The 475,447-nt window shown below is 36.4% G+C and overlaps 19 protein-coding genes, 3 long non-coding RNA genes and 1 other non-coding gene across 35 annotated transcripts; 16 read left to right on the forward strand and 7 right to left on the reverse strand.

The window, feature by feature from the left end:
* Window positions 1–13,776: 13,776 nt before the first annotated feature.
* On the reverse strand, window positions 13,777–24,788 carry LOC121732422 (zinc finger protein 728-like). Its single transcript, XM_042122292.1, has 11 exons — window positions 24,526–24,788; window positions 24,308–24,437; window positions 23,869–23,998; window positions 23,567–23,763; window positions 22,149–22,327; window positions 18,464–18,659; window positions 18,043–18,158; window positions 17,001–17,130; window positions 15,946–16,087; window positions 15,246–15,276; window positions 13,777–14,696 (listed from the first exon to the last, which is right to left on the reverse strand). The coding sequence occupies exons 1-11, from the start codon at window positions 24,645–24,647 to the stop codon at window positions 14,591–14,593; spliced, it is 1,479 nt and encodes a 492-aa protein (XP_041978226.1). The 5' UTR covers window positions 24,648–24,788; the 3' UTR covers window positions 13,777–14,590.
* Window positions 24,789–26,886: 2,098 nt separating this feature from the next.
* On the forward strand, window positions 26,887–31,816 carry LOC121732425 (zinc finger protein 675-like). The gene is made up of 8 exons (XM_042122295.1): window positions 26,887–26,984; window positions 27,063–27,192; window positions 27,313–27,442; window positions 27,638–27,774; window positions 28,846–28,988; window positions 29,256–29,457; window positions 29,769–29,887; window positions 31,553–31,816. The coding sequence occupies exons 1-8, from the start codon at window positions 26,902–26,904 to the stop codon at window positions 31,650–31,652; spliced, it is 1,044 nt and encodes a 347-aa protein (XP_041978229.1). The 5' UTR covers window positions 26,887–26,901; the 3' UTR covers window positions 31,653–31,816.
* Window positions 31,817–39,659: 7,843 nt separating this feature from the next.
* LOC121732426 lies at window positions 39,660–44,680 on the forward strand. The gene is made up of 6 exons (XR_006036370.1): window positions 39,660–39,677; window positions 39,767–39,916; window positions 40,607–40,736; window positions 42,309–42,445; window positions 43,398–43,540; window positions 44,494–44,680. It is a non-coding gene; the product is annotated as an uncharacterized LOC121732426 (long non-coding RNA).
* A 7,107-nt stretch (window positions 44,681–51,787) lies between these two features.
* Window positions 51,788–57,842, forward strand: LOC121732423 (zinc finger protein 177-like). Of its 2 annotated transcripts, none has more exons than XM_042122293.1 (8): window positions 51,788–51,926; window positions 52,002–52,128; window positions 52,756–52,885; window positions 54,101–54,237; window positions 54,564–54,706; window positions 55,401–55,602; window positions 56,395–56,513; window positions 57,377–57,842. In XM_042122293.1, exons 1-8 carry the CDS (start codon window positions 51,844–51,846, stop codon window positions 57,489–57,491), a joined length of 1,056 nt encoding a protein of 351 aa, XP_041978227.1. In that variant the 5' UTR covers window positions 51,788–51,843; the 3' UTR covers window positions 57,492–57,842. The 2 variants fall into 2 exon arrangements, with proteins under 2 accessions (XP_041978227.1, XP_041978228.1); XM_042122294.1 differs by having other exon boundaries at window positions 56,395–56,517; window positions 57,377–57,476.
* Window positions 57,843–58,769: 927 nt separating this feature from the next.
* LOC121732416 lies at window positions 58,770–60,600 on the forward strand. The gene is made up of 2 exons (XM_042122283.1): window positions 58,770–59,499; window positions 60,003–60,600. Exons 1-2 carry the CDS (start codon window positions 59,229–59,231, stop codon window positions 60,596–60,598), a joined length of 867 nt encoding a protein of 288 aa, XP_041978217.1. The 5' UTR covers window positions 58,770–59,228; the 3' UTR covers window positions 60,599–60,600.
* Window positions 60,601–62,243: 1,643 nt separating this feature from the next.
* On the reverse strand, window positions 62,244–64,071 carry LOC121732528 (zinc finger CCCH domain-containing protein 10-like). The gene has a single exon (XM_042122443.1). The coding sequence runs from the start codon at window positions 63,790–63,792 to the stop codon at window positions 62,266–62,268; it is 1,527 nt and encodes a 508-aa protein (XP_041978377.1). The 5' UTR covers window positions 63,793–64,071; the 3' UTR covers window positions 62,244–62,265.
* An 11,264-nt stretch (window positions 64,072–75,335) lies between these two features.
* Window positions 75,336–77,615, forward strand: LOC121732327. The gene is made up of 7 exons (XM_042122180.1): window positions 75,336–75,516; window positions 75,602–75,800; window positions 75,867–76,184; window positions 76,461–76,566; window positions 76,754–76,869; window positions 77,054–77,109; window positions 77,473–77,615. The coding sequence occupies exons 2-7, from the start codon at window positions 75,621–75,623 to the stop codon at window positions 77,543–77,545; spliced, it is 849 nt and encodes a 282-aa protein (XP_041978114.1). The 5' UTR covers window positions 75,336–75,516; window positions 75,602–75,620; the 3' UTR covers window positions 77,546–77,615.
* A 2,272-nt stretch (window positions 77,616–79,887) lies between these two features.
* On the reverse strand, window positions 79,888–102,084 carry LOC121732756. The gene is made up of 4 exons (XM_042122712.1): window positions 101,604–102,084; window positions 88,191–88,325; window positions 85,313–85,499; window positions 79,888–81,101 (listed from the first exon to the last, which is right to left on the reverse strand). The coding sequence occupies exons 1-4, from the start codon at window positions 101,776–101,778 to the stop codon at window positions 81,044–81,046; spliced, it is 555 nt and encodes a 184-aa protein (XP_041978646.1). The 5' UTR covers window positions 101,779–102,084; the 3' UTR covers window positions 79,888–81,043.
* Window positions 102,085–105,365: 3,281 nt separating this feature from the next.
* LOC121732680 (E3 ubiquitin-protein ligase SMURF2-like) lies at window positions 105,366–119,150 on the forward strand. Its single transcript, XM_042122634.1, has 12 exons — window positions 105,366–105,554; window positions 105,653–105,691; window positions 106,020–106,161; window positions 106,581–106,681; window positions 107,764–108,025; window positions 112,616–112,813; window positions 113,156–113,259; window positions 114,140–114,369; window positions 114,502–114,678; window positions 116,977–117,216; window positions 117,762–117,949; window positions 118,880–119,150. The coding sequence occupies exons 1-12, from the start codon at window positions 105,500–105,502 to the stop codon at window positions 119,148–119,150; spliced, it is 2,007 nt and encodes a 668-aa protein (XP_041978568.1). The 5' UTR covers window positions 105,366–105,499.
* Window positions 119,151–119,708: 558 nt separating this feature from the next.
* Window positions 119,709–121,823, forward strand: LOC121732681. The gene is made up of 6 exons (XM_042122635.1): window positions 119,709–119,763; window positions 120,016–120,230; window positions 120,316–120,507; window positions 120,645–120,700; window positions 121,008–121,129; window positions 121,645–121,823. Exons 2-6 carry the CDS (start codon window positions 120,021–120,023, stop codon window positions 121,821–121,823), a joined length of 759 nt encoding a protein of 252 aa, XP_041978569.1. The 5' UTR covers window positions 119,709–119,763; window positions 120,016–120,020.
* Window positions 121,824–122,542: 719 nt separating this feature from the next.
* LOC121732682 (putative nuclease HARBI1) lies at window positions 122,543–124,209 on the reverse strand. The gene is made up of 6 exons (XM_042122636.1): window positions 123,994–124,209; window positions 123,675–123,871; window positions 123,455–123,587; window positions 123,130–123,274; window positions 122,736–123,037; window positions 122,543–122,647 (listed from the first exon to the last, which is right to left on the reverse strand). Exons 1-6 carry the CDS (start codon window positions 124,129–124,131, stop codon window positions 122,543–122,545), a joined length of 1,020 nt encoding a protein of 339 aa, XP_041978570.1. The 5' UTR covers window positions 124,132–124,209.
* Window positions 124,210–124,776: 567 nt separating this feature from the next.
* On the forward strand, window positions 124,777–137,325 carry LOC121732683 (E3 ubiquitin-protein ligase Smurf1-like). The gene is made up of 9 exons (XM_042122637.1): window positions 124,777–124,783; window positions 125,249–125,510; window positions 130,101–130,298; window positions 130,641–130,744; window positions 131,625–131,854; window positions 131,987–132,163; window positions 134,462–134,701; window positions 135,247–135,434; window positions 136,365–137,325. Exons 1-9 carry the CDS (start codon window positions 124,777–124,779, stop codon window positions 137,011–137,013), a joined length of 2,055 nt encoding a protein of 684 aa, XP_041978571.1. The 3' UTR covers window positions 137,014–137,325.
* Window positions 134,876–142,234, forward strand: LOC121732755 (probable isoaspartyl peptidase/L-asparaginase GA20639). 2 transcript variants are annotated; one of them, XM_042122710.1, is made up of 7 exons: window positions 134,876–134,885; window positions 139,265–139,455; window positions 139,536–139,732; window positions 140,194–140,307; window positions 141,136–141,304; window positions 141,593–141,694; window positions 142,018–142,234. In XM_042122710.1, the coding sequence occupies exons 2-7, from the start codon at window positions 139,269–139,271 to the stop codon at window positions 142,185–142,187; spliced, it is 939 nt and encodes a 312-aa protein (XP_041978644.1). In that variant the 5' UTR covers window positions 134,876–134,885; window positions 139,265–139,268; the 3' UTR covers window positions 142,188–142,234. The 2 variants fall into 2 exon arrangements, with proteins under 2 accessions (XP_041978644.1, XP_041978645.1); XM_042122711.1 differs by lacking the exon at window positions 134,876–134,885 and adding an exon at window positions 139,052–139,192 and having other exon boundaries at window positions 139,288–139,455.
* Window positions 142,235–142,674: 440 nt separating this feature from the next.
* Window positions 142,675–146,003, forward strand: LOC121732754 (CDP-diacylglycerol--glycerol-3-phosphate 3-phosphatidyltransferase, mitochondrial). Of its 2 annotated transcripts, none has more exons than XM_042122707.1 (7): window positions 142,675–143,332; window positions 143,649–143,798; window positions 144,044–144,264; window positions 144,364–144,434; window positions 144,869–144,964; window positions 145,234–145,360; window positions 145,681–146,003. In XM_042122707.1, the coding sequence occupies exons 1-7, from the start codon at window positions 142,756–142,758 to the stop codon at window positions 145,804–145,806; spliced, it is 1,368 nt and encodes a 455-aa protein (XP_041978641.1). In that variant the 5' UTR covers window positions 142,675–142,755; the 3' UTR covers window positions 145,807–146,003. The 2 variants fall into 2 exon arrangements, with proteins under 2 accessions (XP_041978641.1, XP_041978643.1); XM_042122709.1 differs by having other exon boundaries at window positions 143,649–143,792.
* Window positions 146,004–148,423: 2,420 nt separating this feature from the next.
* On the reverse strand, window positions 148,424–303,338 carry LOC121732200 (rhomboid-related protein 3). Of its 2 annotated transcripts, XM_042122000.1 has the most exons (10): window positions 303,213–303,338; window positions 300,364–300,741; window positions 299,571–299,594; window positions 298,341–298,439; window positions 297,940–298,005; window positions 155,199–155,311; window positions 154,247–154,364; window positions 151,791–151,967; window positions 150,626–150,898; window positions 148,424–150,355 (listed from the first exon to the last, which is right to left on the reverse strand). In XM_042122000.1, exons 2-10 carry the CDS (start codon window positions 300,610–300,612, stop codon window positions 150,119–150,121), a joined length of 1,356 nt encoding a protein of 451 aa, XP_041977934.1. In that variant the 5' UTR covers window positions 300,613–300,741; window positions 303,213–303,338; the 3' UTR covers window positions 148,424–150,118. The 2 variants fall into 2 exon arrangements, with proteins under 2 accessions (XP_041977934.1, XP_041977935.1); XM_042122001.1 differs by lacking the exons at window positions 297,940–298,005; window positions 298,341–298,439; window positions 299,571–299,594; window positions 300,364–300,741; window positions 303,213–303,338 and adding an exon at window positions 162,697–162,925.
* LOC121732202 lies at window positions 235,957–238,172 on the forward strand. Its single transcript, XM_042122002.1, has 3 exons — window positions 235,957–236,228; window positions 236,417–236,617; window positions 238,007–238,172. Exons 1-3 carry the CDS (start codon window positions 235,975–235,977, stop codon window positions 238,170–238,172), a joined length of 621 nt encoding a protein of 206 aa, XP_041977936.1. The 5' UTR covers window positions 235,957–235,974.
* An 882-nt stretch (window positions 303,339–304,220) lies between the features above and the next one.
* LOC121732199 (spermatogenesis-associated protein 20) lies at window positions 304,221–311,073 on the forward strand. Its single transcript, XM_042121999.1, has 6 exons — window positions 304,221–304,473; window positions 305,326–306,954; window positions 307,108–307,316; window positions 307,891–308,084; window positions 308,745–308,856; window positions 309,600–311,073. Exons 1-6 carry the CDS (start codon window positions 304,325–304,327, stop codon window positions 309,728–309,730), a joined length of 2,424 nt encoding a protein of 807 aa, XP_041977933.1. The 5' UTR covers window positions 304,221–304,324; the 3' UTR covers window positions 309,731–311,073.
* Window positions 311,074–319,574: 8,501 nt separating this feature from the next.
* Window positions 319,575–334,578, reverse strand: LOC121732584 (ubiquitin carboxyl-terminal hydrolase nonstop). Of its 5 annotated transcripts, none has more exons than XM_042122517.1 (8): window positions 334,403–334,578; window positions 334,062–334,244; window positions 333,524–333,759; window positions 331,788–331,953; window positions 324,696–324,806; window positions 321,447–321,586; window positions 320,502–321,134; window positions 319,575–319,970 (listed from the first exon to the last, which is right to left on the reverse strand). In XM_042122517.1, exons 2-8 carry the CDS (start codon window positions 334,179–334,181, stop codon window positions 319,916–319,918), a joined length of 1,461 nt encoding a protein of 486 aa, XP_041978451.1. In that variant the 5' UTR covers window positions 334,182–334,244; window positions 334,403–334,578; the 3' UTR covers window positions 319,575–319,915. The 5 variants fall into 5 exon arrangements, with proteins under 5 accessions (XP_041978451.1, XP_041978452.1, XP_041978453.1 ...); XM_042122518.1 differs by having other exon boundaries at window positions 334,062–334,298; XM_042122519.1 differs by having other exon boundaries at window positions 334,356–334,578.
* LOC121732585 lies at window positions 334,138–338,204 on the forward strand. The gene is made up of 3 exons (XR_006036399.1): window positions 334,138–334,197; window positions 337,208–337,212; window positions 338,193–338,204. It is a non-coding gene; the product is annotated as an uncharacterized LOC121732585 (long non-coding RNA).
* A 3,748-nt stretch (window positions 338,205–341,952) lies between these two features.
* LOC121732652 (cytohesin-1) lies at window positions 341,953–425,905 on the forward strand. 5 transcript variants are annotated; one of them, XM_042122609.1, is made up of 11 exons: window positions 341,953–342,111; window positions 342,222–342,295; window positions 351,398–351,401; window positions 351,536–351,756; window positions 389,577–389,709; window positions 413,652–413,850; window positions 415,577–415,838; window positions 421,160–421,278; window positions 422,234–422,345; window positions 424,768–424,898; window positions 425,733–425,905. In XM_042122609.1, exons 1-11 carry the CDS (start codon window positions 342,033–342,035, stop codon window positions 425,866–425,868), a joined length of 1,470 nt encoding a protein of 489 aa, XP_041978543.1. In that variant the 5' UTR covers window positions 341,953–342,032; the 3' UTR covers window positions 425,869–425,905. The 5 variants fall into 5 exon arrangements, with proteins under 5 accessions (XP_041978543.1, XP_041978541.1, XP_041978540.1 ...); XM_042122607.1 differs by lacking the exons at window positions 351,398–351,401; window positions 351,536–351,756 and having other exon boundaries at window positions 341,954–342,111; XM_042122606.1 differs by lacking the exons at window positions 341,953–342,111; window positions 342,222–342,295; window positions 351,398–351,401 and adding an exon at window positions 347,573–347,725 and having other exon boundaries at window positions 351,490–351,756.
* On the forward strand, window positions 357,713–370,102 carry LOC121732653. The gene is made up of 4 exons (XR_006036414.1): window positions 357,713–357,723; window positions 362,125–362,127; window positions 369,232–369,239; window positions 369,726–370,102. It is a non-coding gene; the product is annotated as an uncharacterized LOC121732653 (long non-coding RNA).
* A 36,638-nt stretch (window positions 425,906–462,543) lies between the features above and the next one.
* LOC121732651 (protein yellow-like) lies at window positions 462,544–464,358 on the reverse strand. The gene has a single exon (XM_042122604.1). The coding sequence runs from the start codon at window positions 464,274–464,276 to the stop codon at window positions 462,945–462,947; it is 1,332 nt and encodes a 443-aa protein (XP_041978538.1). The 5' UTR covers window positions 464,277–464,358; the 3' UTR covers window positions 462,544–462,944.
* Window positions 464,359–472,847: 8,489 nt separating this feature from the next.
* Window positions 472,848–472,919, forward strand: Trnae-uuc. Its single transcript has one exon. It is a non-coding gene; the product is annotated as a tRNA-Glu (tRNA).
* Window positions 472,920–475,447: the final 2,528 nt, after the last annotated feature.

Below are 475,447 nucleotides of genomic sequence, written 5' to 3' on the forward strand. Positions count from 1 at the left end.
TTTATAAGTTAATAAAAATATTAAAATAAAATAAAAAATTAAGGGGGGCTTCCATACAAAAAATAAATTTTTTTGACTATTTTTGCTCTATAACAGTACGGAACCCTTCATGAGCGAGTCCGACTGGCACTTGGCCAATTTTTCCTTCATAGATAGTGTTATTATCAGTCAGTCAAGGTTTTTTATATGTAGACTAGCTGTCCCGGTGAACTTCGTGTCACTTTAAAACTCCCTGGACTTCTACGAATATTTTAAGACTAAAATGAGCCCAATCCGTTTAGCCGTTTTCGAGTTTTAGCGTTACACAATTGAAAATCCATTTTTATATATTATACATATAGATGTGTTATCGTCAGTCAGTCTCAAAATGTGAATGTGAAGCTCGGCTTTTAGCTAGTAAATATCAAAGAAGGTGCTCATAAATTTTCCCAGATTTTCCCTAACCATGCGTTTGAATCTCTCCTCATAGTAGTACATTAAATACATACAAGTAAATAAAGTAGTCAACAGAGTAGTATATAGGTGGTTATAGGCTGGACAATGTCGGAATAACAAGCGTGAAAACAATGTTATTTAATCTGCCGTTATGGAGGCATGTGGCGTTATTGCATCACTCATGCCCGGGCAGTAATTGCCAGCTAAAATGACACGTATTAAATGAGCCATTCCCTTTATGATTTATACGCTGTGTTAGCGGCTATGACTGTTTCTGGAACTGAGTGTTGTTCTCCGATAATCTAGAATTTTGCCACGTCTTTACGAAACATAAGAGGATTAAGGACCTGTTTCACCACTTCTTGATAAAGTGCCGGAAAGGCTATCCACCACACGACAAATGGAGAATCTGTCAAAAAAGTTGTGGATAGCCTATTCGGCACTTATCAGGAAGTAGTGAAACAGCCCCTTATACTTCTATGCTTACTAATAAGTAATATTAGTACTTATTAAATTAAAGTTAATATAAAATTATAGTTTTCATATTTTAATATCTATATATTAATACGTGAGAGAAAAACTTTGTAACCCTTTTGACGAAAAATGGGGAAACGTAGGTGCATGAAATTTCGCACAGTTATAGTTTATATAGTGAAGGGATGCATCAGGCTAATATTATTTTAAAATGATGCTTTTATCATATATATTTTCAACAAATAAAACGTTACACACACTACGACACTACTACTAGGAAAAATGACAGATTTTTGAGTGACAAGCCTATACATACGAATTATACTTTTTTATTTATGGTTGAAGTCTGCTGACAACGAGTTTACAAATTGAAAGTGGATTATTGTTTTTTTATTTAATTTTAGATACTATTAGACAATGCTTAAACGGCCAGTCTGAGAACAGCTGAGTCCCAGGGACAAGAATTGAAAAAAACTATGATGAAGTCAATATTTTTTACAAAATATAGGCAGTAGACAGTAGTCCTAATGTCGTTGAAAGTAAGGTCAAATTTCGGCCATTGGGCGATCTCTAGTTTTAATAATAATGTTAGCGTCAATTTATCATTTTAAATTTTTCAAACCACCATTAATTACGTTAGTATTAAATTGGAACTTCCGCAGTTTTTAATTTGTTTCGATCATTAGAGTTTAGTGGTATTCCACTTTGTAGTTCCAGTTTTAACAAATTACCGCCAGTGTCTGCACCGAATCCGTTCTGCCGTTTTTACGTGACTAGCGAACTAAATATAAACTGTGGTAGCTGTATATTTCTATTCTCTAGCTATGTCTTGTATTTCTGAAAATAAAAATTTTAAAACACCGCAATTTCTATCGTATGTTATTTAGTTATTTGGCATATTTAAGGCCCAATGCGAAGATATACCTTTATTGCTGTTAATTAATCTGTGTAGTTGGCGCTAATAAGTCAATACCAATTTCAGTCTCAAAATGTTGATAATGCAATAACAAATTACAAAGCTTTTATAATAAACATATAAAATTTAATAAAAGTTACCTTGTGTAAAAGGAAAAGTCCAAAAGTTAGATGTCGTTACGCCCTTGAAAGTTTGAGGCGTTAGGATTGATGAAAACAGTTTGAGCAACTTAGAATTGGACCCTCAAATGATATACGATATCCCCCATAATTTTATTACTTTGGTTCAAGTACCTTATGTACCGAGCGAGTTTCTCATCAGAGCTGTAGGTCACTGCAGTTGTTCGATGTTCAAAAAGAGTATTATACAATCACTATTTTGAATAGAAAACCATTTTTTTTCTCTATTCATAGTCAAACATACCACAACCACAACCGTCTTTTAATAATCCGCAAACAATGATCTTCTACTTATACAGATATGTTACGTCCATACTATTTTCCGGCTTAAATCTCTTCCGAACAATTTTCAAATTCAAAATTGCAAACATTGACAAATTTGACAGATAAGTGAAACAAAAGATACGAAAAACCATTTACATAAAAGAGACAGTTTTATTTTTAAACGTCGAATCGTATCGCTGTCTCTTTCTTCGCCTGAGCTATGACGAAAATTCGATTTTTTCCAGATTGTTCGAAAAAATTATTGGAAATATAAATAATTGAGGTATTTATTGCAATCAAGACATGTGGTAAGAGATTCCATGTGTTTTGTTTACTTTTACGTCATAATTGGTACATTTTCGAAACACGCACGACGTCATTTTCAATTTATTTAGGTAAGACAAGACGCGGCACGTTCGTGACTGTGCTCGATGCAGACTAAATAACTGACGGCCCAATTGGGCCGTATTTGAATCTTCACAACGCGCGCGGTAGTAACATATCTGCTTTGAGTTTTTCATCATTGTCCGCAGATTAAAAAAAACAACATGTTGTGGATTTAACATTTTATTAAGTATGTTTTCTTTTATCTCCTATAAACATGCCGTTTTATAATTTCTGTCGCTAAAAACTCCTTCAAGAGGAGTTTTGATGAGTCGACTCGAGCCCAAAGTTTTTTAATTGTGTAGAGAATTGGTAATTATTTGTTTTAAATAATGTTATGCGTAATAAAGCGTTATTAAGGAGAGTTAAAATCGTTTACGGGTGACTTATTTGGGGATCTTTATTTTCGTCTGCCTGTCACTAATTAAGCCTTCCCTAAGGAAGGGTTTAAAATCATCGCAATTATAATCTAAAAAGGTTGTGAGAGATATAATTAAATCAGTATAAATATAAACCCATGTGAAAAAAAGGTATGACGGACGCAGTCAGAAGTTTTGGTTGAAATAAACTAATAATATTTAAAGAAACAGCTTATTGTATGAAAGCGCATTGCGCTTTATCACATGCTTAAGGTGGCCATACACGGGACAATTATCGTAACGATTTATCTCCTCGATGTTAAAATCGAACGACAAATTGTACGTGTGTAGCAATATCGCAAACGATTTTACGTTCAAAAGATCGATTGGACGATTTTCTTGACGAATCGATCGAAACGACAAATTGTCCCGTATTGCACCTTAATGGGTAAAATCCTGAATTAAACTTAATAAATTTATTTATTTATGCTAGCCTTCACAAGTATAGTAGTAGAATATTAAACATATCTCTATTTTTTTACCTTTATAATATTAAAGTATATTTTCTGTTATCTCTCAGTACCTAATGCCCTCTATATCATCTGACGTTTGTATATTACTCGTTCTTGATAATAAATAAGAAGGGCCACCGACCTCTTATTAATGTTCGGAATTCCAAAACTTGGCAAGAACTTTAAAATAAACAAATAATAAAAACAAGAGTTTAGCAACTCCCCGCCATTATTGGGATAAGCATCGTTAACTGGTATTTAAAATGTCTTTGTTTAGTGGATGCTTAATGTTGATGGCTCTTCTGTCAACGATAATAAACGAATAGCGATTTATTTAGCTTTGCTCGGAGCTAAAAGAAGAAAAAACGTCCACAACTCTGTTTACTTCTTTACACTTTTTTATTGATGAGTCACCCCTAATTTGACACCAGCAATATAAACCCCTCGGATATTATGTATTTTGCTACGGAAATGCAATAGGCGAAAAGTGTACAATAATGATCCGTCTTTCAAATCATTTCGATACAAAATTTTACAATATCTACTATCCAACGTCTGTTTCATTGCTGTCATTATATACGTGATCACCCTGCAGATGTCCTACTGGGCGACAGCTCCAAACGCTAAATAGGTACATAGTACATTGTACCATCGAATAAATTGTTTCATAGGCAGTCGACGGATCTACGTCATTTGGTCGGATTATGTGAATTCAATGTCATAAGTCGGCTGGGTCTGACAGAACGTGACCAAACTACGTAGGTCTATGAATCGACTTCTCTAATAATAAATAAATAAAATAAAATAAAATAAAAAGCCTTTTATTTCTGAACAGTAAAATTATACTATCTTAATACTATATAATATAATAATAATATCTATGGATGCTTCACACCACGTCAGTCTGGCCCCGTGCTAAGTACATGAAGGACTTGTGTTACGGGTACCAGACAACAGAAATATATTTAAAAATGTTATACTATATACTATACATAATATATTTAAGATTTTTATTATATAATACACATATTTAATACACATCCATGACCCGGGAACTTTGAAAACTTTTTGTTCCGTCGGCGGGATTCGAACCCGCGACACCCGGCTTGAGCTACCGACAGCCCACCCACTGAGCCACAGAGGTCGACATATAATATAGTTAAATAACATTTTTATGCTGTTTATTTTGCTTCTACTGTAAGAACCCTTTCACAGGTGAAGGCCTCCTCTAAAGATGACCAGTGTTCTCTTGATTTCGCTGTTTCCATCCAGTTGGAACCAGCTGTGTTTGTAAGTTCGTCCTCCCATCTGACATAAATAATCATAAATAATCTCTAACAGTACATTGTAAATTTTATATACAGTAATGAAAACTTAACAATTTTGATGCACCCGAGACAGATTTTACTTGGAATGTAGTTAAAATTTCAAGTTAATTAGCTCCAAGTAATAACGAGGTCACAAAGTTGGAGTTTTCATATTCTGCATCCTATAATTATTAAAATTATATTTGTGCAAATTATTTTTCTGCTTTTTAAAAATCCGTTGATATAGCAATAAAATAAAATGCGCTATGTATTTTGCTTCTAGTTTATAATACATCTGCTTTACTCAGCAAAATTACTCAACAAAACTAATTTATTAATGCAAACGTGTTGGTTGTTTTATTTAACATCTAGCTTTAACCCAAATAATAAAATTGACACAAGTACAGATGTACGCGCTTGATAAAATGTATATATTTATATAGATATAGACATCTTATCAAGAACTTTTAAAGCTTGGTGAGTCATGATTTAGCATGAAGAAACTGTCCTGAATTGTAGTTTATTTCTAAAAAAATTAAACATTATACAATTTTAACCATTTGCCAAAAATCACAGTCCAAATACAGTCTTTATATAACGTATCTAGCTGGTAAAATTTTAAAATACTCAAAGTTGAAATCGAAATAAGCTAGTAAAACAAATAACACGCGTTCTCCATGTTCGAAATCGAATACTTTTGGCATATTATCAAGAACACGCAAAGTAAATTAGGACAACGGGCTTGTAAGGCGATGTTGTTTTATGTGTTGGCTCGCCGCAAGCGCTGAGAGGCCAATCCTTTCTCTTTTATGATTAAGGGTAAAAGGATTAAACGTTAAACTTTTGATCTATATACAACTGGGAAAAAACTTGGACTGTACAAGTGAGAAAGGTCAAGCATAAGAAAGATATACATAGGATAAAATTGTATACTGAGTCAGCTAACATTAAAGCCATTTATACAGAGTGTAACAAAACTATATGATAATTGTGTATGATAATTGGGTTTGTATGTGTTCCTTATGTAGAGTTCACTATTAAAGTAGCAGCGCTGATAGAGCAATTTTTTTGTGATTTGTATGGGCAAGCGTCATGAGTTTTCCCATACAAAAATGAAAAAAAATTGCTCTCTCAGCGCTGCTATTTTCACAGTGAACTCTCAGATATCCTAAAGTATTATCACTAAGATTTGTTACACCCTGTCTACTAAACTAGAGCCTAAACAAATTAACATACCACGCCTGATTTCAGACGCCGACGCTGATATAGACTAACATATACGAAAACTGGGCAGTTTTGAAAATATTACATACATACGGGTGTTTTATTAATTGATAACCTCCTTTTTTGTGGTCGGTTAAAAAGAACATCCACTAATATTACAACAAAGTAAGCGCTATCTTTAGACTTAGGGTTGCCATCCGTCCGGGTTTCCCCGGATTTGTCCTAGTTTGAAGGGCGTCCGGGGTGCGTCCGGCCGGGTTTTTGAAAAGTGTCCGGGTTTTTTAACTTTTAAGTCATGCAGCAATAAACGAAAGATAAAAACTCGCTAAGCATACACACGGTTTCTTGCACGGACTTGAGTTAGTCAGATTTTTACAAATTCTTGTTGGAAAAGCAAAAATTGGCAAGACGTTATCGTAAATACTGTTTAAAAGAGGTGTCCGGGGAAATAACCACATTTCAGCCAAATGTCCGCGAATTTTGTCGTGCCTGACCGGCGAAGGGAATTTAGGTGATGGCAACCCTATTTAGACTAAGTCTCGTGGTTTCCGCAACCTTGAGAGCGTTCAGCGGAGATTTCACGGGTTATCTCCTGGCCGAAATGCTGGAATATTTTTGCATAACAATCGTCTAAATAGAAGTGATTTATTCGTGGCGAGAACCAAATTAATTTCACGAATAAGTTGTATGAGAAATGTAGAATATCTCTTAGAAAATGTTATACGTATTAAAGGAATTAGTCGTGCAACTGTTTTTTACTGCGCAATAACCGTACATTTTTCTGAGAAAAAAAAAACTATTATATTGCCTGTACTTAACTTATCACCAAATTAGGTTTCATCTAAAATGGTTCAGCGACTGAAAAGGTTATAAACGGGCATACTTTTTAATTTATATTTTTTTGCTGGTCATTCTATTTTATCTTCAAAAGCATCGCCACTAATTTAAACAAATTTTCATTAAAAAAATTCAAAGCACTCAGTATATTGTAAACAGGGTTATAAAACAAATATTGCAAAAAGCGTACCCATTATTCTGCGTAATGGAAACCTTTTAGCCTGGCGTAGGCCGGCGTAGAGGCGCTACGAAAACACCGCGTAGGCCGCTACGATATCCCGCTGTGCTACGCCGCTTCTACAGACATAATTAAGTGGCTGGTAACAGTTGCAATTATAGACATTTAACGATTCATTAACTTTAATTTAAACACGAGCTTGCTCTACAAGGTATTATACTTTTTAAATTGTGGGTTATGTCATCATTAAATCTCGCTGAGTGCGGTCGTAAGTGATGCAGATTGTGCGTAGTAACGTTATAGTACTCAAATATCTGCCCAGACAACTTTCTGATACTATAATACTATCTGTAAGAACGAGTGAGTATTGTGATTGAATAACATCAATCAATATTATTAAGAAAGTGGAATCCGATTTTTACTTAAATACATAATATTATATTTTTTAGTTCATATAAATATTTGTTTTTACTATCGAACTAGATAAAAGCTTAAATATATAATTAGTGGTTACTATTATCTTAGTGTTAACGTTATCCAATATATAAACCATGTAGAAATACTTATTACACGAAGAATGGAAACTTAGGGAGATCGCAGACGGCACACTTTTTGTGTGATAGAGACATGACATACAGTCTGCATGGCGCGGGCGCGGCCATGCAGATTATATGTGCGCCGCAGACTCGATCACACAAAAAGTGTGCCGTCTGCGATCTCCCTTAATAACATCTTCATATTGAAACATGATTTTATAATACACACGTACAGTACAGGTACGTACAATTTACGTAATATAATTATAATTTGATATCGCTGACAACGCACCTGTGAGAATTAATTATAATTTAAAATTGAAAACAAACTGCGCAGGTAACGTTACAGATAATTAAATTTTGTATACGCAAATGAGAGACTGGTGACTGGCAAAGTCGGTTAAGCTTCATTAAAGTAAAGAATATCTTTATAATTTCAGATGCGAAAGTGTCTCCTCCTCTGTACTCAAATCACTGAGCCGATTTATATGCAATTTTCTTCGGATATACTTTGAGTTCCTGGGAAGGACACAGAAAAATATACAGTCTCCAACCTCTTTGCAAATAATAAATAATGGATTACTTCACATTAGCTTTACATGAAACAAAACTTTATTCAGTTCAATATGACAATTTGTTAAATCGGGTACGAATAATATCACAACTGATCGTAACCCAAATTCGAAAGGTCAACGCCTGACCCAACTTGTATGTTAGCTGTTGAGTGTTGTTTGCCAAAACATCTTTCGAGGGTAACAGAAATGTTGATTTACTACGAATGTGATTCGCTCAGTATTTACAACGTTTCTATTTTACTTACATATTATTATTTTAATTCATTAAGCCTCAAGCGGCCACATCCGCCCGCTATAACAATAGATAAGCTATTGTGTCTCGTTTTTCCACGATCGATGTTAAATGGGTGTTATTAGGTATATTGCAAGTATATTGAAACTTGCGATATTATACATCGATGAGAAGATTCACACAGACGTAACAATTAAAAAAACCTTTGTATGATAAGCAGGTTTTCTAGAGTATCATATGGTCGCTGTTAAGCATTATATATGTATTAACCCACAACATTTTTTGTGTTGAGTTATGTATGCGGTCTTCTTCTAAATTATGTAATAAACTCTGACGAACATGACTGCATTCATAACTCGATACGTAATTTTTTGTGGTAAATTTTTTGTGCCCATATTATTATGGTTAAGATATTTTGTATCTATGAACATATGCGTTATAGATATAATTCTTTAATTAATATACAATAATTAAACTTCTCATTTCAACTCAGCTCTAAAAACACGTTTTTTCAAATATTTTTAATGACCTATATGCATAAAAAAGTATTCAATGTTCCGATTTTAGTCCGAGGTAATAGGTGTAAAATCCTATGTAGGCTTCAAATTGAGTGTTAACCTTTAAAGTTGAACCCGGTTCAAAGTTAACTGCGTCAATCAATTTCCCGTTACGACGTGATGCCGGTTTTTCGGGATTTTCCACTGAATCATATTTCAATTCATACGCTCCTGAAATATGTCCCCTCAATTTTCAAGTTTTGGATGTAAAGATTTTATGGCAAGTAATAAATTATTATTTTATGTCAGAGTACAAGCTGAAAAGTCTTCTTCCAGTTTTAGAGTTCCGCAATAAGTCCGTCTGTCAGTAGGCTGTACCTACAGAACCATGATAGCTAGAAAGTTGAAATTTTTGCCCCTATTTTTACTTTATACTAAAAATAATAAGATTAAAATAAAATAAATATTTTTTATCACATACAATAAACACCATTTTTTGTCTTTGTTTTGCTCAACCAATACGTTCCGAACCTTCCGACCGAATCCGACTCGCTCTTTGTGAATTTTTTATAATATAACACAAGTCGTTAAAAATATGCTTCATTCGTTGTTCATGATAAATTTATTTTTTCTCCGAAATGAAGGAAGCTTATGCAGCATTTAGACCATTTTATTTAAAGTTGCCCCTAGAACGAGCAGTTTGAAAAGTTTAGTAATTAAATGGGAACGAAGTTACGAGGGTTCCATTCCGTTTCTAATGAAAAATAAAGAGTATCATTTAATAACTGCTTATTGCTTGACTGCCTGTCACAAAGTCCTAAGAATCCACGTCGAAACATAATAATATGAATTTTATTATTATGCAATTATTTCAAATCATAATTTTATAAAACGATACTTTTGGTATGTTTAATACCTATATCTATTATCTTTCTTATTTACTCTTGGAATTATACCTACTTTATTTTTACAGCTATCAGAAAAATCTCGAAAGCATTATCATTTATCTATTAGTTAATTCAATAATAAGTTACTTATTTTCGTTCGAGAAAAAACAGTCTTCTGATGTATTTATCAAAAAGTGCTCTTAGGAATCAAATCTCATTTGGCAGTATTTACACTTGACCCAACTTAAATAGCGTTCAACTTCTAAATAGGCATTCATTTCCTTCGATACGCTGAGCAGCCGTATTCTTGAAAAATCGGCCAATTGCGAGTCGGACTCGCGCACTCGGGTTCCATACCGTCATAGAGCAAAGATAGGCCAAAAATTGTGTTTATTGTATGGGAGCCCCCTTATAATTTTTTTTTTAAATTTCAAGTGCCTACCTGCTACCATTATTGATATAGAACAAAAATGACAAAAAAAATTAAGTTTGTTGTATGGGAGCCCCCCTTAAATATTTGATTTATTTTGTTTTTAGTATTTGTTGTTATAAAGGCAACAAAAATACATAATCTGTAAAAATTTCAACTCTCTAGCTATCACCGTTCTTGAGATACAGCCTGGGGACAGACAGACGGACAAACAGACATCGAAGTCTCAGTAATAGGGTCCCGTTTTTACCCTTTGGGTACGGAACCCTAATAAAAAGTAGGTTCATATATTTTAAGTCTACAACTATGTCTCAAGTTTGCTCAAGTGTCACCTTTAAGACCGCTTTGCACTGTTTTCCGAGGAATTATAGAGAATTACTAATTGATGCCCGCAACTCCGTTCCGCCAAAATTCGTATATCACACTGAAACCGTACATTTTTTCGGGATAAGAAGTATCCTATGTCCTTTCCCGGAACTCAAAGTATTTGCAGACCAAACTTCAGCAAAATCGGTTCAGCGATTTGGGCGTGAAGACTGAAGTCGAGGTTTTACGCATTTTAATATTATTAAGTATGGGTATGGATGGGTTGTTTTTTCGCATATAGCACTGTAAAGTGACAGAATATAATTTATTTGTGAAATGCAGGTAATGATAACATGTGTGTGGGCGTACATTTTCCCAAAATAAAAATGGCCGCACCTAGATGTCAGAAAATGTACCCAAGTTAAGTATACCTTTAGTACCTGAGTCAATATTATATAATATCATTAAATTCTGAGTAGGTACGGCCGTAGATCTTGTCGATCATGAGATCTCATCTCTTGTCGATGAGATTATACCTCATGTTTGATACTAATCTAATTTCCTGTCAAGTTTATCTATATCAGGCTGCAGCCTGCAGGCTGTCCGCAGCAGGTACGCTGTACATTTTGCGCGGAGATTCCCCGAGCCGGGGTCTCGGGTAGTATTTTAATTAAACAGCCAAATGGAGCGAGTATGATGGAGGGCGGATCGGGGACATGGCCCACTTACATGGGCCGCACTTTGTAATCACATCACTGGTACAGTCGTATACACCTACGGAGTGGGACTTTTGAACCCTATTGCCTATCGGTCGCAGCCATTTCGTTTAATCAGCCATTCGATTAAATGACTAGCTGACAACATAGAACTACTGAACTACTGACATATAATACTAAGTACCTATATAAATTATACTGACATAAGATACTTCTATTTTAATGAAAGCGTAGACGCGCAGAACGTTTAGTAAATACTTTATTATTCTTTCATTTATTCAGCCACGGTTTTATGCGTCGCTCAGTTTTAAGAAGCTTAACTTTAATACTTTCCGACGCGACATTTCATCAAATCCTTTAGCTTTGTTCCCGTAATCCTAAATCCTGAATTATTCCCGAGGTTACGTGGCAACCCTGTTAAATAAATGCAAAACACTTTCGGCTTTCCTACTGACTAATGAAGGAATTAACTATGCAAGTTCTTTGTATGACATACGTGACTTGTCCAATACGCAGACAAGCAAACCTTGTAAAATTATACGATGTGTAGATATTAAAACTATTAATATAACTATTACATATATTAATAGTTATAAATACAATTTTACTAGCTACGCGCTGTTAGGGGGGGGGGGGGGTCGACGCTGGGTCGACGCTGACCGCCCAGGGCGCCGGTTAAAAAGGGGCGCTGAAGGCAAACAAAAGGCGCGCCAATTTTTTCAGCACTACCAGCATCCTTGCATCATTCACTTCACCCAAGCACATGGGTGAAGCACACAAAATCCTAGACTTCGAATTCGTGATTTTTAACATAATATATGTATCTCACAATAGTATTGAATTGAAGGTGAGGTAAAAATTAAAAACAAAATATGAGCGAGTGAACTGGGATTGAATCACTGACCTCTAGTGGATTGAATGCTTCCCCTCTCACCCCGCAACTCTCTCCGCTCCACGTTTAGGTATGAAACTCGTGAGAATTAGCGACCGATGCTCTTGTAGGGGACGTAATTGCTCGTAGCTCGCTACGCCCATGCCCGAGCACACAGAAATATTAAGAAACTCGAAAGCATAAAATTCTGTTATTACTGTCCATGCTTGCTTACATTATCCCTGTATTACATTATCCAGCAGGTAAATATCCAGGCCGGATTCCTAACCAGTGGGACGCATCCACTTAAAAATTAGGATGAAATGTTGGGAACACGTCTACTCTCGTATTATAATTATTATAGAAACAATGCGTACATGGGCGTACCCAGGTTCTGAGCCAGGGGGGGGGGCAAATTACCCAGGTTCTGGAATCTGGTGCCAGGGGGGGGCAAATTACTCAGGTTCTGGGCCAGGGGGGGCAAATCAGATTTTTCATAAGCTAGATGTTTATAAAGAATAAAAAATTAATAATTTTTAGTTGTAAACTTATTGTATTGCAAACAAATGGCAAAAATTCGTTTTCTTAATTTTTTATTTTTATAGATAAAAGTACTAGATAATATACTTAGTAGGGACGTCAACATGATCCAGGGGGGGGCAGCTGCTGCCCGCCCTGCTAAACTTAATAAGCTACCGCGGCTTAAAAGCCTTGTAAAGACGAATGTCCACCGTCGCCGTCCCCGGGACGTCACCGACAAAAATTAAAATAAAATGCCAGTTCATGACCTAAGAATTAGGATAATATAGGTTTTACTTACTACCATAAAGTTAATAGTACCTTTTTTTTTGCGCAGGGGAAACCCATTGCTCGTTTAAAGATATAAGATATACCTAACGGAATTTAGAGCAACAATCTCGAGCTGTCCGACCAACCGAAATTGGTTCCATCATTCTCTATTCCGCTAGGTATATTAACTTTATGCTTACTACCGACATTGCCGCCGGCCGCCGCTGCATTGTAGTCGCGTAGAGCCAAATGAAACCTATAGCCTAGACCCTACGCATTTTTTTTGTGTCATCCCGGTGGCGGCGTCTATGGACAAACGGCCTAAGACAAATGGTTGTAATATTTTATATTGCCGGGGGCACTTTGTTATGTAAACAGCGTATTTTAAATTACGTTAGTACAACGTTATATTTCTTTGAATTGTTGGTAGAATTTGGAGCGCAGTTACGACTTTTACGTCTATCCCTCAGGCACTTTTCTTTGCTAAAAATGAAGATTTTTAAACATTGACGACAAGAAAAGTTAAAACTAGATATCCTGGTAATTTACCAGGACATATTCTAGTTTTAACTTGTCTTGTTTACCAGTGGTAAACTTCGTATCACTGCCCTCCTTATAAACCTTCCCTGGACTTCCACAAATATTATCTATATCAAGACTAATAATGGCCAAATCAGAGACTAACAGAATTTGCATTAGATATAGATAAATTAATAAAATAAAATAATACCAAAATAGCCACAGTTTTTGCTGCGACATACCATGTGAAAGTGTTAGAAAAGCAGACAGGGAAATTAATGAAATAAGTTTGTATACTTTATAGCGACTATATTGTAAAATAAAATAATTTGATTACATAATTAGGTATGCTTACGAAATATAAAAAAGTGTATTATAAAGTTAATAAATATTATGTTCGTCCACAATTTCTCGTGACAACAGACAACTGACAAGAGATTGTTATTTTCATATCTCTAAAATACTTTATGAAATCAATAGAAAATATACAAATTATAGCAAATTATGTTAAAAAATTCATAGGTGGGTTACGTATTTTGATCGTGTTTTTTCAAGCCCAACTAATATCAGATTACGACCAATATCGACCTGATATAACCTGAGTCCTGACCAAGTAACATAGCTCCATTTCTATAAATAATTTCTCTAATCATACATGCTCACATTATACCTGAAACTGATATAAAATCTCTAAATTCAGTTGCATACAGCCTAACGATTTATTTTGTTCCTAAAATACCAAATCATAATATACTGGTACATCATACAATATATACATTTTAGCGCTAATACAAGGATGTTTGGAGTGCATGGGCGTAGCGAGGTACGAGCAGGGGAGGGGGCTGCCCCCCTATCCTTTTTGTTCCCAAATATATCCTTGTAAGCCTGCATTCCATAACAATAATTCATTTAAGTACTATAAGGCTGCCTTCATACATTAAAGCGTCAATTATTGACTGTTTATCGCGCCGGGCGTTTCTAGTATACAGCTGAAATAATTCATAAATTATACAATTCGGAACTTAGGTAAACCTAAGTAGTTATGGCAGTTATTTACATAAGATAGTCTTTGCCAGAAAATATATAAACTTTATATTCCTTAGGTGAACATTAAAATGTTTTTGAGTCGAGGCATCTAATCAAACATTTTAATGCTCATTGATTTAATTAAAGAAATTTTCAATGGGTTGCTGCTCCTCGGTCGGCCGCCGCTGCTCGGTACATACCGAACTGAACAGTCTGTCATCCTTCTTTGCCAGCAAATCAGCCCTGAAAAAAAAAAAGTTTTTAAATATACAACAGTACCATAGTAAAAGGAGGGGAAGTAAGTTATCTTCATACAATCCCACCTGTTACTTTCTACAACTTTATTTGCGCACAAGTTTTATTTTAGCGCTGAAAAGTTACATGCAGCTTTGTCAAAGTTATAAGAATAATATCTATGGACGCTTCACACCACGTCAGTCTGGCCCTGTGGTAAGTACCTGAATGACTTGTGTTACGGTACCAGACAACAAAAATATAGTTAATACTTTTTGTACTATACATAAATGTATATTTAAGATTTTTATTATATGATACACATATATTTAATACACATCCAAGACCCAGGAACTAAGAAAACTTTTTTGTTCGGTCGGCGGAATTCGAACCCGCGACCCCCAGCTTGAGCGCTGACAACACGCCTAACCACTAAGCCACAGAGGTCGTCAAAGTTATGTCGCTGCTTCATATCGGGAGATATTGACAGAACATAAAATTAATCACTGTCAGAAGATTTTGAATCAGGCCCTAAGACAAAATATATTGTATACTTACAGAGTCATGTGCATAATTGGATGTGGTTGAGCTGTAATGATAAATAAATTTAAATATTGATAAAATCAAAATATTGCGTACGGTACCGAAAAAATATACATGTAGTACACGATCAATCTATCTTTAGACAGATTGGCACCTTGAGCTATTTGTTGCACGTGCAAATGAGTGACATGAAAATATTATACACAAAAAAAACAACACAATAGGTTCTATACTAATATAGATTTTACATATCCGTGGCCCGTTTTACAACAAATGCCTGACACATTAGGTAATAAATAAAACTAGAGCTCGCCCAATGCATGGTCGAATTTCGGCCTCAAATTAAAAAATTAAATTAGGTATAAGTTTCAAATTTCAACGCTTTTCTATTGGTATTCTATTGTCAAAATATTGGCTTTACTGATCGACAAGGCTTTTTATAAACTTTAAGGGAGCGCTGCACGTAAAGGAGAACTGTCAAAAATGACGTTTTTGTATGATGGCGGCGTCAGTTCCTTTTTTCGCCACGTTCATATAAAGCCTTCTCGATCTGTATTATTTTTAGACATAATTCCTGCGACAGGCTCAGATTAATAAAGTCAAAATATGATGACAGACTGGCCGTGTAATAATTGTCTGATGCAGTATTTAAGATTCAATAAAAAAAACTATTTTCAATTTGACAACACCTGGAGTTACAACATGTAAGTGTTACCTAGGTCGTGCGGCTGTTGCGGCTGCGCCATGTTGACGTCGGTGAAGTAGACAGGCTGCGCCTGCGCCTGCGTCAACTGCACGTAGCTCTTGCTGTCGTCCACGTACACCTGCGCCAGCTGGTGCGGCTGCGTTATCAACACCTGGAGTTCCAAGATTACGATGTAAATGTAGGTGTTCAATCAGTAAATACGGAGTGTTACAGCATCTTATTTATTTACCTTCAAAATACATGGTATCGAGTGGTATTGAAATATGTCACCATAAATACATAAGATTACAATAAATAAAGAGATATTATATTGACATATTAGAATTTAGAACAAGGATGCCGTCATTCTTTTTTTTATTTCTGATCATTTTTCACTTCGTTTTAAAATAAATATGCAGATGAAATACAGTGTTATAATATGACAGTGTTATAATATGACTGAATACCCGGCAGGGTTTCCGAAAGTGTGCGCCGCGGCTCGGGCGCCCTGGTGCGCCGTAAAAAGTAAAGGGCGCCGTGAGTAGATCCTTCATGATTATCCGAATCAACACTTATTATTATTATCATTAAAGGTAAAATTATTTTGACTGTTTTATTTTCAAATAGCCAGCTAGGGTAGGGCATTATACAAAAGAACAACCAACCTTATTGGCATATCTGTCGTATTTTGGTGGACACCTATGAAACATACACCAATCCAAAGAGAAGATGTTTACAAACAACAAATACTCTTTGACAAAATGTCGTAAATAATATACTTTCTGAGTTATTTCAGTTTGAAAATTTAAAATAAATAACATTTGAGATACATTTAAGATACAACCTGAAATATTTCAAAAAGTATAACATTTACGACATTTTGTCAAAGAGTATTTGATTGGCGTATGTTTCATAGGTGTACACCAAAATACGACATTTTAAGTACTTGAAACTTATTAGGTATGCCACGCTCCATACAAAAAGGTTCGAACTCTTTTGTTACTGCGCCGTGAGCTGAAAAAGATTGGGAACCGTTGTCCTAAGGCAATATAATATACCGTTTTGTTGTGCATAATAAAAAATACCTCCTGGTTTTGCCAGTTGTCGGACATCTGTTTCTGCAGGCGCTCGAGCTGCTTGTATGTCGGTTCACCGCCGATGTAGTCGCGCTTGCTGCGGTTGTGGTTGCGGATCTCGTGCTTGCGCAGGTCTGATCTGTGAAAAAACCTTAATTTAACACTAGAATACTACGTCACCAAATGGCGTAGGCCCGCCATCTGCCCATAAATCAATTTCTCTGATGGTACCATCGAAGAAATCGATTCATATAAGCAGTGCCGTAAATAGCCTTTTTTGCGCCCTGTGCGAGCTTCTATATTATATTTTTTAACCGACTTCCAAAAAGGAGGAGGTTATATGTTCGGCTGTGGAATTTTTTTACTACATTGGGTAACATCTCTGGGGCGCAGCGGGAACTTATCGGGAGCAATTCGAAAAATAAGGATCAGTCTGGTCTGGCCATTCTTGCGCCCCCCAAAGTCTACGCCCTGTGCCTGGGCACCGGTGGCACCGCTCTATTTACGGCACTGCATACAGGCAGTTTACGGACCTACGCCATTGGTCGAGTTATGTCAATTCAATGTTAGTCGAGACCATAAAGTTAATATACCTAGCGGAATAGAGCAATAATATCGAGCTGTCAAACGAAACCGAAATTGGTTCTCATCTGTGTGAAAACTATGTGTACGTATACACTTACACAAGCATGATTGAACATGAATTCTATGAGATTAAATTGTCAACGTGCGGCACGTGCCGACTGGACGTCAAAAAAAAGTGCTGCTGTCATGTATCACACGTCTCTTTTTACCACGCAGTATTACTGATAGTGATATCTCTCTTGCTCAGGGCTTTGTTTCTCTATAGTCTATTCCGCTAGGTATATTAACTTTATGGCCGAGACTCGTGACCTGTCGGCTGGGTTTAACATAACGTGAGCAAATTACGTTGGTCCTGTATCTGCCTATGAATAAACTTCTCTGATAAGTAGTACTTTTCATGTGATAAAAAAATTACGTTCGGCATCTACACTTTCTTGACAAGCTGGCTATGGTTGATATTACGTACTTGTAGCAGAAGTCCCGTCCGCAGGCGGCGCAGGTGTGCTTGATGTTCATGTGCGCGGCGTCGTGGTGGTCGCGCAGCGCCGCGCCCGTGCGGAATGACTTCGCGCACACCATGCACTGACACACATTATGTAATATGGTTACAGTTCAAAGGCATATTAAGGCACAAAACTTCAAATAATATATCAAAAATTGTACGCAATTCTGTGCCCAGTCTCGTCATTAAGACTATAGTCATTATCATTACGACACCCAAGTAATAAAATATTAAACTTCCCTACGCAACCAATAATTATTATTAGTTAGTAGCAAATCCACTCTTAGTAGTCTTTGTTGCTACAAAAAATATACCCCATAAAGATGAAAGACGTCACAAAATGGCGGCTACTGAATACTTCAAAATTGTAAAACAGTTTAAATACCTTGAACTGCTTCTCCTGGTGTGTGAGCTTGTGTTTATTGAGGTTTGAGGGGTTGACGAATGTGGAGGGGCAGTGCGGGCACTTGTACGGCTTCTCGCCGGTGTGTGTGCGCATGTGCATCACCAGGTAGTACTTGTGCTTACACTTGTATGGACACAGGTCGCAGAAGAAGTTGAATGTGTTCGTGTGGACTAGCCTGAAAATATTTACTCGATTAGCATAAATATTTAGGGCGTTCGCTGCGTTAAGCGTGCGCCCGGCGCGGCCACCCGCGAGGCGTGCTTGTTTCATGTCATCCCATAGAGCAGCGCTGCGTTGAGCGGGCCAGCCACAGAAATAAATCAAGATAGAACGGCGACGCGCGTGCGTTGCTAAGGAATCGATCGTGTCAATTTTTGCTTTGCATTTAGTTAGAACGAATAACTTACCCGTGGAAAGAAATACCTCCTTTTGACCGATTCACTTTCGTACTTCTGTTTTTACAATTAGACACTGCACAATAAGGCATTTTTGCACAACCGCTCCGGTGTAATCAAGTCGAGACGTGCGCGCTGACTAAATGAATGTTCAACAAATCTTGCTCACTTGTGCAAGATTGAAACACGCGTATTCCACCCGCTTAGCCTATAGCCTTAGCTCTATCTTGATTTATTTCTGTGGGGCCAGCCGTCGCACGATTACTCGTCGCAATCGTAGAACAAAGACGGATCTGCAATTTAGCCATTTTACAGGAGAGCCCTTCAAAGATTTTGTGTTGTATTTTGTTTCATATTTTTAGAACTAGTAATTTAGTTGACGTGAAATTTGGGCATGTGATTTGGTTTTATGAATTTTATAATGTGATTCACAGTACAAATACTTAATTTGTGTAGTTTTTTTAAAAAGTCACATCAGTCGTTATTTCCTGGAGTATAATGTGACGTATGTAATAAACCGACGTTATTGTATGGAGTTTTGTTTTTAGATTTATGACGGTTGAAACTTCCCGTCAATATTCTAGGGATATGTCTTTAACTTTATGGTCGGTTTTGAAAACTATAGGTCTAGGAAATGGAATAAAAACATTTATTACTTTCACAACAGTTTTTTTAGTAAGCTTAGTAAGAAATAACAATAATATATAATCAAATTCTTGATGTATTAGAACTTTTTAAAAACTTAATGATCTTAATTCCTCTACAAAAAATATTTTTATATAAAAACAACACATATTTTTTTATAAAACAAGGGGGCAAACGAGCAAACGGGTCACCTGATGGAAAGCAATTTCCGTTGCCCATGGACACTCGCAACATCAGAAGAGCTGCAGGTGCGTTGCCGGCATATTAAAAGGGAATAGAAGAGGGTAGGGAAAAGAATAGAGGAGGGTAGGGAAGGGAATAGAAGAGGGTAGGGAAAAGAATAGGGGAGGGTAGGGAAAAGAATAGGGGAGGGTGGGGGAGGGTAGGGAAAAGAATAGGGGAGGGTGGGGGAGGGTAGGGAAAAGAATAGGGGAGGGTGGGGAAGGGAATAGGGCCTCCGGTGAACTCACTCACTCGGCGAAACACAGCGCAAGCGCTGTTTCACGCCAGTTTTCTGTGAGCCCGTGACATTTCTCCGATCGAGCCGGCCCATTCGTGCAATATAAAAATAAACGTACATTATTATACGGTACAATATATGTATATTTAAAAATAAATATTATTATGAAAAAATGCTATAACTTCTATAATAAAACAACAGTACTTGTCTAAACAAGTAAAATACTTATTACAATAGAGATAACCGTTTTGTGGTAAGATTTTTAAACCTAATATGAACTCATCAGTCTTAGTAAAAATACTTTAATACTTCATCATCTTCAATAACTGAAAATATTCAAGATTATTCTCAAGTGTTAGTACCCAAAACTCCAAATGCATCACCAGTAAAAAGACATGCAAAATGGGATGACCCGTTTTGTTGCCAACATGAAACTGATGATTATTTCTGCCCTTCTGTATCTACTATCTACGATCCTTGTGGTCATTACCACAAGGATCTGCTGAAATATTGTAGTATAAAATATGTATGTAATAATATTGTTTTTGTACGTATTTTTTAGCGGAGCAGACACCTATAACGCCATTGCATTACAGGAGTCTGCTCCGCTAAAAAATAAATGTAAGTGCTAGGTGCCTACCTAGAACTTACTTTTTTTTCTTCAAGCAGCAAAAATTATTTAGCCAATTTGTTATATTGTGTACTCTTAGAATTGAACCTGATAAACCCTGATTGTCCAGCACTGAGCAGGCTGATGATGATGAATTATAGCTAAGAACACTCTCGATCATGTCAGCTTTTAAACAAAAAAAACTAGATCAAAATCGGTCCACCCGTTTGGATGCTACGATATACGATATATTATCTAGTACTTTTATATAGCGCAATATTAAAGTGATTTTCTTTTATTTAATCTATCCACTTTTACCACCACAATTAGTCTAAGTCAATAAGACTAACAATTATATATGTCGCAGGGAAAAGAAGATATCAGGGATATCCCGAAATCCCTAGGGATATCACGAAATCGCGGTAGATACCGAATATTCTTGTTTCTTACGTCTTCTTACTAAACAAATCTAGTGATATGTCATTTCACTAAACTAAATCTAGTGAAATGTCAGAAAAGCGGATACCGCTGAATAAAAATCGAGCTACGCATTTCTCTCGCTCGCTCTAATACCCTATCACTATCTTATGGGGGCGACTAACCCTAAATTGACGATTTTATAATTCATTTTTATACTTGAAAATAAGCCCCGAATCGTTTCATTTTGTAGACATAGGTACTACATTATATTTCCGAGAATCAGACCTAGCAAAAACACGATATCTTAAAATTTTCTCGATCACAAAGATGCATCTAATTTTCACGAATTTTTCATATATTGCCATAACCGTGCATTAAACTAAGTTAATATTTTAACACATTGTATAAAATTCTATCATTGAGGAACTGACCCAGCGGATTTTTTAAATGTTACATATTTATCGAGTTATTAGGAAAAAAATAATTTTCTTTTTATTTAAATTAATCCGCGTCCTCCTTTTTCACCTGGCATATAAAAGACGGGCGTGAGTGTGAAGAGAGAAGGACGATTTTTTGCGTTAGTCGCCCTCTTAACGCGAATGGGGCATTATCAGCGTGAAGTAATCTTATTATCGGTATTGAGTTATTAATATCCCCATAATATACATTTAACAGGCTATCGAACCATGCAAGTAACATGCACGTAAGTCTGGAAAATATTAAAAAATGTTAAAACTCGAGAGTCGTAAAAGGTGATATTTAGAAAATCGCATTCAAACTTAACGTACACGTAATAATTTAACGACTAAAATCACACGAGCCGCGCCAGCTCGAGCGACGCATTTGTTTCACTCCCACTAGTGCCCGTGTGGGTATTAGAGCGAGCGAGAGAAATGCGTAGCTCGATTTTTATTCGGCGGTATCCGCTTCTCTGACATTTCAGTAGATTTAGTTTAGTGAAATGACATATCACTAGATTTGTTTAGTAAGAAGACGTAAGAAACAAGAATATTCGGTATCTACCGCGATTTCGTGATATCCCTAGGGATTTCGGGATATCCCTGATATCTTCTTTTCCCTGCGACATATACAAAATAAAAGCGGTTATAGTGAAACATGCTAATAAAAACTTACATGTGACTCTTCAGCCTCGCGATTACCGGGAACTCCTTCCCGCAGGTGGGACAGCGATGCAGCATATCCTGTTTGTGCGTGTGACGCATGTGCTGCGCGATGCTGCGGACGAGCTGCCCGCACACGTCGCACGCGCGCCGCATGCAGTTTTTCTCGCGCTTATGAGCTGACAACTTTGCCTGGAAGTCAAGGAAGTAAGTAGACACCATAAAGTTAATATACCTAGCAGAATAGAGCAACAATCTCGAGCTGTCAAACGAAACCAAAATTGATTTACACAAGCATCTTCCTTAGATAATAAATTGTCAACGTGCCGATAAGTGCCGACTGGACGTCAAAAAAAGAGTCCTGCTGTCATGTATCACACATCTCTTTTTATCACGCAGTGTTACCGATAATGACATCTCACTTGCTCAGGCCTTTGCATTGTTTCTCTATTCCGCTAGGTATATTAACTTTATGGTAGACACCTGAGCAAGCAGTTACACACAGCCAGTAAGAATTTAGCAGATTGACAGGTTAAATAATTGACCTAATGATGCGCTTATACGGCCTAATGATGCAACTAAAATTGCTCAACTCCAGGGAATTCTCGTCAACTTTGACGTCACAACTATGTCACAACTGCATCAATGAATTTGCGGCAATTAGCAACAATATTGAGCATTACAATATTGAGTGATGTGGTAATCGAATATTTGAGCGATATGACATTGAGAAATATGAAATAAATTGCTCCATATTGCTCCACTAATTGCTCCATTTATGTCTCCGAGCAATTATTGCCCGTGTAAGCGCTTCTTTATAGCTAATACTAACAACTTTGCCTGCAGATCAAGAAGAAAGTAGAATGGACAGATGTAGTCACAGGCAGTAGGAAAAACAAGCAATGATTGGTGCAATAATATGAATTTCAAGAAAGTAACATTCTATTAAGAAAATGTATTTGCTAAGCCCAAAGTTCTTTTTGTCTAGTTACTTAGAGAACTATTGGTAGACATCATGTAGACATGAGCGTAGCCACACTGGGGCAAGCTGGGGCGCTTGCCCCACCCTGGGTTTGACCTACAAGGTGCCTAATCAAAAAATATATTTTTTCTTATACTAACAACAATCATAATATCCGTGAAAGTTGACCGAACACGCGCATAGCAGCAGTCTTTTGAAAGTTAGCTGTATTACCGTAGAGTTTGCTTGTTTTGTTTCATTTAAATTGTAGTTCACTTAGTATTTATTTGTACAGTGCTGGTTGTTTTTTTTTCTATACTTAAATAATTACCGGGGGGTAGACTGCTGCCCCCTGAGCCCAAGGCTGGCTACGCCCATGCATGTAGACCCAAGTATTGAATTTTACTAATGATAATTATTGTCTAATTGTGAGGCATAGAGAGTTTTTTTTGGTAGACTTTTCTTCATACCTTGTCTGGAAATATGATGTCACAGAAAGTGCACTTAAATTCCCTAGTCTTTGCATCTTTCCTTTGTTGTCCCCTTTCCATTTTCTTTCTTAGCTCATCAGCTTTCCTCTGCTTTTCTAACCTTTTTGCATTTATTTTTTGTAATATTAATTGAAAATCATGTTTTGAATAAGGATAAGAAGTGTGTGTGGGGTAACCTTAAAAGTGACAAAAAAGGCCATAAGATCTTTTGTATAAAAGCATATGTATTTATTATCATTATTTTTTATCAATTATTAATATTTTATGAAAATATTACATACCTGAAGGATTAAGAAGCTCTCTAAACCTTTTATCACTTAATTCACAGTTTATTTTAAATTTAATAGCTTCTTTTAGGGATTCTAAGCATTCTGAACATATATATTTTGGAAGTGCATCTTCAGGACTAATCTGCAAATTAATAGTATACAAACAGAAATAAACAAAATCCAAACTTTTATAACATAACCCGTCGATTATGGAAAAACGAGACACAATAGAATTTCTATTGTGTCTCGGTCACCTGTGACCGTATGGGGCTTAATGAATTAGGGATGGTTGTAGATATTAAAATAAGTCTCTAATTAGTCCGATCTATGAAAAATTGTTGTCTTCTATAATTTTATTATTAAATTTATAAACCTATAATTACATCACCATAGAAAGAGTTGCTTTTTACACAATCTAAACTATGAGGTGTATCAGGTAATGTAAGCATACCGTGATGTTTGTTATACTCCTTATTGCGCCCATAATATCATTATCATAGATTTTGTAAGTTAAAGGTGTACATCCACCTTTAGCACATATTCTGCAGATCATATCGTTTGATAGACGGTATGCTATATTGCTGAAATATAGGAGAATAAATAAATAATCTGAAAGCAAGATATTAAATATTGAGTTGCTAAATAAACAAACAAAAATAGTATTGTAACCTGTCCAAGCTAAGCTTTTGCCAATGGTCATCTTCTGCTTGCGGTTCATATTTAAAGCTAGCATTCGAGTATTCCACTTTATTAAGTCTTCCTAACATAGATTTTGTTAGATAAACAGTCATGTTTACTTTTATAAACAGTGGGTTAGATGATTCACTTGTACAGCAGTAGGATGCTTATGAATCACTGAGTTCAATTATTTTAATCACTTTATAAAAGATCTTAGAAAAATATATTTATGATACAAAACAAATAAAAATAACATTGAAATACTAAAAACGTAGGAAGACAACACTTCTTCTACTTCTTATTTTGAACCATAGATAACAAAATAAACGTCGTTTACATATTTTATGGCTTCTATAGCCCGTCAAAAAAGTCACGACATTAATAGAGTCGCCACTTGTTTCCGGTGTGGCCTCTTATGGCCACACTGTATCCAGTCACTATAAAAGATTTTGATACTTCATATTAAGTACAGTGTAAAAATACGTAAATATTAAGATTTATATATACTAGCTATTTGACCGAGCTTTGCTCGGATTTCGATAAAATACGAATAAAATGACATTTTCTAAAAATGATTCCTAGCTAGATCGATTTATCGCCCCCGAAACCCCCTATATACTAAATTTCATAAAAATCGTTGGAGCCGATTCCGAGATTCCAATTATATATTTATATACAAGAATTGCTCGTTTAAAGATATAAGATAATGTAGTTAAGAAAATTTGAAATAATTATGATGTAGTTATAGTGTGTTTAATTTACGAAATTACAAGAAACAATCTAATCTGTGTAAAGTATTATAATCTTAGTATATGTCATAGTCTGTCTCTGTCAAGAAAGTGAAGAAATTAAAAAGTGACAACATCGTAGCGTTATCCCTTTCAAATCAATCTAAGAAAAAAGGGATGACATTACGATGTTTCCACTTTTTTAATTTCTTCACTTTCTTGACAATATAAAAATGCAATAACTCGATTAAACGGTTAAGCCGATGTGGCTTATTTTAGTCTTAAAATATTCCTGGAAGTCCAGGGAAGGTTTACAAGTGACACGAAGTTCACCGGGACATCCAGTCACTACTGAGACATATTATTATGAATTTATAGCACCTGTTATTTAAGTACCCTCTCCCTGAGAGCTGCAGAGCTACTTTGACTGCCAGTGAAAGCCGAGAGAAGCTCACTCCTTTTTTATTAAGGAACTACTTATTTAAGAAAATACAAAAAATAAATAAATTAAAAACACGGTTTTGTTATTTTAATAAAATATGATCATCCAAATATTCTACAATGCAGCCGGAAACAGAATCATCGCCACTTTCTAGGTCCATGTAGTTACAGCAGTGGTGTCACAGTGAAGAGGGCGATTCTTGTATTTATTTTCAGTGTTTTTTTCAAAATGATAGCATAAATTCTCCCAGTCATTTCGGTTATTTCGTTAAACGCTTTTTCTTTTTTGAAATTCTCGCGTCCATATTTCCGATTCTGATCGCTCAATCACCATAGTAGCAGATGGTGATTGAGCAATCAGAATCGGAAATATGGACGCGAGAATTTCAGTAATATTTTTCAATTTTACTATGTTTCTTCAATGAAAATCTTCAAATTTTCAGCACTTATGACACGTCTTTCACTTTAATTATTCATATTAATCACAGTAACATGTAGTTTTCACATTGTAAAACTAAATTTAAGCAAATTGAAAATCTTTGTTTTGTAAATTTTATGTCATAGAGTATTGATACAACAAAGGGACAAATGTCAAAAGAGTGTTGCTATTGCTTAAAAAAAAGTTTCGCCTCCTAGACATTCTTGACGCACTATACCAATGACTATTGACTGGTTTAGAGGTCTTTGGGCACCCTTTGCCTGTCCCGACCAGTACGAATAAAAAAAAAAAGGTCTTTGGGTGGGTACCTACTTCATAGGTACTTGCCAGGGCCCACGTCGCGTCGTCACTAATGACTGACCTCCATTACATTTGCTCCGCTCTGTGGTAACTGGTAACTGGTGTGCCCACTTCTCTGCCCGACAGGGTTGAATAATGAATGTAAACGGCCCTTAATAGTGTAAATTGTTGAATACTGTCTGTCAAGAAAGTGAAGAAATTAAAAAGTGGCAACATCGTAGTGTCATCCCTTTTTCTTGATTTGAAAGGTTTTTTTTTTTAATTTATTGGGAGCTGGAAACTTTGAAAGGAATGCCACTACAATGTTGCCACTTTTTAATTTCTTCACTTGCTTGCCTATTTATTATCTGGAGGTTGGTAACACTAATTTTGAATTCTTGACAAGTGTCAGATTTGTTTATAAAGTAAATTTCATATTTTTATGTTTAGTAAATAATTATTAAATTAAAAATAGTGACGATGACCTCTCTAATATTATTAAAAGCTATGTTATTCGCCAAGGCTGTACAGAAAAGTAAAAAGCATAAAAAAGAAGACAAATCGTGGGTTACCCTAAATGATGAAAGTTCTTTCAATGTAATGCAAACTGAATGAAACAAATCTTGTTTTTATTATTCTAGATGCATTGAAGACAGTGACTTGAAAAATATGTGCAGAATATGCTGCTCAGAAAATGGAAAGATTGCTATATTCAATAATAAAAAGTATCCAAATATGCCTAAAGATATAACTCAATTTTCAGGAGTAGATGTGAGTATGAAGCAAAAAATAATAAAACAATGATATTAACATCGTCTTTGGCTTATTTTTGGTTTTATTTATATAATTTATTAAACTTTTTACATCATCCAAAATCATATTATGTTGCAGGTATGCAAAAATGATAATTTTCCTCAACATATTTGCCATGGATGTCTTAAATTATTAAATGGATGTATTAAATTCAAGTATATTTGCAATTTAAGCCACAAGAGGCTGTCCGAGATAAGTCCCAAACAAGGTGTGTATTCCATGTCTCTGAAGAGTCTATTAACAAAATGTAATTTGAGACAAAATTTATTATATTCTTGATTCCAAACACAATATTATATCAACTATAGTTGTTCTATACGTGATTTTATTATATTCCATAGAATGGACACACACAAAATAAATGTTTAAGTGTAATTAAATTTAGAACTAATGTTGTTTTCAGAAGCCATAGAAATAGTTAATGTCAATGTTATACCCAATGAAACAGAAGAGTCCTACAATGTTCCTTCCCCATCATTTCCTGATGATAATATGGAAAACTGGACATGTACAACATGCAACAAAGAATTTCAGGATTGTGTAAGTTGGTAATTTACTTTAAAAAAAAAAACAAATTATATCTTTTAATGTTAAGCATTAAGAAACAAATGTTATAAAAATATATGGCAATTAAGAAAATGAAGTCAGTGAATCTGAAAATTATCAATAATCCTGCAGCTGAAACCGGTTGACCAATTTTATAGGGTTCCGTAGCCAAATGGCAAAAAACGGAACCCTTATAGATTCGTCATGTCTGTCTGTCTGTCCGTATGTCACAGTCACTTTTCTCCGATATTATAAGAGCTATACTATTGAAACTTAGTAAGTAGATGTAGTCTGTGAACCGCATTAAGATTTTGGTACAAAAATGGAAAAATTGTTAAAAATTTTAGGGGTCCCCATAGGTACAACTGAATCAAAAAATTTTTTCATCTAAGCTATGCCTGTGAGATATCTATGGATAGTTCTTCAAAAATCATATTGAGGTTTCTAATATCATTTTTTTCTAACCTGAATAGTTTGCGAGAGAGACTCTTCCAAAGTGGTAAAATGTGTGTCACCCTAATTTCTAAAGTAGGGGCATGATAAGTCTAAAAAAATATATGATGTACCATCAAGGAAGTTGATTCCTATGCAATTGACAGACCAACGTTATTAGGTCGAATATGTCAATTCAATGTTAATTGTGATCTGTCAGCTAAGTTTGACATAACGCAACCAAACTACTTAGGTCCCCGATTTGCATAGGAATCAACTTCTCTGATAGTACATTACTATAAAAACTACCAACGAAAATTGGTTTGAACGAGATCTAGCTAGTAGTTTTTTTTATATTATGTCATAAATGGTAAACCTTAAATTAACTTTCATTAAATCTACTAAAACATAAAAATAAATCAAAAACCTTTTAATTTCATAAAAAATAAACCTTATTGTTGCTGCGGCACCCTTCATGGGCGAGTCCAACTCGCACTTGGCCGGTTTTTTGATTGTCTAAACTCTAATTGGTCTTAAAAGTGTCTGATTTTAAATCTGCACCCAAAATAGGTAATTAACTTAGGAATCTACTAAAGTCAATATTAGTAATTGGCAATTTATGTTACTTTTCAGTATACTTATAATGATCACCTATCGGAATGTATGGCAATATTAGATGCCAAGAAAAAACAAAATGCTGAAATCAATAAAAAAGCTTTTCTCTGTGATATATGTGGCAAAGCAACAACATCCAATGCTGGTCTCCGTATTCATAAGTGAGTACTACTTTTTGGCAAAAACTGTTCTTTCTCTTTGGCTTTTGAGGGTGTTACATTTTTAGATGACATATTATTGAGACTTGGCTGGTATGCAATGGCATAGCCAAATTGACATCATTATTCATAATAATATCACCAAATTGAGATTGGTTGTATTTTAGAATACATAATATAAAAAAAACGAGGCTATACAATACTATAGTACAATATTCTTTGTGTGCCAATTAAAAAAATACATAATATGTCACTAAGTTAAAATTTCAGGACAATTCATGAACATGTTTTTCCACACAAATGTGATCAGTGCCCATACAGAGGGAAAACTGCAAATCTACTAAGGATACACAAGAGATCACACCTCGTTGATAAGCCATATAAATGTACACAGTGTCCAAAAGCCACATCCACATCCAGCAACTTAGCCAAACATATGCGACTTGCTCACACCACTGAGAGGTCACATAAGGTGAGATTCATATTATTATTGTAACCATTGCACAGACATAGAAATAAAAAGTAAGAAGGTAATATGACATACTTGTCTTCACCTTTTCTGAAATGTGTGACCAATGCCTAAGCATTAATATTGTGTGGATAGTAATTTATTCAATTTTAGGTTTTTACTTTTTATATTTAATATTTGTTTATTAATGTATGTACTTGGAGAATACCTCTAAGTAATAAATCCAACCTCCAAATGCTGTTGTGCCTGAGACAGATTATTTTAGTTCCAAGTTTTTGTAAAAATAATGATGTATAAATAAACTATTATTTCAGTGTACATACTGTGAAAAAGCATTTTTTTATAAACACGACGTTACAAGGCACATAAGTGAAGTACACCTGAGGCAAGGGATTGTTGAGTGCGATATATGTTTTAAGAAATTCAATACAAAGTAAGTTGCATTTTATATCATTATTTTACTACCCAACTTAATTGACTTAATGAATTAAGATTTGAGGCCTTAAATTAAAACTATAACCAGAATCATAAAATTGTTACAATACTTGAGACTGATTTTAGTTTAAATTTTCTAAGTATATCTAAAACCAATATATTTTAATATACTTACATTTGGTCTTTAGTCTAACCAGAGACCAGACATGTCTAACTATGGTATTGAATCTAAATATTTTAATTGAATCTACATTAAAACGAGATAAAAAAGGCGCTGATTTAAAGGGGCAGTTGTAAATAGCAGTTTTGGTAAGTTAAAAATTATAAATGGCACGTTTAATAACTAGTTTAGCAGTTAAAACTAAGCAGTAAAGTAAACAAAAATTAGTAGTAGCAAAAATAATGAAATGGATCATTGAAAACATTATTGAACAGTAAAAAAAATTAAATGCGCGGTAAAAATTAATGAATGAGTGGTTACGTGTGGGCAGTAACAAATCGGAATTTGTCAGTAAGAAATCTCATTCTAAGCAGTTCTTTAAGTCTATATTTACTTCACCAGACCTTCGCTACATAGAGCAAAGTCCTTTAAACAATGAGGCGGTAAAATAAAATAAAATGAAAAACTCGCCTATGGAGGGTTCCGACTTCCGTACCGTTATAAAGCGAAAGTAAGACGGTCGCCGGCTGCTGCTGCAGCACGCTCGCTGCGCTCGCTCGGCTCCCTCCGTGTTGTGGTCTAAGTTCTAACCTAACCTAACCTATTTCTGGAATTTCTTTATTGTGTTTGTTTTGGCGGGGGGCTGCGAACTATTTATCGAACCGCTCATTCCATCATTTTTACCGCTCATTCAGTTATTGGACTGCTCAATTTTGTTTTTATTAAGTACTCTCCATGTTTTCATTAGTTCCCTAAAAAAATATTAATAAAAATGTAATTTTATGGTAATAGTTGGGGAGGGCAAGAGGGGATTTCGGGACAAGCTCGAGCGTATCAAATTAAGCTTGTATAGGCTTCCGACATGTGTCTAGTTATCAATTATGATGGTACTTATAGAAATCAGATTTCTCATGAGGTGGGTTAATTGTTTTTTTATATTGAAACTAGCTGTCCCGGCAAACGTTGTTTTGCCATATAAATAATTTTTGGTATGAAAAATAGATGTTGGCCGATTCTCAGACCTACTCAATATGCTCACAAAATTTCATGAGAATCGGTCAAGCCGTTTCGGAGGAGTATGGCAATGAAAACTGTGACACGAGAATTTTATATGTATATTAGATGTCATCGGATCTGTCAGATTAAGATAGGGGATGCTTAATAGTATACCCCAAAGAAGCTTCCATATACTTAAAGCACTGACGATTCAAAGGTTAGGTAAGCCTGTAGGGCATTTAAAAAAAAATAAAGCTTCATATTTTCCTAACTATGCTTCGCAGATATTTTATTTTGCACTAAACTAAATGATTTAGTCTTTGTTGTCTAAAATATATTCATAATTTACCTAAATAAGCAATTTTCTGAATATATTTTCTTTTTCAAAACTTTAAAATGGCTGCAGTTTCTGAATCCACTGCTAAATGAAAAACGCTCTTATTATTTTTTTATCAGTTTTACCCCCTATAAAATGAAATACTTAACTAATTTGTGTATTTGTTACAGGCATCTTTTGCAAAGGCACACAAGAAAAATACATAAGATAAAAAGCGAGCGACACGGCCGCTTACCGTCTTACCTACATTGTACTGGGGAAACAAATTAGCTGCTATGATAGCTGTTTTGCCGCAAATTTATTCTTGATTGACTTGGCTCTTATTTTACATTAATGTGATCGATAAGATACCAATATGTATTAACAACTGTAGCTACTGTACTGTAATTGTAACTGTAAATTAAGTGATTATTATTATTAGTAACAGTCCATGTATTGCTCATAAAGTAAATAAAAACAATGTAAGTAAGTAATTTAATTTATAATTAAATAATTACTTAATACTAAGTTTTACCTATCTTTGCTTAATATTCATTAGGTACATGTACTGTATTCCTATTTCCTCTAACGGCCCGGCCGCACCTGCGTCTATCGTCCGAAGCTTCGTGCCATAGATAGGGCATCGAGACCGGGTTTTCCCGAAACCCGAAAACCCGGGTTTTGGGAATCATGAAAAAATTTCAAAAATGGAACTAGCTTTTCGGGTTTTTCGTTTTTTTGATAATTAATAAAGGCCAGACCTGATTAAAGGTATTTATAACAAACTAACATACAAATTATTTATTTTTATAACATATTCTATAGGTTTAATTATTTATATTGGTCATAATTAAACAAAATATAATATTTTAAAGTAAAAGTTTCGTTTTAAGAGCATTAAAGACTAATTGTCATAAAAATATTTATTAATAATACATAAAATTGTTACGGTACATGGTATACGGACACGTGGTGCCATCTAGCGACAAACCAGCGAAACTTACCGAGGGAGCACAGGCAACATAAATCCCCTACTCAATACTAGATGGCATGAGGTGCGCAAGTACATACTCGAACCTTCTAGAAAGGTCCAATGTTTGTTTACGTGTTTACCGTTTATTTGTTTGCGTGTTTACGTGTTTTAATTTAGACCTTATGACTGAGTCCATAAGGTCTAAATTAAATTCAACTTACTGCACTTATCGTAAGGACGGCAGTTTTATTGTGGTACATGCTCGAGCCTCCTAGAAAGTTCCCACGGTTGTTTACTTGTTTACGTGAATCGGGAACTTTCTGGAATTCTTCTCGCCATATAAAAAGCCGCAGGCAGGCCCGGCGAGTCAGTTCGATCTGAACGATCTTCGAGGCGACAACAAGTGATCAATAGTGAGTGAACCAGTGAAACCTGCGACTTGGCTACGACCTAGGACAGTGATAGTGCTTAGTGATTGGACCTAGTGATTAGTGTTTGGACTTAGTGCTAAGTGTTGTGACCTAGTGTTTAGTGCAGTGTTAATAAAGTCTTCAAGAGAGTCACCAGGTCTTTCTCTCCAAATCCTCGAACCCTAGCACGTAACAACTTGTGTCAGAAGTGCGATTTGGAGATGAGGGGCGCGCCCACTGGCCACGCCCCTGAGGCTCCGCCCACTCTGGGCGTGGCCACGCCCACTGGCTCCGCCCACCAGGTCACGCCCACTCAGGCCACGCCCATCGGGGCCCGCCTGCTCAAGCCCCGACCACTGGCTCTACCCACCTCGCCCGTAGCTTCTGCGGCCCCTCAAGTGGCACTTCAATTAGAAAGCCTAATTGGATTAATTCAGGCTTTGCAAGAGTCACAAGACCGCAAGCTCGGCGCATTGCAGGAGTCACAAGACTGCAAGCTCGGCGCCTTGCAAGAGTTTCAAAAGGCTGAAATCAGAGCGATTCGAGAATCACAAGAGCAACAAAAAGACCTTCAAGAAAAAGCGCTTGGAGCTATAAAGGATGTTAGTGACACGGTGACAAAGCTTCGTAAAGATGTCGACGTAATGGACGAACGCGTTACCGGGTTGGGAGTGGATGTTGAAAATGTGAAAACCGGCCTCACTGAACTACAGAAAAAAGTAGTGCGCCTGGAAACCACAGGAGTCGCGACGTGTAGTGGAAATTCTGGAGTGGCACATGGGCCAAGAGTAAAAGTGCCACCATACGACGGCACTACTTCTTGGAATGCTTATCGTCAGCAATTCCAAACTGTTGCTTCTGCCAACGGATGGAATGATGAACAATGCCTGACCGCTCTCACAGTTGCGCTCAGAGGGCAAGCTTTGTCGGTCCTAGAAGCGCATACAGGAAATGGGTTTAAAGACCTGATGGAGGCACTTGAATCCAGATACGGGGAGCGACACCTAAAAAACGTATTCCGTGCCCAACTGCGTGACAGAGTCCAACGCCCAGGAGAAGGACTACAACAATGGGCGTTGGAAATAGAAAAACTGGTCAGGAAGGCACACCCAGGAGCCGATTCCAAGATGATCGACACGAACATTGTGCAAGCATTTGTCGACGGAATCAGGGACCTAGAGGTCAGAGCTGCAGCGAGGCTACGTCACCACACCTCGCTAAAAGAAGCATTGGCGCATGCTTTGGAGGTCGAGGCTGTTCGCCGTGACATACGACAGACCCATAAGGTCCACGAGGTCTCTGACGTTGAAGGAGGTCAAGGCTCCCACGAAGAGAAGTTTTGGAGCCATGTGCTACAAGTGCGGTGAGAGGGGCCATCTTCAGCTCAACTGCCCGCAGAAGGAGACCCAGATGGCAAGGATGAAAAGGCTCGAGGAACAATTAGAGGAGCTGAAGAAGCAAGGAGCTTCATCCCCTGTCCGGGATCAGGGAAACGAATAAAAGCCAGAACTAAGGGGCGAGTACTGGCTGACGCGGAGGAAGCCCCGATAACTGTTATCTCCCAAGCATGCAGCGGGGACAGTCTTGTGATTCAGGGGACTATTAACAGGACGGATTGCAAAATGACTCTAGACACAGGAGCCTCTAGAACGATAGTGAACCCAAATCTGGTAAAAGCCGCAAGAAGATACGAGAGGAGAATTAACTGTCGGCTCCTTACTGCCTCCGGTCAGCCAATACCCGTCCTGGGAGAAATGTCAGTTACGATTAATGTAGGGGGATCCTCATACCCTCATGACGTTATCGTGGCTGAGATTATGGATGATTGCATCTTGGGTTTGGATTTTATGAAGAAGCACAACTGCAGAATTAATGTCGCTGACGGAGTTTTCAAGTGTGGCGAAAAAGAAATTTTCATCCTTGGAGGCGCCTGCGGGAAATTTGAATGTGTAAAGAAAGTCATAATACCTGGACGAGCGAAAGCTAGAGTGCTGGTGAAACTACCGCCAGCTGGAAAGAAGAAGTTAAATAGATGCGTGTTGATCGAAGACACACCTACCAAGACATCAGCTCAAAAACTGATGACGGCGAGAACCCTTGTTAGTGGAACCAGTAACGCTGTGGTCAGGGTTTTGAATCTTGGTGATCGCGAGATAAAGATTTGTTGGCATACGTTTTATATTTAAGGTTATTCTTTTATTTACTGTCTTCAAAAATTATTGATAGATTTATATATATTTCATAAAATACAAATACATTTAATAATATAATATGTAATTTGGAGGTGAAGCTTGTTGTAATACTTAATCTTGGCTCGAAAATCTTAATCCCTAGCTTTGATAAGATCCAATATAATATAATAAAATAGGAGATGTAAATAGTCGCTTCTATAAAAGTATAGTACGGCCATGCCCGTTCACTCGAGACTTGGTTGGGCACTGCCGTGACCGCACACTATGGTATTTAAATAGTATTTTACTGGAAAGGTGTTGGCAATCGCTGAAAATCATATTTAAAGTATTTTTGCATCGTTAATCTTTGAATTTTAAGAAAACCCGAAAAAACCCGGGTACCCGGGTTTTCATTTTAAAAAACCCGGGTTTTCATTTTAAAAAACCCGGGTTTTGAAATTTGGGTCCGGGTTTCGATGCCCTAGCTATAGACGATACTATAATTGGACGATATACTCAGATCGTCCAATAGTATCGTTTTTAGCGCGAAGCACTACGCATATGCGGCCGCGGCATTACTAATAAAAATATTTACACTACGAATATTTATTACAATATTTGCTTGTCTAAGTAGTTTTGGACTCCAAAAACCTTTGATAAGTCCTATAGCAAAGAGAGAACAGAACTTTCTTTCTCACTCTCGTAGACGTGTTGTCCTTGCTGTTTTATTCACAGAACATACTCACGAGTCACGGAGTGGAGGGATCCGGTCCAGTGCAAAGTGAAGATGAGCATTTTCAAAAAAAAAACGGCCAAGTGCGAGTTGGACTCGCGCAAGAAGGGTTCCGCAAAATTATTTTTTTCAAATGTTGGAGTGTTGGAGGAAATAAATTTTGAACTCATGATCACGCTCATAATGTATGGCATATTTTAGTGACAACATGGCTTTCAAATATCAAAAAAAAAAATTTTTATGTCAAATGTGTGCCTTAGGCTCTGTAGTTAAGGTTGAATTTGTTACTTACGTTCAATTTTGTGGTACATAAGTCGCTTAGAACTAGAATTATTTATTTTGAAACAACATTATATTTTTCTTATTAAAATCGCTATGAAAGTACCAAATAAATAAGGACATAATGTGATGACTGATGATATAATTATGGTATTATGTGTATACTGTATATGGATACAATATACTCACATGTACCAAGGGCGTCGCCAGCCGATGGCGCAGGGGGGGGGGGGGGCAAGTTGACTTTACCTACTACAGTCTACAATTCATACTTTACTCACTCTCTATAAATGAGAAAAGTAGGTATGAATTGTAGGTAAAGTCGACAGCACATGAACCTTTTCACTTGTACTACGAGCCTTACATCTATTACCAGATTTTAATATTATAGTGGTCGTTGCTTTTGCATTATATTTTGCAACGTTTTTTAGAGTCTCTAGGGGGGGGGGCAGCTGCCCCTCCCTGCCCACCCCCTGGCGACGCCCTTGCATGGTACAACCATGTGAGTTAAGACATTGGTGACCCTGACGTGGTAGTGATGATGATGATAATGAATGTAATTTGCACAGTAGCATAATATGCTTTCAGTTCCTAAAACAACGCCTATTGCGCACACACTTGGGCACCATAAAATTACTCCTGCTTAACTGGCCTGGTTTTATTAAAGCCAGATTGCACTTGTGGATTGCGCGCACACTTGGGCACTATAAAATCACTCCTGCGTAACTGGCCTGGTTTCGTTGAAACCAGAGTGCTCTTGTGTATTGCGCACACACTTGGGCACTATAAAATTACTCCTGTTTAACTGGTCTGATTTCATTGAAACCAGAGTGCTCTTGTATATTGCGCACACACTTGGGCACTATAAAAAAACTCATGCGTACCTAGCCTGGTTTCATTGAAACCAGAGTGCTCTTCACGTAGTCTACTCCATATCTGTGCCAAATAACATACAAAATTGCTTTAGTAGTTCGTGAGATAAACCCTTGCTAATAATTTTCCGTTTTAACCACATTTCCTCTGTTTCTTCGGTCCTATTAGTTTGCGTGATAAAATAGCCAATACTGCCGATCCACACTCGCGCGCTGTCGCGCGCGAGTGTGGATCGGAATTATAACAAGATGAAAAGAGAGAGGCAGTCTAATGAAAATTGTAACAACTTTTATTTGACGGTCGTCAAAAGTCGTCAATCGTTTTTATGCCCTTTCGTATTTGCAATTTATTATATAAATCGTATGTTATTTTCGTATCATAGATAGTCTATGGCGTATGGGTAGATTCATAGACTAACGGCCATTCCCAATATTTGATCTATCTCTGGTTTTGCCCTACTAGAGATAGGAATAACTCACATTAGACATTAGAGACATATTTTATGCATAGACATAATATATACTGTCGTAATTTTATGTCTCCTATCTCTAGTAGGGCAAAACCAGAGATAGATCAAATATTGGGAACGGCCGTTAATATATATGTTTATGCTCCCTCCAATAGTATTATTCCTTCATGATTGAGGTACTATATACTGGAGAGAGCCATAAATCGGTGTATAAGCGTCAAAAGCGTGTAATGTTATGTCCTACTTACTAGGACATAACAAAGGAGTCGGTCTGCATATTTCATGTAATAAAAGTGTTAATAAAGGTTTTTAGTGAACATTTAATGCTAGATATTGTTGAGTTTTGTTGTTCCGCTAAATAATAAACCATAAGAATGGTCAAAGAATGCCTCAAACACGCGGATTTAACATTATCAAATCAAATCATTTAATTCAGGCATCAGGGGCCCATATAACAAATACCTTAAATCTAACTTACATAATATAATTATATAATAAATACCTTAAAACTAACATACATATTTTATATATACTTAAAAACTAACACTGTCACATTTTGCCGTCGACGTGACTCGCTTCGTTCTGGAGTCTCCCCCGGAACCTCCGTTAGACTACATCCATCGGCCAGAACTCCGGCGCCTCGAAAGTCGACAGAAGATTCGTCGGTACTCTCACCACAAAGGAGCTAAAGTTAACCTTGTGGCAAGACTGCAGACGCTTGACCCTCAGGCGCAGTGTCGTCTTCTTCTGGATGTAGTCCACGACATCCTGGACCTCCATGGACCAGTGCAGGCGGGATATGTACAGGGGCGTCGCGGGGACCTCGCTCCGCAGACGCAGCTCAGGTACATATGGTGCGGTGCCGCGATGGTTGCGGGCGGCGGGCTTCTTCCTCCTCTCCACCAGTATGAAGCCCTGCTCATCGCACCTCCTGCCTTCGTCCTTGCCAAGCCGAGAAGATTCCACCTTGCGGCTGTTCGTAGCCTTGCGGCTCTCAGTCTCGCGATTCTTCGGAGCCTTGCGGCTCCCATTAGTTTTCGACGAAGGGGGAGGTGCGGGGCGACCAGCAAGAGTCGCAAAGTTTTTCTGAATCGCCTGAGGACTCGGGGTCGGCGCAACCGGGAGGGGAGCGGGGGCGGGGGCGGCAGCGGCGGTGTTCGTTGACCCGTCAGATAATGCTGACGGGCTAAACGTGCTCGCTTGCGCGCCACGACGAGTAGTGACGAATGCGGCATCAGCATCAGGTGACCTACATATTGAATTACTGCTTTTTAATTGCGATAATTCAATACGTAAGTCACTGATCGTAGACTCTGATGCCTGCAATCTACCTCGAACTCCGGCCAGCTCCTCCTTCAGGAACCTGATGTCCTTCAGTAGGCTGACGACGTCGACGTGGTCCAATGTGACGGGTGGCAGCTTGTGGAGCTCCTTTGCCACAAAAGTCGGCACCTCATCAGGATCTTTCCGTTCCGTCTCTTCGTCGCGACGGCATATTCGCGCTCTGTCCGAGCGTCTCGTATAGCAGCTGCTTGCCCTTGCAAATCTCCTCGCTGGAGAAGGAGGACTTGCAGATCTGCATGATGCTGACCTCGTCCATAGTGTCGATGGCGTGCTGGATAAACGCCAGCAACTCGTTGGCCACGAGCGCCATGGTCACGTGCAGCGGCAATGTGCCGCGCGATTCGCAAAAATATTACTTTTGCTGCGTGTGTAACGCGGAGCACGACCGGTCGCTAACTCGACGCATTACACACTGAACATTAAATACGTATTGAACTGAACATTCATTACACATTAAATATGTTTTGAACAACGTTTTTTGGGTTTTTCAATCGGTATTTTTGTAAGCTAAAAAGATAATTTATAAGTTTATTAATCCCTTAATCATGCTATTTATGGCATTAGTGCTAAATATGTCACATCAATTAATAATTTGGCTATAAAAATTGCATAGCTTTTTACGTGTGTTTACGGATTCTCATCTCTTGAACTATAGTTAATCGATATCATGAATTATTTGACTTTCTTTCCTGTATCTTATCGTGCTTCAAAATAATGGATAAATAGAAATATTCAAGAAAATGAACGCACACTACTTGTATGAAAATAAGCACAAAATGGCCACGCGATGACGGGCTAAGACTACATCTATACTATAATACTTTATCTATGATCTAGACTTTACTATTACTAAAATATCTCATAATAGCATCTTATGAGTCTGTGACTAAAATGGAAACTCAAAAGTCAAAACTGTTTGACAATCAAAATAATAATATAGTTTTGACTTTTGTATTAAATTTTTACTTAATGTAATTGTAATTAAATAATTTAAAAATAGCGACGATGACCTCTCTAATTCTATTCCCCAAGGCTGCACAAAAAAGTAAAAAACAAGACAAATCGTGGGTTACCTTTTATGATGAAAATAGTTCTTTCAATTTAAAATGCAAACTGAATGAGACAATAATTCTTGTTTTTATTATTTGTCTAGATGCATCGAAGACAGTGGCTTGAAAAATATGTGCAGAGTATGCTGCACAGAAAATGGAAAGATTGCTATATTCAATAATGCAAGGTACCCAAATATGCCTGAAGATATAATTCAATTTTCAGGAGTAGATGTGAGTATGAAGCAAAAAAGGTAAAGGTTTACAAACCCACCCCAATTTTTTTGGTTCAATAATTATATGTCGATGGAGGTAGTGGGGCTCCTATTTCTGGGTGGTTCGCAAAAAAATTACCATGATGGCTAAGGCGGGATTTGCCATCTTACCTAACCCAATCAAGTCATGTTGAGCCAACATTCCTATTAATTACCTAAGAATTATAATCTACTATTCTTATACAATACTTTTGAAATGATAAATTACTGTCCCCCATTCACCACAGCCTTACGATGCTTTGAAAACACTAAGTAAGTAACATGTGAACACCGAAACATAAGACCTTATCTCAAGATTACGAGAATTTCAAATGCAAATATCTCCTAAACGGGGGGGAGGGGGGGTTCCAGGGGGTGAAAGTGGTACGGGGAGGTTTATCTCACCCAAAACATCCTTCCTCAATTCCCTTCCATGTGACCACAAATTCCTTCCATGTGACCACAAAAAAATTTGTGGTAGGTTTGTAAACCTTAGCCGCAAAAAATTATAAAACAATGTTATTACTTATTGGCATCGTCTTTGTACTCATTTTTGGTTAATTATCCCATTGATCGTGGAATAACGAGACACAATAGCTTATCTATTGTTATCGCGGCCGGATGCGGCCGCTTAGGGCTTCATGAATTAATTAAAATTTTTACAACATCCAAAATCATATTTTGTTGCAGGTCCGCAAAAATGATAATTTTCCTCAACATATTTGCCATGCATGCATTAAATTATTAAATGGATGTATTAAATTCAGGTTTATTTGTAATTTAAGCCACAAGAGACTGTCCAAGATACATTCCAAGCAAGGTGTGTATTCCATGCCTCCAGGCGCGGTCCAAAGGGGCCCCCTTCGGACACATGGGACATGACCCCCCCCCAAAGTTTAAGGTCAAATTGAAAAATCTCAAAAACTTGCCAAATAATAAAAGGCTAGATATCCCCTAACCACCACAGCATCCGACCTTAGATAGCTGTCAACCAAGAACTATCCGAGGGCGCAGATAAAAAAAAATATTATTAGTGTAGTGGCTAGTGACTGACCCCCCCCCCCCCCCCCCCCCAAATTTCAGGCTGCGACCGCGCCTGCATGCCTCTGAAGGGTCTATCAACAAAATGTAATTTGAGACAAAATTTATTACATTCTTGATTCCAAACAATCAATCAACTGAAGTTGTACATTTTACATAATATCCTACTAATGTTATAAAGGTGAGTTTGTTTGGATGTATGGATGTATGGATGTGTGGATGTATGGATGTATGGATGTTTGTTACTCTTTCACGCAAAAACTACTGAACGGATTTTAATGAAACTTTACAATAATATAGCTTATACATCAGAATAACACATAGGCTACAATTTTAACCGACTTTCAAAATGGGGGAGGTGTTATATTCGTTTTCTTATATTCAACGATTACTCCGCCGTTTGTTAACCGATTTACAAAATTTTTCTTTTGGTATATAGGGTATCATCCCAATTTGGTATTATATTCACAAAAGTGGTGATCTGATGAAGGATCCATAAGTAATCGAGGGAACTCCTCAAAACTTATAGGGAAACATGTGGTGACTTCGGTTTCGTGAGAAGTATTCTAAGCATATGCTACAAACAAGTAAGATTTTGCACCGAGGTATACCTGGTATACCGTGGTTCGGAAGGTGCTGAGAGAACTCCTGATTCTTTATAGATACAAGTTTGGGAGTTTCAGCGTTGTTTTAAGAACAGAAAGCATATGCTACTATGCAAATTACATTCATCATCATCATCATCATCACTACCATATTATACCATTTCATAGTAGTCACGTCGCCGGCAAAATGTGACAGTGTTAGTTTTTAAGTATAATATATAAAATATGTATGTTAGTTTTAAGGTATTTATTATATAATTATATGTAAGTATGTTAGATTTAAGGTATTTGTTATATGGGCCTCTGATGCCTGAATTAAATGATTTGATTTGATTTGATAGTCTTTTAGATCGAGACTCGAGTTTGTCAAGCGATAATTAAAAAAAATCTATACCTACCTAATATTATAAACCTAAAGAGTATGTTTGCTTGAACGCGTCAATCTCAGGAACTACAGGTCCGATTTAAAAACTTATCTCAGTGTTAGATAGATCATTTATCGAATAACACTATAGGCTATAATATTATATTATCACGCTAAGACTAATACGACCGAAGAAACTCAGGAAAATGTGGGAAAAACGGGGGAAATATTTTTTTAGGAAAATGTACGGTTTCTGTAAAATTCCTAATTTACGCGGGCGAAGCCGCGCGGGACATCTAGTTTTATTATATTCCATAGAATGTACAGTGGACACCCACAAATTAAATGATTGAGAGTAAATAAGAAGTAATGTTATTTTCAGAAACCATAGAAATAGTTAATGTGAATGTTATACCCAATGAAACAGAAGAGTCCTACAATGTTCCTTCCCCATCATTTCCTGATGATAATATGGAAAACTGGACATGTACAACATGCAACAAAGAATTTCAGGATTGTGTAAGTTGGTAATTTACTTAAAAAACATGTTATGTCTTTTATGTCTGTCTGTCTGTTACCTCTTCACGCCTTAACCACAGAACCGATTTTGATGAAATTTTGTATGAAGATACCGTACTTTAAGTCCTGGGAAAGGACATAGGATACTTTTATCCCGGGTAAATGTACGGTTCCCGTGCGATAAACGAATTTTGGCGCAACGGAGTTGCGGGCGTCATCTAGTTTAAGAGCGGGCTGTAAAATTTTGCTGTGTTTCCTAATAAGTATTAAGATCCCGGAAGACGATTGACTTAAATGAAATTGAGATTTATTTAATCATTGTATATTTATCTGATATTAGCCTAACGGAAAACACGATTCACTTATTTTGACTCGATAGTTATATTTTTCGAAATTATGAATATTTCTGTCCTTTTTAACAAATATCAGTTACACTTATTGAGTTACTATCATTATTCATACAATCACACGCTTTATAAAATAATAACTAAGTAAAGGAAATATTAGTATTGTACTTATTTAGTGTTTAAGTAATCATCAAAAAACAGTTTTGGGACTTACGACCTTTACTTTCGTGCTATAATGCGGGAACCGTTGTTACGCGATATTGTTCACTATTAGCTGCAGTGTAAAGCACACTGCTCAGGAGCATGATTCATGGAATCATTATATCACGATTGGAGGATAGTGGGGCTAGCGTGCTTTGATAATTTTGGGAGCCCGGTCTTAATATTAAATTGCAATTAAGAATGTGAAGTCAGTGAATCTGAAAATAAATAATAATCTTTCATCTTAAAAACAGATTGATCGACTGATCAATTTTTAAATCTGCTTTAAAATCAGATTTAAAAAATTTAAGTCTGATTTGAAGTATGCACCCAAAATAATTAACATAGAAATCTACATAAGTCAATATTAGTAATTGACAATTATTATTGATGTAATTTTTCAGCATACTTATAATGATCACCTATCGGAATGTACGGCGATGTTAGATGCCAAGAAAAAACAAAATGCTGAAATCAATAAAAAAGCTTTTCTCTGTGATGTATGTGGCAAAGCAACACCATCCTATGCTCAGCTCCTATTGCATAAGTGAGTATACTTCTCTTTTGGGTTGCGGATGGTACCACTCTAATACAAGCTCAAAGGTCGCAGTCAGCAGTGACATTGGGGCTACAACAACTTGCCTTCAGGACAAAAAAACTTCTCTTTGCGAGCTCTATTCTTTCTCCGGCTTTTTAGGATGTTACATTTTTTAAAATGTTAATATAATAATTAGACATCGGATTATATGCACGATCAAAGTGCCGAAATATGCACGGAAAAAATGGCCGAAATATGCACAAAATATGCACAATCAAACATCACTTACTTACCTATTATAAAAATGTATTCTTTTTGGAAGAGTTTTCCGTTGTTGCTCATAATAAATGCACTAATTTTCATAATTCCATTAAATCCAGGACTTTTTCTTCTTTCCTTACTTACAATCTTAGTGCCCATGGAAGTTAATTACCGACCTTATTCAAATTTTTTTCAAATGTGGCCAACTACAAAGAAACATTTTGTTTCTAGAAAGATATTGTACTTCGGGTGTATTGCGGAAGTCTTTAAACAAGGGTGGGCTACATATTTGAAGGATTTTGATCTATCATACCTCTGTTTCGTGGCCTCGGTGTGTATTATGATTGCTAGTTTGGAGACAACGAGGGCATAATATGGCCGAAATATACATTATCAACAAAAAAATGCCAAATTTTGCACTATCGCATTTGCATATGCAAGTATGCAAATGCATATAATCCGATGTCTAATAATAATACTACAACTTAGTCAAACATATTATTGAGACTTGGCTGGTATATTGCAATGGCATAGCCAAATTGGCATCATCTAAATAATATCACCCAATTGAGCCTGTCTTTTGACTTGGTTGTATTTTAGAATACATAATAGGAAAAAAAACATTTAACTCAGACAAAACAATGCCATCATGTTTTTTGTGTGCCGGTTAGAAAAATACATTAATAATTTTAATATTTCAGGACAATTCATGAAGATGTTTTTCCACACAAATGTGATCAGTGTCCATACAGAGGGAAAACCGTGAATCTACTAAGGATACACAAGAAGTCACACCTCGTTGATAAGCCATATAAATGTACACAGTGTCCGAAAGCCACATCCACATCCAGCAATTTAGCTAGACATATGCGAATTGCTCATACTACTGAAAGGTTGTTTAAGGTGAGAGCCATATTACTATTGTAACATATCTTTCATAGACATGAATAGTTAAAAAGGTAAAATAAACTACTTGCCTTAACACCTTTACTGAAATGTATGACCAATGCCTAAGTTAATATTGTGGATAATAATAATTTATTTACTTTTACGTTTCATTAATTTATTATTGCACCGATTCTCGAAGTAATAAAACCACCCTACAAATGCTGTTGTCTCTGAGAAAGATTATTTTAGTTACTTATGTAGAAATAATTATATAAATAAACTATATGCTTATTTCAGTGTACTGACTGTGATAAAGCATTTTTTTATAAACATGCTGTTACAAGGCACATAAATGAAGTACACCTGAGGCAAGGGATTATTGAGTGTGATATATGTTTCAAGATACTCAATACAAAGTAAGTTGTATTTATATCATTACTTTATTGCCCGACTGAATTAACTAAAGTAAGTACTTTACTATTTTTTAAGAAAAGGGGCTGGCATGCCATGTTACATGGCAGAAACCCTTTATTTAAATGAAGATTAAAAAAAAATTAAATTAATGAATTAAGATTTGAGGCCTTAAAGCCATAATTAAAACAACCAGAATCTTAGGCCGGTATAAATAGTTAGTACTCAAGATGCATCTCGGTCTCAAGACACGGTTCAGGCTCTGTTATTGGTTGGCTGTCAAAATTTCGACCAATCACAGAGCCGAATCGCTTCTCAAGATTGGGTCGCATCTTAAGTACTGACTGTTTATACCAGCCTTAAAATTGTAACAATATTTGAATCTGATTTTAGCTTTAATTTTATATCATATCTAAATGTGCTCCCTCACCGGGAGCATTCGCTATACGTAATGTTACAAAGTCGAGTATTACAATTTACAATGCGCACCTTGTAATGATACAAAATCGAGCATTATAATGCGCGCCTTGTAATGATACAGTGTATAATATATTGATAACTTGTAACAATTGTAATAACTTGTAACAACATCTAGCTATAGAATGCTCAAAGTCGAATGTGAATTACACGCGAATGTTCGTCAGTAAGGATAGTAGTGCTGTAATGTAATGCTCAAAGTCGAATCTAAAAATGTTACATTACACGTGAATGCTCGGGGTGAGGAAGCACCTTAAAATCAATATTATGTGTTACATGTTGGGTCTAAGGTACTTATTGAATATATCTTCATTGAATCAGAGACCACACATACAATTGAATGGACATTTACATAAAATAAAAAAATGTTAGAAAAAAATGTTCTTTTATGGTTAAATAAAGTCACTAATTTGTTTATTTGTTACAGACATATTTTGCAAGAGCACAAAAGAAAAATACATAAGATAAAAAGCGAGCGACACGGTCGCTTACCGTTTTACCTACATTGTACTGGGGAAAAAAATTAGCTGCAGCTATGATAGTTGTTTTGATCCGAATATCGATAAGATACTCATATTAACAACTGTAGTTTTTTTATATGGGAGCCCCTCCCCCTAATTATTTATTTTATTTTAATTTTATTATTAAACATTAAAGTACGAATATAATTTAAAAAATTGTGATAATTTGAACTGTTACTATTATGAATTACGAGCAAAAAAAGCCAAAAAATTCACGTTTGTTGTATGGTATTAATATTATAGGGGGGCTCCCCGGATTATTATTAGTAGAGAGTAGAGACTGAATTATATGCAACTAGCTGTTGCCCGCGACTCCGTCCGCGTGGACTTCAGCTTATAGCGCGCGGTGGTTACCGTTTCCATATAGGCATAGATACTGCAACGACATACATTATTGCAACGTTTTCCGCGGTACGCACACTTCAAACTTCAATTTTTACAGACAGACAGATACGTCAAACTTATAACACCCCTCTTTTTGCGTTGGGGTTAAAAACTGGTGTCTAATTTATGGAGGGTAGATGGAGGAGAACTATCTTATATGGGGGATATTTGAAAAAGTGTCCAGCAACTCCAGCTGTACGCAGTAAATAACAGTTGAAAAATCCTCCAAGAGTGGCGCTAGCTGCAGCAAAGGGTATGGAATGAATGTAGCCGTTGGTGACAAAATATAAATTGAAGTATATTAAAATATAACCTAAAATAGCTGAAATAAAAGCTGCTAAATGATTTAAAATTTACCCTGTTGCTACTGTAGCGCCACCCTAATTTAACGCATTTCAGCGGACACTTTTTACATACAGAGATAGTTCTCCTCCATCTACACTCCATAGTCTAATTTCAACACTTCACAATACTTCTTGAAAGTTCTCGAAAAGAAAAAAATGGCTGAATCTTTACCACCTCCTATAGAAACGAATTATTCGTACTACTTATTGGTAGGTATTACACGCATCTATATTATCACGATTCCGTGATAATATTGATGGTGTAATAGCCCGAATCGCAGTATCACAGTACACTTGTGAATCGCGTGATACTAGAATCATGATAATAATTATTATTGATGCGTGTAATACAACGGATACTATACTCACAAAGGTGTAATACCTGCAATTGAGGTACTGCCGCTAGTGTGACCTTGGTGACGTTCAGCGCCATCTATTATGAAGTATTGGAACTATCTTAATTTTAACAACATTACACAGTCATATCACAGTCTATGGAACTTACCTTAGAAAAAGAAACCCAGTACTAGAATCATTCTCAATTCGTTATAATAACTTTATTATCCTATTCGTTGAAATATTATTGCGTCTTTTTCAAATTGAAATGTATCAAGTTTTACATTCTTTTGCCCCGTTTTGTAGCAATTATTGATGGTATTTCCTGGTATTACCGATAGTTGTCTACCCATACGCCATCTAGTTACTAAAATAAAAACTGTTAGACAATCAAATAAAAAAAATAAAAAATGCCTTATGGTACGCCGCACGGTACATGTTGAAAAAAACGGCCAAGTGCGAGTCGAACTCACGCACAAAGGGTTTGGTATTGTTATAAAGCAAAAACAGGCCGGAAATTGTGTTTTTGGTATTGAAAGCCCCCTTAAATATTTATTTTATTTTAATATTATTAAAAATTATTAAAGTGGTATTGCCCAGCAGTGGGACACTGCAGGCTGCTTAGTGTTATAATAATAATAAAGTGGTATTAACCGTAGGAGAGCCATGCTTCGGCACGAATGGGCCGGCGAATGAGATATTCAGAGATGTTGTATGTTGTACGAAAATGATTTAAATAGGTTAGTATTACTTATTATAAACTATATGTACCTACTTGTTTTATCTTATAGTTTATTAAGGTTAATAATTAAGAATTACTCATTGTTTTATTCCTAAAACCAAAATTTACCAGTTGACAGTTGGTCGCTGTTAGTGTCCTAAGCATTAGTGTCCTAACCCACAAATTTTTTTGTTGATAAATTTTGAATGCAGTCTTGTTCTAAATCATCTAAAGAACATAACTGCATTCATAACTCAATACGTAATTTTTATGTAGGTTAGTACACGAATGTTTAACAGCGTCCACTGTTATAGTAAAACCTAGCATATTAAACCGAATTGTAATGGTGAATGTTCGAAAAAATCCTCGTATTTTTCGAAATACTTACATTTACTAAATCATGTCGGTAAATCCTAAGATTTACCGAAGTTCGAGCTTTTACAGTAACATAATATGTTACTGTAAAAGCTCGAACTTCGGTAAATTATATATTCATGTGTCACGAATGCAAAATATAAAACCCATCAAACGACTGCAAGTTGCTAATCGGCCTATCACGAACCAGATAAACCGTTATATTTCAGCAATAAGCAGGCTGAAGATGATGAACTATAGCTAAGAACCTAAGAACACTCGATCATGTCGGCTTTCAAACAAAAAAAACTAGCTATCAAAATCGGTCCACCCCACAGATTTTTTCCCTGTTCTGAGGTCCACCCGTTTGGATGCTACGATGCCATAGACAGACAGACACGTCAAACTTATAACACCCCTTTTTTGATCGGGGCCCGATTGCTGTCAGTTTTACCACAGTCATGGCTGTAACCAGAGTAGACAGAATTATAGAGTATACCATAGACATAATATATACTGTCGTAAAGACCACCTGACAACTCGAAAATGCGTGACCATTTATGATCTGTCAATGTGTGCGTGTGCTAGTGATGTATATTTTACTATCGATAGTATAGTATTTTGCTATCGATAGTTTAGTCCGTTCGAGTTATTTTACCTGAGTTTCTATAAGAAATAAATAATATGCAACTTTGATAGATTTGTATTTCAAATTAGGTATCATAAATTTTAATTGGCAAAAAAAGGTGACGATTGAAAAGTAGATACACATTTTCTTTTGGAATGATTTTTCAATCGTCGGATATGTTATGACATGAGGTTCTAATAGGGGTAAATAATTTACACTTAACACATTATAAAGTTACTTATTTATTACTCAGGTAAAATCTATCTGGTAAATCAGTCCTTACATTGAAAGTAAACGTTAAAAGTAAACAACACACATAGTATATTATATTTTATTCTTAAATTAAATACATATTATAAAATATGATAATATTTTATTACAATTATTTTGAACCGACTTCCAAACAGGAGGAGTCTAGACGTTCGCCTGTGGATATATTTTTATGTATGTTCAACGATTACTCCGCCGTTTATGAACCGATTTTCAAATTTTTTCTTTTGCTGTACATTGTAATGTTCCGAGTAGGTATCATGTTCACAAAAGTGGTGGTCTGGTGATGGAAACAATGAGAAATCGAAGTGACTCCTTGATATTCAAATGGGAACATATGGTCCCAGAAAACGTTCAAAATCTTTCGATTAATAAATTTAAAAAAGTAGTCAAAGAACGTTTTGTGCCAAAGCCAAAATGATTTCATAATTTTATTGATGGCACATCTTGGGAGTAGAATGCTGAATGACTGCTTGCAAGGCTACTTCTACATGACTTACAATAATTATGTATCTATCTATGTTTACGTTGTATAATTTTTAGTTACAGCATTGTAAATTTTTTTTTAAAAGATTTTTTTTTCTTACTTTTTTTGGTAAAAAGTGGGCGTGCGAGTTTCTTACGCCGGTTCTTCTCGTCGGCTTAGTTACCGAACCGGTGGTAGGCACCATGTATTCTGAAAATATATTTTATTTTAGATTTGTTCAGAAATAAAGCAATTTTGATTTTGATTTTTTAAAACACCAACTGTAAGTATAGAAAACGTTAAGGACAGCTAAAATGAGTAAAATTATTATTTTTAAACAAAAAATTAAAACCGACTTCCAAGGCAATGACAATAGTAATATTATACTTAAATGAACTAAAAAGTATTAAAAAATTCTTATTCTGTACTCAGTATTAATTCTGTTCTCAATCTTCATTATTTTGCAATCGGTACCAGCTAACCTAATCGCCAGTTCTCTGACAGAATAGGTATAACAGCAACTTATATACTTAGGGCTGGTACCGACTTCAAAATTATGAAGATTGAGTACAGAATAAGGATTATTTAATACTTTTTAGTTCATATAAGTATAATCTTAAATGAACTAAAAAGCATTAATTGATTATAATTGCTTATTTTTAATAATTGCTTCAGTGACAAGTACAACAGTATGTCAAACTTACTGGCACAAATAAAGTTGGGATAGCTCCTTTAGCCAAAATAGTATTTATTCTAATTTTTCTTTAAAAATTTTCAATGAAATGTTTGCCTACATATTGTTGAATTTTTCTTGGGATTCCAACCAACACGCCCAATTAATTTCAGCCATTTTCCTCTTATTAGAGGATCTTGAGGGAATCTGTAAAACAAATGATTATGATATATAAATATAAACCTTCCTCTAGTTTTAGAGTCACTCTATATTATAGTAGTTATATTATATTAGCTATATTATACTATACTATATTATATTAGTTAAAATAAGATAATATGTCCTTTTTAGTCCGTTTGTAAAATATCGATAAGCATATCGATAAATTTGATTCAAGCACTAGCGTATATGTAAGAAATTTTGATGAAAAATTTTTCTTCAAAATTTGTGTAATATAGGAACAATAGTACCTTTAGTTACGCAAAATATGAAAGTAAAAGGGAGGATTCACAATATTTTATTTGAAATAGAGAACTAAAGACCAGAATATAGCAAAAATAAACACATCGTAGCAATTAGGACATGAAGATTAATTACGGGTGAAATGTATATTTTTCAGGATTATTCCTATGATTTACACTGCAATCACTCACAGCACAAGTTATTATTGTTATATATAATAGTATTTGTTGAAAATAACATACGATTTAAATAATAAATTGCAAATACCGAAAGCGCATAAAAACGATTGACGACTTTTGACGACCTGTCAAATAAAAGTTGTTACAATTTTCATTAGACTGCCTCTCTCTTTTCATCTTGTTATAATTCCATAAAGGATTTTCTTCTCTCTCGCACTCTTTGTTGGTCTTTAGCATTATATTATGTCTATGGAGTATACCGACTTAGAACTGATGTTGAAATTTTTAAATTTGACATATTACGACGAAAATCGTCGCTAGGGTTGTTAAATTGTTACCTATGAATTTAAAACTATGACATATTCGCTGGACGTGTTTTTCTTTGGTCGTATTGTTGTTTGTGTTTTGGGCTTATGGCATCGCATGTGGCAATTAAAATTGTCAGAATCCAATTTTGAAATCTTTATTTTAAATATTTAAAAAGCCAGCGCGAGGCACATTCCGTTCATAATCCTAGTGAAACCCGACGAATTTGACAGATATTGAAACCTGTCCGTCTCTTTGCAGTCGAACTAGGTACTGGTAGTTATGTCTATTGTGCTGTAACTGAACTAACTTATAGATAACCTACCGTGTAAAATCGTGACAGACGGTTGTATGAAGTTGATTGACGAAAATCTGGATATTTTGATTTTTGCTTCATGCAAACATCAGTCACGAATTTTGAGAAAGAATATTATTTTCCCGCCATAAAATACTCGACACTGGCCATGGTTAAATAGCCGAAGTGCGAGATTAAGAAAAAAAAATATTTTGAATCTTTGACAGCTGTCATATATTTTGTAAAAATGGTAAACATTTCAATTTCCCAATAATTTTCATGTGTTTCTCACACAACTAAATTTTAATAACAAATAGAAGTAATAATTTAGCGACGATGACCTCTTTGATTATATTAAAAGCTATGCTATTTTCCAAAGCTGTACAAAAACGAAAAAGGGAAGAGAGAGAACGCCATTCGTATGTTCCTTTTTCAGTATTTTTGATTATTTAGATGATAAGAAAAAGAAATAAGTACAGTTATCATTATTCCAGATGCGTCGAAGACAGTGCCATAAATATGTGCAGAATTTGCTGCAAAGAAAACGGAAAGGTTGCTATATTCAATAATGTACAGTATCCAAATATGCCTGAAGATATAACTCAATTTTCAGGAGTAGATGTTAGTATAAAACAAAATATATATTATAACTTTTTCTGTAGTGACAGTAGCATTATTTTAGTAAGAAATTATGAAAAGCAGCATTATCCATACTTTAATACAGGTTGTTCATGTGAACACCGTTATCCCTAAAACCATCAAATGAGCCCGTCGAATGAACCCGGATCGGCAATTTGTATAGGTATGACGACAGATTTTTCGAGTTCCCAGCATTGTTCTCATAGAAAAGATTGTTCATTTTGCAGGGCTCATTTGATAGTTTCAAGGATAACGGTGTTCAACCGAACAACCTGTATAATCAACGCAAAAGTGTGTGTGTCTATCTGTCTGTTACCTCTTCATGCCCAAATCGCTGTACCAATTTACCTGGAATTAGGTAAGTAGATACTTTAAGCTCTGTGGAAAGGACATATTATGTTACTTTTTATCCCGGAAAAATGTATGATTCCTGTGCAATAAACGAATTTTGGTGCAACAAAGTCTCAGGTATCATTTAGCGATGTATGAAATAACAGTCCTTATTATCTTTTATTTTATACATAGCTAAATGATACTTGGATTTACATAATTGAAGTCTGACTGATCGTTTGTAAATTGCTAACATCTAGCCAAAGTCATTTGTTACAGGTTTCCAACAATGATGATTATCCTAAACATATTTGTAATACATGCCTCAAACTTTTAAAAAAGTGCATCAAATTCAGACATCTTTGCAACTTAAGCAACAGGAGACTTCAAGAGTTACAGGCTGAATGTGGTATGTGAATGTTGTATCAAATTAAATGTCTAAATAAATAAATTGTTGTTCCACACATAGTAAATAACCGACTGGATTTCCCAAACCGCTTTTTTGCGCGGCAAGGCTGAAAGTTCTTCATTTTTTATTTTAAAAACATAATGCTTATAATATGGCCCCATCGTTATTTTTAAAAAATAATTATTATTTTCCAAGATAATAAACATAAATAGGTGATTTCCAATTTTGGTGGCTTGTCGTCTACCTATTTCACTCAATATCTAGACCGATTTACAAAAAACACATGTTTAGGAAGTGGCTGTGGGCTGGGTCGTACCAGTTTCCAGCCAGAAATGATTCAAGAAAACCGTTTTATCACAAACCCCCGATTTTATGCAATTTTGGTGTACTTAAATTATCCTACTTGTGGCAGTAATAATATAATGTTGTTTGGTTTGTTTATAATTAAGTTAAAGTTCTTTAGTGCATATAGTTTTTTTTAAGGATTATTTTTCTCGCAAATTCCAATTTTGGTGAGTAAGAGGGTGTGTAAAACATTATTTTCACAAAATACCATTGATTCTTAAAGCATAAAAAATACGCCATTCACTTCATTCTGTCACAAGCTAACTCGTCTAGGTGCCAGTAGGTGTCATACCAGTTTCCCGTAAACATCTATCCCTAATTTTGGTGGAAACAAAAATTTCCACCAAAATTATATAAAAAATGCCAGTTGTTGAAATGCACTCAACCGTAGCTGTTGCATGCATTGTAACAAAAAATTACGTACCCAAATAAAGATTGGGCAAAATAATGTTGGATTACAAGGGGCGCCGGATTACTAGGTAATCCGGCGCTGGGGCCGGATTAGCAAGGGTCTACCATAGAGTATACATTATAGCAAGCTATAGAGTGCTTCTAACAAGGTATGAACTGTAAGCACGAGTGTGAACATATTTTCCTATAAGCGTCAAACGATGGCGCATGGAACATCACTAGACTTGCGTTATACGTTACTGTAAGCACGAGTGTGATCATATTTTCCTATAAGCGTCAAACGATGGCGCATGGAACATCACTAGACTTGCGTTATACGTTTGAGTATCTATAGAACTTCTGCTTACGATCGGCACAACGGGGAACGAGCGATGCGCGCGCTCTATAGCTTGCTAATGTATACTCTAAGGGGTCTACTGTATTGAAATACTTGAAAATGTATTTAAATATGTTTTTTAGAAACTACAGAAATTATTGATGATGTCAGTGAATTACCCAATGAAACAGAGGAGTCCTACAATGTTGCTTCTCCCACATTTCCTGGTAGAATCGAAAAATGGATGTGTACTACATGCAACAAAGAATTTCAAGATATGGTAAGTTGGTTATTAATTTTCAACTGAATATTTATCTTAAAATGTTATTACATCTAGCTGTACCCTGCAATATTAAACACACAAAATAAAATTCCTTTGGAACCATGGCTATGTTCTGCCTATGTCCTTTCCCATAGTCTACTCAATATCAAATTCTATCAAAATTGGTCCAGCCTGCAAGCAGCCTTTGAAACAAGTTGATCAACTTTTAGTCAACAAATAATAATTATTTAATTGGTCCTAACAGATTTTTTTTTCATTTTCACTAAATTTCATCAAAATGTATTTTTAAGTAATGAAACTAATTAACAATATATTTTTTTCAGTATGCTTATAATGATCATCTATCAGAGTGTGTCGTAAAATTAAATGAGAGGAAAAAACGAAATGCTGAAATGAACAAAAAATCTTATCTCTGTGATATATGTGGCAAGACAACAAAGTCTAATGCAAGTCTTCTTATTCATAAGTGAGTATGGTGTATACTGTATACTCACTCCTTTGAATAGTTATATATATATATATATATATATATATATATATATATATATATATATATATATATATATATATATATATATATACGCAGGCCACTGGTTAAAATAGCCGTTCAATCAAACAGCTAGCCCTTTGACTGAACAGCGCCATTCAATCACACGGCTATACGTCGTTTAGCCGGCTTGTTGACGGTAAATAATGTTTCAAATAATGTAATGTAATTATTTTTCTAATTATATACTTGGATAATCTTGCTGAAATAACAAAAAACAAGCCATATTAAAAAAGACAAAAGACGATGTCTTTTGACAAATCGAATTCTCTGAGATCTAGTAACCCTGACGTCAATACCTGTCAGCGTTAGCGCTCTCCATTGGCTATTGAAACCACATATGACGTAAAATAGGACCAATGAAATATGATAATGTAATATGCAGATATGATCAAATGATCATATATATTGGATCCTATATATGATCATAGAAATGATCATATATAAATGATAATGTAATACCCCCCTATGACATTTCAATTTGTCAACCAGTTCATTGATAATATTTTATGATAACATTTTAAACTTTCGCGTTGTATTATAATTATTAAAAGTCCCGATTAAAAAGTTTTAATATTTTATGATTGTTTATTCTATTGCAATTTTTTTTCAGGGCTATTCATGAACAAGTATTTCCATATAAATGTGATCAGTGCCCATATAAAGGGAGGACTATGGACTTGCTGAGAATACACAAGAGATCACATCTCATTGACAAACCATACAAATGTACACAGTGTCCGAAAGCCGCGTCCACATCCAGTAACTTGGCCAAACATGTGCTACATGCCCACAGCACTACCAGACCGCATAAGGTAATCTCTTTTAACTATCCATACTTTAATATTATAAATGTGAAAGTGTGTCTGTCTGTCTGTTACATCTTCACGCTCAAACCGCTGAACCGATTTTGCTGAAATTTGGAATGGAGATATTTTGAGTCCCCGGAAATAACACAGGGTACTTTTTATCCCGGAAAATGTACGGTTCCCGCGCGATGGACGAATTTTAGCGCAACGGAGTTGCGGGCGTCATCTAGTCTTTAAATAATCTTATCCATTTACCAAAGAGTAACATAATATATTATACAGTTGGCTCAGCAGTACAAATACTGCCGAGCTGTCGTTTTTAGTATTAGACGTCGCACGCAACTTCCTCCAGGAATTGTTTATTCTGTAATTGTGTAGTATAAAGTTCACACGGAGGATGTGCTTGAACGTTGCGTCAACGTAGCGGTGTCGCTTATTTTAGTTAAACCCTAAAAACGGAAAAAACTGTATCGTTCACACGATGCGTTGCAACGACGGCATGCTGTGACGATGCACGAACGATGTACAGCTATCGTACCTCGACGTAATGTGAACTGAGGCTATTATTATTAAGCTTCTCCCAGACAGACGCGGCCTGCGGTGGCGGTCAGTTGGATGACTTGAGAGTTCTAGGAACGACACAGACACACGCGGCCACGCGGTCAAGTCATCCAACTGACCGCCAGTCGCCACCGCAAGCCGCGTCTGTTTGGGAGACGCTTTATACTTTAGTTTTTTTTTATATTTAGTTTCCAGATCCAGAATATTTGTACTAATAAACTATGTATTTAATTTCAGTGTACTTACTGTGATAAATCGTTTGTTTGTAAACACGACATGACAAGACACATACGAGACATACATCTGAGGCAAGGGACCGTCGAGTGTAATATATGTTACAAGAAATTCAATACAAAGTGAGTACTTAATTTTAATTTTACAACCAAGCCCAAAACAGGTGAAAAATGTAGAAAATTTTCAAACAGCTTTCAAAACTACGAAGCCACCAGATGGCGCTTTGTGTGAGTTACCCCCAAGTGGCAACTGGCAAAATAAATAATCGAATGCGTGTTGGATTCGTATTAGTATTGCATGTGCACTATTATAAATTTTAGAATTTAGAAAATTATTTTATTTTATTTTTATAGAATTTAGATAATTAGGTAGGTATAACGTAAGTCTACCTACATGTTTAGGCTAAGATATAATTTGCGGAGTTTGGTTATGTAGTTTTTAATTTTTTGGTTATGTCAAGGTTTATGAAATTGGGAAAAAAATTAATTTGTCTTTATCAAAATATAAGCAATGAAACGAGTTAAGAGGCCGGGTACCATCGAAATTCTCATACATACCATAATACCAAAATCATTTTCTCATACGAAAATATTTAACATGTTATTAAGCAACTAAAAAATATTTTTTAGTGTTTAAATATTTTGTAGTAAATTTTTACGCAGGAACCTAGGTAATTACTATTTTAAGCTGAAAAATAACTCAAACATGTTAAATATTTTCGTGTGAGAAAATGATGTTGGTATTACGTATGTATGAGAATTTCGATGGTACCCGGCCCCTTTATTAAGATACATAAGAAATAAATAGGGATGAAAATTCTTCATCCAAATTTGACAGAGTTCTTTGTTAAATTTTGTTGAAGTATAGTACTAACTACTAATGGATTTTATTAAAAATGTTCTCTTGCGCGGAAACTACAGATTAATTATAATAGGTAATAACTAATATACACGAATTTCCTAATTTGTTTGTTAATTAATTCCAGAAAAATTTTACAAGGGCACACAAGAAAAATACATAAGATAAAAAGCGAGCGACACGGCCGCTTACCGTCTTACCTACATTATATTGGGGAAACGGATTATGCGGAGCAAAAGTGATTCGGCTATGGGACTGTGTCGGAGCTCAAAATGTGTATCAGTATACGCCTAGTAAGCAATAAGCATGTGTTGTTCTCTCAATTTTGGCGAAGCAGTGAACCGCTGGTCAATTGAGTTGAGATAAAAACTTAGTTCGGTTATCACTAGTGAACCATTGAACTGATTGAACCACGCAAACACGTCCATTCGTTATAGAGTTTGTTCATAATATCTGTCACCTGTGAGTTGTGACGTAGGTTGTGACCCAATATTATGCCTTCATTAAAACCTGAGGGAGCCACACTTTAAAACAAATAGGCTGATTCAATGATAATACCGGCCAGCGTTGCCAGACGTCCCGATTTTGGCGGGACGTCCTGATTTTTTCATCAAAATTAAATGTCCCGCGCGGGACAGGCTCAGTCCCGCTTTTCGGGGAAAGCCCGAACGTACGTGCAGCGTGCAGAGAAAGAAAGTTGCGTAATGAAGATAACAGTGTGGGATGTAGAGGGGTGGATTTTCTTTGGCTACTTTAGCTACCTATTGTCACGTAAACGTTATTTTAACGCAAATAAAGAGAAAAACATTAAAACACTTTTGATTTTATACCTTTTTTTACCTTGTCCCGCTTTTGACTGAAGAATCCCGCTTTTTCGCTCAAAATGTTCCAAAGTCCCGACTTGGCACAAAAAAAATCTGGCAACGCTGATACCGGCATAAAATCGTTTATGTTAATACCGGCATGAAATTTATATTTGGCTCAGTGCTCTCACACACTCGACGGAACGTTAGAGCGCCGCGCGACTGTCATTTGTATAGAAGTATCGCGGCTGCAGCGCTGCTGCCGCAGTGCTCGCGACGTAATGTGAAGGCAGCCTTAAGAACGAACCAAGAAAAAGTAACGAAAAACGATATAGCGAGATGCAACATAAAATTCTAATACTATCATTTAAAGTTTCATCTACTTACTGCTGCACTTTAATTATCATATTATCTGTAATTAAATTAAGATTTGACATAAACGCCTTATATCACCGGTCAAACTCTTCATTAAATTGAAGTTTAATTGTCATTAAAAGTCTCAATTGCCGCACTCAGAGGGGAATTAATTAAGGAAAGTATTTTAAGTAAGTTTGAATTGCGGTTTAACTTTGAACAGTACAATAATGTATTTTCAAAATCAAACCGCAATTCAAAATTACCCAAAATGAGTGTACTTAAATGTAATTAATTTAAAATTTTGACATAAGCCATACATTATCTGTCAAACTCTTCATTAAAAAAAAGGCTAAAGGCAGTTAGTGCGGCCGTAAGTCTGTAAGCAGCTTTTAGCGGTTTACGCTGGCAACTCTGGCGTTGCAAGTGAATTTATTGTTGGATGGTCTCGTCGTGTGTGCTCTTATAAAATCTTGCCACATTACATTCCGTAAAGGAAGTACTTAGTTTTAGAAATTAATTGCAACTACATATTTATTAATATGTAGTTGCAATAAAATATGACTTAAAGATATGCACACTGTACATAAAAAATCATATTTACTTGTTTACTTACTCGAATACATTGTATTCATAGCAATAAAATTGTTTTGTATTATTTTCTAAAGAAAGCAATAAATCATTGTAACAATCTTAATCGATTTTATTTCAAGTCACTGCACTATTCAGAGTCTATTAATTGATTACAAAAAGTAATATTAAGAGCATCCTAGTGTTTTCTAAACATTATTAACGCGACTTTGTTTGAAGAAATACATAAAAATGGGAGTATTTCTATACCTTTTAGTTATCGTTATTAATAGTTGTAACGCTTTCGATATACCGAGGAGTTCCTGTAAACCAAATCTGACTATAGACGACAATCACTACAATGTAACTCATACGTATCATGTAGGGGACTCTTTTCCCACCGATGCACATTACGACGATAAAGGGAATCTATTCTTTGTTGAAGCTGGAAGAAACGATCAAGGGTACTTCTTCAATATAAAAGTGATCAGAGCCAATTCCACAAAACCACAAGATATTCCTGGTAAGTGATTTATTTGCAACGATTTGTAATTTCAGAGAAATTGATTCAACAATGGCAAATGCAGGACCTACGTTTTTTGGTCGAGACTCGAGAATCGAGATATACGTCCAGTGACCAGTCGAACTGTAGTCGTAAGTCTACCAGAATCTGATGGCAAATTTTGACAACAGATTTTCAAAAAACATCCTTGATCATTGAATAAATTATTGTTATATTTGCATGTTTCACACACAGAATAAGCCGCTATAAGGAAAAAAAAAGATCAAAATGTTTTATTCTAATTACCCCGGTATTGCTTGGTACTACTAATATAATATATTCTGTGGTATTGCTAAAGTCAATTTAATTTCTCACTTTTTGCCATCAGATTCTGGTAGACCTATAGCTGGGTTTCAAATAATCCGACCAAATAACGTAGATCCGCCATCCTGTGCCTATGGCAGCAGTGCATAAAAAACCCTAGTTAAAGATGACCAAGTTTTAACCAAAATCCTTATTGGTAGGTTTGCCAGTTGGAAAAAGTTACTCGATTGCCATATCCAAAAGCGACTCGAAGGTGTATTTTGGGACGAGCGATGGAATATTCGTTTACAACTACGACACCGGAGAAGCGACCCTAGTTTCCGATCCGGGTCTAAAACTGAACATGATCTTTGTCGATAAAGACGGAAATAAATATATCACGGATAGCCCCGATGGCGTAGAAGAGTTGTATCTACTGGCCGGCGACAAGAAAATACGGTTTAGAAGTCTGGAAGCACTCGACGAATTAGCGGTCGACGATAGAAATAATTTCTACTACATCAAGGAGGAGAAACTTTTCGTTCTAAAGTCGGATTCGTCGCGGGCGAAATATATCGGTAATGTGGCGTACGCGGGGTACGCGCAAATAACCTTTTATAAGGACAACGTATTCATCGCGAGCGAGACACTAACGTACATACACGAGAACGACACTGGACCTTTAAAGTTAGTTAAAAACATCCCAGGCAAGGTGACCGCCGTGGCTTTTGATCGCGAAGGCAATTTTGTCTTAGGTATCCGCGGAAAATTCTTGAAATATTCCAATAGCAAGCATTGTAATCGCAGTCTAAATTAGTTAATACTTATTAAAAAGACTGTATATATTTATTACAGGCTTACGCCTAATTCAATGCCAGAGTTCGAGTTTACCTAACAGCTAATTACATGAGTTAGAATGAAACAAGCATTTTTATCGTCTAATGGTAACATGGTATGACAACTCGAAATTTGGTGTCAAGTACTACCTACTAATTTTATCGTGGTTTATTGTAATATTATGATTAAATGCATATTATAGGTACATACATATTATGTTCTATTTAAATAAAATAAATTTGTAAAAAATACTTACTTTAATAATCTCTTACAATAAATAAATTAAAGTTAAAACATGATGCTTCTTAATAGCTAAGCTTTACAAACAAAATTAAAGTTAAAGCACTTTATTACACCAAGACCTCCCATCTCCATTTACAAACACAAACATATTTTTATTCTTTTCTAGAGGTATAGTCCCCTTCGGATTATCGATTATTAAAGTTTAAGATGCTTCTATCTTGGCGCCTGTGTTTTGCGTGCTTTTGCGTACATTGAGACTGATAAATCGAGAAGGAAATGCCTTCTCGTTTTAACAAATTTAACAGGCAACATGGAGTAATGATAAATATAAATCTTGGATAAGAAGCTTTGCAGACGACGGGGCGGGGCGGGCTTTTTGTCCACGAACACGTGGACTTACGTCGGAGAGCCATGCTTCGGCACGAATGGGCCGGCTCGACCGGAGAAATACCACGTTCTCACAGAAAACCGGCATGAAACAGCGCTTGCGCTGTGTTTCGCCGAGTGAGTGAGTTTACCGGAGGCCCAATCCCCTACCCTATTCCCTTCCCTTCCCTACCCTCCCCTATTACCCTATTCCCTCTTAAAAGGCCGGCAACGCACCTGCAGCTCTTCTGATGCTGCGAGTGTCCATGGGCGACGGAAGTTGCTTTCCATCAGGTGACCCGTTTGCTCGTTTGCCCCCTTATTTAAAAAAAAAAAAAAGAACATGCCGCGCAGCCAGTGCCCACAGAACACCTGCGGGGCGGTCTTTTTGCCCGCCGTGTGCGTTGGTAATATAGGATTCCCTTTGTACTATCGTTCGCGGCGAAATTGACCGGCCCGCCCCGCCCCGTCGTCTGCAAAGCGTCTAAGAGTTGACACACAAAACAATATGTGTATTCTAATCTATATTGTTATACCCTTGGTTATCCATTATGGCTGGAACAGAGCAATAATTACAATGTAATTGAAAATAGATGTTAAATACAAAACAACTACAGATAAAATTCATACAGCTCTATTAAAGAAGCTTCAATACTAATATCATTGCTAGTGAACACTAAAAAAATATAGCATTGAGACCCTAAATACATCAATTCTTCACATTAAGTTTTCAGTGAAACAACAGTGCAAATCGGAGAATGGCATTGATACTGGTGAGCCACTCCAAAGATAAAGTTCATACTTTCTATCTACACATTCAAAGATTTGAAGATATCAACAATGTCTGCTAATAAATCAACAAAAATCGAAGTTGTTTATATTGTCTAAACATACATGGGTGAAAAAGCCCTATTTAAGCCTAAAACACGTTTGAGATAACAATTTTGTTTTTGTCTAACACATTTTAAAAACTTAAATTTATTTCGTGTATCAGAATATTTTTAAAACTAAGTGTCTATCATGGAACCTCAGTATATTTCAATGGGGCAATATGCTCTGAGAAATTATGGGGAATGTCAGAGGCTGTGCCTGTGAATTTGGCAAAGCCATTGGCTGACTGGTATTCGAAATAGTAATCTGTTGAGTGGAAGTCTGATGGACCAATTGCTGTCCAGATGGCACTAGCTGCTGCTGGGCTGACTGTTGTGCGGCCAACTGCTGAGCGGACTGCTGCGCCGCCGCCAACTGTTGGGCCGACTGCTGTGCTGCTGCCAGGTGTTGGGCTGACTGTTGAGCTGCTAGATGCTGGGCAGAATGCTGTGCCAAATGCTGGGCTGACTGCTGTGCCAAATGCTGGGCAGACTGTTGTGCCAAATGCTGAGCTGACTGCTGGGCTGCTGCTAAATGTTGCACAGATTGTTGGGCAAACTGTGACGCTTGATGCTGTGACGCTAGTTGCGGCTGTAATGCTGAAGTCTGCACGAGTTGTTGAACTGCAGTTTGTGACGCATTTGTCATTAGCTGCTGTGTCGGCCCGAGAGTCAGCTGAGCTGGTGTCACGGCTACAACAGTTTGCCCCCCACCCATCAGTGTTCCGGAGTCGCTGACTTGCATGAGTTGCTGCGCTCCAGCACTTGTAACAATTAATGCGCCAGAATTTCCAACCAGTTGCTGAGTAGTACTCACTGTGAGAATTTGGGGTGCAGGTGTCAACAGTTGTGCTCTAGAAGCGGCAGGGGCCAGTGCTAAATTTGGAGTAGCTGCAGCGGGCATGAGGGCCGGTATAGCACCAGCTAGACTAACCACGGGGGTGACACTCACGGTGGCCAGAGATACCGGTGCTGAAGTCCCGTGCCTTGATGTTATAACACATGACTGTTCTCCTCTCAATGAAGCTGTCTGTTGCAGCAAAAATTCATTCATTGATGTTAGTTGACCATTTTTTTCTGTCAAGTCTGCAACCTTATTTAGAAGCACACTAATGTTATCATACAACAACTTTATTTTATGTTCTAGAACATCACAGTTTTGGCATAGATTGGCCGGTGGATAACCTTGATTCTCTAAACTGGGTTCTTCGATAGCAAATTTCCTTAGTTTGGCTTCCGGAGGCGACTCGTCCTCTCGCATATTCGGTGGGGGTCTATTAAATATATTAGGAATATTGCGCCCGCAATTCACGTCATTTGGAGGCAGATCTCTTGGATGTATAAACTTGCAATCTGGCGAGGAGCAGGCCCCATGAAGAAAAGCTTGACATATGCCGGGCGGGCTTCTCGGATCACGAGGGAATATCCCGGTGGTATAAAAAAGCTCCTCATCTTCTACGGTACTATGCGTGAACTTACAACTCGGTCTAAAACAGCCTTTATTTTGAAAATCATGACAGAAACGAAATAACTCTTTTAAGCGTGACTTTGGCGGGATTTCATGGATATATCTGCAATTTTCTCGTGAACAGTAGCCTCTAATAAAATCTCTGCAGAAGCTACTGGCTGGGGGCACATCGCTGTCGTCCAGGTTGTTCATTGTAGCGTCTGAATTGGAAATGCTTTTGCCTATCATGATCACGTATGTTACTCCTGGGGCCAAAGTGAATCAATTCGAGTAAATATGATTACGTTTAAACCATACTTCAATTTCAATCACGAACAAGGAGACCTTCTCTTACATCCATGTTTACTTCATCTTGGTGCTCTATTCTGTTCCGAAAATTAATTTGCTTGGTGCACACACTTTCAAGTTTTGTGTTTAACTTAAAACTCATTGTTTTCTCATAATTTAACTGTTTCTTTTATAATTTATACATTTTTCCACTACTTCCTACCAAGTACGGAGTACCGACACCAACACAGATTACTAGGACACCAAGATCAACAATGAAGCATAGAGTATAGACCAATGAATAAGGAAACAGATGGAAGCGACATAAGTGACATAACTATAAAAAAGTGTGGCCGGCGCATAGATTAAGTAGAGATAGGATTATGTAGATGGATTCTTAGCTCGCCAGCGCGTGGCTATTTTATGCTTGTGTGCAATTGCCATAGTGTGCGTGTAGGGATGGGCGTATATCGATAAAAATATAAAATTAGACTACAGCCATCGACCAATAGTCGACCATAATTTTATGTTATAGATTTTTATCACGTTATAGATTTATTATATGATACACATATTTAATACACATCCATGACCCAGGAACTTATGAAAACTTTTTGTTTCGTCGGCGGGATTCGAACCCGCGATCCTCGGCTTGAGCTGCCAACGCGCTCACCACTGAGTCACAGAGGTCGTCTGAGTATATGAAAAATAAAAATACTTTTATATAAATAATTACATAATTACACAAATTGTTAAAAATATACATAATATGTATACTCCATAAGCCACGAAGGCTTGTCCGGAGTGTAATATCAATTAAATCAACAGTTTTTAAAAGAAAACAACAGAAGAACAAAAATACTTTATTATACTTAATTACTATTTAACAGCAAATTTGTAAAATAAGAATTAATATGTATTATCGAAGAAATAAAGACATTAAAGCATTGGATACTCGTGACGGGACACATAATAATATAATGTGTCCACTGTCCCAATACCAGTGTCCGATCTTTCAGTCAATATGCCATACATCATAACATGTAAGGATCGGACACCGCGCACCGGTGTTAGGATACATTGTATAAAATTACACAGTACACACATATTAAAAATTAGAAATTAAATGAAAATGAAAAATATTCAAACATAAGGTTTAATTGAATATGTTCTTAGTCGCAGCTTTTGAAGTAAATATAATATTAACTTCTATATAGGTTCCCAATTGTCATCATCATCACATTGACCTCTTCTCTAGGAGCATTTCCTTAACCTAAAAATAATTTGTTTATTAGTATCAATATTCAAAAAGTATTTATTACATTTTTTGCACATTACAAAATTTGGACATGTCAAGATTTAAATGAAAAAATATGAAATTAGCAATTTTTAAATATGGATTACGGGGAAGGTTGTCTGCTTTATAATTATTGGACTCTGTTTAATGACTGCATTTGTGTATCATGCTACAAAAAATTACGTATTGCGATATGAATGCAGTCATGTTCTTTAGATCATTTAAAATGGCATCCATAACTTAAAAAATGTGGGTTGATCCACAATTAATGACTGCCAGTACATACGAGTATTGAATACTTAAATCCATATTATAAAAATATAAACTTTAGCTAACCTCAGTATGCCTCGAGAATTATACTGAAAACAGTTGACAACAGTCTCCTTAACGGGGGGGTCTCCTGAGGGTGGTAGTGATAAGGGGGATTTTCTTCACTTAAACCATCTCTCCTCACTCCGTCTCACCACCAGATTACTCGGTTATAATCTAAACTTAAAAATAATATTATCTTCATTATAGGTCTCTCCGTCATCACCACCATATTGAACTTTTCCTCAGAAGCATTCCAAAAACCTAAAAAAAATAGTTGGTTTAGTGACTTTAAATGAACTTAATACTATAAAATATATTCATATTATAATATTGTATACGGGGTAATATGCTTTCTATAAGTTTTCCATACTTAACCCATCAAGCCCCAAGCGGAACCCAGGTGCCGCATAACAACTGAATATCTATTGTGTCTGGTATTTATTAAAAAAGAGTAATGCCAGGATAAAATTTCAAAAAGTAAATCCAAGTAACGATTTGAGTACTTACATACGATAAAAAAGTACATCACTAAACGTCAAATCTACTAATTTCTATGTTGATTAAATATCGAAAATCAAGCCATGCTATATTCTATTCTATCACAAATCTTATTTATTGTCTAATCTTTAACTAAATTAGCACATACGAAGTCAAGCCATCGGTAAAATAACAAAAATTTTAGTAAAAATATAAACGTACCGATCCAAGGACAAACTTTTTTCTTCACTTTTTTGACGGACTATAAATTAATTTAAAAAAAAAGCAAACTGGTAGAAAAATTTGACCGATATATCGATATTTTTTTGCGATATATCGAGACCGATATTGATATTTTTTCAAATATCAATGTATCGATATATCGATATTTTCTTTCAATTTCGACATCCCTATAATACGACACTTTGACAGTTTATGTAGGTACCTTGGAGAACCGGAACATAAAATGGTGGACCAGCCACAGTATTTTGATTTGGTAGAGACCATTATGCCGCGTCCACTTATAAAGTCAATGGTCTATGTAGATCTTAGTATATTACCTACTCTATGTCCATTGACCATAATATGCTGACAATGACAGTTCCTACTAGTGCTACCAAAATCACAAATTTATTTTGTCAAAACCTATCAATAATTTCAGACAAAACCTAGATACGAATAAGGGCATTTCTCCGGATTTGGATTATGTAGTTAGTATAGTTGATAGGTACATAGGTACATTTTTATTTCTGCATATTTTTTAAAATCAATAATCGCATATTATTCTTAAGTGAATTATAAAAATAATTATCTATTTGGGCCCTTTTTCACTTCACAATTTTAGAAGATATTTTTATTTAAATTTTTCTAACCTAGGGAATCAAAGCTAATAGAAAAAACTAAAAAGCTTTTTCAGCTAATTATACATGTTAAATTTAAATATAAACATGTATCAAATTGTCTCTAAACTAAACTTGTTCGTTAAAACTAAATACAATGAATGAAAAATGAATTTATTTGAAATATTTTGACTTTAAGAAAAAAAAAATTATATATTTTACTTATTGGTGTCATTCATTTGTATCAGTATATGATAATAATGTAATTTTTTTAAATGAAAATAAACAAGATAAATAAATGTAAAATATTTTGATTCCCTACTTAAAATACCCAGGGAATCATCAAAATGTATGTAGAGGGAATCAATAAAAAGTTAGTTTTTCCTGAGGTGTACAAAAACTGTGCATGTAGGTTAAACAATAAATATTCTAACTAAAAACCATACTCATTATCGTCGTTTACATCGTGTCTAAGCAAACTTAACTTTGGAAATGACATTGTAATTAGCGAATAGGGAATCAATTCTGTAAGGAACCAAGGTTGAGGGAATCAGATATCTTAAAATGACTTTTCTATTTATATAACGATATATACGTTTATATACAATTGTTTTATAAATATTTTGTTTATACTCTTACGATTTATTTACTTTGAAATTAGAATTTCATCGTATTTGTGGGATTTTTTTGGGAATTTATAGTGAATTCTGGGGACAGGACACGTCCAGGGAATCAATTTTTCGACATTTAATTAAATTAATTTTAATTATATTAACAATTAAGTTTTTCTACAGAACCTAGGTGGCCCAGTTAGATCACACCTTATATAACTATAAAAAAATACAAAGGTCTACAAATGTAACTCTGCGGGTAGTTTATACGTCGGGACAACTAAATTTTGCGGTTTGTAGAATCAGCCATAATATAATATTATAAATAATTGCCTAATTGAACACTTCGACATATTGGATTATCCGTCAAAGTCTTCATTAAAATACAGTGTAATTAATATTCGTCTCTGAGTGAGGCAGGCGGTGAATTTTTAATAATGACAGAAATCACTTCTAATATTAATTTACATCAAGCTTTAGCAAGGAACAATAATATTATAATTTATAATATTTAAACACTGATGAACACTAAAACAGGATGTTGAACTTAATTTAATTTGCAACTAATGTTGGGAAAAACTTTTGACTAGTAAGCCCGTTTCTGACCATAGAGTAGATTTATTTTCTTTGAAATACAGACTACAGTGTCATGTGGGCCGCACTGGGCAATGTGCCCCTTTAAGATATTAGAAAGAAAGGAGGAACTTATTTTCTGCTTACGACAATCGTTTTATTTATTCGAGTCTATTTTTTTACAACACAATAATAACAGTTGCTAGGATACATAAGAATAATAGACAATAGTTCAAAACTATATATGCGACCTTCTTAACATTCCCTTTCCTCTGAAGCAACTGTTCGTTATCTGTATATTCCAGCTAGCTTGCACAGCTCCGAAAGCCTCGGCTTGAATAGCGGCTTTGTCAAAAAGTCTGCTAGTTGATCATTTGTATCAACCTTCTCAACTCTTATGTCCTTTTCTAGGACACACTGCCTTATGAAAAAATGTCTCAGCTTTATGTGCTTTGTGCGCTGGTGCGTTTCATAAGGTGGATCATAAGCCAATCTTATGGCGGATTCGTTATCTATGTACAATGGCGTGCTCTCTACCAGAGTGTTAGCCTGCATAAATTTGACGATCCGTCTAATCCAAATAATCTCTCTGGCGGCTTCGCTAGCTGCTATTATTTCTGCCTCTGTAGACGATATAGCGACAGTAGTCTGACGTTTACTTTGCCATCCTATAGCACCATTGGCGTTGAGGCAAATCATGCCGCTGGTGGAGCGTCCAGTCGATTGATCACCACCGTGATCAGCATCACTGTAGCATTCTATGCCTTGGCCCGCAGTGGAAGACTTGTACGTGATACCGTACTCTATGGTGCCTTTAACATAGCGTAGGATTCGCTTTACTCTCGCTACGTCTTCTGGTGTTGGGCTATCTAGCTTGCGTGACACTATTCCAACCGCATAGGCAATATCTGGTCTAGTGCCAACCATCAAGTATGAGAGTGCTCCAACTACTTGTCTATATGGAAAGTCATGATAATCATTTTGATCTTTTGAAGCTGGCACGCTGTCTTTTACGATCGGGGTTACTGCGGCTTTGCAATCCTGCATTCCAAACCGTTGTAAAAGCTTCTTTGCGTAACTTTTCTGATCAATTTTGATTGAGCCATCTGATTTCCGGTTTATTTCTAAACCTAAGAAATAGGAACCGTTACTCGTCGTGATTTTAAATCTTTGCCGCATTTCGTTCAGAAACACCTCAGTTTCTATTGAACTCGCTGAAGCTATTAATCCATCATCAACGTATAACGCTATCAGTAGCTTTCTCTTTCCCTCTCCTCTTTTAAACAAGCAGGGGTCGCTCTGACTCTGTTTGAAACCAAGTTTGAGGATGTGTTCAGTAATGGTGGAGTTCCAGCATCGCGGAGCTTGTTTAAGTCCATAAAGACTCCTTTTAAGCTTGCAAACCTTACCATCATTGTTTGAGTATCCTTCAGGAGGCTTCATATAAATCTCCTCTTTTAATGTGCCATACAGAAAGGCGGTTGAGACATCAAACTGGGATAGAGACAGGTTTTCTTGTGCAGCTACACTTAGTAGTGCTCTTATGGTGCTTGTTTTTGCAACAGGGCTGAAGGTTTCATAATAATCCAAACCTTTTTTCTGTGAAAAACCTCTAATTACAAGTCGGGCTTTATATTTATCAATCGACCCATCTGGATTCGTCTTGATCTTAAAAATCCACTTGCTTGAGATTGCTTTTCTGCCTTTAGGTAAATCTACCATCTCCCATGTCTCATTTTCTTTCAGAGAATTAATCTCATTATCCATTGCCTTTTTCCACTCATTTGAATCCTTACATGTTATTGCTTCCTTAAATGTGTTCGGCTCTATCAGTTGTTCATCGTTAATTGAATTCATACAAACGGTGCAGACAAAGTCTTGATATTTAGCCGGTGGCTTAAGATTTGATCGCTCTCTTAGCATCATCCTACCTTCAGCTTCAACCTCAGATGCAGTCAGTGGGGTGTCTGCCCTTGACTCACTTGCATCGTTGACTTCATAGTCTGCTTCGATGTCATCGTGAACATCTTCATCAAAGGATTGTTCCGTCTCAGGAAATGTCTGTTCTGCCATAGCCATGTCATCTTCAAAAGCAGCTCCATTCTCTGCACGCGATGGTTCAGTAGCACGCTCTACTTGCTGAGAGGGCGGTGCTATACCTTCATCGTGGCTTGTCAATGGCTGCTGGTTTTCTATGACGGCCGGTCTAAAACTTTCAATTTCACGAGGTATGACGAAGTCAAATGTGGTGTCAGGTCTTTTATCAGCAGTACTGTTCGGTGTGGCTATGGGCTCGTCAGATTCTTCTGGATGACCGATTAGAGGATTCTCATCAAAAATCACATCTCTCGAACGAATCAATTTGAAGGTGCTGCTGTCCCATATACGGTAGCCATCATCAGCATCATAGCCGATAAGTATACCCTTCTGTGCCTTCTTGTCTAACTTCTTTCGTCTTTGTTTCGGAACATGTGGATAACAGTGGGATCCTATTATTCTTAAGTGGTGTATTCTGGGCTTCTTCTGGTGCCATAGCTCATACGGTGATCTATCACCTACAGTGGTAGGACCTGTCCTGTTTAAAATGTACACCGCTGCAGATACCATTTCAGCCCATAATGCAGGAGGAATTTCAGCATGTGCGTACATTAGACTTCGTGCCATTTCCACAACTGTCCTGTTGTCCCTTTCAGTTGGGTTCTGTTGTGGCGTATAGGGCATAGTCAATCGTTGTACAATTCCTTCCTTCTTGAGAGTAGCTTGTACTTTCGCGTTGACAAACTCTCCGCCATTGTCGCTCAGTTGTTCTTTAATAACAACTCCAGATGCTTTGACTTCAGCGAGCATGAGCAGCAACTTTGCGTGTACTTCAGCTTTCTGTTTCATAAAATATACAAATCTGTACTTAGTATATGCATCTTTGAAGAGGACGAAGTATCGTAAGTTTGTGATAGAATATGGGAAGGGCCCGCATACGTCTGCATATACCAGTTCTCCGGGTTTTGTCGCTTTATCTCTGGTCCCAAACTTTAGACGGTAGGATTTTCCATAGATGCATCCTTCACAGAGTTCTTTAGTTGCTGGTACTTTTATGGCAAATTCCTTCTCTATCACTTTCTTAACGTGACTCTTATTTTGATGTCCAAATCTTTCGTGATATAGCTGTAACAGATTAGAGGTTGTGGACACATGATTAACTCGTACAGTTGGTTGTAGACATCTTAAATTTAGTTTATATAGTCCTCCAAACTTGCTGCGAGTACCAATCAGTTTCAGCTGTCCATCAATCTTTATTGTGCATTTTTGTGTGGTAGACTCAAAAACGCTTTTGTCCGAAATATCATGGGTGGCGAGGACTGAGAATAAATTCTTGCTAATGCCGGGTACGTACCATACATTTTTTAGTAATATTGATACTGGTTTACCGTTTATATCAGCCTCTGCGAGAATATTTCCGATGCCCAGGGCTTCAATACATTGGCCATTCGCGCCAGTCACTGTATGACGGCTCTCGAAATATTTAAAGGTCAGGAAGAAGTCACTCCGATTGGTCACGTGACTGGTCGCCCCATTATCAACGTACCAATTTAAATCCTTCTTATCACCAAAATCTGGCTGTATTGACATTGCCTCTGCGGTCTTGGATTCCTTGGGAGGTTTTGGAGGTTTTCCATCCTGGATCCACCGCTTGCAAGTTTTTACCCTGTGACCCTTATCCTTGCAGTAGTTGCATTTGAGATCTTTGAAATTATTCTTTTTCTTATCACCCCTCTTGGTTTTCGCGTACAATGCTTCTGCAGATGTGTCGTCAGTAACTTGCGTGTCTGTCTGACGCAACACTCTCTCATGTGCGCATAGCTGACTTGTCAGATTCTCGACTGAGCGTTCCTTCTTTGAAATCAATAGCCAACTGGCCCTAAATCCAAGATATTCAGGAGGTAATGTGTCTAATATTTTACATACAAGGAGAATTTCTGGTAATTTTGCCTCGTTCTGTAGTTCTAAACACAATTCACTCCAGATGTTCTTTAAAATTGACACATGTGTAATTATGTCATGATCTGGGTCCTTTTTGTAGCTGAAGAATTTCAGGCATAGGTCGTATGTCTTGTCTACACACGTACCTCCATAGATGCGCTCAAGTTCATCCCACATGTCTTTAGCAGCATCAAATCGCAGAAACTTTTGCAAAACATCATCGGACATGTTTGTCGTTAGCAAAATTAAAATGGCGCTGTTCAAATTTTCAAAACTTTGAAGTTCATTTTCATATCTAGCCTTTTCATCGCTAGTTGCCGTAAGCGCCAAGGATGGTCTTATTTTCTTACCTTCGAGGATATCTAAGCCACCCGGCATTGCTTTGAGGACAATGAAAATTTTGAACCCCCATGTTTTGTAATTCTTGGAATCTAATTTTCCAATTTGAATCTTGCTCGCATTTAATGCTTGTTCCATTATTATTTCACGTTCTGCTACCACTTTAAGATATTAGAAAGAAAGGAGGAACTTATTTTCTGCTTACGACAATCGTTTTATTTATTCGAGTCTATTTTTTTACAACACAATAATAACAGTTGCTAGGATACATAAGAATAATAGACAATAGTTCAAAACTATATATGCGACCTTCTTAACATGCCCATTGCCTTGCACATTGCCCATTGTGCAAGCCATAGACATAATATAATGCTAAAGACCAACAAAGAGTGCGAGAGAGAAGAAAATCCTTTATGGAATTATAACAAGATGAAAAGAGAGAAGCAGTCTAATGAAAATTGTAACAACTTTTATTTGACAGGTCGTCAAAAGTCGTCAATCGTTTTTATGCCCTTTCGGTATTTGCAATTTATTATTTAAATCGTATGTTATTTTCAACAAATACTATTATATATAACAATAATAACTTGTGCTGTGAGTGATTGCAGTGTAAATCATAGGAATAATCCTGAAAAATATACATTTCACCCGTAATTAATCTTCATGTCCTAATTGCTACGATGTGTTTATTTTTGCTATATTCTGGTCTTTAGTTCTCTATTTCAAATAAAATATTGTGAATCCTCCCTTTGACTTTCATATTTTGCGTAACTAAAGGTGCTATTGTTTATATATTACACAAATTTTGAAGAAAAATTTTTCATCAAAATTTCTTACATATACGCTAGTGCTTGAATCAAATTTATCGATATGCTTATCGATATTTTACAATAACATAAATCTAAAATAAAAATCATTTACCTTTATATTTATCACCTTAAGCCCGGCCGCACATTATCCGAAATTTCTGATCAGAAAAATTCGGACGCCCGGCGGAACGCACTCTGTTCATACATTTTGTTGTAGACCCATCATACTAAAAAAATTTCTGACGTGTCAAAATGTATGAGCGGGGCGGGGCGTCCGAATTTTTGTGATCAAAAATTCCGAAAATGTGCGGCCGGACTAAAAAGGACATATTATCTTATTTTAACTAATATAATATAGTATAGTATAATATAGCTAATATAATATAACTACTATAATATAGAGTGACTCTAAAATTAGAGGAAGGTTTATATTTATATATCATAATCATTGGTTTTACAGATTCCCTCAAGATCCTCTAATAAGAAGAAAATGGCTGAAATTAATCAACAATATGTAGGCAAACATTTCATTAAAAATTTTTAAAGAAAAATTAGAATAAATACTATTTTGGTTAAAGGAGCTATCCCAACTTTATTTGTGCCAGTAAGTTTGACATACTGTTGCACTTGTTACTGAAGCAATTATTAAAAATAAGCAATTATAAGCAATTAATGCTTTTTAGTTCATTTAAGATTATACTTATATGAACTAAAAAGTATTAAATAATCCTTATTCTTCAATCTTCATAATTTTGAAGTCGGTACCAGTCCTAAGTATATAAGTTGCTGTTATACCTATTTTGTCAGAGAACTGGCGATTAGGTTAGCTGGTACCGATTGCAAAATAATGAAGATTGAGAACAGAATTAATACTGAGTACAGAATAAGAATTATTTAATACTTTTTAGTTCATTTAAGTATAATATTACTATTGTCATTGCCTTGGAAGTCGGTTTTAATTTTTTATTTAAAAATAATAATTTTACTCATTTTAGCTGTCCTTAACGTTTTCTATACTTACAGTTGGTGTTTTAAAAAATCAAAATCAAAATTGCTTTATTTCTGAACAAATCTAAAATAAAATATATTTTCAGAATACATGGTGCCTACCACCGGTTCGGTAACTAAGCCGACGAGAAGAACCGGCGTAAGAAACTCGCACGCCCACTTTTACCAAAAAAAGTGAGAAAAAAATAATCTTTTAAAACAAAATTTACAATGCTGTAACTAAAAATTATACAATGTAAACATAGATAAATACATAATAATTGTAAGTCGTGTAGAAGTAGCCTTGCAAGCAGTCATTCAGCATTCTACTCCCAAGATGTGCCATCAATTATGAAATCATTTTGGCTTTGGCACAAAACGTTCTTTGACTACTTTTTTAAATTTATTAATCGAAAGATTTTGAACGTTTTCTGGGACCATATGTTCCCATTTGAATATCAAGGAGTCACTTCGATTTCTCATTGTTTCCATCACCAGACCACCACTTTTGTGAACATGATACCTACTCGGAACAATACAATGTACAGCAAAAGAAAAAATTTGAAAATCGGTTCATAAACGGCAGAGTAATCGTTGAACATACATAAAAATATATCCACAGGCGAACGTCTAGACTCCTCCTGTTTGGAAGTCGGTTCAAAATAATTGTAATAAAATATTATGATATTTTATAATATGTATTTAATTTAAGAATAAAATATAATATACCATGTGTGTTGTTTACTTTCAACGTTTACTTTCAATGTAAGGACTGATTTACCAGATAGATTTTACCTGAGTAATAAATAAGTAACTTTATAATGTGTTAAGTGTAAATTATTTACCCCTATAAGAACCTCATGTCATAACATATCCGACGATTGAAAAATCATTCCAAAAGAAAATGTGTATCTACTTTTCAATCGTCACCTTTTTTGCCAATTAAAATTTATGATACGTAATTTGAAATACAAATCTATCAAAGTTGCATGTTATTTATTTCTTATAGAAACTCAGGTAAAATAACTCGAACGGACTAAACTATCGATAGCAAAATACTATACTATCGATAGTAAAATATACATCACTAGCACACGCACACATTGACAGATCAAAAATGGTCACGCATTTTCGAGTTGTCAGGTGGTCTTTACGACAGTATATATTATGTCTATGGTGCAAGCAAAAAAATGTGGCATAGAAAAAGATGATCAGCAAGAAGAAGATTGAAGTGAACAGCAATATATCTAAGGTACTAGTAATCTGTGGTGAACAGTGAACACTTCGAAAAAAAGCAAAGATGTCGCCAATCTGAGTTTTAACAGCGTAAACAGCAACAAAATAAAATAAATATAGATTTTAAAACATTTATTAAACAATCAATCACGAAATTAATGTGCCATTCTAAATCTAAGAAAATGATACTTTCTGTGTAATATATCAGTGATAACACGCACAATGAGATAAAATATTATAGTGCAATAGAAATCTAACATGTTTTTTTTTCAAAATTGTAAAGCATTGATATAACCTTTTCTGTTTTAAAAGATATGAATAAGATCAAACTATGTTTAAACAACAATTAGCTCCACGGACAGTCCATCCTTACCAAACAACGGTTGTCTCTAGGAGTGAACATCAGTATACTTCTGCAAATCAACAAAGAGCTAAGTATCCATGGGCGGACGATATTAATACTTATCATGTTCCTGGGACTGAAAGTTCTACTTCTGAAAATGCTTACCAGGTAAATATAAAAATCATTAACATACCTTACATAAATATAAAACAAGCTTATCACAATATTTTGTAGGCACCACAGTATTACAATGGAACAGTTTATGATCATGGACCGTCTTCTCCCGTATATCAAATGCCGTATGCGACAGGAACATGGCATACCTACAAGAAAGGTGAAAAAGTCACAACTAAACCATTGCCATCAAATATGTATGCCTTCCCGCAGTGTGCATCGTCTTTCTCATTACCCATATGTGAAGTCAATAACAGTAACACATTAAGACGGTCACCAGCACCTCCACTGCCGTCCGTTAGCCCCGAGGTACCTATTATTGGGGCTTGTGGAGGACACTGTCCAGGCTTTGAATATGTGTGCTATTACATATTACAGGTGAGAAGTACAGTTATTTATTTTTGCTCTCGTAATTATTTATTTCAGTAGCCTAATTTTATCTAATATCTTGGTTCTATTATTAGGTTTAAACAAATGTAGAAATAAATAAACAAAGCCACCAAATTATTGCATGCCACACAATTGAAATAAACTAAACTACTTTTATAGCATAAAAAGTAGCCTAAGTGTTAGGGCCCCAGAAATTTTACTATGCTAAAATCCCTTCATTATTTTTTACACAAATTCTCAACTCTTAAATGATTTTATTTGCAGGTGATATTTGTAGTAGGTATCCTAACAGGAATATCTTTAAGTATTGCTGGAATTGTATTAAGAAGAACTAACAGGAATGGTGATTTAGGAGTTTTAGTTTATATTGGTAAGTTAACTCAATGCTTCAGTCCATCAAGAATTCAGTTACTACTTTTGATATTTTTACCAAAACTTGTTAAAATATTCTTGTGATAATATTATGCTTGAGAATTAATACCTACTTAGAAAAAATCTTTATATAAATAGAATTTTTTTTAAGTATGTTGTCATAATGTTTTAAAAATTATTTTCAGGTTGTCTTATGTCCTGTGTGTGTGGTGTATTACTGGGGGTCCAGTGTTGTGTTCGTAGTGAAATTAAACAAAGAAAATTAAGAGCCAACACTAATATTCCAATGCACACTATGCAGGTATTGTTTAGATATTTCTTTATTTAATAATTTGTTAGTGGGAATCGCAGAGACAATAGATTTTCAATTGTTATGTAGCAGCTGGTTGCTGCTTAGGGATTGATGGGTTAAATAATTACGGGAGAAATAATAAAAATGATTTTTTTTGTATAGGTAATATTATATTTTATTTGTATCTTTGCAGGAAGCACCTATGCAAGCTTGCCCACTACTTACATTACCTCATGGCCAAATTTACAGGTAACAGAAAATGTATATTTATTAGCCTGGCCATTAAAAGTCTCATACAACTTCAAAGGCCAATTGCAATTTTAATTTACCGCCATATTATTACATAATCTTTTTCATATCCCTCATAACTAGTAATACACATAAATCACGACTAAAAAAGTGGAATTTACTGGACATTAACATAAGATAGGGCCATAGGATAATGGCCAATACAGCAAACTTGGACTTACTTAATTGAGTTTGGACAAATAAAACCCAATTTAATAATGGTTAAGATCTGATTATGGTTATAACTAGCCAATTGCAGATGTTGAAAGGGGAAAAAATTATCTTTAATGACCAAACAGTAGTACAGTATTCCCATGTTTTCAGGCCAACCACTGCCAACGTTAGTCCGGACGAGGACGAGACCGGAGTGCCGTGGTGGCGGCGCGCTCGAGACTGATTAGCTGTAAGGACTTTACTACATATATTTCTCTACCTATTTTACACAATATAATAATGAATTTTGCAAATTGCATTTTATTATCCTCGTTATAATTAAATATTATAATTTATTCTTTAATATATTCAAGGTTTAATGTCTGTACCTTTATGGGTATGTAAGTTACATTTATTATATTTTAAATCAGTTTCTTTTAACTTTATAAATTGCATAAACCTTCATAAGAATTAAACTAAAACAACCAATTAAATATGAAATAACGAAAAGTAAGTTTTGAGCACTTTTAAATGTTTATCCAAGTTGAAAAAAAAATTGTAGTCAACATAATGACTTTGTCTTAAGTTAAAAAAAAAAATCATAAAATTATGTCCTGCACTAATCAGGCAGATAAGGCTGTTTTTGCACCAGAGCTGCATTAGGAAGTCTGTTTTTTTATTTTTAGATCCCATAGAATTGGTGAGGTCAGGAAGCGATTCTGCTGGTTCTCAATAACACAGCATTGCAGCTCCAGAGGGAAAGCTTCCTTACTCTGCTCTTTTTGGAGGGTTAATAATACACAAATTATCATATCCATGATATATATTTTATTCGTACCATTAAAATATTTAGATTTGAGACAGTATTAAGTACACAAATAAAATCGTACATGTACTTTAAGTACATAAAACAGACAAAAACATGTCATTCACACGAATTGCACCAACAAATAAAATATTGATAATGTAATAAAACTGATAAAATATTTATAATTTGATTGCAAGTATAAACCCGTGTTCACATGAACAATTTATACCGCGCCAAAAAAAAATTAGACACAGAGCAGCGTCACGAATCACGATAATAATTATTATAACAGTGTGTTCAGCGTTGAAAATTTGTAAAAAAAAAGGTGTTAAATTAAGTCCTAGAGTAAAAACAAAACACATCCTCATTAAGTAAAACAACAAGTCTGTTGCCATAAATATTTGGCGCGTTTTAAACTGCTCGTTTAAAATAAAATATTTAATTTAAACATACAATTTGCATAATTTGCTTGATAACAATATGACAAAAAATAAGTGGTAATAAAGATTTGCTTGACTGCATAATATATTCAATCTAAAGCGCATTTACACATAAAATAAATAAAACATAATTTTTGAAAAGCATAATATTTGTATGGAAGATAATAATAAACCTTTGTTACAAACATAATTATGCCATAAATATATAAATATATTTTTATAATTATTTACACAGTAGAGAAATGTTTGTGATGTTGGATGGAAAATACATTTGAGAGAGCATTTATAATATCGATTGTATGAAAAATAAAATGCTGAATACCACAATTTCTGCCAAAATGATTTTGTGCTACACTTATACATATTAATGGTCCATTTTACACAAAAAGAAGCCAATTTATTGACAACCTTATATAAGTTTACTACTCTTATGATTTAAATAGTGCCACGAATCTAATATTTTAATCTAATATTAATATAGTACCGATATTGCTTCGATGCCGTCGGTACAATAAAAATGATAGTCGCTCACATTTTTAACCAATGTCAAACACGTTCTGGTCTTATTGGTCAGAACTCTTAAAATAACACTTCATTAACGTTTAGTTGATAATTGATTCTTAATCGAAGATCTAGTAATATTGAATTAAAATATTGAAATCGGGGTACAGAGGTCGTACCACTATACCGTTTTGAGACTCAAACAATCGTACGAGAATGCCGCGTCCTACTCTAACAAACGAGAAATTACGTTGTTAGAGCGGGACGCGGCATTCTCAGCTGATTGTTTGAGTCTCAACTCAAAACGGTGTTGTAGTAGGACTGGTTTGATATAGGATTTCAGTTTTATCTGGCAGGTTGAGTGTAAATGGCCCTTAATACTGAACTTATAACTAACAAGGACGGTGTCAAAATAAAATTAATGAAGCCTATTCATTATTATAGATTATTATAACCCCCATACTGATAAAAAAAGTTACATAAAAAGGATACGCTTGATAGAGAAAACGCTGAATTATTTTTATTTTGTCTCTGTCAAGGGCATTTTCCAGGTTAACAGATAAGGACAAAATATTGTATAGCTGCACTAAAATATTTTTATCAGTATGGAAGTTTATGTTATAATAAGTATTAAGTAGTAATTTAAAATATTTAATTACCAATGCTGATTCCAGTTATAATAATTAAAAATAGTCTCAGAGTAAAACCACGACAGGTAAAAAGGAATTGCTTGGGTGTGTTATTAAAATATTTCAAACAATTATCTAAGAGCATACACATTATCGATCATACTAATAAATAAGAGGTAAGGGGGAGGCCAAACGAACGTAATTTTAAAGTCGTAGGTCGTAATTAAGACGGCAGAAATTCTGCTGCATTTAAATCCTGGCACAATTGAAGCATTAAACACACATTTTTAAAATGTGCATGAAATTATGTGTCTTTTACTTTTGTTAATACCTTGGGAGTTGGGTTTCATAAAAAATTGAAGATTTTCAGGGAACGTCGTGAGTCACAAATTAATATTGAAATCTAACAATTATTATGCGTGACTTAAAAAACATCGCTCGTTTGGTTTCACCCTAAAAGTTATGATTACAGTTGTTTAGGGAATCGTGAACCTTAAGTATACACAATATTATATTCGATTATTTAAAAATTCGATAGCGAAAGAAGAGATTTAAAACTACCCTACATTATTTGAAATGGACATCACAACTAGTCTAAGTAATCTGGACGACAATTTGGCCACATGTCTCGTTATTTAAGCTTACTGTTAGACCATGTGTATATAATACCAAGAAAATATATTCATTACATTAATTTACTTACACGATTGTGAACACATTACAATGTGATGCAATGTTCTATTACCGACAAAACTACATATTACGAGTCCATTCCTAAACTTGGCTATCATTGAAGGAATTACGCAGCTCGGTCTCTGTATAATGAGTAAGTAAAACCTTTTTTTTTTTACAATTTATTGAAAGTTTAAGGAATGGACTAAGGATGTCTACGGACATACTATTTTGTACCACGAAATGCAATATCTATTTATAAAAATATTATCAGGTACGGACCCAGCATGTATGACGCCCTAGAAAGGCTTTTTTTGCTAACATAAACTCTACTTAGGTACAAATTACTGCTTGACGCACTTGAGATCTTTGTTATTTTAGGACATAATATTTAATATTATTGTTACTGAGTCCGTACCTTACACGAGCGAGTCTACGCTCAAAGTAAAATTTGAAACGCCTTTTAAAGGTATAACGTCACAGACGGGTATACAGTATACATGGATTCTACATTATAAAAAAATCCAAACAGATAAATTCAATTGAATAGAATTAAAATAATTCGAAAAGAGTAATTTTTAATTGTCATTTTAGGCGAAGAATGTACTAACAGTACTTGATAGTGAATTAATGGACAAAACAGGCCAGAACTGGCCGACAAGAGATACTTAACAGTAAACAGCAAGAAGTATTTACGCGATAGCTGGTCTGCCATCCAGCATCTTATCGCTTTCCTCAGCACTGCTCAAACTGAAAGAGAAAGAAATAATATTAGAATTTGGAAAACATAGATTTAGGTTGGTTGTAAAAGGGCCCATTCACGGCAGGCCGCCGTGCAGTCCGCCGGCTTATGCAGGATAGTGAATGGTGTCGCAGGCCTGCATGGCGGCCGGCCTGCGACACCATTCACAATCCTGCGTAAGCCGGCGGACTGCAATGCCGGATAGTGAATGGGCCACTTAAGGTGAGTACAATTATTCGTATTTCAAAATTAAATTATGTAGGAAGATCGCAGACGGCACACAAGAAGGGTGTCGTCTGCGATCTCCCGTAAAATCACTCAATTATTGGCACTTTGAGGGTTCATACTTCATACTACAGAAAATCCTATCATCAGCATTCCTACCATTTGAAACAAAAATTTAAGATGATGATGGAGTAGTCTTTCCTTTATATACAATCTACATAATATTACTTATATCTTTTTATACTCTAAGCGCAAGCTCTTATAGACTGATCCCATGAAAGGACATAGTTTGTCCCGGAAAAATATAAACGAATTACGACGCAACTAAATTACGGACATCTAGTTCATCTATACATATAAATAAAATTGGAGTGTCTATTTGTAATATTGAAAGAACCGTTTTTTACTAAATGCATATAAATGTATATCGGGTACAGACACCAAAACAAATTTTTTTACAATTTTTGTCTGTATGTCTGTCTGACTGTTTGTTCCTGCTAATCTCTGAAATGGCTGGAGCGATTTTGACGGGACTTTTTTGGGCACATAGCTGATGTAGTACGGAATAACTTAGGCTACTTTTTAACCGACTTCCGAAAAGGAGGAGGATATATTTCACTTTTTTTATAACTTAGGAACCCTAAAAAGGGGATTTTGTTTCTCTTTTTTATTATATTTGTTATCACATTTTGCTGACGCGGACGTAGTCGCGGGCAACAGCTAGTTATTAAATATAATAAGTAAACAACAAGTTCTAGCTAAGCTTGTATATAGAACTTGTCTCGTGAGGTGGGCGCTGACATGAATACAAGGCATGAATTCAAACTAGCGGCGCGTCGAATTGATTTGTAACGAGCTAAATAATTAACATTAATGCGTAGTAGCTCGACGCCTATTTGAATAGGCCTCTGCGGGCCGTAACCCGTATGATAATATTGCCTATTGATTGTAAATTGGCAAATGACCATTACGTAGGCGTAAATAAGTCCAACTTCTACGCACAAACCTATACAGTTTCTGCTAAGGAGGCTATTCCAAAAGCGTGCAGCAGAAGCCGTGGCTGCTACACAAAATCTGCTACAGTGCTGACAGTGTGTATAAATTATTACAAACAATTTTTACTAGGAATGACAAGATGTTTTATAATATTTAAGTTACAATAGAATAGAAAATACTTTATTTGTACAACTTAAAACTAAACTTAAACTTAAAAAACACAATAAAGGAAAACTAGGCGGTAGTACAAATAGGCGGTCTTACTGCTAACAGCAGATTCTGCCAGACAACCTTTAAGTTACGTTAGCATTTCTATCAGACTTTAGTACCAAAAATAATAGTGTCCATGGGCGACGGTAGTAAATTGCTTTCCATCAGGTGTCCCGTTTGCTCGTTTGCCCCCTTATTTTATATAAAAAAATTAATAATATTGTGTAAGTATACTACTACTCTTCGCTGCTTTACTTAGCACTTGCCCTAAAACTAATTTGATACCGGGTCAGACACTTCTAATTGAATTAACACTTGTATCTAGAGCGTCGAAACTTCAGGATTATTTGAAGAGTCTTTGGAAATTAGAGAGTTAGAACGCGTTTAATGACTAATGAGGCTTTATTGTAACTTTATTTTTAGTTTTGCCGTCGAAATACCATCCCAGAACGATAACTCTCAGACATTGGGCCGCTCAAACACAAGCATATAATATCTAGGGAAAAGAATATTGCTGACCAACCCGAGACAACCAAATAAAAGTACGCTTTGATGCATTTTATGAAACAGTTATTCTTTTTTTTTTTTTTTTATGAAATAAGGGCGCAAACGAGCAAACGGGTCACCTGATGGAAAGCAACTTCCGTCGCCCATGGACACTCGCAGCATCAGAAGAGCTGCAGGTGCGTTGCCGGCCTTTTAAGAGGGAATAGGGTAATAGGGGAGGGTAGGGAAGGGAATAGGGTAGGGGATTGGGCCTCCGGTAAACTCACTCACTCGGCGAAACACAGCGTTAGCGCTGTTTCACGCCGGTTTTCTGTGAGAACGTGGTATTTCTCCGGTCGAGCCGACCCATTCGTGCCGAAGCATGGCTCTCCCACGTATACAATATTCTTAATATTCTTCTATATTAAGTATATCTATTATACTATATTATATTATCCAACTTTTTTGGTATCAATATAAAATAATGAGGAATGAAATGACATGAACGTTGAACACTGAATACAACTTCCACCTGACCTAACATTACAGTGATTCAGCGAGTTATATAAGTTAATACGGAATTCAAACTATGCACTTGAATATAATAGTTCTAATTAGATAATGTGTATGAATCATTTATGTACTTTAAATACTATATTAAACTGTCAACAAATAGTTTAGTAATAAGTAATAACTTTATTGCAATTAACCACACATCCATACTTAATATTACGAATGCGAAAGTGCGTCTGTCTGTTACCTCGTCACGCCCAAACAAACCGGTCAACCGATTTTGCTGGGTATGTAGATAGTCTCGAGAAAGGGCATAGGATACTTTTTACCCCAGAAAAATGTACGGTTCCCGCGCGATTAACGAATTTAATTTTATCGCAACGGAGTTACGGGCGTCATCTACTTAGGTATTAAACTATAAAGTTATGTCTAAGGTTACTATGACATATGAGTAGAATTGTAATGTGTATGTTTTATTCATAATACTTATTATGTACTGTAGTCTGTAGAAGTAAATGTATGTAATAATGTAACCTCATCCGACCTCCTATTCTAGTAATAGATATTGTAAACAGGTACACAATAAACCATTGAATATGTTCGACGAACACAGGCTAGTTGTAGTTGGTAGTTACTAGTTGGTGGTTTAATGTCTAAGTAAACAGGGCTTGTACCATGAAACCGTTTTGAGACTTAAACAATCGGACGAGAATGCCGCATCCTACTCTAACAAACGTGAAGTGACGTTGTTACAGTATTGTACTTAAACGATTAGCAAACATAGGTGAATGCAGGACTTGTTCCATTGGATGGAACTCTTTGTAAGTCTTTAGTGTTCAAAAGGTCCTTTCAATAATGAAGCATAGCTACGAACTTTTGGAGCACAAAAGTGCCATATCGTTCTTTCCTTCTTATTTCGAGTTTGACTGCTACAAGTTTACAACATAGAATTCATTATCAAAAACTTTCAACTGAGTATGTGTTATGGAACTCTTTCAGTCATGGGCGTAGCCAGCCTTGGGCTCAGGGTGGGGCAGCAGTCAACCTATTCCCATGCTGGGGCGAGCGCCCCAGCTTGCCCCAGTGTGGTCCATGATATCCAAAAACAGTATATCTGGATTACAACTTTGTATTAGCTCTATATTACATATACGTGGGAGAGCCATGCTTCGGCACGAATGGGCCGGCTCGACCGGAGAAATACCACGTTCTCACAGAAAACCGGCGTGAAACAGCGCTTACGCTGTGTTTCGCCGAGTGAGTGAGTTTACCGGAGGCCCAATCCCCTACCCTATTCCCTTCCCCCCCCCCCCCCCCCCCCCTATTCCCTTCCCATCCCTATCCTCCCCTATTACCCTATTCCCTCTTAAAAGGCCGGCAACGCACCTGCAGCTCTTCTGATGCTGCGAGTGTCCATGGGCGACGGAAGTTGCTTTCCATCAGGTGACCCGTTTGCTCGTTTGCCACATAATTCCATTTAAAAAAAAGTGTTAATCTGTCGGAATCCAGTGATTCTGTATCATCATGTTTCCAGTATCCATTTACATCACATAGCGTTGATCTGCTGGAATCCAATGGTACTAATTACTACTAGCACACGCTACTCACTACTGTATCATATCTAAAGCTCTATAAGTCCAATAATCAAAACCTAGATCTCTCCCTATTTTTATTAATAAGGGGGCAAACGAACAAACGGGTCACTGATAGAAAGCAACTACCGTCGCCCATCAACACTCGCAACATTAAAAGAGCTGCAGGTGCATTGCCGATTCCTCTCGTAACTCACCATTCCTTATTATCCATGAGGTTCCTCATCTCATCATCGGGGGCGGGGGGCGCGTCCCTCACTGGAGCGTACTGCGCAGCCACCAGGGGATCGGTGGAGGGGTTCAGAGCTGTGAGGGCCGCCGCGCCGCTAGGGGGCGCCTCCTTGCCTCCGCCCCAGCGTGATGACCAGGCCCAGCCGCCTACACCTATAAAAAAAGAAAATAATAGGGATTAGGGATGTATAACAATTTTTTTTTTAAAGTACTCAGGGCCTGTTTCACCACTTTCTGATAAAGTGGCGACTATTCACAATTTTTTTGACAGTTTCTCCATACTTCATCTGTCAAGTTAAGTGGTGGATAGCCTATTCGGTACTTATCAAGAAGTGGTGAAACAGGCGCTTAGAGTTTTTAACGTTTTAGCCGTGGTTGCGAAGCAATAAGCACGTAGAAGCGCAATCATTTTTAAATTTCAATGTTATGTAGAAATTGTAAGTGGAGTCGTTCATTTTATTAGGGCATTTATGATATTTTCATTAAAGCCTGGATGGAATGTAAGACCTTTTTAGTTTTATTCTTAAATAAATCTATGTTAAAATACTAATTCGGTAGTGGTTACAGTGTGCTATTAAAAATTTTCACAAATTCTTAATCCATTTCTGGAAACATGCTGAACGTATAAGCCCATCTACGGCAAAGCAAAAGTGGCACTGTTTCCAAAGACTACTTCTTACTAAAATAATATCTGGAGCATTGCTTAGTTCTGTTGCCAAAAATTTTGGTAACTAGCACATATACGACAATAAGTCATTAACATTGAAAATCCGATTCATATTTGCGCATTTAATATGATGGTCATTCTAGTTAATCATCTAGCCATAATTTACATGTTTTAGATTTAAGAGTTTAGACGAAAGAAGCGAAAGTTGTAGAGCAAGTCGTAGTCATAACATATTTTATAACCTAACCTAAAAAGTGTTTATGTTGAGAACATTAATCATTTCTCTCATTTTTGTTTAAACATTAATAAACGAGCGTAATTTTTAAAGTTAATATCTCATATTAAAAGCATACGCTTTTAAAACCCTATATAAAGTACTAGTGGGGATAAAATCTTGGCTGAAAGCCAGTAAATCGGATTAAGCATGTTTATCTTTATTTGTCGATCGTGTATTTACTCTAGATCGTGTACTTTCAATTTTAATATTATAAAGCGGAAGAGTTTGTTTGTTTGAACGCGCCAATCTCAGGAACTACTGGTCCGATTAAAAAAATATTTTAGTGTTAGCCCATTTATCGAGGAAGGCTGTAGGCTATATTTTACCACGCTAAGACTAATAGGACCGAAGAAATAGAGGAAAATGTGGAAAAAACGGGGGAAATAATTTAAAAGAGCTTATCTCACGATTCACGAACTACTGGAGCAATTTTTATGTTATTTAGCACAGATAAGAATCATTGGCTATTTTTTGTGGACTATTTGTCTGTCAAATATCTAATTTACGCGGGCGAAGCCACGCGAAACGTATAGTATTTAACAAATATGTAATATGTATTGAATACATAGCAAATTTTTTTTGGATATGAATATTGATTTAAAATAACAGACAAGATAAAAATTATTGTGTTAGGGACCAAGGCAGTTGGCACTGCATAAAATAATCACAATTTATATGTATTTTGTACCCACTAAACAGCACCCACATACTAATAAAACCTCCTACAATGTGCTTCGAAACCAGACGCGACACTTCATAAATTATTTCGCAACAGTGAATATGCAACTGATTTAAAATCTTATAAAAGTGAGTTATTTTTAAATTAATCCATGTTCGAATAAAATCAACCGCCAACCGGTTTGGTCGACGACAGCGTTTATTTGCATTTTGCAGTAATATTCAAAGTCGCTTCGAACCCCGCTGAGAGACGAACTGTTATTTTGCTAGTCGATCTGGGGCACTGCAGGCTGTTTACCTTTTGTCTGACGAAGAGGGATGATTCATAAGGTGACGTATTCTTTTGTCTGGTGTTTTTTTTTTCGAAATAAGCTTGGCCACAGATTACTAAATAGTTACTGCGTACGTTAATTAGGCGCTGCTAATGGCAAAGCTCTTATATTTTTTAACTACGAGTAAGAGATAAGATTTATGGTAGAATAACTATCTGTTCCACTAGCATTCACAACAATAAAAACAAACAAACATTCCAATTTGAAACTCCAATCACAAAAAGTTAACATCAGCCTCGTTCAATAGTAAATTGTAGAGTACGGTGAAAGCTCGTCACGGAGGGACAGTTAACTAAAGCTACGTTCATATTTCCTTTATAAAGGTTGAGGTCAAACAACACTTCCTACCCACTCGCTGAAAACGTAATAACGTGAGTCAGCTAACGACGGGTCACATTCAGCTGACGGGCAGGAAATGTTTATTGACACTTTTACCCAAATGATACACAGTTATTTATAGTACGACACGAGTCATTATGTGCAGATAAAATGCAATTTTACTACTGCGATATAAGATATTGCATATTTCTTGTGCAATACATTGCGCGACAAAAATCGATATTGTTCATGAAGATATAATCCTAACTTTTATTTTAACCTCAGGATGAGATTAATGTCTAGGTCGTAATGGACATTGGAGAGTTTTCAGGTTTCAATGATCACGATTATCAGGTAACTAAACGTTTTCAGCTCCAACAAAATATTATGTTTGGAAGGAAGGCGCTAGACTCTAGAGTCTAGAGAATAATATCATAAATTCATAACAAAGAGTGTGACCCAAGAGAAGGCTTTAAATCCAAAATATTTTCCATTGTTCTTATGTCAGCCATCATTTGCCATTGTTATCTTTTTGTTTGAAGACGCGCCACCATTTTCTGACAATCACTTACCCGCGAACAGTACCCCGAGGCACAGTATGACGCCGCCGGCGATGAGGGCACCGAAGCCATTGTCAACTTCCTGCGGTGTGGGCGTCGCTGGCGTGTTGGAATACTGTACTCCGCCAGCTATCAACAGCGCCAGACCTAAAAAAAATAACAAAGAATTTGAAATTTGAATTTTTGAGAAGAGAACGAGACTTTTCATACTCTGTTGATTGTAAGCGAATGAAAAATGAAGAGAGAATTAAAAACAGCTTCATTTTATGGATGCTATGTCGATACGATCATAAAGAAGACATTGTTAGAAAATAGAAATCCAATAAGTACTGTTAGGCAAGCGTAATTTATTATCTTTTTACGATTTTCAGACAATAAAGTGTCTGTTTTTGGATTTCTTTATGATTTTTTCATGATCGACTTTTGTGTGGGCTATATATTTTAAATATTTGTTTATAACTGAAACAAAAATAACACAAACATGGACATTATTCAGACGCCCTCGGTTATTACTGTCAAAACTGGTCCGCCTTTATAGCCATAGCATTTGTAGTGATTTATGCTAAGATTACATTTAAATTCATAAATGTGGTAACTGGTAACGAAGGGTGCATTACGTAATCAGCGTTACCTACTACGAGACCATGAGGAACAAAAAATATACCACGTTTTCATTACAAATTATAGTTCATCCATCCCATTCTTTCAACATAATTTTCTAATTTTAGACCTTGACGCAGTTCATAAGGTACCTTTGGTTTGAATTATAATAAGTAGAGTATAGGGAGTCTTGAATCATATTATATTTTATCAAGGATATTCTTGGGTATTTAATAATATGTTATCTACATATATTGCATTGAAATCTCGTCGGTATCAGCTCAGGCAGATGTTAAAGCGCACCTTTCCATAAACTACAAACTGGTCTGAGACCAGACGAAGCCTGTTTCGCCATTTTTTTCACATTTTTAAATCTTAAGTTGCAGTGTCAAGAAACAATTAAGTACCGACTTCCAAAAAGGAGGAGGTTATACGTTCGGCTGTATGTATCTTTTTTCTTGTATGTTCAACGATAACTCCGCCGTTTGTGATCCGATTTCCAAAATTCTTTTTGTGTTGTATAGGGTTTAATTCGAATTTGGTACCATGTTCAGAAAAGTGGTGATCTGATGATAGGATCCTGGAGGAATCGAGGGGACTCCTTGAAGTTTGTATGGAAACATTTAGAGATTTCAATTTTTTTTGAAGCATTCGAGGTAAATGCTACCAAAAAGTAAGATTTCGCACCAGGTTATACCCTGGATCCGAAGGTACCCAACAGAACTTTTGAATCCTTATAGATACAGGTTCGGGGATTTCGGCGTTGTTTAAACAACTGAAAGCATAAGCCAAAACATAAATTTATTTAATCATCATCATCAAAATCATAATTATGCCATAGGTCATCACATTATAACCCAATTATTGATGCTTTTCGTGATATTTTGCATCGAAGCAGATGTTTTTGATGATTATTTCGCTGTTTGTGGACCGATTTTCAAAATTATTGTGTTGTTGTACAGGGTATAATCTTGATTTTGTATAATAATTACGAAAGTGGTGAGCTGATGATGAGATCTATGAGCAATCGAGGGAAATCCTTGAATTTATCAAAAGACATGAGTCTTTTGATAAATTTCAAGGATTTCCCTCGATAGTAGTTAAAATTTGTTTCTAGTAACTTAAACAACCGACTTCAAATAATGAAGACTGTAGTATGTACAGAAATAGTTGAGATTCAGACGAATTCTGAAAAAGGCACTATTATAGAGTAAGAGTTATTTAATACTTTTTAGTTCATGTTATTATAGTTTTTACCTTGGAAGTCGGTTTTAATTTTTTGTTAAAAATAATAATTAGAGATCGATTTTCCTTGTTTCTTATCCGACCATCCTTTTCGTCACCACGTGGTTATCGTCACAAATGTTATAATTTTCTGTATTGTAAAAACAAGTTATATTAGGAAACTGAAATAAGTATATTTAATACCTCGATCGTGGGAATCGCAGAAACAATATATTTTGTTATGCGGCAGCCGGGTGCCGCTTGGAGATTAATGGGTCATATGCCGGCTCTTGATATAGGCGAACGCGTTGGCCAACGCGTCTGCAGACGCGTTGGCAGTGCGCTTGCAACGACGTTTGTGAGTAATCCACACATAGGAAGGTCGTTCAGTATGCTTTGGATCGCGCCAATGTGCGGACGGATTCAAAATGGATGTTGAGTCGCTAACAGCTGCAGCTGTATATTTATTCACAGCTTATACCTAATTACTTTGTAAATGTGGACAAGAAAAAGTTTTAAAAGGGTATTCTCGAATTAAATAAGTAAAAGGCGAGAAAACGTAACAAACAGAAATAAACTCACTTTTACATATTTTATACCTAATATTAAAATAATTTAATTTTTTTATTACTTATTATTTATTATATATAAAAATTATTACTTACTTATTACTTATTATAATTATCATGATTAATAATTAATAATATATATTTATTATTTATATATTATTAATTATAGAAAACGTAACAAACAAAGAAATAAACTCACTTTTACATATTTTATACCTAATATTAAAATAATTTAATTTTTTTATTACTTATTATTTATTATATATAAAAATTATTACTTACTTATTATAATTATCATGATTAATAATTAATAATAATAATTTATTATTTATTAAATATTTAATTTATTTTGTTTTAAGTATATTTTGTTGTTATAGCGACAACAGATATTTAACATTATCTTTTACATTATCTGCGAAAATTTCAGAAATCTAGCTAAGTATAGCGGTTCTTGAGATACAGCCTGGAGACAGACAGACGGACAGACAGATGGACAGACAGACAGACGGACAGACAGAAATGCAGACAGACGTTGAAGTCTTAGTAATAGGGTCCCGTTTTTACCTGTCGGGTACGGAACCCTAAAAACATCGTGAGGAAAATATAATGTCCAATAACCTTATTTTTTTTTGCAACTTTTGATACGATTTTTGGTTCCACAGGCAGTTTTTACTCTGATAAAATTATACAGACGGACCGCATTTCAACTGCAATCCAACCGCAAATTGCAGTTCAAGTGCAGTTTGAATGCAGTTGACATGACTGCAATAAAACTGCAAACCAAATACGCAGTAGGATTGCAGTTCAGTTGCAGTTGGCGTGCAGTCGTGTGAACCGCATACCGACTGCATCCAAACTGCACTGCTACTGATTCTATGCGCGGGAGAGCGGAGCGTGCGGGTGGGTGGGATAGTGCATTTTGGATGCAGTCGGTATGAAGTTCACACGACTGCAGTCAACTGCAATCCGACTGCGCGTTCGGTTTGCAGTTCTATTGCAGTCGTGTCAACTGCATTCAAATTGCACTTCAACTGCAATTTGCGGTTGGATTGCAGTTGAAATGCGGTCCGTCTGTATAGACCCATAGGGCCCAATAAATTTAAATGTTTTCTCGATACTCATATTGTTCGCCATTTCAAGTTAGATGTTAATTCGCCACAAGAAGGAAACGTGCACTCTTCATCGCCGCTCCGGGCGAACTGATCGCGCGGCCTATGTGTGGATGGAGCGCGAAGCTTGCGACAAATGTCCTTTGATCTTTTGCCGGCATTTCCGACCCGCGCGGCAAGCTCGCAGACGCGTCGGCCAACGTCTAAATACCTACGGCCAACGCGCGAACGCCCGTTCTACACATTGGGCCAACGCGTCTGCAGACGCGTTGGCCAACGCGTTCGCCTATATCAAGAGCCGGCAATATGGACATATCATATAACTAATCCATTACGTATGCAATAAACGATGATAAATAAGAACGATAATGAAAAAAATTAATGAAAGTGAAAGTCCATTCAATATTTTGGACTAAATAACATATTCAACGACATTGAACTTGAGTTTACTACGAAGTTGGTAATAAGATCTTTACCCGACCGTAACAAGGACATTACTTATAAGTTATAGATAATACAAACAAAAATGCTAGTGGTTTTTTGTCACAATCTGGACAAAATACATTACAATTTACAACGCAATTTACAACGCTTATAAGCTCAGACAGCCTGATCCATATAATGATCATAAAATATAATGTCCCTACAAAGAGAAGCGCTTCATATCTTATTATCACATCTTGACGTTCCTAGAATTGGAAACATAACACGACCTCATTACACACTTTCTATCCAAGGAAACAGGAATTTATGAGCCATAAATCATGAGGCTGAGCTATAACTTATAAATGAACTCATAAACATTACACAAAAAATCTACTTTAAAACAGGATAAAATCATTAATTACAGCTGTTAACAAAATATTAGCTTTAAAATATCAGCTCTAATAGCTAATTTTTTAATCTACATTTTTAATAATAACAACCAAAGCTTTTTGGTTGTTTAACACGAAGTAAAAAGTTTCTGATGCATTTGACTTGTTAGGTGTACGAAAGTAACTGATGAATATGAAGTACAGTAAACACACGTAGTAAATATATGTATGTACAGCAAAATATAGATTGAAAGAACTTATAAGAGTATAAAAATAGTCTATTGACATTTTAGATACAGGTACACTAGTCGTATTTATACATATATCATAAGTATACACTATGAACCATAATGAGTTCAGATTGAATTCCAGCAATGACCCACTTTTGAACATAAAGCTGGTCATGTATTTTTAATGGACATTGATTCTACGGTTAGTTTTTGAGGTCACATCTGCAGTCATAGACTTTATTGCGTAATACTTTTTATGCATTCGTCGTGCATTATGCTTGCAACATAGCCCTTCACAACCTTTATTGGAATACGATGAAATATAATATGCAATCGGCTCGTAAAACATCTAACATGAAGTCGAAAAACCACACCGATGTGGCTAGTGATTGCAAAATGTTTTTCCAAAGAGAAAATATTTCATAACGTTAAGTGCCCTCGTCAGAATTTAAAATTTGAAAATGAAACAACCATTGGCTTTTTAAAGAGCAAACATTAAAACGGGGACGGTCATTAATTAAGGATTGAACGCATGTAGAATGTATGCGTATTTCATTTGGCACAATCATGGTTATCGGCATGACTCAATAAATTAAAACATTGAAAAGCACTACCATAAATGAAAGTAATTGGACGCTAGAGTCCAGACCAATCTACTTCCTCGCACATTTGCCCGCGTCAAATTACAACCTCGCACATTTGCCCGCGTACACATTTGCCCGCGTCAAGCACATTTGCCCGCGTCAAATCGGTCGAATTTGGCAGGAGTCAGGACCCCAGTTAAAGGCCTTCTGGGAATTCGATTCGTTCGGTTCGGCTTAGTGTGCGTTCACCTTAACACAACAGCCGTTTACGACTTATTAGTAAAGTTATCCTATTATTAATGATAAGCAGCGGATATCCGACGGAATTTAAAATGTACGGTAGCGTAGGTAGCCGATGAACGATACACCGATTGTGCGTACAATACACGCAATCGTAATGGGAGTCGGCAGTCGGTGTCCGGTGTAGCAAGCTGTGGCCGATGACTCACGCGGTGGCTGCGTGGATGGTATTATGTTACGAACGTTTAGATATGGAACAAAATTATTAAGATATCGAATGGTGATTTATAGATATAGAGCCTGTTTCGCCACTGTCTGATAAGGTGCCCAATAGCCAATAGGCTATTCACAACTTTTTTGACAGATTCTCTTGTCAAGTTAATTGTTGCATAGCCTATTCGTCACTTATCGGGAAGTGGTGAAACAGGACCTTACAGTTCCATAGTGAGAATCGCATGGATAACGAATTTGAAATTAGATCTCCTTATGACGTGGAAGCTAGTGTAGGATAATCATTGGCAAAATTAACGTACAAAATGTGTGTGACATGTCGAATTAAGTAGAGCTCGATAATGCTTAAAGTTTGATTGTTAAGAAATGGTGGTATCCCACTTGTGAATTTGTCCTATATCCCATAATTATGGGATTCCGAATTTATTCAACCCAAGAAATCTGACAACAATACAAATCTTGGTGAAACATACAGTCTGGGCACTTTTTCTCAACTTTTTATTCTCTCTCTGTCTGTTCTCGATAAACGTATCCAAAAGGCTTTATAAGGCTATGAAGGCACAGACATGGCGCTCGAAGGTCGACAAACCCGTCAGAGCCGCCGTTTCCGCAGCTCGCCTTTCATTACTTTTTATCATTAAACGTCTTAAGGTAATATATTTTTTCCTTGTCACATAATTGTATTTGGACTTGAACGCGCAAATTGATTTGTGGAGTGAATCTTAATCGAATTTGTTCCTAGGAATTTATGCGGAATCTTAGCTTGAGATGAATCATCATATTTTTGATGACAACATATTTATACTAACTTGTCCAAATCACAAAACATTAATAAGTAAATAATATTTAATTGATCAGTGTTCTCTAATATTTTTAGAAACTCTTTTTGTGGCGGATAAAACGAAAAAACCTTATCAAAAGAAGTTCTTTACGTAAAAGTTCCCCTAATCCTTAACTTTAATAAATATCGGAAATCCGATATTCAGAAACTTATACGGTTACGGTATAATACCCCAGTCCGTGACTCCTCACTAAATCAATAGTAAACCAAGGTAGCGCCGGGTAAATATTTACCGTGGTCGCCTTCCTACATTATAATATTTTGCCCTTCGAGTCACCATTAATGAAATGAATATTTTAATTAGTTATGCAATTAAGACTAACTTCTTGTGATTTTAGTTCTGTTTCTCGAAATATCATGTACTAGATGACTAATACGATTTTGAAAAATTTATAAATTTTTTGAGACAAGCGAAAAAATATAATAACCTGAATACTCATCATCAAATTAAAACGTGTCTAGAACTACACATTTAGCGTAGAGCTTACTAGCACTAACTTATGAAATCATAGATTGAAAACGTATTTAAAGTCTGCCTATGCAGACAGGGCTAACGCAGTGAAAGCCCCTCATTAATTCTGCCGCCCACAATCATCCCACCACTTCCGCTATTAGCCTTCGTAACTTTGCCCACAGAATAGATAATAGTACAACTTTGACTCTATACTATTCGTACTCTACAAAATATAGGAAAAATCTGAAAATTATTAACTACTGTAGAGAGCGCGCACGAAACAAAAAAAAATTGCACGTGTTTGCTAGTTACTGTCAGTAGTTCTGTACAATTGTGTAGCTTTCATTACAAAACCTTTAAAATATTGAGACTAGTGTGGTTTGACAATGTTTGCTAGATAATATTATATTAACTAGAGATCGTCCAATGGTCGAAATTCGACCTTAGTTTCAACGACATTAGGACTACTACCTATATTTTGTAAAAAAATATTGACTTTATCTTGTCTCTGGGACTCAGCAGACTCATAATAGTATCTAAGATTCAATAAAAAAACTATAATCCACTTTCAATTTGTCACCTTGTTGTCAATAGACTTCAACCATAAATAAAAAAGTATAATTCGTATGTATAGGCTTGTCACTCAAAAATCTGTCATTTTCCTAGGTGTGTGTGTTGTAGTGTGTGTAATGTTTTATTTGTTAAAAAAATGTGTGTTATAAGCATAATTTTAAAATAATATTAGCTCGATGCACTCCTTCACCATATCTATACTTTAATATTATAATTGGGAAGAGTTTGTTTGTTTGAACGCGCTAATCTCAGGAACTACTGGTCCGATTTGAAACGTTCTTTTACTGTTGGATAGCCCATTTATCGAGGAAGGCTATAGGCTATATTTTATCACACTAAGTATAATAGGAGAGAAGAAATAGAGGAAAATGTGAAAAAAACGGGGGGAAATTAAGGGCTTATTTGAACGCGCTAATCTCAGGAACTACTGATCCGATTTGAAAAAATCTTTCAGTTTTAGATAGCCCATTGATCGAGGAAAATATAAGCTATATTTTAATAAGAGCGAAGAAATAGATGAAAATGTGGAAAAAACGGGGGAAATTATATGGAATTGCTTATTATCTTATGAACTACTGGAGCAATTTTTATGTTATTTGGCAAACATGAAGAATAAACCACGTGAAGGGACATAGGCTATTTTTTGCTGCAAAATGTACGGTTGCGTGAAATTCCTAAATTACGCAAGCGAAGCCGCGCGGAACATCTATATATAATAAAACCGTAGGAAAGTCAATTCTGTATATTGAATATTTTTGTACAATAAATAATACTTGGGAGTTGGGATGTGATCTACTATGCTAACGCGGACGAAGTCGCGGGCAACAGCTAGTAAACTATAACTGTGCAAAATTTCATTCACCTACGTTTCTCCATTTTTCCTCAAAAGGGATACAAAGTTTTTGGCTCACGTATTAATATATAGATTAGGTCCTTAGTTCCTTACATATATGACATTGCCGTTTTGTATGGGAGGAATCCATCCGAGGAGGAACTCACAGTGAATTTTCTACAAGGAACACTTACACATCCTAAGGGCGGCTTTTACCAAACCTTATTTAAAATAAGTTAAAACGCATTTAGTTAAATACGTTTTCATTCGTAAACACAATTAATTTAAACTTATTTCATTTTGTCTTGCACCACGATGTTGAAGCTTGAAATTAACTAAACGCATTTTGCAGCGTTGCTGCATTATGTCTTGTGCGTTCCATTTTACGATTTGAGCAGTATTGTTACATATAACGTTATTTCACGGTTGTTTGACGAAATTCGGTTTGTTTTTTTGCGTAAAACGAGTTTTCTATCAATGAATGCCTCAGACGCGACGGACGCAGGCAGTATCCCTTAGTAGTCTGTGGTTGGCGCAAGGGTTTGTTTGTATTGTTGTACTTGTACACATGTTGTTTTGTTTCACATACTTTAGGTTGTTGTACAGACTCGTGCAGATGTTCTGTTAGTAGAGTAATCGACAAATAATAATTATGAGTGATATAAAAAGTGGCCCCCGTAACTTTTCCTTTTAAAACAATAATCTAGATTCAATTATTTCTAGCAAAATCATCGTCGTCTTCTTTGATAGGCGAAATCTTCGAAAGAACTTTTTCTCTGTCAGGGTTTCAAACAAATTTGATCTTGCCTCAATAACGCTGACATCTCGAGGCCTGTTCATATAGTTGACAATTTCTTCGTCGTCGTCATCAATCTCATCAAAAAGAAACTCAAACAAACTCTTTATTTTTTTCACACTCAAATTCTTCGAAAATTATTCTCGACCAAAAAAAATCTAACCTCAAACTCAACTGTTAAATACGTTTAGCAGCTTAAACAGCGATATTTGCCTGTTTAAATTTGACAGATCAATAATCATGTTTAACTTGTGGTGCAAGACAACTTGTGTAGTTAAACAGAATTTTGTGGTTAAATAAAATTTTAAACATGTTTAACCGCTTGGTAAAAGTCGCCCTAAAGTATTATCACTTATTTTTGTTACATACTGTATAAAGAACTTGGAATTCTTACCCAAAGAGGAGATATTTGAGATCAAAGTGGCCTGTACAACAAAACGCCAATTTCATATGTAAGGACCAAGGTATTATGCTGCATGTTTATTTATGAAGGGGATAATGTTAATTCATGTGTCTCCCTGTTTGTAACCTCACACACCGAAACCGTTGAGCAGTTTGTATAACGGCCGTTCCCAATATTTGATCTATCTCTGGTTTTGCCTTACTAGAGATAGGAATAGCTCACATTAGACATTAGAGACGTATATTTTATGTCAATTGTGAGCTATTCCTATCTCTAGTAGGGCAAAACCAGAGATAGATAAATATTGGGAATGGCCGTAAAAGGTTCATGGATATTTTGGATAGAAAATAATAATGTGGTCAAAATGTTGTAATTTACGAAAAAAAATGTTTTTTTTTTTATGAAATACCCTTATTTGTATGAAATACCCTATTATATATACCACGTTTGCTCAAACGAGCAAACGTGTCGCCTGATGGAATGCAACTACCGTCGCCTATGGACACTCGCAACATCAGAAGAGCTGCAGGGGCGTTGCCGGCCTTTTTAATTTTTAACCGACTTCCAAAAACGAGGAGGTTGTTTTTTTTTAATGAAATACCCTTATTTCATAAAAAAAAAACTGGGTTTGCTCAAACGAGCAAACGTGTCGCCTGATGGAATGCAACTACCGTCGCCTATGGACACTCGCAACATCAGAAGAGCTGCAGGAGCGTTGCCGGCCTTTTTAATTTTTAACCGACTTCCAAAAACGAGGAGGCTATACGTTCGGCTGTGGATGTTTTTTTTTTTTATATGTAAGTATGTTCAACGATTACTCCGCCGTTTGTAAACCGATTTTCAAAATTTTTGTTTTGTTATATTAGGTTTCACTCCAATTTGGCCCCATTTTCACAAAAGTGGTGACCTGATGATGGGTTATCCATGAGTAATCGAGGGAACTCCTCAAAATTCAAATGGAAACATATAGTTTTTTTGGTTTCGTATGAAGTATTTCAGGCATATGTTACCAAAAAGTAAGATTTTGCACCAGGATACACCATGGTTCGAAGGTGGTGAACAGAACTCCTTACTCCTTATAGATACATATTTGGGGGTTTCGGCGTTGTCTTGTGAACTGAAAGCATATACTACTTTGCAAATTTAATTAATCATCATCATCATCACCACTATTGCACCATACATCCATGACTAATCGTGGGAACTCCTCAAAATTTATATGGAAACATATAGTGATTTCGATTATATGAGAAGTATCCTAAGCATATGCTACCAAAAAGCAAGATTTTGCAATTAGATAATATACCATGGTTCCGAAGGTGCTAAGAGAACTCCGGATTCCTTATAAATACAAGTTTGCGGCTTTCGGAGTTGGTCTTAAATATAAAAATATTTTGTCATAGAACTCAGTATTATTAGCTGGTACCGTCTTCAAAATAATGAAGATTGTGTATAGAAATAGTTGAGGTTTTGGAGAATTATGCATAAGGCACTTCAAAGAGTAAGAATTATTAAATTTTTTAATACTTTTTTGTTCATTATAAATTATTATTGTTTTTACCCTGGAAGTCGGTTTTAATTTTTTGTTAAAAATAATTCGATTGTTGAAATTCCGGTGGTTTCAATGAGATAAACGAATTTCGCCGCGAATTAAATTGCACACAACATCAAGTATTTGGTATTGCAAATTGTGAATGTAGCGGAAACATAATATTCTTCCGCTCTTTTAGAAGAAATCGTAATTTGTAAAATAAAGCAACATTGACCTTTACTTCTTGACTCAAAATATAATACAATATCTAAAATTTACTAATTTTTTAAATTATAAATTCTTTACTTTGAGTTTCCTTCAATCGTTACGTTGTTAGGACTTATGTAATTCAGCGGCAATAAAAATAGCTTTACGTCTGTTTTACGACATACTTCTATGTTCTAACGTTCCATTTTCATATTTAACGAATTTTTAACAATTTTCCATTTCAAACTCAGATCAAATAAAAAAAACATAGCGCACACGGCCTTTATCATATATGTCATAACTCATAACTAAAGTCACTATACTACTTACGTACCCGCGCTTACGCACAAAGGTGCACAAAACCACTACTGCGCCACTACCAAAAACAGCTTTACTTCCGAACTACATAGCGGAACATGCTTATTAACGGTACTGATATTTGCACGTGGTATGATTATTAAGTAGTGATATAGTTGACTCCGCAAAAGGTCACGTAGCGGAAACAATGGAAGGACAGGTTCCAGGAAATTGAGGTTGCTTAATGAATTAAAGGTTCCGATTGGCAGCGGACAACATGAAGCAACCGTAGACGACGTGTCGTCGCGACTCGCGACACTACTGGATTCTATGTATTTCAATGAAATACCCTGCGCAGCTAGCGACACGAAGCTAGCGAAACATTCATAGAGATACATAGAAATAACGTGTCGCTACAACACGTCGTCTGCTGCAACTTCATGTAGCCGGCGTCCAACTTGTACCTTAAGAACTATTTTATTTTAAGTGACCATCAACCCACTTGCAGATAATTGAAGACGTGAGTGGAAGAACATGATAAGTAACATTAAAGGTGCTCCCTCATCGGAAGCATTACATTACAATACTACCTCCCTGAACGACAAGCATTCAGTGTCAAGCGTTTGCCAAGCTGTTGTTGTGTGCAGAAGATGCTGAAAGCTTGTCAGCGACAAGCGTTCAGCATCTTGTGTAATATCAAATTATAGGTTACAAGTTATATCAAAATATTATGTATCATTACAAGGTGCGCATTGTAATTTGTAATGCTCAGTTCTACTCATTCACTGATATAATGCTCGACTCTGTAACATTACATTACAAGCGAATGCTCCCAGTGATACAAAAAATTTTAAAAAAATGCACAAATTGAGGCTTTTTGGCCGGAAAATTTATATGAAATAAAAAACTTTGCATTTTATGTGTAGCCAGAATATATGTTTTAGCCAAGTGATAAAAGTAGATAAGTTACAAGGTTTGTTCAAATTATGTACGTATTTAAAGTGAAAACATGAGTAAATGTCCGTTATAAAATGTTAGTTATCATGTTCTTCATGATAACTAGCATTCTCATGGCTTCAATTCATGCCCTTTTTAGTCAAAAGCTGTGAAGGGAAATGAATATCAGGAAAACAGAATATGAATGCACATTATAATAAAAAGTACAGTTTAAATGCAAGTTTTGGGAAGATGAAATTACATTAATTAAACTGCTGGACCCTACTGGACAATAATAGCACAGAATAGAGAATACTGAAAAGAGCTGGAGGAGGCCTTTGCCAACAGGCACACTGAATTAAGAGATTATATTTAACAAGAAAACTTTTATACTACAGCTACTGTAAAAACAATTTGGAATAAAATGCTTAATAATAATAAAATACAAGTTTCTGGTTTAGCATACCACTGCCAAACTTCTATCTTTTAAAAAAACACCATTCAAGTATGTGCCCAAAATTTAATACAAAATGTTTACCAGCTGTTTATAGAGTATTTATTTTTTAATTTTATTTGAGATCAACCTCCTGATGTTAAGCAAAATGTCATAGGCAAAAATGTGGTTTAATTCATCAAGCTGGTGACGAGACACAATAGAAATTCTAATGATTTGATTGATTAAACATTACACAAGATGAGCAACAATCTGATGCACATGTTATAAGAATATTATAACACTTTAATGAAGAGTTAGTTTAAATATTATATTTCCTTTAAATATACTGATAGGTATATAAGTAGACATTCCTTTTTCATTTACCCTCCTGGCAGTTGGGTAAAAAGTACAATTGAAACTCGAACCTAATATTTCTAGATTAGACTACTCTTTAATAATGTTTAGTACCTATCAGTCTCATGTATTTTTTTTTACATGTTTATGAAATGAAACTTACCAATAATGAAGAATGTACTGCCCAACAGACACAGGATAAGCCTCACGCAGACTGCCCGATTTAAGGAGCTCGTCACACGCCGTGAAAAGTAACTCATTGGACAATTCCATCGCTGATCATTTGGTTGCTGTTCGTAAGTTACTGTTGTAGGCTGATAAACTGCACTTGTAGGCATTGTTATGAAATGATGACAATCTCTTTCCAAGAATATTCACTATTTATATGCCACTTTACGAAAGCACTGTATTCCTGTTGCATAAAACGTTAAATATCAAGGAGCACTAATATTTGTTTGAACTATCTTTGTTATGAACAAAGAAAGAAAACAACACACTTTAAATTTAGTTAAAACGCGATAGATACAAAGCGCTATTGACCAAAAAGCGTCACAATTTAAGAAAGACGATTGTTAACAATGCACAAGAACATTTCAGAATCAAATTCTGATATGAAGCAAAAAAAAGAGCGTGAAGACTGAAGCGTCCAATCGACTTCTGTCAAGTGTCACTTGTCATTGTCATTTGTCAAATATGTAATTTTTTTTCTTATTATGGCACTTCGGTTATTTAACCTGTGTAGGGGAGCCTTAAGCCGGCGCCAGACATGGACTTCAAAGTTTCAGCAAACTTTGCACAAATAGGAAAATGCCAGCAATTCATTTGCAAAAATAGGCAAATATCAGTGTCACACTTGGCGAATTTGCGTATTTGATCACATGTCTGGCGCCCGTCTAATAATCTGAGGCTCAGATTATATTCGAACTGTAGGTGTAGGGTGTAGCTCAGATTCCCAGTTCGATAAGAATTCTTATGAACGTGGCGAGAAAAGTAACTTGAAAGGAACTAACGCTGCTATCATACAAAAACGTCATTTTTGACAGTTCTCCTTTACCAGCAGGCAGCAATCAGCATGCAGCTGTCAGCAAAGGCCAAAGCTAGTGTCTGACCGAAACTGATTTTTCAGCCGAAACCGAAACCGAACTTTCGGCCTTACTCTCAGTAAAAATAAATAAAATAAATAAATAAAATATCTTTTTATTCAAAATGGGTATTATAATACACTTTTTGAAAGTCGAACGACCGTTCGGCCGAAACCGAAACCGAAACTTGGTAAAACATTAAAAATTACTATTATATACTGAAATTTATTAATTTTTAACATAAATTACAACTTTTTATACTTACTAAAGAAAAAGTACCACATTGAATTTTTTACTTTTCGCGACATTTCTTATACTAAATATTATTAATCTTAGACTCGAATATGTTCCCTAGAAACGTTTTAATACTATAATCCGTTCCTTTATCTACTAAAATCAGTTTTTATACGATTCCAAGTAGGTGCGATTTCACCAAAGAAATTGAACACACTTAGCACACACTAAACCGGTTCTAAACGTATTTTTTTTTTATGAAATAAGGGGGCAAACGAGCAAACGGGTCACGTGATGGAAAACAACTTCCGTCGCCCATGGACACTCGCAGCATCAGAAGAGCTGCAAGTGCGTTGCCGACCTTTTAAGAGGGAATAGGGTAATAGGGGAGGGTAGGGAAGGGAAGGGAAGGGAAGGGAATAGTTGAGGGTAGGGAAGGGAATAGAGTAGGGGTTAGGGGATTGGGCCTCCGGTAAACTCACTTACTCGGCGAAACACAGCGCAAGCGCTGTTTCACGCCGGTTTTCTGTGAGAACGTGGTATTTATCCGGTCGAGCCGGCCCATTCGTGCCGAAGCATGGCTCTCCCACGTTTAAACACATTTATAACACTCGATTGCATTTCACCAACATAAACTAAACTTGTTCACAGCAAATCCGATTTTTATGTTCTGAACGCCCAATATTCGAGTTTTAGCTTCATAAAAGACATTTAAGTCCTTTCAGTGTAGTGTCATGACAGATTGAAAAACATTGACGAAAAAATTGTTAAGATGACAGTTTTCACAGATGCGTTTGGTTAGCTTATTTATCGTTTCTTGCTATTTTGTTACTAAAACAACGTGACAAGGCTCCAAGATGATAAAAACGTATTAAAATCATCGCGTGACGTAACGTAAACTTAGATTCTTCAATCGCGTTCAAAAAATCAATTCATTAATCAAGAAGAATGTAAAATCTATTTAAAACAACGAGATTTACGTCGCCATAATATAAACGCGTTCATTGTTCAATGAAAACTTAGTTGAATAAAACGAAATTTAAGTGTGATTGGTGAAATTCCCCTTAATGCATTATAACGAAGGATTATCCTAAGAAACAAGAGCAGAGTTTCAAGTCATTTTATTTAGGTGCGATTTCACCTAATAAATAGAAGGCACGCTAAGTGTGCACTAGATCGGTTCTAAACGTATAAACGCGGTTATAGCACCAAATTGCATTTCACTAACATAACGTTTAAAGCAAATCCGAGTTTTATCTTTAGAACGTCCAATGTTGTACGGTTAAACTTCATAAAAGCCGTTAAAGTCCTGTCAGTGTAGTTTCATACCGAATCGAAAATCATAGACGAAAAAAATTATGCGTTTGGGTAATTTATGTATCGTTTATTGCTTTTTTGTTGATAAAATAACTTAATTTATTAATCGTGAATAAAGAGAAGATTATAAAATCTATTTGAAACAAAACGAGATTTACATCCACGGGGATGCGTTCCTACGAAGGAACGCATTTAATGAGAACTAAGTTTTATAAAACGAAGTTGTATGATTGGTGAAATCCTCCCTTAGACATTGAAGACGTACTAGTTACTACTGAAAACACAATCAATTGCAGTAAATTATTTTTATGGGAAACATGGACACGACCGTGGTCGAAGTTCAAAACGAAATTACTGAGCAAACTTGCAGTTGACGTCACATTTTTTTTGCTCCAGAAGGTGGTTTGCCACTAAACCTGAAAAATATACTGAGGCTGCAAGAGTGAAGCTTACGGGGAAGTGGACTAGATAAGATTCTAGCAGGGTAGGAACGGTCTAAGAGATTGCGTGTCCATAGTTAAAAGCTAATTTTAAATATTTAAATTAAACGCGTGGTAAAAGAAAAGAGTGAGGCGAGATAATTTACTGGATGAATATCACAAAATATATCCTATAATCTCACAGTCAAACAAAATTCTTAAGTTAATAAAGTTCACACACAATATAATCAATTTATCATAGCATTTACTGAATCGTTTTTTTGGGAAACATTATTATATTGTTATATGTAATAACACGTAATTTGGCAATAGTTATGTATTTTAAATAAGCCTGCGTTTGTCGTAGAAATAAAATTCAATATTATAATTTCGATAAAAATAAGTTTAGACAATTTAATGAAAATAAAACGAGTGCTAATTTCTAATTTGGGACTAATTTGGAATACAATATTATAATCTCAAAACTAAATAGATGGTGGCGAACTGAGCTGGGGCCTCGCTGGCAAGCAAGCACGTCCAGTTAACTGTGAAGTTTACCGAACGACGCATGAGTTTCCGCGGGGCCGAAAGTTTCGGCTATATTTTGGCCGAAACCGAAACTAAGGCCGAAACTAGACTTTTTGGCAAAAACTGGCCGAAACCGAAACCGAAAGTTCGGTCGTTCACTAGCCAAAGCATTGTCGAACTGTTTAATAATCTATATAGAGTATAGTACTGTATGGTTTTGTCTGTGGATTGTTTTGTGATTGTGACCTTTGTCATAGACAATTATACAGACAGTACGGTACGAAATACGATTATCTGTGATATTCTACAAATATATACTAGTAATCTGTGGTGATATTACGATTAGTGACTTGTGCGGACGAGATTTCCGAAATTTTATGGTTTGAAACAAAAATGGTGGTCATATAATTCATAACTTCGCTACTCAATATTGTTAAATTGTTGCGCATTATTTATGTACACAACAAAATTATGATAAAATGTCCACTCCAGTATCTAATCGCAAATATGGAGCACAAAAAATCCGACTCACAAGTAAGTGCATGCCTTTCACTGATGCACCAAATGGTAAATTTGGCGACAATTTTTAGAACACAACAATTAATTAAATAATATACTTGTATTTTTTGTAGTTGTATGTGCCAGAAATTTAGCACGCCGAGATCTATTTCGTAAGTACTTTATTTAATTTTGTTAAAGTGGGTATTACTTTTCTACCATTTACTATGTTTATAAAGCTTCATTGTATTGTAAATAGAACTATACTAATGTTTCGTATAATACGCCCTTAAACCAGCTCACTAGCTTTAATTTGGACGTCTAGTAATGGAATAATCTGGCCTTCTGCCCCAGGAAGGCCACACGATATGAGTTTATTGCATGTTTACAAGGACTTTTGGCTTTTGTATTGTTAACTTCAACAATGTGCCATAAAAATTACTAAAACCTTGTTTGTTTACTCAAGTACATGTAATCATCACTGCTATCTATGGATTGTAGGTTTACCTGACCCATTTGCCAAAATATCAGTTGACGGCAGTGGACAAGTGTACTCAACAAATGCAGTCAAGGCTACTGTTGATCCAAAATGGAATACACACTATGATTTATATTTAACAAAAACTGATGGAATAACTATAAGGTATGTAACTGTTTACCATGAATATAACTATTCCTAAATAAACAATATACACATATTGTTCATTTAGGAATAGTTACAGAATATTTTTGATTTATGAGTAATTACAGAAATTGATTATTTATAAAATACAGTCCATGTTCTGCTCTCTGTCTCTCTCCTTTTAAATTTCATATTATACGTACAACTATCAGAAAATATTTATTCTGCTTATTCTGCTACAAAGGGCTACATTGTAGGTGTGACCTTATTTACAAAATATTACAACATATAAACATATAAAGTCATACACAGAATATAATTTAATTAATACATAAATGTATAAGGACTTTAATGAGATATTCAGTTGATCAGAGTTTTCAAGAATGAAGGGAGGATATTGGCTTAGATTTAAAAAATATGCATTATTTAAATTGTTTTAGTGTATGGAATCAAAGAAAGGCGCACAAGAGACTGGGATCAGGGTTCCTTGGCTGTGTCCGAATACAACCCTCGACACTCAACAAGTTAAAAGACACAGGATGTAAGTTTCTTCAAATATTTTATGTAGTTATTCATTAACCCATCGATTGTGGAATAACGAGACACAATAGCTTATCTATTGTTATCGCGGCCGGATTTGGCCGCTTAGGGCTTCATGAATTAATCTGTTGATCATAGAAAACGAGACACAATAGAATTTCTATTGTGTCTCAGTCACTGGTAACCGTATGGGGCTTGATGAATTAAATCAGCCTTTCTCAAAGTGGGCGATAACACCCCCTTGTGGGCGCTGAAGGTCTGTGTGTCTGGTGTAGGACCCAGAAAAAAAATGGGGTCATTGTGTAGAGGCTTGGGGGGTGATTTATTTCATCAGGATACATTTTAAATTGAAACAATGTGGGCGCTAAAATATAATTTGTTCTGAAAGTGGGCGGTAGACAAAATAAGTTTGGGAAGCTCAGAATTAAATGAAGGAGACTGTTTGAGAAAAAAGTGCAGTGCCCTTGAGCTTTGCTTGACTTGTCTCAGGGGATATATTTTTTTAACAAACACTGCAGAATGTTTTTGTCACTTATGAATCATGGCAACATCTTTTGTTGCCTAAACAATAGAATAATGTTATGCTTTACTAGACATTACGGCATACTATAATGTTGGGTATAAGCATATTAGTTGGAAAATGATAAGCTTGATTTTTTTATATTACTACACTACAACTACAAAAATTTTTGTTTTTACCCAAAATTCTACAGGAAGATAAAACCTATTTTTTATAATATTCCACTGGGAATACTGCTTTTTGGGATAAAAAGAAGCTTTTTATGTTTAACCTAACTATTGTGCCAATTTATTTCAAAATATTTAGTCTGAGCTGTGTAGTAGTTTTGTGTGGGGAAGTAACAAACATACACTGCATAATATTGTGTTTTATACATTTATGATTGTTATACAATTTAATATTTATATTTACTCAGCTTTCTTTCTTCATTTGATATCTATTATACAGATTATGTATGCTGCACTGTACTCACTTTAAAAAAAAATAATGATGTCAATATTTTTGTCATTATTGAGGTAAAAGGTGAACCATGAATAAATTTTGTAAATATTTATGACATTTAGACCAATGTTTGGAGCTCAACGAGGATACTTCGGGAGAAACATGCGCGGAAACATGCAGGGTACAAGGCCAGGTTATAGTGTCTCTATTGTCGAGAGATAGCACTAGAGGTGAGCCAGCGTCAGCGCCAGGCGAGGGATCCCCATTGGCAGTAGTGGGCCCGGCTGGAGAGGTGCTGGCTCCGAGAGAACAGTCCATAAACTCCAACTCGGCAAACGAGTTGCTACCGTTACATTGGGAGAAGCGACTCACACCCACTGGAAGGTAAATTCAATTCAATATTATCTATTACACTCTTTAAGCCAAAAATAGTGAATGTAGTGTTTTAAAGTCTGTCTATCTATCTGATACCTCTTCATGTCCAAACCGCTGAACCGATTCTGCTGAAATTTAGCATAGAGATACTTTGAGCCCAGGGAAGGACATAGGATACTTTTCATCCCGGAAAAATGTCCCGCGCGATAAACTAATTTTGGCGCAATGGAGTAGCGGGTGTGTACACATAATTTTTTTCATTCTATTTGTTTTCTTAAAACCATCAAAATAGCAACGTAAATAAAAAAAAAACTGAATTTGAATAATATGATTAAGGTAAATGACTAGTAGATTGGACAGTACCAGTCATTGGAAAAAGCACAAAAACACAATATTTAATTAATTTATTAATGTTGCTTTAAAAATTTCCTGTTTTTAAAGTAAAAGAATGCCTGTTTTTTTAAGAAAAACAGTCAGTTTTTAAAGCAACATTAATAAATATGGTGTTTTTGTGCTTTTTCATTGGAAAATACTAGTACTGTCCAATCTATTAGTCATTTACCCTAATTATTTTTGACGCAATGATTGCTAGTGTGATCGTCTTTTGTGCCATCTATACTAATATTATAATTCTGCAGAGTTTGTTTGTTTGTTTGTTTGTTTGAACGCGCTAATCTCAGGAAATTTGAAAAATTATTTTACTGTTGGATAGCCCATTGATTGAGGAAGGCTATAGGCTACATTTTATCATGCTAAGACTAATAGGAGCGAATAAATAGAGGAAAATGTCGAATAAACGGGATAAATTATTTGAAATGGCTTATTTGAACGCGCTAATCTCAGGAACTACTGGTCGATTTGAAAAATTCTTTCAGTGTTAGATAGCCCATTGATTGAGGAAGGCTATAAGCTATATTTTGTTACGCTAAGACTAATAGTAGCGAATAACTAGAGGGAAATGTGGTAAAAACGGGGGAAATTATATGAAAGGGCTTATTTGAACGCGCTAATCTCAGGAACTACTGGTCTGATTTGAAAAATTCTTTCAGTGTTAGATAGCCCATTTATCGAGAAAGGCTATAGGCTATATTTTATCTCGCTAAGACTAATAGGAGCAAAGAAATAGAGGAAAATGTGGAAAAAACGGAGGAAAATTATTACTGGAGCAATTTTTATGTTATTTGGCAAACATGAAGAATAGACTACGTTAAGGAACAAAGGCTATTTTATGCGGAAAAATGTACGGTTGCGTGAAATTCCTAAATTACGCAAGCAAAGCCGCGCGAAAAATCTGTATATAATAAAATCGTAGGAAAGTCAATTCTGTATATTGAATATTTTTGTACAATAAATAATACTTGGGATGTGATCTACTATGCTAACGCGGACGAAGTCGCGAGCAACAGCTAGTTCTATATAAATTTCGTGAGAAACATATATTATACGTGTGCAAAAACTTTCTAATTTGTTTCATTGCATAATCATTCAATATTCAGTAAATGCATCTAGGTTACAGTAGTAAGTTGTTGAGACTTATTTTTATTATCTCAACCTGTGATTATAATTGTGATTTAAAATGAAACATTTTAGAATTTCTTAGCTAACTAGATTTATTACACACTAGTTGTTTCCCGCGACTTCGTCCGCGTCAGTAAAATGTGATAACAAAGATAATAAAAAAGAGAAATTTGTTCCCCTTTTTAATGTTCCTTACCTAAATAGCAAAAATAGGAACTCATTACAAAGACTTTGAAGCCTGTCTGTCTATCTGTCTCCAGGCTGTATCTCAAGAACTGCGCTAGCTAGGTAGTTGGAACAAATAACGTTTTTCTATCGCCACTATAGCAATAAATGCTAAAAACAAAATAAAGAAAGTATTTGAAGGAGGCTCCCATACAACAAATGCCTTAATTTGGCCTTTTGCCGTCAATGTAACCATAAAATACTCAATTGTATTTAAATTTTATTAATCACTATTCGCTACATGTTATAAAACAAAGACCTTAGTTCTGTCTGTCTGTAAGTCTGATCGTGGTAAACTCAAAAACCACTGCACGGATTTTCATGCGCTTTTCAATCGAAATAATTATTTTTCGGGAGGTTTAGGCCTATTTAATTTGTTTATTTTCGCGTCTATGTGTGTCCCAAAAAAATCCAGAAGTTTCCTCTAAGTATATCTCATTATCATATCACCACAATTGTAAGCATTGTACCAAATTCAGGTTATTGTACCTCTATAGTGTATTTAAAACACTATACAGCTACAAAACAGTTTTCAAAATCAGTCAATAAACGGTGGAACAATAATATTATAAGTAATCAAAGAGTTTTGATAATAATGTGATGATACATGGCCTAATTATAGTGATGATGATGATTAGTTTTTAAATTGACATATTGACATTTAAATATGCTTTTAGTTGTTGTTAAAACGCCAAAATTGCCGAACACGTATGCCGTATCTATAAGGATTTAAGAATTCTGTACAGCACCTTCGGAACCAGGGTATTACTTCGGCGCAAATTCTTATTTTTTGGTAGTTTAAGCTTGAAATCCTTCAGAAAAACGTAAAATAACTATTTGTTTTCATATAAATTTCAAGGAGTCCCATCGATTCCTCATGGACTGCATCATCAGATCACCACTTTTATGATCATGTTACTAAATTCGGGCTACGTCTCATTCAACTACAAAATAATTTTGGAAATCGGCCCACAAATGGCGGAGTTGTCCGCGAACCATTATAAAAAAGTGAAATACATCCTCCTCCTTTTCGGAAGTTGGTTAAAAAGTAGCCTAAGTTATTCCTTACTACATCAGCTATCTGCCAAAAAAAGTCCCGTCAAAATCGCTCCAGCCATTTCAGAGATTAGCCGGAACAAACAGACCGACAGACAGACAGACATACAGACAAAAATTTTAAAAAATGTTGTTTTGGTGTATGACGTATGTAGCATATATACATTCATATGCATGTAGTAAAAAACAGTTCATTCAATATTACAAACAGACACTCTAATTTTATTTATATCATGTATGCATGTATGTATAGATAATATTATTAAGATCAAAAATTATTTTTGTGTTTCTCCTAATATTCTCTTTTAATAATTGAATGAACATCAACCATTCTTTCAATTTTTTTTGTAGAAATGTCCGAAACAATCTGGAAGAAATAAAAAACATTCAATAGTAACTGACATTATTTCTATTTGTAAAATATTTTATTCAAACACTGACCTTCATAATAATATGATGAGGCATGTCAAAATAGTTTTTTTTCATGAAATAAGGGGGCAAACGAGCAAACAGGTCACCTGATGGAAAGCAACTTCCGTCGCCCATGGATACTCGTGTGTGTTACAAGTGCGTTGCCGGCCTATTAAGAGGGAATAGGGGAGGGTCGGGATGGGAAGAGAAGGGAATAGGGGAGGGTAGGGAAGGGAATAGGGTAGGGGATTGGGCCTCCGGTAAACTCACTCACTCGGCGAAACACAGCGCAAGCGCTGTTTCACGCCGGTTTTCTGTGAAAAGCGTTGTTTGGGGTAGTTTACTTTTTAAAGGAGAATGAAGCAAAGTGGTCCAAATTTCCACCACTAACGAGACCCATATTGACTTATTGTCCATTAAATATAGAGTAAATTTCATTATGAGACAAATTTAAAATAAGCTGTCAGTAAAAAGTTATGCTTATGAATATGACTATATGAAAAAATATTTTCGTGAGTAAAAATATTGATATCGATATTCATCTATTTCAGTGAAAACCTAATAGGAAATGCCAAGCGGCATAACATAGCATAGATTGAGTAGTTAAAAAGTGCAATGGATCACATTAACACTATTTTATGGAATAAAACTTTTTCATTCCGTCATAACTTTTTACTTACAGGATATTTTTGATTGCGGTCCAGTTATAATGATTCCGTATTTAGCAGATCATTACGTGAATGTTATTGGTTGTGGACATTTGCACCAAACTCAATATATTTTTATTACATCTACAATATTTTTATACAAAATGGTAAAAAACATGACTTTTCATTCAGAAATAACTTTTCACTGACAGGGTATTTTTGATTGCAGTCTGGTTATAATGATTCAGTATTTAGTAGACAATTTTACTATATAGGTCTCGTTAGTGGTGGAAATTTGGACCAGACTCCATACATTTAAAAACATACTCCTTTACTTGCTAACATTGTGTACCTTTTTATAATGAATCTGTCATAGACCTGATTCGAAACAACTAGCTATTTTCGCAAAATCAACAGAAGCTTATTTTGTTGCCCTTTGCAATGTACACTTTTTTTAAATAGGCAATAATTGACCAACCACTAGTTTTTTTTTGGGAATCCACCACTGCAACATAATATGCAACACAAGCATAACCAATAGTTGTTTAGCAATGTTCGTAGCGGCCGAAAAGGAAGATCTTCCGACCGAGGGAAATAGCATGCTCGGTCAGGCTGAAGCCCACTGACGTTTAAGACGTTGTATATATAATATATCTCCGAAACTTCGATAGCGCGATGCAGGATTGTGACGCTAATTGTGAGTACCACCACAGTTGTATAAAAATATTTATATCACTTCCAGGCCATACTACGTGAACCACGCACTACGTAGGACACAATGGGAGCGCCCCGTAGCGGAGCCCCCGAGCCCGGTATCCCCGCAGACGTCCACACCGCCGTCCTCGCCCACACCATCAGCTCCCACGAGCCCCAGCAGCCCCTCGCAGGCATCACCCTCCCCGGAGAACGATGTCAGCCACGGCACATCTATATCTTTAAGGTAGTAATACCAGTGTAGAATTTATAATTTTAATCATTAATGAGGCCCCTTTATTTCCGCCGCACGCCCCTTGTACGAAATCTGCCCCCAGGTCTCGGCCTATTTATAAATTCGGGGCTGGTATAGACTACTGATCCATGAATGATAGTATAATCATTCTACTCTTTAATCTTTTTTCATATAATAATGACTTTTTGAGAATTTTTAACCCTCCCGTCCCCCCCAAAGTGAGATTTGGAAAGATTTAACTTGACCCTCTCCCTCCTAAAATACCTCACGTAATTAATGGACGCCCCCTAAGAAGTAACATAGATTGTAAAGTTTTTTTATTATTATTTGCAGACCAGAGCCACAACCTCAGACAGCTGTACGTAGTCGTTCACAGACTACTCCAGTGTCCCCGAATCCAGCAGCAGTGGTGGCAACTGACCTGCCACCTGGATATGGTATGTATATTTATTTTGTAACTATGCCCATATGAGCGACTGTAATGTCAACAATTTCAATGTCACATCAACTACACCAGTGTTTTTATACCTCTGAAGCTTCTGGAGGGGGGGGGTCGCCAGAAGTTGAGATAAACTATTTCAGTAATAAAACTACAAAGATGAAACATATTGCTAATAATATTAAGTAGCATAATTTCATCAAAAGCAATAATAAAAAAAGCAGGCCAACAAATCTACAATATTTTTTAGGTCTCATAAGTCCAGTTCTTATTATTCAGTGTTAGCTTATTCATATGCATTAAGTTCTTATTGTATTTGCATTGTAAGTAATGTTATATTATGCTCTACTTCGCACGTTGATTGCGTCTATGGGGTACTAAAATAATGCATTACAATTAAATATAAAACAATCAGCCACGCTAAAAATACGTGATTAGACTTACAATTGATATGACTAACGCTCTGAAGGTGAAATCGATTTCTAGGCGTGATGTTGATGTAAATATGAACAGTATGTTGGTTGTGTTAAAATGCTATTCTCTCTTTAGCTTTTCTTCGTCTGACGTACTGGAAAAGTTACACAACAAAGGCAGCGGAACTTGAATAATACACTGCATAAACATTATTATTAAAAATAAACGGAAACCGACATTTTTCTGGGTGGAAATTGGCGTCATTACTTTACGTCACAAATATAATCAAAATATTTCAGTACTACCAGATTCAGATTGAAAGCAAATAAAGATAAAGAAATAAGGACGCGTTTGACGGTAAATGTGATCTTAGTTTCAATTAAGAATTTTTACCCAAATTTTAAAATTCAAAAGAAAGGAAAATTTTAAAACCTCACATTTGACATTGACGTTTTTTTTTTCAGAGATGCGCACAACCGCCCAGGGTCAAGTGTACTTCTACAACAGCGCGACGGGCGCGTCGACGTGGCACGACCCGCGTGTCCCGGTACATCTGCGGCACCGCGCCTCCGCTGGCCCCCTGCCCCCGGGGTGGGAGATGCGCCACACGCCGTCCGGACGACCGTACTTTGTAGACCACAACCATCGGACCACACAGTTCACTGACCCGAGGCTGGCTTTGGAGGCGAGGCTGGTGAGTAACTGCTTGTGTTAGACTTGACTTGACTTGACTTCTCTTTTACACAGATGAAAGAAAGAGGTAATTTGATATTTAATTATTATAAATATGATGCAAAGTTTACATCAAGTTATTGTTACACTTCAGGGCACCACGGAAGCTAGTACCCCGGTAGCTCCGCCCCCCGCGGCCACGCCCGCGCCGGCGGCGGCGGACACCGACGACGCCCTACCCAAATACAAGCGCGACCTGGCGGCAAAGGCGCGCGTGCTGCGAGCTGAACTGCAAGCGCTGCAGCCGCAGACTGGACATTGTCGAATCGAGGTATGAAAATTAATTGTTTAACCGTAGATTCATGGTGGATATTCATGTTCAAAAATAATGTATGTACAGTGTGTGTCTATTCTATTGAATATGTAAGAAATCATGTGAGCCTGCAGTTTTCGCGTAACTTTCTGCCGCGCACTGTAAAACTCTGGAACAAACTGTCACCAGCAGTATTTCCGAACCTATACAACCTGCAAATCTTCATGAGAGTATTTGTATATATCTTAAAAGGCCGGCAACGCACCTTCAGCTCTTCTAATGTTACGAGTGACCATGGGCGACGTTATTTGCTTTTCATTATTTATTAAGTTAATAGTTTGCTCATTTGCTCCCCTTATTTTATAAAAAAAAAGTCTTTTACTTCGAGACAGTCATAACAACAAACTCCATTTCTTTTAAGGTTATTGTATTTTTTAAATAAAATATGGTCAACTATCCCTGCCTATTTACTGAGTAACAATAATATTAGAATTCACCTATGCAATTTTTCTAATGCCTGTTTTTACCAACCGTCTCCTAACGCTAAGTGGTCCCCTAGCGGCCATTTAATAAAATTATACCCCACGTTCCAGATGACGTTAAAAACGCTCACGCTCAAGACCGTAGTTTTTCCTGTTCCACTAGCATGTGAGCGTCAGTGATACAAACCCAAGTGGAACGGATTATGGAGCGTTTTGAGAAAAGTTTAAAAAAAGAACATAATATAAAAAATTTTTATACATACTAATGCCCGTTGCAGACGATGCGCAGTAGCTTGCGCAAGTACTAATACTAAGCATATATTTTCATCGTGTGAACGCATTTTGCTTAGTGAAAGTGCGAGTGCAAGTTGCTTAGTAGCACTCGCTTTGGTCCTCGCGCAAGTGCGACTCATTTGCCCCCGCTCCGTCTACTTCGCCCCCGCGCTACTTCACTGGTCATCGTTTGAACATGCGTTGACCAGTACTAGCGCCAGTACTAGCGCCATTTCAGTCTGTTTGTTGTTTTGGTAAAGATGTAGAAACCTACCACTAGATTGTTGGGGAGTTGGTTGTTCTATTGAGTCTCAATGTTTTAAGTTTGTAATTAAAAATGAGTAAATGGAATTCAGACAAAACTATACAGTTTTCCTTTTTCTAAATTCTGTATTTCCTGCATCAGTTCCTCTGCTATCACTTCATTTAGCTCTTGAATTAGGCACTTAAAAAGTTTATTCAAAACCATACGCTTGTCCATGGTTGCCTACTATGCACTGGCACTATACAAAGCTACTTCGCGTGATCTTTTTACGTTTGAACGCTGGCGCAAGTACCTGCGCAAGTACTCGCGCAAGCTACTGTGCATCGTCTGCAACGGGCATTACATTGAACAGAACTCTGATATTACGATCCTTTTCTTGAAGTCGTAAATAAAAGTAGGTAATTGTTTATAGTTACATATTTTATTTTACAAATAAAATACATAATAATATATTTGTTTCGTTTTTAGTATTACATTTTTTTACATAAGTAATCATATTTTAATATACATAGTTAAACTTTTATTATATTTCAGTTTTCACATTGAATCATATTTCAATAACAAACCACATACTTTGCATATTGACTATTGTCACATAAAGTTTTTAAGTAACAATACCGCGTAATGCTAAGTCAACAGGTACGACTCAGGAGAGACGAAAATTAGTACTTATTATATTTTATAAGAAATCAAATTTTGACCTTTCATTTAAAACAATTTCTTTTCCAATCAAAATATTTTATTACTTAAATATTATTTAATATTATAATACCTATTTCAATAGGCTCGAGATAGAGGCGCATGTGTCTGATAACTGATTTGAATTGTAAAACTGTACTTGTTAATAATTATTGAATGTACCTTTTCTGAATAATATATATATATATCATTTGCATTTAACTTCAGTGTTTAATTAAAGTCAGTATTCCCCACTACAGAGTTAGCAACATTAATATTTTTAGTAATGAAATAATATAAAGTTTTTTTGTCTCTACTCTCTCATCAAAACTTTCCGAACATGGCTTTCGCGATATAGTTACGTTAAAATTAAAAAAAAAACTAGAACGACCACTTTGATCCATCTTCGTCGAGGGTCGTTTTGAGCGAAAATGATGACGTCATGAGTGACGTCATAGCAGCGATCAACACGACCGCGGTCGTCAAATGGAACGGCAGAAAGGGACGTTTTGAGCGTTTTGGTCAAAATTAACGTCTTCTGGAACGCAGCCATAGTGTAAATTGTAAACAAAAATATTTTTTGTGAATGAAGGCTTATCTTATCTATGCTATTTCCAGGTATCTCGCAACGAGGTTCTCGAAGAATCCTACCGGTTAGTCATGAAGTTGCGTGGCAAGGAGCTTCGGAAGCGGCTGCTGGTGAAGTTCCGCGGGGAGGAGGGGCTGGACTACGGGGGCGTGGCGCGCGAGTGGCTCCACCTCCTCGGCCGAGAGCTGTTCAACCCCCACTACGGCCTGTTCCAGTACGCTAACTCTGGGGATGACAGATACGCGCTGCAGATTAATGCTGATTCTGGGGTGTGTGTTTTTTTATTATGTACTAGACGTACCGCGCGGTTTCGCCTGCGTAAAGAAGAAATTTCACGGAAACCGTACATTTCTCCACAAAAATAGTCTATGTCCCTTCACATGGTTCTCCCTATATCTGTGCCAAATAACATAAAAATTGCTCCAGTAGTAAACACTTTCAAATATTTTTTGCGTTTTTTTACAAATTTTCGTCTGTTCAGTCCTATTAGTTTTAGCATGATAATAATATATAGCCTATAGCCTTCCTCGATAAATGAGCTATTTAATACTGAAAGAATTTTTCAAATCCGACCAATAGCTCCTGAGATAAGTCCGTTCAAACAAACAAACTCTTCAGCTTTATAATATTATTAAGATAGATTATAATATTAGTATAGATTTATATTTGAGGTTTTTGTTGAGGCTTTCCATTTTATAATTATCATTCTAGATTTATACATTTCTTATTAGTTATTATAAAAGCAGATCAACCCCGATTACATACCTGTTATTATTATTATTACAGACTTATAAATACTTTGTTATAATTCCAGATAAACCCCGAACATCTTTCATACTTCCACTTCGCGGGTCGCATACTCGGCGTGGCGTTGTTCCACGGCCACCAGCTGGACGCGGCGTTCACCGCGCCGTTCTACAAGCAGCTGCTCGGGCGGCCCATCACGCTGCGCGACATACGCGACGTCGACCCCGAGCTGCATAGATCGCTGTCGTGGATGCTGTGAGTGTTTTCCACTGTCCGTTCCTTCTGGGAGGGATGTAAATTTTCAATGTTTACTTTAGTAATACTAGAGTAATATTGATGTAGTTTTAAGTACATAGTTTATGCATATTTTTTATGATGAGTTTTCATGCGGAATTAGTGCTATAATAATAAAACAAAAGTCAGAGAACAGAACTCTAGAGGCTAATTATTAGAGATAGGTGTTTGAACATGTCATTTTCAGCGTTGCTTGATAAACTCTAAGCATATACAGTAGAATAATATGTTTGGCTTTTTTTAAGAAATTCTAAAGTGGTAGTGACGTCAGCTGATTATGAGTTTTCGTATTATGAAGGTGTATCCTGGATCCAAAGTCACTAAGCAGAATACATAAGTATTTACTGAAGAAGAAAATTTATTAGTGAAATTATTATTTTTTCAACTGGATTGTCCCATGTTTATGTTAATCTTAATCATAAAGTATTCGATAGTTTTAGAAATTCTTATCCAACAACCTAAAATAGCATACATGTTACAGATTCAGGGCCAGATTTATCATCAAGTTGGTTCGTTATTGCCGTACCCCAACGCTGATCATCAATTTTTGCAAATTTAAACTTTTTAATTGGGACTTAACGCGACTTATTTAAGTTTTATTTAATTTATTTCTAATACAAGACGAGAAATTATTCGTGAGCTACAATGGTTTTTCCATCAGCATAACGCATTAGTTCAATTGTTTAAAATTGTTCTCGATCATATGCCATCTGATACTTACAATTAACATTTGTGGTGTGAATTTGGAAGAATCATGTTTTTCACATGGCCAACTTTATGTTGCCTGTTAATTCTTACACACATACTGCTGAATCATCGATCTAAGACAAATTTTAGAATAGAGATATTGAATTGTGCAGTTTTTCTCATGTTGAAGGATGTTTGTTTCAGAGAGAATAGTATTGCGGGCGTCATCGACACGACGTTCTCGGTGGAGTGTTCGTCGTTCGGCGCCGTGCGCAGCGTGGAGCTGCGGCCGGGCGGCGCGACCGAGACCGTCGGGCCTAAAAAGGCCACATTACGCAATACTGCTAAAAAGAATTCAATTACCGAATTCTTAGCAGTTCCTCTAAAATTTCGTAAAATGGACGCATTCTCTATCAATACTGCTCCAATTCAATTCATCCGTAGATTCATATTTCTGGCATATGTTGCCACATAAAAATAATTTAATCGATTTTAAGCGACCTTACCGATTATCTGTATTTGTATTAAAATTGTGAGTCAAAAATGTTTTGTCATATAAAGTAATAATATTTCTTGTTAAAAATCGATGAAAGCGATCAAATGTACGGTAAAAAACTCGAGTTTAAAGTAAAAAATATCAGAAAAAGTTTCGTTTTATACGACTGGCAAGGTGGCAAGAAATAAACGTCTTAAGTGTCATAATCTTCTAATTGTCAAATGTCAACCATAAAAATGCAATTTTATTTGTTTACGTTGGTCATTGGTGTTGAGAACTAGAATTTTTTGTGAAAAAAATCTACGAACACTTCAACCACCAATGTTAAAACTGCATTAGGGCGAAACACTTGAGTTTTGAGCAATAAATCTCGGTTAATTTGGTGGCTCACACAAGCTGCGTTGTGGGAAGTTTATGGAAACTCACCAAGACGAAAAAAATTAAGTTTTACGATGGAAATCGATTTTAGCAAAGTTTTTTACTGCTCTCGTTTTGTTAGGATTGTGTTGTTCTTCAAATCAGTGGCTCTTTGCATTGCAAGGCGTAAAGTCTCGAAATTTTTGAACTTGCATAAAGTTTTTGGAATTACTGAGTAAGTACACTTATCTTAATTCATAAATAGGAAATATACATTTACTTGTACAATTATATTACTACATGTGGTAGATTAATAATCAATATTATAATTAATTTATATGTACTTAGTTATATTGAAAAAAAGAAGAAAATTATTTGTAATGAATTGCTAACATTTTGATATACGTAATTCAATTGTTTGATTTTATTATATTTGATAAGAAGAGTAATTGTTCAAGTTTGATTTAATTCCTAACACTTCTTTTAGGTACAATGGAGAAACGTCTGCCTAGCAGAGTGTCTGAGGGTCAGTGGAATATTTTAATAGATTTCCTTGAGCAACACCCTAATCTAGCTAGAGCACGTGGATACAACAACAGTGCGCATGGAAGAGCTGAGTCATTCCGCTTGTGGCAAGAGGTGGCTAACTCGTTGAATGCAGAAGGTTCTGGTACAACTAAATCTCCGAAGGAATGGTCTGTTGTAAGTACTTTAGATTAAAATTGTTATTTTTTATGTTATCTATTGTAATTTTATTGAAAAATTATTATATTTCTTTTATTCACAGTATGTTAGCAACTATAAAAGTAAACTGAAAAAGATAGTTGCTGATATAAACACTGACTGCAGTAGCACTGGCGGAGGGCCTCCCAGGTTAAGTGCAAAATTAGCAGACTGGGATACAAGATTTCTGGCCCTTTTAGGACCAGGATTTGGCCAGGCAGAACCTCGGGTGCTGGTTCAACCCTTTCCTAATGAGGTAATTTATTTTATTTTTCACTAACTTCAAAAAAGGAGGAGGTTCTATATTTGTTTATTTTTATAGTAAATATTCTAGCATATGCATACAAAATTCATGTAATAAAATGAATTAAGAATAAAGTTTATTTCTTACAGCAGCCTTCCACCTCTGCACAAACACCTCAAATGTGCGAAGTAGGAGATATTATACAGTATGTGTAGATTTTGTCATAATTTAAATAGTGTTATAATAATTAAATCTAACTTACTCCATACTTCCATACTAATATTATAAATGCGAAAGTGTGTCTGTCTGTTACCTCTTCATGTCCAAACCGCTGAACCGATTTTGCTTAAATTTGACATGGAGATACTTAGAGTCCTGAGGAAGGACATAGGATAGTTTTTATCCCGAAAAATGTACGGTTCCCGAGCGATAAACGAGTTTTGGCGCAATGGAGTTGCGGACGTCATCTAGTAGTTATTATTTCTATTAAATGTAACATTTTAATGTTTTAGAACATCGGAGGAAGCAGTTCCAGTGGAAATTGAAGAGGAACTTCTAGTACTACCTTCGGAGATACCTAATAATGACAACAGGCCATTATTGCCTAGACAAAGAAGGCAAAAAAGGGTTCGCAGTAAGTTTTACCTTTTGATTGTAGGTATATAGTGCAAAAGAGATATTCATTTATTAGTGTTATGCAAAGAGAGATTCATTAGCTGTACAACCGATAAAAAATAAAATTTATTGTTTAGTTGAAAAAATGGCCAAGTGCGAGTCGGGCTCGCGTACGAAGGGTTCCGTACCATTTAAGAGCAAAAGTGGGCAAATAAATTGTATTTTTGTATGGGAGCCCCCTTTAAATATTTATTTTATTTTAATTTTATTATTAATTATTAAAATTCTAATACTATTAAGAACTTTGTAAAACTCAACTCTCTAGCTATTACCGTTCTTGCGATACAGCCTGGGGAGACAGACAGACAGACATTGAAGTCTTAGTAATAGGGTCCCGTTTTTACCCTTTGGGTATGGAACCCTAAAAAGAAGAACAAATTGATAACTTTATAGCCATGATAAACAATACTTTGCTCTTATGTGTTGCTAAGGATATTTTTCAGTATATTATTAATCTAAACTCTTTTGTTTCAGCTCGGCCACTAGCTCCTTTAGATGAGGCACGGAGAATACTCTCCCAAGTTGAGATGCAGCGTGCTGCAGCAGATGCTGCTAGTGCTGAAGGTCTTCAAAATATAGGACTTAATTTAGGACGTTTAGCTAATACAGCTGAGCAATACTTTCAATACATAGTTTCTCTTAGACCTGCATAAAAGGTCTAATGATAAAATATGATATCGGCAGGTTTCTGTTTCCTTGATAATTGGTACTTAACCATTATATTTTCATAACGATTTTAAAATTGAAATGTTATACTTTATATTTGATATCTTGGGATTAAAAATATGGACATTACTTTACTTACTTTTTTCTTTTAGAACATCATAATTACAAAATTTTAACTTGTAGACGTGTATTTGTTTTCATAGTTGTATTTAAATATTTTTATGTCATTACTAATTAGTAAGTAAGTCTCTTTTATGATTCCTTGTGTTATAGTAAGTACTTTGAATATTATTATCAACCATTAAAAATAAAAACAATTTCACTCAGCAAATTCACATTTTTATTTAAAAAAAACCTGCACACAACTTTCTATAGAATAATTTATTGCATAAATGTGTTATAATATAAAGGTCTTACAATATTGGTACATACATGAATCCAACATTCTGCCTTGTAAGTGGCGTGAAAAATAATTTAAAATTTTACAGGGCATATTAACAAAATACTAAAATTAAATAATAAAGTCATTACACAAAAGATAACATTATTTAAATCAAAAATAAAAAAAAAAAAACAAATTTTTAAATTTTATCCTTACATGTACAAGTGAAATATAACAGGGTGATAAAATTTAAAAAATACTTAATATTATGTGAACAACAAGATCCATCCCTAATTAGTTGAGTAAAAGCCATTATAGATTATATTATCGCTCTGACCAAAGTCTCTCCACAAGGGTATTCCGCACTGATTCTCCGGCAGCTAAGTGATCTCTCCTCGCTGGCAATCTCGTTGGTGTTTCTGGACTTATCTAAAAACATTTACATATTGTATGTTTTTTATTTCATAAAATATGTATTAAGTTTTGAAATATTGTATCATAAAAAATAGTTTCATACTTGCATGTTGATTTCATTTTCTTCCTCCTGTGGTGTTAGTGGTGTGACAGGCATTCTAGCTGCATTACAAATATTGTGTAAAACTACACAAGCATTCACAATTAATCCAGCTGTTGTAGGATGGTAATGCAACTTGCGATCCACCAAAAGACAGCGCCAGCGAGATTTAAGTAGCCCGATGCACCTCTCCACAGTATTGCGAGCTCGACAATGTAGATCAGTGTAATACCTTTGTGGAGAATCAGGCTCTGTGTTTAGAATTGGTGTCATCATGGTAGGGCGTAGGGCATAACCTGAATCACCTATAAGAAATTAATAAGAACATAATATATTACTATGTAAGTAAATATGTATATTGTATATAGCATACTTAAATATAATAATTTATACTGACCTAAGAACCATAAAGTATCATTTTGGACTTGATGTAGATTCTCTAGATGTGATTTCAATGGATGGTGATTCCAAATAAATGAGTCATGTGTTGCCCCACCATGGCTAGCATCCACACTGAGTATATTTAACTCAGAATCACATATCTGAAAAATATGACTGTACAGAAAGAGAATAAATAAAAAGGGGAATGTAAAATTTATACTAAGTATCTCTTTTAAAAATAAGTAGTGACCTATACCCAAGGTAGGTATAGGTACCTACTTATTTTTACCTACAATTTCAACGAACTTAATAACTTAGTTATATTATGAATACCTACTTACAATTTGAGTATTCAATGAATGGTACCTCTTGCGATTGAAAAACCTTTCTTCATTTTGAGAAGGCCTTACAATGGCTATATGTGTACCATCTATGCATCCTATCACTCCGGGAATACGAAACTTTTGATAAAATCTGGAAAAAATTATTAATTAAGTAAGTATTTATTATGGACTATCAAACCCCAAATGCATCAATTACACATTACACATAAGTACCTACCCATTTTTTATTATATTTCGTTCTTCACGTGAGTGTGGGAAATGAATATATTTCCTCCGAAAATGCTCATTGTTAAGGGCTTGTGTCACAGCCCTCACGCAGTTGGATACACTCACTTGGTGCATCTTGTGATGTGCACTAGCACCTATAGTTCTCTGGTAAGATCCAGATGCGTAAAAACTTAATGTACTTAATACCTAAAAGTAATAAAGCAGATTATTAATTGAGTGTAGGCAGGTAGGTACAGTTACAACAATCTTATTGGAAACTATGAGTAGGTACTTCATAATATTCAGTTAATAAATAATTATTTACTTAACTTTGAGGAAGTACTAATCCCACTACGGGCTCCAGGCATATGAGGTTCCAATTCTTGTATGAGGTCACGACACAAGCTCTTGTTGAGGCGAAATAATCCCACAAACTCAGGCTCCGGTATTTCGAAAGCTATATCCATTTCCCTAAATATGGTGCTTTGCCTACGATATAAAAGACTCTCCGTAATACGGGCATGCTCCAAAAAGTTTTCATATAAGCCTAAATCAGCCATAACTATTTTTATTAATTAAAAAGAACAAAATACGAATTACGAGATGCACCACTGCAGTAACTTTTTATGAATCTGCTAATTGACACATGATTGAGACTAAAAGAATTCATATTTAGGGGCCATTTTAGGAACTCTCATAGAAAAGTGTCAAATGGATGAATTGCCGAAAAAGAATTGTATCCGAATCAAAATATGAATTGTCGCTTATGCGGCCATTTTGTGGTTTATGATTCAATTCCTAGTAAGACTGTAATAAGAATTGCCAAATGTGGCCTTTTTAGGCCTCCAGGACTCAGGACACCGAATAATAACTTCTGTTAACGAGTGTACCTTTTGTGCTTTACGTATGGAAGGGAAGCTCAGAATTAAATGAAGGAGACTGTTTGAGAAAAAAGTGCAGTGCCCTTGAGCTTTGCTTGACTTGTCTCAGGGGATATATTTTTTTAACAAACACTGCAGAATGTTTTTGTCACTTATGAATCATGGCAACATCTTTTGTTGCCTAAACAATAGAATAATGTTATGCTTTACTAGACATTACGGCATACTATAATGTTGGGTATAAGCATATTAGTTGGAAAATGATAAGCTTGATTTTTTTATATTACTACACTACAACTACAAAAATTTTTGTTTTTACCCAAAATTCTACAGGAAGATAAAACCTATTTTTTATAATATTCCACTGGGAATACTGCTTTTTGGGATAAAAAGAAGCTTTTTATGTTTAACCTAACTATTGTGCCAATTTATTTCAAAATATTTAGTCTGAGCTGTGTAGTAGTTTTGTGTGGGGAAGTAACAAACATACACTGCATAATATTGTGTTTTATACATTTATGATTGTTATACAATTTAATATTTATATTTACTCAGCTTTCTTTCTTCATTTGATATCTATTATACAGATTATGTATGCTGCACTGTACTCACTTTAAAAAAAAATAATGATGTCAATATTTTTGTCATTATTGAGGTAAAAGGTGAACCATGAATAAATTTTGTAAATATTTATGACATTTAGACCAATGTTTGGAGCTCAACGAGGATACTTCGGGAGAAACATGCGCGGAAACATGCAGGGTACAAGGCCAGGTTATAGTGTCTCTATTGTCGAGAGATAGCACTAGAGGTGAGCCAGCGTCAGCGCCAGGCGAGGGATCCCCATTGGCAGTAGTGGGCCCGGCTGGAGAGGTGCTGGCTCCGAGAGAACAGTCCATAAACTCCAACTCGGCAAACGAGTTGCTACCGTTACATTGGGAGAAGCGACTCACACCCACTGGAAGGTAAATTCAATTCAATATTATCTATTACACTCTTTAAGCCAAAAATAGTGAATGTAGTGTTTTAAAGTCTGTCTATCTATCTGATACCTCTTCATGTCCAAACCGCTGAACCGATTCTGCTGAAATTTAGCATAGAGATACTTTGAGCCCAGGGAAGGACATAGGATACTTTTCATCCCGGAAAAATGTCCCGCGCGATAAACTAATTTTGGCGCAATGGAGTAGCGGGTGTGTACACATAATTTTTTTCATTCTATTTGTTTTCTTAAAACCATCAAAATAGCAACGTAAATAAAAAAAAAACTGAATTTGAATAATATGATTAAGGTAAATGACTAGTAGATTGGACAGTACCAGTCATTGGAAAAAGCACAAAAACACAATATTTAATTAATTTATTAATGTTGCTTTAAAAATTTCCTGTTTTTAAAGTAAAAGAATGCCTGTTTTTTTAAGAAAAACAGTCAGTTTTTAAAGCAACATTAATAAATATGGTGTTTTTGTGCTTTTTCATTGGAAAATACTAGTACTGTCCAATCTATTAGTCATTTACCCTAATTATTTTTGACGCAATGATTGCTAGTGTGATCGTCTTTTGTGCCATCTATACTAATATTATAATTCTGCAGAGTTTGTTTGTTTGTTTGTTTGTTTGAACGCGCTAATCTCAGGAAATTTGAAAAATTATTTTACTGTTGGATAGCCCATTGATTGAGGAAGGCTATAGGCTACATTTTATCATGCTAAGACTAATAGGAGCGAATAAATAGAGGAAAATGTCGAATAAACGGGATAAATTATTTGAAATGGCTTATTTGAACGCGCTAATCTCAGGAACTACTGGTCGATTTGAAAAATTCTTTCAGTGTTAGATAGCCCATTGATTGAGGAAGGCTATAAGCTATATTTTGTTACGCTAAGACTAATAGTAGCGAATAACTAGAGGGAAATGTGGTAAAAACGGGGGAAATTATATGAAAGGGCTTATTTGAACGCGCTAATCTCAGGAACTACTGGTCTGATTTGAAAAATTCTTTCAGTGTTAGATAGCCCATTTATCGAGAAAGGCTATAGGCTATATTTTATCTCGCTAAGACTAATAGGAGCAAAGAAATAGAGGAAAATGTGGAAAAAACGGAGGAAAATTATTACTGGAGCAATTTTTATGTTATTTGGCAAACATGAAGAATAGACTACGTTAAGGAACAAAGGCTATTTTATGCGGAAAAATGTACGGTTGCGTGAAATTCCTAAATTACGCAAGCAAAGCCGCGCGAAAAATCTGTATATAATAAAATCGTAGGAAAGTCAATTCTGTATATTGAATATTTTTGTACAATAAATAATACTTGGGATGTGATCTACTATGCTAACGCGGACGAAGTCGCGAGCAACAGCTAGTTCTATATAAATTTCGTGAGAAACATATATTATACGTGTGCAAAAACTTTCTAATTTGTTTCATTGCATAATCATTCAATATTCAGTAAATGCATCTAGGTTACAGTAGTAAGTTGTTGAGACTTATTTTTATTATCTCAACCTGTGATTATAATTGTGATTTAAAATGAAACATTTTAGAATTTCTTAGCTAACTAGATTTATTACACACTAGTTGTTTCCCGCGACTTCGTCCGCGTCAGTAAAATGTGATAACAAAGATAATAAAAAAGAGAAATTTGTTCCCCTTTTTAATGTTCCTTACCTAAATAGCAAAAATAGGAACTCATTACAAAGACTTTGAAGCCTGTCTGTCTATCTGTCTCCAGGCTGTATCTCAAGAACTGCGCTAGCTAGGTAGTTGGAACAAATAACGTTTTTCTATCGCCACTATAGCAATAAATGCTAAAAACAAAATAAAGAAAGTATTTGAAGGAGGCTCCCATACAACAAATGCCTTAATTTGGCCTTTTGCCGTCAATGTAACCATAAAATACTCAATTGTATTTAAATTTTATTAATCACTATTCGCTACATGTTATAAAACAAAGACCTTAGTTCTGTCTGTCTGTAAGTCTGATCGTGGTAAACTCAAAAACCACTGCACGGATTTTCATGCGCTTTTCAATCGAAATAATTATTTTTCGGGAGGTTTAGGCCTATTTAATTTGTTTATTTTCGCGTCTATGTGTGTCCCAAAAAAATCCAGAAGTTTCCTCTAAGTATATCTCATTATCATATCACCACAATTGTAAGCATTGTACCAAATTCAGGTTATTGTACCTCTATAGTGTATTTAAAACACTATACAGCTACAAAACAGTTTTCAAAATCAGTCAATAAACGGTGGAACAATAATATTATAAGTAATCAAAGAGTTTTGATAATAATGTGATGATACATGGCCTAATTATAGTGATGATGATGATTAGTTTTTAAATTGACATATTGACATTTAAATATGCTTTTAGTTGTTGTTAAAACGCCAAAATTGCCGAACACGTATGCCGTATCTATAAGGATTTAAGAATTCTGTACAGCACCTTCGGAACCAGGGTATTACTTCGGCGCAAATTCTTATTTTTTGGTAGTTTAAGCTTGAAATCCTTCAGAAAAACGTAAAATAACTATTTGTTTTCATATAAATTTCAAGGAGTCCCATCGATTCCTCATGGACTGCATCATCAGATCACCACTTTTATGATCATGTTACTAAATTCGGGCTACGTCTCATTCAACTACAAAATAATTTTGGAAATCGGCCCACAAATGGCGGAGTTGTCCGCGAACCATTATAAAAAAGTGAAATACATCCTCCTCCTTTTCGGAAGTTGGTTAAAAAGTAGCCTAAGTTATTCCTTACTACATCAGCTATCTGCCAAAAAAAGTCCCGTCAAAATCGCTCCAGCCATTTCAGAGATTAGCCGGAACAAACAGACCGACAGACAGACAGACATACAGACAAAAATTTTAAAAAATGTTGTTTTGGTGTATGACGTATGTAGCATATATACATTCATATGCATGTAGTAAAAAACAGTTCATTCAATATTACAAACAGACACTCTAATTTTATTTATATCATGTATGCATGTATGTATAGATAATATTATTAAGATCAAAAATTATTTTTGTGTTTCTCCTAATATTCTCTTTTAATAATTGAATGAACATCAACCATTCTTTCAATTTTTTTTGTAGAAATGTCCGAAACAATCTGGAAGAAATAAAAAACATTCAATAGTAACTGACATTATTTCTATTTGTAAAATATTTTATTCAAACACTGACCTTCATAATAATATGATGAGGCATGTCAAAATAGTTTTTTTTCATGAAATAAGGGGGCAAACGAGCAAACAGGTCACCTGATGGAAAGCAACTTCCGTCGCCCATGGATACTCGTGTGTGTTACAAGTGCGTTGCCGGCCTATTAAGAGGGAATAGGGGAGGGTCGGGATGGGAAGAGAAGGGAATAGGGGAGGGTAGGGAAGGGAATAGGGTAGGGGATTGGGCCTCCGGTAAACTCACTCACTCGGCGAAACACAGCGCAAGCGCTGTTTCACGCCGGTTTTCTGTGAAAAGCGTTGTTTGGGGTAGTTTACTTTTTAAAGGAGAATGAAGCAAAGTGGTCCAAATTTCCACCACTAACGAGACCCATATTGACTTATTGTCCATTAAATATAGAGTAAATTTCATTATGAGACAAATTTAAAATAAGCTGTCAGTAAAAAGTTATGCTTATGAATATGACTATATGAAAAAATATTTTCGTGAGTAAAAATATTGATATCGATATTCATCTATTTCAGTGAAAACCTAATAGGAAATGCCAAGCGGCATAACATAGCATAGATTGAGTAGTTAAAAAGTGCAATGGATCACATTAACACTATTTTATGGAATAAAACTTTTTCATTCCGTCATAACTTTTTACTTACAGGATATTTTTGATTGCGGTCCAGTTATAATGATTCCGTATTTAGCAGATCATTACGTGAATGTTATTGGTTGTGGACATTTGCACCAAACTCAATATATTTTTATTACATCTACAATATTTTTATACAAAATGGTAAAAAACATGACTTTTCATTCAGAAATAACTTTTCACTGACAGGGTATTTTTGATTGCAGTCTGGTTATAATGATTCAGTATTTAGTAGACAATTTTACTATATAGGTCTCGTTAGTGGTGGAAATTTGGACCAGACTCCATACATTTAAAAACATACTCCTTTACTTGCTAACATTGTGTACCTTTTTATAATGAATCTGTCATAGACCTGATTCGAAACAACTAGCTATTTTCGCAAAATCAACAGAAGCTTATTTTGTTGCCCTTTGCAATGTACACTTTTTTTAAATAGGCAATAATTGACCAACCACTAGTTTTTTTTTGGGAATCCACCACTGCAACATAATATGCAACACAAGCATAACCAATAGTTGTTTAGCAATGTTCGTAGCGGCCGAAAAGGAAGATCTTCCGACCGAGGGAAATAGCATGCTCGGTCAGGCTGAAGCCCACTGACGTTTAAGACGTTGTATATATAATATATCTCCGAAACTTCGATAGCGCGATGCAGGATTGTGACGCTAATTGTGAGTACCACCACAGTTGTATAAAAATATTTATATCACTTCCAGGCCATACTACGTGAACCACGCACTACGTAGGACACAATGGGAGCGCCCCGTAGCGGAGCCCCCGAGCCCGGTATCCCCGCAGACGTCCACACCGCCGTCCTCGCCCACACCATCAGCTCCCACGAGCCCCAGCAGCCCCTCGCAGGCATCACCCTCCCCGGAGAACGATGTCAGCCACGGCACATCTATATCTTTAAGGTAGTAATACCAGTGTAGAATTTATAATTTTAATCATTAATGAGGCCCCTTTATTTCCGCCGCACGCCCCTTGTACGAAATCTGCCCCCAGGTCTCGGCCTATTTATAAATTCGGGGCTGGTATAGACTACTGATCCATGAATGATAGTATAATCATTCTACTCTTTAATCTTTTTTCATATAATAATGACTTTTTGAGAATTTTTAACCCTCCCGTCCCCCCCAAAGTGAGATTTGGAAAGATTTAACTTGACCCTCTCCCTCCTAAAATACCTCACGTAATTAATGGACGCCCCCTAAGAAGTAACATAGATTGTAAAGTTTTTTTATTATTATTTGCAGACCAGAGCCACAACCTCAGACAGCTGTACGTAGTCGTTCACAGACTACTCCAGTGTCCCCGAATCCAGCAGCAGTGGTGGCAACTGACCTGCCACCTGGATATGGTATGTATATTTATTTTGTAACTATGCCCATATGAGCGACTGTAATGTCAACAATTTCAATGTCACATCAACTACACCAGTGTTTTTATACCTCTGAAGCTTCTGGAGGGGGGGGGTCGCCAGAAGTTGAGATAAACTATTTCAGTAATAAAACTACAAAGATGAAACATATTGCTAATAATATTAAGTAGCATAATTTCATCAAAAGCAATAATAAAAAAAGCAGGCCAACAAATCTACAATATTTTTTAGGTCTCATAAGTCCAGTTCTTATTATTCAGTGTTAGCTTATTCATATGCATTAAGTTCTTATTGTATTTGCATTGTAAGTAATGTTATATTATGCTCTACTTCGCACGTTGATTGCGTCTATGGGGTACTAAAATAATGCATTACAATTAAATATAAAACAATCAGCCACGCTAAAAATACGTGATTAGACTTACAATTGATATGACTAACGCTCTGAAGGTGAAATCGATTTCTAGGCGTGATGTTGATGTAAATATGAACAGTATGTTGGTTGTGTTAAAATGCTATTCTCTCTTTAGCTTTTCTTCGTCTGACGTACTGGAAAAGTTACACAACAAAGGCAGCGGAACTTGAATAATACACTGCATAAACATTATTATTAAAAATAAACGGAAACCGACATTTTTCTGGGTGGAAATTGGCGTCATTACTTTACGTCACAAATATAATCAAAATATTTCAGTACTACCAGATTCAGATTGAAAGCAAATAAAGATAAAGAAATAAGGACGCGTTTGACGGTAAATGTGATCTTAGTTTCAATTAAGAATTTTTACCCAAATTTTAAAATTCAAAAGAAAGGAAAATTTTAAAACCTCACATTTGACATTGACGTTTTTTTTTTCAGAGATGCGCACAACCGCCCAGGGTCAAGTGTACTTCTACAACAGCGCGACGGGCGCGTCGACGTGGCACGACCCGCGTGTCCCGGTACATCTGCGGCACCGCGCCTCCGCTGGCCCCCTGCCCCCGGGGTGGGAGATGCGCCACACGCCGTCCGGACGACCGTACTTTGTAGACCACAACCATCGGACCACACAGTTCACTGACCCGAGGCTGGCTTTGGAGGCGAGGCTGGTGAGTAACTGCTTGTGTTAGACTTGACTTGACTTGACTTCTCTTTTACACAGATGAAAGAAAGAGGTAATTTGATATTTAATTATTATAAATATGATGCAAAGTTTACATCAAGTTATTGTTACACTTCAGGGCACCACGGAAGCTAGTACCCCGGTAGCTCCGCCCCCCGCGGCCACGCCCGCGCCGGCGGCGGCGGACACCGACGACGCCCTACCCAAATACAAGCGCGACCTGGCGGCAAAGGCGCGCGTGCTGCGAGCTGAACTGCAAGCGCTGCAGCCGCAGACTGGACATTGTCGAATCGAGGTATGAAAATTAATTGTTTAACCGTAGATTCATGGTGGATATTCATGTTCAAAAATAATGTATGTACAGTGTGTGTCTATTCTATTGAATATGTAAGAAATCATGTGAGCCTGCAGTTTTCGCGTAACTTTCTGCCGCGCACTGTAAAACTCTGGAACAAACTGTCACCAGCAGTATTTCCGAACCTATACAACCTGCAAATCTTCATGAGAGTATTTGTATATATCTTAAAAGGCCGGCAACGCACCTTCAGCTCTTCTAATGTTACGAGTGACCATGGGCGACGTTATTTGCTTTTCATTATTTATTAAGTTAATAGTTTGCTCATTTGCTCCCCTTATTTTATAAAAAAAAAGTCTTTTACTTCGAGACAGTCATAACAACAAACTCCATTTCTTTTAAGGTTATTGTATTTTTTAAATAAAATATGGTCAACTATCCCTGCCTATTTACTGAGTAACAATAATATTAGAATTCACCTATGCAATTTTTCTAATGCCTGTTTTTACCAACCGTCTCCTAACGCTAAGTGGTCCCCTAGCGGCCATTTAATAAAATTATACCCCACGTTCCAGATGACGTTAAAAACGCTCACGCTCAAGACCGTAGTTTTTCCTGTTCCACTAGCATGTGAGCGTCAGTGATACAAACCCAAGTGGAACGGATTATGGAGCGTTTTGAGAAAAGTTTAAAAAAAGAACATAATATAAAAAATTTTTATACATACTAATGCCCGTTGCAGACGATGCGCAGTAGCTTGCGCAAGTACTAATACTAAGCATATATTTTCATCGTGTGAACGCATTTTGCTTAGTGAAAGTGCGAGTGCAAGTTGCTTAGTAGCACTCGCTTTGGTCCTCGCGCAAGTGCGACTCATTTGCCCCCGCTCCGTCTACTTCGCCCCCGCGCTACTTCACTGGTCATCGTTTGAACATGCGTTGACCAGTACTAGCGCCAGTACTAGCGCCATTTCAGTCTGTTTGTTGTTTTGGTAAAGATGTAGAAACCTACCACTAGATTGTTGGGGAGTTGGTTGTTCTATTGAGTCTCAATGTTTTAAGTTTGTAATTAAAAATGAGTAAATGGAATTCAGACAAAACTATACAGTTTTCCTTTTTCTAAATTCTGTATTTCCTGCATCAGTTCCTCTGCTATCACTTCATTTAGCTCTTGAATTAGGCACTTAAAAAGTTTATTCAAAACCATACGCTTGTCCATGGTTGCCTACTATGCACTGGCACTATACAAAGCTACTTCGCGTGATCTTTTTACGTTTGAACGCTGGCGCAAGTACCTGCGCAAGTACTCGCGCAAGCTACTGTGCATCGTCTGCAACGGGCATTACATTGAACAGAACTCTGATATTACGATCCTTTTCTTGAAGTCGTAAATAAAAGTAGGTAATTGTTTATAGTTACATATTTTATTTTACAAATAAAATACATAATAATATATTTGTTTCGTTTTTAGTATTACATTTTTTTACATAAGTAATCATATTTTAATATACATAGTTAAACTTTTATTATATTTCAGTTTTCACATTGAATCATATTTCAATAACAAACCACATACTTTGCATATTGACTATTGTCACATAAAGTTTTTAAGTAACAATACCGCGTAATGCTAAGTCAACAGGTACGACTCAGGAGAGACGAAAATTAGTACTTATTATATTTTATAAGAAATCAAATTTTGACCTTTCATTTAAAACAATTTCTTTTCCAATCAAAATATTTTATTACTTAAATATTATTTAATATTATAATACCTATTTCAATAGGCTCGAGATAGAGGCGCATGTGTCTGATAACTGATTTGAATTGTAAAACTGTACTTGTTAATAATTATTGAATGTACCTTTTCTGAATAATATATATATATATCATTTGCATTTAACTTCAGTGTTTAATTAAAGTCAGTATTCCCCACTACAGAGTTAGCAACATTAATATTTTTAGTAATGAAATAATATAAAGTTTTTTTGTCTCTACTCTCTCATCAAAACTTTCCGAACATGGCTTTCGCGATATAGTTACGTTAAAATTAAAAAAAAAACTAGAACGACCACTTTGATCCATCTTCGTCGAGGGTCGTTTTGAGCGAAAATGATGACGTCATGAGTGACGTCATAGCAGCGATCAACACGACCGCGGTCGTCAAATGGAACGGCAGAAAGGGACGTTTTGAGCGTTTTGGTCAAAATTAACGTCTTCTGGAACGCAGCCATAGTGTAAATTGTAAACAAAAATATTTTTTGTGAATGAAGGCTTATCTTATCTATGCTATTTCCAGGTATCTCGCAACGAGGTTCTCGAAGAATCCTACCGGTTAGTCATGAAGTTGCGTGGCAAGGAGCTTCGGAAGCGGCTGCTGGTGAAGTTCCGCGGGGAGGAGGGGCTGGACTACGGGGGCGTGGCGCGCGAGTGGCTCCACCTCCTCGGCCGAGAGCTGTTCAACCCCCACTACGGCCTGTTCCAGTACGCTAACTCTGGGGATGACAGATACGCGCTGCAGATTAATGCTGATTCTGGGGTGTGTGTTTTTTTATTATGTACTAGACGTACCGCGCGGTTTCGCCTGCGTAAAGAAGAAATTTCACGGAAACCGTACATTTCTCCACAAAAATAGTCTATGTCCCTTCACATGGTTCTCCCTATATCTGTGCCAAATAACATAAAAATTGCTCCAGTAGTAAACACTTTCAAATATTTTTTGCGTTTTTTTACAAATTTTCGTCTGTTCAGTCCTATTAGTTTTAGCATGATAATAATATATAGCCTATAGCCTTCCTCGATAAATGAGCTATTTAATACTGAAAGAATTTTTCAAATCCGACCAATAGCTCCTGAGATAAGTCCGTTCAAACAAACAAACTCTTCAGCTTTATAATATTATTAAGATAGATTATAATATTAGTATAGATTTATATTTGAGGTTTTTGTTGAGGCTTTCCATTTTATAATTATCATTCTAGATTTATACATTTCTTATTAGTTATTATAAAAGCAGATCAACCCCGATTACATACCTGTTATTATTATTATTACAGACTTATAAATACTTTGTTATAATTCCAGATAAACCCCGAACATCTTTCATACTTCCACTTCGCGGGTCGCATACTCGGCGTGGCGTTGTTCCACGGCCACCAGCTGGACGCGGCGTTCACCGCGCCGTTCTACAAGCAGCTGCTCGGGCGGCCCATCACGCTGCGCGACATACGCGACGTCGACCCCGAGCTGCATAGATCGCTGTCGTGGATGCTGTGAGTGTTTTCCACTGTCCGTTCCTTCTGGGAGGGATGTAAATTTTCAATGTTTACTTTAGTAATACTAGAGTAATATTGATGTAGTTTTAAGTACATAGTTTATGCATATTTTTTATGATGAGTTTTCATGCGGAATTAGTGCTATAATAATAAAACAAAAGTCAGAGAACAGAACTCTAGAGGCTAATTATTAGAGATAGGTGTTTGAACATGTCATTTTCAGCGTTGCTTGATAAACTCTAAGCATATACAGTAGAATAATATGTTTGGCTTTTTTTAAGAAATTCTAAAGTGGTAGTGACGTCAGCTGATTATGAGTTTTCGTATTATGAAGGTGTATCCTGGATCCAAAGTCACTAAGCAGAATACATAAGTATTTACTGAAGAAGAAAATTTATTAGTGAAATTATTATTTTTTCAACTGGATTGTCCCATGTTTATGTTAATCTTAATCATAAAGTATTCGATAGTTTTAGAAATTCTTATCCAACAACCTAAAATAGCATACATGTTACAGATTCAGGGCCAGATTTATCATCAAGTTGGTTCGTTATTGCCGTACCCCAACGCTGATCATCAATTTTTGCAAATTTAAACTTTTTAATTGGGACTTAACGCGACTTATTTAAGTTTTATTTAATTTATTTCTAATACAAGACGAGAAATTATTCGTGAGCTACAATGGTTTTTCCATCAGCATAACGCATTAGTTCAATTGTTTAAAATTGTTCTCGATCATATGCCATCTGATACTTACAATTAACATTTGTGGTGTGAATTTGGAAGAATCATGTTTTTCACATGGCCAACTTTATGTTGCCTGTTAATTCTTACACACATACTGCTGAATCATCGATCTAAGACAAATTTTAGAATAGAGATATTGAATTGTGCAGTTTTTCTCATGTTGAAGGATGTTTGTTTCAGAGAGAATAGTATTGCGGGCGTCATCGACACGACGTTCTCGGTGGAGTGTTCGTCGTTCGGCGCCGTGCGCAGCGTGGAGCTGCGGCCGGGCGGCGCGACCGAGACCGTGACGGACGCCAACAAGCGCGACTACGTGCGGCTGTACGTGGCGCACCGGTTCACGCGCGGCGCCGAGCGGCAGTGGCTCGCCCTGCAGCGCGGCCTGGCCGACCTCATCCCGCCGCAGCTGCTGCGCCCGCTGTCCCCGCGCGACCTGCAGCCGCTGCTCGCCGGCCGCGCCGACCTCGACCCCGCCGACTGGCGCCGCCACACCCGCCTCAAGCACGTCAACCCCGACGCCCCCATCGTCGCCTGGTTCTGGGAAATCGTCGAGGAGTTCGACGCGGAGATGCGCGCGAGGCTGCTGCAGTTCGTCACCGGGTCGCGGCGCGTGCCCCTCGCCGGCTTCCGCGCGCTGCAGGGCTCCACCGGCGCCGCCGCCCCCCGACTGTTCACGCTGCATCTCGTCGCCGATGCCTCCCCCGACTCCCTGCCCAAAGCTCACACCTGCTTCAACCGTCTCGACCTCCCCCCGTACCCGACCAAGGAGAAGTTCCACGACAAACTCAAGCAGGCCGTGCTCGAGACGGCCGGGTTTGCAGTTGAATGATACCACCCCGAGCGATCGACTTTTATCCGAGTGCTGTGGCTCCGTTGGACGTATTGGATATTATCGTGGAAATATGAGACTGACTCAGACAGAAATTGTCATGACAAGCTGATGGAAGGAGACGAATTGTGAGGTACGGGCTAATTAACGACAATGATGAACCTAATTACTAAATAATAATTCTCAATGAAGTACTTCCATTTTATATGTTATTTCTACTCGAGTAAGGTATAGTCTGTCAAGAAAGTGAAGAAATTAAACAGTGTCAACATCGTCGTGTCATCCCTTTTAAATCAATCTAAGAAAAAAGGGATGACACTACGATGCTGCCACTTTTTAATTTCTTCACTTTCTTGATGGTATAATTTTTTTTTTGTATTAAACTTGTTATACACTTACAGAAAGAAATGTGCACCATTATATTGCTTTTGTAACTGCAAATAATGCTCAAATAGCTATTATTTTTAATATTTTAGCCTTAAATTGTACTTAGATTTAAATTGTATGAATCCACAGAAAAAATGAATTTTAATAGTTATATGATTAGTCTCAGCCCTCTTTTAAATGCATAATATTATTTCTGTTTGTACATTTAGGTATAGAAGGAATCAAATACAAATAAATTAGGGTAAATTGAATCAATTAATATGCTTCGAGAATTATAATAATAATTATTTATTATTTTTAGGTAAATCAAAATATACCTTTTTAAAACATGCAGTACAAAGCACAAGCGTATTATTATGTCGTATTCAATAGATGTAATTATTTCATAATATATTTAAAAGCAGTTTAAGGCCAACTTCTACTGCTGGTGCCTTATTATTTGATGATAATGTAAATATATAATTTTCAATATATTGTATAATTTTTTATTAACAATGACACTTTGTTTATGTTAAACTCACATTACATCTATCAAAGTTTTATAGAAAATTAACAAAAGTGACTTGCATGCATCACTGATATTTATAGCAAGAATGAGTGCCTTTATCTGTTTAATTTAAATATATATTAGTTGTAGGGCTGTATGACTGTTAGCTATATGAAATTAATATGTATTAAGCTTAATTATTCGAAATATACCATGATATTTTTACACAATAAACGGCTAGTTTTATTTGGCTTTTAAAAATGTTTGTTCTTAGGCTGTATACAATGCATCAAAAAGCTGACGAAAATGAATGAGATTTAACATTGTTGTTATAACTCAAATTCTCTGTACCTTCATTGTTTCACAAGGGATCAATCAAGTCAAGTAATCAAGCATAATTTTTGGGTCCATCTTTATATCCACGATAAGTTTAAAATTCGTGTGGGCTTGAAAAACACGATTCTTGATAAAACAGCTGAATACGAACTGACAGGAGAGGAGATTCAGAACTCAAGAGTCTCGAGCATAGAGAAATAGGGGTTCCCAAACTTATTTTGTCTACCGGAACAAAATATTATGCTTTAGCGCCCCCCCCCCTTGTTTCAATTAAAAATGCATCCAGATGAAATAAATCATCCCCCAAGCCTCTACTGAACAGTCTACACACGACCCCATTTTTTTTCTGGGACCACACCGCCCCCTCTTTAGACCTTCAGCGCCTACAAGGGGGCGTTATCGCCCACATAGATTAAGGATATAGTATACCTCCATGATCGCCCACTTTGGAAAAGACTGATATACATACACCGGATAGTCTCAATGTCTCAACCCAATGAGTTTCTAAAATACGTTACGTTAGTAACATAGAATATCATTGTCTCAACCACTCAACTCAAGTCACAGATTACTAGTATATATTTGTAGACTCAAGTCAAGAGTCAAGAGTGACAAGACTGAAGACCAACTCAAGAGTCAAGACTTTTTCTTCTTTTTTATTAATGGCTCCTTTGTGAGTCGCCAGTATCAGAGTCAAGACTTATCGCATACTCATCGTTTGTTGTCACTTGTCGCTGTCATAATACTCATGTCACACAGATTTGTGAGTACTGAGTAATGACAGCTGATAGGTGAACAAATAATAACATTGTTGTGTGTTTGTTTCTTTATTGTTATCACTTTTGTAATCATTTTACTTATAAATAATATTTAAATTGATTATTTATCTTGGTACCCTTCAACTAACTAGTGTAACAGTGTGAAGCATAAAGTATTGAAAGATACAAGTCTGAAGTCACAACATAAATAGTAAATACTTTTGTAACAAACTGCAGTCTTCAATACATTTTTGTATATATAACTAAAGTTGTGAAATAATATTAAAATGCAACCAATTATAATAGTTCACGGTGGTGCTGGTGATATTCATGACAGCCGAGTGCAGGGCAAACTTGATGGAGTTAAAGTTGCAGTTTGTGCTGGCTATAAAATTCTAAGCCAGGGCGGCAGCGCATTAGACGCAGTAGAAGCAGCAGTTGTATCAATGGAAAAAGATGAATATTTTAATGCTGGTTTGTAATTATTATCCATTACATTTTTTTTTGCAAATTAAAACTGACAAAGTGCAAATAATGAACAATCTTATTTTTAGGATATGGCTCAGTCCTCAATCTGCGGGGAGAAGTTGAAATGGAAGCAAGCATTATGTGCGGACAGAATCTTAATGTTGGTGCAGTAACACTTGTCAAGAAGTTTCTTCATCCAATAAGCATAGCACATAAAGTTCTGACAGACTCTCCCCACTCATTGCTTGGTGCGGAAGGAGCTGAATTATTTGCTTTAGAGAAGGTACTAGATGATGCCCGCAACTCCGTTGCGCCAAAATTCGTTTATCGCGTGGGAACCGTAAATTTTTCTGGGATAAACAGTATGTTATGTGATATGTCCTTTTCCGGGACACAAAGTATCTCCATGCCCAGCAAAATCGATTCAGGGGTTTGAGCGTGAAGAAGTAACAGACACACTTTCGCATTTATAATATTAGTATGGATAATGGATGTATACCAATTCATATGTGACATTGTATTTTGTATTCATACACATTGTACTTCGAGCCTTTTTATTAGTTTTTGTCACAGAAAAATGTAATATTTAGTATTTTTTCAGAGGACACAAAATGGTATTATAGTATCAGGATTTGTATGATTTGCTTTGATATTTATATTAGTAGCAGAAGAGCTGAGAAAAGATGTCCCAACTCTATAACATCTTTGATGAACAATCTTTAATTTCAAATCTTTCAATTTCAGGAATTCCCAACAGTGCCTCCAGAGTCTTTGATAAGCGAAAATGCCAAAAAAGCTCTAGAAGACTTTCTACAACATGGAGTATTTGGGAGAACTGAAATAGGAATTGAAAATAAGGTTGGTAAGGTATATATAAAATTTTTTATAAGTACTATCATAGTTTTATCATTTGATAATAGAATATCACTTGATACAATATGCTGTATTTTGTTATATGGCAATAAATAACAAAACAGTTTAGTAAACTGTTTCATTTACATACTGATAAGTTGTCTTGCGACAATAGCTTGCTAATTAGTAAATACTAAATTATACATACTAGAGATCGCCCAATGGTCGAAATTCGACCTTAGTTTCAACAACATTAGGACTACTACCTATATTGTAAAAAATATTGACTGGGACTCAGCTGATCTCAGACTGGCCGTGTAAGCATTGTCTAATAGTATCTTAGATTCAATAAAAAAAACTATAATCCATTTTCAATTTGTCAACTTGTTGTCAACATACTTCAACCATAAATAAAAGAGTATAATTCGTATGTATAGGCTTGTCACTCAAAAATCTGTCATGTGTGTGTGTGTGTTGTAGTGTGTGTAATGTTTTATTTGTTAAAAAAATGTATGATTATAGCATAATTTCAAAATAATATTAGCTCGATGCACTCCTTCACCATAAAAACTATAACTGTGCAAAATTTCATGCACCTACTTTTCCCCATTTTTCGTATAAAGGGTTACAAAGTTTTTCGTTCGCGTATTAATATTATATATATATATATATATATATATATATATATATATATATATATATATATATATATATATATATATATATATATGATTACTAGTTTTATAGGGCCTTCATATTTGTCTGTCATATGTATAATATATGACAGACAAATTTAAACACATATTATGCGTTTTAATTTGTTGTTTGCTACAGGCTGATGTAGGTACAGTTGGAGCTGTGGCAATTGACGAGAATGGCAATGTGGCAGTAGCAACTAGTACTGGTGGCATGAGTGGCAAAGCTGTGGGTCGCATTGGGGACACACCGCAAATAGGCAGTGGTACTTATGCTGATAATCATATTGGAGGAGTTTCAACGACTGGTGAGTTTATACAATTATAGGTCCAGTTAAATAAATACTCCTTAGTCCTTACCATGATCTCTATTTAGCCATACAATCACAGACACCGCACCTGCAGCTCTTCTAATGTTGCGACTTGCGAGTGTCCATGGGCAACGGTAGTTGCTTTCCATCAGGTGACCCATTTGCTTGTTTGCCCCCTTTTATTGATTGTAACAATAAATTTGGTGTATGAGATTTGACTGTACTTAAATAAAAAATTCTCAAAAAAATTCAATTATAAAATTCTGTTTCATTTACTATTTTCAGGCCATGGAGAATCAATACTCAAGTACTGTTTAGCTCACAGTATCATTAAACTAATGGAAGGTGGTCTGAGTGCAGATGAGGCAACAAAAACTGCAGTAGAAGGTAATTTTTTAATTTATTTAGCCTTTTTTTTAACATGGGGAAATGCTTTGCGCATTCCCGGCAAATTGGGTATATCGGCCGCGGTATGTGGAACTCCTGTTATAGTCTACCCACTAAAACCCCATGGTGCCCCACTAATCGCTTAAGGCAGAGTTGCGGGTACGATAGAACCTACCGAAACTTAAATTATTTAGTCTAGTCATTTTGAAATTATTAACAATAGTGGCACTATAAAATGCACAGTACCCTTTTGGGTACTTAAGGGATTTAAGATATTACTTAATATATTTAATACTCTCTCATGTTATTAATTTTTATTTTAGGAATGACCTCACGTTTGAAGAACACGGCTGGGGCCATAACACTCTCTAAAGATGGTGATGTTGGCATGCACTTTAGTTCAAACAGAATGGCTTGGGCGTATATAAAATCAAATAAAATATTTTATGGAATCAATAAAGATCAAGAGCTTGTAGATGATTATGTTAACTAAGTAAGATTTTCTGCTACATTATATTTTAAATGTATTGTTATTTACTGGATAGACTGAAATTTTGTATATAACTTTTTGTACTTATTACTTTTTATATGTACTTACTGATTATGCATTATTATAATATTAAAAAAATCTCTTGTTTTCTTTTAATTAATTATTAATGACCTGTTAAAGTTAAAAATGCTCAAGTTTCAAGCTACGTTCCCACCAGCAATCCACCAGCTGTTTGTTTTTAAAATAAAATAAAATCTTTAAAAAAATCTATAAGTAATTAAAATGTGTTCCTTAACTTGAAATAGTGGCTTTTGTCATCTGACGTTTCGATAGCCATTCAAATCTTGTCAAATTGCAGTGCTTATCTGTAGCTAGTACACTGTCGCAGTTTCGGAGCAACACCAACACAGCTGATTTTGACATTAGTCAATGATTGTCATTTGAAAATTGATGAATTCTATTTTCTTGAGAATACAAATGTTAAAAAATATAATTTTGCCTGTTTTATAGTTCATTTTCGCAAATAAAATATAAAGATACAACTGTTTTACAAATAAAGCTGCTATACAACATGTCATTTCGTTTCAAGTCCAAAGAATTACAACATTTTAACTGGATTTTCGGTAATGCTCCTTGTTTTCCTGTGCATTCGTCCAAGATAAGCATTATTACTGAACCAAATAAGTTTTATGAGACTCTTTACGAGAAGTTTAAGGATGCTAAAAGAAGAATATCCATAGCTAGTTTGTATATAGGTACAGGAGAACTCGAGAAAGACTTATTGAAGGTTATGATGACAAATGCAAAGCAACAACAGCTAAGTTTGAAGATTTTGTTGGACTATCAGCGTGGTACGCGGGGGGAGGTCAATTCCAAGACATTATTTGAGAGTTTTATCGATAAAGAGAGCATCGACAATTGCAAGTTATCTTTGTACCAAACACCCAAACTTCAAGGAAGTTGGTCAAAGGCACTTCCATCACGATATAACGAAATAATTGGCCTTCAACACATGAAATTGTACATAGCAGATGATATTGTGATACTAAGTGGAGCAAATTGCTCAAATGATTACTTTGGACAAAGACAAGACCGATATATCCAAATAGAAGACAAAGACTTAGTCAATTTTTATTGTGATGTTATAGGTATGAATATAGTAAGTTGCTATTTTTTGTTTTTGTTGTATTTTTTTTAATATATCAAGTAACCCCTGCTTGATTTATACATAAGCTTATTTTCAATATATTAATGATATCTCGTAAGCTGTACTCCACTTAAAATCAAATCATTTATTTTTGCAATTAAAGGTTACACAAGATATTACAATTAAGATGTCAGTACTTATCTACATAATATAAACCTTTTCATTTGTTTTTTTTGTTTGTGTTTGTTTTTATTTGCTTAAAGGTTTTCTTCAAAAGTGTACATTTTTATAATTCAAGAAACAATGTGAATTTTCAGATGCTCTTAGTGACATAAGCAAGCAGTTAGCTGGGGATAAAATTGTAGCACCAAAAGAAATATGTAGAAAGGAGTTTGAAGGGAGAATAACAGACCTCATTGAGAAATGGAAGTTGTTACAGGCTGAAAAATTATCCGTGTTAGGTAATGGTTGTTAAACTAATATGTATTCTGTATTAATGGTATGACCAAATTTCACTCTATTTTTATTTCCATTGCTACATTTTATCAATCAAAGATTTAAAATTAAATTTTATTTAAAGAGTATTTTTTTTCAATTAAGTAAATCTTTTGAATTGTTATTTGTTATTGAGAGTAGGTTTGCCCCACAAAATAATATTTTAGACTGTTGTCCATAAGTAATAAAAATAAGTCAAATGTTATTTGATTTTTAGACTCAAAGAATGAGACCAACACATGGATATTTCCTTTATTACAAATGGGTGATTTTAATATAACCCAGGATGAAGACACCACCTGCAATATTCTTACATCTGGACTAAAAGGCTCATATTTCCGACTCGCCACTGGATATTTTAATTTAACTGAAAAGTATGAGAAAGTTTTATTAAAAGACTGCAAAGCAAACATTAGTTTGCTTATGGCCCATCCAAATGTATGTACAAAATATTGATATTATATTTGTTACTATTTTTAGGAAATATTTATTAAATATTTGTGAAAGCAGTAAAGTTGAAATATTTTTTGATTTTAGGCTAATGGATTTTTGGGAGCTTCTGGTCCTGCAGGGGGAATCCCCTATGCTTACTCACTCATAGCTAAAAAGTAAGTTTTGTCTTTAAGATTAGGATTCTTGTTTGTCTAAATGCAGTATTACTTATTAGGCTGCGTTTCCACCAGATATGTGTTATGAGGAATGTGTGTTTGAGAACCAATAGAATCGCTTCATTGACGTGAGCTTGCCATGACATCGCTCAGCGTGGCGATGCTATTGGATCTTAAAAACACATTCCTCGCAACAGTCGCAACACATCTCTGGTGGAAACGCAGCCTTAGACTTAGCATTGTTGTTTTTAACAGTTTTGAATGCAGTAAAATGATGTAACCATAGAATGTCGCGTAATTTATTTACATTTTAAATAATAATGGCCCATAATATTATTATGTATTAAATTTTTTAAGTTATTTTTAAGAATAAAAATAATATGGGTTCTATAAAACAGACTAATATCAAACTAAAACGTTTTTGCTTTTTTCAGGTTTTGGCAAAAAGTTGTAGACTATAATCAAATAAGCAGAGTTAGGATATTGGAGTATGAAAGACCTGGATGGACTTTTCACGCAAAAGGACTATGGTAAGTAAAAAAAAAAATTGTATCAAACATATTATATTATATTATAAAACGATTTCGTTCAAATGACTTATTTAAAAATAGCTTTTAATAATTAGCATGTTTTTTTTGTAGTGTACAACAATATAGTATCAACTTCTCTGAAAGTACTTGTAGACCCAACCGCCAGATCACAACTAACATTGAATTTAATCATGAACCGGCCAGATAATGTTGGTGTGTCAACTGCCTAGGACTCAATTTCCTCCATGGTATACTACAATTTTTTCCAGGTATTATCCACCAGGCAGCGAAGTGCCTTGGGCATGTGTAGTGGGCTCCGCAAATTTGGGTGAACGTTCCGTCAGACGAGATTTAGAAGCTCAGGCGGCGATATTCACTGAGTCTCCCGACTTACAGGTATTTATAATTTTGTTTTCTTTAAAAACCTATTATTACACAGAGTCAAGCCTCTGTGATATTTGGACGCTTCACGCATTTGTGTACTATCCCACAAAAAAATTACGTATTGAGTATGCACTTATATTCTTTAGATCATTTAGAACAAGACTGCATTTAAAATTCAACAAAAAAAAATTTTGTGGGTTAGTACACACACCTCCTCGCTCGGTCGGAAGATCTTGATCTCCTTTGTGGCCACTACACACTATTCCTACAAGATAATTAATATTGTAGAATTTTAGTTACTTTGCCTACTCTATAATCATTATCTTTTGCAGAAAAAGCTACATGAAGAATGTACAAAATTACACGACTACTCAACAGAGAGTATAGAAGACATACTACAAAGAAACATACCACTTTGGGTGCAAGCCACTGTTGGTCTGTTTCGGACATATTTTTAATAATTTTAAGACCCAGAAGAGAACCAGATTAAATACAAAAAGAGACAATACGATCATACAAAGCTAAAATAGTGAAAACAGGAGCAAAAAAGGGGCATGTCAAAATATTTTTTTCTATTGTTTTGTTGCATTTTCCAGAAGAATAAGGGCCAACCCATACGTACCACAACCACACCACGTCGCAAAGACAAAATGCCGTCAAGCAGTAATTACGTGTGAATGGTGTCGCTGCGGCTTTTTGTAGTTTGTACCAACAAAATGTCGACGTGGTTGCGTTGTCGCCAGTAGTTGCGATGTGGTTACGTACAAAAGGCAATGAAACGGAGGGGGGGGGGGGGGGGGGGGGGCGCACTGCCATTGCATCGACGCAACGTTGTGGTTGCGATGTGGTCGGCTACGAGTTCGCTCGTGGTTGCGTTGTGGTCGGTATCACACAAGTGGCCGACAACGACTGCTAAATGTGGTAAATACGTGTGAATAGTCCAGTTGTTGTGGTACCTACGTGTGGGTTGGCCCTAAATGGAATCACACAGGCTGAAATGCGACTAGTATTATGAAATAACATTAATAGTATTTAATTATTATTTTATTTAAGAAATTAAGATTGTAAATTAATGTGAAATTTTACCAATTTTTACGCCTGTCACAAAGAATTTATTTATAAATATTTTTGTTACGCGAAGTTAATAAACAATACATTCAAATATATTTACTTACATGTTTTTTTTATATTTTTAACACAATAAGATTTTGTTTAAAACGTAAAATATAAATCAATAGTATGTACATACTGTAAGGACTTCCGTTAAAATTCTACATTACTTATATTTTAGTTATGAGATCCTAGTACCTGACTGACATTAAAAATCTGATTTTCAAAAGAGCATATAGTAAGTCATGAGTACAGACGGCATTTGACTTCCGTTAAACATATTAATATATTATAGTTTTGAGCCCTTGTACAACTGACATACAAATTCATATTTCTAAAAGAGGATTTTGTTAAAGTCATGAGTACAGACGGCACTTGACTTCCGTTAAATTTTTACATAGTTCTGAGATCCTGGTACCTGACATTTAAAATCTTATTTCAATATGAGGATTTTGTTTGAGTCATGAGTACAGACGGTACTTGACTTCCAGTTATCTTCTACATAGTTCTGAGATCCTGGTGCATAAATGACATTTAAAATCATATTTCATTGTGTAACAGTTATGAATACAGACGGTACTTGACTTCCGGTTATCTTCTACATAGTTCTGAGATCCTGGTACCTGCCATTTAAAATCTTATTTAATTAAGAGGATTTTGTTTAACGTAAGTCATGAAGTACGTACGGTACTTGACTTCCGGCTAACTTCTACATAGTTCTGAGATCCTGGTACCTTACTGACATTTACTTACTGATATATTTGACTTACTGAGAATTTTGTTTAACTTAAGGCTTCTTACAGACGAACGGCATGTGTCGGCGGCAGTCGACGGCTGCCGACAACAGCCGTTGGGCGTTGACAGTTTATGACGCTTGCACCCCACCTACCACGACCTTTCCTAATACCAGTTTCCAGAACACTTTGTTGTAGGATTACAATAACATTACCGTACTCACTTTTTAAATATAATTTTACTAAGAAATAGTAAAAAATGCGAAGCATTGTTAAATCCACTGTGAAATATAACTTTTTAAGATCGCTAGCTTCACGTTAAAGTAATATATTTCTTATAGTCTGTCGAACGGTGACATCGCTTAGTAGAGGTGGTGGTAGGGCCCCAGTTGTGACGTACCACCTAAAGGTAAGCGGCCACAGGTTGGTATCATACGCAACGGACGTCTCGTATCAAACGGATAATTTTTTCACAGTACGTCCTCTGAATCGGCAGCGTACGGATTTCCGACTAGCCTAGTAAATAAATGCTCAAAAGGGGGGTGTGGATAGAAAAGTCGAAAGCAGAAATTTTGACTTAGGAAGTTTGTTTGGACAAATTTGAAGATAAACATACTAGCTAGTCGGTAATCCGTACGCTGCCGATACAGTGGACGTATTGTAAAAAAAATATCCGTTGCGAGACGTCCGTTGCGTAAGATACCAACCTGTGAACGCTTACCTTTACGCGGTACGTCACAACTGCAAGCGTGATAAAATGTCGACGGCTGCCGTCGACATGTGCCGCCGCCTGCCGTCGACTGCCGCCGACACGTGCCGTCGTCTGCCGCCGACACGTGCCGTTCGTCTGTAAGCGCTCTAAGTCATGAGTACAGACGGCACTTGACTTCCGTTAAAGTTCTACATAGTTCTGAGCATAAACCTATAATGCTACAGTATATTATATTAAGTATATGGTTCTGAGATCCTGGTATTTAACTGTCATAATCTTATTTCAACAAAACAGGATTTTATTTTTAACGTTACAATCCGTTATCCGTACCACGCTAGCAAATAAAACTTTTAACCATTCACTGAACCAAAAAAATATTTTTGGTAATTTCCATAATTCGTTATTCCATAGGAGGCACATAAAATAAAAGACAATAACATTGTAGTATCAATCACTTTTATTCTTATTTATTCTCATTTTTTTCATAAAATCACATAATTATTATTACTTTGATTCACACTTAAAATAATTTTTAAAATAAATTAATGAATACACTGGAATAATTTATACAAAAAAATCAGTCGGTTTTGTGACAATATTTGATTCATACAATTAAAATCAACATTACAATAATAATAGGAATCAGGCACATATAATAATTATTTACTAGTGAGTAGTAAGGTGTTGCCATACGATGTACCTGCGGGTACCAACATTCACTTGGACGAATTAACCGACACCGCGCGATCGCATCTGCCGCTTAACTGGGAATCCCGGGGAAAAGCTGAGTGTTACCAGCACAACGTTTTTCCCATTTTTTTTGGCAGTATGAAAATCTTATTTGTACAGTTCACATCAATTAAGTGGCAGATGCGAGATTTAAAATTTGAGCATAATCTTCAAATTGCCATTGAGCAATCGACGCAACATAGAAACGGTACAAAAAATCATAATATTATTTTTGAGGAAGGATAGTTGCAACAGTATTATAGTACTCTGTGGTTGCAAGGATGAAAAAATTGCCCTTAATTGTGGACGCCATTTTATTCTAATCTTTGGTGTGCTGGGCATAATTCTGGTCTTCAACTGAACTCTATATAATATTCACAAAAGAATCTGATAGTTAAAAAAAACTTAAATATATTTTAAAACGATATTACCAATGCACTGCCACTTGCCAGCTCTCAGTAAAATAAAAATTATGGCATTAGACATGCTAAACGAAATGTTACATAGTTTTCAGTTGAGCCCAGAATTCAGAATATACTGTGTCGCGGTAACGCCTTTAACCTATTCTACGGACGCAGGTGTTAGGTACAAAAATAGTTTACCTATTATACAATTAACACTACTTAACAATTAAGTAAAGCGAGGGCTGTTTAGAGCAATAACAATGCAATGACAATCTCAACGGAATATTACAATCGTAATTCGAAATAACAGAAACTGTAAAACGTATTCTGGCGCGATGTTTCACAGATAATAAATCAGCAAAAAAAAATAATGTCACATTGACGTAACATCGCGCCCAAACTAAAGTACACATTCGTTTTGCAGGAACTAATGAAACCAAGTACCATTAAACTCTGCTAATAAAGTTTTTCGTTAACACACTGGTTATTATACAGTTTAAGTTCCTGCGAAACGATGAGTAATACAATCCAACTTCACCAACGCCTGTCAATTGCTTGCATATCATGCATCTCTTTCATAAATACGAAGAACGACAGGTACGACGATATTTTAGAATTCAACAGGCGTTGGTGATATCGGCAATAAGGGTAGCCAGTAGTGCAGTTCCAACCCTCAATTAATTCTACTTACGCGTATCACACTAAGGTAAATTGACTAGGCGTGTTGTGAGTCCGTCACGATGTTACAGTGACCGTCGCGGGCCGCGGCTTAGCGAGAATGCGCCAGGCATATCACAAACAAAACGCTAAGCCGCCACGAATGCGACAAATAATCAAGTCTTTGATTCGTTTACATATACTGATGTCTTTTACAATATCAACTCGAATTGGCTTTAGGCTGTGATTCGTTGCAACGTTTGAAACAAAAAGATTCGCAGACTAGTTAGTGTAAAAAAATATCCGAACATTCAAATAATGGAATTAACAAAAAATCGACTCATTTGAAAAAATGGAACATTTCAAAATTAAATCGTACGCGGTAAGACCATAGACAATATCGAGTTGATGTAATACTGGCCAATCAGAAGCCGGCGTCGGGCGGCGGGTCGGGCGGCATGTAGTGGAGCTCGTCGACGGGCCCACTGAATATGTTGTAGAGCACCGCGAAGAGGGTGCACGCGGCGTAGGCGCCTAACGCTGCCCACCACAGCAGCCGCTCCCAGAGACGCTGCTGCGCGTGCTTCAGAACGAGTAACCCAATGGTCAGCCCCGCCAGCGCGCCGGCCACATGCGCCGCGTACGACACGGGTGGTGCTTCCTGATGACAAAAATATATTCAGTTACACTGATAATACTTGAGTAGTTTCCGCTATCTCTTCGCTTGGTATCTTTCATATTAAATATTTCAAACTTTGTTATAGATTTCATGCCATCAACCCTTTTCATAGTGGACATGAGCTATTCAAGAATCAAGATTAAGGTTTATCATAACTGTTTATAATACAATCACATAACTAAATATAAGAGACCTATGTAACATTATTCATTATTCGCACCCAAGTTGGATAACACCAGATAACACACTCACCTTCGTATACCTCGCGTGCACCGCGAACCCAACGTCGCAACTCGCGACCGCCAACGCCGCAACCAAACGCACCGCGCCGTAGCGCATCGCGTGGAAGTTGAGCAGCGCGTTGGCGAGGTGAGCGGCTAACAGCGCGTATACGCCGCCCGATGCGCCCGCGAGACACACGTCGGGGTCCAACACGGACGCCGCCAGGGAACCCCCGAGCACGCCCGCCGCGTACACCGCCCCGCACCGCGCCGCGCCGTGCACCATCTCCAGCGGCAGACCCACCTATAACGACAAACCAGCTGTTATAAACACACGAATTATATGTATATTGAATATATAATATCTCTAAAGTCTGAATCCTAAACCATAGAGAAATCATACATATTTTACAGTCGACAAGGCTTTATATGAACGTGGCGAGAAAAGGAACTAAACGCTTCTATCATTAGTCATTTTTGAAATGTGTTTGACAGTTCTCCTTTACCAGCAGCGCTCCCGTCAATGTCACCCACGTTCATTTAAAGCCTTGTCGAGCTGTATCTCTAAACCATAGAGAAATCATACACGTACAATTTGTCCATGCTCTAAACTTAAACACTGATTATAAAATGTACTTTAAATACTAGATGAGACCGCACTAAGCGAAGGGGCACATAAAACGGCACGTGCACAACGATGGTGCTGCGAACTGGTATCACCAACCCAAAACTTCAAATTCCTGTACGGTTCCTACTATGTACTACTACCATACATAGTCGTAGAATATGTTCCTTTATGGAAGTCGGAAAAATCATTTCAGTTTATTTACATGAAAGATTCTGTGAAATAATTAAATGTAATTTCCTAATACCTGATAATGCATAGCGGGGTCTTAGCTGAGTTTGTTCCGTGCCATTAGGCAGTAGGCACAGCCTTTTGCGGATGCTACCGCTTAGCTCTTGCAAATTCTTGTAATAGTTCATGTATTGAACATATTATTTATGGTTTTGCAGCATGTATGTAAATTAGTCCTACTTCTTCATACGCCTTCTTTACTTTGGACCATACCACAGAATGTTCCAAACCAACATTGCGCAGTCTACACCTCGCGTCACCAGCTCGCCATCTACATTAACCCTACGAAACCATAGACAAAACTGCCTCATCCAAAGAGGTTGCTCAATGTTCAACTCACCGCCAACTGCACCAGCAGGTTAAACACCAGGTGTAGCCAGCCGGCATGCACCACGCTATACGTGAGGAAGCGCCACAGCTCGCGCCGCCGGTCCGGCCGGTACACCAGCGGCGAGTCCACCGGCACAGGCCCCGCCGCCGCCACGCCGCCCCACGCGTACCACGCAAACACGCCCAGCTGGAATACCATAGACAATGTTATTGACCATAGAAGAAAAATACATGTTAAGTACTTATTTATGTTAATTTTTTAAAAGATGTTTTAACTTTTTTATTACTGGCCAACCACACTCAGCGAAATTCCAATGATAAGGTCAACACACCATTAATTATTAGACAATGACCAATGTTATGAACCATAGACAATATATATACATAGTGCGAATTTTAACAGTACGGTAGACAAAATTCCAATAGTATAAAAGATAGTAAAACTGTTTAAAAATTAAAGGGTACTATCACAGAGTTTGATCCTTATTTACTAAAGTATCGAAATGTACTTTAAGTACGTACGGGGTAAGTATATGTATTTTATCCAAAATCTGCTGGTTCTATTGCCTGTCCATATTTAAAGCGCCTAACAACAGTAAATATTATTACGAGTCATTAATAAATAGCGCTGCCGTGTGAAGCATGTGCCAGTTAGCCACAATCAATAGCGTCGTGAGTCTTGACCACGGATGGAGAGCTAAACGCAAATCGATATTCCAGCTATGTCGTGATTAGCTTCCGCTATTAATAGAATAATTATTCGTGGGCAAGGGACAGATGCTAAGCATGCTTTGTTATTTAAAACCGGAGCGGCTACAGAAACCTAACGGTGCCTAGAAACTGAAGTAGATAAATGCATCTTGAGGGTTAGCAGTTAGCGCCCAGACTCGACGACACGTCTCGACATTTTTAAGTAGACAAATGTTAATGAAAATTGAACTTTATTCGCAAGTTCAAATTTTAGCTGTATTTCTATAATAAAAGTTAAAAAAAAATACATATATTAAAAGTTTAGATTCTAAGTACCTACTAGCTAGCAAGTAGCAACTCTTTTTTGTACTAATGTCCGGCCTAAAAAATAAAGCTGACTGCTTTGTCCGGCTTTTCGGTTTAGCGACCTGGCAACCCTAGCCGCGTAAAGTGTAAACTAAACTAACGCTTATCATAATAATTATTACAGGAATAAAGAAGCGAAAGGGCTTTCCATCTAATCTTAAAAACTTAGCGCGTGCAAAGTTATTCGTGAAGACCGAAGACCAAACAATCAAATCCAAAAGCGGTAGATTTCTAATGTCACTTCGTATTAAAATATCATTCGCGTCGTAAGAAAGATAAAGAGCAAAAACATTGAGATTAATCGCCATTGTATCAGATGAAAGTTCGCTCGGAATCGATTTTCATCGAAACAGCGTAGCTTGGATAAAATTGCATTCGAATAGTTGTGTTGCTCGAATGAATGCATCGATTTTACGCAGAGTTGCGTTTCTCGATTATCAATCCAATGATTTTACGAATAGTTGCGTTGGTCCAGTAAAATTGTAACGATTTTGTGTTGTGTTAATTCACTTTGTACTTTGCGCATTATTCATTAGGGAAAACCGTTACGGTATTATCAATGGGGCATAGTGCACCTACACTTGCGTTAGCGGTGAATCAATGGTTGACCGCAGGGCTGCCAAAACAGATTGATCATAAATTAACACAAACGTATTCAATAAAGTGTGAAGTTTAATCGATAGATGGCGCTAGCGACTCGTTATTCCTAATGTTAATTGGGTATTCTTGAGTCGGAAGCTAGACAAAATTGTAATTATTATTTAGTGTGAAAAATAATACTTTTAGAGTTTGATTGCGGAATATTTATTGGATTTATGTTATTGATATGACAACCAGGCGGAGTCGTGATATTTAATAATAAGTATGCACAATATATTTTTTTATAGACCAAGCTTAACAATTAATGTAAATACGCCGATGACATAATGCAATTAACCAATATATTAAGTAGCCAATAGTCAATCTAATGATTGTTGGCGCTAGCTTGCGTTTAACCCTCTACTCCGCGCCGCGGTACTCCGAGTCGCGACGTGAAACAAGACGCGACGTACTTACGGCACGCGTGCATTGTTACGATTCACGTAAACGCGCGGATGTGAAATCAGCAATTACACTTTTTAATTAACCGTAGTAACTGGAGCGGGGATCGAACAGTTGTGTAGAAAGTGATGCGCCAACATAACGGAAATATGAAACGTTATAAAAACGTTTGTTGCTCTATGTGACGGCTTATGTTACTGTATAGAGTTTCCACACTTGAAAGGTTTTGAGTTAGATTTTAGGTAACTGTATCGACATCGACATTGGCTAAGAGTGGTCCGATTTATTAATACTGAGAAGAACGAGTCACACAGGAGTCACACAGCAATTGTGTTTAGTGTGGCAATATGGGGAAAAATTTACACTTACCTCTAATAATGTGACGAATATGATGAAGAGTGGGGGCGGGCAGCACGTGTACCTCTCCTGGTAGTACTTGCGGTCCCTCTCCTCGGGCAACACTTCCATCGCCACTAAGTGAACCATTCTGAAATAACAAAATGAGTATGTAAATAAATAAATTACTAATGACCGGTCTGAGGTTCTTCGCCTGAAGTTTTAATTTATTCAACAGCGTTGTTGATTGAGTAGTATTTTGACGTTAGCCAATCAAAAAGGCCAGCCAAAGCACAAGCTGTACTCATGAGACATCGACAACACGCGACTCTGTGAAGGCTTTTGTAGTTTTTAATACGCCAGAGACGACAAATCCTAATCTAGCTCTAAACTTAAATTATCCTTGATGTAAATATCTTAAGAAATACTTGCTTTTTTTATATTAATTTAGCACTTAATTGCATTATACAAGTACTATAGCTAAAATGCGGATGTTATTTAGGAAGTTATTAGCACTTTACAAGATCTCAATAGCTTTGAGGGTTAACGATTATTATAATATCATATTAATTCAAGCATAATATATTTTGAAATACTTTCTTGGTATTACATTTTTATGTATTTTCCTTTAGTAATAATGCTTGCAATTTAGTCAGAATGTATTGTTTATTTCACTGTAATTTTGACTGAAGTTGCTTATGAATCTGACATTAGTTTTGCAATGGCCGCTTGTTAACAAAACTTTTTGGTGAAACATAACGCAACGTTTGCAACACGTAGAATAGCTGTAAATATTTAACTACATTGAGAAACTAATTAACATAGTGTAATTTATAAAACCTAAAGTCATTTTATGTAGAGAAATCATTCACGAAGAAAATTTACCTGTCAGCACTGAAACAGGAATTTCTTCTGGGATAAAATAAAATAAAATTAAATTTATTTACTTAGGAACTAGGAAGAAAAAGTACTAAATCTTACTTACTTGGCGAAAAATGTAGGATCTTCTAGAAGCAGATGGAAATCGTTCTCAGAACTGACCTCGCGGTCCCTCTGGTGCACCGCGCATCTATAGCTGCGTGTTCGTTTGCCGCTCATCTGAAACAACCAACATATTAATTATAGCTTTTAATGCTTAAGGGCAAGGCAGGCAGCTAAAGCACCTGAAAATATAGATTATAGTAATAATTATAATAATAATAATCCCCACACCGGTTTCGGTGACGGTGGCCGGTTTCATTGAAACCAGACCAGGTACGCAGGAGTAATTTTATAGTGCCCAAGTGTGTGCGCAGTACACAAGAGCACTCTCTATTCCTTTACTCTCATAACCCAGTGGGACGGAAGACCGACACGACTGGCGAGAGATCAGGCGCAGGACCGACTTTTTACATGCCCATCCGACGCATGGATCATCTTACTTGTCAGACAATCAGGTGATCAGCCTGCATTGTCCTAACCAAACTTGGAAATAACATGTTTCCAACGCGGGATTCGAACCCACGACCTCCGGAGTCGAGAGCGACGCTCTAACCACTAGACCACGGAGGATAGATTATAGACGCAATTATTAAACGAGTCTTTTGAGTCCTTCTTGTAGAGACCAATCGCTTATTTTATTTATGGAAGAAACAGCTGGATTTTATAAGAACTATTTTCAAAAATCATGTAATAAAGTGCAAATAAAGAATTTATTCATCTATCTATACGTGTATAGTCTGTCAAGAAAGTGAAGGAATTAAAAAGTGGAAACATTGTAGTATCATCCCTTTCAAATCAATCTAAGAAAAAAGGGATGACACTACGATGTTACCACTTTTTTATTTCTTCAAACACGTGTGTAACACATAATCTCTATTACAATTTATTAAAAATACCAGACAGTGGGAAACAGACGCGAATTCGCGATATCGCCGTCATAAATAAGGTGTATCAGTAAAAATTGCGTGTATTAACATAAACAGTGCCGTCTGAGCTGGTTTACGGCCGCGAGGGTGGATTAATGTGTCGCGCCTTCGCTGGCGAGCTTCCAGCAGGGTTGACAATGCCTAAAGTGGTCGAGTATTAAGATTCATCATCATCATAAACAGCCTATTGCGGTCCACTTCTGAACGTAGGCCTCTCCCAGAGTCCCAATAAGCGCCAATCATCCTTAACTTCGGCAGCCCTCATCCATTCGCTGCTAGCCTGTAGTGTAGTGCTTTGTAATAGCACCTTGTGATTGGCAAATATTAAAATATGTCAAATATAAAAAAGTTTAAGTGTGACCTATTATTAAAATAATTAAAAATCTATGTTAGCCTCGCAAACATATTTTGTTTATAGGTTATAAACTGTTAAGTACATAACATTCTTACAACTCGCATGATCTACGCACAGATATGAGGCAATTTTTACAAGAAAAACTATACACACAATATACAGAATTGGTAAATGTTGAAACATTATTTTCCTACAAGAAATGTTTGATTTCTTATTATTTAAGCAAAAGTTACTAAATTACCGCCTTTACTTTTACTATTAATGCACTTATAAATTTTTACTCATTGAAGCAAACTCTAAAGTTGAAAAACTAACCCTTTATTTTTCCAAGTTTTCCAGCTAGTGGCAGCCCTAGCTCTATCGACCAGTCGGCCACTACCCCCGAGACACATCAATACGCGTTGGACACTTTTTGAGGTTATTCGAGGTTAGCGCGGCCCTAGCCGTTATATTGTGCCTAAATTAGGTCTTTCATATTCTAGATTTTTGTACATTTGTGAAATTTTTAAGGTGAAATGTTATTTTATTTTGCAACCTAAATTAAGAGAACCTCACTGAATTACCTGCATACCACATCAGTCATCACACATGTGACCAACTACACATTATGAGAGATAACAATTTTTTAAATAAATTTTTGAGGATCAAAGAACCGAGGGCGTTACTCATTTCAATTAAATGTACGTACTACGTGGCTTGCAGTAAGCCATTCCTCCAAATGAGTATGAATGACCCACTGCATGCTTCACACGTACATTTTTTACGAACATAGTTAATATTACATCAGTGTGTCGAAGAGCAAGTTCGCCCTAAAAACAGCAGGTTTACCTAGTGGGTGCACCGGCGTGGGTGTTTGGGTTAAATCGAGATAGAGTGTATCTCGTATTGTCTCCGAGTCGTTCAACCCGTTTCCCACGGGCCACGAGTCCAATGCCAACACCCAAATAGACTAGACGCGCCGCAGACACTAAATCTGGACGCTGCATCGCGACAATCGCATTTTTAAATTGCGAACTTTTCTCGGCTAATTTTATCTGTGTGCGGAGTGCGGACCCAGCCTGGAATTTTGGAGAGGGTCACGATATTGTTGCCAACGCCCGAATAGACTAGACGCGCCGCAGACAATCCGGACGCTGCATCGAGACAATCGCATTTTTAAATTTCGAATTGACTCCGGGTAATATTATCTGCAACTCTTGTCTCTTGGATGTCTCTTGGAATCGCGCATAGTCAATAACTCGGCCAAGTTTTTGACAGTTGACTACTTACTAACAGCGGTAGTTTCTATCATAAAGCAGAAGGTATAATCGCTGAATCCTACTTATAATACCTAACTATAGCTACCGAATGGCGAATTACAAACAACTCAAAGCCCAGAAGGACGAACGGACAGTCTCATACGATATGACTAAGAAATCCTTGTTTTTTCCTTAGAGAAAGCTTATGTTTCATATAAGATTTATAGCTAGGTTTTAGGATTTGCGCGGGGTTGGCGCTAGTGGGCGCCGGTGGGCGCGGCGTGGGCGCCGTTGAGTCACGATCACGTAGCCGGAACCACTAAACCACTAGCCACTATTGGCGTCCCATCAAACGTGAGCCTACGCCACGCACATTTCAATGGCCCATAACATATTCATAATATATAAAGGCGACACGCATAATAATTATGTCATTCAAATATTTCTGTCCATCAATGAAATAACAATGGTCCAACAATAGTTGGTTGTGAGATAAGGTACGGCGACACTATTATACTGCAGCGTGGTGACGCGGCACGTCACGTTTACTTGCATAAAAAAAAAAACCACACTACGCGGCAGCGGCGCCACAAAACGTCAGTTCTATGTGACGTGAAATGCAAACATTTTAAAGCTGGTGTACACTGTCCGCAGGGGCATGCCGCCGGGGTGTGCACGGCGCGTAGTGCGGCTCAGCCTGTGCGGCAAAACCCCTGTTTTGTGAGAGCACGGGCAAAAAATGTTTTTTTTTTCTTTATTTACTTACTGCTTACAGGTAAACATCATACAATAAGCATTTTACTACAAATACCGTAAGTAATGACCGACAAAGTTTATCGCAAATTCGCAATCAGTTGAACGGTGCGGCCAGATCCCAGACGCAATTTTCAACGCACCTCAATGACAAATGATCGTATAGCGGTAGGCAGGGTTGCCATGTGGCGATCTTAACTTTTCCTACCAGGCCCCTTGCTAGGCCCAGGCCAAAATCCCTTATTTCCGAAAAAAATATTATACTTAAATCATAAAAAGATCTATCTATAAAAGCAATAGTTATTTATTATTATGATTAAAGTATATTAGATATTTTACTGTTTGAAATTATGTAAATTCGTTTGTATGTAAACGAAAATAATGACTTTTGATCTTCTATTATAATCTACAGGCACTCATTAGTCATCCTGGAGTACATTTGGGTTAGGGAATTTCCTCCATACTTTGACTCACACACGTTACAAAATATGTATGCAGTTTTCAAATTATTTCTTAGATATTTTTATATGATGACGAGACGTGATTTTATGTATAACCGCTCGTTTAAAAAAACACTTATGTTTTATTTTAATATGTTGATCAATGGGCTTCATATGTACAACAAACAATGTATTTTTAATTTTTACTTATTTCATCAAACTTTTGGTCACTTCTTAAACTTAATCCAAGAATTATCTCCCCAGAAATTATAAAAAGTTTTCATATTCTCTCAAATTACATACTAATGTTCATCTTAGTTAATTTGCCATTTAACCAGTTGGCTAAGCCTCGTCTAGCTGTAGTGTTAAACGTTGCAGTCAACAAGTCGGCTAAACGACGTATAGCCGTGTTATTGAATGGCGTTGTTCAGTCAAACTTCAAAGGGCTAGCTGTTTGATTGAACGGTTATTTTAACTAGTTGGCTGCGACATACATAAACTACAGAATATCGTAATTACACGAGATTCTGTAGTTAGTGTAGTACAAATGTACGAGTTTTATTGTATGTCTGGCAACCCTGGCGGAAGGGTGCAATGGTATTTCTGGAGCATGGACTTTTCCCGTTTTACATTATAATAGTCATAGGCAAGTATGTACTTTGTATTAGCTCCGTGTATGTATTATGCTAGACAATTCTAAAATTGTCTAATACATAGTCTATACTATGAAGCATTTAATAAAAAAAATACGTAATAATTGTATACGCTCTTGCTAGTTCGTAATTCGTATCACTGAATTCATATTATATTAAATAACACAAAAGAATGACAGATATTTAATATGTTACTTTTATGGGTGTCATAATATATATTTTTCGATATAATATAATTTATACAATAGTATGAATGTAGGACTTTAATATGGTTTCTTGCGTAGGCGAACCCAGACAATATTAACATAGTCTTATGAATGGCGATGTAATTGATTGATCTTTTAGTTCATTCACTCTTACATTCATAAGTTCACTCATCCGGTTGATGCTTTTTTTTTAATTTCCTGTTGCAACCGCAAATTTTTGCTGTAGCAACAATTATTGTACTGGATCGCCGCGGCGTTAATTATTAAGCTATTTGGAGTAACATAGCTTTTGTGTTTTCGTTTTAATGACGATGTAATGTGGGATTATCAACTTTAATAGTCTTTTGTTATACTAAAATAGCAGCTTGCTATCTTTTGATGTAATTGGTTACTTGAGACCCGTGAAATAAGAAATTAATTGCCAAAATATGTTTTTATCTATGTTATAATTTTTTTAATTAGCACTTATAAGAAAACAAGTTAATATCATATTTTGTTTTCCCATTAGTCAAACACACACTGATGATGCCCGCAACTTCGTTGCGGCAAAATTCGTTTGCCAAAATCGGTTCAGCGGTTTAAACATGAAGAGGTAACAGACTGACAGACATTTATAATGCATGAATATTGTAAGTTTTGTTGAGGAGACTGAAATCAACCTACTTCTGAAATTAAATATTGATTGAGAAAATATGTACTTAATCGCAACTTTTCACGGAAAGCAGTTGACCGTTGACCCGGTCAGTTCGGTTATTATTTTACGGTTGATAATTAAACGGTTAAAAGCCGAGGATACACTATTGTAGGCACGTGACCTGGGAGCGTTCCCACGCGGCCACCTCCACACCATTATGTTCTAATCTCAGTCTTTGCATTGCGATACCGTGAAAGTATGTTACATTTTCCTAGCGGGAAGCTAATGAATTGCAGAATTGAGACAATGGTCTTTGAACTAACGTTTTAGAATTTTTTCAGAGGTTGCCAGATTAAAACCTTCGCATACATTCCAATTTCCAGGGCTACCAATTGTCAGATTTCATAAAAATTATAGAGCTTCTTAGTTTATGTCTATTATCATTTCTAACTTTAAACGATAAGATATTAAATCCGTAAGAAATATTTGTTCTAATTTTATAGTGCCAGATATAAATTATAATTGAAATATTTTCAAAATAATCGTCCCACAAAATAATAATGTAAGACGTAAGGATTATAATATCATAAACATTTTTATGGTTTCATAACTCATAACCATTTGTCTGGTTATTGCAAGTAGTCGTACAAATCAGAGTCAGAGGACTTAGGTATTTTTGCAGACAGCTTTCCGCCATTGATTATTGAGCCTGTCGCGACATGTTTGTGCAAATCTGTTACGATCATATTTTATAGAGGCCAGTAGGGATCAATTTTTCTTAATCCAAATTCAACTATATTATTTATTTACATAATAAATATTATCTTCATTCAGTGATTGTTGATATATTTGTAAGTGTTGCGTGTTTTATAACAAAAACTAACACAATAGGACATTTCTATTTTTTTACATTTTGACCAAGTTGAATACTGTCAGCCTTCTTACATAATTTAGGTTACCTTGTAGAATTTTAGTGACCGCTTTATTGATTTCGTGTTAAATTATTCGATAAGACCTTGTAGTTAGCTAGTTTCCGGTTACAGATAATATTTTTAATATAAAATAAAGCAATTATGTATGAATATAGTTGTTTCAATTATTATTTTACAGGGCAGTGACTTGTGAATTTACAACATTGGATTGTATTTTGCAAAATATACTGTCACGGAACGCAATTTCATCCAAATCGGTTTAGAAATTAGAGATTGAAGCGATTGAAAGAATACAGATTACAAATATAGAATTAAAGACTGAATTTTGATTAAAAATAAAAAATAAAGGTTGGAAACTAGAGAACTGAAAATCTAGTTGGTAGTTAGAGAGTCGCACAATAAAAATATTGTGCGACTCGCTAACTAGATTTTCAGATATTTTTGAGAAATTAAACCGTATTTTTGACATCACTAAATAGTTAGTGTGTTTAATTTTAAAATCTTAAAAACATAGAAAATTGAGTCAGATGTCAGATTATGTTTTTTAAAGATAAAAGGTTGTCTGGCAGAAACTGCTGCTAGCAGTAAGACCGCCTATTTGTACATATTTTTCCTTTATTGTGTTTTTTAAGTTTAAGTTTAGTTTTAAGTTGTACAAATAAAGTATTTTCTATTCTATTCTATGTTTATGTATTTTTTTTTTGTTTTTAATGTGATAATATGAGTTACATTATTTTCGCCACTTATAATATAGATAATATTATTATATCCCCTGGAGTCTGGACCATTTTGCTCCTTATGACAATAGCAATTTATATAAAACTATGCAACACAAAAGTGCCATCCCTAGCACAAAAATTTATAAAAATACAGGTTACTGAATTATTACAATAAAGTGGATCGAACTAAAATCTAACAAATGAGAATAACATTGCATTATAAAAATGATATCTTCGTAATAAATATAGTCAAGAGAAACATCGGTAATGTAGTCTAAGCTTTATTTTAATCCTTTTGAAAGAAGGTGGAAAACTTTTACAGCTGACAATTTTTTGTTTATTTTTAATTTGATGTAATTTAATCATTTTATTTTATCTTTAACGAAAATAAATAAAGTCATAATAAAGTAGTATTCGTTGTTTAGGGATACATACCTAAAAGATAATATTATACGAATAAGTTTCATGAAAATAATAAGTAAGTACTACAATAAAACTGAACCCAGGATTTCATAAGATGGTCTCAAATTAATGTTACAAGTGTTATATTTTTCAGAATTTTAGTAAACAATACAATATTCAAAAATTTTAATAAGTTGTTAGTTGACGTAAAAATTTAAAAACAAGCAAAGATTTTCACACTTACCCATTTTTACAATTATAATGAAATGTCACTTCAGTATAACATAATATTCACAACACGTATATTGTCACAGTTAAAACGAGGTAGATAAAATAAAACGTAATAAATAAAATAATTTTAAAGTTCGAACACGATTACGCGAAACCAATGCGCCGGTTAAAAGCGGAACCGACACAACCTCCCTCGTCGAACGTTCCGCGCAGACTGATTCGATTCGAGACGCGAGAATCGAATTCGAATTTCGAGTTCGTCTGCTCACTCGTCACGCCTGCTGGATGGCGCTGCGCTGGGTTCTTTTTTTTCGGAACATAAACTTTTTTCTCACCCCGGCCCCCGCGTTGGACGGTGGTACGTGAGTTGATATTTGAGAGGGTGGTTCCGTTTCCGATCGTGCGTTGTTTTAGGGTTCCGTACCCAAGGGGTAAAAACGGGACCCTATTATTAAGACTTCAATGTCTGTCTGTAATAGCTAGAGAGATGAAATTTTCACAGATTACTCATTTCCGTTGCCGCTATAACAACAAATACTAAAAACAAAATAAATTACACTGGTCAACAGTAGTTTTGCTGCCTGAAAACTAAAAGCTGTTTCTGTAAGAACTTTGTGCCCTGATCATAATATTATGTTTCTAAGAAATTTTCTTTCTATCAGCTCAGGTTTTTAAGATATTTCATTCCAAAGTTTCAAAAATCTCGAATTTTAGTCTATTTCGGAATCACTTTACAGCTATTGAAATAATTTATTTTTATGAGTTTTGATAAAATATTAGTAAATAATATACTTACACATCTATTATTTAGATCTCTAGATTTTCATGAAATTTAGTATATAGGGGGTTTCGGGGGCGATAAATCGATCTAGATCGGAATCATTTTTAGAAAATGTCTTTTTATTCGTGTTTTATTGATAATCGATAAACTGAAAAATTTCCGACATCTATTGGCGAATAATAATACTATTTTGTGAGCAACTAATTGCTATAGCGACACAACAGCTTTTTTTTATGAAATAAGGGGGCAAATGAGCAAACGGGTCACCTGATGGAAAGCAACTTCTGTCGCCCATATTCACAACACTCACAGACACTCGCAGCATCAAAAGAGCTGCAGGTGCGTTGCCGGCCTTTTAAGAGGGAATAGGGTAATAGGGAAGGGTAGGGAAGGGAAGGGAACAGGGGAGGGTGGGGAAGGGAATAGGGTAGGGGATTGGGCCTCCGGTAAACTCACTCACTCGGCGAAACACAGCGCAAGCGCTGTTTCACGCCAGTTTTCTGTGAGAACGTGGTATTTCTCCGGTCGAGCCAGCCCATTCGTGCCGAAGCATGGCTCTCCCACGTATAGCTATTCTAGCAGATGGCGTTGTTAAATAACACGAAGTCAATGAGTGTTTGCTATACCGAGCAAAGCTCGGTCATCCAGGTACTATCAATAATGGCAGCAGATAGGCACTTGATATTTTCGCATAATTAATATTAATAATAAAATAAAATAAAAATGTAAGGGGGGCTCCCATACAAGAAAAACATAATTTTTGACCTATATTTTTGCTCTATGACGATTGACGGTACGGAAGTTTACGGAACCCTTCGTGCGCGAGCCCGACTCGCACTTGGCCGATTATTTTTAACATTTACCTTTATTGAATTTAGTCAATTGTTCGTCGTTTCATTATTGCTGTATACTGTGCAGGGTGGTGCAGGGTCTTTTCTCAAACCAACGATATCAATACTTTTTAATACGTTATAAAATATTATAATATTTCTATGACTCAAACTTGTATATTTTGATATTGAATGTAATTACAATTCAAAGGTGTATTAACTATTAAGTACCTACATCCATACTAATCCATACTAATATTATAAATGCGAAAGTGTGTCTGTCTGTCCGTCTGTCTGTCTGTCTGTCTGTCTGTCCGTCTGTCCGTCTGTCTGTCTGTCTGTCTGTCTGTCTGTCTGTCTGTCTGTCTGTCTGTCCGTCTGTCCGTCTGTCCGTCTGTCCGTCTGTCTGTCTGTCCGTCTGTCCGTCTGTCTGTCTGTCCGTCTGTCTGTCTGTTACCTCTTCACGCCCAAACCGCTGAACCGATTTAGCTGAAATTTGGCATATAGATACTTTGAGTCCCGGGAAAGGACATAGGATACTTTTTTTACCGGAAAAATGTACGTTTCCCGCGCGATAAACGAGTTTTGGCGCAACGGAGTTGCGGGCGTCATTTAGTATTGTTATAAATTATAATATTGTGAATTAAGTTAATTAAATGTTTTAAAAATACTTTTATGTTCTAAGGATCTATAATGATTAATGATTTAAATAACTTTTTAAGGGATACTTCTCACTGTTAAGACTCCAGTTCGAATTCCAGGCAAAACTTGCACATCGTATCCTAATTTCCTAATGGGCTCGGACTATTTACTTCCTAACACAGTAGCAATTTATATTCTCTCTTGGGACTAGGGTAAAGTAAAGAGAACTGAAAAGTGGCAGCTCTTAAGTCTTAACCCTAGGGAGCGATTGGGGGTAAGCAGCGATGACGAGATTTTTTCCGTTTCTAATATAATTTTACTAACGTTATCGTGTTAACTATACTGTTTATTATAGATAGTGTTTATTTAATAAATATAATTAGATACTGTTTCAAATATGGACGTTCACTAAAAATCGGATGTAAATGCCTTTTCTTTAGAAATCTGAGAAGAACATAAGTATAGGTCTACCAGAATCTGATGGCAAAAAGTGAGAAAATAAATTGACTCTAGCAATCTTCCTTATAGCGGCTTATTCTGTGTTTCACACACAGAATAAGCCGCTATAAGGAAAAAAGGATCAAAATGTTGATCATGCAAATATATAAAAATTTATCCAATGATCAAGGATATTTTTTGAAAATCTTCCATAAAAATTTGCCATCAGATCCTGTTAGACCTAGATACATATTATTATTATTTAGGTCCTACTTCCTATACAAAAGTCAACACGTGTTTCGACTTATCTATTGTAATTTGTAGCCCAAAGCCATAGGTAATAGAACAATGATTATTTTTTGTCTCATTAGGTATTATTTAGTTCACCTAATAGCGAAGCATATGGTCGCAAGTCGAGGTAAAACAATTACCGCGCATCTGTTTCGACTTATAGGCAGTTTTCTGTAAATAGCAACAAAAGCTATTTAATTTTCACCCGCGTACCTGCAATAAAACATCTGGCGCATTATACAAATATGCGAACTAGTGTCCTGTTTGAGTCGGAGGCACCGCATTTTTTTAAGTGGGCAGCCCTTAAATTAGGTTGGACTCACTTTTATTATATCTGAATTTGAAATTTTATAAAATGATGATGAATCTAAAAGTATTATGATTTATAATAAATTAAAATCATTCCCCTTTTGGTTTCGCCGAAGTCGAGCAAAATTGCTATACGACGTCCCTTTATGTATATGATATAATATGCCTTTATTATAATCGTATCGTAAAAGTAATTTATTAAAAACTGTCTAATGCTTTTCTCTATAATTCTTGTAAGTAAAGAATACCAGATAGGATCGAATAGGTATAGGTTTATCGACGATATACCACACAAATGACATAATATATATTTTTTTTTTTATGAAATAAGGGGCAAACGAGCAAACGGGTCACCTGATGGAAAGCAACTTCCGTCGCCCATGGACACTCGCAGCATCAGAAGAGCTGTAGGTGCGTTGCCGGCCTTTTTAGAGGAAATCGGGTAATAGGGGAGGGTAGGGATGGGACGGGAAGGGAATAGGGGAGGGTAGGGAAGGGAAAAGGGTAGGGGATTGGGCCTCCGGTAAACTCACTCACTCGGCGAAACACAGCGCAAGCGCTGTTTCACGCCGGTTTTCTGTGAGAACGTGGTATTTCTCCGGTCGAGCCGGCCCATTCGTGCCGAAGCATGGCTCTCCCACGTATATATATTTGAAGTCGAACATAAAAACGATCGATAAAACAACAGTTCGCTAATTTAATGTAAATACGAAACACCATATGGGTAGCTTCGATCCCCAAAGACATTTCACGGTTAGTTACCGACAAAGGCCGCAGGTGGACAGCAGAAGGTTAATTCGCCCAATATTTATTCGCAACATGCAAGCAACATGGCGATTGGCGCCCACAAATCGTACGTCATTACAAACGTCATTCCCAGCGGTGCCTGCACTAATGACGTGACGTGTGAAGTGCATTAGAAGAGCATTTGGGCGCTTTTTTATGAGTTTTTTTGTGCGTATTTTTGATGCGATCTAATGGATAAAACAGGATAAAACCGTCTGTCGTTTGAGTTTAATGGACAGAAAGAAAATTTAGAATAGTGCGAAATGATATTATGAAGGTTTTTAATAAAAACCTTCATAATATCATTTAGCACTATTTTTATTGTCTAGAACTCTAAGACTCTATATCAGACGACACGATATCGAATGTCATGTCGCTGCGATAAAATATATTCGATGTGAGGGGTAGGGAGTAGGGACATTGTCGTATGACTTGTAAGACATCTTACCTTTATATCTGTCAATTTTTGTCTGATGAATACTGTCGGACAAATAAAGATGAAGAAAACAAAAGTACAGAAAAATGCCCTTTTGCCTAAATCACAATAGTGTTTCGATTTATCGCATCGCATACTGTGTAAACGCTCGTTACATTGTTACATATTTTCCAGGAGTTCCCTCAGCTATGAATTATGATTTATGATATTATTTATCATCGTCACCCTATCGCCTCCCTGCACCAACCCAACCATGCCGATCTTGGGAAGCCCTCATCTTCCCAATAATTTTAATGTTTAATACCAGCCCTGTGTGTAACTTGGTGCTCTGTCGGTACACGATAATGTCTCAGAATAAAATACCAGGAAGTACACAAAACAATTTTCCACCACTTCGTGGTAGAAGTGCGACGAATCGGTGCAAATTAAATTGTTTAAACTATAACACGGTTTGTTACAAAAGTGATAAACCCGTGATCCGTGAATAATAGATGTAATTTCGCCATTATTCGTGACTACATTCTGTTTAATAAAATTTCAAATACTGCAAACAATGCTTATTTGCCATTGACTGAAAGCTCCATAATAGATAGCCATTAGCCATGATAAATCTATAATATTATATGCAATATGCATATACAGGCTGTAACAAGAATAAGTGATAATACTTTAGGGTGTGTACGTGTTCCTTGTAGAGAGTTCTCTGTGAAAGTAGCAGCACTGAAAGACCAAACTTTTTTTTACTTTTGTATGGGGATTTCAGGAAACTCGTGACGCTTGGGCTCTTGCCGATACAAAAGTGAAAAAAAAAATTCGTCTTTCAGCGCTGCTACTTTCACAGTGAACTCTCTACAAGGAACACGTACACACCCTAAAGTATTATCACTTATTATTTTTGTTACAAACTGTATAATTCGTTTATCGCGTGGGAACCGTACTTTCATCCGGGATAAAATACTTTTCATCCCGGACAAAAGTACGTAGGGAATAAATAAAATATAAAGGACATAGGATAATTCCTACGTCCTTTCCCGCGAATCAAAGTATCTTCATACCAAAATTTCAGCAAAATCGGTTCGGGCGTAAGAAGTAACAGACAGGCAGTCAACAGACAGAAACACTTTCACATTTGTAATATGAAATATCTATACATTTATACATCTATACTGCTATACATCTATACGTCTATACATACTACATACATATAAATAAAATTGGAGTGTCTGTTTGTAATATTGAAAGAACCGTTTTTTACTAAATGCATATGAATGTATATAGGGTAGGTACAGACACCAAAACAACATTTTTTACAATTTTTGTTTGTATGTCTGTCTGTCTGTTTGTTCCGGCTAATCTCTGAAATGGCTGGAGCGATTTTGACGGGACTTTTTAGGCACATAGCTGATGTAGTAAGGAATAACTTTGGCTACTTTTTAACCGACTTCCGAAAAGGAGGAGGATATATTTCACTTTTTCTATAAAGGAACCTTTAAAACGGGATTATTTTCTCTTTTTTATTATCTTTGTTATCACATTTTGCTGACGCGGGCGAAGTCGCGGGCAACAGCTAGTTAGTAGATATACTTAGATGGATTATAAAATTTAAGCCACGTACAAACGGCACGATTAAAGCAATCGCGCAAACACAGTTAAAATATCGACTGCAGTAATTACGAGCAGTTGTTAATATTAAACGTATCATTATCGTTAATTTTACCGTTTTAAAATACTTTAAACTGTTTCACTAACGACCGCGGCATATGCCACCACGTCCGCTGCGATATAAAAATTTCGTTAACTTACTAATAAGCAAGTCATCCCCCTAGTAAATGCAGTTAGGGTAAAGTTCCTGCTCTTTTCTATTGAGTTTTTCATATTAAGTATATCATTGTATGTATGTATAAGGTAACCGACTTTTAAATTATTAGAGCCTTTTTGTTCTAAAATCTAAGAGACAAATATGATCCTAAAATACCTTGGACACTTAAAGCGATTGGTGAAAATAATCATGAGATTTAGTTACAACTTACAACTTATAAAGATCATAAATATATATACATAATAAAGTTACAGCATCGTTTGCGTAACATAACAAAATAGAGCTATCGTAGGAAACAATTCATAATAAGAACCTAAAGCTAATTTACGTGCGAAACAAAATAATATAGATTGGGTAATATTAAATTATAATTTTAGGATAAAGGTGGTTTATATTAAATCGTTTTTAAGAGGCCTCGTAGCATGTAGTGGGGTGGGCTGGTCTTATAATGAGTCGGCTCTTTTGTGCTTGATTTAGTACCTACTGCACACAAATTGGAGCTTAGTCAGATGGCGATTTGCAGCCTCATTAAATTTAGAAAAAAAAAAACGTTTGCAATTTGAATTTTTGCCAACTTTTTTATTTGCCTACTAAAGTACTTAAGTCACGGTCCAGGGCCACAATAAATTGATCTTGACCATTATTAGAATCAACAGTGATAACTGATAATAATAATAAATAAATAATACTTATAAAATTATACTTAAGTAAGTATAGAGTATAGTATAGACAATAAAATATCTAATACTAGATGACGCCCGCAACTCCATTGCCCCAAAATTTGTTTATAGCGTGGGAACCGTACATTTTCCGGGATAAAAATTATCCTATGTCCTTTCCCGGGACTCAAACTATCTCCATGCCAAAGGACCATGCGGGATTTTCTATGGACCCCGTCCCCACCCTTCAACGCGATGGATGGATGCGTCTCGATTTGTTCACTGAGACACTGAGAAAAAAGTAATTTTTTGTTCAAAAATAAACACCTTTTTTTTTTTGGAGAAAAGAAAAAAAAGGTGTTTATTTTTGAACAAAAAATTACTTTTTTCTACAAACAAAAAGCTTAACAGGGTTCCGTAGTCCTCAAGGAACCCTTATAGTTTCGGTCTGTCCGTCCGTCTGTGTGTCTGTCTGTCTGTCCGCGGTTTTTCTCAGAGACTATAAGGCCTACAAAGCTGTAATTCGGCATGTATGTGTCGTAGGATGATTTGATAAATCCGTGTTTTCGCGAAATCCCTAGAATTTTCGCGAAAATTCGATTTATCAAATCATCCTACGACATCGTAGGATGATTTGATAAATTGAATTTTCGCGAAAATTCTAGGGATTTCGCGAAAACACGGATTTATCAAATCATCCTACGACATATGCATATTATCTGTAATGCCGACAAAATGGTATATAAAATCTTTAATTTTTTTTATGGTACCTCCCCATACATATCAAGCGGGGGTGATTTTTTTCCGCGTCCATCCCATCGTGTGGGGTGTCGTTGGGTACGTTTTTAAAAAATATTATTCAGAGTATTCAAAGGTCATTTTTCGATTTAGGGATCCACTTGCGAAATATGAATTTTTAAAGTGGAAAAAATCGTTAGAGTCCAGTGTCCCCCTTCCACTAGCTCAAATTGTTTTAGCTCAGGTTTCAGACTCAGGTTTAGCTGTTTAGCTTAGGTTGCTTCTGGAAATCTGAAAAATTCGCGGGAGTAGGAGATATTATGCTGAATTTAAAGGAAAACTATCACGGCTAAAAAAAACTTCATAAGTAAGTAATTGAGTAATAGTCGATCAACTAAAAAAATGTGTTCGAAGAAGTATAAATAAACTTTTCGTTCAAATTCTTTTAAACATAACTGAGATGGTATTGTTAGTAGTGTAAAACACGTTATAAAATATGTACATTCATTGACCATACAAAAATTTCATGTAAAAACGAATGACGATTTAATTGAAGACAATATAATATTAATATGATCTCCATATTTTAACACTATTTATTTGCACACTAAGGAAATGCGTATGTAAAAGATAAAAAAATAAAATAAAAACAATATATCTAAAACCTAAGGTGGTGGCGGCGTCGTATCGTGGCACGGCGCGGCATTGCGTCGTCAGCGTGAAACGATACGACGCCGCCACCGTGACACGTGACGCGTGTTCCGACTTCCGGAGCCACGAACAGTGCGCCGCCCCGTGGCCCATTTAGTTTGATTGAAATCTGACAATATTTCCACTACGCGAATTTGTTTGATAGGTATTTCACATGCCTCGTTTAAGTTTGGAACGCCATTTTTCGGAAGTTTCACCCTGAATAGGGACGCGCGGTGCACCGTTCGCGTCACCGGGACACTGTGCGGCGTCGCGCCGTGTCAGGGTGGCGGCATCGTGTCGTGGCACGATGACGACGCCGCGCCAAGTTTGATGGAATTGCTCTGTAACCCCACGTATTTGACAGATGTCGGCATAGTAAAAAAATCTCTATTCTAGTAGATCTTTCGAATGACACCTGTTTCTGCTCTGTTGGTTGGTGGGGACGTTTCTTCTCTTAGTCCTTTCAGCAAAATCGGTTCAGCGGTTAGAGCGTGAAGAGGTAACAGACAGACAGACACACTTTCGCATTTATAATATTAGTATGGATTACAAAATTCTCGTGTCACGGGGTGCGTGGTTGAACTCCTCTGAAACGGTTCGAGCTCGACCGATTTTCGTGAATTTTAGCGAGCATATCGGCTAGGGTTGAGAATCAGCAATCAATAACAACTTTTTATATTGATAAGTGAATTTGTTGAAAAGTAAGTACTTACTTAAGTATATCAAAACAACTCAAGTCGAGACTGATAGCGATGGACGTTGCCATGGTGACATACTTATTTAGTCACTTCAATAAAATAATATAGGTAGGCGAAAATCGAAATACTTTATACGGCAAAACAACATTGCCGGGACAGCTAATAATAATAATAATCTATCGTAATTCGTAACGCCTTTTGATATTAGATCTGTCTTTTCGTACGAGATAAAGCCTGCAACTTTTTGGCGCTGAAATTCGTTTACCGCCGAAATAGTTATATAAGTAATACTAGCTATTTGACCGAGCTTTGCTCGGTATTCGATGAAAATGACATTTTCTAAAAATGATTACGAGATTCCATATATATATATATATATATATATATATATATATATATATATATATATATATATATATATATATACAAGAATTGCTCGTTTAAAGATATAAGATAAGATAGGTAAGTACTCTAGGGTTATTATAGATTATTATAGATCACGTTAAGACTAATAGGAGCCAAGAAATAGAGGAAAATGTGGAAAAAGCGGGGAAAATTATTTGAAAGGGCTAACTTGAACGCGCTTATCTCAGGAACTACTGGTCCGATTAGAAAAATTCTTTCAGTGTTAGATAGCCCATTTATTGAGGAAGGCTAAATGCTATCTTATCACGCTAAGACTAATAGGAGAATGTGGAAAAAAAGGGGGGAAATTAATTGAAAGGGCTTATCTCGCGAACTACTGGAGCAATATTTATGTTATTTGGCACAGATAAGAAGTAGACCACGTGAAGTATCATAGGCTATCGATTTTAATCATTTTTTCAGTGGCTATATATTATATACCCGTGCGACGCCGGGTCGGGTCACTAGTAATTTTTTTATCCCAGGTTAATTAAAATAAAAAAATTATATGTCCTTTTCCGGTACAACTCAAAATTAACTTATCTCATCTCCATGTCAAATTTTCACTTATAATACCACAAGAGCTTCAAAATTATCGGGTATTTCCCGATAGGTTCGTTGCAAACAAATGAAGGAGTCAAGTTTTTCAGGAGGTTTCAAGTTTAACCTGAAAAACTTGACGACTTTATTTGTTTGCAGGGAACCTTGAGGGAAATGCCAGATAATTTTGAAGCTCGTGTGGTATTCGGGGGATTATTTTTCCGTCCCAAATGTCGGCCAATAGAATTAGAATTTGTTTTTTATATATAGCAACTACCAGAGAAAATTTTCAAAAAATTATGAGTATAATACCATGTAGGTTGTACCACGTGACGTCGAATGGTGCAATTCTATTGGTCAATATTTGGGTCGGAAAAATAATCACAAAAACTTGTCAGCTATGTAGAGCTAACCGAGCTAACCAGTTACCAGACACACATACTTTTTCACATTTAAAACATTTCATACTAATCGCAAGCAACTTACAAGTGTAAAATTTTGGTACTATGTGAATATGATTGTTTAAGTGACAAAATGAGGCGGTCAAGGTCGCGACCTAATAAATGATGAATCGTTCAATCGTTCACCGTTTATTTTTATTTCAGACTAATCGCTGCATCTTTAGTGAATCATACCTGATTTCATCACACGTAGAAATCTACGTGTATTGGTAATACGTTTAGTAGGTTACGGATACAATAATCTAACTAGTAAATATCTGTTATGTGGGAGTATAGTACTTTTTTCTGCACGATATTTGATAGTTGTTAAAAGCTGTATGCGTTCCCATCTTCTACTACTACCACGAAGTGCGCTAGAGTCCGGTCGCGGAATACGTCAAAATTCGTACATTAACCCGCTTCTTGTTTTGTCATTGCTCGAAAATATTGCTATTAATACACTTTTATTCCACTCTATGAAAACAATCTATCAATATGCGAATTTATAGGTACCGAAATTTATCTCAAATGATTTCCTAAACGTTTCCCAACATTTTCCTCGATCTCGAACAGGAACTTAAGAAAGTGATTCATTTGTGCTGTCAGTGACTCATACCTTATATCATGCTATTGACCGGCCTTGCCTATACAATTACGTAGGCCAATCACTTACATAATATTAGCAGGCCCATATATAAAACTCTAGTTAGCTCATTGAATTTCATGAACTATAATTTAGTATTAGATCATGGTTTAATGTTCCAAATATAATCGGGCAAAAACCCACGCTCACTACACAGGTAATCGCTAATAGCATAGTATAAAGCAGTATATAAATAAGTCTATGGTATAAAGAATTCGGCCATTTTGACTCACTAATTTATTGCAACAACCGCGAGAATACATACGATTAGTTACAGTTCGAATTTTAAACGAAAATTCTATTTTCAAAACGGAATCGAAAAGGGAAGTGCTTTAATAATATCCGCGGGGCATGGATGTGAAGTGAGGCAGCGATAATCGAGTAAACCTATCATAATAATATCGATATTTTAATACATTTGCATATAATTATCGCGAATCGCACGAACGCTGGCGGGAGAGCTACTGACACAAGATTGGGGTCAATCACTCGGTAGTTTACCCCAATTTGGATGAATTTAGTCGATGTTAGATTTGATGGATACGTAGATTGTTTAATTTATCAAAAACATTTTAATATTGTAAAGTTATAAAAATTAAATAATTAATAATTACTTATAGCTGCATATAGGCAGAGTAGACAGAATGATAGAGTATGCCGTCTTAGAACTGATGTTGAAATTTTTAAATTTGACGTATTATGACGAAAATCGTCGCTAGGGTTGTTAACTTGTCACCTACGAATTTAAAACTATGACATATTCGCTGGACGTGTTCCTCTTTGGTCGTATTGTTGTTTATGTTTTGGCACATGCGATTAAAATTGACAGAATCTAATTTTGAAATCTTTATTTTAAATATTTAAAAATAAATTATATCAGCCAGCGCGAGGCACATTCCGTTCATAATCCTAGTGAAACCCGACGAATTTGACAGATATTGAAACCTGTCCGTCTCTTTGCAGTCGAACTACTGGTCGTTATGTCTATTGTGATATAGGTGAACCGTGAAAGCTTACTTGACACTTGAGTCTATAAACTAGAGCAAGAAAAATCTTAATTCTTCGGATAAAATAAAAAGAAAATAGCTGGAAAAAAAAATGTTTGTCTTTCAGAGCTGCTACTTTCACAGTGAACTCTCTACAAGGAACATGTACACACCCTAAAGTATTATCACTAGTTTTTGTTACACACTGTACATATTGTTACTAAATACTATGTAGCGATCATATATTTTGTACTAGTATTCTAAGAGGAAACAGCAACAAAATTGTATATTAAGCAACGGTGCATTCAGATATGACGGTAGTATTAAATTGTCTGTGGTCATGTTGACAGCTGAGAATGCGCTGTCGCCTAGAGCGCTGCACGTCAACTGTCAGCCCAACAGCTGCTGTCAATTTCGCACTAAGTATATGGATGTGAAAACATTATTCAAATTTTTTAGATGACTACTTTTGATTTTTGAGCGATTTGCGTGGAATTCGGTAGTGCTTTTATATCTTGACTCTCGATACCTAATACATAGTTTCTACATATTATCATTAGGTATTAATTATTATTAGTTATTACGCACAATCTTTTGCAGTAAAATAATAATAAAAAAATTAAGAAACATAAAAAGGAAAGGTTCCTTTTTCAAAATTGTTACATTACCATACGAAAACACAAAGGAGAAAATGCATACTCGGTGTTTAAGAAACAAGCCAATTTGTTTCAAAAGTCCGCACTCCGCAGTCATTAACAAAACCACCTGCACCACACCATATGATAAGTACACCGCAGCTTAACTCTAACCGGCAATTATTTAAGGCAATAACATAATGCACTTTGTGTATCACGTGCTTTGCCACAAACCGCATAATATAAAAAAAAAACTATATCGGTTGTTCCATTTTTAAAACGCCGCGCCGCGCCGCGTCGAGGCGCCTAATTGTGATGTTAATAACTTTTAAGTGGTTATAATAAAATATTTTATATTTATTGATTTATTGATAAGTAGGTAATTAATTTGTAAATAAATAGTTATCTAAGTTTATAATAAAATGACATATAAAGATAAAATATAGGATGATCACTCACAAGTCACAATGTGGTATAAATTATTCATAGAAAAAGAATTCATAACAGATATTGTTCTCATTTACAATAAGAATGTGCTAGCACATGCCTCTTGTTGTAATATTAAAGAATTTAAAACAATCTCTGTGATGTACAATAACATAAATTTTGTGTCACAATGAGATTGCTCGGAAGTGCCTTTTTGTGACGCTACATACGCTACGGCGACAATCTACGAGCTACGGATTCATTTACAAGAATGTTTACAAGTACAAACTTTGTAAGTTAATTGGACTGCGTTATGTGAACAAATTAAGCGACAAAATTGAAAAAAAAAGAGAACTATGAATGCAGATCGATTCCATTAACTATAATATTATTGTGGAGTATTCGTTCCCGAGTTTCCGATTTAGGTATCTCGGTATGAAAGTGGCATCAAAATATTTTTTGACAAGGTTTTTGTTCTTTTTTCAGACGAAGGTGCAGACTGCAGTAGATTAAGATGATCAAGATATTCTTATAATAAAAAATTACATTCCACTTTACATTTTATTTGTGGTATAAAAAGTCATTGACGATTGTAGGGTCTATTATAATTGAAATCGTAACAAGGATTGTATCTGGCGCTGCGACGAGAGCGGGCGACAATTCGTTGCATAATGATTGAATGATGATCAATTTTTTTTTAACTTTAAAATGTATTTCAATGCAAATGAAATGCCGCGACAGGTGACGTGCGGCAGTTTCGATTGTTTTTTCCAATATTCAAATATTATGACGTTTTTTCTCGAAGGTTTTTGTACCGCGGGTGCGTGCCAGGTGGTCTCAGAAAAAATCTTTGCTGTGACAGCTTGTGCTGAGGTGGGGTAAATGATTCGTCATAAATATATGCACATAATTTCATTAAATTTTAGTTTTAAGCGTCATACATTTATTACCTAGCATTTAGGTAGAGAAATGGAAAACTTAGAGATTCGGTTCAAACAACAAAGATGGCGATAAAACATTGATTAGTTGTAAAGTTAAAGCTGAAAAAATCATTAGTCTTTTTTAGCTCTACCGTAAGCCTGGAAGAAAAAAGCAGATCTTTAAGCACAGTTTCCCTAATTCCAAATAATAAATATTATTCTTATTACAAACTAAATTTTAATGCGAATTTAAGGGTCATTGCAAAGTTATTTTATTTAACCTTTTTTTAAACACTTTGGTAACCACAGTTATTTTGGGGGTAGGCAACAAAAAGTTGTAATAAAAAGTCGTGTCGGAAGCACATCTGACAGCTGTCTCGTGCTCCGAACCCTTTGGAAAGTTAACGATCTCCAAACTACCGAAGACCTACAAGTACACAAATTACATAGTTCTGCTAACTATATTACTTTTTTTTCTACACTTGAAAAGATATGAATATTTTCATTAAACTCTAGAAAGGATTTGTAAATAACTTTATACGTTTGTGAGGCTGTGGAATCTGGAATCGCGACATTTTTTTAATTTTTTTTCCGAGATAAATCAAGTGGCCAGTTCACAGTTGCTATTTAATAGGGCTGCCTGCATCGGATAATATCTTCGCATTATACATAATAATTCTGATTCAATAACCTTTCGACTGAATTCATTCAACCCATTTCGTTTGTGTAAATTATTAAAAAGTATTGATCCGTTTCAAAACTAATTCCCTGAGCTCAATCAACCGTTCGAGGCACTTTAAACCCGAAGAAAGAAAATTACACTTAAACTCCCTCGAAATTGCTACTTCGGAACTTTTAATTCAGAAGTTCGGGATCGGTAAACTGGCGCTTGGCGTGTGCGCGGGCGCACCTGCCGCCCAATTATCTGCCGATTACCCGGCACGGAACCCTTACAACCCGTCCGGCACGGAACCCGGGAACTCGTCCGGCACGGAACCCTTTACCCTCGGGAACCTCGCGCCAGCCCTGCCCGCGAACCGCGGACCGCGTATTGTTCGAAAATTGTGTAAACGGATAAGAGCCTTGTGACCACACATGGTTCGATTTTTATCTCATAATTGCGGGTCTCGCGTTGAATCCTTCATTAGGGGCGGGTCGGTGCGGGGTGCGGGGCGGGGGGAGGTGCGAGGGGAGAGTGTGAGGACACAATGGGCGCCCCCCGCGGTATTGTGCGCTAATGTATGCGCGCGCGCCGGCCCCGCGCGAGACGCACCAACACAAACATTTCAACGCATCAAATTTATCGTCGCGTCGCGTCGTGTCGCAGCGGCCCGCGCAAAAAATGCCCCATTAAGATGCTGCACGCTGTTTAATAAAGTCATTTGTTTGTGCAATGTTTACGCATTTAAGAGGATTCCACACCGCCGTTTTTCCATACAAACGCTGTCCCCTGTTTCCTCCCTGGATAATGCCGGTAGAGTTATGATTTTTTTCTGAATATCTATGGCCACTATTAGTATGTCCCTATGTTTTCTTTTTTTTCATAATTTAATTATTAAAAAAGATAAGAACGTCCAAAATCCCAAAAAAAAGGCAAGATTTTCCTCTGTGTTTAAACACCCAGAAAACAAATATGGCTAGAATATACAAAAAAAAAACTTTAATTCTTAATGAAAAAATTACTTAAATTAGTTAAGTTTTGGAGAAGGAATCAGCGGACAACGAATCGAAGATTTTCTGTTCTTTTATTAGAACCTTTGTCGTGTTGTCTCTATGGCACTCTGCGGTGGGAGACTTGAGATTGGTGAGACAGCAATACATTTTCAAATACCTATTTTCAATTTCTCTCGCCCCTAGTGTATCCTCTTAAATTTTCATTTTCACACGATTGTTTACGCTGAGTGCTAAAGTAATATGCTGGTATTGACCGTTCAACAACCTGTACGACTATATTAGTAATATGTAATGTAATTTATATGAATTACAAAATGATACAATTCTATAATCGCAAATTGAGTAACGATTAATGTTGGAATTGCATAATATCATTTTTTTCTCCCAAATAAACGTTTGATTGCTATAATTATGGCGCTTATTTGTATTTAAATTTTCAGACAAAGCTTTTAGCGCTGCACCCTGAAAAAAAGAATGTAAAACTCTTCATAGGGACTGACTCTTAAATATACGAAGTCGTATGAGGATGACTCAGTCGTAAGTTTGAATATTATAATATGTAAACTAGTTCGCTGTAGACAATTAGTGTGGACCATTAGAAGAGTTATTGTGTTTGAATGTGTGAATAAATTTATTTACATATAATATTATACAAGGCATACAAGAAAACGAAAACACACATACTAAATTACAGACATAACAAATTAGAGAATACGAGACATAAATATTTATCACTTACCTAGTTTATAGAGTACTAGATATCGTTTCCAAGTGTATCTAGCACGAACCGTCCACTTTTCGGAGGTAAAAACTAACTTTCCGGGGACTTCATACTCAGCTCAATCAGAGGCCTTAGGCCAGCAACGCACCTGCAGCTCTTCTGATGTTGCGAGTTTCCATGGGCGACGGTAGTTGCTTTCCATCAGGTGACCGGTTTGCTCGTTTGCCCCCCTTATTTTATATATAAAAAATGAAGATGCAAGTAATTGGGGAAATTTTAATTGGGCTACATCGAGTAACGAATGTTCTACATCTCTAAAGTAACAACGAAAGTCAAAGTAAAAAGTAAAAGTGTTTGTGACCGATGTAAAAGTACAGTCGACCACCCAGTTGTTCCCTCAATTGCAAAAACTGCATTAGCATACGTCTCCGATAGCGGCCACCGAGGGCACAGAGACGGGAATATTGGACGAGATACATGTAGACCTACTTATTTATTTGCACAAAATAAAATACGTGTGGCACTCGACGGAGACTGCCGGGGTATAGCTAATAACTTATAGTCTGCACGCATACGTCTAGTTGAACACGAACACGGTGCCGAAGTCTGCCGAACTGAAACGATTAGAGTTTAGACGATGCACGGAAACGCCAAACTCTCTGCCGGTCGGAGTACGGTGTGTTAGGTTTATTTTCGTTACGGAATTTCTTGACTAGGTCGCCGCGCTCAAGACTGCGATAAAATCTATGCTTAAAAGAAACATGATAATATGATTTTTGCAAATTGATAAAGAAGGGCTTACGGTTCATGCGGTTTTTTTGTAGAAAACAAATATTTAGACGTGGGAGAGCCATGCTTCGGCATGAATGGGCCGGCTCGACCGGAGAAATACCACGTTCTCACAGAAAACCGGCGTGAAACAGCGCTTGCGCTGTGTTTCGCCGAGTGAGTGAGATTACCGGAGGCCCAATCCCCTGCCCTATTTCCTTCCCTACCTTCCCCTATTCCCTTCCCTTCCCATCCCTACCCTCCCCTATTGCCAGCTATTCCCTCTTAAAAGGCCTACAACGCACCTGCAGCTCTTCTGATGCTGCGAGTGTCCATGGGCGACGGAAGTTGCTTTCCATCAGGTGACCCGTTTGCTCGTTTGCCCCCTTATTTCATAAAAAAATTAATTTACTAAATTACCAGAAAAGAGAACAGAGAGGAAAAGGGTCAGGAAAGGGAGAGAGAGGAAGACTATAATATTTTTCTCTCTAATCGTTTGTTACGTAATAATATTATATTATTATTATTATTATTATTATTATTATTATGTAATAATAATAAAACAGCTCTTCATTGCACACCAAAATACAGATACAATATGAATTATATATACTTTAACAAATATTATATTTATTGATGTACAAAAGGCGAACTTATTGCTAGTAAGCAATCTCTATCAGTCAACCTTTTGTAGATAAGATTTAAAATAGAGATACAAGAAAATCGTGTAGGTGCACTAACTAATCTAACTGTAACTAAAATATACGTAGTTATAATACCAAAAATGCCTGTAAAATTGATTAGGTTCACATGAATTAGAGAGGACAGAGGAAGATACTACAGCTTTCCCTTTATTCCCAAAACATGATGTGCCTAACCGACACTTGTCTCTAAGAGGCAACGCTTAAATTGACGTTTTTTGTATCGATATTAGAATTTCGAATCATTGCCGTGGTGTCTCGTCTCGTTTTACTTTTCAGTCTGAACCATAAAGTTAATATACCTAGCGGAATAGAGCAACAATCTCGAGCAGTCAAACAAAGCCAAAATTGGTTTTCATCTGTGTGAAAAATATGTGTACGTATACACTTACACATGCATGATTGAACATGAATTCTACGAGATTAAATTGTCGACGTGCGGCACGTGCCGACTGGACGTCAAAAAAAGAGTGCTGCTGTCATGTATCACACGTCTCTTTTTCCACGCAGTATTACTGATAGTGACATCTCTCTTGCTTCGGCCTTTGTTTCTCTATTCCGCTAGGTATATTAACTTTATGGTTTGAACTAGCCCTACAAAAACATCAAATTAAAAGCAACTCTGGTCATTCTCGATCGCATAAAACTAGAAACCCACTTTAAATCGCGATGTAAACAAGGGAACGGCCTTCAGAGTTTATTGCTCTCTGAAATTTATTTATTGTGATACAGTCGGAGATTTATTTATCCATAGTCAATCGAACCAGATTCAAGTATTTATTAACCCGCGCTGCGAACAATTCTTATTTAGTTTCCGACCTACATTGAAGATCTTTTGAGGTTAATACGACTCTACTTTTTTGCAATGTTCTGTTTGTTTTTCTGGAGCATTTATTCCGAACTAGATGACGCCCGCAACTCCGTTGTGCCGAAGTTAGTTTATTGCGCGGGAACCGTACATTTTCCGGGATACAAAGTATTCTATTGTCCATTCCCGGGACTATACCAAATTTCAGCAAAATTGGTACAGCGGTTTGGCTATAAAGAGGTAACATACAGACAGACACGCATACTTTCCCATCTATAGCATTAGTATCGATACTCAAATTGTTATCATTTGGATTTTATACAACAACGAGCTTTTGCCCGCGGCTTCGCTCGCGTTAAGATGTATTATTATATACAAACTTTCATCCCCTATTTGAACCTCTTGGGGTTGGAATTTATCAAAATCCTTTCTTAGCGGATGCCTACGTCATAACATCTACCTGCATGGCAAATTTCAGCCCGATCCGTCCAGTGGTTTGGGCTGTGCGTCGATAGATCACTATGTCAATCAGTCAGTCACCTTTGAGTTTTATATATATAGATAACTAAATATTATGATAACATTTGAAATTTTAACAGATTTTTTTTAAATTTGAGTGTGATCACTGCTCTACGTTCGTAGCTCGGGGGTTACGTGACGGACGACCACGCACGGTGTTTTCGTGTTTGTAGCTCTGTTTGATGTGTTCATTGTTTGTACGTTTAAAACAATTATTAAAAACATAACTAGCTGACTCGGCAAAAAATTATCATAAGTACATTGGTTACCTATTTAGGGTATGAAGAATCAAGGCAGTTTTGAAAGTGGTTGGAAAAAAATCAGCGAGAGTTTAGATTACAGAGGTGCGTTGTGTAGTGCTGTATTTACTGAATAATTATAATTATTCTAATGAAATATTCTACTTACAAATAAAGCTTTACATTAAAAAAACAAACTTAATATGTATGAATCCTACAGTAGATACCTAGTAGATACCCAGTAGACGGTAGATACTTATCAACGTACACTTATTCATACAAACTCAAAGTATTTTCGAGGGTCGAATGGTGAACCCGAGCATCCAAAACGCATATAATTTGAGCTAACAACGGGTCGAAAACTGCGACCAATTAAAATACCACAAGTGTATCTGAAAATTTCGAGAGTCATTTCAATACTTAATTGGTCGGCAGATGCAAATTAGAGACATTGTCCGGACACCTCCGATCAGATTTTTAATATTTACAAACTTGCTGCATTCCTTTAGATTCGTAAAATAATTTCTACCGAAATTCCGACGAACAAACTTTCTGAAAATGACCTCCTCAATTTTAGCGGGTTTTTTTTTTGGATTTTTGGATTTTTTTAAAGGTACTAAATAGATTTTGGTGAATTTTGGCATGAGCTAAGGATATATCCTTAGCTCATGCCAAAATTCTATCCCGGCTTTATATTTTCTATCCCGACGAAGTACACTTTCTATGAGGTAGTGAAATAACTAAGTTTTACCCGTAGAACCTAGTGTAAAATCTATATTAATAAAGCTTACGAGTTTGTTACTTTAAACGCGCTAATTTCACGTATTATTCAACCGATTTTTGTGTGATTTGGCACAGATATAAAGTAAATTACGGGGAAAAACATAGGCTTATAGACTTTCATGCGGGAAAATTTAAGAATTCTCAATTCTTTATACTAATAACGCGGTCAGCGGAACCCTACTAGTAGTTATTATACCTAATTTGAGGCAAGAATTGAGGTAATGACGGTCGGAGCCTCTTTACCTTAGCTACGCCCCTGTCGGCTAACTAGTTAACCAAAAAACCAGTGAGCAGCCATAATTAAAACCAACAAACGCTTAATAGCAATCCGTTTGTTCTGTGCGACGGGCGTGCGGCACCGGACACGCCCCTTTAGGGTCGGTTAACATTGCAACGTGACGCGTCGATGCAATGGAATGATGCACTTTGAAATGACCCATTCCAAACTAAACTTTATTCCTACAAAAGAAGATACACGTTATTCAATTGATTGTGTGCGGGGTCGGGCTGTTCCGAATAGCTCATTTAAAGTTCGTCGCAAATCGCAAAGCCTCGTATCGTTGCAATATAATAGACCCACAGGATATACCTGCCCTATATACTCGTACTACGAAAATCTATTGCTTGATCGAAGGCTTAGATGCTATACCTATACAGGTTGTTAGGGTTAACACCGTTATCCTTAAAACCATCAAAATATGAGCCAGTCAAAATGAACAACTTTTTCTATGAGAACAATGCTGGAAACTCAAAACAAAATTCCGTCTTCATACCCATAGAAATTGCCCGGATCGGCCATTTGTATGGGTATGACGACGAATTTTTTGAGTTCCCACTTCCCAGCATTGTTTTCATAGAAAAAGTTGTTCATTTTGACTGGCTCATTTGATGGTTTTAAGGATAACGATGTTAACCCTAACACCCAGTATATGTATATAGATTTTACTAAATTTTCCGTACCTTCTTGTGCTCAAAATAATATAAAATCTCCCGTAATCGTACATCTCCCAATAAGATTAAGCTCTTATAGTATAGCCAAAAGCTTTCCTCGTATTCTCTACATTGGTAGTTGGTACTACATATTATATTCCAGTAGTTTCGGAGACTATTCGATGAAATAAAACAATCTTAGGGCCTGTTACACCACTTCCCGATAAGTGCCGAATAGGCTATCCACCACTTAACTTGACAGATGAAGTATGGAGAATCTGTCAAAAAAGTTGTGAATACGGACGGCACTTTATCAAAAAGTGGTGAAACAGGACCTTAGTTTTTGTATCAATTTTACAACATTAGTATCTATAGATTTACCCTGTTATAGCTATTAGATACCTAATGCTCAGTACTCAACGATTTTGCTCGATCGAGCAATCACGTAGAGTAAAACCCATGGCTTTGGCTTTCGTCCACACATTCAGCATTGCTCGATAGTCTTACTCCAAATCGAAGGAAATTAGATACATTTAATTCCATCGAGCCGGCTCGATGCGAGCCTTCGATCTGTGAGTTTTGAGGTCCACACGGTGGTTATTGCTCGATTTGGAGTAAAACTATCGAGTAAAACCGTATGTGAGAACTTAGCATTACAGAACTCACACGTTGTTAGGTACGCATAACAAACCTACACCTAATTTACTAACCTACTCCAATAAAATGTATGTGAAATATTTTAATTGGCTATTAAAAAGCGCATATATCAATAGACGTTTGGGGAGACCAAGGAATTGATTTGTGTAGTATGGGGTCTGCCACGCCCCTTCATTATACTCTCGCCGCGGGGTCCAAAGGTACCCCATGATGTAATTAACACTACGGTCACCGTGGTTCCTATCGTCAAAGGTGTTGATGGAATTTGCAAATCTATGGTGATTTATGGGGTTAAAATATTCTCGTAGATTAAATCATAATACCAGGTAATTCTACGGTGTAATCAAAATAACGATCCACAAAAATTCAAACTTATTAAAACATTAAATGAAGTTCTGTGCCTCTTATTCGCGTTTTAGAAAGCATAATTTAGGGTTATTCTTGCTTTATAAAAAAATCGTTATTTTTCTGACTATAAATTTTATGTCGTGTTAATATTGTAGCAGTTTTCTATTATTATTTAAATTTATGCTTCTAAGGCCATGTTTAGGTAATAAATTATTTTTCCATTGTTATATAATATTTTAGTAACATGTCTTTTGTCGACATTGTCGAGGTGTGTATTTGCATATAATTATAATAAAATTAAAATAATTAATGAAATAATTGTACACCTAGGGTGTTGTGAAAGGGTCATAAAATAAATGTAAGTATTACTGTAGGTTAATTATATTTATTTTAAAAAAGTATTTAGATAAGTATACTTATTATTTTGCTAGTTCTATCAGCGTTATTTAAATGCAAAAAAGATTCCGTATAATATGTGTAAGACTTACATCACGAACTTTTTACTTACATTAAATATTGTAGCTTTGTAAAAAATAGCCTCTATCTAGTCTAGTTTTTAAAGAGTCGCTCTTCTACGTATAGTGTGGCCAAACTGACAATATTACAATTACTATGTTCTTTAGTGTTTAATACATATAAAATCGTATTTTTAATATACAAAGTCCTTTTGTTTCAAAACGTAAGGTTCAACCGTTGAAAATGCATCATATTCGATTAATATAAAGTATAAACGATTAGTTTTGGACAATAATAATTCCGGAGTAATAAAACACAAATAAACACATTATGGAGGTCATCAGTGAGACAAAAGGGATTGTGTCCGATTATATACCACGAATTTACATCATTTCCAATTAGCTGTGGTGTTGCACTCACAAACTTGTGGTGTGGCAACACTTTAAAACGTTTCCTAATTTTTAGGTGTTTTGAAGGTAACACAAATTAAAATCAAGTTTAAATTCTTTCAGGTAAACTTGGTTTAAGTAAATTCGGACATATTTATATTATGTGTGTTTTCGTCGTACCTATCTGAATTTGGCTATGATTTTTTCTGCAAAATGTGTCAATACCAAAATATAATGCAGTATTTAAATGAAAGTTGAAATAATGATTTTTTATTCCAAATTGGTTAGAAACTAACATGTTTGGATGTCTTATAATATTATGCCGCATACCACCTGTTCAGAAACTAGCTAGGTGAGAAAAACTGGCAAAAGTAACTCTTCTATTCTATTCTAGGGAGTTTTACTGCGAAACGAATACTGTGGCAACACTGGCGTGCGTGTGGCCGGCGGGCGGCGACAATGCGTGCTGTAAATCCCGTCCAAATTCATTCTACCTTTCACGTGACCTTTACGGCTACACCATAAGGATTATTTTTACTCGCTCCAAGGTGAAATAAGTCTGAACGCGGTGTAATGTATGCGCGTCGGGGAGGTCCGCGACTGTCGTGGGAAGTACACCTTTCTCTTTTCCCCAATAATGGGGAATTGAGCAGGTGCCGTATTTGGTGCTAGTACGCCTACCGTAAATCATAATTGGTTGAAATGTTGACAGTGCATGTTTGCTACTGCGTAGGTAGCTATGTGCACACAATGTGGTATGAAAGTAAATAAATTATATAAGATATATCGCGGTAAACAACCGCGATATATCTTATATAATTTATTTAAACGAGCAATTCTTGTATATATATAAATATATAATTGAAATCTCGGAATCGGCTCCAACGATTTTCATGAAATAGGGGGTTTCGGGGGCGATAAATTGATCTAGCTAGGAATCATTTTTAGAAAATGTCATTTTCATCGGATACCGAGTAAAGCTCGGTCAAACAGCTAGTTAACTTATTAAGTGGTATATACGAGTACATAGTTTGAAATCTAATGGTCAGTTGTATTTTCATTATTATAGGACTTACAATTATGTATGTGGATATTGTATATAATATTTAGTTACAAAATTGTAAACTTTATTTTAAAAGATTAATTTTTTCTCACTTTTTTTGGTAAAAAAGTGGGCCCCGTGCGAGTTTCTTACGCCGGTTCTTCTCGCCGGGTTAGTTCCCGAACCGGTGGTAGGCATCATGTAGGACTTTCTGAAAACATTTATTTTAAATTTATTCAGAAATAAAACAATTTTGATTTGATTTGATTTGATTTATTTGCTTCGGAGCCAGGACATACATTGCTTTATTGGGTCACTACTCACTAATCAAAATGGTCTAATCAAAATACTATGGAGTGAGTACTCCATAGTATTTTGATTGAGAAAGTACTCCATAGGGTAGAAAGAGAGTCTATCATAATTGCCCTGCATGATTGACGCCGATTCTCCGATTGTGTATCGACTATCGGGTTTCCCATTGATTCGCAATTTTGGTTATCCAAACGGCTAATTGCATATCTAAAAGGAACATAATATTTTCTTAATAATAAAAATTACGTGTATTTAAGTCTTATAATTTGTAGAGGTATATTTTAACAGAGTTTAAGTATACATAAATGCACGGGCGCATATTATAAAGCTTTGATAAGGGAGGGGGTCTCTAACGTAAAAAAGCGGCCAAGTGCGAGTTGGACTCGCCCATGAAGGGTTTTGCAGCAGCCTAAATACCTACTCTGCCTATGGACATGCTCCACAGTATAATAATCATTATTATATTGTAAATAGAAAAAAAATACATGTACCTATCTCGCCGATGAAAATCGGTGGGTACACAATCCACCGATTTTCATCGGCGAACAACAAACCCCCCCCCTTATATACCCCCACGCATATAAATGAAATAAAATTATCGAGTTTTTACAATCAGTCAATTGATCGAGTTTTCTTCAAGTTACGGTCGCGGTAGCTAGTCGGCGCGTCTACGACTTTCGTAGCTAGTCACGTGTTACTCGTAGCGGGTGGAAACTCTACGAATAACGTTATAATAGTGTACAGTGTGTAACAAAAATAAGTGATAATACTTTAGGATGTGTACGTGTTCCTAGTAGAGAGTTCACTGTGAAAGTAGCAGCTCTGAAAGTCGATTTTTTTTTCACTTTTGTATGGGCAAGGGCCCGAGCGTTACAAGTTTCCCCATACAAAAGTGAAAAATAATTTTGGTCTTTCAGCGCTGCCACTTTCACAGTGAACCCTAAAGTATTATCACTTATTTTTGTTACACCCTGTATATATTATTGATGTAACTATGAAGAAACTTATATTTTAGAATTATGGCTATATAATATAAGGATTGTTATAAACCACCTGTGGTCAAATTGCATAGGTCATAGAGCAACACACTCAACTTAGGACTAATCCCATAAATGTTTAATTTCTAAAACAAAAGCATTTCGACTAAAGACTTATTGGGCTCTCGCCTAAACGCAACAGTCTTTAGAATGTACTATAATTATTGCAATACAAAATATTTGTTTATGAGTGTGCATTTATGTGTTTTGTGTCCCAATAGTCTGTCTTGTCTCAAATGAGCGAAATTCCCTAAAGTTCAGGATCTCATGTATACAGTACATTGACATATTTAAACATAGTATGATAAATGTCGGGTGTTATCAGTAATCTGAGCAGATGAGCGGAATTCCGCGGCGCCTTTACTGCCGGCGCTCATCGCAATTAGCTCCAACGCCGAAATTGCAAGTGATACGGGGGACAAGGCACAGGTGAAAGCGATTTACACTTGTGGTACATATTTTTTAATTTAAATTACCTCCATTTATATTCGTAAGTCGTTATCTTTTTATCTTTTGTTAAGTTCGTTAGATCTTTAAATTACCTGTAATCTTCATAAACTTTATCAACTGTATCAACCTATATCAAAATACTTATCAAGGCGACCGCGGTACTTTAATCGGATGTTTATTGAGCACATTATTTGTATTTGTTCTACGTTTTTAAAGGAAAATATAACAACCTGACACAGCTTACGCCTGTGACTTATACCACCGATCACAAATATCGCGTGCGCGTGTCGGCCCTCTGACATGCGCGCGCGCCGCTTATAGTTAGGGCTACCGCCTACCATGTTTATCATAATAAAAACGGGACTTCGACTTGGATTTGACTTGGGCATTTTTTTTTATTTATTCTTGGCTATGGATATAGATCCTTCAGTCGACTTGGTCACATAAAATTATAGTATTGCCATGTTAATGATACAAGTATTTATACAGAAGTACTCTGCAATAGTAGTTTTTTGTCTGCGTGTGGGCGATCATAAAAAAAGAACTATAGTGTTTTTCAAATCCGTATTGAGACTCTAAAATCTTGTTGGACGTTTTAGTATTTGCTGAACTTGATAAAGCCTAACAGCTTCAATGTTATTCAATGCGTAAGATCATTAAAGTTGTACTCACTAACATAAGATCCAAAAATTAGTAATTAAAAACGTTACTTTACTAAACAACCTGCATAACCTTTATTAAAAACAACGTTTAAAGTTATACTTTTGTTTAACTAAGTCTAATTTGTATTTGAAGTGGTGGTGAAGCCGAAACTAATTAACACTGGAATGCCGGGGCCTGAACTACCCGGGGCAGCGCCGGCGGGCACGCGTCAGTGAGCTGATCGCCCGTAATCATCTTAACCCTAAAGCACTTTCATATGAGGTTACGCTTACGCTGCGTTTCTGAGTTATGTTTATTATAAACGATTTCTAAAGATTTTGTTTCGATAGGCCGAATTTAAATTCTTATGTCTTTGAACCACCTTAACTTTTATAATAATATCAATGATATGTACGTACATGCTGAAACAGTTTACTGCAATTCTTGGGAATGTCAAGCTCACCCATGCTTCTTTTCTGCGTGTAAATTGCATTTTAGGACCATCAACCATTTAATTAAAATCTGTAAAAGTGTTTGGATACTTTTCGCGCAGACTTTCAAAATTATTAAAGTTCAAGATGTATACAGCTTATATTTTCCATCAAGGAAAGTCGAAGATAGGGATGTATTTTGTAATATAAATCTAAAAACAAGACTTTCAATATAAGCCAAAACACGCGGTTTTCAACCGTATGAGGAACCCCTGTTAACTGTTTGAGTATAAGCCACGGAGGCGCCACGCCCGCGCAGCCTCCGACTGATAAGATCTTGATTTACCGAAATTGTAACAGATTAATGAAATTGTTGCCCTAACCTATTATACGTTATTATTAATCGATAAAAATATTTTAATCGAAATTAGGATTTTGCCGAAGGAATTCGAAAAAAAGGAATGCTCTCCAGGGGTGCCAACAACAGTGAAAAGAAAATAGAAAAAAGAGGGGGATGTTACATCTCATCCAACGTCGCGCGTTTCCAGCTTACGAATTTTGAATAAGGTTACTTGACGCGAGTTTTTTTTTTACCCGTGCAAAAAAGTACTACGCTGCTAAATGTTTTCACAGTTTAAAAAAATACGTGCGGCACTCGGGGACTGCCGCGGTAAAGCATAGCATTTTTTATCAACTTGTGCAATTATTATTATAATTCGCATACGTCTAGTCGCACGCACGCTAAACATGAAAGATTCAAAAATATATTAGGTTAGTTTCATCATGTCGAATTTCTTTCAAAATTTATCTGACCACGCCAGTAATGAATTGCTTCGCACGTTGGTGAGTGGCGACGCGTCGTTTCGCCACGCCAAAAGTCAAACGTCACGATCTGACCCACCGTTTCACATCGAAACCTGCTACACACATTCCTGATCATGGGAAACGAATAGCTTAAAACCTGCCAGTTTATTGGCAAATATATTGTGTGAAAAAAAAAACAAACAATTTGCCGGTTAGTTAGCGGTTTCGGTCGCGGTTCGGTTTCGTTTCGGTTTCGCGGCTCCGTCAATCGATTGTCTCGATTCCCGTGTCATACCTGTGTAGGTGTAATCGCTGTCACGGTCTAGGTGTTGGGCATCGATGTTAAATAAGTAGATTAGATGCAAATATTTAGGTACATCTTTTGATGTATCTTATCTAGGTGAAGACACAGAATGAAGTAAGTAGAGCTTTTGATTTCAAATTACGTAATTTAAGTTCTTAAATCCTAATCAATCTACTTTCACGAAAGCCGCAATATTATTAACATTTTTTAAATAAAATAAGGAAGCAATAAATTGAGCCTAAGGGCCCTTCCACACGACGTTTCTTTACGCTCGTTTGTATCCATACAAACGCAAGTTGAACGCTCAGCAAACGGAAGGAAGGCGACACGTTTTAACTTTTAACCTATCAATTCCCAAGCTGCAGCCGGCTGCCGCATAACAATTGAAAATCTGTTGTGTCTGTGATATCCACAAAGGAGGTGTTAAACTTTATATCTGCCAAAACGCGATGAAAACACGCAGAACTCAGAAGACGAGCGCATCAGGGCTTGTACCACGAAACCGTTTTGAGACTCAAACAATCGGACGAGAATGCCGCATCCTACTCAACAAACGTGGAATGACGTTGTTAGAGCAGGACGCGGCATTCTCGTCCGATTGTTTCGGACGAGCGAGTCTCAAAACGTTTTGTAGTAGGCCTACATAAACGCGTCGTCAGTGCGCAAGAAATACGTCGTGTGGAAAGGCCCTAAGACTTATACTGTAAGTTAACCATCACAAAAGGTGTATCTACTATCGTCCATCCAGCCGGCTATATTCTCACGGGGGCCGGCGGCGCCGACGGCAACAACCTCCAGCGCCGTGACACCACTTACCGAATTATCCAACAGTTTGCGGTTTCGTCTATCGCCTCGTTATTGCTATGATTTGTTTGATTACTCTGTTTTGGAATCTATTTTTGTGGATCATTAGCAGAAGTAGCAGACAAAAGATACTATACTGTACTCGGCGAAACATGGCGGTAGCGGTCAATGACTCCCTATCAAAAACTTGTCATACAAAGCCGCGATTGACAACATCGGACACTTCATTCCCAATCGCGGTTTATATAGAAAATTATAAGTTTTTGACGGGAGTCAAGGACCGTTTCCGCAATGTTTCGCAGAGTTCAGTATAGTAATCAGTACGTAGCAATTTTCAATCTAGTGAAATGTAGTGAAACTAGTCACTAGACGATGCCCGAGATTTGGTTGTGCCTATATTCTACTAGATGACGCATGAACTTCGTATCGATTAACTCATTTTTACGTTATAAACCTTCCCTGGACTTCCACGTATATGCCAAGACTAAAATTAGGAAAATCGGTTCAGCTGTTCTCGAGTTTTAGCGATACTAAAAAAATTGAAACGTTCGTTCTTCCGAGATGAAAGCTACCCTTTCCTTACCCGCGATTCAAGGTATCTACTGTCATATTACAACAAAATTGGTTCCGTGGCTTAAGCTTGAAGAAATAACAGACATACACACTTGTAACATTGATATGGTTCTGGATCTAAGTGTCTAAACACACCATGCCGAAGTTCCGCGGCGGAAGTTCGGCATGATTACGTCAGCAATGTCAAACGCATACAATATAACGCAACATAATATCGACATGGTGTGTCATCGGTAATTTAAAATACATTGCAGACGAAATCATGCCGAACTTCCGTCGCGGAACTTCGGCATGGTGTGTTTAGACACTGATTAGATCCAGAAATTGCGCAGAGACTTCTCAAAAGAGAGATAAAGAACCTTCATGTGACATTTATTGCTTTCTCAATGATCTAAAAAAAAAACTATTATAATATACTATATATATTATATATATGTCGCAGGGAAAAAAAGATATCAGGGATATCCCGAAATCCCTAGGGATATCACGAAATCCATTAAACAAAGTTAAAAGTTAAAACTAATGTATATTTTATACAAGACCTATGACATCGAATCATTTAGTACGGTTATTAGTGAGTCAACGGACTATCGCCCCCACACTAACGGCACGTACTACGTAGGTTATATTATGTCTGATATACTCTTCAGAGTATATCAGACATATATACGTCTATTGAGTACCAATAAGCATTGTATTGTACCTACTTGTTATAATATAATATTTATTCAGTGGATATTTTATCATTAACCCTATAAAATAAAATAAATGGTTAAAAAAAAACTAAGGGTCTGTTTCACCACTTCCTGATAAGTGACGAATAGGCTATCCAACAATTAACTTGACAGATCAAGAATGGAGAATCTGTCAAAAAAGTTGTGAATAGACTATTAGGCACCTTATCAGGCAGTGGTGAAACAGGCCCTATTAGCTAAAAGCTCTATCTAAGTCATTCTAAGTTCTAAGTGCGAATCGAAATGTTCAAAATTATTATATGTATATTCTGTGTGCTTGCACACATAGAGTCATTTCATACCGCAACGCGACGAGGCGAGGCGCGGCATAAATTTGTATGGATTTGACAGATTTCAATTGCGTGAGACGTCTTGCAAATCTGTCAAATCCATATAAATTGCATGCATCCACGCGTCGCGTTGCGGTCTGAATCAACCCTTAGGGTCAATTCAGACCGCAACGCGACGAGGCGAGGCGAGGCGCGGCGCGGCATAAATTGTCAGATTTCAGTTGCGCGAGGCGACATGCCAATCTGTCAATTGAGTACAAATTTAGAAATGCATCTACGCGTCGCGTTGCGGTCTGAATCAACCCTTACAAGGCTGTTTAGTTAGCGCATAGTCAAAATCAAAACCACCGTAATAATGTATTAATTTTACTTGAAAATACTTTCACACTCATAAAAGCATCATTCTCTTTGCGTCCCATAATATTATATACTTATAGGTTTTTGTCTGTCGGCTCGTAGATAGTACTCAAAGTAATATAATAAACCAGCAAATGATTACTGTTTACAACCGCAGCTTCACGCCATAAACCCAGTGAAAAGAAACACAATAAGTAGAATAATTCTTAATAGCGACAATGCTCATCCAATAAGTCGATGCGCACGATCAAACGCCAGGCAGGAGCCACAGTATAAGTAACGTACAGTAGAGTAGCTATTTCGTGTTATTGAGAGGTCGCTCAATACCGATAGGCAAGTTTTATGAGCGTGAAAAGTGTTTTTTTGTTACTTCAAAGTTCAAGTTACCTCGCTAATGTAGGTATCGTCCCGATCTTTTATGAAAATGGTCTCAGTTGACTTCTCCGTAGTACAGTTTTGAGCTTAGGCCAACGTTGGACCCAACAAAAATGTCGTTTCTAAGTTTGATTAGGACAAAGCAGTCTGTTGATCTGATATTCTGACAGGGAAGAAGTTACGTGTCGAAAGGGTATTTAAAAAGTCGGACCGGGCGCTTGACCTTTTGCCAGTCGTGTCGATCATCCGTCCCACTGGTTTACGAGAGTAAAGGGGAAATAAGGGGAGCGCCCAACTTAAAAATTGCCCAACTTTAAATGAACCGGCTATAACCGGTGCTGCGCTGTGAGATGCATTTTTATAACAAAGCTACTGTTATGATTTATGTAATTCAGTACTTAGTTTATTGTTTTTAGAATACTAAATTATTATAATTTAACTATTTTTGACTAAATTGGATGGTAGTTTAAATATTTAAATCCGGCCACACTGACAATGTGCAATCCCTTCTACGATCGCTTCACTTACAGTGGGGGGGGGGGGGGGGGGGGGGTCGACGGGTAAAAATGATGTATAAATACCCCAAGAGCGCAGTATGATGCGAATTTTGACGTAGGAACAATTGTAAGAGGAATCTCTGCCCGAAAGTGTACAAATGTATAAATGTAGAATAAATGTACTGGAAAATCATTATGCAGTTTCTTATCACTACTGTATACATTATATATTGTAGGTACAGGAGCAGAGCAGGTGCGCTCACACCTGCCACATTCCTCTTTTCAGTGATAACGAGCTGAGCCTCATTACGGGAGGAGATGACAGATCAGCGCGCAAGTCTTTGCTAATATTGTCACAGAATATATATTAGTAGTACATATTGTAAACTAAGGTTTGTACACCGTGGATTCGATTTCCGCTTATCACTTTTTGAAGTTTTCCTGGATCTTGATTATGTATTTAATAAATTTCAATAGGTATTTCTGTAATATAAATCTTAAATATGATTAGATAATTAATTATTATATGGTAGAAATATAATCTAATACAATTTTCTGCCTAAATATTCGATGTGTAGAGATACACTCCGAAAGATGCTTCCGCTCGTCAATAAACAAAAAAATCTTTATTTATATCATAAATTCCAAATCTTCAGACTTAGACTGGTTTTATATACAGTATGCAGCGGCGCGGCGCGAATACACCGCGAGATAACAAGGAAATATAAGTAAATGCCGCTATTTAAAGAAATCGTTACATATAATAATTATACTTTTGTTGTGGTCACGGTGTAGCGGCCAAGCCGTGCTTTCGCGCGGACGCATATACAATATACATCCAGCCTTAGATAGCGGCAGATCAGGGCCTGTAGACAAGTGGCAAAGCGCTAACGCTAACGCTAGCGCTACAAAATGTATGCGATTTGACATAAGTCATCGCTTCGCTAGCGAATACTAATGTCAAATCCATGCATTTTGTAGCGCTAGCGTTAGCGTTAGCGTTAGCGTTTTGCCACTTGTCTACGGGGGCTGATTGGAATGAAGTTTTGTATTGGGAAACTTTAAATCCCGATAAAGGAGGACCGATTTTCCCCAAAAAATTGTATCTTTCTCGCGCGATAAACGTATTACGGTGCTAAGCTTACATACAATACCTTATACCTCGATTATCTAGTATCCTAAAATCTACTACCTACCTATCTAGCAACATTGTCACTCTCATAATATGCCTACTTAATTATTATGTACTAGCTGTTGCCCGCGACTTCGTCCGCGTGGACTTCAGTTTATAGCGCGCGATGTCAACAAAATTGGTGTCAAAAGCTTTTATAAAAAAACCCTGGTACCCCTTAAATTAATACAGCTGTGCAGTGTGCAAACAATAAGTACTTCATTTTTGTATGTTAAACTTTATATATTATGCCAAATTTTAAAGCTTATTTAGCCCCCCAATTACACAACTTTACCCATAAACTATTTATCATTGATAGGTTTAGCCCCAATTTCACCAACGTCTGTTAGTGTTAACAGCTTGTTAAAATATCCTGTCTTCTCTTTCATTCATATGAAAAACAAAACAGCTAACGTGATACTAATTCGAGCATTAACTTTAACAGTCGTTGGTGAAATTTGGTCTTAAGGTTACGTCACTGCCTGCACAGATAAAGTACTGAGTTATTTAATACCGTAGAATAGATATAACAATCGAAAAAAATCGAGACTTAAATGTAAGATGATACCACCTCTTATAGAAAGACTTTTGAGCAAGCGTCAGCGCGATGTAGAAGACGCACGGCGCCATCTATTATGAATTGTTGGAACAAATTTACGACCCTTACAACCCTTTTTTCCAGTAAAAAAGTAGCCTATGTTCTTTCTCAGGCTTTAGACTATCAGTATACAAAATTTCATTACAATCGGTTCGGTAGTTTTGGCGTTTGGCGTGAAAGCGAGACTGACAGACAGACAGACAGACAGAGATACTTTCGCATTCATAATATTAGTACAGATTATGTGCACACTGCACAGCTGTTTTTGGGTATTTTGATTAATTAAGGGCCGCGCTACACCGGAATGGCAGCGGCGAGGCGAGCACTTTCAGCGCTGCCATTCCGGTGTAGCGCGGCCCTAAGAGGGGTACCACTTACCAGGGTTTTAAAAAGTTTTTAAATTTGACACAAATTTTGTTGACACCGCGCGCTATAAACTAAAGTCCACGCGGACGAAGTCGCGGGCAACAGCTAGTTATGAATAAAAACAATAATATATAATAAAGTAGGTATGATTAGTTCTGTTATAATAATGAAGTAAAAAATAAAGCGCCATCTGTTTTCATATATTAGAATTAAAATGTTGATTGCATTGATATATTTTCTGGATGGAATATAGGCCAACACAACACACTCGAACTCCTTAGAAATGCAGTAGGAGTTCTATAAGATAAGATAGATTGATTATTATTATAGCAAGTGATAATATTATTAAACATAATATTCTAACGTATTAAAAACTATAAACAAAAACATAATAACTAATAAGTATGATTAGTTCTATGTTCCAACGAAGTAAAAAAAAAAGCGCCATCTGTTGAATCGTATTAGAACTAAAATGTTCCTTGCATCGCGTCGATATATTTCTGGATTTTTTATAATATTATACATAAAATATATTTAAGATTTTTGAAATATTATTTTAATACACATCCAAGACCCATTGAAAACTTTTTGTTCCGCCTGCGGGACTCGAACCCAGGACCCCCGGGGTGAGCGCTGGCCACGCGCAATGCGAAGTAATTTTCATCGATATTTTCATGGAAATAAGATATTTTCCCACATCAAAATGTAGCCTATGTCCTTTCTCAGACTCTAGAATAACTGTGTACAAAATTTCATTGCAATCGGTTCAGTAGTTTTGGCGTGAAAGCGAGACAGACAGACAGACAGACAGACAGACAGACAGACAGACAGACAGAGATACTTTCGCATTTATAATATTAGTATAGATTAGTCAGTTCTGTCGCCTGTGCTCGCGGCCGGATGGGCGTGCGCCTGCGCATACCAAGCGCAACTCGTCGCCTTCATTCCCAAGTGTGGACAGACTTCAAAACTGTACCGTTTTTTTAACCGACTGTACTAAAAGAATTAATTTTCGGTATATGTTGACCTACACGGATGGCCCGTGGATGACAATGTTATAGCGTCGATGTAAAACAGCTATCACACAAAATTATAGCAGCATTATCACACCAAATGCAATGTGATACATACTTAGATGACATGACATTGATAAGAGAGTGTGTCGGTAAGATGCAAAATAGTTTCTCTAGTGACACTTTATGGGATGGTGGACTTAGATTAAATTGAATCCATGTAGAATGCATATTCAATTAATAATATTACTCTATTTATCAGCACAAGCAGGAATGAAGATCAGATTTCAATATTATTTTTTATTTTCATTCCGTTTATCCGGCAAGTGTGAATTAATTAATAAATTTCACACATAAAAGGAGCTACCGGCATCAAATCGATTTGATAACATCGCAACTCGCATCACACACGATCATGGTCAAATTGAACTTACATACAGACTCACAAGGCTGTTTTGGCGCGTGCCCAAAGCTAAATCAGCCATATCAGTCTGCTTTCGAATCTCGAAGAGTACACACGTTAATTTCTACCAGTTTTACCAGAGTTTCCCAAACTTTACTCGTCATGTTCACTTGTGCAAGTTGCGGCAACGAACACACAGATGGTCCAGTACACGTTAAAAGACAGCTGGACGACACTTATCTTGTCAATGTCAAGAACTAATATTCTGCCATACTAAAGCTCTGGCAGAATGGTGCAACCCTGCATCCATGGTTTTGGCAACCAAAAAGGAAAAATACTAACGCTGGCGTCATTTTCTATAGCAACTGTTTCATATCCTGTTCCTTGACAATGTCATCTATGTTCCTTGACAATGTCATCTACGCGCCAAAACTTACTGTAGCTCTTAATTTTTTGCAATTGAAGTCTACCGTATTTTGCTATCTGTAGAGATATTTCTTGGCTTGAAACCGACCGCGGCGGGGGTAGGTAGATAAAAAGTTTACACTTCAATTACTAAAAAATGTGTCACTGTTTTTTTCGTCACCGTCTGACGCGCAATGTTATCTATGAAGGTATTTCCCCGGCTCATGTTGCAATCAGGGCTGTCAACTTTACAAAAATAAAACAAAATTGAAGCTAGAGTAAACGGTTAAAATAAACCATTCTGCTTTCAATATTAAAGTATTTTGTAGAGCTTCTTGTTCTACAATGTTTTGTTAACCAAAAAAGTTAGGTTGGTACAGATTTTTGACGCCATATTCATTGTTAAGGGGTTATATCTTTTATATTGTCAGCCCTGGGCTTGTGCCGTGGCGGTGGCACGCGGACAGACCCGCCTGTTTATAGTTCCCAGGCGATAATCGCTATCTACCTCAAACACCTTGTTTGAAGGCGCTAGAGCCGACGCAACATCACCTCACATTGATGTTTCACTAAAGATGCACTTTGATATTGAAATGGGAATGTTGGTGACAGTGTTTTCCGGAATAAACAGTGTTGGCAACATAAACAGTGTTGGCAACATAAACAGTACGCATATAAATTAATACATTGTTACATCAGTAACTAATTACTATAGTAACAAAAGTTTGGGGAAATAAATATACGTAACATAAATATATATTATAGAAAGATATGGGAAAGAAGTTAGAACTAATCTTGATAAAATATCAAATGTTGCCACAGAGAAAACAAATTATATCAAGTTATTAGCAAAAAGCTGTAGAGGGGATTCATTTTTTTCGCAGGGCTTCTTTTAAAGTCCTGCCCCTCTATCATGAGCTCTTAAAGCCAGCCAGAATACTGACTGGCTCGCATTTTGGTACCATGACCTCTATTTTCCAGCCAGTCAGTGGTCACGTGACACAAAACTCACTTCTCCATTGTTAACTGAGTAATAATTTCGTATCATTTGGTATCATGACAACACTTCTGACATAAGCTCGCTTGCTTTTACGTCAAATACAGCAATTCAATAAACACCAACCAACGAGTAGCTTTTACTGAATAGTTTACATTTTAGTAATTTTATTACATACTTTTTAGTCTTAAATTATATTGCTATTTAGTTGATTAGTTACTTAATAAGTTATATTTTAGTCTATAGCATATATTTTAGTGAAAATAATTCGTTATTAAAACCAAAAAACTAAACATTCGAAGTGTCCAAATTTTTGGAAAACGATTAAGTATTCTCAAGTTAATCACGAAGTGATACATAAGTAAAGACGTAGAGACCTTAGTAATCCATTTAGTGTTAGTGAGGTTTCAGAATAATAACATAAGTGAGGTGTAGTATATTAGTACAATATACCTATATGTCTAGTCAACAATAAGGTTTGCATTTGTGCGATGAGCTAAGACTGCATTGATTTAGTACACAAGAAACACATACAAGGTATAAGGAACACAAGTGTTGTGTATAATTACTGTAAAACAAGTATGAATTTTCACCAAAAACCTACAGGTACAATCTTATAGTTGCATTGTAGGTTTTTGTGTTATTTCACAAACTATTTCCTTGTAAACCTGAAGTATTTTGGTATATGCATGATAAACACTGCACCAAAGAGGTAAATTCAATATTAAGTACTTACTTTTAACAAGAATTTTCAGAACACAACCTTTTAAACTTTAGATGTATGTATAACATGCTCCGGATAAACATTGACACACCTAAACTAATAGAAAAGTTAAATAATTGATAATATCATAGAATCCCAATTAGCTAAATTCTCATATGAGCACTTTTTCATTTATAACTTCTTCTCTTGACTACAATATGGTATTATATGATGGGAATAGTGTAAATCACTAAATTTTACTCAAAAACAAAAACCTACATTATAGTGCTTTTCCAAAAAAGACTTACTTAATAAGAATTGCATAACAAACATATGGAACTTATTGTTCATAAAACATAATATTATCATAGGAACATATATTATTATGTATTACCAAAAATACTTTTGTACTTACCTCAATAATAATAATAAGTATTAGTTTTATATTAAATTAAAACTTAAAATACATGAGGACTTACTATGTACTTCTTAGGAACCTATCTAAGGAGCATTTCGTACAATCTTTTGATTGCAGTAGGTCTTTGTGTTATTTCACAAACTATTTCCTTGTAAACCATGCATGATAAACGCTGCACCAAAGAGGTAAATTCAAAGGTATTACTTTCTCAATAACAAGAATTTTGAGAACACAACCTTTGAAACTTTAGATTCATGTATATTCACGAATAAATATTAACACACACACATACACCTAAACTACTAGAAAAGTTAAATCATTGATAATATAAAATCCAAATTAGCTAAATTCTCATATGCACTTTTTCATTTATAACATCTCTTGACTACAATATGATATAATATACAATGGGAATAGTCACTAAAACTCAAAAATATAATCCTACATTCCTTATAGTACTTTTTCCAAAAAGACATAACAAAAATTGCATAACAAACATACTTATTGTTCATAAAACATAATATTTTCATTGGAACTTATATTATTATTACCAAAAATACTTTTGTACCTCAATAATAGTAATATTAGTTTTATATTATTACATTAAAATTTAAAATACATGAGGACTTTAGTAAGTCCTCATTTTAAAAAGATGTGGTCGTTTTAGGGACCTATCAGACAGAGTGGTCATGCGTTGAAGCATTTGCGTTGGTGACTGAGGAGCAATTCTGACACATTCAGAACTCCTCCTGTGTGAGTATATAGAGATACTCGCACGGGAGGCATTCTACAACATAATACAACACAAAGAACACAAAACCCTTGACCGCTCTCTGTCTGAGATATCCCAGGCAATTTCCCATAGTTGCAACTTGCAATGCAGTTTCTAATTGTTATTGGTTTGCCAAATAAAAGTCTGAAATTATAATATTGTTTTTATCTTTCATCAAAAGTTTGTATTTGAACTCCTTTAATAATAATAAATTAATATTTACACAAGGGATATTTGATTCATCTTCTTTGATTTTAAGTGACAAGACCTTGTTTAAGATTTCCGCTGTATAAATATTTTTATAAGTATAATATAAAAGAGATTTACAACTTGCCTATCTGATACTAGGTTGATAATAAGATGTAAGACAAATATAGTACCTATTGATGAAAGCTGTGTATGAATATGTATCTAAGGTAGGTATATTTAAGTGAGAAAATAAATGAAAAAACATTTAAAAACGAGTATTTATTAAATTTCTTTTAATTAAAGCTTTTGAGTGAATATATATTATCTTCCTAGGACTTTGTCATCATTACACTTGCAATTCTTTATTATAAAATGTAGTACTTATAGTATCTCAGTGTTAGCAATCATCCTTTATCCTGAAAAATATTTGGTTCAGCGTACACAATACTAATAATGTAAAATGCCTTACAAGGCACGAAAAGGGGATTATTAAACTTATAAATTGCCTGTTTATGTTACAATAATACCTATTTGAAAGCTCAAAAAAACGTAGGTGTTCAAGAATGAGTTCAAGTTCAACAAACTATGTTCAACTCATGACATCAACTCTGTTGTAATGCATGTAATTGTAATCCACAAGTTTGATGCATTTCTAAGACTTTTTTATGGTAGATTATTTAGCGTAGGTATCAAATAGGTATAGGATTTAATAAACTTATCAATTTCTTGCATATAACATAATCTCTATAAACTTATTAACAATATCTAATTATCTTTTTTTTTGTCTCCTTCTTCTTCTTTTTTTTAATTGCCGACTCAGTTAGTTGCCAATGTCAGAGAATTCTTTCTCCTCTAGATCGCCATGCTTGTGATAATATAAACATGAAGGAGTGTTATTTTCTCAGTGTTTTCATAAAGGGCTTATAAAATACCAAAAAAATATAAATAAAACCATTTACACATTTATAATAATTACCTTTAAATACAATAAATCGGTGCAAAAGTAACTATTCCTACATTGACCACGTTATATATTAGAAAATAGTATATTTTATAATAAAAAATATCTTTTTTTTTAAAACTATATTTTCATCTTGATTTACAATTTTTCCGTTAGTCGTTATGGCTAAGCCATTTCAATTCCTAAAAAAAAAAACAATTCCGTGAGTCAAATTTGACGTTCGTGTTTGACATTTCTTAATCCAGTTCAGAGACAATTATTACAGGTTACAACCATTCAGAAGTAAAAGTTGTTATGATGCGAAAAAAGAACAATTTACTTTACAAGTGTTTTCTGAGCTGCGCGGATTAGCTCAGGTTTTGACAAAGTTAATGATAAGGCCCCTGGAAGATTTTTATCATTCTAGGCTCTTAATTTATTAAAATATACGCAACTTTCTATAAAATGTATGTAATGTGCAAGTTAAAATAAATTGCTTTTCACTTTGACGTCATGACGGAAAAGATATTTTTTATCTCTGAAAGTACGATCTCACCTAAAAACATTTTTTTAATGAGCATTGTCCAAAAAAAATCACATGTACTTTTTATATTTTTTTTCGTTAAAATAGGGTATTTTAAGAATATAAATTAAATAATTTTGAAATTCATCGGCTAGTTTTTTCTCAATAAATTTTTAAAGTTTCGCTCTGACGTCATCATCGGCGGCCAACTGACCTCTGCAGTATGTTTTAAATTTCCTTTCAATCTTATTTATAATGGCTGGTTCGTCCAATCCAAGTTCTTATTATGTGAAAGCTGATACGAGAAGCTTACCAAAAGTTCGAAACGTAATGTTGATCGAATTTATTGCTAATTTACGCCATTGAAGGTCAAACTAAGGTTAAACATATTTGTTCAAAAATATAAGTAACTAATGGGTATTTTTTTCGTTTATATGCAGAAAAACGATCACTGACCTTATTCCTCGAAATGTTTTTGTAATGAGCAAAATTAAAATAAATTGGACAATCCCCATTGTGTGTCGCTAATTTTATATCGATGTAGAGCATCTAGCATATGATTATAATAATAACATAAAAGTAAACCTTATCGTTAAGACAATAACAGTTATATTTGAAAATATAACTTTCATGACTTTACCAAATACTTTAGTCTCCAAAGAGGTGTCACACTGCACCTTTTGTTTGAGTTCAATATCTATAATATTGTCTATGTGTAATTCTTCTTTAAATATTAAGTACATAAAGAACAAAGAGTTGTTCTATAATAATAATTTCAAATAAATATTATCAAAGACGCTTTAATGCTGGTCGAAAATATTTTAAGTTTTTTTTAAACATTAATTCCTTATAGGCCAGTGTTATTTTCCAAGCATTAAATTAGGTCGAAAATACAAGAAGACTTTAGAATATTGGAATACCTTTTGAACCCTTTTTAAAATATTTCAGTAAAATTTGAAAATATCTTCAGAAGTTGCTGAATATTTTATAGTAACGTACCGGTCTATTTTGAAGACATTTTGATAAATGATCGATCAAAAAGCACTTTAAGCTCAGCAAACGCTTTCAATATTTTATGCAATAGGGTTTCTAAGATTTTAATATAAAATACTAGAGTGAGTTTGCAATTTTAATGTTTTGTTCAGTCTATGTCCTGGTTTTAAAGTCCTTGGATGAGTTTTCTGAGATGAAATTTTACATAATGTATAATTTCACTAAAAAAGTATAAGTACTGCAATTTCCAATATTGTGAAAAGCAAAACAGAGCAAGCATACCTAAATATACCTATATTTTGCCGCTCGGTAAAAAAAGATACTATAATGCTTTGTTCAAACCTACGCGACCAGGCGACTGCGAAGCGGATCGTCAAGTTGTCAAATGTGTGTTTTGTATACAAAAAACACACAAATTGACAGCTTGACGCAACTTGACGCTCCGTCACTGACGTAGGTTTGTTCTAAGCCTACTCTCTATCCAGCTGACAAATTTTTAATCAGTCATGTTACATGTACCATGAGTCATGACGCGAGTTTAACAATTTATTTCTAATCAAAACATCCAGAAGATAACACTACCCCAGAAGAGGTTAAAAAAATCCATTTTCGAAGAGCCTCAGATAGTTAAAGTTCCAAGTTCTATAATAGTCATGGCATTACGGTAATGCAGTATGTGGCACCTGCAAGGCCGCATCTGCAAGGCCACTGTGACAAGGCCAGGCCGTTGGCACCGCAGCTAGCCAAGGACTCCACCTGCCTATTTGTGTACTGTACTGTTTTGGACAGACGGACGGACTTATATTTATTCATAAAGGTCTAGGCTATTATAGTTTAAAATGGTAGGTGTTGCTGCAACTTTGTTTAGGAATTCTTTTTGTACGTTAATTCGTTCTTAACAAAAAAGGTAAAATAAAAAGAATCCCATCATGTCTTTACTACTTTTCCGAGATTGAAAGCATGTTCATAGACAATACAAAATTTCATCCAAACAGGTTTAGCAATTTGAGCATGTAGATGTAACAATTCTTACTTTAATCCATCAGTTCTTTTCACAGTTTCATATAATATATAATAACTTCTTATTAAGTAAGTACATGCAGAAATATTCCAAGACACTTGCTTCTAAGTTTGATAAGTTATAAATAACTCTGCGTCCTTTGAAGCTTGACTGTATACATTCTTATTGGCACAATCATTCAATACGAATGCGTCGAAAAAGAAACAATGTGCGCCTCGAAATAGATCGGAAACGATTAAGACTGTGTTTGTGTCTGTTTGTGTATTTCCCGCGCGTAAACTTGACAGAATTAGTAACAATACCCTCCCTTTTAAGTCTAATGTAGAATACTTGGAAATGACCACTGTATAGAAAGCAAATACCTGCCAGATCTATTTGTCTGTATGTCTTGAAGTAATGATTATGGACAAAACTCCCTAATTACATCCCTCAATCTCTACATTTACAATATAATTAGAAGATGCATTACTCTTATTAATATGACGTTTACAGTTTACACTGTACAACCTTCTTCCAGACAGAGAAGACTTCGTTTTTCGATGCAAATTAAATGGACAATCTAACTATTCTAGGATTCCCTCAAATAAACGGAAGGTTTATCGTTGATACCGCTGCATGCAGCGGTATCAACGATATACCGCTGTACTTACAGCGCGCTGTAAGTAATACAGCTATTGGAGGAGTATTATCACAATAACAGGAAGACACAGAGGCCAGATTAGGACCGGATCAACTATAATATCACTTGTAGGCTGAAAGCACATGCTACAGGTCCAACTTGAGCTGCTGCTTGAAGAAGCTGATCGTGACATTGACTTTAACTATACAGGGTGTAACAAAAGTAGGTGATAATACTTTAGGGTGTGTATGTGTCCCATTGTCTATAGTTCACTGTAAAAGTAGCAAATTTTATAACTTTTGTATCATGTATTGGCAAATTCGCGACGCCGCACTAGGGCGCTTGCCTATACAAATCCCAAAAAAAGTTTGCTCTTTCAGTCCTATTAGTTTCACAGTGAACTCTACGCACTCCCTAAAGTATTATCATTTAGTTTTGTTACATCCTGTATTATATAGCACTTACAGCATATGCTACAGGCCCAACTTGAACCAGAAGAGCTTGCTGATCGTGACATTGACTTTAACTATACAGAGGACAGAAGCAGCCCATTCTCCCCAGCAACAGGACGTCGACGAGACATGTCGCGAATCGTCCTGCGTCTAATTCTGTCGACATCCGTGTCGCCGGCGCTGCGATGTCGCGCTGCTCTCTTTGCACGCCGCCGTCTGCGCCAGCTATATTGCACTTCTATTATTGGCGCACTTAGAGCTCATTTATAAGAAGGTGTTTGGACAAATCGCAAGATTCTATTTTTTAACACGCTTTTACAAGCTTGGGCGGTCCGCGGTATGTAACGGAATCTTTGAGCACGATTTTTATCTATCTACAGTACTCGCTAGTCTAATTAATTCGAAACTTTGCATACGTATTAAGAGCCAATGACAATTCAATAATTTGTTACTTAGTTGAAAAAAGCGTATCCTTTTAGTTTTTTTTTTAACTAAATTATATTATTTTGAAAAAAGAAACAGAAGGGAAAACGATAACAGTATACATTTTCAAAGGGCGGTAGAATAAGAGTAAATCTTCCTCCTCTATGACGCCGGTCTTCTGGTCACAGCACACATATCAACTCGGAAAGGGATCGTCACCGCATCGCCTTCGCCTCGCCGTCAGCCAGGCGTCAACCTAACGTATGCACGTATTACCAAAGCGTATCAGTAGCGCCTGTACGTCAACTCGGCTACGGCTAGACGACGCCTCGCTTACGGCTCGCCCGCGCCGACCGCTGTCCCCTTCCGAGGCGAGGCGATTACGTTACGGTTTCGCTTAGTGTGCGTTGCAGTAGGGAGTTTCATACAAACAATATTGAACGGCTCGAGGCGATACAGTGCCGATCCCTTTCCGAGTTGATATGTGTGCTTGACCTTTCTCTTCCTCAGGCTTTTTAGAAGATCAGGTCACATGTCCTGCTCCTGAATCTTGCCGCGAGTTCAATGTTTTTATCCATCTCAAGAAAAGTGTACAGCGCCGCTAAATAAGTTTTCACTTAAAAAATACCGCAATATTGCGCACGACTGCCGTGGATCGAGTTCTATGTCACATAAAAATAGGGGGTTAACGAGCAAACGGGTCACCCGATGGAAAGCAACTACCGTTGCCCATGGACAATAATGCATACATTAAAAGCTTAGTGCTTACATGTAAAATTTAGCTATTCGTAAATTAGTAACTGTAAAATTAATTTAAATACTAACAGACTATTACTTCCCAGGATATAAACGCCTACATACGACACAATAATAATTTGATTCATAATGGAGAAATAGCTTTTACGATGAAAGTTTAGGTGACCAGCTTCCGATAATACAATAGAACTGTTGGCATTATCTCCTACTTATCCCTTCAGGGGTAACAGACAGACAAACTTTCGCAATTCTAATACTATTATGGATTTATAGCTACATGACGTACTGACGACTGATAAATTATATTTTAAACGAAAAAACCTCGAAATTTTCCGGTAGTGAGCTTGATAATGATGATGAACTATTGCTAAGAACACTCGAGATCATGTCAGCAGTCAGCTCCAGAAAAAAACTAGATCAAAATCGGTCCACCCATTTGGGTACTGCGATGCCATAGACAGACACGTCAAACTTAACTAATTACCCCGCTTTAAGGGGTTTAAAAATTACAATGCCAAAGCACCATTTTATTTATTGCTCTTTAAGTTTTGTTATGAATGTAATGTCAGTTAAATTGTTTAGTTAACGATGGAGTTAATCCCAACATATTTAACTGTGTCGTACAACACGCCAACCTGTGTATAACGGTCGCAGGTTCGATTTCTGCGGGGCTAAAATGATCACATTTAGCAATTCCTCTCAATCAATTCAGCAAATTGAATTGTCAAAACTGTCAAACTGACAAATGTCAAATTAGTACGAATTACTAGATATGAATTGCAAGCAGACTTGCATTTTGCGATTTTAAAAGAATGAATCATAACATGATTCATAATGTGATTCTTCAAAGCGACCATTTTAGCCCCGCTGTTCGGAATATGACTTATGAGTAGGGGAGTTGGGGATTCGACTTTATATGTTAGTAAGGAGGCTCAAAAATGGGAAACTGGATGTCTTACGTACCTACCTCGGTTAATTTGTCAGTCATTAATTACTTATTCCAATTTGTTTAACTGCACAATACATCTGAGCGTATTTTATATTTTGGTAGCTCGATTGCTTGCATACCTAAAACCTTTTCTTCTCTTCTAGAGATAAGAACACTCGATAGTCGATGCGACGTTTGACATTGAATGAGAATTATGAAATGTTATGCACCTAGACGCTAGTCTTGCCTCTTGAACTTATAAACTTAAGGTTTTGTAAATTTTTTTTCTAGGTATAAAGTAAATTTATCTTCTAGGTGGTACAGGAAATAATAAGGCCAGAATACAACTTATTCGAGGTACAAGTTACATCATGATAACAAATCGGCAAATCGATATCTCTGTCCATTCTTATATCTGTAAAATCTGTCAAGTAACAAGATAAACTCCTAAACTTATCACTTATGGCTCTAATTGTATCTCGTTGGCCCCACAACCAGACCCCACCCGATACCCACAAATATGACAGAACACGTAAAAGAGTCAATTAAGATAAAAATATTTAGAATGTAAAATTTTTCTCTGTCACGGCATGGGCCGCGAGATGGTATCTGTATTGATAGTAATTTATCGACGTAGTGGGCGGTATTAATAGGCAGGACAGGACAGTAAAGGGTTCGATACTGTGACGTCTGAATTATATGAGGTAGGGCTGACAGAAGCCCTAAACGTGGTTTACGTACCTACGTTAACCTTTTGGCAGTTTTTGGTAAGAAGAAATGCTGTGGTTAACTATATTAGTACGTGATTATATGATATGATGATGATAATAATAAACTTTTTTGTGACCTTTTGTAGAAATAAGGACGCAGACTACAATATATTCAGACAGACGATTAAAGCTTTTCAACTGAAGTGTGAAGTGAGAAACGTGGCAATCGACGTCCATTGCAATTTGCAGTGGCCATATTTGATGCTTTACTACATCTTACTAATAAAAATATCGAACCAAATCAAAATATTTATTTCAGCACCAAAAGCTTTGTAGCAGTGAAATTGATCTTATTTTTGGCAAACTTTTATCATGGTATAGTGTGAAATTACCTTATTTAACAGGTACGCACTCACACGTTAGCAAAATGCAAAATACTACCATATTTTAATACCATGGAAAGACAAGATCAGCAAGTCTGCTTATCTTATGTCTAACTATTGTAGGTTTATCAGTAAGGTGTTAAAATTAATTTCAAAATGTGTCAGCCCTACGCCACAGTAAACTCTTTAACTGCGTAAGATATTTTTATTTGCAGACGTAAACTGGGGCATCAAATTTTTGGAATCGACATCAAGATTCAAGTCACACCTTTTATTTGTTATTGCGAATTCCTTTTGCAGATGTATTAGAGATAAGGAAAACAACAAAAACGTATTAGTGCAACAATATAAAATTTGGGTATGCTCTACTCTCCATATAGCTTATATTGTCATCGTTTCGTACAGAAAGTAGCTACTTACGAATAAAAATAATTAAAAAATCTTTAGGTCGTTATCATTACGGGCATTCGCCGGGGAATATTTCGACTATACGTTAGCAAAATCCGAAAATTCCGTCGGACTCTACAATTAGTGTCTAAACACACTAGGCCGAAGTTACGCGGCGTAAATTACGTCCGCAATGTCAAACGCATACAAAATACGGACGGAACGCGACGGAATAGTGTGTGAGTGTCGTCGGCAATTTAAAAGACTTTGCGGGCGTAACCATGCGGAATTTACGCCGCGTAACTTCGGCCTAGTGTGTTTAGACCACATTAGACACTAAGTTTTATCTTCCTCTATTTTCCACGTCTTTTCGTCTATGGTCTGTTTTCCAATTTACGTTGTGGATGAAAATATATTTTTTAACCGACTTACAAGAAAAGGAGAAGGTTTTATGTTTGGCTGAGGATATTTTCTTATGTTAATAACATTCGACTTAAGTGATAATCGTCCTAAAAGTCAAAGGTTACTCGCTGTTGTTATTCTAGGCTCGTACATTGTTACAGTTTTAGTGGTTACAGCATTGACAACTATTAGTCGATACAGTTATAGTTACATTGTTGTATAATTGTTGACGTCCCGCAATTCCAGTGCTCGTCAACCATCGGTTCCCGGGCCTCCTACGCAATTATCCATTGTTACTAATGTCTCCTCTAAATCAGGGCTATTGTACCGGCGGTTCACACGTGCGTTCTCCCACGAGTTTGTCTCTTCCTAAGATTGCGTACTTTATATGCACGTTATCAGGGCCGGATTCAAACTTTTGGTGCCCTTGGGTAGTTGGCAGATGCCAATAAAAAAAAATCCGCCGTATCATTGAAATCAATCATTAAAACTTTTATCGCTTTTGGGCACCAAAAAAATCCGCCCCATCGCTAAAACTTATGTAACTCGTTTTGATGGGTGTTTTGATATCTTATTTCAAAAAGAAGAGAGAAATGAATTGATTTAATTATTATGTTTAAGAAGAGGAAGAGATTTTCGCTTATGGTGTAAAAATAATGATTTACAATATTAGGATTTGACAAAATAAATAGATTGTAATTTGTATGTGCTGATTTTCTTCAATTAGCTTTTGAAAATGCATGATTAATTAGAAAAACAAAAACATTCTTTACTGAGTAATGACATTAAAAAAAAAATCTCCGCTTTTCAAATTTCGCCCACACAGTCTCCTGGGCACTAGACCCTGCCTCTGCAGTGTGAATCCGCCACTGCACATTATGTAATCTACGGACGTCTCAATTGATATAAGTGTTTGTAGATAGGCCGTTGTTTAAGGCCTTTTATTACTAGAAATATGGTGTACGTATGGCCTTCCTTATGATAACTATAGTTTGTGCGTTTTAAGATGATATGGGTGACACTTCTCATATTCCTTGCTACGGGTTTTTTTTACAAGAAAACAAAAAAAAAATCAAAATGTATTAAATTATATTCCATCTTCAAAAACAAATGTTTCCTATAATTGTAAATGAATAAAAATGAAAAGTTGCTAAATGCTAACTTATTAATATAAAATTATAAATTTTAACTGTGAAAATTATTGTTACGAAAATATTTGAAAAATGTCAGATGCAAGAAATGGAACTTATGCCAATAGAGATTGACACTGTTGAATCGAAATCAAATCGATAAAAAGGGCGGCCATTTTAAATCGCCGTCGCCACTCTGAAACTTCAGTACGAAATCGATAATTTCGATTGCAATTCCTTTACGAAGTGATTCGATATTTTTAAATTATCGATTAATTATTATATTAATTGTTAGGTAACTTCCCTACTATTGTCAATTATAATGTGTCACCCATATCATCTTAAAACGCACAAACTATAGGGTTAAGAATTTTCTGTTTTGCATTTCACCTTTGGCTGTAATAAATAGGTAATGTAATAATAAAGCACAATGTTAATTGGACTTCGCATCTAAAAGAAATATTGTACATATTTTTGCCTTTTACAACCTTCAGATATACCTTATAATTATATACAGGGTGTAACAAAAATAAGTGATAATACTTTAGGGTGTGTACGTGTTCCTTGTAGAGAGTTCACTGTGAAAGTAGCAGCGCTGAAAGACCAACATTTTTTTTCACTTTTGTATGAGCAAGGGCCCGAGCGTCACGAGTTTCCCCTTACAAAACTGAATTTTTTTTTGATCTTTCAGCGCTGCTACTCTCACAGTGAACTCTCTACAAGGAACACGTACACACCCTAAAGTATTATCACTTATTTTTGTTACACCTTGTATAATATGATCGTAGCATTAATTAGGTCAGATAACCTTTAGATTGAAATTAGCATAAATTTAGTAGCGTAACATCAGAATTCACAACTCACAAGGTTTTTGCATCTTTATTGACTCCGCTCGGAAAGAAAACCCCAGATTAGTTTTATCACCGTACAACGCAGTTTAGGATCCTCCCTAACTAAATATTTTATGTTATGGCGGCTCTCGACATGGGCGAACGCGTTGGCCAACGCGTCTGCAGACGCGTTGGCCCAATGTGTAGAACGGGCGTTCGCGCGTTGGCCGTAGGTATTTAGACGTTGGCCAACGCGCGAACGCCCGTTCTACACATTGGGCCAACGCGTCTGCAGACGCGTTGGCCAACGCGTTCGCCTATGTCGAGAGCCGCCATTAGACGCATTTCTCGATACATTTGCATATACCAATTACTACTGGGTGTATAATTGTACAGAGTACTATACTAGTAACGTTGCCTCCGCTAACAATAATTAACCTGTGTCCGTTCCGCTTTCTACACATTTTATCATATTTTTCGAGTGTGAGTGAACCAAATCTGGATGATTTATTATGTGCGGTGGGAACTTTGCTATGTGTAGAAAAATGCTTGTCATAGGCTGGTGGATTAGAAGGCTCGGACGTGAACTGGACTCTGAAATGGACGTAGCAACTAGGATCCATATATCGAAGCTTTAACAGTTAACACGCCGATTGATCTGTTAAAGTAGAATCTAAACACACTATGCTGAAGTTCCGCGGCGGAAATTCCGCACGATTACGTCAGCGATGTCAAACGCATATAATATAACGCGACGGTATTTCGGCATGGTGTGTCATGGGTAATTTAAAATACATTTCAGGCGGAATCAAGCCGAACTTCCGCCGCGGAAATTCAGCATAGTGTGTTTAGACATTTTGTCTAATCTTTGAAGAAACCCAACAGCCAACAGTAGCCCTAGCACGGCCACCAGTAATGCGAAAGTATGGACAAACTGTGGAGATAAACTTAAGGTAGCGTTCCGATCTTTTTTCGTTCCCAAAAATTCAATTAAAATGCCACTTTATGACAGACTATAGTCCTAAAAATTCAAATAATATATCTATGACATATACTACAGTCTGTCATAAAGAGGCATTTTAATAGAATTTTTGTCGGTCGCGATTGGCTGCGGTAAAGATCGGAACGGCACCTTTAGTTTATGTCCACAGTTTGTCTATACTTTCGCATTTCTACTGGTGGCCGTGCTAGGGCTACTGGTGTTAAAAGTGTCAAAGTGACTCTGTGCTGTGTGTTTGTATGTGGCATGAGGAGATTAATTTATTTTCTAGAAATCTACATGACCCAAATTGCGTTACTTATCTCATATCTGTAACAATTTATCTCTTTATTAGTCATAAAGCTAATAATGACTATAATTAATATCCTTTAATCTATTCAATTAGTTAAAAAAAGTATAAAGTTAAATAAAAGTCTATACTGTTTAATTTGTTTATCATGCTGCGTGCAGGTGCAAATACCTATCCAATTGACAGCTTCAACATTTAGTAAGGAGCTGCACAATTGCAAAAACTGCGTCCTACATGCTATAATTAAACAACAAATAAAAACATTTCTTTAATTTTTTACCTGAATAAGGATGTGATAATCGCCATTCAGCAATACGAGTATGTCAAATATAATAAGTACAGTCCACAAAACAGCCTTCGAAAAAATCTTGCTATTTTAATGTTGTATTTACCCAGATTTGAACGCCTCCGTGGTCTAGTGGTTAGAGCGTCGCTCCCGACTCCGGAGGTCGTGGGTTCGAATCCCGCGTTGGAAACATGTTATTTCCAAGTTTGGTTAGGACAATGCAGGCTGATCACCTGATTGTCTGACAAGTAAGATGATCCATGCGTCGGATGGGCATGTAAAAAGTCGGTCCTGCGCCTGATCTCTCGCCGGTCGTGTCGGTCTTCCGTCCCACTGGGTTATGAGAGTAAAAGGAATAGAGAGTGCTCTTGGGTACTGCGCACACACTTGGGCACTATAAAATTACTCCTGCGTACCTGGTCTGGTTTCAATGAAACCGGCCACCGTCACCGAAACCGGTGTGGGGAGTATTATTATTATTATTTACCCAGCACGTACGGAAAAGTTATTAAAACAGTTAAAAAATCTTTATTAATGAAGACAAGGTGTCAAAAATGTCCGATGATTGAAAAAGGTTGAAAAAGCAAGAGTGAAGTGAGTGAGTTGAAAAAAGGTTGAAAAAGCAAGAGAAGAAGGAAGGTTCATGAATGATGGACTTAAAACAGTTCTCTCCCTACTGCGACTTACCGAAAACATTTTTGATGATGCAGATGTTGAGACGAGAACAAAGTTAGTTAAGACGTGGGAGAGCCATGCTTCGGCACGAATGGGCCGGCTCGACCGGAGAAATACCACGTCCTCACATAAAACCGGCGTGAAGCAGCGCTTGCGCTGTGTTTCGCCGAGTGAGTGAGTTTACCGGAGGCCCAATCCCCTACCCTATTCCCTTTCCTACCCTCCCTTATTCCGTTCCCTTTCCATCCCTACCTTCCCCTATTACCCTATTCCCTCTTAAAAGGCCGGCAACGCACCTGTAGCTCTTCTGATGCTGCGAGTGTCCATGGGCGACGGATGTTGCTTTCCATCAGGTGACCCGTTTGCTCGTTTGCCCCCTTATTTCATTAAAAAAAAAAAAAAAAGTTATTAAAGACTTATTCGAAAGACTCAGTTTTACTGTTTAGTGATGTAGAGAAGTATAAAAAGTTTATGTTTCTACATAGAGCCTAGCTTGAAACTATTAATGCAAGCCTAAATAAAAAACACTAATCCATAGCATGTGGCACGATTCCGCCATACCCTCCCCAAATTCTCCTGTGTATTTTTTCTGCTGTCTGTGTGCGCACGCGCACGTCGTGGCGCAGGTGGCTCGTTCGTATTTGCGGCGCTGCCCCATCACCGGTTTTTCATCCGTTTCCTGTGATGCCAGGAGTGGCCGGGATTTCAGCATAATGCAGATATATACAGTAGACTTAGACCCAATTTCATCAACGACTGTTAACGATTGAATTAACATCATTTTAACTCTCTCGTTTTTCATATGAATGAAAGAGAAGAGAAGACATGCTGTTAACACTTACAGACATTGGTGAAATTGGTTCTTAGCTGTGCAACTTAAAATCTAATTCGTCCAATACAAAGTCAAGTTTTATACGCGCGGCGATAGAGAACGGAGCAAATTATTCTTCTCTTGAGCTACTTATTTGTGATCGATCCATTGCAAATGAATTAACATGAACTGATTTATATATAATGGGATTTTCTTATATTTGCTTCTATTATTTTATGATACTAGGGGAGATTATGAATTCCTGTAGTCAGCTACATGATCGTAGCAATCAAATCAAATACCATATTATTATGTAATGTAGCTTACATATAGGAAACTAAAACCCAGGAGTAAAAATGTGTAGCCCGACCCTCTGATAAAGTTCTTGACAGCTCCCATATAGGAAGCTAAAACAGAGGAGTAAAAATAAGTGCCCCGGCCCTATAAAAATTTACGACACATCAAAAGGTTCAATCGTAAAACAGTGGCCAAAAGTTTTCCAAAATCACGCTTATGTGGGCATGCGCCTGATTCGGGCAAACTATTATGAAGATGTATTCTTTATTATTTATACTACTGTATATTATTTATACTGTGGTTTCAGCATCTGCCGACTGCGGTATGCGGAATAACAATCGCGATAACTGATTGTATATCAATGTACTTGTTTTTGTTGCATCAGTGTTGAGTGTTGAGACTTGAACCGCGAACTTCGATTGCAGGACATTTGTTAGAGTGAAGAAAAGTTTTCGACTTTTTTTTAGATTAAGTTAAGTCATAGGAATTTCTGGGGCTTTGATATTTTCTAGGTGCATTGGGGCAATCTCGTAAAGTTTTTGGAAGAGTGAGTATATCGTGTCATTGTTTCAATTTTAGAAGACGAATTTGTAATATTGTTACCTATAACTCTAACATTTTAGTTATAATAAACATATTTCCATGTTAATTGTATATTTTTTAGTTCAAAAATATTTACGGATTCTGATATAACTACCCCTTTAAAATTTAACTCTATTTTTACTTTTCATGGGTAATTTCGAATACTCAAGGGGTAATTTCGAATAACAGCCGAAACACGACCTAATGTAATAATACATTTAAGGCACATATTTAGTTTTATTCTATTTTACCCCATACAAAAACATTGTGCATACAAGCCATAGAAGACACCAAACTAATTTTTGTACCGCAAAATTTTCGAAATTGGGACGCAGATGTCCTCAACATTTGGAGCAAAGAAATAAATAGGTAAGAACAATAAAACAGCCAACATTAGATATTATTGTATTTATTTAGTACCCAGCAAAACTATAAGTAACGAACTAACTAAAATAGGAGCACTTTTTGTTTAAAATAAAAATAATTTTTACTCAGTCTCGTAAACAGCTAAATCAAAATTAAAACTAAATTTAAAAAAGGAAGTAGTTTTCAATAGGGATGATGACAAGGTCAAAGATTAGCGAATTTTGTTAATAAAATAAAGAAATCACGGTGAAAAATAAGTGTTCCCAAAATTACAGCTCGACAGCATTTTTATTTTTTTTGTTATGCGCCTTCAAAGTTAGATAATCTAGTCGATTTTTTTTCAATTAAATTTCTTAATATTTGTATACCAATCGATAACTTATGCAATTAAAAGCAACTTTTGTTATGAAACCACTTTCATAAACGCAATATTTAATATACCTGCCGAACAAAGTTCTCTCCCGATGCGTACAAGCTACGAAAGAGTGACGTCAGGCTTTCGTAGCACTTTGTATGGAGCGTTTCGGGCAGGTCTATTTTATGATATGTTTAAATTGTCATATCTTGGTGAATTTTTAAGCTATCAGAGTCATTCTTTCAGCGATGTTTCTATTTTTTAAGGGTCTTTCAATTACCAATAAGAAAAAAAAAAATAGTCATCAAGCCTATTGCAGAGGAAAGGCTAGGGCCTTAGCTCTGAATTTAAAAACCACGTCAGCAGTCAGCTCCCGAGCAGTTGACCGAGTTGAGTTGATTTTTATGTAGTCGTACAGGTTCCCTAGAACATTTTTTTATCACAATCAAGCTAAGTTTTCGTATGCAGCTTCATTTTGATAAGACGAACAACAACTTCCTCTGCGTAAATTCTCGAAAGTGGTAGCTAACAGAGATAGAACTATTAACCTATCAATATACAAAAAATCTGCTGGTTAGGGTTGCGTTTTAGGGTTCCGTAGTCAACCAAGTTTTGTTGATTAATGAACTAAAACTACTAAAACGGAACCCTAACGAGCTGGTTTTTTGTATAATGATAGGCTAATAGTTATATAATTCAAGAGTAACCTTGTCCTACAAATAGAACAATCCATATTTTAGGACCATCAAATCGGAATAATTATGTTGCGCACCCCTGCAAAAGACTATGAAAAAATGGTTGGGGAAATTTCGTTAACAAATTTACCCCACCGGGGTTATTTCGAATGTTTATTAAAAATCATAGCTAGAGCAACATTACCTATTCTTAAGAAAGCAAAAAACGTCAAAGCTTCTTTAAAACAAACAAAATATAACGTAACTTACGTAATTTCTGTGTAAAACAATACGGGGTAATTTCGATAATTTCGATAATCCCAAAAAAAAAAACATAAAATTGCACTTGGCGCGAAAAAATGAACTTACATACACTGCCGGCTGACGGCTCGAGGGAAAGGAAGCGGGGGAGATGATTAAACTGGCGTTTCGGTAACTGTTGCCAGAGCTCAAAATTACTTTCTGTTTGGTAATTATTTGCCATTTTCGGAATATCCCCATTTTTTTCTTTCGAAGTTACCCAATGATATTCTACTTAAACAGATCTGTTACGTCCATACTATTTTCCGGCTTAAATCTCTTCCGAACAATTTTCAAATTCAAAATTGCAAACATTGACAAATTTGACAGATAAGTGAAACAAAAGATACGAAAAACCATTTACATAAAAGAGACAGTTCTATTTTTAAACGTCGAATCGTATCGCTGTCTCTTTCTTCGCCTGAGTTATGACGAAAATTTGTTTTTTTTTTTCAGATTGTTCGAAAAAATTATTGAAAATGTAAATAATCGAGGTATTTATTGCAATCAAGACATGTGGTAAGAGATTCCATGTGTTTTGTTTTTTTTGAGTCATAATTGGTACATTTTCGAAACGCGCACGACTTCATTTTCAATTTATTTAGGTAAGACAAGACGCGGCACGTTCGTGACTGTGCTCGATGCAGACTAAACAACAGACGGCCCAATTGGGCCGTATTTGAATCTTCACAATGCGCGCGGTAGTAACATATCTGCTTTGAGTATTTCATCACTGAAGTTACCCCAATGCACCTTATTATAATAGTGTCGTTGATTAGTTAACGTAAAAAGCCAATGAAAAGTGCTTTTGAATGCGAATAAGCTTAAAGCACTAGTATTAAAAAACCTTTAAAACCAAAATCAGTAAGTCACAATAAAATTGACTGCTTACCGTTTATGGCCGTTTTAATAGACTGCATCATAATATATGCCTTCTACAACCAATTATTATGATTTACCAAACTCAGCATAAGATTGCTGGTCTTATCATTGAATAGTCAAATAAAAATCAGTCTTGTGCTAGGTACCTGCTGGTGATTATGTGGTGAGAGTCACGCATCATCTACCGACCTTCGAGAAGGAGGAGTTCTGGCGGATTGGAGTCGTCTACAGGAGGTTCCGAGGACGAGTTCCGATCACGTCGCGCCCCACGTCGCAGACAATACGTCGTGTTTAGTGTAAGTTTTAGTATAAAATATAAATATATATTCTGTATGTTACTCTGTAAGATATTGACAATATGGGCCAAAATGCCTGAATAAAATAAATAATAATAAATAAATTATACTGTTGTAATGGTCGTTTTTCAATGATATCTAATAGATAATAATCTATGTTCAATGAGTATTCCCGCATTCGTCATGTATATCAGTGAAAGCTTGAAACCGTGGGAGTTCAACACAAAGAAAGTGAATAAAAACGCAAAAATCACAAAGATGTCTCTATCATTTTCAAGTTTCTAGTGATTTACCGTTTTTAGACTCATTGTGTACAGTAAACGTAAGCTTAGAGAGTGCAATAAAACATTGTGATTTGATTTATCTCTAAATAAGCTGTAGCTTGAGCAAAGAGTTATGAACGTTTGACGCTATTTTCAATACGGGTCAGAAGTTAAACGACAATAATTTAAACCATAAATACTAAACACGTTTAAGTCGCAATCATAATAATTATTTAGTATTTGAAGATAATTATCAGAATATAATATTTATATATGTATTAAGTATGTTATTAATATTTAATTTTAATACATAAAATATAGGTACTAATTCATTTTGTTTAATACTTTGGAGCCAAGCCTTTGTTATAAATAGCGGCTACATTATTATAGAGGGCAACATCGATGAAAATTCTGCTAAACCAAATTACATAATTGAACCCAATTATGTGGCCGTAACATGTGTAGAGAACATAAACTAGGTATATTAACTTTATGGTAGAGAACTAGTGTCAACTAACACGTATGTATTGCACGATTCAACGGTCGTAAAGTCGAGCGGTAGCTTTGTCGATAGATGATGATAAAGATGACGATGATGACGACAATCATACCTAATGTGGCCTAATACAGTCTGAAATGCAACATTTTATAGTCGAAACAATGTAGCACCCGCATAAACCTGCTTCTTATCAAATTTATGTGACCGCGGCGACGCCTCCCAATTTCCGAACCATTACAACGCTAATTACATTAAAATAAATCGTTTGTAAACGGCGGCAGCCATGTTGGCTTAGAATAATTAAGCGCTTAATCAGAGGTGTATTAATTGCTTCGATAATAATTACAATTGCTCTATCAGAACGTCCGCTTCGGTGGCTAATGTAAGTAGATTGGCTTTGATTTAGTTTAGAACTAAAATTCTAAATAGGTATTACGTATGTGCAACGAAGCTTCTTAAATTTTTATATTATTATGCAGGTAATTATTAAAGACTAGCTGTCCCGGCAAACATTGTTTTGCCATAATATGATTTTCCCTGTTTTCCTGCTTTTCTCTTGAAGTTTTTTCTGATTTTTTTTCCTATAGACCTCACGGAGCCCAGGACCTTTCTAACGAATGCAAAACCGTGAAAATCGGTTCGTGGGTTCTGGACTGGATGGTAAGTAATTTCTACCGCTCACATATTATAGGTAAAGTACGTATACCTACACAAGGCTAGGGAAGTGCTATTTTATGTATATCCTTCATAGATCTCCAAGCTCTACGGAGAGTAGGAACCCAAACTACGAGGCAGTATTTGTCCGTTTGAATATGCCTTTGGCAAATCATATTGTGTCCGGTGTCTCAAATTAAAATTTTTCAAAAGCAATAATAGTATTGTTTTATTCACAAATAAAACAAATCCATTTTCCGCTTGCAGTATAATAACGAAAAATTAATCCAATAGGCAAAAAGCAATTATAAAACGATACAACCGGAAACAACGACGTTATTGCATCAATTTTCCGTCGTAAAAACCGATAATAACAGGTAGCGTTGGCAGAAACAATAAAAATCGTATTTGGCGTATCGACTAGGCCGGAGGCGTTGACCCCCGCCCTCACAAATATTCCGTATACAAAACTGTTTGTTAGTTAGATTATTTTGCTATTGATATTGTAGAGAGTTTGTCTAGACTTTATAATAGGAAATTAATTATTTGGGACTCACAAAATATTTATATATAAACTGATAACAATTTAGGTGTAGTTTAACTGTGAATGTAGAGGGAAAAGTTTACTAAGTTTAAATTTTTAATATATAGGTATTTTTATTTCAATGTAAACAAGAAGTACTTGACCATTGTGTAAATATATTTTGTTATACAGCCGCACAGAAAAAGAGATCTGGGCCTGTAGACAAGTGGCAAAGCGCTAACGCTAACGCTAGCGCTACAAAATGTATGGATTTGACATTAGTATTCGCTAGCGAAGCGATGACTTATGTCAAGTCGCTAAAATTTGACATAAGTCATCGCTTCGCTAGCGAATACTAATGTCAAATCAATACATTTTGTAGCGCTAGCGTTAGCGTTTTGCCACTTGTCTACGGGGGCTGGCTGTTGTAGATCCTAATAATTCGAGCCAGAGTATACTATCGTAGATAAAATTTTGTTTAACTGTGGACTAACACAGGGGTTCCCAATCTTTTCCAGCCTGCGGTGCAGTTACACCTCACGATATTTTGTCACGGCCGGCGCCCTACTCTACCTTTTTTTTTATCGTTGGGGAATGCATTTACGCATCCCCGGGGCCTGGGGAGGACCACCGAGGTATGTGGGACTCCCCGGGGCGGACGTAGTATCCGCACCCGGGACTACCCACTAAAACCCCAACGGTGTTCCTGCTCCTGAAGGTGGGACTACGGGAGACACGTAGCCCTAGGAACGCGTTGGAAACCCTACTCTACCTAGGTAATACAAAAACATACATAAATAAATATCTTTAATTATTATAGTTAGGTTAAGCAGATAAACAATAACAAATATTTAATCAACTGCCTGCTTTGCATAATTAATATTATAATAATTTTATTTTATAATATTTGTGGTTTCGGGTACTGATGGAGGATCGACTCACGGCACCCCTATTGCCTTTCTACGGCGCACCAGGGCGCCGCGGCGCACACTTTGGGAAAATGGGAACCCCTGGACTAACATATAATTTTATACTCATAACTCAGTCAAAGTCTTACTCCGAAGGAGATATTTTAATGAAGTACGAGTCAATCCGAAGCATGTAGCCAGTACACGTCGTTTAGTAGAGTGATAACCGTCGCGGGGAACATGGCGCGACTTGATCCCTTATCGTCGGGGTTGTTATGAGTTATGACTTATGACTGATTGCTGCGCCCCTGCCGCACCGCCGCGTCGCGTCGCCCCACGAATGGTTGCAAATACTTTTCATATAATTTTTGTTACTATCCTTCACTATGACACTAATTGTCTCTAGGCCCAGGAAAGAAATTTTCATATCGTCAAAATGGTTTCCACATGATAAAAGTATTTACGCAAGTGCTAAAGTATTTCATGTTCTTTGAAACAAGAACTGTTCAGTAGATGAGCAAATAACTGAAACAAGAACTGTTCAGTAGATGAGCAAATAACTGAAACAAGAACTGTTCAGTAGATGAGCAAATAACTGAAACAAGAACTGTTCAGTAGATGAGCAAATAACTGAAACAAGAACTGTTCAGTAGATGAGCAAATAACTGAAACAAGAACTGTTCAGTAGATGAGCAAATAACTGAAATATTCACGTAAGAATAAGTACATAAATAGCTTGTTTACTAATGACTAAGTATAGGATTATCAAGAATTTAAAAGCGAATTATATTCTAACGTACTTTTTAATTGGGAAATAATAAAACGAGCGAATAAAAACTTACTTAGCGACTGATGATGAACATACTGTTTTAATAACTTGAACGGTATGAATTTGAGTAAGAGAAAAATAAACTAAACTAACGACTAATATTGATTTATTATAAAATCCAGAACTCGCACGTAGCATTGTACGTTATATATAAATAAATAGTTTATAGTACGAAATGTTTAAACTCTAAAAATATTTTTAGTGTTTAAATATTTAGTAGTTTTACTACAAAATATTTAAACACTAAAACAGATTTTCAGTGTTTAAATATTTTGTAGTTAATTTTTATGCAGGAACCTAGGTAATTACTATTTTAATCTGAAAAACAACTCAAACATGTTAAATATTTTCGTATGAGAAAATGATTTTGGTATTACGTATGTATGAGAATTTCGATGGCACCCGGCCTCTTAACAGAAGGCCTATTTAACCAAGGTTACCGAAGAGGGGGGACGGGGGGGGGGCGCAACCACCCCAAAGGGGGGCTCGGGGGGCGCAGCCCCCCGCCGAAACAAAAACAAATACAATCCCGAAAGTCCATAAGTAGGTTAGGTTAGGTTAGGTTAGAACTTAGACCACAACACAGAGGGAGCCGAGCGAGCGCAGCGAGCGTGCTGCGGCAGCAGCCGGCGACCGTCATAAAATAAAAGGGGGGCTTGGGGGCGCAGCCAAAACAAAAACAAACAATCCGGGAAGTCCAAAAGTAGGTTAGAACTGTGACTGTGCTGTGCCAGCAGCCGGCGACCGTCACAAAACACGCTATAGGTTAGGTTGAAGGCGTTAAAAAAGGCGACCAAAAGACTTAGATGCCGCCTCAGAATTCCGAAAATTTCAAAGGAGTAGCTCTAAAACTGGAGGGCTTCTCAGTGTGGATTTGGTACGGGGGTGTTTACCCCTCCTCCCCCCGCCCCCTCACCCCCACTACCCATCAATTTTGGGGTAGGTTTCCGAACCTTTACCGTTGTTCCTCTCATCCAAATTAAGCTACTCACAAAAATTTTGCTTCATAGTAATAAAAAATAATATTGTTTTAGGGATCACTGAATAAATAGTGTTTCATCAAATAGTTATTTCATATTCATTTTTTTTGTTTTAATGTGAGCTCATTATACTCTGCTCATAAGTGTATTTTTTAAACTGGTTTTGGTATTCGAAACACTTCATTTAAGATAAAATGCCGCTCAGTATAAAAATACATTTGCCAAATATTGAAAAAAATGCAGGACGTAACGTTGACACTCAAACAGATATTAGGTCGCTCAAATATTATGAAGCAGCTCATTTTGTATTTTAAGTAACTCAAATAAATAATTTGTAAGTGGTTGTTTTGTAAATTTCTCGTCACTCACAGTCAGTCGCTCAAATAGTAATTCTATAACCCAAATTTAGTAATTTTGACACTTAAAACGGTAATTTACAGTCACTCAATTAAATACTACCCTTTATTCATGAAGCTCCAAGCGGCCCCATCCGGCCGCGATAACAATAGATAAGTCGTTTTTCCGCGATCGAAAGGAATCCTTTTCAAATTGTTTTAATTTTTCACGATGTTGAAAAGCATTTGACAAGGAGACAAGTCACAAGGAATCGTGCTGCTATGAATTCGGAAGGGGAGAGTGGGCACCGTCGCGACTAATGTCTTCCGTTCATGTCGGGCTTCGCTACTATAATATCCGATTTATACTTCGACGAAATTTACGTCTTAGACCTATCATCTTAGAGCTTATGTTAGCTTATCAACTAAAAATATCATCGAATTTGCGGTATAAATAAATTGTAAGTCTTAAATTGGTCCGGTAAAGGTCTACTTTTGTTCGGCTGAGTTATAATCAAGCTTTACAAATGTTTCTGATATTGATTTAGAATGACGACTCGATACCGCTTATGGGACCAATTTGTTAGCAGTACTTTTTACGTACTCAAATAGTAAGCTTTCAAAGCTTTTGTACCTAAGGCTTCGGTACAAAAACTCAAATGCTAAAAGCTAGGATAAATTATTAATTTTAAAAACTATGTAGTTCTTAATTGACACTTCATTTTGGATATCTCATATTATCATAAATTTATCTTTAAAATCCTTGTCCAATGGCGCGAAAATGGATAAATCTTATAAGTTTAAAAAACTATAGGTAGACTACGCGAAAAAATTATTTATAAGAGATCCATTCAATTCCTTATAAAATCGCATATAATTCGAGTATAATAGTAAACCTTAAATAATGTCACGCATTACACATGCTCAGTGATTTATTTTTGTACAATAATTATTATAATTCGACCATTTCACGGATGTCTGTGACAATGGACGCATCGAGTTCGGGACAACAGGACTATAATGATATTTTTTTTTCTTTTTTTCAGATAATGACATTTAAACGGTGGCATTAAGTATTTGTGTCCGTGCTTAACAGTTTATGAAAGGACATTTAATTTCTTCACCCTACAATGGAAAACATTGTTTGCTTTGAGCTTCCAAATTGCTGACTACCGGTGTGTGTTGTAAAATAAAATAGTGTTAAACTCAATTTACTTAAATAAAATTGTGTGTTTTATCTAGATAAAGAATAATAATATATTTTAACAAGTGTCTTAAATAGAATGTAAAGGAATAACCTTAGAAACAAAGAACATATGTACTTAATACCTACTTGTGTGTGTAGGTATACTTAAGCACAAAATGTAACAAAAAAAAAATATCTATTTTGATAAGTTTTCCTAGCGTGTATAAATTATAGCATAAATAGGGGTAAGCTAAATGTATGAAACTTCCCCATTTCTTATTTTTATTAATGGTTGCTGTGTCAGGAACATTTAGAAACGTCTGTACGATTTCTTGGTTAACGATAAAGAATGTATTTTAGTGAAAACTCAGCTTTTTCTGTTTCTGTGTAAAAAGTAAGTAACCAGAAAACAAGAAAGACTGAAAAATCAAAATGGAAATTAGGTTATGTCAAGTCAATTTTAGCCGTGATTCGTGAATCGTGATCGTTTGGGTTTGATTGACACGACGCGACCAAATTACGTAGGTCCGCCATCACCTTATTAACTGTGTAAAGTAAAATTTTAATTTAGGTAAATTACTGTTAGACCAAACGGTACCTTTAAGGTATCATTGCAGCTGCTTAGGAAACCCTTTACGATTTTTTAATGCAAAATGTGATGACATTTTTAAACGGTGGTAAAAAAGTTTCCTGTTTGGTGATATGCGACTCGAGCTTGAGCATATGGTGGCAGAAAAACTGGGCCACTTCACTCGTCACGTAGTTAGCGAGGTATGCCGCGGTGTCTACGGCTTCTGAGTTCTGACACCAAGATTTTTTAAGACATAAATATTATGGTAAAATAAACTTTTTAACTGCTGTAGGTAACCCGGAAGTAGCTTTGGAGATAACAGTTTTTTTTTGCACTTTTGAATTTGAATTGTTCGAACGCGCTAATCTCGGGAACAACTGATTCGAATATAAAAACATATTTTGCTGGATACCTAGTCCATTTATCGAGGAAGGCTTTAGGCTATGTAACTTATGCGACCAATAGGTATAAGGAATTAGTGAAAATGTGGAAAAATGGGAAAAATTTGTTGGCGTAGAAGAAGTCGCGTTGCAAATTGCAACTTGCAAGCAATAGCTAACAAAAAAGTCCTTACTTATAGAGAATTATCATTACAAATTCATACCGCAATTCGAGACTTTCCCGAAACGTATTCATACCCATTCTACAATATATTTTGTTAATTGTATCTCATTCACAAAATCTGTGAAGGTCGATTTTAATCTCGTTTCTATCAAAGTTTGCGATCTTTAAAACATTGACAATTGACACCACTTGGGTCCTACAATAAAAGGGACATCTGTAATCTTGTTATCTTATTATCTCGTTATGAGATTAACACAGCTATGATCTATTGTAACAGAGATAATCTCTTGTGCTGTTCAAAGTCTTATCTGTAAATCAGCTCAAATGATTCAACGAAACGTTCTGCTAATATGCTGTATTAGTTGCATCATAGACTCAGGGCCTGTTTTACCACTTTCTGATAAAGTGCTGAATAGGCTATTGACTATTCACAACTTTTTTGACAGATTCTCCATACTTGATCTGTCAAGTTCCGTGAAGGGTTCCGTACCGTTATAGAGCAAAAATAGGCCATAGATTGTGTTTTTTGTATGGGAGACCCCCTTAATTTTTTTAAATTTTAACATTATGATTAGTTACTAAAGTAGACGTATAATAAAATACGTAGTTATAATATTTCACCTTTGTGAAAATATCAAGTGCCTACCTGTTGCGATTATTGATATAGAGCAAAAAAGGCCAAAAAAATCACGTTTGTTGTATGGGAGCCCCCCATAAAAATTAATTTTATCACGTTTTTAGTATTTGTTGTAAGAGCGGCAACAAATATACACATTCTGTGAAAATTTCAGAAGTCTAGTTATAGCGGTTCTTGAGATACATGCCTGGAGACAGACAGACGGACAGACGGGCAGACGGACAGATTTTTACCCTTTTGGGTACGGAACCCTAAAAAGGACAGTGGTGTTTAACCTATAGAAAAGGTACGTATTACATTATTTTGTTTCACATTCCAATTTCCATCATGAAGGATAATGTAATGTTGTAATATCGCACCTTTTATAATTCGGCCTCGCGCACATTGTAACATCGGAAGCATAGAGTTTCGCACATTTTGTGCATTGTTCGTGGATGTTGGCTGATACCATCTGCAGAAGGTGTCTATTAGCTATTGAAGGTCAAACAGATGCCGTACGCAAAATGTAGAGCAGGGATAAGTACTTTAAATTAAACTATTTAATATGTAGTGTACGTGTTTATTATTTAACACAAAGTGAAATATAACTGACACAGATAACATGTTCATAAAATTTCTTTGAATGGCAGACACACAGAAGAACAAACAGCGAAGTCTTTGTGAAAACTACTAAACAGTTTTGACTTATTTTTGGCGGGGACTAAAATAGGACTATATCCTACGAATAATAAAAACTAAGAAAAAGTAACTCCGTCAAAAACATGTTCTACAATACTTTTTATTAGTCAAAAATGTGTACCTACTACCTAAGTACACATTTTCAATACATTTGCATTATTAATAGGTGGCCTTGAGCGCGCGAGCGGTATTAGGCTGACGAGGACGTTACATGACAGTTCAAAAGGATAGGTTCCTTTTGAACTACTACATGGCTACGATAAAAAATATTTATTATTCGAAGCTAAATCATGGTAATAGTATGGGAGTTACGTTTCCTTAGTTTATATTATTCGTAGATGAAGTAATTCACACGTAGGAAAGTATTTAAAAATGATGTAGAGTTTTGGTCGAAAGTAGATGAATATAGACACTTGCGCTTCTCTCAAAGCAGATATCATTCTTCTAATATAAGCACACTAGTGACTAGACAGTAGAAACCCTCAAGTGATCCAAATCAATCAGTTTTTTGCCGTCGGCCGGGTGCACTGCGCCTGCCAATTTGGACAAGGTGTGGGGACTACACGTGTTGGCTAATGCCTCTATTTAATTTGCCTGTAACGCTATATGGCAGTAGCCTTTATTTGCCGCTAATGGCAAATACAACGGGCTAGGGCAGAAGAGTAAAAAAAACAAGTTGCACTCCGGGAGTCAAACATCAAATGTTGAGCTCAAAGAAATTAGTTCAACATCAAAATCAAGATTGGCGCCTTTAAATATAATAAATAAGTAGACGGTAGTAACAGTGGTGTAGGTACCTAAGTATAAAGTAGCTAACTGAAAATATCACTAGCTAGCCATGGATAACATTATCAAAAAAGTCTTTTATAAAATATCGGTAAGAGCCCCGCAGACTACAGACTTTTAGGCCCTTTTCACATGCATACGGTTGCGGCACGGTCGCCGTGCTGTACAAAGTAGAAATGTATGACACGGGTCACGGCACGGTCCGGTCGCCGTGCCATGTGAAAGCTGTCTGAGTAGCTCATACATTTCTACTTTGTACGGCACGGCGACCGTGCCGCAACCGTATGCATGTGAAAAGGGCCTTAGTCAGCCGATAGTTTGACCAAATTGGGGTTTCAGTACAATATTATCGCCCGATTCAAATTGTTTAGTGTACGCACCTTCATACATCTTCGTACTGAAACGCTTTCGATCAAATCGGTCGACTAAAAGTCTGCTGTCTGCGGGGGCTCTAAAGATTCCATAACGACGAAAATAAACGGACAATCGCATTATTTTATATTATAATTACCGATAAAAGTCGTGTAGCTGTGAACAGCGTTTCCTGCGAACGACGCGAACGACACTTTGTTATTAGCGGATTGACGAAAGATGGCTTTTGATCAACTTTTGCTTGGGATTTTATAATAAAAGAAAAAGTGCATGAAAAGTGTATATTATTACTATAAAAGAAAAAGTTAATTTTATACACAGTATTATAGAATTTATAGAGCTAGCTGGTCATAAGACTTTAAGAACTTTAGCGTTTGAAATCAACGCTTCAAGACTCTACGTTACAAACCTTACTAAAAACAACCCCTACTTTCATCAAATAATGGAGGCTTACCTTTTTTATTTCCACCAAATTATAATTAAAAATATTTATAAATAGCAACAGTTTTTGTCACCGACAGCCAGGTGATAAATACTATTTGGCGCACACCCCAAGAAGCTAAAAATAAAACATTTTTTATCATAACTATTTTCATACGCATCATAAATATTTTGTAACAGATGTAAGATTATTCGTCACAATGTTGTACCCATTAACTATTTTTAATAAGATAATAGAAAAAGAAAAAAAAGTAATTAAAACGTAAGTAGGTACTTACAAAGCTTATAAGTATATACGCACATAATAAATAAATGAGATTGTCTATATTTTAGTAAGTACTCTACACTTTTATGCTACTCTACAAATTATAAGTATTGTTTCTCTGCTACAAAGCTGATCTATTGCTTTTAGCGATTCAAAGACCCCGTTACGAAACAGGGAACGTGCCTGAAGTATAGGTAGCAACACAAATTGTTAAGATAAAACAGGACATGTTTCAGATTTGTGACGCCAGTAGGTAGTAGGCACGAGGATTTTTTATTTTTTATGAAATAAGGGGGCAAACGAGCAAACGGGTCACCTGATGGAAAGCAACTTCCGTCGCCCATGGACACTCGCAGCTTCAGAAGAGCTGCAGGTGCGTTGCCGGCCTTTTAAGAGGGAATAAGGTAATAAGGGAGGGTAGGGATGGGAAGGGAAGGGAATAGGGAAGGGTAGGGAAGGGAATAGGGTAGGGGATTGGGCCTCCGGTAAACTCACTCACTCAGCGAAACACAGCGCAAGCGCTGTTTCACGCCGGTTTTCTGTGAGAATGTGGTATTTCTCCGGTCGAGCCGGCCCATTCGTGCCAAAGCATGGCTCTCCCACGTGTCAAAGGAAATTGATTCCTAGGCTATTGACGGATTATGACAATTCAATGTTACCTGTGATCGCTCGGATGGGTTTGACTTAACGCGACCAAATTACTTAGGTCCGCTATCTGCCTAGCAATCAACTTCTCCGATAGTACATCGTAAAAGAGCACATGAAGGTACAATAAGTGGAAACTGGAAAATAATAGAAAAGGTTTTATATTAGCGAGTAGCGACACCAGTTCGCAGCACCATCATAAGCTTTGTCCACACTGTGCCTTTTTCTGTTCGTCAAGGGCATGCGTATATAGCGCAGTCAACAGCGAACGTGAGGCATGCCCGCGACGCATGCCTTCTAACCGTATCCAAAACTTCAAAAATGACAATATGTATTGGCGTTGCGTTCCTTGACGCATTCAATTATTGAATGCGCCAATATGAAATTAATGACGAAAATTGAAGATGAAAGTGCACAGTGTGGACATAACTATTGCTCACGTTTCTTATAGCCGGTATAATACAGCAGGGTACAGCTCAAAAACTATTATTTCCATAGTTGACCACCTCCTTGTAGCATCTGCATTGTTTTTTTTTCCTATTAAAATTCGCAGGTTTTCTCGCACGCGTCCTCACCGCGCGGCGTTCGGGGCGGAAGTGAGCTATTAGCGACAGCTGTTTATCGCGCAGCTGCCGAATTTCCCCGCCAGATCGCGCTTCCGCTTCCAGCCGGGGTTCGCAAACACAGCGGTTAGGGGAGGATTACGACAATGAGCCACTTGAACTATTCTAATAACCCTTTAGTGGTTGAATTAAATTGACCTTGTGTTTATGGGCACGAGTTACCGTAAGGGTTGTGACTTGTGAGCGTTTGTTTAAGATCTATTGACCTATTTAGTTGTTATTCATACTCTTCGGGGGATACCAATTACCAGGAATCGTTATAACTACCAGTAAAAAACCAAGTAACATGCGCAGGAGCATTTTATACTGCCCAAGATGTGCTAACTGCACTCTGAGGACGAAAGACCCACACGTCTTAAGTCTGATGAGGTTAAATTAAGCTCTAAATCATTGGACAACGGAGGCGTCAATCCTACCCTAATCATAACTCATAAGTTAAGAGTTAACCCCAAAAAGTAGACTTATTTTTCGATGATTTTGTTTTCATACTACCGTGGAATAAAACGGGATTAAGTCGCAAGGCTAATTTGTAAACATGATACTATATTGTCTATGACATGTGACCTGTACTTGTCTATGGTTGTCTGTTGTCTACGGGCCGGTGCGCGGAGTGTATAGCAATTGTTTGGCGGCCGGTGTTGCAACACCGTTACTGGATTCACAATGAGGTGACGACCGTGTACAGAGAAGGAGACTAATTCACGGTTTCTAAGGGTTTTTGACAGGAGTTAATCTGTTCGATAACATTGTTGATTGGTTAATATTTTGACTGTCTGTATTATGACAGAAGCTTCTGTCTTAAATCTTTAGCTTTCGAGCATATTTAAATCAATTAAGAGTCTGGGTGCCATCGCAATTCTCATACAAACGTACTTAATACCAAGATCATTTCCCATACGAGAATATTTACCATATTTGAGTTATTATTCAGCTGAAGATAGTAATTACCTAGGTTCCAATCCAAAGATTCACTACAAAATATATATTTACATACCAAAAAATATGAACGATTACAATATTTACATACTAAATTGTAATCGTTCATATTTTTTGGTATGTACATAAATATTTTGCAGTGAATATTTGTACAGAATGTAGTGTACAGAATACAGTGAATCTTTGTACAAAATTAATTTTATTTTAAAAAGTTTCCTAATTATAATTATTATACTTTTTAAAATAAAATTCATGTTTCATACTGAGAAGCACCGACAACTTTTATGTTACGATTTCTCAACGGATTTCTAATGGAACTCATTGAATTTCAAGAACAAGACTCCTACATAGGAATGTAATATAATTGCAAAAATACAAATGTACCAAATTACAGAATACAGTGAGTACAAACTAAAATATAAGCATGTAATTTGGCTTACTAACCTCCTTTCTATTTCGAAATATTCAAATTACAATGATAACATAAACCTCCAATATTTTTCTGTTACATATAAAACAGCTATTACATTATTCTAGAATGTTCTTAAAAATGTTCAAAAAGAATGTAATAGCTATTAAAATACAGGATATTATTATGGTTCGAAATACGGGCTGGTGACTGAGTTAATAATAGTTCAGGCAGATGATATGACGAGGCAATTTTCGGGGTAGTCCACCCTTAACTAATGTAATGCATACCAAATTTTGGTACTTGGACTTTGGCCAACAGAGACCTAATTTCATACAATATGATTACTGCCTTGGTTCCTACAATTTATTCAGCAGAAGTAAAGAATTCGTGACTGTTATTAGGAAAAAGAGCTGGTAAAATTTTACTAGCTCGACTAGTAAGTCGAGCTAGCAAAAGTTGTTTTGTCATATACTCCTATTATATGTATATTGTGGCAATATACCTGATGGTTGCGAGCATCAAAAGAAAATCGTTGGTCCGATAGGTCCGAGCGAATAGTTTATATCGTTTCAGGCGTTTGACAACTGCTACAAAACCTCAAACTCTCAGAGAAACAAGTAACACCGCCTATACTAGTCAAAAGAAGGCCCAGTCTCCTCTTCAAATAAAATATAATTTTAAAATTCGAAGTTGTTTAGTGGATTTTTGAAAATGGAAAGTTGTGAAAGAATCATAGTAAAGAAAAGAGAAAGTATCATAGTGTGTACACAGAGTAGTTTGGTTCAGAGGAGCGAGTAACCTATTTAATAGTTAATTATCACCATAATGACTGACGGAACCCGCACACCGCTTTACACCGGCATTATAATGCGTTTGCCCTTTGTAAACAATTTGGTGAGATATTAAAGTCACTTCCATTGTTGTCATAGACGTTCTCACAAATCGCCGAAAAAAGGAAGTGGTACCGTTCAAAGTTTGTTCGATGATTGAAATAAAATGATTTGTACAATACGAAAAAATTAAAATATTCAAATTGAAATTATTATACTCCATAACTTCTTATCAAATAATACGATACTTAAGCATGATGCAAAAACCTCTATTTTTAGATTCAAATTAACGTAGAATTACACTTAATCCCCGTTTGGGTACGGCCCCGGTCGGGTACGTCCCTGTTTGGGTACAGGGAGCACGTGCGTGCGTACACCTGCCGCGCCATTGTCTTGTTATCGTAAGTAAATGTTACGGATAGGCAAAAGAAATACCGAAAAAATTCATTTACATATCGTTTTTAGAAGGATCCATCATGCCTTTTCGAAAAATCAAGCTTTTTATCGTCTTTTTATAAGTATAACAGCTTTGAGCGTGCAAGGTGACGTTTTTTTGACGCTGAAAAAAGCTTTGCTGTTAATCTGATGTTTTAACAAATAATCAAGTAATATAAAAAATACTTTATCAGTTATCAATAATGTGAGCACTGAGCAATGAGCACCTTGGGCTGCTACGGATTGTCCATCAACATTTTTCTTTTGCGGTGCACTTAATAAATAACGTTCCAAATTCAAACACGTTACTTCTTTCATAGTAATTAAAATAACCTAACATTTCGATTTTAGGTCTTCATTTTACATTCTAAATCTCCGAAGCATTTTCCCAGTCACATCAGCGCTCTACGTCAAAATAATAAATAAGAATTTCGATTGCAAAAAATATGCAGCAAAATATAGGGTCTTTTTAGATGCGGGCAAATGCTGGTAAACAAAATATGTATGTCCCTACAGGATATCATGATGCGGAAACAGCATGCTTTCGTGAACACAATCCACACTGATTGGAATGTAATGTTAAAATAATAGGTGTGCGTTATTACTGGGGAGACTGGGGATAATATTATGAATACCGCGGGTTCGGTGCCGGACAATGCCGCGGAAGCCCGTCCGCCGGATGTGACCACAACTATATGGAATTTGAATTTCGAACATTTTATATTTTTTAATCCAACCAGTGGTTTCGAGTTTTTTTATTTATCTTTGTAGCCTTAGCAATAATTAGCGTTCTGTGTAGTAATAATAATTATAAAAAAATATTAAGATGGCTGTTCAAACTATTTTAAATTTTATTATACATAATAATTAGTACAAGTATGTATTATTATAATTAGTACAAGCAAGCAATGTGGGAAAAACATCTTCGTTAACAAAAATTGGTGAACACGGGACAATGAGATTCCCACAATATAAGAAGATGCATTTATTTCGGGCTTCTTTAATATTTCTAGCGTGTAATTTCAAGTTCGAAGTGTATAATTTAGCTATATTTTGGTACCTAGCTAGATTTTAAAAATTATTGTATAAATCCAAGGAATGTAAACGAATTATTTGAATTTCGAAGTAATGTCGAAATTTAAGGTAAATGACATTGGGCACACTTTATCCTGACGTTTTAAAATAGTCATGAATCCAAAAGTAATGCGCTTAGAAATAAACAAATAATTATTAATTATGATTTATAAACCTACTTCCATTTTTTTATTCTGGATAATGGAAATATTTAGTTCCCTGGCATACAATTTTGTGTAATAATTCTGAATTCATAAGCTTGTCATCAGCATCACAACCAGAAATATCTCACAAGAAAAAAAAAGTAACTCATCGTAAGTATTTAAAAATTCTTTCACCATTATAGAGTCCTCTTTGAGGCAGTACAAATAACAGGACGTCCAAAAAAGGAAATCCTTTCCCACGTTATACAATATAGCATAATTTACCTAAAAACGTGATTATACACGACCTCGGCAGATTACGTCTAGCTGGGCAATATTGTTTATGGCACAATACAAAATATTCAAAAAAAGAATACCAAAGTTGGTAGATAACTAAATTCTCACGTTTCACAATTCGTAAACAGTTGTCTACGTCCGAATGTATTGTTCTATTTCACGTTGTAAGTGTAAACAATTCATGAATGAGTCAATGAAATAGAAAAAAATGTTGGTTTTCGTGGAGCGGGCTCGTTATGAATGAAATGAATGACGAGTCTCGTCACGTACCGCGTACGACCGGTTCGGTTTATTCAATTCATTGAAGTGTTACTGATAACGTAGTGTAGTGAACCGTCAGATACACTCATATATTCTCCAAAGTCAAAACACGTACTCGCTATAAAAAGTAATGTGTATAAAATTATCTAATATTATAAATACGAGAGCGTGTGCGGGCAACATCTAGATTCTAGTGTTATAAATATTTTGAATTATACAATTAATACTTAAGCAAACCAAATATCAATTATACAAATCTCATTAATTTTTAAAGTCCCATAATAATATTGGAAATTTTAATTTTCTAATACGGTACCTATAAAAAGTATATTATAGTATATGTAGCTGCTAAACTAAAACTTTAGTAAGTACTATGTATTTTCAAAGTACATACCAACTACTAAACGTACAAAAAACGGAACAGTAAAAATGTTCTCTATCAGTAACCTACTCTATGGTACCGGTTAGTCAGGTGCATTACGGACACAGGTACTTGTGGTACAATCGTCGATCGACGTCACTCGTGTCCGGCACGGAATTGCCCGGTCTCCCCGCGGCCTTCCGGCCACACGGCAACAATATATCCGGAGATTCCAGTATTTTTTTTATTTTACTCCAAGGACAATGGCATGGGTTTTAACTTTTAAATTTCATCATCCATGACCGCTTCTACATTGATAAAAGTATCTAGGGGAAAATTGAAACGTAATTAAGATTGGAAATTACTGTTTAGTAGTATTCATTAAGTTTTAAATTGAAATAAATTACAACATTTTAAATTAGATCAATTTCCTTAAAGTCGGTGTAAAAGTCCACTTTTAACTGTGGACCGGTGTTGAAAATATACGTAGCCTCTTCGCGTATAAAATAAAAAAAATATTGTTCTTCATTCAAAAAATTTTTCAAGCGGGAAATTTATTACCTAGGTACTTTGATTGTTCATTTTATTTTCAATTTCTGTTTGTTTCTCTTAGGAAGTAAAATTAAATAATTATTATATTATTTATCGCTTCTTGCATAATTTGCATAAAAAACAGAAATGGCGAATCTTAAAAGAATGATAAAGGCTAAATTTCCCAATGAAGATATGAGCGATTTTCTGAATGAATCGCAATTTCTTCCAGAATCTCCTAAAAAGAAACAAACTAAAAGACGAAAGACTGAATCTGTTGAAGGAGATTTTAAAATAACTCCAGTAATACCTAAAAAGGATAAAACGTCTGGAAACGACGAAGTTTGGAGTGAAACCAGACAGAAACTAATTAATGTTTTGGCTACACAATTTGAAACTAGGTATGGCATACATAATACATTCCTTTATGTTTTCGTTATTCTCACATTTTACAGACTTCGGTACGAAAAACATGCTTATTTGGTAGGTACTAATAAATGTGATTAATGATTATACATTAGTCAGGAAAAGACAGAAAATACTTACTAAATTTTAATACCGTACTTAATTTTCTCCTTTTTATTTTCAGGAAGCAAATCAAAAATAATCTTCATAAGGGTTTCACAGACGTCCTGAACCAGATGGAGGCAGACTACAACGCCTTGAAAGACAATGAACAGAAGTTGGAGCATCTCACCAGCTCTTTCCTGAAGTGCATGCAGCAGGCCACTGCAGCACATAAGCAGAAAATCAAATCTTTCCAAGATATTTATTCGACGTTCGAAAAAGAGTTAGCCATTTTATTTTATCACATGTTAGGTTAGCCAATTAGAGCCGGGATACAAAAACACGATACGACGTCGTGTCGTACCACGACGCGGTGTCGTTTCACGATGCGACGTCGTGTCGTGGGAGTCCACGACGAGCATTAAAAAAAACTACGACGCGACATCGTGACGTGCCACGATATACGGCACGACGTCGCGTCGTAGAAACTCACGTAAAAATTCAAAGATGTCGCATCGTGAGTTTCTACTTTCTACTACGCGACGTCGTGCCGTATATCGTGGCACGTCACGATGTCGCGTCGTAGTTTTTTTTTAATGCTCGTCGTGGATTCCCACGACACGTGTTTTTTTTTGTCCCGGCCATTAACAATCGATGCTTTCAATCTAACGCAAATAAATTAGGAATCCATACTAATATGTAGGTATTATAGATGTGAAAGTGTGCCTGTCTGTTGCCTTTATACGTAATACGCCCAAACCGCTGAACCGATTTTGCTAAAATTTGGTATGAAGATACTTTGAATCCTGAGAAAGGACATACATATTATGTAATAGGATTTTTATTTTCCCGGAAAAATGTACGATTCCCGCGCGATATTCTAATTTTGGGGCAACTGAGTTGCGGTCGCCATCTAGTTAAATCTATATACTTACTTATAATATATATTTGTTTTTTTGTTTGTTTGTTTGTTTGAACGCGCTAATCTCAGGAACTACTAGTCCGATTTGAATAACTATTTCAGTGTTAGATAGCCCATTTATCGAGGAAGGCTATAGGCTATATTTTATCACGCTTAGACTAATAGGAGCGAAGAAATAGAGGAAAATGTGGAAAAAACGAGGAAAATTATTTGAAAGTGCTTATCTCACGAACTACTGGAGCAATTTTAATATTATTTGGCACAGATAAGAAGTTGACCACGTGAAGGATCAAAGACTATTTTTTGTGGACTAATTTGTCTGTCAAATATCTAATAGGTACTAGCTGTCCCGGTGAACTTCGTGTCACTTTAAAACCTTCCCTGGACTTCTACGAATATTTTAAGACTAAAACCAGCCCGATCCGTTCAGCCGTTTTCGAGTTTTAGCGTTACTAACACAATTGAAAATCCATTTTTTTAAATATAGATACGCGAGCGAAGCCGCGCGGAACTTCTAGTATAAAATAAAAACCTTATTAGCAACAATTTGTGATCTAAAGTCTAAAAGATATTTATACGCTTTTGATTAGTCTCACGTCTGTCTCAGCCCTTCTTCCTTTAAGTGTTTGTTTCCTGTCATATTATAAAAAATAAGAATTATCAATATGAATGTTAGAAAGACACGCCTCGTCTATTAATTAGTAGCTATTAAAAATTTTGTAGCTTTTAAATACCATTTGTTGTTTTCAGATGTGAGAAAGCAGAGACAACGCAGAAGAAAGAAATTAATAAATTCGCTGAAGATTTAGAGGAAGATATGAATAAACTGAAAGAGAAATTGGTGTCAGAATACAAACGAAACAGCTGGGAAGCGCTGCGCAGATCGTTCTTTCAAGCGATGCAAAATGATTATTAATTTATGCTTACATACTTTCGTTAATTTTATTTGCTATTGTATGATTCTTCTAGTTCAATAAAAAGTTATTCAGTATTTTCTTTCATTGAAAAGCCTGATTATTGCATTTTAGAATATTATTAGACATACTATGTAGAGTATCCATAATCCAAGCATGTTATTATTGTATTTAACCTTCAGAACGGAACCCTATACAAGGAAACACGTATATTGTTCCAAAAATGATTCTTTTACATTAATTGTGAACTAAAAAGGCAATGTCCGAACTGCGATTCTAATCAAATCATGGCGGTGCAGGTGTAAAGAACGCTTTGTCTTGTAAGTTTAGGCCAAGGCAACGAAGCACTTAATTGGTAACACAGTGCGTTAAAACGACCCTTTATTTGGGACACCCTTCAAAATAGTCAAACATTTAATATTAATTGAATCTAAATTAATAATTCGTATACTTAGCTAATAAAATTAATATGTTACGATTTGATTTTACAACTTATACAAAAAAATCCTATGAAAAGATTAAAATGTTATTAGTCTACAAAGAATTTCAGCTTCAAAAAAATACACAAAACATTCTTCAAAGCTCTGCGAAATCATAATATTACTCTATATAGAACTCTATAGATACCTTTTCATACGGAGAAAACCCGAAATCCGAGAATGTTTAAATTATTTCCTAAAATTTAAAAACCGTGTTTGAATCGTCAGGGTTTTTTTAATCTCTTTAAATCTCACCTCGTTACCTACTCTACAAAGTAGGGATCCCTAAAATAGGTTTAAGTACGCCAGGCACGCGTCTGTCGGCTTGGTTCTTTGTCCCTGAGGATATCCGCTGCCACTGACTCATAATTAATATCACTGAAGATCCTCACTGAATGGGATAAATTTTGAAATTACAGTAAAGCAAGGTCAAAGGATTATCCTTGTTTTATCAATGACCGACATGTAATAAGTTCCAGAAGACAGAAACGAAGAAACATTGTTTAAACGTAAAGCACAGGTTCCCAAACTTATTTTGTCTACTGCCTACTTTGAGAACAAATTATGTATTAGCGACCCCTTTGTTTCAATTTAAAATGCATCCAGATGAAATAAATCACCCCCCAAGCTTCTAAACAACGCCCCCCTTTAGACCTTAAGTGCCCACAAGTGGGCGTTGTCTCCCACTTTGGGAAAGGCTGACGTAAAGTATAAATAACGTCTTTACTAATAGATAAGTTACAAAACTCTGAATCTATACTAACTTAGCTACATGGTCTCGACAGCCAATCAAATCTCGTCATGTCTTATTTAATCGTCCTAAAAATATTGTCACTAACGCGAAAGGCCGCACTCAGAAACATTTAGATAATAATAAATCATCAATAATAATCAATCAATAAATCAAAAAAACGTATCGAGCTTATTTCAGGATCTTCATTTAAGTTACGTAACCGGTAACGACAATTTTTAACAGTCTGTGATTGCGTACGCTTTATGGACTATTATTATTATTATAATCTCGCCTCGACAGTCGACATACCATGTCTATGGGTTAAACCTAAAAATGCGCATATCCGCGACTTAATTGGAGTTGAAACCTAAAGGGCAAATTGTGAGCACTTAATTATTAACAGTGCCTTAACTCTCAGTCAAGATAAGGTTCCGGTAAGCCAAGGTCTTATGGAAATGGGCTGGATTGTTATGCATGTGCTGGGTTATCCTAGGGTTGCCAACCTCAAATAAAAAAAAAAACAGGTTTGAAGTTACAAAAACCAGGACAATTTCGTCAAAAAACAGGATGCATAGACTTGCCATAACAAAATTAATAACAAGAAAACAGATATAAAAATAGAGGTACATACTTATAACAATGAAACAATTAAGATAAAACTAGTTATCATCATGTAAAACATACACTTTTGATTGTAGCCTAATTTTAAACATAAAATGTAGAAAACCTAGGACGCTGCTTAAAAATTATCCAAGACGTCCCAGGACACTACGAAAACTAGGACATGTCCCGGGAAAACAGGACGGTTGACAAATGGCAACCCTATTATCCGAATGCTTACGTTCAAAAACCCAGCCAATAATGAGTTGATGACTCGTAAATCGTAATTTTTTAAAGTTCTTTTCAGTACCGTACATAATGTACACGAAAATATCTGGGGGCACGGGAGTGCCCCCGCCAAGATGAGCCAAGCGAAGCGCGCACGGGCAGTACCTACCTTTTCTCGAAACGTTTCGTCGTATTTTTGAACCCTCGTAACTTTGGTTTGAATAATGACAGATAGTTGAAATTTTAAAGATATAATGACATGGGTATAGTTATTAAATTCGCAAAGTTTGAATATCGTAACTATTATACTTTCGATTTTATAGGTGTCCAAAAACCCACAATTTGGTCACTGACTCACCGATCATCAAAACTGTTAGGGTACTTCCTGAAGTCTTAGAAAGCTGAAATTTGGTATGTAACATAATACTAATATTACTAATACTAATATTATGTTACATACCAAATTTCAGCTTTCTAAGACTTCAGGAAGTACCCTAACAGTTCAGTACTAATACTGACACAACAAAAAAATTATCAAACCCAACTTAACCTATATCCGTACCATTATAGAGCAAAATTAGGCAAACATTTGTGTGTTTTGTATGGGAGCCCCTCTTACGTCTCTTATTGGATACGTAAGTACGTTTATACGTGGGAGAGCCATGCTTCGGCACGAATGGGCCGGCTCGACCGGATAAATACCACGTCCTCACAGAAAACCGGCGTGAAACAGCGCTTGCGCTGTGTTTCGCCGAGTGAGTGAGTTCACCGGAGGCCCAATCCCCTACCCTTTTCCCTTCCCTACCCTCAACTATTTCCTTCCTCACCCTCCCCTGTAATTCCCTTCCCTACCCTCCCCTGTTACCCCTTAAAAGGCCGGCAACGCACCTGCAGCTCTTCTGATGCTACGAGTGTCCATGGGCGACGGAAGTTGCTTTCCATCAGGTGACCCGTTTGCTCGTTTGCCCCCTTATTTCATTAAAAAAAATTGAATTATCCGTTAAAATCGACAGGAAAAATATAACACTGTAAAACATAGTAAATTTTCACGAAAAATTTAGATATACGTATGAGCGGACGTCCTTGGACGCCATATTTAACTTTAACCAGAGATTTGACAATTTGCACTGACTGTAGTTATAGTTAAAGTTACAGTTATAGTTAAAGTTAGTTGGTGCAACCCAACCTAACTACAATGCAAAATGTCAAATCTTTGGTTAAAGTTAAAAATGGACGCCATCAAGACGCCATATTTAACCATAACCATAGACTCGACAAGGTTTTAATGCACGTGGCGAAAAAAGGAACTAACGCTGTCATCATGCAAAAACACCATTTTTGACAGTTCGCCTTTACCAGCAGCGCCTCGCCTACGTTCATTTATAACCTTGTTGGACCAGCTGTCATCTGTCAATTTCTCCGGTCAAAGTTAAGGTTCTTGAGATATCCTGGAGACAGACAGAGGGACAGACATCGAAGTTTCAGTAATAGGGTCCCGTTTTACCCTATGGGTACGGAACCCTAAAAAATTAACTAAAAGAAAAACAACGTAAACCAGCTTACAAAAAGAAATGAAATCCCACCAAAAACATTTTCATGTAAAAATGTTGCCAAGATGAGAACATAATATTTATAGTTCGTCGTGTCAAAAAGTAGTGAGATCTCATGTAGAGCCAAGTTTCTAAACTTACATACTCAGCCCTAAATCTAAAAACCTTATTTTTACACTAAAGCGCGGCAAAATATTTAATAATAATATTATAATGCGTCAGCCGCACGAGAAGAATCTAAAAACTCTACACATTAGTCAAAATCGGTGGCTTGGCCATTTTGTTATTCGTCAGGGCTTTGAACTTAATATACCGTAACTAATGATAAATGTATGTATGGAAGGTTAGAAACTTGGCTCTACATGAGATCTCACTACTTTTTGACACGACGAACTATAATATTATGTTCTCATCTTGGCAACATTTTTACATGAAAATATTTTTGGTGGGATTATATTAACTTGATCAACTACAAGCAAAACAAAGAATGATATTTTGTACGATTGTATTTAACATTACTTAATAAGAAGATTAGATATTTAAGCGCTATACAAAAACGTCAAAAAGGAAAAGGTTTTATATACTTGTAAGTATATATTTTTTAACATTATTATAAAATGCCAACTTGGCATTTCTTGCTAATATTAAGCTCTCTTAGAAATTACTTAGTATAATAGCTGTACGGTTTACTTGTTTGAGATCGATATCTAGATTTAGTAGATGGTTAACACTTACCTGAAACAAAAAGAAACGTATTAGTTATGTTATGTACTTAACCTATGTACCTACTTGTTGGTAGGTATATTACATAAGATATGACTTATGAGGATGTTATAACAATGTCTACACAGTTACCGCTGGATCACTTTCAAAAGTTTGCATCTATAGTAGGAAGCAAGATCTTTACTAGATATTATTATAAATTTGAAAGTGTGTCTGTCTGTCTGTTACCTCTTCACGTCCAAACCGCTGAACCAATTTTGCTGAAAATGTATATGGGGATATTTTGAGTCCCGGGAAAGGACATAGAATACTGTTTATCCCGAAAAATGTACAGTTCTCACGCGATTAACGAATTTTGGCATAACGGAGTTGCAGTCGTCATCTTGTTTTCTTTGCTCAGTATTCGATAAAACACGAATAAAATTACATTTTATAAAAATTATTCCTAGTTAGATCGATTTATCGTCCCCGAAACCCCCTCTATACTAAATTTCATGAAAATCGTTGGAGTCGATTCCGAGATTCCAATTATATTATATACAAGAATTGCTCGTTTAAAGATATAAGATAAGATATAATTATAACACAAATATTGCAGTTACTGCATACGCAGCAATTTTGAGTTTATAGGCTAAGCCAATGTTGTTGTAACTTTGATAAATTTATGAACAAACTAAGTGAGAAAGTAAACCTCCCATTGAAGAATAATTAAGCTTGACCTAATCTTCGCTCAAAATGGAACGTTCAACATTGAAGGCAATAAAGTTTTGATGGTGTAAACATCAGAACAATGTTTCACATACACGCTTTATATTACAGGTAAATATTACAACGTTTGTTCCAGTTTTGTGATAAATTGTATTGATGCTTTCTGCAATAGTCACATAGTTTGTTTATAACTTATAAGTTATAACTCGTTGGTCAAGTAACTACGCTAATAAGTATGTACTGTGACGGACGAAAAAAAATTTTTTTTTGCGCTCAACTATAACACTTATCTTATATTTATATCTCTCAACTTATATTTTTACCCGACTGCCAGGAGGGTTATGTGTTTAGCGCGTATCTTGTTATTACTGAGTTTAGCTCGGTAATAAAATGCTCATCGTATTTTAGCAGAGTTACTTAGCCAAACAGCAAAAAAACGGAACCCTCGTGGATTCGACGTGTCTGTTTATCTGTCTGTCCGTCCGTAAGTCACAGCTACTTTTTAAAAATCTACCGTCATCGATTAGCTTTGTCCACACTGTGCCTTTTTCTGTTCGTCAAGGGCACGCGTTATAGCGCAGCGAACGTGAGGAATGCCCGCGACGCATGCCCTCTGAGTTCTGACCGTATCCAAAACTTTCGCTTTGTTAATTTGTTTCTGGAATTTCTTATGATCAAATAAGCCACACATACTCCACCCAGTAAAATGTTCTCGTCGCATAATATGTTACAAGAACAAAAATGACAATGTTGGCGTTGCGTTCGTTGACGCATTCAATTATTATAATGTATGTTGAATGAAAGAAGATGACGAAAATTGAAGACGAAAGCGCATAGTGTGGACATAGCTATTGGCAGTCTTGTATTATTTTCATAATTACTTTTACTTCTCACTTTATCTCTACCTTTCCAATTCTCTCTCACAGAAAGATTAACTCATCAAGCCCCATAAGCTTACAAGAATCCACGATCGAAGGATTAATCGAAACCCTTCAGCTCAAATAGTTTTAGTCAAAACTACAGAACTGCTAATACAAATTCCAATAATCCCACACCGTGGGAAGAGAAAGAGTTTGCTCTAGTAATTCGCACCTGAGGCGACCCTGGTGCGACCCTGGCGCCCTACTCAATGGCCTCTTCACACCCGCTAAATACATAATGAATCCGCCACTGATTAACTATTTATATTGTATTGTATTCGTTCATCTACAAAGTGGTCTTTTAAGTTTAAGTTTTGAATTTTTTGTATCCAGGATTTAAAAAAGTAGCCAACATCTTTACAATTTTGCAAAAAAAAATACTTAATGCGTTTAAAACGCTTCATTAACAATAATGATTAATGATTAATTAAAGTACTTAATTAAACACAGAGATAAACAAGGGAGTTTGGAAAAAAATGGCATTTTGTCACAATAAAACAAATGACTCGCAATGTAGAGCACTATAAACAATATAAATAATAAACAGTAGATCTTCAATTACTCGTGTCCTCCTGACCTAACCACACACGCTATAAAACAAATAATTTTAAAATGCGTGTGATATGTGCGACACTTCATTGCTCCCTAAAGTAATACCTGAGTCCTGAAATCACGCTAACTAACGTGTGCGTGCGCCCGATTCGGACTGTCTGGTATGATCGCCTACAGACTCTACTGTATATTATATTTATACTGTGAGCCTTATTTACTCACAGGGGTGAGGCCTTCTCCATTTCAAGTCGTGGGAAAAACTCACACTAAATTATTAACAAAAATATTGACCGGCTGCCTACTTAAAAGATTTGAAGGTTTGTTCTTGTTTGTATTGCGAGTTCCCAGAGACTTTCATAGAATATGGGAAAGGGTGTTTTACTGTATACATAGTTTTATTGTATACACAGTATACACTATGGGAATCTACCTATTTGTTTTCTATCAATAATGTCTTATGTTTATCGATGTTTTCTATTGGTTTTGTATAAGTGTTTTGAGTTATGTCGTTTTAGGACTGAGTTGTAGTTTATTTATTGGCAGTATTGTTAACTGTTATGTAAATTTAACTTAGAACTTTTAATATATTTATGACAATGAAATATATTAAAATTAAGTTTGCGTAAATGTTTCTGCCTGATATGACGCTTGAACAGCTGAACCGATTTCGTGTAGATTAAAAAAATACTGATTACTCCCGAGAAAGGAAATATAAGTTTTATTATGGAAAAATATAATTACTTAGATATATTTCTGCGACATTAAACAAAACCTAGTATTCTTTAATTACATATGATATGTATTGTTACGGTACATGGTATACGGACACGTGGTGCGCAAGTACATACTCGAACCTTCTAAAAAGGTCCAATGTTTGTTTACGTGTTTACCCTTTATTTGTTAGCGTGTTTGAATTTAGACCTTATGACTGAGTCCATAAGGTCTAAATTAAATTCAACTTACTGCACTTATCGCAAGGACGGCAGTTTTATTGTGGTACATGCCCGAGCTTCCTAGAAATTTCCCACGGTTGTTTACTTGTTTACGTGAATCGGGAAATTTCTGGAATTCGTCTCGCCATATAAAAAGAGCCGCAGGCAGGTCCGGCAAGTCAGTTCAATCTGAGCGATCTTCAAGGCGACATCAAGTGATCAATAGTGAGTGAACCAGTGAAACCTGCGACTTGGCTACGACCTAGGACAGTGATAGTGCTTAGTGATTGGACCTAGTGATTAGTGTTTGGACTTAGTGCTAAGTGTTGTGACCTAGTGTTTAGTGCAGTGTTAATAAAGTCTTCAAGAGAGTCACCAGGTCTTTCTCTCCAAATCCTCGAACCCTAGCACGTAACAACTGGTGTCAGAAGTGCGATTTGGAGATGCCATTGACTCCGAGAGAGGACTTCAAGGGGAGTGTCAGGACAAGGGCGCAGCGAGCTGCTGCCATTGACTCCGAGAGAGGAGTTGCGGAGGCCACACCCACTGGGGACCAAGCTCCGCCCACTGAGGGACAGGCCCCACCCACTGGCCCCGCCCACATGGCTCCGCCCACTGGCCACGCCCACCAGGCTCCGCCCACTTTGGCTGAAGACACGCCCACTGGCTCCGCCCACCGGGACGCGCCCACTAGCCACGCCCCTCAGGCTCCGCCCACTTTGGACATGGCCACGCCCACTGGCCCCGCCCACCAGGCCACGCCCACTCAGGCCACGCCCACTAGCTCCGCCCACCGAGCTCCGTCTGCTCAACCCCTGCCTACTGGCTCCAGCCACCATGCATCGCCCGTAGCTTCTGCGGCCCCTCAAGTGGCTCCCCAATTACAAAGCCTAATTGAGTTAATTCAGGCTTTACAAGAGTCACAAGACCGCAAGCTCGGCGCTTTACAAGAGTCACAAGACAGCAAGCTCGGCGCTTTGCAAGAATTTCAAAAGGCTGAAATCAGAGCGATTCGAGAATCACAAGAGCAGCAAAAAGACCTCCAAGAAAAAGCGCTTGGAGCTATAAAGGATGTTAGTGACACGGTGACTAAGCTTCGTAAAGATGTCGACGTAATGGACGAACGCGTTACCGGGCTAGGAGTGGATGTGGAAAATGTAAAAACCGGCCTCACTGAACTACAGAAGAAAGTAGTTCGCCTGGAAACCACAGGAGTCGCGACGTGTAGTGGAACTTCCGGAGTGGCACACGGGCCAAGAGTAAAAGTACCACCATACGACGGCACTACTTCTTGGAACGCTTACCGGCAGCAATTCCAGACGGTTGCTTCTGCCAACGGATGGAATGATGAACAATGCCTGACCGCTCTCACAGTTGCGCTCAGAGGGCAAGCTTTGTCGGTCCTAGAAGCGCATACAGGAAATGGGTTTAAAGACCTGATGGAGGCACTTGAATCCAGATACGGGGAGCGACATCTGGAGCACGTGTTCCGGGCCCAACTGCGTGACAGAGTCCAACGCCCAGGAGAAGGACTACAACAATGGGCGTTGGAAATAGAAAAACTGGTCAAGAAGGCACACCTAGGAGCCGATTCCAAGATGATCGACACGAACATTGTGCAAGCATTTGTCGACGGAATCAGGGACCTAGAGGTCAGAGCTGCAGTAAGGCTACGTCACCACACCTCGCTTAAGGAAGCATTGGCGCATGCTTTAGAGGTCGAGGCTGTTCGGCGTGACATACGGCAGACATATAAGATCCGCGAGGTCTCTGAGGAAGTCAAGGAGGTTAAGGCTCCTACGAAGAGAAGTTCTGGAGCGATGTGCTACAAGTGCGGCGAGAGGGGCCATCTTCAGCTTAACTGCCCGCAGAAAGAGACCCAGATGGCAAGAATGAAAAGGCTCGAGGAACAAATGGAGGAGCTGAAGAAGCAAGGGGCTTCATCTTCTGCCCGGGAGCAGGGAAACGAATAAAAGCCAGGACTAAGGGGCGAGTGCTGGCTGACACGGAGGAAGCCCCAATAACGGTTGTCTCCCAAGCAAGCAGCGGGAATAGTCTGGTGATTCAGGGGACTATTAACGGGACGAATTGCAAAATGACTCTAGACACAGGAGCCTCTAGAACAATAGTGAACCCAAATTTGATAAAAGCCGCAAGGAGGCACAAGAGGAGAATTAACTGTCGGCTTCTTACCGCCTCCGGTCAGCCAATACCCGTCCTGGGAGAAATGTCAGTTACGATGAATGTGGGGGAGTTCTCATACCCTCATGACGTTATCGTGGCTGAGATTATGGATGATTGCATCTTGGGTTTGGATTTCATGAAGAAGCACAACTGCAGAATTAATGTCGCCGACGGAGTGTTCAAGTGTGGCGAAGAAGAAATTTTCATCCTTGGAGGCGCCTGCGGGAAAGTTGAATGTGTAAAGAAAGTCATAATACCTGGACGTGCGGAAGCTCGGGTGCTGGTGAAACTACCGCCAGCTGGAAAGAAGAAGTCAAACAGATGCGTGTTAATCGAAGACACACCTACCAAGACATCAGCGCATAAATTGATGACGGCAAGAACCCTTGTTAGTGGAAGCAGTAACGCTGTGGTCAGAGTTTTGAATCTTGGTGATCGCGAGTTCTGCTTGAACAAAGGTGATGTCATTGGAAAGTGCGAGGAAGTTGTCTGGATGAGAAAGTGTAATTCGATCACAGGCTCAGACTCAGCAAACACCAGCAACTATGGAATAGTGACTGAGCTACTCGATGACTGCAAGAGTAATCTGACTTATTCGCAGAGCATGAAAGCTAAGAAGTTTTTACAACGCCACGCGAATATCTTCTCCAGTCAGGAAGGCGACCTTGGAAGAACGTCGATGGTTCAGCACAGGATAGATACCGGAAGCGAGAACCCAATTCGTCAACGAGCAAGACGGATACCCATTGCAAAGGAAAAAGAAGTTGAAGGCCTTTTGGAGGACATGAGAAGGAATAAGATAATTGAACCGTCTGCAAGTCCGTGGTGCTCACCAGTTGTATTAGTGAAGAAGAAAGATGGCAGCACAAGATTTTGTGTGGACTACAGACGTCTCAATGATGTCACTAAGAAGGACAGCTATCCATTACCTCGAATCGACGACACTCTGGATACCTTGAGTGGCATGAAATGGTTCTCGACCCTAGACCTGAAATCTGGATACTGGCAGGTGGAAATTCATCCAAAAGACAAGGAGAAGACAGCGTTCTCCACCGGTAAAGGTCTATGGCAGTTTAACGTCATGCCCTTTGGATTGTGCAACGCACCTGCCACATTTGAGCGACTCATGGAGTGTGTACTGGCAGGCTTAGTTGGAGAGGCTTGCTTAGTCTACTTGGATGACGTCATCATTGTTGGCCGCGACTTCGAGGACCATTTGCGAAACTTAGAACGAGTTTTCGCCAAAATAGAGGGGGCCAAGTTAAAGTTGAATCCGAAAAAGTGTCGTTTATTCAGGAGTAAGGTGAACTATCTCGGCCATGTTATCTCCAGTGATGGAATTCAGACGGACCCGGAGAAACTAGAAGCAGTCCAAAATTGGCCAACCCCTAAGAACAAAACCGAAGTGCGGGCATTTCTTGGCCTATGCTCCTACTACAGGCGTTTTGTTAAGGGATTCTCAGAGATAGCCAAGCCATTACATCGGCTGACAGAAGATAAACGACAATTTATTTGGGACGAGACTTCCGAAGATTCTTTTCAGAAACTAAAGAAACATCTGTGTGAAACACCAATCCTGGGGTATCCACAACCTGAAGGTCAGTTTATAGTCGACACGGACGCAAGCAACACGGCCATTGGAGGGGTGTTATCTCAAAAACAGGGTGAAAGAGAAGTTGTAATTGCATATTTCAGCAAATCTTTATCTAAGCCAGAGAGAAACTACTGTGTGACAAGAAGAGAACTCTTGGCTGTCGTAAAGACGCTACAACATTTCAGCAAGTATCTCATCGGCAGACAGTTTTTACTGCGAACTGATCACGCAGCCTTGAAGTGGCTACTACAATTCAAGAACCCAGAAGGCCAAGTAGCTCGATGGATTGAACAACTCCAGGAGTATGACTTCAAGACGGAACACCGCAGCGGAAAGGCACATGGGAATGCCGACGCACTTTCGCGAAGGCCGTGTCCGGAAGACTGCAAACATTGTGTTAAGCAGGAATCTAATGAAGTAACATTAAAGTTAACGAAAACAAGTCCTTTGGGCCTATGGGAGAATGATGCTATGAGGGAGGCTCAAGAAACAGATGACGACCTTCGGCACATCATCACATGGAAGAAACGGGGTGATGAAAAACCAATCTGGAGTGAGGTTGCACCCACTGGCGCTGTCACTAAGGCGTACTGGGCGCAATGGGACAGCCTGATACTTCAAAACGGAATACTCTACCGGAAATGGGAGAAGACCAACGGCAGAGAGTTCCATCTTCAGATAGTTGTCCCAAGAACGAGAGTACCGGATGTTCTCCGTGAAATGCATGATGGCGTATCAGGAGGTCATCTAGGAGTAAAGAGGACGTTAACAAAAGTGCGAGAACGATTCTACTGGTTGCATTGTCGAGACGATGTACAGGATTGGTGCCGCAAATGTACTACTTGCGCTGCAGTGAAGGGACCACAGACAAGAAGCCGTGGGAGCCTGCGCTTGTATAACGTTGGCGCACCGTGGGAACGAATCGCAGTTGACGTAGCTGGGCCATTTCCTGTAACGGAATCAGGAAACAAGTATTTTATGGTTGTCATGGATTACTTCACCAAATGGCCAGAAGTGTTCGCCATACCAAACCAGGAAGCTACAACAGTTGCTTCTAAGCTAGTCGAAGAAGTAATATCTCGCTTTGGTGTGCCTCTAGAAATCCATTCCGATCAGGGCAGGAATTTCGAATCGCAGGTCTTCCAGGAAGTGTGCAGAATTTTGGGAATGCATAAAACGAGGACCACCGCGTACCATCCACAGTCTGATGGAATGGTTGAGAGATTTAACCAGACCCTTGAGAGGCATTTGGCGAAATTGGTAGATGACAAACAAAAGGACTGGGACAAGTATATACCACTCTTCCTTCTGTCGTACCGTACCGCCGAGCATGAGAGCATAAAAGCTACCCCGGCGTATGTCAATTACGGTAGAGAACTACGAATACCAGTAGACCTTTTGACAGGAGGATCACCGGAAGAACCAAAGACCGTACCAGATTATGTCTGCCATTTAAGGGAAAAGATGCGCTATATACACGCCATGGTTCGGGAAAATGGGTTACAGTCAAGTGAGAACATGAAGACCAGATACGACCGGAAATCGAATACAAGCGGCTTCGAAGAAGGGTCACTGGTGTGGCTGCATAACCCAACTCGCCGAAAAGGCAAATCTCCAAAGTTGCAGACCAAGTGGGACGGCCCATACAAAGTGGTTACCCGATTGAATGATGTGACTTACAGGATTCAAAAGCAACCAAGAGGGACATTCAAAGTGGTACACGGTATACGGACACGTGGTGCGCAAGTACATACTCGAACCTTCTAAAAAGGTCCAATGTTTGTTTACGTGTTTACCCTTTATTTGTTAGCGTGTTTGAATTTAGACCTTATGACTGAGTCCATAAGGTCTAAATTAAATTCAACTTACTGCACTTATCGCAAGGACGGCAGTTTTATTGTGGTACATGCCCGAGCTTCCTAGAAATTTCCCACGGTTGTTTACTTGTTTACGTGAATCGGGAAATTTCTGGAATTCGTCTCGCCATATAAAAAGAGCCGCAGGCAGGTCCGGCAAGTCAGTTCAATCTGAGCGATCTTCAAGGCGACATCAAGTGATCAATAGTGAGTGAACCAGTGAAACCTGCGACTTGGCTACGACCTAGGACAGTGATAGTGCTTAGTGATTGGACCTAGTGATTAGTGTTTGGACTTAGTGCTAAGTGTTGTGACCTAGTGTTTAGTGCAGTGTTAATAAAGTCTTCAAGAGAGTCACCAGGTCTTTCTCTCCAAATCCTCGAACCCTAGCACGTAACAGTATGTAAATAACTTATTTTGCTCGTATGTTTTTAGTAAAGAAAAAAAATATAAAAAGGACGGTAAACATTCCGTTTTGGCACATATTTAAAAAAAAAAAAAACAAAAATAATTTAGATCAGTTTTCGGCGAAGTGTGTAACAAATAACAAATAACAATGTAATGGGGCAATTTCCACCGCTATTAGTGCGACATCAAAGCTGCCCTAATAGTCATAATAAGCACTCCAAAACCGCTTCGTGTATTCAGATACACGAAGCGGTTTATCATCAGTGATAGTGCAAATATTTACGTGGTGATGATTTTTTTAAACTACAAAAGATTAAAATCAAAAAAAAATTTGTGAAACAGACAACGAGGTAATGATGACCAATTAAGGGCCAAAACTGCTAACAAAACTGCTAAAAACTGCCAAAAGGCCCTTTAAGTTAGGCCATGGTGGATATTGGAATAAGCATTACCAAAATTCCGAAGTTTATAGCGTGAAAATCGACGTCTATGGGGCAATATAGACCAATCTACACTGCTATTGTAAAGAGGAAAGATTTGATTGTTTGTTTGTCTTGAATAGGCTCCGAAACTACTGGACCGATTTGAATGATTCTTTTACCATTGGAATCCTACATTTATTCTGCTGAACATAGGCTAAATTTTATTTTGGAAAAAAATAGGGTTCCGTAAGATATTTGGGATTTTCGGACGCAAGGTGTAAAAAATCAACCAGAAATGTTACTTTTTTCGCGTACGCTGCCTAAACTATAAAAGATAGAACCATAAAATGTTCTAAGTAATTGTAGATCTTTTAAATATCTACAAAAAAGTCCGCGACACACTATACCTATCTATGTTGAGTGAAGCACAATAACCATTTTTTTATTAATAAATCTTGAAATGTTTTTGGACTACATTTAAATGCCTTTATTTTATTCATGGCATTAATTCTTATCAAAATAAATAATTTCATTACTAAGTACAGTTATTGAATGATTAAAATTGGACGTTTGGTTTTAATGTTATGGCGAAATTAAAATATTACGATTTCTGCTGCACGTTGCGAATTGGGCGTCGTCAAGGCGCGCCGCGCGGGTGTGCTCGCCCGGAGAGTCCACGTAAATATTAATTATTATTACCTCGATCATGGGAATCGCAGACACAATAGATTTATAATATAAATGATTTAATAGATGCCGTTTACCCTGATATGGAGAATTTGCACCAGAAGGACCTTCATTGGTTGTGTTCTAGGGCAATAGTCTCACTTAGGAATGATACTGTAAACGAAATAAACAATCTAATTTTACAAAAAGTTCAAGGTGAAATAAAGACCTACAAATCGATCGACACCGTCACTAATATCGAAGATGCAGTCCATTACCCACAGGAGTTTTTGAATTCGCTGAATCCTTCTGGACTTCCGCCACACGAACTGACATTAAAAATCGGAATTTCAATCATGCTTTTGAGATATGTATGCCCACCAAGTATATGCAATGGGACAAGGCTGCTTATTAAAGAATTAAAGGACAATTTAATTGTAGCTACCATTATCACCGGCCCATAAGCTGGTCAACTAGCTCATATACCGAGGATACCGATGATTCCGACTGATCTGCCAATCCCATTTAAAAGGCTTCAATTTCCGGTAAAAATATCTTTCGCATTGACTATTCACAAGTCCGAAGGTCAGACTTTCAAATTAGTAGGTATCGATCTACGAAAAGAATGTTTTACTCATGGTCAACTATACGTTGGCCTATCCCGAGTTGGAGCTGCTGATAATCAATTTATTTTGCTGCCACAAAATAAAACAACATCAAATATCGTTTACAGGGAAGCTTTAACCCAATTTTAATGGAATCTTTTACGCATGTAGGTAACTAAGCATAAAATAATAAAGCATAAAACTACAAAAAAAAACATAAAATACTTTAAACAAAAAAATACATTTAGAAATTGCAAAATATATACTATTTTGCAATAGTATCTTCTGTAGGTAAGGAAAAAATAATCAAACATAACACTTAAAATATAAAAAAAAATACAATAAAAATGTGTATAATAATTATAATATAGTAGTTACAGGCTAAATAGTGTAAACCATTGTTATGTTCTGCTTAACATAAAGATTGACTAAGAAATAAAGATTAAAAAATATATATATTTAAAAATCAATGTCCACCCGTGCGAAGCCGGGGCGGGCCGCTAGTCATTCTATAAGTTTGCTCCGCAAAAGCTTGTAGGGGCTCCGCGAGCGAAACATACATTGTTTTTACAAATTTCCGTCCGTCAAACCTTACTTCTTAAAAGGTTTCCACCATCAAAAAAGTTTGCGAACCGCAGCTGACATAGACGAATCGCCTACTACGAGTATACATTATACACGTTCGAATTTGTTTGACTGTGGCCGTCGGCCACAGTCAAACGAATTTTCAATTCGGCCACTGGCTGAATTGAAAACTATTTAAACATTGTCTTCATTTTGAGGTTCAGTTCTTTCGTATATAAACAACTCCATAACAAGCTTAACACGTTCAGACCGGGGTGTACCACCGGTGGAGCACGGAGTACTCGCTGACAGGGCGGGGTGTACCACCGGTGGCCACATCACACCTGACTTTTAATGTACTAAGAAATTCGTGCCGCCTTGAAAGAGAGTATTGTAATTACCGTTCCCGCCCTGTAAAATCGACAAAGTTTCATAGTGTAGCTCAGGAGATGGATATCATTTCGGGAAGTCAAAAAAAAACAGGATCGAAAAATTGTACCTATTTATTAGGAACAAAATACGACAAAATCACGATAAATGGTACGAAATGCAAATTATTTATGCTGGATCACATTGAAAAAATGTTCATTTACAGGAAAACTAAATCAAACATGAAAAAAACTATAAAGACACTAGCTGTTGCCCGCGACTTCGTCCGCGTGGACTTTACAGTCGTTCCCGTACATCGATTGAGTCGCATCAGAAAAGTATATTGTGTGGGAATCGCACATTTTTGCGGGACAAAAAACATTCCTTGTCCCAAATTCAAATTAGTATCTCCAATCTCCATGCCAAATTAAATCAAAATAGATTAAATAATTTAGGCGAGAATCATAAAAGTTTATTGTGCGGGAACCGTATATTTTCCGGGATAAAAAGAATCCCTTGTCCTGTACCGAGACTGAAAGTATTGCCATACCAAATTTGATCAAAATAGATTGAATAGTTTAGATTTTAGGCGATAATCATAAAAGTTTATTGTGCGGGAACCGTACATTTTCAGGAACAAAATTAGTATTCCTTGTCCTTTCTCGAGACTCAAAGTATTTCCATACCAAATTCCATCAAAATAGATTGAATGGTTTACGCGCAAATCATAAAAGTATATTGTGCAGTAAATAGTTATTTTTCCGGGACAAAATGTAGATATCCTATGTTATTTTTTGGGACTCGAAAGTATCTTTTAAATAACAAATTTCAGCAAAATGGGTCCAGCCTTTACGCGTGATGTCGTGACCACGCGAAATATAACGTTCCGCGCAGCTTCGCCCGCGTATTAGATATTTCACAGACAAATTAGTCCACAAAAAATAGCCTATGATCCTTCTTAGCTGTGCCAAATAACAGAAAAAATTCTCCAGTAGTTCATGAGAATAATTTGCCCTGTTTTTTTTCACATTTTCCTCTATTTCTTCGCTGCTTTTAGTCTGAGCGTGATAAAATATAGCCTATAGCCTTTCTCGATAAATGGACTATCTAACACTGAAAGAATTTTTCATATCGCACCAGTAGTTCCTGAGATTAGCGCATTCAATTAAGCCCTTTCAAATAATTTCCCCAATTTTTTCCACATTTTTCTCTTTTTCTTCGCTCTCATTAGATTTAGCGTAATAAAATATAATTTATAGCCTTTCTCGATAAATGGGCTATCTAACACTGAAAGAATTTTTCAAAACGGTCTAGTAGTTCCTGAGATTAGCGGGTTCAAATAAACTCTTTCAAATAATTTCCTCAACTTTTTCCACATTTTTCTCTATTTCTTCGCTGTCATTAGTCTTAGCGTGATAAAATATAGTCTATAGCCTTTCTCGATAAATGGGCTATCTAACACTGAAAGAATTTTTCAAATCGGACCAGTAGTTCCTGAGATTAGCGCGTTCAAACAAACAAACAAACTCTTCCGTTTTATAATATTAGTATAGATTGGTACAGAACGAAAATTATTTTTGATGAATCGTGTTGAAACAATCCAAACACATTAGTTGTTGTAATACGGTCATGACAAGGGCCTGTATCTCTTTCGGGTATTTCTAAGCATTCCTTCGGTTTTCGCTTACTTATGTTTTGGCTTCCGTTGATCAAATCGGCTCACCTTCCTCTTCGGCGTCATCGGATTGATTATCATTGCTAGACTTGCTAATCATCCCTTTTATAATTTGTTCCCGGAATTCTAAAATAAGTACTTATTTTCTTTCCTTTTTAAAAATGTCTGGTGAATAACCTAAGCATTTACTTACATTGTGCCACAAACAATCTCGATGATACGTTTGCGGTACCACTTTAGGGTTTTCCTAAGGCTGATATAATACTAAGCCATCTGATCTGATACATCCACGCGTGATGAGTGATGAGACAAACAATAATTGACCTATTATAGGATTATTAGATCGTTAGAAAGAGAGAGAATGCATAATCGTTGGCCGTGGCCACCGGTGGCGCACCCCGCCCGGCAGGTATTTTGGTTTATGGGGCGGTGATGTACCACCGGTGGCCATGTGCAGATTTGGCCCGTTTGGATACCACATCAGTTCATGAAGTCCCGGTCTGAACGTGTTAAAGTAACAAAATCCTTGTTAGTATCCTTGTTATAGTCCTGAGCCAAACTTCTGGCTCCACGTGATCGCACGTGATTAAAAATTACCGAAGGGAAGACGACATTACGTAGTCATGACGACGGCAATCATTTCATCAGGCAATTGACTCAGCCGGGATTGGCCACTTATCCAATAAAGATGGCGCCCAAGCAAGTGACTCCGATACGTAAAAACAAATTTAATGTGACAGTAACGAGGAGTATTGTTTCGTAAAACATGTAAGTACCTGATGTTATATTGAACGACACAAAACAACAAAATATGGAAGAGGTTTTTAAATTCTACACAAGAGTGACACATTATGCTTGTATTACGAGCAGCACGTAGATCTAAAATCCAAAACCATACTGACACTATAAAAAATTAAGAGAACAAAATGGCGTGAAAGAAAAGAACACAGGACACTGATAGACTTCAGGGACAAAATTATAGTAGTAGTGGTCATATATTATAATTGTTTACTACTAGCTGTCCCGGTGAACTTCGTGTCACTTTAAAACCTTCCCTGGACTTCTACGAATATTTTAAGACTAAAATCAGCCCAATCCGTTCAGCCGTTTTCGAGTTTTAGCGCGACTATTTGAAATCCATTTTTATATATAAGATAATAGCGCGTAGAAATAAACCCTTGTCATAGTGACTACTGGCCATGCTAGGTGTACAGGAAACCACATAGGACAACTTTATCTCTCTGATAAATCTTTCTCGCAACAAACAGAGTCGCGGGGAATACCTTACAGCTTACATTATTATTTGCCAGCCAGTTGCCCGCAAGATAGGGGTAAAAAAGTATGCCCATCCAACTTATCAATGATGCAACTTTGCTGCGAAACCAGTTAAAGCGGCACGTGCTAAAAACTTGTACTTCATCAAGAACGAGTACGGCATTCAGCAAAACGATTCATTAATATTGCAGACAAAAAGACGCGGCGCGTGCGACAATGAGGAAATGCCACGGATGTCCAGCGAGTTGCGAGCCTGCGCGTGCGCACTCGTCCTTACAAAGTAAATTATGAAATTCAATCACATGACTAGAAGAAAGGATGACTATGTTGGTTTTGAATTTAAGAGTAGGTTTAGTTTGATAGTGTGTAGGTACACTGTCAAACTAAGTAAAACCTACGGTAATCTATACATATTATAAAACAAAGTCGCTTTTTTCCCTCATGTCCCTTTGTTCCCTTTAATATTTAAAATTGCGCAACGGATTTTGATGATTCTTTCAATGTTAGTTAGATAGCCCATTTATTGAGGAAGGCTATAGGCTATATTTTATCACGCTTAGACTAATAGGAGCGAAGAAATAGAGGAAAATGTGGGAAAAACGGGGAAAATTATTTGAAAGGGCTAACTTGAACGCGCTAATCTCAGGAACTACTGGTCCGATTTGAAAAATTCTTTCAGTGTTAGATAGCCCATTTATTGAGCTATAGGTTATATTTTATTACGCTAAGACTAATAAGAGAATGTGGAAAAAACGTGGGAAATTATTTGAAAGGGCTTATCTCGCGAACTACTGGAGCAATTTTTATGTTATTTGGCACAGATCAGAAGTAGACCACGTGAAGGATCAAAGGCTATCGATTTTAATCATTTTATACCCGTGCGACGCCGGGGCGGGTCGCTAGTATTATAATAAAGGTAAATGTTTAAGTGTCAGTGTGTACTGTGTAATTCAGAATTCTTATTGTGATTAATTTCTGCATGAAAATAGTTTAGAATCTGGATTAAAAAGCTACTTGTTATCCCGAAGAAGTAAAGTTCTCCTGTATCAGCAACCTAATCTAAATGTAATATGGAGTCCAACTACAAGGTACACTTAAATATGTTCAGCAGTCAGCTACCTACTAATACCGCAATAGGTATGTCCACACTATGCGCTTTCGTCTTCAATTTTCGTCATCTTCTTTTATTCAACTTTCGTTTTGGCGCATTCTATAATAATAATAATGTGTAGTAGGCGATTTGTCTATGTCAGCGGTTCGCAAACTATAATTGAATGCGTCAACGAACGCAACGCCAACATTGACATTTTTGTTTTTTGGATACGGTCAGAGGGCATGCGTCGCGGGCATGCCTCACGTTCGCTGTTGATTGCGCTATAACGCATGCCCTTGACGAACAGAAAAAGGCACATTGTGAACAAAGCTAATAGACATAACGAATCGTTATGTCTGTTATGCTAATACTCAATACTCATCTATAACACTTATCTATCTAAATTCTAAATCCAAATTCCAAACATTCTCCGCAAACCCCGGACTAAGTACAGGAACAAGCCAATGATGAGTTAATTAATACAGCAATATCAAGATTGAATTTCCGATTCGTGGGAGGCAGAATACGGTTACATTGGTAACCCTAGACCGAAGTAATGTCAGCTAGGCCAGTGATCAGCAATTCGAGTCAAAAAGGCCAAAAATCAAAGACTTCTATTTAAACCATAAACCTATAATGCTATAATGCTAAAGACCAACAAAGAGTGCGAGAGAGAAGAAAATCCTTTATGGAATTAGGTATAACATGATGAAACCTATAATGCTAAAGACCAACAAAGAGTGCGAGAGAGAAGAAAATCCTTTATGGAATTATAACATGATGAAAAGAGAGAGGCAGTCTAATGAAAATTGTAACAACTTTTATTTGACAGGTCGTCAAAAGTCGTCAATCGTTTTTATGCCCTTTCGGTATTTGCAATTTATTATTTAAATCGTATGTTATTTTCAACAAATACTATTATATATAACAATAATAACTTGTGCTGTGAGTGATTGCAGTGTAAATCATAGGAATAGTCCTGAAAAATATACATTTCACCCGTAATTAATCTTCATGTCCTAATTGCTACGATGTGTTTATTTTTGCTATATTCTGTCTTTAGTTCTCTATTACAAATAAAATATTGTGAATCCTCCCTTTTACTTTCATATTTTGCGTAACTAAAGCTACTATTGTTCCTATATTACACAAATTTTGAAGAAAAATTTTTCATCAAAATTTTTTACATATACGCTAGTGCTTGAATCAAATTTATCGATATGCTTATTGATATTTTACAATAACATAAATCTAAAATAAAAATCATTTACCTTTATATTTATCACCTTAAGCCCGGCCTCAGATTATCCGAAATTTCTGATCAGAAAAATTCGGACGCCCGGCGGAACGCACTCTGTTCATACATTTTGCTGAAGACCCATCATACTAAAAGAATTTCTGACGTGTCAAAATGTATGAGCGGGGCGGGGCGTCCGAATTTTTGTGATCAGAAATTCGGAAAATGTGCGGCCGGACTAAAAAGGACATATTATCTTATTTTAACTAATATAATATAGTATAGTATAATATAGCTAATATAATATAACTACTATAATATAGAGTGACTCTAAAACTAGAGGAAGGTTTATATTTATATATCATAATCATTTGTTTTACAGATTCCCTCAAGATCCTCTAATAAGAGGAAAATGACTGAAATTAATTGGGCGTGTTGGTTGGAATCCCAAGAAAAATTCAACAATATGTAGCAAACATTTCATTGAAAATTTTTAAAGAAAAATTAGAATAAATACTATTATGGTTAAAGGAGCTATCCCAACTTTATTTGTGCCAGTAAGTTTGACATACTGTTGCACTTGTTACTGAAGCAATTATTAAAAATAAGCAATTATAAGCAATTAATGCTTTTTAGTTCATTTAAGATTATACTTATATGAACTAAAAAGTATTAAATAATCCTTATTCTGTACTCAATCTTCATAATTTTGAAGTCGGTACCAGTCCTAAGTATATAAGTTGCTGTTATACCTATTCTGTCAGAGAACTGGCGATTAGGTTAGCTGGTACCGATTGCAAAATAATGAAGATTGAGAACAGAATTAATACTGAGTACAGAATAAGAATTATTTAATACTTTTTAGTTCATTTAAGTATAATATTACTATTGTCATTACCTTGGAAGTCGGTTTTAATTTTTTGTTTAAAAAATGATAATTTTACTCTTTTTAGCTGTCCTTAAGGTTTTCTATACTTACAGTTGGTGTTTTAAAAAATCAAAATCAAAATTGCTTTATTTCTGAACAAATCTAAAATAAAATATATTTTCAGAATATATGGTGCCTACTACATGTCTACATGGAACTAAGCCGACGAAAAGAACCGGCGTAAGTAACTCGTACGGGGCCCACTTTTTACCAAGAAAAGTGAGAAAAAAAATAATCTTTTAAAATAAAATTTACAATGCTGTAACTAAAACTTATACAATATAAACATAGATAGATACATAATAATTGTAAGTCATGTAGAAGTAGCCTTGCAAGCAGTAATTCAGCATTCTACTCCCAAGATGTGCCATCGTTTATGAAATGGCTTTGGCACAAAACGTTCTTTGACTACTTTTTTAATATGCAACTTTGACATCCCAGAAAACGTTTAAAATCTTTCGATTAATAAATATTAATCGAAAGATTTTGAACGTTTTCTGGGACCATAATATTATGTTCCCATTTGAATATTAAGGAGTCACCTCGATTTCTCATGGTTTACATCACCAGACCACTACTTTTGTGAACATGATACCTACTCGGAACAATACAATGTACAACAAAAGAAAAATTTTGAAAATTCATAAACGGCGGAGTAATCGTTGAACATACATAAAAATATATCCGCAGCCGAACGTCTAGACTCCTTCTGTTTGGAAGTCGGTTAAAAATAATTGTAATAAAAAATATTATGATATTTTATGACATGTATTTAATTTGAGAATAAAATATAATATACTATGTGTGTTGTTTACTTTCAACGTTTACTTTCAATGTAAGGGATGATTTACCAGATAGATTTTACCTGAGTAATAAATAAGTAACTTTATAATGTGTTATGTGCATATTATTTACCCCTATAAGAACCTCATGTCATAACATATCCGACGATTGAAAAATCATTCCAAAAGAAAATGTGTATCTACTTTTCAATCGTCACCTTTTTTTGCCAATTAAAATTTATGATACCTAATTTGAAATACAAATCTGTCAAAGTTGCATATTATTTATTTCTTATAGAAACTCAGGTAAAATAACTCGAACGGACTATACTATCGATAGCAAAATACTATACTATCGATAGTAAAATATACCTCACTAGCACACGCACACATTGACAGATCGAAAATGGTCACGCATTTTCGGGTTGTCAGGTGGTCTATACGACAGTATATTATATTAAGTCTATGATTTAAACTGATGATAGAATTCTTTGCCAAAAATGTGCAATTCTCAAAATGTCATTTGAGCAATGACATTTTTGATTCACAAAATTATAGATTTTGAAAAATTATGTTGTTGGCTCCTTTTTTTAAGGAATAATTTAAAGTTATCGGAGAGCTAATAATTTTTACGAACTTTTAATTTTTTAACTTACAAAATACTTAAAAGTTGTAACATTCGAAGAGCTGCCTGCACCTTCGTATGCAAAGATACAGTCGCAAGCCGCAATTTGGCGACGCCTGCGCTAGGCCGGTGGGCGATATTACCTCATCCTGTCTAATATCCTGCTAGCACTGACCTATTTCGACAATCAGGTCGATAGTCAATGGAATTGCGTTCATTGTCCCACCACAATGGCCGGCTTACGTTAAAATCTCTAAAACCAATAATCCAGTTTTTTCCGCGCAATCTATTCGGGTGTTTGGAATTTTTTGCGGCGCTTTTTGCGTTTCGGAAGCCGCAGGTAAGATCCGGGTTTTGTGAGTTTCGTTATGTTTACAAATTCGCAATTTGCCCCCCAATAACTGTCGGTTCGCGTCAGCTGTGCGCCCAATCGGTAAATATAATATAATACAAGAATATATTATATTCTAAGGACTACAGTAGTATTTATAACTCGGCGGTGTACTTGAAATTAAATCACAACGGATAGATAAGTTTAACGTGAAGAGTTAACTTGTTGCACTCTTAGCAGGGCCATTATAGAAAGGGTTTTTTTTTTACCGTAAAAAGACAAAGTAACATGTTGAAAAAGGAAATATAGTTAGTGTTTCTATTCTTTCGCTGGTTCTACAGTGGTAATGCTAAGCTTGCTGCTTTCTAAGGTAATCCGAAATCTAACTATTCTGGTTTATTGTAATGTTGGTCTACTGTATTTTATTTGTGGCGTGGCTACAATCTGTTCAGAGATTATTTACCTCTAACAAAACCTTTATGGCAACGACACAAAGATCATCATTAGAGAAACTCCAAGGTAAAATAGCTCTGAACTGCAACATACGCTGGAGATTAACAATCGTCAATCTGTTATAAAAGCCGGTATATAATCCTGGTCATGTGCCAGTTGCCACACGTTTTCATTGAATTAGCCAAGTTATTCATAATGTCATGGATGAATGGTTGGAATTTTTTACATAGATAGTCAATATTAGTTAGGGTATAGCCCAATTTTTTCCAAAAAATTATACCGTTTATGTGGGTCAAAAGATGTATTTACAACGAGCCTAGCCTAGGCATCAATACGAGATAAGTTCATTTCATTTTCTTTTACACTTTACTTAAAAGTTTCATTAATCAAAGCAAAATGATATATATCCAAAATTAAATTAACCTTTATATGAAAGTTTTTCAATTTAGAAGCCACACCACTTAAGGGGGCGACTAACCCTAAAATGTCGATTTTATAATTCATTTTTATACTTGAAAATAAGCCCCGAATTGTTTCATTTTCTAAAATTAGATACTACATTATATTTCCGAGAATTCGATCTGAGCAAAAACACGATATCTGAAAATTTTCTCGATAGAAAAAAATCACAAAGATGCATCTAATTTTCACGAATTTTTCATTTATTGCCATAACCGTGCATTGAACTAAGTTAATATTTTAACACATTGTATAAATTTCTATCATTGAGAGATCGACCTAGCGGATTTTTAAAATGTTGTATATTTATCGAGTTATTGAGAAAAAACTAATTTGGCGATGAATCCGCGTCGTTCTTTTTCACCTGGCATAATATGAAAGACGGGGCGTGAGTGTGAAGAGAGAAGGACGATGTTTGATTTTTGGGGTTAGTCGCTCTCTTAAAAGCGAACAATCTTGTATTTCCCCAAATTTTGAGTTATGTTGAGTTAAAAAGTTTCTGGGTCATGGATGTGTATTAAATATGTGTATAATATAATAAAAACCTTAAATATATGTAAGTATAGTATAAGAGTATTAAATATATTTCCGTTGTCTGGTACCCGTAACACAAGTCCCTCAGGTACTTAGCACGGGGCCAGACTGACGTGGTGTAAAGCGTCCATAGATAATATTTAATGATGGTTGGACTTATCAATAAATTATAAAAAAATGCAGTACTTAAAAAGTGGCAAATCTTATCATGTATGAACACAGACTTTTTAATTTTTTGATAAGTCCATTAATCATTCAATAAAATAGTTTATTGTCTACCCCTAAAACTATAAACATAAACACATAGAGGATTTGGCAAGCGCAACGATGATAAAGTTTCAATTTATTTAACTTCAAGTTACTGGTGACTTGTAAGTTTGTAATAAGCCATCCATATCAAAGACTTCTATTTAAATAGAATTCTTTGATCCATATACTAATCTTTAAATAGTATAAAACAAAGTCGCTTTCCGCTGTCTGTATGTATGTGTGTATGTATGCTTAGATCTTTAAAACTACTCAACGGATTTTGATGCGGTTTTTTTTAATAGATTGAGTGTTTCAAGAGGAAGGTTTATATGTATAACATATGCATAATATGGTAGAGAAACACTGATAATTTTAGAGGTTTCTAATGTTATGTCGTAAATAAATTCATTTTTTTGCGTTTATATTGCAAACGCTGGCTAAACCCTACGAGATAGATCAAAATAATGTACTACAGTATTGTACACCTTAATAAGGTAAACAAAAAAGTCCGCGATGGTATATGTCTATTTCTTAGGGATAACTCACAATAGCCATTTTTGTTCTTTACTTTTTACGAAAAATAATGGCTTATTTACGAAGCGATTTTAACAATTTACAACATTAACCCTTATCCAAATAAACATGTTTGGAAGCTAAGACATTAAATGTAGATTATAATTGTCTTTTACACTATACAATTTCGATCAATACTTTAGAAGTTTTCAAACGTATAAACTTACGCGGAATCAAAAAATATGTCGCGCGGCGGCGGCCGAGGGACATAGCGGTTACGGCGGAACCGGCCGGGGGCTCTCATAAGCTTCGGGCTTATGTTATTGTAGTAGATAGTGTATTTCGTCATTGTGTGGTTGTGCAGACGGTAACGCAGAGGAGCAACCACAGCGCTTTCTTTCAGATATTCATTGTTTCTGGTTCTTTGGTTTCTGAATTGTCGATAAAAATATATTTGACTTGGTTAGAAAAACGGACTTTTGTTTTTGCTTTGCGATTGGGTTATTTGTTGCTTTGTGGGTATTACTATACGATCATGCCTGGAAGACGTCGTCGTTCGAACATAGGTCGTAGTACAGTGAATGCCAAAAGAGCACGTTCAGCAAGAGATGAAGAATCGTCAACGGAACGTGAGACTCGCCTCAGCCAGAATAGTGATAGAAATCGGATACAGAGAGAAAGAGAATCGTCTGTAGAGCGTGAGGCTCGCCTCAGTCGGAAAATTATAGAATTCGGATACAGAGAGAAAGAGAATCGTCTGTAGAGCGTGAGGCTCGCCTCAGCCAGAATAGTGATAGAAATCGAATACAGAGAGAAAGAGAATCGTCTGTAGAGCGTGAGGCTCGCCTCAGTCAGAATAGTGATAGAAATCGAATACAGAGAGAAAGAGCATCATCTGTAGAGCGTGAGGCTCGCCTCAGCCAGGATAGGGATAGGCATCGAATACAGAGAGCAAGAAAATCATCCGCACAGACACATAGCAACACCGAACAAAACGAACAACCAAACAGCCACAGACCCGAGAGAGTAACTAATTCATGGGTAAATAAAGAAAATTCTGCCAATTTTTGCGAAACTTTTATCGTTTACGCAGCACAATAGGAAAAATCACCCGATTTTGAAACATTCTTCATTGGTGCTCCGCTTCTATTGGTCTTAGCGTGATAATATATTATAGGCTACATCCTACTAATATTATAAAGGCGAAAGTTTGTTTGGATGTATGGATGTGTGGATGTATGGATATTTGTTACTCTTTCACGCAAAAACTACTGAACGGATTTTAATGAAACTTTACAATAATATAGCTTATACATCAGAATAACACATAGGCTACAATTTTAACCGACTTTCAAAATGGGGGAGGTGTTATGTTCGTTTTCTTATATTCAACGATTACTCCGCCGTATGTTACCCGTTTTTTATATTCACAAAAGTGGTGATCTGATGAAGGATCCATAAGTAATCGAGGGAACTCCTCAAAACTTATAGGGAAACGTGTGGTGACTTCGGTTTCGTGAGAAGTATTCTAAGCATATGCTACCAACAAGTAAGATTTTGCACCGAGATATACCTGGTATACCGTGGTTCGGAAGGTGCTGAGAGAACTCCTGATTCTTTATAGATACAAGTTTGGGAGTTTCGGCGTTGTTTTAAGAACAGGAACCATATGCTACTATGCAAATTACATTCATCATCATCATCATCATCACTACCATATTATACCATTTCATAGTCTTTTAGATCGAGACTCGAGTTTGTCAAGCGATAATTAAAAAAAATCTTTATTTTATTTCTAAAAATAGTTTGACGACCTCTGTGGCTCAGTGGTGAGCGCGTTGGTAGCTCAAGCCGGAGGTTGCGGGTTCAAATCCCGCCGACGGAACAAAAAGTTTTCAAAGTTCCTGGGTCATGGATGTGTATTAAATATGTGTATCATATAATAAAAATCTTAAATATATGTATAGTATAAAAGTATTAAATATATTTCCGTTGTCTGGTACCTGTAACACAAGTCCATCAGGTACTTACCACGGGGCCAGACTGACGTGGTGTGAAGCGTCCATAGATAAAAAAAATCTATACCTACCTAATATAATAACATTGAAGAGTATGTTTGCTTGAACGCGTCAATCTCAGGAACCTGACTGGATAAGTTTTTAAACCAGACCTGTAGGTCTGATTTAAAAACTTATCTCAGTGTTAGATTGATCATTTATCGAGTAAGACTATAGGCTATATTATATAATATATTATCACGCTAAGACTAATACGACCGAAGAAACTCAGGAAAATGCGGGAAAAACGGGGAAAATATTTTTTATGGGAAAATGTAAGGTTTCTGTAAAATTCCTAATTTACGCGGGCGAAGCCGCGCGGGACATCTAGTCTAATATATAAAAATAAGTCGGGTTTTCCTTCCTGACGCTATAACTCCAGAACGCACGAACCGATTTCCACGGTTTTGCATTCGTTGGAAAGGGCTCGGGCTCCGTGGAGGTCTATAGAAAAAAAATCAGAAAAAACTTCAAGAGAAAAGCAGGAAAACATGGAAAATCATTCTATGGCAAAACAACGTTTGCCGGGACATCTTATTATAAATGCGAAAGTGTGTCTGTCTGTCTGTCTGTACCTTTTCACTTCTTTTATTCCGGAAAAATGTATGGTTCCCGCGCAATAAACGAATTTTGGCGCAATCTAGTACCATAATTTTAAAAACCTTACGTAGGTACCGTACGTTTTAAAACTACGTACCTAATTAACTGAAAACTCAATCGCGCACTTTTGTTTAGAATTGCGTCACTGTTTCACTCCAGCGGTGTTCCCATACAAATATTTGAATATAAATACAGTTATACATTATTTAAATATTAAACAAATATAATAAAGGTGTCACAACAATTAAAATTATTCATTCAAGGCTAAACGCGTTCTCACAGATTTTGTGTTCCTTAACCATAGCACGGTACCAACCGTTGTTTTGCAACGAAAATTCTTTACCAAAAAATTTTCAATTTATACATATTTGTGCAATGTGAAATATTTGTTTGTAATATTTGTACGATTTTAGCTCGATACCTAAATTGAATTTGTTTTTTTAACGTCGTATAAAATTAAAATATAATAACCTGTATTATAGCTGTTAATGCTAATATTGTCGAGAGCAAAACTAAATAAAAGAGAAGCCAGTATTGGCCATAGTCAAAAGACCATACTCGTATCAATAATGATTAGGAGCACCCTACCTCATTATAAAGCTTCTACACAAATTACATTGTCTAATAGAAAAAAGAAAAAAGTGCTAAAAGAAATGCAAAAAACAAACATAGGTAGTCATCAGGGCGATAATGTTAGTTTGTCTTTGCGGTGCTTATGTAGGTAATCCCGAATAACAAATTACGAATGAAAAACTCCAGTTAAGTTGTCGGCGATCCTAAACATAATGTTTGATTGTACCTTAATGACAAGGCGCAGACTTTGAATCATCTTTTGTGTTGAGCCGACTTGAATCAGCTGGTATTTCACTGGAATTTAAACTCTATCTTTTCAGCTCTAGAGTTTAAATTACCTTTGGCATTACCAGCCAGTGCATCTACTAAGGAGGTCTCATGATTGAGCAATCATCTACTCTAGCGCTGCGGTGAGCGATGCATTGTGAATAAATGAAAATTTGTTTATTTTCATTTATATGGGACATTAGTCGAGCACTGTTTATTTTGTATACGGATTACAACGGTAATTTATTGTTATTCATTATTGTTATTACATTATAAATAAGTCGATTGTAATATTCGTTAAGATTGCTTTTCAATTCGCGCGATAGATCTTTAGACATCTCAATTCTCAATCGTAATTCTTGAAAAAAAAGTCCATTGAGTACTTCCAAATCCCTTCATATTGACTCCACGGTCCACCATTTATACAGTGTGTAACAAAAATAAGTGATAATACTTTAGGGTCTATACGTGTTCCTTGTAGAGAGTTCACTGTGAAAGTAGCAGCGCTGAAAGACGAAAAATTTTGTCGTTCAGCGCTGCTACTTTCACAGTGAACTCTCTACAAGGAACACGTACACATCCTAAAGTATTATCACTTATTTTTGTTACACTCTGTATAAGTAAGGCTATATTGAGTCTCTCAAATATTTAAACGAAGACAAAAAATAGTAGGAATATTTTTCATCAAATAAATGAAATCACCCAGCTTTTTACAAAAGTTATTGTATTCTAACTACTTAGCGTTCCTAAGTTTACAAAAAATAACATTAGGTCGAGGAAGCGTGAAGTCAGGTATGCGACCTTGCTGTGTCAGTCAGAACACAGACTCCATTCTGCATTTAGCTTAAAAACAAAGAGCTACAAATCCAAAAACTTCAAGCTGAGCTCCAGATAAATCGACACATTGTAGGATAGACTCTATTGACCGTGAACATCAGCCATGGTCAGAATCCAGGTAGCCTAACCAGGTAGCCTGGCCGACGAGGCCGACTGCTGTAACACTATATCTTCGACTTTGATTCTGTCTATAACCTTCAGACCTTGGTGTGATTATTTGGCAGGTTATAAAATTACGTCTAAGACTAAATTCTAAAATATTTATACCAAACAAAGCAATAGCTCACGATATAAAATAAAAACTATAAGAGTTAAATCTGTACTTCAAAACTCTAATAAGGAATATTTCAGGATCTAGAAGAAATATAAATGCGTATAAGTTATACATTTTTCTGAACTTCTAAGCTCTACTATAATATACTATTGAGTATTGATATCTGCCAAGTGCCAACTCTAAAATCTAATCACATTTTTAAATAACTTCCAATGACATTATTAACTTAACATCCGAAGCTAAAACTAACACAGGAAGTCCTTAACGCAAGGAGTGATTATCCAAACGTGTAGCATTAATTTTATAAACGCTGGTGAGATCAAAGTGTCCTGTGACTAATATCCTTCACGAAACCAAATACACTACTCTGATTCTTCTATGTTGATGTGGCTTCCTTGCTAGTCGATTAAATTCGTTTCTGTCAGACACCACAATAGTATTTTATGATACATTAAAACAAAGAACAGAAACAAAACTAAGTTATGGTTTGTATGTGCCCCTTTTATACAGTTTACTGTAGAAATAATAAATAAGTAGCTTTAAAAAAAGGAAGTATTTTTTGTATGGGCAAATTCATTACTTTGCATTAGGGCATTTCTTAAGAAAACATAATGGTCAAAAGTTACTCCTTCGGCGTTGCTTCTTTCACTGTGAACTCTACATTTAATATATAAGCACCCTAAACTATTATTACTTACTTTTGTTACTCTGCAAGTAATTCGTTTACATTGATAGCAAACGTACTGGATGAAACAAAGCAGCATTAATATGGTTTCATAATGGTAGAATAGGGGATACAGGATACGTCAATTTACTGGACGAAGTGAGAAAGACGGACTCGTTTTTAACCTGCCAGTATTCCACAAATTGACAACTTTTTAAAAGTGTTCTATTTCTAGAATGTTTTTTAATTGGGCAATGTTATTAGTCGGCTTTGTTTGTTACGTAGTTGTATACCTACATAGTATTATTATTTTCTTTTGTTTTATTGTAAGAAAATTATTGTGTAATTGACACACCCTAAAAGATTCTAACTTACTAGTTTCTACTCGTAGAATGTTATTCTATGAGTTATAGTTATAACTATTACTGTAACTTTAACTATAAGTTATAACTACAATGCAAAATGTCAAATTATTGGTTAAAGTCAATGGACGCCATATTTAACGATAATTATAGTGCTCGACAAGGCTTTAAATGAACGTGGCGATCTAACACTGAAAGAATTTTTCAAATCGGACCAGTAGTTCCTGAGAATATTAGCGCGTTCAAACAAACAAACTCTTGCGCTTTATAATATTAGTATAGATTCAACATTGTAGAATGTAGAGTGTAAAATCATACAATTTAATTGTAATAATTACCAATAGTTAACATCTACCTCCTAGGTTTCAATTCTAAGATTAAATTACAGTAGGTAGAGTAAATGTCCATCAAATGCGGCGAGTGGCGACTGACAAAAAGTGATAATGATTTGTAAATTGTAATAATATCATCTGAGAATGTTCTGCATTTCCGGAACAATCAACTACCTATAATAAGTACCTAACCAGACAGGAGAAATTTTGAAGGCTGACTGACTCAACACTTTAATTGTTATGTTAGCTTTAAGTTAGGTTTATAGTACCTGGGAGACGTAGAATGACCTAGAAAATCATTAAATTGCTGCTATATTAGGGCACTCGATGTAGATCGCTAGCTATTCTTATTTATAGGGCATCGAAACCCGGACCCAATTTTCAAAACCCGGGTTTTCGGGTTTTTTTAAACGAAAACCCGGGTACCCGGGTTTGTCGGGTTTTTTCGGGTTTTCTTAAAATTCAAAGATTAACGAAGCGAAAATACTTTAAATATGATTTTCAGCGATTGCCAACACCTTTCCAGTAAAATAATATTCAAATACCATAGTGTGCGGTCACACACTTTTAAAAAAGCTACTATTTACCTCTCCTATTATATTTATTAGATCTTATCAAAGCTAGGGATTAAGGTTTTCGGGCCAAGATTAAGTATTACAACAAGCCTCACCTCCAAATTACATATTATTAAATGTATTTATATTTTATGAAATATATAAAAATCTATCAAGAATTTTTGAAGTCAGTAAACGGAAGAATAACCGTAAATATAAAACGTATGCCAACAAATCTTTATTACATTTTTATTGCTAATTGTCACGTTATTAATAATTATTTGGTCCTAATCCATGATATACCTGTAATTAAATATTTGTGCCTAGTTTTTACTTGAAATTGTCTTTTGTCTGCCGTGCCGTGCCGGAATGAAATCGAATATGCTTTGCAATTTAAGGTAACTTTTCTCCAACGTCCAACAAACTGGAAAACTTACATTACACTACACCTCAAAGCTTTTTGTAGTCATTAGTTCTAGTCACAATAGACAAAATTCATGTCAGATAACCATATAATTGATCAGACTAGGCCATAATATTATGGCAAATGCGGAATGTTGCTTTTAATGAATTTGGAAGATTATCTAATCACGGTGGCATGCTGTTACACACAAGAAATTGTCTCTGGCGCTGGTGCTGATAAAAACTCTGTGGTGCTGATAATAAATCTTGTTATATTTCATCTCGATTCACTAAAATCACGTGTTTTAATAATTCTGCAGTGAGTATGACATCCACGGCCGGCTAAAGAAAGCCACCATTCGTCCTATTATGCGTTACCAACATCAGTCTCTCAACCAATAAAAAGCAATCTGCCGCATTTGTGAGACCGCAATACAAAAATATGGATTCAAAAAATATTCCTCGGCATGGTTTTGTCAGTTTCTAGGGGCTGGTTGCTCTCCTGGAACCTTTTTTTTGATTACATTGTCTTAATATTGTCGCTTTTTGTTATGTTGTGAATATAACAAATAATGACAAAAAGCATAACGACAAACAAAAACCTTTAAGTGTTTTAGTAAGTTAGACGACTGAAAATAATGACTTTAAATTGCAAAGAAGACTGGGTGTCATACCGCAGCAGGACACAATAAATATTTTTTGTAAAAATACTGTATGCAGCCCAACATCGATCAGTATAAATTATTACTATTAATTTGACAATCAGCAATAAAAATATCTCATTCGAATAAAATTTTCAGTTTATGAAACGAAATAAAGATTTGTTAACTTATCACTTATATTTTGTGACTGTAGATACCTGTGATTGCTTTATAAACGATAAAATTCGGAAAAGTGTTTTAAAAATATATTTTATTAAATATAAAAAAATAAGCTACCATTGTTCTATACACTGTCTTCAAAAATTCCTGACAGGTTTTTAGAAATTCCAAAAATACAAATATCCTGAAGACTTTGTTGATGGGTGTATTTTATCACCAACGGTCCATACAAGTCAACGTTTTGTCACCTAGTGGCTGACTTACCCATCATCAAAAGTCTACGGTACTTTACTTTACTTTAGCAGACTTAGAAGTTAGAACCCTTCGAAGCTGTCCACACTTTATTTTGTAAGCCTTTGATCACATGCTAAGCAAAACTGTAGTCAATCACTGAATGTTGATTGAAAACTATAAAATAAGTTTAACAAGACTTGGCTTCTATGAAATTTAAAAACTTTTTGCGAATGATAGATTGTTTGAAGAGACTTGGCTTTTTTACATTGAATAGTTTTGGTAGGTTTTTTAAAATATGTATTATTAATTATTATTAATAAATATTTTTATGACAATTAGTCTTTAATGCTTCTAAAACGAAACTTTTCCTTAAAAATATTATATTTTGTTTAATTATGACCAATATAAATAATGAAACCAATACAATATGTTATAAAAATAAATAATTTGTATGTTAGTTTGTTATAAATACCATTAAATCAGGTCTGGCCTTTAATAATTGTCAAAAAAAACGAAGGTATTATTCCGTATCGCGCCACCAGCGATTTTGAGGCCGTTTTTTTTTTACAGTCGCGTTATAATCTGTAAACATCAGAACTACTATTGTTATGATGGCGCATGACTATTTCTGGCTAAAAAAAAATTCAATTTTCAAAGTATGTCGACGGAGCCCCTATTTCTGGGTGTTGTAGTCTACGTTCCTACCTAACCTAACCTACTTTTGGACTTTCTGGATTGTGTTAGTTTTTGTTTGGTGGGCTTTGCTTAGGGGGGCTACCGAAGCAGTGGGACTGGAGGGCGCCGGCCCCCCGCCAAAACAAAAACATACACAATCCAGAAAGTCTAAAAGTAGGTTAGGTTGGAACGTAGACCACAACACCCAGAAATAGGAGCCCCGCGTAGCGGGTCTCCGTCGACTTTCTTTTGCCAGAAATAGTCATGCGCCATCATTTATTTATTTATTTATTTGACACACCAACAAGGAAATACATTAGAAAAGATCTTGACATAGAAAACATACAATTGTAGAATAAAGATTAATGTTTCCTAAATTACAGGTGTAGTTCTACATGCACAAATCTTACACACATTATCTTAAAAACTAATAACTACGATGAATCTAAAATGGCAATAAATAAGCAATAATTACATATAAACAAGCCACAATGTGAGAAAGAAACGAACAGAGAAGGGTTAACACAAAAACAAAACAAAAATTGTATGTAGCTTAAAAAGTAAAACATCACTAACAACCTAACGCGACAAACCAACAATTAATTTTTTAAACTTAGCTAATTTATTTGAGAAGATACACTTGTAACTTCTCAAATAAATTAGCTAAGTTTAAAAAATTTAGCTAATTTATTTGAGTTGAGCTAAGTTTGTCAAATACTAGGGATACTTATCCCTAGTATTTGACAAACTGTTATAAGACCTGCACATTCTTTTAATCGGCGAAAATTGACCCAAATTAGTTTTGGCTGATTTAATGTAAAAAGGTTTGTATTTATTAACATAACAATACTAGTTCTGATGTTTACAGATTATAACGCGACTGTAAAAAAAAACGGCCTCAAAATCGCTGGTGGCGCGATACGGAATATTTACCAAAACGAAAAACCCGAAAAGCTCGAAAAATTTTTTCATTATCCTCAAAACCCGGGCTTTCCCGGGTTTCCGGGTTTCGGGAAAACCCGGTCTCGATGCCCTACTTATTTATAAATGAGATGATTTTTGAGCAAGACATTTTTCGCCAAATATCTCTTGCAGTATATAATTATAGAGCTGAGGATGATGATCTCAAAAGATTTCACCTTTTATTGATTTTACCATACGTTACTTATTCAATAGAAGTTAGAACGCAGACTGCAGCCTTTATGACACGATTCTTAATTAAACTGAATATTTTTATTCTAACCAACTGTCAAAAATGATCGCAAGACCACAATTTAATACATAATTTCATCAAAACAGTATTCATATTATCTCATTAGTCAAAACATAATTCTTCTATTAACCTTTTTCTTCGTCCTAAGAGTAACCTTTATATCCTTGGCATAAAGGTTCAGTCAGACGTAAAATAACTCTGGAGACAATATGAACGTTGCACAGTGGAGTAACAAAGCGGTAAGCAGGCCATTAACAAGGAGCGCGAGTCGCTTCCGTCCGTTCCGGGAACCGGCCGGACGGACGGACGGACGGGAATAGCTCGTGATATCCTCCGGGAACGTGACACTCATTATCAGCAAGCTGCTGCTGTCTGGTTGTTAGAGAGATAGCCATAGGCACCGTTAAATAACCTAGAAAGATTACAGTAGAAGAAGCAGCTAAATCTGTTTTGGTTCGAAAAGTTGGATGGAAAGGGTCAATTTATACTAGCGCTGAGTCGAAGCGCATCGAAGCGAATTATTAAAACTGAATATAATATTCAACCTTAACTCCAAAGCACTAACGCACTTTATTACTTCTGAGAATTTTAAAAGGCGCGCGCATCCGCGCGAATTCGCGTCGATGCGCCCGACCAACACTGATTGGCTTCGCAGAAGTAATGTATGCGTTACGCTCTAGAGTTAAGGTTGAATTTTCTGTGTTCAGTTTTTGGGAATTCGCTTCGCTTCGATTCTGCGCTAGTATAAATTGACCCTAAGTAAGCAAAAAGAATTATCAAAATCTGACTACTGATGGCGGGTTTATTGCAGATTCGAAGTTGTATATTATACTATAGAATAGAATAGAAAATTATTTATTTGCACAACTTAAAACTAAACTTAAACTTAATAACACAATAATATAGAAAAACTATGTACAAATAGGCGGTCCTAAAGGTCTATACAGACGGACCGCATTTAAATTGCAATCCAACCGCAAATTGCAGTTCAAGTGCAGTTTGAATGCAGTTGACACGGCTGCAATAGAACTGCAAACCAAACGCGCAGTCAGATTGCAGTTCAGTTGCAGTTGGCGTGCAGTCGTGTGAACTGTTTGGCTTGCACTTTTATTACAGTCGTGTCAACTTCATTCAAACTGCACTTGAACTGCAATTTGCGGTTGGATTGCAGTTGAAAAGCGGTCCGTCTTTATAGACCCTAAGTGCTAACAGCAGTTTCTGCCAGACAACCTTTCGAGTTTCGACATATCGCCGAATCAAAGGAAAAGCGACTCGGTAATTGATAAAATCAGCGATGCGTATAAATCTCGACGTTTTCCTCAAACTCTTATGTCACTACAAAAAGACAAGTTCCGAAAATTCACACGGCGGTGCACTACCCGGGGATTGCGCACGACTTTCCAATCGATTTTTTGGTTGACGTGACGGAAATCGATATTAGTTCAATACGATAAGGCGCAGACGGGCTGCCGAACGGTTGAGACAACAACCTGCTTGGATGTTACTGATTAGGTACTTTTTTATATACTTTTACTGGGCTTTTAGCCGTTGATTTGATTTATATTTTATTCTGATCTAACTGTGTTTAAATTCGACTAAAAACTTAAGTTGGCTGAATTGTTGTGCCACTGACATAATATGTTTATTACGTGTTAAAGCGTGGGATCAAAACTTTTACGAACGGTACTTACTAAGAAGTACTTTTTACATGAAAATTAAAATATTATTGGAGATTGGAGCCTAACGCAAGAAGCTTCGTACTCAATAAAAGTTGCGGGCTCTACTTTTACATACGATTTGCACCTACTATTACTACCCCATGATCACTTCAATTTGCTAATTTGATTTTTTTTTTTTACTTTATGGTACCTCAATGGGATAACGTTATTTTTTAGAAATGTCATTGTTATTTATATTATTTATATTATCACCTTTACAATCCATTTAACTACAATTTGGCATATTACATAATAACAAAAACCTTTCATTAGGTACACTTTACAGGAACATTGGCAGCCGTACTAGTAATAACTGTGTCACAGCTGCCTGATGTACTAGCAATAGGATATAACAACTTTTATAAAAAACAAGTACAATGTGATTACCTATTGATTGATTTTACAATTTTGAAACAATATGAAAAGTGATAACTAAAAATAAAATTGATTTAAATATTAAAAACGAAATCAAATCAATTTTTATTTAAATGTTGACAACTTCCACCATTCCCAGTCAAGCCAGACCCCAGGTAAGTGCTGACATGATGAAATTGTCATATAAAATAATCGTTTCTACCAGGGAAGTCCGCAGTCTTAGCACTCTTATTTCCTTGCCAATAATTTGTTCAATATTTATCAGTCCTGAGTCCTGACCTCATCTATCTGTTGTTGTCAGTAGGTTGGTCAGTGGCCCGTCTGCGCTATCCCTAAATCTATGTGGAGCGTGTCTGCACCTGTCACGACGCCGGTCGCCGCCGCGCCGGTAGATCACAACTACGCGATGACGAATCGATTGATTGTGACGACTTCATCGGAATTCCAAATTCCGACTACTGGACCGTGGTCGTAATTAAATCAGATTCCTGTTAATTCTGGTTTCGAAAGATGCCTTTCCGGTAAGTCGGATTTGGATGTACTGTCAGAGGCAGCGGACCTATAATTTGGTCGGGTTATGTCAAGATAGCCAGATCACTCCAAATAACGTTAGTCGCTTCTCCTGAGACCTATGAATCTATTTCACTGGTGCTATTCAATGTCTCCAACAACACAAACACAACAAAATGAAAATTGAAAACATTTTCAACAGATGTAGAGACTTATGGAATCTTTACTGTTGAATTGTGCTACATACATGATACCGAATATCAAATGTGCTTGATAGCAGATAACTCTTAAACTTATTAAATAATCGGCCAAGTGCGAGTCGTACTCGCGCACGAAGGGTTCCGACTTTCGTAACATTATAGAGAAAAATTAGGGCAAAATTTATGTTTTTTTTATATGTGAGCCCTTCTTGATTTTTTATTTTATATTAATATTATTATTAAATATTAAAGTTAGCATAAAACTAAAGATTGTATGAAAAATTCAAGTACCTATTTTTTGCTATCTATACTAATATTATAAATGCGAAAGTATCTCTGTCTGTCTGTCTGTCTGTCTGTCTGTCTGTCTGTCTGTCTCGCTTTCACGCCAAAACTACTGAACCGATTGCAATGAAATTTTGTACACAGTTATTCTAGAGTCTGAGAAAGGACATAGGCTACATTTTGATGTGGGAAAATATCTTATTTCCATGAAAATATCGATGAAAATTACTTCGCATTGCGCGTGGCCAGCGCTCATCCCGGGGGTCCTGGGTTCGAGTCCCGCAGGCGGAACAAAAAGTTTTCAATGTTCCTGGGTCTTGGATGTGTATTAAAATAATATTTCAAAAATCTTAAATATATTTTATGTATAATATTATAAAAAATCCAGAAATATATCGACGCGATGCAATGAACATTTTAGTTCTAATGCGATTCAACAGATGGCGCTTTTTTTACTTCGTTGTTACATAAAACTAATCATACTTATTAGTTATTATGTTTTTGTTTATAGTTTTTAATACGTTAGAATATTATGTTTAATAATATTATCACTTGCTATAATAATAATCAATCTATCTTATCTTATAGAACTCCTACTGCATTTCTAAGGAGTTCGAGTGTGTTGTGTTGGCCTATATTCCATCCAGAAAATATATCAATGCAATCAGCAATCAACATTTTAATTCTAATATATGAAAACAGATGGCGCTTTATTTTTTTACTTCATTATTATAACAGAACTAATCATACCTACTTTATTATATATTATTGTTTTTATTCATAACTAGCTGTTGCCCGCGACTTCGTCCGCGTGGACTTTAGTTTATAGCGCGCGGTGTCAACAAAATTTGTGTCAAATTTAAAAACTTTTTAAAACCCTGGTAAGTGGTACCCCTCTTAGGGCCGCGCAGCGCGCTACACCGGAATGGCAGCGCTGAAAGTGCTTGCCTCGCCGCTGCCATTCCGGTGTAGCGCGGCCCTTAAGAGGATACAACAGCGGCTAGAGAAATGAAAAAAAAGTACGTGTAATATCTATAGCTGTCTCCCTTACCTCAAGCCTATACCGCAGAACGCGATAGAGACAACTGCAGAAAATCCAGAAAATCAACGATTCGTTGTCCCCTGATTCCTTCTCCAAAACTTAACCGATTTAAGTACTTTTTTCATTAAAGATTAAAAAAAGGCTTGAGCTGTGTTCCTATGTTTTGCTTTTTTTGTATAATCTAGCCAAATCTGTTTTCTGGACGTTTGAACACAGTGGAAAATCTGGCCATTTTTTTGGGTTTTTGAACGTTCATATCTTATTTAATAATTAAATTATGAAAAAAAAAAATAAAACATAGGGACATTGTATTAGTGGCCGTAGATATTCAGGAAAAAAAATATAACTCTACTAGCATTATCCAGGGAGGAAACAGGGGACAACGTTTGTATGGAAAAAAGGGCGGTGTGGAATCCTCTTAATTAATCAAAATACCCAAAAACAGCTGTGCAGTGTGCACATAATCTGTACTAATATTATGAATGCGAAAGTATCTCTGTCTGTCAGTCTCGCTTTCACGCCAAACGCCAAAACTACCGAACCGATTGTAATGAAATTTTGTATACTGATAGTCTAAAGCCTGAGAAAGGACATAGGCTACTTTTTTACTGGAAAAAAGGGTTGTAAGGGTCGTAAATTTGTTCAAAAAATTCATAATAGATGGCGCCGTGCGTCTTCTACATCGCGCTGACGCTTGCTCAAAAGTCTTTCTATAAGAGGTGGTATCATCTTACATTTAAGTCTCGATTTTTTTCGATTGTTATATCTATTCTACGGTATTAAATAACTCAGTACTTTATCTGTGCAGGCAGTGACGTAACCTTAATACCAAATTTCACCAACGACTGTTTAAGGTAATGCTCGAATTAGTATCACGTTAGCTGTTTCGTTTTTCATATGAATGAAAGAGAAGACAGGATATTTTAACAAGCTGTTAACACTAACAGACGTTGGTGAAATTGGGGCTAAACCTATCAATGATAAATAGTTTATGGGTAAAGTTGTGTAATTGGGGGGCTAAATAAGCTTTAAAATTTGGCATAATATATAAAGTTTAACATACAAAAATGAAGTACTTATTGTTTGCACACTGCACAGCTGTATTGATTTAATGGGTACCAGGGTTTTTTTATAAAAGCTTTTGACACCAATTTTGTTGACATCGCGCGCTATAAACTGAAGTCCACGCGGACGAAGTCGCGGGCAACAGCTAGTTATTGATATAGAGAAAAAAAGGCCAAAAAAATCACGTGTGTTGTATGGGACCCCCCTTAAATATTAATTTTATTTTGTTTTTAATATTAATTGTTGTTTAAGCGGCAACGGATATACACAATCTGTGAAAATTTCAACTCAGCTGTTATCGTTCTTGAGTTACAGCCTGGTGACATACAGACGGACAGACAACGAAGTCTTAGTAATAGGGTCCCGTTTTTACCCTTTGGGTACGGAACCCTAAAAACAAGTGTCTTCACTATTATAAAATTATAAAAGATCTTCTTAAGCTTTTATAGGTTTAAATTGTGGTTTAAATATACACGCATTATATTATAGCTTTACTGCACTTAAAACATGTCAGTAACGCATTTGTAACCAAATCCCAACTCTCTCGACTGACGACTCCATTTTCTCACTTCGCATGTCACCAATGACTAATGAGTCACATGTCACTCAGTACATTTCGCAACAACCGTCTGCCGTCCGTCTGGTCAGTCTTTGCGTCATGCTGGCATTGGTTCAAACTTCAAACCCATCAGCCATGTCTGTGACCTTTACTCTCGCGTACCTTTCTGAAAATTCGGATGATAGTAAAATATTTTGGTTAATGTTAATAGGGCACTAAGAGGGATTAACTTCTTGTTATTTCTATTGATCTTGTCGTGATTCTCTGACAAATTAGCACCGACCACCGAGTACGGAGTAACCCAGATTGGCCGCGTTAAGAAGTATTATTATATACAAACTTTCATCCCCTATTTTAACCCTTTGGAGGTGGAATTGATCAAAATCCTTTCTTATCAAAATCTTTTCTTTTCTGCATGCCAAATTTCAGCCCGATCCTCCAGTGGTTTGGGCTGTGCGTTGATAGATCACCATGTCAGTCAGCCACCTTTGAGTTTTATATATAGTAGCCTGCACTCTGGTATGAGGTTAGGTTAGGTTAGGTTCTATACTCTACTGACTCTACAATTACAGTCATATACTAATAATAAAGAAATAAGTCATTTAAAGATCTCGACTAACTTTAGCTTAGCATTACCTGACCAAATCCTACTAGTCCTACTAATATTATAAAGGCGAAAGTTTGTTTGGATGTATGGATGTATGGATGAGTGGATGTATGGATGTTTGTTACTCTTTCACGCAAAAACTACTGAACGGATTTTAATGAAACTTTACAATAATATAGCTTATACATCAGAATAACACATAGGCTTCAATTTTAACCGACTTTCAAAATGGGGGAGGTGTTATGTTCGTTTTCTTATATTCAACGATTACTCCGCCGTTTGTTAACCGATTTTCAAAATTTTTCTTTTGGTATATAGGGTATCATCCCAATTTGGTATTATATTCACAAAAGTGGTGATCTGATGAAGGATCTATAAGTAATCGAGGGAACTCCTCAAAACTTATAGGGAATGTGGTGTCACATGGAAAGTCACATGTGGTGACTTCGGTTTCGTGAGAAGTATTCTAAGCATATGCTACCAACAAGTAAGATTTTTTACCGAGATATACCGTGGTTCGGAAGGTGCTGAGAGAACTCCTGATTCTTTGTAGATACAAGTTTGGGAGTTTCGGTGTTGTTTTAAGAACGGAAAGCATATGCTACTATGCACATTACATTCATCATCATTATCATCATCATCACTGCCATATTATACCATTTCATAGACTTTTAGATCGAGACTCGAGTTTGTCAAGCGATAATTAAAAAAAATCTATAGCTACCTAATATTATAAACCTGAAGAGTATGTTTGCTTGAACGCGTCAATCTCAGGAACTAAAGGTCCGATTTAAAAACTTATCTCAGTGTTAGATAGATCATGTATCGAGTAAGACTATAGGCTATATTATATTATCACGCTAAGACTAATACGACTGAAGAAACTCAGGAAAATGTGGGAAAAACGGGGGAAATATTTCTGTAAAATTCCTAATTTACGCGGGTGAAGCCGCGCGGGACATCTAGTAGCGTATATAGCTCTACCATCTGCCTATGAATCAATCGCTGAAAGAGTACAATATACCTTTACTTCAGAAATACCGCCCAAACTCAAACGCGACAAATATTTTTACGAGTGTAAAGGAATTAGTATCAATATAGACATTTATCAAACCTCACATCTAAACGGGGGACCATTATTTATTTATTGTTGTAATATACGACAGGGCCACCGGGATGCTTATAGAGATGTACTATGACAAATAATAATAACCTAGTAAATCCCTTTAAAATGTGTTAAGGAAATATAAATGTTATTTATAAAATGAAAGAGATGGTTTTCATTTATTCGGTTTCGTAGTTAGGGCTGATTCACACATCAGATGCGATGCAAAATGGATTAAGGCGGTATTTTGCGAATAGTAATAAAAAGTTTGTGTATTTTTTTCATTTGTGGTGTAAATTTCGAGTCATAAAAAGAGAAAAAGCTTTTTTGGTATTGTAGAAAGTAGACAAAGTTTTTTATGGTAGACTATAGACATAAGAAATAGCTAATTATAAACAATAATTTCATATTTCACCCAAATTACATTTCAAGACCGCACGTAAAAAATATTTTTTACGTGCGGCCTTCACAGACGAACCTTTTAAAGGTTTAATTTATAATATTATCCACCCTATAAATCACGGTCTACTTTACATTCTTCGTGTGAAGTGACCTTTATGTGTATATTTGTGTAATTTTTCACATAAGGACATATCAGCAGGGGACGCCGACAAAGACCTTGGCCACCGGACCTTGTACCTGTTGACTGTCAATAAAAAAATAAAAAACTTTTTTTTCTTTCGGCCACTAATGTCTATGAAATATTGGCTACGATCGGTGACACCTACGCTACATTCACTTGTTTCTGTTCCGCTTGACCGTGTATTGTGTAAGCATTACTTACGTGGCATTACTATTTACTACTTTAAAATATAATGTTGTAAATTGTAATCAAGTTGCTTCTTTGTTTACTTGGTTTACCTCTTAAAAATAATATATTTTAAATTATGTATTCGTATTCCTTCCTTTTGTTAAAGACAAGAAGGAAAGGCATCAAGTGTCTTAATTAAATTTTCGCCTGTTTTTACAAAGAGAGTACTAGAGGTAATATTATGCAATACAATTTATTACCTAATATAGATGTCATATACGCGAAAGTTTGTTATCCATACACAATTTAACTGCTGAACCAATTTTGAATAAAATTTGGAGAGATACTTTAGTTCCTAGGAAATAGATAAACGAACTTCTAATGCCTTGTTCACACCTACCGAGTACCGACTCACCGAGTCGAGTGGTGATACTCATGATAGTCGAGACAGCGCTTTCAGACAATCAAATTGACTATTTTAGTGTCTAAACATACTAGGCCATGGGCGTACCCAGGTTCTGGGCCAGGGGGGGGGGCAAATTACCCAGGTTCTGGTGCCAGGGAGGGGGGGAGGGGGGCAAATCACCCAGGTTCTGGGCCAGGGTGGGCAAATCAAATTTTTTATAAGCTAGGTGTTTATAAAGAATAAAAAATTAATAATTTTAAGTTGTAAAAATATTGTATTGCAAACAAATGGCAAAAATTCGTTCTTAATTTTTAATTTTTATAGATAAAAGTACTAGATAATATACTTAGTAGGGACGTTCTAAATAAACTATTTCAGTATTTCTAAGGAAGTAGGTACCGAGCTACATCTTGTTCGTGTGGGCTCGGATTTTGGCGGCTGATCTCACATCTCTCCGTCATAATGGCCACGTCTTCCAAGCCCAATTTGTCCACCGATGACATACTTGTCTACGCTCAATATGGATATAACGCCATTAAACAAAATTGTCGTTTTGGACAGGTGAAATTCAATCTTAAAGTAAATAAAATAAAATATGTATACGTTGGGACTTGGGACATGATAGAAAACCATGATTGTGAAGCTGTTTGCACAATCGACATCGATCACAGGCAATCGGGGACGAAAATGCTTATCTACAGAATGTAACAAAACTAAAAAAAGTTACTCTTTCAGCACTGCTAATTTCACAGCGAACTCTATACAGGGGACCTATACACAGTACACACCCTAAAGTATTATCACTAAGTTTTGTTACACCTTGTCTACGTTTGTTATCGCTTGTCCATCATTAACTTATTTGGAGAGGCCAGAAAAATATGAAACAGCAACGTATAATCTATTTAAATAAAACTCGACATTTCTCTCTATCAAAGAACAGGGATTTTTTACATAAATAAGTTAAATAACGGAACAAACAAAAAGAAAAATCTATTATCTCAGTTCGAACATAAATTACATAAGATTAAACATGTATTTCTGGCACAATTTGTTCCTTTATAAATCTCAGTTAAGGTGACAATTTCCGGTCGATTTGGTACCGGAAACGCACCACACAAGTCGCATCTAATCCACATTGTTAAGCCCACTAAATACCCCACTGCTGGACATGTTTACTTTACATTAGTATAAAGAAATCGTCACTTTTGTTCATTGAGATTCGGGTGGCCCTAATCTTCTAACACCTATTTTACTATAAGTATTTTCTTTAAAGTTTGTAAGCATTCAATCGATTGAAATTTAAAGTATAGAAGACAGAAGTATTTCAAACATTTGAAAAGAAACTCGATTGTAAAATCGATAATGTGATTGATATATTAAATAAAAATATAAGTCTTAAAAATAGGACAACGATTGATTAAAGAAAATGGCTAGGTAGAGTAAACCCAAGACTTGCAAAACGAAAACTTGGTTTTCCGTCATGAACCCTCGATAATCGAATATTATATGGTAGCAATTACTATAGATACGCAATGCGTTTTTACTTATGTATAATGAGAGATTCGAAACTATCTAGGAATAATGAAAATTATCAAAACAATAAAACACAGACGACATATACGGTCAACATTTAGTTATGAAGATATAATAGTGATAGTGTGGGCAGTGTGTGGGCGTGGGAAAGGCGTGGACGCTAATGTGCCCGTCAAACAACTACCGCTGTTTGTGGACCTGATTACTACTAACTAGCTTCGCGAGCGACGGTTTTCCTAACAACTGACGGTATGTTCAGATGACAGACGCTAAACGCGCATTTGCATTACATTTTTTTTCAGGCTGTATGGCAGGCATGTTTTCGTATAATTTATGTAGTTGTAAACGCAGGCTATTACCGCGGCTAATCACATAAATAAGTATAAAATCATACTAAGGCATGTTTTCGCCATGAAAAATTTGTGCAGTTGCAAACGCAGGCTATTACCGCAGCTATTCATATAAATAAATATTATAAAATCATAAGACGGTGGAATGGTGGACGGTCGGCGCGGAATAGGAAAGGAATGCCACATCACTTCTCTTTGTATTGCTGAATATTCAAAAATTCACGAAGTTAATTTTCATGTAATTACACTTCTGCTAGCACTCCCGTAGTTAGTATTTTTAGTAATGCATTGTATAATACAAGTCCTTATATCGCTTTGAAATTGAAAATAAACTAGATATGTAGTAAATGTTCTTCGTTGGTGACTCTTTTTGTTGTACTATTGCAAAGAATTTATAGTTTTTCGGGTTGCAACTGCGACTCAAATGATTAGAAGATTAAGAAATTGATTAGTGTAATTATTATGCACAGATTATCTGGCGTGAGAACAGAGGGTGCAGAGAAGATCTATATCTTCCTTACTCTACTCTCACATCTTGACTAATTGCTTTGTTCACCTGCCATGAAATTACATACGTTAAAACAATAACCACGTAAGTATAAGAGCACTTTAGAAATTATAGATGCACCGATGTTTTCGATAAGGGTCTAACGAAAAAAGTCGTATGTGTTTTATACGGCTTTCTTGAAAAATTGTATAGGACAACTATTACGACTTATACCTACGAGCTACGACACTTAATAAACGACACTTAATAAAGTAATGTTGCCATTAAACTTTTTAAACGGGACTTAACGCGACTTATTTAAGTAGTAATGCTAACTACGAGGACGAGTTAAGTCCCGATTAAAAAGTTTAATTATAATGCAACGCGAAAGTTTATAATGTTGCCATTTTAAGATTTTTTATTGTATACGTCCAAAATCCCAATTTAACAGGGTAGTTTACAGGAGACAAATTAAAAAAAATTTTTTTTTTTAATGAAATAAGGGGGCAAACGAGCAAACGGGTCACCCGATGGTAAGCAACTTCCGTCGCCCATGGACACTCGCACTATCAGAAGAGCTGCAAGTGCGTTGCCGGCCTTTTAAGAGGGAATGGGGTAATAGGGGAGGGTAGGGAAGGGAAGGGAATAGGGGAGGGTAGGGAAGGGAAGGTAATAGGGGAGGGTAGGGAAGGGAATAGGGTAGGGGATTGGGCCTCCGGTAAACTCACTCGCTCGGCGAAACAGCGCAAGCGCTGTTTCACGCCGGTTATTTGAAAACATAATTTAAATAATAATTATGTCTTCAAATCTCCTGTAAAATTGAGTTTTTGGACATACGATATTTTACGTCGGAGGCATCTAATGAAAGATGCGCCTATGTTGCAGTCAGTAGCGATTTCAATCAGTCAACTGTACCTATTTCTGTTGTCCAAACACTGGTCCTGGTGTCTGGTCTATCAGGATACGTAAATAACGTCTTGAAAGCTTCCTTAGTCACACTATTTGTTTTGTTTACAGGTGGGGGAATGTATAATTGTACGCTTTGAGTTTAAAATAATCTTTATTTTGTATCGGACCGTAATAAACATCACTTGTTACAAGAAATAAGTTAGATACATTATCTAACTATCCAGTTAGGTACTCTATTTTAAATGCAAATATTATGGCCTACGTTATAAAAACACTGGGAGTATCCTCTGCAGTGGGACAGCAACTATGCTCTTAAAAAAAATTGCTAGATTTATTTTAGAGACTCAGCAATAATACCTATTTTATATAAGCAAATAATGTTGAATATATCGCGTTTACGTTTTTAAATAATATTTAACATATTTACCTTAATTACTTTATGAGTCCGTTATATTATAATATATTATATAATATTATAGCATGTAACTATGTACCCTATGAATCGAGCTTTAAGCTTTCAATCGATTTATAACATCCATAAAACAACACAATAAAACTGTTATATGTAAGAAATTGACATTTTAATCAATACGTTAAGAGGGTACGCTAACACTGTTTTTCCATACAAACGTATTCCCCGATTTACTCCCTGGACAATGCGTCTAGACAAATAATTTTTTATACAATATTGAGATCTGTTAAGCTATGCCTCTACGTAGATTTTTTCTCAATTTACTAATAAATAAAAAAATATTACCCTTCAAAAATCGCAAAAAAATGACTGCCCCGTGCCCCGTACCCCGCCAATCCACCGACCATAAAACAAAGAAAGATCTTTAAGATAAAATAAAAACGTATAGGCATAGACTCTTCCTGAAGATATTAAAAAAAAATTGATAGACTCCCTCTTAACAGTATCGGTGATCACTTAATAACAAGTAATTAACAGAGTAAGTCGCGTGCGCGCACCGGGTGTAGTCAGAGATTTAATTCAGTATAGTCTTATACTCTGTATTCTATAGCTTATAACTGTGATACACAGATAAAATAACAAATAAAGTGTCACGAAAAAGAAAGTTTGGGTTCAGAAGTGTTCATTGCATAGAGTTCACTGAAAAGTAGAAGCGCTGAAAGAGTTACTTTTGACTTCTATGGTTATCTGAGAAATACTCCAAAGTCATGAATTTGCCCATACAAAAAGAAAAAAGAGTAAGGGCCTGTTTCACCACTTCCTGATAAGGCTATCCACCAATTAACTTGACAGATCAAGTATGGAGAATCTGTCAAAAAAGTTGTGAATAGCCTATCAGGCACTTTATCAGAAAGTGGTGAAACAGGCCCTTACTCTTCTAGCGCTAGTACAGCGGACATATAACACACCTTAAAGTATTATCAGTTAGTTTTGTAATACCCGATATTCAAGATATAATTTTTTTTTCACCGTTTCACCCTAGATTTATTCGCTATAAAAAATAAGTTTTAGGAATCCAGAATTTAGACTCTTAATAATAAATAATAATAGCACTAAATAAATATTATACCCTTTATGTATCACAGACTTTATTTTCTTTATAAAGACGCAACTAAATTTATTAAAAGTTTATTTACTTTTGTTGAATTATGAACATTATCATAAAAAAAACAATTCACCGCCGAACATAGAACCTCCTCCTTTTTTGAGATCGGTCAAAAATATGTTTTATGTTCATGTTCTTGTATGATGTCACCATCTTTCCCCATTTGGGCTGCAGAGTTCATTCACTGGTGTTGCCAATTTATGAATCAAACTTCCCCTCGTAAAAACTTTGATCTAATTGTACTCACGTTTTACAGTGGGAGGGCAACACTAATTTATATTTCGTTGTCATTATTACGACAGTCGTAAAATGTCGTATTTGCACTTACGCCACCTACGGGCTACGTCGCGTAACTTGTTATACAGTACGATTTGAGTGGTTCCCGTTATATGACAATAAATAAGACTACAAAAGGATGTATCTACATGCTCGAATAAAAAAGTATTAGTCAAAGCCTGGTGAAACAGCCAATTTCATAATTAGCGTTTTAAATTACGTAGACAGATTAAGGATAGTCAATATTTTTTCGAAAAAGGCCTTATTGTATAAATTGTTTACTCATTATTATACAGTAAGTATTTAAAAATAAAGTGCCAATAACAGTACGACTGCTAATGACGGGGTAGTTTACTCTATTGATCCATTATTAGACTTCGTGCGCACTTTCATAACCCTTTGTTTCCATTTCATGGCCTACTTTATTGTAATAAAAAAAAACTTTCATCGCGTCGAGTGCGGTCGTCGTCGAATTTAACCCTTTAGCATTAGCACAGGTGCGTGTGAACTGTGAACGCGTGAAATCACTGTAACGCGGTGTGGGGTAAAACTGTCCCATCATCAACCCCTAAGATTATGCACGGTTGAAAGTCGTGACGTCACAATTTTGTAGAAGCATAGACAAGTGAATCGATTAACACGAGGACGAAGTCACATTGTGTGGCCATTCACGTATTACGGACTATTACGTCATAAAAAATTGACTTTTTTTAACCCTTTGAATACCTTTATTGTTACATTTCGTATGGAGCGGGACGCCACCGTTGCGCCGAAAATTGTTTATGGCGAAAGGAAGACGTATTACCAAGTTACTATACCATATTTCATCTAAACGGCTTACCGTTAAGGCGCGAAGAGGTTACAGACGGACAGACTTTCGCTTTTATAATATTAGTATCTAAGGATTATATTTTAATACAGTAAAATGTTATCTTTTTTCGCACGTCCATAACATAACTGAAACTCTTTCACACATACATTTCTGTCGCGAAATGTTCAAATAAAAAAGAGTAACAGATATACAACGAAAATGTAACAAATGAAAATCGACTGAGTATTCCTAACCCTTAATCTTGACTAACATACGTGGGTTTTTAGATTAGAATACAGCCAGCAAAATACAATCTGAAAAGTCTGAAGTATCATAAGAATATTTATAACAGGGGTAAGTATTAAAGTCTAAAAATTATTTTAAACGTACCTATTTGTCTTCTTAATCCAACAGAAATTGGCTTGAAAATCAAAATTTGTAGCTCCATGTTAGAAGTAGATTGAAAATAGACAGAATAAAGAATTATAATATTTGACACTTCATTTTAAGTACCTCCATAATACGTGCTTACATTATGTTATTTCTTCTTCCGTTTTTGTTTTATTTTAGAGATATTTTCATTTGTTTTCCTGACCCTACACCAATATTAGAAGGCTGTAGAGGACATAATGTCTTAAAAAACTGACACGCACGATCATCCCGCGCTTTGTATGATAATACTGATGAGATCTTTTAGATGGCAATCAGGGGGGAAAAACATTCAAATCACTTCGGAATACCTCGAGTATCATTGTCCAGAGACAATAGGCGATATACCGATATTGATGTTCGTATCGGTGTCAATAAATACTTCACTTAGAAAAGGATGTTTTGTGCGCGTCGGAATCGCGCACGAAAAGTTCTAAATGGCAAAAAGTCAGTCCATAAATTGCGAGAGATGCTACCGCTATTATGAGATTCGGTGATATTTGGTTGGCCTAAATACCTTGCGTGGTTAGTGGACACCCCCTTAGCAGCTTAATTAATTTAGTTATGATTGCTTAAGACATAACAGGCGGTAAATCAGTATTTCAGTCACTTGGTAAGTAAATAAAATAACCCGGCATGTTCTTTGTAACAATGAATAAAGAGTAAGCTAAAGGTATTTGAATAAAATATATTATTTACTTTAGAATTATCATGGGTTATGGAGTAATGAAAACAAATAATAGGGTCCTGTTTTTACCCTTTGGGTACGGAACCCTAAAGACGTATGAAAATGGTGATTATTGACTAAAATATTCATTCGACGTTAAAAAAAAGAAACAATTTTCAAAAGATTTATACTGCTTTTATCATTTCACATTCGGTAAAGAGTTCGAACTTCTCGGAATCGTGAAAAAATGTCAATTATAAGGCTTTTAAATAGGACATTGATAAGGCTAAGGGCCGTCGGCGCCAAGATCGCAACGATACGGGATAGAACAGTAATCGTCAATAAAATCTCAATTTAGATGGGCGAGATATGGAGTGAAATACGGACGGGGTTTGAGAACACGAAAACCTACTCGCGAGCGGAATGCGCCCCTGACACCGCTAACGAATTAGGTACTTCAAATTGGGCCTTTGACGCGTTTTTTTTTTAACTTTATAACGCAAGGGCGTATCTGTCATTTTTTTTATGGCGCCGTGTTTATTGTCGCTAAAACCATGGGTGTATTGTTGATATGATTGAAATTAAAAGTAAAAACTTTTTTGAGTTTTAAAATATGAGAAAAGGGTATGTTTTTGAAGATTATTTTTACAGATAGAATAGTATAATCGATAATTCCCTACACAATTTTTTAATATTTACTTTTTTACCCAACTAAAGCGGATCACACACAGCAGCTATAATATAGAGATGTTACATAATATAACAGCTCGAAAAAAAATTAGATTTTTTTTCTCAGACCCCCTTCTCATGTGTGAGATTAGGTTAGATTTGACTAGACCCCTTTCCCCTAAATAGCTCGCGTAACTTTTGAACGTCCCCGAAGATAACACTCCTATCGAATGGGTTTTGGGATATACCCTGATTGTGCACAGCCGATATCATCACATGTAGGTATGACGATGATGAAGCTCAAAGGGAAATTGTACACACTTGACAGGAAAAGTCATTTCCTGACAGGAAATTAACTCCACATTATAGCGATTTGGAGCAAAACGTTCCGAGCTAATGTAAACATGCCGTGTAAATATTTCCTTCTAGACCTAACTTGATCAAATCATCGTTATTATTTGATGAGATTGTAACTTAGAATTCTGCTATTTTAATCCAAAGTTTTAATGCAGTCCACAATTTGTCAAAATAGAATTCATAGAGAAAAATAAACATATAGGTACTTAGAATTACTATCGTATATGTCAAACAAATATCAAACGACAAACGACTGATTCTTGAAGTTCTGAAACCTGATTTCTGACTTCTGACCAATCACAACATTAATTGACGTTGATTTGGTATATTTTCAAAAACATTGTTCTATGTTAAATAGGAGATTATAATCGTGAATCGAGATAGAGTATACAGGGTGTAACAAAAACAAGTGATAATACTTTAGGGTGTGTACGTGTTCCTTGTAGAGAGTTCACTGTGAAAGTAGCAGCGCTGAAAGACCAAAATTTTTTTTCACTTTTGTATGGGGAAACCCGTGACGCTCGGGCCCTTGCCCATACAAAAGAGAAAAAATTTTTTCGTCTTTCAGAGCTGCTACTTTCACAGTAAACTCTCTACAAGAAACACGTACACACCTTAAAATATTATCACTTATTTTTGGTACACACTGTATAGTGGCCGGCACAAACAAAAGAAGGTATATCCTACTAATATTATAAAGGCGAAAGTTTGTTTGGATGTATGGATGTATAGATGTATGGATGTGTGGATGTGTGGATGTATGGATGTTTGTTACTCTTTCACGCAAAAACTACTGAACGGATTTTAATGAAAATTTACAATAATATAGCTTATACATCAGAATAACACATAGGCTTCAATTTTAACCGACTTTCAAAATGGGGGAGGTGTTATGTTCGTTTTCTAATGTTCAACGATTACTCCGTCGTTTGTTAACCGATTTTCAAAATTTATATAGGGTATCATCCCAATTTGGTATTATATTCACAAAAGTGGTGATCTGATGAAGGATCCATAAGTAATCGAGGGAACTCCTCAAAATTTATGGGGAAACATGTGGTGACTTCGGTTTCGTGAGAAGTATTCTAAGCTTATACTACAAACAAGTAACATTTTGCACCGAGGTATACCTGGTATACCTTGGTTCGGAAGGTGCTGAGAGAACTCCTGATTCTTTATAGATACAAGTTTGGGAGTTTCGGTGTTGTTTTAAGAACGGAAAGCATATGCTACTATGCAAATTACATTCATCATCATCATCACTACCATAATATTATACCATGCATCGTTCCATGATTATGAGCCTTTTCATAGTCTTTTAGATCGAGGCTCGAATTTGTCAAGCGATAATTAAAAGGATGTATACTTAATATTATTAACCTGAAGAGTATGTTTGCTTGAATGCGCTAATCTCAGGAACTACAGGTCCGATTTAAAAACTTATTTCAGTGTTAGATATCTCATTTATCGAGTAAGGCTATAGGCTATATTATATTATATTATATTATATTATATTATATTATATTATATTATATTATATTATATTATATTATATTATATTATATTATATTATATTATATTATATTATATTATATTATATTATATTATATTATATTATATTATATTATATTATATTATATTGTATTATATTATATTATATTATATTATATTATATTATATTATATTATATTATATTATATTATATTATATTATATTATATTATATTATATTATATTATCACGCTAAGACTAATACGACCGAAGAAACTCAGGAAAATGTGGTAAAAACGGGGAAAATATTAGAAAGGGTTTATCTCACGAACTACTGGAGCAATTTTTATGGCAATATTTGGCACTTATATAGAGTAGACCACGTGAAAGGAGTATTTATAGCTATTCTTATTCGAAAATGTACGGTTTCTGTGAAATTCCTAATTTACGCGGGCGAAGCCGCGCGGGACATCTAGTTTTTAAATAAACCAAACTTGAAAATAATAAAATTACTTATTTTATGTTCATATTTCTAAAATCTCTACAGTCTACAGAATGTTTGCACTTTTTGCAGATATCGTAAACCAGTTTAAAGTTACAATTTGTATGTAGTAAAATAATAATTGTTAAAATAAACATGTAGACAATTAGTCTAAGCAATTATTATTATAATGAACAAATCGTCGTCAGGGGTCAGCGGCGGGTCAGAATTGCTGAACCTTATCACATGTGGTTCAGCTAGCCGGTGGCGTGAACTCTACAAAATGCTACTTTCGTAATAATTGTTACATTGTATGTTTGAACATAGATCAAATATGATTAACATTTAACTGGGTTTCGGTGAATAATGTTGTTGCGGTGCGAAAACCACGTTTTTACAGAAAACGATGAAAATATTGAAGGTTTGTGAATTGTGTTGCAGACTGCACTGTGAGAGTGAGATTTTGAGGCAGAAGAACATAAGGCGCACGCTGAGAATACAGAATAAACATTCTGAGGGCGCACGATGGTTTTAGAAAATTTGGCTTTTAAAATACTCTTTCATAGATTTCAATTTCCAATTCTCATGTTTAATGAAATACACGTCTTCTTTTATTTAATTCTAATCCTTTATTTAAAAATCTTATTTCAAAAATCCCTATTCATTTATACCTAGTATAATATAATTAACGTAACAATAACATTGATAAAGCGTTTTAAAAAAGTAATCGATATAATCAAGTGTTATGTATATTTAAGACGATACGAGCGTGCCGGCCTCTACCTGACCACAAAAAACTTCTGAGCGCGCCGCGGACCTAATCAATTTATGGGGCGCTAACTGGAACACGGAAAATGTATTAAGGCGTGTGCTGGCGTGTGAAGGCGTGTGGCGAGCACTGTGGGAACGCCACTGGTTCACCACCACTGGCCAAACGTCATGCAGATACGACTTTTTTAGTTTTAATCAAATGCAGATACGACTTTTTACTTTTTATGAATTATTGTAGATTGTAGATACCGCCATTTACGTATTGATTGCTGATTGATAAAATTAGTAGATGCAACTTTGATATTTTTTTTCGTGTCCGAAACTTGTTTCTAAGCTTATTTTTTTTATAAATCGAAATTGTAAAAATTACTAAAGGCAAAATAAAATTGTTTTGTTTTGCTATTCACATGTAGATCAAATTACCCATAAAAAGATTCCACGGCGCTACCCAGCGTTATGTAAATTACGTTGTTTCCATTCAAAATACAGGCGACAATGGAGAAACACAACAAAAAGCTATAAAATGTGAACATAATTTAATATAATAAAATGTTATTACACTTTATTACTTTCATAATATTTAACCACACACAAAAACGATTTTATAATAACACAAAAGCATTTCGAGAATAAACTGTGAAAAATATAAATTAACGAAACCAAAACTCCACACAATTAAAACCGTATAATTGTAAACAATAAAATTCACGACGCATCTGAGATTCTTGTGGAACAAAAACAATTACTTAATAAAACGTATTTACTCATGGAACACCTCAATCAGACGTAATCGCTTTCCGCTTTAATCTCTTTATCTCAAAAGTCTGCACCCCGCCGTAAAAATCATCTCTGATAAGAATTAAGATTAATGTGAGAAGAACTTTTTAATAAAAGTGTAAATGGTATTATGTTATTTCCGTTTTTTGCTGATCGCGAGAGACCTTTGAGACAATTTCCAATCATTAGCTATTATAATGTAATGATTTTAAATTGACTTTATGTAATTCAATAAATAATATCACAAATTATTCAATATTCATTATTAAAATACTTACCATAATAACTAAATTACTTATACAGAATATAAGGTCCAGCTTCAGAATATTTACCAGTTTTACAAGATGCACATATCCTACCAAGACGAAAACATTTTGATGCAATCACAAAAGAAGAAAATTAAGTCCCATATCATAAGGAACATCAGTATTCAAATATGAAATATAAAATTAGGTAGTTTAAGTAAGGATTTCGGTAAGGACAAAAAAATATAAAGGTGACAATATAAATAACAATTTAGCCCACCCCGTTCGGCCGGATTAACATAAGAATGCCGCGTACAGACTCATACAACCACATCCACACACTCATACACGTCCGAAAGCACTAATACAGCTCCATCCGCACGTCTGTACACACTCACACATGCATGTAGCCGCCCACTACTCGAGTCTTGGACCCTCGTTGTTTCTTTATGCGTCGAATTTAATTTTGATTTACGTTAATCTACAGATTGTGCGCAAAACTGATGCACCCAAATTTCATCTCGTGACAATGGGAGGAGGTGTCATTGTGTGAGATAAGTAAACATCTTCTTAGAATGGTGACTCATGAGTCATGCATTATATGGATGACTACCGGCAGAATTTAGTTAGAGATTCACAAATAAAAATTAATGAATTAAACCATTCTTAAAAAGAGTTGTCGAAGTTAGAAAGTTTTGTTTTATATCTGCAATTATTATATTTTTAGTTTCAAAGTTCAATTTCCGTTCATATAACGTGCAGTAAAATCTTTTTCAGGCAGAAAAAAGTCTCACCAAAAATATTTTCATAAGTTTACTTTTTGCGAATACTCACCAAAGAAGAGTTATAAAGATTTTTCTAGGAACAAGTATTTTTGCTCTTTCTTGCACATATTAACAAAGTGCATAAATTGATTTACCACACCTTATGAACTTTTCAAACAAAGTTTTTATTAAAAGTTAAAAGGTACAAAATAAAGCGTTTAGGTTTACCTTTATGTAAATAAACTTAATGAATCGTGGTCAACCTGTCATTTGACATAATAGTGATAAATTAAAGGTATAATTATTTCAAACGCTCCTTAATTCAAGCCAAGGTGTTCTTATCTGTAAATCGTGACATATAATTTTTCATAATATCTTAATAATGTCCCTTGGTATGGAAGGTGTTATTTATTATCTCAGTCCTTTTAATATTTAAAGCGCTTTGATTTGTTTTTTTTTTTAAGTAAGATTTTCTTTTTTATATTCTGTGTAAGGGTGTAATTGATAGCAAAGAATAATGTTGTATGATCTACAATTGATACATTTTTTTGTTTCTTATTTCATTATTTTTTAAGCCTTCAAAATAATGCGATATCAAGCCACAGATTAAAGACACCGCAAATTTCAAAATATTTTTTTGTATTGTGTCACTGATTTTTTTTCGTCGCTAATGAAGTTAACAAGGGCCAAATCAGAAACAGCCATTGTTAAGATAAAGGACTTACATATTAGTTTATTGCGGTCCTCAACGAGCTTATGACAGCAAACAGCAGTTTATTGTAAGTTCACTAAGTGTATTTGAGATATTCTACAAAAACTCCGACTAATAAATTGTTGTGTTATCGACGAGACATTAGGGAGATAAGGATTCAAACTCATCGTTTACGAAACTTTTTCGTTCGCGTTTAGTCCTTTTAGATATCTTTGGGGCCATTCATTTTATTGACAGCTAAGGCTCTTGTGCTGTAATAAATTATTATAATGGTCATTTGAATTTGTGAAATATGTACAATTTTAAGTAAAAAGAGTTTTGCAATGGAGCTAAAGAACAAATTGTACCTCCGGACTGAGTTACGTATTATGGCAGTAACTCTAAAAATACTTCACTTGTACGCCCCAAAAATCCATAAAAAATATGCATATGCACTTACATTAGGTATGTCACGCTCTTCTTTAATCTTTACCCTGACGTAGGTATGAGGTGTCTAGGCAGGAACTAAAGATCCCCAACGCGATCCTAATACTCAATTTTGCTCCGTGAAGTGTATGCCTCCAATATTCATGACCCTTTTCACACGACCTATGGACCAGCGGGGCTAAAATGGTTACATTTAGCAATTCCTCTCAATCAATTCAGCAAATGAATTGTCAAACTGACAAATGTCAAATCAGTACAAAAATAAGGAAAGGCATTGCAAGCAGAGTTGCATTTTGCGATTTTATAAAAATGAATCATATTATGATTCATATCATGATTCTTCAAAGCGACCATTTTAGCCCCGCTGGTTTCTGAGGTTCCTGGCTGTAGTTTTCTATTCAATAACATTTTTGACCGATGGATATTTTGGCGTTAGCAAATCAAAAGCAATAGTGAATACTCCAGTTTAAAAAAAAACTCAGAAACTGGCTATTCGTTTTTTTTTTTTCAGAAATTTATTTCGATGCTTCGCCTTAACGATGAGACATTTTGTGAGTCACAATCTGCGCGAGATCTTAATTCAGTTGTGTTGTACGGGCAGGGCTGATAGCGCACGGATTTACCTTCATGTATCATTTATATATTAAATCCATTATGAGATAATTAACTACTTTTTGATTTATTAATTTAGATATTGAGAAGGAACATCGGAAGCCACTGAAGACTAAAAGGTCGTATTTGAGGGAGATACAACCTTTATGACAAAATTAATTAAAATATTTTTGAAGCAAAATGACATAAGTACTTACATAATATTATGTAGTATGTACTATCAATAATAATGCACATACGAAAATTACGTCGACCATGAAGATACGAAGTTTTACGATCTATGCAAAATGACGTTTTGATCAACAAAACTTGGTTGACTACCGAGTCCTAAAACGGAACCCTAACAAGCAGATTTTTTGTATATTGATAGGTTAATAGTTATATAATTTAATAGTAACATTGTCCTACAAAAAGAACAATCCATATTTTAGGACCATCATGTCAAAGTATGAAATCCTTTCTATTTCTGTTAGCTACCACTTTCAAGATTTTTCGTAGATAAAAATGCTGTTCGTCTATCAAAATGACTCACAAAAAATTTGCTTGATACATAGTAATAAAAAATTGTTCTAGGGCTTCCGTACTATAATAATATAATTATCGTGAATAAAAATATACATAGTAAAAGCGTGGCAAGTGGCTACTGGTTGAAAAATAATATATTTTGTATGTGTTAGCAGTGAGTACTCACAATATTAACGAACTCCTGAAACGTGATGGCGTCGCTCGTCGCACTCTTTGCTTTATCCAACAGGATCTAAAAAAATTAAACATGTTAGTAAATTAAGAAATTAGATTCCACTTTAAGTAGTTTAAATTAACGAAACCCTGATTACTAAACACTTGACAAAGTACAATTAAAAATATATCTTGCCAAATACATAGTACACACCATTAAGTTCTGTAAGATGTTTATCTTACAGAATTACTGAAAGATGATTATCTGTTAATTGTGATAAAAACGACAACTGCGTCGATACAATTTTATGGTATTTGTATGAAAATAACAGTCCCTAGTTACATACATCAATAATATGCTATTATTACGCAGCTGTTTTCCTACCTATTACACTGTTATTGGATTCCACTCACCTCTCGTTTGTGTATGGGGACCTGCGCCACAAAGTCCGGATGCTGCAGCGTCTGGACAAAGTCCGGCCATGGGATTTCGCCGAAACCCTCGGGGTCGAACTGTAATATGAAAAGAAATACTGGTGCCTCCATTAAAAAATAAAGTAGTAGTTGCTGAGGTCGAAACTTGAAAAACGTCAAAAAGTTGTGTCTTGAAATGCAACTTAGATGCAAATAACAATACAAAAATCAAGCTTCTCAACTTCATGAAATTTTTTCCTTGTTCTAGGTAATAAAGTAAAAAAAAAGATGATGAAGTGATTTGTCTACAAATTTTTTCCTGAACTTTTTCACACACAAAATCCAGGAACTCCCAACTTTTTGTGTGTCAAATAAAACACCTTTATCGTAACAAATTATTATGTATGATGTGATAATTTCTCCAAAACGAAAACAAAAAACAATAAGCGCCTATCAGGGCCGCCATTATCTATGTACGTGAGCCTCTATCTTTGTGCTACCGACAACCTTTTCCCCGCTTCTGTACATTTTAATCAGGCAAAAACAGGAAATATTCGTTGGAAACCATCGCCACGTCGTAAAACGTATAATATGCGCGTACGTTTCCAGATTAACTTTTTATTGTTATTGTTATTCGCTATGCGTATCTGTATTCTGTATACGAAGCTGTCAAAATTTATACCTTCTGTGAAAATGTTTGGGATATCTGCAATATTTTGTTTTCATAGGACATCGCAATTAATTATAGCAGTTTTGTGAGGACTTTTCGCAGCAACATTTCTTGGAGGACCGCTAGTTACGGTTTAAACCATGAGACTTTAACGTTGTTAGTGGCGGCCGAAAAGGAAGATCTTCCGACCGAGAGAGATAGCATGCTCGGTCAGGCCGAAGCCCACTGACGTCATTTCAGACGTTGTATATATCTTGCCGTTCTCCGAAACTTCGATAGCGCGATGCAGGAATGTTAGGCGAATTGTGGGTACCGCCACAAAGTCATAAAGAAGTTTGGCAAGTCGCCATACATACCCTTTTCGTAATTAAAATACTCGTTTGCAGTTTTACGTCTAGCCTGATGCTTTGGGCATAGTAGGTAAGCAATTAATAAACTATAATGTTTGTTCCTTGTCTTTACCATTGGAAAATACCTTGATAGTGAAGGAAAATCATTGTAAAAGTTTTCCATAGTGTAACTATTTCTTTAAGTAATGGAGTAAGTCATAAGTGACTTACCCTGTCAAACAGGAGGCGCCATTTCTGTAAACAAAAGAGTAGCGATTGTTAAAACATACAGTGGCAGTTGTAAATTCAAGATTAGCAAAACAATAGGTCGGTGCATTGTTGATTGTGAGATGTAAAATTGTCATACAACACAGCAAAATCTTATGAGATTCAATTGTGCTTTGTAAACAATCGATCAAGATTCAGAAGCAGTTTTGTGCCTTGTCTCATTTAATCAAGGTTGTACACACAGTTCAAGTCTTCATTCTCTGATCTTAGTCAGCATTAAAATACTTTCCCGTTAATATAATACCTTTCTTATTCTCAATTTGAAATGACGAAAAAGGATGTCCTGGATCTGACGTGGGAGAGCCATGCTTTGGCACGAATGGGCCGGCTCGACCGGGGAAATACCACGTCCTCACAGAAAACCGGCGTGAAACAGCGCTTCCGCTGTGTTTCGCCGAGTGAGTGAGTTTACCGGAGGCCCAATCCCCTACCCTTTTCCCTTCCCTACCCTCCCCTATTTCCTTCCGTACCCTCCCCTATTCCCTTCCGTACCCTCCCCTATTTCCTTCCCTACCCTCCCCTATTTCCTTAGAAGGCCGGCAACGCACCTGCAGCTCTTCTGATGCTGCGAGTGTTCATGGGACGGAAGTTGCTTTCCATCAGGTGACCCGTTTGCTCGTTTGCCCCCTTATTTCATATTAAAAAATCCGTCTAACACAGGACTCCCGCCACTAATGTGTCGGAACGGGGAGCTGTAAATTTTAAACTCATGCTTACTGCTCAGAATAAAACTTACGTCATGCATCAACTCCCTCCTAATCTCCGCTTCGTCCAGCTCCGAGCCGAGGTCCGTATGGTCTGTGTCATACGTGGGCTCCGCCGCTCTCGACAGAGAACCCAGGGAGTCTCCGGCGGACGCCAGAGAGCCAGTAACAGTCGGCACCACGCCCGCTTCGATACCAGACTCCATGGAGGTATTAGCCGACAGCACCGTCGCGATGGGGGCCACTCTTCCCCCACACTCCCGACCCACCCATAAGGACATCGTGGCAACATCCACCTGACTATTCTAGGACTAGGATCTAGGAAAATATTGGCACTAAGGACAGAGACATGGACAGGTTTGAAAGAAGAGTAAGGCACGAACTTAAGGCCTCACCTTTTGGTACCGTATCTGAAACAGATAAAAGGTTAAACGAATCATCTTGGATTCTTCGATCGACTTAACACATACACTTAGCTACGTTTCATTCTGCCAGAAACTTCAAGAATCAAGTACTTATCTAAATAAAGATGCGTGGACCTTCAAGTAAACGTTTGACGTGACCTTTTTGACGTGGGAGAGCCATGCTTCGGCACGAATGGGCCGGCTCGACCGGAGAAATACCACGTCCTCACAGAAAACCGGCGTGAAACAGCGCTTCCGCTGTGTTTCGCCGAGTGAGTGAGTTTACCGGAGGCCCAATCCCCTACCCTTTTCCTTTCCCTACCCTCCCCTATTTCCTTCCGTACCCTCCCCTATTCCCTTCCGTACCCTCCCCTATTACCCCTTAAAAGGCCGGCAACGCACCTGCAGCTCTTCTGATGCTGCGAGTGTCCATGGGCGACGGAAGTTGCTTTCCATCAGGTGACCCGTTTGCTCGTTTGCCCCCTTATTTCATAAAAAAAAACTAAGTTTTGAATTCTGGCACTAGTGCTTATTGTGAGCATTTTGCCGTAGATAGCCTACTTAATACTCAGATGACTTTAAATCAATCGCAAACTTAACTAACTTTATCTCAAAACTTCTCTCTTTAAAAAAAAAAGTTTGGGTTCGCTACGGTTCCTACTCTGGCCAATCCTCCATAATATTATCATGGCTAGACGCAAAAATAATGGGTGGTAAAAGATTCGGAATTCGGATCATTTTAGAAATATTATTCAACGTTTTTTCACAATATTCCACATGCTAATACCGGGAGTGTTCCGATGCCGAAATTGCTATATCGTGCGGAACTACATTTGCATGAAATATTGTTGTTTTGGATATTGCTTCCTTTATCAAACAATTCGGAATCTAGTACAAGAGGCAATTTGTTATGCTTTAACCCAAATAAGAAGTCTCGTGGTTGAAATATAAAATGAACAGGCTAATGTAGAAATGTTTTACCTACATCTAAGGAACTGTGTATTAAAAACCTGTGCCAAAACAAGGCCTTTGCATCCGTTGTGGACGGTTTATTCAACTATAATTCCAATACTGTAGGTCCTGAGACAAGATTTTTTAAATGTCCGTATGGTTGCCCAAGCACACTCGGCATTCTCGCGACACGCGAGTCGCGACATAGTCGGCATAGTTCACGTAGTTCAGAGGCATGAACGGGTCAATATGTCTGGGACTAATTATTTCCTTTACCGTACGAACGTCCTCACTCCTCCGTATTATGTACGGTACTTGAGATTGAAAAATGTATCATTGGTACACTCCTCCATCTGAAGTCTACGTACAGACCTACCAAAGTATTGCGATTTGATTTAAATGCCACCTTTTGTATTTTCTTTATAACTTCAATGCAATCTTCATACAAAAGTGTTGTATGTAACATTTAACGTTAAAAAGACTTGGCAAACTCCCAAATGTTAGCGTGTTTATAAATCAAGTGACTTCGTTCTCGTTACAAATATTTATGAAATGAACAGCGTTTTAACTTTGATCGCCATTTACGCACTGGCGTGCATTTTCCGAGTCGTCGTCCATATCCACAGTATATTATAAATGCCTGTCTGACTGTCTGTCTTTTCACGCCCCGATTTTGCTGAAATTTAGTATCTAAGAGATATACTGAGTGCGGTAGCTACTTCCTTAGAAGAAGTTACTCGCTGCTCCGTCCGCAACAAAACAGTACCTATCTCGCTAATCGTACATTTTCACGCGATAAAAAATATCCTTTGACCTTCCCATGGTCTACTTTATGTCTATGCCAAATTTCATGAAAATTGGCCCGGTAGTATGGGAGCCTATACGAAGTAAACTAAACAAACATTTTTTTCCTCTATAACATAATTTTCTGGAGTGGCACTTATAGCGAGAATAGCAATTATTCAAAGGTCCGTAAATTGCCCCTAAATAATGAAGCCAACTAAGCTAATAACGACTACTATTGTACTAAATTACTGCGGTAGGTAACATAAATAAGCAGCCCTAAACTATCAATCTGCTTATGGGGGAGGAAAAGCGCACTCAAAGGGCTTCGGCCCTCTCGACGTCGCCATAGCAACGAGCCGCAATTTCATTTCATTCACCCCTAGCACGTGCTCATTAGAAAAAAAAACTAGAATTTAAAAATAGAACTACGCGGGTACCTACTTTAAAAAAATAATTACGTAGGTACTAGGTAAGTACCTGCTAGAAATTGTGTTAAGCAACCTCCTTTGTGATTCTAATTGCACACTTAACCTATTTTTGCAACTGTTTGTATAACTAAGTGTTAAATTTGTTGGTGTTTTAATTAAGATGTAGGCTACTAGCAAGTAGGTACATTTTATCACGTTTTTTCATTATTTAGTCAATAGTATTTGCAAGGTATGAAAACTAAGTTCATTCATCTAATGTTTACATTTCGCAATAACAAACCTTAAAATTACGAATAGGTTATATGCACTTACCTTATTCCTGACGATTTCACTATCATAAGGGTAGGGTCACACATAGCTTCTGTTGATAACACTTAGAATTCGTCATTTCGTGTCAAAGGCTCATTATCGTGATATTGAAAACATTTGGCCTGTGTCAAAACATGCTGTGAGACACCGTAGGAATGGCGTCCGCATCTCAACGCATGCGCTTTTGCGAAAATGTACCCAAGGGTGCAAATATAAATGAATATTGTATTATCACGAACACTGTACAAGGGGCCGTATTCCGTGTGTTTAAAAAAGATAATGAATACCCACAGATGTTTTTGCTTTTTGATGACAAGACGTGTTTGCTTTACCTAGTAAAATATTACATAAAATATGTAATATTGAATCGAAGCTTCTTAGAATAGAAGTAACTATTTATGAACTAAGTTGATAATATTGTATTTGTTTGTAAATGATGTCGTTTTTATCAACAACAACAAAAACATTAATATTACTAACTAATAAATCAGAGTGCCTGTTGAAACAAAATAGCAAGTTTGATTTCATTGTGTCTAATAATTATTATGGTTTGTTGTAGGTAAATTATAATAGTCATTGGTCCATAAATGTGCGTGAATCGTAATTTCATAATCGGTGCATACGTTAATTGTCTGACTCTGCCTTATCATTGTCCGTAGGAACCACTTGAGTCTAGACTCAAAACCTACAGAGTTGAGAGTACATGAGATCAAATCAATCTAAAAAAAAGGGATGACACTACGATGTTGCCAATTTTTAATTTCTTCACTTTCTTGACAGACTATACACACAAGTCACAACAAACAAAAGAACTTAAAATATCAATCTTTTGTTTATATGTTTTTACATCTAAAAACTTCGTGTCAGTGTTCTATTGGCATTGACATTATGTCATTTGTCAACGTCAAATCATAATTTCATCTTGGCTGTATGGGCAACGCTCCCTTTGCCTGTCCTGACCGGGACGAATTAAAAAACAATGACAATATGTCATTTGTCAACGTCAAATCATAATTTCATGTTGTTGTTTTGGTCACTGTTTATTTTCGCGCATTGAAATAGTTTATTAAATTATTAATGAAGTAAAAGATAATCCTTTTAGGCCCTCATTTATTATGCCTGCAGGCAGAGCTGTTGTCTTGCTGCGTCGGTTTTCTACAGGTGACAATAGGTTTAAAAGTTTGAACCTAAACCAAAATACGTCGAAAGAAAATATTTTGTCACATCCCCTGTGTAATCATCGGGATATCGAAATAAGCAAAAGGTAATTGAATAATTATACATTAGTTGAATACCATGTCTTTTATGTGTGCGTTGTCAAGTTTATTGTTAGCCAAATCGAATTTTATAGAAGTTATGTAAACTGTTTTGACGACATGAATAACCTCAATATTTCAATTGATTGAGTTTTCAGTATAACCCTGAGTCTTATTATGAATACTTGTATTGCTTCCAGATTACCTTACTAACATCAGCTAAGGTTGATGGTATTGATAATGAGTGAAAGATCTAAGCTGATTATGTTCTTTTCTTTTCCTTATTCTGTAATAGAGTTCCCTGGACCATAACAAAAGTGTACATTTTGCGTAAAACTGTTTTCTAAGGTTGAAATTTATAATATTTCATTAGTATTCATTTAATTTTTAAAAGGCTTAATTAGCCTTTTAAAATAAAGGCATGTCCCTTGTTATTGGAAAATAAATAAGATTACTGCCTATTTGTAATTGTCTAGTCTTATAAAGTAAATAGTTTACTAAAATAAATTTACTTAACCTGCATTGTATGTGTTAAACCATATTTTATCATTTAATAAACAAGAAAGACCCACTTATATGAGGATAAATGATTTAAAATTAAAATATAAATCATATTAGCCACAGCCAAATCTAGGGTAATTAATCTCTATTATCTAAAATCAAAAATCAAAATATTTTTTATTCAGAGTAATTTTTTTACAAAAAAATTTCTGAACATTGATACTAAGGTGCCTACCACCGGTTCGGGAACTAACCCGAACTGGTGGTAGGCACCTAATAGTATCTACATTCAGAAATATTTTTCTCTAGCTTGTGCAATCATGCTATCCTGTGTTTAATTCAGTGTTTTAAATTTTCAGGATATCTCTTATTAACCACAACACTTTCCCATCATTACAAGTAAAAAGAAGTTACAACAGTGACAACATAATAAAAATGACTTCACCCACACCGGAAACAAGCTCTGCTTCCCAACACAAACATACAAACAGACTTGTATCAGAAAAGTCTCCATATTTACTACAACATGCTCACAACCCCGTAGACTGGTATCCATGGGGCCAAGAAGCGATAGACAGGGCAAGGAAAGAAAACAAACTCATATTCCTGTCAGTTGGCTACTCTACCTGTCACTGGTGTCATGTCATGGAGAAGGAGTCCTTTGAGAGTGAGAGTGTAGCGCAAGTGATGAATGAACATTACATCAATATAAAAGTAGATCGGGAGGAACGCCCTGACATTGATAGAGTCTACATGCTCTTCATCATGGCCTCAACTGGCAGTGGAGGCTGGCCGATGTCCGTATTCCTGACTCCAGATTTAAGACCAGTAACTGGTGGCACATATTTCCCTCCTGAAGATCGATATGGACGGCCAGGATTCAAAAGCATACTATTATCGTTAGCAGCAAAATGGAAAGAAAATCAGTCACAGTTCTTGGAAGCAAGTAACAATATTATGGTAGCCCTAAAAGATATGTCAAAAGTGGACCAAGAGAGCTCCTTTGAAATACCAGGGGAAGCCACTTGGAATAAATGCGTTAGAAGACTTATGAATCAATATGAACCAGAGTTTGGAGGGTTTGGTACTGCACCAAAATTTCCGCAGGCCTCCATTTTCAATTTCCTTTTCCATTATTATGCTCGAGACAAGAATAATGCTGATGGCAAAAAATGCTTAGAAATGTGTTTACACTCCTTGACGAAAATAGCCAAAGGTGGCATTCACGATCATGTGTCTAGCGGATTCGCTCGTTATTCGGTCGATGGGAAGTGGCATGTTCCACATTTTGAGAAAATGTTGTATGACCAGGCCCAATTGACCGTCGCATATACGGACGCATATCTCGCAACGAAAGACGATTTTTATGCTGACGTAGTTCGGGATATAATAAAGTATGTAAACAGAGATTTGAGGCATCCATCTGGGGGCTACTACAGCGCTGAAGATGCTGACTCCTATCCATTTTACGGAGCTCCGGCCAAACAGGAGGGAGCATTTTGCGTGTGGGAGTATCACGAAATAGAATCTCTGTTAGGTGATAAACTCATCGGCTCAACACCATACATTGACATATTCTGCGATTACTTCAACGTTGAGCAATGCGGAAATATTTCTCGTGGAAGTGATCCGCATGGTGAGCTCAAAAATAAGAATGTTCTTATAATATACGGCAGCAAGGAAGAAACGGCAGATAAATTTGCAATAACTGTTGAAGAGCTTGATGATGTATTGGCAAAATGTATTAATATTTTGTTTGAGGAGCGACTCAAAAGGCCTCGTCCTCATTTAGATGACAAAATGCTATGTTCATGGAATGGCCTGATGCTAGCTGGCCTAGCTCAAGCGGGCCAAGGATTGGGCGAAAAGGAATTTATTGAAGATGCCGTAAAAACTGCGAAGTTCATAAGAGAACATATGTATGACCCTAATACGAAGACACTTATTCATTCTTGCTACAGATGTGAAGATGGGTCAGTTACTCAAAGGCAAGGATTTATTTATTATTTTTTCAATATAATATACGTAATTGTAAACGCGCATCATCAAAACGCACGTTAAGCGCTTCTCGTTACTAAACAAACCCTGTAATGTGTAAATAATGAATATATTATGTTAAAAATTTAAACTTTCCTTTACAGTGCTGAACCGATTCCCGGATTTCTCGACGACTATGCATTCTTAATCAAGGGTTTATTGGACTTATACGAGGCGACATTTGATCCGTTCTGGTTAAACTGGGCTCAGGAGCTGCAGGAGAAACAAAATGAACTGTTTTGGGATGCCGAGACCGGTGGATACTTCACTTGTTCTAATGAAGACAGCTCCGTTGTTCTAAGATTGAAAGAAGGTATAAAATCAATGTAGAGATCGCCCAATGGTCGAAAGTCGACCTTAGTTTCAACGACATTAGGACTACGACCAATATTTTGTAAAAAAATATTAATTTTATCATATTTTTTTCAACTCTTATCTCTGGGACTCAGCTGATCTCATACTGGCCGTGTAAACATTGTCTAATAGTATCTAAGATTCAATAAAAAAACTAAACCATTTTCAATTTTTCACCTTATTGTCAACAGACTTCAACCATAAATAAAAGAGTATAATTATTATTTACTTCTTCTTTTAAAAATGGCCGCCTTTATTCGTATGTATAGGCTTTTCAGTTGTCACTCAAAAATCTGTCATTTTTCCTAGTGTGTGTGTTGTAGTGTGTGTAATGTTTTATTTATTAAAAAAAATTATGATATAAGCATAATTTCAAAATAATAATAGCTCGATGCACTCCTTCACCATATAAACTATAACTGTGCAAAATTTCATTCACCTACGTTTCCCCATTTTTCGTCAAAAGGGATACAAAGTTTTTGGCTCACGTATTAATATTACATAGATAAAGTTATTAATAAAGTTTTTTGCAGACCAAGATGGCGCCGAGCCGTCGGGCAACAGTGTAGCGTGTCACAACCTGCAACGCCTCGCGGTGCACGGCGCGAACACGCGCGACGCGGCGCAGCGCATACTCCGAGCGTTCGCGACGCGGCTCGAGCAGGCGCCGACCGCGCTCCCCGAGATGATGTCCGCGCTCATGTTCTATAACGACTCGCCTACACAGGTATTGTGGGGAAAAATCCATCGAAACGTATCTAACGGTGACTTTTCGATCCTCACTGACCGACTAAAACTCAAACAAAATGCCACTTTATGAACTAAGATTAATTTCCTCCAAAGCAGTGGCGGCTTGGGTAAACCAATATCGGTAGAAAATGAAACCCATAGCCTAGTTTATAAAGTGGCATTTGATTTTAATTTTTGTGGGTCGCTTGCTGCGAGGATCGAAAGTCCACTTTAAAGTCCACTTTCGGGAGATGATGTGCGATACGCGAGTCGCGGCGCAGCGCACACTCCGAGCGTTCGCGAATATAAACTTGGATCCGAAATTCGAGGTTTGAGTATTAACTTGTGTATCTTTTAGGCACGCAAGTATATTGCAGTCTCGTTTTACACTGTACGATATAATATTATGTAGCAATATTTTAATGTATGAATTTGTATATGATTCGCAACCGGTTAAATATTTTAGAAGACAAAAAAAACATAAAATTGTAAGTATTGCTATTTGAATGTTTTGCTATAGCTCAAAAATGGCTCCACCATTTTGGATTTTTTGTCTTAACGACATTGGTTTTAACCAGATAAAATTGTGATTTTTTGGTAATAAAATATTGACGACTAGTGACGACTTGACGAGACAACAATAATTATAATTTTGCAGGTGGTGATATCGGGTCCGCGCGAAGACGAACGCACGCTGGAACTAGCACGCGCGGTCCGCTCTCGGCTGCTGGCGGCGCGCGTGCTCAGCGTGCATGATAACGACGCGCCTGGTACGTACGCAGTATTTATTTGTTAAAGTTTAAAATAATAACCTAGCATAGCCTAGTAAATCAAATATTTAAATAATGCAAACATGTTACAGACAAGAACTAAATATCATATACTCGTAGGTAAACTATAACTTATACAGCTACAGGTTGTAACAAAACAAAGTGATAAATGATAATATTTTAGTATGTAACATTTTTGTATGGGTAAGTTCATGACGTTCGCGTCTGTGATGTTTCTCATATGCGGGCTCCACACTCGCGACGTGAAAGCCCGCGAAGGCCGCGACACGCGAGTGTGGAGGGTTTCGCGGCTTCGCGTTCGCGCTTCGCGGCTTTTCCCGTCTGGTGTCGGTTTTTTGGCCCGCGACAAAGGGCTCGCGAAGCGCGAATGCGAACATCGTCCACTCTCGCTTTTATTCGCAGTCACACACAATGTCAGAGCAGCAACAACATTGACTTCAACGTCCCTTTTACTGAAATGCGCGAACGTAAATGCGAAGATTGCGAGTGTAGAGGGCCGTATTTGATTGCGTCGTGTTCACGACGTAGCACCCATGAATCGCGACCGCAATTCGCGGTGCGAGTGTGGAGAGGGCTATATAGTTATTAGTTTTGCAATGTTTTTTTATTGTCTGTCAAGCTACTTTCAAATGACATCAGACAAGTAAATAACATTGAATTATTATAACTTCTGTAAACACGGTGTGGTAAGCTGTATAGTAACTAAGCATATTATCTTACAGTGGGCGGCAACACAAAGCCGCGCGGTGACGTACCGACGGCATACGTGTGTCGGCGGTTCGCGTGCTCGCTGCCCGTCACCACGGTCACCCAGCTAGAGAAGTTACTGGATGAACCCCTACCGCAACAGTAATGTATGTAGCAGTCAAATATTGTCGCGGCCCAACGAAAGATGGCGCGTTCATGCTGTTATGTACCATTGGAAAACTGATTCATAGGCAGTTGACGGACCTACGTTATTTGGTCGTATTGTGTCAATTCAATGTTAGTTGTAATCTGTCGACTGGATTTGATATACCGCGACCAAATTACATTGGTTGGTCTGCCAGCGACCATCAACAACTTCTCTGTTATTACCATCAAACAATCTGATTCATAGGGTGGACCTATTTTATTTATTATTGGTTATGTCAAATTAATCATGGTCCGTCGATTGAGTTTAGCATAACCCGACCGAATAACGTAGATCGGACTATGAATATTTTTTCTGATACATACTATATTATGTTCGTGGTCTCTTCCGCTAGATGGCGCGTTGTGGTCGTTAAGAGAGCGTTCAAGTATTACGTAACGCAGTATCGGAGGCTTTCTTGAAGAAAATTTCAAATTTAGCGGCCGCCTAGACGATCAATTTTATTGTTCATTATCACGTATTGTGCAATATTATTAACCGTCTAAGGTTAATATTGAACGCTATATAAATTGTTCAATGATAGTGCACAATAAATTTGATTATCTAGGTCATACCCGCGGCCCTCCGGGACTTTATCTGTGGCTCGCGTGATGTTAAACCATTTAAAAATTACGCCCACCGGCAAAATAATGTAAAGTCGTCGTGAAAGTTTGTGGCCCGTATGAAAAAAAGGTTGGGGACCACTGGTCTAGGGGCCCACTTACGGTGCGTTATAGCTTATAAAAAAGGAGGCGCGTGTCACATGATTTATAGCTTTTTCTATATATATCATATTTGTAAAAATCAAGACACAGGGTCGTCTCGTGCTATAATCTAGGACTAGGTGGGTCTAAATTCACCAAAATATGCGTTATATAATACTTGAATTTAAAATTGTACCTTATAATGTCCTTCTTCATGAAAATCCATTTACAAATAATTATAATACACAAGAACTTGCGTAGTTTTTTTTTTCTTCAAAACAATTATTAAATTTTGCTATCAGTCGAATTAAAAATTGTATCAACTGCGCTAAATACATAACCACATTGCATTGTTATGAAACTGAAATTGTTGAATGTTTGTAAAGAAATCGAATATGACATAGTCCTGTTTATCTCTAGAACTATAACCTAGTCTTGCTTATCTCTAGTAGTTTAGATTCTCGTGTTTTGTTGTAGTCTGTAAAACAAATTTAATATTTTGTATGTCTCAGATCTGATATATTTTATAAAGTTTTCATAAAGAAATTCAATACTGAAGGCAGCAAAATTGTTTAAGTATTAGATTGTACTTATTAAACAAATTTATAAATTTTGTTATACTATAACATGATTTTATTAAATATATATTAAAATGTAGTACATATTTAAAATATGTTATTAACAAAACATTACTTTTTCACTTTAGTTACTTATAGGTGGTTGCGTTAATTTTGTATCTTCTTTATTATCCTTGTTTGAGTTTACATAACTTTAATGATCTTTGATCTACATTATAATTATGAATTAATAGTAGTAATAATAATAAGTAATGAAGTCAATAAGTGTTTGTCACTGAAAGTGGAAAATATAGTCTGATTGGATTGTGATAGGTTTTTTGAAACGTTATAATAAGGATGTTGAAGATAGTTTTTATTAGTTATAGTAATGTTCCAGTTGTTAATTGTCCAAGAAATTGAATAAAAGGCGGAAAGGTAGACCTGCTTTATTTAGCAGAGTTATGAAAAGTCGGCTATGTCCACACTGTGCACTTTCGTTTTCAATTTTTGTCATCAACTTTCGTATTGGCGCATTCAATAATTGAATGCGTCAAGGAACGCAACGCCAATATTGTCAATTTTGAAGTTTTGGATACGGTCAGAGGGCATGCGTCGCGGGCATGCCTCACGTTCGCTGTTGACTGCGCTATAACGCATGCCCTTGACGAACAGAAAAAGGCACAATGTGGACAAAGCTAATGTTGGTGGAGTGACGACTTGGCTTAACATAACCTGACTAAATTGCGTAGGACCGTCATATTTTGCCTAAAATCAATTTCTAAACAGATGCTTAATTATTCTTGTAAGCCACGTATCGCTTCATGAATGAAAGCGCTGCAGTTCCAATCAAGTGCTGCAGAAGATTTATTTGTTTTGTCTTTTTAGAGCGCAAAGTGGCTTTTTAAATTTTGTGATATATTCATGTTATTTTGTATATCACAAATATGAACAAGAATAAGGGTTCAGTTTGTTTAGTAGTTATACAAAAAAGTTTACTTATCTATGTATTGTTTAGTAGTAGTACGTAATTTATATCATAATACAGCTGTAAGCAAATTATTTTGTTTGTGATAATAAACGTTTAATCCCCAAGAATGCTGTTATTTTTAATTTCAAGACGTATTTCTGGGAAATAGAAATTCGGAACGAGATACTATCTCGTATTGCTGATTTTGTGCAAGTGATAGAGAGTATAGGTCTACCAGAATCTGATGGCAAATTTTGACAGCAGATTTTCAAAAATCCTTGATCATTGGATAAATTTACTTATATTGTATTTGCATGTTGCACACACAGAATCATCCGCTATAAGGAAAAAAATGGATCAAAATGTTTTAGGTATTCCAATTACACCGGTATTGCTAGAGAGAGTCAATTTATTTTCTCACTTTTTGCCATCAGATTCTGGTAGACCTATAAATGGTCGAATTACTTCGTTATCGGCATCAGGGTGATTATGTCTTCTGCGACAGTAATTCAAGAGGCAATTGTCAGCCGATTTTACAAAGTTTTCGCCCGTTGTATTGCTTTCGCAATATAAATAGCGAAATTTAGAATATAAAGTGTTCATAATGCTGCTTTGTAGGTTGAATAAAATCAAGGCAACAGAATGATTTCTTGAGGTGGGGCTGACGTTACAAGGTGCAATGTAACTTATTACGCCTCCGTGGTCCAGTGGTTTAGAGCACGGCTCTTTACTCGGAGGTCATGGGTTCGATTCCCGCGTTGGAAACGAGTTATTTCCATGTTGGGTTAGGACAATGCAGGCTAATTACCTGATTGTCTGACGCATGGATCATCTTACTTAGGGTCAATTTATACTAGCGCAGAGTCGAAGCGAATTATTAAAACTGAATAAAGCAAATTCAACCTTAACTCCAAAGCTTTAACGCACTTTATTACTCCTGAGAATTTCTTCTTCTCTTTCGCATTCGCATCCGCGCGAATTCGCGTCGTTACGCCCTACCATCGCTGACTGGCCTCGCAGAAGTAATGTATGCGTTACTCTCTGGAGTTAAGGTTGAATTAATAAAAAAAATTGTTCAGTTTTTGGGAATTCGCTTCGCTTCGACTCTCCGCTAGTATAAATTGACCCTTAGATGATCCATGCGTCGGATGTGCATGTAAAAAGTCGGTCCTGCGCGATCCATCGCCAGTCGTGTCGGTCCACCGTCCCATTGGGTCTCCTTGTGAGTACGGTATTCATTGCACTGGGTTATGAGAGAGGAATAGGGAGTGCTTTTGCCAATTATATCAAAACAACAGTAAATACCACTGAATATAATATATCTTTATTACACGTATTGATAGAGGGAACATCATCATTATGGCAATTTTAAGCCCAATTATTTGATTCTTATTCGATTACATTTACACCAAAACGTTAAGTATTACACCTGTAATGTTTAATATACATTCACTATGCCTAGAAATTATATAATACCTAGGTACTTCATAATGCTCATACAGTATTTTAATTAAACAATTTAAATAGATATAAAAATTATCATTTCTGTTTACACAGTAAAAAATATAATATTGAGCCTTACAAAAAAGGAACGAACACAACTGCCAAATATTCTCCAGTAAAATAAATTATGAATCAATAATAAATCTACAATCAGCCTTACTGAAAACACGTCCAATACTAAAATAATATTTTTGTACAAAAATCATTTTACTAGCTAACGATTCAGTCGAGAAAACTAGGATTATGTAAATAAAGTCCATAATAAACTGTTACTATGGATAGCAACGGGTAGATATCGATGGTAATAAATAAAAGCATATTTATTTCTGAGCGAAAGAGACAACTAGCAATTTTATACGTGGGAGAGCCATGCTTCGGCACGAATGGGCCGGCTCGACCGGAGAAATACCACGTTCTCACAGAAAACCGGCGTGAAACAGCGCTTGCGCTGTGTTTCGCCGAGTGAGTGAGTTTACCGGAGGCCCAATTTCCTTTCCTATCATCCCCAATTCCCTTCCCTTCCCATCCCTACCCTCCCCTATTACCCTATTCCCTCTTAAAAGGCCGGCAACGCACCTGCAGCTCTTCTGATGTTGCGAGTGTCCATGGGCGACGGAAGTTGCTTTCCATCAGGTGACCCGTTTGCCCCCTTATTTCATTTAAAAAAAACGGACAAATTTCTGCCTGTTTGGTGGCCGGGCTACAAGTTGAGATTGACCAAAGCGGATTTTTGCGCCGGATTTATTACCCATTTAACTTCTTTTTTGCCTGATGCTATCCATTGTAACAATATATATTTATGTATTTATTTACAACAAAACCTTGAGGTAAGAAAATACGTAACTAAAAAGCAAAATCTTACTTTGAAATTAATCTCAATCATAAAATTAGCTTTTAAATAAATGCAGATATCGGTTACTGAACGTTAAACTATAGTCTACTCGCGTTAAGCTTGTAGTAAGTCACTAGAGTTAAAGTCAAAACAGTTCACATTAAATGTGAATACACCTAAAGGTGATCGCACATTTATCAGCACGCACGCACCGTACGCGCCGCATTTCATGTACTATGCGGTGCGTTCGCCGCGTACGGCGCGTACGGTGCTGACAAATAAGCGATTAGTTTAAAGTGCCTGACAGACGTACGAACTTAAAGTACGCGGGTTTTAAGTCCGCTAACTTACTCGGCTCGCGTCGGTGACACACGAGAATGGATCACCACTGGATTACCATGCCCCTAGGCTCGCGGCTCTTTGCTGACACACAGGCGATTAAGTTCGTCGAGCCATTACGTACTTACTCGCACGTCTGTCACCCCTTAAAGCGTGACCAATTCTAACATTATCGCCAACGACGCACTACAAAGTTAACGCGATCGAAATAATTATAAGGAAAATTACTATTTAACTCTTACGAATACACACAATAAATATCACATTAACCTAATGTCATTTCAGTCAATATTACTGTCTAGTGTCTACGAAACGAAATCTGAGGAACATAATACACACAACATACTCACAAACATCTATTCATATAAACATATTTGTACAGTGCAGTGACAAGAACTAACACGGTTTCAAATAATTAAAAAATCCTTTTTCAAATAAATTTAAGTTCGATGTATTTTACCGCTTAAGGATCAACAAGCGACATTTTATAGTTGAACACGGAAAGAAATTATATTTTGTGATCTTAAGAAGTAATTTAAAACCCTTATGTTAGTACTTGTAACTGTAACTATAAATATTAATTTAAATAATAATTCATAACATTAGTTTTTCATTGAATATTGTTCTTTGATGACTAAAATATTAAAGCAAAGTATAGAAAGGATTTTTTGCAGATGCAGACATGACAAAATTGAGTAAACACAACTTTATTCTGCCTTCTTAACGCGTATAAGCTATAGTCGTCGTATAAAATATCTTAATCATTTACATTCTCACATATATAAATCATAACAAAATGAACCAGATAAAAATGGATTTAAAATTAATATTAATATTAAAACTAATACTTTGTTTCCATATAAAGGTAGCAGGCAATCGTAAAACAAGCCCTCTAAATTAATAATAATATTATAGTGTTTATTCACGCGACTTTTCTAACATAATATCAGACAAGGACTTTTTATAAGGGCGTGTTTTATATCAGTTGGATTTATTAAAAAGTTTACCTGTAGACTTTTACTTTAGATAATTAAAATATAATGCTACGGTCCAAACTATTAGATAAGTCACAAAATTTCATACAATAAATTTTGATACAAAGATATTTCGTAACTTATCTCATAGTTTGGACTTTTTTGCGAAGTACATAGTATTCTGTCTTATCTATGCATTTAGAAAATTCTTTTTTTTTAGTATGTTAACAGATTTCTTATGCCTGATTTATTACACTAATATAAGCTTTAAATACCTACATTTTAATCATGACGTTGTTCTAACATAATATTCATCATACTTTTGGTATCAATGTGATGTTTAAAAATGATATTTGTTACTAAAATTATTTGAAATAAAAATAAATTAATATTTATGTTACATTCACGAATAATTTTGCTATAAATTTGCTCAATAAAGCTGTTCTGTTAAAAAACTAGATCAGATTTTTATACAACCAATGTGTCCTAATTTAAGTATGTATTTATTTCTACTAAATAACAAGTTAGGGCACAGAAATGGATCTAGTTAGAAACGCCATGTCGCTCCAATTTGTATGAACACGAGCGTGTCACTTTTTTCATACCTACTGTGACGTCACAAGAGCGCTTTAGTGATGCGAATACCCGCACGCGTGGAATCGATTCGAAGGCATCGCCGCGCCCCGTCTCTTTTGCCACTTTAATAGGTATATCGATTTTTTAATCGATTATTATACGAGTTAATATACAGAGGAATGATAAATCTAAAGATACGTGCTTGCCAGGACAGATAGTGATATATTATATTATTCAAAACTAAATCACTAAACAGGAACATAAATACATATTACATAAAATATAATAGGCTGCTGTTAAGCATTAGTGTTTCATTCCACATAAAATCGGATTTTGAGTTAATAATGCAGTTTTGTTCTTTATAACATGAGGTTTACGACAGTGAAATCCATTTTTTTGAAAACCAACTGTAGCATATTCTAGAGTACAAAAATGGTTAATGCTTATTCCTGTAAGTGAGGTTTTGTATATAGCATTTATGTATTATGTTTCTAAAATGATTTGCGCTTAAACCGCTGAACCGATTTTGATAAAATTTTGTATGCAGATACTTTGAATCAATTAAAATGACATTAGATACTTTTTTCCCGGAAAATGTACGGTTCCCGCGCAGTCAACAAAAATAAATTTGGCTTATGATATCGATATAGAGTACATTATTACGTAAGGTTTTGGAGAAGGACATAGGATAATGTTTTTTTATCATGGAAAATATTCGGTTTTCACGCAATAAACTTTATTAATTTGCGTTTAAACTGCTGAACCGATTTTGATTAAATTTAGTTAATGTAAAAATAATTAGTTTATCACGTGCAGAGTTGGGCAAAAAGTAATTAGTAATTTTGATCAGATTACAAATTAATCAGATTGATGAAGTAATTGTTGTGCATCTGAAATTACCCGTAAGTTAATTAGTTAATAATATGTATAAAATGTATTCTAATTTTAGTTTGCAATTAGATTAATAATTTAATTAGACTAACGAGTATTTCAATAATTATGCCCAATGTCCAATGCTGGTAATTATAATAAATAAAAACCGGCCAAGTGCGAGTTGGACTCGCCCATGAAGGGTTCCGCAGCAGCAATAAGGTTAATTTCTATGAAATAAAAAGGTTTTTGATTTATTTTTATATTTCAGTTGATTTAATGAAAGGTAAATTAAGGTTTACCATTTATGACGTATAAAAAAAAACTACTTGCTAGATCTTGTTCAAACCAATTTTCGTTGCTAGTTTTTATAGTAATGAACATCATATATTTTTTTAGAATTATCATGCCCCTACTTTAGATGTTAGAGGGGGGGGGGGGGGGGGGGGGGGGAGACACGCATTTTACCACATTGGAAGAGTCTCTCTCGCAAACTATTCAGGTTACAAAGAAATTATATTAGAAACCTCAATATGATTTTTGAAGACCTATCCATATATACCCCACACGAATAGGTTAGACAAAAAAAAATTGTTTCAGTTGTACCTAGGGGAATACCTAAAATTTTTGATAATTTTTCAATTTTTGTATCAAAATCTTAATACGGTTCATAGACTACATCTACTTACCAAGTTTCAATAGTATAGCTCTTATGGTTTCGGAGAAAACTGGCTGTGACATACGGATGGGCAGACAGACAGACAGACATGACGAATTTATAAGGGTTCCGTTTTTTGCCATTTGGCTACGGAACCCTAAAAACTCCCACACCGGTTTCGGTGGCGGTGGCCGGTTTCAATAAAACCAGGCCAGTTACGCAGGAGTAATATCATAGTGCCCAAGTGTGTGCGCAATACATAAGAGCTCTCTGCGGGAAGTGCGGGAAGGGAAGAAGAAGCGGGAACTCTCTGTCTTTTCCCGAGACATAACGTATATCTGCATACCAAATATCATCAAAATCCATTGTAGCGGTATAAGCAGAAATCATTTTTTCGAGATAAAAAGGATCCTATTCCAGGGCTCAAGGTATGTCCATACCAAGTTTCATCAAAATTTGTTCAGCGGCTTAGGCGCAAAATAGGAAACTTTATAACGCGGTAACCGTACATTTTTCAAGACAATAATTATCTTATGTCCTTTCACGAGAGTCAAAGTATGTGCACACCAATTTTTATCAAAATCGGTTCAGCGGTTTAGGCGCAAATCATTTTTGTTTATCATACGGGCACCGTACCTTTTTCCCGGATGTAAAGTATCCTATGTCCTTTTCCGACACATAACGTACCTACATACCAAATATCATTGAAATCCATGTAGCGGTATAAGCAGAAATCATTTTTATTGTATGCCTGGGAACCGTACATTTTTTCGGAATAAAAAGGATCCTATGTCCTTTTCAGGGACTCAAAGTATCTCCATACCAAATTTCAGAAAAATCGGTTCAGCGGTGTGGGCGTGACGAGGTAATTTTATATAATAGGACATTAATGTTGTATGTAATAAGCCGTACAGCAATATAGCATTAACCATTTTTATACTTTTTCTCTTAAAAACGAATGTAAAATTAATTTCTTTTTTCATAATCATAATCTACGCATTTCAACAAAAAAAATGATACCGCTCAATAACATTTTTTTGCTTAAAATAAGCAGAAAATAAAGATTATTCCAAAAAAACTTAAAACGCCGATTACTCAAAACTAGTCCGATGTGGGATGACACACCAATGCTTAACAGCATCCAATTACCGAGTCACAAAATATCCCAAAGCGAACATTATCATTCCTCTGTTTCATGTCTGTTTCGAAAATCGATTAATTAGAATCGAGAATCGATTGTTTTATTTCCATTGCGCGCTCAATAGCGGGCTCTAGCGGGCAAACAGAACGGGCTCTATAATTTTCTAATTAAAGCGGCAATATATTATGAATCATGCGGTACACACGCAGTTACGTAGATTTCATGGTAAAAACTACAACCACCCACGATTCACATTAAATAATTGATTTTAAAATAAAGGACACATGATTTAATAATAAAATTACTTACCGATGAAAAGAAACGTATCCACTATTTAGACCAACGTTTCTAGTCGAATTTCCACAGCCCAATACGGCACTATTAGACATTTTTACAATTCCGATTGACGTCCGATTCCGATAACGGTGAAGCGCAGACTAAAGAACAGACTTTCGTAATTTTGACATTGTACAACGTTTGGGAACGCGATGGCACGCGAAGTACATACACATGGCAGTTCTAACTATATCCATTTCTGTGAGTTAGGGGCATTTTTTTTTAATTTCCCCATGTAGTGAAACAAAATACTATCGTAGAGAATTAATTTTGTAATTACTTATATAATATAATAAAATAATAATTAGTAATAATTACTAACCAATTATTAAAGATATAAATTATAAAGCCAGTTAAGTATTACAAACAACTAAAATACAACATATGTACGGTAGACCCATAGCTAAAAGGGCCCATTCACTGCCGTGCAGTCCTGCCGTGAATGGGCCTTTTAAGACGTCAGACTAGACATTCGATAAATATTTTTCAGTTTACAAGAAAAAAAAAGTTTTTTTTTGCCCCTAACTTATATACACCTAATGACTAACAAATTCGTATGTGTACATCGAACAAACGAATCTACATACTAATATCACTCGAGGAACATTTTTTTACAAAATGTTTTGAAAGCAAAGACATTAACATCAATTACATAGATCTGATTACGATTATATTTCCCTTTGAATAGTTTAGGAGACTTCGCAGTCGTATTCCAAAACGGTTTTGTGGTAGAATAGGAGATACCTGGAATGAAAAAGAAAACATTAAAAATAAATACACATAAGATCATCAACTTTACTGCGCATAAAAAAACTTAAGAGGTGTCAAGGGACACCCGGATGGAACGAAGTTCTTTTAAACACAACAAAAAAAATCGTTGCGACACGTTCAATACGAAATAGAAAGACGAAACGAAAATAACTGGCTTGCTTTCTATGAGAAAGAAAGAGAGAGAGAGAGACAGACAGAGTAACACGCGCACGCCTTACCGCTTACAACGGTAGCAAAATTGTCGTTACAGCTTTTGGTCTTAATTTTTTTCCGTCTAGCCTCCTTCCGCAACGCGCGATAAGGAACTTCATCGTTCCAATATATAGTTTCTGTGGGACTATCTTTGGCGAGCATGACCAACTTTGTCAACATTTGATTGTCTTAAATCTTGTCAAAGAAGTAGTATCATAATTATATTATAAATCATACATACATAGTAATTTTTTGTAATGATAATTTGCATAAGTAAATCTTAATTCGATCATTGATACTGGAAACACTTACCCCTCACTATCCAACACCTCTCTGAGCGAGGCTCGCGTGATCATGTGGTCATCACACTTGAACCAACTGCCTTTCATCTGACGGACGTATGCCGTGTAGTGACCAGCATCCAACGACCCCAGATGGTTAACCACCGCGAACAACGAGTAGCGATTATCCTCAAATATTCCTTCGGGAGCATTATTATTGTCCGCCGCATCAACAGCTCTGCGATGTGTCGACATAAATGGCGTCATATCGAGCTCTGCTGGGAACGAAACGAAGGCGGAAATCTTGCGATCGATTTGCGAGGAATGCTCGAAGCGTTTTAGATGGAAACTGGCTACTATGGGCAGCGTTTCTAGGGTCAGCTGTTTCGTAGATTCCCTGTAGGCTCGGCAGTTGGAGCATTTTATTTTGGCGCCTGAACCTAGGTGTTCGGCTCGGGTGAATCTCTCTAAGCAGGCTTGGAGTGACCCAGGGCCGGCCACGTCTAAGCTGATGTCCCAGAATGGGTCTATAGTGGTGGATACCCCGGAGCAAGATGTGCAAACCACGTCGCTCTGCAGCCCCCCAGTGAAAATCTGATCGATGATGCAATTGCAGCGGCCATTTTCTTTCTTTTCGGTATCTTCGACGCCGTTCATGCAGTGCCTGGAATTGATAATAAAGTATAGGTATGTAATTTTAAATATACATTATAATGAATAGCTTGAAGATGAAACATCTAATATAATATTTTATGCATAGAGTCACTATTGTCAAATACTCCGAGGTTTTCTTGCTACATCATGAAAACCCATGTGTCTAATAAATGTTGTATGTTTAAATATGGTGTTTGTACTTATGAAATAGATTGATAGAAAGATGGTGGATGCTGCTGTTAGTCGAGATGTGTCGGCTGTGCTTGACATAACACGACCAAATTAAGGCCTGCTATGTTCTGCTAGAGATTTCGCAAGTTACCTGTGCAGCACATCGAGCGTGGCTATAAAGAACTCGTGCGCATCTTGCTGCTCGTACCCGGCAAGATGACGCGCGTGCGTCCATATGAGGTGCAGCAGCCGGTGTAGAGTCAGCGGAGTTTTGGCGCCAGAGTAGAACTCCTGCGACAATTAGTTTTTTATTTGAAGTGGAGGATTATTATTATTATCATTATTATTAAATTAGTACTATGGAGTGTATATGGAGGAGAACTATCTCTGTATGTAAAAAGCGTCCGCTGAAATGCGTTAAATTAGGGTGGCGCAAAGAGAATATAATCACTACGTGGGTGGCGCGACAATAGCAACAGGGTAAATTTTAAATCATTTAGCAGCTTTTATTTCAGCTATTTTAGGTTATATTTTTCAAAATATAATATCGACGGTCCCTACGTATAAAAGGTCATGTCCAAAATAGCAAAAAATTTTTATTGCATCATGCACTTCCATATATTGAGACGCATATTCCTACACTATTATTTTTTTTCTATCACAAGTAATTCCAAAGATAAAAAGACTTAAATGACGACAAGTTGGGAGTTTTATTAGATTTTACTGTGGTAGATGCGGACATCTATACTTACCGTCTTGTATCGCGTTGGAAATTACGCACCTTCCCGCGAAATGTCGTACATGTCCGTTTCTACCTCTAAGGTAGAGAATTATATTTTATAGACTTGTTATCATTTACGTTCAGTTATTATGAGATTTTTGTTTGTTTTCAGTGGGACTAGTGCCCCACATTCAATCAAATTTAAACCAATATGAATATTTAAGTGTTATAAATGATGAGTGACGTGAAATAATAGCTGCAACGGTTCTTTTCATGATGAACAACCATCAGGGCCTTACCGGTATGGATAAATCGCGTTTGTTGTTCGAGGCCCCACAATAATCATTAATTTTATTTTGATTTTAATATATTATTTCTTAAAGCGCCAACAAAAAAACGTTATTTGGTGAAAATTTCTACTATTTTGGTTCTTGAGATGAACCTCGGTGATAGACGGACGGACCACATATAAAAATTTATACGTGGGAGAGCCATGCTTTAGCACGAATGGGCCGGCTCGACCGGAGAAATACCACGTTCTCACAGAAAACCGGCGTGAAACAGCGCTTGCGCTGTGTTTCGCCGAGTGAGTGAGTTTGCCGGAGGCCCAATCCCCTACCCTATTCCCTTCCCTACAGTCCCCTATTCCCTTCCCATCCCTACCCTCCCCTATTACCCTATTCCCTCTTAAAAGGCCGGCAACGCACCTGCAGCTCTTCTGATGCTGCGAGTGTCCATGGGCGACAAATCATCTTGGGCAAAGTATCTTTATACCAAATTTCAGCAAAATGGGTCCAGCCGTTTACGCGTGGTGTCGTGACCACGCGAAATATAACGTTCCGCGCAGCTTCACCCGCGTAAATTAGATATTTCATAGACAAATTAGTCCACAAAAAATAGCCTATGATCCTTCACGTGGTCTACTTCTTATCTGTGCCAAATAACAGAAAAATTGCTCCAGTAGTTCGTGAGATAAGCCCTTTCAAATAATTTACCCCGTTTTTTTCCACATTTTCCTCTATTTCTTCGCTCCTATTAGTCTTAGCGTAATAAAATATAGCCTATAGCCTTTCTTAATAAATGGGTTATCTAACACTGAAATAATTTTTCAAATCGGACCAGTGTTCGCGCCTTAGTTCCTGAGATTAGCGCGTTCAAATAAGCCCTTTCAAATAATTTCCTCCATTTTTTCCACATTTTTCTCTATTTCTTCGTTCCCATTAGTCCTAGCGTAATGAAATATAGCCTATAGCCTTTCTTAATAAATGGGATATCTAACACTGAAAGAATTTTTCAAATCGGACCAGTAGTTCCTGAGATTAGCGCGTTCAAATAAGCCCTTTCAAATAATTTTCCCCCGTTTTTTCCACACTTTCCTCTATTTCTTCGCTCCTATTAGTTTTAGCGTGATAAAATATAGCCTATAGCCTTCCTCGATAAATAGGCTATCTAACACTGAAAGAATTTTTCAAATCGGACCAGTAGTTCCTGAGATTAGCGCGTTCAAATAAACAAACAAACAAACTCTTCCCAATTATAATAGTAGTATAGATGAACCATACTTTTTACTATCAATTTATAAGTTTACTGCTGATTACTCAACCAAAATATAATTAAGTATTAGTTAAATATACTTAGTATTTAGGCAGTACTGAGACAAAAAAATCGCCACGATTCTTAAATTCGAAGCACAATATTTGAAAATCAAAACTTCACATATCATTTTATCATTATCATATCAATTTGTCAAACAAAATAATCTCAACTCGTCGGACGTACTGAAATTTTCCGCGCACGAGACACGAGAGCAGCGGAGTTCGAATGTAGGTCAAAAGTTCATATCAAGTTATTGGATTACTGTTGGATTATATTTGATTGTATCAATTTGCCAATACATCCAATGTAATACAGTATCATGTATCGTGTTTACTACACTTATTTATTTACTGTTTAGGTTTTGAATGTACAACACAGTAGACGAGTTAGACTTCGCACACAAGGGAAAGCTCGATTTCAAATTGAGGTGTAGTTAAGTTACTCTCAACACTCTCATCACACTCATGTGCGTGACATAGTAATTATACAGGCATAGACTAGCCCCAAGTTTGAAGTTGGCAGAAATCTATTTTGGACGTATGAAACAACTACCGACTATAAGCCTTTCATAGAAAATTGATAAATAATCACAGACATAGATCAAGATAGATACCGCATGTGTATGTACTTCGCTTACTCGTCGTTTAGGAACGCGATATGGCACATATCGCGTTCCCAAACGACGAGCAATGCTCTTCTTTCGAAAGTCTGTTCTTTAGTCAGCTATCGGAATCGGACGTCAATCGGAATTTTAAAAATGCCTAAATGCCTAAAAGTGCCGTATTGAGCTGTAATAATTCAAATAGAAACGTTGGCCAAGATAATGGCCACGATTCTCATCATTGGTACGTCACAGTAGGTAGGAAAAAGTGACACGCTCGTTTTCATACAAATGGAGCGACATGCGGTATCTATCTTGATCTATGTCTGTGCAAATAACCGTATTCTAAAATATTTTTGAACCTGTGAGTTGTGACCGCAACCGAGCTTGTTTTGGTTAAAGCGTAAGTTACATTTCATTTTTTTCTTTCAATGTTTGTGCTTATGTTGTAGGTATGCCAGAAAAAAAGCCTTAAAAATTACCTGGAAAAGTTTTGAGACCTCGCAAACGAGGCACTTGCCCGAGCCCTGCGTCTTGCACTTGTGCTTCTCTCCCAGAAAGTAGTCTCGGAGTAGAGGAGTGTGGATCAGGGTCTGAAAATTGTGAACACATGGTTTTTGAGATAAAATTAAAATACAATCGGACTCATTGAAACCTTAGAAATATTTGCACGTCAAGATATTATATTTTGACAAACAAAATAATATGAAGGCACATTGTACCATGTTATCATATTTTTGCAAATAAACGTTCTTATTCTTAGAACCAAGGACGAGTAAAATCTGTTGTTATGAAACATAATGAATGTGTCTGTTTTAATATCTTCTATTAATTTTAATTACTTATTCGATACGTTCGCATTACCATTACTCGAAACTATATCTACTCGATGAGTTGGATCAAAGAATGGAACGGTTTGTGCGGATAAAAACAGTCTCTGGAAAAATTTATATCCGGTCAGAGAAATAGTCAGCCACCGCGCGTTTCTTACGGCTGTACTCAGAGTCATTTAACGATCATTAAGTGTAGACCATACAGACGGACCGCATTTCAACTGCAATCCAACCGCAAATTGCAGTTCAAATGCAGTTTGAATGCAGTTGACACGACTGCAATAGAACTGCAAACCAAACAGTTCACACGACTGCACGCCGACTGCAACTGAACTGCAATCCGACTGCGCGTTTGGTTTGCAGTTATTATATATTATTATATATAGTATTGCAGTCGTGTCAACAGCATTCAAACTGCACTTGAACTGCAATTTGCGGTTGGATTGCAGTTGAAATGCGGTCCGTCTGTGTAGACCCTAAACTTTAAGGAAGAGCTTAACAGAAAATATATGCGCAAAATAATCGATTGAGCCCCGCCCTTCCAGGGTTTAAAATAGATGCACAGGTTCATGTACAAAATTCCACGAACGACGGTAACGAAGTTATTACATCAAGCTCAGTACGGCTGTTATATCTCTGAAAGCAAGAGTGATCCCTATGTGGTCGGCATAAAGGTCTTGTGAGGGGTAAAATAATAGCGAATGGAGTGAATGTGAAATAGGTTATTGGTTTTAACTTTTACCGTAACATCCATATCCATACTAATATTATAAATGCGAAAGTGTGTCTGTCTGTCTGTTGCCTCTTCACGCCAAAACCGCTAAACCGATTTTGCTAAAATTTGGCATGGAGATACTTTGAGACCCGAGAAAGGACATCTAAGGATACTTTTTATCCCGGAAAAATTTACGGTTCCCGCGCAATAAATGAATTTTGGGGTGGCGACATCTAGTAGTAAACATTCGTGAATTCATTATCTAGTTTCCGTCTCATAGAAAACCGTTATGAAATACCGATGCCTGTACAGTGGCTTTTCAAACTCATTAGAAAAGGACAAAGTCTATGTTTTTTTAAAATGAAATAAGGGGGCAAACGAGCAAACGGGTCACCTGCTGGAAAGCAACTTCCGTCGCCCATGAACACTCGTAGCATCAGAAGAGCTGCAGGTGCGTTGCCGGCATTTTAAGAGGGAATAGGGTAATAGGGGTGGGTAGGGAAGGAAATAGAAGGGAAAAGGGTAGGGGATTGGGTGTCCGGTAAACTCACTCACTCGGCGAAACACATCGCAAGCGCTGTTTCACGCCGGTTTTCTGTGAGCCTGTGGTATTTCTCCGGTCGAGCTGGCCCACTCGTGCCGAAGCATGGCTCTCCCACGTTAAAATTTATACGTTTTATGAAAAAAAAAAACGCGTGGCACTTGTTTTTCATCAACTTACGCAATTATAATTATTTGCATACGTCTAGTCGCACGCACACAATATATACGTGGGCGGTGGGAGAGCCATGCTTCGGCACGAATGGGCCGGCTCGACCGAAGAAATACCACGTTCTCACAGAAAACCGGCGTGAAACAGCGCGCAGTGTTTCGCCGAGTGAGTAAGTTTACCGGAGGCCCAATCCCCTACCCTATTCCCTTCCCTACCCTCTTCTATTACCCTATTCCCTCTTAAAAGGCTGGCAACGCACTTGCAGCTCTTCTGATGCTGCGAGTGTCCATGGGCGACGGAAGTTACTTTCCATCAGGTGACCCGTTTGCTCGTTTGCCCCCTTATTTCATTTAAAAAAAACACAAAGCCGAAGTCTGCCGAACTGAAACGACGTTAGACGAAGCACGGCAAAACCGCACCGCCGTGCCGGTAGGAGTAGGGGGTGTTAGGTTTATTTTCGTTACGAAATAACTACATAATTATATATTGATTCGGTAGCCACGCTCAAAGCCCACGATAAAATCTATGCAATACGAGGGCTGCTATTTATGTATCCGGAATTAAAAAAAGAAACAAACATATATCATTTAATATGGTTTTATTGCTTTTCAAAATATTCGCCGCGATGATCGACACACTTTTGCATACGCTGGAACCAATTTTCATAGCACTTTTTCCATTCTGATTGAGGTATCTCCAAAACGTGCATTTTGAACGCATCAACAGCCTCTTCGCGGCTCGAAAAACGTTGACCACGTAATTTGTTCTTCGCGTATGGAAATAAAAAGAAATCGTTAGGTGCCAAATCAGGGCTGTACGGCGGATGACCAGTCAATTCGATCTTTTGACCCTCCAAAAACTGAGTTGTTTCAGCTAAGGTGTGACAGCTAGCATTGTCGTGATGTAATATGATTCTGCGTTGTCAGTTGTCCTTTCTTATTTCTTCAAAGACTTCTGGTAAACAAATGGTCGTATACCATTCAGAATTAACCGTTTTACGATTCTCTAATGGCACTGTAGCCACATGTCCATTAATTCCAAAAAAACAGGCGACCATTTTCTTCAAAGTACTTTTTGCACGAGTAACTTTTGTTGGTTTCGGCTCATCTTGGAACACCCACACCGTTGACTGTTGTTTAGTTTCGGGGTCATATGCATAGATCCAAGATTCATCACCTGTGTAGATATTATAAACGGCTTTTGACGTACCACGGTTGTATTTTTTTATCATTTTTTTGCACCAATCGACACGAGCCCGTTTTTGATCGATTGTCAAGTTGTGCGGAATCCAACGCGAACATATTTTTTTTACAGCCAAATGTTCGTGTAATATCTTATGTATGCTCGTCATACTTATGCCTAAGGACGCCTCTATCTCGCGATATGTAACATGACGATCACGCATTATTAGTTCCCGCACAGCATCTATATTTTGTGGGACAACAGCTGTTTTTGGGCGACCTTCTTTATTTTCATCCGTGAGCATAGACCGCCCACGATTAAACTCACTGTACCAGTGATAAACAGTGGTTTTTGATGGTGCTTCATCTCCAAAAGTTGCGGTGAGTTGAATAAAGCACTGTTGTTGATTTAGCCCACGCCGAAAATCGTAGTAAATCATTGCACGAAAATGTTCACGCGTTAAATCCATGGCAAATGAAGACACGCAATTTTCAAAATGACGCCACAATGGAAAAATAATTGACAGTCACATGAAACAAAATGTATTCTTCAACCAAAGAGTTCTATTTTCAAATGTTGTAATTACTTTTAAAATATTGTTCTTGTAAGTGGCCAGTTCCGGATACATAAATAGCAGCCCTCGTACCTTAAAAACGTTTTCTATCTTCTTAAAATAAGAATTTATTTGTTCTAGGAGTCATAATAGGTAGGTATAGGTATAAATTTTTGTCCTATTCGTAGTAAGTAGAAATAAGTAATTTTAATGCCCTTTAGGCATCGCGAAAGAAAGGCCATGTCTCAGTACCAGGAACTTATTTGTATGGTTATTGTGAATTCTTATAGCCTCTACTATTTTATTTTCTGTTTACTTTATCTGATATCTAAATATTATTCACTAAAACCGTGGGCTTTTCCCTTACCTTTCTGAAAAAAGAAACAGATCATTCGTACCTCGAAAACACACACAGTAAAATACATTACAAATATAGAGATTTCTCGCTCCGGATATTTTTCCAGGAAATCTAGAAAGCAATTTAATCTGTTTGTGCCATCGACTGAAACATTTTATTACAATTTTGCTATCGTCTCTTTCAAATATTTTGATACAATAATATCCTTTCGTTGAAGACTAAGGGCCTGTTTCATCACTTTCTGCTAAAGTGCCGAAAAGGCTATTCACATCTTTTTTGACAGATTCTTCATACTTGATCTGTCAAGTTAATTGATGGATATATAGCCTATTCGTCACTTATCAGGAAGTGGTGAAACAGGCCCTTAGTCTTCAACGAAAGGATATTATTGTATCAAAATATTTGAAAGAGACGATAGCAAAATTGTAATAAAATGTTTCAGTCGATGGCACAAACAGATTAAATTGCTTTCCAGATTATTCGAGAATCGAATTCCTAAGATAATTCTTTTGGGTGCGTTTATAAATGTAGAGTTCGTTGTGAAGTAGAAACGCTTTTTTAACTTTTTTGTATACGAAATACATACATACAAATCACAAACCATTTTGCGTTTTAAATGTCAACTGCGGCACTGCACGTGCCGCAGTTGACCGCACGTGGCACTTGTTTTTCAAACGAAAATAAATTCTAAAGTTCATGTAACTTTTTAATTACTCTTCCACGCCTACGGGCCACAGTTTATAGGAAATTGACACTTATTTCTTTGGCGTAAAGGTGCTGTCGAAGGTGAAATAACTTCGAAAGCTACGCACGTGGCTCCGCCCACCACGCCAGGCTGGGCGTATGACGTCAGCAGTGAACTACAGTCCACAATTATTAGTGTTCACAGATTTAAGTACTCACATCAATGTTTTCCAATATTATAGTATGTATTCATTTTATATTTACCGCTTCTACAATTTCTAGAGCGTGTTTTAAGTTTTCTGTTTTTGCGAAATAATTAAGTACTTTAATCAAGAGTTAAGATTACTGAACAGTTAACTTATATTAGTCTATTTTTGATTTCGGCTACCTTCGGCCAACCAAAACCTTGCCTAAGGTTCATTTCCTAGAAAACTAAACGAACAGTTGCCCGAAACTTTGCTGTTAAGTACCAAATTTTATTTATTATTTTTACATTTCAATATATTAGTTTTTTTTTTTTAAATAAAGAGGCAAACGAGCGGGTCACCTGATGGAAACCCGCAACATCAGAAGAGCTGCAGGTGCGTTGTCGGCCTTTGAAGAGGGAATACGCTCTCTTCTTGAAGGTTTGCAGGTCGTATAGGTCCGGAAATACTGCTGGTGACAGTTCGTTCCAGAGTTTTACAGTGCGCGGCAGAAAGTTACACGAAAAACGCACAGTGGTTATGACTTTTTATCATTGATAGGTTTAAGTAGCCTATGTCCTTTCTCAGGCTTTAGACTATCTGTATAAAAAATTTCATTACAATCGGTTCGGTAGTTTTGGCGTGAAAGCGAGACAGACAGACAGACAGACAGAGATACTTTGCATTTATAATATTAGTATAGATTACACAATATCATGAACTTCACTCGATAGAAAAAATCCCAAAGTTACCTCTTCTTTGAACGAAATTGCCATACTATGTCCAAATTATTTGGAATTTTCAGATAATTCTATACTGAAAATGACGAGACACAGAATTTCATACAAATTTAGACATTTTATATGAAGTTTTGCGACTTGATTCGCCGTTCGGTCTATAAATATACATCGTAACGCGTAGTACTTGGTAGCCTACCCAGTGTTGAAACCTCTGCAGCCCGCGCAGCCGCGCCGGTGTTAGTCGATGCAGCTGCTTACAACACAAATATTATTTGTGAATACGATACATCTACGCCATAAAGCTAATAATATTAGGATATAATATTATATCTATCTCAGCTTGGCCAAAAAATAGCGCAGATGAACATGATATGAAAATTTATTAAGATCATACAGGTTTAGGTCCCATATTTTACTTAAGAGGATACACCAGGGGCTAGAAAAATGAAAAAAAAAGTACGTGTAATATCTATAGCTGTCTCCCTTACCTCAAGCCTATATCGCAGAACGCGATAGAGACAACTACAAAAATCAACGATTCGTTGTCCCCTGATTCCTTCTCCAAAACAAATCTTATATAATAATTAAATTATGAAAAAAAAGAAAACATGGGGATATTGTATTAGTGGCCGTAGCTTAGATATTCAGGAAAAAAATTATAACTCTACTAGCATTATCCAGGGAGGAAACAGGGGACAACGTTTGTATGGAAAAAATGGAGGTGTGGACTCCTCTTAAGCTAAAGAATAAGCCGATTTTAATGAAAACTTTTCGCTGATTGCTAGCTTTCAGTAGCGGCGTAAGGGAGGGCGTCGCTAGGCGCTGGATAACAATGGGCGCCGAAGCCCGGAGGCAAACAAAAAGGGGCGCCGTAAGCCCCCACAAACACTAACAACACCCTGGGCGCCAAAGAAGATCCCCAGGGCGCTGATAGTGCTAAAACTGGCACTGCATGTTAAGCCATGAAAACTAAAACTGATATGCTTTAAAATGTTTTAAATTGTTATTTGACACTACGAGGATTATAATTTATACTGCCTGGCAACAGCAGTAGTTACCTAGCCTGTGACGATATTAAAATAACTAGTACCTAGTTAAACAACATTGTAGAGTACATTCAATTAATCAATACTTAATGCATACGAATGTACTTCTGACTCAATGACTCAATGTGAATAAATGATACACGGTCTGGGATGTTTGTACTAGCTGCTATTGCATCATATAATCAATAAAAATACTCCTTGTACACTTGCCAGTATTTTGTAGAGTACTTTTATGTGAAGCCTCTAGGACTAGCCAAGTATGTACGGTAAAAACAGATACGGTTTACCGCTTTCGAACCTTATTAACACATGAGAAGGTCGAGAAATGGCAAATTGGATTTTTGTTACTGCAATAGTAAAAAAAAATCTATACTTAATCCTATCCTATTCTACCTCTCCAAATATCACACTACGAATTTTAACAGCGCGATTTTTTTTTCGCTATCTTATGAGAGTATCTGCATTGCAAATGAAAAAATTGTATGAATAAATTCGCACGAATAAAATCCGCGCCCTTAAATTCGCAGTGCAGATAGTCCCTAAGATCTTGGTGACATAGTACATACCTGAACAATGCAATTCATGAAGCATGTAGATCCGAGATTCTGGAGCCCCCTCAGACCGATGGTGGTATGGGGGCTGATCATTCTGCGCTTGCGGAGCCGACGGAGAGCCACTGCTTCATTGTTGTTGGGCAGCCACGGTGTGTACGGTAAGCTGATTCCTAGTGACCTGTGTAAAGAGGTGTTATAGTTGTGTTTTGTTACTAAACATTAGATAAAATAAGTCTAATAAAATCGTCGTTCTAGATGTGATAACTCGTAACTAACAATGCACACAGTTAGCACTAGGGTTGCCAGATGTCCGGTATTTAAGCGTACAGTCCGGTATTTTCGAGGCCTGTCCGGTAAAAAATTAACGGTCATACTGGACAGAACAATGTCCGGTATTTTGAGGAAAGTTGGTGTTACTGGTACCTTCCGTACAACACCCCACCCCCCCACCCCCCCCTTTGGACTTTGGGTTTGTCCGGTATTTTTTCGCGACTCACCTGGCAACCCTAGTTACTACATACGAGCTATCACATCTAGACATCTAGACCAACACAACTTGGAATATAGGAAACGAGGGGTTTTATAAGTTTGATGAGTCTATTTGTGTGTCTGTCTGTGGCAACATAGCATTTATCTACTTCATGTAAGCAACTTCACTCCAGTGATTTGATCAATTCAATAATTTGCATTCTGATTCCTGACTTATAACAATTTTGAATAGGAGATTGTTTTTTAATTTTTTACTTTAACATTATGAACACTATGTAATACTCAGTGAAAAGCAAGAAGCTATTAACCATACAGAACTAAGCCCTTAGTCCCTAAAAATATTTATATATATATAAATATCCCTAAAAATATTTACAATGCTTACTAACGGCCGTTCCCAATATTTGATCTATCTCTGGTTTTACCCTACTAGAGATAGGAATAGCTCACATTAGACATAAGAGACATATATTTTATGTCAATTGTGAGCTATTCCTATCTCTAGTAGGGCAAAACCAGAGATAGATCAAATATTGGGAACGGCCGTAAATGCTAACTAAAATCTATGCTAAAACTATGCAGTCATGAGTCATGACTCATGTGTCAGACATTAGAAAAAATCAATCAGAAACAAAAACAGTGAACATTATACAGTTATATGAAAAGTATGTCATAGTATAAACACAGCATGTTTACTTAAGGTGAGTGATACTCAACAATAAACATTTCGATGGTCATCTTTATAAGGAAAAATATTATTATAATGTCTTCGCAATATTTGCTTTTAATTTATTAGTGTCACCAGCAAATAAGTTAATTTATTTAAATAGTTCGGGCCAAGCTAAGGAATTATATCAAGTCTTAAAAGCTATTAAGTATATTACTTGTATAGCTCAATATTAATAGCATTAATACCAACAATAAAAAAATAAATTATTATTAAACAAGCAGTTAAATGAAGATGTGAGTGGAAGAATCGAACAAGTAACATTTTGTAACATACCTACATAAAACTTGTGACTTACATTCTTCATAACCAAGCTAATATATCTGGCTACACATATAATCCATACTTTTTCTATTTCAAATATTTTTTCTGGCCTCCATTAATACAAAAAAACAGGAAGTTTTTTCATGTTACTTACCCTATTCATCCGTCTTGAAATATTTATTAGGATAAGTATGGTTAATTTTAAAGCAAAGCTTTTTTAATTAGTAGCTGTGTTACAATCTGATAATATTTAAAAAACAATACATACTTAGCTTCCTTCATTCTGTGCAGCTTTGCAATCTCTGTTAGCTCTTTGTCATAAATATAATCCTGGCATTGGGCACAGTATACATTGCCATAACTCAGATCTACATATAAGAAGTGTTTTTTGGATTTAGAATGCTCCTGTATGTGGCCACCATAACAGGCAAAGAAGATGCAGTGAAGACAGGAGTGCATACGAGGCCCAGGTTGGCCGCAGGTAAAACATAAGCATGATGTAGCCTGAAAATAAGACGTAAATTAAAATGTGCCAATTTCACGTCGTATTTGTAGCATTCATCTGTTTAAAACATAGTCAGACATTGACATAAAATCACAGTTAAAACTATTTTATACTTGTGCACCTTTAAAGTAGGTGAAATGTAATCAGTGAACATAGAAATCTGAAAAACAGCTGTTTTGAGGTCAATGATTACATATCAGCTGATTACTCACGCCCAGCTGAGCATGTCTTGTGACAATAATGAGCTCTACCCACTCCAAAACAAACAAAACAATATCTAATCTATTCAAAGTTCGTTTACCTTGTATCTCCTAGCTTCGTAGGATGTGCAGGACACAAAAAACGCGTGCACTATTTTATAAGGATTGAGGCCCTTGGCGGCTTTAAAATTGTTCAGATGTATGCAGCCCCCGTCGTTCATTCTTGCGATTGCTAATGTACCGGTTGTAGATGTAATTGCGTTATTTGTTTGTTTTTAAATTATCTACAAAATAATATCTAATGTAAATACTTTTCTCAAAGACACACCGCGTAGTAACTGTAAAATAAACAATACGAAAGCACGAATTATGTAAACACAGTAGGTATTAATCACCGATTTGATTCAACGCACAATAAAATCTGGAAATACTCGAATCTCACCTCCCCACAAAGCGATCCAAACACGATCTGAGGGAGGGCCAGGCCACTGGCCAGGCAGAGGAAAGCATAGAGGAGGAAAGAGGCTTGTACCAACGAATACTATACTCGCTTGTACTTGGCTTGTACAGTGTTCACTGTACAGACTCATTCAACTTAGCTATTCTATTTACCGCACTTCACTCTTTTGTGTTTGGGATGGTTGAGACAGAGAGGACCACAGATTACTAGTATATATTTGGAGAGCACTAGAGAGGAGCTAGTCTACTGTCTATGGAGGATTGGAGGTATAGAGTAAAATATATTGGAGGCACTGGAGGACACTTAATTGTCATTTTGACACGAATAGAAGATGCGCCATCTGTGTATACGAAAATGTAATTTATACCTTCATGGAATGCGACGCCAGCGGCCAGACGCCATTTTATTTATTTTTGTTTAATAGAAAACATAGATGGCTCTACTCGCTCCAAAAACAGGGCTTCAAACATTGAGGTACTATAGACCCACTGACCTCTATAATACACTGGACAGGCTATGCCGTACAAAATGACAGCTGTTTCTTATGCCGATTTGAAGCGCCGCGGTGAGCGTACTGTGAACTAATTTATATAGAAAATGACAACCACCATTTGCAAAATAGTAGTTCCAAGTACACTCACTACTGCTTTCACATAGCAATCAGCGCCAATATGGCGACTTTCAAATAGGCATATTTTATTGATAGCCATCGCCTGTCCAGTGTATTATAGAGGTCAGTGTATAGACCTCAATGCTTGAAGCCCTGTTTTTGGAACGAGTAGAGCCATGTATGTTGATATATACTGTCGTAAAGACCACCTGACAACTCGAAAATGCGTGACCATTTTCGATCTGTCAATGTGTGCGTGTACTAGTGATGTATATTTTACTATCGATAGTATAGTATTTTGCTATCTATAGTTTAGTCCGTTCGATTTATTTTACCTGAGTTTCTATAAGAAATAAATAATATGCAACTTTGATAGATTTGTATTTCAAATTAGGTATCATAAATTTTAATTGGCAAAAAAAGGTGACGATTGAAAAGTAGATACACATTTTCTTTTGGAATGATTTTTCAATCGTCGGATATGTTATGACATAAGGTTCTTATAGGGGTAAATAATTTACACTTAACACATTATAAAGTTACTTATTTATTACTCAGGTAAAATCTATCTGGTAAATCAGTCCTTACATTCAAAGTAAACGTTGAAAGTAAACAACACACATAGTATATTATATTTTATTCTTAAATTAAATACATATTATAAAATATCATAATATTTTATTACAATTATTTTGAACCGACTTCCAAACAGGAGGAGTCTAGACGTTCGCCTGTGGATATATTTTTATGTATGTTCAACGATTACTCCGCCGTTTATGAACCGATTTTCAAATTTTTTCTTTGTACTATTATTATACTATATAATATTGTATAAACATTGTATTGTTCCGAGTAGGTATCATGTTCACAAAAGTGGTGGTCTGGTGATGGAAACAATGAGAAATTGAGGTGATTCCTTGATATTCAAATGGGAACATGTGGTCCCAGAAAACGTTCAAAATCTTTCGATTAATAAATTTAAAAAAGTAGTCAAAGAACGTTTTGTGCCAAAGCCAAAATGATTTCATAATTGATGGCACATCTTGGGAGTAGAATGCTGAATGACTGCTTGCAAGGCTACTTCTACATGACTTACAATTATTATGTATAATTTTTAGTTACAGCATTGTAAATTTTGTTTTAAAAGATTATTTTTTTTCTCACTTTTTTTGGTAAAATTGGGCGTGCGAGTTTCTTACGCCGGTTCTTCTCGTCGGCTTAGTTACCGGACCGGTGGTAGGCACCATGTATTCTGAAAATATATTTTATTTTAGATTTGTTCAGAAATAAAGCAATTTTGATTTTGATTTTTTAAAACACCAACTATAAGTATAGAAAACGTTAAGGACAGCTAAAATGAGTAAAATTATTATTTTTAAACAAAAAATTAAAACCGACTTCCAAGGCAATGACAATAGTAATATTATACTTAAATGAACTAAAAAGTATTAAATAATTCTTATTCTGTACTCAGTATTAATTCTGTTCTCAATCTTCATTATTTTGCAATCGGTACCAGCTAACCTAATGGCCAGTTCTCTGACAGAATAGGTATAACAGCAACTTATATACTTAGGACTGGTACCGACTTCAAAATTATGAAGATTGAGTACAGAATAAGGATTATTTAATACTTTTTAGTTCATATAAGTATAATCTTAAATGAACTAAAAAGCATTAATTGCTTATTTTTAATAATTGCTTCAGTAACAAGTGCAACAGTATGTCAAACTTACTGGCACAAATAAAGTTGGGATAGCTCCTTTAACCAAAATAGTATTTATTCTAAATTTTTTTTTAAAAATTTCAATGAAATGTTTGCCTACATATTGTTGAATTTTTCTTGGGATTCCAACCAACACGCCCAATTAATTTCAGCCATTTTCCTCTTATTAGAGGATCTTGAGGGAATCTGTAAAACAAATGATTATGATATATAAATATAAACCTTCCTCTAGTTTTAGAGTCACTCTATATTATAGTAGTTATATTATATTAGCTATATTATACTATACTATATTATATTAGTTAAAATAAGATAATATGTCCTTTTTAGTCCGGCCGCACATTTTCCGAATTTCTGATCACAAAAATTCGGACGCCCCGCCCCGCTCATACATTTTGACACGTCAGGAATTCTTTTAGTATTATGGGTCTACAAAAAAATGTATGAACAGAGTGCGTTCCGCCGGGCGTCCGAATTTTTCTGATCAGAAATTTCGGATAATGTGCGGCCGGGCTTAAGGTGATAAATATAAAGGTAAATGATTTTTATTTTAGATTTATGTTATTGTAAAATATCGATAAGCATATCGATAAATTTGATTCAAGCACTAGCGTATATGTAAGAAATTTTGATGAAAAATTTTTCTTCAAAATTTGTGTAATATAGGAACAATAGTACCTTTAGTTACGCAAAATATGAAAGTAAAAGGGAGGATTCACAATATTTTATTTGAAATAGAGAACTAAAGACCAGAATATAGCAAAAATAAACACATCGTAGCAATGAGGACATGAAGATTAATTACGGGTGAAATGTATATTTTTCAGGATTATTCCTATGATTTACACTGCAATCACTCACAGCACAAGTTATTATTGTTATATATAATAGTATTTGTTGAAAATAACATACGATTTAAATAATAAATTGCAAATACCGAAAGGGCATAAAAACGATTGACGACTTTTGACGACCTGTCAAATAAAAGTTGTTACAATTTTCATTAGACTGCCTCTCTCTTTTCATCTTGTTATAATTCCATAAAGGATTTTCTTCTCTCTCGCACTCTTTGTTGGTCTTTAGCATTATATTATGTCTATGGTTGCTTCCATAGACATAATATATACTGTCGTATATATTATGTCTATGGTTGCTTCAAATACCGGTATTTTTTCATAACGCTATTGCATCAAGGGCATAGATAACGGTATGAAAATTTACCCGATACTTACTAGAAATAACGGTAAAAATTGGAATTAATACCGGTAAATGTTATAACGGTAAAAATTGGAATTAATACCGGTAAATGTTATAACGGTAAATAGGATTTATAACGGTAACTATATGTTCTTTGATAATGTTACCTTTTGTAAAATAAGTACTTAATTAATTAATCAGTCAATTCAGTATGCAGTATGCACAAAATTAAAAACTAGACCAGTAGGTATATATTATAGGAAAAATGACGTCTAATGAGAATGACATGGTCAGTAATCACTACTCAGTAGTTCGGTGCTCAGTATCTTTGTTCAAATATTACTAATTTATGGTTTGTATAGTAAATTATTGTATTGTCAGCACGTGCGCCGTGCGCTGGCTGCCGGACGGACTATGTTGTTTTGCAGATGACGGGGCGAGGTGGTACACAAAGCACACGACGAGTGGAGGCAGTCAGTTAAGGACGTTCGTTCTAGTGGAGATAGAGAGAATAGAGCTAGCTGCCGCCTCACGCCGCCTCACGCCGCCGCGCCGTCTGCGTTACTGCATGTAAACTTGTTTGTGTGATCCACGGACATGCCGCGCCGCCAGAGCCCGCCGGGGACCTGTGGAGCGGTCTTTTTGTCCGCCCCGCCCCGTCGTGTGCAAAGCGCCTCTGATCGTCGGAGAATATTTTAAGGAGCGTAGCCCGTCGGGGCTACGCTCCTTAAAATATTCTCCGTGTTATAATACCTACATATTTTGTAAATGATATCATATAATTTTGTGCTTCCTTTTTTAACTGTGTTGATATTTTTAACTACAGTCTACAAAATATATATGTATTAAACTTAGAATTCTAATAATAAATACTAAGGCATACAAATAATTATCCATATTTTGCCAATCCCCCGCATTCGCCACAATTAAAACAAGTGAATAAATACGGACATAGGTACCTTGCATAATTTCCTGCATTCATTGACTAAAAAAATTGCAGCACCATCTTGATTTGTTAAGTCAAAGTTTTTTTTTTAATGAAAATAAGGGGGAAAACGAGCAAACGGTTCACCTGATGGAAAGCAACTTCCGTCACCCATGGACACTCGCTGCATCAGAAGAGCTTCAGGTGCGTTGCCGGCCTTTTAAGAGGGAATAGGGTAATAGGGGAGGGTAGGGAAGAGAAGGGAAGGGAAAAGGGGAGGGGATTATGCCTCCGGTAAACTCACTCACTCGGCGAAACTCAGCGCAAGCGGCAGTTTCACGCCGGTTTTCTTTGAGAACGTGCTATTTCTCTGTCAAGCCGGCTCATTCGTGCCGAAGCATGGCTCTCCCACGTATATAAAAACTGGTGCTCGGAAGTCGGAAGTTGGGCTGCGAGTGAGATTTGGTGCACGACGCATACCGCATACCTGATACCAGAAAATATCGTTATATTTTCCGGTATTTTCATAACGAATTTTTTTGGTTATGTTACTAGATATCGATAAAAAAATACCGTTATCTGGCTACCATTATGAAAATACCGGTACGTAACGATATTTTTCCGGGTATTCGATAACGTTATGAAGCCCTGGTGCCTTACTCCCGAAAGTGATATTAACTTGATACGAGTCTGATTTCGATTTCATTTTTGATGCCATTGTAACGCGTAGGAATTCCGGAACAAAATCGTATCAAAATCGAGATGTTGACATGGCGTCTTGTCAACGTCGTTATGGCAACGTTGTATTGTTATTTAAAATTATTAGAAGGTTACGAAAAATATGAAATATTATGTAATGTTTGTGTTTTTTCGTCATACCATAAAAATACATTTCTTTAGAAACATTAGATGGATGTGCTCATTTTTTACTTTAGTGGGTTTAAAATGGTTATTTTCGTTAAGGAACATCTTGACATTAAACAAATATGTAAATTCTCTTTTGTAGTTACACTTAACATTGTCATAAGTACCTATACATATTCTAATATATTTTGTAGACATCAAAAGTTAGTTTTTATTTGGACAATAATGGTCCGTCCAACGCACCTTACTTATTTACGTTAGTAACATAGAATATCATTGTATTTATACGTGGGAGAGCCATGCTTCGGCACGAATGGGCCGGCTCGACCGGATAAATACCACGTTCTCACAGAAAATCGGCGTGAAACAGCGCTTGCGCTGTGTTTCGCCGAGTAAGTGAGTTTACCGGAGGCCCAATCCCCTAACCCCTACCCTATTCCCTTCCCTACCCTCAACTATTCCCTTCCCTTCCCTTCCCTACCCTCCCCTATTACCCTATTCCCTCTTAAAAGGCCGGCAACGCACTTGCAGCTCTTCTGATGCTGCGAGTGTCCATGGGCGACGGAAGTTGCTTTCCATCAGGTGACCCGTTTGCTCGTTTGCCCCCTTATTTCATAAAAAAAAAAAACAGCGCTTCGCTGTGGTTCGCCGAGTGAGTGAGTTTACCGGAGGCCCAATTCCCTTCCCTATCCTCCCCTATTCCCTTCCCTTCCCATCCCTACCCTTCCCTATTACCCTATTCCCTCTTAAAATGCCGGCAACGCACCTGCAGCTCTTCTGATGCTGCGAGTGTCCATGGGCGACGGAAGTTGCTTTCCATCAGGTGACCCGTTTGCTCGTTTGCCCCCTTCTTTCATAAATTGGAGAGAAGGAAGAAGAAGCCCGCCGCCCGCAACCATCGCGGCACCGCGCCATATGTACCTGAGCTGCGTCTGCGGAGCGAGACCCCCGCGACGCCCCTGTACATATCTCGCCTGCACTGGTCCATGGAGGTCGAAGACGTCGTGGACTACATCAGTAAGAAGACATCCCTCCACTTGAGGGTCGAGCGTCTACAGTCTCGCCACAAGGTCAATTTTAGTTCCTTTGTGGTGAGCGCGGTGAGGACGCATCTTCTCCCGACCTTTGAAGCGGAGGAATTCTGGCTGACTGATGTGGTTTACCGAAGGTTCTGGGGGAGACTGCGGAATGAAGCGCGCGTCACGTCGCCGTTAATTCGTGATAATGTGTAGTTGTTAAGTTTATATAATTTTTATGTATGTTAGTCATTAAGGTATATATTGTATGGGCCTACGTAGCCTGATTGAAATAAATAAATAAAAAAAACCTATAAATGTTGTTGAGATTCCTGGAAGAAAATCCAGGAATCGCAAAAGGGTACATGCGGGCGAGCCAAGCTAAGCACGATACCAAACTTAAATGGGACCGTATAGCTGTAGAGATACATTGGAGGTGCCATCAATCACATTAAAAAAGCTTGCAGGCGAGCTTTATTATTATGTTAAAATAATAATGAATTAATATTTGTTATCAACAAAAAATAAAACGACACCATACAATCGATACCATAGTGACCCTAAAAACGTTTACATTACCTAACTCAGCAACAATCGATCTCAATCTATGTCGATGCCTTTGTTGCTACCGTGAAATTTGACGTTTGTAAACGATCTGAAATTCTCAGACAATTTTGTTTCTCGCGAGCACCTAAGATTTCGATTTAGCGCATGTTTCGATGCTTATTAATTCCAAATTGAGCCACATCCCGATCGTGCGCTAGCATAGCTGTCAGGAATAGCAAAATCCATTGAGGTTGAATTAGTTTCAAACCGATCCGCAGCACGATCGTGCGCTATTTTAGATGTCTAAAGTGTCAAAAACCGTTGAAATTGAAAATCGAAATCGATATCAGTTTCGGGAGTAAGCCCCCTGTCCAAAAACCGAAAAAGCTACTGGTATTTAATCACATTTTTAGCATACAGTTTGCTTTACTGCTTACTTTGCAAGCAAATTTAATTACTTTTATGTACTTACAAAATCTATGGTGTATACAGTTCCTGTTTAATTAGGAGTCTCTTGATGAATCACGAGTTGTGACTTGCGACTCGCAAGTGGCAAGTCGCAAGTCGCAAGTCGCAATCTATGCCGCGACTCGCAATTCATCATAGAGTATAGGCTCAGGTAGAAGAAGTAGGAAAATTGATGAGTAGTAAATAAATATCAAATATGGCCGCGATACAGTTTATAACGATGTAAACTTTTGTTTACTGCTTCTAAATAAATGTGAGAAATGATAAGTGAATTTGAAAACCTTTCCCTTAGTGGAAATAATGCCACAAGTAATCATGGAGATCCGTTCACACATACGGGTAATGGTGTAGTTGTTACTTATGAGAGCGTTATTTCTTGACCTCAATGTAATCGTCTATTACTTCAGACGCTGTTTTAGTGCCACAATATCAGTGTGTTATTATTTCAGAGTTGACGCCGGAGCAGCAAAAAACCCTTATAGATATTCGACGGCGCAAAACTGAACTGCTATTAGAAATCCAAGTAAGTCACAATTTTTATACACCTATGTTTTAAGTTATAACTGACGACGACTTATTGTTTTACAGCAAAGCTTGTTTTCCTTATACGTATATTTGTGCTATCATTAAAAAGTAAATACCGGCTAACTTCGGTTTTTCGTGTAAAGCAAGAAAAATTGGTGAAGGCCAGGTAGGTAATTGCTTTGCAAACACTTCTCAAGTCTCAAGTATTATAACAAAGTGACCTAGACCTCAAATATCTAGTTGTGTGTTAATTGAATTGTAACTCAAAAGTTATGTAAACAGGATATTAAATTATTAGCCATCATTCTTGGCACATAGCACTTTAGGAAAGACCTAGGAATTAGGTTAAACATTTGAAGTATTCGGTTGTCAATACCCACTGAATCTCTATAATGATTAATTATTTGAATTATAAATGATTGAAATAATAATTAATCAATATAGAGAAGAGCTCCCCAACTGCACATTTTATGTTAAGATTTAAATTATTAAAGATTAAATGTAAAACAAATAATTTCAAAGGTACTTTATATATTTAATTAGGGTGCCATGTTTAACACCTCCATTGCGGGTATCGCAGACAATAGATTTTCAATTGTTATGTGGCTTGGCTGCCGTTTTATTAATAGACCTCCCTCTCAAACTATATAAAATGATGAAACACAGATTAATATCCATTGACTTCATCTGAAGAAATGATGAACAGAAAGAAGCAACTTTATATTGTGACAAACTTTTGCCCGCGGCTTCGCTCGCATTAAGAAGTATTATTAAATATAAACTTTCATCCCCTATTTTAACCCCTTGGGTTTTCAAATTTCAGCCCGATTGGTCCAGTGGTTTTGGCTGTGCGTTGATAGATCACCATGTCAGTCAGTCACCTTTGAGATATATATATATATATATATATATATATATATATATATATATATATATATATATATATATATATATATATTTATACATTTTTTATTTGCACATAAACAATACAAGGTAAGGAATTCGACGGGTGCAAAGTAAAAAGAGTCATCTACAAAACAGCTACTTTTCAGGAGAGCGCATAATAGGACAAAATGCTCCCATTTTGTCAATTTCCAATCAAATTTATTGAAATTTTCATCGTTGTTTCATTATTTATAAATTAATCCACATGTATATTTAATTTCTTCTATTTCTGTTTAATTTACGAGATATTGTAGTTGTCTGCATCTACATTGCGCTTGAAAATATGACAACTGAGTTAACTACCACTTGGTCGTTTCTACGTGGGAATTAAAAATTATATTTATTAAAGTATTTTTACCGATTACTAGTGCGATTATCAGTACCTACGTAAAGTGTAACACTTTATATTATTAAAATATGTAGTTAATGCCCGTTTTACACCTTAAAAACACCAAGTTCAGAACATAATTGCGTAGATATCTTTTTCTACGTTGTCGATTCGGTGCAAGGTGCACGATTTAGAAGGAAGTTAAAATATGAAATACTAGCTTTTGCTCGCGGCTTCGCTCGCGTGGAATTTGAAAATCGCGTAAAATGCAAATATTCCTGTAAGCTCCCTTAGAAACATGATGTTATTCCAAGACCAAAAGTAGTCTAGTAACATAAGCGGTTTTATCTTTTCAAATAAGTTTATGCCAAAAAACAATACGATTAGTTTCTTACTTAGAGCGTGAAGGAAGGACAAACAAACAAATAAATAAATAAACAAACATACTTTCCCATTTTAATATTAGTATGGATATACTTAGGAATCATTCATTTACTTTCGTACAAATCGTAATTTCTCACAACAAAAATGAAATTCTGTGTCAATACTTTAATTACTTTAAAACTAATTTAAAAAGTATTCAGTATCATTATCAGTACAGGAACTATGTTGTAAATTATTATAATTTAGGCAGAGGCTTATTACGAGTAAGTCTTTGTACTTGGCACTTGTGAATTGTGATCATGATGGGTTCATTATAACATCATAAGCATCGCCGGACGTTTTATACCATCGGAGGAATGTATACGATTTAGAACACAAAATGAAATTTTATTTCAACGATTTCTCAATTGCTTTTCATGATCACAGAGATCCTAAAACCGGTCAAAGATAAGTTAAGAGGAGTCCACACCGCCCTTTTTTCCATACAAACGTTGTCCCCTGTTTCCTCCCTGGATAATGATAGTAAAGTTATAATTTTTCCTGAATTTTTCCTGCGGCCACTAATACAATGTCCCTATGTTTTCTTTTTTTTCATAATTTAATTATTAAATAAGATATGAACGTTCAAAAACCCAAAAAAATGGCCAGATTTTCCGCTGTGTTCAAACGTCCAGAAAACAGATTTGGCTAGATTATACAAAAAAAGCAAAACATAGGAACACAGCTCAAGCCTTTCTTTTGTGAAAAAATTTTTAATCTTTAGTGAAAAAAGTACTTAAATCGGTTAAGTTTTGGAGATGGAATCAGGGGACAACGAATCGTTGATTTTCTGGTTTTTCTGCAGTTGTCTCGATCGCGTTCTGCGGTATAGGCTTGAGGTAAGGGAGACAGCTATAGATATTACACGTACTTTTTATTCATTTCTCTAGCCCCTGGTGTATCCTCTTAAAAGGAAAACTTCGCGAGATATTTTTGCGCTACAGTTAAACTTGCAAATGCCGGAGTATGATGTTTTGCAGGTTGCAATTTCCCATTTCTGGACTGATGTAATTGTTTACCTAAATTTTGTCGTAATTTACGTCTCGTGTCAATACACGTCTTTATTCTGTCTTTATTTCTCAATCGCCTTTTCTTTAGATCAATATTGAACTGACGTCTTTTTCTACCGTTTAACGAGGAAGGCGTAGAATATTCACTTGATGCATCCACTGTCGAAGAAGTATCAATGGTGTTGTCTTTAGAAGATTCACAGTTTGAGAGGGATAATATACTCGATGGCTCGATATATGAGTTAATAAACTCAAGCAGGTCATAGATTATATGAGATCAAACTATCTGTTTAATAAAAAAGACATAATATTTTGATCCAATACTGATAATGGACGCGGCGGGCTTGAAGTGATGAATTGTATTCTGAGGGCGTTGGCGTATTTAATAATTTGCTTAAATCGACATCCAAATTTTCAAAATCATTTTATATTTTAGACTGAGAGTGAACTGGTGTGACTGGCCCAGAGTATTCAGATCATGGGGACTTATCTTACGAAGTTAACTTATATTCATTTGTATTCATCGCTGATACATCAAGGTTTTCTATAGAAGTTCAATAATTCTTCATCGGGCAACACAGTATTTTGCTCGATAAATCTATCGTTTATGTTCTGGAAACTTTCAACTTCTTTAAAAAGTTGTTTTGGACTTTCTGAACATGCAACAACAGTAAAAATAACAGAAAGAAATTAGAAGTCAATTAATATAATAACAATAAGAATTAACATAGAAAGGTACTCATAAACATAACAAACAATACTAATTTACAAAAGTAAATTGAGACATCTAAATCACAATCGCAACGTAGAAAAAGCTATATGGCAGATAGCCGCTTATGCCGCATAACATTAACCCCGCGCGTCCCGCGTATAGACGACCAGCGGTAGTTATCCGCATCTACGTCGTGCAATTTCACAAAACAGGAGTAGATGTCTTCTTTTACGTGACAAAAGTACCAGAAATAAGGTGATATTTGAATTTTTGTTTTTGTTATGTTGTAGAACATGATATTTTAAGCTAGTTTCTACAAAAAAACGAAAAACTCAAAATTGCAGATGACTTTTTTTACTTTGCACCCGTCGAATTATTCAAATAGGTGGCATAATATGGATTTTGTGACCAAATTAAAGCAGATGCACCTATACTTTAAGAAAAAAAATCCACAGACGAACAATATAACCCTCTGCTCTTTTTGCAAGTCTGTTAAAAATTCTATCACATTCAATATATACCTTTCAGAATAACTATTAAAACAAAATCTTATGTGTTCTATAGAACACATAAGATTTTGTTTTGCATGCAGATTGTTGCAATTTGATTAAGTCAGCTTTAGATTATACAAAAATGTTGACTATTATTATAATAATAATATCTAAGGATGCTTCACACTACATCAGTCTGGCCTTGCACTGTGGTAAGTACCTGAAAGACTTGTGTTACGGGTACCAGACAACGGAAATATATTTACTACTTTTTATACTATACATATATTTAAGATTTTTATTATATCATACACATATTTAATACACATCCATGACCCAGGAACTTTGAAAACTTTTTGTTCCGTCGGCGGGATTCGAACCCGCGACCCCCAGCTTGAGCTACCGACAGCCCATCCACTGAGCCGTCGTTATGTATTGAAAAGCGCATTGCTTCACATTTCTGTTTGACTCGAAAACTGAACATGCTGTGATAGGTAACGGTCGGCTCCTGTCTGGTCGTAGAACCAAGAAGAATAATTATAAAACTGTTTCAGATTTTAAAACATTATAGTAAACTCCAAAATAGATAATAATAAAGCAATAATTTTTAAAACAATGGCACATAGATGTAAGTTGTAACATATTTTTATGACCTGACTCTGACCATAAACAGAAAAGGAAATTGTGACTTTTCTTGCTTTTTAGCTGACTAATCAAAAGAATCACACACATCTTTCAACTAAACTGAAAAGCAGGTGCCTTACTCCCGAAACTGGTATCGATTTCGATTTTCGATTTCAACGGTTTTTTGACATTTTTTAGACATATTTTAAATGGCTAAAGTGTCAAAAAACCGTTGAAATCGCAAATCGAAATCGATATCAGTTTCGGGAGTAAGGCACCAGGTTGTAAGTAATCAAGTTATGTAGGTCACAACTCACACACCTGCAGTATTTGTGGCTACATTCTTTACTTTGTGTAACTTAATTGATAAAAATCTAAAAGTAAATACATAATAAGGATAAAATCTTTATCTGATAAAATCTGATTTTTGGTGAGTACTTAATCAATCAAGCATGTTAATGGAGCCATCATCACTGTAATAGGTAATAGTGTCCCTAATAAAGGGCTTTATTAGTGACCACTGACCAGTCAATAACCTTCCATATTCGCCCTTGAGGGCCCAATAAATTCCCTTTAATCTAATGTGATGCATGAAGCGACCTAGTAGTAGGTATTCATTGAATACTTTGCAGATCGTCTATCCTTCTCTATCAATGGCCATGTTAGTGTGTTGAAGAGAGAGGCACGATCGCGGCGTTATCATGCTGGTATGTGTGTAATGTCGGCCGAGCTGTCAAACTCGAACGTCAGTGACTGTCAGACCGCAGCGAGGGTTTGTCGCGTGTCGTGGTGGTATCGCAAAACCGCGCCAAAATTAAACTTGTGAAAAAAATATGTGAAGTGACTTAACAGTGAATAAAAGTAGGATTTATTGATAGAACTTTATCGGGAACTTGTAAGTTGTAAATTGCGGTGACTACATCGGATTGAATAAATCCCCTGGAAGCTGGAGGATGTTTTTAATTTTTATCACATTTTAAAGTCAGTCAGGAATCAGGATGCGTTTTAAATCAACTTAACTTTTCCCACAGTCTTAAACATAATAAAAATACGAAATAATTTTGACTACAACTTTTAAACGGTGCCTCTAAAATAAAAAAATATAATAATAAAAAATGACAGTAATGACTGTCGCTACACATTTAAACTAAAAAAATATAGGGTTTATTATACCACAAAAAAAATATTTTTTTCCATAGCGCCCCTAAGGCTACATCTCGACCAATATAAGATTTATGAATTAACTTTGATGAAAAGTAAAGCCCTATTTTGCAATTTTGACAATATTCAATAATTAAGTTTTCAAACTTCATTTACAAATTGTTTAATCTTCTACAGTGCTCCTTTGCAAAATACGAACATATTCAAATTTCAATGCAAGTCTGAGTAAGTGCTAAAGGCACACAACTTGTTATGCATTAGAATTCCATTGAAATATGAATCACCAACAACAAATTTTGCATTAACTATCACTATGACGGTTTGTAGATAAGCGTTATATCTGAGTAATATTTGAAATGAGTTAAACTTAGATCAAAACGTTCTTTAACCCATCAAGCCCCATAAACTCAGCGGTGAGCGAAACACAATAGAATAACAATAGATTTCCAAGAATCCACGATCGAAGCATTAACGTGCCTGTAATATTGAAATATTTGTAGAAATTAATATTAAAAATATATACAGCCGAATATAGAACCTCTTTTTTGGAAGGCGGTTAAAAAGGGGAAAGAGCACGACCCTTTTTAAATGTTTGGAATAATAAAACGTCATGCAACGTTTGCGGAATTAAAAATTAACTTGATTACAAGAAATACCGTAAACATCTAATTTACATGAATACTGCGTCACTCGCCATGTTTTGTTCGGTTTATGAATTATAATAATAAATGGCTTGTCTAGCTATAACTAGAATATTATGAATTCTTGGTATAATATTATGCTACAATAATTACTATCACTAAATAAACGACCTTCCTGTTATAAATTATGTTAATACCAACGTTTTCCTTTTTCGGATGTAAAAAATTAGCCCGAAATTGTTGAATTGGAGGTCTCCTTTTAAATCAATTTCTTTAGAACGTGGGTACCGTACTACTTCCAGATTCCAGACTTCAAAGTTATAAAATATTGTATAGTAACCTTACGAAATCTAATTATAATAATAATGACTAACCTTCTAATTAATAATTACTTACTACTTAATTAGGTATCGATAACATGGATGATATTAGTTATAACGTATAATTAACAAATGAGTTTAAATGAGTACGCAAACAGAAGCGTAATTTATATTGATTAGATAAAATATAAATAGATGGCTTAGATGCTATCCACTTAAAATAGTTTTCAAATGTTTAAAATTATGTTATGACCTACGGGGCGGACATATGCTCGGAGTTTCTTTGGCGGATAAGCTTCGAATTTCGAAATGAAACAATTCGTCAAAGAACTAAAGTCACCGACATAGTGCAGAGAATCAGTACGCTGAAGTGGTACTGGGCTGGGTCACGTAACTCGAAGAACAGACGATCGCTGGAGTAAACTTACTCTGGAATGGAGACCAAGGCTGGGAAATCGGGGTGTAGGTCGACCTCCAACTAGGTGGGACGACGATCTCCGTTTAGTTGCAGGCCCATGTTGGATGCGAGTAGCAGGAGATCGGTCATCTTGGCGTTCATTGAGAGAGGCCTATGTCCAGCAGTGGACGACTATAGGCTGATATGATGATGATGAAAATTATTATTATAGGTGCATAATGTTGTGTAGATTCTAGTGCTCAGTTAGAAAACCTATAATAATAGATCTTTGCGCAAAGTTTTAGTACTTATCATGATAAGGTATGAAACAAAATTTTGACCGGGATTCGAATTCGAGACCTACAAATAAGGAAAAAGTTAGACTCCACATTAAAGCAACGAAAAAAACAAATAACTCAGAAGGCGCGGTTTCTAGGTCGTTATTCCCTCAAAACCATACATGGAATTTGGAAATATAATAAGCCATTTGTAAGTGAACAAAAGTTTAGTTTTAAGTGTAAAAAAGCAATTTTTAGCAAGCACTCAACCACATTGATTACAACAAAGCAATGACAAAAGGCGACATTAGGAAAATCAATTTAGTTAAGGGGACATCAATCTTCAACACAGTCAATAGTCCCAATAAATCCAGTAGGAAAGCAATTGAAATCGTACATATTACAGATTATACATTGTTGTTCTGAATCGTTCCCTCGAAATGGACAATGGGCGACTCATCGTTTTATCTCGTTTCCTTTGCCCGTTTCCGCAGTGTTGTTGCTCATGTGATAACACCGATAAAGGGAAAACCGTTATTTTACATTAATAACATAAAAATCCCGCAATCAATGGACTTTGTTATAAAATGTCCACAACAATGTGATAAAAATTAAAAACAAGATACAGTGCTTTGCTGTATTTGGACTTGGAAATAAAGGATCGTATGAATAGGTTTAGTGTCACCGCAGACTTACAATTATTTCAAGTTGACAAACTAAATCGTATAGTATTACTGTTAGCTATGGCGGCTTATGAGAGCTCGCACATTGCATCCAACTAAAAGTTGTAAGTACAATTTAGTTGGATGCAATGTGCGAGCTCTCATAAGCCGCCATAGGGCCAACCCACACGTACCACAACCACACGACAACCGCAGCCACACGACAAACACACGACGTGGTCGGGCGTATATTTCGTATTGTAAATGAACTGGACCATTCACACGTACCACATTTTGCAGTCGTTGTCGACCACTTGCAAAATACCGACCACATCGCAACCACGTCGCAACCACGTCGCAACCACATCGCAACCACGTCGCAACCACATCGCAACGTCATTTTGTCGGTACCACAACGCAACCACAAAATGCTGCAGCGACACCTTTCACACGTAACCACAGCTCGACGACATTTTGTCGTTGCGATGTGGTGTGGTTATGGTACGTGTGGATTGGCACATAGTTAACAGTATACTATACGATTTAGTTTATCAACTTGAAATTGTAAGTCTGCTGTGACACTTAGGATTACTGTACAATCAGATTAGAGTATTTGCTAAAATATCAAAAAATCTGCGGATGCTACATTAGTCACTTTAAGAGGTCCCGTTTTTTAATTGGGAAAAAATTTTTAGAACTAAGGAAATTATTGAGAAAACCCTACGCAACCTCCAGATGTGTTAATCTTCTAAAACGCTTTACGCAAGCGTCCGATAAACATGTAAACTTTGTAGCGTAAATATATATGTACACTGTACAGTAATCAATTCGCGATAAACGCCACTAGCGCTGGTCTTTGTTGTCGACGTAGACGTTTAGATAAGCGAACTTACGTGTACCTGACGCGGTGCCAAACGCGACGCTCGCGCAGACTTCAGTCTAGTGCGCGACTCGCGAGTCAGCGACAAGTGTATGGCGCGCGATGTGTTTACATTTTCGGCTGCTGTGTGAGGCGCTATGGTGGCCAGTGATGGTCCGCTGCGCCCGCCTAGCGCGCTCCTACGATGACGACTACGACCAGGTCTGTCCCCCGTCTCCCTAGCTTCAGCACCGTATCACTCCAGCTTCTTCGGCGATACGCGTACCTCGATGTCGATGTAGTCACGCAATTTCACGTAGGCTTCGCTCATCCGCTTGTAGGTTTCGAGTTTTTACCCGTGAGATTGTGATGAGTGCTGTGTGGTAGCGGTAGTGATGTTCATCAAAGCCGCCCCGGTAGCGGCCGAAGAGGAGCGACGCGGTTCCGTATCCAATTGGTTTCTCTCGCTGCGACGCGGCGGGCGACGCAAGCGTGAGGACAATGGCGTCGCGGCGGCCAACTACGGCTCGCTGGGCAGAAGGAAGGACTCCAACCAACCCCGGACTAAGACCCGATCCGCCTGGGACCTCACCACCGTCACTCGGATGGTCTGTATAAATATCGATTTTTGTTCGTACGGGTCCGCAGTAAACGACGCAATTCGCCAGGTTCGGAGACGGCGTCATAACTTTCAAAATTTATAATTATTTTCAATGAAAGTCGTTCGCTCAACTCTCGTATGGTACCTTTTTGAAGACATAAATTTTGGCCGGGGGCCAAATCCACCGGATCGATCACAGTTTTTGAGACTGCGTGTGAAATGATGACTCTTCAGATTATTCTATTTACGGGTGCATTTTAATCCACTAGGACGGGGTAGTAGGTGGCCCGCTTCACGCTTGGCAGGAGAGAGAAATTATGCCGGTGATTAGATGCGGGTCGATTGACATTTGGGGTCTTGTGTGTTCCGAAATATTCATCCATTAATGCATCCAGGAAAATTAAATGCATTACTGCTTCATATATTTTTATTGCTTTTACGACGCGTGACGCGGGTGCATTATTAAGTCTTTAAGTATTCTAAATCATCACTCAATTTATTTGTACATTCAAGATTCGAGACAGAATTTAAGTCCGATTTTAAACCGAAATGAGGATTTCGGCTTTAAATGTCTAGGACATTAAACATGACACGAATTGCCGAGATGTAGAAGAAATAAAAGTTCCGAGTACCCGCAATAACGTGGGTTTAAGTCGTAATTTCACTTTCAAGGTCACTAGAAGGCGCTGCGTACTGCCAAGTTGGGAAGTACTCTTTATTGATATGTAGATGAGTTTTGACTCGGCGTTTGTATGCAAATCATAAGCATTTTTAATTTGTTTGAGCGCATAAATCATCGTAGAATACGGCATAGCTTCAACAGTTTGAGGAACAAAGACTAGAGTCTAATATTTAAATTAACTCGTTGGAAACAAACGTTAAACTTTGGAAGTTGAAACAATAACAATTACGTGTTGGCATTCAGTATATTCCAGTCCAGCTCTACGAAGCTTTGTACCATTCAATAGGTTTGGTATTTCTAAACATTACCGCTTGGTACTACCTGTCTAGTGTCTAATCTAAATTCTGTGTGCATATTAAAACGGTTGACTTAAATTTCCATACTGTCAGGACAAGATGGTCGGGAACGCCGGTGTCCTATAATGTTTCTTTTAATCCTTAGTAATATTTGGTCCACGCTTACAAAGAGAATATAATCATTACGTTTTACACGCTTAAATCTATATTGCTGTCTGTCTGATAATTTGATAAACCACTTGATAATATGGGCAGGGATGAGAGCCACTGCAGCCACATTAACAGAGTACTCCTCATGCTCCAACTTTTAACAAAATCGGTGAAACTAAAATTAAACCACCGAACTATTTCTGGCACTTAGTCTTCTTAGTCTTCTTTCTAATTTAAAATACAATGAGTCATCTGACTGTTTTAATCGTAGCCAGAATTATTAGTCTACTTGTAAGTATCTAACAGAGGTCTAATGACCGAACTTTTACAAAACAATCATAAGTGCTCATGCTCATTTGATGAATCAAAAATGTGGATAATGTGGGAAGAGAAATGCATGATGCTTAAACGAGAAATAAAATAAAAATGCGCAACTTAGAAATCGCACAGTTAATTACTAAATAAATATGTTTGATAACTATAAATTAAACACCATCCATAAAAGACGATTAAAGATATATATTCATATTATTATCTGGAGGGGAGTCTAGCGCAGTTTATTCCTCATGGGATACTCGTCGCTCGAATCAAATAATAGAAAGTTAACTTTGTTATGAGAATTTCTATATCATTTTATCATATCACGGATGAATGAGTCATGGCAATTTCCAGTATTATTTCACCATCATTTTTGACGTGTACACTGAACACGCGAACAAATGTAGATCCCATACTAAGTATAGGGCTTTTGTTGGTTACAATTTATTGTCAACCAACTGGATTTTATTACACAAAACATTTTTCTCATAATTTCAAAACTTTATAATGTGTTATGTATGTATGCCGCCTACACTCGCTTATTAAAACTTGTAATGAAACAAAATTATCGAAATATGACTGTGTTTAGAGTAGTTTAGACTACAGTCTCTATTTATGGACACGAAAACGAGATCAAAAGTTTTGAATTAATCACTAATACTGAAATTGTTACAGTAATGTTGATCTAGTTATGCCCCGATTCTGGTTTAATTTGACATCTAGCTGCGATATACTCTCGATGTCAAAGCGACGTCAAACGCGTTCCAAGTTTGACGTTTGTCGTTGAGAGCACTATTTTGCTATTTGATTGCTGAAGAGTTCAGACTGGTCACTGGATCGAAGCTGTTTTACGGCCGTTCCCAATATTCAATCTATCTCTGGTTTGACATACATGATACAACCGATCGCAGCTAACATTGAATTGACATAAAATATATGTCTCTAATGTCTTATGTGAGCTACTCCTATCTCTAGTAGGGCAAAACCAGAGATAGATCAAATATTGGGAACGGCCGTTAATTATAGATTAAAATAACACAATCGGGTGCACAATTTGAGGTCAAACTGTCGTCAATATCGACCACATTTCATCAATCAAAATTTCCACCAACGTCATCGCGACTTGTTTATACTTTTTGGTGCTGACTGCTGATATTACTCCGTTTTAAGTAGTTCATTTTTGTTCTAAAAGTTCCTTTTTTGTGCAATATTAAAATTCCACTACAGTTTTTGCAAGAGACAAGGTCCTCTTTAAAATTTATACAGAAAATGTAATATCTTTGCAAGAATCAATGTTTCATAACACCGAATGTGTTTGTAATGGAATGCTAGGGGATACAAAATAAACTGAAGGCCTATAATTATTTTCATAGTAACCTAATACAGGCTATGCAGATTATTTCTTCCCTTGTTCCTGTCAAAAGTTCTTGTTTTGTTTACAATTATTTGAATGTACAATCCTCTGACGTAACCTTGTAGACGCGGGTTTCCGCAATGCGATTGGCAAGATCTGTAGACCAAAGACTGTGGAGTTGCCAAAAATTAGTTTTTATTAAATATCAAACGAAGTGTGCGCTGCACATACAGTTCGACAATGCTTTATGTGAACGTGGGTGACATTGTCGGGAGCGCTGCTGGTAAAGGAGAACTGTCAAACATTTTTGTTTATGAAGTAAGGGGGCAAACGAGCAAACGGGTCACCTGATGGAAAGCAACTTCCGTCGCCCATGGACACTCGCAGCATCAGAAGAGCTGCAAGTGCGTTGCCGGCCTTTTAAGAGGGAATAGGGTAATAGGAGAGGGAAGGGAAGGGAATAGGGGAGGACAGGGAAGGGAATAGGGTAGGATTGGGCCTTCGGTAAACTCACTCACTCGGCGAAACACAGCGCAAGCGCTGTTTCACGCCGGTTTTCTGTGAGAACGTGGTATTTCTCCGGTCGAGCCGGCCCATTCGTGCCGAAGCATGGCTCTCCCACGCATAAAACAATACGTAAACGTATAAAACATATGTCAAAAATGACGTTTTTCTATGATAGAAGCGTTTAGTTCCTTTTCTCGCGACGTTCAAATAAAGCCTCGTCGAACTGTATTACATACTTATTTTATAAACTTGAATGAAAATTCCGCCTAAAATATATTTTTTCTTGAACTAACGATAACGGTCTAATTGTGCCAAACACGACTTGTTACAATTATCGCCTCTCAGCAAATTTTGTCGCATACACGCTGAGTTTGGTTAGCGAATTCGATGGCCATTTCATCCAAAGAATTTAGGACAACATTTTTTATGCGTGAATCATCTTTTGGACCCAAGCACTCCTAGTCTATCTTGTTGTTCCCGCTTTTAATTAGTCGTTGTCATGTGACAAGTTTTTTGCGTTTCACTTGTTAGTACCAATAAGCAGAACTTGTGCCTTTATCACGTTTCGTCTAGTTTTTGTTAGACTTCGTACATAGGCAAACATGCTTTTTTGATGTTCATAATATAGTTGGTTGCTTGAATAGGTTGCTTGAATCTAGCATGTTTATAAGAAAATTTCATTTCCATCCATCGTATTTTATACATCTACCAAAAGTGGGGACTTATAATTTACTTCTTTCCTCTTGTTTTGATCCGGTCTCAATTCCCATACTCGTCAATCTAATTCAAGTATGTTAATGAGTACTAATTTTAACCCTTTTTTTTAGAAAGTAGAGAAAAGTATCTAAGGAAAGAGCACATTTCCCTTTACAAGTGAGCACCACTTGCAATTTGCACCACCAAGTACTTAGCTCATTCGATAACAACGCGTCATAAGAAAGGGCTAGCAGCTGGAATGAGCAACCGCTTGACATTTACGTGCGAGTTCTCGGAATGGGCCGCTAACGAGGATTTGTTTCCTTGACCTTGCCGGGGTGGGGGACCCAGTACGGTCGGTGACACGACTACATTGTACTTTGTACGATCTACATTGTTACTTGGTTATGTATCATCAGATCTTAAGGTATTTCAATAATTTCCAGCGTACGGAATGTATGTAGTTGGAGCATAAATATACCTAGCGGAATAGAGAACTGAGAAACAAAGGCCTGAGCAAGCGAGATGTCACTATCAGTAACACTGCGTGGTAAAAAGAGACGTGTGATACATGACAGCAGAACCCTTTTTTGACGTCCAGTCGGCACTTTAATGTCATTGATTATTTAGAATTCATGTTCAATCATGCTTGTGTAAGTGTATACGTACACATATTTTTACACACAGATGTAAACCAATTTCGGTTTCGTTTGACAGTTCGAGATTGTTGTTCTATTCCGCTAGGTATAATTAACTTTATGAGTTGGAGGTACTGCGAAGGAAAAGTCGAGTGCAAAAATTTTGCTGGGCTACCAAACTATTGAAGATCAAAACGGTCTTTAACACTCATTGTATTGGTTAAGTCTCATTTTATCCTTTAATTCTCTTTTGCGAGTTTGCTCTTTGAAATTAAGTTTTCCTAACCTAATACACTTTATGTTGTTCGGTAATGTATTAAATGCTTTAAATTACATTTCATATCTATTACATATTCTTCTTATCTTCAGGTATGAATTCAATTATATAAACACGTTTTTGTTTGGTTTGATAGGTTACATTTATCTTGTATTATGTGGATGACTAATTTCTGGAAAAACATTATCTTTATAATTTGTTTTTTGTTTACCAAGACACTTGTCATGTTTTGCCTTAGTATAATGGGAATTCGAACGCTATTCTAAGTTATTAGGTGCTATTTTTGTTTAATCAGCTAGTTACGTCCAAGCGTAATTTAAATGTAAATAGAAAATTGCTTTTGCCATACACTTACAAGTTACAACATCTAAAAGGAATTTCCTCGTAGTTCGTACTTCAGTTTTTTTGCCGTGATCACAGCCACTGCCACATCATAATATGAACGTGATCATTTTAACTAAATTTCAACTATACTCCATTTCGCTTTTGTCCGCGGCTTCGTCCGCTTGAAAAAGAAAAAAAATGATCTCTTAATTCCACCCCCAAGAGGCCTCCTTGTTGGTTTAATTTTGAAAATTTCGCAGTGGATGCTTAAATCATCAGTGTATGTTCTTAGCGTCGAGTGTTTGGCCTGTGTGTTAATATTTGCTTATAGTTTTAACAATTGGATTTTAAGTGCATATTCTCTGATTCCTCAAGACCAAAGTCTTTGACAATAAGTCCAGACATCCTCGAAAAGTCAAGTCAAGGTGTATCTTTGTTGTTATTGAGTGGAGCTATTATGTCAGGATCACTCGAGCTATTTATAGACGAAGCGTCCTACAGAGCGTTCATAGTTATTTTTACTCTTAGAACAGCTTTATGCCAACGACATAAGGATCAATGCGAGATAGAACTCTTAACAGACTATAATTCTTAACACAAGCCAGTCGTTTGATGTCACGTTTGTGAAGTATTGACACATGGTTCATATCAGCAAGTTGTTTCTGCTTTTGCTCCCACTTTGTTTGTGTAAGTCGTTTCTTCTCCTTAGCCCACTTTGGATGCTTATCAGATGTTAAAGAAAATAAAGGATTATGAATGAACTACGTAAATAATAGTAAAGTCTGTCGATCTTATCTCATCGGATGTTGAATTTTTGATCCGTCAGTAGTTACAATCGACATTCAATGTCGATCGAGTTACAATCGAAGTTGAGATTTCAAAGATATTTTGTGTGTAAAAAAATATTTAATTGACGGGTAAAACGTGCCCGGTAAAAACAATCAACGATAAAAAATGGATAATTCGTCTATCGTGAAGGAACGTAATAAAACATGTAATTACTCAAACAAACCATTGCCTGTATAATTTCGTGTGAAAATAAAAGTTAATCGTATTCCAAGTTAAATGTTTACATTAACACGTCGTTGGCCGTAACTGCTACATCTTAATGTAATTAAAAAGTTAATTAACCCTCCAATAACTCCGGATTGTAAATATCCAGAATAGTTACGTTTGGACGGTTAAAACTTAGTTGTAAAACTTAAAATGGCTTAGTTGCAATGTGGTTTTAAAGCGAATGTTTTTATTGCATGTAGCCTGTGCATTGGTAGCTAAAATGGTTTTCCTACTTTTGGAATCCAGAAATTGAAACTATTGAAGAGTGTACTGCAATCTGTAAGAATTACTTTAATACCTATTGAACTCTCATAGGCAGTAGTAAAATATGTAAGTCTAGGCACAGAATAGATAATAGTACAAGGTATAGGCTACAAAGCTAAGTGTCTAAACAGTAAACACACTAGGCCGAAAATACGCGGCCGAAGTTCGGCATGATTACGCTTGCAATGCGCTACGCAATACGCATACAATATAACGTGACGTAATTTCGGCATGGTGTGTCATCAAAATACATTGAAGGCGTAATCATGCCGAACTGCGGCCGCGTTTTTTCGGCCTAGTGTGTTTAGACACTTAGACTCAGCAATTGAATTTTTGGGCAACGTAAATGTTTGGAGGAGCAATAACCCTTTCGCAATGGAAGTTCTGATAACACAAGCGTTGGTATTGATTTGACCCATTTGATTAGATATTGACTTTGATTGCCGTGCTACGGCTGAATGCCGGCAGCTGTTGTCTGAACGCAATGCAGTAGGCTGCAGTCTTTATGTGGTCCACGCCAAATTGGAAACACCAACACATGCACAATATCGACAAAGCGCGCGCTCGACTAGGCCCAAAACTCCGAGATTGCACTAGAGGTTTAAGGGCCGCGCTACACCGGAATGGCAGCGGCGAGGCGAGCACTTTCATCACGGCCACGGGCGGTCGTAGATTTTTCAAGCGATACTATATATTACAATAATGAAGATAAAGTTTAAAATCATATGACACTGGAAGTGCTCGCCTCGCCGCTGCCATTCCGGTGAAGCGCGGCCCTAAGGTTTTGAAGTAACTGCAATGGCTACTGATGTTGAACTGTAAGGAGCAGTGAGCATGTTGCGTGCACATGATAACGATTTAACATAAACTATCCTTTTATCAAAAATTAAAGTCCGTTAAGCAGATTAAGAGGCAACAGGCAGACAAACACTAAGTACCAACTTGTTGACTAGAATAGTCAATGATGTATGAAAGTAACTTTCTTTATTTTGTTTCAGCCTTTAGTTAAAAAATAATTGAGGCTAAACTAGTTTTGAAGCTTATAAAAGTTTATCGCGATTGCTGCTTGAGCTTTTAATTTTCCACGTAAAAGTTTTGGAACAATCAACGCTTTATTATTTTGTGTTTTACGACGTTTTTAAGCTTCATTGCTTGCTGAATATTTGAAAAATAGTCATATTTGATCATTCTTATGAAATGTTGTCAATACTCTTTGGATCTTTTTACCATCGAACGTATTTAGCAAATTGTTTCTTTTTTATCATATTTATGCGTCTGTGCCAAATAGGTCATAGACGCGACGTCTATGAAGCATTTTATTCAATTAATTTTATTAGGTGTTCCAAATATATAGCGTTACGCATTTGGTCATAATTTTCGCAAGTTTTAGGTCACGGACGTTGTTGTTTAATTCATTTTATAAAGTTGGTTTATTTTAATAACGAAGAACATTTAAATGCGACAGGCAAAATGTTCGTAGAGTATCTACCTCTAACTGTAATAGAATTTCTGCAATTTATTATAAGTCTCACCATGAGATTAAGTGAAAGCCAGCAACTGCGGTCGCTCAGACTTCTTATCCTTAACTGGTAATACAAAAAGTATCCTAATTCCTAACGTAACATATCATTAAATTTGGTACTGCGGCGTTGTTCCCTCAGACAGGTACAGACAGTAAAGTGTACACGTCTATAATGGCCAGATTACCTATGCATTATTCCAATCCAATGATCCAATCCATCGTCTTTTTTGCAAAATTGCATTCCAGTGCTCTCCAGTGCCCGCTTACATTATTGCAATAGGAAACCAACATAGTATGGGTGATTTCAGACAGGCTATATGTGGGAGAACCATGCTTCGGCACGAATGGGCTGGCTCGACCGGAGGAATACCACGTTCTCACAGAAAGCCGGCGTGAAACAGCGCTTGCGCTGTGTTTCGCTGAGTGAGTGAGTTTACCGGAGGCCCGATTCCCTACCCTAATCCCGTCCCTACCCTCCCCTATTCCCTTCCCTTCCCTACCCTCCCCTATTACCCTATTCCCTCTTAAAAGGCCGGCAATGCACCTGCTCTTCTGATGCAGCGAGTATCCATGGGCGACGGAAGTTGCTTTCCATCAGGTGACCTGTTATCTCGTGTGCCCCCTTATTTCATAAAAAAAGGCTCTGTTTATATTTTGGTTTCCCCACTGTATGAGGAAGTGCCTAAATAATTTATCGTTCCCGTTTCCCTGTTTTGGGCAAACTTTCAATTGTAGTTCAGTAATTACGCTAATATCACTTTCCTTTGTTGCCCCATGGGGTGGTCGGGGAAGATTGATGGTATAGTTTAGTGCAATATCGGTAATAGCTATTTAATCATTAAATATTGGCCGCAACTTCATTGTGCCAAAGTTTGTATATCGTGCGGGTTTTGCTGTGATCAATTCTGTCCCATGTCTTTTCTCGGGACCTAAGTACATGTACTTATGTGCCCATTGCCCATCTACGAGTAAGTCGTCTCAGTGGTGTATTGAGTAAAGAGGCAATCTACATTTGTGTGTTTGTTAGGTATAAACTTTGCGACAACTTCGATAGATTAAAAAAAAAAACGTAATGATATGTACTTAAGTAAAGAAAAAGATCTAGTAAAACTAGAAAGTACTTACATAAAACTTATATTCCTGATTTCCTGAAACTCTAAGTTTTAATTAATTATTTCAATTACGTCTTAAATACGTTATAAATTTTCATTAACTTTTCTAATGCTAGCCGCAAACGAAAGCTCACCATAATCTAGGTTTAAGTAATATTAATATGCGTGGTATAACCCGTTAAGTAATTTCACCTGGCTTAGCATCTGCTAGATAGAGTCTAATGCACCTGCTGACCCTACGGTTATTAATAGAATACACCGCTTTAGTTGCTGCCTAATTGACCGACCTAGTCAGCGGTTTTCTTCAAACGTCATTGACTGTCTCTGATTGATGGTGAAAGCGATAGCAAATGGTTAAATATAATATTACTAGGTGATGCCCGCAACTCCGCCGGACCGAAGTTCGTTTATCGCGCGGGAACCTTACATTTTTCCGAGATAAAAAGCATCGCCGTGAAGAGCGTGAAGAGGTAACAGACAGAAAAACATACACACTTTCGCATACTACTAGTATGGATGCCTCAAAAGTGCAAAGTGTGTATTTTACTAAAAAAAATATGTTAAATAATTGTTTTATTTGCTAATTAAACTAACCAAACTTTTCGCTGAAAGTAAACAAGCTCTTTTGTAAACGAATAAATGAGACAGTTGCCTTTTTAGCTTTTTAAGAACAACCAAGAGAGGGTTTGCTAGTATTTTACGCCGTATTTATTAAAAACTCATTGTTCCTCGCATATTAGTATACAGTTAACTGCATTTTGAGAACGCATTAAAAACTCACCAAGTTCTAAGCCCTACGCCCCGTCATTATTCGGTTCAGTAGCCGTGTTTTTTGCTGAACTGGCTGAACTGTGGTTGATCCCTTGTTTTTGTGCCACTGTTCTGTTTTTTTTTTCTTAATAAAAAAAATTTCTAAAATACCTCATCCACGGGTTCCTTTCTTCGAGATTTGTAGGTACGTAATTGGTAACATGATTAATTTATATTCTATGTATACTAATATTATAAATGCAAATGTGTCTGTCTGTCTGTCTGCTACCTCTTGCTGCTTTGAGTACCGGGAAAAGACATAGGACAGTTTTTATCCCTGAAAAATGTACAGTTCAGTTCAGTTACAAGTATTTTAGCGCGACGGAGTTGCGGGCGTCATCTGATTATTATTTATTAATATTTTCTAAGCTCGTTCTTATCTTTTATCTTTCTCTGTATTTATTTCCTTGTCTAACCTTGTAAATTGTAATACCTAGTGTGAAGTGTCACCTTATGTTACGATGTTACGTAGACAGAATTTTCACGTTATTCCAGCGTATTATGTAATTAATCAGTCGCTTTGTAGGGGTGTTAGTTAACATATTAGGCGACGAAATTAGCTCAAGCCACTTTTATTACTACTTTTAGGGTTCCGTACTCAAAGGGTAAAATCGGGACCCTATTATAACTGAGACTTCGATGTCTGTCCGTGTGTCCGTCTGTCTCCAGGCTGTAACTCAAGAACGGTAATAGCTAGAGAGTTGAAATTTTCACAGATTATGTATTTCTGTTGCCGCTATAACAACAAATACTAAAAACAAAATAAATTAAACATTTAACATCCCATACAACAAACGTGATTTTTGAAACATTTTGAAATGTACACAAAATACTCAGCATATATTTTAATAATAAATGATAAAATTTAAATAAAATAAATAATTATGGGGGCTCCCATACAAAAAACACAATTTTTACTATTTTTGCTCTATATTGGCACGGAACCCTTCGTGCGCCAGTACAACTCGCACTTGGCCGATTTTCATACTAAAATGTTAAACATTTTTATAAAGACGTTTTACTCATGACAGTGTTTTGTATTTGTTTGATACATTATAAAAGCCCCTTGCCACTCTAAATTTTACCCCATTTTATGACTCCAATAATAAAGTGTTCTAAATAAATAAAATAAATAAAATATCTTTTTCTTCAAAATATCATTATAAAAACACTTTTTGAACGTCTAGACGCGTCTTGACTACGGAGCCTACCACCGCGGCACCGCGCCGGTTCGGCTACTTTTCGTTTTTCACCAAAGAAATTTTTGTAATTTGCAAGTTTTAACAAAGTTCTTCGTATGTATTTTACTGCTCTTACTTCTATAGAACAATATTTTGGGGCATATTATTTTAGTAAATGGAACATGTGGACAGTTTTTAAGTAGGCTAATTAGTAATTACTAAACTTTCTATTGCTAAATCTAGAATAGACAATATTTTAAAGTAGACTTTGTTCAGTAATGTTTATTACCTAAATACCTACTGACACAATTCACTATACATGTTGTTGGTGTGCAAAAATTATAATCGCAAATAAGGCGCCTAGCGGTACCTAGGTATCTGTTCTGCGGTAGAAACATTTTGGCGTAAAATATTTGCCATTTGGACTTAGTTATCAAAATCTAGATTCGAAAATGGAATACGAATGTCGTTTAAAATGTATTTAAAAACGAATAAAAGTAGACTTTTAACATAGCTCAGAGTGTCCACATAAAAGTGTTTCATTTTACGAAAGAATAGACACGTCATAGGAAATCCATACCCATATCCATACTTTCATACTTAATAATATTATAAATGCAAGAGTGTGTCTGTCTGTTTGTTTGTCGGTATGTTTGTCTGTCTGTTTGTTTGCCTGTCTGTCTGTTACCTCTTCACGCCGAAACTGCTGAATCGATTTAGGTGAAATTTGGCGTGGATATACTTTTTGTCCCGCGAAAGAACATAGGATAATTTTTATTCCGAAAAAATATACGGTTCCCGCGTGATAGCCGAATTTTGACGCAACGGAGTTGCTGGCGTCACCTAGTCTCTCATATTGTCCTTAGAATCTATCAGGAATTGTATCACTTCTCATTTTTATTGTGGCCATGCTACTTCCTGACCTTGCTGGTAGTTGGTACTACTGAAATATGTACCAAATAAAGGCAAACACAAGCTAAAAAGATAACAAAGTTTATTTTTAGATATTTCTTATCAGTTCAGAGAATTCATTTGTTATCTTCTAATTTGTGTGTGATGTTACCTACCCATAATCTTTATTTGAAACCCAAAATCTGCAGATTAATGATTATCTAAATCAGACGATTTTGTCTGTCGCCCACTTGAAGAACAAATTATATTTTAGCGCCCCCATTGTTTCAATTTAAAATGCATCCTGATGAAATAAATCACCCTCCATGCCTCTACACAACGCCTCCACTTTGGTAAAGGCTGATCTAAATTATAGCTCACAAGATGACGCCCGCAACTCCGTTGCGCCAAAATTCGTTTATCGCGTGGAAGTTGTACATTTTTCCAGGATAAAAAGTATCCTATGTCCTTTCCCGGGACTCAAAGTATCCCCAAATTTCAGCAAAATAGGGTCAGCGTTTTGGACGTAAAAAGGTGATAGACGGACAGACAGACACACTTTCCCATTTTTAATATTAGCATGGATATCAAAGGTAAAAGGGTGAAATCTTGTGTTACTAACATTTTGCAGCGATTCTAGACTTGGACGAATATTTTGTTATTGCAACTAACTAGTGACTATTTATAGTAAAAAATCTACTTTATCTTCCATTTTGCAGGGCTTCGCAACATTTTTGTCTATATATCCTAGCTACAGTAAATTACCTAATGAGTTTCTCACTTTAAATAGATTAAACGGTCCGAAAATAGATTTGAGATCCTCACCTCATAATGAAGGGATCATTATGTCCGTCAATCGCGCTTCAATTTCGCGGGGGCGTTGGCCGGGGCGCATATGGGAGCGGTCGCATTAGCCCCCCTCCGATGTTTTTCTTCTTGTTGCGTCTGTTTGGCCCCCTGTCACAAGTGTTTGTAAAGTACTTTAAAGTATTGAGAATTATGCTGAGTGCTATCTTGTACTATTATCTATTCTGTGGTGCTATACCAATTTGCGTGAATATTTCTCAATCTTTGGATGGACTTTGTGAATGTTGTTGTTTGTAGGATGTTAAACCTTTCTCTATATTTAGGATTTCGTTCATTACGTGAGGAAATATTGTTCCATTTTTTTAAATTAAATCGTATATTAGGTCCAAGTATAGTTTAAGGCCGAATTTGATATTAAACAAATAATATTATTATGTACATTTAGTGTTAAATGAATTTCAGTTACATTATAATTCTCTATGATTATAAAATTTTAATGTTTCTCTTTGTTCTCGTAGCCTTCGTTTGTTTTGCTTGTGTTTATTATTTCAAGATTTACGATGATTTTGCGCTACAGTTTAATAATACTCAGTGTTTTCTGGTATCTAGATCATGTTCATTTTTATACCAGACGAACCTCAATAAACTATTCAAGGGGTCAAGCGGTGGCGACTTTTATACCTTCTATTTGGAATAAATCAAAGCAAATATAAGCCGCGGCGGGTAATGTTAGTCGGTCACGATAGGTCCTTTAAATAAAAAGCCCAGGTCAAAAGGTTGAGCACGCCTGTTTCAAAGGAAAGTCTCAAGTGTAATGCGCTTTATTTTTGTAGAGTCTAAGGACGAAACAGTTATTTTAGTTATCATGTTTTAATTATGTGAGTCATTTCTACTTGTCTCTAGTGAAGTTTCATTGGAAATGTCTTGATTAATGTATGAATTGAATGGCATATGAAACACAACTTAAGTCATTGCCAATTCATTATCACTGCATGGTGCAAACTTTGGCGGCTTCTAATACTTTCAAATATATAATAAAAGAAAGGAGGAAAAGACCCATGGATAATGATTGTGTCAGCTAAACCTTCGGTAATTAAGGATTTCTACACAGTTAATTAGTCTTTAGTCTATACATGTCTTTGTTTAGAGTTTTCATCAATTTTGGCATTTGCAATCTCTCTAAGTTTCTCAATAACGAAGTCAATAAGTCCGAGTGTTCATTATCTCACGGTAATGATGGTGTTGGGTTTCCGAAGATTGCTGAATCATATGTGTTAACAAAAGTCAGCAATTGCATACGTTGGGTAAACGTATAGAGAATGGACTGAGTCCATTGAAATTTGAACACGTATGAGATTAAAATAATCGTCGCATATGAAAAATTAAAATATATTTGTTAAAGGTGGGTTACTCAGCAGATAACATAGCATATAAAGGGCAAATGGAAATGTCCTAATGGATAGACTTTGAGAAAAACTAATTTCTTTACATATACGTTATGACTTATGAACATTCCCAGGCTTCGGCCACCTTTAGCTAAGCGACTGCGTCAAAAATTCAAAGAGAGACCCATGTCGGTAGAAAATTTTCGCAGTCGCTGTAAGATCCTTTTAAACAGGCTATGTTAATTCTCTATGTCAATGGTCAGTAATTCGAGCGTGTGCCGGACAGTTTGTTAATAGAATCGTGTTCACGGCCAACACTCGCTGAAACAGGAATTCGCACCTGCACACATACTACTTATTAGTAGACTGTACAGTAGTTTAGTTAAACGCTTTGGCGCCGCGCCACGTATACAACTGGTGTTGATTTTCATTGAAGATGCCTTGTCAGAGGCGTGACGATTGCAGACTGCAGTATCCTTGATTCTCCTTTATGCTTGCAAGCAATTATTATGGGCGTTAAGTGGTGTCTTCATTAGGAAGTTGATGACGCCCGCAACTCCGCTGCGAAGATTTTATCGCGCGGGAACCGTACAGTATCCTATGTCCTTTCCCGGGACTCAAAGTATCTCCATACCAATTTTCAGCAAAGGTTCAGCGGTTTAAGCTTGAAGAGCTAAAAGACATTTTCACAATTATTAATTATTTATTATTATGAATAAGGCAGTAACGGTTTTAAATACACAATAAAACATGGCAATAATATATTTAGTTTCCATATAGGCATACGCTGCAAAATTAATATTTACTATATTTATACGTGGGAGAGCCATGCTTCGGCACGAAGGGCCGGCTCGACCGGATAAATACCACGTTCTCACAGAAAACCGGCGTGAAACAGCGCTTGCGCTGTGTTTCGCCGAGTGAGTGAGTTTACCGGAGGCCCAATCCCCTAACCCCTACCCTATTCCCTTCCCTACCCTCAACTATTCCCTTCCCTTCCTTTCCCTACCCTCCCCTATTACCCTATTCCCTCTTAAAAGGCCGGCAACGCACTTGCAGCTCTTCTGATGCTGCGAGTGTCCGTGGGCGACGGAGGTTGCTTTCCATCAGGTGACCCGTTTGCTCGTTTGCCCCCTTATTTCATAAAAAAAAAATAATTAAAAAAAACTTATTTAGTATGTGTTGCACTATTAATATGTTGGTATTTATAGGGACTCTATCAGTGATTCATCCCAACGTTTTACAACGGTGCGTTAAAATGGCGCTCGTGTGGGGAATACTAATTGAGACGGCGATGTGCAACGTACATGTTAAGTGTTAGCTGTGCTCAGTCAGCCACAACAGATGTACTAGATCCATGGTGTGATATCCCTTCTTGGAAATTTTATTGGTTTCTCTGTTTTTTTAATTCTTAAAATACTAGGAGCAAAGAGACGAAAGTTTAAGAGATTCCTAGTTAGATTCTTCATTGACTACGGAGACGAAAGAGTTTCCATTTTTGTTTCTTAACATTACTATTCAGTAATCAGTTAACACACTTGGGTACTTTCTAAGTTTGTTATTACTTATTTCCTTACGTAAAAACTGCTTGATGGATTTTGATTGAATTTGGTATGGTAGTAGTTTAGACGGCGGACGAATATATAGGCTGCTTTTTATTTTCAAGAAGTACAGTGTTTTTTATGATAATACTGTAATAACTTTGTTTCGTCCGCAGCGGAGTGGCGAGTAAAATCTGGGTGAACAGTAAAATATAGTTCTTTCATGAAAATTTTTCATTAAATGCAGCATTAAAGATAGAGCGTTTTTCATTTTGAAGTTAAAAGACAGTTAAGTACATTTGTACACAACTAAGTACTGCCATAATGAAATGAAACAACTACATTGCGCTAAGTGCCCAGTGCCCACAGATAATGCGGTCTCATGTGAAAAATGCATACACTGTACTGTTTAAACCAACACTGGAATAAATGGACGGTGTTAGTGTGCACAATACAATTAATGTATACAGTAGAGTACCTCAGCCTCAATCTTGGGCAAAATGTTTAGGGCATGCGTGATGTGATGAAAGAGTCAAGCATATGGATTGCATGTTATCAGAATGTTTTCGAAAACCAAATATCAAATCTACGGAAGCTAAAAATAGCTTTGACAACCCCTAATTCCCATAAATTTGACAGTTCTTTGTTAACGTAGAACTCAAGTTGACCGCACGGTAGTTATCTAAAGTTATCTAAAATACCAGATTTTAGTGATCTAGACTATATAGTATATACCGTAGATTATGTTTATATTAGGCTCTGCCGGGCTAGCACGGCCACCAGTAGAAATGCGAAAGTATCCAGGACAAACTTTGGACATAAACTTAAGGTCCGTTCCAATCTTTACCGCGGCTAATCGCGACCGACAAAAATTCAATTAAAATGCCACTACATGACAGACTATAATATTTGTCATAAAGTAGGATATATTATTCGAATTTTTATTAGGACTATAGTCTGTCATAAAGTGGCATTTTAATTGAATTTTTTGGAACGAAAAAAGATCGGAACCCTCACCTTAAGTTTATCTCCACAGTTTCGCATTTCTACTGGTGGCCGTGCTAGCCTGGCTGGAGTCTAGATTCTTGTATCTAGTATGAAGATAATCTACGACAATGTTACTTATACTGTGGCGTTAGCGTGCCCTTACTGTACAGGAAGATGCGTCCATTGTTTGCGTTGTTTTTATGCTCGCGAGTGCAGTGCAATTATTGTTATTGAAATGTGGGTACACTTTTCTTTGCTCGTTTCTAAGAACACGCCGAGTGCGATTGTTTTGATGAATATATTTGCATTGTTGCAGAGTTCAAAGTGATTAAAGTTTTTTTTTTTTGTAAAGCTTTGACTACAACATCCAATTTCGCAGTCAAAACTTTAATGAAAAAAAATTTTTACTACATGACGCCCGTAACTCCGTTTCGCCAAAATCGTCTATCGCGCAGGAACCGTACTATTTTTCCGGGATAAAAGTATCCTATTTCCTTTCCCGGCAAAATCGGTCCTGTAGATGTGGTCGGAGAGATAAACACACTTTTGCATTAGTAAAATACAGGGTATAACAAAACTAAGTGATAATACTTTAGGGTGTGTATGTGTTCCTTGTATAGAGTTCACTGTGAAAGTAGCAGCGCTGAAAGACCAAATTTTTTTTCGTATGGGCAAGCGCCGCAGCGTCACGAGTTTTCCCATACAAAAGTGGAAAAGAAATTAGCCAGGAATAACTACATAGTTATGTATATAATTAATAACCGGTGAACAAATTAGTATAGAGTGCCCGTTACCTAGTTAAGTTTATGACGAGGCGACGTTAATAAGATGACAATATCCCGCTTGGAATGGCCGCTGGGGTCAAGAATGTGAAGACCGTTCACAATTATACTGCCTCCGACTAGATCTTTATGTCGATGACATAAGGATTATTTTCGGGGTCACAAAAATCTGGACAGTCTTTAGTGGTCGATTGCGGTCAGAGGGACGCATGTCAGTCAACCGACCGCTAGCCGCTTTATGCTTCCCTATTTTATATAAAACAGAAAATTAAAAAAAACGGGGAGTGACAACGAAACAGCATAGAAAAAGGGGGAGAGGTTTTCTTCCTTTCCTACACCGTGCTACTGGTGTACTCGCCCCCCGCCTTAGGCTTTATCCACATTTGTATCAAGCAGTCGTATCCGTATCGCCTATCGTATCGAGTATGCGTGTCCTAATTGTGGACGCCTATTTTGACCATAGCGTATATTTTATCGCGTGAGCCACAGTTCGGCCAAAAATCACGTCCACACTTATAGATACTGTATCTTGATCGCGTATCGTCTCGCCGATCCTAGTATCGATCTAGTGATTCCTTCAGTCAAGAACTCCCCGAGGCAGACATCAAAATTCGTCCACACTAGATCATTCTGCCGATCATGATACGCGTATCCGATACGCGGTTTATAGCGATCGGGGTGTATCATGAATCATGATACGAAGTGTATCATGATCGCGATCATTTTGCGTTCACACTAGCGAACATGATACGATTCGATGCTACGCTGATACGCGAAAATGATCAAGTGTGGACAAAGTCTTACGAATTTTTGATCATTTCACCTGACCCGACACGAGTTTTACATTTTTTTAGCTCAAAAAGAGCCCAACGCTGCTAAAGTTTTCACGTCACAAAAACTTTACATTAAATAACCTGTGTGGCAGTTTGCGAGCAAACTCCTCGCTGTCGATTCACTTTCTTGTATATTCATCCTAGAAATAAACGACAATCTTACGTATACACTTTCTCAACAATTTTTAGACTGTGGACATTGTATGTCTATAGTGAAATTGACAGGACAATGCCATTAAAAATGTAATTTTATTGTGCCGGTGGGAACCCCTCTGTTTGAGCAAAGAATGCGCTGGTCAATTGCGGGGGTTATTCAATCGGCAAATGACCGCCACCGAGGGCTCTGGACTTCCTCAATGGCTGACAGTAATTTAGGAGTTAACTTAGTAGTGCTATGCATATTATTATTCCTGTTGATGTATTGTAGCTACTACTTTAGTGCTTACTGCATAAAGCTAAAATACTTTTGGTCGCACTCATAGACATTCAATGATGATTAACATTCAATTTAATGATGAGTTTGGTATATAATGTATGGGGCTTAATATGTCAAAATCATAATTAAATTACACTTCAGTAATTAATATTTGTCTCTGAGTGCAGCAGTTAATGGCTTAAAAGCAGTAGATGTTCGCTTATTTACTGCACTTAGTAGTAGAGTAAGTCAGTTGCGTCTTTGAAATCAAACTGTGCTTAACACTGATGTAGCTATCTAATATATAATAACACCCCTCTTTTTTGTTGGGGGTTAAAAATAAGTCGGGTTTTCCTTCCTGACGCTATAACTCCAGAGCGCACGAACCGATTTCCACGGTGCATTTGCATTCGTTAAAAAGGTCTTGGGCTCCGTGAGGTCTATAGAAAAAAAATCAGAAAAAACTTCAAGAGAAAACAGGAAAACAGGGAAAATCATGTTATGGCAAAACAACGTTTGCCAGGACAGCTAGTACTGTATATTAATTGTCCTGCTCTTTAGGGAGATCGCAGACGACAGACTTTTTGTGTGATCGAGTCTGCGGCGTCCATACAGTCGGCATGTCGCGACTCGCGGCCATGCCGACAGTCGCGACTGTATGCCGGGCGCCGCAGACTCACAACACGCACCAAAAGTCTGTCGTCTGCGATCTCTCTATAAGTTATCTGATATCACGCTTAAGTGTGTGTGCGACCGATTCGGTCCGGGCGGTCTAGTATAAAAAGGTCTACTGAATGCTATTTCTACTGTAGAGCAAGAATTTGCCGTTTTCTAGTACAATATTGTAGACATAACAAAGTATCTTACGTACTCTACCTAAAAGCATCCATAAAACAAATATTTTTGTCGCGGCGTTCGTTCCAATTATTCGACGGTACCTTTAATAATATGTCATCGCTCGTGTGAGTGTGACTCGCATACAATACGTTTATGATTATTGATTCTCTTGTATTGTCTCTACATCTGCAAATGTATGTTGGACAAAGTCCAAATTGTAATGAATTGATAGCGCTCTTCTGATACACATACTAATATTAATAAATGCCAAAGTGTGTCTGTTTGTTAATTCTTCACGCTTGACGCAAATGTACATTAAAGTCCCGGTACATAGGATAGGGCCTAGGGGCTGAAGAATTGTTGTACGTCGTTTCAAAGAACTTTTCAGTATTTTCGTGTCCTTATCAAGCAGTGCAATGGTTTTAGCATGAATAGCAACATAATACCATAGGACCGAAGTGGTCAATGACATAAAGGCTATACCTTTATACAGCTAGTACATAATGGGTGACCTAACTCATACAGCATGTTTGAGCGCACAAACTCTTCTATGTAGGTTATATTTTCTATGCTTTTATAATTCAACGCGGGTTTGTGTTGATTTCCCTGCATAGAGCTCTTTAATTTACTTCCATGCGAGGTTCGCAGGACTGGTTAAAGCAAAAAACGTATTTGCACTCTGTGGAGTCGCAGTATAAGTGTTATGCAGTAGGCTATCTTCATACTAGATCGGGCGCACGCACACCTAAGGTTTTTGAGGTAACTTTAGGGAGCAGCTGAGGGTGAGAATAGTTTCTGTAGACTGCTACGTAATTAAAACCAGAGTAGACAGAATGATAGAGTATGCCGACGTAGAACTGATGTTGAATTTTTTAAATTTGACGTATTATGACGAAAATCATCGCTAGGGTTGTTAACTTGTTACTTACGAATTTAAAACTATGACATATTCGATGGACGTGTTCCTCTTTGGTCGTATTGTTGTTTGTGTTTTGCCACATGTTAAACGTGGGAGAGACGAGACGAATAGGCCGGCTCGACCGGATAAATACCACGTTCTCACAGAAAACCGGCGTGAAACAGCGCTAGCGCTGTGTTTCGCCGAGTGAGTGAGTTTACCGGAGGCACAATCCCCTACCCTATTCCCTTCCCTACCCTTCCCTATTCCCTCTTAAAAAGGCAGGCAACGCACCTGCAGCTCTTCTGATGCTGCGAGTGTCCATGGGCGACGGAAGTTGCTTTCCATCAGGTGACCCGTTTGCTCGTTTGCCCCCTTATTTCATTAAAAAAAAAACGTGATTAAAATTGTCAGAATCCAAATTTGAAATCTTTATTTAAAATATTTAAAAATAAATTATATCAGCCAGCGCGAGGCACATTCCGTTCATAATCCTAGTGAAACCCGACGAATTTGACAGATATTGAAACCTGTCCGTTTCTTTGCAGTCGAACTACTGGTAGTTATGTCTATTGTGTTAAAACGCTGTCGAAAAGCAAAAGTCAAAAGTATGGGAATTGTCACAATGTTTGATATGCGATAACGTTGCGGTTACGTTCAACTCTATCTACAATATGAACTCATTCTCACCTCTCTGAACGATGTAGAATTTTGGTGCGAGCTTACAATACTTGGCTCTTGTAATATTTGAATATTACTGCTGAGTTACGTTACTGAATATATTTGTAATGTGGTTGAGTTTAATATTGTATTAAGTGCTCACTGCTAAAGTTAATGGAATGCTTTAAGCTCTATTGTTTTTCTGCCATTATCTACTTCTGCTTCTGAACATGTAATAAATTTAGACATTCTCTATTTGCAATTCCTATTGCGGAAATCCGCTGCGCCCCGACACAGTGTGCGATACGCGCATCCGCTTCCATACAAATTGTATGGAAGCGGATTTTTGCGATGAGCCCCGGCACGCTGAGCCCCGGCACGGCCCGTCTCAGTGTGTTCACTCCTTAAGTCCGCAGATTTTTATGAAGTTTTGACAAAGGGCCAGCTATTTTAGCAGTTCTCCTTTAAATAGATAGAAATAAGACTGTATATTTAAAAAAATATTCTAACTTTACTACTATAAAGTTATACTTTACTGCTATTGTCACACCCAAATACGGCTTACACTTTTAAGCAACGCGGCAACGTGATTTAGACTTGCGGGAAGGTATACGATAAATCCTATTCGAGAAATATTTTGGCAAAACCGGCAACACAAGGCAATCAAGTTTATGCAACTAGCGCACCGCAATTAGGCTTGTCGTTGTTTGACATGTTACTTTTAGTGATGAATCCCAATAAAAATGTATGGTATCGAACTATAGTCCGTCAAAAAAGTGAAGAAATTAAAAAGTGGCAACATCGTGCATCGTAGTATCATCCTTTTTTTCATTGATTTGAAAGGGATGACACTACGATGTTGCCACTTTTTAATTTCTTCACTTTCTTGACAGACTATGATTCTCTTTTTTGGAAGCAGGTTAAAAAAACAGCGTGTCCAGGTAAAATCGATAGCTGATTCGTAGACATAATATTATTAATCTCTAGTAATTTCTCTGTCACAACTGTACCAGAGTAGACAGAATGATAGAGTATGCCGACTTAGAACTGATGTTGAAATTTTTAAATTTGACGTATTATGACGAAAATCGTCGCAAGGGTTGTTAACTTGTTACCTACGAATTTAAAACTATGACATATTCGCTGGACGTGTTCCTCTTTGGTCGTATTGTTGTTTGTGTTTTGGCACTGTATGCGATTAAAATTGTCAGAATCCAATTTTGAAATCTTTATTTTAAATATTTAAAAATAAATGATATCAGCCAGCGCGAGGCACATTCCGTTCATAATCCTAGTGAAACCCGACGAATTTGACAGATATTGAAACCTGTCTCTTTGTAGTCGAACTACTGGTAGTTGTAATGTCTATTGTGGCTGTACTATCTCTCATAATATTGTCCTCCCATGTTTTTACTATGCCCCCGCCAAGATGAGCCAAGCGAAGCGCGCAAGGGCACTACCTACCTTTTCTCGAAACGTTTCGTCGTATTTTTGAACCCTCGTAACTTTGGTTTGAATAATGCCAGATAGTTGAAATTTTTAAGATATAATGACATGGGTATAGTTATTAAATGCGCAAATTTTGAATATCGTAGCTATTATACTTTAGATTTTATAGGTGTCCAAAAATCCACAATTTGGTCACTGACTCACCGATCATCAAAACTGTTAGGGTACTTCCTGAAGTCTAAGAAAGCTGAAATTTGGTATGTAACATAATATTAGTACTGAAACAACATAAAAATTATCAAACCCAACTTAACCTATATCCGTACCATTATAGAGCAAAATTAGGCAAAAATTTGTGTTTTTTGTATGGGAGCCCCCCTTAATTTTTTATTTTATTTTAATATTATTATTAAATATTAAAGTAGACATGTAACTAAGGACTTTGAGAAAAAATCAAGTACCTACCTGTTGCCATTATTTATATAGAGCAAAAAAGGCCAAAAAAATCACGTTTGTTGTATGGGAGCCCCCCTTAAATATAAATTTCATTTTGTTTTTAGTATTTGTTGTTACAGCGGCAACAGATATACATAATCTGTGAAAATTTCAACTCTAGCTATTACCGTTCTTAAGTTACAACCTGGAGACAGACAGACGGACAGACATCGAAGTCTCAGTAATAGGGTCCCGTTTCTACCCTATGGGTACGGAACCCTAAAAAATGAACCAAAAGAAAAAACAACGTAAACCAGCTTACAAAAAGAAATGAAATCCCACCAAAAACATTTTCATATAAAAATGTTGCCAAGATGAGAACATAATATTATAGTTCGTCGTGTCAAAAAGTAGTGAGATCTCATGTAGAGCCAAGTTTCTAACCTTACATACTCAACCCTAAATCTAAAAACCTTAATTTTACCCTAAAGCACGGCAAAATATTTGATAATAATATTATAATGTGTCAGCCGCACGAGAAGAATCTAAAAACTCTACACATTAGTCAAAATCGGTGGCTTTGGTAAGGTTAGAAACTTGGCTCTACATGAGATCTCACTACTTTTTGACACGACGAACTATAATATTATGTTCTTATCTTGGCAACATTTTTACATGAAAATGTTTTTGGTGGGATAGTAACTCTCAGGCTACTTAAAAGAGCAATCCTACATTTTTATAAAGAATGAAAAACTTATTATAGCCTAGTCTAGAGACGGACATTGTGGCGAAACTTCGGGAACAGTTGAACGGTCACAAATGATGGGTTAATTAGCCAGTATAGTTTTATAATCAAAGTAGATATAAAAACTTTCATTGAAACGAAAGATTTGTTTGATATGTTACATTCAAAGTACAACTTTAAACTGAACCTAGTATATTTGCATAGATAATAATTGATAAATTTATTATTTAAATAATTTATTTATTTAATGATTAATATTAAATGATTACTGAATTACTGAATTACTGATTATTAACAGACCTAGTGATGTTGATGATTTGGAAACGGAATCGTGTATAAAATTAGTAACACTCAAACAGGTTTCAATGCAAACAAGTCCACTGGTTTAAATATTTTTACAAATGCCAGATTCACATATTATATGTATATAATTTACATATTATATAGGTACACAAGTTCAATGTATTCGGTGTTATTCGAAAAACCAGCGATAAGCTTTAATTTCTCTGGTTTCTCGTTAATTTAAAGCATAATGTTCTTAATCCGACAAATAACATCAAACAGCACTGTTATAAATGCTAATTTAATGTTTATTTGTGACGCTACATTTTCCACTATGTTTAATTTACTGGTTTAACGTGGTTTACGTTGATTTGACCCGACTATAGCGAGCCCAAAAGGGTAATGATTAATGAATAATGATTTTGTTAAACTATGACCTATGTAATACTATGTATAATTGTATAATATGCTCTCGTAGTGGCTAAAATTCTGATCTGATTTTAACAAATGAGGTGTCATTAGATGGGTAGGTATGCCGTCTCTCGGACAGGCTTTTATTTCAAAATTTTATTTGTTTAGTGTACCTAGTCGGGTTCAAGTTTTAACTTACTACTTGCTTGTGGGTACAAGCTAGTAGTAAGGTAATGCTTAAAGGGTTTTAAGCTAGCTTTATGTACCAACCTGTCTTCTTGTTAGTAAGTCTTGCTGCTTGCATTATTTGTATCCAATTTGAGTTCCAGACCGTCTGCATTGAACTCCCAGGAGGTTACCCCAAATTAAACATCCGATTGACTTGGCAGCCGACCAATGTTGACCAATAAGAAGTTGCAAATTTTCCTAAGATCATTTGCAACTTGTAATCCAATGAAATCTCACTCCTTAACTTCCAGATCATTCTGGATATGTAAGCTCTTTGCTCTCATAGATTCGCGCGCGTAAAGTAGATTGAATTTTATCTCTTATTTAACCCCCATCGGGGTGAAATTTTGAGAAATAATTTCATGGTATGATAAGACCTCTTATAATATTTTCCAGCCAATATTATGAAAGGTCTTATCGTCCGCTAACGCTAAGGCTTTTTTACTGTATTTTAATCTATTATTCAAATTAGCTTTACCTGTATTCATCTATTTTTATTTTTTATCTAACTATACACAAACTACACAAAAGAAAAGGGAGTGCTCAAACGTTAAAATCTTAGTAGCTGTCTACAGGATGTATTGCGAATAGCGATCCACCTAATTGAAATTCAAATGACGCAGTAGATGTAATTGCTGATTTTATTGCGAATCGTTAATGTCATTACATTGATGTGTTACTGAAGGTCAGCTCTTGTCACACGCTGAGGTCGCACCTAAGCATTCTTACTGACTTACTTCATCATACGATGTTGGTAATACTAAACAAACAACGTGGCCAGTTTACCCTTCAGGCGTACAGGTAACAGGCAGCGTGATTTACCTATTAACTCAACACGTTACTTTTTTTAATGATTTCTACCACCTAAACGAACTTTTATAACATCGGGTTTGTGGGAAGGGCACAGAAAGGGTTCGCTATAACTTCAGCAAATCAGCACCTATGATGGTTTCAAAGTAATTAGGATCAAGGATTATCCAATGCTCCATTTGATACTGGTGTAGTAGGACGGATAATTTACCTTATCCCGACTTAGACTACTAAAATTGTAAGGATTCGCACCGAACGGAAACCTGTAGAATTTGCTTAATGCTGTTAATCCTGATTATACACTTCATTTGCCCTGTACCTTGCCTTCATTACAAATAGCTGGAGGATAGCTGTTTTAAGAAGGGGAAAACTATGTTACACCTTACAGAGACAAAAGTTGTGAGTGTGGAGGATGAGTGTTGCAAACGTTTCTCAACGATTTTCACTTGTTTCTAACTTATTTTCTTCCATTGTTTTAATTGCCATAAAAGTAGCGAACGAAGAATCCGGACAAAAAGCGAACTGGGTTCTGATATGAGAAGTTTCATACCAACACTCATTGTTGTCATAGTTCACATCTGACGCCTGCAGTCTTGCGTGTTCACCTTTCACGGTGCAGTTGCATAATGTTCGGGGCCGATTGTTCTTGGCACGGTTTATTGAGATAGATGCTCCTTTGAATTGACGGCAAATTTCGTTTATTTTCTAGTTAACGCTTGACGTCAACAGTTAAAGATGGCTTCGATGCGACCGAAGAATCTCCTTGCGCCATCAATTTCAAAGTGGAATTCGCAAGACAATACATCAGAATTGGCTGCGCCTAATATTAGATTTGGCAGTCCACCGGTCCGAAACCAAATGGCTGCCATTTTAAATATCACTGGGGCACTTGAAAATGTTTTAACAACGAAATGTGTACCGGCAAAAGGCAGTTAGCGTTCGGGGATTCGATGAAATATATTGATGACCGTTTCAATGAATGTAAACTCCATCGAACGCGTCATTTGCTGATGTCATCTCATAAATACAACGCGGATCGTAAACATATCAATAAAACTAGTTCCTGAACGTAACCATAAGTAAATTAGAAGAATTGTTGTAACGACAGTCTAGAAAAATAACTGTTCGAGAACTAGAATCTCCTCTTCTCATTTTTTTTTTCTGTTATATAGTTTGTAAATAAGCATGGATTTGAATAATTAGAGAATTGAATAATTAGAGATTTATACTAATTTTAAATAGGTGCATATTATATTTATAAAAAGCTTTTGATTCACAGTGACTATGATTTTAGTCGCTGCTAACTTTTTTGCGTGTATGTAAAAATTAAAAGCGTAATTTCAGGTCAGGTTAATAAGTTAGGATGCATCATGCATGGTTAGGCAGTTTATACTCAGAATAAGTTATATCAATATTCAGTAATTAAGTAGTACTCCTACCAATTCGTAACATCCGGAGGATGGAAAACTTGAGGCGTTTGTACAGAACGAGCTGCATAAGGACATGGTTTCGCTCATTTAAATGTTATGAAGGAGGAACATTATACTGAGGATGCGAAATATTATGCAAACGCATCCGCCTCGTAGGACGATACTTGTTTGTTTTGTATCAAAAAATGACTCCAGTGAGTCAGACGTCAGTGTAATGAGCCTAATGGAACACATAACTTGTTTATTTTGGTGCATGAGGGGTTAACTTGTAACGTGATAGGTGAAATGTGGGCTCCGGGGAGTTCACAAATTGAAGTCGTTTATCAGATGCCGCTGTATTTGGGACTCTATTTTTAAAGGTAATGGACTTTTCATATTCCTAAGATTTCCTGTTCATGGTACATGTAAAGTGGTAGGACATAATAGTCATAAAAGAGAGCCTAACTTTATTAAACAGGCGCTGATTTTGGCATTTATATGTAGAGTAAATACAGTTAATTGGTTTATATTTTGAACAATCACAATAGAAATTTCGCAAGTATCCGGCAGCGAAATTGTAACTAAACGCAGCAGCAGGGAAAGTGAATTAATGGGGGAAAGTTTAAAGGATTCGCAACTCGTCTCACTTTCTGACGCGCGTATTGATTTTATTAGCGTCCTGAGAGTTTCCTGTACGTAGCGAAATTGTAGCGCAATTGTTCGCGTACAAAAGAAACATGTTTTTTTTTATGAAATAAGGGGGCTAACGAGCAAACGGGTCACCTGATGGAAAGCAACTTCCGTCGTCCATGGACACTCGCAGCATCAGAAGAGCTGCAGGTGTGTTGCCGGCCTTTTAAGAGGGAATAGGGTAATAGGGGAGGGTAGGGAAAGGAAGGGAAGGGAATAGGGGAGGGTAGGGAAGGGAATAGGGTAGGGGATTGGGCCTCCGGTAAACTCACTCACTCGGCGCTGTTTCACGCCGGTTTTCTGTGAGAACGTGGTATTTCTCCGGTCGAGCCGGCCACCAACCAGCTTCGCTTGATGAATGTCACCAAATCAGTTCTGCTGCTGATAATTCGAGCATCTCGTGGAAATATGTGTAGAAGTCCTAAAGGGGGTGACCAAATGAGGTGGCATGCTTGATTAGGCCAAAGCAAAACTTTGATAGCGCGATTGTGACTTAGCTCACTTAGCCTAGTTTACAGAATGTGGACGGTTCAAGAACACCGTACTAGCCCGTGAAGTGTCCTTAATTAAATAACAACGTAATGCAGTTGACCAATGCTCCACGTAGACCTAATGGCGGCAGATCTTTGCAACGTGAATTACATGATTGCCGTTTGCGACATCGCGTTTGATGTGGATTTATATTGGTGTTTAGTTTGATTTATGACGTATTGCGTATCGTGATGCGCATTGTCCGTGTTATTACAAATATCCTAGAAAGATGTTGGGGCTGAATCCGTGAACCTTGAAATGCGGTCCTTATTAATGAAACGGTTGCTTTTGATTGTCTGCGAAACTCTGAGGCGTTTGCTATGTGGTTGCAGTAGTTTAGAGATGAGCTTTCTGTATTAAAAAAATTATTTTATTTTCCAATTCGGTAAGGTCATAATACAATTATTAAGATAATGTTTCTTCTTAATTTTTAGCCCGGCCGCACATTATCCGAATTTCTGATCAGAAAAATTCGGACGCCGCGCCCTGCTCATACATTTTGACACATCAGAATTCTAATAGTATGCGGGGTCTACAACAAAATGTATGAACAGAGTGCGTTCCGGCGGGCGACCGAATATTTCTGATCAGAAATTTCGGATAATGTGCGGCCGGGCTAATACTGACCAGTGACCACTGCTGATATATTTACTTCTGCGTACTCGAGTAGGTTTTATTAATGTACCTAATCAATCATTCATACGACATTGTAGATAAGACACATAATTATTACGAAATGTTTTAATTGAACTTATAATTACAGTAAATCAACGAGTAAACTTTTACTCGATGTCCTATATGAATATTATTGATAATAATTATGTAATTTTTTCTGTGTAATGTTGGAATATACATAAATCAAGCATTCCGATGTCATTCTCAAGAGTCAAGCCTGTAACAAATTTTCAAGTTATAAAGAATAACAGAATTAACCCATTATACGCCTATATATTATGCCATAATCCATATGCTTCATGTACATATATTATGCCTAATCCTATTTTAATTACTCATAATAATAAGTTACTATAATTTATCTAATGATAATAAAAGCTAAACCCACTGGGGTTTAGCTATTATAACCACACTAACGATTTACGACAACAATTTGCATGACCATAACGACCTGTAATATTTTATAACCATAATCGCCGGATATTAGTTCACTGAATTTGTAACGCTCAAATTTAGGAAAGTGTGACCGCGGTTGCGTAATTATAAGTCAATTGATCGCAGTGTCTCGGCGGCGTGTGCCAAAAACAATAGCTGTTTACATAACAGAAAAAAAACAAACAAAACAAGCCTCCTAATACTATTGACGCGATCGAGTAAGTCCTAAGACTCGAGTAAAACCTACACTAGCGCACGACCGTACGATAGCTCAATTCGTAACTAACGAAGAAGTTTGCACTCTAACTTAACTCAGTTACGAATTCGATTCAAGTTTATTCGGGAGACAAAATTGAAATCATCAAAATTCGTAAATTGAAATCAAAATTTGCTTCAAAAGTAAATCCAGGGTAATATGATGCATTAGATCACAGTTGACAAAAATTATCGTCTTCCTTGTTATCAACTGTATACAAGATAATTAAGACTTAAGAGATCGCATTAAGTAGGATGGAAATGATGATAAGTGTTATCTATACCATAGAAGATAGTTTACAGTTTATTCAAAAGTTATAAAGTACAACAATGAAATAGCAAGTATCAGAAGGAAGTTTAAACACAATTTTATAACTGTAAACTAGCCTCTACATTCGCCGTCTAGCGTCTAGACCAGGGGTTCCCAATCTTTTTCAGTCTTCGGCGCAGTTACACGTCACAATATTTTGTCACGGCGCGGCGGCGCCCTACTCTAATTAGCTATTACAAAAATATGTAACATAAATAAACACTATTAATGATGAGAGCTAGATTAGGTTAGGGTTAGGCTTTACATACTATTATTATTATTATTTTATTTTGTGGTTTTGGGTAATGATGGACGATCGACTCACGGCGCGCGGCGCCCCCCTTGGCTTTCTACGGCGCACACTTTGGGAACCTCTGGTCTAGACAACAGTCTGATTGGGGGGAATGTCTGCAAAATAATTCTCAACTACATCTAAATGTATGCATATTGCCGGCTTTTACTAGCACTTATCTATTTAATATTTTATCTGAAAAATCTCCAAATTAATGCCTTTATTCGACTCGACTCTCGAAAGTACGAATGAAAGGCAATAAAGTATATTTATCGCAGCTTCAGAGATGGAGTGCCTTTTTGGCTCGTTTTGTTTATGCTACCAGGAAAATGTAGTAACATTAATTATATTGTGTTGTAGATACGAAAAATGAAAGCAGAGTGTATTAGGCAATATGTGAAATGTTGTTTTGGAGGATGTGGAGCTATAAAAGATTAAATAAACAACAGAATTACATTACATCTTAGAAGTCCTTTGTTTTATAAAAATGTTTCTGTTTATATTTTAAGGGAAAAAAGTGGTGATCCTTTTCACAGTATAAACTGAAGAACCATGCCAATAAACCCCTAAGCCAAGGAATTTCTAAGGTAGTATTTAGGAGACTTTAATTCTCAAGTCGTTCCCTAATACCGCTTTTAGAAACCCTCAGCTTAGAAGTCCGTTGAAAAAGGGGATATTCGCAAGCTCACGATTAACTTTAGCAAAGTAAAGCAGATAAATTTTATGTTTTGGCTAAAGGAAAACTTGAATATATTGGATAAACTTATATAATTTCAACATTTTCTTGTTTTTAATCGGTACCAAATATAAATTATCGCGCACTTTCGTGGATTCGTCTTGTCCTTCTTTAGATGTGAAGTTATTAAAAAATATTTTGCTTTTATCTTTCCTTCAAATTCACCCTTTACTAATAACTAATAACTGATAATGTTATAGTTTCAAAACATATCTCTTTAGCTTCTAGAAGCAATTGTCGGTAGTTTAAGATTATTTACAGTCCATCCGATGGTTTCGTATTCAATGCGTATCACATTCTCGTCATATCGAATTACTTTATCGGCGTGAACAATGCTACGTTCACTTTTATTGGTGAAAGGGTCAGTAAAAAGTGGTAAGGATTTCACGGTTTTCTGGAGAAAGTTACGAAATTTGGATTTTTTTGGATAGGATCCAAGGATGTTTGGTATCGCTGTCCGAAGTAGTTTTATCAGACTCCGATGGAAATTCAAAGTGTAGAAAACAATTAAGATTTACGGCTAGTATTTTATGCATAGTAATCTGAGGCCACATGCCTCTTTGCAAGAGATCTATTTTTGCGTAAATTAAACGTTTTTAAGTTATTGTATTCGTTATGGTTTTCACTAATACGCGGAGGATTGTTGCTGTGTTTTTTGCTGACACAATTTTGTTGCAATTTTGCTGAATTTATACATTATGCAAAATATTACCACACCACATTTTACGAAATTATTACGTGGCATACTAGGTAGGTACTGGGAGTTTTACCAATTTCCAAACCTGTCGTATGACGTATCTGCTCTTGTTCTTCTTTCCAGCTTCTAAATATTCATAATATTTGGCACGTTTTTGTAGTTTTAGATGTAAATTTTAATAATTTATGTACGGTAAAACTTACCTGCATTATTTATCTATTTTCTTGCTCCTCGTATACTCGTTCCTTTTTCCAAAACAATTTTTCAACCGGTCTCTTCAACGAAGCTGATTTCTAAGTGACATTTCTTGGTAAAGAAATTTCTGCAGGCACCTGCGGTACTCGACAAAAAACTAGTCTAAACGAGCCGTTATAAACCTAGTGCTCACGTATAGGCACTAGGCGTTTGTCGTTTACATTGCGACTCGTGTGGCTTTCCGTGTAAAAAGAGTATCTTCGTGGTGTTGAATTAATAAAATATGATATTGACTCACAGATACTCATAGTTTTATGGGAACGAAGTCCTGCCTGCCTAGCATACGCCGACGAGATATCTCACTCTCGAAATAATTAAAAACTACTCGTCTCATAATGTTAAAATCTCGACATTATTTCGACAAAACTCTATAAATATGTGTTATTTCGATGATAGAGAGAGATTCTACGCGAGAAAAAATGTTTGTCATGCTAAGGTCAATAGAGATGAAGAGACAAACCATCAAACATCGAGAAAACATAGAGTGAGATATCTCGTTGGCGTATGCTAGGCAGGCTGAATATTGATGCTTTAGGCTCCACGCGAACAGGCTACTTACTGGTGACTGCGACCAGTTTGCGTATTGCCTTTAAAACTCATCGATTTTTTAGCATATTTGGTAGCGCGAAACCCAAGGCTACTTGGCTTTGGAAGAATATTTAAGACGATGGCCTTTGGTCGCGGTTTTCAATAGCCCGTTTGCTTCCAACCTTAAAATGCAAGGAATGCTAGACTATATTTAACGCACTAAATACAATGAGTGGCGACAGCATAGTTTACACAAGGACGTAGTACTGTTTAACATTCACTTCTTCGCAGCAGGTTATTCTCTCGAGTCTTGCTTGTGCATTTCCTTCAAAGCGAAGGTGGCTGTGATCTAGACTAGGCCTTGACTCTTAGTATTTATTTTCACGCCTAGAAAGTTGTCCTATTGTTGTCCCAGTAAATGAGTTGTTCTTGCAACAAAGAGTACCTACTGTTATATATTATACTTATTTTAATATCACTTTCGTAATGTTGGCACATTGCGAAGCACGTTGCTTTTGAAGGTGCTCAAATGTCACGTACTGCTGGATTCTGTACCTAAGCAATAAAATATATTATGTCTCCATCGAACGTCTCCCCATAAAGCCGTATGACGTTATTAAACAGGACAATGGCTAGGTATGGCTGTGACGTATTGTCAAAGTAACAGGGAAGGAGTGGACCGAAACTGGAACACGACCGTAAATGACAGAATAGGGAATTATAAAATGGCTGCCCAACTTTGTATGCAAATTCGTGTGGCTGGTAATCGATGACCAAAGTTGTAGAAGGCTTAACATAGCTTTAGTAGAAAAGCGAAAGAATGTGTAAGATTCCCTTTGTCAACCTTTCACATTGTCTTTTCTACCGTAAAAAAAATATTTTTTAATCTACTTTACCACTTACTTACCTTTGATTTGACCTTGTTATTCACTTCAGTAACCAAAATATAATGTTGGTTAGCAACTAGGAAGCCAAAACTTCGAATTTCTTTAGAATAACAATCATAGATGTTCACTAAGTTCACTATACTCATTCTAAAGCATATTCGTAAAGAACAAAGGCTGATTAAAATATTTAGCATTCAGCCGTACTAATTGTCGTCTGTCTTTGTTTTTCACAATAGTCTAGACAGGGAAGGTGTATTCCCCGGGGAGCATGGGTTGCCGACCGCAAACGATGTTAGAAGCTCGCAGACCGTATCGATAGCATGGTATTGTGTACCTAACTTACTACTATTATATCTACCTAAAGGCCTATACCACAGAATATATATTAGTAGTACCACTACCAACTCACTTTGATTAGTGCGAGTGCAGGTGATTAGTGATTAGGAGAAAGCATTTGCACTAGTCCACACTTTACTTTCTTCTAATCTTTAATCACCTGCACTTATCACTAATCAAAGTGAATACAGGTCTTAACTACCAGTACTAAGTACTATTCTACTGTTTTATGCAACATTATGCAATGATCCTTGTTCGATGATCGATCCAGTCCATTTCTCAAATCAACGTGTGTGAGGACACTTTCTATTTTTTCATAGGAATTGGACAGTATAAAAATGGTAGAAAAATCAATACATTTAAAATATACATACACAAATTTGTCATAATTAGTGATTAACTTAAATAATCATTAACCTTAACCTGCTAATTTGTCCCTCTATCGAATAGAGCCTATGAGTTGGTTGAGTCACTCTACAATTTAATAATAATATAATAATAATATCTATGGACGCTTCACACCACGTCAGTCTGGCCCCGTGCTAAGTACCTAAAGGACTTGTGTTACAGGTACCAGACAACGGAAATATATTTAATACTTTTATGTACTATACATATATTTAAGATTTTTATTATATCATACACATATTTAATACACATCCAGACCCGGGAACATTGAAAACTTTTTGTTCCGTCGGCGGGATTCGAACCCGCGACCCCCGGCTTGAGCTACCAACGCGCTCACCACTGAGCCACAGAGGTCGTCAAAATTTACATTACTCATTGTGAGTTTACAATGCCACTATGACGATTAGTGCATTCTACAGGATCTGGCTGTCTCCAGGAGACAGACAGACAGACACACTTATTATTATAATAAAAGTATGGATTTTGTTTATAATTTTCAATTAAAATTATATTAATAAGTATTTATTTTCAACGTAATAAGGTAAATCGCTTTTCAATCAGCGGTTCTCGGCTGAACGCATCGTGTATTTAAATACTATGAATATTATTGTGGGTTAATGAATCGCTCGTGCAGTTTATGTACCACATTATTAGTGCGTGAGAATCACTTCCTATATTATGTTAAAGGTGGCTTTCCGATCTGTACTGCCAGCGACTGCGACCAACAAAAAGCAAATAAAATGCCACTTTATGACAGACTTCCATTTTGCTCTACGCCACTACAAAACGGCATGTGTCGCGAGGCCAATGTCAGTAGAAATGAAACCTTATAGCCTAGGTCATAAGGTGTAATTTTATTAGAATTTTTGTCGGTCGCGGTTGCTGCCGGAGGATTGGTAAGTCACCTTTATGATCAAATTACTTCGATGCCTTCAATAGATTGTTGGCAATTTGCTGTTGCAACGCATCCGCCTGTTATTTGATCGTAGATAAATAGAGACCGTCCCAGTAGTGCCTGAGATGCCTTCTTTTGATCTAAGTTTAAAGAACAAACACAAACAGCTTAAAAATACGCAGTTTTTCATTGATAAGACCTAAACTGTACTCGGCGAAACCTGGCGGTAGCGGTCATTGACTCCCTGTCAAAAACATTACAACATACAACTATAATGTAATAGGATCGTTTATTATACAAAAAAAAAACAATCTTCAAATCAAAAAAAAAGGAATCTTCCGGAAGACTAAAATTTTCGTTTTAAATTCAAATTAATTTTTAAAAGAAATTACATATAAAAATATATAATTGATACTTTCAACTGATACATTTGACTTTTGAGATTTTAAATTATGTATAGAAATCACTTCCAATACTGGATATTTTTTAAAATCAATCATTATCTCATCTTAGTTGGGAAGGGGACAGGTATATTTGATGGTTTTAAATACTTTAAAACCTTCTTAAGTTTTTTATTTAGTAAAGTAACAACAAGACGACAATTTATACATGTATTTAAACATATAATTTTTTCACTTAAATTAATATATTCTGTCAAAAATTATTTATCTCAACAAAATAAATTAACAAAGTCGACGGACAAGGCAAAATCAGGGGGTACACATTTTTTTGAAAATGCCCTTTTTTTTTTAAACGAGCTTTGGCCCACCACACATTCCCACCACTGTATCTCCTGTGTCGCCAGGATCGACATTTGAAAATGCCCTTATATAGAAAATTACAAGTCAATGACCGCTACCGCCATGTTTCGCCGAGTACCGTATAGCCGTATAGATCGCTATACTCCCAAGTCCCATGGAATCAAAATGTCATGGAGATCCTTGCAGTCGTTGTGAAGGAACGAAATAGAAATTATACAAGATTTCGTCATGGAAGGTATAAGATAAGAATTTCCTTTAAATTAATAGAATTAACCAATCTTATATTTAAACATTTTGTTAGGCAACTCTTTGGAGTTTCCAAACTTACCCCTTACTAATAAACGTTGTATAAGCTTTGAATAGTTATACAGTGTTTTGTTCCTGTCACACAAGTGACATTTTTAATTGGGTTGAAGAAGACAAAACACTGTATAACTATTCAAAGCTTAAACAGCGTTTATTAGTAAGGGGGGAAATGTTTAAATATTATGACTCCACCACAATAGACATAACGACCAGTAGTTCGACTGCAAAGGAACGGACAGGTTTCAATATCTGTCAAATTCGTCGCGTTTCACTAGGATTATGAACGGAATGTGCCTCGCGCTGGCTGATATAATTTATTTTTAAATATTAAAAATAAAGATTTCAAATTTGGATTCTGACAATTTTAATCGCATGTGATTAAAACACAAACAACAATATGACCAAAGAGGAACACGTCCAATGAATATGTCATAGTTTTAAATTCGTAGGTAACAAGTTAACAACCCTAGCGACGATTTTTGTTATAATAAGTCAAATTTAAAAATTTCAACATCAGTTCTAAGTCGGCATACTCTATAATTCTGTGTACTCTGACTCCACTCCACTTTTTAGTTGTCTTATGCTCTGAAGGCCTAAAAGCCTTATAGAAATACTACAACGAAAAGTATGCCGCGGGCGTAAGTTTGAAGAATGCCTCTGCATGATTATTATTAGTCCGAGCACTGCTTGCTGTTATTTTCAGCTAGACTAACTTTGCTTGTGAATTCGCTTTGTGATATTTTTCTATTGTAATGTGGGCTACAGAAAAAAAATATTGCACTGCGCACCGCTCCGAAGTATTATCTCCTAACAAAAGACATTGGTTTGCTTTTGATTTTTAGAGTATCTAGTATAGAATGTATTGTGTCCGATACAAGTGATTTCGTACCTGTTGAACTTTTGATGGAGTCCTTTAAATTATTGTTAAGAGAAGAGACTGCACTCGATAGGCTTATATTCAAATACTCTTTCGTTTTGTCTTCCAGTTGCTTATTTAATTCCTATTTCCTACAGTTTCAAGAGCATACAGTTTAAATATAAGCAGTAGATCATAATGTATAGTCTGAAGGTCCTTAGTTAATTTTACTCTAGCATGATTCTTGGTTTGTTTTATAGCTAAGTTAGCGCTTCGTAGAGTAATTGTCACGAACATTCATACCTCCTTGAGTAAACTTTATTTGTAAGTGTTTATTCAACATTTTTTAGTATTAAAACTATCACCAAATTGAGTATTACTCACTAGACGCTTAAAATAAACACCTGCTTACTATTTCGTGTTAACTAGGGTTGTTTATCAAAACGTAGAAAACCGATCTCCCCTAACTGGTGACTAAATTGGTGCTATGTACGACATGAAAGGGATTTTTGTATGAACACGTGTTGACGGTAATTAGTCATCCGTAATTATTAACCCTAGCTTACATGTACTGTTAAAGTTTAAATTTTGGCTCTATTTTTAGTTTTTTTCCCCTCGCTAGTTTGTAGGCAGGTAACAATTTAGGTAGATAATATATTTAAATTAATCTCGCCAAAAAATAAATAAGTATGTTATTTTGTTCTGTTGTGACAGAATGGTGCTTAAGGAATGGGGATAATGTTATTGTTTAGTACTTGTAATAATTTTATTTTGGCTTTGATGAATCTATTCTACTGGCGTGTGAGTTAGTATGCAATGAAGCGACATATTTTTACGTATCATGGTTTTGTCTGCAAAACATTTAACATTCACTCGATTTTCAATGGCACCATGATGTCGTATAACAATTGAAAATCTATTGTGTCTGCGATACCCACGATGGACGTGCTACACTACTACAGTATTTCTCTTGTTGTTACAGCAACTCAAAGATGAGCTCGGTGAGGTGGTCGCGGAGTTGGAGGCGCTGGACGGCCAGGAGGAGTGCAAACAGAACAGCAAGGCCAAACAGATGAGCATAGGCAGGAAGAAGTTCAACATGGACCCTAAGAAAGGTAGGAGATTTGGTCCATTAAAGGACTGTCTGCACTGCGAATTTAATTAGTGCAGTTTTTTTTTGCACTTCTGTAACACATTGAATCTCATTCTTATGATTTCACATTGAATCTCTTTCTTATGAAAATATCCGCACTTGCGATAAACGGTCTTACTACAAAAGATTTAAACACCTGTTGAACAGTTGATTAGAGAAAACTTCAGTACAAAATGGTCTCAAAACAACTGTTCAACAGATGTTTAGTTTTTTTTTTGTGTTAAGACCGTATATGTTTAAAAATCTTATCTTATATCTTTAAACGAGCAATTCTTGTTTATATATATGTAATTGGAATCTCGGAATCGGCTCCAACGATTTTCATGAAATTTAGCATATATAGGGGGTTTCGGGGGCGATAAATCGATCTAGCTAGGAATCATTTTTAGAAAATGCCATTTTATTCGTGTTTTATCGAATACCGAGCAAAGCTCGGTCAAATAGCTTGTATAATATAATGTAAGATGTGTCTCCTACTATTACAATACATAAAATATTTTTATAGAGCTTATTTACTAATTACATTGTTCATCTTTGATCCTTAGAATTTCAACCCTCGATGTATCAGATTTAGTAAAATTAATAACTGAACGTTCGGGCACATGCATAACTGTATAAAGAAGTTTAGTCATAAAATAAATTGGAAATCGCAAACAAAGTACATATAAGTAAGCGCCGAGAAGCAAAGTAATAAGTAGGATGGAATAATTTTGCGTAGGGATTATTAAGCAAGATACGAATCTGCTTCATCTTACCTAATCCATATTAAGTACTAACGCTATGAATTTGAAAGTATGTCCGTCTTTCTATCTCTTCACGATGAAACCGCCGAAACCGACTTATAAGGAACTAGTAGTTCCTGAGATTAGCGCGTTCAAATAAGCCCTTTCAAATAATTTCCCCCCGTTTTTTCCACACTTTCCTCTATTTCTTCACTACTATTAGTATTAGCGTGAATAAAATATAGCCTATAGCCTTCCTCGATAAATGGGCTAGCTCACACTGAAAGAATTTTCCAAATCGGACCAGTAGTTCCTCAGATTAGCGCGTTCAAACAAACAAACTCTTCCCAATTATAATATTAGTATAGATTTTAGTGTAGGGTTTAAGTCCCACTACTTACTACTTAATCTAGGGTACTTTAAGTAGGGTGTAGGGTAAATCCCACGAAAGGACAAGATTTTTTTTGCCGAAAAAATGGTTCCAGCGCAATAAATAAATTTTGGCGACAAAGTTGCATTTAATCTATACAAGAATAATTTTGAATTTTTTTACCTTTTTTTACTTATGTAACCTCAGTTCCGTTCACGGTTCCGGCATTCGTTATTGAAATTAAAAATATCTACGTTCTTTATCATACCTTGTGATATAAACTGGCATTTAGAATGGTTAGAATACTTTTGCTTCGAAATGTCAGAGCAGTCGGCAAACGTTTTATTTTTATTGCCATTTTAAAGGTCTGTCTAACCTTCCTTACTTGAAAGTCCTCAAATAAGTATTTGAGGACTTTCATACTTAGTATGGAAGTATTTTCTTTAAGTCTGAGAATGCTAGACTGATTTAGATAATTTTACTTTTTGGTCCCAAAATAGTTGTATCTATGGTTCTGAAAACTGTTCAATGGTGACAAATATTGGTTTGTCGCTAGTGCTGGAATGAATTGTTATTTTTCTTTTATTCATTATTTAATTTTTCAAGCCCCATAAGAGCACCGGTGATCGCGACAACAATAGAATACAAAAGCATTTTCTGGCATCTGCGATCGAAGTATTAAAATATCTACTTATTTCTGCAGACGTTAAAGTAGGTAGAGCTAGTCCCAGATAAAATAGTAGGACACTGGACAGCCCTCGAGTACGCCAAATTGGATTAGTGCATTAGTACAGGACACTTATGTAACGTGCTTATGAGATTAGTTTGCGAAGTTCAGTCCGATACTTGGAGTAACAGCTTAACTTGGTAATACGATCGCGAAAGTATTTGTTGTACCAAATACCACACAGCGAAATAACTAATAAGTAAACTTTGCTAGACGTTGCCCGCAACTCCGTGCGCCGAACTTCGTTTATCGGGCGGTAACCGTACATTTTTCCGGGATAAAAATATGTCCTTTGCCAGGACTCAAAGTATCTCCATATCCAATTTGAATAAAAATCGGTTCAGCGGTTGCGTGACGAGGCAACAGACAGACACACTTTCTCATTATTAATATTAGTATGGATATGGAATTAGACAGTACCTACCAAATATTATGACAATCTCTATCTCCTGCAAATAAAGTTGCAGGTAACATTTTGACTGCAGTTCTATGTGAAGCGTGGCTCTACATTTTCTGGGAGCCATTTAGAATTGTGATGAATGACGCCGCGCAGGTGCAACGTTTCTTTAAAATTTAAGAGCCCATATGACCCTAACTTGACTACATACATTAACCTAGATCTCAAAATCTGTAAGGTCTAGAAAACTGATTTTTTGACACAAGTAACTTCAGTTCATAAAGATTAAATGCTCAAGACGAAAACACGATTACTCAAAAAATGCTCGATAGTTTCTTTTTTACAAAAAACCTTGTTTTAGACACATTTTTGCTTGGATCTTCGAAGTTTGCTGTCTTTTCTTTAATATTTTTTAATATCTAAAAAGGTATTGTTATAACCTAAATTTGCTCAAAACACTTTTTTCATAATCATTATAGTTCGTCTTTTATTCAAGTAAAACTAACTCGGCGATGATTCCGCGCCGTCCTTTTTCACCTGGCATATGAAAGACGGGCGTGAGTGTGAAGAGAGAAGGACGATGTTTGATTTTTAGAGTCATGTGAGCTCTTAAGTTAAAATTAACTTTATTAATTGCTATGAATAATTTTAATGAAAGAAAAATTTTGTCAAAACCAACTACAGCTGCAGGTGGCTACAGTTTAAGATATTGTTAGGTCTCATATTTTTGCACAAAAACTTAATCTAGATCATTCCGAAACTGGCTCTGTTTGTGTCACCTATCTCATGAATAAGATAAAAACATTGCATGCCAGGCCTTATAAATAATTTAAATTCCTGCGTAGGTAACTTATAAGGAAGGTGCGTGAAAAAATACTTCACAATAAAAAAAACTCGCACAAAGAATGCAAGTTCTTTGTGAGTTATGACAATATGTATTTTGTATCAAGGTAATGCAAACGTATAGACTATTATAGAGCATTCAGAATTTTTAAAATTATTATACTAGATGATTCTCGCAACGTTCTTTCGACGCAAGAAGCGCTTTTACTGATGCTTTTTTAGGACACAAATCTATCCTATGTCGTTTCCCGGAACCAAAAGTGTCCATACGATTTTATGATGAAGATTCGTCACATGGATAGACAGAAACATAGTAAATGTATGGAATATGGGTTCAAAATTTCAAAGTAATATACAAGAAATTATAATAAAATCCTTTCGTCTAGTACAAATTTACCTACGTTAGGTACCTACGTGCTCAAACGGTAAAAGTCAGAACTAGGTATGTATTTGGCATTGGCAATGCTCCAGTTTCTATCACTTTTCCCTTTGGATTGAATAATAAAAATTCCGCAGACGATGTGATATGCCAAATATGTGCCCTTTTAGGCTGTCGAAAAAGAAAACATAGAATTTACTATTTAGATTAGAGAATAGAGCCAAAAAGGGAAAGATAGAATTAAGATAGAGAAAAGGGACGAACTAGGGTATCACAGTAGATCCGCCTTAAAAATTATGACTTTAAGAGTCCGTATACGAAATTTTGCCGAAATTTTGAAGAAAACGACAGAAATAATCTATATAGATAAAATTCTATCCAATTCGAGAAAAAAGAAAGAAAAAAAAAAACAAATTGTGCCAAAAAACACGATTCAAAACAACCCAAATCTCACATTATATTCTACTCGCCGCAAGGCAGCCTTGATATAATGTGAGATTTAGGTTGTTTTGAATCGTGTTTTTCTTTTTTTTTCTTTTTTCTCGAATTGGATAGAATTTTATCTATAGATTATTTCTGTCGTTTTCTTTTTATGAATTACAGCTCCAAGTTGCCGAAATTAACAGCAATTCTTTGCCCATTTTCTCTAAAATTTTGCCGAGTTACATATTTTTTTACTCAACTATTTCATATTAAAGTGGTAAAAAGTAATTCCAACATTGTATAGACGACTTTCTCAACAGTACATTGTATTTTTTTCATACCGTTAAGACGTCAATACAATCCATAAACATGTGATATTCTAAACCTTTTACAGCAAAAATCACAAAACTGTCGAGGGTTTGAGTAGGATTATTTAAAAATACTTAAAAAAAACAAAAATCTAGCTCCAACATTAGATTATAATTAAAATGATCTTACATGTTGTGCATTAAAACTTATAGAAATACTGTATTTTAATTGTTAAATCACGTCTGTTAATCAGCGAAATCGGCAAAATTTCGTATACGGACTCTTAAGGAGATTCGGTTAGAATCGGTTATGTAGAGTTCTAGTTGTCTAATTCTGTCTTTTGTTCGCAAGTAGAGCTGTTAGTCTGTTATCGACTTCTTAGCACTTATCGAGTCTTATGTATTTCAGAAATCTGGGTAGTCAGTTCTTAGAAAAGTTGCAAAGTTGGAAATCAAAAATATAAGGGAATGCATCGCTTAAGTGACATTGCGTTTACGGTGCCCTATTTCAAAATGAAATCATTATCGATTTCTTACTTAGCTTGTCGCTTTGTGGAATGCAAGTTGACTATATTATGGTATAGCTATTTGACCGAGCTTTGCTCGGTATTCGATAAAACACGAATAAAATGACATTTTCTAAAAATGATTCCTAGCTAGATCGATTTATCGCCCCCGGAACCCCCAATATACTAAATTTCATGAAAATCTTTGGAGCCGATTCCGAGACTAAAATTATATATATACATTATATTTATACATACATTATTACATATATACAAGAATTGCTCGTTTAAAGATATAAGATACGCAGAAGTAAACGATAGTCCATCCCTCTACATATTCTATGATGAGTTTATAAATAAACTAGATGACGCCCGCAACTCCGTTGCGCCAAAATTCGTTTATCGCGCGGGGATCGTACAATTTTCCTGGATTAAAACTATCCTATGTCCTTTCCCGGGACTCAAGGTATCTCCATGCCAAGTTTCAGCAAAATCGGTTTAGCGGTTTGAGCGTGAAGAGGTAACAGACAGACAGACACACTTTCGCATTTATAATATTAGTATGGATAGTTTGTCGATTGGAGTCCTTTCCCACCGGCTGAGTGCACTTGAAGGGTTTAGTGGCACTCGACTCGCGAAATGGCCCTTTGACGGTGACACGCTCGCCCCATAAATGTTTCATGGGTTGATTTGAGTGCTACAGTCGAGTATAAACTATGCATCTTATAATTTGTTTATGGTAGGTATACACCGGGCATGACTTGAGGGGTAGCGGGCGACGCGACGGCGCGGGGGCTACCATATTATATTTTAATATGGTAGCCCCCGCGCCGTAGCATATTATATTTTAATAAGACCATTTGAAATAAATACCTAAAAAAATGCTCTAAAAATATATGCTTCTCTTGAGGTTGCAATCAGTGCATGTGTATCTACAATTTCTACCAATAACGTAAGTTACGTAGGTGTAATTGTTACTAAATACCGTGTGATCGTCTGATCGCGATCTTACCAATGAATAATGATGATCCGTCTGATCACTAGTCCAATATCAAATAGTATATCACCGTACTCGCATCCGCTCAGCCTATTCCTCGCCCTATAAAAGAAATTAAAAAAAAACGATTACTGCACAATCTATTTTGGACGAGTGATCTTAAGAGGGAACGCGGGTGCAGTAGTAGTTTTAAACGAAGAAACGGGCAAAAGAAAAGAAAAGGCACGTGTATTGTAAAAGAGACATACAGTAAATCGAGGTAGCATAGTCCTCTGATTCCTCTTTCAAAATAGAGCGTATCTAATTTTTTTAAATATCTTTATTACTAAGACTTCGATGTCTGTCTGTCCGTCTGTCTGTCACCAGGCTGTATCTCAAGAACCGCTATAGCTAGACTTCTGAAATTTTCACAGAATGTGTATATCTATTGTCGCTATAACAGCAAATACTAAAAACAAAATAAAATTAATATTTAAGGGGGCTCCCATACAACAAACGTGATTTTTTTGCTATTTTTTCACGAAAACAGCTCAAGCCTTGCTTTAATTTTTAATGAAAAAATTACTTAAATCGGTTAAGTTTTGGAGAAGGAATCAGCGGACAACGAATCGAAGATTTTCTGTTCTTTCATTAGAACTTTTGTCGTGTTGTCTCTATCGCGCTCTGCGGTGGGAGACTTGAGATTGGTGAAACAGCAATACATTTTCAAATACCTATTTTCAATTTCTCTCGCCCCTGGTGTATCCTCTTAAGTCTTAAGTGTCTCTTTCGAGTTTTTGTACCACGGACCAGGTCATTATGACATTGGCATAGCATAGCCCATATGTCCACTTTTGTTATTTATTGCCCATGTGTGATGCAAATTTTTGGTCTCATGTTTGAAAATAGAGCTAATTAAAGGGCCCCACTCAGGTTTCGTTTTCCAAAAGGAGTTCGCCGGCAGGCCGTCGCCTGGCCGTTAATCGGAAAATACCACAGACTCACAGTTCCCCACAGATTTTGTAGATTTTGTATCGACGGTCAATGACTGTCAGGCAGCCTGCCGACCAGAGCCTGCAGGCGGACTGTTAATGTATGGGGCCCTTTCATTAGCTCGTTTCGCTTCAATTAGACATTGCCGTTGACGTTGTAATTTGCCGTAACCGTACACATATTCGCCCGTAAAAAAATTGCCTATGTTCTTCCCCGTGAGGCGTGATCTATTTCTATATCTGTGCCAAATTACACTGAAATTGTTCTAGTACTTCGTGAGACTAGCACGTTCAAACAATTAAACGAACTTTTCAGCTTCATAATTTAAAAATTATCTAAGAAATAGATATGGATTTTTACACTATATGTGCCTCTATTATAAAGATTGGTTCTTTAAATCCAATATATCTTTCAACGTGCTCGTAACAGCTATCTTCAGTCTTCACTAAATTAATCTTGACCTGCGGTTTGAACTCCACTCATCTTAAATCAACTTATTAACGTTTATTAAACACGTGTTAAATTTTTAATACAATCTTCCGGCGTTTCCGTGGGATCGATGCTTAAAAATAATAAACACCAGATCCTGTGTTTGGTAGAGAGTCTTAACCTCTACACTTTGTCCGATTATGAACCCAATACGAGCGATAATTTACGTAGGGCTCACACACAAAACTGTTAATTCGCATACCATCGTAATTGCATTTTAATTGGAACGTAGTTCCTTATCGCGCGTTCGGCGTAAAGGCTAGATAGGCTAGACAGAACGATATTATTTTGACCTCGACACTTTTTATTAGTACTTGCATGGCAGGGGCAGAGGGCGTTGATAGTATTACGGTGCGGTTTATTTTTGAGAATAAACCGACGCGTTGTTAGTATTCCTGGGCGTCAGTAGACGGCGTTTTTTAAAAAATTTTTGAGTCTATATACTTAATAAATTATGTATGTACTTAACACTATACAGGATTTTTTAACAAATAACTTTGTTCCATTCGGGTGTCCCTTGACACCTCTCAAGTTTTATGTTTGTCGCAGATATCTGTAATGCGATGCTAATTCGCATTATGTGTGGAAGTCTTTTAGGAGCATGTTCGTCTGTGATTGTCCAATGCCTATGATTGACGAATTTTATAGGCAGCTTCGCAATCATGGTTATCCATTAACGTAGAGACAGACATAATTAAGGATAGAATACGAAACTGCTAAATAAAATTAGAATATTTTTCATAGACCGTTACTACCGCTGTTCAGCAAAATGACAATGGGATCTGAGCTGATGATGACCATCACTTAAATTTAAGTATTGACTTGTCTCCAACGATATGTATTATTAGTGGCGAACTTCAAAAGTCTTAATCTAACCTAAGGCCTAATCTAACTCTTGTCTACAATCTCTACCATGATTTCCGAATACATCTTGGAACCTTTAAGCTTATATCACAGCATATCATTATTTGGCTCTTAAATGTCAGTTAAATGCACGCTTTGCAAACATATTGAGGAAGCAATAAGCAGAAATAAGGATATAACGAATCATTTCATATTCGTAAACTGAAGATGTCGCGGTCGGGGAAAATATAATCACGTTTTTCCCTAGTCCGTGGTAGTTTGCGATTCTGCGTACAGTCCATTCTAGTGCCGAGTTCGCTTTGAAATTTGACCCTTATTCTATTGAAAGAAAGTCCTGTCAGGGGTAAAATAACTTTGAACGCATGATAAGATAGTGATAATGGGGCGTTTTTTCTCCCGACTATCCTCATATTCCATATCGAATGACGTTCATGCCGTCGTTGCTGACTTATATTTTCTCTCGCCTTTTCTTTGGTCCACTCATTGCCTTGGGTTAGATTTTATACGGTCCACAAAGATCATACGAACACAGTAAATCTTGTGAAGCTTCCTGGTTTGGTCCATAGCGAATAGCTAGTAGTTTTTCAGTGTTGATTTAACAGCGTTCGTATCTACTTAAATTATAATTATAATTTTAACCTAAAAAGAATAATAAAAATCCATTTTTATACATGCCTTTGATTTTGCTGTTTAAAAATTCAAATAATGATTTCATCATTAAACTTATTCATGACCTGATTTTGACGGGATTTATTATTTCGTGACTACTTTCATTCTTAGCTTATCAGGCTATCACAGATTAAAAATATCTGTCTCTATTATTATCTGCCGATGACCTACATTGACTCGTGATGTAACGAATCTGTATATTATTTTATAACCAGCTGACCCGGCAGACATTGTTTTGCGTTATTTCGTGTGTATAATAAATAGACTTTGTAATAAGCACACATGATTTCATCAAAATCGGTCCAGCAGTTTCAAAGCAGTTTGGCAACTAACACTGCAACACGTAACCCAGTGCACCACATTTTGACCTTATTACCATAAAAATAAAGTTCAAAAGTGGATCACCAGGTTTGTCAGTGACAGTGCCTTACATAATAATAGTCCTTATCGGTAGCAGCCTGTAAATATATTGTACAATTGTTATTGCATTATTAATGACAAAATTACGGACACGCAAACCTCCGTGCTCCACATATATTTATGTAATACTTAATTATCTTAATTAATTTTAACTATACTTACATAATATCATATCACATTTTATTTAAATCTGACATGTCACGGGTTATTATTGTCTAGCAGGCAGCAGCCATCGAAATATAGTACAGTATAGAACAATTCTGCAGTAAACAGTCAAATGTTAGTTAAAGTATCAGTCCCATGTAGGAGTTACCCTTGCTAAGTTGTTACGTACTTTATGTGATAGAAACTGTCATGTTCCAGTTACTGTTATGACGTAGTGCGTAGCTAGGACAACAGAAAGAGTATGAACGATCAGATTTTGATAACCAACTGAAAGTTTCACTAAATGTACTCTCGAGGAAATTGATTCCTAGGCAGTTCACAGACCAACGTCATTTGGTCGGATCATGTCGATTCAATCTTAATTGTGATCTGTCGGCTGGGTTTGACGTAACGCGACCAAACTATGTAGGTCCCCCATCTGCCTAGGAATCAACTTCTCTACACCTAAGTTTGCAATTCGTGGAACTCTATTTTGATTCAGTTACTCTTCTATAGTATTTATTATCGTGGCTACCAACCCTTTTCATGCTCAAAATTAATAAACTCCTTTATCTATAACAGTCAGAGTCAACATAAGTTAAAAGGGTTAAATATTTACCTACTACCAAAATAACATAATATATTAGCTTTTTATGATTCCCATGGTGTTTCACTCGTAAAAAATTGGAAAACGTAGGGAGTATGTGTCGAAATGGAAAATTGATTACTTTTTTATACTCTGGGGTCGGTTTTAGAGGGACACGACGTGTAAAATATAATAATATTATTTATTAGAAAAAAAAAATTAGGTTACGCGTTTGAAGGTAATGGAAAAAAAAATAAGTTGCCTGTACACAGGGAGTTTATAATATCACAAGATGACGCCCGCAACTCGTACCTTTTTTACTGAATACAAAGTTTCCTATGTCCTTTCCAGGGATTAGAAGTACCTATCTCCATACCAAATTCATTTCAGCGGTGAAGGGGTAGCAGAAAGAAAGACAAGCTTTCGTATTTATAATATTAGTATGGAAGTTTCATTGTATGATAGTACTTACCTTTTTACTCTTAATATGAAATATTTTTGTCACTTCTTTGCGAGGTAACAAGAGAGTATTGTTCAAAAGAGTGCATTCTGACGATGACGTCTACAATTCTTTTCTCTACAGTCTCTTCAGATTCTTTTTTTTTATCTCCAACAGGACCTCTATGCCAACTACGTAAGGATCATTCTTATAAAACTTCGAGGTGAAATAACTGTGAATGGACTATACAAGTAAAAAGTTATAAACGAAGACGGCGAAGGAAATTTAATAAAATTCAATATCACACTGCTCGTCATACTCATACTTGGCAAGGTTTTGGAGAGCAAATTGTGTGATTGGACTTAAAAGTGAGGTGATTTTTCTCGAATGTTTGTTAAAGGTTGCTAAAATAATATTCAAAAAGCCGTCCTTTCGCGAATGACGAAACAAAAATGCTATTATATTTAAAATTAATAAATATGACGTTGGGAAATGGGATAGCACTGTTTTGTTATAGTTTTGACTCGTCAACCTATATTTTCCGATTTTCCTACGTTTGAAAAAGGACTTTTCTGAATAACAAATAGGTGAACCTACGTATCTAATACTTATTCATAGCTGGGCTTTTATTTGTAAACCTTCTGTTACCTGTATGTAACACAAATTCTAAGGTACTGTAGGCCTACCACGAAACCGTTTTGAGACTCAATCGGACGTGAAAGTCCGCGTCCTGCTCTAACAACGTCATTTCACATTTGTTAGAGTAGGACGCGGGATTCTCGTACGATCGTTTGTAGTCTCAAAACGATTTCGTGGTACGGCCCATGATACGTATCTTGCTATTCTCGTATTATAAATTCACGAACATTTCTTGGTTTCTTCATGCAAATGCTTGTTTATTCATCTGCATTATGCACTACTCTCTACTACTGTACCTATCCAATGCCAAATTCGTAAACATAGATAAAAATATTCTACCTCTACTTCTTATTTAATCGCTCTGTCTAGATGTGATTAAATAGTTACGAAATTATAAAGTAAAAAAATAAAAACTTTTATGTACATAAGTTATAACGAAACCACAGTTGTTTTAAAGGCTGAAGCCATCGACGTTAATTTCCTAACGTTCATATTTTAATGAGTCATTTGAACGTTGAAGAAATTTTATAGTAATTATTATTTTAATTGTAACGAAATATCCAATAGACTGTATAACACAGTGAGACTCTTCTGAAATTTAATACCTCGATCGTGGAAAACCAGACACAATAGCTTAACTATTGTTATCGCGGCCGCATGTGCCCGGTTGGGAGTTGAAGCATAATATTATACATATTCAGTTTTTATAAAATACGTGTGGCACTCGGGGACTGCCGCGGTAAAGCTATTGCAGTTAGCAGCTGGTCTACACGCATACATCTAGTCGCACGCTCACAAACACAGTGCCGAAGTCAAAACGACGTTAGTCGAGTGTGACGTTTTTTTATGCGGAATTTCTTGGTTCGGTCGCCGCGCTCAAAGCTCGCGATAAAAGCTTAATAAGTACAATATTAATTAAAATTATAATAAAAGTTTTCCGGCAAGGACCGCTTCATTATTTGGTAGACGACTTATTAATTTATTTGCGTATTTCATCACGAGGTGTAGTGTCCTTGATTAACTACTACTCCTTTTACTTGATAAATGAAACGATAGACTTGATATACCGTTACTTGATTTATTGATATACTTGATGATCAAATGACCCGGGTGTGCGAGCACGCGCGATCGCCTTGATTGATCGATGCGAACTGATTTTAATAAAATAATTAACTAATTACGCGAGCGCGTCCTAAACGCTGACTCCTTAAAACCCTAAAACTGCTTGATGTACGATATGGATCGTACATGCTCCCACACCGAAAAGTAGAGAAGTTAGTAGTGATGAGATGATACAAGGTGATTCCATTTTGTCCTTAACCTACACTTGTTAGTAAGTAAAGTACAAATAAAAATTCATGATTTACAAAGAATTAAACTTAACTCTATCGTCACCGATTACGTATACAGAACGAAAGGTCGGTGACGTGCCTTTGTTTTGCTTAGGTACGTTAGAACACGACACCCGTTTAAAGTCTTGCACTTGTTTGCACGGATCACTATAACCTGGGTTAATATAGCCTATATGACGCGAAACCTTTTTAACACACTTGTCACTCTCACTGCACACACACTGATTGTCAATCACCGCTGTGGAGGAGGAGGGCGGCTGCCGCCTCGCCACCTCCGGGGTGGGCGGCGCCGCCCGCCCTGCGCGCTGCTCCACCTGCTCCACCGCCGCCCGCGCCGACCGCCGGCGCCGGAACCTGCGCGCTCCCCAGACACCTGCTCCAACAGCAGCCACGATAACGATGACGTACGTCGCCGTATAGTGATGAATGTCGTGGCTGCTGACGCTGTCGTACAGCGGCACGGTCTGCTTTATCTCCTCTATCTGCTTCTGCAGATGTGTCAGCTGCCTTGAATGTTCGCTGACGTCCTCGTCCCCTGCGCTAATAGTGCCGTTGCTCGGTACCGATATGTTGAAAAGATAGTTGATCGGCGACAGCTTTGGGGCAGTAACATCTGCCTTGATGTGCAGATCACTCACCTCCTGTTTGTGAGTGTACACGGTAAAGTCCTTGAACTTCAGAAGACAACCTTGATTTGTCGTCAATAAGCCAGCTTGAAACAGCTGTAGCGATGAAACTTGATCGTCACAGAGTACTTTAACATTCTGTTCTTGACAATAAAAGTAAAAGTACGTGTTGACTTGATGTAGCTCATGCCACTGTGATCGGCATGGCTCGTGATAGATCCTGCATCTCCCGGAGGCTGCATCCTTTTCGCAAAGGCTCTCGTCATCCTTCAGGGAGTACACTGGTGACCTGCTCCTACATAATAGAGTGCCTGACTCCTGCTGCAGACACGTTTTTAGGTCACTTTCAGTAATAGGCAACAGAGCGTCCTTTTGAAGGTTAATCGCTAGGTAACTTGATACGGGTTTTATATTAATCATGATGCTACTGTTTACTAAACGTGGTACGGCAATGATTTTATGAATTTCAAAACTGTCACGGTGAACTAGAGGTATTTTTGTTTCAAATAGTAGGTAATTTGTCGACATTCTAGCTTTAATTTTTAATAGATGATAGATATTAGGTAAGCTTATATTCTCAAAAGGTACACATAAGTCTTTAGATATTTTTCCTGATATAGTATTTAATTCTTGTCGAAGTTGGTCTGGTGTCAATAGGTGTAAACTGAGCTGTCCGTTGTATATATTAGTCATAATGTCTAATAGGGTATTCTGCATTTCTTTTAAATGATTAAGTAAATTGCTGGCGACTATTGCGGAAATTATAAAATCATTATTTTCTAAGTTTTCCTTCTTAGCGGCGTTCAACTGTTGTTCCACCTGATTTAAACGTAGATTGATAATCTTGTGCTGCTTGTTCATGATATCCTCTGTACGTTTCAACAGATTAAATTCGGCTTCAACGACGGAGGTCTGATTCTTCCAGAGAACGGCGAGATGATCTTGATTCTTATTGATAAGCTCAATATCTTGTTCATATTTTTCAGCGAAATTACTATCCAGAATTCCGAATAAGGAATTTGCTATATTACCGACTCCGTTTATCACTCCTCGTCGCGTGCGCGAAGTTTGCTTGCTCATCATAACATTGTTATAGTGACTTAATTGTTCGTAGCCGTGACGTACTTGTAACATGATCGCTGCACATTGTGAATGGTCTTGTTTACTATCACATATGTTTTGTAAATAATCTAAGTACTTGCTAGCTGTTAATGAGCCCTCCCAGTAGGGACTCATGTCGTAGTAGACGACTAGGCGCCACTCGTCCTTGATGAGAGCCATGTTTGTCACCTTGTCGAAGTATAAACTTTGATTTTGTAGCGGTGTAACATTAAATGAACCTTCTGAGCTTGATATAAAGGTCATAATAAACAATAAAATTGTAAATACTAATTTAGAAAAGCTGTAATTATTATTTCTCTTGATAGGTTTAGTAACGTGATATACTTGCTTTACATCATCGTCCGGATTCTTGATATTATTTTGATCTGACTGTTCTTGATTAACAGGCAATATGGACAGTTTCACTATGGGGCGTTTCATGATGCCGCTTTTTGTTTTTAGCGTAACAACCCTCACAAAACCGTCGCTTCCGGGATGTAGCTCCAGGACGCGGCCCAGTGGCCACCTTCCGGCCGGCAAATTGCTATCATGTATGAGCACTATGTCGTTGACCTTGATGTTCTCTTGCGGTAGTCTCCACTTGCTGCGGACTGATAGCTGCGTTAGATATTCTTGTCGCCATTTCTTCCAGATATCCTCGAATAATTTTTGTGTATGATGCCAACGAGTACGTAAATCTGTTTCGGTGTCGAAAAATGCGAGATGAGGACCGCTAGTTAAAAAATGTGATGGTGTTAGGCAATTTAAGTCGTCAGGGTCTTCGGTCATAGCACATAAAGGTCTCTGATTGATGCAGGCTTCGAGCTGAGAGAGCAATGTAGAGTACTCCTCAAAGGTGAGACGTTGTTCGCCTATCACCCGCTTCATGTGATATTTTAGACTTTTGACCGAAGCTTCCCACAGTCCACCTGCTGACGGCCAAGAGGGGGCATTGAAATGCCACTTGATACCCATGCGCGTCACTTCGTCGATGAATTCTGTGTTTTCGAATGTACATAAAATTTGCTGATATTCTTCCTGCAGAACCTTGTTTGCTCCGATGAAAGTTGTACCTTGATCGCTATACATATTTTTCGGCACTCCTCGCCTGGCTGACATTCGACGCAAAGCTGCTAAAAATGCTGACGTCGTCAAATCCGAAACCAGCTCCAAATGTATGGCTTTTGTTACCATACAGACGAACACAGCAACGTAGCCCTTTGTTGTTAGAATACCTCGGCCCTTGTTGGCCTTAACAAACACGTGGCCTGTGTTGTCCACCCCTGTATGGTAGAATGGCCGCGACGGATTCACCCTTGATGTCGGTAAATCTCCCATGATTTGATAATGCTGGCTGGGATTGTGTTTTCTGCACTTAACACATTGATAAATGCGCTTCTTTGTAGCCTTGAGTCCTCCTACCAACCAGAACTTCTGTCGAATGAACCCCGAAGTGAGCTTAGCGCCACCGTGGAAGGTAAGTTCATGACACTGATCTATTATTAACTCAGACAAGCGACTACCTTTTGGGATGATAATAGGATGTTTCATGTCTAAGTTAATGTTTGCATGTTTTAAACGACCTCCAACTCTTAAAACTTGATCCTGATCTAATATAGGGTTGAGCATGCAAATCTTGCTTTTTGATGCTACGCTTTTTCCTTTCTTTAATGCTTCTATTTCTTCGCTAAAATATTCTTGCTGACACTGCTTAATAATTTTTATATTTGCTTGCTTTATTTCACTTATTGTTAAGTATTTATTTACAACTTGTTTCTTGCTTATAAATCTATATATCCATGCTAAAATTCTCGCAATCTTGCTTAGCGAGCTATATTTCTGCAGTAATATTTTTATGATATTTTCTTGTTGATTTTGAGTTACCGATGCAACTACCTTTTTAGTTTTTCTCACTTCTTGATCCGTGATAAATGTTTTTTGAATATGTGATAAATTTTCAGTTTTCAGCCAAGTCGGCCCTTTAAACCAAAGTTCATGATCTTTTAACTGGGATGCTGACAAACCGCGACTAGCGCTATCAGCTGGGTTTTCCTCTGACTTGACGTAATTCCAGCTGCTGGGCGGCACCACGTCGACAATCTGCTTAACTCTATTGGCCACGAACGGCTTCCAGCGTTCCGGTACACCATTGATCCATCCTAATACTACCATAGAATCGACCCAGCAGTAAGTATTAATTTGATATGTTTCCAGGCAACTCTTGATTTTTGATAATAGTTTAATAAGTAATAGAGCACCGCATAACTCTAGTTTAGGTAAAGTAAGTTTATTATTTACAGGTACCAGTCTTGATTTTCCTGCTATCATGGTTACCGACGTCTGGCCGTGTGTGTTTACCTTGCAATAAACAACACAGGCGTAACATTTTGTTGATGCATCGGAAAAGCCGTGAAGTTCGATGACATTATTTTCTGTTATACCTAACCATCTCGGCATGTAAAAATTACTTATATTTTCTAAATCTATTTTCATGCTCTCCCATTCCTTAATAATATTTTCAGGTAAGGGTTCATCCCATTTTAACTGCAACTGCCACACTTGTTGAAATAATAGTTTTATTTTAGTTGAAATCGGAGAAAGCCAACCTAATGGATCGAATAATTTTGATATATTCGAAAGTAAAATACGTTTTGTGGGAATTTTGGTCTTAAAGTCTAATTTTGATGTGAATGTAAATTGATCTTGCTGTGGATTCCAACTAAGGCCCAATGTTTTGGATGACTCAGTATTTTTAAAATCATAATTTAATTGATCATTATTGCTGTTATTACTTGTAGGAATTATATCTTGATTATTTGCCTTCCATTTACGTAGATTAAATCCTCCGGACTTTAAAATCGCTACTATATCTTGTATCAAACGCTTTGCTGATTCGACAGAATGACTTCCGTATACGAGATCGTCCATGTAAAAAGCTGACTCAATCACCTTTGGAGCAGAACTGTCTTGATAATTCTGTCTCTCGTCTTGAGCTAAACGTCGGAGAGTCATCATCGCCAGAAACGGCGCGGCCTTGGTGCCGTACGTCACTGTCGTCAGCTGAAAAATGCTTAACTCGTCAAAAAATGAATCTCGCCAAATAATTTTTTGATATTTTTGGTCATCCGGATGTAACCATACTACTCTAAACATTTTCTCCACATCAGATGTAAAACCGAATCTGAATTGTCTCCACTTGATAAGAAGACTCTGCAGATCTTGTTGTAAATTTGGACCTCTTTCCATTAAATCATTCAGGCTCAAACCAGTCGAAGAAGGCGAAGAAGCATTAAAAACAACTCTTAATTTAGTTGTAGTTGATTCATTTCGAATAACACAATGATGCGGTAAGTAGTAATCTGATGACTCGGAGTTATTCGAGTGTATCATGTGTCCTAATTGTTTGTATTCATTGATAAATAATTTATATTCTTGTGCTATATTTAGATTTTTATTAAATTTACGTTCTAACTGTTTAAACTGTGCAATAGCTTTTGATTTTGACTGGCCTAATTTATTTTCTATTTCTTGTTTAAGGGGGAGGCGCACTTGATACTTGCCATCCGCCAGACGAATAGTTGTCTTGTTGTAAAAATCTACGACCTGTTGGTCAGCTAGGGACATCGAAGATGACTCGGATATATCTTCCGATTGCCAAAATTGACTGATGTCGTTGATATCGTGCACAATTATATTACACTTAAAGCTTCTTTTTACGTAACCGCTCAAAATCCAACCTAAGCGCGTTTTTTGCGCCAAAGGTAGAGTCGGTCCGGCCTTGTAAATTCCATCCAACAATAAATTGCTAAAAACATCCACTCCAAGGAGAAGGTCTACTGGTCTTCTCACATTGAAGAAAGGATCAGCTAAAGGCAAATTTTCTAATGCGGGCCATTCTGGTTTAGGGAAGCTGTAGGAGGGCAGATTCTTGATTAAAGTATTCATGATATAAGCATCCGTTTCGAATGAGAAGTCTTCTTGATTAGACCTACACTTGATTTTAATAATTCCCTTGCAGTTGCTCTCCTTTTCGCCTATTCCAGTTATGGTTCCCTGGCAATGTTTGCGCGGTAAACCTAAAATATGAGCTACTCTCTCTGATATGAGCGTAGTCTCCGATCCTTGATCTAACAATGCCCTGATATTATGATAGGTGCCATCCCGAGCCTGAACCCGCACCATGGCTGTTGCCAACAGAATTTCGGGGTCCTTGCCCTCCACGGACACATGAGTGTTACCAACCTCTGGTTTCGAAATTTTCGACTCTGCATTTTTCGGCGTGAATGAACTGTTACAAAATGCATCGTGCAAAATTGAATTATGGTTGCCGTTGCATTCTCGACAACGTGATTCGGAATAACAACCTTTACCTTCATGATCGTAGAGACAATTTTTGCATAAATTCTTGTCAATAATTAATTTTCGCTTCAAATGATTAGGTAGTTCTAGAAATTTTGCGCAATAATATAAGCCATGTCCGCGGTTTGAACAATAATAACAAGCTGTTTTTACCGGATATGCAGGTTTATTGACTCGGTTACTTGATACTTTCGATTGCGAAAAATATGTTGGTTTCTTGTAATTAAAACGATTGTCTGAATTATTAGAGTTATGATTAAAATTATATGTATATTTTGCACTAGGCTTCGCCGTCGGATTTTCTTGTTTTTTCCGTGAAGTCTCTAGCGCTGTAAATTTTGTTTCAAGAAAATCTAGAAATTCCTTTAGACTAGGTAATTCCCTCGGTTGCTTTAATGATGCTACGTACTCGTTGTATGTGTCGGCGTCAAGTTTTTGGCTCAAAATATGTACAAGTAGAGGATCCCACGTACTTATATCTACACCTAGATTTTTTATAGCGTTTAATGATTCCAGTGACGTATCGTGGATTCTCTTGATATGTCCTAACGATGCTTGCTGCGACACTGGAAGGTTCATTAACGTATTGATATGCGACGTAAAAATAAGTTTCCTATTATTATACCTATTATTTAATATCTCCCAGCAGGTGATGTAATTGTCTGAGCTAATCTGCAGATGTTGAACTAACCGCTCAGCTTCACCTCGGAGCTTGCCCTTTAAAAATTGCATCTTCTGTGCGCCTGATAGAGATGCGTTGGTGTGGATAGTCTCCGTGAATAAGTCCTTGAACGACGTCCACTGCTGGACACTACCGCTAAAAGTAGGCAACTCCATCTGTGGAGTCGACTTCTCCCTATGACACATGGACCTGATTTTCCTATTGATAGACCTCTTGATGTCTTCGTACAATTGTTCATATTGATAAAATGCTGAATCATATTCCTTATTTTTACCCTCTAGCTCACTATCTATCTCAAGATGTAAAGAATCAATTACCGACCAACGAGATTGTAAAGTTTTCAGTATGTCATCCAGCTCCCATTTATCTAACTCCGTATCTAAGTTAACACTAGTTACCTTTCTCTGTAGAGCCCTGAAGTTGCTCGCTTGCTTCTTGAGCAACTCGTCCGTCCTGCTGTTGACGCCCTGAGCCCTGAAAGTTACCTGATTTTCTCCCTCGTGCACGCCGTCTGGCCTTGCTGCTGGAAACGAGGTGCGCGCGGGTGGCTGCGGCGTCGACGCGCCGCCCAACGGAGTCGCCGGCCGCAGCAGCGATGTAGTCGGCTTGGCGTCCCGTGCTTGATAGTTGACGATGACCGACCGGATGTGCCCGTAGCGCTCCTTGGTTGACTCGAACTGGTCGGTCACGAAATAATCGTGAGACTTGTCGCTGTAACCACATAGCTTGAAGTGGTTATTTTGAAACTCCTGCCAGTATTGATCCAGGGTTTCCAGTCTCCTCCTGATGTAGTCACCGGTCTTGCGCTCCGGCCCATCTTTCTTGAAATTGGAGTAGAGCTGCTCAATGGCTCCAACCAACTGTTGCTGAATTGATAGTAGATCTTCCATCTTTACTCTTGATATAACTTCCTTGATAAAAAATGCACTGCAATCCAATGTCCACTGATCACTTCACGAAAAGTCACACTGTCTGTGTTTTCACTCGCGAAGTCCTTATTATTCACGAAGCACCTTGCTAGGATCACTTCACGAAATAATAATAAACGAAGGACCATAAAGGATGTAGTGTCCTTGATTAACTACTACTCCTTTTACTTGATAAATGAAACGATAGACTTGATATACCGTTACTTGATTTATTGATATACTTGATGATCAAATGACCCGGGTGTGCGAGCACGCGCGATCGCCTTGATTGATCGATGCGAACTGATTTTAATAAAATAATTAACTAATTACGCGAGCGCGTCCTAAACGCTGACTCCTTAAAACCCTAAAACTGCTTGATGTACGATATGGATCGTACACGAGGGGTAGACGAGACTTTTTAAAATTCTTACCGAGGGCTATTCTTAGATGACAAAGTGATATCATTAAAAAGTTTTTATTAAACAACAACAGTAGTTGGAAAATACTTGCTTCTAGGTGATCAAAGTTTTAGGAACAGACTGCATCCTCCTTACTAATAGTAAAAGTTTTGTCCGTGTCTTTCAATCAACTTTGCGCAGGGACAGAATATTCTACAGTGTGTCCATTTTTTATATGATATATTATATATATAACATATATAACATAACTTGGAAGTGGGTAAGTTTAAAAATTAAAACCCAAATATAGTTTAAAATCATAAGCCAATCATTTATCTAAGATAAAAAAATTAATAATAATTAGTAATAAGTAGTATTAGTATAAGTAAATAAATTATAACTTGAAAGACTGCATAAAATTTGCACGCCACCCAACGGCAAAATAAGAGAGCTTAATCACATTACTTTAACATCATATTGTACCTTACTTCAGCAAATAAATTATTTCTATTTCTAAGTTAAAGGTGCGATGGCTACTGGCTAGACACTCGTAGTATAACATTTTTATCAGTAGTACAATATAATAAAAAGTACCTAAAAGTCTACCGTTCAAATAATATAAGCACTGAAACATACAGTCTCTCGAGAAAGATTTACAAAATCCCAGCACTGCGTCTCTGACGTCACGACTCTGGGCCCGTAACCTCGTTGTCCTCGACGTCCCTAATCTACGTCAGTCGTAGTCCTCCCCCGCGGGACGGACTGTGGGCGTATTGCAGGTCTTTTATTACTCTCACAAAGGATCCTTGATTAATTATGGCTGGCGTTGAAATACATTTTATGAATAGAGAAAAAGTAGTGCAAAAAATTATATATGCGATCGATAGGCTCTAATCGATATCTTATGAATAGGTAACGCTGATTGATAGCTTCAATTTCATTTATATTGCAAGTGACAGGGCGATATTCTCATGACTGTTTGTTGGTTAGAACTTCGAACGCAAGTTGTCTCACTCGCGTGTACATGTAAGTGAGCCAACCTACGATCGAAGCGACATTCGATGGATGAGAATAACCCCTATGTTGTTATCCTTTCAACCCCAAAGTTTCGTCCCTTAAAATAAACGGTCAGTCTCCTAAAACAATAAATATTCCTCATATTATTCCCTCCGCCAGCTAAAACGGGCATCAGCCTCGCGCTTTATTCATACTTTTTGGGTCCTTCCCGAGCGTCCGTCTGAGAGAGCGCCTCCAGTAAACTCACACGGCGAAACACAGCGCAAGCGCTGTTTCACGCCGGCTTTCTGTGAGCCCGTGGTATTTCTCCGGTCGAGCCGGCCCATTCGTGCCGAAGCATGGCTCTCCCACGTAAAACACCCTTGTATCATTCTTTTTTCAACTAAAATAGAAGTTGTTTACGCGAAAAAAGAGCTTCATTATCCCCGGCCATTTGACAGGGTTCGCGTTCATCCATCATCGGAGTTTTTGAGATGTTCGCCAGTAATATCGCTAACAACGTCGAAGATCGTCATTAAAGTACAAAACCTTTTTTATCTAGTCGTGTAATCGTTAAGCCGTGCTTAATCTATAATAGCGGGGTGATGGATGAGGGCGAGTTCACTCTTAGAACTGAATATCGTAAAATGTAAAAGAAAGATGAAGTTTGTGTTTGTGAAGTAAATATAAAATAATAAGAGTCATTTCGTCGATAAAAAATGCCATATTTCATAACATTACAGGATCGGACACCGGTTTTGGGACACCTTGTATATTTTGTTTGAATCCTTTATCCTATGAAATTGATTTTTACGTGAGTGACATTACATTGTACCACTTTACGTCTCTATTGTATACGTCGGTACATAGGTAATCCTTCTAAATACATCGCCGTAGCCGGTAGTATTATATAACCCGCGGAATTACAGCTAGGCTGGAGATTGGAATCAATCACAACATCGATTCTATTAAGATCGACTTCGGCGAGCTCATTGATCCAAACCAATTTGGAATCCGCAATCGAATATTCAAAGGTCAGAGCCCTTAGCCAAAACATTTCTTTTCCGCTTCTTTATAGAATCGCTGAACAAAACATATGGAATTGACACAAGTCGAATGTCGACTTCATTTTAACGAACGCTTATTGTCCATTTCATACATTTTGATCGCCGATTCTTTAAAGAAGCAATACAGAAAATGTCTTGGCTAGGGCCTCTGGTCGGGATATGTTCTATTAAACTTTTGACCTTCCGAGAAGTTAGTCCTAACTCCTAAGATTGTTGAAACGTTACATTGTCCCTTTAGCTCTCGATATTACTATTTAAGGACATCCAAGAGGTAAACGCTGAAAATGTCTTTAAATCTACGCTCTACAAAGCGTTCTTATGAAATTTCAAACCAACCTCCTTTTTTTTTCTACCAACGATAAACGCGTTCTAATTGGACAAAACTTTAAATATTAGTTGTTTAACTGTCTGTTTGGTACTATTATGAAAATACTATTTGTTCTGTTTGATATGGAACAGAGTTTTTGAATAAGAATGAAATGCATCTTTAAATTTTCGCCTTATTGTGTTTATTTGTGATTTTATATCATAGTAAAATAAATAAAATAAAATAAGCCTTTATTGCTGTAAACTTATAAAACATTATTTTACCATAACTTAATCTAATTTTAACTAAACATTTATTATACTTAAATTATTCTAAGTTTAACGGCGTTCGGGTGTTTTTTTTTTGCAACAGCTTGTCTTTCGACATAGGCCTCCTCCAAAGATTTCCATTTTTCTCTGTCCTTTGCAACTCTGATCCATTCTGTACCAGCCACCTTTTTCAGATCGTCTTCCCATCTTTAAAAAAAAAAGATGGGACGGGCTAAATAGCTTTGCTTGAATTATTCTAGTATTAATTTTGCTTTATTTTATTGTGAGCAAAGTAATAAAGCATCCTATTACCGCAATGATTCGCTCCACAAACTGATGTGGCTCGATACCGCGAATTCTCAGCGTGCACTGATTTTATTAGCCTTGATGTGCAATAATGATGAACGCACACAACCCGGCAACGATACAGTTTACATCGCATCTATTTACATCTTTGTACACCGTTTACGTATCCGCAATATACACAATTTTGTCTTGGAACTGTGAAAATCTATGAGAGGGTTGAAAAGCTAGGGGTTCATTCAATGACTGAAGTATAAACTTCTTTTAGTGCAAAACGCAATTCGACAGTATCCATTTCAGGTTGTCCTCTAGATTCATAACCTCCATAATTCCATGCTTGGACTTATTGTACAATTGTGTTAGTTATATTATTACGCACTACAAGTTGCGCGCGGCTCCTCCTGCGTAGCATCTCGGGTAATCGTACATTTCCCGCGATAAAAGTACTGTCTTTCCCCGTGGACTATGCCATTTCTGTACCTTTAATCAAAACGTCTCAGTAGTTCGGAACCTATTAGAATTCCGATGCAATGAAAGAAATAAGCTATAGTAAAGACTACGTACTCCTTAAAAGTCTTTCTTACGTTTGCGAGCAGTACTCACTAGCAAAAAATATCATTACCTGTTTATTTGTTTCAGGCATAGAATACTTGTACGAGAACGGTCTACTACAGCGGACGCCGGAGGACGTAGCCCAGTTTCTTCACAAGGGCGAGGGGCTGAGTAAAACGGCGATAGGCGACTACCTCGGTGAAAGATCTGACTTCAACGAAGCGGTGCTGAGGGCCTTCGTAGAGCTACACGACTTCACGGACCTCATACTAGTACAGGCGTTAAGGTACGCATACCTAAGTTTAGGATCGGTCAGCGAAATCGAATGGTGCAACAGACACGTGTGGTATCTTCAATAAAATGTCACCATCTGATGCATCTACGCATAATCCGTCTGATTCCTGATCTACCAACTCGTAACTAGCAAGCTCGTCATGGGCATGTAAACAATTTCTTCTGCAAAAAATTCGCAACCTTTGTGGGGAATTCGCCAAAGAATCTTACTATTTCTCAGGTTTTTTAATGAAAAATTGAAATGTAGATGATCATGAATCATGATGATTGATGTCGTAAGGAAATAGTGCTGACAAGGAGGATGCTGACCTAATCTATTCGTATTCATTTAACCGTGAACATGTTCTAATTGCACTCAATTCAAAGTTATTTTACCTCAAAAAATCCTTTGTTCCATTGACATAAGGGTGAATCTCGTAGAAACTCTTAAAACGTGGGGTAAATACATAAAATTTCTTCTTATTATCTAAAACCAGGTAAATTCACCCCCGACTTCCTTTTCCTCATGTTTTTATTACGCGGACTTAACTACCGCTTTGTTACCGGCGGAAAATTTGCCTGTGTTTTATGGAGAGGTCTTGTTTTTATTGTTGAGACGTTTACTAATTGTCCAATTAGATTAGGTAAATAAAAGGTAAGGCTTTAAGTGTGATGATGGTGCTAACTCTTTGAAAGCTTTTTATCGAGCTAGAAATTCGAATGAAATGTTTCTATAACTCTATTTCAATTGAAATGATTGAATTGACTCTGTTTCGAAGACGGTCATACAAGTCTCTATTATATGTATAAAGATTAGAAGGTATTGCTAGAAATTTAATTTAAGACCCCAGTTTTCGCAAAGTCAGCTTTCAAAACACTTTCTGAAATATTGAATCCTTTTGCTGACAATATTCACTCTTACTTCGTGAATATTATTGTGAGATATTCACAATAATAACGTGCGAAATCAGTAAAAATGTTCGCCATTTCTCGTACAACGTTAAGTCAGCAACGTTCGCGTATTTCACGATTTATGCCAACATTAAGAAACATCCGGCCTTGTTTCTTTGTTTGAGGAAGATAGTTTTATCTTTGCAACTGTATGAGAATAATTAATGTACGTAGCAACGGCAAATATAGTACTAGGTACTAGATAAGAGAACTATGTCATACGCGAAAAGTTTAGAATAGTAATATTTAGCTACTTAAATGTAATATTGATTGATTATTATAATATCATGTGATGATAGCCTTTACAAAAAAATGCAACCTTAATATTAAAGGCCACTTGCGATCGATTGTTTCAATTATTCACAAATTAGGGTATGGTTTGTTATAAATGAAATACAGTGTGTTAGTGTAAGTGTTTACATAAATGAATGAGCCCGTCAAAATGAACAACTTTTTTATGAGAATAATGCTGGGAACTCAAAAAAAAAGCCATCTTCATACCCATACGGATGCCCGGATTTCATTTTGACGGGCTCATTTGATGGTTTCAAGGATAACGGTGTTTACACTAACATCTTGTATAAGAAATCTCATTATAAGTTTATACCAGTTCATTTGCGATGGATGGAAGGACAGATTCCAAATACTGGCTGCTCTATGTTATAATGTAGTTCATTTCATAAACGAAGTTATGTGTACAAATGATAAGATACCAACTTCTAAATCAGATTAGTTGCAACTTTCAACTAACTTCACTCATTACTAACTTCGTCTCATCGCGATTCCAGACAATTCCTCTGGAGTTTCCGGTTGCCGGGCGAAGCGCAGAAGATAGACAGAATGATGGAGAGCTTCGCGCAGCGGTACTGCCAGCTCAACCCCGACATCTTCACGAATGCTGACACGTGCTACGTGCTGAGCTTCGCGATCATCATGCTGAATACTTCGTTACACAATCCAAGTGTGAAAGACAAGCCCAGTCCAGAGCAGTTTGTTGCCATGAACCGCGGTATCAACAATGGGGGAGACTTACCTCAGGAGCTGTTACTGGTAAGTGCATTTTGATTTATTTTTATGGATTTAGGGCCTGTTTCACTACTTCCTGGTAAGTGCCGGATAGGCTATCCACAACTTATCAGACAGATACTCCATACTCTATCTGTCAAACAAGTTGGGAATAGCCTATTCGGCACTTATCAGGAAGTGGTTAAACAGCCACTTAGTCTCTCAAGCTACTTTTTGGTAGGTTTTTCAGTTACAGTAAGCCTTGAGTATGGTCTTTACAGTCTTTACTAGAAGTGTGATAAGTACCTATAATAAGTAAGGAATTACAATCTAGCGTTGTGATTTTTATATTTTTTTTATCTCTGAAAAAAATCCAAGGCTCATATGTTTAGAACATTGCAAGCCTTGACGTGATAGAGATCATGTTGAATATCCTGGCAGTCCCAACTCCCGCTCGTGGTATACAACTGACGTCATAGTAACACTAAAACATCAACACAGTTTAGATCACCAACGGGCAACTTGACGGAGTTTCCAGAATAATTGTGCACGTAGCGTTACCTATGACGTAGTTACTAAAACTTATCCTTATAGTACTTATAAGGAAGGTAAAAGTGTATACGGCGTATTTTATAGCGATGTGTTATTACCATAATTACTGTCCTACAGTGCCAGTTTTTTTACTAGTTTCTAGAATAAGTGCTCAATTGATCTGACCTCGTAAATAGGACTTGTTCGGATTTTCTTGCGTTTTGCGTCAGTTAAAACTGCAAAAACACGGATTCTACCGTTTTCGCGGGGGTATTTAAATTTTCCTTTCCACTAGGATTTGGAAAGTAACAACAAGGATTATTATTGGTCAACGCTGAGTCGCAACATAACATGGAAACATAAACGCGCGTAGGGCTTTAATCGAACGCCTTGCAGCGTTCGAATAAAGCCGGGCATAATTAATCACTTTTCCTGTCCTACGTGTCATCAACCGCGTGCGGATCTGCGGCCATGAAAATTATCCTCATCTCATCCTATCATTTCAAAAATGTTTTTTTCTGTCATACGAGCAAGACGCGCGCGGCCACGAGCATGCTATTACCCGCATGCGGACCAGTTCCGCGCGCGGGTGACAACACTCATGATGACAGACTTTTCTCTGAGTATGTGTGTATCTTTTTAAAAATTACTGTCTGTTTACGCCAGTCGAGTTTGCAATGTCATTCAAATTGCACAAAAATTCAATTTCATTTAAAAATGTTATAACTTATAATATTATAACCCATAGACATTGGAAACAGCGAAACGCAGCTGTTTAATGCTCCTTCAGGCGGTTCGCCTATAAAATAAATATAATGTCCAGCGACTGACATTAATGCTACAGCCATCGAAATACCATATAATGGAAGAGTAATTCAGTCAAAAATATGGTTCTAATAAATGTACACCGCATACCTTATTTTAGTTTATTGTCTGTCACAATTGTCGTTGTCTTAGCACTGTTTATATGACAATAACTGGAACTATATTTCAGCGGACTAATCAATGAGAGTTATCGTTTTAGAGCATTGTATTTCGATGGCAACATCAGACCGCGAAAATAAAACGCCAATAAAAAACCAACGTTCAGTTTTGAAAACAATCGGATTTCGTGTTTGAAAGCAACGGGTTTCGTATTGGACTCTATTGGCCGACGTCCAAACAGCCCAAACAGGGTTACCATGGTTTTGAAATATCGCCTACGTGTGTCTGCGGCTGGTACGTGCTCGATATGTCACGAAATTGCTGTTTGTGCTTGGATTACGAGCTGTAGCGCTCTTTTACGAAATATTTCTATTTTTGAATTTTTTGTGTATTTTGAAACTGCCTAACGACATCTGTCATCACATTTTTTAAAACTACGCGCTGGGATTCGAAGTTTCAGAAAAAAATTACTGCACTGAAATGAGAATAGTGTGCTACTACAACAGAGCTGAAAATCGAATAATCGAAATTTGATAGAGCTTAAGGCGAGGTGAAACCCATTTTGTTATTTCTTGACACCCGATTTACCTAGTTACAATATAATAACGAAATGTAAAAAAAGCCACAAACATTTTAATAAAAAATAATACTTTCGCTGTAATTAATTCACAAACTCACCTCCGACAAAACTCTTTGTTATCGAAATATAAGTATTAACAATAATAACTTACATTTTATTTTAATAAATTGTTAATCTATTGTTATCGCGGCCGGATGTGGCCGCTTGGGGCTTCATGAATTAAAAAGGTCTGAACCGAACTATCTTTTTTCTTAATATTTATTTAGAAAAATATTTAAAAAACACATGAAAAATAGAGAAGATCCGCACCTAGAAACTACAATTTTATGCTAAGCTAAAATAAATCTTATTGCGATGCGTACACGCTTGGTCTTTACCCTTTGGTTGTGTGCAAGGTTATCGTTTTGGATTGAGATAAGAGACCTCGCCTTAAAGCGTTTTAATCTTATATTTCTTTAGGAGACTGTAGTAAAATCTAAGTAACATTGTGTGTTGCTTCATGCTACAAAGTCGCAAGACACAAAGGCTTGTCTTCAAGTTAACGAACGAACTTAAAGTTTTGCTTTAATCATTATCCTAAGAAATTTAAATTTTAGGTTACCCTAATCCAAATTCACCGATAATGTTACCGTTCGCGGTGCAGACTGATACTAAACAATGAAAACTTCGTTCAAGTGACTTGAAATGTTACATAATATAGTGCAGTAGTAAAGATATTTATAAATTGACATAGAACACTCTTTATTAGCTCATAGTTAAAAATTAGTCGGCTTAACCGATTGCCAGCAAATGTTTTAATTTTATGTAGGCAAAGAATTAGGTATGCGGCCTTGCAGGTTATTTACTAAGAAAATATATTGCTTAGTAATAAGTAACTGACTACTTATAACTAAGCAATGAAGATATTGGTTGTTACTTGTAATAAAATAATGTATACTTACTAAATATGTAATGACATTGTATTAATTCTCTAATTAATTATTATTTAATTAATTACACATTGTTCAACGTTATTTACACTTCTAAGAAAATGTGTCAACATGAGCAAGACATGTGTAACAAAATATCATAATATTTATTGAGTCAATATGAACCGAATAATTGTGTAACAGACTACGCGTTCAAAACCACGAGGCTAGTCAAATAATTTCTAGACAAGATGTTGCCCATAACTTTGTTTGTGTAAAAATTAATATTCGCGGTACATTTTACCACGGCCCAGGCCCCAGGATAAAAATATCCTGTGTGCAAGGAGATTAGTATCCAGTACCCACCTAGTAGTAAACTTATCTTCTTACAATAATTAATGTCATTCAAATCTGCTTTAACAGATTGAGCCAAGATTTAAAAGACCGTAAAAAACATTTTCATATTTGATGAGTGGATGTAGTGGGCAACTAACAATTTGAAAATGTTAGTTTTTAGGACTAGAAAACTATTTTATTCCTTCGATTGTGGATTCCTGGAAATCTATTGTTATTCTATTGTGTCTCGCTTACCGGTGAGCTTATGGAGCTTGATGGGTTAAATCAGAAAAATGTGGATTTATGTATATACAGATATACGCCAGACGATGAAGGAGGTAAGTTACATGGTCTGTTCGAATCATAAGAAAAAGTGAGTAATAATAATTGTTCTTAAGTTACAAAATGTTGGTTATCCACTTCATCCACTTACGTCTTTATTTACGATTTTGGTTCATGGCTCGGTATAATACTTGAGATGCTTCCAAGGGCCACCACTCACCAGTCACCACTGGTTGAATACTTTACATAATTGTTTACATTGCACGAAGGAAAACTACTGTATATTATGTTTACATGTGCATCGCCTTGTTTAGATAAATAATAACCCCAGTGACGCGGTACTGATATTCGGTGTCAATGTAATACCTTATCTAACATACACGATATACTATTACATCTAGATATCGCTGAGGTTGTGTTACAACTTACAAACAACTTACGTGTGAAGTTCGTAGAGTTCAATGAACGAGTAAGGAATGATAATAATTTTTATCAATTAATTATTTAAACCAGACCTTTTGCATCCGTTGTGGATGATTTATACAGTATTTTCAGAGCGAAGTTACCACTCCTCAAATACTGTAGCTCCTGGGACAAGATTTAAATGTCCGTATGGTTGATAAATTATTTACCTTCAGGCTAAAAGAAAATAACATCTTTTTTTAGTATTTACTTATAAATATACAATGAAAAAGCTGTACATGTTTTTCCTTGTCTGTCAAATGCCTCTATTACATAGACAAAGACAAAAATATTGTATTGTACCTATCCATCGTGATAATATTTTTATAAGTGAGGGGCTCAAATATTTGGCGATTGCGATAAGTCATGAATGATTGTTATCAGTTCTAACGTCACTATTGCTTTATCTGATAACGGTAATTAATTATTGTAATCGTAATTAATATAAGATAACATGCTTTTCATCTAGACCAGATAAGAGATGGATCCATACATCTATTTATTATTTATAGGTAAATGCTTAAGAGTTTTAAAAATTAATTTTGCTCATATTAGGTCCTGATAGGAATTCTGTTCACTGTTTTCCAAGTAAAGAAAAGTAAATAGTCTCTTTAAATCAAAAAGATAGAAATAAATCATCTTCCATTTTTCTCAGCGTCTGCATCTATGTTTTATCATCATCGAGGTCTTGATAACATTGTATCAACATTGGCCGGCTTAGTGCAAATTGTGCGTTGTGAGAGTAAGGTTTGTGTTGTAAATTGTTAACTTAAAGTAGAATATTATTCGTTTTACCCGTTTGTCTGTTATGTGTTTTAAAAATTCTTATTAGGGCTGATAATTTGTAAAAAGTCCGTTCTTACTTCTTCAATCTTCTTATCAGCTAACAGGCTCTGACGATTGAATCGGTCGTGCTAAAGTTAAACTTTGCGGTATCATGGTTCTTTGATCTTTCACTTGTTCCTTGTTTTATAGAGACATCATGGTTAGCTAAGTTTAATGATAACACATCGTTAAATGTCAGTTCCATCACTTTCTTCGCACTTATAGAAGCAGGGGCCGTACCACGAAACTATTTTGAGACTCAAATAATCGTACGAGAATGCCGCGTCCTACTGTACCAAACGTGTAATGACGTTGTAGAGCAGGACGCGGCATTCTCGTCCGATTTTTTGAATGTCAAAACGGTTTCATAGTAGACCTACAGGATATTTAACTTTAATCTTTGACCGCAACTGGCGGAAGCCCTAATTTTTTTTAACAAATATTACTTTTGTCTATTGGCACAAGGGAGCTTTAATTTTTATTTTCAATGAAATATATGTTTATTTTTTATTTTTCAGTCTCTATACGAGTCAATCAAGACGGAGCCGTTCAAGATCCCGGAGGACGACGGCAATGACCTGATGCACACGTTCTTCAACCCCGACAAGGAGGGCTGGCTGTGGAAGCAGGGCGGCAGGTATGTCTATCTGGTACCTCTTCAAACTTAAATGGCTCAATGGGTTTTGATAAAATAAGACATAGGGATACTTTAAGGGACTGGAAGGAACATGGGTAATGCCTGTTTTCACCAACCGCCTCCTAACGCTAAGTGGTCTAGCGGCCTAGCGGCCATTAAGGGTACATATCCTTCAAGATTTCACGAATTTTTTTGTGTCACGTTCGTCCTTAGGGCGTAAGAACTTTTGCAAAACATTACTTTTTTTTTTTAAATGCGTTTGTTTTAAGAGATATTTACCCGCAAATATCGCTAGGGAACACTAAGCGTTAGGAGACCGTTGGTGAAAAATTTCATTAGTTGCTTATAATGGTTCCCGAAAAATATATTCCGATCGAGCGAGATTCAATTATGCGCTGTTACTCCGTTTCAATACATTTTGATCATAATATTAACAAACCTAAGTACGCCTATCCATGTGTTGGCCGCGTAGCTACAAAATACAATTACATATTAAACTCAAAATTATTTAAGTAATTTGAAAGTACTTATTAAATAACTTAATTGTTTTTATTTCGAACATATACATTTGAAACATAAACATAATAAACATGATTATTTATTAAGGTTGGGCTGCACCAGAGGCGTGATTAAAGTTAAGGTTAAAGTTATAGTTAAGTATGGCGTCCTTTAACTTTAACCTTAACTTTGACCTTAGAAATTGACAGATAAATGAACGTGGGATTAATGAAAGAAATTGACAGAAAAATGAAATTTCGCCACGTGCATTTAAAACCTTGTCGAGCTCTATGGTTATTGGTTATGGTTAAATATGGCATCTTGATGGCGTCCATTTTTAACTTTAACCAAAGATTTGACATTTTGCATTGTAGTTTAAGTTAAAGTAACAGTTATAGTTAAAGTTAGTTAGTGCAACCCAACCTTGAAATGTAATGTGTATTTATAACAATTTCAGATACAAGTCGTGGAAGCGGCGGTGGTTCATACTGAACGACAATTGCCTGTACTATTTCGAGTACACCACGGACAAGGAGCCGCGAGGGATCATACCGCTGGAGAACATATCGGTTAGTATACTGTTATTTCACATGAATTATACACTTATTTCTACTAAGTATCGGTAGGTTCATCTTCAATCTCGACCTGTGTCCTCGTACTGTCATATACAGTGTGTTAGTGTAAACACCGTTATTCTTGAAACTATCAAATGAGCCCGTCAAAATGAACAACTTTTTCTATGAGAACAATGCTGGGAACTCAAAAAATCCGTTTTTATACCCTACGGATGCCCCTATCGGCAATTTGTATGTGTATAAAGACATACTTTTTGAGTTCCCAGCATTTTCCCATATACACTAACATCTTGTATAAGATTTATGCTGTTGGGAAACTATAGAAAAGAGATAATAATATTCGTTAATCGTTTGTGAGCACAAAAGTTGAAGACCAATACTTGAATGCATGAATTCCTTAGTGCTTTTTAAACACTAGCTTAATGAAAACTTGTATCAAAATTAAAAATAGATTAATTATGTCCATTTGTCAAATGATTTGACGAAAGTTAGAAGAAATAAAAAAAAGTTAAACGATGCCATGTATAATTTACAAGCCCATATACTAATATTGTTTTATGTTTTTTATAGTGCTCGAATAAAAAACACGTTTCAAGGCTTACACAGATGAATTCTTTTAAGTCGATAAAATATACGCTCAGCGTTACCACCGGTATAATCATGGGTATTACATGCTCTATCAAAGTTTGAATATAGCTGCATCTTGTGTTATTATTATTTTATAAAATATCAGTTTTACACGTTGAATTCAAATGAAACATCAGAAAAAATATTCGTAGTAAGATGGCGGATTTTTTTTATTTCGTTATGTCAAGTGGCCTACTCCCTATTCTTATAGTACTGTACATAAATGTATACAGTGTGTTAGTGTAGACACCGTTATCCTTGAAACCATCAAATGAGCCCGTCAAAATGAAATCCGGGCATCCGTATGGGTATGAAGATGGCTTTTTTTTTGAGTTCCCAGCATTATTCTCATAGAAAAAGTTGTTCATTTCGACGGGTTCATTTGATGGTTTCAAGGATAACGGTGTTTATGTCGCAGCCGACTGGCTTAAATAGCCGTTCAATCAAACAGCTACCCCTTTGACTGAACAACGCCATTCAATCACACGTCTAGCTTTTATATTGAATATTTTAGTCGCTCAAAACGTTCAACACTACAGCTGATTCAAAAGCCGCCGTCTAATTGAAGTAGTTCAGCACGCACCGCTGCGGCGCTAGGTGCGTTTTATTTACAATATGGCGTCAACTAGCAGGTGTTTGTTGGTGTTTGTGGTTGTTTTTCGGAAAGAAAATAGTTAATAAAAGTTACAAGTGTTATTAAAGAGACAAACATTGTGGAGGCACATACTAGTGAATCAAAATTTCAACAAATATTCGAGGAGAAATTACGAGATTATGAAATGGATGGACGCAGCCCCCCCGAAAGGGTTCAAAACAAAAACAAGCACAATCCAGAAACTCCAAAAGTTGGTTAGGTTAGGTCTTAGACCACAACACAGTGGGAGCCGAGTGAGCGTAGCGAGCGTGCTGCGGCAGCAGCCGGCGTCAAATAAAAGGAGGGCTCGGGGGGCGCAGCCCCCCGCCAAAACAAAAACAAACACAATCCAGAAAGTCCAAAAGTAGGTTAGTTTAGAACTGTGACTGTGCTGCGGCAGCAGCCGGCGACCGTCACAAAAAACGCCTCAGAATTTTTTATTTTTACTTATTGCATTAAACTTTTGGTCGCCCCTTCAACTTAATCCGAGAATAATCTTTGAGTAAAATACAAAAAGTTTTCCTATTCTCCCAAATTACATATTAAGCTAATGGTCGCCCTAATTAATTTGCCATTAAACCAGTTGGCTAAGCGTCGTCTAGCTGTAGTGTTGAACGTTGTAGTCAACAAGTCGGCTAAACGACGTATAGCCGTGTGATTGAATGGCGTTGTTCAGTCAAAGGGCTAGCTGTTTGATTGAACGGCTATTTAAACCAGTCGGCTGCGACATTTACACTAACATCTTGTAGTGCTTGAGATAAACTTGTATTTTCTTTGTAATATTAGTTAAATATACCGTAACAAACAATATATTTGTGATTATTATAAAAAATATTAAAAAGAAATAACTGTCACTAACTCGTCTGAGAAGAATAATATAATATTCAGTCAAGAAACTTTTTAAGACATAAAAATGTACTTAACTTACTTGAATCATACTAATATAAATAAAATTATTAAATAACTTCGTAATTAATATATAATAAGATAACAATTATATTCCAGGAGGCACACTGAACAGCATGATTTTTAAAATAATCCACAGCTGAACATAGAACCTCCTCCTTTTTTTGAAAGACGGTTTTCCTAAAAAAAAAACGCTAGATTAACCTTAATAACGTTTTTTAAAAGTAATAAGGCTTTATAATATTCCAGGTTCGTCCGGCGAGCGATCGGCAGCGGCCGCACTGTCTGGAGCTGTACGCGAGCGGCGGCGCCGACCTCATCAAGGCCTGCAAAACCGACTCCGAGGGGAAGGTCGTTGAGGGAAAACATACTGTATATAGGTGAGGAGAAATACTACAGCTAACATTAATTTAAGCCGTCATAGAATACTATTAAACTTTATGGCCAAGATAGTTTCGAGAGGGCGAGTGATCATTAGACGATACGCGTTTAAATTGCAAATTACTAGTCTTATTAGTTTAAATTTTCATAAATAATAACAATAATAATATCTATGGACACTTATACACCCCGTCATTCTAGCCCCGTGCTAAGTACCTGAAGGACTTGTGTTACGGGTACCAGACAACGGAAATATATTTAATACTTTTATACTAAATATATATTTAAGATTTTTACTATATGATACACATTACATATATTTAATAGCGCGAATAACAGCCCATTGCCATAGTGTTTTTTTATGAAATAACGGGGCAAACGAGCAAACGGGTCAGCTGATGGAAAGCAACTACCGTCGCCCATGGACACTCGCAACATCAGTACCATAGTATAAAGATCGCTGCACACATATCAACTCGGAAAGGCATCGTCACCGTATCGCCTTCGCCTCGCCGTCAACCAGGCGTCAACCTAACGTATGCACGTATTACCAAAGCGTATCAGTAGCGCCTGTACGTCAACTCGGCTACGGCTAGGCGACGCCTCGCTTACGGCTCGCCGACCGCTGTCCCGTTCCGAGGCGAGGCGATTACGTTACGGTTCCGCTTAGTGTGCGTTGCATTAGGGAGTTTCATACAAACAATATTGAACGGCTCGACTCGGCTCGAGGCGATACGGTGCCGATTTGCCCTTTCCGAGTTGATAGGTGTGCTGTGACCTTAAGAAGACGTGTACTTTGAACATTTATTCATTCATGCTATTGTCAATTACAGAATGTCTGCGGCGACGGCAGAGGAACGAGATGAGTGGATAGAGTGTTTGCGAAGGTCCATCAGTCACAATCCCTTCTACGACATGCTGGCTCAGCGCAAGAAGAAGGCGCAGCACAATCTACACTCCGCGCACTAGCGGTAACACTAGTACCGGTGTCGTGATGACACTAGAAGTTATAGTCGATATTACCATCGTAGATTAAAAGTCGATATCGTATAGACAACACTAGCTATGCGATTGGCATGTCATATTTAGAAAAAACATCGTGAGATATAGCACAACACTAGTGTGGCGTGTCCATTCTAAGATAAAACAACATTTATCGACTATATATCGCGCTACCATAACACTAGCTATTGGTGTCACGTCCTTCCTTAGATAACCGCCTGAGTTGTCATCGATATTACTATCTATTTATTTAGCACAACATTGTGACATATCAGCGGTGTGATGCTCAAACACATCGAGTTTGTCGCTATTACTTTAGACACATTCGAAACTGCAAAGATGCATCAAAAATGTCAGATGTATTAACGTGACTAGTGATTTCCAGTGTTATGTAGATGCGGCCAAAAGATCTCAGTTATAGAAAGCAGCAAACACTACTAAATGCTACTACGAAATGGCAAAGCCGGATTTTGTATACTAAATTCTATAGAAGGTTTGTGCAGATCATCAAACATTAAAATAATCCGGCTCATGCAAAACTTCAGTTAACGCGATAAATACTAAAACATCTCATGAAAAGACTTTTGAAATGAGCCTAATTTATACAGTAAATATTATAATAATATGGTTAAACATCTTGATAAGTGTTATAAAACTATAAATATAAATTAAATTGTTAGAAGTGACTACTAGTCACAAAGACCCCTTTTCAATAACCTGTCCGAGCAAAAATAGCAATGATGACAGATAATAATTACTTATTTAAAACTATTTACAAATTATTGTCTGTCACTTTGCTATATTATTTTGTTATGAACAGATGTTGATAACGGGCAAATATCATATCTGTTTAATTAACGAGATTTGATTAGAATAATATTATAATGATATACAAATCGTTTGTTGGTATGAAATGGCGGTGAAAATGAGTACCATTTTCTAAAACCATTGGGTACGCTGAATTGCTGTTTTTGCAATAATCAAAAGAGAACATTCTAACATCGAAAATTAAATTGTACACTAGAAAAACGTCCATCAATAAAACACCATTGTTATTGTGATATTTATGACATTTTTTACAGATGAGTGATGCAAACGGCTACAGTCCATCCGTTTATTTTACTATTGCAAGGAATGTAACCAAATGAAGATGTCGTACGTAAAATCGCAATAAAACTGTCAAAATGAATGTTAACAGAACTCTCGGGAACCTATTAATCGTGAGTGAACTGAAATTAAGAAAGGCGTAATTACAGCTAACTTCAGTGCAGATTGACGGAAATTTTTGCGTTGTAAGGAGTTAGTGGCCTAAATGCCGATTTAAATTGCTAACGCTTGTTTATAGCACATGCTTCCTCTAAACACGAACGAGAGTACCATGACATCTAATCAACAATTAACTTTAACAGAAGTTGATATAAATTGGTTAACCAAACGGTTGAATAGTCTCATTCACAATAATTCAAATGCTAACTTACACCAGTTTGAGCTCAGGTTAATCATAGATAAAATATTATATTCTTGATTTTCTCAGAAAGAGAAGGTCAAATGACAGAAATAAAAACAAAAATGGGCGATGGCCACTAAGAATACAGAGTTGTCCGTGTACATATAAGCAAGACTGACTGTAGTATGTATCTTGCTTTATACAGTGTTTAGTTCCATGGTAATCTGGTAATGGTTATGATTATTAAAACGTCCACAACATACTCTGTTGTCTTTGTCCAAGATTAACTTATGATAATATGAGCCATAAAGCTCAAAATTAATCATAATTCATACGTTTCCGATTCATCGAAAGGTGCAACAAAGTCAGATGTTGATTACCATGGAACTATATTATTCCACGGGTTATTTTAGACTAATTTGAACATATAGATTATATAGTTAATTCGTTTTATAATACATTTTTTTAATATTATTTTATTTCTTAAATCGTTTTATATTAAAATGGGTATATTTTTTCTTCTCTGTGACAATAATTTACTGATTTTTCTCGTCTAAGTTGAATGAAGCCATCTAGCCTAAATCGTATTCAACAAAGTATTACTTTTAATGTGTAATATATATTAATATAAACCTTAGATATAGTCTATCTCGATGTAAATATATCTCAGTAGTTTAAGGGTATTTTAGGGAATTTTTGTTTTTATATATCTGGAGTATAGTGAATACATATTATGTTACAATCATAGGTGTTTACTGTTTGTCCCCATTGTAATTTGTTTTAACTTTTAGCTCTGTGATAATCTGATTTTATTATTGTCATACCCGAATCAACAAATCATAAGGGTCTGGTCCCACCAAAACGAAACGAAGCACGTTGGGCCATACATATACATAATTAAAGCAATAAAAAACTAAAATGTCAAATGACCTAACGCCGATTTTAATTTTATATCACTATTTGCGTTGCGTGATGCGTCAGGTTTCGTTACGTATCGTTATGATGGGAGTGACCCTGTCTAAGAAGAGCTATAAACACGCTCATTATTCTATTTCAAAACTATAACTTTCCTCTGAATCTTTGCTTCTATATCTTTAACATACAAATATGTCATTTATATGTATATTATGTTACGTAATTTGTACTATGTCGCACACATATTGGCATGTGCATTCCGGCATAATGAATGGAAATGTATGGTATAATATTATGTAATGTGATCACAGGTAATCATGTCATAAGCGATTTCCGTGACCGTTTGTCAACATGTAAGAGCTAAGCCAAGGTCACTAAGCAGATTTCATGAATATATAGCTATCGCGCCTCTCGCATACTTGTGTAAACGCGATAGCAATATGTGCGTGAGAAAAAAGGAAGTACGAGTTGTATTCAAATTACACTACTACTGAAAATAAGTAAAAACATTTCGGTATCGAAAAATTTGTAAGTTGAACCATTTTTACTCAGCTCTTGAATATTATAATGTTTAAGATTGTTTATATAACCACACCACACGATTGTTCTAACATTATAATAATAATGGTACTGGAATGAAAAATTAATAATTTGGTATGTTATGTTTACTTTTAAACGAAATAATCAGGTACAATGAATAGGGATAATCTAGTTTAAGTCATGTTAATGATTGACTTTAATACCCACTTATGCAAAAATGATTTCAGGATTATTCTTAGCCAAGCTTTAGGCTGCGTTTCCACTGATGCGGTGCCCGAATTGACCAATCGTGCTATTGCAGCGGAATGACAGCGAAGCGGAGTGAAGATTTCGAGCGTGGTGATTCGGCACCGCTAAGCTCCTCTCCGCTCCGCTCCGCGTCAGTGGAAACCCGGCCTTAAAAAGGGTTATAGTTTTAGCTTTGTAGATCGTCGTCTCTGTGACTCACTCAGTAATAAAACGAATTACCATAATGTTTGTAAAAGACAATGCTCTACAAAACCGATCCCAGCTGAAGGTTTTTTAAGACATTTGTTTACTTATAGATCTGTTTGGTATGGCAGTAACGCGGCCCAAAACTTATATGCAAAGTTCGAAGGCATCGATTCTCACAACTCGAATTTCGTTTCGATGTCAGACTGTCTGGCTAAAAAAGAGCGTGTAAGTGAGATAGCCTGCTATCGATGCGACTTTTGAAATATAAAAATCTGGCCTTATGAAACATAATATTTTACCTGCTATTAGCGTTGAAATAAGTTTCTTTTCTTGCTTAAGTGGGATCAATAAAGTCGATCAGTCCAATGGGGATGAAGTTATATTTAGACAAAAGGTGCCTAACGCTCTGTAAGTAGGGTAATGGATGTAGCGCTGTGTAAATTCGCCGTGATTAATTAATAATTTATGAGTTGTAATGATTCTGATGACGGTTTATATAAATGTGCATAGTTGCCTTGTAAATAATTTTGTAAGAAAGAAATACAATTATATATAAAGTTGTGTTTTTTATTGGTTCACAACGTTCGAGACTGATTCGAAAACTTACCGCTGTGGTACTGGCTAACGCTAGCGCAGACTGATCGCATGGTCGTAGCGAGGTTCGGGCAGGGGGGGAGGAGGGGGGGGGGGCAGCATTCACACAACGAATTTTAAAATGCGGCGCGTTCGGCGCGTGCATGCAGATAAATGTGCGATCACCTTTAAAATAACTATCGCCATGGGATAGCAAGCAAGATAGCATTTTATTTAACAATTACTTAACCTAAACTTTGGTGAAATTTGCAGTAGAGTCTGACCGTCGGAGTCATTGCGAAAGAACGTCTGCCGTACTTATATACGATTACTCTTTATGTTTTGGTTAATGATGCTACATAGTTTTTTGCCGTATTATTTAAGCGTTGTACTAATAATAATTTATCGTTTCCTAGAGTATGAAAATCCGTTAAATTCCACTATTAGTGTAGGTATCATTGACATAAGGTAGATAATATTATCTAGTGCATGGTTTATTCCACGTTTATTCCTAGTCACAAATATTGTTTTCTTTACTTATATAAAACTAGCTGTTGCCCGCGACTTCGTCCGCGTGGACTTCAGTTTATAGCGCGCGATGTCAACAAAATTGGTGTCAAAAGCTTTTATAAAAAAACCCTGGTACCCCTTAAATCAATACAGCTGTGCAGTGTGCAAACAATAAGTACTTCATTTTTGTATGTTAAACTTTATATATTATGCCAAATTTTAAAGCTTATTTAGCCCCCCAATTACACAACTTTACCCATAAACTATTTATCATTGATAGGTTTAGCCCCAATTTCACCAACGTCTGTTAGTGTTAACAGCTTGTTAAAATATCCTGTCTTCTCTTTCATTCATATGAAAAACAAAACAGCTAACGTGACACTAATTCGAGCATTAACTTTAACAGTCGTTGGTGAAATTTGGTCTTAAGGTTACGTCACTGCCTGCACAGATAAAGTACTGAGTTATTTAATACCGTAGAATAGATATAACAATCGAAAAAAATCGAGACTTAAATGTAGGATGATACCACCTCTTATAGAAAGACTTTTGAGCAAGCGTCAGCGCGATGTAGAAGACGCACGGCGCCATCTATTATGAATTTTTTGAACAAATTTACGACCCTTACAACCCTTTTTTCCAGTAAAAAAGTAGCCTATGTCCTTTCTCAGGCTTTAGACTATCAGTATACAAAATTTCATTACAATCGGTTCGGTAGTTTTGGCGTTTGGCGTGAAAGCGAGACTGACAGACAGACAGACAGACAGAGATACTTTCGCATTCATAATATTAGTACAGATTATGTGCACACTGCACAGCTGTTTTTGGGTATTTTGATTAATTAAGGGCCGCGCTACACCGGAATGGCAGCGGCGAGGCGAGCACTTTCAGCACTGCCATTCCGGTGTAGCGCGGCCCTAAGAGGGGTACCACTTACCAGGGTTTTAAAAAGTTTATAAATTTGACACAAATTTTGTTGACACCGCGCGCTATAAACTAAAGTTCACGCGGACGAAGTCGCGGGCAACAGCTAGTTATGAATAAAAACAATAATATATAATAAAGTAGGTACCGTATGATTAGTTCTGTTATAATAATGAAGTAAAATATAAAGCGCCATCTGTTTTCATACATTAGAATTAAAATGTTGATTGCATTGATATATTTTCTGGATGGAATATAGGCCAACACAACACACTCGAACTCCTTAGAAATGCAGTAGGAGTTCTATAAGATAAGATAGATTGATTATTATTATAGCAAGTGATAATATTATTAAACATAATATTCTAACGTATTAAAAACTATAAACAAAAACATAATAACTAATAAGTATGATTAGTTTTATGTTCCAACGAAGTAAAAAAAGCGCCATCTGTTGAATCGTATTAGAACTAAAATGTTCATTGCATCGCGTCGATATATTTCTGGATTTTTTATAATATTATACATAAAATATATTTAAGATTTTTGAAATAATATTTTAATACACATCCAAGACCCAGGAACATTGAAAACTTTTTGTTCCGCCTGCGGGACTCGAACCCAGGACCCCCGGGATGAGCGCTGGCCACGCGCAATGCGAATTCATTTTCATCGATATTTTCATGGAAATAAGATATTTTCCCACATCAAAATGTAGCCTTTGTCCTTTCTCAGACTCTAGAATAACTGTGTACAAAATTTCATTGCAATCGGTTCAGTAGTTTTGGCGTGAAAGCGAGACAGACAGACAGACAGAGATACTTTCGCATTTATAATATTAGTTTTTGGCGTGAAAGTGAGACAGACAGACAGACAGACAGACAGAGATACTTTCGCATTTATAATATTAGTATGGATTAGTATAGAAGTATAGATACATAAAATATATTTAAGTAAAAAATAAAACGCCATCTGTTGAATCGTATTAGAACTAAATTGCATCGATATATTTCTGGATTTTTTATAATATTATACATAAAATAATTATATTTAAGATTTTTGAAATATTATTTTAATACACATCCAAGACCCAGGAACATTGAAAACTTGTTCCGCCTGCGGGACTCGAACCCAGGACCCCCGGGATGAGCGCTGGCCTGCGCAATGCGAATAAATTTTCATCGATATTTTCATGGAAATATCAAATAAGATATTTTCCCACATCAAAATGTAGCCTATGTCCTTTCTCAGACTCTAGAATAACTGTGTACAAAATTTCATTGCAATCGGTTCAGTAGTTTTGGCGTGAAAGCGAGACAGACAGACAGACAGACAGACAGACAGAGATACTTTCGCATTTATAATATTAGTATAGATTCTCGTGTCACAACTCACAGTTTTTGTGCACGAACTCCTCCAAAACGGCTCAACCGATTAATGAAATTTTGTATATATGTACTATCAGAGAAGTTGATTCCTAAGCATATGAGGGACCCACGTAGTTTAGTCATAGTAAAAGGAGGGGAAGTAAGTTATCTTCATACAAAGGCACCGCGCGCAGCTTGTATGTGTGCGCCATAGTATCAATGCGTCGCCACGTACGGCACACAACAAAATCTCGGCTGTACCAGCCTTATAAAACTGGCTGCCTTTGTATGAAGATAAACTTACTTCCCCTCCTTTTACTATGGTTTAGTCGCGTCAAACCCAGCCGACAGATCCCAATTCCCAATTAACATTGAATTGATACTATCCGACCAAATGGCGTTGGTCTGTCAACCATTGAATTGACATGATCCGACCAAATGGCGTTGGCCTAGGAATCAATTTCCTTGATGGTACATTCGTTAGGCCTGAGAATTAGGTTTTTAACTACTTTTTTATGTTGATGCTAGAATGTTTAGCTAGTTTTCTATAGGTAATCTATACTAATATTATAAAGAGGTAATATAGAATATAGACGTTGGCTACGATTTTGTTTTTAGCCATATAGCCTACCTTGTCTATTTACAAAACATTACCATTTACCTACGCATCATAATATTATCATAAAAAATCGTAAAGGTCGTTCGTCCGTACGTAACAATAAAAGTTTACCACGGCCGTCGCACAAAAACTGCACCACTGAGGTGGAAAGTTCATGAGGTATTAACCATCAATGCGAGAACAATATCATCACTTTTTGTTGCGATTCTTTAATGTCTCGTGAAGGCCATTAGAAACTGTATGTCCGATTATAATAGTCATAGTTATGTAATAATAATAGTCAGCAAATAATAACTCCCGCACCGGTTTCGGTGACGGTGGTCGATTTAATTGGAACCAAGGCCAGTTACGCAGGAGTAATTTTATAGTGCCCAAGTGTGTGCGCAATACACAAGAGCACTCTCTATTCCTTTTACTCTCATAACCCAGTGGGACGGAAGACCGACACGACTGGCGAGAGATCAGGCGCAGGACCAACTTTTTTTACATGTCCATCCGACCGGACGCATGGATCATCTTACTTGTCAGACAATCAGGTGATCAGCCTGCATTGTCCTAACCAAACTTGGATATAACGTTTAAATGTTTCCAACGCGGCAATCGAACCCACGAGGCCACGACCTCCGAGTCAAGAACCGAGCTCTGAACCACTGGACCACGGAGGCGTCAAATAGTCAGCAAATAGAGGAGATACGAAATTAAATTTAGAAATGCCAATGCCAATACCAGCTCTTGATTTTGGTCTAATATTATTCCGAATTTCCGAAAGATATTTTGTCGGATAAACTCACTGAAAAGATGGATGATTATTAATGCCTTTTTAGGTATAAGGCACATAATCATCCATATATTTGAATAATATGCATCAAGTGTATACCATAGATTTTGTTACAATATAAATAATAATTTTATCTAAAAAAATATTTAAACCAAACTGTATGATTATTTTAATTAAGTGCGTACATCGATAGATGGCGTTGTCGTACAGTTTTACTGAAAAATGCACTTACAAAAACCTATACGGGTTATGCCCAACCACGACCCAGCCATACTAATATTTCTTGTTTTATTCTTCATTGATTGTATATTGAAATTACCAATAATACAATCAACACAGTTATACGCTGTTTGGAGTTGTATTAAATTTATTTTATTAGGGTAAAAAAGGGATTCCTATTTTGCCAACAGAGGAGAGTGATTTAAGCTTCCAAAATGTGTACATAGATTGGTTCAAGCATACACTTTAATTTGCCTTATAGAAACATTCAAAATACTTACCCTACTGGCAGTGCCGTAAATAGAGCGGTGCCACCGGTGCCCAGGCACAGGGCGTAGACTCTGGGGGGCGCAAGAATGGCCAGACCAGGGAGGACTATTATTTTTTCAGTTTGCCGATAAGTTCCCACTGCGCCCTTAGTGCTGTACAGTGTGGGTGGTATACTCGTAAGTCGTAACAGACGAAGGGCCCACTTAACATCAGATGGCTCGTCTGCTTGTTTGCCCACATCAGTTCTTTAAAAAAACTACTACTACTACTACTACTATTGTTGTTAATAACTTGTGGACTGTATTCGACGTTAAGATATAAAAATAGAAGAAAATATAAAAAAGGTTATTAGGTACGTTGAATAAAAGAAACTGTTGCACCCCAGCCGGGGTGGTTTCATTGAAGGAAGTGTCAACCAGTCAAGTTGAAGCACAGATTCCTATTGTTGCGGTGTTGCCAGCCTTTCTGTGTTGCTAGGTCTTGACAGATGCTGGATTGCTTGTGTGTTTTGTCCGTTAAAAAGGGAATAACCGTGTATGGTTATTCTAATCGCGGAATCGCGTACAATTGTAATAATTCGTCTTTTGGTGGTTGTAATAGCCATATTTTGCTCTGGGTACCTATAATAATATCTAAAAAAAACAAGGGCGCAGTTATAGAAGCTCGCACAGGGCGCAAAAAAGGCTATTTATGGCACTGCCTACTGGTTACTACAATGTCGATGGAATTGAGAATTCGTTCGTCTTAAGGCGACGCCTTGATAATTTGGCTGTAGCGATATCGATTTTTCTCAGCAATGACTAAAGCTAAGAAATTAAAGTTCATTGTCAGTATTCATCATGTCTTTGTCTTTGAATTACCCATAGCATAACACGATTGGTCAACTTTTATAACACAGAATAATCAATCAAAAATACCTCTGTAAAAAAGGGCACTCTTCTCTATTTTGCCTACAGAGGAGAGTGATTTAAGCTTCCAAAATTTGTACATACATTGGTTCAAGCATAGGTACACTTTAATTTGCCCGTAGCTTATACCTATTAAATGCATTAATGGTTTTTAAATTACGCGACAAAAACCATTTTGTTGCTTACGCCCTTTCCATTTTTTGCTGTTCCATTGCTTGTTTACTTATCTTAAACATATCCAACACGGTTTTTTACTTTAACGCGGCGTCACCTTAAATGAAAATATTAATCTTCGGGGGCATCCACTGAAGCTATGGAGAATACCACATAAGAGCAATCCCCTAAAACACTTCTTACATAATAGAGTAGTTTCTGAGTGGAACAATCTGCGTGAAAATAATCTTTTAATAATAATAATAATAATCTGAATGAAAAAAAAATGTTAAATGAAAATGTAACAATGACACCTACAGTAAATTCTCTAAAAAACAGACTGGACAAACTTTAAGTCGTATGATATGCGTATGATACACACGCTGCTAGTGTGCTTATTGATACAATAGTAATTAATATTACTATTGTATCAATAAGCACACTAGCAGCAATACTAGTAAGTATAATAATATTATAGTAGATATAATATGTTACATAGCTATATTACGTGTGCTGGCCACGGCTCATGATGTCCACACATCCGTAACAAATTAACATTTCCTTGACCTCGTGTTGCACCATGCATTACCCAAAATACCCAACTAGGGTATATTAATATTTGTTATTTTAGAGCAAGTAACCTGCTCGACCTTCATGACTAATATTCAAAACCCTAAAACGCTGCATACCCATTATTTTCCACTTGAGTAATAGTATATACTCCTATTATATTAGTCATAAGTCATAACTTACCGAATCATATATTAATAATATTATTATTATTCACCATTAATGAATAACCGGTAATAATATCTAGATTCTAGTAATAGGAATAATGGTGGCCCCAAAACAAGTTACTCTATGACAAATCCATTCTTCATATACATATGGAAAAGTTATAGCTGCAAGTATGTCAGTTATCTCACAGATTTTGATGAAATATGGAGTGGAAATATTATATTTGTGTGGAAAATTCGTGCTCAATTTTGCTATTTTCGTCCCCTTTTACATGCTATCCAACAACCCCTGCCCATCTTCTTCGTAAAACTAGTGTTAAAATATTGCAGAATGGTCGTTGAACAAGATTTGCCTATTTGCTACATGAGTCGAGAACAAAATCCCTTCGATGACGAAGCTCAAAGCCCATAGGTATGTTTTAACTATCTACCTAACGTTGATTCATTATATTAATCAAGTTATTACTAATAGGCGCTAGTAATTCACAATTTCCACTGACAAATAGGTCAAAGTACTGATGAACAATTAATATTCCTTTAATTATTCGTCTATGTTACGACGATGGGTAAAAAGGGTTTACCTAAGGAGTTTAGACGTCAATTAATGACGTGACTACGTGAGTGCCGACTGCCGAGTGGATGAAGATTGAAGTGGGTAACTACAATTGTTTGAAATCAAAAATATGTGGATTTTATGCATATTTTATGTATAGAATATAATATATTAGCCAGATGATGAGGTAGGTAAGTTACAAGGTTTGTTTAAATTATAAGGGAAAATGAGTATTCACCCTTTTGTTATAAAATGTTAGTTATCCACTTTATCCACTATCACGTGTCTTCAACCAAAGGACGAATCTCGAAATCTCGCCCCATATCGTCCAATACAAAATTTAAATGTCAAGCAACAAAAAACTGTTTAAGCTAAGATTCAGAAATAGCTAGCTTACTAAGCTAGTCAGCTAGCTATTTTTAAATCTTATAGCTACACTATAATATATACTTACTATATTCCAGGATCGATAGCAGCTGCGGTTCTTAAACTTTTTGGGTGGCGGAACCCTTTTTTGACGGACCCTCAAAAATAGAGAATGCCCTCTTAAAAGGCCGGCAACGCACCTGCAGCTTTTCTAATGTTGCAGGAGTCCATGGGCGACGGTAGTTGCTTTCCATGAGGTGACCCGTTTGCTCGTTTGCTTCCTTATTTAATAAAAAAAAAAACAATGAAACTATGTCTTTGAATGAATTGTTTCCCTGCTGGTGTCTGATATGTGATGATGATTAATGTTTGGCATAATATAGACTTTAAGGCCGGCCAGCAAAGAGATAGAAGAACATTGCTTGATGGTAAATAAAACTTTAATGCAACACCAGAAGAGCAACAGGTGCCATTTCAAGCTTCACCGCATTTGAGGCCTCCTATACCCCCATAGTTACCGACAGACAGACAATCAAAAATTCTTCAAGGGCATATCCGGAGTGACTCAACATAATATATCGGACGGAACGGAATAAATGTATGGCTGGTCTCCACCTAACATGGGCGTACCCAGGTTCTGGGCCAGGGGGGGGGGGGGGGGGGGGGCAAATTACCCAGGTTCTGGGCCAGGGGGGGGCAAATCAGATTTTTCATAAGCTAGGTGTTTATAAAGAATAAAAAATTAATAATTTTTTGTTGTAAAAATATTGTATTGCAAACAAATGGCAAAAATTCGTTCTTAATTTTTAATTTTTATAGATAAAAGTACTAGATAATATACTTAGTAGGAACGTCAACATGATCCAGGGGGGGGAAGCTGCCCCCCCCTGCCCCCCCCTCGGTCTAATATTATAAATGAGAAAGTATGTCTGTCTGTCTATCTGTCTGTCTGTCTGTTCTACTTCACGCCCAAACCGCTGAACCAATTTTGCTGAAATTTGGTATTGATATACTTTGAGCCCCGGGAAAGGACATAGGATACTTTATATCCCGGGAAAATGTACGGTTCCCGCGCGATAATCGATTTTTGGCGCAACGGAGTTGCGGCGCTATCTCGTAATACTATAAGTGCGAAAGTGTGTCTGTTCTCTCTATTTGTTACATTTTTAAGCTTTAACTGTTAACCAAGTAAATAAGCCCGTCGATCGTGGAAAACATAAAAGAATTTCTATTGTGTCTCGGTCATCGGTGACCATATGGGGCTTGATGAATTAATGGAGAATAGAGATACATTTTGTTTGGACCTCAAGCATCTCCATCCTCTCATCTCTGCAAACCTTCAAGAAGAGAACCTCTTAAGAGGGAATATCCTCTTAAGAGGCCGGCAACGCAACTGCAGCTCTTCTAATGTTGCGAATGTCCATTGGCGACGGTAGTTGATTTCCATCAGTTGACCCGTTTGCTCGTTTGCCCGGGCCCCTCATTTTATAAAAAATTAAAAAAAATCTTATTTTCCCTAGGGAAAGGACATAGACACGATTTTTTCTACTCGTTTTTACTGACAAACTTTCAAAATCTCGTAGCGCCCCACCAGCGCATACGAGTGGTACCTCACTACCTGTGCGTCTAATCTATTAGTACCTCAGCTGTCTAAGTACCTATATTAAACACATGTTGTGTAAAGTTTGTTTATAGTAGTTACACACGGCGCGGCGTACCGTGACGTCTTCCTTTTCCGAGCTCGGTGAAACGTCGTTGCGTAAAACTGCTGAAATTTCTACGCCCTAATGGTAAAACTTAGGTCCTGGTGGAACACTGGTCAGTGCAGCCCTGGATTTAATTAGGCCGTACAGGCCGCGGCCTAGGGGTGGCAGCCGGCAGCGGCCTAGGTGGGCGGCAGATTTCGTACATGGGGCAGCGGAAACAAAGTGGCCTACACTAAAAAAACAGCACTGGGTTAGTCGTCTTCGCAATAAAGTCATTTTATACATGGGACACGTCCTAAATTCACTCGGACAAAAGGGGCAAAGCATTGATACGAAACCTACTTAAAACGTACAAAGCTAATTACTACCGATCGGCCCACTGAATCCCTTGAAATTTACAGGGTACAATTGATTTAAGTGTCACTTATTGCTATGCACTGTCATCTACATTTGAGCCTATTTAGGTCCCGAAAGCCATGTAAGAAGTTTTAGAAGAATAAAAATCGGCCAAGTGCGAGTCGGACTCGCGCATGAAGGGTTCCGTACGGGTATAGAGTTAGAGTGAAAGTAGACAAAAAATTGTGTTTTTTGTATGGGAATAAATATTTACTTTATTTTAATTTTATTAATTATTATTAAAGTACAATTAAGTACAAGTAATTTTTATTAATTAGTATAATTAAGAATTTTGTGAAAATTTCAAGTGCCTGTTACCATTATTGATTACAAGCAAAAAATGCCAAAAAAATCACGTTTCTTGTATGGGAGCCCCCCTTAAAATAGTATATTATATTAACTTTATTTTATTTTAGTATATTTTGTTGTTATGGCGGCAACAGATATACACAATCTGTGAAAATTTCAGTAGTCTAGCTATAGCGGTTCTTAAGTTACAGCCAGGAGACAGACAGACAGACAGATAGACGGACAGACAACGAAGTCTTAGTAATAGGGTCCCGTTTTTACCCTTTGGGTACGGAACCCTAACAAATGATGCAATGATATAATACATTTTCCTTAAAAAGTAGAGTCTGAGCCCTGAGGTGTCCGAGCTCAGTTAACAACAAGTCCACATGATTTTGTGTCTACATTTTTAAGAAGCTATGATGCCTGAAGCCCTACCCCATAGTCTTCCACTCCACTCGATCTTACGCAACCGTAGGCTAGCCTAGCTCGTATTTTTCTAGCTCATCGCGCCATCTTTTTCATGTAGAAACAGCCGGCCGTTTCTGCATTTATTACATAAAATTTCATAAACATGTTACATTAAAGTTTAAACTAACGTTAATATTATCATTCACATAGTTAACTGGAATTTAGAACATAGTGCGCGCACATTCTGTTCTTACGGAATATCAATTTATTTCATTGCTCAAAAAAATTAATTTCAAAAGCAATTTTTATGCATGTGGGTTATGAAGTTAAAGAAATTGCATATGAGCTATAATTAAAATTTATGGCGTCACGGTATGGTTTTTGATTTAGGTAGGTACAGCTGTTTCATCATTGAGACAAAATACTTACTTAGTTTAAAAGTCTCTACCAAAACTATCTTAGAACTAAAATACAATCTTGTTATTTTGGTTTAAATATCTTAAGAGCAGTGTTTCCTAACCCTTTTCAGCCACGGATCCCTTGGATATCAAGCAGAGTTTTCTCGGACCCCCTTAATAATAAATACAGCAAAAATAATCCGATTATGTACCTATGGTCCAGATATGTATGACACCACGGACCCTTAAATATATTAAAGTACTCGCGGGGTCAGCGAACCTGAGGTTGGGAAACACTGTTTTAGAGCAAAAGGCAAACATGTTTCCAGCATCAGCAGAATTGATGGACGAGGGGGCAAATATTCTTATTTTTGTCAATGATCTGTAATCGCATAATATTATTATTATCATCATAACATTTCGCAGGTCTATCATCCAGCACCTGAATCCAGCTATGCTGGCACTTGCTACTATTTCAGTCCAGCCTTTACGACCACAGACTTTCCTAGAGACTTGAAAAATAAAAAGTCCATAACATAATATTTGCTGCGGAAATCTGTACTAAAGCTGATATCAGACGGTTCATTAAATAAGTGCTAAGTACATTTAACTTGGCATGCCTCCATTTGGAATTAATATTTTATTTGTGTTCTTAAAGTTAAAGATCCAACAACATTTTTTGTTAATTTTTGTATTGACAAAAATTAACAAAAATATCTGATATTACCTTAAGTTAGTTATTTAAAAATATGCAATGTCTCTGAGTGCGGTCGTACCTTGACCTAAGTTTGAAATGAGTCCTTCAGTGTAATAACGTGTATAAACTGTAAGTCCCTGTATTTAGCGTCTCCTTGACCCTCGCTCGCCGTATTAAATATGCACGTGTGCCTTTACCCAATTCTCTCTAAACTCTACACTCTACAGTCTCTATAAGGGGTGAATTTCTCTGAAAATAATTTATATTATGCGAAGACCCGCGCGGCTTCGTCTGAGTAAACAAAAAACTTTGCGGGAACTGTACATTACAAAAATATAGCCTATGTCCTTCTCTGGGGTATAGACCCCAGATAAGGACATAGGATACTTGACCGATTCTTATGTCATTTGGCACAGCTATACAATAGGTATAGCTGTGCCAAATGACATAAGAATCGGTCAAGTAGTTTATGAGATAAGCGCGTTAAAACAAACTCTTCAGCTTTATAATATTAACTAGTTAGTGCCTATAGATTTACTCCTTTATCTATTGACCCGTCACCCGAGCAATTTTAAAAGATAGCCAATCGAAAAATATGTTACTCTATTTTGGTTAAAATCATTCGTGTTTTAACTGTTAACAAAATCTAGCTCGATTAAAAATGAAAAATGCGCGGAAGAAGGATCTTTGGATCTTATAAACGTACTGTTGTACAGAGAAAGCATTAGAAATCAATCAAGACATTTATGATTTAATTTATTCGCAATAAAGTCATTTTAATACCTTCCTTTATCTGTAATAGTGTTTGTTACAATGTTAATAACGGGTAAGTTGAACAGACTGATTATGAGGAAATAAAACCTATTAGCGATAGAACACTGGATCAACGACTCAAGATAAACAGAGTGACGAACAAAAAATCATTAAATTTGTACTTAAATCATTAAATTACCATGACATTCTTTCATTAACACCAACCGCCTTAGATTAGACGACAACTGGAAATGACTTACATATTAAATTTTGTTTCATTTCAGTATCGAAAGTTTAAAAAAACCTAATGAAATAGAGTTTGACCACCGCACTCAAAGACATGATGATTAAGGTTTGACAGTTAATGTAATGGGGCTGTAAGCCCGGCCGCACATTGTTCGAATTCTGATCAGAAACAGTTGAATTTCGCCGGACCGCCACCCCGCACACTATCCGAAATATCCTTCCGACGAGTTCGAGCTCACTCGGCTCAGTACAAAATGTAAGAGACAGCGCGGACGTTCAACTGTTTCTGATCAGAAATTTCGGACAATGTGCGGCCGGGCTAAGTCAAAATCTTCATTTTAAAAGGTAAATAATGTTTGACTCTGAGCGCGGCAGTGAGTGCGACAGTCAATCAATTTAATTAACATTTAAATGTCTTGATCGTTTAAGTAATATTTGACAATATTAAATGTAAGAATACGAGTACCAAGAAGAATACGAAGATTCTCGAACGCCATTAACATCCTGATTCCTGGTTAAATAACCCTTACGTAAGACTAAGGCGGGTTGCACCAACTTACTTTAACTATAACTTTAACTACAATGCAAAATGTCAAATCTTTGGTTAAAGTTAAGAATGGACGCCATCAAAACGCCATATTAACCATAACCATAAAGCTCGACAAGGCTATAAATGTACGTGGCGAAAAAAGGAACTAATGCTGTCATCATACAAAAACGCCATTTTTGACAGTTCTCCTTTACCAGCAGCGCCCCCGCCCACGTTCTTAAAGCCTTGTCGGACCAGCAATGTCTTCTGTCAAATTCTGTGGTCAGTTAAGGTTAAAGTTAAATTAGCCTTAACTATAACCATAACTTTGAACATAACTTTAACTTTAACCACGCCTCTGGTGCAACCCAACCTAACAAAAAATAACAACTTTATTATTATAGAACTGGTAAAATAACTTATATATCGGAATGCATGAGTCAAGTCTATAGTGATCTTTAATAGTGCATAAACGGACATGCAACATTATACTTTTAGATCAACGATGACTACAATTAGATAATAAGTAGTATCAACTAGTCAGTTATTGGAACAATCAGTTTTTGCTTAAGGCGCTGTGGTTGTTGCAACTACGTAAAATGGGTTTTTAAAACACGTTTTTAGTAAAGGAAATGTCATTATTTAAGTATAAAATAAGTACCGTTTTAATATTTAGAAAATTTCCTATACGCAAAGGTATATCAGTATTCAGTGACCAATTTGAAAAATTCTGCTCGATAGAAAAAAATCTCAAAGATGACTGCTAAAACGCTGTTTTTCATAATTAAATCATTTTATGGCTAAATTACACACTTTCTAGAAAAAACAAAAAATGTAGTATATGTGTCGTAAGTCGTAACCTAACGTAAACGATTTGATATATTTGATTTGTGTAATACTAAAAACAAAAGGTTTTTACTCCTATTTTCTATTATCAAGGCACGCGGCGAGCGCGTAACAGCCACTGTACAGGGCGCGCTGATATGAATGTTATTTTAATTTTCTTAACGTCGATATTCGTACTGACAGACATCGACCTGCTTATTTTAGGGACTACTGGGCCTTAAGCGATTGTGATTAAACATGTATTTTGAACATTCTGCAGCTACATTTCTCTACATTTGAATTTACAATGTTTTAGAGATTTCGGTTATTGTGCGTACCTACCTACTAAAAACGAACATTTAGGTTATTTTGAGACTGTCCCCTCAACCGTAAAAAGCTTTTTCAACAAGGGTTTCAATCTAAGGTTTCAATAATGCATAATAATTAGGAATTTCAGTTACTACTCAATTACTTAACCTCCATCTACTGAATCATTTTCAGTTTTATGTTCCATCGTAAAAGAATGTCATGTACAAACACATGTTTAGTAAACAATATGTCGGTACTCGGTATATACGCGCTGAACATAAATTAAATACATTATATCACCTGTAGAAACAATACCAGATAAATAGCTTACGTAATCTAAGTATATTCTTTGCCTTGCTAAATTATTCGGAAACTAGACGACGCCCGCAACTCCGTTGCGCGGAAATTCGTTTATCGCTCGGGAAACGTAAAATTTTCCGGGATAATGTATCCTATGTCCTGTCCCGGGACTCAAAGTATCTCCATATGAAATTTCTGCTAAATCAGTTCAGCGGTTTGGGTGTGAAGAGGTAAAATACAGACAGACACACTTTCACATTTATAGTATTAGTAGGTATGGATGACTAGGCGAATTATGGACCGCTTAAGGATCATGGTTCTCCAAAAGTCTCACCCTTCTAAAAACATGAGCCTTTTCTAGCGGGCATTAGCCCAACACATTTCTACTAGGTATTGCAACCAACCACGAAAACCCTACCCAGAAGATAGGTAAAGTAAAACTATCTTCGAGACGAAGAAAATTAATCAAAGGAAAGGTAGGAGTAAGAAGTATTCTTATTCAAGTAAAGCGGGATATACGCCAAAGAAAGCCTTGTAAGTTCTTACAGTAATACATCAACAGCACAGATTATAAAGAATTCATTTTATTCAGAGTAGATATGTACTAGATTTGTCCAAAAGTAGGCAGTGTGCACAGGTAAGTAAATACATAAGGGCAAAATATGTGCGTTGGAGTCATACCTATGAGTCATTCCACTCATCACAACAATTGCGAAGGTTTAGGCATACCATTAGATCGCATTGACGTCAGTTTCAAATGTTTTATTTTTAAGCTTCGAGCGCGGCGACCGAATCAAGAAATTCCGTAACGAAAATAACCTAAAACACCCCAGGCGTTGCCAGACTGTGGCACGGTGTTTGTGTGCGTGCGACTAGACGTATGCGAATTATAAAATGCATAAGTTGATAAAAATGCTGTGCAATTGCTTTATCGTATCAGTCCCCAAGTGCTACACGTATTTATTTTTTCAAAACCAAACAATTTTAGGCAACATTTTAAACTCTTCCCTTTATTAATCTTACTGTAGTCATAAGTAATAACTTATACTTAAGTCATAAAATTGTGTTTATTATTATAAAGTTTTGTGTCTTGTCTCAAATTTGGCATGTCCCCCTTCTATGTATAGGATGGAAAAATAAATGTTGCGTCTTGCGATGTACCTACATCTACCTATGAGATCCGAATCCTTTGAGATCAAACATTTTTTATCTGAGATTGGCGTTTTTAAAGGTTTTCCCAAGCAGGGATTTCCCGTAGATTCGTCCTGAATAATATAAATCTATTCTCTTTTCGTATACGTTTACCGTAAAACTTAAATTATAGTCTGATAATATGAACTTTTCAGATAAGAGAAGGTAAAAAGTTTCATCTTAAGACGTATTAGCTACATTACTTAAAATAACCTTGTCTGATAAGTTAGAAAAGTCACTTGACAAACAAAAATTGTAGAGCACAAGTGTAATGGGTCCTTCCCGTTTCATACCACTTATTTTTGATACCGCGGTATGAAACAGCGAAGTACTGTTTTTGAATTGCGTACCGCGGTGCTTGGAGTGGTATGAAACGACGAATTCTTTTTTGGTATGGGTGGATTCGTACCATGAATTTTATTAAATATTTTTAGTCTAATCACTTATTTATACTGGCGTATAGAAAAGTGGTAACAAGAAGAAATAAAAAAATATTTTGTATAAAAAAATGTCATTTCTTTCAAAATCAAAAATATATTATATACTATCAGACTTCTAACAATAGAATCACAGCTTGATAACACATCGAACTTAAAAATTAACCTAACACTATATTATTAATTTTAAATTATCAAAAAGAATATAAATGTACTTATGGTCCGGGAGCTGTCAATCTCAATAGTGCCCTCATAGTGTGCATTAATTTTTTTGATGAAAATAGATAGTTTATAAAATACAAATAAAAAACCGGCCAAGTGCGTGTCGGGCCAAGCGCAATATAGGTAGGGTTCCGTAGTACCGCTAGTTTTTTAAATTTTTGTATGGTTGTGACGTGGGAGAGCCATGCTTCGACACGAATGGGCGGGCTCGATTGGAGAAATACCACGGGCTCACAGAAAACCGGCGTGAAACAGCGCTTGCGCTGTGTTTCACCGAGTGAGTGAGTTCAACGGAGGCCCACCGCCCAATCCCCTACCCTATTCTCTTCCCTACTCTCCCCTGCCCTATTACCCTATTCCCTCTTAAAAGGATGGCAACGCAACTGCAGCTCTTCTGATGTTGCGAGTATCAATGGGCGACGGAAGTTACTTTCCATCTGGTGACTCGTTTGCTCGTTTCATATTCTTTGATTTATTTCTATTGAATGTGTTGATCTTTTTGAATTTTTCACATCATCAGGTTTTTTTTAATAAAGCACAATAATACTTAGAGTCTTTTCGTATACCATCAATAAATTGCCCAATATGTATTTGGTTTCTCTGAGATTAATTTATTTAATTTAAATAATCAAATAAAATAATAATGTGTACTTAATTAATAATAATAATAAATAATAAAATAAAATTAAATAATTTATTATTTTATAATTTATATATTATGTATAGATATTTTGAGCTTGACTGTACTAAAATCTGCGCTGCGGTACGAATCGACTAATTCAAAAAAGGTCTTCGCTGTTTCGGACGCCGGTATGAAACAGGCAATTCAAAAACAGTACTTCGCTGTTTCATACCGCGGTATGAAAAATTTGTGGTATAAAACGGGAAGGACCCAGTGTAATATTTTTCATTATTATGGGGCTTAATCATGAAATGTATTATAGAAAAAACACTTTTCTGCTCTTCTTACCAGAAATATATTATGCTTAATTTTCATGATTATTTTGTATGTATTTGCATTTAAAGTTTAAACTATAAAACTTACTACGATATCCCTGTATTAATGAACTTTTAATTACCAGTGTTAGCTTATTTGGATGCTGTCAGGAATTAGTCACAAAAATTATATAAATGCAGTCATGTTCTTGGGAAAATTTAGAACAAGACTGCATTCATAATAAATTTTTTTTTGTTGGTACACAAATGCTTAACAGCGACTATTTCAGGTGGTAAAAGCCGACCCGGATATAAATTTTTCAGCCTATGACGTACCTTTGATCCATCGATTTTATGGCGTGTTAGGGTTTCGTGCGGGCTCCACTAAATGTAGTAAATATATTATAATTAGCAAGACTTGAAGAAGAAAATTAGGAGTTGTGTATTTGACGTCATTTTACATGACTTGCAAACCGTGGGGTTGAGAAAGGTCATATTATAATAAGGATTAAAAGAATCCTGCTTTTGTTATTCCTTTTAAATGCGTATAAACTATTAACCAAACATTTCATACATTAAAAAAAATGTAAGTAAAAGAAAATTTTGTTTCAGTTTGTATTATTTGTTAGACGGGCTTTGGTTAACTCCAACTTTCTTAGATAAAGATATCAGAAATAAAGCATTATTTAATATTCATTAGGTGTAAGCTATAGGGTCAATAATATAAAAAACTAAATTAGTAAGTCGTGTAAGAATTAATTAGTTTTTATAAGCTTTTTTATTTATTTTATTTCAAAAGAAAACTAACAGCTCAAGGTTCACTCGGTGTAACTGGGCGGTAGCGGTCATTGACTCCCTGTCAAAAACTTGTCATTTTCTATACAAAGCCGCGATTGACAACATCTGACACCTTATTGTCAATCGCGGTTTATATAGAAAATGACAAGTTTTTGGCAGGGAGTCAATGACCGCTACCGCCCAGTTACGCCGAGTGAACCTTAGTATAAAGGTAGGATTAAAAAGTAACAATACAAATGCCAATTAAAAGTTTTAACGACTAGATATTTGTCTAAAATGTACATTTTGGTTGACGTCGAATTGACGCATTGTGACGAATAGAATTATTATTAAATATTAGGTACGTACTGTTTTCACACAAAACTTACAAGGTAACACAAGCCATTACCTTAAAATTTCAATTATGGCGATGCAATTCTTAAGCCTCTGCTACTACTACTATACTTACTTTATAACTTCAGGATAAACACAAGCTCTTTTAGTTTCTATGCTCAAAATTAGGTTTCATTTCAGTCTTTTTCAGTCTTAGTCCGGGCGCGCACTAGCGGCCAAGCCCCAGCGGCCAGGCTGCGGCGGCCATCGAGATAGATACCTTAGTAATTAGTATGAAACCGCCATAGACCAGCCGCAACGCGACCAGCGGCCAAACCATACTTTCGATGGCCGCCGCGACCTGGCCGCTAGTGCGCGCCCGGGCTTAGGGCATAGAATTAGAACGTAGTACGAACGAAGTATTTTGATATCGTTGGCTTAGGGTCAATTCAGGCTGCACCACGACGCGTGAAGTGCATTTTTTAATTTGTATTTAATTGACAGACTTGCATGACGTCTCCGGTCTCACGCAATTGATGTCTGTCAAATCCATACAAATTTTGAAATGCTATAACGCGTTGCGTTGCGGTCTGAATTGGCCCAGTCAATGTAATACGAAACCAAAATATAGTTTTTTTTAAGTCGAATACCTGCCACACCAGAGACGAATATTAATCATTACTTAAGTCTTAACCATAATTAAATGAAGATTTGATGTAAGATTTCATGTATGATGATGTAGATTATAATCTGTCAAACTCTTCATTAAATTGAAGTTTAATCATAATTAAATGTCTCTGAGTGCAGCAGTAACCACCGTACTCAGAGACATTTAATTACGATCAACCTCCAATTTAATGAAGAGTTTGACAGATAATGTATGGAGCTTATGTCAAAATGTTGAATTAATTGTATTTAAGTTGCATTTAAGTAATTAATGTTCCACTCTGAGTGGGGCAGTAAGTGTAACATGTATTTAATATTGACGTGCGAAGAAAGTAAACAAAATAATTTTGTTTACTATTTAATAGTGCTAGAAGCCTTGCCGGTAATAATGTAAATTGTAAGAGCACTGCAGTGTAATTTTGTTTGACTTCAGCTGTAAGACTCTACATAATATTCTTTCGTGCATACATCGAAAGCTTGAATATTTAAAATATTATAATTAAATTTAATAGATTAAATTATACTCCTATGTACAAGGGCCGATTTTTCAATCGTCAGATAACTTTTACCTAAAGAATAAAATATGACACTATGACATTTTTTCCATATAAAATCTGTCAAAATGCTTAATTTATTCCAGTAATTTATCTGACGATTGAAAAATCAGCCCTTGGTTAATTAAATCTATTTTAATAGATTCCCACCTTATCTGACGATTGAAAAATCAGCCCTTGGTTAATTAAATCTATTTTAATAGATTCCTACCTAGTATCTTACATTTTTTATAAACGGCAAATCCAGAGTCATCATTATTATTTTCGGCTGTTTCCTGCCTGTTGCTTACTGCCTGACGCCTGTGCTGCCGCTAAGCGTGAATACATTGCAGTTATATACCCTATTCGATGAAACATCTATATTGAAATACTAGCTGTCCCGGTGAACTTCGTGTCACTTAAAAACCTTCCCCGGACTTCTACGAATATTTTAAGACTAAAATTAGCCCAATCCGTTCAGCCGTTCTCGAGCTTTGCTCGGTATCCGATGAAAATGACATTTTCTAGCAATGATTCCTAGCTAGATCGATTTTTCGTCCCCGAAACCCCCTATATACCAAATTCCATGAAAATCGTTGGAGCCGATTCCGAGATTCCAATTATATATATATACAAGAATTGCTCGTTTAAAGATATAAGATATAATATGTTTTCTACATACATAATATATTATGAGACTATTTATAGTACTCCCAAATTAATAATGCGTATGGAAATCTTCGCTAATTGTCGTAATCACGAAAACACCCGAATCTATGAAATGTAAGAGCCCCAAACAATGCACTTGCATTTTACACCTTGTTCAAAGGAAATAGAAGTAAATATCATAATATTATAGCCGGTGGCTGTCCGCTGTCGCTGGTCCGTCAATAAGTGATATTACTCACCGGGAACCCATCGCGGCGTTACCGGGGTAACGTCCAAGCAACGTCAGGCGCCTCTACGTCGCTGCAAAGCGCTGTTTTTCTTAAAGTTTAGTTTAAAACAGCGCTTGCAGCGAGTCTTCTGACGCTCGGGAAATACAATCATAATTGCCGAAAAATTACGAAAATTTCTATGCGCATTATCACTTTGGGAGCACTGTACAGTGTACCGATATTCGTTTAAAATAGGTTCTCTATGTTCTCTACTTTATTATGAAAGCTGGTTTCATTCTAAACTGCATTAGAATAGCGGTCAGAAGTTGAATTACATGTCCGTCGGAGTTTCTAATCCCGAGGGTGGCGCGAACTCAGCTACAGACGCCGTGTATAAATATTGTGATTAACTTATTAGGGTACTAAAATAGCAATATAAAACTTGTTCTTATTCATACTAATTAAATAACATTATTAATATATTGCCTGTCTGTCAAATTTGCACTCCTAAATCACTGCGAGTTGAAGTTATTTCAATGAAATGTAACGTTGCAATTACGTCCGATAATCCTATAAACTCTACATCCAGATTCATCTACTTCTATTACAAAAAAATGTAAGAGCTTATTTCTTTATGTGACTTATTACTCTACTTTCCCCGTCACTCATCCCCTTTATAAAATAAACAGCAAGAAAATAGTATTCGCCGTAAGATAAGCGTAGCGATTACGAGTCATTTGTATTTATGTATGATTCAGAGATGACACCCCCATACGTCATGAACTCGCGGACCCCAATTTGGGAAACACTGCTCTATGTGATCAGTGACACGATCAGTGATCACTGCCACGCGTGGAGAAGGCTTCTTTCAGCTAAACGAAGTTCAACAATCTTTCGCAGCAACAAACCGTCTGAAGCAATAGATATTTAGACTATTCAGCAGATTATTCGTTCCACCTATTGGTTTCGGTATAGTCGTCTAGGTTTAGTAAACTTTAACACATGAAGCGGGAAATAAAAAATGTATTAATCAGACGTCTTGAATACGTTTACGAAATTCATACGAGCCATTTTGAAAACTGAAAATTATACCTCTAAGTATATTATGCAGTCATGTATGTCACAATAATATGTGGGTATCATGATAATGTTCACTAAGGGATTTATAAAAAAGATGATAAAAAAGTTTGTAAAGATATAAAAAATATAAGTATAAACAGCCTACGAAACAATAACTATTGTGAACAATCACAAAACAAACATTTCTTTTGAATAGTTCCCCAGACCCCAACACAAACAAATAATGAAGTCACCGGCATACAGACAATAATATTATCTATTGTTATGCATTATTAATTATTGCGGATAAACGCAAAGAAATGTATAATTACAAAGTTATTATTTTACGGAATAAATTGTCACAACTCACAGTTTGCTTTGGATATTGATTGGATTCAATAAAATTGTGAAAACTTAAAACATAACAAAAATATGATGTGTTTTATATCCCACTAGATGTGCCGCGCGGCTTGGCCCGGGAGAATAAAGAATTTTACGGGAACCGTACACTATCCCCTCAAAAAAATTGCTTATGTCCCTTCACTCTGGTCTACTCTATATTTATGCCAAATATTGCCATAAAAATTGCTCCAATAGTCCCTGAGATAAACCTTTTCTAATATTTTCCCCCGTTTTTTCCACATTTTCCTCAGTTTCTTCGGTCTTAAATGTAAAAACTTGTAAATGGCTATTTGTTTTTAACTTGGTCATTATTGAGATTTGTTTAGCTGTAAGTTTTTCTGTACAAATAAAATAAAAAATAATATACTATATAATAGGGTCATAATAGGCATAAGTATTATAATCATGGGACGATGCATGATATAATATAGTGATGATGATGAATGTAATTTGCACAGTGGCATATACTTTCCGTTCAGAGGATGCACCAGGGGCTAGAGAAATGACAAAAAAGTATGTGTAATATCTATAGCTGTCTCCCTTACCTCAAGCCTATACCGCAGAACGCGATAGAGATAATTGCAGAAAATCAACGATTCGTTGTCCCCTGATTCCTTCTCCAAAACTTAACCGATTTAAGTACTTTTTTCAGTAAAGATTAAAGAAAGGCCTGAGCTGTGTTCCTACGTTTTTTTTTTTGTATAATCTAGCCAAATCTGTTTGAACACGGCGGAAAATCTGGCCATTTTTTTGGGTTTTTGAACGTTCATATCTTATTTAATAATTAAATTGTGAAAACATAGGGACATTGCATTAGTGGTCGTAGATATTCAGGAAAAAATTATAACTCTACTAGCATTATCCAGGGAGGAAACAGGGGACAACGTTTGTATGGAAAAAAGGGCGGTGTGGACTCCTCTTAAAATAACACCGAAACTCCCAAACTTGTAGCTATATAAACAATCAGGAGTTCTCTCAGCAGTCAGCACCTTCCGAACAACGGTATACCTCGGTGCAAAATCTTTCTTGTTGGTAGCATATGCTTAGAATACTTCTCACGAAACCGAAGTCACCACAATATGTTTCCATGTAAATTTTGAGGATTTCTCTCGATTACTTATGGATCCCTTCATCAGGTCACCACTTTTGTGAATATAATACAAAATTGGGATGATACCCTATACACCAAAGAAACATTTTGAAAATCGGTTCACAAACGGCTGAGTAATCGTTGAACATAAAAAAACGAACATAACATCTCCCCCATTTTGAAAGTCGGTAACTTCGTCGAAACTATGAAAAAGGTAACACTAGATCTGACGAAGTGAGATGTCATAAGTCCATAACGTATGGGATTGGATATAACTTTTATCAACAAATGCAATAATTTTAATAAGCACATATTTAACCGCATTTTCATCGAGTTTTGAATGATAACAATGAAACATTTTAACTTTTCAACAGCTGCTGTCGGCTCTGTGGTAATTGGGCCTTCACGCTTCGGTCACCTCGCTGTTAACTGTTGATCCAGCACTATCAGTATTGCTCCGATGCTCACAAATTAATTTCGTGACTTCCTCGAGATGCTTTTAATTTTAAACCTTGATGTTTTTGCTTGCGGCTTTTTCTCAAAAATACTCCCGCTGAAAGAAAAGCGGTCTAAAATGTCACATGTTAAATGTTTGTTCCTCAATATATTTTCTTTTACCTACATTCAATAAATAAGTTGTCAATAGATTCGTGATAATGGTCAAGATAATATAAGCTACATAATTTCGGATGTAGGATTTTATAGTTTTTAAAATGCAAATATGTCATTCATGTCACGATAAAACATGGTACTAGAAACATAATAGAAACTTATACTACTTTAAGTGGGTATTGATTATTTTGACCGATATGGAGTAACAATGAATTAATCACAAAATTAACAGTTGTAACATACTAAAATATACTAACAACATATTTGGTGACAATTTCTAGTCATCTAATCATCTAAACTGGTTATAGTACGAGCAATGGTAAATATTTGAAGTGAAACTTTGACACTGCTTTTCTCTACAAAAAATTATGACGAATTTTATCTCAGTAATTATTCAACACCTACAATAATACTGGTGGGTAGAAATTAATATAACTCCGATTTAAAATACTTAAAATTAATACAGTATAGACTGTAGTTTAAAAATTATAGAAAAACTAAGTGCTATATTTATTTTGGTATTAATTAGATAAGTATATTATCTAGATTATGAACCTGTTTGAACAAAACTTATAATCAGTATCAGAAAATTATCTTTTTGTTTCATTGTCTTATCCCTGAAGTAAAAAATATGGTCAGCTATAAGGATAATTGAAGTCAAGTTAACAATAAGTATTTACGTATATGTAAGACAATCAGTCTGTATTAGTATTCTCAATGTGGTATCTATTAAATCAACATGAGGTCATGTTTTAACTTATATTAGATTCGTTGTTGTTCTTATATAAACTTGCATTAGATAGAATACAAAATAAAATAAAAAAAAACAAAAACGATTATACTAACTTTGTTAAGTCTTTTTTTTTTTTTATAAAATAAGGGGGCAAACGAGCAAACGGGTCACCTGATGGAAAGCAACTTCCGTCGCCCATGGACACTCGCAGAATCAGAAGAGCTGCAAGTGCGTTGCCAGCCTTTTAAAAGGGAACAGGGTAATAGGGGAGGGTAAGGAAGGAAAGGGAAGGGAATAGGGGAGAGTAGAGAAGGGAAGGGAAGGAAATAGGGGAGAGGGTAGGGAAGGGTATAGGGTAGGGGATTGGGCCTCCGGTAAACTCACTCACTCGGCGAAACACAGCGCAAGCGCTGTTTCACGCCGGTTTTCTGTGAGAACGTGGTATTTCTCCGGTCGAGCCGGCCCATTCGTGCCGAAGCATGGCTCTTCAAATTATTAGAAAATAATTGTAGTACTTGCATGTACTTTAGGTAGATAATTAAAAATTTGATCTTTTCAGCATGATACCTTGACAGATAGACGGCAAAACAATAAAATGATCCTATAAGAGATCTGTAATAAATAAAGTGATCATGTAGGAACCCAATAAATAACACAAACAATTGGATTTTTACTGGTATGTCCTGACATAGCAGTAAAACTACTCTCCCTTAGAGCTGCGATTAAATCTAACTTCTGAGAAAAACCTTAGGATACTGGACACTTAGGGCCTGTTTCACCACTTCCTGATAAGTGTCGGAACTCGGATAGGCTATCCACAACTTAACTTGACAGATTGAGTATAGAGTATCTGTCAAATAAGTTATGGATAGCCTCTCTGGGACTTTATCAGGAAGTGATGAAACAGGCACTTAGTCCCACCGTCCTCTATTTATTATTATTATCAGAAAGCTTTTGCATTGTGCCTTGGACATTAGAATAAGGCTGTGTTCACACCAAACTCTTTGTCAGCTGCTGAATGCCAGCAAGCAGTTTGTGATCGAAAAAGTGTACATAATATCCATACTAATATTATAAATACGAAAGTATCTGTCTCTCCCAACTGCCAAACCGATTTTGCTGTTTAAAGGAGTGAGCACACTGAGACGGGCCGTGCCAGGGCTCAGCGTGCCGGGGCTCATCACAAAAATCCGCCTCCATACAATTTGTATGGAAGGGGAAATCCGCTGCGCCCCGACATCGACACAGTGTGCGATACGCGTATCCGCTTCCATACAAATAATTTTTGTGATGAGCCCCGGCACGCTGAGCCCCAGCACGGCCCGTCTCAGTGTGCTCACTCCTTCAATGCGATAAACTATACAGGGTGTAACAAAAATAAGTGATAATACTTTAGGGTATGTACGTGTTCCTTGTAGAGAGTTTACTGTGAAAGTAGCAGCGCTGAAAGACGAAAAATTTTTTGCACTTTTGTATGAGCACGGGCCCGAGCGTCACGAGTTTCCCCATACAAAAGTGAAAAATTTTTTTGGTCTTTCAGCGCTGACTTTTGTTACACCTTGTATATACAGGGTGTAACAAAAATAAGTGATAATACTTTAGGGTGTGTACGTGTTCCTTGTAGAGAGTTCACTGTGAAAGTAGCAGCGCTGAAAGACCAAAATTTTTTTTCACTTTTGTATGGGGAAACTCGTGGCGCTCGGGCCTTTGCCCATACAAAATTGAAAAAAAATTTTCGTCTTTCAGCGCTGCTACTTTCACAGTGAACTCTCTACAAGGAACACGTACACACCCTAAAGTATTATCACTTATTTTTGTTACACACTGTATACTTTAGCTCAACCCGGGGTTGCGAGCGTCATTTAGTGTATAATAATTATATTATGGTCGTTGTAAAGCATTTGTGTATTAACCCAAATTTTTTGTTGAGTTATGAATGCAATCTTGTTTTATATGATCTAAAGAACATGACTGCATTCATAACTCAATACGTTTTTTTTCGTGGGATGCTACACAAATGCTTGACAGAGTCGTAATATAACGTAACATCGGTCACTTTGACACTTAAAAGTTGCCTGTGAACGTAGCCTTACAATATTAGCATGCACTTTCACGGCCAACTGACTGCATATTAAGTGCATCGACAAATACTAGATCTAATCTGAAATTGAACACGCGTTGGATGTTTACTGGCTAAATAGTAACAGGAAGCAATTGGATCGTCATACTGAAATATGTTTGCGAGTTCACAGGGCAGCTGCCCCCCCCCCTGGATCATGTTGACGTCCCTACTAAGTATATTATCTATAAAAATTAAAAATCAAGAAAACGAATTTTTGCCATTTGTTTGCAATACAATATTTTTACAATTAAAAATTATTAGTTTTTTATTCTTTATAAACACCTAGCTTATGAAAAATCTGAGTTGCCCCCCCCTGGCCCAGAACCTGGGTAATTTGCCCCCCCCTGGCACCAGAACCTGGGTAATTTGCCCCCCCCCCCCCCCCCTTAACAATATAAATTAGGACATGGATTGATAGCAGAGGTGTATTTTTCTCACTATTTCTATAATTCTCGAGGAGCCCCTTAAAAGGTTCTGCGGAGTCCCCCGGCTCCACGGATCACACTTTGAGAATAACCTTATCGTTATTTTGTACTAGATGACGCCCGCAACTCCGTAGCGCCAAAATTCTTTATCGCGCGGGAACCGTACTTCGTTACAGCAATTCTTGTATATGTCGTAGGATGATTTGATAAATCCGTGTTTTCGCGAAATCCCTAGAATTTTCGCGAAAATTCTAGGGATTTCGCGAAAACACGGATTTATCAAATCATCCTACGACATATATATATATATATATATATATATATATATATATATATATATATATATATATATATATATACAAGAATTGCTCGTTTAAAGATATATAACAAATTATGGATGTTGGCTTCACTGCCAAGCGTAGATATTCTGCAATTGTTTTAGTGCCGCAACCTTTAAACAAATTCTTGCCAAAGATCGAACGTGTCGGGTGATTGAGGCCCTAAATGTAGGTGTCATGGCTACGCAACTTTTAAGGGTGCCGTATTGTAATGCCAAAAGAATGGTGAGCATGATAATAATTATAATCGTTGTACTATAGCAGCTATAGTCGCGGCGCGCCCCTGGGGCAGACCTGACGAGGAACGACGCCCCCTACACAAATAAAATATCAGAAACCTTAATTTCTGCCACTAATAATAATTATAATAAAAGAAACATACATTTCGTGGTGCGTCTTATTGCCGTACTCAGAGTGGAATATTAATTATTTAAAAATTTCACATAAGCTTCATACATTATCTGTCAAACTGTTAATCATAATTAAATGTCTCTGAGTGCGGACAAAATTGCGCTAGCTTGCCTAATACCTAGCATGATACATACAACGGGAAACAATCATACAGAATGAGTTTAAGTCTTTTAGTATATTGGTATAAAAATGGATGTGACATCTCAACAGGATGATTGATTTGTCTATTGTTAACAAACATCGTCTGATAAATTAAAACACGTATTGTAAGCGATTTCTAACACTTATTATGTCATAAATAACCTTGTGCTACGCCGTATTCTGCAAACTTGTCACACTAATGTTACTACTACGATTCTTTCAGAGTAAGGGTCTGTTCACATTGCAATGTGACGAGGTGATGCGGTATCGACCCATACAAAAATGTGGCGGACGACGGCCTTTACGGCCCGCGACCCAGCACCACTCGAGAACGGTCAACCGCACTCTCATACGTAGGCTTACTTTTAGTGAAGTCTTTTTTAGCGACGCTACATCCTTTTTTTGTATGGGTAAAAAATGTTAACCTAAAATAGGCAGCCTGTCCGCCGTCTTTTCAGCAGCAAGTCTGTCAATTGAATGTGTATTTTCTTGTAAGTTAAGTTCAGTTTTGATTGTATTGAAGCAATGTGAACTGACTCTAATTTTACTTCCGACATGACCTTTATTCGGTTTGTGGTCGGATTATTTACTGTCTATGCTAGTAGCGCCCTCTGCTCCGATATTTGCGTAATATCCCCTATTGGCCGCGTGCCAAACTAGCCACGTATGCTATTTTTCATCCTCATTATGCATGGTAGCCGCAGTATATCTTGTGAGGAAAAATACGATATAGCTTAATTCTAAGGATTCTAAGGAATCCTAAGGATTCTAAGGAATCCTAAGGATTCTAAGGAATCCTAAGGATTCTAAGGAATCCTAAGGATTAAGCTATATCGTATTTTTCCTCAAAAAACTTAAATGAAAACATTTGCAGCTGTTACGAAAGATTAATTATTGTACTGTTATACTAGATTGTCTGATGTCTCGCTTAAGTACAAGATATACTGCGGCTACCATGCATGATGAGGATGAAAAATAATATCATACCTACAAGGCTAATTAGTAGTTAGGCAGAGGCTATTCCTGAGAAACCACGTTTTTTGAGTTTGTTATGATTTTTTTCCCTTCCTTACACTTTGAGGACAATTCTGCTATGGGTAGTGGTAATTAATAAAAAATAAATTGACAAGTAAATTAAAATAAATACTGTAATAAAACAAGTGATTACACTAGTCGGTAAAGGTTACTAACTTTCTTAAACACTTTCTATGTTTTTTGGTAGAGTAAGCTGCACCAAAAAAATTATAGCGTTTGGTCACGTCATCTGTTTGGACTAGATTCGAAGAAAACAAGTTTTGTATCGCGCTCTTCATCGTACATAATTTTGTTACATGCTTGTTCGAGAAATTTGTAAAACTACAATAATTGAAGACGTATATTCTACATATACGAATACTCTACATAATAATATAGCGTGCCATCTATATCCATTATCTACACTAATATTATGAATCTGTTACCTCTTCACGCCTAAACCAGCGATTTTTGAGTCCACTTTGAGTCTCGGGATACTCAGTATCCTGGAAAAATGTACGGATCCCGCGCGATTACCGAATTTTGACGCAACGAAGTTGCTGGCGTCATCAAGTTTTGTTAATGAAATAAGGGGGAAAACGAGCAAACGGGTCACCTGATGGAAAGCAACTTCCGTCGCCCATGGACACTCGCAGCATTAGAAGAGCTGCAAGTGCGTTGCCGGCCTTTTAAGAGTAACAGGGGAGGGTAGGGAAGGGAAGGGAATAGGGGAGGGTAGGGAAGGGAATAGGCTAGGGGATTGGGCCTCCGGTAAACTCACACACTCGGCGAAACACAGCGCAAGCGCTGTTTCACGCCGGTTTTCTGTGAGAACGTGGTATTTCCCCGGTCGAGCCGGCCCATTCGTGCCGAAGCATGGCTCTCCTACGTTGAAATATACAAACACTTTAAGTGACTCACACTAATAACATTCTTTCTGTCGCTGTCGGGTAAAAAATTCGAGAAAATATCGTTTCTTAAACGTTATTTACTTGAATTTTCCGAGTGATTGCAAGTATCGATCAAAAGCCAATAACGCCATGTTAATAAAAAACGCGTTGAACTCTAGTTGAAGACTTTCTTATCGAACTGCTGGTAGGGGGCGGTAGGAAATAATAATTACAAATAATAAAAATAAATAATAATTATAAATACAGTAATTAATTTGATATCGAATAATGTCAGTTTTATAACGCTAGCCCAGTCTCTATGTATTTTAAAAAGTGTCTTTTGAGAAAGACTAATTCTATAATTATAAAAATTCTATAATTATCAATATATTATGCCTATGATCCATATTTTTTTCCTTAAATAATATGAGATAAAAAAACTTACTTAGAGTTCAAAACTACGAAGAAAATCAACCAAGAAAAATCTCTACCGTAGAAATGCGTTGTCCTAATTAAACTGAACTTATCTCTACATTTTTCTGTGTGTATCAGAGTGAGACAAAACAAGAATTAGTTAATCTTTGTTCCCGATTCGACTTAAACAAACAGTGAATTCTTTTTACATTCCACGTTAAGAATACAGTGGCTTATTGCCGTACTCAGAAACGTACTTATCTGTAATGAAATGAAGATTTTGACATATATATTTAATATACTTAATACATATATTTAATACTTTTATACTATACGAGCTTTTGCCCGCGGCTTCGCTCGCGTTAAGAGGTATTATTATATACAAACTTTCATCCCCTATTTTAACCCCTTGGAGGTGAAATTGATCAAAATCATTTCTTAGCGGATGCCTACGTCATAATATCTACCTGCATGCCAAATTTCAGCCCGATCGGTCCAGTGATTTGGGCTGTGCGTTGATAGATCACCATGTCAGTCAGTCACCTTTGAGTTTTATATAGAGAGAGAGTTTTATGACAGCCGCAAGGTGGAGTCTTCTCGGCTTGGCAAGGACGAGGGCAGGAGGTGCGATGAGGAAGGCTTCATACTGGTGGAGAGGAGGAAGAAGCCCGCCGCCTGCAACCATCGCGGCACCGCACCATATGTACCTGAGCTGCGTCTGCGGAGCGAGGTCCCCGCGACGCCCCTGTACATATCCCGCCTGCACTGGTCCATGGAGGTCGAGGACATCGTGGACTACATCCAGAAGAAGACGACACTGCGCCTGAGGGTCGAGCGTCTGCAGTCTCGCCACAAGGTTAACTTTAGCTCCTTTGTGGTGAGAGCACGAATCTTCTGTCGACTTTCGAGGCGCCGGAATTTTGGCCGATGGATGCAGTCTATCGGATGTTCCGGGGGAGACTCCGGAACAAAGCGAGTCGCGTCGCCGGCAAAATGTGACAGTGTTAGTTATTAAGTATATATAAAATATGTATGTTAGTTTTAAGGTATTAATTATATAATTATATTATGTATGTTAGATTTAAGGTATTTGTTATATGGGCCTCTGATGCCCGAATTAAATGATTTGATTTGATTTGATATATATGGACATTTATTTATGATTTTTGTTATACCTACACATATTTAATACACATTCATGACCCAGGAACTTTGGAAACTTTTGTTCCACCGCCCGGCGGGATTCGAACCCGCAACTCCCGGCTTGAGCTACCAACAACCCACCAACTGAGCCATGACAGAGGTCGTCGAATACATTAAACATTACAATTTACATTATAATATTATTAGTGATATTATGTCAAACTTTTCATTAAATTGTAATTTAATCATCGTTGAATGTGAGTGTAACAGTAAGTTTATTATAAATTACGGTGTTTTAGTTAAATTTTGTAATTAAATTTAAATAATTTGTTAAAATTATACATAACAATAATTAAATATTATTATTTATTGCGTATTAAATTACTCCTTGCATGGCGTGACCTACATTGTAAAATATGTTTGTAAATATAATATTTGCGAATAAGTTTTTATAAGACGAGAACAATACTTTTACTTATATCAGTTAACACGTATAATAAATATAACCAAAATATACTTAATACTAAGATAAATAGAGAAGTTGCCCGTTCGCGCTGACATCCACGGGAACCGTTTTTTTAAAATGATAACAACGATTCCATGATTTTCCTAATCTTTTAAAGAATTTGCATTCTACGTAACATAAGATTTTGACTAAGAGTGACACCTCATTTAGAATATTAGTATGGACTAAGTACATTGAGAATTAATTCTCGACTCTACAATTTAACCTCTAGGAAAACAAAAGTTATTTCTTGAAGTTTCTTACCTTGCTTGCAAATAGTTTAGCCTTTTGACATTGAAGATCAGGAACTAAAGCAGCGATGTACAGTAAGGTCTTCAAATGAAACAGGTTCTGATGCTAGGCCGTAGAGTCTGAGGTATGGGGTCACACTCGGAACTCGTACTGATGCATACATTACCATAAAATAAAAATAAAACTTATGCAATTAGGGTTTTATTTTATTTTGCAACATCAAATAGGTTTTAGGTCAAAGCAGGTATAATTATGTCATAGAATATTTAAATTTTATGGTTCAACCAAAATTTCAACATCTTTAGAAACCTCTATAAAAATTACGTGTCACGTTGATTATCCGCGATGGACTCCTAAATTACTGAATCGATTTGTAATTTGATATGTACACCGTATGCAATTTGATTCAACTTGAAAGATAGGATAGCTTACATCTAAATTCATAGTCACAATAACATTATTTTGTGTAAAAAGTGATACGAAGTTTACCGGGTCAAAATTGTTTGTTTATATTTGGTAGAGTTTTTTACTCTACCAAGAACAAACAAACTCTTGTATTTTCAATTTAAAATCGTAGGATTTTATATTCTACCGATTTTTGAAACTTAATGACATGCAGATATATAATTTCTAGATGCATTAGTGGAGAAAGTGAAGTTTATAATTAATATCGTATTAGAATTTAGAAGTCGAAAGTGCAAATTATTATAATATACTATAATAATTATGAAAATTAAAGTATTCAACTATTTACTGTACTTAAGGTCAGAGTTGACGTTTGTCCTTTGAAATTTAATTAAAAGTTTTTTAACTAATTAAATATTAAGTAGAGCTCTACTACGGTGAGTGACGTCACCTTAGTCCTTGTGCCGACTGCGGCGACATAAGTTACCACTTAGCATCTCCTTAACAAATAAGTCATGTACACAAAATAACAAGCCACATAATGTGATAAACACGTTTATTATCGTCACCCTCGCTCACATGATATGTACATACATTATAATATATTAGTTCGTCAATAACTTACACTATATGAGAAGTAACTTATCACCTAAAAGACTTATTTAAATATTGGCCGTCCTTAATGCAATTTAAATAGTGCGCATCTCGTTTTCGTTACAAAAATATTATGTTTGTTTACTCTCGGAATTTGCCGGCGCGTCCTCGACATTTGAATTCTACGACGACACGGATCGTCTTCACAATCGACCACAGATACGTCTAAATATAAAATAAAAGCTATCTACATCGCGGTATATCACTGACAGGAATGTTTCCAGGTAACATTATATTTGGTAATGGAACGCATCGTTTGACGCATTAGTGCTATGCACTGGACTTATTCTAGGCGAGAATATGGGCGAAGGCCACAAGGAGTAGCGAGGCCGCGAGGGTGTGCGCGGGGGCGGCGCCCTGAGCCGGAGGCTCCGTCGGCGCCGCGATCTCCGAGTACACGTAGCTCCTGGACCCCGTGTGCGATCTCAGTATCCTGTAGTTGACCTCGTCCGTCGTCACCTGGTTCTTGATGAAATTAAACAGCCGGTTGATGACCACGTACAGGTTGCCGCGGTCGTCGAAAGTGAAACGATCCACCCACTGTATGTAATTCTGGTCGCGCGCGATCGTGCGTTGACCCACATCGAAGGCAAGCGTAGTATTCCATTCCGCGATGGTCGAGTTGCCTATCAGACCGAAGAACAGTGAGCCGGCGGCGTCCATCTTCATGCCGTCGGTCTGCGAGGGCTTCGTCCCGAGGTCGACGACGTAGGGTCTGAGCGCGCCCTCCCCCTTCTCAGCTAAAGTCTCGTTGCGGAGGACGGAAGCGTTGACGGCGAATAGGTGGTAGCTCGCGAGGGGGCAGTAGTACACCGTCCGCTCTATCTGATCACCTTCCACCAAGAACTGCGGGCCGAGCGCGATGCCGTCCAGGCTCACGGGTAGTTTCACAGTAGTGCCGTTGATGCGGAACAGCGCGGCCTCCTCGGTGGCCGTCATCGATTTCTTGTCGCGCAGCTTCCAGGACTTTTTGTCGCTCCGCCTGAACACGATTATGCCGGGGTCGACGACGCTGTTGTCGGTAATGTAGGCGTAGTCGCCGTCCGCGCGGTTGTCCACCACCAGGTCGTTCAGGTAGGAGCTGCTAGGATTCGCGGTTTCCGCCGGCAGCGGAATCCTTTCCATTTTTGTGCTGCCAGCCTTAAGGTCCACTAGGACGATCGAGGGGGGGCACTTGGCGGTGGGGTTCTGCGTGAGGGTCCCGACGCGGCCGTTGTCCAGGATCCACATGAGGCCGTTGCGGTCGATTTCGACGTTCTGGACGAACTGCAGCGCCTCGCAGTCGCCGATGGCGTTGTCCTCCCAGCTGGGGAACGGCCGCAGCTTGGGCGCCGTGGTCTGGTTCTGGAAGGCGGGGATGGTCGCCAGCGTGACCGGCACGCCGTCGAGCAGCCTCGGGAGCGTCAGGTAAATATTTTCGCCGTAGTAGTTGATGCCCGAGATGAGCACATTTTTGGGGATGTAGCGGCTGCCGTTGACGGCCGCCTCCCGATCGCCGGGGGATTCCCACTCGAAGTCGATCACGTTCCACTCGTATATAACTCGGAACTGTTCGCGGCGCGGTTTGGCGTCCTGGGCCGCCGCGAGAGCGACGAGGAGGGCGAGGACTAGAGGTTTCATGTTGACGTGTATCTCGGACGGCGCGCGCGATACGACTGAGGTGGCCGGCGCCGCGGGCTTCACCGTATGTTAAGTCTTAACACTTTAGCGACCACGCATCGGTGACAATGAGTTACTTCTAATGGATTACCTCAGTAGTTCACTGAGCGACTGAACGGGCTTTATCTCGCTAGGTGGTAGGTACACACGTCCGGAAGGGTGCGCGAAGGTCACATCTCACCCCAGCCAGACGGAGGGTGGCCGATACATAAATCCTATACTTAACCCCGTTTGATTTAAATGGAAGCGCTAGCGAAAACAAAAATGTATTTTCTTAAATTATGTTTTCTTTTATTTTATTTGTATTTCCTTAAAATCAATGTCGTAATGCCTATAATCAGTGCGACTTATTAAAATATACAAAAAGCTAGAATCAAGTTTGGGAAATGTTACGAGATTATTTAAGAATATTAAAAACCTAACCATTTATGGATGGAAAATAAATTTAACTTGGAATATAATATTTTTTTCTGTTGGAATCAAAAACTCTATATTATGCGAGGTAGAGTTCATCTGAATTCAGCAATTTAATGGGCGCTCAATTAAAATAAAAAGTTCCTTACTCTACATTTCAAATTATTCGGAATATGCAATTTTTGATTTGCCTAATTAATAAAAGTCGCGCTCAGAGAGATTAATGATTACTTAACTGAAACTTGATGAAGATTTGGACATAAAATCCATACTTTTTCTGTTAAACGCTTCAATTATTTTTTTATTAAAATTAGTGATGGAAAGCAACTACCGTCGCACATGGACAAACATCAGAAGAGTTGCAGGTGCGTTGCCGGCCTTTTAAGAGGGAATACGCTCTTTTCTTGAAGGTTTACAGGTCGTATTATTATTTAAAATTAATCTTCCAATGTATTTGAGTGCCGCTGTTAAAATATGAAGTATTCATTTAAATTATTTTATGACAATTTTAGTTGCCAATTCCTTTTGTATATTTTATGTTTGAAATTAGTCATCAGTTTCATACAGTAATTCGTCATGGTCCCAACTCCAAGACACAAGTGTTCTCAAAAGTGAGTTTTGAATGTGTCACCTTATGCATAAGATAGGTATACCATTTAAATTGTAGCATTTTAATGATAATTTATCTTCGAGAGATGTTAAATTTGATTTATATTGATAGATATTACTAAAATTATTATTAAATAAAACCATTGTTAAAACTTTTGATGTCAGCATTTACCTAATAACATGAATTTGAGAGTAAAAACATTTTTCTTGAGCTCGTAGTAAACATTAGGTCAAGGTGTGGTACGAGTATATTTATAAGGAAAGGTCGCTTTGAAAAATTACCGACATTAAACTACACAATATAATATGCAATCAAAAGCTAACATCATTTTATAATTTGAATACATAGTCAAATCACAGTCTCTTAGAAAACTGGCCTCAAATAATGGTAACAATACGCTGAGTTATACAAAACTGGGGATGCTCTACAATCATGACATACAGTCTACAGACTTTCATGATGATTTTTAACCGATATCAAAAAAAGGTGGTTATCAATTCGACGCGTATGTAGGTAATATTTCTAGAACTGCCCAGTTTTTGTATAATAATATGTTGTCTGAACAAATGTGCCTTTCAAAAGTATGTATGTTTTTATGTTTGTGTTCACATAATATCTCCGGAACTACAAATCTGATTTCAGTAATTTTTCTGTACTTGGTATTGTTCAACTTAGGGAATACTGCAAGTTTCATAAAAAAAAAGGTCCAGTAGTTTTTGAGATAACGTAATTTTAATTCTCATTTACGTACAATTTTGAAGTCGGTTTTATATCTTTAAAATACTATTATTAATCATAATATTTCTTTTAATATTATCGATTTCTTTGGCAAATACTGCTGAATTCAGTTAATACAATACTTAGTAGTTAGTACTATATAATAGGTCAATAGTGTGCATTGTATAATATTTTCTTTTAGGTTTTGAAATAAAAATGGGCCAAGTGCGAGTTGGACTCGCGCACGAAGGGTTCCGTACCATTATAGAGCAAAAAGTTGTGTTTTCTGTATGGGAGACACCCTTAAATATTTAATTAATTTTTTAGTACTTGTTGTTATAGCGGCAACAGAAATACATAATCTGTGAAAATTTCAACTCTCTAACTATTACCGTCCTTGAGTTACAGCCTGGAGACAGACGGACAGACATCGAAGTCTCAGTAATAGGGTCCCGTTTTTACCCTTAGGTATGGAACCCTAAAAAGAGTTTTGTAGGTGGATAGCTGGTTATTTCTCTGCATTATCACCTTACTCAGTTAAAACTTAAGCAGGTGGACTTTTATTACGAGTAGCTACTTATAAATAAAATAAATACATCTTTAATAAAGAGCACGTAATTTTTACTTGTATTTATTCTACAAATAGTCCTATGTCATTACTTTAACCTTAAATAGGCAAGACATTGTAATGATGGTCAAAGTGTACAGGTTTGTACCTTAACGACCTTACAGAGGATTATAAGTTACTAAGGAACGAGTAGCTCATGAGTAACTGAGGAACTACCATACGAGCCTTGTTATAAAACCAATGCTATAAAGTGCTATAAAAGAATTTACGATGCTTTGCAAGGCTTTAGAAGTCAATCTTACTTGGCTTAGAATTCTGTAGATACAATGATACGTCGTATAATTTAAATGATATTTCTTTTATTTTTTATTAAAAAAATGCAGCAACACCATTTTTTTAATTTTATGAATTATGACCATTCTCTCAACCTAATCTCTATACCCTATTAAATAAATGTACAAAATTAAATACAAAAAACATAATATTGTATTGTAGAGTAGGAAATGTTGTTGTATAAAATATCCAAGGTACCAACCTCGTAGACGTTATGTTTACAATTCCTCACTTTACAATAATATGTAATTATTATTGTTGTTGCTTTAAAATATTAGTAAATAACTTAGTCCGTTTATTATAAACATCGTAATGTTAAGATTATGATTTTTAGGGTTCGGTACCCAAAGGGTAAAAACGGGACCCTATTACTAAGACTTTGATGTATGTCCGTCTGTCTGTCCGTCTGTCTGTATATCTGTCTCCAGGCTGTTTCTTAAGAGCCGCTATAGCTTGACTTGTGAAATTTTCACAAATTATGTGTTTCTGTTCCCGTTCTTGATTATATCTATGTGTATTTTATTAAATAATAAAAATATTAAACTAAAATAAAAACTTAAGGGCTCCCATACATAAAACACAATTTTTGGCCTATTTTTGCTCTATAACAGTACGGAACCCTTCGTGAGCGAGTCCGACTCGCACTTGACCGATTATAATTTTTTTTAAATAAGTATCCATAAATGTAAGTATAGAAGGTACTAGGTATTATAATATTTTCTAATCTCTACATTTTAGCCCCATTTGTCTTTAGAAACGTCCATATTTTTTTTTATGAAATAAGGGGGCAAACGAGCAAACGGGTCACCTGATGGAAAGCAACTTCCGTTGCCCATAGACTCGCAGCATTAGAAGAGCTGCAGGTGCATTGCCGGCCTTTTAGAGGGAATAGGGTAATAGGGGAGGGTAGGGATGGGAAGGGAAGGCAAGGAAATTGAATAGCGTAGGGGATTGGGCCTTCGGTAAACTCACTCACTCGGCGAAACACAGCGCTTGGCTGTTTCACGCCGGTTTTCTGTGAGAACGTGGTATTTCTCCGGTCGAGCCGGCCCATTCGTGCCGAAGCATGGCTCTCCCACGTATAAAATATATACGATATTTAACTCAAAAAAGCATTATTATTAAGCATTTAATGTATTTAATCATAATTATTAAAGTTATGGCTAATAGAACTTTATAAAGGGTTATTTTATATTGCGACGTGACGATGCAATGTGATGCGACGCATTTTTAACCGACTTCCAAAAAAGGAGGGAATTCTATGTTTGGCTGTGGAAATATGAACAAGCAGTTTCAACGCCACGGACGGCAAGTCTATAGATTGAATGTGGTATATAAAGTTTTGAATGGTTAATTTGAAAAAAAAAAAATAGATCCACAGCCGAACATAATTATAACCACCTCCATTTTGGAAGTCGCTCAAAATGCATTCGCCGCGTCACTTTGCAGTGTGTTTAGCCCACAATGATTGCTGTAGCCTGTAGACTGACTACGGTGCATGAAGTCACTGCGGTGCGAATTCTAATTCATCATCACACCTTGAAGCACCGTAAGGATTTTCCGTAGACGCGATCTGAACATTAATAATTCTTCGTAATACAATCCAGGGGACTTAGTCAAAATGCACTCGATAATTTCAAACATATCTTTTCCACAGAGTTTTCCACAAAACAAAGTTATTTTCAGGTGTGCTTATGTCCCCTGTGTACACTGTACAGTTCACCGTGGAAGTGGCAGTACAGGAATTATTTATCAGAATTATCTTTTTAAAATAAGTACTATTATTAATCATAATATTTCTTTCAGGTATCGAATTCTTTGTCAAATATTGTTGAATTCAGTTAATACAATACTATGGATGGGTTGCATCAACTCACGTTAACTATAACTGTAACTTTAACTACAATGCAAAATGTCAAATCTTTGGTTAAAGTCAAAAATGGACGCCATATTTTACCATAACCATAGAGCTCGACAAGGCTTTAAATGCACGTGGCGAAAAAAGGAACTAACGCTGTCATCATACAAAAACGCCATTTTTGACAGTTCTCCTTTACCAGCAGCGCCCCCGCCCACGTTCATTTAAAGCCTTGTCGGACCAGCAACTTCTGTCAAATTCTGTGGTCAAAGTTAAGGTTAAAGTTAAATTAGCCTTAACTATAACCATAACTTTGAAAAAAAAATTAGTCCATGGCGTGATGGACTAAAATTATTTTGACAATTTATGACGCTTGCAGGGGACCTACCACGACCTTTCCTAAAACGATCATGTTTCCAGAAAGCTTTGTTGTAAGATTACAATAACATTACCGTACTCACTTTTCGAATATAATTTTACTAAAAAGCAGTAAAAAATGCAAAATATTGTTAAATTCGCTGTGAAATATCAACTTTTTTAAGATCGCTAGCTTGATGTTAAAGTAATTATTGCTTATCTGTCAAACGGTGTCGTTAATAGAGGTGGTGGTAGGCCCCAAGTTGTGACGTACTGCCTAAAGGTAAGCGGCCACAGGTCGATATCATACGCAACGGACGTCTCGCATCAAACGGATAATTTTTTCACAGTACTTCCGCTGAATCGGCAGCGTACGGATTATTGAATAGCCTAGTAAATAAATGCTCAAAAGGGGGGTGTGAATGGAATAGTCGAAAGCAGAAATTTTGACTTAGAAACCTTGTTTGGACTAATTTGAAGATAAACATACTGTCTAGTCGGTAATCCGTATGCGTCCGATACAGTGGACGTACTGTAAAAAAAATATCCGTTTGATGCGAGATGTCCGTTGCGTACGATACCGACCTGTGGACCTTTACCTTTACGTGCTACGTCACAACTGCAAGGTCGACGGCTGCCGTCGACTGCCGCCGACACGTGCCGCCGACTGCCGTCGACACGTGCCGTCGTCTGCCGTCAACTGCCGCAGACGCGTGCCGCCGACACGTGCCGTTCGTCTGTAAGCGCTCTAAAGTATTTTCACTTTGTTTTATTACTTTATACAGACACATTTTATTTATGTGTTGTTGTTATTTTATTACACTTTTATTTTCACAGGGTGGATTAAAAGTGTATGGCATTTGACACATTCAGGTCGTAAACGCCATATTACTTAGCATGAGAAAATGTAAAATCACATACATTCTGGGTTCGAATTTAGCAAGCAAAATTATCGAATACAAGTTGACTAAGCACACGAAGGTTTGTAGAAGTATGATGAATTTTCCTTGTAATTTTGTTTCAAATGTTTATCTTTGTACAAATGTAGTTATATGAAATTAGGGCAAATAACAATTCCGGATATTTACTTTATTAATGCACGTTTTCTGGGGTTCTGATAGGAGTTTTGTCGTCGCTATTTAATAAAAAAACTCTTATAAAAATCACAAAAAACGGGCATAAATTAGAGAAACTTTATTTAAAATTGAGCTTTAACAGAACTACTAGGGCGGATTCGACCAAACTGGAGTAAAATTTTACTCGAGTATAACTGTTTCCTGATCGAGTAAGCTGGTTTTGCGTTTTTCCAACTTCTAATCCAAGAATCACACGGGAGTAAATATTTACACAGGCTATTTTGGTGGAGTAAATATTAAACTGAGAATAGTTGCACAACAGGGTTCAACTGTCACGGTCGGTGTCATTGTGTACTATAATTGACATTTTATTTCATACTCTTTGAGTAACTTGGTAAAATGCAAACGATAATATCCTAGAGTAAATTAAAGGAGTAAAATTATTCTCATGATAGTTATACTCGTGTAACTTCAAGTTTGGTCGAATCGGGCCTAAGTAACTAATTAATTATTTAAAGCTGTCAGATAGCCAGAAGTTCAGTAACGGCCGTTCCCAATATTTGATCTATCTGGTTTTGCCCTACTAGAGATAGGAATAGCTCACAATTGACATAAAATATATGTCTCTAATGTCTAATGTGAGCTATTCCTATCTCTAGTAGGGCCAAACCAGAGATAGATCAAATATTGGGAACGGCCGTAAGTATATAATATGTATGTCATTAGACTCATTAGTCATTACTTAAAGCAAGAAACAAATAAAAATAGCTTGTAAAGAATTTTCCATCGAAAGGGAAATGAAAAAGGTTCTTTTCAAAAATATGCACCCCACGCGTTACAACTCGGGGGTTAAAATTAAGGCACACTCCTAATGCTTATTCAATTTGTACACTTTGTAGATCAAAAGCTTTTTTGTCTAAGATATATTTTAATTTTAATTGTGTTCTATGTATACTTATTATACTAAACCTTTAACTATATAAAGAGTGTAATTCTGTAAAACCATTCAAGACGAAGAGTAAATGAAGTGGCTTACTAATTAATACTACCATTTTATAATTTGAACGAACCTTGTAACTTACCTATTTATAAAAAACACTCTTGATTACGATCATTTTCCCGGCCCTAAAACTTCTATTTATGGAAAAAGATGAAATTTTCAAAAATGTTAGTACGCTACGTCATCTACTTCATACGTCATTAATAATAATTAAGTATAGACGTTGCCCGTAAATGATAGAGTTTAAAATATTTCGTGGCATGGCATTCTATTATATCAGGAGAGAAGTTTAGAAGTCATACTCTCAACATCGAACTCTATCAGATTTCAGAACATAAATTAATTAGAAAATTGTCTTATTTTATGAATACTGTAATAATTACAACTTTAAGGTTGGGTTGCACCAACTAACTTTAAGTATAACTGTAACTTTAACTACAATGCAAAATGTCAAATCTTCGGTTAAAGTTAAAAATGGGCGCCATCAAGACGCTATATTTAACCATAACCATAGAGCTCGACAAGGTTTTAAATGCACGTGGCGAAAAAAGGAACTAACGCTGTCATCATACAAAACCGCCATTTTTTACCGTTCTCCTTTACCAGCAGCGCCCTCGCCCACGTTCATTTATAACCTTGTTGGACCAGCTGTCATCTGTCAATTTCTCCGGTCAAAGTTAACTATAACTTTAACCACGCCTCTGGTGCAACCCACCCTAAGTTAAGAATAAAATATCACAATATCAATCCATTCTACTGACCCCGTTGGAAGGACATAGATTAACAAGTAAGACTACAAAATGCACTGAGTAGATGCAAATGTTATGGCGATGAGGAAGTGCGATTTCTTTACTTCCACACGCAACATCTAACATAAATATACTATGTTTATGTCTTGATATATGGGTCATGGATCGTAACTGTTATGAATTATGTAAGAATATATTATTTTGCCTTAAACGAGACCATAAAATGTATAGGACAGGAAAAAGTGAGGACATAAAAAATGTAGAGCTCTGAGACAATCCATGTATTATTAAGTACTACATTCTAATAAAAGTGTGTCTGTCAGTCTGTCGGTCTTCCTTTTACCTTTTTTTTTCTACATTCTCTATAGGGTGTAACAAAACTAAGTGATAATACTTTAGGGTGTGTATGAGTCACGTGTATAGAGTTCACTCCCGGCAGAACTGAAGGAATGGCAGTTACCGTGCGATTAACGAATTATTATTGAGCGAACGAAGTTGTAGGCAGAAAGTCAAAAATTAAAAATTTACAAAACAGAGTCGAACGTAGAGTTCTCTTTTAGAGTTCGGTATTTGTGGCGCCATCTGTGCAAGATCGCTTGTACTATTCCTAGATTGTGTGTTAGAAAATGAAATCATACTGAACACGACGACTTTTTAGTATACAAGCCGACCGTTAGATGGCAACAGTCTCAACAATGTTTAAATTTTGTAAACTTATTTTAGATGTTTTAATTATTGAGTTTATTATTTTATATCTTCGATTATGTATTCATGACCAATATTTACATAAAAGTGTACAGTAATTAAAGTTTAGGTACTTTTATATATTATATTCAGATTCACTGTAATATCCCGTATGGTCTAGTGGCTAGGATACCTGGCTTTCACCCAGGAGGCTCGGGTTCGATTCCCGGTACGGGAAGTACCTTTTTGTTTTAGATGTAGACAACTGAAAGGTTTCTACGATTTTTGATTGCTCTGTGATGTCGGAAAACGCTAATTAAAAATTCACAATTGTAATAAACAATTATTATGAAAATTGTTAAAGTCTTTTACGAGTAGATACTATCAGAGAAGTTGATTCATTACATAGGCAGACCTACGTAATTTAGTCACGATATGTTAAGCCTTGCCGATAGATCACATAATATAACATTGAATTGACAAACCCGACCAATTTTGATTAAGATTGGTCTCATTTGCAATAATAATAATAATATCAATTATATTAATTAATTATACCATCGAAGAAATTGATTCATAGTCTGATGACGGAACCACGTAATTTGGTCGGCTTAGAATTTAGATTAATGATAGTGCACTCCGCGAGACCAATCTTAATCAAAATTGGTCGGGTTTGTCAATTCAATGTTACATTATGTGATCTATCGGCAAGGCTTAACATATTGTGACTAAATTACGTAGGTCTGCCTATGTAATGAATCAACTTCTCTGATAGTATCTACTCGTAAAAGACTTTAAAAATTTTCATAATAATTGTTTATTACAATTGTGAATTTTTAATTAGCGTTTTCCGACATCACAGAGCAATCAAAAATCGTAGAAACCTTTCAGTTGTCTACTTCTAAACAACAATATGAAATGTAAACAAACTATGTTTTATGTATGAAACATTCTATTTTAGTACTACAACGCCTGTTTTCAATTCATAATATTTACGCAAACGCTTATATTGCTCGTGCTGAGGAAAAATGGTTATTGTTTTCGTATGAGAAGTTTATTTTCAGATCAAGATTGGTAATGAACTTGGCCTTTATATCGTCTTATTGTGAAGAGAGTGTAAACTTTTGAACAATGAGATAAAAATAAAAACATATGTGTCTTACAATTTCAAAGGTAACTTGCATATTTGCAAAGCAGCGTCATTCTTATGCTGGCACTTCACATGGCTATTTGTATTTGCGTATAATTGATGTATTCGCCAAACAATCACCATGTGTAGACGGTATGTTTGACAAAGTATTGGCCTTATTTGCCTATTTGACAGATATGACCAATACCAAATATACGTATCCGTACCTTTGTCGGTTTTTGACGCACATCAAAAGGATCAAATAGGCAAGTAAACAAAATGAAGTAAAATTTTGGTATTTGACATCCATGTGTGGAAGGCCGTATTTGCCTTAATTTGCTTGTTTGTTTATACGTCAATATTTTTGCCAAATGCAAGAAATAGCCAATAGCAAAACGAATAGCCATGTGATGTGCCAGCATTACATCGTGTCGCAAAATTGTACTCCACGTCCAATCTAAGGACATGACAACTCTTTAGCGTTGTCTCTTTATGCTATAAGATTAACCGAGGCCTAACATGTAGTCCACTGTCCAACATTCTGAAAACATTTGCTACAAATTTATTCAGAAATAAAAAACAAATATTAGCTTCAAAATCTTAAGCAGAAAAGGCAAACTTATGTATTTCTCGTTCATATTTTATCAAGGAAAGTGATACGGTTTTTCATATTCTTTTTCCGTATTTTCCTCTTGATATTTCCGTATTTAGTGCCTACTATATAGTATTTAGTATCTACTATGTGTTGTCAGAGATGTTGATTCAGGTCGGATCACGGACCTACGTTATTCGGTCGCGTTCTGTCAGACCCAGCCGACTTTAATGACATCTTTTTGAATTTCATTGAATTTGCCATAAAGTTAATATACCTAGCGGAATAGAGAAACAAAGGCCTGAGCAAGCGAGATGTCACTATCAGTAACACTGCGTGGTAAAAAGGGACATGACATGATACTGACAGCAGAACTCTTTTTTTGGCGTCCAGTCGGCACTTATCGGCACGTTGACAATTTAATCTCATAGAAAGAGGCTTGTGTAAGTGTATACATCATGTACTTATACGTACACATATCTTTACATACAGATGAAAACCAATATTGGTTTCGTTTGACAGCTCGAGATTGTTGCTCTATTCCGCTAGGTATATTAACTTTATGGAATTTACATAATCGGACCAAATGACGTAGGTTCCTATCAATCAATTTATTCGATGGTACCTTCTATTAGTAGGTCTACTTTCTACAGACACAAAGAACGTTGCAAATACACATCGAAAGTCGTTGGCAATCCTTCAACTGGGAAAGTCACTTTTCCATGAAAAACTTTGCTCTATATTTAACATCCTGTTCCCGTAAAACGAGAGTGTAATAAATAATGTGACACATTACCCAAATAAATCAGGAAGAAAATAAATTTCATTATGTAGAGCATACCGATTGTTCGTATTGTGTCACTATAGCTATAAAAATGTAGAGTCTAAGAAATAGCATTATTTAAATAAATATAATGACGTTGAAATGGAAGTATATGGTGCCTAATCAATATTATTTTTAAGACGTTGTCCATATTAAAACTAATATTATAAATGCGAAAGTGTGCTGTTTTTCTGCCTGTCTCTCTCTCACGCCCAAACTGAA

This window comes from Aricia agestis, chromosome 12 (assembly GCF_905147365.1).
Source record: "Aricia agestis chromosome 12, ilAriAges1.1, whole genome shotgun sequence".
Classification (NCBI taxonomy): Eukaryota; Metazoa; Arthropoda; class Insecta; order Lepidoptera; family Lycaenidae; genus Aricia; species Aricia agestis.

What these genes read in the sequence shown, in the direction of transcription:
- LOC121732422 (XM_042122292.1), bottom strand. Translation starts at nt 24,647, where the DNA reads ATGACTGTTTATCTAACAAAATCTATGTTAGGAAGACTTAATAAAGTG. An exon ending in CAAAAGCTTAGCTTGGACAG is followed by an intron (nt 24,438 to 24,525) that starts GTTACAATACTA and finishes CCTATATTTCAG; the next exon opens with CAATATAGCATACCGTCTAT. An exon ending in CCAATTATGCACATGACTCT is followed by an intron (nt 14,697 to 15,245) that starts GTAAGTATACAA and finishes TTTTTTTTTCAG; the next exon opens with GGCTGATTTGCTGGCAAAGA.
- LOC121732425 (XM_042122295.1), top strand. Translation starts at nt 26,902, where the DNA reads ATGACCTCTCTAATATTATTAAAAGCTATGTTATTCGCCAAGGCTGTA. An exon ending in CGAGATAAGTCCCAAACAAG is followed by an intron (nt 27,443 to 27,637) that starts GTGTGTATTCCA and finishes TGTTGTTTTCAG; the next exon opens with AAGCCATAGAAATAGTTAAT. An exon ending in GCTGGTCTCCGTATTCATAA is followed by an intron (nt 28,989 to 29,255) that starts GTGAGTACTACT and finishes TTAAAATTTCAG; the next exon opens with GACAATTCATGAACATGTTT.
- LOC121732423 (XM_042122293.1), top strand. Translation starts at nt 51,844, where the DNA reads ATGACCTCTTTGATTATATTAAAAGCTATGCTATTTTCCAAAGCTGTA. An exon ending in AGAGTTACAGGCTGAATGTG is followed by an intron (nt 52,886 to 54,100) that starts GTATGTGAATGT and finishes TATGTTTTTTAG; the next exon opens with AAACTACAGAAATTATTGAT. An exon ending in TACAAGAAATTCAATACAAA is followed by an intron (nt 56,514 to 57,376) that starts GTGAGTACTTAA and finishes AATTAATTCCAG; the next exon opens with AAAAATTTTACAAGGGCACA.
- LOC121732416 (XM_042122283.1), top strand. Translation starts at nt 59,229, where the DNA reads ATGGGAGTATTTCTATACCTTTTAGTTATCGTTATTAATAGTTGTAAC. An exon ending in AAAACCACAAGATATTCCTG is followed by an intron (nt 59,500 to 60,002) that starts GTAAGTGATTTA and finishes CCTTATTGGTAG; the next exon opens with GTTTGCCAGTTGGAAAAAGT.
- LOC121732528 (XM_042122443.1), bottom strand. Translation starts at nt 63,792, where the DNA reads ATGATAGGCAAAAGCATTTCCAATTCAGACGCTACAATGAACAACCTG.
- LOC121732327 (XM_042122180.1), top strand. Translation starts at nt 75,621, where the DNA reads ATGTTTAAACAACAATTAGCTCCACGGACAGTCCATCCTTACCAAACA. An exon ending in TGTGCTATTACATATTACAG is followed by an intron (nt 76,185 to 76,460) that starts GTGAGAAGTACA and finishes TTTTATTTGCAG; the next exon opens with GTGATATTTGTAGTAGGTAT. An exon ending in TTCCAATGCACACTATGCAG is followed by an intron (nt 76,870 to 77,053) that starts GTATTGTTTAGA and finishes GTATCTTTGCAG; the next exon opens with GAAGCACCTATGCAAGCTTG.
- LOC121732756 (XM_042122712.1), bottom strand. Translation starts at nt 101,778, where the DNA reads ATGCCTACAAGTGCAGTTTATCAGCCTACAACAGTAACTTACGAACAG. An exon ending in CCTCGGGGTACTGTTCGCGG is followed by an intron (nt 85,500 to 88,190) that starts GTAAGTGATTGT and finishes CTTTTTTTATAG; the next exon opens with GTGTAGGCGGCTGGGCCTGG. An exon ending in CTCATGGATAATAAGGAATG is followed by an intron (nt 81,102 to 85,312) that starts GTGAGTTACGAG and finishes TTTCTCTTTCAG; the next exon opens with TTTGAGCAGTGCTGAGGAAA.
- LOC121732680 (XM_042122634.1), top strand. Translation starts at nt 105,500, where the DNA reads ATGTCCACTCCAGTATCTAATCGCAAATATGGAGCACAAAAAATCCGA. An exon ending in AGCACGCCGAGATCTATTTC is followed by an intron (nt 105,692 to 106,019) that starts GTAAGTACTTTA and finishes TATGGATTGTAG; the next exon opens with GTTTACCTGACCCATTTGCC. An exon ending in TGGCTTTGGAGGCGAGGCTG is followed by an intron (nt 114,370 to 114,501) that starts GTGAGTAACTGC and finishes GTTACACTTCAG; the next exon opens with GGCACCACGGAAGCTAGTAC.
- LOC121732681 (XM_042122635.1), top strand. Translation starts at nt 120,021, where the DNA reads ATGGAGAAACGTCTGCCTAGCAGAGTGTCTGAGGGTCAGTGGAATATT. An exon ending in CTCCGAAGGAATGGTCTGTT is followed by an intron (nt 120,231 to 120,315) that starts GTAAGTACTTTA and finishes TTTTATTCACAG; the next exon opens with TATGTTAGCAACTATAAAAG. An exon ending in AAGGCAAAAAAGGGTTCGCA is followed by an intron (nt 121,130 to 121,644) that starts GTAAGTTTTACC and finishes CTTTTGTTTCAG; the next exon opens with CTCGGCCACTAGCTCCTTTA.
- LOC121732682 (XM_042122636.1), bottom strand. Translation starts at nt 124,131, where the DNA reads ATGGATATAGCTTTCGAAATACCGGAGCCTGAGTTTGTGGGATTATTT. An exon ending in GGATTAGTACTTCCTCAAAG is followed by an intron (nt 123,872 to 123,993) that starts TTAAGTAAATAA and finishes TATTACTTTTAG; the next exon opens with GTATTAAGTACATTAAGTTT. An exon ending in ATTCATTGAATACTCAAATT is followed by an intron (nt 123,275 to 123,454) that starts GTAAGTAGGTAT and finishes CATATTTTTCAG; the next exon opens with ATATGTGATTCTGAGTTAAA.
- LOC121732683 (XM_042122637.1), top strand. An exon ending in AGATTAATGCTGATTCTGGG is followed by an intron (nt 134,702 to 135,246) that starts GTGTGTGTTTTT and finishes TTATAATTCCAG; the next exon opens with ATAAACCCCGAACATCTTTC. An exon ending in AGATCGCTGTCGTGGATGCT is followed by an intron (nt 135,435 to 136,364) that starts GTGAGTGTTTTC and finishes TGTTTGTTTCAG; the next exon opens with AGAGAATAGTATTGCGGGCG.
- LOC121732755 (XM_042122710.1), top strand. Translation starts at nt 139,269, where the DNA reads ATGCAACCAATTATAATAGTTCACGGTGGTGCTGGTGATATTCATGAC. An exon ending in AATTATTTGCTTTAGAGAAG is followed by an intron (nt 139,733 to 140,193) that starts GTACTAGATGAT and finishes TTTCAATTTCAG; the next exon opens with GAATTCCCAACAGTGCCTCC. An exon ending in TGGAGGAGTTTCAACGACTG is followed by an intron (nt 141,305 to 141,592) that starts GTGAGTTTATAC and finishes TACTATTTTCAG; the next exon opens with GCCATGGAGAATCAATACTC.
- LOC121732754 (XM_042122707.1), top strand. Translation starts at nt 142,756, where the DNA reads ATGTCATTTCGTTTCAAGTCCAAAGAATTACAACATTTTAACTGGATT. An exon ending in TGCTTATGGCCCATCCAAAT is followed by an intron (nt 144,265 to 144,363) that starts GTATGTACAAAA and finishes TTTTGATTTTAG; the next exon opens with GCTAATGGATTTTTGGGAGC. An exon ending in TTTCACGCAAAAGGACTATG is followed by an intron (nt 144,965 to 145,233) that starts GTAAGTAAAAAA and finishes AATTTTTTCCAG; the next exon opens with GTATTATCCACCAGGCAGCG.
- LOC121732202 (XM_042122002.1), top strand. Translation starts at nt 235,975, where the DNA reads ATGGCGAATCTTAAAAGAATGATAAAGGCTAAATTTCCCAATGAAGAT. An exon ending in GCTACACAATTTGAAACTAG is followed by an intron (nt 236,229 to 236,416) that starts GTATGGCATACA and finishes TTTTATTTTCAG; the next exon opens with GAAGCAAATCAAAAATAATC. An exon ending in TATTCGACGTTCGAAAAAGA is followed by an intron (nt 236,618 to 238,006) that starts GTTAGCCATTTT and finishes TGTTGTTTTCAG; the next exon opens with ATGTGAGAAAGCAGAGACAA.
- LOC121732200 (XM_042122000.1), bottom strand. Translation starts at nt 300,612, where the DNA reads ATGTCCTTATGGGTGGGTCGGGAGTGTGGGGGAAGAGTGGCCCCCATC. An exon ending in GGAGGGAGTTGATGCATGAC is followed by an intron (nt 299,595 to 300,363) that starts GTAAGTTTTATT and finishes TTTTGTTTACAG; the next exon opens with AAATGGCGCCTCCTGTTTGA. An exon ending in GATCCTACATTTTTCGCCAA is followed by an intron (nt 154,365 to 155,198) that starts GTAAGTAAGATT and finishes TTGTTATTTCAG; the next exon opens with AATGGTTCACTTAGTGGCGA.
- LOC121732199 (XM_042121999.1), top strand. Translation starts at nt 304,325, where the DNA reads ATGCCTGCAGGCAGAGCTGTTGTCTTGCTGCGTCGGTTTTCTACAGGT. An exon ending in GATGGGTCAGTTACTCAAAG is followed by an intron (nt 306,955 to 307,107) that starts GCAAGGATTTAT and finishes TTTCCTTTACAG; the next exon opens with TGCTGAACCGATTCCCGGAT. An exon ending in GCATGATAACGACGCGCCTG is followed by an intron (nt 308,857 to 309,599) that starts GTACGTACGCAG and finishes ATTATCTTACAG; the next exon opens with TGGGCGGCAACACAAAGCCG.
- LOC121732584 (XM_042122517.1), bottom strand. Translation starts at nt 334,181, where the DNA reads ATGAACGACGGGGGCTGCATACATCTGAACAATTTTAAAGCCGCCAAG. An exon ending in AGGTCTCAAAACTTTTCCAG is followed by an intron (nt 321,587 to 324,695) that starts GTAATTTTTAAG and finishes TAATTGTCGCAG; the next exon opens with GAGTTCTACTCTGGCGCCAA. An exon ending in ACGCTCGATGTGCTGCACAG is followed by an intron (nt 321,135 to 321,446) that starts GTAACTTGCGAA and finishes TATCAATTCCAG; the next exon opens with GCACTGCATGAACGGCGTCG.
- LOC121732652 (XM_042122609.1), top strand. Translation starts at nt 342,033, where the DNA reads ATGATAAGTGAATTTGAAAACCTTTCCCTTAGTGGAAATAATGCCACA. An exon ending in AGATCCGTTCACACATACGG is followed by an intron (nt 342,112 to 342,221) that starts GTAATGGTGTAG and finishes TTATTATTTCAG; the next exon opens with AGTTGACGCCGGAGCAGCAA. An exon ending in TACCGCTGGAGAACATATCG is followed by an intron (nt 422,346 to 424,767) that starts GTTAGTATACTG and finishes ATAATATTCCAG; the next exon opens with GTTCGTCCGGCGAGCGATCG.
- LOC121732651 (XM_042122604.1), bottom strand. Translation starts at nt 464,276, where the DNA reads ATGAAACCTCTAGTCCTCGCCCTCCTCGTCGCTCTCGCGGCGGCCCAG.